At 41.2% G+C, this 576,716-nt stretch overlaps 7 protein-coding genes, 2 long non-coding RNA genes and 1 pseudogene across 28 annotated transcripts; 4 read left to right on the forward strand and 6 right to left on the reverse strand.

Annotated features, from left to right (window-relative positions):
• Window positions 1–9,757: 9,757 nt before the first annotated feature.
• On the reverse strand, window positions 9,758–92,407 carry LARP1B (La ribonucleoprotein 1B). 5 transcript variants are annotated; one of them, XM_072624561.1, is made up of 20 exons: window positions 91,629–92,407; window positions 76,743–76,801; window positions 76,244–76,303; window positions 73,145–73,319; window positions 66,635–66,742; window positions 62,099–62,242; window positions 61,701–61,869; window positions 58,003–58,147; window positions 53,136–53,310; window positions 47,012–47,184; window positions 33,458–33,826; window positions 26,963–27,086; window positions 26,065–26,151; window positions 23,734–23,945; window positions 22,023–22,129; window positions 15,754–15,914; window positions 14,946–15,090; window positions 13,004–13,113; window positions 12,538–12,665; window positions 9,758–11,254 (listed from the first exon to the last, which is right to left on the reverse strand). In XM_072624561.1, exons 1-20 carry the CDS (start codon window positions 92,128–92,130, stop codon window positions 11,006–11,008), a joined length of 3,402 nt encoding a protein of 1,133 aa, XP_072480662.1. In that variant the 5' UTR covers window positions 92,131–92,407; the 3' UTR covers window positions 9,758–11,005. The 5 variants fall into 5 exon arrangements, with proteins under 5 accessions (XP_072480662.1, XP_072480661.1, XP_072480664.1 ...); XM_072624560.1 differs by having other exon boundaries at window positions 66,635–66,775; window positions 91,629–92,405; XM_072624563.1 differs by lacking the exon at window positions 26,065–26,151 and having other exon boundaries at window positions 23,734–23,903; window positions 66,635–66,775; window positions 91,629–92,405.
• Window positions 22,128–29,540, forward strand: LOC140514350 (uncharacterized). Of its 2 annotated transcripts, none has more exons than XR_011970569.1 (3): window positions 22,128–22,689; window positions 27,189–28,231; window positions 29,423–29,540. It is a non-coding gene; the product is annotated as an uncharacterized lncRNA (long non-coding RNA). The 2 variants fall into 2 exon arrangements; XR_011970570.1 differs by having other exon boundaries at window positions 28,034–28,231.
• Window positions 92,408–95,433: 3,026 nt separating the features above from the next.
• Window positions 95,434–119,553, forward strand: LOC140514787 (ketosamine-3-kinase pseudogene; annotated as a pseudogene).
• Window positions 119,131–162,005, reverse strand: ABHD18 (abhydrolase domain containing 18). 5 transcript variants are annotated; one of them, XM_072624573.1, is made up of 14 exons: window positions 161,869–162,005; window positions 156,448–156,531; window positions 151,560–151,659; window positions 150,811–150,895; window positions 145,356–145,456; window positions 138,435–138,513; window positions 138,252–138,338; window positions 137,486–137,511; window positions 136,048–136,186; window positions 129,846–129,935; window positions 129,646–129,747; window positions 125,270–125,645; window positions 123,985–124,147; window positions 119,131–121,432 (listed from the first exon to the last, which is right to left on the reverse strand). In XM_072624573.1, the coding sequence occupies exons 3-14, from the start codon at window positions 151,649–151,651 to the stop codon at window positions 121,381–121,383; spliced, it is 1,392 nt and encodes a 463-aa protein (XP_072480674.1). In that variant the 5' UTR covers window positions 151,652–151,659; window positions 156,448–156,531; window positions 161,869–162,005; the 3' UTR covers window positions 119,131–121,380. The 5 variants fall into 5 exon arrangements, with proteins under 5 accessions (XP_072480674.1, XP_072480672.1, XP_072480673.1 ...); XM_072624571.1 differs by lacking the exon at window positions 123,985–124,147; XM_072624572.1 differs by lacking the exons at window positions 123,985–124,147; window positions 161,869–162,005 and adding an exon at window positions 161,399–161,421.
• Window positions 162,006–162,514: 509 nt separating this feature from the next.
• On the forward strand, window positions 162,515–188,730 carry MFSD8 (major facilitator superfamily domain containing 8). Of its 3 annotated transcripts, XM_072624568.1 has the most exons (12): window positions 162,515–162,676; window positions 164,519–164,610; window positions 166,058–166,101; window positions 167,229–167,469; window positions 169,002–169,115; window positions 169,470–169,614; window positions 172,900–172,955; window positions 175,788–175,896; window positions 180,704–180,838; window positions 183,135–183,238; window positions 183,321–183,568; window positions 184,562–188,730. In XM_072624568.1, exons 1-12 carry the CDS (start codon window positions 162,612–162,614, stop codon window positions 184,772–184,774), a joined length of 1,566 nt encoding a protein of 521 aa, XP_072480669.1. In that variant the 5' UTR covers window positions 162,515–162,611; the 3' UTR covers window positions 184,775–188,730. The 3 variants fall into 3 exon arrangements, with proteins under 3 accessions (XP_072480669.1, XP_072480671.1, XP_072480670.1); XM_072624570.1 differs by lacking the exons at window positions 162,515–162,676; window positions 164,519–164,610 and adding an exon at window positions 164,713–164,778; XM_072624569.1 differs by lacking the exons at window positions 162,515–162,676; window positions 164,519–164,610 and adding an exon at window positions 164,777–165,122.
• Window positions 188,731–195,914: 7,184 nt separating this feature from the next.
• On the reverse strand, window positions 195,915–226,298 carry PLK4 (polo like kinase 4). 2 transcript variants are annotated; one of them, XM_072624582.1, is made up of 16 exons: window positions 226,053–226,298; window positions 225,421–225,516; window positions 214,782–214,877; window positions 214,571–214,685; window positions 212,660–213,683; window positions 208,716–208,810; window positions 206,398–206,765; window positions 203,869–203,973; window positions 203,188–203,290; window positions 201,469–201,618; window positions 199,793–199,926; window positions 199,616–199,707; window positions 199,294–199,441; window positions 198,267–198,407; window positions 197,560–197,666; window positions 195,915–196,584 (listed from the first exon to the last, which is right to left on the reverse strand). In XM_072624582.1, exons 1-16 carry the CDS (start codon window positions 226,080–226,082, stop codon window positions 196,482–196,484), a joined length of 2,907 nt encoding a protein of 968 aa, XP_072480683.1. In that variant the 5' UTR covers window positions 226,083–226,298; the 3' UTR covers window positions 195,915–196,481. The 2 variants fall into 2 exon arrangements, with proteins under 2 accessions (XP_072480683.1, XP_072480684.1); XM_072624583.1 differs by lacking the exon at window positions 226,053–226,298 and adding an exon at window positions 225,598–225,683.
• An 11,190-nt stretch (window positions 226,299–237,488) lies between these two features.
• On the reverse strand, window positions 237,489–291,140 carry HSPA4L (heat shock protein family A (Hsp70) member 4 like). Of its 4 annotated transcripts, none has more exons than XM_072624579.1 (20): window positions 290,283–290,589; window positions 279,217–279,274; window positions 276,986–277,130; window positions 275,944–276,062; window positions 272,623–272,722; window positions 272,127–272,260; window positions 267,055–267,299; window positions 266,847–266,923; window positions 265,636–265,787; window positions 263,606–263,712; window positions 259,899–260,032; window positions 257,407–257,606; window positions 252,634–252,729; window positions 251,671–251,808; window positions 249,919–250,044; window positions 249,091–249,198; window positions 247,018–247,137; window positions 245,221–245,382; window positions 243,369–243,492; window positions 237,489–237,626 (listed from the first exon to the last, which is right to left on the reverse strand). In XM_072624579.1, the coding sequence occupies exons 1-20, from the start codon at window positions 290,387–290,389 to the stop codon at window positions 237,622–237,624; spliced, it is 2,457 nt and encodes an 818-aa protein (XP_072480680.1). In that variant the 5' UTR covers window positions 290,390–290,589; the 3' UTR covers window positions 237,489–237,621. The 4 variants fall into 4 exon arrangements, with proteins under 4 accessions (XP_072480680.1, XP_072480678.1, XP_072480682.1 ...); XM_072624577.1 differs by having other exon boundaries at window positions 237,527–237,626; window positions 243,255–243,492; XM_072624581.1 differs by lacking the exon at window positions 237,489–237,626 and adding an exon at window positions 291,054–291,140 and having other exon boundaries at window positions 242,776–243,492; window positions 275,944–276,066; window positions 276,990–277,130; window positions 290,283–290,437.
• A 20,754-nt stretch (window positions 291,141–311,894) lies between these two features.
• SLC25A31 (solute carrier family 25 member 31) lies at window positions 311,895–334,675 on the reverse strand. The gene is made up of 6 exons (XM_072624613.1): window positions 333,941–334,675; window positions 320,998–321,125; window positions 318,761–318,878; window positions 316,844–316,998; window positions 315,477–315,602; window positions 311,895–312,383 (listed from the first exon to the last, which is right to left on the reverse strand). The coding sequence occupies exons 1-6, from the start codon at window positions 334,182–334,184 to the stop codon at window positions 312,186–312,188; spliced, it is 969 nt and encodes a 322-aa protein (XP_072480714.1). The 5' UTR covers window positions 334,185–334,675; the 3' UTR covers window positions 311,895–312,185.
• Window positions 334,676–334,744: 69 nt separating this feature from the next.
• Window positions 334,745–342,769, forward strand: LOC140514371 (uncharacterized). The gene is made up of 2 exons (XR_011970574.1): window positions 334,745–334,943; window positions 342,177–342,769. It is a non-coding gene; the product is annotated as an uncharacterized lncRNA (long non-coding RNA).
• On the reverse strand, window positions 341,914–412,190 carry INTU (inturned planar cell polarity protein). 5 transcript variants are annotated; one of them, XM_072624609.1, is made up of 16 exons: window positions 411,928–412,189; window positions 401,345–401,871; window positions 395,259–395,344; window positions 386,559–386,762; window positions 381,266–381,384; window positions 376,000–376,089; window positions 370,030–370,107; window positions 368,745–368,928; window positions 365,745–365,798; window positions 363,244–363,306; window positions 360,444–360,665; window positions 356,881–357,372; window positions 355,309–355,406; window positions 352,782–352,971; window positions 346,263–346,420; window positions 341,914–344,338 (listed from the first exon to the last, which is right to left on the reverse strand). In XM_072624609.1, exons 1-16 carry the CDS (start codon window positions 412,155–412,157, stop codon window positions 344,185–344,187), a joined length of 2,949 nt encoding a protein of 982 aa, XP_072480710.1. In that variant the 5' UTR covers window positions 412,158–412,189; the 3' UTR covers window positions 341,914–344,184. The 5 variants fall into 5 exon arrangements, 4 of the variants coding, with proteins under 4 accessions (XP_072480710.1, XP_072480711.1, XP_072480713.1 ...); XM_072624610.1 differs by having other exon boundaries at window positions 341,914–345,034; window positions 411,928–412,188; XM_072624612.1 differs by lacking the exon at window positions 411,928–412,189 and adding an exon at window positions 402,402–404,505.
• Window positions 412,191–576,716: the final 164,526 nt, after the last annotated feature.

The raw sequence follows: 576,716 nt of genomic DNA on the forward strand, positions 1-576,716 counted from the left end.
TTCTCTATAGAATTCTCAGTGATTCTCATATAAACCACACCGCTCCTTGACTCCATAAAGAGAAGCATTTCCTACCAAGGCATTTTTTGACTGTCATTTCAAAATTATCAGGACAAACTGCTTTTCTTCACTATTCCATTTGGTTCTTAAAGATAACAGTATCTGGAATAGGGATTGTTAACATGTAGTCCACAAATGTACTTCTTGGGGGATCTATGATCTTAGATGGTTGACGAACTACATCTTTTATTTTCACCAACCTTTAAATGAAATTTAGCATTTCCTTCATTATGATTTTAAAAACATTGTGCTGAGAAAGGGTATATAGGTTTTGCCCAAGATTAGAATATGTGACCTAGTCTTGTGAGTTGTTTGAAACAGGGTTAAAAATATAAAATTTTTAAATGACTACTAACAGTAGCAATCTTCTTATGTTATTATTGATCTCACCTTTTTTCATCATGCTGGGGCTTAAAAAAAAAGTAAAAGAAATATTCAAACAGTGAAATTAATAGTGACATACTTTTACAGATAAACTTTTCAGTGTTTAGCCATGATAATGTAGTGTAGTTTTCAGTTTCTGTAGGTGAGGGTTCTGGTTTTAACACAATTGACTAGGAAAATGGTCTTAGACTAAGTTTTCTATGTGATTTAGCCCTTTGCTTAAATCTGGTAATCTGGCTTGAGTTAGCAACTTAAATAGTTTACTCTGACTTGCCTGTCTAATCTTAGGAAAGTTCATGTTTGTGAAATGCTTTGAGATAAGTAAAAGGGTGAAGAAAGCCCCCCAAAGCAGAAATCAACAGGATTTTCATGAGATTACACTGAAAGCAAAAATTAACCATGCACGTTTGAAACAAATACAAAATGGTGTAAAAATGTATGTTTTAAAAAGTAGTATCAATTAATAATAGTCCTAAATATTAACAGGTATTTTAGAAGTATCTCTGCCTTCTTTCAGGATAGAAGTTACTTCTAAGATCCCAAAGAAATGTAAATGAAGGGACAGTCCATATGTGGGGTGGGGGGAAAGTGAATAATTTAGGTGGTCAGCCACATACAAAGTACAGTGAATGATATTAGAGGAATTCATTCTTAAAATAACTAAGTGCCAGTCTAAACAGGCATTACCTAGCTGGATCATCTATGAATTTAGTAGTACATACAAGGATGATAGGCACATTCAATCATTTCTGGGTTATGAGTAGTATTTCATTTGGATGTATATTCTTTCCCCACCCCCACCGATCATTTGTGTTTTTATCTTGGTTTTCTTTTTTTATTCAGTTCAGATTTAATAAATACATAAACCTGGCTGGTGGATGATTTTTTGGTCACAGCAACTTTAAAAAAAAATCACTTAATCTAACCCTCCCACAACCTCTTCTCATGTGACCAGGCAACAGGCAGTAAAATACCTCCATCACAAGATGATGTCGGAGGGATCAGTCATGAAGATACTGCCTTTGCTGAGCAACAGCTGCCTGGCTCTTCCTGCCATCTAGTGGCCATAGGACATACTACTCCTCACCAGTGTCAATCAGAAATCAATTCCATTGAATTCAGTCAATATTTTTTTAAAAACCCTACATCATGCAAGCCACTGTGAAGTTTTAAAATGTACAATGAAATGACAGCTTGGGAAACACTCCGGAAATAATGGAGCAGTGCAGACCTCTGGGTTTGGAGTCGGTTTAAAAATCCAACCTCTCCCATTATCTTTGTGACGTTGGGCAGGTGTGGACTGGAGAAGGCGTACAATGTGCCTTCACGGGTCCTTTCTGCTCTAAAGCTATGATTCTGAAAGGAGAGGTAGAGTGTAATCAATGAAAAGAAAAGATTGTGTGGAAAAGAATGATTATAGCTAAAGGTGACATGTAGCACTTTAAGGCTGGAAAAGTATTTCATTTTGATGCTTACATCAACTCGGGAAGGTGGGTCCTCATCTTATCCCCATTTTACAGATGAGGAAACTGAGGCACAGATCAAGTGATTTGCCCAGGGGTCCCAGTTAGTAGATGTCTTAGGTGGAATTCAAACTCAAGTCTTCCCAAGTCCATGCCCAGCACTCCATACTGAACCACCTGGCTGCCTGAATCTGGAGCCAAACACCAAGTGGGCTCAAATCCTGCCTAAAAACAACCTTCCATGACCTAGGGACAACTCACCTAATCTTTCAGTCTCAGTTTCTTCATTCGTAAAACAGGGATGATGGCACCACCTCAAAGGGTTATAGGGAGATCAATGATGCCAAACTTAAGTAGAAACCCACATTTTGGCCTAGAAAAAACAAATTAACATCTATGTTTTACTGTATTTTTATTTTATTAAACATTTCCCAGTTAAATTTTAATATGGTTCAATAGTCTTACAAGCATTGAGTTAGACACCTCTGGTGAAAATCAATCAAAAAGCATGTCTTAAATACCTACTATGTGCCAGGCATTTGCAAGGCAACATGAATATAAAAATGCAAAATAATCTTGAGAGCAGGAAAGAGATTAGCAGTTGGATAAGAAGTTTCATGAAAAAGGCACAAAAATATATCAAAACTTTTTATTTTTACTTTCAATCAATAAGCAACTATAGTTTTATTTAATATTTCATTTCCCCCAATTACATATAAAAACAATATTTAACATTCTTTTTTAAAAAATTTTAAGTTCCAAATTTTCATCCTTCCTTTCCTTCCGCCTCACTGAGAAGGCAAGCAATTTGGTATAGGTTTTATACATGCAAGTTATGCAAAACAGACTTTCATATTAGTCATGTTGTGAAAGAAAACACAGACACCCCCCCTCCAAAAAAAACAGAAACAAAAACGAAAGAAGTTTTTAAAAGTCAGCTTCAATCTGCATTCAGACTCCATCAGTTCTCTTTCTCTGGTGAGGGACGGCATTTCTCATTATGCCCTTCAGAGTTCTCTTAGATGGTAGCGATCACAGTAGCTTAGTCCATACAATGTTGCTGTCACTGTGTATGATGTTCTGGTTCTGCTCATTTCACTTTGCATCAGTCCACGTAAGTCTTCCCAGGTTTTTGAGGGCATCCTGCTTCTTATTTCTTACAGCATAAAAGTATTCCATCACAATCCCGTCCCACAATTTGTTCAGCCATTCTCCAACTGATAGGCATTCTCTCAATTTTCAATTCTCTGCCACCACAAAAAGAGCTCCTGAAAACATTCTTGTATATACAGATCCTTTTTTTTATCTCTTTGGGATGCAGACCTAGGAGTGGTATTGCTGGATCAAAGGGTACACACAGTTTCTTCTGTGCATAGTTCCAAATCCCTTTCCAGAATGGCTGGATCAGTTCACAACTCCAACAGTGATTTAGTGTCTCAATTTTCCCACATCCCAACAAATCTGATAGGTAACAGGTGATACCTCATTTTTAATCAATGACTGTAGATACATTTGGTTACTTCATCTGAAAACTACCTGTGCGTAGTCCTTTATTTATCAGTTAAGGAATGGCTCTTATTTCCATAAATTTGACTCAATTCCCTATATATTTGATAAATGAGGATTTTATCAGAGAAACTTCTTATAATTTATTGCCTTCCAGTCTCTCCCTTTCTCCTCCCAGTGAATACTTCCTTCTCACTTTCTTCTCCCTACATATCATCTCATCATATTTAATTCACAACCATGCCCTCAGTCTCCATAAACTCCTCCTAAGTGCCCCAGTAAGGAGAAAGTTTTTAGGAGTTACAAGTATCATTTTCCCATGTAGGAATGTATATACTTTCACCTTATTGAACCCTTAGGATTTCTCTTTCCTGTTTGCCTTTTTATGCTTCTCCTGAGTCTTGTATTTGAAAGCCAGCTCTGGTCTTTTCATCAGGAATGCTTCAAAGTTCTCTATTTCATTGAATATCCATTTTTTCCCCAATGGATTATAGAACGTTTTGTTAGACAGGAGGTTCTTGGTTGTAATCCTCCATAATATAATATTCCAAGCCCTCTTATCCTTTACTGTGGAAGCACTAAATCTTTTGTTATCCTGACTGTGGCTCCATGATATTTGAATAGTATTTTTCTCCTTGACCTGGGAGCTCTGAGATTTGGCCATAATATTTCTGGGAGTTTTCATTTGGGGATCTCTTACAGGAGATGGTCAATGGATTCTTTCAATTTCTATTTTACCTTCTAGTTCTAAAATCTCAAGGCAGTTTTCCTTGATAATTTTTTCAGTTAATCTATTTTAAACTTAAAATACTAAAAACTTAAATACACAATAAAGAAACACATTATCAACTTAAATCTTAAAATTTAAATACAAAATAAGAAAAAAAAGCTCTGCCATGTGCAGAGAACATAAGAGAAGATTCAAAATATAACAGCAATAAATTTCCATTTCAAGAAACCCAATGTAAAATATTAAACACTGTGTTCGGAGCTATACAATCTTTACTTCCTCATAAGTTTTGTTTGCTGTTGTACATTTTTTACTGTTCTTCCCCCCCCCTTCCTTCCCATCTCCCCCAAAAAGTCTACAATTAAGCACAGATATATTTTTACACACACACACACACACACACAACTTGATAATTTCTTGAAAGATAATGTCTAGGTGCTCTCTTTTTTCCCTCATGGAGGGGAACTCTTAAACTATCTCTCCTTGATCTGTTTTCCAGGTCAGTTGCTTTTCCAATGAGTTATTTCACATTTTCTGCTATTTTTCCATTCTTTTGATTTTGTTTCATTGCTTGATATCTCCATTTGAATTGCTCAATTCTCATTTTTAAGGAAAAATTTCTTCAGTGAATTTTTGTCCATCTTTTCCCATGTGGCCAATTCTGCTTTCTAAGGAGTTGCCTTCCTTTGGATTTCTGTGCCTCTTTTACCATGTGGCCTATTCTGTTTTTTAATGTCATTTGCTTCAGTACTTTTGTGTCTGCTTTACCAAGCTGCTGACTCTTTTCATGCTTTGCTTGTGTCACTGTCTTTTTTGTCCAGTTTTTCCTCTACCTTTCTCATTTGACTTTTAAAATCCTTGTTGAGCTTTTTCCAGGAATTCCTCTTGGATCTGAGATCAATTCACTTTTCTTTGAGGCTCTGAATGCAGCTGTTCTGACTTCATCGTCTTCTGAAGTTGTTTGGATCTCCTGTCACCATGGCAACTTTCTATGATCAGGTTCTTTTAGTTGATGGTATTATTTGCTCGTTTTTCCTGCCTATTTCTATACTTTTTGTTAAAGTTGGGCTCTGTTCCCCAGGTGGAGGGGAACTATCCCAAGCTTCAGGGTTTTCTGTGTATTTTCAGAAGTAGTTCTGGGGATAGCTTTCAGTTTTTCCAAGAGAGCATGACCTAAGGAAGGTATGTTTACTTCTCTCCTGGCCTGTGCTCTGGTCTGTGAGTCACCCCAAGCACTCATTTCTGTCTTGGAACTGTGACCAGAGTTCCCACTCCTCTGAAACCATAAGCTCTAGTGTGCTAGAGCTCACCCTGGGCCTGCAACCCAGATCTGAGTACAGACATTCTAACAGAGTCCTGTGTCCAGCCCCAGTAAAGTGACCCCTATCACTTCCTTCTGAAATTGTCCTATCCCCTCACTGTCTGTGGGCTGAGACTTCCAGAAGCAGCCACTGCTACCACTGACTTGCTCGCTCCCAAGGCCCACTGCTGATTTCCTCGGGTGCAGCCTGCACTTCACTCTCACCCTAACGTAAGAGACTTTTCCTACTAAACTAAGTTGTCTTGGGCTGAAAAATTGTTTTACCTTGTCCTTTTGTGAGTTCTGTTGCTCCAGAATCTGCTTAGAGGCATTATTAAAAGCTGTCTGGAGAGGAATTTGGGAGCACTCAGGTGAGTCCCTACCTCTTCTCCACCATCTTGGCTCAGCTCCCTCTGCCCCATCAATAAGCAATTTCTTCAGAGCTTACTATAAGCCAGGCACTGCTCTAGGTCCTGGGAACATACACAGAAAAGCAGGAATGAAAGATGTGCTAGGTAATTTTGAGTGGGGGAAGCTGCAGTTAGTCCAGGAAAGGTCTCAGGTAGGAGATGACTCTTGACCTAAGTGGTAGAGGGGACAACGTCATGAACAGCTATCACATCTTCCAAGTGCACAGAAGTAGGACAGATGGCCAGACCAGGCCTCTCCCACGCCCCTGCACAGCTCAAAGGCTAGCCTTCCTTTCACTGCTCTACTTGCTTATCTCTCCTGCAAGGTAGAATTTGTTTTTCCCTCTTACCTAATGTATTTAAATGGACTTGATTATAGTAAACAGTGAAATGAGGGTTATAATTTAGGGTCGCCAGTCCTTAGGTTCACTTGAATCTCTTTATTTTCTTTTTCAGGGAAGTTATAGTTAAGAATCGGGACAGCTCCAAGCTGTGCTGCTTCGAAGTCTAATCACTAAGTCTTCTGACCACTTACGTTTTCCGTGCCAGTCACTGCCATCCCAAGTGCCAAGGATATATACTATTTGAGTCGAAGAAAGAGGAAGAGAAGGAGGTAGTAGTAAAACCCTTCTACAGCTCTCCTAAATCTTAGACGTGTGATCACATCCAATAGGCTCAGTCTAAGTTCCACAAAGAAGTGTTCTGCTTCTGGGACCAGCCTGCCATGCTTGGTGTCATCTGTTTTAAAATAAAGTCTTACTTATTTTTGCTGAGATTTTTTTTTAAATATCACTAAAATTTCCCTCCTAGAGGCACTGGATGTAACAAATAACAGAAAAATAAAATTTTTCAACAGAAAATAAAAGTGAAAATATGTGCCATGTACCTCACAAGTGGATGGACCTCTGCAATGGGGTGTGGATGTCTCCTCATGGAGCCATGCTGCTTCTGGGTACTTTCTGCAACACTGACTTTGATTCTTTGGTGTGTGCTTGTTCTTGCCATGTACAATGTCACGGGCACTGACTGCGTGTAATGTTTCCTTGGTTTTCCCTACTTACTTCCGCTGCAACAAACAGCTCATGCAGTTCTGCCTGTACTTCTCCACTGCTCATGCTCCGTGTTTCTTAAAGTCCAGTAATAGAGCAGCCTTTACTTCTGTTTCCTACTCACTCTCCTCCTACTCCTCCTCTTCTCAGCTGGGGAAGAACATCAACCCCACTGCCCAGCTCCTTTCCAGACTGGATCGGGACTATTCTGCCAGTCTCCCTGGCTCAGCACCCTCTCCTGTGTTCCTGTGCATTGTGGCATGGCCACGATAATCCCAAAGGATCCTTCCATTTCAAGCCCATATGGTGCTTTCCAGAAGCACTCAGGTTACCTGGAATAACCCATCAACAGAAGGCCAAAGGGCCAACGTGAGAGGGAGGAGACAGCAAGCAGCCAGTAATGCTACTAGTTTACCTTATGAGTTAGCAGGGGTAGATGCTTTCATTAAAAATTAACATCACTTTTGAAAATTCAAGATTTCAAAATACAGGATGTTTGAAAAATCTCAACGCAGTTACAAGCTTTAGTTTAAAACTACACTAAGACTTCTGGGACACCATGTATATGCATTTGTGCAAGAAGTCAAGAAAACTGAACTTTTAGGAGATGACCATTCCTTTAAAAAAAAAATTTAAAGACAGGGTAAACGGAAACAAATGAAGGGTAATATATTTAAAGATATTTGGTATCGCACAGATCTTACATGGATTTATATAGGCTTCTGATTCATATCTGGTTTACTAAAAACCTACAGACTGCTTTAAATTCTGAAAAGGTATTTTTAAAATCCAAAAGCAAACAACTCTCAACATCCTGACTTAAGACAGGCTTTAATACAATGAACCTTTCTTCTTCTCCCCTTAATTCTATAAAGAAAAAAAGTCTTTTGTCTTTGCATCTCCTTCATTTCCCAACACACCCCTCCCCCACAGCCCTTTTAAAAAGTCCTTCTATAACTAAACTTTGAAGGATTTTACTCTAGATGAGCACTGTGTACTTTGTCAAAGAATTTTTCTACACCTTTGTATTTTTTTCTTCTTAATGTGATTGTTGGCTGAATGATGAACCATCCACTTGCCATCCCTGATAGAAATCCAACCCACCACAGTGAGGAATGTTTCTTATGCCAAGATTTAAAACACTGACTTGCCTTTCAAATATTAGCCGACAATTTGCTTTGTAGCAATGTGCTGTGCTGATTGAGGTATTAAGACTATCTGCTTCGTAAATAGCATTTAGTAAAGAGTGTTCTCTTTCACAATTTTTGAGAATCATTTGTAGAGTATGGGCATTAATTGTTCTTTAAAAGCTTGATGGAAATTTAACCTGTAAATCCATCTCAATCAACATTTTTGGTTTGTTCCCTCCCCACCCTTGCCTTTGGTAATTCCTTCATAGCTATTTCAATTCATTTTTCTGAAATTATATGAGTGACTTTACCTTTAAAGGTACCCAAAAAAGGGGATTGATTCTATGAGCTCCCACTGTCCACAAGTCTCCCAAGAAGTTTAGAGCTAGAGGTCCAATCAAAATCCCCAAGCTACATTTAAATATATTTCAATAATATGGCAAATTATTTTAACTGTCAAGTGTGTAGGGCCACTGCTTTTTAATACTGAGATTTAGCAGGTGGTTTATAGGCAGTCACTTTGGATATAATTGGATAACTTGCAAGGGGCTTCACAGTGTTTTTAAAAAAAATAGGTTAACCTTGTTCCCAGGCATACCCTGACCACCTGCATTAAGAGTCAAGGTTAGTATCAGGGCTGGCTACATATCTGAGGATGAGGGCCATTCTGGCAAACTTCCTGGATAACTTTGAGCAAATTTAAAAGCATAAGGAGTGGGTTATATAATCGTCACCTAGCAGAATCTCCCATAGCTGTGGACCTTTCCAGGGGGTTCCTGAGGTCAAAAATATTTTCATAATAGTAGAAAGATACATTTTATACAGTAATTATCGATATGAACTATAATTTTTTAAAAACCTCTTTGGATGGGTTCATGAACTCCTCATCACTGTTCCTTACATAATGTGAAGTTTATAAAATTCTGGCAAGTTATACCAGAAGTTATATAAATTAAATATGGACACAGTTCCCTGAATTTTAAAAATAATTAGTACTTACAATCTTTGGTGTGCATACATATACATGTCTATATGTATATAAACATTTTTAATATAAGTTTTCATTTATTTCCATGCATAATCTTGTATGTTATGTGGATTCTAAATGTCTATCTACCTCAAGATGGATGGTAATGACTCTTTTAAATGTCAGTTCATTCTTCCTATTAAAAATAGGACACTTCTCAAATTAATTGCATACAATTTTGTTGCAAGGTTTTTTTTCAAAAAGCCAGAACTGCATATATCCTTCAAAGTAAAAATACATTCATAATTCTATTTGACATGATTCAACCAACATTTATTAAGTGCCATCTCTGTTCTAGGAGCTGGGGGTACAAAGATTTTAAAATGTTAGTCCCTGCCCACAAGGAGCTTACATCCTACTGGGGGTGAGGGAGAAGAGGGAATTATTCTAACCCACTAAAACTGCATGGTATCATCTATCCACTGTCCCCATAGATTTTGTTCTCTGAATGGTTAAAAAAACAAGTTGAAGACAACCTCCCACTATTTAAAGGCATCAAATTACAAAAACTAGCCCCCAAACGGTAGCACACTGAACAGTCTTTGTACATGGACACTAAGCTAACGAACATTCATCGTGGATGAACTACCCCCTTATTTACCCAAAGGAAGCCACATATTTCGGTATTGTCTGATGAGAAAAAGACAAAATCCACACCCCCTAAGAAGACGATAAAGAATTCAGTGTCAGACATCCAGTTGCTTGTAAAACACCAAAATGTATTTGAATCAAACTGTTAAATGTAAAAATGGATTTATCACAAAGGTTGCCATTAAGACTTAACTCTCACAGAATGAAAAGTTATCCCCTTAACAAAAATTTTAAATTCCAGCTTTTCAAATAAATATACTCAACAGAAAAAAAATTAAAAATCAATTCAGAATCAATTCAGAATGAATGCTTTATTTTTTAATTTCCCACAAAATAAACTGAAACTATCATTTACATCAGTTGAAATGGCAAAAAAAAAAAAATTAGAAATCAATCTGCTATAACTCTTGTAAACACTTTATGAGCACAAAATAAGATTAAAAGAAACAAAATGGAAAAACGAAATACCTCTTAAATTGAGGATAATCTGACTGTTGTATTACCCACCTGCAGATGTATAAACAGCAGATGTATTTAAAGTAGTGCAAGATTTAATGAATTTAGGACAATACTCAAATCAGCCCTAACCCAGTTTTCAATTACTTGCTCAAGTTCGTATATAAGAATCAATTTAAAAAGCAAATCTCCTACAACTTAACCAGCAGATAGATGTCAACTTCATACCCAACACAACACTAACTATGGAGATCCTGAATATGAGTTTCCCACCCCCACCCCCAAAAACATACACACCAAAAAGCAAAAGCCCAGCACCCAAAGTGCGTACACTTCAATGTAACTACAGGTCCTCCCATGGACTATCGCTTGTGTAAAAAAGATTTCCTTTAATATTTATATATCTGGGAGTGAACATATTGCTTCAGATCTTCTCTCTGAATTTAAAATATACACACGTAATCTTCCTTTGTCTCTGATAAGTACAAACATTAGTTGATAATGGGGAAATGGGTGAAGAAAGCTCTGTGGCTGAGGTGGATAAAACAAACTCTCTCTTCTTTAAGAAGCATGAGCTGAAATGTAAGGCATTCCCATTCTGGTTGTTGCATGGAATAAGGGAATGCAGTTTTTGTAAACAATAGCTCTAAGACAGAAATACTGAAACCAAAAGACATTACTAGAGGATCTCTATTGAAGGTCCCCAAACCTAACCTATTTCACTAGAAATTAGGGGAAAACGTTTGGAATTTCTCTCATGTTAGGAGACGCTACCCTTTGTCGTCCCTTTCTTTGTTCCAACCCCCACAATCAAGCATGAAAACAATTTCCCCAAAGATCCTTGAAATAAAATACTGATGTAAATGCTGATTTCAAGGGCAAACAGCTTTCACAAGAGTCTATTTCTCGGGCATCTCGCCGTCTGCTGATTCTGAGGCAGCGCCGTTCTGGGGTAAATTGTCAATGGACTCCTGTGAAGTATTCCTTCGGGGAGAGTTTATTGGGACCTGAGGCTGGTGGGTAGCAGGAGGTTTGGCAGCATTGAGTGGCTTTGAAGAAGAATTAGATGGAGGTCTACGGCGACTACTTTCCTCACCAGTAGAAGCTGAAGAATGTCTTTTCCTCCCAAATTCCTCACTAATAGGAGGCTGTGTATGAACAAAGGGGATATGGTTTAAATAACCAGAGATGTGGATTTTGGCAACTTAAAAAGGTCAAAGAACCATGGTCTAAGGACAAAAGGAATCTGATTTCAAAACCAGGCTCTGCTATATACTGGTAACCTGTTTATTATGGTCCTTTAAAAGTACTTTGCCTTCTCAGGGCTCCTGACCTCTGAAATAATTAGATGATCCAAAAATCCAATGATTCTGGCTAACATTTTTCTTTAGGGACCTTGGAATTTGGACCATGAGGCTAACATTTCATTTTGCCTTAAGTCATCCTGCATCCTTCTTCCCTAACGATAATGATAACATTTAAAAGAAGGTCTGGGCTCCTGGCTTAACTTAAAGAGGAGCTGCCAAACCTACAGCCTTGCAAAAATGCTGGCTAACATTTAAGAGAAATGGCTTTACCACCTCCCATGGAACAGTCACAGACCTGTCAGACAACTTCAGATCAGGGAGATTAAATCCAGGCACATAAAAAGGAGATCCAAAGGTCTGTCTCCTCTCTCCCCTTCTTTCCAAATCTCCTGGAGCAAGGGGTGTCCCAGACTCTTCCCTCTGCCTTCCCCCTTTCTGCTCTTGATTTTATCATAATCCTTCCATGTCCCTCCCCAATATCCTGGAGCCACGCCTATCCCTCCAGCATGCCCACAAGGCTCTGGATAAGGAGCCTTGCTCCCACAGCAAGGTACACACGATCACATAAGTGTCTCAGACCTTGGACACCACAGCTGTCAGTTTATACACAACTGTTTGGTGGGCTTTAGTGCCTACAAGACAGTGTGGGCTTTTGGAAGGATGCAAAGAGAAACACAGGATATTATGGAAGCCCACAAGGGTGCTGCCATTAAGTCTGGGAACCACTAGCTTAGATGATAATTGAAAAAAACTCCATAATATTAAAATTTAAAACATGTTTTCTAATTGGTGCTCAAGATAATCATAAAAAGATGCCCTGCTCAAACATATAAAATATTACTAATTAATGTTAAGTAAAAATAGAAAACATGACAAACTAGTTTTAAAACAAGCATTTTGTTTTAGGATCCCATGGCTTAATGATGTCTGTTTTCAAGCAGGGCCTGGAGTATAGTGGCCACCCACTTTCACATAAAAGGACAGCCCATCACGACTTCATTTGGGAAATTGGGAAGTGTAACATCAAAGTTTAAGGACAATGGTTTAAGGAAGGTGCTGATGACCCACACTGGACCAAAATACAAACGTAATAAAACATTACAGAGAAGGATTTTAAAACTTACATCAACTCGGAAGTCTTCTAACCTCTTAAAACTACAGAGGTATTCCTGAAGTTTTGGGTCAATAGACTGAGTCTTAGATTGGGAGTATTTTAGATATGCCCAAAACTTTTCTAGTCCATACAGCTGACCTGGTAACAGAATAATATACACAATAATTAAATTTACAGTAGTGGGCCAGATCCTGTGATTAACAAAGTGAACATATTAATAGCATCTCAATAACACAACTTCAAAAGCTTCCATGTGCTTCACTCAAGGTGTGGTCAAAGCACCCTGACCAGCACAGTCCTGCCTCTTTCCCAGCAGCAGCTTTCATTTCCCAACATATCAAGAGAAAGACCTAGACGTACCTCTACCCTTTCTCAGGCTGAACCCAATTAGTCCTAGGCTTACACACCCCTGACACTTTAGCTATTTATGCCTCTCCCTATTCACCAAATTTTAAACATAAAATCAGTTTCCATACCTGATTCATAGTCTTTTTTGGTTTCTTCTTGGAAATCCTTGAAGATCTCTTGTCTGAATTTTTTTTCCAGTCCATAACTATAAAACCTGAACAGACATTCTAACCCATATCTGAAAGCGGATGAGGGAGGTGAGAGATAAACATTCAGTTCTTCAGTCTACTTTTTTCCAATGATAACATAATCAATTCATTAACTACAACAAAGCGAAGGGAGCGATAGAGAGGACAATCCAAGTGCACAGCTCATCTGGGAATGTACATTTCTGCACAAGATTTTCCTCTGCATCCGGTCCCGCTATCTAAGTCTCATCATGCGACTTCATGGAGGTCACGGGGATGGCTCAAGTGCCCCCTGTACTCCTGCAGATGCCAGGTGCTCTGACGGGAGGACAAGGGCCACAGTCACCCCGAATGGGGAGGCACAGCTGGCTTTCCATCAGTCATATCAAAGAGAACTATCATGCAATCTAAATACTTAATTTTGTATTTAATTTGTAACTGAGTATTGCACTAAAACAAAACGTGTATGGACAGCTGTCTCTCTGAGAAGGGAACCTCTTTTCCCTCTAGGGAACTAGAAGCAAATTTCTAGCTGAGGCTTATGCCTATGTGCCTGCCCGCACCACTCCTGACAGGCTATCCTGCCTGAAGTCACTGAGCTCCCACCAGTTCCTCCTTCCTGAAAGGAAGCTTCTTTCCTAGGAAGACAGGAGTAAAGCCAACAACAAGAAGTGTCCGTGTTCTCTTCGTACAGGTGTCCAGAGCGCTGAAGAGCTGGGTGAACTAGGCCTTGGTATGCTAGTTTACTTTCTACAATTACACAGCTAAACTCCTCACGTTAAATGTTAACTAAAGCCTCTGGACTCAAGCACAATTTTTATTTGGGTTTTATCTTCACAAAAACTGACTGACCAAACTCCTTACAGGGAATGGTCTTTGAGTGATATGAATGCATGCATCTGATCTTCTCTAACTACTATGGGTCACGTCTGAGCTGCAGCACAGAGACCCTCATCGTGGCACTATAGTGGGGGTGAGGATGAATGAAATGGCCTTTCTGTTTCTGTGGGTTCAGGAGCACATAAAATCCCAACCTCATTCCCTGCCTCGCTGGGCCCGTGAAGGCTGCTCTAGTATCTCTCCTCTCTCAATCCGCTGCAGGTCAACCAGCTGGCTCTGGTGGACCACAGCCTGAGGAGTAGATGGGACAAGACCATTGTGGCCACGACACAGTTCCCATCCTCGGTTGGGGCCCAGGAGGATGCCAGGCAGGCTGGATTCTGATTTATTCCTATGTGTGTTATCCTTTGTAGAAAGCTTGGATCCAAGAATGGCAGGGAATGGTAGGATATCTAAGCTGGCATAGATCATTAGGGTATTGTTCTCCTCTCAGCTCAGGCTAACCCCTACTGTAGGCAGCAAAGTATGGGGTGGAGAGAAGGTAAAGAGTGGAGGCACAAAGACCTGCTAAGACAAGTCGCTTCACTGCTGCCTGCCTCAGTTTCCTAGACTGTAAAATGAGGATCATTCCAGCACCTCCCCCACACACACCCCAGGGGTTGGAGAGAAGTCACTGAGATACTATGTGGGAAGCGCTTAGCACCATGCCACACACGAAAAATAGCTGTTATGCAGACGTGAAGGTCTGAGGGCCTGAGCTCCTTCCTGTGGCTGCAAAGGGGGACGGGACAACAAAGAAAACAATACACAACTATTAATCAGACTAATGTCATCCAACTACATGTGCATCTACTTGAGTTTTTCTAACAGGTTATAATAGAACACTAGCTATTGTTATAAGAAGGCATCTGGGAATGAATGTTTCAATAAAGCCTCTTTAAGAATGGTGTTAGTTTATTTAGGACATGTCAGCATTATTTGAAAAGTCATCTTCCATATGAAAAGAAAATTTCAAAACAACAATCTGCGGAACCCATCTGACCTGTAGTTTTCTTTTGCATCATCCCAAGCAAGTTGTCTAAATTCCTCGTACATTTTCTTATTGAAGTGGTCTCTGAGAAAAAAGGACCAGAAACGAAAGAGGGTATTCATCTCTTGGGACTGGCCAATTCCCAAACGTTTTCTCTCTGGAAAAATTTGAATGATACAATATGTTTATATAAATAGAGATTTAGACATATACAGATATACAATCTAGTAATTTAAATCAAGAAAATCAATGTTTTAAATTATTTAAGGTAAAATGGCTAGATTATAAACGTTAATCAATTTTTTAAAAAAATTTCCAAATATTAAAGAAATCTAGAAAAATTTTCCCATGCCCTTAAAAAATCACCGCTAGAATTTAAAAGCTTAGAGGAAAAAAGGCCCATTTCATTAAAAATAAAAAAAAAAAAAAAGGCTTTAACTTTCAAGTGCTTTTAATAAAATATATGGAGATGATAAAACTTTCAAGTGAAATAAAATTAAATTTTTAAATAAAATTAAATTTAAAAAATTAAATTTAAAAATTTAAAAATTCAAGATATATAAAATTATTTTTACTTCCTCAACTAAAAAGTTGAAGAAGATTTTTACAAAGAGGTATAACAGTTATCAGCTACAATTATTAGTAGCTGAGCTCCAAGATCCAAGTGCTAACATATTATAATATTATGTAAATGAAAGAAAAAGAATTCTAACTTGATATAGATTTTTATATAATTTTAAGTGCTGTATTAATAGAGAGGAAAAAAATTTTTTTTTAACACTTCTAAATCTTAACTACAGGCAACTCACAGGACCCTTACCATTCAGGCACCTTCGACGGTATTTATGATACACTTGTTGAGTAAAGCCGTTCTCCTTCAGAAGTTCATGCGAAGGATGCTGGAATTTGGGGAGAGAATGAGGGGTACATCCATAGCTTCCTACCAGTGGTGCACCTTCTGAAGGTGAAGCATTTGAACTACTGTTAGAAAATAAAAACAAAACACACTTCAAATTGGAATGCCAGTGTAAAGGGGACTTGGTTACCCCTCTCCCTCACCACACACTACACAAGAAAGCAAACAGAATCAAGCTGCATGTTTTGTAACTGTTAGAATTCTTTTAAACTGGCTTTAATTTTTTAAAAAAGTTAATTTACTATAAAAAAAAACTGCAACAGTTGAAACCTGTTACATAAAATCAGGACATAAACAAAATCAAAAGGTGAAAGTTATAAATTCAAAAATTAAAGTGACGATCAAAATAATTCTAAGTAAATGGTGCTATTTCACCTTCACCTCCATCAATTTTGTTTTAAACAGAAAAACCTGTATTCGTATTACTTACCTTTAAGACAGAGGAGTTAATAATGCCAAAGAAAATAAAAAGTGGGGAGAACAGTTCATCCAAGACATAGATAGAGGGGTCAGTATTCAAGAACAGAAAAGATATCGTCATCACAAAATCAGCTCCATGGGGCAGCCTAATGGGCAGCCTCCTGGGTGATCACCCTATAATTAACACACGCAAGGGTGTGTCTTGTCAGTAAATGAAGATTATTCCTTGCTCATGCTTCCCGAGATGACATCACTGACAACTGACAGAAGCCTTGCCTGAGGCTCTAGTGTGTGACCTGGCTGAAAAAACTGTGGCTGCAGTTCCTTACCGGTTACACTTAACTGTTCATAAACGCCACAAACAGCTTTTCATAAACTAACAGGTTTTATTAGTAGAAAAGAATGTCGATCAAAACGATTCTTTTTCAGGTTAAATCTCTGTAACAGAAATTGGAAGCAACTGGCACCAGGGAGCTCTGTGGAGAGCAGCCACAGCAGCTACATGAGACTTGACTAAATCTCACATCTGCAGGCAGCTGCTGGTGACCTGACACAGAAAGCATCCAGGCAAATTCAATTTTAAAGCACAAACTAGATTATTAAGGCAAGGCTTGTGAAAATCCCAGTGACACTAAGATTATTAACCAACTAATCAATGTCTGTTAAGCACCCTAGCCCTTTACGGTCAGACACTCAGAGCATCCTCACCCAAAGCTTTTCACCAGGGTGACCACACGCACACCACAGAACAAATAAAAGGTAAGGCAAGGTCAGTAAGTGGGAGGGAAAGGGGCCAGAAGCTGGGGACAAGAGGGGAACGTCCAGACACAGACCACAGCCTGTGTGTAAAGGTACAGAACCGGGAGGTGAGACAGTGTGGGATGCAAAGAAGGCCAACGGTTCTAACAATTTATTGTGAATTATAATAGTTCTCTTTGGATTTAGGAGGCATGTAAGAATAAAGAACCCTGGAGAGAAAAAAGTGATACTAAAGCCCACTGGTCAATGAAGCAAGGGATCAAACTCCCAGGAGACCACTTTAACTGCTGTCATGTGGACTCACAGAGAGCTCTAATCATGGCCACCCAACTCCAGGCTCACTCTGTCTTCCTGCTGACTCCCTCTGAGCTTTCCAGAACAGACCTATTTTACAACTTGAGAATCCTATGGCTCTGGGGAGGCACCAAAGGAAACCTCTCAGCAAGACGTTTAATTTTACAAATTCCATTCCAGGAAATGTGGACACCTCATCCTACCTCAATTCCCCAAAGGGAATAAAATGCATTGTTGAGACAACAGGGAACTCTAACTCTGACTGGGCAGTGGAGCCACACTTCACAAGTCTGTAGGGCAGTGGCTGCTTGCACGTTCCCCCTGTGCAGGCAGATTAAGAATGTGCAGACAGAGGGGACGTCCCTCGCCAGGGTCACAAAGTACCAATGAACGAGCAGCATTCAAACACAGGTCTTCCGGTAGTCTATTCCGTTATCATCCCTATGGATCATCAATTTCCAAAGAATTCCAATACAGTAAAGTGCAATATAGAGACAGAGAGAGACAACATGGGACCACACTGGGGTATACAGCTTCAAGTGAGGCCAGGTCCTCTGCCCACACAGACGGGCACCTTCTTCGCAATTTACAGTCCTAGAAAGTTACGTGAGCACTGAGAGACCAAGTAAATGTGTCAAAGTTGGGGCTTAAACTCAAGTCTCTGTCCACTACCTTAAGATAGGCATCTTCATATTTACAAACAATCCACTTTTACTATAAATTGGAGAATGCGCAACAGGGACAAGTACTAACATTCTAGTCAATTCAATGAAATGGTCATGGAAATGTCCTATTAGAAACCCAATAAAAAGCCTGCATTAATACCTGGAGTGACATGCTTGAGCACAGCCTGAACATGTGGAGCCCGAGTTCCATTGTTCTAATCACTGATAGGTCAGAGACCAGCCAGTCCGGCCCTCTTGCCAAGGACAGACAACATTCATTACCCAAGCATGTGCCGAGCTCCAGCACAGTGTGTCCCAAAAGTCTGAGTGTGGTTTGCGGCTCCCGCACTAAGACTTTTGGGACATCACCTCGCATGAGATTCGATTAAAGGAAAAGATGATGTATCATATGCACAGCTGATTCAAGAAAGAAGCTATTATGTAACTGGTCACACAGACAATTCTTTATAAGGCTATGTCAGTGGTGCATGATACCACAAATGACATAAAGATTTTTAACTCATTACTATAACAGTAAGCAGCAGGTAAGCCTCCGGTGGTCACTAAGCATCCCAACAAACAACAGAAGAAATTCCTCCCCAAACAAGTAACCAACTGGTGGTGACACCACAGATCTCTCCTGATGTAGCTGGGCTCTGGGTTGTTCTTCATATGCAAAAACAGAGGGTTGAACTAAAAGGGGTTGGGGGTGATGTCTATGAAGTCTGGAGTCTGTTAAGGTGTTTTCAGAAAAGTTTTGATAGATTTAAACTACTTTTCAGAGAAGGACCTCAACAGACTGCATAGGGTGTTCAGGACACAAACAAGGTACAGAACCCCTGGACCCAATGATTTCTCATGATTCAACAAGTAAAGTCTACAACTCTACAATGCTCTGCTTGTGACATGCTTTCAGAAGCTGCAGCCTGAGCATGCCATCAATTAACTGAGGCAGAGGAAGTGAGCAGAGCCAAGAGGGCACTCTGCACAGCGACAGTAACACTACGCAATAATCCACTGGGGACAACTGGAGTTATGACCCAAGATGAAAATGCCATCCCATGTCCAGAGAGAGAGCCTGATGGGAGTTGGATGCAGACTGACACATACATTTTTTAAACTTTATTCTCCTTGGCTTTTTTACTCTGCATTTTCTTCTGCAACATGGTTAATATGGTAATGTTTTACATGACTGCACATGTATAATCTATATCAGAATTGCTTGACATACTACTAAGAAGGGTGGGCAGGGAGGGAGAGAATTTGAAATGCAAAATTTTTAAAAATGAACATGAAAAATCATATGTAATTGCTATGTAATGGAGAAAAAATTAAATGTTTAAAAAAACATGAAAACATTGTTAATTAGGCCATTTGATTTTTAAAGACTACAAAGTGAAGTATTTTTTACTAGTATATTCTTAAATATTCTAGGAAAACATTCACATTCTTAGAATCATTCAAAGTGTCAAAAGCACTTAGTTCCTCCAAAAGAATACAGAGTAACGTATCTTCCCAGAGCTCAGTCTTTCAGTGCTAAAGCCATTCGTTTCAGTGTCTGATAGTCACTAGCAGCCAGTCAGTCGGTCACCGAGCATTATGGAGCTCTGCTCCAGGCTGGGCTGGGGGCCAAGGACACAGAGACAAGAATGAAACTGCCCCTGCCTTCAATGCATGAATACTGTGAGGAGAAACACCATGTGCGCACCTGCGAGACTGTGATCTGTGTACAAAGTAAAAATGAGGTGGTTTCATGGGGAGGTGGAGTTATCAGAGCAGCAAGGGGACCAGAAGAGCTAGCGGGGTGCCAGGAGGGAGAGTGTTGTGGGATGCTGCTAGAATGTCAGGGTAGGAAGCAACCAGAGGGCAGGTCTGTTCACACTGCAGGGTACAAGGAGAGGTATCCAGTTCATAGTCACGAGAAGCATTCAGAAGAGAGGGGGGGAAAGGGGGGTGTCCTGTCCTAGAAACTTTCTGGGGTCTCTGAGCAGGGGCAGGGGTGAGAGGTAAAGGCCTGATCCATCAAGGGTTTATAAATACCTAAGACAGCTATGACACTCAACAGTCTAGGAGTCACGCTGCCCACCGCAAGCTTATATTCTAGCAGGGAGGAGAATGTGTGTGTGCGCATGAGTGCATGTGTACACACAACACAGACACTATGGAAGCTCATGGGGTGCTGGCCTGAGAAGCTAGCAGGATTAGCAAAGATCCTGGAGAGGACTGGAGTATCAAAGGAAATGGGGCTCCAGGAGAAAGGAGGTGCTTGTATCCCTGGCTGAGGCAAAGAAGGTTGGTGCCTTCACCACCCTTAGGGCTGGCTTTGGAAGGCCATGGTTTGGGGTACAGAGATAATGAGTTCTGTTCAGGACATGCTGAACCTAAAGGTGGAGGGGAATCCAGTCTGAAATATCCAAATAGGGAGCTGGAGATAGAAAACTGGAAGCCAGGAAAGAGAAGGGTATTTTTTCATTTTAGTTTTTTAAGGGTGGAGGCACATGTGAAGGGAGCAAGGAAAGAGCCAGAAGACAAGGATATTTCAGTGAGGGGAGGGCAGGTGGAGCTGTGAAAGCACCTTCCAGAAGTGGGCAATCACACACTGGCAAAGTCGGCTCCCCTCTCCTGGGAAGTCTTCAAGCAAAGGCTGGAGGATGGCTTTGGGGGCCATCTTTTGGAGGATTCCCATTTTTGGTGTGCACTGGACTGGGGGGCTGCTAAGGTCACACACTGTACTTCTGTGAGGGCTCCCATTCCAAATCAACCTCCACACAGTTGCCAAACCAGCCTTTTCAACAAACTGCCAGAGGTCTTGATCACCTCTAAAACAGAATGTAAACTGCTCTTTGGCTTTGAATATAAACTCCTCAAAACTGCTTTCCTTCTACAATCTGGCCAAAATGGCTTCCCTCTCCCTCGCATGCCCCAATCCATCTCTGGTCTCCACCTTTGCAAGAAGCCCATCCCTGGAACAGGTGGCCTCCAACAGGTCCACAAAGAAGTGGGCCTGGGGGCCTAGCTAGTGCCCATCACTGGGCCTTTCACCACCTTTGCCCCTCCTCTGGGTTCCATGCATTCCAGACCTGCATGCTGTCTTTTCAAGCCCTTCATTGAGTGGAGGGGCTCTTTCTTTCTGTCTGTCTGTCCCTCTATTCCGGCACCTAACAGTGCCTGGCACTCGGTGAATATTTGTTGAGTAGGTGAACCTCAAACCACACAGAGAAGTTCTCAGAACTCAACAGGGATGCTCAGATGTCTCCAACATACACACACCTCAAAGCTGCTGCTGAAAACTGGAAAAGCTCCAAGAGGCGAGTCCCTAAACCAGGAAAGTAGCATGAAATCACAAAGCTAAACAAAGAGGAGAGACACGGGATACGCTGGGATGTAAGAAATGAAAAAAATCAACAACAACTAGTAAAAACAACAAAAATCAAAAAGAAGGCCTTATCAAACATTACAAAACCACATCATCTATAGAAAGTACTCAGTCCTTTTACAACAAAGCTAATGAACATTCTTCATTTATACGCATATAAAATTGTAAATGTTATGACAAGGCCATAACAAATGAGAATCTATTGTTCTGAACAACATGCAAATTAAGACCAAAGATTAATGTCATTTTTAGAAAAATCTGTTTTCGCTTAAAAGAGGCAAGGAAGAGTTTAAGTTTTAAAATTTAAAATACTATCCGGTGTCAAAATTACCATCCATTTCTACTTTTTGTCCGGTTCCCCTTCTCGTAATTCTTCTATCTTTCCATTCTCCAGGTTCTTGTATTCTAGAAACATTTCCCATTTATTCATCAAATATTCACTGAATGCCTCCTAGGTGCCAGGTAAGGAGCTAGGGAAGGGGGAGGGCAGGGAGGGAGGAAAGGTGTAATAAGAAAGAGAAAAATCCTCTCTGTCCTCATCATGGGGTGGCTGACATATCAATTTTCAAATGCCACTTAAAAAATCTCAATAGCTTTTTTTTCCCATTAACAACTTGGAATCAAAAACAACAAAAGATCCTGTCACTTAGAGTAGCTACCTGACAGAGGACGTTCTTGGCCTGTGATCTCTGGAGTCCATTACCCAACCAACATGACACTCTAGAGGGGGGTTTGTACTATGCCGTGTTTTTCTCTTTCTTGGTATCTAAAAGAAAAGAAGTCAAACATTGCAATTACTTTTCAGTAGTGTGAACTTAACAAGTAAATTAAAACCCTCTGAGAGTAAACCAGCTAAAACATTTTCATACTATGGATAACACATTGTGAAATCATATGAAGTCACAAAACTCAAACATCTCTCTCTCACACACATTACAAGTCTCATAACTTAAACAAGTGGTTTTGCCAGTAGCTAAACTACTTATGGGATGGAAGGGAGGAGGAGGCTTCCTAATTTTATTACATCCTCTATGTTTTCACTACCCACATTCAAAGAAGTAACTTCCTTATAATCCAAAGAGTCATCACTAAGGTCATTTTGTTTATGAGCTATTACTACAGCCTGAAAATGCTTTGAAGATCGCAATTTTGAAGGCACTGAAGAAAAGATTTTACAAGGTATCTTGAGGGAAGAGAAGACACCCAATGTCTATTCCCATCTTTTCAGGACAAGGATATCCTCGATGGAAATCGGGAGAAGAGAGATATTTGCGAATGACTTCCTAAAGCACAACACACTTTCAAGGTCACAAAACAGACTGAAAGGTAAGGAGAATAAGATTCTGCAGTGTTGATTTAATTCTTCTCATTACAGAAAAGCATGACTTGGTAGAACAAATGGAAGCATGAAGGCTCCTCCAACAAGGCATTTCCCCTAGGTTTCTTTAACGTGCAAACACCAGGCCAATTCTTTCGCAACAATCCTAAAATCAAAAGTCAGAAAGCTGGGAGTTCAAAGGAGTTTGCAACTGTCTCGGATCATATTCAATGGGAGGAGAAATGCACTAAAAGATGATGCTGCTTCCCCAAAATTCTATTTATAGATGACACAGAATGGATTGAATCAAGTTCCAGAAACCCACAGGGGCTGCTCAAACGAGAGCCTTCTACCAATGAACACATGTAAACTCAGAGGAATGGATGAAGGGATGTGCTGAGACCACAATACACAGTTGGATGGGCGTGCCGAATAGCAGGTGATCATCAACAAATAGGTTACTGGACAGATACTGCAGACACAGAATAAGTTCGGCTCAGGCTTAGAAACAAGTGGCCTGAAGACCATTTGGAAAACCATGCAATGTGTCCTAATCGACAACAAGAGACAAAAAAATAAAAATCTTTTAACAGACTTCTCTCCTCACAATGGCAGCTAATCAGGAAACACCATAGTCTTTGAAGAATACTCATTATGGATGATCTAAATCACAATGGAGAGCTTACATGGTAAATTTAAGTAGGCAGTATATTATCAGTTAAGATTTGACAAATCAAGACCATGAAAGAGATCAAGGAATATTTGATCAGGAAAAGTGGTGGGGTCAACCACATCCACGTGAAAGTAAGGCACAACCAGGCTCTCCACATGCTGCCCTAATATGCAAAAAATAACCCAGAGTAACTGTTTGTGTTCAGTGAGCAAATCCTCTGTGGTGCACTGATGACCCCATGACTTCTGGGAACAAAGATCTGCATCAGTGAAGTCACAGATGCATTGAAGTACGAACTCCTTAGGATCTAAAATAGGTCAGAAAAATGTGCAGAATTGTTCCAAACTGCCACTCGTTTCCTCAGAGCATTTCCATTTACCTTAACATCGATGGCTTTTGGTTCTTTCACAACAGGATAGAATCTGGGTGTTTTGTTTGGATCTTGTAATCTGGGTGTGCGAGGCGTTTTGGGCGTTCTTGCAGGATGGACTCTTGGAGATTCTGGGACTGCTGTGGGCAAGGAACGAGCCATTGTTGTCGAAGACACTTCTGAAATACCAAATAATTTATGAGCCAGTTCATCAGTCAAATCTGTAAAATAGGAAGACACAATCAAAATGTTAGCAAAATTCCAACATTTCAACGTTGATAGTCATTCTTTCTTTAATGGACACAGACAGTTCCGTAAATCCTTTTAACTTGGTGAGACATCAGAAGACAAAGACTACCGTTCATGCAGTTGCTACTGACTCAAGATGTATCATGCTCACATTCTGTTAAGTGTTACATACAGCAGGGTTCAAAGTAGTATCCACAAACCCCCAGTGAACTACCACATGGCCTCTGGGGTAAGCCAACCAAAAGAGTAGGGTAAGAGGGCTTGTATTACCCTGTCCCTGAAGCAGTAAATCAGGGGGCTTGTCTCCAACGCTGTGCCACCCCTCTATCTTTATGCCCTTTGCTTCCATCCCCTCCCACAACAGACCTCTCAAGGCTGTGGCAAGCTCCCAATCTCTCCCCTTCTCTTTCAGGGGTCAGCCGCTTAGGAAGGACCATGACCCAAGCACCCACTAGCAACTGGTATTAGGAAAGAAACTCCTCCCACCCCATCAATTTGCTAAAAATATAAAAAGTGGAACAGCTCAAGATTATAGTTTGTAAGAACTGACATCAGAGAAATCAGAAATCTGTTAGCTGAATTTTTTAAAAAAAACTTCTACCTACCTGGTTTGTGGGATTAAAAATGACCACCAGGTTTTCCAGTGAAGCAATGGAGCACAAGAAAGAAAAGATAAACCTTGGACCTAGAAAGACCTGTATCTAAACCTGTCTCTGGCCCATCCTGGACACGTCTCTTCCATAACCTCCCGGAGCTCTGAGAGACACTTCCCAGGACTTCTCATCTCGTCCCCAGTCCCTACAGGGGCCTACCATGATTCAGCAAGCCCAGTCAACAGTGCACTCTTCCCATTGGGATCTCACCCTCTTTGTGAAGGATCTAGCTTTTCCAGCTGTGGCAACCATTCAAGAGAAGTGGTGAAATCAATGGAACTTCAGATCACTGCACAGCATATTAAGTCAACATTTTCCAAAATAATGAAGCCTATTCAATCACACCGCTCTCGCTAAAACCATTAACATCTCAGAGCAAAGTTGTTGTTGACATTTTAGCTGCAGCTCATCTGTACTTTCTATATTCCATCATGCAATCTCACGATCACACCACGGAGATCGAGGGAAAACATGCTCTATCACAGTCAACCTGTGAGAAAGGGAGGAAGGCAGTGAGGGCTGCTGCAGCTCTCCTTGTTCCATGGCTCCACAAACGCTTACCATAGGAATGAATTCACTGACCTGCTGAAGTACTCAAGAGAGAACAGAGTCCACTTCATCCCATTCATCTATAGGTCCTTAGTGCCCAACAGAGCGACCTCCAACAGTGAGGGGATGAATGAATTATTTTAACAAGTGTTCTTTCTGACCAATGATGATGCCTTCACTTCAGACATGAGAATGCCCTCCACCAGCCTCCTCCTCACCTCTTCCCTCCCAGTTCCCTGGCACATGTATGGGTACTGCAAATTCTCAAATGTGACTGAAACTAAGCAGGCAATGTGACCTTTATAGAACGAAGAAACATCAGTGAACCTTTAGTCCAATCACCTCACTTGACTGTGAGAGAAGAAACTGCGTCTCAGGAAGATGAAAAGGCATGCACCAAGGCACCCAGACTACACATGGCAGGCACCTCACACCTCCTGGTCTGTCTATGTGTCCAAGGGTCTGGGCTGCCTTTGCATTCCACTGTGTTCAAGATGGCAGTGTCGCAATTAGGAAGCCACAAAAGTGTGACAGGAAGGCCCAAAAAAGGTTTTTCTACATAAAGGGCTGCTGGTACACTGAGGAAGGGCAAAAACATTATGACAACAGACCACCAAGTCTGTCCTGATTTCCAGGGCCTCCTCTTTCTGTGGCCCTCACCCATCACTTCCCCAGGGTAACATGGGTGGCGAGACCATAAAGTCACTGATCTAAAGCTGGAAAAGAACTCAGAGGTCAGAGTCTAGCAGCCATCATTTAACACACAAGGAAAACAAAAGCGGGGGGGGGGGGGGGGGGGGAGGAAAGTGATTTGCCCAAAGTCAACATTCAGGGGCCAAGCTCAAAACAGTACCACGGCCTCTGACTCCTACTGCCCCAGACTGCTCACCTCCAGCAGGCTGATCTATGCCTATCCATTCAGGGCAGCCCCATCTTCTCCACCAAAACCCACTCTGGAGACATGCTCTTATCAGCACTACAATAACAATAAAAGAGAAGACTTACATGTTACCCTTCCCAGGGACCTTTGCCTCAAGCAAGAGGATTGACTAGACATCAAATCTCATATATGAAAAAGTGAACATAACAGATTCCTTCACTTATCTAGAGCAGAAACACTATTCTTGTACCCTGTAAGTCACATTATGTAGGCAACCACATCCTTTACTGATTTGGAGGGTCTAGCTCTGGCAGTGAGCACCAAAAAAAAAAAAAAGTAATGATCTAGAGTCAGTAAGACCTGAGTTCGAATCCAGCCTCAGACACTTACAGCTGTCTGACCCTGTGCAAGTCACTGAATCACTGCCTGCCTGAGTTTCCTCATCTATAAAATGAAGATCATAGCAGCACCTACTTTCAGGGATGTTGTGAAGATCAAATGAGAAAATAAGTTGTAAAAAGCTTAGCACAGATACCTGGCAACACAGTAAGTGCTTATGTCCTTCCCCTCTCTTTCCCTTTAATAAGATTACAGTAAGATACAACAGGTATTCCAACCTAGTGATCACTTGCCCAGGAGAACCTGAACACTGACATACACACTTGTTCATTAATCATATCTATACAACTGGCTTACAGCAGAGACTTTTGGCATTTATATGACTTATGAATGACTCCACACTGAAGTCCATCTTCTATAAATTTACATTCTATATTAAGAGATAAAACTTTGGTTTAAACTATTTCTGGATAGCAAAATGTTGGTCTAAAAGCAAGGAAAACAAAACAGAAGAAGGAGCATCTCATGAAAGTAATTTAAAGTGTGAACAAAAATCAAAGGCACATACCTTGCTGAGACTGTGAAGGCCCCACAGGAACATCCAGATTTGGCTCAAAGGGAGGGTCAGGTGCTAGATTCTCAAACTGCTCTTTACTAATTAGATTTAGCTTCTTAAAGTTTTCAACTTCTTGCTGAATTAGAATAAGGAAGCTATATTACTACAAAAATGGATAATAAACTCATAAAAGACAATTTGTATACCAACTTCAAAAAACAAATCTGTTTGTTAACAGGGACAATACATAGTCACGATATTCACAACAAATTCAACAGAAGTGGCCATTAAAATGATTGCGCTTTGAAGGACGCTGCTCGTAACCTGCAACAGTTCTCTCAAATGGTTACGAGCCTGTGGCACAGCTTACCTACACTTGAGAAAAGAGCAGGCACCAGCCAGACAGAAAGCAGCACCTACTATGCACTAAGTCGCCTGGGGTTACAGGGTAAGATCCAGGCATGCAAACGTACACACAAGAGAAGCTTATGAGAAATGGCTGGACACGCTAAGTGCTGAGCACAAGGACAGATAATACACACAGGAGCAGTCTGGAAAGATGGACACCAAGAGGAAAGGATATTCCTGAAGGCTGCAGGGACCCCTCCCATTCCTCTTCCACCCTCACCTTCCCCATCACTGCTCCCCTTCTCGCTGCAAGTCAGTGACAGTCCAGAACTCCCCTGTCCTTCCATAAAATAGACCACTGCAGCTGAAAGAGACCTTGAAGGCTGTCTGCTTCTACTCTCCTTTTACAGCTAAAGGAAGCCCAGAAGTGAAATAACTTTTCCAAGGTATCTCTTGAGATTGCCTTGTGCCCACTGGAACCCCTGCTCTGTTGTTAACCAACCTATGCAGCAGAACTTCCTTCACATCACAGTCTTTCCATCTTGTGGCACTCCAGAAAACCCAACCTCTCTAGAAAACACTGATCTCTGGCTACCTTCTGCAGGACTGACTGGGTGCTCCCTGACACAATCAGTAGGAGGATCCCCTCCTTTGTCTGCTATCAGTCAGCAATTTAATTCCATCATTCTACATTCTCATACTCTAGCTGCTCACAGTGTCTCCATCCTTACCTAGGGGCAGTCTGGTTTCCCACCTCAGCAGCCTCAACTCTCTTCAATCTACCGCCACAGGACTGCTCCATCTGGGATACTGCCTTCCTATCAAAGCTTACTGAAGGACCGGCCTTTATTCTCACTAAGACCTCCACACTCCAGGGCCTCCTGACTCTCCTGGTCCATCAGTGCTGCACTGGCCTCAGTCTTGACTCCACAGGTGAGTTTTTTAACTCGTTTCCTGCCTTGGAGAGCTTTAGTCCTCAAGTCTGGGTGACCTCCACCATCCACAATCTCCAGTCCTCACGGTCACAGTCTAAGCTTTCCTCGTCTGCTGCACAGGAACCTTTCCATCTTCCCTCACTGACTCTCCATCAAGCTCCCCTCACCATCTGGGGCAAATCTCTCCACCCTACCAATCCATCCCTCTCCTCAGAAACCCTCATCTGCTTCACTGACAAAATAAGAAGCCACCACCTCTCCTGTTCTCCTCACCTTTGAAAAACTCCTGTTCTCTCTTCCTTCTCTAGTGCAGTCTCTAAGGAAGAGGCTGTCTTCCTTTCAGCCAGGGCCATGCTTTCTGGGAAGGCTGCCCCTTCCAGGATGGCTTCCTCTTGTCTTGTTTTCCATTCTGCCTCACCACTGGCTCCTTCCTTACCCTCTAACAGTGTCTAGCTAGTGCCCATTCTAGAAGCACTCTGCTTGACTTTCATACTCCTCTCAAGCTGTCACCATACAACTCTTTTCTCCTTCCCAGCTTAAATTCCCAACAAGTGGTCTACTCTTGTTACTTCCATTTTCTCATCTACCATTTACTGCCCCAATCTCTTGCAGCATGGCTTCCACAGCTCTACTGAAATTGCTCCCTCCAAGGTCACAACCTCATTATATAGTACTGTTTTAAACCATTTAAAATAACTAGACAGTATAAAATATTTGAGTGTATACCTGCCAAAACAGATACAGGAACTATATGAACTTTTTATACCAAAAAAACTCTGTTCTAAACAACTGAAGTAACATTTACTGTTCATAGGTACGTGAAGCCAATAAAATTTTTTAAATGACAATTTAACCTAATGAATCTATTTATTCAATGTCATCTCAATTGAATTACTAAAAAAAAAAAATTTACTGAGTTAGAAAAAAATAATAACAAAGTTCATATAGAAGACCAAAAGGTCAGAAACTTCACAGAAACCAGGAAAAAAAATGTAAAGGAATTAGATTCAGTAGTATCAGACCTTAAACTATATATTGCTGAAGTGTAAAAAGGATAATTTCAATTATTTTAAATTAAAATTTTCTTGTATAAATAAAACCTATATAGTCAAGAATATAGGTTAAAAAAGTTTCACAGATAATCTCTAAGATAGGAATGTGATTGGGTTGGAATATTTCTGTGGTGTAGGAAATGAAGAGCTGGTTGATCTAGAAAAGCATGGAAAGACTTGGACCTACGAAGGAAGATGCTCTCCACCTTCAGAGAAACAGATGACAGGAGGAAATAAACACAATATGGTCTTACATATAGATGTGTGTGTGTATGTAAGTATATATCCACACTTAATTGTAGCATTCTTTAGAGTGGTAGAAGGGAAAGGGAAAAAAGAAAGTAAAAAGTGCATAGTCCAGAACAAAAGAAAACCAACAAGAAAGAAAAGAAAAGCTGGACAGATTTGAAAACAATTTATTATACAGGTTTTCTTGAAATGGAAATTTATTGTTTTATACTGAATCCTCTCTTATGGTCAGCTGTGTGCATGGCAATGATTTTATTTTTTTCCTTTTCTTATTTTGGATTTAAGTTTTAAGTTTTTTTTAAATACTAAAATTAATTAATTGAGGAAAAAGCCTCTCAGGAGTTCCAATTATCTCCCCTGGAAGTCAATTCTCAATCCATAGATTGTGCCCCCATCCCTTTCCTAAACTCTAACCCGGGGGCACCAACTGGCAGCGGGGCACATCCCCCTGGATGTCAGCCAGCATCTCAAATGCAGCTCACTCGAGCGCATTCTCTTCCCCCTTTCCAAAGCGTTCTCCAAAAGTCCCTGTTTCTCCTGAGGCCTAGCGTCCCTCTGGTCACCCACAACCTCGAGATGTCTTCTGCTCTTCTCCAGCTTCTTAGATTTTCCAGGCATTTGCAACTGTATCACCACAATATTTCTCCTATCTCTCTCCTTATCTGCATGCAACCTACTGCCTAGTACTGGTCTAATGTATAGCTTCCTAACCATTTGTCTCCCTGCCTCCAGTCTCTCCCCTCTCCTGTTCTCTGTATAATTGTCTAAAATTACTATCATGTCACTGTTCTGCTAAATAAAAATCTCCACTGGCTTCCTATAAAACTCCTAAGAAAGGTACTGCAAGCCCTCCAAAATCTGGCTCTCACCTACCTTGACAGACTCATTTTATAATGCAGCCAAGTTAACAAGCTAGCTCTCCATGAATCTGACATTCCATTTCCAGCCTCCATGACTTTGCTTTCTCTGCCCTCTCTTTCCTGATCACTCTCAGTTATTAGAACTCTCCCTGCTCCATGCTGTTATTTAGCTGTTTACAAGTGCATCCCACCAAATGCATTAAGCACCTAAAGGTCAAGGCCTATTGTTTTCCATCTGCCATGCCTAGCACAACGCTTTGTACATAGCAGGGACTTAAATGTTTGAAGTGCAAAACTAAGTAGGAGAGGGAAGAGGAATCTATCTAGAAACGAAAGTTGATGGATGAAAAATTAACACTACAAAATATTCTTTTGACTCTATCGACTTGACTTGACATTCCTGAGAGGGAGAACAGTGTGTCTGGTGGGAATGTAGACTTGGAGAGAGAGCCGTAAGAGGCCACGGAATCCAACCCCACTTCAGAAGAGCAGGAAGCCTGCCCCACAAGGTGGGCCTCGTGGCCAAGAACACACAACACCCTCAGCAGAGGCCCCGGGGCTTCTAGACAAGCCCAACAGCCACTTAGGCTCCCCACCCTCTCATCACGGCTCTACGCTGAGCTCTCTTGGACCTGAGGCACCACTCTCACGGGCAATTAGGGCTTGGGCTCTCACCACCAGGCTGCATTGTGAGCATAGCTCTCTGCTCTCCACTTCTGTTTCCAATGGAATTTGGCAAGGACAGGGGGCACTCTACATGGGCAGAGCTGAACTGTGTCCTCACCTTTAGCGTTTTCTTCTTTTTTGAATCTAGAAGCTTTGGGATCACCTTAGAGATCTTCTCTATTCAATATACACTGTAAATTCTTACCTCACAAGATCTCAACTTACTTCTTCTGATCCCCCTCTTTTAATTCCTTCACTCAGAGCCCCCTGATTTCCCTTCCTCCCTCAGGACCATCATTTTCACATATTAATCTTCCGAAAGGCCACCTCCATCACCAAGTCCTTCTGCAGTGGAGCTGGCCCTGACCTCCTCAAGTCCTGTCTAGTCGTCAAGGCTCCCCTGGATTGGCCTCTCCCGCGTGTGCCCCATTCTCCAAATCAAACCTCTGAGTCTACAGCGTGCTTTCTACTTACCGCCTAGACTATATACTTGAAGTTTTATCTTGAAAAGCTTTCCCTTCTAGGTCAATGAAAACCCTCCTGTTCTTTTGACCTTCTCTAGAGCATTTAATTTTCATATCATACCATTTAGTCCTTATATTATTGCAATTGTTCTTTATTTTTTCTGTGTCTGTCTGATGTCTTAGCTTTTCAACCCAGCAATGAGCCAAGTTTTATGCCTGTTTTGTGCCACCTGCAGAACCTAGCAATGTTGAGCTCACATTCATTAGTTACTGACTTATAAATACATAGCAACAAGTATAATCTTCTACAACATTAGTACCTTAAAGTTTTTTTTAAATTTCCAAGTTGCACCAAAATAATCCATGAGCCAGTTCTAACTAGGCCAAAGAGAATTCCACTTTTAAACTCACTATACTCCTGAAATCATTCTTCAATAAAATGAGTTCAGATGATTAATTCATTCAACAAATGCTTTACTGAGTCCCAGCTTATAGGTAAGATGCTGTGTGATAAGGAAACACAAAAAAAATAAGACACAGAAACTTGCATTCTCACAGGGGAGATGAAATGTGTATGCAAATGGATCTCTTATGAAGCACAGTGTGATAAACATATAAGCTAGATAGGCATTTCTAGGAATACAGAGATAGACAGATACACATGTAAGAAGCAAAGTGCTCCGAGTTTTCAGGAGGGGGCTGTGACTCTGGATAAGAGGCAGTCTTCGCAGAAGAGGGAACCTGGAGCTATGCCTTGAGGTCAACAACATTAAAAAAATTTACATACAAAAAGCTTAAAAATCTTAATGTTTGCTAAAAAATTATTCATTATGAACCTAAACTTTAAACAAAACCAATTAAAATTACATTTAGAAGTAAATTTTGCTTAATGATTCTCAACATACCCACAATTCAAATATTCCCTCGTATTTTCCCTAAGTGGTCCTTTAGCTACCAAAATATTTATTTTCCTTTTCTATGCAGTAAATGGGCATACCAACTTCATTCTGTTTTCTTCACTTTGCATTAATGTATCCAAGTCTTTCCATATCTCTTTATATTACTCTATTTGTTGTTCATTCTATTACACTACTATGCTACATTGATCTGTGAGTTTGCTCATTCCTTAATACCTAGGATTTAGGTCACTGCTAGCTTTCTGCAATTAGTCATGTTTCCATGAATACGTTTAAAAAGACAAATTTTTTCCTTTCTGAAAATCCTTACAGAATCATTGGATAAGAAATTCAGAAGCTAGAAAGAACTTTAGAGGTCAGACACCTACTCTAACCCCCTCATTTATATTTGAATAAACTGAGGCCCAGAGATTTTAATTGACTTGCCCAGGTCATACAGGTGGGTCAGGATTCAAATTAATTCCTGAAATCCCAAATTCAGCATTCTTTCCACTATAGTGCGCTATCTCCCCAAATCTAGGATTACTGAGCCAAAGAACATAACTTTCTAAAGCTTATAAACTTCATAAATTCCCAAAATATAATTATGGTTGAAGCATTTTTAATAGTTTTTAATATAAAACAAATGACTTCTTTTGAAGAAAAAAATGTCTTTTCATTTTAAATGCCTAGCTTGAAAAATTCTTATATGAAAACAAGCGATTCTTTCAACTTTAAACCTGTAATATTCATTCTAATATTTTTGTAACAAAAAGCTAACTACTTCCTTTGCAAAATCATTATTTGTTTTAAAGAAATTGTGTTAAATTTTCTCTTCACAAAAACTCCCTTGAAAACCACCAAAATTCACAAGAGAAAACCTGATGATAAAGGAGGGAAACTGAGTTTTATCAAAAAATGCTCCCCTTTGGAAGAATAAAGATGTTACAAGAAAATAAGCTATCTCTTTTAAACATTTGCGCCCCCCCCCACAAAAAAATTAAGTAAACACTAGATTTCATGATCAAAATAATTACCTTCATTGTTGCATGTTCATTTTCATCTTCCTCCATCCACAAATCTTGTTCATAATAATACAAGCCATCGTTGATGACCTTGGCAAGCTCGGATGTGATTTTTGCACGGGACACGTGGTTGCCTGTACGATCTCCACCAGGATGTTTTCGCATATAAGGTGGTGTCTGAGTCACAATCAAGATCTTATTTAAATCCTGGTCATCGATTTCATAATCTGAATCATTATCAGACCAATCAGTAAATGTGTTTTTCCGCCCCTCTATTTGTTCCATTTCTTCATCAAACAAAAAATCAAGTTCCTCTTGCTCTTGCTCCTCTGAAGGCTGCAGGGGTTGATTTGCTGTTTCTTCAGGTGTGGCCATTGATTCCTGAAGAAAAATGATGTGCCCTTCAGATCTACTAAACTGTAGTACTAGTAACAGTGCTACAAGGAAGTACAATCCACCCTGCAGAGCGTTTGTCCATGTCATGACATTTCCCAATAAGTGATCACATGAATGAACATTCTTCTGCCCCAACAAAGACTAAGTGACTACAAAAAGTCTGCTTCTATACACACACACACACACACACACACACACACACACACACACACACACACACACACGGAGACACAGACACACACGATTTCAGGTTCAGAATTACTTTGGGGATCACCTAATCAAACCTCATTTTAGAGATGGGGAAACTGAGGTCCTGTTTAAAGAGAGGCTAACTCACCCAAGATCACACAGAGAATAAATGTAAAGCTGGCCTTCCATCTTCAAACACTTTAAGTTCAAAATCACTTATACCAAGACCTACTCTCCCTGTTTCTCCCCCAAAATGATGGACTATCATTAAGGCCAATTATGGCATGGAAGCTGTATACCACATCGCTATGTCTAAAACTATATACATGGGCCATGCATACCTGGATATTTAGAAAGAGAAAACAGAAGTCGTTTACAAGTTTATTTTGTCTCACATTTTAGAGGCTAAAAGACTATTGTTGTTCAATCGCGTCTGACTCTTCATGACCCCATTTGGGATTTTCTTAGCAAAGATAGTGGAGTGGTTTGCCATTTCCTTTTCCAGCTCATTTTACAGATGAGGAAACTGAGTTTCATCTGAAACAGTTAAGTGACTTGCCTAGGTCACACAGCCAGGAAGTGTCTAAGGCCACATTTGAACTCAGGTCTTCCTGACTCCAGTTCTAGCACTCTAACCACTGTACCACCTAGCCTAACAATTGTGCCAACCACCTAATTGTTCCCCATGGATAAAAATTCACCTAGTACCAATATAGTCTACCTAGTGTTCACTGTAACAAGCTTTTAAAAAGCAATGTATCTACCTCTAATCCATTTACTTCCATACTAAATGTCCACCTTAAAACAGAATGCAGAAAGAACTTCAGAACTACAGATAGTGGGGCTGCTGACTTGTCTGATTTCTGGACACAGGGGTTCTCAACTTAGGGTCCGTGCACTTTTAAGTACTCTGGGTAACTATTTCCACAGAAATGATTTTCCCGGCAATCTTGTATCTTTGCTTTCATGCATTTATCACCAGACTGACCGAACAGTCTGGCATATCCCAACAAGATTAAGAATGCCGATGTACTTCACAGATGAAACCTTTTCATACAGCTCAGGTTTGAAGTTCTATGTGGTCTTTCCCAGTCCAGCCAGTAAATCCTAAGCGTTTCCAGCTCAGGTTTTTTCTCCTTAGTCTCTTCCCATATTCGGCAGCACTCTCCTGCTCATACATCAGCTCCTAACCCACTTAATGTCCATGCAAGAACTCAAAAGGGCCTTCCTTTGATTTCCTAAGTCACATTCTAAGGAGGACTTTCTGCAGACAGATCACTATTTGGTCATTACTATAATAGCAGTTTACTAAAATAAAGTAAAATGTATGCAAGCAGTGCTGGACCTCACGTTGGAGGCGTTAGGCTAAAACCCTGCCCCTGCTGATCTTTCAGTAGAAGAAGAACGTCCTTCAACTCATAGGCCACATCTACTTCCCTGATCCTAATAAGGTTAATGTCCAAGTGCAACTTCAAGAAAAATGCTCAAAACTGACATTTTCAAAAAATTCTATTCTAATAGAACAAAAGTGACTTTTCTATCTCTGTACCTAGTCCCAAGAGCCTTGATACAGTCCAACGGAGGCTACGTTGGCTAAGGAAGCAGTCAGGGAGTTGGTGCGCACAGCCAGCAGAATGGCTCCAGGCACCAGGATTCTCTAAAGAGCTTTCCTAGTTTCTCCCGTTACAATTTCACTTTCTCAGGGCTGTTAATGACCAGACTAAGCTCTATTATCAGCAGCATGAAGGTCTAAGACTCTGCCTTTTAAAGCCCTATACTATAGTACAGCTCTGACAACTAACTAGCTGTCGAGCAAGTCAGTGCATCTACTCCTCAGTTTCCTCACTTGTAAAATGGAGAGAATTTTTACACTTTACAGGGTTGTTGTGAGCAAAGCACTTTGTAAACCTAAGCTCACAGGGTCTGAGATACAGACCCTGAAAGGGACTCAGACCTTGAGCATCTTTACTTCGGACAAGTAAACTAAGGCTCATAAAGGTAAATAACTCAGACAAGAGAGCAGGTGGTAGAAGACCAACAGAGGGTTCTTGGTCAAGCATTAAATCCACAGCTTGTTTCTACTCCACCACATGACGTTATGCAACCATTCCTGACCCATCCTTCCCGTACATATTCTTTTCCCACTGTTCTCACACACGTGCTTCATCTCGCCTGCAGCCAGCATGGCTTTACTGTCCTGACCATGCTGCTTCTATGCCCACTCCCATGATGTTTGCCTTTTTCCAATTCTATCCCTCTCCTCTTCCACTTAACCTAAACTTTGTTTATCTAGCAAAGCTAAAGTTGTCTGTTCCAGGCACACAACCTTCTTGGAAACCTCCTCTAATATCTATATAATTCATGTGTTTTCTCAACTCCTAATTTCACTATACTCAGCATATTGACTTAACATTTAATTTTTATTTTTTGTCTTCTCAATTATAAAACAAATTCCTTTTAAGGAAAGGACACATCCTAAAATTCTTTTGGGTCTCTCACAATGTGTATATAGCACAATGCTGGCATCCACAGGAGTTGATCAGACCCTTGGCTGATTGATTGACAGTGAATACCTATTAAAAAATCTAGTTTCAGTGCCAATTTTATTAAAATCTACTGGGACAAGAGTCTTAAGTGACCTTAAATCTGAAGAAAAAAGTAAAAGGTTTGTTCTAACAGAATTAAGAACTCCAAAGAGTGTGATCCAGTCCTATTCCCAGTCAAGAGATGATTTTGGATGGGAATAGCCAATACCTCACTGTCAGACAGGGTCACTGTCCAAAGGTCTTCCTTAGCTGTTTTTCTTAATTATAAAGAGCTTACAAAAGAGAACAGAAACAAGTCCAGCCAAGCAATGCCACTCTGAAAATCACATGTACAATATATTACAGACTAATACTTACTAGTATTACAGACTAAATAAGAAAAGCAAGCTTGACATGAGATCTCTAGTCCATGCAGATCCAGGTGGAAACACTCATTTTATTTGCTGTTTGTTAAGTTTGGAATGTTTTTCAAAGCAGGGGGAGAAGGGAGGGAGAAGTGTTCATGGGGAAAGATAGAATTGTTTAGCTGGAAATGAAACTTAAAAAAAAAACAACACATCAACAAATCTTATTTTTATCTATGTTTGGGTCAAACTGCATAGAGCACCACCCACTGGATTTTCCTGAAAATATAAGGTCTTCACCTGAGACACAAGAAAATATCAAAAACCCTCTTCTTTGCTATGTTAGATTGGGAGATAGAACTAGAGTGAAACTGATACTATGATCCATTTAGGGGCCCCAACTATTATTCTATTTATTGTCTTAAATATATTAAACTTTACTAACATTTAATATACAGCTTGGCATTAGAGACCATTATACAGCCTGGCATTGGAGCCCATACTTGAGACACAAGCTCGGGGAATCACACAGACTACCCTAATGGAAAAAGGGGACAAGTGCTGTCCTCTCATCTCTCCTTTTCAGCCAGTGGGTTAAGTAGATTTCCAGATATTGCCTAAGGGACAAGAGGCTTTAGAAAAATCCTACATGGAAGCAAGGAGTGAAGACAATACAATTCTAACTGGGAAAGGGCTCTTCACATATCTGACAAGAAACCCAAGTTATAAATTCACAAGGTTATTTAAAAATTGTATCTATATCCAACTTTTGTTAATGTGTGTGTATACAGTGGCTTTATACCAATGATGGTATAAAACCATCATCATCAGCAAGACATTTAAAAACCAAATTTTGTGCCAAAAATACATGTCAGCTATGCAAACTCTCATAAATGTAGACTTAAATTTTTCTAATTTGTCAAAAAATCTTCCCAACGAAGCATTTCAATAGGTTTTTAACCCTATTGTTAAAAACACATATGGCCCAGAAAACAGCATAATGATTTAGTGAGTGCGCCCAACGATGCCCTTTTCCCCTTTGGATGTATGTGCCTTTGTAAGAAGTTCTTTCCAGCTACAACCAGTATTAAAAATCAAGCATGAAAACAAACTACACTTAGATTTTCAAATTGCTTCACCACCAAGTGCACAGCAACAAGATTTTCAAAAATAATGAAGTATATTCAGGAACTTCTCACTAATAGCTACTATTAATACTTTTTTGCAAGACAAAGGTTCTTGGTATTGTTAATAAAATTTAAATTGTTTTTGAGAATTTCTTTTATTTTTATCTTTTTTTAATTTCTATTTTTTGTGGCATTTATAATCCAACAACATGCATATGACATAAACATGCACGTATTTTTAAACATGTGCAACTCTTACATATACACACACACACACCACATGTAGTGCTCAGAACGGTTCTACTACTGAGGTACAGGACCACACCGCAGCAGATGGAGCACAGGATCTGGAGTTGGGAAGACTCATCATCCTAAGTTCAAATCTGGCGGAGACACTCACCAGAGGCTGAGTGACCCTGAGCAAGTCACTTCAACCTCTTTGCCCTAATCCACAGCAGAACGAAATGGCAAACTGCGCCTGTATCCCTGACAAAAAAAACTCATGGACAGTATGAAGACCCAATTGGTATACAACAACAACGAGATGGCCAAAGTTTGGAGCTCAGTACAGTGAGCCCAAGCTGCTCACTGACCATGTTATGGGCCTAAAATGAGCACAACCCTCTGAGTTACACAAGCCCCAGTCCATAGAGCAGCCGAGTACAACAGAAAAGACACCAGACTGAGAACAAGGGATGTAGGCTTGAGACTACATTTCCTTGCGGTAGACGTCAGGGCAAGTCAGCACCCTTCAGCCTCAGTGCTTCTATTAAAGGGGGATGAAAATGTCTAAACTTTATTGTCGTTACAAGCAAAGTACCTGCAAACCCTAAAACCTCTAAAAATGTATTATTTTCTGGTAGGAGTTTAGAGATGAGTGGGAGTAAGATATCACTAAGTATCAATAAGCAGTAATATATATTCAATTACAACAAATGACCTCATTAAGAAGGTACTTTTTAAAAAACGCTTTATAGCAGCTGAAAGGGAAGAATATAATCATAAGTTAATGTGATGGAAAAGCAAAAGGCATCAATAAAACTTTTTAAAGACAAAAATAATCTTTTAAAATAACCTGCAGCCTGAACAATTATCATGCAAAATATAACATATACTAATGTATTAAAGCTTATATAAACACATTCAAAAATTTTATTCCTATGCCATTTTATATTAAGTTTTATAAAGTAACACTGGCACCTCAGAACTCTGGGTATAAATGGGTCCAATTTAACAGAGCTCTTGTCCTCAAGGAGCTGGAAAAAAGAAAAATGACCACATATCTGTTCTAGAGTATCTTCTAAAATACTTGAAGGTAATAATTAGTCATGAATCCTTTTCTTTCACTGGCTCAATTTTTCAATTCTTTAATCATTTTTAACAAAATATAAATTAATTAAATGAAGTCAAGTTGAATAAGAAATTAAAGAATATCATGGATATCAAATAACTCCTAACTCAGAGCTTGGAGTCAGGGATCACCCACAAAAGAATGCAGGATGTGGAATCAGAAGACCTGCGTTCAAATTCGGCTTCAGACATACATTAGCTGTGTAACCTGGGACAAGTAATACAACCTCTCTGAGCCAGATTCCTCATCTGGAAAATGGAAGGGGATTGGCTGAGGTGTGTTCTAAAGTCCCTCCTCCTCTAAATCTAAGGACTTGTATCACATACACTGAGATATAGTCAGTAGCCAACGTTCTCGCTCATTTTCCTTTATCACCAGTGTTTCTTTGGGGACTGCAGGGGTTGAAATAACTGATGGTAAAAGCAAAAGGAAACATCTTTTAATAAGAAATTAAAACTTTATTTTAAAAGCACTGCTGTTTCCTGGCTGTGGGTACAGGATCCAGGCAGGCCAACTGAAGAGGGAACAGTAAGACATAGGCTGCAAGGGTACAGTGGAGGTGAAGGGAGGCCATGGAACAGGATGAAGGCAGGAGCAATGTAGCCGAGATGATCGTAACATAGTCCAGACTCCACTCCCCTCCATTTCTCAGGTCCCATTTCCAAGCAATTCAGCTAGGAACTTGTACAATGGCACAACCTGTACAGTGGCACAACTTGTACAGTGACACGCCTTCTCAGAACATGGAGGAAAAGGCTGTGGGAGGACCTGAGATTCTTCTTAGTTGGAGACAATGGGTAAAAGCCACAGAGGCTAAGTTAGAAGTGATTAAAGAAAAAACTTCCAACAATTAAAAGTACCCAAAGTGTCAGGGCGCCTCTCAAGGCAAAGTTCTCCCATCAAGGACAGAGATTAGCTGGCTCCTTGTAGGATTTATCTATGGAGGACTCTTCCCAGGTGTTGACTCGTACTGTAGGGCAGGACCATGAGCTCCAGGGCCTCTATTTAAGGAAGGGGTACGGCACAGCCCTCTCCCCATTCCTCACCAGGGGTTGCTTCTGTGCTTTTCTGAACATCTCTTATCATACCCCAGGCCAGGTACCTTCACCTCCTTAACTCCCTTCCTCTTCCACCAACCCAGACTTGTCAACTTATTAGACTGTCTTGCCCCTCCCCCATTAAAGGACTATTTTTTTGACTTACATCCCTAGCACTTGGCATAGTACCTGGTACATGGCTGGGACATAACCAGTCTTTACTGACTGGTAAGTTTCTGGGATACTGTGTGTAAGGCAAGCTTGGATCATGCTTCTGCCACTTTACTCTCAGTGATGCCCTTGGGCGAGTCACTTAAATCTCTTTAGGCCTCATAAAATGAGAGGGCTGGATCAGGTGGCATCTCAGGAGCCTGCCAGCTTTAAATCTATGATTCCATACACTCTGAGATTTGGGGATTCTTGGGAAGTGTGAGTGATGAAAAACTAAAGATATCAATAAGCTTCTTAAACAGGACTATGGAGAAGTAGATAGGGTACTAGGTGGGAAAGAAAGCCAGTGAAGAAACAGAAACAGTTGAGGAAACTCCAGATTTTTGTAAACCTGAGTGCCTCTTAGGCTTGAGTGGGGAAGCACTCGTTCTCTAGGGAAATGTAAACGCACCTTTCAGAATAAAATATGTAGTTCTGAGACTATCTCTGATCCCCTCCATTATCACAGACAAGTATTTATTATGTTTTTAAATTTTATTTCTTTTTCTTTATACAAAGTTAAGGAAGATGGACATGTCTCATGAATGAGAGCTCTGGCAGCCACTGGGCTTTCCTTCAAAGTAGTTTTAAATAGGAAAACTGAAACATATAGTAAAAAGCAACATAGAAGCACTCCTGCCAAAATCACAAAGCAGGGCACTTCCACTACAGTTCTGCTTTAAAGGATAATGGTGAAGACAAGATGAAAAGATACATACAAATGTTATCTGGGATGACCACCAGAGGCATCAAGTTTTCCTCTTTTAAAATAAATATTCCATAACTATGCCACTGGTAGTTAAAAAACTTTTATAAAACTTTTATAATAACACCAAAAAATAAACTCTTAGCATAAGTTTCTGAAGTAGGACTTTAAAGGATGAGAAATCTCCTGGCGCTCTGCCACAGGGGCTGCTCTACAGCTTCCCTCTCTCAAGCCTCCAATGCTCCCACCTATCCCTGCCCTTGTCCAAAGCAGGGCTCAGAGGCTGCCCTCCTAGTGCTGTTTATCCCCTTATCATCCTCCAAGCTTCCCAGAAAGTTAGTTGGGCTTCTCCTCTGGCAAGGCCAAATAAAACCTTAACCTGGCTCTTAATCCCATCCTCTCCAGGTGGACTCGGGGAGTTTTGGTTCTCTCTATTAACCTCTCTGGCTTTAATCTCCCACATCTGTTTCCTTCCCTGCTGGCTACAGGTGTCCACAGGTTTCCTATCTCAAGAAAATTCCTATCCCCTAGGCCCCCAAGCTTTCATTCTATATCTTTTCTCCTTTCACTGCCAAATTCTACCCCCCCTCCAAAAAAAGACAGCAGTAACTACAGCACTGGACTCAGAACCAGTAAGACCTGGGTTTAAATCTCATCTATGAAACTGCTGTGAGTCTTGATGAGTTAACTTTCTCAGCCCCAGTTTCCTCATCTGTAAAATGGGGATAGTAAGAACACCCACCTCAAAGGGTTACTAGAAGGATCAAAAGACATAATATATGTGAAGTGCTTTGTAAACCTTAAAACACTATATAAATAAGCTACTGCAGCTATTATACTCACTGCTTCTACTTTTCCCGCTGCTCATTCCTCAGCCCCTCGAGATCTAGCTTTCAAACTTGCCACGCAACTAAAACTGATCCCCTCAAAGTTACCAACAACAATCTTTTAAGGGCAAGAGCAGAAAGCCTCTTCCCAGACCTCATGCTCCCTGCTCTCTCTCCCACAACTGACAAGGTTAACTACATCCTTCTGAATAGCCTCTCCTCTCTCTCTGCCCACTCCTCCTGTTCATCATCCACATCTGGTCTTGCTGTGGGTATATCCCAAAGTCTCTCCTCTAGCTATATATTATCAGGGGCTCAACTATCTCTAGGCAGAGATGTCAGCCCAGGCTACTGCTAGCTATAATACTAGCCCAGTTTCTGTCTGGAGTTCCAATCTTGCATCCTACTCAACGTTTCCAATGAGATATTTCTACAAGCATCTCAAAATCATGACATTTCCTAGGCCCCTTCCTAACTTGCCTATCCATATTACATCCAATTAGTTACCAGGGTTTGCAGCTCCCTCTTCACTCTTCTTTATTCTGCCCCTTTTCCAGTAGGCTGCCAGGTCTTCCAAATTTTACCTCTACAGAACACCTCCATTCTGTCCCCTCGTCTCACTCCCAATGTCACCTCCCAATGCAGGTTTTCGTCACCTCAGACCTACATTACTGCAAAAAGCCTCCTTGCTTTCGTTCTCCTTCAGTCCATCCTTCAAATCACAATTAATGTTAATTCCTTCTAAAATACAAGCCTGAATATTTCTATCACCTACTACCTATTTAAGCGATTCTGTCACCTACTACCATTGGAAATTCCTATCAACAATAAGAATTCCTATTCCTATTCCTAACATACCTCAACTGCCATCTAGTAAAATCTTTTCTCCAAAAGGAATCCTTTCTACCATATATCCAGCCTTTGCTTGAAGACCTCTTACAAGAGAAAACCCATTACTTCCTCAATACAAACCATTCCACTTTTAGATACAAAGCTACCTTTCTAAGCTTATATATCAAGCTATTCCATCAACCTATCTTATGTTCCAATGAAACAGACATAACTGATAGACCCCAAACTCAGCTTGCCTCTGGTAAAGGTTCATCCTCCATGCCTGGAAAGTCTTGCCTTACCTCTGCCTCTTAAAATCCCTGGCTTCCTTAAAAGGTTCAGCTCATGTATCACCTGTTGACAGGAAGTCTTTCATGATGAACCTATTTTATCTTCACCTTCAAATAATCGTGCATATATTTATCTTTTTACACGTTTCATTTTCCCAAAACAATGTAAGGTCCTTGAGAACAGGAAATGTATTCAATTGGCCTTTGAATCTACAGTATCCTGCACACAGTAAGAGCCTAGTAAGTGCTTGTTGGCTTTATCACTAACAACTTTATAGTTTCCATCAAAAAGATATATAGCTCCTGTTACCTCGTAAGCCTTTCCTGATCCCGTCTATCAGTGTCTTGCTCACAAATAACTGACCTTGTATTTACTTTGTATACACTATATATGCACATATTACCTTCTACAAAAATAACGTAATCTCCTTGAGACTTTTTATTTTGTCTTTGTATACTCACCTCCTAGCACAGTATAAGGCTTAAATATTGGTTGAATGATTGTGTGACCATGGGCTAGTTCCTCATCTAAGATGGTCTCTATGGTTCCTTCTAGGAAGATTTTGAAATAGATTTTATATGCATGCTTTATGTGAAAATTAAGCTCCATCTTAACTGCATTTCCTTGAAATTAGTGAGATAATTAAATATAAATAATTATATAATATATGATATATTTACATATAATAATTATATTACATAATGAATATAAATAATTACCCATTTGATGTTCATGATAAAGGACACAATGTGTTCTTTATCACGAATTTTAAATATGTAATATACCACAGTGTGGTTTATATATTGTAAGCAGACAGACACCATATTTTTTTACTTTATGAGTAATCTATTATTAGAACAGTTAGTGGGAAGAATCTAAGCAGTAGAATTCAGTCATGAGTATGGATTATTCAATTCATCTTTTGCAATGAACTCAAATTTCAAAGACAGCAACTCAAAGACAACATGTATTGTACACCCCTTCACAGAAACTGTACAAAATCCTCCATTCTTTCATAAACACATGCTATTCCCAATAAGAGGTCAATGACAAAGCTAACACAGCTAGTTTTCAAGTATTCATAAAACGCAACAATTTTAAGATGGAAAAACCAACCATTATTCTCTAACATTTAAAACACATTGAATGGTCCTACAACTTAGGAAAGAGAAATCTGGCAAACACAAATAACTAAGTGCTTCTCTCAAATTGGGAGGCCTACTCTGGTCACCAAGGTGCAGTGTCTCACAAGCCATGCAGGCCTCAGAGGCAAACTGAGATTACCTAATAATGGCTCAATGGAGGACCACGGTGGAGGCTACTGCCAGGGCCATTCCAGCCTCTGAGCTCTTCCAGTGTCAAATCAAAACACTGCCGAGTTCTCAGTCACAAGCATTCTGTGCTTAATCTGAATGAAAACCTCTTTCACACTTCTAAAAAAGCACTCAGGCTACTGAGAGCAACTAAAGACTTTTGTTCACTTGTCTTTCCCCTACCAATTTTGAAATCCCTGCAAATCCACTCTACAATTGCCTTCCTCTCCTGCAAATAACTTTTGTCAGTGGGTCTAGAGCCCTGACGTCTGGTACAGAAAACACCTAAATTTGTGAGTGTAGAAGCACAACCTGGAATACAACAATCTGGACGATTCTATTGTCTCATCAAGGATCTAAATAAAGGAAGCTGCTCCCATAAGGATAAAAAAAATTGTCCTGTATTTTTTTAAGACCTCCACAGAAAGAGGTTCCACAGCTTACTTTCATAACAGCTCAAAGTTTAGAAACAGTGAAAAGACTTGCTTTCCAAATCTGAAACTTTCTAGCCTTCATCTTCTCACACATCATTCTCAGCAGACATCAAGCACCGCTTATCATTTTCTAATAAATCTGAACAGAACTCAGAGTATTAATAAATTGTCCTCATTTTCTCTGCTCCAGGACTATTATTTTCAGTTTCCTTACCCTTTCCTTGCAGTCATTATTCTCCCTTTAATTATTCTGAGAGTTCTCCTGACAGCTTCAAAGTGTTCTCAAGCTCCATTTTTTAAAACGACCCTCTGAAGACTAGAAATCAAATCTATAAAGCTTCATTCTGGTTTGGATAACTTGAACTTAAATGGAAGCTTTAGGTCCACTTACAAACTTCAACTTTTGATTCAATATTCCACATATTTCACTGGTCACTATTTCTACCAAATTTTTTAATAAACATTCTGTCCTAAAAGTCACTATACTGCCAAGCCCAAGAAATACATTTATTTTAAATCTTCCCAGACTGAAAATGGGCATTGGTAACATTTCAGTATGGCCCTTCATTTAATAATAACTGTCTCAAAAAAACCCCCAAACATTTCCTGGTAATTAAAAGTTGAAATTCTAAAGTCAAAACAAGGTGAATCTCCTGCTTTCCCTAGGATTATGAGCCTGAAAAATCTATCACAAGAGACTAGTTAAGTCTAACATGACTTTCATTATAGAATTATAACAAAGGCCTTTATTTTTTTTTTGCTATGATTGTTTAGTTATCTGCTCAGACTTAACATTCTGAGAGGGTGACAAAGAAATAAAATCCTTACTTATTTGCATGCCAAAATCTAAAAGTTCTTAAATTCTTCAAACTCCTTATCTATTTTGTATAGTCCTAAAAGAATATCAAGCGTATCACAGTCAACCTTTTAAAGAGATGTCGACACTTAGGTTAAAACTGCCCATGCACGCACACACCCACGCCCACACACGCACACACCCACGCCCACACACACACCCACACACACCCCCCAACCAGTGAGATCATTACATACATAACTTGGTTCATCCTGACCTTTCCCCCTTCCCTTCTTGGTAAGAAGGTGACCAAATGGCAGAGAACTGGAACCTGAAGGAGTGCACATCCCCTGAGGAATGGCTGGACAAGCTATAGTGTGTGGCTGTGACAGAATGCTACTGTGCAGTGAGAAATGGTGGAGAGGGTTTCAGAGAAACCTGGAAGACTTACACAAACTGAATGGTGCAGTACCTGGAGAATACTTTATACCAGGATGACAGACTCTGAACCAAACAATGACCAACCGTGACTCCAAAGGACACATGACCCACAATGTGCCTACCTTCTGAGAGAAATGACAGACTCACGACTACACAATGACACACTGTGGGAGGGTCAGGGAAGATGGGAGGAAGCCATGTTAGGGCAATGTGGGAATTGATTTTCCTTAACTATCCATGTTTATAAGAGATTCTGTTTTTCTTGCTTTCTCAACTGGAGGGCAAGGGCAGGGGGAACAGGCGGGAGAGAAAGAGTATCTTTGAGAAAATAATTATATAGTTTAATTTTTACAAAGTCATCACATATGTTGTGCATTCTCAGCATCAACAAAGAAGTACACAAATTCTTAACCATTTACACTTCTAAGAACAATGAGAAGCACTTTCTCATTTTACTTTGTTTTTACATGTGACAAGAAAATGTCATGCCTTTTCTAAGTGAGAAATAACTGTATGCTTGAACAGTACAAATTTTAAAGCTGTTCAGATGACAAGACACAATGTCACCTGAGCAAAGCAATGACAATCTAATTAAAATTTTAGACTGTGGCCTTCAAGATTTACACATATGCTTTACTTAGTTAAAAAAAAGTTTAACATTCTCTTACTCATCCTAAGCCTGCTCTAACAGATTCTGTCCCTTATCGGGGAAATGGTAGTAGCTTACCTTTAATTTAACTGGGGACGGACGATGCCTCTTTTTTACTTCTATCCAAGGCTCCGAGTCCAGATCAGGCAAACTGGTAGACAACCCTCTAGACATTGTTTGAAGGTTACTTGTTTCAATATTTTTCTTTGGACTCAATGGACTTCCCATTCTTGGAGAACTTGGGGCAGACTCTAAAATTTTAAATTAGTTCTACAGTTAAAACAACTGTTCTTACTTTTTCTATTACACATCTTATATTTTCTTTGAACTTGGGTGTTGAAAATGTTAATTCTATGTAAGAATGATGATAAATCAATATCCCTAAGATAATACTTGAACTACTTCTTTGCTTTTTATAGTTCTTATAACTCAGTGTTTCTTTAACTGTTAAGTGTTAAGCATTAAAGAATGAAGCCTTCGTCAAACACAGGAAAGATCCCAAAAGGACAGTCAAATCCTTATGCAGACCTGTGAATGTGCTTCAGTCTTGCTTTGGAAGGACCACCACACATTTATCATTTAACCTCTTTGACAAGCCTGTCAAGAAGTGGACCAGTTACTAAACATCAGAAGAGCAGGGATTTCGGGACACTTGGCCATGAAAAACTGAACTGGAATCTGCAGATAAAGTTATTTCTTATGAAACTCTAAGTTAAGAGGGAACATTAAACTTTCTGTCATCATCCTGGCCCATATTCTAACAAAGTCTGTGAAAGATACTTTGCCAATCCTGGTTATTTTACCACTATGCAAGATGCAAACATTCCAATTTTGAATATTTCCCTCAGGTATGAAGGCAAACTAAGTAATTTAAGTGAACATTCTAGGTATACATTACCTACACAATTCAATAGTGTAGCAGGCATTTAAAACGTGCTTAGCACTAAATGTACTATGATATTAGCTCTTCAATTATGTTCCAGTTTTTATAATTAAAACACGCTATCATTTGTGAGGCCTAACAAAATTTCAATTCACAAAAATCTAGTCATTTTTTTCTCCCTCCCCAGGTAGTTTTATTTCAAGGGATCTTTCCTTCAGAAATAGGCCTTTTCAAAGGGTAAAGTTATTTCTTCTGCAATGTGCTTTAGGTTCCTATGCATCTCTATAGGGCAGGCAACTTCAGTTCTGTGAGAGTGCACTGGCTGATACTGAGTTTAACACCTCTGCTCCAAATAATCACATTTTCCTGAATAAATATTTCACTGAAAATGTTCAAGCATATATACTAGGTTTACAAGGGTACAATCATCTATTTTGACTTGATCTAGGTATTAATTTAGCAAGGTAAACAATGTTATGTGACACTCTAGAAAATGATTTGGACCTAAGCCCTTGGGTATAGTAGGGTTGAAAGGAAAATGGCAGGGGTGAAGGGAGAAACTACCACACACTTTAAGATGAGAAGTATGGTTTTATAATGAAACAATCTATAGGACTTCACGCAGACAAAAATAAAACTGCACAAGTAAGTCAATTTTAAAAGACAGTATCCTAAGCCATAAAAGACCTAAGAAAATACTAATGCCAAAGATGCTTCTATTTTCTCTATCGGGAGGAAAGTAATAAAAGGTAAAACAGCAAAATCATAATGGAAAAACCCTATAGGCAATTAGGAGGCAGAAGTTCTAGTCCCAATTCTACTACTAACTAGTTATAAGCAAGTTTCTTATCCTTCTGGTCTTGGTTTCCTCAGCTGTAAAACAGGTTACATACCCTATCTGAAGATAGGCTTGCTGTGTCAAGCAAGTTTATGGATATGAAACCATTTTAAAAAACTAATGTAAATCAATGTAGCCGTGTAATATTGAAGAAGGAAAAGACTAGATTGTGGGATGTAAGCTATTCTTTAAATTCTATAGGGGACTTTCTGCATCATGCCAAGTTCAATGTTTTCTCAAATATTCTTGGAGACTAAAGAAGCATTTCACAAAATACAAATACTAAAAGTGCAGAACTATTTCTGGTCTGAAAAAGCAATTCTGAAATGATTTGACAAGACATCCCCTGACAGAGCAGAAATCTAAAAGAAAACTCCAGCAGATTACTGTATTTTTTAAACTTTAAGGTGCAGGATTCTAATAAAACTCTCATTTCAATACCAAGACTGAACAAAATGAAGTGAAGATCATGTGAACTCAAAACTGAGAAACATACTCTTGAGTTGACACTAGTGTCAGTACAAAATGGAACATTTACTACATACACAGGTATCTCTATTTTATAACCTTCCAAATTCTAAAGCTGGGCAGTATACTTAAAGATATTCAAGTTTTTAAAAGGCATCAATCATATCTCCAAAAATGTCTTAAAACATTTCCTTCGCAGGGACGTTTTCCCATGGTTCCAATCGTAAGTAATTCCCAATGATTTCTTCCCCTTGAAACTAGAAATGCTGTATCTTTAGAAATTTAATGGTTGGAAAGTTACAGACTTGGTCAATCAATTCTAGATAACTTTCTGTATATTTGTAAATTTCTTAAACTGAAAACAAACCTTCCTTTCAAATGAGAAAAAAAAAATTTAAAGGAGACAGGTTTTTGTTTTGGTTTTTTACTGTCTCATTACTTTAAAGATTTAATTAATCCTGACTCAGATAATACCAGTAAAAATTTTGCTAGCAAGTGTCATGACATTCAGCCCTACTCCATGAAGGTTTTTATGTCTTTCATTCAGTGTATCAAAATAGCTGAGATTTCCTAAGTGCATGGGTCCTTCATTCACCAATGCAGACACCAATCCCTCCGCTCCATACTTGACTAGAAGGTATCATGAAATGCCTTGGAGAGAAGAACTCAAATCTGGCAGCTGCTCACCACCTGGTGATGAGACTGTGGCTGGTGAGGGTGGCCAGATGCCAGACAAACATGGCTATCTGCACTTAAAGCCTTTCCTGTGAGGTAGGTCCTACCAGAACACACTCTCCAGGGAGCAGCATAGCCACTAAAAACCTAGTTTATTTTCATGCTATGACGAGATTTCAGAATATGTTTTTAATGGAGATTTTCCATACTACACTTTTAAGGAAAAGAGGTATCTGTAAGGCAAAATTACTTACCAATAAATTTGGTTCTCCAAAGTATATCATGTCACCTTCCCATTACACCTGCTGACATGAATTCCTTTATCCATATCAAGAGAACCACAGCCTTCAGGGCATGAATAAGCTTGAATATAATTAAAAACCTAACCTTTGACACGGCACCTAACCAAAATTCACCTACCAAAATAGGGTATGTTTTTAGACATGCCAACAGCTTCACAAGGGACATGTAGTAAAAGTTTATCAAAAAGGTAAGCTAACTACCAAAAGAAATAAGACCGCTACCAATAAAAGTGGCCAAGGGCAAATTCTAGCAGACGTGACGTCCTCCATTCCCAAAATGTGTAACTTTTCATGACTAACAGTGTCCATGACTAGAAGATTCAGGTACTGCTAACATTACCTGCCACGTATGTAACAAACGTAAGCATACAATGTTAGTTCTGGGATCATTCACAAAGTACATTTTTCTCCACCTTAGTGAGCACTACATGTGTTTTTGAAAAAAGATTTCTAACATCTTACCATTCCTCTTCTAATCAAGTTGCTATTTAAGCTTTCCTGATGCAATAAAGTCCTCTGCTATTTGCAAAGGCCAATCAACATTAGACAAGTCAACCTGATTTAAGAAACATTCTACAAAAAAAGATCAGGGTTTTCCCTGAAGGAAAAAAGACTTGTTTCTGTGATGAAGAGAAATGTTGAGAAATAAATGTCTCCCCATCCCTCCCCCAAATTCCCCAGAAGGGCAAATAAGGCCTTGGGCTTTATGCTCTTTAACTCTCCACCATACCATTTAATCTAAAAATGGACTGCACGAACCACTTTCCCACCCTACCAGGATGTAAACAGAGTCAGGGATCCAGAGTTCCATTATTTGGGGTATACTTTTAACACCTCAGCACACCAAGTTTAAGTGACCAAGACATACTGGGGAAGTTGATCAGGGTTACTCCATTTACAGCCCTCTAAATCGGGCAGCAAATAACTTTACAAAAGATTAAATAAAAATGAAAATAGCTATATATCATATATTATTTATCAAGGGCTTAGTACTCAAATTTCAAGGAAACTGAGCAGTTTCAGAAAATTTAGAATTCCATGACTGCCCCCCTTCTCTGCTTTGGTATTCATTTATTCAATAAGCTAGGACCAAATCAAATTTTGTATTTTAGAAATAACCTGAAAACGGTAAAAATGTGTTCAAACACACTTGGACTGTTCCAGAGGCACTAAGTTAGCATGTGCATGTGTCTGAGTGCTAGTTATAAAAACACACACAAAAAATATACAAGGCATTCTGATTTTATTATCTTATTTTTTATTAATAATGCAAAGATGATTAATAGACTAATGGCATCTCCAATCTGGCTGACCTGTTTCCCGTCTGCCCTGCAAATGGTATTTTTCCATGGCAACATTACTGGACTATTAACTCAGAAATTCCTGTTCTTAGGAATCCCATGATGTTTTACATAGTAAGGGAGAGTAATCTCTGACATGCACAAACAACATACATTAATCACTTGCTGCAGTGTCATCTTTCCTTCAATTTTGGAAAAATCACCTGGCCATTTTAACTCATAGAAAATAATGTTACAATGGGTATTTGCTGGGATCAGAGAGGCACAGAGGTGAAAATCAACAGCTTGGACAATCAAAGGTAGATCAGAAAAGTCCAAATAACTCTGGAGACTGCCCAACATCACTGCTGACTGCACCAGTATTTCAAGTACCTTGAAACACCATGAATAATACAATTCATGAGTGGAAAAGGTGCCTTCTTTTTCCTTTTCTGTATTTGAAAAATTATTCTGTAAGACATTCTTGAATTCTTTAGAGACTCAACACTCACGAATAAATGTGAGATTCCATCAGTCTCCATTTGAACGACATACATAACTTGTCAGTAGTGAGCAGCTGATGAAGGGTAGACCAATGATCAAACAGCCTCATAGTTTGGAAAATGCCTTCACATTCACACCTATTTCTGTAACACTGCTGATGCACACAAGCCTGGCAGAAAACACACACACACTTGCTAGATTTCCAGAATGATAGCTGCAGACTTTCCCTTATCCTGGACAGAGGAGCCCATGCAGCCCACTTCCATGTTGATGGGCAGAGTCTCTAAGACAAGCAGCAGTCCTCTAGTCCACCATAATATCATGTCACAGGCAGACTCTCCATTGTAGTGTTGAACCAGGCTCCTGCAATAGGAGTCAGAAAGCAGGCTTTCTTGTGCAGGTGAGGACAGTCCCAGTTTCAGATCTGCTGGACCACATAGCTTCAAAAGTGACAAGATTGACTTTTCAATGAGTCCCCCATTCCACTGCATATTCCGTTCACATGACATCCAAGAACATCAGAAGATCATCCCACTGACTGAAAAAAGTTCTAGTACACATTTTTCCCGAGGCGGCATGCCTTAAGGATGCTCCAGGAAACCATCTAACACAAAGCAGTTTGTGAAGTGGGAGTCACAACCAGTTTTTAATCCACAAAGTGAGAATAACCTTAGAGATAGGCCCTAATTCTGCTTTAATCAGAGTGTAGACAAGGTCTGTTTCCCTTCAAGTCAAGGTTGAAGCACATTGGCAGGGAAATTAAGGGAAGCTTGCATTGTAATTGCGTGTGCTCTACTATACCTGGATGGTGGACAAAAGAATACTCCAAGGATAAACACCTGGAATATTCCAATATTAAATTTACTTGGGGGGAAAAAAGGTGGCATATGGTATCTGAAAATCCTCTAGTTGTTTTCCTTATTCATTTACAAAAATATGATTAAATAATCATCAAAATCAAAAGCAGTTAGGCAGAAACTTCATGCCTACCAAAAGTATGAAAACAATCTAAAAGAATGAGAGGTGAGTGAAGAATACAGTTTCAACTTTAACTCTCAGATCCCTGTTTTGGGTAGTTTGTAGCTCTCTATGGGAATTACATGAATAAAATTCAGGGCATCGAAAGTCAGAGTGTGAACTTTATTCTTTCTATTGAATCCAAAAAAAGAAACTAAAAAAGGGACAGGAAGATTGGGCCACATAGCCTTTCCTACAGCTAAACTGTCTGTTCTGGAAAAAGAAAAGCCGTTACCAGTATGTGAGCCAAAGGCTTTGCCTGGTATGAACTCTGGGCAGTCGATGAGCTGAGAGAAGTCAGTTTGTGGCACATTACGTGGAGGAGGGCCAGGAATTGGCCATTTTTCTGGTTCCACCTTTTTCCTCATCTTCTGGTCCACTATTTCCACTTCCGTACTGTCTTTCAAAGCCTAGATGAAAAACAAATTGTATATTGTCACTTTTACGTCACTAAATTCCCAACAACTGGTCGTCATTTCTCCATCACCCATGGTACAGTCTTCTACTTCCTGCTTTTGGCTTCACAGGCTCAGCCAGAGCCCATGTTCACCTTCACAACTGGCACAGACATTGCAAACCAGCATCTGCTTCCACGGGACAGTGAAGCAGCAGGGCAGGAAGCCTGCGATTTTGACAGAGCCTGGAAAAATAAAACGTCCCCCTCCAACATTCTCCCCCTCCCACCACCCACAGTTAGGCCCTTTCAAAAGTAACAGTGAAAGAATTAATACCCAGTTCAGGTAAAATTTGAAAACACCTTTGGCTGTTCAGGGCACAGTTTTTGCTTACTTTCTTATTCTTAATTGCACTCCAGAGATTAAAGTCTTATAGTTTTTGTTTTTTTTTTTTTTTTACCAAAGGTGTTCAAGGATGTATTTATTGAGAATACACTATTTTATGGAGGCATACATACTGGGCTACATGCCCCCTACGTGCCCCTAAAAAGCTGTACACATCTGTTTTTCCACTATTTTCTTATCTCCTACAGTGCAGCCAAGCTAGGTGCGGTCATTTCTACAGACCTATCTGGATCAGTCCACCTTTCTGTTTGCAATACCCTGCTTCTAACTTGCTGTAAGCTTGGATACCAGGTGGCAAAACCTGTTGCATTAAGATACAAAATGAAAATCAACTCTGAAGGGGCCCTGGCACGCATAAGAATTAAATGAGCTTTGATGGACAGATTTTGTGATACTTGCTTCTAAGGGTGTGGAAGCCCCTGCAACTCCGCACTTGTCCACTAACAGTCCCATTATGTAAGGGTGGGGCTACTGCATCAAATTTTGGCCAACTTTATGTCTTACAAGTAGGACTTAATGTGTTCTTCTCTACTTTACAACATCCAAAGGACTACCTCAACAAGTCATCACCCAAAGCTGAATAGACTGCCTAGACCTAAGCCTGGAAGACTCATAACCTGTCTTTACCAGATCTTTTACTAAACTTATGAATGTATATGTCATAAGCCACTCCCCCATCCACCTATTCTCACCCTTCTCCACAACTATGACAACTCCTTGATGGAAATGAGTATTCTGTGTTGGTATTCCTATCACGTGACACAGCAACCTGCACATAGTGGGACTTAGTAAACATCTGCTGAACTGGATGAATTACTAAATAGAGCTTTATTTAATTCCATTTCCTCTCTGACAAAGACACTAAAAACTTCGTTTTTTCTGACTGTCAGTCCTGACATCGCTAGAGCTGGAAATGAGCCTCCCCAACCTAGGGCTTCAAATTTTCTAGCCCATGAGCAAAGAACATGGCATAACGCACTGGTCAAAGATGCCAAGATTCACTAAGCTGTGTTCCCTGCCCTCAATCTGTTAGAGAATATCTTAATGACCACATGACAAATCACTATCTTTTGGTGAGGCAGGATTTTGAAAAACAACAAGTTCTCTTAAAGCAATACATTCAGAACCACCAGGAAGCTTTTACGTATACTATTATCAACATGCCCCATAACAACCTAGAGTTCCAGAAGCCAAAGATTTTAACTTCTTGAATATGCTTACTCTCTGAGGCACATAAATGCCATCATCTATTTCTGTTTTGCAAAAGAAAAATTAGAAGAAACTGAGAAACTAAATGATCACTGATGGCCTTAGAACAAATGACTAATAAAGCTGGAATGAGAATTCCAAATCTAATCGTCATCAATTTTCCAGTTCTCTTTAGAAGAAAAAGATGCAAAGGAAAAACAATCTCCCAGTAACCCAAACACTAAACACTGTATATCCCTCTGTGACTTTGCCCCCACCATCCTGGTCATCCAGAACACCCCTGCCCTCTCCTTCCCCAATCTACACACCTCCTTCTCCAAAACTCCATAACAATGGCTCATCCCTCTAGTCAAGCCAACTGCAACCCATCCTGCCCTTCCCTACTCTGGCCTCCCCCTGACTCTTGGGGGACAGCATCCCAGTGACCCATGACTTTCTCATCGGTCCTTCCTCATTCTCATGCATGACTGGCTCACCTCCTTTCCTTGCCATCCATTCCATAAATAACAGCCGAACACTTCTACACAGTTCAAAGCTGGTAATGTGCTACAGCCTCCTCACTAGTACCACATCTCACATCTACCCATCCTACCTTGGGTGGCCAACGACAAAAATGGGGAGAAGCTAAGAGTCACCACTGAACCTCTGACCTAGACAAACTGCTTTCTCATCTGCAAAATAGAGATATCACACCTCACAAAGGCTGGCATTAAGGTTCCAATTAGATAAACAGTTTAAATGGTTTGCAAACTAATTCTCGACACAAATGTAAGCTATTGATTACAAACCTGCACATTTGCTAAATGTCATTCAGGACAATACCTACTCCCCTCTTAATTCAAGGTCCAGAGTGATGTCCATCTGCAAAGTCCATCCAAAAACTCTGCCCTGACTTGTCCATCCAAAATAATTAGCAGGCTACAATTCTTCAGTCACCTCAGGTTTTTCTCTGTACACTTTTATTTTAGTTTATTTTATTTCCTCTATACACTTCAATCTCATTTTAGAAATTTTATACTACCTGGGACTTGATACAATCAACAATGTTACCAGAAAAAAGGATTCTAACCGTCTATGTGCATCTATACAGAATCCCTCCTCTACCTGGATTTCATGTTGGACGTCTAAATTTATAGGCTGCTCTCTACACACTCACCAGAAGAACTTCTCAGTTCTTTCACAGATGTATTCTCTAATGGCTAACATTTACACAGCAACCCTGGGAGATAGGTTCTATTTTTACCCCATTTTCTGGCTGAGAAAACTGAAACAAGCAGGTCGAGTGATTTGCCCAGGGTCACACAGCTCCTACATGTTTGAGGCCCAATTTGATCAAGAACACCAGACCCAGCACTCTCCACTGTTGCCAGGTCTTGTCTGTTGTGTTCAACTCTTTGTGACTCCATTCAAGGTTTTCTTGACAGAGACTACAGTGCTTTGCCATTTCCTTCCCCAGTTCATTTTACATATGAGGAACTGAGGCAAACAGGGTTAAATGACTTCCCCAGGATTCTACAGCTAGTTTTCCTGACTCCAGGCCCAGCTCTCTATCCACTGTGCCCCCCAGCTGCTCCCCACCAATCCATGCACTGCCTCAGCATTGCTCAAACAAATTCTAAGATGAGAACAAGAATTTAGTATTTAGTCTTGCCCTATATAGAGCCTAGTACAGGCCCCTGCACCCAATAAATGCTCAAAAGTCAAAGTTCTGTTGCTTACTAAATAAAAACACCCCTGGAACCAAATACTTAAAATGAAAGTCACAGGTAAACATATTCCATTTTTGGTTCTACGTATCTGAAGACTAAACCCTAACGGTAATAAGACACTTGAAGTTCTTCCTACAAATAGAACTGGAGCTGAAACAATGAGAATAATTAAGTTTCAGAATAGCCTCCTCATCAATGAAGAATTTTTTAAAAATATAAAAAACAGCACAACTATCATGTTCAGTTTACACTTTAAAAGCAAAAGGCAGACAATGCAAGTTCACTAATTCACACGCAATTCCCTTTCCATTTTTTGTACATTAAAATACTCAAGTTTGTTAATGTTAAAAGTTAATAAAAATGGAATTTTTTTTTTAAAAGGTCACAAGGAGTTCCAGAATCTTGATGCTAACTAAAGAGCCACCAAAGATTACTCCAAAGGAGAGGAAGGGCAGGGAGGATGTTAGGCAGCATGCATCATGATGCAAAGTTCAATGTTACATTAAGGCTTTAGTGTATTTCCCTTCCTCAAAAATACATTTTATATTTATAGGAAAAATGCACATTAAATTCTTCACTTACAATTTAATGTTTATTCCATCACTGTACTCCAAGGTTACATCTAAAGGTAATTCTATTTTTAAAACAGAACTTAGGAATTTTTTATTTCCAAAATGCATAAAAATAAAAATGAACTTGGTAAGAATTAAAATGTTATGCTCTCTTCTGATTCAGCACCCCACTATCTTTTGCAAGTGTAGCTCCCAAATTCTATTTCTCTCCCTGCCCTCCTCATCCACTTAAATCTGTAACCAATCCACCTCTGTTAATTCCTTGCTGCATGTGTTCCTCTTCAGTACTAATTTACTGTGTTCTTCCCTTCTTGTTCTTATTATAAGCAGATTTGTCCATGTGCCAATGTTATAAGCTATATTAATTATATGGATAGCCATAGGAAGCACCTAGGAGGGAAAAATTCCTTCTAGGGGGAGATCTTCAGCTTAGCAGCCTCTGAGAGCTATCAGAAACTTTGCTGGAGCTACCAAAGGCAAGAGGCTCAAGGAATGAAATGAATGAAACCAAGAACCCAGGGGGCCCATGTTCCAAACTACTGTACATCTTTTGAGGTTTTACTTGTAGCATAAGAGTAATTTGAGGAGAATTAAAGTCCTAGTAACCTGAGAGGGCTCAGAAAGTCCAATTTAAATATGATGCTGAACACCTGTACCGGGAATTCTGGTGTCTGTAGCAGTCTGTCAAGGATTTCAAAGTACTTGTCACATGAATATGTAAAAAGGGCACAAGTGTCTTCCACAAAAGCAGAAATGAGATACAAGATGAAACACAACGTCCAGCAAAAGGTTTTTAAATATAGTCTGATTACCTCTAAAATGAGATTAACATTTGTAGTCAAGGCCTGAACACGGTGGAAACTGGCAATCAGAGAAATGGGCAAGAAACCTTGTTCGTCCATCTTCCTCCTAAGAAAGAAGTCCCGTTCCAAATTTTCTATACTGAAGTAATATTCACTGAAGAGAGAAATAAGGAGGTAAACATAAGCTTGATTCTTTGATTAAAAAAAAAAAGCACTCAGCATTTGTTCTTTATCACGTCTCATCTGTCACAAAACAAGTTTTAGCTACGGTCAGCAATAAAAATCCTACGTTATAGCTAAATACTAAATAAACAACAGCATTAGGAGAAGATGGCTAGCACAACAGTCCTGAAGTCTGGCGATGAAATCCAAAAAAGAAATCTGACAAAGAATTGACAAAAACATATTCCAACAGGAAAACATAATCTTTTGCAGCGAATTTAGCTGCTCTTTCATTTTGTCTATTATTCAGGTGGAAGGAAATGGGTGAATCTGCATTCTCCACAAAGCTGAGCCTGAGCTAACATATTTACTTCAGTCTTACACATGACAGTGCCAAGAATTAATCAGTCTCTTCTTGTTTTGAACCATTTCTAAGGAAGTATTCAAGTTAAATTAAAGTAGTATTTAACTAAACACTGCTTATCACTAGAACCAAACCTGCAAAGCTGACTCAGGCACTAAGAGATGCTCCCAAAGAATCCCTCCTTTCTAAATATGTCCCCAAGTAAACTTGGTAGAGAATATACATCCCATTTATGAACTAGCAGATAGCTTTTCCAAGTTATTTCAAAATAAAAGTAGGAAGTAGCGTCCTTAGCTAACCAAAGAACAGATTATGCTTTATTGTTCCACCACCTAAGAGCAAGGTCCACAACTTAGGCTGGTTTTTATCTAAATAGCAACAGGCAAAACTACTGCACAGGTCCCTGAACTGGGAGGACTTTCACCAAACAATAAATGTTTGATAAAGACTCGGTCATCTAGAAGAGTAACTAGAAAACACCAAGCCATTAAGAAAGACAAATTTGCCAGACTTTGAGAATTAAATTTTTCAAGACAGCAAGTCTCATGTAAAAGTAAATTCCTAAGAGGAAGATTAAAATTTCTCAAAGAGATGTATTAGTAAGGAAACACAGAAGACAGAAAACAAAAAAGCCAAAAAGGTATTAAGTACTACCCTTCACTGAGAGAGTGGAATTGATCTTCAGCTTCCACAGCATGTTTCCATAATGGGAGAAACAATTAGTAAGGTAAAATTCCACAAATTAGATTTTCCAAGACTGGCATGCTATGGGCAAAGCTCATACAGCCTGATGTTTTCACATATATGCTTATGCATAGATTATATACATATATAAAATAAAACATACTCTTTGAGTTTCAAAGGGTATTTCTTGAAAAGTCATTCTAAATACACAGAAAAAAAAAATAAGATACAATTTCTGTTCCTGAGAACAGTGGTTTAGAAGTCATGGCAAATTTTTAATAAAAAGAAGTTATTTTTCAAGCTCTAAACATTAAAAACAATTAGGTTGAAGTTTAAATTCTGATATCTCAACTCTCCTACCAAAAAGTAAAAGCACTACAATCTGTATTCTCAAAGTTAAAATTACAATAAAATACCATTAACATCTCAAAAATAATGCTTAAACAGAATTCAAAAGGTAAAAAAAAATTCACTTAATTCCTATTTTCAAGACTTAGAGAACTGAAGGAATAAGAATATTTAGAATTTAACAGAACCAAATGATCATAAATCTTTAAGTTTTCTCATCTAAAAGAATTCAATTAATGCTTCAGACTTCTACAATGAAAATTAATAAACACACTTAAAAAGGGCTGCTGTCACAAAATGATGCCAAACGCCTAATAATCATGACAACAGTTCTCAGATGATTCTGGTAACGCCACTGTCACTGCTATAACTCTTTGAACCATGACATGACCATTTCTCCTTAGATCTGAAATGACTAAGCAAGGAACCAGTCATGGCTAGAAATCAGTAAGAATACAAGTTTAATTTGAAGGCACTTTTTTTCTCCCTTGCTATGCTGCACTACTTCCAGATTTTTCCCTGACTTGGTTTTATGATATTCCTCCTTCAAATGCAAGGGGAAAATAAAAATTACATCTCTGGTGGTTTCTGGGAGAAAAAGTCTAAACACTTAGCAGAAATTTCCAGAAGACAAAGGCTTATATTGTAAGACTCCACCAAACTAGATCTCTCTGTTTTCCAAAAACCAAAGATTAATAAAACCAGGTTAACAAGCTGTCTTAAGTCTCATACTAAAACTGCCAAAACTGATGCTAAAAACAAATATGAACAAAACCAAGTCCAAGAGATCATGAGCAACACTATATCTGCCATCGTGCTGAGTGTCAGAGGGGACATCACCATGTCCTACCTTAGAAGCTCTGGATTCTACACTGCAATGATCAGAAATTTTGCCAGCCCTGGAGAGGCGGCTCTGCTCCTCCCTCACTTGTCTGAGGACAGTGGAGGCCGATTATCCTGACAGAGAGCTGCATGTCCGCTGTCAGGTCTCAGAACGGGCCTGGCAGTAAGAGTTACACAAAACAAAACGGATTAAGTGGTTTGAGGTTGAGAGCCATATGCCAGATACTTTCTGCCCATAAAAAAGCCTTGTTCTTCCATTTGTGTGTGTGTGTGATCACTGTAACAAAAGAAGCAAGCACAAAACACATAAGCTGCTTCATGTATTATCAGGAAAATTAAATCCACCATGATGTCATCCCAGGAGAGTGCCCAGGCTAATGCTCATAAAGAAAGATTTGCCAATAATAGGCCAAGTCCATTTACTTTTTAAATAACGTGAGTGTTCAACAATTTTCTTTTTACTAATACCTTCAAAAATAGCTTTCCTACCTGCTTTTTACATGAAAACAAGTATTTCCAAAAATTAAACACACACACACATCTTTTGGGAACATCCCATCTCTGTCTCTTCACTAAAGTAAAGCAGCAAAACACTGTCAAACCACTGTCTCAAAGGACATTCTTTTTCCAAGAGACAACAGAGCAAACTAGAAAGCCTCTGAGTTAAAACTGGGGACGGAGCCACTAAACTCCCTGTACCCAAACACTGCTCACCACAGGAGTCTGAGCTGCCCTCCAGAGGCCAAAATAAAGCACAAAACAAGTAAACAATGCTAAACAGATTGAGAATTCCTCCTCAACAGCCAGATGCACCATATCATCACAACCATTTCCTTTCACTTTTCACTCTATTTATGACAGTAAGCACCCATCTTCAAAAGACAGGTTAACGCTAGTTTTGACTGAGTTGCAAACACAATTTGCATTCTTAATTTAATCACTTATGAGAAATTATGCTGTAATTTTAAAAGGAGGTTCCTTTGACATTTCCATCAACTCTTCTTAGGAATCTAAATAGGTCATCTTCCCATAGCATGTTAACTTGCATACATATATATCACTGGGTAGAGAATTATTCAGATATTGGGAGAGAAAAAGGCCATTCACTTTACAAAGAAGTATGGGTCAACTGCAGTCTATTTCATTAGAATGAAAATCCTTTCCTCAACAAATAAAAAATGAATGAATGGCAAGTTCCTGTATTTCCCAACTTTACCAATATATTTTGGGAAAAAATAGAAAACATGCTAACATTTAAGTCACGAATGTTTATGAGTCCATCTACTTACATGCACAATCTACTTACATTTGCCGCTTAATGTATTCTTTCAGCAATGTTTCATCCACAGAATACATCTGAACTCCTGTACCATCATCATAGTAATACATCATGCTAGTGTTAAGTTCTGGTTGAAATGGCTGATCAGTTCTTTCACCATGTTGTTCTCGATAACCATACGAATATTCAAAGTTCACTTCAAAAAACATGGAGGGAAAAGGTTACTCCAAAGTCCATGGCTAAATATTGATAAAGTGACACAAAAATATCTGACCTTACACTACTGTGACACTCCCACAACCACTAAACCATATCCATATTTAAATACTCTGAACAAAGACAGCAGGGGAAACAAGCAGTGTGATGAAAAGTCAGAAGTAACTGTCATCCACTTTCAAGAAAACAAAAAAACCGTTCCATCGTACTTCGAGGGTTTCCTCTGCCCCGTCCTCTTCCCCGGCCACGTCCTCTTCCTCGACCTCGGAAGCAACCTCGAATGTTACCACCTTCACTTCTCACACTGGAAACTTCGTCCTGATCATCTCTCTTCTCTCTATCACGTCTCCAACCTTTTCGAAAGAAAATGGATCAGATGAGATCATTGTGTTAAGTGTGTTAGCTGCTTATTTTTGTTTTTGGTAACAAAGGAGAATCTATTGGGGTCTATGAGAAGAAATATAACCAAAAACAAGTGACTTGAAAAAAAACAACTCATTTTTAAAATAAAATGCAAAGCTAAAATGATACACACTGGTCACATGACTATTATCACAGTAACTTCTTACCGACTTGAACAGAATTACACATAACCCAAAGGGATTACAATCTAGATAACATCTAATTTGGTGCTGTTATCACTTACACTGTACCAACATCAGTTCCCATCGGGAGACAAACAATTTGAAATTATGTAAGAAACTAACAACTGTCTAGGCCCACTGGCCAATGGTGCTTCACATTAGGCATGTACCCCAACTTAGAGAAACAAAGCCCGTGTCCAGGAATTGAACAAGAGGCAAAACAAAACAAAAACAAAACCACGGTATAAGAATCAGTTGCTGTGCAGTAAGAACGAGCAACCTGACAAGATGTGAAATGATTCAAGGTGGAAACAAGCCAAACTCAAGAACATAAACAATGACAACAATATAAATGCGAGGCTGGCTGAGGCGAGCAGAGCCAAGAGAACGCTGTCCAGTAACAGCAGCACTGCAATGACCAACTATGACAGACAATGCAATGATCCAAGACAATTCCAAAGGGTTCATGATGGAAACACTGTCCACCTCCAGAGAGAGAAGTGTGGAGTCCGAATGCAGATCCAAGCAGACTATTTTCTTTTTTTTTCTTTTTCTCTTGCTTTTTCCCTTTGGTTCTAATTCTCCTTTTACAACATGACTAATATGGAAATGTTTAATATGATATGGCCAATATTCAACTGCATGCAGTCTTTAGGAGGATGGAAAGGAAGAGGAAAAAAATAGGAACAATCTTATAAAAGTGAATGTTGAAAATTAAAAATAAATTTAAAAAATTTAAAAAACACAAATGCAAAAATCACTAAACCAAAGCTGAACTCTGAGTAAATGAAAAACACAGAGATCAAAGCACCCCTCCCGCTCCTTTTAGCCCAAGACCTAGTGCTGTCTCCTAGAATGGCTGCTGTAGCTCAACTGCTTCTCTTTATTACAAGAAGTTTCCAGAAATAATCATAATGTAACGGCAAAAAACATTTAGATTTCCATCATTTTTATTTGTGAATCCTAAACCACAAATTTTCTCAAGCTCTCTTCTCCCTTCCATCTGCCTCCATCCCAAAGCCTCCTAAACCTCACCTTGTCTCTTCAATTTAATGGAAGCTGCTCAGCCAAAGAAACCACACCAGAAATGCCTTCTACCAAATCTCCACATTTCTGGATTACCAAGAGTCATCTAAATAATGCCCATGCTGAGGTGAGAGCTGCTTTTGGGCTACATAAGATAAAGGCTGCCAGCCGGCTTTTAACAAATGGGGTCTCCTGAAGGTTTTTATCTGGTATGTCTCTTGTTCAGAGGCAGCAAGAAAAATGACGCAAGATCAGTTCTCCTGACCTCCACCATAGTGGACTAAGAAGATCCTTTCTTCCTCTCATCTTCTCCTCGCTCTCTACTTCCAGGGCTCTTCTGATGTTTGGCCTAGTTATTCTGTCTTCATTCTGACCTAGTACATTCTCTTAAATGTCTGACAAGAAAGTCCTCGTAGGAATGTATTTGATTCTGTGTTCATGTTATGCTTGATGTGTGGCAGGTGAGCTCACGGAAGGGGAGGGTTCACGATTTATTTATTTTTTTTAAATATATGCCTTTTTCTTTACTCAACTAGAGGAAGCAAATGGTGCAACAGAAGGACTCAAGTGCTCTGCCTTAAAATCCCCATTCTGTCACTTAACTTACTCCTTTTATAAATTTGGGAAGGTGACTTTAACTTATGTGGTCCTCACTTCATCTGTAAAGTAAGGGGGTTGGGCTAAAGGCCTTCTAAATCTAAGAACCAATGAACTGCTCTATCAAAATCCTACTTCTTGATGAGGATAATGAGAACATCAAAAACAGGCTGTTCAGGGATGGGATTGGAGAAAGAAATGTGTGGGCAACTGTTGCCTCATCACCAAACTATCTTCAACTAATCTGATGTGTCAGAAGTTTCTCCTGCTAAGAGAAACACCTCAGTTGATCATTCGTATGACAAGCCCCAAAGTCCACTCTTCTGTTGGTAGTGGCCAGGCAGCACTGCAGGGACATAAGCACTACCCCCATGACTCCTCTGTACATCTCCTCACAACCTGCCCTGGGGAGTCCATGAGGAGAAGGCTCTCCTCAGACTTCTTGGCATCATGTGTACTGTCCCATCTATTACTCCTCACCCTATGTGCCAGGAACACCTTCTTTTCTGTCTCTAGAATACCTTCCATGCCACCTCATAAACAGAACTGGATGCTGCTACTGTATTTCAGTCACTTAACTTCTTTTATTGATTTTTTTATTTATTCTTCGGAGTTTATGGTATTCTCTAATATAAAGTCAACCAGAATGAATGTTAGAATATTCATGTTGCAAAGGACAGTTTTTTCCAGAGACAAGGCTGGAATCACTGCAAGTACCATATAATTTCCCAAATGCACCCCAGTTCACCTTGTTTCTAATTCAATTCTGGATCTAACTCTCAATGCATTGTCTTTACAAATCTAGGGACTGATAGATACGCAACACATACCTAGATCATTCTCAAAGATTTTGCAGAAATGATAAAATACGCACATTAATCCATTAGGAGATAAGAATTATCTTTCTCAAAACTACCTTCAAGAGTCAAGTACCACTTCTGATAAACTAGGGTAATGACACATCAAACCCCATAAGGACTTACAGTTTGATCTATTCCAATCTTCTTGTCTTCCATATTTAAAAATTAGGGCCAATAGGTAAGGCAGATAGATGACACAGTATTGAAGACTGCTGAACTTGGAGTCAGGAAGACTCCAAGTTCAAATCCTATCTCAGGTATGCTTTTAGTTTTGTGGGGTAAATAATTGCTCTCAAGCCCCAGTTCCCTAGTTTATAATAAAAAATAGTCATTTACTCCTTAGGGTGGTTGCAATGATGAATAAGATAACATACAGAAAGCCTTTTGGAAACTTCCTAAATGCTGTGTTTTGCTATTACAATTACATGACATGCCCAAAGTCACACATTTAGCTAGTGGGGAAGCTACAACTAAAGGCAGGGCTTGACGCCCAACTAAGTGTTTTATTAGACCTACAAGTTTTTTTATTTAGAGGTGTAACTAAGGTAATGAAACTTATCAGGGACATAGGGGAACACCTTCTGTTCCTCAAGAGTTGTGCTATTGCTGCAACAAGAAAGAATTCCACATTTGGAATCATGTGAGTTTATTTCAGTTGTACTTTAAACAATCACTAGAACATAAATACAAATATTTCTATTCTATTTGTAGCAAATATTTTACTCAACAAAACATACAATTATGTTAGTTACCAGAAACATCTAGTCAGTGATCACTTATTTAATGCCATCCTAGATACCAGATGTTTTCTTTGTCTGGGGGGAACAGGGGAAGAGACACAGGAGACTTCATATACTTCATACACCTTTCAAGAAAGGTACAACTGAAATTTAAAATAGAAGTCAGGCTATAAAAACATTCTTGACATGCAGTCCCTTAATGGTGCTTGGCACACAGTAAGTACATGATAAATATTTTTGTTTCATTCATTCATTCATTTCCTCTAGAATGCATTCATTTCCTTTGTTGATAAGTTTAAAAATCTGACATTTTGAAACACAGTTCATGAGATTTCTTAAAAGTAAGATAGTGACTTGCTGAGTACTGTCATCTTTGCCCACTGAAAGTTCTTGAAATCACCCTTTCATTGCTAGCACTTACTGAACATAACTTGACAATGGCTAGAAAGCTGAACTTTAACAAAGTCCAAAAAGGGACCGAATCCTGCCTCTGATAATAACTTGCTGGGAGACTTTGTTTTTTCATCAGTAAGAGGGACTTAATCCTCACCTTAGCGCCACAGCCACACTGTGAGGTTTACATGCCTCATCTACATAACACATCTTGCAAATTTTAAGATTTATATACTGAAGATCAGCTACTCTTAGGAACGAAATTTCTGTTGGACAGGCAATTGCTAAGTGAAGAAACCTCCTCTGCCAGGGCCAGGCCATACCTTAGAATGAGCTGTCTAGGACACGGCAAGGTCAATAAGTGCCTTTCCCAGCCAGGTCACGGCCTGGATGTCCAGGAACGACATCCATGGAGCGAGGTTCAGGAGCCAGTTATCAGGTCATCTATTTAAAGCACACTAGTCCCAAAAACCTTACCTATGCTGAGTGAGGCAGGCATGAAGGATGGCTCCTTAGCCCTTTGGAAGCATGAGAATGTCACTTACTTCGTGAGTCGTTTCGTCGGTTGTTATGTGCTGACTTGTTTGCTTCTGGCTGAGATCTCGAGCTGTTCCGTGATCCTGGTCTCTCTTGGCTATCGGGTCTTACATCATCTAAATGAAGTGGTACCCACTTGTGCTTATTAGCTTAAAGAATACAAAACAGAATCTTTTTGAATAATGATTACTATCATTTTTCTAACAATTAAAAAGAAAATTTGGAAAAAAATCACATGGCTAGAATTTTAAAAATCAAATATTTTAACTTTTGGAAATTGGAATCAATAAATATATCACCTAAAATCAATGTTTCTGAATTTGAACTTTAAAAAAAATGAAACAAGTAAAAAGTCAACAAGCAATTTTCAAAAAAATCTATTTACAGATGAAATTAAATATGAAAAATAAAGGCCAAAAAATATAACTGTGCTTGTCTACTCTTAAGGGGATAATTACAGGACATCGAATTATTTTTTCTCTGCATTTATGAAGTTCCTAATTTCTGCTTAAGGTGCCTCTATTAACACAAATAAACATTTTGTATCTTCACAACAAAGGTAAGTGTTTAGAAAGGAGGGTGGAAATCAGTGTTACAATACATATAACATTTTTTCTTTTGCATTCATATAACTACTCTAATCTTTTATACTGAGTAGACCTGAGAAAAATATTGTCTAAAGACAGAAACCATTATGAGAGATTAGAAACAATGATTCTCCCCTGCAAGGTATTTAAGAGGCCTGCCATCTTCAGTGTAACAATCAATACTTGATAACCCTAAATGCAGTAAAGAAACATCCTTAGAAATCGAAATGCTTTGCCTGGTTTTACATCACTTTATCATAATGTAACACTAATACCTCATATATGCCTGGGAATTATTGCAGAATAAAGTATCTCATAGAAATGAATTAATGGATTATCATCTTAATTTGGTCATTCAAATATTTTCATAGGAAGATTTCTAAAATTTTATTATACAAATACTGAAAAACTGTTAATGTCCCATATGCTTGGAAAATGGCAGAATTGTGGTATAGAAATGAAATGAGGCATACTGTCATTATGAACAGCAAATACAGAAAGACCAGTATGGCATAATTCAAAGGATAAAAAAGGGAAATCAGATCAGTAGGCATGATAACTACAACCGTATGTGCTTTCTGTATACAAAGTATAATCACACATGTGAATCAACAATCAGATCAGATAGATCTTTTTCTTATTCTCACTGTCTGTATTACATATATGCATATGTATGTGTGTACAGTATTCTTCCCTTTATTGGTGATCTCCAATTTATTTATTCTGTATCTAAATCTTGATCTCTAGATAAATCTCTATCTTGTTGGCCCACAGGAGTTTTCATGCTGTTTCAGCCACTACCAGAATGGGAGCTCCTGGAGAGCAGGCCTGGCTTTTGTCTTTCTTTGTATTCTCCGTGCTCAGCACAGTGCCTGTTAGATTTGTACTGGATCTTGTGCTAAGCAGGCACTTGCTGACTGAAGCAATATGCATAAAAACCATTCCCTACTTTCTTGAAAGGAAACTGAACATCACTTAACTTCTTCTGAATAATTCAGAATCATTATGACCAAGAACTATCTTGTGCTACACTATTAGAGGCCCTCTGAACTGAGACAGGGGTTCAGAATCAGTGTCTTTCTGTGCCATCCCACACTTCCCACCACAAGCAATAGGCAGAGAGAGGGAGGGGAAAGTTTAAAAAATGTAAGACAACACCACTGAGTCCCTACCTTCTATTCCTTGACAAAGCAGGTTTGGAGCAGAAGTGAAGGCAGCAAGGAATACCTATGGAACTCAGCAGTTCTAACAAGCTCTTTCTAAAACTACTGCAAACACTCTCTTACTAACTAGAGGACTTGTTAGGCACCTCCATACTAATCAATGCAATCAAATCAAAGCCATTAGAGTCCAGATGAATTTCAAATGGTGCATTTTGGAAGGGAAGAGGCATCTTAGATCAGCCTCTGCTAAGGAATCTGAAACAGCCCAAGGCCCCAGGAAGACACTGAATGGTAAAGAAAAAGAAGGCAGAAGGTAAGAAAAAGGTCCAGGAAGGGCCATGCTATAAGAAATCACAACAAAATATGCCTTCTTTCCAATTCTAGTGAATACTCTAGACATGACTGATCTCGTATTACTGAGGAATACCAATGCTAAAAGAAAAAATTCCAAGAAGTATTTGGAACCAGATTGTAAACACCAACTTATTCCATTCCCATCCCCGCCCCCTCCCCCCAGCAGAAGTCCCATGAAGTGTGATCAGGAGTGTGGAACCTGCAGCCTTGAGGGCACATATGGCCCTCTAGGTTCTGGGGTGCGGCCTTTTGACTGAGTCCAAGTTTTACAGAACAAATACTTTTATTAAGGAGTTTGGGTTCAGTCAAAGGACTGCAGAGGGCCACGTGAGTTCTTGAGGATACAAGTTATCCACCTGAGTTGATGATGCCTCATTAAATCTCAACCCTTCCCCCACAAGGAGAGAAGGATGAAGAAAGCAAGCGCCTGCTGTTCTCCTGTCTCTATGCTTTAGTCATTAGAGTCCAGGGCACTTTATCCCGGAGAGATCCTGAAATCTTCAGTTATTTCCCATTCCTTGCCATACCGGATGTCAACTGTCACTCCTCCTTTTCAACATTCCTGCCTCTTGATGGTTTTTGCTGCTTCTATCCTGCTCTGGTCTAAGATGTCAGGGGAAATTACAGATGATGACCCTTTCAGACTTCCCCTACAGAGGAAGGGGCAGAGCTCTGAAATGAGATGCTTCAATGCTTTTTGATCCCTTCCTACAATAGGGAGGGTGCCTCAGAATACGTAGAACTTTACTATACTTTTATAATTAGAAATAATAAAACTAAAATGGATTTACCTGAAACTGACAAAGAAGTCCTCACACAGCATACAGAATAGGGCAGGTTTCCTGTAGGGTGGAGCAAGACACCAAGAAAAAGCAGCTCCATCCTTTGCCTTCCAAACTAGCTGGTGATACGAAGTGAACTGAAGCTCATAACTTAGGCCTATCCTCCAAACTCCTGACTTGCAACCCAAATTCAGGTACTCCCACTTTTCACAGGGCATTAATCATTCTTTAATCTTTCAATGACAACAATCAATTTATTTTCCAAAGTCTTCATTCACTCATATACCTATTTCTATAGTAGGGCCCTCAACAGACAGTGGTCCCTAAAGAAATCTCAGAAGAAAGTGGCTCCTGCCACTTAGCATTTAATTTTTTTAAAAAAAACCCTCAGGTTGATTAGACAAATTTCTAAATAAGTACACACTCATCAGCAGTTAAGGTATATGACTGCCCTTCTTCCACAATTTGCATGCAGGTATGTATGTTCGCATGTATGTGTGTACATATGTACATGTATTTCCATCACTTTTTCTCCTTGAAGGCTGCCATGGTGGGGGTAGGAAAGGCTGAAGAAAGGAAATAAAAGTAGTCAAAAGGTCTAGATTCAAAAGCTTCTGTTCTGCATATCCTAAGAACTCAAGTCCCTGGGGACACTGTCAAGTGGAACCAGGTGCTACAATGTTTTTTATTTTTAAACAACTGCTTTTCACTGCACGGATCTTATAAAAAATAATGTATCTGTTACAACTTTGCTAGACAGCTTGAAGACCCAAATCATCTCCACAAAACCCTGATTAATTGTTCTATAACCACATTTTGACTAGAGTATTTGTTTTAAAGACAAATTTTACATTTCAGAAGCACTGTAGCTTCTAAGTACTAGCGATATATATTTTACAGTAAAGTGAAATCCCATAAATAATCAAATTGAGTAGGGCCTGTGTGCCCACTTTATAGGATATTTATCAAGGACAAAGAGTGGTATAATATAAATAGCATTAGATAGGGAGTCAGAAACTTCGCTTTCTACTTTCAGCACCACCATTAACATGTCTCTGATACAGCCACTGTGAAGAATTCTCAATTTCCTAATGATTTTTTTTAAAAGGTTGGACTAAATATTTCCATGATGTTTTCTAGTCCTACAATGGAATGGTTTTAATATATGAAAACAATTGTAACATTTTAAATGATAGGGAGATTCTTACAGTTGCTGTTTATTATTTGATGCAGGCCAAAACTGAAGATTAACCAAACACCTGTAATCTTTGGGACTATCAGATACCTAAAATTAATTTAAAATTCCAAATGGGAGAGGAAAAAATTGGAGAAATATTGCAATCTATGATAGTTATTCAATGTCCTTTACAGGACTAATAAATTACAACCTGGTTTACTCATAAAACTGGATTTGGGTTTTTTACAGAAGGAAAGGTCTAAACAGGCCCTACCCAAGCCCAACCCATACCCATACAATTTGGGAAAGATACATTTAAAAGCTCAAATCAGCAGAAAGCCCATTAAGGTCCCCAAGAGCAGAATCTCCTTTCTCCATGTAGAGCAGACTTCGGGTTCAATGGGAAGAGGAGATACAGAGGGCCCGATTGGGGCACAATGTTTTTACAACACTGGCTTGTTTTGTGAGTCCGGATTTTTTTTGTCACAAGGGGTCAATCTGGGGGAAGGAGGGTTTATGTTCTTCCTAGAAGTGACTTAGATAGAAAGGCATTATTAATGCTTTTTTTTTCTTTTTTAGTAAAGAGGAATGGGAGGAAACAGAGGAGTCAGAAGAGACTCCTTTTTTCCTTTTATTCCTATATTCCTATGCTTATTTTCCTTTTATTCCTATAACTATACTTCTGCATCTTTCTAGAATACACTCAACTTTTATTCTTCTAAAACATTTTCAATAATTTTTAAAAGCCCAAACAAATGTTTATGTAACTTTCTTAAACTAGCGTCTGCAACATAAAAAAGGGAAACTACACCCCAGCTTTCCCAGCCACCATCAATTTCATCTCAACCCTTTATTTACATACTTCCCTTTCCATTACTTACACACACAAAGTGGATCAATGACAATCCTCAATGTGTCTGGGGTTTGGTTTTTTTTTTGTAAAACTGTATCCTAGTTTTTGCAACTCTGGTAGAAAGAGTTCCAGGAAAAGGAGAAGAAAATGTTCCCGAGATTTCTTTCTTCTTCATTTAGGCTTTCATCTCCATTTACTTTATAAGAGCAACTTTTGCTTCACAAAAGAGCTAAATTTGCCTAACCCCCTTTGAAAGAGGGAGGTGAGCACGGTTCAGAGACAAGATAAAGAACTGGGAGACAGTGTATAGTGAGGGGACCCCAGGATCTGTGCTTGTCCCTTGCTAATATACATTTTTAGATAGCCTGGATGAAGACCTAGAGAGCAAATATATCCAGTGTGCAGATGAAAAAAACTGCGAGGAATCCAAAAAGGCCTAAACAGCCTGGAATGTTGGGCTGAATCAATGAGATCAAATATAATAGGGATAAGACTTTACACTGGGATTCCAAGTACAGGAAGTGTGGCTAGAGGGCAGTTCATCTGAAGAGATTTCAGGATTTGGGGGTAGGCTCAAAATGAATCAACACAGCATGGCATCCCAACAAGGGAATTAATCCTAAGAACCACTACCACAGTAGAGAAGAGGTAGAACAAGCACTAGCCTGGTTTCTCTCCTGTTAGACCCCCTCTGCTTCATTCAGTTGGAGGCATCACATTTTTGGGAGTTGGAAAATAACCACAGAAATGCTACTATGCCAGTAAAGAGGGTCAAGATCATACCACACCACACATAAGAGCTAGCTGAAGAAACTGGGGAGATTCAGCGAGCAGAGAAAACGACTTAGGATAGAACATGATAGCTGTCATCAAGTATTTGAAAGGCCCTAATGTGGAACAGGGATTAGGCACTATAAGGTAGACCTAGGAACAAGGCTGAAGTGGAAAAGAAGTAGATTGGCGCTTGATGTAACCAAACTTCTGAACACTTAATTACAGCTCCTCCCAAAATGAAATGAGGTACACCTCAGGAGACAACAGCATTTTCCCCTCATAAGATCTTCAAGGAAAGGCTAGATTGCAGAAGGGATTCTTGTTAAGGTACAGACTAGACTAAATCAGGGATTCCTTACCTTTTTTTTCTTTCCTGGAACCCTTTGGTGGCCTAGTAAAGAAAGACTGTGGCCCATTTCTTAGGATGTTTTTAAATGCATAAAATGAAATACATATGATTACGAAGGAAACCAATTTTATTTAAACAGTGACCAAATATTTAAAAAATAAGTTCATGGACTCCAGATTAAGAGCCCAGGTCTAAATTTTCCTCAGGGTCCCTTCAACCTCTGAAAAGTGACTAGAAAGGAAAGTGGTTCCTTCTAGTTTTATTTCAATTCTCATCTTAGTAACTTCCTTTTCACTAACAGATACTGTGGTGATCAAAGTCATGGAAGTAAAAACACTAAGTATACTGGCCCCAGGGAGAACCCCCAATGCTCTTCTAGCTGTTCCACTCAAAAGCATTCTCTCCTAAGCAGGGATGGTACAGGCTCTTCTGCATTAACATTTACTCTTCAGTAAATTATCAAAGTGATCTAGACCAACCTCTCTTCCTCTGATTGTTTGCCTGAGCCTCGTCCTCACTGACATTCTCTCCAGGACCATCCAGCTTCGCTTCACGGTTTTCTTTACTTTCGCTGTTGGTTTTCTTTTCAGTCTTCTCTTCCTTTTCTTTTCTGTTTTGTGGCTTCTTATTTGGTTGATTGGTGACATTCTGGCACTGTATAAAATTGTGGTGAATGAATTAGCATAACAACACTTTGATCATTAGAACAGATATTAAAATGCAAAAATATATCTTATGCTAAAATTAAAATCAATAGCCCGACCAAAAAAGGCCACTGAGACCAAAGATCATACACACTAGTTCCTAGAGATACCAATGATACTGCCTGAAGGTATTTCAGCTTTTGTAAAAGTCTAAGGAGTAAACTTAAAACATTTGGATGAAATCATCACACTAACATGAAACATTTGTTAGATGACTAAGAAAATCTAAGCTTTTTACAACAATCATTTTTTTTGAGTAGGCTAAACTACATGACATGTAAGACAGAGCACTGCATTACAATCATGATAGTCTGGCTTCACGCCCTTACCTCCAAATATGGAGCTGTATGTGGCTTGGGCAAGTAGTCTGATCTCTCAGTGACCCAGGAAACTAGTGCCAGACTCTAAATTACACATAAATTGCTGATCTGCTATCAGGGAAGTTCACACCAATGGTGAACTGTTAGCTGTGACCAATAACCTCAAGTGCTACAACAACGTAAAGAAAAACATCACGAAAAGGAAGCCAAACTGAATAATTTTTAAAATTCACGATGGCTTTTGCAAAGCGATGATAAAGCAGGCCTCCTCTCCTCAGAGGGAGGGAGGGGAGGTGGATGTCTATGAGAACAGAATGTCGGATAAATTGTTCAATGCAGCCACTGGATCACACGTTGTTGCTTATTTGTGTTTGTCACTAGAGTGGTGAAGAATCTTTACCCCAAAAAATTACTGATGTAAAGATAAAAGGCTTCATTAAAACTTTTAAGAAACAAAATGTGTTTAATAAGAATGTATGTGTAGAGCCTATACAAGATTACCATCCTGGAAGGGGAGGGGGAGAAATTTTTAAAATTATGGCAGTGACAGTTGAAAATTGGAAACAAATAAATTTGGAGGAAAACAAACTTTAAAAAACATCTTCAGAAGTCCAAAGGACTGCTAGAGAAACATACCAATCTCTTTGTGATAGAAAGGTAATGTCTATAGACAGAGAATGAGGTCTACAGTGTCAAGTATGATCACTGTAAGATACAACACAAGGAAGAATAAAGAGCACGCTGGAAAATGACAGAAACAAAAGAAAAAATCTATCTTTCAAAAAGCATTCAGAGCAGCTATTCCTTCTAAAATTAACTACCAACTCTTTGCTTTGGAATCTAAAGTCTTACATAGCCTAGCTCCAACCCATTCTCCCATATTTATTTCAAATTCTTCTCCTTCAACAACTCTATTTTAGTCAAACAGGTCTCTAAGGTTGCCACTCCTCTAACAGCACCTTCTACTTCCCACCTCCACACTATTGTATGTACTTTCCTCTATTTCCAGATTCTATTTCCTTCTTTGCCTTATTCTCTTGAAAATCTTAACTTCCTGCAAGTACATCAGTGCAGGTACTGCCTCTGAAGAGAAAGCCTTTCCTGACTCCCTGAGGTGTTAGTATTCTCTCCTTCCACAAATTAAACATACCTATGTACAACAATGCTGACTTTGGAGTCAAAAAGACTTGGGGGGCTAAAATATTCCTCTGCTATTTAGCAGATGTGTAACCCTAATCAAGGCACTCTTACTGTCTCAGGAAGACTTGGTTTGGGGGAAGAGTTTCTCATGTTGACAAAAGTCACAGATCCTCCAGTCTGTATCCCATCAGTTTTAATCTCCTTAAGAAGAAGTCTGTTTATTCTTTGTTCCCAATTCTAGATATACTGCTTCAAAGAAACTGGATGTGTATTAATCTTTTACTAAAATGTGAACACTTTTAATAAGGGAACTGTATATCTTCATATTACTAACACTGGCATCAGATATACACAGATCATGTTATTCTCATACTGGTAAATATGACAATGAGTGATGTAAAACCTTGATGCTGTAAAAAAAAAAATTCGACTTTGTAGAATAGTAGTTAATGACTTAGGTTCCAATCCTCTTCCTAAGTTACTATGCATATGACCTTTGTGAGAAACAAATGAAATAGCATGGGTAATCCCAAAGAGATCATAAAAATGGGAAAGGGTCCCACGTGTACAAAAATATTTATGGCAGCTCTCTTTGTAGTGGCCAAGAACTGAAAATCAAGGGGATACCCATCAACTGAGGAATGGTTGAACAAGTTGTTGTACATAAATGTAATGGAATACTATTATGCTGTAAAAAATGATGAACAGGAGGACTTCAGAGAGGCCTGGAAGGACTTATATGAACTGATGCTGAGGGAAAGGAGCAGAACCAGGAGAACTTTGTACACAGCAACAACCACAGTGTGCGAGGAATTTTTCTGGTAGACTCAGCCCTTCACAGTAGGGCAGGGACCTAAAAACTTCCCAATGGACTCGAGGCAAAATGCCTTCCATATCCAGAAAAAGAACTATGGAATTGGATCGCAGAATGAAGCAGATCATTTTCTCTTGTGTTATGTTTTGTTTTGTTTTTGTGTTTCTCCTATTCATTTTAATTCTTCTATGCAACACAACTAAGGTGAAAATGTATTTAATAAGAATGTATGTGTAGGGCCCATATAAGATTGCATACTGTCTCTGGGAGGGAGGGGGAAAAAATCTAAGATATATGAAAGTGATTATAGAAAATTGAAAACAAATAAATTAATTTAAAAAAAGAAATAGCATGAGTAATGCACATTAAAAGCTATATAAATGCTAACTATTATTACCATCTGAGCCAAAGTTAACTGTAAAATGAAGACATTAATACCACTGCATTTCTGCAATACCTTCTATCTCTAAATCCTATGATGCTAGACTCTACAAGCTGACAATTCCCTAAATTATATGAAAAGCACGCTGCTTTGTGATATCCAAGTTGAAATAATAGACTTTTTCTTATTTAAAAAGTTCCAAAATGTAGACTACTTACTTCATTGTTCACTAATTCACTAGGTGTTGGCCAATTTGTGATGTCACTGAAATCACTAGCCTGCAAAGCAACAAAATAATTAATTCTCAAATGTAATAAAAAATACTTCTAAGTAATACATACATAGAAAAAAGTTGTATCCAATGGTAGAGATTTAAGAGAAATCAAGTAAATTTAAATCATACATGCACCCTAATGCATAACTAAGAAAAAAACTGTGAAAGATCAAAATAATAATCAGGGAGTGTTAAAACTTTAGTTCTCTAGAATAAATTAATGCAGCTATACCAAACTGGGAAGCCGACAGGATGCTGAAAAATCTTATCTCCTCTCCATATACCCAATAACACACATTTTATACTTCTACCCCAACTGAGTTCACCCAAATGATGAGAGGGAAAAAATGCTTCTATGCTAAAATAAAAATAATTAAAATAACTATAAAGATCCAGAAACTCAATGTGATCAATTTCAATTTATTTCCTGAAAAAAATCATACCTTGTTGGTTTTCTTTGTCTTGGGTTTTCCTGCTTTTATAATTTTTGCGGAACTTAGTTCTAAGGAAAAAATGATAATGTTACTTGCTTTTGTGACTTTGATTTCAAGACTCTTCTGAGGAGCAAAAAAAATATCTACCAGTTACACCATACTCAACATGTACACTCATACTTCTCCCATTAAGAAATCACAGGTTCGCAATATGATTTTCTGGCAACAGACCCATTATAATTATAGTTGTCTACGGCATCAAAACAACCAGTAATGCCTTGATAGACCACGTAGCTATAATATATAACCAAGTATTCCTAACAAATAACTTTCAAAATAATACCAAACACCTCCCTTTCTTGCTGTGGAAGGCTGGAAAGCGCAGGCTCACAGGCTGATCTCACTGTTCATTGGGACAGAGGCTTTGAATATCTCCATTCCCAACATGGGTGGTTCACACTCCTGCCCCACCCCCCCACCCCCAGACAGTCTTCCCCTCTCCCAAGGGCTCACCAAATTGGTTCAGCCTGACTGCAATTCCAAATATCAGAGTTCAAGCAAGCCATCCACCAGTTCCAGCTTCCAGAGGAAGGCTGACCACAAGTGGGCATCCCTCCCCCAACCTAACTTTTTAAACAGATTCACAAACCACAAATGAACTGATAAAGTACAAGATAATTTGTTCAAAAGAATTTAAACCACTTCCAAAACAAAATTTTAAATGTAGCATTTTAAAGGACTGTAAAAATTGGCAGAACTTTAAATTGATCCAATCACTCTGGAAAGCAATTTGATATTAGCCTAAAAAGAGACTAAAGCCTCCATACCCTTTGACCTAGAAAACCTATCCCAGGAAAGTAAAAAAAAAAAATTTAAGGCCCCACATACATGCAGATATTTATAGTCACATTTTTATGGTAGAAGCAAAAAACTGGAAGCCAAGTAAGTGACTACCAGTTAGACAACTGACTCAACAAATTCTCAAGGGATGTGGACATAACCAAATAGTACTGTGCATTATGAACAAATGAAGGATGACACAAACATGGGAAGATATATATACTGATTGAAAATGAATGAACAGAGGAAAGCAGTATATACAATGCCTAAGACAATGTAAAAGTAAAGAATAATTTTTTAAAAATCGAAAATAAATAGTATGTCATCATGACTAAGCTTAACACCCAAAAAATGTAACCTGGTACTTTCCTCCCTTCTTTGCAGAGGTGGGGGCTATGAATTTGAAACACTGTGCATAATGTAATGACTTGACTGATGTGCTGAGTAACTGCTTTTTTCTCTTCATTCTTAGTTTAAAAGGATGAGGGAGGGGCATGTTGGGAAATGAGGAGGATGCAAAAACAAAAGGTCATACCCATCAATTGGGGAATGGCTGAACAAGTTGTGGTATATGAATGTTAATGGAATACTACTGTGCTGTAAGAAATGATAAACAAGAAGACTTCAGAGATGCCTGAAAAGATTTATATGAACTGATGCTGAGTGAAAGGAGCAGAACCAGGAGAACTTTGTACACAGCAACAACCACAGTGTGTGAGAACTGTTTCTGTTAGACTTAGCCCTTCACAGTGATGCAAGGACCTAAAAAATTATCAATGAACTCTTGATGTAAAATGCCTTCCACACCCAGAGACAGAACTATGGAATGGAATTGCAGAATGAAGCAGACCATTTTCTTTTGTATTATGTTTTGTTTTACTTTATGGCTTCTCCCATTCATTTTTTAAAATAACATTCATTGTATTTATTTTTAATGCTCTACAATCACTACCATAAAACTTAAGATTTTTTCCCCCTACCTACCCCTCACCACCCTCCTCCCTCCCCAAGACAGCATACAATTCTATACAGGATCTACACATATGTTCCTCTTGAATACATTTTCATTATAGTCATGTTGTGTAGAACTAAAATAAATGGGAGAAATCATATAACAAGCCAAAACATAATACACACACACACACACAAAAATGATCTGCTACATTCTGCGATCCAATTCCATAGTTCTTACTCTGAATATGGAAAGTATTTTGCCTTAGAAGCCCATTGGCAATTTTTTATTTTTTAAATGTCCTTGCATTGCTATGAACATCCAAGTCTACCAGAAAAAATTCTCACACACTGTGGTCGTTCCTGTACACAAAGTTCTCCTGGTTCTTCTCCTTTCGCTCAGCATCTGATCATATAAGTCTTTCCAGGCCTCTCTGAAGTCTTCTTGTTCATCATTTCCTACAGCGCTATAGTATTCCATTACATTCATATACCATAATTTATTCAGCCATTCTCCAATTGATGGGCATCCCCTTGATTTCCAGTTTTTGGCCACTACAAAGAGTGCTGCTATAAATATTTTTTGTATATGTGGGACCCTTTCCCATTTTTTTGATCTCTTGGGGATACAGTCCTAGAAGCGATATTGCTGGGTCAAAGGGTCTCCCATTCATATTACCTCTTCTATGCAACATAACTAAGTTGAAAATGTATTTAATAGGAATGTACATGTAGAACCTATATAAGACTGGCAGGCAGGAAGTGGGGACGGAGGAGGGAAGGATGGGGAAGGAGGGGGAAAAATCTAAGCTATATGGAAGTGATTGTAGGACACTGAAAACAAATAAAATAATTTAATTTTAAAAAATTGTCATACTAATAAAAATAAGAGAAGCAGACCATACCCCTGTCTCTCACAGCTATAGGTAAGGGATAAACACTTATGCAAAAAAAGGGATAGAAACAATTACAAAAGACAAAATACAGAATTTTGGTTACATATACTTGAAAAGCTTTTGCTAAAATAAAATTAACATACATCTAGAATAAGCAAAGCAATTTAATGGTAAAGTTTCCTGCCAAATCCCTATGATCAGTTAAATATCAAAGAAATCCCAACAGTTATTCCCCAATAAAGTAGCCAAAGAATATGAACAGTTCTCAAAAGAATTATCATATTCACAACCATATGAAACATTCCAAATTACTAAGAGAAAATCTTAAACAACCCCAAAATTTCACCTCACTCTCAGCAAACTGGCAAAGATGACAAAAGATGGGAGTTTGTTTTGGAAAGATAGACACTGCTGCCAATTTGATACAACTATTCTGAGAAGAATTTTGGAATTAGCTTACCAAAGAAACTAAAAAAATCCATGCCATCTGAATCCAGAGATCCCACTTAGAGGTACCCCCAATGAGGTTGACAAAAAGAAAGCCTCCACATACACCAAAATATTTGCGGCAGTATTTTGGAGGGCAACAAAGAACTAGAAACAGGTAGATGCCTATCAAGAAAGACTAAAAAAGTTGTGTTACATGAATATGATGGAATATTCTTATGCTGTTAAAAAAAAGAAAAACACAAAAGTGATAAATACAAGGACACATGAACAGGCTAAAAATGAACTGACTGTAAAATGAATTAAACAGAGCCAGGAAAACAATATACACAACTAACAAGGAGCCACAAGAAATAGAAACTGAATGTTGCAAAATCATAAAGACCAAGTCTGGTCATTCATAGGAGGGATGTAAAGAAAACATTTTCCCCTCTCTTCTTCCTCCTTCACAGAAGTTGGGGTTCACTGGTGCAGAACGTTGACTATAACAAGATTTTTTTCAATCTGGTGATTGGTTTTGCTTAATTTTTTCTTCTTTTTTAAAAAAAGAAATCTTTGTTATAAGCTAGCTCTCTAGGAAGAAGAAGAGGGAAAGATGTATGGGAAGACATAGCTGATATAAAAAGCTCAATAAAAATCTGGTTTTTGTTTTTGAAATATCAATAAAAAGTATCCTCAAAATAGAACTTGTTTCTACATTCTCATTAAATCAAATAGTCCTATTAAGGATAAATTTCCACAGCTATCTTTTACAGACACATACACAGTTGGAAAGCAGTAGATGGAAGGTTTGACAGACTATTTTAAAAATGATACAAGCTAGAGGAACAAGGAATGGTCTATCTGTCAGATTTATGGGGAATGGAGGAATTATGACCAAACAAGAGATAGAGTACATTATGAAATGCAAAATGGACAGTTTTGATTACATTAAATTGAAAAGTTTTTGCACAAAGTCAATGTAACTAAGATTAGGAAGGAAGCAGAAAACTGGGAAAGAAGTTTTTACTAGTGTCTGTGATAAAGGCCTCATTTCAAAAATATATGGAGGACTGAGTCAAGAACACAAGTCATTCCCCAAATGATAAATGGTCAAAGGATATGAATAGGCAGTTTTCAAAGGAAGAAATTAAAGCTATCTATAGCCATCTGAAAAAATGCTCTAAATCACTATTGATTAGAGAGATGCAAATCAAAACAACTCTGAGATACCACAAAACACCTATCAGATTGGCTAACTTGACAAAACAGGAAAATGATAAACGTTGGAGAAGATGGGGGAAAGTTGGAAAAAAAAACAGATGGGGCAAAGCTCCCCTCCTTGATGGAGCTGTGAGCTAATCCAACCACTTTGGAGAGCAATTTGAAACTATGCCCAAAGGGCTATAAAAATGTGCATATCCTTTGACCCAGCAATATAACTTCCAGGGCTGTAAGAGATAAAAGAGATAAAAGAGACAAAAAATGGGAAAAAGACCCACACGTACATAAATATTTACAGCAGCTCTTTTTGTGCGGGCAAAGAACTGGAAATTAAGGGGATGCCCATCAACTGGAGAATGGCTGAACAAGTTGTGGTATACGAATGTAATGGAATACTATTGAGCTACAAGAAATGACAAACAAGACTTCAGAAAAACCTGGAAAGATTTATATGAACTGATGCTGAGTGAAGTGAGCAGATCCAGCAGAACATCCTACACAATAAGAGCCAGTGTTTGAGGACTGTATCTGATAAACTCAGCCCTTCACAGCAATGCAAGGACCTAAAACATTTCCAAAGGAGTCATGATACAAAATGCCATCCACATCCCGAAAAAGAACTATTGAGTCAGAATGAAGCAAGACTATTTTCTCTTTTGTTGTTTTATTTTGGTTTTTCTCATAGTTTCTCCCATTCGTTTTAATTCTTCTATGCAACATGACTAATATGAAAATACATTTAATAAGTGTATGTGTATAACTCATAACACTGGATGCCATTGTGTGGAGAGAGAGGAAGAAAATTTAAAACTTAGGGAAGTGATTGTTGAAAATTGAAATAAATAAAATTAATTATTTTTTTAAAAAATGATGAGCAGGTAGACTTCAGGAAAACCTGGAAAGACTTATACAAACTGATGTTCAGTGAAGTGAGCAGAACCAGGAGAACCCAGTACACAATAACAGCCACAGTGTGGGAGGACTGTTTGTGACAGACTTTTCAGCAATACAAGGACCGAAAACTTTCCCAAAAGACCCATGATGGAAAATGTCATCTACATCCAGAGAAAGAACTAGGGAGTTCTTGGATTGCAGAGTGATGCAGACTCTTTTCTCTCGTTTTGTTTCTCATGATTTCTCTCATTCATTGTAATTTTTCTATATAACATGACTAATGTGAAAATGTGTTTAATAGGAACATATGTGTAGAGCCCATATAAGACTGCATGTTGTCTTGGGGAGGGAAAAGGGAGGGAGAGAAATTTAAAATGTATGAAAGCAAATGTTCAAAATTGAAAATAAATCAATTAAATATTTAAATTTTAAAAACTATACAAGTTGAATGTCATGGGCTTACCCTAGTCAAGCAAGAAGATGTACAAGGCAAAAATAAGCCCTGGGATCATCCACCCGTCTCTTGAATAAAGGTAACAGTAAGTAAACCATATAGCCAACATATCTGAATGTCTACCTGAATAAGTTTTTACATGCCTTTTTAGTCTGATTCATTACACACCAAGATAGTCCGCCTGATAACAATATTTCCTTATTATATACATGACCTAAATGAACTGCAAAATGGGACTAACTTTATGATCTACAAATACAGATTCTGCAAAAGAGGACAATGGTTTAGTGTGAGTACTAGTGATGTTCTAGTAAAGATAGCACAAGGTAAATTTCTTTTCTAGAACATAAATTATCTTGTGCTAAAAACTGGGTGCATAGTGTAAAGAAATTAAAGTCAGGAAGGCTGATTCTATCGATTCTAACTCTAAATGCCTCCAATTCTCAATGCCAACAACAGTACTAAGGGCAAATAAGTATTGTGCAATCGACAATATGTATCTTTTTTAACTCTTACTACAAAAGAATCTCAAATAAGCTCCTAGTGAAGAAACTTAACTCTACCTTCTTTAAGGACAAACTGCACTGTCACTTTTGCAAAACTCTCACTTTCTTGCTCTGTAAAATAGGGAACAGAGTGGCAACAAAAAATTAGGCAGAAAATATCTTGATAAGTAATGCTATGAAAATACTACTTATCTGTAAAATAAATGTTAAAGCATGTACAGATTTTATATAATCAAAAATGGAAATGATTTTCCAAAAAAAAGTAATCACTTTTTTTCGGTGTTTGGTAGCTATAATAAGTCTATTCATGTTTTCTTTCTAGGAGAGTGGGAGGACTGAAAAATAGGAGGACAAAAAAAGTAGGAGGACATGCAAAAAGTAAAGCAAATTTTTTTCACTGATTTTGTTTAGCAGTGAAATAAAGAACTTGCAAGAAATAAAAATGTTCACTCTCCACTATTCCAGCATTACTACTACTACTACTACTACTACTACTACTACCACCATCATCTAAATTTCAATTCATTCTCACAGACTAATAGAATTTCAGTGCTGGAAGGGTGAATTTCAAGGATTCCCTAGTCAAACCTAAATGAATATACAAGACTGAATCACTTCCATAACATGTAACAAGTGATCTTAAGAACTGCCTGTGTCTGAAGACCTCTGCAGTAGAGACCCAACAACTTACCTCCAAAGACAGCCTACTCAACCAGTAAGACTGGTTTTCCACTAGGTTTTCTTACTTCAAGTCTAAATTTGCCTACACTATTTCAATCTATCAATCCTAGCTCTGCTCTCTGTGGCTCAATCAGAAGAAGACTACTTAACTTCTTCTGTTCACATGATAATCTTGAAATATTTGAAGACAGTTATAATCATGCTCCACAAGTTCTCTTCTCCAGCTAGTCATAAACTTAAGACATTCCAATTCCTCTCCTCAGGATACTCTGGTTTATCAACACTGTTCCTAATATTGAACACAACGTATGTCCTAACTGAACACAAAATTCCAGCTATGGTCTTGGGCCCTCTGCCTCTCTTAAGGCAACCTAAACCTAAACTGACATCAGGATTCTTGACTGCCAGATGACACTGTGGACTTCCACTGATCTTTCACTCAAATCCACTAAACCTAACCTTTCGATTTTTTTTCCAAACTGCTATCCTATGGTCAAACTTCTCCCATCTTACATTTGTAAAAAGGGATCTCTTAAACCCAGATTCCAAATTCAAGGACAATAACTGAAGCAACAGGATAAAGGAAAACTGAAAACCTATCTGCTTTAAGATTCCTCACGCTCCTGATAAATTCTAAGCACCAAATGAAGTTTTCCACCCCTTCAACATGTCTAAAGTGGAAATGTTTTGCATATGGATAATGCGTATCATGTTTTTTGCTTTTTCTCAATGTGTGGGGGAGGGAGAGAATTTGGAACTAATTTTTTTTAAATTTTAAATGTTTTAAGCATGGTTCCCTACCCCCCCAAAAGATTTATCACAGTTCTATTTCTGACCTTTACTTTCTAAGCTTTTTTACCCACACATCTAAACCCAAGACATTCCTTTGAAAATCTCACCTTACTCACTTGAAAATAGAAAAATAACTGGAGGCAGTTTATGACTCAGTAATTAAAGAAGACTTTACTTAATAACGAAACAATAATAAAGATAATCTTCACTTGTAATAATGAGCCAAGTAAAGTTAAAAATCAAATATTAGTCCAACGTGTGTGATGACACTTCCCGAAGACAGATAACCAAGATATTGCTTATTTAAAATATTGACTGTGAAAGTCTCATCACCCACTTAAGTGTTTTTAAATTTTTTTTTAATTTCATATTATTTGAAGGAGAGAATAAATCCATCAAAAGTAGTACACACAAAAATATTTCAGGAAGCTTTCTCTCAAATTTATACTTGATCCATTTAAACATCTTCTATTACAACTGTTACATGAATAACACATAAAGCCAAGTCTAAGGTAGTGAGGCTTATGACGGGTTCTCTGAAGCTGAAAGTTAGAAATAAAATACAAACATTTATGACATTTAAAGTTCTATAAAATTCGACCTCAAAGAAAGAAGGGGTACAATCGAGGGAATTGGGAGAACCAGACAGCATTGCTAATGATTCAACTGGCTAATAATGTCTAGCAGTGATTATACAAAGTAAATTCTGTGTGCTGACACTTAAAAAAAAACTGTCTGGCTTTAACCTTGCTTTCAGAAGAATTTCCCATTAGCCACTCCTGTCTTTTAGCCCCAGTTGCTTACCCAAAGTTGCCCATGCTCAGTAATTCAAATGCCCCTTGGGGCCTTTGCAAACTGAATCACAAGGCCTGAAATGCTCTCCCCTTCCTCACTTCAGGCTCCTTTTTTTTTCTTAAAGGAACACTTTACTTTTAGAAGAAAACATAAAACCATGAAAAAACACAGACATTTCTCATTGCCTTTTCCTTCTCACTTTCTCAGGAAAGTCCGGGGAAACTGGAAATGTCTCTGCTCAAGAGTGATGTCTGACAGTTCTGTGGGCTCATTAGCAAACTCCCTTCAAGTCATAGCCCCCTCACCACCTTTCTGACCATCTTTTTTCTGTCTCTTTTGCTGGCTCTTCATCCAGATCACACTCCTGGGCTCTCTTTTCACCATTTATACCATTTCACTTGGTGATTCCATCAGCTTCCATGCATCCAACTATTATCTCCAGTCAGGGGATTCTCAAATCTGTTTGTCCAGATCTCAAGCACCGACATTTCAAACTCACAGACATCGCCATCTCAACATGTCCCCAAGTGAATTCATCTTTCCCCTAAACTGTCCCGTCTTCCTAGGGTCCCTGTAACTACAAGGCACCACCACTGTCCCAGTCCTCCAGACTCCCAACCTAGGTGTTATCCTAGAATGCTCATTCCCTCACTCCCACATCCAATCAACTGACAAATTCTGCCACTTCTCCCTCCTTCTCTAATACACAACCCCCTTCTCTTCTGACACTGCCACCACCCAGCTTAAGGCCTTCACCTGACACCTCAGCAATAGCCTGCTGTGGAGTCTTCCTGCCCCTCAATTGTCAAACTGATCTTTCTCAATCTCAAGTCTTTTCGAGTCACTCCAGTGACTCCCTACTGCCTCTAGAATCCAACATAAAATCTTGTTAGCCCTCCATAACCTGGCTCCATACCCTTCCAGCCTTCCCATCCATCCTTCCCCCTGCCCATACACTAGGCATGACCCTGTGACCTCTCCCGGCTGTTTCTTCTCCTGGTATTCCACCCCTTGCCTCTTAAGAGTTTTCACTGACTGATCTTCCCTCCCCCCTCTCAGCCTCCTGACATCATTCAAGTCTCAAGAAGCCTTTTCAGTTCTTCTTAATCTGAGCGCCTTCCCTCTGACATCACCCCAATTGATCCCATGCATCTTGTTTGTGCAGAGCTGTCAGGGCATTGTCTCTCCCCTTAGACTGTCACTGTCTCTCCCCTCAGACTGTGAACTTCTGGAGGGCAGGGACGGTATCCCTGGTGTTTAACACAGAGCTGTGCACACAATAAAAGTTTAATAAATGCTGGATGATGCCTCAATGAGGCCTTTCTTGATAGAGTATTTTTTCTACAAGCCCAAAATGACTCTGGACATCTTTAAGGTTCACTTCTCTCTACCTCAAGGATAGGGGCTGTTTGGGGTTGGATTTGGGGGGTGGGGAGGGTTATATTCCCAGTTGCCTAGACCAATGCCTGGAACATAACTTGTTGAATGGAAGTGCTCCAAAAACAAAAAGGTGCTACAACTTTTGTGTAAAATCGTAATTTACTGGTCAAAATGTTCTATCTGAAAATTGAGCAAGTCATGGAAAAGCCACTGAAAATTCATGCTCTTGGGGTGAAAAGAATCACTAAGTGCTAATGAGAAAAGAAAGTAATACCCCAAACCATCATTCAGCCCACTGAACCCATCCATCTATTCATGTTAAACTCCTAAACATTAAACATAAGACACAAAATAGACAAAACGCCAGTCAGTAGTATCGAAGTCAATAGAAATAGAAACTAATCCCTGAAATCCACATATTGACTTAGAAAACCACAAATTAGCATTATCTACACTGGATTTTTATTTGCTTTGTTAGACATTTTTCAATTACATTTTAAATCAGGAGTTTTGCAGGCATAAGTTTGACAACTCTGCTCTTGCAAAATCTCCAACTTTTACTTAGAATTCAAGGCTATCACCACAGATTTGTTTCTTATTACATATACCATATATGAATTTAAAAAAACACACAAAGCTCTAAAGTCTACATGTAGGTTCAGTCCTCACTTTCGTATCAAACTCTGCCTTCCAGTCTCCAGGATAAGGAATAACAATTTTCTACATTATTTGATACTTAATTTCCCAAAAATAAACTCTTGGTTTTCAAACTAAAGCTCAAACACTACACAAATTTATTGATCAATGAAGCACTCGTATGTAAAAGAAAGAGTAATTGATGACCATGTTAAAAGTATTTTAAATGTAATAATAATAGAAGTTATACCTTCCTTAAAGGGTAGAAAGCATGAGGGGAAAAAATGTCCTAATAATTATTCACAAAACTAAAAAGCCCAAAACAACCACAAGGGCCACATCATATTCATTCTAAGACTGTGTCCACACTGAGACAGGCCTTTATTCAAGCTAGTTATTTCAAAGGGTTCTTTTTGCCTTTTACCTAACAACTGTCTCAGTAGTATACCTCATTTCAATTTCTCACTTTAAATTAAGAGCTTTCTTCTTCTACCAAATAGAAAAAATTTCCCACTACCTACTCAAAACCAAATCCTCCAACTGGAGTAAGGAGAAGGGAAAAGTAAAGGAGATGAAGAGTAAAGGGAAATGTCCTATAAAGTCATGAGGATGGGTCAAGGAGTGAATTAGAAACAATCACTTGGTGAAAGAAAAATATGGGCTAACTCTGGGCTCATCCCCACACACCAAGGCACGTGTGCCTATGAAATTCCCAAAGTGCTGGATTCAATTCCATAATCATTTATTATTAACCTAAATCTGCCCTGGGGCCCTGCTCTCCCATTTCAGGAAAGCCCTACCCATTCTTCATCCCCTCCACTGCAGTCCCCACAGGCAGGCCCCACTCCAATTCTGGAACCAAGAACAAAGATCCCATGAGCTGCCACCGTTCCTGGATGGGGTGTTATCAATCTAGTTCCCAAAGGCCCCACACAACATCCCAGGAACTCTCTGGACTGAGGTGCCCCTCCTTTAGCCACCACTCCCTCATAGTAAGGCCTCCATTAGAGTGTAAGCTAAGTGCTTAATAAATGCCTTTTCATTTATTCATTCATTCATTCACTAATGGCCAGGCACTTAAGCCAGTTGTCAGGAGACAAAGACAAAAATGAAAGTTCTCTGCACTGCATTCTATCAGAGGGGAAATAATGTGTACACAGTTAAGTAAGTACTAAATACAAAGAGATGCTCCCTACAACCTCTGCCATCAAATAGAAATTCTTCCTTATGGCCTTTCAAGTTCTGCCCTGTTCCTCAGTTTTCCCACCTGCTGTCCAGCACGTTCTACTGTGGCTGCCTTCTCTCCTAACTGGAGCCGTCAGACACTTCTTTCAAGGCTCACCTAAAATCCTACTACCTAACCCTACTGCCTCCTTTCCCAACCCCTCTACTCTAAAGTGACCTCATGCCCACTTTCTAGTCATTTATGAATCAGTAGTATCCCCTATTAGACTGTAAACTCCTTGAGTTAGGCATTCAAATTTCTTTTTCTCTTTAGGGCTTAGAAGAATGATAATAAGGGCTGGAGAAATGTATGATGATTGATTACAAAGTACTTTGGGTGGAGAAGAAGCTAGCCAAATATGATTACAGAATTCATGTAGGAGGTAGCACTAAGAAACTCAGTTTCCTGAGTTCAAATCTGACCTCAGACATTAATCAGCTGCATGACCCTAGACAAGTCACGTGACCGTTTGCCTCAGTTTCCTCATCTGTAAAATTAGAAGGAAATAGCAAACTGCTCCAGTATCTCTGCCAAAAAAACCCAAACGGTGTCATGAAGAGTCAGGGCTGAAATGAACACTGAGTTTTTAAGAAAGCTACAAGGCCTAACAGATGGAATACGTCTAAGGAGAAGGGTAAGTGAGCCAGCTGGGCTGGAATAAAGGATGGTTTAAAGGAGAATAATAAGCAAATAGCCCAGAAAGGTAGGCTGCAAACAGCTGGACAAAAAGGAGCGTTTATGTTATTGTAGAGGAAAACAGGGAGCCGCGGGAACTTCCTGAGCAGGTCAACCCTGTGCTGTACAAAGATCAGGTCGGCAGCTGTGGAAGATGGAAGTGGAGCAGGGAAGTTTGAGGCCAATCAGAAAGCTATGGCAACGGCTGCAGCACAAGTGATCAGAATGGGGGTCATGCAGATAGAAGGGGGACACAGGAGCCCTTGTGGAGGAATCACCCACAAGATATGGCAACTGCCTGGATATGAGGGGTGAGGGAGAGAAAGAACTGAGGCTGGCTCCCCAGATGCAAAGCCAGGTGATTACAAAGATGGTGGTGACATAGGAACATTAGAAAGAGGGGAAGGTTTAGAGGAGAAAGACAAGCTTGGATTTGAACATGCTGTGTTTGAGATATCTGAGATAGCCAGGTGGAGGCTGTCCACTTGCTGATGTGATATTGGAGTTTCTATATAGTATATATAGAAGTGTATACAGTATATATACAGTATATATGCTATATAGGTGTGTGCGTATGCGTATACAATATAGAGAGAGATGCAGGTTGATCCCATAGGAGCAGATGAACAATGCATGGAGAGGAGAGAAGTCAGAGTCCTAACCACTGAGCACGGTGGTAGGTTCACCCGCTTTGGGAGAAACGAAAGGGTTGCATTGGTGAAGGGATGTGGATTCTAAGGAAGAAAAAGCATCAATATGTCTCTGGTGCCCAATGTAATTACAAGACTTTCCTATCTTGTATGAAGCAGACAAGCGAAACGGTATCTTTTGACAAATGAAAAGAATAATCTATAGTAGCATTCCTCAGTTTCATGAAAGAGGTGCTTTGGTGAGTATCTTTTCCCTTTCTATCTACTTCACAGCAGGCAGGTCTGTCTTTGGAGCTCATTTAATCCTACGTACACCTTTTCCAAACCATCCACTGATCTCCACATACACAGAACCACTATGTTTGACTTTAAACACGAATGGACTTTGCAATCAAACAAGATAACATATTCCTGTTTCAGGCAGGATAACAACCAACAGACTCCAGGTGAAGGGGTGCTTCAACTGACACCCCACCAAAGATCCCCTTTTAACAATCCCCAGCGACAGAAAATCGGACAAAGTTCTGCTCTCTTCAATCTACTAGCAGCAGCAAAGTAATCAGGCAGAAGCCTCTCCTGAGGGCAGGCCAGGAAAAAGCCTGGGCTTCACTAAAGCAAAGGACTTGCTTTCCAGGCCTCTTTCTGGGCAGAAGTTTAATAACACTGCCTAGGCGGCCAGGCTCTAAATTACCTAACAAGGGGAGAGACCTTCTCACAAGCATATTCACAGCCTCCCATCGGGGTCAACTAAGGAATTTTTTAAAAGCAGACTGACTTAGATGAGAAAGAAGGAGCAAAGGCTACCAAGGCACAGTTCAGGGAAAACATACCTCTTAGAACTCATCCCAGTAGTCAATCGATATGTATAAGCACCTACTACGTACCAGGCACTGTAGTAGTAGCAGGGTATGCAAATACATACAAAGAAACAATTCCTACTCTCCCAACAATCTAGGTTGTGGGTGGAAAGTCCTTCATTAACAAAACTAACATGTTCCTTCTCAACCTGGCTACTTCTTCATTTGTTGCAGATTCCACAATACTTGTGACCCCTCAGCTCATTTACCTTACTTCTTTACGGAAATTTCCAGTCAATATATGGATATCAACTGTGCTCCCTCTTATTTCTTTATATTGACAAGACTGATCAAGCAAAACAGAAAGTCCACTAAGCCCGAGTTACATATGAATGAAGCCTTGGTTGCTGAGAAAGAGCAAACCTAAAAGTAATAACACAAATCCTTTTATTTGACGAATGAGAAAACTAAAGACCTAGCAAGGTTGGCTTGCCTAAGCTCGCACTAGTTATTGAGACTAGAACCTAAATCTCTGCCAAGTGCTATTTTAATTATACCACAGGAATCCAAGTCAACCAAAAAGTACAAAAAGCCAAGATGAAGGATGAAAAAACCAAAATTTCACAGGGCTGTAGGTCCATTGAAGAATGCTCATGAACCATCCCATTATAAATCTCCCCCAAAGGTTTAAAGATTTGGGATTTTAAATACTTGTTAATAAACACTTCCCTAGAAGGGAGATCAAACCATGTCTACCTAATTTGAGCCAAATGTTGAACTCTTAAAGGAGACTCTTCAGAAACAGCCATATCCCGAGCTTTTCAAAATATCTCCGAGGGATTCCATTCCTCGGTCCCTCGCTACTGCAGCTGCGAACCTGCAGGACCGCTGACACGCAAGGAGCCCGCAAGGTCAGAGCCCATCCACTTAACATCGGCTCTTCAGAATGGTCGACCCACATTTGGGCTCCCAGGCAGCCTCGCGCTCTCCGATGACAGCTCCTGCCAGGGCGCGACAGTGCGGCGGGGCCGGGCCGCCCCCTCCCCTCCCCCGCACGCCCCCCGCACACGCACCTGGCTCGGCGGGCTCGGCCAGCAGCAGCAGCAGCGGCGGCGGCGGCGGCGGAGGCGCGGCGGCGGCAGAGGCGGCCGGGGGCTGGCCCGGGGCTGGGCCGGGCCCGGCGGCCAGCACGGCGGGCGGCAGCTGCGCGGACGGCGGCGGCGGCTTCTTGGTCCAGGGATTCTCCTTGGGCGGCGGGGCCCGGGGCCGCTCCCGCGCGGCCGCCCCGTCGCCGTCGTCCTCGTCGCCCTCGTCGCCGTCGTCGTCGTCGGGCCCCGGGGGGCTCCCCGGCTCCGGAGGCTTGTGGGCCAGGGGCAGTCCGAGGGGCTTCACGGCCACGGCCGCCTGGGGCACGCTGTGGCCCAGCGGCGCGGGCGGCGGCGGCGGCGGCTCCCCGCGGTTGCCGGGGGCGGCGGCTCCGGCCCGGTCGAGCTCCCGCTCCCGCAGCGGGGGCAGGCCCAGCTCGGCCGCCGAGGCCGGCTGGTCGGGCAGGGGGACCGAGCGCTCAGCAGACATGGTCCCGCCCCGCCCCGCCGGGGCCCAGGCCCAGGCCCAGGCCCGCCCGCCGCCCGGCTTCCTCGCCCCGCCTGGGTCACAAACGGCCCCGGCCTCGGCCAGAGAACCGGATACCGGCCCGGCCCGGCCCGCCGCCGCCCACTCAGGCCCTCTCCCGCGGAGCGCTCTGCGCGTGAGTGTGCGCTCGTGCGCGAGAGCCGGGCGTGTGCGTGTGCGCCGGCTGGGGGAGAGCGCCCCCTGGCCCACGCGCCGGGCCGAGCGCTAACCGCCCGCGGCCGCGGCCCCGCCCCTCCCGGCCGCGCGCGCGCGCGCACCCGCCGCGCACTCACCCCCGCGCGCACCCGGCCCCTCTCGCTCTCTCGCTCTCCCTCTCTCCGTCTCTCTCCCGCCTTCCTCCTCTTTCTCCCTCACGCCTTCCTCCCCTGGCACACTCACTGCGAGGAGCGCGAGCCCACCTCCCGCCAAGTGTGCGGCGCCCGGGACGGAGGCCGCCAGAGTAAAGCCTGGCGGAACGGGGCGGAGCCGCGCACGCGCACGGCAGGAGCCGGTAAGCGCGAGGGGCGGTGTCGGAGGGCCGGGAGGGCGGAAGGTGAGGATTTCCCCCTTGCCCCTCCCCTCGGGGGGGGGCGGAATGACGTGGCCGGCGGCCCGCTTCTTCCGGTCCCCCGACCCACAGCCACCGCCCGCGGCTCTTTACTTACAAACGCCCACACTTCACCCCACCCCCTCCGGCCCCCACGCGCCCCAGAGGAGGGAGAAGGGAACGAACGCCGCGAGTACCCGCCTCTTCCCGGGAAGGAGGAGACTCGCCTCCGGCCATGCGGAGGATTGGGGGGAAAGGGAGGGGACTCCAGCTACAGCGCACCCTCCGTTCCCGCTTAGAAACAGAGCACTGACTACACAGGCTCCAGCCACTCTGGAGGCCCCCCAGAAAGGGAGGAGCGGCGCGGCGCGGGGCGGTGCCGCGCACGTTGGCTCCTCCCCTCGAGGCCTCCAAACGAGGCTAAGCCCCGCCTCCCGCCCCTGGCGCGCACGCGCAGCCGGCGGCCGGCCCCCTCCCCCCAGTGCCCCACTCTCCGCCTACCGGCCTCCCGGCGCCCTTTGCCCGCCCAGCCTTGGCCCCTGCGCCAGGCCGAGCAAACATTGACGCTCGGAGCCGCCTGGGCCGCGGCGATCCCACGTGACGGTGAGGCCTCCCGAGAAAGGTCTGGGGGAGCGGGCCTTGCGCCGCACGCGGAGCCGGCCTGTCCCTGCAGCCGGGACCCAGGGCGCGGACCGGGCCCGCCCCTGCCAGTCTCCGTCTCCCTTTGGGAAGTCCGTAAAGGGCCGGCGCCCCTCCTTGTCCCCCGCTGTCCACCCTGGCCCTCCCAGCCCGCGGTGCAGCCGCCCCTTCTCCGGCTCCTTCCTAATAAATGTTAACTCGTAGACATTCACTGTTCCTCCATCTCCCTCGGGTCAGGTCCGCGTGCGGCGCGGACACGCGGGGTGACCCTGGGCAAGTCAGTGTCGTCAGCTTTCCAATGAGCTGGAAAAGGAAGTGGAAAAGCGCCCCCTGCCTTCGGGGGAGCCGGGCCCCCCCAACGCGGAGAGACCGCGTGGATGGACGGGCGCCTGGAGACGCTTCCACGGCCAGTCCGAGGACGTCCGCCTCCCTGGCGTCTGAGGCTGACGTGGGGAACTGGGCCGGGCTGAGACTGGGGGAAGCCGCCGACCGGAGGGATGAGTGGCCGCGACACCGGGACCAGCCAAGTCCGGGGCCGAAGGCCCGAAGACGGCCCGGGAGCAGCCCCAGCGTCCGGGGCCGAAGGCCCGAAGACGGCCCGGGAGCAGCCCCAGCGTCCGGGCCGAAGGCGCGGGCCTCCCCAGGGGGTCCGCCGGGCTGCGGGAAGAGGAGACGCGCGCCTGGAGGGGGGAAGGTCCGGTTGTCCTTGATTGGAAGGAGCACACGTGTGGGCCAGCGCGGGGAGTGGGGTGTGGCGGTGTGACCCTCTGACGCGGGAAGTTGGGGGTGAGAGAGGGGCAGGGGGCGGTAGGGCGGGCTGGACTGTCCTCATGGAAGGTGGAGAAAGGGGGAGAGGTAGGCGGGGGAGCTCGGAGGGGGTCCGAGAGGTGTGCGGGGAAGGTTGTCTGCCTCTGCAGGACAGTGGGAGAGGAAGGGGAGGGGAGGGGGGGGCAGAGAGAGGGGGGCAGAGAGAGGGGGGCAGAGAGAGGGGGGGCAGAGAGAGGGGGGCAGAGAGAGGGGGGGCAGAGAGAAGAGGGCAGAGGGGGGGGCAGAGAGAGGGGGCAGAGAGAGGGGGAGCAGAGAGAAGAGGGCAGAGGGGGGGGCAGAGAGAGGGGGCAGACAGAAGAGGGCAGACAGAAGGGGGGCAGAGAGAGGGGGGGCAGAGAGAGGGGGGCAGACAGAAGGGGGGCAGAGAGAGGGGGGGCAGAGAGAGGGGGGCAGAGGGGGGGGCAGAGAGAGGGGGCAGACAGAAGAGGGCAGACAGAAGGGGGGCAGATAGAAGCGAGGCAGGTGGGGGAGTGGGATGCTCAGCAGCAGGGCGCTTTTGAGAGTACACGGGCTGAAAAGAGATAGAGCAGAATAAAGAGGAAGAAAACCCGGATGGAAGGAAACAGAACAATTTAGGTGAAGTTTAGCTGATGAAGACCTCACTTCTCAAGCATGCATGTACACGTGTCACATCTATAAAAACATAAGTCCTTTCCCCATTGACGAATGGTCGCGGGACATGAACCAGCAGTTCTCACTTAAAGGAATCAAAGTTATCCATAATCATGGAAGAAATCCTGGGAATCAGGGATGACCGGAGAAGCCCAGAACACCCTTGAGGCGCCATCTGACAGCTGTCAGGTGAAGGGAGATGACAGACATCAGAGGGGATGCGGAGAAGACGGGGACCCCGAGGCCTCCCTGGCAGAGCTGTGAGCTGGGTCTCAGCTGGGGTTCGGGGGTGTTTAACCACATGGCAGAACTGTGACCCAGCCCGCTCCAAACTGGAAAAGCAGGATTCATGTAAAAATGCGCACATTTGAACAGTGGTCTTTAGTCTGCAAAGAGACGGCCTGGAAGCTTTGGAGGTCCTGTGGGTGGGATGGTGCAGGGTTGTCCTCCCCTTACCCTACCCCAGAGACTGTGAGTCTCCAGACTGAGTCTCTATGCCCGCTGCCCCAGTGTGCCCCTTCAGTGATTAAGGAGCTTGTTTTGTTATCTGTAGGCCCACACGGAACCGTCCACGCTTTCTCTCTCCTTCTGCCCTTCTTGTCCGTGTTTTCCGTGGAGGAGTTCATTGTGGTTGCTAATAGATGGCATATGGCACTCGAAAGTTTACCAGCATCTCGGTTTGCTAAAATTACGTCTTTTTCCACGATCAAACATTTATTTTTCTTTCCCTCCCACGTCTTAGCTGGTATTGCCACCTTGAAACAGGTAAGCAGTCGAGCAAAACAGATTCCCAAACTTGCCATGCCCCACAATGTGTGCCACGTGAAGCCTCTTAGTCTGTCAAGATACAGGTAGCAGTTTTCATCATGCTTCCTTTGGAGTCATGGCTGCTCGTTGAATGCATCAGGGTTCTTAAGTCTTTAAAAATGGTTCATTACTATAGTATACTATAGTGTTCTCCTGGTCCTGCTCATTTCACTCCGTATCAGTTCATACAAGTCTTCCTATGGTTTTCTGAAAGCTTCTTTGTTTCAAATAGCACAGCCGTATCTATATATTATATACGATCATTTCTTTAGCAGTTCTCCAATTGAAGGGCACCTCCTTAATTTCCAAAAAAGTCTACTGTAACTTCTTTTTTTTGTAAATATACAAAAGATCCTTTTCCTCTTTTCTTTGCTCTCTTTGTGGAATATTCTTACTAGAAGGGTATAGGCCTAGGAGTAGTATTACTGGGATAAAAGGTGTGCACAGTTTAGTGACTTTGGGGGCATGACTTCAAATTGCTTTCCAGAAGGACTAGACCAATTTGAAGTTCCACCAACAGTGTTCTTTTTTCCCCCACAGCCTCTCCAATGAGATATTTATAAAGTTCTTAGTGTAATGTCTGGCACGTAGTAGGCATTTAAAAATGTTCTTTCCTTTCCCTTCCTCTCCAATATTTGTCATTTTCCTTTCATCTGATTATAGCTAGCTTAGATTTCCTCTCAAGAGAATTGCCTAGTCACATCTTTTTACAATTTATCAACTGGCAAATGGTTCTTATTCTTGAATGTGATAAGTCAGTGAAGACTTTTCAGGGACCTAAGTCTAAAATAAAGCAGACATAATGACTGAGTTTCAATTTATCAAAAATCATATGATATGGGGAAACTTGAGGTTGTGAAACTGTCTGTCACCCTTCTCCCCAGTTTTGCTGATTCCCATTTCCTTATTTCTGAAATAGAGACTGCTAGCTCAGGCTCTTGACCAAAAGGGTAAGGGGAGTTTTGTGGTTTTCTGCTATATAACCTTGCATCTATTTCTGTAAAATGCTTCCCCTCCTCCAATCTACTCCTTGCAAGAACCGAATAAAGGACTTTCTGTTTGTACTTTGAGAAGCCTCTGAATAGTCAATTTGAATTGGGGTTTCACCATCCCACACGTTCTTGTAATATTCATCAGTTCCTTATGTAGCTTAGAAATGAGACCTTTATATGAGGAATGATTTAAAGATTTCCTCCCAGGTAACTTTCCGTTCTAATCTTGGTTGAATCAGATCTTTTTGTACAAAAACTTTTAAATTTTATATAATAAAAATTCTCCATTTTATCTTTTCTGATCCTCTATATTCCGTGTTTGGTAATGAAATTCCTCCCCTATCCATGGGTTTGAAAGGCAATTTCTTCTTTGCTCCTATGATTGGTTTGTGATTTGACCTTTTAGATGTAGATCATATATCCATTTAGAGCTTATCTTGGCGTGTAGTGTGAGATGTTGGTCTAAACCTAATTTCTGCCAAACTGCTATCAAGTTTTCCTATAAGTTTTTATCAGATTGTGATTACTTACCCCATTAGATTGGGTCAGTCAGTAAACATTTGTTAAGCGTCTACTATGTGCTAGGAACTGTGCTAAGCAATGGAAATATAAATATGAAAAGGAAACAGTTGTTGCCCTCAAGGACCTTAAAATCTAATAGGAGAAGGCAGCACAAAAAGGAAGTTTCAAAGGAACTGAGTGTTAGGGAGAAGAAGGGATTTTGTCTATGGGGAGGCATGATGAAGAAGGCAGTCAGTTGAAAAATAAAGGAATGGGAACCTTGGTTTTTTCTAAGACTACTGCAAGGTTCTTTTGCTTCCACAGTCAATGTGTCCCACTGATCAAGCTCTCTATTTTATGATCGGTACCAAATGATTGTGTGCAAAGAACTTTACATATTTATCTCATTTGGTAAGTTAGGTGCTATTATTAACTCCTTTTTACAGATGAAGAAATGAGGCTGAAAAGCTAAATGAATTGCCCAGGGTCACACAGCTAGTGAGCATTTTGAGGCTTGATTCGTATATAGACCTTCCTGACTCAATGTTCCAGCAAACTATGCCGTAAATCATCCAACTGCCTCCAGCACACTGAGGACTCTACTTTGGTTATTACTGTTTTATTATTATGTTTTAATACTTCTTGCATTTCCATGTAGACCTTGGGCTGTTATCCTTCATTCTTTCTGCTTGACTACACTGCTTGCTTTTTGAATTATAAATAACCCTGAGGATATTGTTTTGTGGCTCCTTTTGGGCCAAAGTCATCGTTAGTGATATCCTGAACCCTGAGTATATCCGCTTTGCATCTTTCCCAGGCCTTTTGTATCTCTGTGATGACAAGCAAAGTAGGATCTTTTGCTGTTATTGTTTTAGTATGATCAAGTGCCTCTGATTGTATCTTGCCTTTATCGACTAAGAGTCTTTACTAGGATTAAAGTACAGAAACAAGAGTTTCTTTAACTAGAAAGAGTACATGTATTTTTATTGTTAATTTTTTCAATGTGATTAAAGATCTTCCCCACCAGTTAATGGGCCTGCCCATTAAGGGGAGTTTGATTGGGGAAGATTTATATGAAGGCCCATACCTTTTGTTAAGTTTCTAAAGAGGCACTGGTTCTCAAGGGTTGTGATGCCCTCTGGCTCTAAAAAATGTATAAATACTCTGAGGGTGAGGTTTTACTTTGGAGTTTACTGACTGGAACCATTTTGTTTGGTCAGACTAGACTCTGGGAAGCCTCTAAGGAAACCCCTGGCTTTGAAAACCCAGATGTTGGTGCTTCCCTCTCTGGCAACTATGTATGTATGGTCTTGTAATATCTGCTCCTTGACATGGGAGCTCTGGAATTTGGCTATAAAATTCCTGGGAGGTTTCCTTTGGGGATCTCTTTTAGGAGGTGATCAGGGGGTTCTTTCAATTTCTATTTTATCTTCTGATTCTAGGCTATCAGGGCAGTTTTCCTTGATAATTTCTTGAAAGATTGTGTCTAGGATCTTTTTTTGTATCATGGCTTTCAGGTAATCCAATAGTTGTTAAATTATCTCTCCTCTATTTTCCAGGTCATTTGTTTTTCTGATGACATCTTTCACATTTTCTTGATGTCTCGTAGAATAATTAGCTTCCACTTGCCCAATTCTAATTTTTAAGGAATTTATGCAGTTGGATTTTGTACCTCCATTTCCATTTGGTGAACCCTACCTTTTGAAGAGCTCTTTTCATAAGTGAATTTTTGTTCATCTTTTTCTATGTGGCCAATTCTGCTTTTTAAGGAATTCTTGAGTGGATTTTTGTGCCTCTTTTATCAAGCTGCTGACTCTTTCATGATGTTCTTGCATCACTGTCATTTCTTTTTCCAATTTTTCCTCTGCCTTTCTTATTTGATTTTTAAAATCCTTTTTTTGAGTTCTTCTAGGAGTTCTTTTTTTGACCAGTACACAATTTTCTTTGAGGTTTTGGATGTAACTGTTTTGTTTTGATCTTCCCTGACAGCATAACTTTTTATAGTCAGGTTTTATGGTCTTTGTTACTGTTGTTGTTGGCTCATTTTTCTAGCCTATTTTTTGACTTTTAACTTTAAGTTAAAGTTGGTCTGTGTTCCTGGGATGGAAGGCATACGTTTGAAACCTAAAGGTTTTCTTGCTGCTGTTTTCAGAGCTAGTTCTTGGGGTTTTGATGCTTCCAAGGTGGAATGATCTAAGGAGAGATGTAGTCACTGCTCTCCTGGTTTGTGCTCTTGCCTGCAAGTAACTACAAGCACTCTTCTCCCCTGGAAGTGTGACTAGAGCCCTTGCCCTCCTACAGCTCCACACTCTAGTCTGTAGTGCCCCTCTTCCTCACCCTGGAACCACATTTGTGTCCTGGAACCACAAATACTCAATGCAACAGAGTCCTGCACCCAGTGCCAGAGAAGGGGTCCCTGTATTCTTCTCCTGAACAGTTGACAAACCCCATCACCTATCTCTGGGCTGATAGCTCTGGAAACCTCTGTTGCTGATTTAGTTGCCCCCAAGGCCTACTGCTGGTTTGCAGGGGTGTGACCTGTGCTGTAGGAGCACCCTAGTGGGACAGACCTTTCCTGCCAACTTTCTAAGTTCTTTTGGGTTTGAAAATTGTTTCACCTCTCATCCTTTTGTTGGTTCTGGCACTCCAGATTTAATTTTGAGGGATTGTTTTAAAGTTTGTAGGGAAATTTGAGAGAGCTCCCATGAGTCCGTGCCTTTCCTCAAGGTCTGTTTAACTCTTTTAACATCTTCATTTTCCATGGCCAAAGCAGAGCCAGAGTTAAGACACCTCCAGATACCGGGTATCTGTGAAAATGAATCACAGATCAGAGGCCAAAAAATGTTTGAAGGTGAAATGGCAAGTTTATTTACTATCCTGCAAATGAACAAGTTAAAGTGCCCAAATCCATGAAAGTGATAGATGTGCCAAGGGGTGGGAATCTACTAGTGATGGAACATTTGGACTTGAGATATTTAAACAATCACAGTAGCCAATCTACACCTTCATAACCAGAAGCTTTGGTGAGACTCTTGGAAAGAAGAAAACTGTTGGGAAAGGAAGAGGGCAGGCAGAACCTCAGGTTGTGGGCCAATCTGGGTTTGATGGGATAACCTGCTGTGGATGCCTCCCTCAGGTGAATGATAGGCAGAAGGATCGTAACATTCTATGCCAGGCACTGAATTCAACCCCAGACAAACATGGTAGAGAAGGAGTCTGGGACAGAGAAGCAAGAGAACTTTGACCTCCTCGGCTGCAGTTCAAGATAACTTGGCATGTTCCAGGGCCTGGCAATTGTACCTGCCTTATTCCACAGAGATCTCTGGGGAGAAAATGTCACTGAGGATGTGTCTGGGCCAATTATTTTTAACCAACTCCTTTTTTATGCCTACTCAAGAGTTTGAGCTTGCCATAGCTGGGATGTTGGGGGACTTTGGCAGGTCCCTTTACTCAACTTACCACAGCAAAACCCCTAAAGCCCCAGAGTTTGAGAAGAGGCTTCAGCCCTTTCAGCCGAATCATTTTGGATCAGGATATAGAGGATCTGCCCTGAATGTAAAGAGGAACCTCACAAAATAAGTGAGTACTCTCTGTCTTCTAAAGTTCTGGCCTCAGCTCACTTTGGTGATTCAAACATAGTATTTGTTCTCTAAGGAGGTATGTAACATTATACTCAAACATCCAGAGTCTAGCATTTCTCTTGCTCCTCACCTCTCTCCCCCTAAACACCACCATATCCCCAAAGGGATTGGGTTTTATTTTTTGTTTTTAACTTTTTCCTGTAATTCGAGTAGCTCAGTACTGAGCTTCTTAATCCAGAGTCCACAAACACATACAGTAGCTTATTTACAAGGCATGAAAAATACCTCAGCTTAGAGAAAAATTTATTTTAAAGTTGAATATTTTCTTCAGTGCTAGATTAAGTCACGCTACAGGATAAAGAAACTGTGAAGTAGTGAATGGCGGCAATTAGCCATCACCTTACCAAGATAGTAAAGGAAAGGAAAGCAATCAAGCATGTTTGAAGTGTAAGAAAGTTTGATCACAAAGGGATGCCCTTATTCCTCTCAATTACTTAAACACATTCCTTTTAGCTTAGGTAGTTCTTGGATGAGTCCTTCTCATAGTGTGAAGCAGGTTTTCCTAACCTTGGCCTACTATGTTCCTGTTGTAGAACATAAGAAGTGGTCCCTTCTGATTTTTGTTCTGGCCTAAATCTGGAAATGGAGTCATTCATTAAAATTTTCTCAACATGCAGGATCACTGAATCTTATAAAAAGAGATATACCAGCCTCTTGTGTTTTCTAATAATAGTTTTCTGGCTTTTTTCCCTCAGAAAGATCTAGAATGTCTTTACTGATCCAAGATCTAGTTTTCTTCTTTTAAAAAAAAAAAAGACATATATGTATGTATGTATGCATATAGGTACGTGTATACAAATTTGTGTATAAATATTAGATATAGATAGATATTTTCAGCATTCGCTTTTATAAGATTTTGAGTTCCAAATTTTTTTCTTCCTCCCATCCTCGCTCCCCAAGATGAAATACAATCTGATACAGGTTATACCTGTACAATCATATTAAACAAATATATTTATATATTGTATTTCCACATTAGTCATGTTGTGAAAGAAGAATCAGAACAAAAGGGAAAAACCCCAAAAAACAAAAAGAGAAAATAGCCTGCTTCGATCTGCATTCAGACTCCATAGTTCTTCCTCTGGATGTGGGTACCATTTTCTATCAAGAGTCTTCTGGAATTGCAAGATCTGCTTTTCAAGTATAAATCAAGTGTTTCCATTTTGATGGCAGAAATATAGGTTCACGAACTGAGGAGCATAAAAAGCTTGGGAGATGGAACTGTGCTTCTCAGGCTACTTACAGATCTGAGTTCTTCCAGAGTCCTTTTGAAAGGACTATGTTAGGTCGTACTCTGTTGGCCTAAGATTTGCAGATCAGAAAGGTTATCGTAATGGAATGGCTGAATGGGGCCTGTTTTACCGTGCAAAGGGGCTTCCAGATGACCTAGACACATTTCCTTTTTTTCTGTTGCTTCCTTCACTGTGCATCCTGCTGTGATAACATGAAATGAGCCTTTGATGCCTTAATGTAGTCCTAGCTAAGTGGAGTCATTTATTTGCCTTTTTATTTACTCCATCTTGTCCTATTTTCCTCAGCCTGGCCAGTTATCTTATTTTCATAGAGTCTTGAACCAAGTTGTAAACGTGCTTTGTTTACTTTCTATTTTAGTAATGTGGTAAATTTAATGAGTCATGTGGATGCTTTTTGCCGTGAGAAGTTGAATGATCTTTCAGGTGTTTGATCTGACAAAGTATTTACTTTTCTGTTCGTCTTATGATTTGGCTAAATAAAGCTGTGATGTTCTTGTACAGCGGTAAAGTAGACAAAGCTTGTTTCTTCAAAGATCCAGTAACTACACAAATACAGAATAACAAAAAGAGGAAGAAATCATCGCATTACATGGAAAGTCTGAGAACGTGTACAACGGACAGCACCCGTGAACCTCCTGCCCCCTCCAAGAAGTGAGATGGTAGGGTCCAGTCATACGTCTTCTTTTGAGACGGGCTTGTTCTTTGTAATTTTGCACCATCTGTTTTTTATTTGTGGGTTTGTGTAGTTCTTTCCATTGTGGTAAACATGGTGTACATTGTCTTCTTTCCTCTGTTTACTTCACTCTACATCGGTTCATGTAGATCTTTCCATGCTCTGTTTTTCTTACAGCATGGTACTATAATATTCCATTACACTCACCCACTACGATTTGTTTAGCTGTTCTCCCATTGATAGGCATCCATTTAGTTTCCAATTCTTTGCTACCACAAAAAGTTCTACCATACGTATTTTGGTGTATATGAGGACTTCTTATCAATGGCCATCTTAGAATATAAGCCAGCAATTGAATCTTGAAAGGGTATGGACATTCTAGTCCCTTCCTTTAATTCCAAATTGTTTCCAAAATAGTTGTACCATTTTGCAGTTTCACAAACCATGTTTTATTATTCCCATCATTCCACAACCCCTCCAACACTGGCTGTTGCCTTTTTTTATTATTATTTTTGCCAATTTGGAGGATTTAAGGTAAAACAGGATTTTTTAAATTATTATTCTTATTAGTGATTTGGAGTATTCTTCCATGTGATTGGGAATATTTTGCAATTGTTTTGAGAACTATTTGTTCGTATTCTTATTTATTGGGAAATGGCTATTGGTAGCATGAGTGTGTATATTTGTCAATTATTTATATAGTTTGGATGCCAAACACTTTAAGAAATTTGATGCAATGATTTTCCCCCATTCGATTGCTTCCTTTGTTGTCCTAGATACATTAATATCGTCTGTGCAGAAACTTCAGTTTCAAATAGTAAAAATTATCTATTTTATCCATTGTAATTGCATTTATATGGGAAACAAGGTGGCATAGTGAACAGAGGACCAGTTTCTTCTCCCTGAGTTCAAATCTAGCCTCAGACTAGCTATGTGACCCTGGGAAGTCACTTGCCCCTGTTTGCCTCAATTTTCTCATCTCTAAAATGAGCTGGAGAAGGAAATGGTGAACTATCCCAGTATCGTTGCCAAGAAAACCCCAAATAGAGAGAACCAGACACAGCTGAAACAATTGAATGATTACCTCTATTCCCTTTTTGGTTAAGAATAAACCTACCCATAGCTGTGAGAAGTAGATCATCGGATTCTCTTAATTTTTAATATTCATATTTAATACTGTTATTTCTACATAGAAATATATTTCTATTTTATATTGAGGTCACATGTTTATTTGGAATGTATTGTGGAATACAGTATAAGGTGTCAGTCTAGACCTAATTTCTGTCAGATTGCTTTAGTTTTTCCAGTGGTTTTTATCAAATAGGGAGTTCTTTCCTAAGTAATTTATGTTTTCTGTTTCATTGAACTTTGAGTCATTGAGCTCCGCTGTTTCTGATTCTCCCTTTAATCCATTTCACTGTTCTACTTATTTTTTAAACCAATTGCAGATGGTTTTGGTGACCACTACTTTATAATATAGTTTAAGATGTGGAGATACTATTCCCCCTTCATCTGCCTCTTTTCATCATTTCCCTTCATGTTCTAGATCCCTTAACAAATGAGCTTTATTATTACTTTATCAAGTTCTACAAGGAATCCTTTTGATAATTTGACTAGAAAAACTTTAGCAGTGTAAACTAATTTTGGTAGTGGTCATTTTTATTCCATTGCTGTGGCCCAGTCATAAACACTGAATATACCCCCAGTTATTTAAATTGTTCTTTAGTAAATGTGTTGTAATTGGATCTATATATATTTTTATGTGCTTTGGTAGATTATTTGGAATGGATTTCCCTTTCTATTAATGAATCAGTCTGTTCATTTATTTACCTATTTATTTGTTATACAGAAATGCACTTGATTTTTGAAGCCTGATGTTTTGCTGATGAAATTGTCTTAATTAGTATCTTTGCTAATTTCCTAGGATTTTCCAAGGATACGTTGCCAAATTATCAGCAAATTGGGAAAGTTATGTCTTATCTTTACCCATCTTTATGCCTTTAATTTCTTTTTTGTTTTACATCTTTGATAACATTTCCAGAACTATATCAAATAATAGTGGAAAGAGTGACTGTTGTTGTTCAATTCTGTATTTTTTCTTTTGTTATCTTTCTGTAAATTTATCTAAAGCTGAGAGAGGAACAATTTCCTCATGAGGTCAGTCTATGTCTAAATCACATACTGTTCGGCCTAGAGGCCGAAGGGCTACCCGAGCCTTCTTTCCTGTCGCAGGTCTTCGGAGATCAGCCGGATAAACGTGTTGAGAGAAGAGACTTTCCAGAGTCGAACAAGGGTTAGGCTTTATTCAGGGTCTTAGTTACATGTGCAGGGTGAATTCTTCCTCAGGAGAGAGGAATCCTCCTCCTCCCAAGGGGCAAGGATCATACAGCAAGAGGATGGGAGCGGAAGAGGGGGGGGACCCTCTTCCCACCAAAGGCCCCTCAGCTCGAAGAGCCCCCAGAGGGGACTCCGTATCCAGAAGAGAGCCTTCAGGCTTTCCTGTCCCATAGTTTACATGTGAATACCGTGCGTGCTCTCAGCCCCTAGCTAGTCAACAACAGGTATGCTCAGACCACGGGCCAATCTCAAGGGTAGGATGCTCTCCCCAGCAAGTTTCCCACTGAGAAGAGGTGGAAATGCACGAGATAGCCCATGTTTCACGCCTCAATCCCCAGCTGTTCCCTGGGGGGGGCCTCATGAGAGCTCTGAGGTTTAGAAGTCCTCACCTTTACCTGCCCGAGACCGTCCTCATGAAAACTGAGCTTACACCCCCAACAATATACCCATTTTAAAATTATGTTGTTAAATGGTGTGAGATGTTGGTCTGTACCGAATTTCTACCAGATTACTCTCTATTTTACCCAATATTAGTTGATGAATAGTGAGTTCTTGTCCTAAAAACTGGGATCCTTGGGTTTATCAAATACTAGGTTAGTGTGCTTCATATATTGTTTCCATATACGTGTGCTTAATCTGTTCCACTGATCAACTTTTCTATTTTTTATCCAGTATATAATTGTTTGATGATTACAGATTTGTAGTATAGTTTGAGATCTGGTACTGCAGGGCCCCTTTGCTTCCCATTTTTTTCTATTAATTCCCTTGATATTTTGACCTTTTGTCCCTCTAGATGAGTTCTATTATTATTTTTTTGACCTATATAAAGTAATCCTTTGGTAGTTTGATCAGTGTGGCGTTGAATTCACAAATGAATTTAGGTTGTGGTGTCACTGTTATTATACTGGTTTAGCCTACCCATAAGCAATTCATATTTCTCCAGTAACTTAGATCTATCTTTATTTATACAAAGAGTGCTTTGTAATTGTGTTCATATCGTTCCAGTGTGTGATGTGGTAGACTCTCAGATATTTTACATTCTCTATGGTTATTGTAAATAGAATTTCTCCTTCTACTTCTTCCTGCTAGAGTTTGTTGGTCATGTACAGAAATGCTGACAATTTCTGCAGCTTTATTTTGTATTCTAAACTTTCCTGAGATTGTGAATTGTTTTGATTATTTTTTTAGTTGACTCTTGAGGGGTCTGTAGGCAAACTACCATATCATCTGCAGACAGCTACAGTTTTGTTTCCTCTTTTCCATATGCTTATTCCCTCCATTTCTTTTTGTCTTACTGCTTTTACCTAGCATTTCTAGTACAATATTGAATGGTGATGATGGCTATCCTTGTTTCATTCCTGATCTTATTGGAAAGCTTCGATACAGATGATGCTGGCTCTGGTTCTAGGTAGATACTAAGGAAAGGTCCATTGATCTTGATGGTTTCCAGTGTCTCTCATAGGAATGCATTGTATTTTATGCATTGATTGAAATCATGTGATTTTTTTGTTGCTTTTCTTCTTACTATGGTCAGTTATGTTTATGTTTTTCCAATATTGAACCAGTCCTGCATTTCTGGCTTATGGAGTCAGCCTTCTGTTATGAACAGAGAATGCTCTTGATTGGAGATGGCTCATTCTTTGGAAAGTGGCCTTCGCCTTCTTGGACATCCACAACCAATGGAGCTAGCAATGTAGATGACACTGTGTTTTCATTGATTTCCTCGTTATTTTTTGGCCTGTTGTTCTCCTAGAGGAATTATTTTTCTATTTTTATAGAGTAGTCCTTTGTTAATTTGATTGATATGGCACTGAATAAGTAAGTTAATTTAGGTAATATTGTCTTTATTCTACTGGCTTAACATACCTATAATCAATGAATATTTCTCTGATAATTGAGATCTATCTTTATTTATACAATAAATGTTTCGTAATTACATTCATATAGTTCCTGTGTGTGACTTGACAGGTAGACCCTCACAAGTGTTTTATATTCTCTGTAGTTATTTTAAATGGAATTTATCTTTCTGTCTCTTCCTGCTATATTTTATTGATCACATTGAGAAATACTGATGATTTCTGAAGGTTTATTTTATATCCTGCAGCTTTGCTAAAGTTGTTCACTGTTTAATAATTAAATAACTAAACTCACTCTTAGAGGATTTAAGCAACCAGGTCTTGGATCTTAGGAATACAAGAAGACGACGTGACTTGACTTGACAGAAGTCAGGAAGTCTTCAAGACCTAGGTGTTTTGGGGTCTTTCTGTTGACCTCATGCTTTCTCATCCTGGTTGGGCAGAGAACTCTTTGGCTTGATTTTCTCAGTTTGGCCTCTCCTTTTCTGAAGTAGGGGGTAGTAGAGAATATAGTAGTTTCTCAGCTATGGGACAGAGATAGATGGAAGACTCCTCGTCTGATGGGTAAAGAAACAACCAAGAATCTTTTCATTTTTTTCCTTCATTTTCTACTCTTCCTTTTTTTTTTACTCAGAGTTAGGAAGTTTATATGTAAAGACAGAACCAACTGAGCCCTAGAAATATAATAACCTGCTGTATGTTATCTTATTTCATCCTGTCCTCATGCCTCTGTGAGGATAGGTTTTTGTTGTTGTCATTCAGTTGGATTCTTCTCCTTGTGACCCAGTGGACCTTAGCATTCCAGTGCTGTCTATGGGCTTTTCTTGGCCAAGATGCTGGTGTGATTTACGCTTTCCTTCTCCAGTGGATTAAGGCAGACAGAGGTCAAATGACTTGCCCAAGAGCACACAACTAATAAATGTCTGAGGCCTTCTCGTTCCAGGCCCAGCGCTCTATCTACTGAGCCACCTAGAGTTATGTACTACAGGCATTATCTGTATTTTACAAACAGGAAGATGTACTCATCCACCAGAGGGTGAAGCGATCTGTCCATGATCACACAGCCAGGAAATATCAGAGAAGGGTTCTGAATTCAGATCTTGCCAGAATCTAGATCCTCCTTCCCACATTCACATGATATCCTGGTCCTTGGCCTCCCTCAAGGCTCTGTTCAGGGGCCGCCTCCAATAGGAAGCCTTTCTGGGCCATCCTTTATTTTTGACCTCTATAGAATGTAAGCGGCATGAAGGCAGATTGTTCCATTTTTGCCTGTGTATCTAGCATCTAGTGATAGTGTAGCTGCAGAGGCTCACTAAGTGTTCATTGAATTGACATCCTCTTTTCAGAAGAGTGTGTACTCAAAAATATTTATAGCAGCTCTCTTTGTGGTGGCCAAAAACTGGAAATCAAAGGGATGCCCATCCATTGGGGAATGGCTGAACAAATTGTGGTGTATGAATGTAATGGAATACTATTGTGCTGTAAAATGATGAACAGGAGGACTTCAGAGAGGCCTGGAAAGACTTATATGATCTGATGCTGAGTGAAAGGAGCAGAACCAGGAGAACTTTGGGCACAGCAACGACCACAGTGTGCGAGAGTTTTTTCTGGCAGACTTGGAACTTCATAGCAATGCAAGGACTTAAAAAACACTCACAGTGGTCTTCTAAGGCAAAATGCCTTCCACATCCAGAGAAAGAACTGTGGAATTCAATCGCAGAATGTAGCAGATCATTGTGTGTGTGTGTATGTGTGTGTGTGTGTGTGTTTATGTGGGTGTGTGTATTGCATTTTGATTTGCCAGATGATTTCTTCCACTCATTTTAATTCTTCAACACAGCATGACTATAGTGGAAATGTAATTAATAGGAATGTATGTGTAGAAGTTACATAAAATTGTATGCTTTCTTGGAGGGGGGGGAGGAGGGGAAAAAATCTAAGTTATAGGGTAGTGATTGTAGAACACTGAAAATAAATAAAATTAATAAAAAAAGAAGAATGTGTACTCAATTCCCTGCCTCAGTAACGAGAGTTGTTGCTCTACTTTTCACTGCAACTAAAATTGCAGTTAAGAAGTTCAGCCAAATTTTAGTAGTTTTCTTTACATCTTTGGCAGTTGTTTTTATTTTTCTGACTCTGTCTGCATCTTAGAAGTTCTTATACGTCTTTCCATGTTTCTCTGAATTGCTTACATCTGTTACTTAAAGTGCAGTGATATTCCATCAAATTTAATCGTCATTCCTCAATTGAGTAGTGTCTGCTTTTCCCGTTTTGTTTTGTTTTGTTTGCACAAAAAGTGCTGGTAATAATATTTTGCTATATTCTATTGGTATTTTCATGGAATTCTGCACTTATTTGCTAAAAAGAAAACTCATTTGTTCCAGTCTTTAGGAATTAGTCTTTGATTAAGAAATAGGTTCAAACAAAAGACCCTTGTCCAAATTTTTACCCACTCTTGGGTAACTGCTGACAAATGGGGGATATGTAGATCTTTTTTTCTTCAATGATGATCCTTTTTTAAAATTATCTTTTGCTATTGGTATTTTTCCACTGGGGAGTGTTGTGGCTAAAGGTGCTGGGAACCCTGAAATGTAAGGGTACAGGGTGAGTCTGCCTCAAAAGAATTCAACCATGCAAGCCTTCTTTCAGACGAAGTAGAGAGGTTTATTATAACACCAGTATGGCAGGCAAAATTCTTAGGGAATCTGTGAATTTGATGAGGATGGGACTGATACTTATATACAAAAGAGGGGAAAAGAGTCAGTGAAAAGATCTGGCTGGGATTCAGGAGTGGTAAGTAGCCTGGGGTGGACCAGGTGCAGACAATGAAAGGAGATAAGTGGTTGAGAGCCACAGTGAAAGGACTGTTAAAAGGATTATTGAGTGTCTAAGTGGGCTGGACTGTGCCAAGCCTGAGAGCTTCAGGCAGACCCATGGACTGGGTTGCAGAAATAAATGTATGAGAAAATTCAGCGTCTAGGTCCCATCACCCATCACCCCATCAGGAACACAGCACATATATCAGCAGCTGTCACTGAAATTTCGAAGGCTATTTCTAGATGTAGAAATCTTAGGGTACAAGAATTGCTCCAGTTAGCTTTACAGAAGTTCACATGTAGAACAGAATTTACAGTTGTCAGCAAGCTGAGGTGCCCCATTGGTTGCTTGCAAAACTTCCCAGAGTGGGTAGAATCAGATTAAAATGGAAGTGAGAACTGTTAAAATAAATAAAAGACAAAACATATTCATTCATTCGTCATTGTGGTTTTCTAAGGCAGTGTGCCGTCCAAAGGGATTCATTCCTGTTGAGTTTGACATCCCTGGTCTGCAGTTTCACTTTCTTGATTGAGCCCTTTCAGTACTGGTGAAATCTCTTTACATTTAGAAGCCACAACAACCTGTTTCTGAAACCATTTGGCCAGAGCTCCCTCCCCGCCTTCATTTCACATAACTCAGATGCCTCTGTATTATCGCCTCCCGCACAGTGTCACATGGAGAGGTGACCCTATTGCTTGCCAAGGCACACCACTGTACACGTAAATGATCCCATTCCATCCCATCTTCTCCAGCAGATTTCCCTATCATCCCTACTTTTTCACTTAACTCCAATCTCTCAGTCTGCTGGTTGCTTTGCTGCCTGTAAACATGCTCACAATGCTCCCATACACCTCCCCAAAACCTTGATCTGTCCGTGACTATCATCCTACCTCTCTCCTCTCTTTCAGGGCTAAATTTCCTAAGAAGGCCATCTCTAATCCCTGCATCTACTTTTTTTTCCTCTCACTCTCTTAACTCTCTGCATTCTGGCTTCCAGCCTCAGTATTCCTTGGAAACCACTCTCCAGATTTATCAGTGATCTAACTGCCAAATCTAAAGATCCTTTAAAAATCTTCTTGATCTCTCTGTAGCCTTTGGCACCACTGGTCATCCTTTCCTCTTCTCTTTAGTTTTCTATGACAGTGTTTTCTCCTCCAAGGTCATCTGAATCCAGTGGTAAGACATAAGTCAGGACAACTGGAGATGACCAGCAGATGTAATGGGAGACGCTGGTCTTTGTAAGATAAGGTCTTTCCCAGTCTCAGTTTGTCTGAGGCAACACCCGTTCAGTGATTTAAGACTAGGTAAGAAATGAGGCAAAAGATTTCATTTATGATTTCTTGAAATAGAGCTATGTGTGAAAAATCAGACTTTGATAAAGCCCATTGGGATTCAAATGGATACTTGACCATGCCTTAAACCCAGATCACTGGCTCTCACTGATTGATCAATAAAGTCCCAACCCAAACCTCATTTACTCACTGTTTGGGTTTTGATGGCTCAGAGTGAGTGCAAATAGCAATTGTTTCCATTCTGACCAGAAACCCTGACAGACTTTCCCTCCAAGTTTGCCTGACTCTTTTCCTCCTACTATGCCATTTCACTTGATGATCTCATAGATCCCACGGATTCAACTATCATCTCTATGCTTAGGATTCTAATTTGTCAATCTCTCTTCTGACATTCTGTATTATCTTGAACCATCTATAGGACATTTAGAACTGCCTATCTTATAAACATCTTCAGGTCAAAAGAGCCCAAAATCAAACTTGGTTTTTCCCTTAAACCTTCCCCTTTTCCAAACTTCCCTATCACTGTTGAGGGTACTACCATTCTGCCAAGTCACTGAGGCTCACAATTCTCCTCCCTCTACAACTGCAGTCAATAGCCAGATCCTCAGGTTCTACCATCATAACATCTCTCGTACTTGACTTGCTCTTATGATGCTGTCACCTATTGGAGAAGCCCTCTGCTTTGTTCCTCAAGTCTGTCCCCAGTGCCATCCATCTTCCTACCAAGATGTCCAACTGATGTTTCTAAAGTGCCTCTCTAGTCATGTCACACTCCCCCCACTCCCCAGTTCAGTAAACATCAGTGACTTGAAACTATACCCAGGATCAAATATGCAATCCTGTTTGGCTGTTTTTACAACTTATTACGTTGCACATAGTCTACAATTCAGTGACGGTGACCTCCCTGCTGTTCCATGCTCTCCACCTCCCAAAGCACTGGCTGTGGGCCCATGACTGGAACCCTCTCCCTCCTCATGTCTCCTAATTTTCCTGTCTCACCTTCTGCAAGAAGTCTTCTCTCTGAGATTCCCTCCAACTTATCCTGCATCTTGTCTCTCCTCCCATTCAACTGGGAGCTCTAGAGAGCACAGGCTGGTTTTTTGTTTTGTGGCGTTTCTTTGCATCCTGAGTGTTTAGCACAGTACTTGGCACATAACTGCTTACTGACCTGCTTGGAGTTTGGGGTACTTGGGACCCCAAAATACCAACACCACCTGCCTGAATGAATTCAACTCAAACCTTCTTTTAGTCAAAGAAAAATGAAGTTTACTTGAGATCCACCACATTGGGTTGACTCTTAAGAAGTCTCACCATTCCTGATGCTTGTTGACAAGTGGACCAGATAGAATCTGGGCACATTCATGGAGACAAGAAGGATGTTATATATGGAAAGACTGTGGGAGGGATCTAGGGGTAGTCTAGTAGTCTGGAGTGATGGGATGAGGGGTTTAGGGTCTTGAAGAGGAGTCTAAGGAGGGTCTTGATGGGACTGGGTTGACTAGAGGTCAGAACCAAGGAAACGGCATTTTGATGTGATCTAGGGTGGGAAACAGCTGGAGGCAATCCAGGCTAGCCTAAGCTCAGGGTATTTTGATAGGATTCAGGATGGGAAGCCACCAGAGGCAATTGGACAAAGTGATCCCAAAAGGCTTATGGCTTCAAGTGAGGCCATCCTCTTCCCATGAAGTGGGAAGATTCAGTTCAGGGGGTTTCCAGAGCCTGGACCCCATCAACCTGACTTGTTCCAACTGCACTCCCGACCATTTAGTTGCTCAAATCTTGTCAAGATTCAGTGGCTTCCCTGAACTCAGCCTACTCCTTTACTAATTAGTTCTACAAGTTTTCTAAATGTTTTTTCTTTAAAAGACCAAATTTCTTTTGACTTTAGCTCTCTTTAGCTCCTAGAAGGCAAGAAGGGGAAATACATCTATATTTCTAAGTCTCGTTTTCTCAGTACACATACTAGCTACCACGATGGCTGACACAGTTGATTATACATATCTTGCAAATTTTCACAACCACATAATTCAACAATTGAAACTCAGCAAAATTCTGCATCTGTCAGTATGGAACATTACTGATTCATAGAAATCATTAGCTGTGAATGCCAGAATGCTTTAGCAAGAAAAGAAGCTCTTGCGTGTTACCATAGTTTCCCCTAATTTGGGAACGAAATCATGATTTCCTTTCTTGCTGCAGCACTATGAATCAAGCAATCTGACACTTAGTGGGTGTTCAACAGACATGCACATACACAACCATGGCAAATACCAGAAAGGGGGCTGCTTACAACTAAGTTGCCTGGACTGGGACCACATTGGGAACTTCATTTCAATTTAATTGAATTCGGAAACATTATCAAATGCATGGCATCTGCAAGACACTCTGTGACATGGTGGAGATGCAGTAATAAAAACATGAAGCTGATGGTTTACCAGGGACCCTGTACCCACCTAAGGAGTGGAAGGGGAAAGGAGAAATCAGGCTGCTTGCTACAGAGACATTCAGAGAAGGAAAAGCAGTTATTAGAGGGACCAGGAAAGGTCTCAGGAAACAGCAGCCTAGCTGAGCCTTGAAGAACAATAGGAACCCTGTTGTATATGTATCCTCAGGACCTGACACATAGTAGGTGCTTAATAAATGCTAGCTGACAGGAGGGGGATGAAAAAGGTGTCCATTCTAGACATGGATAAAGATATATGCAAATGCAGAGGGTTGGCAACAGAATGTCAAGTTCACTTTACTGCTGGCAATTCAGTTTGGCTAAAATTTAGGAGTGCTTGAAGGGCAGCAAGATGGTGCAGTGGATAGAGCACCAGTGCAGGAGTCTGGAGGACCTGAGTTCAAATCTCACCTCAGACACTTGACATTCACTAGCTGTGTGACCTTGGACAAGTCACTTAACCCCAACTGCCTCATCCTGGGTCACCTCCAGTCATCCTGATGAATATCTGGTCACTGGATTCAGATGGCTCTGGAGGAGAAGTGAGGTTAGTGACCTGCACAGCCCTCCCTCACTCAAAACAAAGTCAAGTACAAGTCATGTCATTATTTCTCTGATGGCATGGTCTTCTTTGGCAATGAAGGACGAACACACACAGGAGTGCTTGATGGGGAATAATTTGTATAAAGCTGGTAAAGTACGTGAAAACCAAACTATATAGTGCTTCAAGCAACATTGTGAAGAATTTATATTTTAAACTAAAATAGGGAGCCATTGAAGGTTTTAGAAAAGAAGAATAAAGATGGTCAGATCCATGCTTTAAGAAGATTATCTTGGTAGCTGTAAAATGGATATTGAAGAAAGGAAAAATCTGAAAGATAATTAAGAAACAATTACAATAACCTAGAGGAATGATGAGGAGACCCTGATATGGGATAATGGCTCTGTGAGTGGAGAAAAGGAGTAGGTGGGAGAGAGACTGAAGAGGTAGAAATGACAGGAAACTAATGTAAGAGGCTGAAAGAGGAAATCGTCAAAGATAAATCTGAAGTTTCAAGCCTGTTTGACTTGAAGCTTTTAATGCAAATAAGGACATGTGGAAAAAGAGTAAGTTTAGAAGAGAAGAGTTGTTAAGTTCTGTTTTTGACATGATGATGGAACATGCAAGTCTCTGGCTATTAGGGACTAGTACTTGGGAGGAAGACTGTCATGTAGATTTGGCAGGCATTTTCCTGGAGATCTGATGGGAACTCTGGAGGTCAAGAAGAGGGAGCACATAAAGAGAGAAGTGAAGGCAGCCCAGGACTGAACCCTGAGGGCCAGCCATGCTCATGGGTGAGAGGTGATGCTAGCAGAGCAGACTGACGAGTGGTTGGACTAGAAGGACAAGCAAGGCAGGACAATGTCAGGGAAACTGGGAGAAGAGAAAGTGTTTAGGAGAAAAAAGTGGTCAACGCTTTCCAAGTCTTCAGAGAAGTCAAGGATGACTAAGAAAAGCCAGGCAGTCTCAGTAAAGTAAAGGGCTTTGAAGCCAGACTACAAGGGGCTGAAAAGGGAATAGGTGTTGAGGAAGATGAGGCAGAAAGTGTGGCCAACTCCTCTAAGAGTCTGGCCACAAAAAGGAGGGGAGATAAAGAATGATCGTTTCCATCGATTGTATGGAAAAAGGAGCTTCTCATTTCTTAAATGCACTTAAATAATTTCCCTTCTCTGGGCTTCTGTTTCCTCCTAGGTTTTAGTTTGTGACTAGATGGTTATCTTCCTCTCTTAAATGAAGGACTTGAAATTGGTGATATCTAAGGTCCCTTAGTTTTCTCCTCTGAAAAATGGGGTTTTGGCACTAGGTCACTTGCCAGTTGTCTTCCAGCTTGAAAGTTCTATGATTCCATTGGTGGTGGTGGTGGTGTGTGTGTATGTGTGGCTCCCCATAGTCTATCTTGGACAAAGCTGTGAAATACGTCGTCTAATGTACAAGTATGGTACAATGGAAATAATGCTGGATTTGAACAGAATCCAACCAGACAACCTGAACTTAAATCCTAGCTTTGCCACTTACTACCTCTGTGACCTTTAGCAAGTACCTTAACCTTTATGGACCTTTATTCTTCTGTAAAATGAGAAAATAGACTAGAAGTTGAACGAGTTGGACCTAAAAGGTCCCTTTCAGTCCTGAGCCTGAGGTTCTCTGATTTGCTCTGCTCTTATCCATCCTGGTGAGGGTTAGGGATAGTAAGGTGTAACTAAAAGAGGAATTAGAAGTGGGTTTGAAAGGCTGACTGTGTTACTAATTACCAATATGAGTGTTGGTCAGTCATTCAACTAGCATTTATTAAACATATATTATGAGCCTGGTAACATACTAAGCACTGGAGGTACAAAGAAGGTACATGGGTGGGTCCATGCTTTTAAAGAGCTCACAGTATTATAAAGGAGAAAATGTGCAAACAATTACGTACAAACAAGCTACATCCAGGATAAATTGGGAGATAATCAACAAAGGGAAGTCACCACTATTAAAGGGAATGGGACAAGGCTTCGTGTAGAATGGGAAACTTTAGCTGGCACTTGAAGAAAGTCTGGGAAGCCAGGAGGTGGAAATGAGGAGGGAGCCCGTTCCAGGAGCGGGGGACAGCTGGGGAGAATGCCCCAATTGGGAGAAAAAGTATTTAGACCTAGGAACAGCAAGGAAGCCAAGGATTGAACACTACATGGAGTGGAGTATGAGAATACTGGCAAAGTAGCAAGGGGCCATGTTATGTCCATGGTACTTGACATTTTTTATCTCAGTTTCTCCATTTATAAATACCTGTAAAATGTCCATACCCTGAATTGCTTCCTTTCCAAAGTCATCTGGGAAAAACCCTTTAGAAAGTACAATATAAAAAGGAGCTGTTATTGGTAATCATGACTCATCACAGTGAAGTTCTTGGTTGATACTGCCTTCCTCACAGAGGGATGGTGAGGAAGGTTTCACAGTCTTTATAGGTTGAATTTTTGAAGGCAGGGTTTCATCAGCATAAGAAACCCACTTTATACCTTATTATATATGTATAATACTGTATACCTTGCCCAGGGTTACACAGACAGTGTATTGAAAGCTAGACTTGTACCTTGTTCTGCCTGACTGTGAGATGGATTCGCTAGCCACTGCTCCATGCTTTGTACCCTGAAAGGTCAATAGCAATTAGAATTCTTTTTTTAAAATTAATTTTATGTATTTTCAGTGTTCTACAATCACTACCATGTAACTTAGATTATTATTTTTCCCTCCCTCCCGCCTTCCTCCTCCCTCCCCAAGACGGCTTACAGTTTTGTGTAGGTTCTACACATACATTCCTATTAAGTACATTTTCACTATAGTCATGCTGTGCTGAAGAATTACAATGAGTGGAAGAAATCATCTAACAAATCAAAATGCAATACACACACCCACATACACAAAATGATCTGCTACATTCTGCAATTGAATTCCATGGTTCTTTCTCTGGATATGGAAGGCATTTTGCCTTAGAAGACCATTGGGAATTTCTTTTAAGTCCTTGCCTTGCAACGAAGTTCCAAGTCTACCAGAAAAAGCTCTCGCACACTGTGGTCGTTGCTGTGCACAAAATTCTCCTGGTTCTGCTCCTTTCACTCAGCATCAGTTCATATAAGTCTTTATTTATTATAGCACAATAGTATTCCATTACATTCATATACCACAATTTTTTCAGTCATTCCCCAATGGATGAGCATCCCCTTGATATCCAGTTTTTGGCCACCAGAGAGTGCTGCTATAAATATTTTTGTGGGACCCTTTCCCATTTTTATGATCTCTTTGGAATACAGTCCTAGAAGCACTAAGCAATTAGAATTCTTATAAATATTTATAATACAGCTGCTCTCTGAGCTTTTGTATCTAAATGTGAAAACTCCTATACAGGCGATTCCATGATTATGGAAGGATGGACTCCCAGGGGTGCATCTGGTTGACGGTCTTGGGTGGGTGGGGACCTTTTGGATCCCAACCTCTCTGTAAAGACTTCCTTGGCTGGTTCCATCAGGAGAATTCTTAACTGAAGCCTTGGGTAGAGAGGCCATTACGTTGGTGGAAGCCGGGCTGGCAAGGTTGTTTTCAGATCTTCAAAGCGCTGAATTTTGGACCAAGGTCCCATTTGCTCAATGGCTCTGTCTTGTGTTGCCCCCTGCTGGCACACAGGAGCAAATGCTGGTTAATTTATTTAAAGTGTTCACATGCTCACGCATGCCTTCCTCTGTCCTTCAGCAAACATTTATTAAACACCTCCTGTGCTGAAGACCATTCGGGAGAATCTGAAAGGACAAAAGCACATAAATGTGATATGAAATAAAAATCAGTGCTTCTATAGAAGAGGAAATGTCATGAGGGAAAGGGAGAGCAGGGGAAGGGTTGGAGTGGTGGTAGCAGAATTCAGTGTAATGCAGAGTCAGGCTGACCTGAGGTCAAATTCGGCCTCTGAGACAAATGGGCAGAGGGACCTGGGGCAAGTCACTTAACTTTCCGGCGATTCAGCAGAATCTCTACAACTGTGAGCTGAAGGACACCAATGTACTCTGGTAGAGTTGCCTGTGTTGCTCCCCCCACCGGTAAAATCCCTGAAACTGTATTCATTAGTCATAGCCCATCACCAAAATGATGTGTTTCATTAGGTCTTCTAATCCGAAAGCCTTCCAATTCTTTAGTCAATCTCTGAAACAAATGGTATCGATAATAAGTCCTACCTGAAGAGTGTTTTATGGTTCCAAAATGCTTTTGCATCCAATATCTCATTGGATTCTAAGAACTACCCTGGGGTAGAAGCAAGAATAACTTTATTACACCCGTTTTTATAGCTAAGGAAACTCAGGGGAAGAGGTGCTTGTGGTCACACGAGCAGTCAGTAGCAGGGCCAGAGCTAGAACCCATATTTTGGACTGTGAGGGGCAGTGTCATAAAATGTAAAACCTCTAGTGTTTGGAGAGGGCCCGGTTGCTATCTTGCCTCTGTTACTATGTATTTGATCCTGAGCAAGTAACAACCTTTCTGTTCCCTAGTTCCCTCATCTGTAAAAAGGGGCAGTTGGGCTAGATGATTACTAAGGCTCCTTCCAACTCTGTGGCTATGACTGGATGACTCCCAATCCAGTGGTCTTTCCATTCGAATGGTAGGTGTCAAGTTCCCTTCACAGCCATTAGGTCAGAATGAGCTTTGGAGGTGACTGCCTTGAAATTACAAGGGCTATGCTGTATTCAGAAGACATCCAGGAAGCTAGTGGAGCTCCAAACTCACTCTAAGTGAGGCAAAGGCCTTAGCCTAAAATGGCCAGGATCTCCCACTGCATCCTGATGAATATCAGGTCACTGGATCCAGATGGCTCAGGAAGGAAAGTGAGGCTGGTGACCTTGCACAGTGCTCCCTCACTCAAATCAAAGTCAACTGCAAGTCATGTCATCTTTTCACTGATGTAACAGCCCTCTTTCAAAAACCAAGGACAAACAACTACCGTGAATACTGACACTGCTAAACCTTCTAACCCTAGCATAGATATACAGGGGAAAGCTGTTTTTCACAGGTGGTAGTAAGGGTGGTGCGAGGGACTATAGGGACTATTCTAATTTTCCTAGATGGAATCTCTTTGATTACTGTCCCCTCTTTACCAAGGGGATTTTTTTTACTTCATTTACTAAAATGCAATACTTGATTTTTATACGTAAAAGAAACAAAACCACACGTTTAAAAAAGCTTTTAATATACAGTATAAACAATTAGGAAAATCAAATCAATTTGAAAGTTACAGTATTAATTCCACACCCCAAACAAGAAAGCACCACATTTTAAAATTACATGAGTAAGAAATTGAAAACTGTATACATTAAAATGGTCTGTTCACTAGTAGATAATTATGAAATTCAGAAGCCTTTTCTTTACCAAAGGTCTAAATATGAATTTCTAGTACTGTAATATTTACAAAGATGATCTGCATCATGGCAGACAAAGATAAAATGGCATGGTAGTGATGGGGTAGCAGAAAAACACAAGGTGGGACTTCCTTGGGGAAGTAATACATCTTTGTGTTCATCTGCCTAGTTATAAATATGGGAATATTCTCATAACTTCAGTTTAATTATTTTTTCAAGTAAAAAAAATCCCATTAACATTGTTCTAAAAAAGTAACATTTTTATAGCTCCTGGAAAGAACTTTTTTTTTTTGAGATTATTTAATTAACATGGAAAACCTGTTAGACTTCCTTTCATGTAATAAAAATGTGCAATTTTATGTTTCATGCAAAATCCATGAGCAGAGAAGAAAGCACAAGAAAAAAAATTTTATGGCTGGGGAATAAATTTAATATCTTAAGTGAATTAAATGAGGAAATGAAGCACAATCACTTTACCAATCAGAAAGTATATATTTTTTAAAGCTACTGAATAAAAATCTTTGAATTTATATTTCACTAAAGCCAATCTTCCAAAAGAATTCAATTACTGAATAACACTGCATACGAAAATGAGATAATAATACCAACCAATAGATAGTAAGTATCACATTATCTCTGAAAGATACTTCGGTAGAAGAACTATAATTAACACATCTCTGTAGTAGGCAAATTTCTTAATTTTTTCTTTCTTTCTAAAAACTCACTGGTAATTATGCTTTCCAAGTAATTTTGTGAGACTTGTTTACTGGCATTTTGCAGAATGCAAAATGAAAATGTTTTTTAAATTGTAAAGGCACATAGTCATTCAAATATTCTTGCAAGGCTGAGAACTCCTGTTTTAATTTATACTTGGTAGAGCTCAAGGTACATTTCAAAACAAAGCCAACCCTAGGAGTTGGTAGGTTTCCTAAATATCCCTGAAACCAAACAACATTTCTTGGAAGCTTTTCTGTTCTAGCTTTATGTTTACGAAAAGCATGCAAAGAAACTACTACTAAAACTGTGCACATTAAGGAAGCCATTTCTCTTCCAACTTAAAAAGTTACTAATTTGATCACACTGATCCTTATAAAACTACACTAAAATTCAAACTGAACTTGACAAATTACCTAATTTGGCATTTTCTATAAAAGAAGTCAACAAAACCAAACGACACAGGGTGATTAAAAATTAAAATTACAAAATAAAATCACAACGTGAAAATATCAGTCTTAGCTTAAATTACAGGCACTGAACAAGTAGAAATCAAGTACAACTTTTCAGTAATTATATACCATTCAAATTTACGTAAGGGTCGTCTTAAATAAAATGTGTTAAAATATTTGGCAACAACTATAAAGTTATTCTCAGAAAAAGCAAATACTGATAACATAGCATGGGTATAAAATACATATACTGTGCCAAACTTCCTATTATCTTCCTAAGTTTTGGATTAGGGAAATCCTTATTATTATCTGGATGACATCTGGAAAAAAAAAAAACCACTTGGTTGAGATTTAAGCACGGACACATTATCTGGCTTTCTCCTCCCTCTACTGGCATAAGTTTCTGATTGTTAAAGCAATATTAGCTGACTCAGTTTCTTATGGAATTTGGAAATGTTTTTGACAAATCACTAGTATAGTTTAAAGTTAACAATCCTAAAAATGAGGTTACTAACTTCAACATAGAACAAAAGGTGAATTCAAATGTTTTTGGAAATTCATACAATATAAGCGGAAGTATTAAACTGAGAAATTTAATTTCGTTGGTTCTTTTTATATTGTCATTGGATATTCTATGAACTAATTCATTTAATTAGAATTAAACTTATATAAACACTACAGAAAAGTATCTGTATTAGTTAACATTTTAGCAAGTTTCCTGTTAAAAATTATTCAAATATATGAAAACCATGTAACTGGTTGATCTTCAAAATTGAAATCCCGCCTAAGTTTATAATTTCCAGATGCTGTAGGTCTGCTTGTTCTTCATACAAGAATACTGGATGAAAATGCCTGGTATGATAACCTTCAGCATGGTAGTCATCCCAGTCAGGCTCAGTAAGCGTATTTATGCAGAAAACGTTCAAATGCATCATAGATGGCTTGCCTAAAATAAGAGTAAATGAAAAAACAAGCAATCAACATAAAATCAGGCTGTACAGGCACTCTGTTTATGAACAAAAAACCCAACTGGTTCCCAAATAAGGCAAGGTTTCTCAGCCCAGAACTCCCTCCTATGTAGTGAGTCATGGAAGAACCAGGATGAGGGCAAGGGGAGAACCCTGGCAATGAGTCCCTTCTATTGCAAGAAAACTCAAAGGGAATACAATCGCAATAGATTCTGTAGCAGCCGCCACTGTGCTGTATGTAGAGTTGTGACAGGAGGTGAGTTGGTTCCATTGTCGTTTTACCTTGGAGCACTCCCTTAAGACTGCCCAAGTGACAATCATGACTGTGATGGCTGTGTCTTCTGCAAAGTGGTCAAAGTTCATTTCATACATTAAAGAACAGCTAGCTCCCCGCGCCACTGGGAATCTAAATTCCTAGCAACCTAAAACCAAAGGTCAAGTTATCTATATTATCTTAATATAGTGTTTGATTAGGAAAATTTTTTTGTGTATCAAAAACACGTTTAAATTTGTGATACACACAGTGTGTACTACACTCTTAAATGCCAGGGGATGCTGAACCAATGGAGAATGGCTATTTGTATAAGTATGATGGAATACTACTGTGCTACATACATGCTATGTATGTGCTGATACTAACAAAGATGAGAGGGACAGTTTCAGAGAAACACGCAAGACTTAGGAACCAAGTAAAATGAGCAGAACCAGGAGGTGATCAATATTGTAAAGAAAACCAGCTGTGCACGATCCCTCCGATCACCACCATCACCCACTACAGTTCCAAAGGGCTCAGAACTGAAGTACTCAGAGTGCATACTAAAACTCTTCCTCTCTCTCCCCCTCTCTGAACATGGCTAATGTGGAAATTTGCTTTGCACGACTTCCTAATGGCAACAGGTTTTGTATTTCTTGCCTTTTCAATGGGTAAGAGAAGGAAAGAATTTGGAACTGGAAAAAAAGGAACAAAAAAGATGTGTTTCCTGATCATATGTTTATTTGACTACTTGACTTTGTTGACTTTATAAGAGAAAAATTTGTTTAAAAATACAAACACATGTTAACCTAATTCTTTATCCATACCACTCCTTAGCTCGTCTTTCCAGAAAAGGAACTCACTGACACACCTCAGTGAGAATGCGGAGGCACTGCGATGGCTCTTGCAAGCAGACTTGTGGCCTTCTTCCAGTCTCTGAGTAAGAAGCAGCCCTTCCTTTTCCAGAGATCCTCTGGAAGCAAGCTCCTTAAGATAGGGGCTGCTTCATTACTCTCCTTATATGCCCAGGGCCTGGTTCCTGAGTGCCTGCTTTCACACTTCTCAGTGTGCACAGTAAAATCTCCTATTACGCTTCAATCACACATTTGCCATTTACAGTTACAGGCCATTCGTTACACTGTGAATATCCTCAAGTGGCATTATGATTTTTTTTAAAAAGAGCACAAAACCAATAATGCTCAAACAAAACCATGAATATCCAAAAAATGTACTCTTAGTCTTTCCAGCTTTGCTGCTTTCTAATTCCCTGTTCTGTGCACTCCAGCTTGCCTGTCCAAATGTCATCCCAACATTCTACTTTGTGCCAGATTGACCGCTACAGCTTAACAGTTCACAGATGGACAAGTCTGCCATCTACTAGTGCAAGGATGGAAATGGAGATTCTAAAAACAACAGCAAATTAGAATACAACTCTGAAGTCCCGCATCAGTGAATGAATGAACAAGCACGTGCCAACCACAGGCAATACAAACAGAAAAATGAGAAAGTCAACACAAAGGAAGGGAGGAGCCATGCCAGGGTACAGGGACCAGGGGCCTGGCTTCACTTTCCTCCTTTTCTTCTTCCGTTACAGTCTTCTCCCTCTGAGGAAGACTTCTGGCCAAGGTCATTGCCCACTGTCTCTGGAGGCCCTCAGGGATGCTGCTCTGCTCTGCTCACAGGGATTCTCTTTGTCATCGCCCCTGTCAGCAGGGATCCTTCCCACACCTGCCATGCTGGGTTGCTTTCCTGCTTCCCTTTGGGGTCTATCTTCCCCAGGAGTATATGAGCTCCTTGAAGATGTGGATGATCTTGCACACGGCCTTACTATCAGTCAAGTTGTCCTGATCCTATCCCCTCGGTCACCGTCAGAAGCATGGCCCATCGGTTATTGTACCTCCTTTCTCCTTCCTATTCCCAGGTTACCCACTGCCTACAAACAGGTGTGTCCCTTTCCCTTCTGCTTCCATAAGGAATTGTCCACACTTGCTCCACCCCTTCGCTTCCTCCCAGGTACTCCTGACTTGGACCCGCCCCCTCCTGGCACTTTCCAAGGTTCTGAACGGATGTCTTTCGATTCCTTTCAGGCATCTGCACAGCCTTCATTCTTTAACCCTCCTACCCAACCCCCCCAGCCTACAGGAGGGAAAGGGAAATGAAGGGGAAAGGAGGGACAAAAGGAAACGGGAGCAAGCCCTGCAAAGTCACAATAAAAAAGAGCGTTTTTATTTATACTGGTTAAGGAAGGACAAAACCTATTTAGGCTGAGCGCCTCACCTGAAGAGCCCTTGTTTGAAAAGGTAAGCACTAATGTGGCCCCCTTCTAGGTATCGAATCTCACATCCAGGCCAAATTTCTTGAAGGCTTCGAACTCCTGTTCGTGGAATATAGGCATCTTCTTTGGCTTGAACCACTATAATCAGACTTGGATCGACTGGAACTATGTACAGGATAAAAACAGTTCCAAAGTGTGTTTATTCAAGAGTGTGACCATAAGGATTCAATACTGACTGTGTGAATGGTGTGAAAAATTAAAATGCCCAAATGTCATGAAACTGTTCATGTTCAAATGATAAAAAGATCATTTTAATTACATGGAACTGAAAAGCTCTTCCCGAGCCACATCAATGCAAACAAAATGGGGAGAATCAAACTGGAAAAAAAAGTCTATGCTTCAGATACCTTAGTTAGAGTCAGATACACAGGCGACCAACAGAAGTCATGCCCCAGTTAAAAAAAGGAGTCAAGTGATATAAACAGCCGTTCTCAGAAGAAGAACCACAAACTTTCCACGATGGCATGGGGAAGAAATGCTCTAAATCACTAATAGGAAGAATGTCAATCAAAACAAACCCTGAGGTTTCACTGGTTAATTAGCAGAAGGGGATAAAAAGACAACACTGAGAGGGCCGTGTAAAGAGAAGGGCACGCAAATGCTGGTAGAACTGTGTCAAGAACATGACTCAAGTGTCTGTATCCAGGGACAGAGCCTAACCCTAACCCTGAAATTCCACTGGCCTCAGTACGCAGACAGAGCACAGTAGGTCACAGCCTGGACTTGGAGTTAAGACCTAAGTCTGAATCCAGCTTAGCTGTGTGATCCTGAGCAAGTCCCTCCACCTCTCATTCTCAGTGGCCCCATCTGTAAAATGGGGACAGTAACATCTACTGCCCAGAGATGTTGTGAGGAACAAACGAGATACGTAAAGTACTTGGCAAACCTTTAAGCCTTACAGAAAGCCATTTTCTTCTTCACTATCATCATCATCACAAAAGAGGTAAATGATAAGAATAAAGGCCCTACGTGCACACCAAAATATTTAAAGCAGCAACCAGCTGGATTCCATTTCCTCAGGAAGGCCTTTCATCTTCCCCTGCCATTCCCCTTTTAATGACATTTAATGTTATTACATACATGCTCACCAGATTCTGCTATTTTCATAAGCAAATATTTCCCAAACTAATCTAAATTATAGACTGTTTGAAGGTTCTTGATGAGTAAATAAAATATATAGTATACTTGCACACTGGAAAAACCCAGATTTCAAGAGAAAATGAGTACCTGAGAAATTTGCTACATGAGTGCACTCATCCATGACTCCTTTCATGAACATTAAAGATTCCTTCTGCAGGGCGCTCGTTCTTTTCTCCTCATTAAATCGGCAGTCTGATCGACTTGCACAACTCCCATCGCTGCTTTCCTTGCCAGACAGTGTTGGACTCATGGACGGAATCTTAGGGACACCTTCCAACACAAGGCCGTCCGATGTTGCACTGAGAGAGGCTTTACCGGTGTTATGACACTGAGCAGATTTCATACACAATGATTCACCAATGTCTAGGTTCAAAGTTCTGGGAGCCAGATCAAAATTAGCCACGTTGTCCACACTGTTAGGGAAATGTTTCACAAAGTCTCGTCCCATTTTAAAAGAATCTGTCTGAGGAGTTGAAAGGGGGAAAGAGGGAGAGAAAACAGGATAAATGAGAACATATCCTTAAGGAAGATACATTTATTAAAATGTCTTATTTATCAACTATGCTTAAAAAAGATATGAGGCTAAAAGAACAAATTAAAATCACCATCTTCCAAATGATGCCACTGAGATCAAGGATTGATATTTTTAGTCAAAAAAGCTGTATCCATTCACACCACGTGTACTGCTGGAGTTTCAAAAAACAGAGACACAAACACCTTAGTCAGACTCCTACACCAAATGCAACCCAGGTTACATGGCTATTTGTACCCCAAATGTTTGTATTCGCATTACTCTTAGGACAAGGCACTTTCACAAGCTGAAATACCTAAGAAGAGTTGACAACGGCTTTTTTTAAAATGATATCAGTTTTTTAAAACATGATTAGTACTTATGAATCTGGAAATATCCAAGTTTGAGAATATTTGTGTGTGTGTGTGTTCATCCTTCCTTTCCGAAGGAGACCATGCCATCAAGGAAATGATGACATGACTTGTACTTGACTGCGTTTTGAGTGAGGGAGGGCTGTGCAGGTCCCCAGCCTCACTTCTCCTCCACAGCCATCTGAATCCAGTGACCAGATAGTCATCACGATGACTGGAGATAATCCAGGATGAGGCAGTAGGGGTTAAGTGACTTGCCCAAGGTCATGCAGCTAATGAGTGTCAAGTGTCTGAGGTGAGATTTGAACTCAGGTCCTCCAGACTCCTGCACTGGTGCTCTATCCACTGCACCACTTAGCTGCCCCTGAGAGTATCTGTATTTCTAGTAAGAAAGAGGGAACTAAAATTAGCGCAATAATGTCTGCAGAGACACAGTGACTGCTCCTGCATAATGACCTCCTGGGAGGACTTGGATAAGACACACACTTAGTGAGAACTTGTGAATCAGTATGTTCACAGCTCTCTTGAAGTATTTTTAAACTTTAAAAAAGTCTTCCCCATCAGAAATTCCAGAAAAATGTTAATAATGATGACAATGATGAAAACAACAATAAAAGCACCTATATAGTGTCTCCTGTCTATCAGGCAAGATGCTAAGCACTTTACAAATATCCTTATTTGATCTACACAACAACTCTGGAGGGAGGTGTGTTATCACCCCTATTTTATCGTTTGGGGGAAAGCCAACAGAGGTTAAGAGGCCTGCCCTGGGTCACAGCTAATTAAGTGCCAGATCTGAACTCTGGTTTTCCTGATACCAGGCCCAGCTGCCTCAGAAAGGAGTTTTAAAATTCTAAACCTTGTGATCGGGATTCAGCTGCTTTTTCAAAACAAAAACTTAGCCTCATATGCTACAGTTGACTTTACAGGACACAATCTCTCTACCACTCCCCAGGAGGCACTCATATGCTATACTACTAAGAGTCAAACACAACAAACAGGTCTAAAAAAAAGCTGGATACAACTAAATTCCCATTTCAGTTCATCAGAATTCCTGGGTTTCCATTACAAATTCTTTTGTAGGCTGGTAGATTTGAAGACAGGGCCAGAGAGTTTTGGGGTTGAGGTGTTACAGTGGTCCTGTAGCATCACGGTCCTTGCCCCCGCTGCTCAGGAAGTAGAAGAGAAAGAGTCCAAGGATCTGCTGCCAAACCCCATAGTTTACACCCCCAACAAGAAGAACTTATATGCCTCATTCCTTAGCAGACATCATGAATGAGAGCATTTAAAAAACTTAATTCAAGCCTGGGAAAGTAGTACCTAGTTACTGTTCCTTGCACAAACCAGCCCCATGTCCATACTATCAGCATGTCCACAGCCTGGCCCCCAAGCCAAGCTCTCTCCTTCATCCCCATCTCCTGCCTTCCTTCAAATTTCAGCTAAAATTCCACCTTCTCAAACAAAGCTTTCCCCAATCTCCCTTAAAGTTAGTGTCTTTAGAGGTGATTATCCTCAATTTATGATAAGTTTAAAAGATACTAAGTGAAAATAATATTCATTTACAGTACTGGAAAAGAAGAAATTCTGTATTTAGAATTAAAAATGTACACCAACTTACCATGTCAGCCATGTCTGACAGCCATCTTAAGATTCTCTGTAATTCTGAAACTAAATATACCCCAAGGACTTTTATAATATTTACAAGAATATATTATTGTGGAAGACAAATGCGGGAATCTGTTTATTTGGCCAATGTCTCTAAAAGAAATAATTTACTCATTATCTCCAAGCATTGATCCTAAGAGAGGGAGAACCAAAGGGTGGAGTTTGGCACTTTCTCTGACCCAAGTCATTTCTAGTTACAATTTATAACGTTTAGAAACAAAGACAAAATTGAGGTTCCCTTTAGAAATGGATTAGAATTTTGAAAAGGAAGAAACCAAGGATTTCAGAACAGTACATTTCTGGAAATTTGAATACTGATAAAGTTTTTTCTCTCTCATGTGAGACTAAAGGACATTAGGGTAAGGAAGATGAGAAAATATTTCTGAATTTTTTTTTAAAGAAAGAAATGACTTAATATGCTTCCACATTATTAACACAGTATTTCTGTTCTATTTATAAAAATGTCCACAACTGAATTAGGACATTTACACAATGCTATCAAACACGGATCCACAGACGGCAGAAGAACATAAACTAGAAACCTCACTGCACCAGTTTCACTCGTTCCTTTTGCAAAGCAACGTGGTGCTGGGCACGAGAACTGACGATCAGTTTAGGAGGAAGGGAGAAAATGGACACAGCAAGTTAGTAAGAGAGCTGCCTTGTCGTAGTGGGAGTACACGCATTTGTCTAGCAGTTTTCCTAAGACCTAGGTGGGGGTGGTAGAAGAAACAGAGAAGGGTGAAATATAAATTTACTTTCACAACCCAGGCAAGAAAAAGTAATTCTTCTTGGTGAGCAAAGGATTAGAGATTTTCCCAAAAGATCTTTACAAAAATATTAGTTGATGAGATTAATTTACCCATCACCCTACAGCCACAAACCAAGACATGTTTTAATTCACTTTCTGGGTTCTTAGGTGGCTGCTGCTATCAGAGCATGCCTTTTCCTATTTCTCAAACCTCGCCTAAAGTCCTGCTCCAAGGCCTAGCTGTGTCTCTGTCAGCAGAAAACAAGCTCCAGTGGGTCCTGCCACGTCCAGATCAGTGACATAAAAGTCCATGTCAGCTCTCCATGGCAGGCCAGCTAAAGCCAGAGGAGCCAGCCAGCATCAGGGCGATGAATTTCCCAGTCACAGAAACTGCCAGATGCACCACTAAGTGAGAAGGCTTCAGTATAACATAAAAATGTCATCAAAATTGCAGACTGACATCAATAAAACCCATAATAGTTCACAATCTGGAGACCTGAAGACCAATGAAAAATCAATAATATACATATTTATTATATATTTGTTGGGGCAGCTACCTGGTACAGTAAAGAGAGTACTGGGCTCCAGCTTCAGACACTTGCTAACTGTGTGACCCTGGACAAGTCACTTAACCCTCCTAACCTCAGTGTCCTGGATAAGGAAATGGCAAACCACTCCTGTATCTCTGCCAAGAAAACCCCAAATAGGGACATGACTGAAAATGACCACACACCATTGTTATATAGCTCAAAGTGCCTCGCGCTGTAATATACACTATATACCTTACAGCTGCCTATCAGAAGTAATACTCAGCCTGCATTTTCCCATTAAGAATTTCTAAATTTGACTAGACCAAAAGTGAATAAAGTTTACTCTCTGAGAAGAGAAAATTTGCACTGATTTTAATTAAAGAGATTTAATGAGTGTTTTCAAAACAATAATTGAAAAAAAAAACCCCAACAACCTGACACTTGAATTTGTCCTTAAACACCAAATATTTAAGGAATATAGGTTGATCATTTTCTAATACCTCACCGTTAAAAAATATGATGATAGAATTTAATGTTAGTGTTTTTCATATTTCTGAACAGTCAATTGTTCTACAAAGAAATCTGCATTTACTCTACTGAGCCCCTGTAACAAAGAAATCTGAAAATACACTTACCCCACAATATTCAAGCATATGAAAAATCTCTTCTTCATAAACTGTCTGTGTATAGTACTGTTTCTCCAACTCCCTCCAATTTACCGACTTACTTAGCACACCCTAAAAGAAGAGTTAAAATGAACACTTGTACATAAAGGCTACTTCACTCATGATCATGTCTATATAGTTAAAGCTGAGTAAACACACAGTAATATTACCGTAGTAAAGACTCCAGAAGCAGTGGACCAAGAAAGACACGGAATTAGTGGCAAAGGTTTAGGCCAACTGGTTACAGCTAATGAAGCCATCTGTAACAAGAATTATACAGTTATATAATGCTTTGTACAGGAGATCCTGCAGTGAAAAAAGAAAAGAAACTATTTCCAAGAAATACTATTCAGTTCATTTTATAGTTCACTTTTAGTACTATCTTCTCCCACAAAATTCTCAACCACTATATATTTGGATTCTTTGTTTATTAATCCACTCACAGATTTAATGAGTATTTACAAATTGTACATTACTATGTTTTCTGTTGTGAGGGGATGTAAAAAACCAAACAGCCCAAAAAGATACTGTGACTGTGAGGAAGGGATAAACTGCTTACACCAATAATACAACGTTGGAAGCAGAAAGACGTAGAGAATGCTACTGGAGTTCAAAGGACAAACAAATAAAGTATGCTTCATGAAACTGGCCCTCAGACTGCGGCTGGAGGGTCACTCAAGTTCTGAGAAATGAAGGGAGAGCAGGGAAGGAAGGATAGATAGGGAAGACATTTCAATGACATGGAATTGTCTGAAAGACTATTTGGCTAGAGACCAGCAGGCATGAGAGTCAAGAGGACTTAGATTCACGTGCTGTTCCTTACCCATACTGGCTACAGGATCTAGGGCAAGTCACTGGGCCTCCCAGTGGTCCAGGCCATGCTCTAAAATTCCAAGTTGCAGAGAAGGAAGTGCCAACTTGCACTGGGAAAGGCAGGTTCCCCATCTGGGACATCCTAGGTGCAGTCTCAATCCCAAGGTTTCTATACTTCTAAATGTCTCTTCAATGTGTGGAGTTGACCCTGGGTTCTTGAGGGCTGTCACGGTACTTGAGAGTCTGCTTAATACCTTGCATAAATTATATCTTATCTGATCCTCTCAATGAAGTGAGAAAGGTAGGTTAGAGGTCAGAATGAAAAGGCCAAGCTGAGGTGTGAGGGCTTAATTCAGGAGATAACAGAAATCACTGAATATTTCTGAGCAGAGAAACAGGTCTATTTTAGAAAGATGACTGTCAAAAAGTACATAAACTGGAATGGAAAGAGGTAGGGGAAGACCTATTAGCAGGCTACTGTAATATGCATCATGGCTTCAGAGGGTTGAGTGCGAAAGTATTCTTTCTGCATCTCAGCAGAAAGGAGGTGGACTATAGGTCCAACATTTCCAGATCTGGCTAATATACTGAATCATTGTGCTTGATCCCTTGTTACAAGGGAGAGTTATGTTGGGAGAGAAGAGGAATAGTTATTAAGAAGTGACAGTTATGTTTTAAAAGCATCAGTAAAAAATTTTTTTTAAAGTCCAGGTATATACCACACTTATCAGATTACTTAAAATAACACAAGTGAAAAATGACAAATACTGGAGATGTGAAAAAATTGGGACACTAATACACTGTTAGTGAAACTGAACTGATCTAAGCATTTTGGAAAGCAATCTGGAATTCTGCCCAAAGAGTTACAAAACTCCGCCTCAGAAATACCACATTAGGTCTGTTTCCCAGGGTGATCAGGGAAAAAGGAAAAGAACCCACACGCTCTAAAATAGTTCTAGCCGTTCTCCTTGTGGTAGCAAAGAACTGGAAATTTGAGGGAATGGGTAAATAAGCTGTGATCTATGGCCGTCATGGAATACTACTGTGCTGCAAGAAATAATGAGCAGGTTGATTTTAGAAGAATATGGAAAGACTTGCATGAAATAATGAAAAGAAAAACAAACAGAACCAAGAGAACAGTGTAAACAGTAACAGGAATACTGAAAGAAGGATAACTGTGAATGACTAAGCTGTTCTGAGTATTTAGGGTTAGACACTAAAGTCAACCACAAAGAACTCTGAAGGAAGGTGCTATCCACCTTCAGATAAAGAACTGATAAATAAAAGTATGCATAGGATGGTTTTACAGACACACACACATCAGATGGTGGCCTTCTAGAGTGGACAGTGGGGAGGGAGGGAGGCAGATCAGAACTTAAAATCTAATAACAAATACATTAACTTAATTTTTTTAAAAAAGTCCAGGTGCAGGGTAAAGAGGGCACCGAAACTACGGTGTATACCTGCCCAAATAGCAAAGCATTATTTCTCTAGCTCTAAGAGTCCTTTTCTTTCTAGTTTCAACGTAAGAGTTGTCCTGCTTGTTCGTCCTTTGTTGCTGAAGAAGACCATGCCATCAGAGAAATAGTGACATGACTTGCACTTTGTTCTGAGTGAGGGAAGGCTGTGCAAGTCCCCAGCCTCACTCCTCCTCCAGAGCCATCTGAATCCTGTGACCAGATATTCATCAGGATGACTGAAGATGACCCAGGATGAGGCAGCTGGGGTTAAGTGTCTTGCCCCAGGTCACACAGCTAATGAGTGTCAAGTGTCTGAGGTGATATTTGAACTCAGGTCCTCCTAACTCCTGCCCTGGTGCTATAACCACTGCACCGCCTCGCTGCCCCAAGAGTTGTTCTATTCACAGTCTAAAGCAGAGTTTTAATCTGAGGGTCTGTGAACTTTTAAAAAAAAGGTCTAAAAAATAATGATGGCCATTTCAACATAATTTGTTTCCTTTGTAATCCTATATATCTTACTTCATGCATCTAAAAACATTCTGAGGACAAAGGTTTCACCAGACTGCCAAAGAGGTGCCCCAGAAAAGGTTAACAACTTCTGTTGTTTGTTGTGTTTTTTTTAATTTTCTCCCAGTGACACATAAAAACAATTGATAACATCTGTGTATGGTTTTTTTTTAAAGTTCTGAATTCTATTCCTCGGTCCCTCCTTCTCCCCTCCCCGAGGCAGTATCTGATAAAGCCTATATGGATACAGACATGACAAACATTCCATATTAGTCATTTTGTGCAAGAAGACAGAAAAAAGGGGAAAAAAAGAGTAGGCTTCAGTCTGTCTTCAGACCCTCTGCAGGTGGACGGCATTTTTCACCACTGAGTCCTTTGGGACTGTCTTGGATCACTGCATGGCTGAGAATGGCTAAGTCATTCACATTCTTCGTCATGTAATACTGCTGTTACAGCGTGCAGTAAGAACCTCTATTCTAAAGGGAACATCTCCAGCACACTGTTGACCTTACTATGAAGAGAGCCAGAATTTATACTTCAGATAATTGATTTTTAAGGTCACTGTCAACTTCACATGTCAAGGTAGGACTATAAATCAATGAAGATAACTTATGTAAGGACAAAAATTGTCAGATTATTTAATAATAAATAGTGTAAAAGACCAAAAAGTTTACAATCTGTTTCAAGATAACTCAAACCATGCTAACGTTAAGTCTTACAGATCTCGGTATGATGACAAGGCCAATGGACTGAGAATTTAAGTAAGACCTGGCTTTTTCTAGTCCCTGCACTACCATGGACTGTGTGGTTGAAGCACACACTGTATATTCCTCAACTACAAAATGAGTGACTTAGTTCAGATGATTTCTAAGGTCCCTGCTAGCTCTAAAATTCTATGATAATATTTTCTAGTTTTCAATTTTCTAGCTGCTCTAAGTATAATCATGCCTCAAATTACAGAGACAGAAATCCACAATATTAGACTTTTCCAAAGTCCAGGACTAGAAAATTGTTGACACTACACTGTTTCTACACAGTAACAATTGTTTTAGCAGGGAATAAAATGGCACAATAACCATGAAAGCAGTATCAGTGTCCAAAGTGGTTCTACCACCTGCAGTTCCAAACATCTGTCTTAGTTGTGGAGAGGCAAAAATAAGGCAACCAACTAGAAAAGTTTTCTTGTCAAAAAACAGAGGCACCAAAGGATCACTGCAAACAATATTGTCATGGCATGCTCCAATGACTGTAAAAATTCAGAAAACGTATCAGTGTCTTAAGAGATTTATAATAACTCAACTGCCTCTAAGTATAGTTAATACTTCAATACTCATAAAAGTTTTGGTCCTAAATCATAAACATTTTTGTCTCCATCATGACAGTGAAAAGGTATACTACAAGTTCTCATTGGCTGACATGAGTACCAACTGGGTAAAGAGGTATTAGTGAAAAATGAAATTCCTTGACCTTTACCTTTTTATTTAAATGAACCTGCTATCTCAGAGGGGCAGTTAAACGGTGCAGTGGGTAGAGTGCCAGGCCTGGAGTCCAAGAAGACTCATCTTCCTCAGTTCAAATTCGGCCTCAGACCCCTTCCTAGCTGTGTGACCTTGGGCAAGTCACTTAACCTCTGTTTGCCTCAGTTTTCTCATCTGTAAAATCGAAAACCACTCCAGTATCTTTGTCAAGAAAACCTAAATGGGGTCAGTTAGAGTCAAACATGACTGAAATGAAACTGAAAACGATTTCAGAGTGTAAATAAAACCTATTACCTGCCTCTAGATAGACATGACGGAAACAAGACACAGAATGAGACACACGTGTTCTTTTGGACTTGGCCAATGCAGGAATTTGTTTTGCTCGACTACGCATATTTGTTATAAGAATTTGTTTTCCTTTTTTGGGACAAAGAAAAGTTATATATTCATCCATCCAGTCACAGAGAGGTTTTCCTTGTAATTTCCACACACTGTGTTTGGCATTGCTACAGCTTTGCTTGAACGCACAATGGCTGGGAAAGGAGATTTACTCTATTATTTTTAAGATACTACATTACTCTTACTACCTGGACTTCCTATTCTAGAATATATTAACTATCACTAAGGAAAAGGCCAAGGTCTCCCACAGCATCGAGGCCATCACCAGGCTTCCTGACCTGCGTCTTGCCGCTGGACTCCTGATGACCTTGCATGGCTCCACCTCACCTAAATCCAATTCACTTACAAGTCAAGACATCCCCCTGCTGATGTCACTGGGCCTCTTGGAGACCAAAGGACACACGACTACCGCTAAGATGAAAAGATACCATGATGTGCTCGATGGCACTGTTTGGCTATTTCTTAAACATAATTATAAAAGCTAGAATTTATTTATTGCTTTAGGTACACTATCTCAATGGATCTCCACAACTCTAAATTAGATGCTATTATCCCTGTTTTACAGATGAGGAAACAGGACATCTCTAAGAAGGGACATAAACGGAGGCCTTCCTTATGCCATGTCCAACACATGGACACCTCTCCCCCACAACCTTCCTCACCCCCAATATAAAGGAATGGGGGTGGGGGGGAGAGAAAGAAAATGGATGGAGTCAATTTTGAAGTTGACTCATTTGGTGTTAAATTTGAATGGGAACTATGCACTACTTCCAAGTTTCTTTGCTTATTTTTTCAATGTGTGTTGTTGGCAAAATAGTTTTGTAAAATGAAAAAAATGCTTGGTGGAAATTATTTTGACTCTTCACAGTTGTCTAACGCTTTATTTGCTCAAAGCATTTCTCCATGTATTATCTCATTTGGATCTTGCAATAGCTCAGCCACGCAGGTGCAACAAGTCTTACTAAGGAACCCCCTTTTCAGATGAGGAAATGAAATAAAACAAAGAAGCTGAAAGACTGGCTCCCTTTTCTCAGAGAGTGGATGGGTTGGTGAGTCAGTGGAAGAACTAGGCTTCCTGACTCCCAGATCAGTGTTTTATTAATGTACTATAATATATGTAGTGCCTCCTACTAAGAAAAGCCAACAATGTTCATTCTTTTCCATTTATCTAACTATGTAACTTCACAACTTAAATGCGCCTACTGACTTCAAAGTACCTACAATTTAGAGCTCTCAAAATATATCGTCATTTTTTAAAACAACTTTTAAAAATTATATCAAATTTCAACTATGCAGATACTTCCTCTTCCTCTATGCAAATCACAGCTCCCCTACAACTTAATAACCTTTGTAGACACAATCAGCAAATGTAACAAGAATTATTTAAAGAGAGATTGTCTTTACTAAGTTTAGCACCATGGTTGGTGATCATTTCCTGACACTAAAACTTATTTCTCTAGAAAAAATTTCAACTCCCAAACTTTAGCATATGAGCTAAAGTTCCCCCTAAGGATTTTACCTTACATATACAATAAACGTTTACATTGTAAGTGAGCATCGATTTCCCTTTGGGGAATAAGAAGAAAAAGCAATTCAAAGGGACTGCTTAGTATAAAGTGAAGCCTAGCTTTACTTAATCAATTATAATAATAACTAAATCAGGCCATTAAGTTCATAACATAATCAAAGAAATGAAAAACAACATAAAGGCTTACATGTCCTCCCATGGATATTCCAGTCATCCCCAGAGGTCCATAACCCTCCCTCTCTAGCCAATGCAAGAGAGCTGCAGACTCTAGAACAAGGGCCCCTCCCATCACAAAGAGGTCAGACACATTTTTCAAGCTTGACCTTCTATTCTCAAAAAGAGAGAGAAAGAGAGAAGAATGGGCTTATTTAACAGAATTACACTTCTAAATATAGCATTTAACTAATCAATCAAATGAGATAATATATGTAAAAGGCTCTGCTGGCCTTGAAGTGCTACATGTTAGCCATTGCGATTACTACAGCCTGTACAGTGTAGAGAGCTAGCCTTGCAGCCAGAAAAACCTGGGTTCAATTCCCAGTTCTGATATTAGCCTGTTTTACAGAACAGCTCTGGTAGCATGGACATGTATTAGGGACTGTCACATCATTTTTTGCTTTAAAATCACCCTTTTCAATAAGAGAAATCAAACTAAGGCTAAGTTCTTAAATTTTTGTTTTATTTTGAACAGGAACAAAATAACATCATACACAAAACAGCCCTGGTTGTGGTGGCCCCGAACAGCTTACATTATAAATTATCTCTCTCATGTCCTCTTTTGACCCGAAATTTTAAAAGTCAAACTTGTAAAAGGAGATAGATACAAGGAAACATTGAGAAGTCATCCTTGGTTCTATGACAAGAAAAAAGTGTCTTTCTGGCATATCTCTAGCCCAAACCACATGGACTAAATCTAGGGCAGATGCACAATATACTAAATTCCAAATTCCCACTCTAGTGAGTAAGATTATAGCATGCGAAGATAGCATTTGTACAAATGTTTCAACTAATTTACTGATTTTCATTTTCATATTGTTTGAAATCTCAAATCCTCTGTGCTCCACAGAATATAAATTCTTTAATCTTTATTATATTCATTTCCCATTCTCTTTTAATAATGAAGACTTTAAATCTGGCAAAATCTGCCCTTAAAATTCATCATTACCCGAATAATTCGTTAATCAAACCACTCTTGACTTCTCTGCCCAAAACAATGCTTTCTGGCCACAACTACCTACATATGCTTTTCTCCCTCATGAAAATATGTTACTTGAGTGCTTACATATGTATTCCTAGTACATAACAGTTTGTGGCATACAGTAAGTATCCACTCATTCATTCATGAATTCTTACTACAAATAAAATTATATCCCCCCCCCCCCAAATTTAAACCTTAAATTCACAAAATAGTCTTAAGTACAACACTTTAATTATAGTTTTGTAAAGTGAAAAAATTTATGGCAGTGTTTCTTTACCCCTCCATCACAGGAAGCATAAGGATTTTAAACCACTCTACTGCTCCTCACTGATTCGCTGGCGCTGTTCATCATGCAACCTTGCAGCAAGATAGACTTTACAACTGACAAAAATAGACAAAGAACAAAAAATCCCAACGTTATACTTACACTTGGTCTTTGGGTTTCCTACAGCCATTTAAGAATGCATGTCAAAGAAAAAGTTTAAAGAGAACTTAAATAAACTCAATGCTCTAAAAAATAGGCCCTTAAGCAAAGTGGCCAAGAATTAATTTCAGTCTGGGCATTACTATTCCCTGGTTGCTCTCCAGAAGCTCTGAATTTCCTCAGCTCAGTTTTATTAAAGTCAAGAGTTGACCAAACATCACCTGGATATTCTCTGGAGGAAGTGCTGATGACAAACGCATCAAAATTATGGGATGCCCATTAAAATTTTTTCTAAATGTTAAGATAAGTACACTAATAAAAACAGTGGAGTGAAATGTAAGCACTTCTTTTGCAATAACCTTTTCAGAAATATGGAAGGATTTTTGTGACATAACAGAGCTAGGAAAGCTGAACCAGAGAAACTGGGTACGTGATCATATAAAAAAACTGAATAGGAATGAAATAGTGAAAACTTAGGAGTGATTAACAAGTTATGACATTTTATGTGTTGAAAATACATCTCTTCTTTTATTTAAAACACCGTAAGTGGCAAAAACAACTTTAGTGGTCTGCTAAAAGTGAATATTAAGTTTCTACTGAATCACTAAAGAAGAAAAGGAGAGTTTTTACTTAGGGAGAAAAATATTTCCATTAATTTTGCAAAAAGCTCTTCAGAACCAACAACTAATCGTTTTAAAAGGTCCAGTGATGACGTCCTTTCCCTCAGAGAGTCAAGAAGAAACAAGCTTCTTGGTTATTGAAAAAGGATATAATACGGGTTCTCTAACAACAAAGAAGCCATGCGTGCTTCTCTGATCATTGGCCGGGCCATCAGTGTTCTTCGTCTCCAGTAATGCTAGAGAAAGGAAACATGATGTAAGAACAAAAACCTCACACTCACCAAGCAGGGAGAAGGGTCACACTACTGGGGGTTAATGCTTTATTGTCTTACGTGATCTCCCGTTCCAGCAAGATGAATACACACTGGTCTGTATTTGCTGTTCCACTCTCTAGGGACGATAAACTGAAACCTATTTCAAAAATAACGTACAGTTAAAGTCTCAAGGCGCTTCCCAGGAGAACAACATCTGAAATATCTTACAGTAATGATTTGTCTGTAAGTGTAAAAGGCCAAATTTAGAATTCTCAGATACTTCACAAAAGGTCAGAGAAGTCTTCTAAGTCCAGCCAAAGCTGACAAAGAATCCCCTCAATGAAGTCAGCAGGTGACCCTTCAACCACGGGAAAGCCAGTGAAGACACAGTCCCTCTACTCTTGGAAAACCTTAATGGTTAACAAGTTTTTCCCTGCATCAAGTTCAAATCTAACTTCGATTAAGTTAAGAACTAAATCTGTAGTCATTAGGCTGGAGTTCAAATCTAGCTCTGCCACTTACTAACTGTGCACTTGGGTCTCAGTTTCCCGATCTGTATGAGGAACAAGGGGATTAGACTAGTTCCAGTATTACCTTCTAAAGTTCCTTTCAATCGATGAATCAGCAAACATTACAAAGTACTTGCTACATCCTTGGTACTAGGGGTAGAAGGGCAAAAGTCAAACTCAAGCCTGAACAAGAATTCCAGTTCAAGCATTAGGCCCATCCAGTCAACAGGAGTGATGATTAACACAGCTGGCAAGTGAACAACCAGCCTCCACTTGAAGCTTGTCCTGGATGGGGAGAGGTTGGGGCTAGGGGAGGATGGGGGGGAAGCGTAGTTTACCACCGGTCTAGGCAGCCCACTCCTCCGGGAGAGTTCTCATTCTTAGAATGTTTTCCCTAAATTTGCCTCTTTGCAATAGTATTGCCAACATCTGTGTTATTAAGGTCCTTTATCACACGCCTCCCCTCGGCTCCCCATTCCTGTCGCTTCATATTTTCTACTGATTGTCACCCCTCCCTCCTCAGTTTATCCTGCCCTCTTCTGACCTGGCCTCCTCTGTCTTCTCTCTTGCTTTACTATTCATCAACCTTTTTCTTCCTTCCTACTTGCATAAAACATGTAAAAGTATTTATCATTAAATATCTGATCTATAACATGGTGTAATGCAAAGATTATGCCCACCTTGAGCACCTAGGTGGCAAAGTGGACAGAGTACCCTGGAGTCAGGAAGACTCACCTCTGTGAATTCAAACATGGGCTCAGACTCTCACTAGCTGTGTGACCCTGGGCAAGTCACTTCACCCTGTTTGCCTCAGTTTCCTCCTCTCTCAAATGAGCTGGAAAAGGAAATGACAAAGCACTCCAATATCTTTGCCAACAAAACCCCAGAGGGGGTCAGTTAGAGTCAGACATGACTGAAAAATAATGCAAAAACATTGACCTCAGACAGAAGAGGCCTGGGTTTTAGGTGTCTGTCCCCCTCAGCTTCCTCACCTGTAACCCAAGTGAGAATAGGTAGATTCAATCCTCTCAAGGGCACACCTTCACATCCTTCCAGTCCTCCATCTCTGCCTCCTCACACGCTCTTCTGCTCCTCATCTCCCTCACTCCACATATCTAATCAGTAGCCAGATCCTCCCCAACATCTCACATTCACTCTCTTCTCTTCCCATCCTGGTTCAGGTCCTCCTGGACTGCTACGAAGCCTCCTAAATACTCCTCCTCAAGAGCCTCCCCAGTTTAATCTATCCTCCACACAGCTTCCCAGTTTCCTTAACTGCAGTTCTCATTCTATCATCACACTATTTCAGTAAATTCCAGTGATTCTCTATTGCCTCTAGAATCAAACATAAACTCCATCACTGGCCATTCCAAGCCTTTCCCAACCTAGAGCCAAGGTCCCCATCCCACACAAGTCACCTACCCACCCGCTGCAGCACAGCCCAATGGGCCTCCTTGGTGCCCCCCTTGTACAACACTACATCTCTCACCTCTGTGTCTTCACTCAGGCTTTCCCCTCTGCCTGCACTGTGCTCCTTCCTTATCTCTGCTTCTTAGGCCCCCGCGTTTCCTTCAAGTTAGGAAGCCTCTCCTGATCTCTGCAGACTCTGGTTTCTTCTTCAAATCCTGTCTCGTATTTATTTACGTATTCTTTTGTATGTACAACCTGTTTGCCGGGATACTATTTCACTTTGTCTGCCATACCCAGCAGTGTTTAGCAAATGCTTACTAAATGGTTCCTGCTTTTCCATTCATTACTGTTCACATCTACTTCTGGAGTTAGTATTTATTTTGCTTTCCCCTCCCCTCTCAGAAATCTGTACCCAGAGTAGCATTTATGTATTTTGTCATCTGGGAATCCCAGAGTCAAAGAATTTTAGAGCTGGTAACGACCTCTCTGTGCCTTTTTTTCTCTTATGTAAAGTAATTTGGTTAGATTAAAGGGGAGTTTGCAGCAAATCCCAGACCTCCAGAGCCAGAGGTGGAAGCTCATCTGGTTACGAGTGATAAGCAGCAGTCCAGCAGCACGCTGGGGACAGGTGGCCCACTGCACTTTCAGACAGCTGCTGTGCTAGGAGGTGTCCCCTGCCTGCTCCTAAGTCTGAGGCTGACCTTCTGCATCATCCATTCACCGGCTAAGACCAGGCAGAACATGTCTAATCCTAGCCCTTCAAGACTGAGACCAAACTAGAGTCCCAGGCCCTGCCCCGATTCTGCTCTTCTCCAGCTCCTTCAACCTGCCCTTCTGTGCCATGCACCCAAGGTGGGGCCCCACTCTGGTGAACTAGACAGCATCTCACAGTTTCTGTAATACTGACAGGGTGAACTCACTGTTGGTAAATACAAGGGCTCTTCTTAATTTCATTTACTTAGATGTGACCAAAGGCTCCTCACTACAAACAACAGTTATTCCCTGCTTAATTTAAGACTGAAAGTAAAATGAAAGACCTCCACCTCTAGGGTAGGGTACTGCCCCATTCTGTAGCTGCTGGTACTCCCCTCTACTGATAGTGGATTGGGGCTTGTCTTTGGAGATTAAAAAGCTTAGTCATCCCTCTTTTACATTCTTTGGTTTCAAAAGACACTAAGCAGATATGGATAAAAAACATCTATCAAGATGAATTAAATAGGAACCCTGTAAATGTGTTACAGCCCAATTTCTCACCTCCTTTTCAGTGCCTAACTTAGAAAAGCTATTTACATCCACTGCCTGTTTGCCACCTTCCATTCACTTCTTAGCACCTTGCAATCTGGCTTTTAACCTTACAATTCAAATGGAGCTGCTCTTTCCAGTTACCAATGACCTCATAAGTGCCAAATCTGAAGGCCTTTTGTCCAGTCCTCACCACGGCAGTGAATGCCACTGATCACCTCTCTCACGGGTACTCTATGATGCTGGTCTGCAGGCTCTCCTTGCGTCCAGCTGTGCCTTCTCAGTCTCTGGATCCTCCTCTCTATTTCTCGCCTTAATTGCAGAGTTCTGTCTCAAGCCCTCTGCTTTTCTTCAGTCTTGATCTCATCAACTCCCACAGGCTCAACTATCATAATTCATCTCTGGAGCTAAATATCCAGCCCTAGACTCTCTCGGGACCTCTGGCCCTGACTTACCACCTGACTCCCACACACCTCCAACTCACTGTGGACAAAACAGAACCCACCTATCCTTCGAGGCATTACTATCTTTCTAGTTACTCTGGTTTACAACCTTAAGTGACCTTCTCCTCCTCCTTCCCCCTCACTCTTCATATCTAACCCTCTGCCATGTCTCGTTGATTCTACCCACATGCTTTTTGATGGTGTCTCCTCCTCGCCACCGCTCCACTTCAGGTTTTCATCACCTTCTGCACAGACTAGTTAACTGCCTCGCTGGTGTCCTTGCCTCACACCACGCTCTTAGCCCATCCATTGCCCACACAGATGTAAAAGTGACATTAGCAAAGCACAGGTTCGAGTCAATCACTTCACTGCACAGAAAGCTCCAGAAGCTTCCTTCTACCTCTAAGATTAAATACAGACTCACGATTAGCTTGTAAAGCCCTTCGCCATCTGGCTCCAGTGTCCATTATTAGGCTCAGTCCACATCTGCAGCCATCTCTGCTTTGGTCCTCAGCTTCCGTCAAAGCTCAGTGCAGGGGGCATTTCTTCTAGGAAGCCTCCCTGGATCTCTAGAGTGTTTAGAACTTCTCCCTCCTGCCCGAATTATCAGGTATCAATCCGTCAGTTTACATGTGATATCCTAGTAGAATAAACTCCTTGAATTCAGGGAATGTTTAACTGTCTTTAAGCTTTGCAAACTTTAAAGCTCTCTGTAAGCCTGAGCTATTATTAATAATTTAAATATGAATTAAATAGGTAGAGAAAAGCTGGCACCATCCACGTCTTCTGTTTCCATATCTTCCCTTTTCTACTAACCCACAGCCAGTATTTCTTTCCAGAACTTTAGGGCACTATCCTTTCCATACCATAAACAACTAGCGGGGCTGTGTGCTTTTAACTTTATAAACATCTCCAGTCCTTATTACTTACTATTCTCTACGCCAATCCCTCTCTTGGCATCATTATCACTTCAGTACAATGAACTAGGTAGAGGAGGAAATAAGAAGTCACAGAAAATAAAGCAAGTATACATTAGTCATTGGCTAAGTCAGACTATAATGACAGAGCTGATATAAAGTTGCAGTTTGACCTTGGGAGAGTCACCTAATTTGTGCACAATTTAGTTTCTTTCCTCTTTTATAGTGAGTAGAGGAATAAATGAGCTCTAGATTAAATAAAGTTTCTCAAAAGAAAAGTACTAAGAAAGTAAAAGTTTATACTAACTGACCATAATTAAATGTATAGAGGCTGTGCTCCGCACAAATACATGGTTTTAGCATTTTGCTATTTTCAAGGACATAAGAATATTTTATTTAGAGCAAACTGGAGTGGGAAAGACTCCGTTCTGTTAGCTGTGCAAATAAAACACTTTACAAGAAACAGTCATACCAGAATCAAAATATTGCGAAAAGTAACCCTTCCAATTCTGTACTTACTAATTTCAAATAATGAGCCCAACTGAATCAAGTTTTTTGTGATCCATAACATTTAAAATTCTTAAAATTTTTTTTAATTTGTTAAATATTTCCCAAATTACATTCAAATATATTTAAACATTCATTTTTTAAAATTTTGGGTTCCAAAATCTTTCCCATCCTCCCATTGAGAAGACAAGTAATTTGATACTGATTACACACATGAAGTACGACATTTACAAGTAATGAGTTTTGTTCTACTAACTCATAAGAGAACAAGAAAATGTGCTGAGATATTATTGTACTACAAAGCAGAACACCTTAAGTTTGCCTCCACTTTTATCTCACACCTATGCTCTGGCCAATTCTGCACACTCTCCTGGGCAGCTGATGGCCTGAGGGGTTTCAGCACTTCAGAAGGTCCACAAGGAAGCATGCAGAAGTATGTGACATGTTAGCAAATACACGCCAAGTATTCACTACTTCAGACACAGTCCAAAGACACCTCTTCTTTGTATTCTATAAAGTTCCCGTCATTAAGACCTTGGAGGAACAAAGAGCCAACTACCTTCTCAGTTTTTAATGGAAATGGAGGAAAGCTAGGGCCCAGGGAATCTCTAAGTCTCATACACAGTAGAATGAAGACGATGCAGAATACAGAAAAGCCTCAACTTTGATAGTTTAACAGGCATCATCCTCATCAGCCACATCCTAGTGGGGTGAAAAGCTGTGGCTTCTGGAAGCCCTTCACACTACTACCAGCTTTCTGTCTACCCCACATCCAATGCCTGCTTCCATCTTAGAGGGCAGAACCAGCAATAGCAGAAACCTCTGAATTAGAGGGAGAAAATGACATCCTCTCTTTCTCCAGCTACTCCTTAGCACATCTGTCCATTGCTATGGCAATAGTGGGGGCAGTTAGTTGGTACAGTGGATGGAATACCAGGCCTGAAGTCAGGAAGACTCTTCCTGAGTTCAAATCTGGCCTCAGACACTTACTAGCTGTGTGATCCTGGCCAAGGCACTTAATCCTGTTCGCCTCAGTTTGCTCATCTGTAAAATGAGCTGGAGAAGGCAATGGTAAACCACTTCAGTATCTGCCAAGAACACCCCAAATGGGCTCAACAAATTCCAGCCTGAATATATATATTCAGTCTGGACATGACTGAAATGACTGAACATCAAGCAACATGGCAACAGTAGCAGGAATTATAGGAAAGGAGAGATGGGATTCATGGGGCAAAGATCCAACTGATCTTATGGCACAAATAAAATTTTCTCAGTTGATAATTAAAATACAGAACTTTATAAACTTTAAAATTGCTATACAAGTATGAATTCTTGGTGAGATGGGGCAGCTAGGTGGCACAGTGGATAAAGTATTGGGTCTGAAATTAGGAACATTCATCTTCTTGAGTTCAAATCTAGCCTCAGAACTCACTGTACCCGAGGCAAGTCATTTCAGCCTGCTTGCCTCAGTTTCCTCATCAATAAAGGGAGCTGGATAAGGAAATGGCAAACCACTCCAGTATCTCTAACAAGAAAACCCCAAACGGGGTCAGAAAAAGTTGAACTCTATTGAAATGACTGAATAGCAATGAAACAGGAAAACCCCATCAATTAAGACAGTGACAATTCAGACAAAGTTAGGTAGACAATTCTAATTACATTATGTGAAAAATAACCAAGGAAACTAATGCTAAAGAAATAGGACTGTAGGAGGAATCAGAATGAAACGTTTTAACTTCCAGCCTTTAGAAACATTCACCTCAGTTCTTATACTAGTTATAAATTACTTATCCATTTGTGAAAGCAGTTTCCTTAAGAACCTCTACCCAAAAACAAGTTAGCCTATTCAAAGTTAGAGCATGTACTCAAAAGTAATAAGATTCTTGATATCTCAGACCAGAACAAAATGAAATAAGCAAACATCATCGAGTTGTTTCTTTAATATTCTATTTTCAGAAGGAAATCTCTTACCTGGCAATAACAGATTCAATCGGCATGAGATCAGGAACATAATGAGCCATCGGAGAAACAAAATGTCCTTCAAGAATCTTACAGTCTGTCTCTTCTTCAATCTGTCAGAGAAAGAACAAAGCTAATGCACGCATGCGCTAGAGTCAGATTTCTAGAAGAAACCAGTCAGCAAATAAAGTCAATTCAACAGATGCTCTCTACGGCTGTGCAAAGGACTATGGGTACAAAAGACACATGATGATCAGCTATGCTAGTTTTTATCTTGCTAGGAAGTGAAAAAAAGTAACTGGATGGTGAATCCTCTTGTGAGATGTCTCTGTGTTATGGATCTAAATTCTCTCTGATCAGATCTGTTGAAAAGTGAGTTACAGGTGAGATGAATGAAATGAGATTAAGTACTTACTCTGTGCCAAACACTGGGGAGATGCAATGTTAAGGGAACCTGAAGATCTTCCCTGCCCCTTACTAGGCCCATGTGACCTGAGCTTTAGTCCAGCCCACAGCCTCAGTCACATGAAACTGATGGAGAGCTTGCTGAAGGGATGGAGCAGGAAGAGAGAGTGGGAGGGGGAGCTGAGAGAGAGGAGGCAGAGCAAGAGGGAGAGAAGGAGGGGGAGGCCTGAAGAAGGGAAGGCTTGGGGATGGCTGTGCTTCCTGGATTGGCAATGTGTATGTATAAACTTGTTCGTTCATGGTGGAACTGGCTTTCTGGTATCTGAATAAATATTTTGGTTTTGTCTTTGAGGAAGAGAGTTTATATTTTGTGAATTTACCCTGGAAATACACATGCATATGCATAGCAGCATTGGTGTTACAGAAAATAAGTACATGCAAGCAAAGACAGTCCTTGCCTTCAATGAGCTTACATTCTATCAAGAAACAATACACACAGGGGGAGGTGGCCAGGGACCTTCAGACCTTTACATCCAGCCCTATCTTTTTTTGTAGCTCCAGGCCTATATCACCAGCTGCTTAGGCATTTCCCACTGGATTTAGGCATCTAAATTCAGCATGTCCCAAAACAAAACCCATGCTTTTTCCTGAAACTTACCCCTCTTCTGAACAGGGACCATCTTTCAAGTCACCCAGTGGTTGGCTGCCAAATCTTGCTTCTGTTTCTCCATTCTCTCTTGTACCCATCCCCTCCTATTCACTCATATAGCCAACACCCTTATAACCTTCTCCTGGACTCACAACAGCCCCTTACCTGACCCGCCTCACCCCCACTATCATTACTTCACTGTAATTTGTCTTATACATGACTAGGACAGTAATGAGAAAATGATCATTTTCCTATCATATTAATAACCAATTACAGGTAGGTTTTTCCTCTTCTTATTTCCTCCTTCAAAGCCTAGCCCTAGATGGGCTAGGGATGACAGGATGACAATGAGATATTCTCCTCAATCTTGGGCTGTATCCTACTCAACTGGGAAAGCTTATTTCTAATTGAAGGATAAAGAGAATCTAATCTGGGTGAATTCTGGCCCACTGTTCACCTATTTTAAGCATCTGGGTGGAGAAAAGCCTCTTTAAGAGTTCAAGCCATGATCAGAGCCAGGCCCCCCAGCCCCTCACTGGAATAAGCCCAATTCTCATTATAGCAGTCATTCTCTCATTAACTGTTCAACAATCAGAACTGATTTCACCCTCAGACACCCCCTCTCCCAAGGGTATTTACACATTCAATGGCCTCCACGATCTGCTCTTTGGTTTCTCAGAGAACCACTGACCTCAATTTATTATCTGCTAATCCAATTAATAAGTTGATTATTAATTACCCAAAACCTATATCTCTTGGACTTTTCATCTACTTCAGTTATTTTCCTAAAGTACAGATGTGGCCATGTCATTTCCCTTCTCAAGTTATGCAATAATCTGGAAAGTTATTCTGGAGGAATAAGAGGTTACGAATCTTAGGAGAATTTTTCAAAATGGGAAGTAAGGGGGCCGAATAGTACCAGCTCTGCAACTGCATAACACAAAGCAAGGGTCATCAAAACTACCTGGAATTGGTTAAAATAAAAAGCAAACCTAAGAGTTGATCAGGGGAAGAGAATAGGAACATAAGATCTAAAAGCAGTCAGACGTAGGAGCATAGTGTTCAGTGTACCCAAAGATCACAACTACTACATGAAAGATTCACTGCTAGACAGAAGCTGGAAAGCAGTCTGTCAGAAATTAGATTTAGATCAACATCTCACACCACAAAACAACAAATTCCACACTGTCGCACAGTCCGAGATAACATCCTAAATAAATAAAATTAGAAGAATGGGACCAAACTAGTGACTCAGAAGATCACTGGACATCACATGGACAATTACATAAAACTGAAACTCTTTGTATAACCAAAACTCACACAACTAAAATCTACCGGGGAGCAGTTATTAACTAAGCCCTCTGACAAGACAACATCCGAGATTCATGATAACAGTAGCTAATATTTACACAGCACTTACAATGGATCAGGGGCAGCTGATCTTCACAACCACCCTGGGAGGTAAGGGCTATCATTACCCTCATTTTACAGATGAGGAAACTGAGGCAAACAGAAGTTAAGTGACTTGCCCAGGGTCACACAGCTAGTAAGTGTCCGAGGCTGGATTTCCTGACTCTCTGTGCTTGATCCACTTTGCCATCTAGCTGCCCCTAAAAAAGAGAACTAATTCAAATATGTGAGAACAAGAGCTGTCCCACAATAGAGAAACAGGCAAGGGATGAACAAGCAGTTCTCACAAGAAAAAAAAAAAGCAAATTTTCAATAATCGTATGAAAAACGTTCCAAATCACTAATTAATTAAAATAGCTTTGTACCTCACATCCATCATTAGCAATGCTTTTTAAAAAAGGAAGATGAAAGTTGTTGGAGGGGAGGTTGGGCACACAAATCCACTGCGAGTGGCACTCTTGGAATTGGTACAGACCCTCTGGAAAGCAATCTATTCAAAAAGTCACTAAACTCAGGATGCCTTTGACCCAGAAATTCCAATAGTAGTCATATAATCCGAATAGCTCAAAAAAAAGGGTAAAAATCCATATGTAGAAGAATATTTAATTCCACTTTTTGTTGTAGTAAAAAACAAACAAAAGAGTGCCCATCAATCGGGCAATGGCTACACAACTATGGTGCATGAACGTAACAGACTATTACCGCCTTGTAAGAAATGATGGAAAGGATGGGTTCCAAGACTTGTATGAACTGATGGAGAGCAAAGTATCTGATAGCAAAGGAAAAATAAATGTAAAAGACTTAAGGAGACAGAAGGGAAGTGCAGAATGAGGCAGACATTTTCCAGTGTGTGGATTTGTTTTGCTTCTGTATGGCGTTTCCTGACTCCCTCCTTCCCCCGTGGATCTTGCCCCAAGCCCTACATCTGCTAACCATTTCCTCAGACATGTTTTGTATATACTTTTACTTGTACATGTTGTCTCTCGCTTCATAATGTGAGCTCCTCAAGGGCAGCATCTCTTTTTCCTTTGCCTTTGTATCCCCAGATCATAGTACAGTGCCTGGAAATTTAAAAAAATCTCCCCCCCAATTACACGTAAAAACAATCTAAAACTTTTTTTTAAGTTTTGAGCCTCAAGTTCCATCCCTTCCTTCCCTCTCCCCTACTGAGACAATAACGATATAGGTTATGTATGTGCAATCTCATAAAACACACTTCCATAGTAACCATTTTGCGGAAGAAAATACAAAAGGAGGGAAAGAAGAAAGACAGAAATAAAGGGAGGAAGAAAGAAAACGTATGCTCAGTCTACACGAAGGCATCCTCAGTTCTCGTCATGAGCCCTCTGGGACTGTCTTCTGTCACTGTAGTGCTGACAGCCATCTTGTAACACGGCAGTTACTGTGTGCAGTGTTCTCCTGGTTCTGCTCACTTCGCTCTGCACCAGTTCATTGAAGTCTTTCCAGGTTTTTCTGAAATCTTCCTGTTCATCATTTCTTACAGCACAGTAATATTCTATCACAATCATACACCACAACTTGTTCAGCCATTCCCTTAAGAGGCATCCCTTCAATTTTAAATTCTTAAGATACCACAAAAATAGCCGTCATAAATATTCTTGTACAAAAATTTGTACAATTGCTTTCTTAATTTCTTTGGGATAGAGATCTAGTGGTGGTATTGCTGAATCAAAGGCTATGTACAATTTGACTGCCTTCTGGGCAAACTGCTCTCCAAAATACTCAGTTATAACTCTTCCAAAGCGCATCAGTGTCTCAGTTTTCCTACTTCCCCCCAACATGTATCGCTTTCCTTTTCTGTCATATCAGCCAATCTGACAGGCCTGAGGGGGAACCTCAGAGTTGTTTTCATTTGAATTTCTCTCCTCAACAGAGATTTAGAGCATTTTCCATATTATGAAAGCTTTGATTCTTTTGCCTGAAAACTACCTGTTCATATTCTCTGACCATTTCTCAACAGGGAAATAACCTGCGTTCTTATAAAGATGACTCCATTTTTTATATGTGAGAAATAAGGTCTTTACCAGAGACACTTGTTGTAAAAGATTTTCCTCCCAGTTTTCTACTTTCCTTCTAAATTTGATTGCATTGGTTCTGTTTGGGCAAAACCCTTTCCATTTAATGTAATCAAAATTATCCATTTTATATCCTATAATGCTATTTCTTGTCTGATCCTAAATTCTTCCTTTATCCATAAATCTTACAGGTAAACTGTTTCATCCTCCCCTAATTTATCAACCTTTATGCATTAATCACATACGTGAGATATTGGTGTATACCAAGTTTCTGTCATACTATTTTCCACCACTCTATTTCTTAGCCATTACCAGACTGCTTTGATGATTATCCCTTGGTAATGGCTAGGCCATCTTTCTTCAAAATTTTTTTTTTCCGATTCCCATGATATTCTTCTTGACCTTTTGCTCTTCCAGATAAATCGTTTTTTTTTCTAGCTCTATAAAATAATTCTTTTGGTATTCTGAATAAGTAGACTAATTTAGGTAGAATTGTCATTTTTATTATATTGTTTTGGCCTACCCATGACCAATTATCTTTCCAACTGTTTAGCTGACTTTGTATGAAAAGTATTTTGTAATTGTGTTCATATAGTTCCTGGATTTGCCTGAGCAAGTAGACTCCCACATATTTTATACTGCCTACTTATTTTAACTGGAATTTCTCTATTGCTTATCGATGGACTTTGTTGGCAATATATAGAAATGTTGATGACTTATGTGGGTTTATTTTTTATCCCACAACTTTTCAAAAGTTGTCAATTACTTCAACTAGGTTTTTAGTTGATGCTCTAGGATTCTGTAAGTATTACAAAATAAACACCTTAAGATTGATCAACAAATGAGTTTAATATGCAAATACACATATAATAAAAAGCATGCTTATTCATACATTTTAACATTCAATTTAACCTCTGCATACGTTTTCAATAAAATTTTGACAACTACATATTTTTATTTTGAATACCTTGTCAATGTATACCGGATAATCTCTTGACACCATATTCTGGCATTTTTCCCGGTTACCAATTATCTTTCTGAATTCAAACAGTCTATTATGAAAAAAAGAGAAATGAGTTCAATTTTTTATTGATGATAAAAATAATCTCATTACAAAATAGTTGAAACTGGGTCAAGATGCTTGATTATTAAGATTTTTTTTACCTATTCCAAAAAATCCAGTTTATGGTTCTAATAAGTATTTTTAATTTTTCAGTACGAAATGCTTTTTAATAAACATAATTCACAATTTATACTAAGATTTAGGAAAGAGAAATTAGAAACCTTTTGATCTGAAGGATAATAAAAACTATTACTATACTATTTTAACAATACCATTACTTGAAAGTATGTGAACATTGGTCAAGTCAATTGACCTTTGTTTGCCTCAGTATCTCTTCACGGGTAAAACAGGGATTAATAAACACCACCTGCCTCCTACTACTGTTGTGAGGACCAGTTGAGATCACCTTCATAACGTGGGAGTGCCAGCTATCAAAGCATTCATAAGTGTAGGTGCTCAACCCCCATAAAACCCCACCCTCAGGTCATTTAGTAGATGATTCTACAGAGAGCTTTCCTGGACAAAAATATCATCTCTTCAACCAACCTGAAGGTGAAAGGACTAAATGATCTAAATTAAATATTTACTTGGACTAACTGCACGAAAAATGACACTTGCAATTCTAGTTGGAATATGCTGGGCAAAATGCTCACCGTTTCAGATCTTCAGGCCTTCCCCATCCTCTGATGAAAAGCTTTGTGAGGAGGAGGCGTCGGTAAAAAACATCTAACTTGCTCACACCCATTAGGACACCTAAAAAGCAAACGCATACATCACTGTGAACTGATTTTACTAATGCCACTCTTGAACATGGGAGCTTTCTAGCAATACCAATTTGGAAGCTTTAATTTTTCCTTTGGGAACAAGGTTGGACAAAATGCTGTGAGGTGAAGAAAAGTTGAAATAAAAGAGAAAGGGAGACAATGGAAATAAAATTAACAGATGCCATCAGCTTTTAGAATATTTCCTTGTTGCTTTCATGGACTTCTGAAGTTTATACTCTTTACCACTGAACTTTCCACCCACAGACAGCTTTGGAAGTTGTTGGGGGGTAATTCTCACTTTAAGTTTCTTCCATTCAGTTAAGGAGAATTTAAACTTACACACAAAAAAAATTTAAACTTGCATTTCTAACAAGGCATTCTAACAGTTGCTCCAGGTGGAGTTAGCAGATAGCTCTGCTCTGGAGTTAGGAAGACCTGAGTTCAATTCCAGCCTCTGACACTTATTTACTGTGTGACCCTAGGCAAGTTAAGTTAGCTCACCTCCCTCAACTTGTCTATAAAAAACAAGCCCTCCCAGGGCTGTTGTGGGAATGAAATGACATGACAGTTATAAAGCAAATCTTAAAATGCTACAGAAATGGTAGGGTTTTTTTCCCTTTCAATTTAACAAGCATTTAAGTAACTAACATGTGTAAGGCACTGAGAATATAAAGATGAAAAATCTGTCAATCAATCGATAAAAATTTGTTAAGCACTTACTATGTGCTAGGCACTGCGCTAAGTGCAAAAAGGGGCAAAAGAAGTTCTTTCCCTCAAGCTACAATCTAAATGGGGAGACAACATGCAAACAAATATATACAAAAAAGCTAGATGCAGGATAAATTAAAAATAAGTAACAGAGGGAAGGCACTAGAATTGAGAGGGATTGGGGGAGGCTGGATGGTAGCCAGGGAGGTCACTTGGCAGAGTAAGGGAGGAGAAGCATTCCAGGCACTGGAGGGTTGGGCGGAATTCAGCCAGAGGGAATGGCTAGAGTGCAGAGATGGAGCGTCCTGTTCATGGAACAGTGTCACTGTCGCTGCTCAATGTCACTAGATCAAAGACTATGTGCCAGGGAGAAGGTGTAAGACTGGAAAGGCAGAAAAGGGGTAAGTTAGGAATGACTGAATGTCAAACAGAATACTGTGTATCTAACCCTGAAGGCAACAAAGGGCCACCAAAGTTAGCCGAGTTGGGAGTGACATGATGGCACCTTCAACTCAGGGAAATCGCTTTAGTGGCTGCAGAGAAAGAAGATGGACTGGAGGCAGGCAGGTCCGCTAGCAATTACTGCAATAGTAAAGGCATGAGGTGATGGGGGCCTGCATAGGGTGGGGGCAGGGTCAGAGGAGGAGTATATTCCTGAGATGCTACACAGGTCAAAATGACAAGCCTTCAAACAGCGTGGATATGGGCGGGGGGGGGGGGGGGGGGGGGAGTGAGAGATAATGGGGAATCCAGCATGACTTCTAGGTTGTGAGCCTGAGGGGCTGGGAGGCTGGTACTGCAGTCTAAAGAAAGCCAGAAGGTAGTGGGAGAGAGATCTTAAGGGGTATGATTATGAGTTCTGCTTTGGATGCTTTGAGCTTAAGATGTCAGCTGCACAAGCAGTTTGAGATGTATTAAAGGCAGCTAGAGATGGGAAATAGGAGGTCAGCACAGAGATCTGAGAATCACTAGCACTAAAATGGTTATTAAATGCATGCAAACTGAGGAGATCATCAAGTGAAATGGTACAAAGGCAGAAAAAAGCCCAGGACAGATCCCTGAGGGACACAATGGTTAGATCTGGAGGGGGATCCACCAAAAGGGACAGATAGGGAGGAGGAACACCAGGAAAGAGAATAAGGTATCAAGGAGAAAGGGTGATCCAACAGTGTCAAAGCCTGCAGAGAGATCAAGGAGAAAGAGGTCTGAGAAAAAGCCATGGGACCTGGCAACTAAGAGATCATTGGTAACTCTGGAGAGAGCAGTTCTGGAGGAATGATAAGGTCAAAAGCCAGATGGTAAGAGGGTAAGGAGAGTAAGAGGAGACAGATAGCATGCAGTTAGGTTTAAGATTAGAGTCAGTTTTTTCAGGACAGAGAAGACATGGGTACATTTGTAGGCAGTAGGAAATGAACCACTAGACAGGGAGACAGAGAAAAGAAGGAAAGGAGTGAGGATCACAGAGAAGCCAAAGGGGGTATGCATGTGAGAACAGGACTGCTTGAACAAGTAGAAAAGTTAGCCTTGGTAAGGAGTAACACCATTTAATCATGTGAGGCGTGGGGGAAGAAGGAGAAAGTGCTATTCAATTTTTTAAAAAGTGGAATTAATCTCAAATAAAATTGTCTCCGTTAGAGTGGTGCACAAGTACGGTATTGGTTTGTCTTTCCAACAACTATATGCCTTTGTGGGAGGGACTTTGGATATACAACAAAGAAAGGTGCAGGAAGAAAGCATCTGAATAATAGCTTGCATTTATAGAGAACAGGGACAAACTGTCACCTACTTTTGTATGGCTCAAGAGCTACATTTTAAAGTAAAGTTTTATTGTACAAACCCAGGCAGTGGGGCATATTTGGCTTTGGTCCTCACAACCTGCATGTTAGGTAGATACAGCTAACATCTACGTTTTGTAAGTGAAGAATTGAGACCCAGAGAATTCCAGTGACTTGACTATGGTCACAGAAGTAACTGGACTGAAATCCAGGTCACTCTTGACTCCACAGCTAGGTATGTTTAACTGATGCAGATGGAATGAAAGAACAGGCCATGCTCAACTCTCATAAGCACAGATAAAGCTGTGAGAATGTTGTGGGATGCTATCTGCTCTCATTACTTGGCTGCTTAGGGAGGTGGGAAGGAAGATAGAAAGAGGACAAGCCAGCCACTTGTCACAAAAAACTCAGAAACGGTGTCCATTCCATAAATTCTTAGAATACTAAGAACTTGAAAAGTGGAAAGAACTGGAAGGATCAAATTTAGCCTTGTTTTATAGAAACTCAGAGAAGCTAAGGGGTTTGTCTAAGATCACACCACTCACCAGTGGCATAACCGGAGCTGGACTCCGATTTCCTAAGATCTAGGCCAATCTTTCCACTGTAATGTAACACCTGATTCCTTTTTGTAACTTGCCCCCCAGCCCAATACCCAGATATACAGATTCAGTCATCAGTCACACACAACCAAATGTCCTCCGTTCACCTCAGAGGAGCTGTCTGGTAGCTGTTTCAAACATGACATGTCCAAAGCAAACTTACCTCTTTCCTCCAAACCCTCCCATTCCTAACTTTGACATTATCTTCCCACCACCCAGACTCACACCCTCAGTGTCATCTTTAACAGCTCACTCTCACTCACTATACATATTCAACTCATTTCCAAATCTCATCATTTCCACCTTTACAACATCTCAGTCGATAAGCATTTATTAAAAGCCTATTGCGCCAGGCACCGTACTGAGGGTTGTGAGGTCAAAGGAAAGGCCAAAAAATCATCCCTGACCTCGATGAGCTTACAATCTAATGGGAGAGACAACAAGCAAACAAACATATACAAACTATATACAGGTTAAACAGGAATAATTAACAAAGGCACCAGAATTATGAGGGATTGGGAAAGACTTCTGGCAGAAGATGGACTTTCAGCTGAGACTAAAAGGAAGTTAGAGAACTTAAGAGGAGTGTTATCCAGGCATGGCAGACAGATGGAGAAAATGCCTGGAGCTGGGAAATGGAGGCTTTAGTTCACAGAACAGTATAAGAAGGCCAATGTTACTGGGTCAAAGAGTACCTGGGGGAAAGGAGGTGGATATCCCTCCCCTGAACTACTCTGACCGCCTTTTCTAAGTGGTCTTCTGCCTCATCTCCCTTCCTACCCTCTATTCTGCAACCAAGTAATTTCCCTAAATTTCCCAAATCTGACACCCCAACCCCCATCCCCTCCCCTTCCATTTCTCCCTCGGTCCTTCCCTCTAACCACTCTCTCACACATTCAATAAACTCAAGTGGCTACTCCTTCCAGGGTCAAACCAAAAGCTCATTAGCATTTAAGACTTCTTACATCCTGGCCCCTTTCTACCTTTCCAGACTCTTTACACTCTGTACATATCTTATGTGTGTACCTCAGTACTTACATATGTTGTTTCTCTCATTAGAATATGAGCTCCTTGAGGGCAGGGACTTCTAAAAACATTCTCAACTGCTTGGTACAGACCTCTTATGCTAAATAAATGTTAGCTGAGTCACTGACAAAGAAAACAAAGTCTGTGATCTGGTAACATTTAAAATCTAGTTGGAGGAGGCAAGTCTCACAAATTTAATGTTACTCTGTATTTTTTTAGTGCCAAAAAAATTATTATTCAAATGAATAGACACCTGAATAAACCTGATTCAGTAGGTCTTCCTCTAGAAGAAAAAAGGAACCCCCCCCCCCAAAAAAATCCCAGAAAGTAACTATTTGCCGTAATTTTAACATAATACAACTTAGAATTTAGGAACTGATAAGTAACACTGCATTGATGAGCTGAACTATAAGATCACTTCTAGGATTCCTTCACACTCTTGTTCTAGGATTCAATTACTGTACTTAGATATACATTAAGCACATTTGCCCTCACAGGAGGTATAGCAATGTGTTTCTTAAAATTTTATTTTCCATGTATCCATTTACATTTTTTTAAGTTATAAACCACCCATATTGGCTTCTATCATCATAAATGCAGTTCCCTTTGAGCTGGTAGATAATGTCATGACCCCAGAGAGATCAAACAAAACAAAATGCAATTGGCTACCTGTTCTCAGTCCAGCATCCAGGAAGTCACGCCAACAGCTCTATCCGCAGAGGCACAAAGTCAACACCTGCTCCTCTGTGAGTCCTGGAGAAGCAAAGGAAAAAGGCAGTGAAGGGATGGGAGAAAGCAAAGAAAGACAGAGGGAGCTCAGGATCCAGAGAACAGGAGGAGAGGCCCAGCCAAATCTGATCCCTTTTTGTGGCAAACAATTCAGAACGCCCTGATACAGTGCCTTCAGAAGATCTCAGAGGCAGGAATGTTAGTTTACTTAAGGGGACAGAGAACCTGGAAAGGTCATCTCTGGTCTACTCCCAGATTTCAAAATGCTAAACAGCTGAGCATTCTTTTTAAAAATGTGTCTGAGAAGTCAATTCTTCCACTTTAAAAGAAAAAGAAGTTCTCTTGTTTTTACCTCAATTTCATTTCCCAATAAGTTCCTCACCTATCCTCTCCTCATAACAAAAGAACATTTTACAAAACTGCTAGACAAATCACCTAAGCCATCAGCCAAACCCAACATAACAGGCAAAACATCCCACATGCAGTCTCCTGCGCCTCTGCAGAGAAGAAAGATGCTCCCTCATCTCTTTTTTGGGGCAAAGCTTGATCCTTACAATTTCCCAGCATATAAGGTTAATTATTTTGGTCATTTTTCTTGTTTTTCCCGTTTATACTGTTTTTAACTCTGTATATCATTTTTTTTTTAGTTCTGCTTACTTCATTCTGCATAATTTAACATACACATAAATTCTTAGCCTTCCTAGAGTTACGGAGGTCAGGTGACATTGGGTGCCAACAGACTTTAGTCACACTGGGCTGCATTTAAACAGTATGATAATTTTTCTGAGCAATATAACAAATCATTTCTACAGTTTCTTGCTGCCCCCATCAGACCTCTTCTCAAACGTTATTGTGTTCAGTTCTGGGCACCACAATTTTAAGGGAAGAACTGATAAATGGGAGACTGTATAGAGTAGGGCAAGCATGGTGGAGACCACCAGGTCCATGTCACATGAGAAACTGAAGGAACTAGTCCTGTTCAGACATAAGAACTATATCCATGTATCTGAAGAGCTCTCAGAGTGAAGGATTAGCTTAATTCTGTTTGGCCAGAAAGGGCAGAGCCAGGAGTAATGGGGGGACATTGTAAAGAGCAGAATTTGGGCTTGAAGAACAGTTAGAGCTGTCCCAAAGTCGACTGAGGCAACCTTAAAATACAATGGGTTTTTTCTCAAAAAGCAAAAGGACCACTTTCTGTAGTAGGGACCCCTCTCACAAACAGAGTCCACTGCCAAGGCCCCTTCCAACCATCAAATTCTGGGCATCTCCCTAGGTCATCACAACAAATATATTTTCATCCTATAAAACTGTGGCTCTGGGAACCGTGGACCTTATTTAGCACAAACAATATGTCTTTGGGGGAATGGGAAGAGGTACAGACCTGTCCTATAGTGAAATTGAGTCACACAACCTGTCTCTCCTCCTCAAAGGAGAAATGAGATAGTGAAGGCAACTTTGAATATACCATTACATATAAGTAAACAACTAAATAATTCTGTTAGGAAGTTTTTTCCTGAAGTTTAAGCATTCAAATTAGGCCTTATTCACAAATTTGTTGGGCAACTAGTAAATTTATATGCATATTTGTTAAATTACCTTAGACCAATGGTGCCAAACTCAAAATTCCTATGGGCTACATACTAAGAAAGTCACACATATAAATATTACCTACAAATTATTGTGTTTTTATTTACGTTGTTAAATATTTCCCAATTACATTTTAATTTGGTTCAGTGGCACTTGGATTGTTATGGGTCCCATGAACAGGAGTTTCTGACACTTTGGTTTTAGACTAAAGCAGTGACATAGAAATAAACAGAAGCCACTTGTACCCCTGAACTACCCTGCCTCAGCTCCCACTTCTCAATCCGGCTTCTTCTAATCCCACTACTCTACTAAAACTGTTTTTTCCAAGGCAATCACATGTTTTAAAAAAATATATTTTATTTTTCCCTCCATTACATGTTAAAACAATTTTTTTAAACTTTTTTTTAAACTTGTGAGTTCCAGATTCTCTCTCCTTTCCTCCCTCCTCCCTGAAATGGTAATCAACTTGATACAGTTTACATATAAGCAATCAACTAAAATATTTCCATATTAGTCATTCTGTACGAGATTTGAGAAGAGACTGTGGTAGCCAAGAACTGGATATCAAAGGGATGCTCACCAACTGGGGAACGGCTGAACAAGCTGTGATATATGAATGTAATGGAAATGGAATACTATTGTGCTATAAGACATGATGAGCAGAACTTCAGAAAAACCTGGGAAGACTTACGTGAACTGATGCTGAGTGAAATGAGCAGAACCAGGAGAACATTGTACACAGTAACAGCCACAGTATGTGAGAACTGTTTCTGGTAGACTTAGCCTTTCACAGTGATGCAAGGACCTAAAACATTCCCAAAGGACTCGAGGCAAAATGCCATCCAGAGAAAGAACTATGGAATTAGAATGCAGAATGAAACAGAATATTTTTTCTTATGTTATATTTTGTTTGGGTTTTTCTCATGGTTTCTCCCATTCATTTTAATTCTATGCAACATAACTAATGTGAAAATGTGTTTAATAAGAATGTATGTGAAAGGCCCAGATAAGATTGCATGGCGTCTCGGGGAGGGAGGGGGGAGAAAATCTAAGACTTATGGAAGTGATTGCAGAAAACTGAAAACAAATAAATAATAATAAAAGATATATACTAGAAACAAGTTTTGCATAAAATAGGATATTATTTTTTAAAAAGCCTTGAGAAGAGAAAAATAGCACATTTTAGGCTGTATTCACAGTATCAGTTCTTGTGATCATGTCTTAATTGCGAAATCCTAAAGTCTTTTTTTCTCTTCTCTTTCTTCCCAACTTCCCTGCAATTTCTGACACTATTCATTACCCTCCCCCCCAAATACTTCCTCTTTCCTTCACATTCACAGTGATTTTTCCATCTCCAGGGATTACTCTTTCTCAGTCATCATTCATGCCCTATCCCCCAAGGGTAGGTGTCGGATACACCTTCTGTCCGGTATCCTTTTCTTGTTTCTTATAACCAATAACACTCCATCACTATCATTTGTTTAACCAGACCCCAATGCCCTGTAACTTTCCAGTTCTTCCCTACCACAAAAAGGGCTGCTATACAGAAGTCTGTATGTAAAAGATCCTTTCTTTGCCTTTAGTCTCTTTGGGGTATATACTATATAGCTAGGATTGGTATCACAGAAGAACACTGGAAAAAACAAGGAGAGAATGCAAGACTCTTCCTTGAACAATTCTAAGTAGGGAAGAATTCCTCACTAAACAAGGGGTGTCCCTACAAAAGGGATGTTTCAGTTACATAAAGTTTAAATGCTTTTATAAAAACAGCATCAGTGAAGCTATAGAGAAGTGGTTAATCAGGGGAAATGTTTATAGCAATTTTTCCAATACATATGTGCATGCAAATATACACACAATACATAATTGACAGAAATATGAGCAATAACTATTTCCCCCCAATAGGAAATTTCCTCAAAAGATCCAAGGTACAACTACATGAAATAAGTTCCAAATCACTAAAAAAAAAACAAAACAAAACCAAAATCACCTTAAAACTGAGGTTTTTACCTTACACTCCTCATCAGAGTGGCAAAGCTTCAAATGCTAAGTTTTACATGGGCTATAGGAAAACAGGCACACTAATAAATTGCTGGTAGAGCTATGAGCTGGTCTTACTATTATGGAAAATGACTTAGAATTTTTAAATAAAAAAAGGAAACAAATTGTACATACCCTATGATTTCCTAGTTACCTGACAGAACTACCAGGCATATACTCTAAGGTGGGAAAATCTCGTATACAACAACACTTAAAGCAGCACTTTTTATAACGTGTGTGTTCGTCCTTCCTTACAGAAGAGCACGCCATCAGAGAAATGACACGACTCGCACATGACTTTGTTTTGGGTGGGGGAGGGCTGTGCAAGGTCACCAACCTCACTCCTCCTCCAGAGCCATCTGGATCCAGTGACCAGATAGTCATCAGGATGACTGGAGGTGGGGGTTAAGTGACTTGCCCAAGGTCACACAGCTAGGGAGTGCCCAGGTGTGAGGGGAGATCTGACCTCAGGCCCTCCCCGCTGCACCGCCGGGCTGCCCCAAACTGGAAGGAAACTCATCAGTCACTGACGGCAGGACAGCTGACTACAGGATGGTGCAGGGATACAATGTAACACTGCGGCCAGGCAAGAAATGAACAAGAAGACCCGGGAGAGCTTGGGAATTCCTAAGTCTGAGACAAAGGCAGCTAGGTGGAAAGTCTCCCCCAGGATCCTCTATCAAGATCCCGAACAGCACGGCTCGGGAACCTGCCGAGTGCCCGCTCACAGTCGACACCAGAGCCAAGGGGCAGCCCGCAAAAACAAAAAGGATCGGGGCAGGGAACACGAGCTGGGCGCGTGTCCAGCCGCCAGGCGTCACGACCTTCGCTCTCTCCTCCGAAGTAGCCACCTGGGCGGTCCTTAGAGGAGCCACGTCCCTCCCCAGTCCGGGCTCGGACCCAGGCGGCCCCCAGCTTTCCCGGCACATGGCCGGCGCGAGTCCTGAAAGGACGCCCGAGACCTGAGTGCCCAACCAGAGCCGCCTCCCAGTGCCCGCCTCCCACCCGCGGGACCTCTTCACGTGACCCTCCCGGCAGCTGCCTCGGCGCCGATTGGGGGGCCGGAGGGAGGGGCAGGAGCGGCCCCCCGGAGGACGTGCTCCGCCCCCTCTCCCCGCACTCCTCCGCCTTGGTACCCCGAGGTTGGTACCGTTCGCTGCGGTGGTTTGGTGCCTTTTCTCGGTCCGGTGCATTTTACCGGTGAGGAAGGCCCGGCACGACTGCCCCCGCCAGAGCTGGACCCTCCATGTCACGCTGCCCTCACCTCCCGAGGCTCTGTGGGCATCACAGGAAGCGAACCAACACCCACAAAACTTAAACAACGTTTCTGGTGGCACACGTGGGGGCACACGGAGAAGCCCAGCGGGGGGCGATCGGGGAGAAAGGACGGGGCCCCCGGCCCTTCGGCGGGGGGCCGGTGCACAGGCGCCGCTTAGGCCCTCACCGGGCCGGCTCGGTGCCCGGCACGAGGGGCGACCTCGCCCCCTGCCGCCCCCTCCCCTCGCCCGCGCAGGTGGAGCGCCCCGCGGGGCGGGCTGGAGGAACAAACGGCCGGGGGGAAGGGAGGCGTCCTCGAGGGCGGGGAGTTTGGGGAGCGACCCCCCAGGTAAAAAAAAGGTACAAGCAGGCGGGAAAAGAGCCGCCGCCCGGGTCCGAAGGACCCTCGCTCCTCTCCCACGGCCCCTCCCCCATCGCACCCAGGAGGAAACTGAGGCGCGGACAGGCGCGACTTACCCGAGGTCGCCCGCGCGGCGGCCCGGGCCCAGGACGCAGGCCGCGGGGTGCGCGGGAAGGAAGGCCCCGGCCTCCGGCCAGCCAGGGGTCGGAGCGCGGCGCGCGGCGCGCGCCGTCCCGCACGTCCTCCTCGGCCCTCCCGCCCCGGGCGCGCGCGCTCGCCCTACCCCTCCCCCCTGGCCCCGCCCCCGCCTCGCGCCGCTCACCGCGGGCAGCCAAGTGGAGACCCCCTCCCCCCACCCAAACAGCTCTCCCGTCCCCTACGTTCATCCCCCCCCCCCCCAGGCTAGGGCTCCTCCTCTCAGGCCCACCTGCCGCACCCGCCCACCACGGGGGGAGGACACTGCGGTCGCGGCCGGGGGTGAACGTCCGTTTGGACCCTATCGGTCCCCCATCTCGCGTCAGGTGGCACCGCCATCTGGCGGGATGCCAAGGAGGGGTCACGGGGTGGGGGGATGAGGTAGGGGGAAGGTCTGGGCTCTTCAGCCTGGCCCGCCCTCCTGCGCACGCGCCCTTCACGGGCTCCACCGGTTCCGTGCTTCCCCCTTCTGCGCACGCGCCCTACGGCCCAGACCCGGCGAATTCCGCCTGCTGCCGGCTTCGCCGCCCTGCGCATGCGTCCCGGCGCCTGAGCTAAAAAGCGAAAAGCGCCGGCGCGATCCCGGGTGGGCGGAGCGGCACCGAGTGCCGCGAGAGTAGGCCCTTTCCCGGCCGAGCGCCGAGGCTGCGGCGGTGGGCTCGCCATGGCCGCCCGCGGAACCACCGAGGAACAGCAGCCTCTGCTAGGCGAGCGGGGCTCGGGGAGCAGGTGAGCCGGCGTCGGGGGCCGGTTGGGGGGTCGGCCGTGTTTCGTAGTCCCTCGTCGCTGCGAGCATGCGCGGAGGTGCTGGAGCGTGTGGAGCGCCTGCCGTGTCTCCGCGCCCCCCCCCCAGCGTAGGTGCAGGTGGAGTGGGGGGGGGGGTCTTTCCTGGGGGGCCTCTGTGTGTCCGTGCCCTGCAGAGCCGCGCCCTGCTTCCGGCCTCGCCCAGTTACGTGGAGGACCCCGCACTTGTGCAGGTTGAACTTGGTCGCTGTGTCCCACTAGTGGTGCCGCCTTGTCGGGGCCTTGTAGCGGTGTTTCCGGGCCGGGCCGGTTCTGCCCAGGGACGACTCGATCACCCCTCCCAGTCAGGGCTCCATAAGCGAGTCATCCGTACCAGTATAGGAGGAGAGAGGCCCCACAGATGGAGGTGTATGGAGGATGCCAGACAGACAGACGGGCGCTTCTCTGGCGGTCAGCAAAGTCCGCACGTGCGGCTCCTCCCGTGCCGTGTTCCGCGAGAGAGCCGTGCCCGCAGCCAGCACCCTTGGAGCCGGGTGGGCCTCCTGCACGTCCGTGTGCTGCGCCTCCCCCGGTCCGGAGCCGGACTGTTGGCTTCTGCCCCCTCCCGGCGGGCCGTGCGCTGTAGTCCCTGCCATCCCATGTAGCCCCAACCGCGGACGCGCTGGCACCCGAGGGAAAAGCCGGCTTTCCTTGGTCTGTGTGCAGCTGGGCTTGGCGCCCGTTCGGTGCCAGCCTCTGGGAAGGTGCCAGTCCCTTCCGGACGTTCCCCTTAGCATGGCAGGGGGGCCCTGCTGCCGCTCACGCGGATTTCGGAAAGCGAGGCCTGCTCCCGAAGGACCTCCGGGACACGTCCGCATCATGACTCCCCCCCCCCGGACTGGCACGCCTTCGGGCCCGCTGCCCTTGGTTGGCAGGCACGTCCTCATCATGACTGCCCCCCCAGGACTGGCACGCCTTCGGGCCCGCTGCCCTTGGTTGGCGGGCACGTCCTCATCATGACTGCCGCCCCCCCCAGGACTGGCACGCCTTCGGGCCCCGCTGCCCTTGCTTGGCGGGCACGTCCGCATCATGACTCCCCCCCCCCCGGACTGGCACGCCTTCGGGCCCGCTGCCCTTGGTTGGCGGGCACGTCCTCATCATGACTGCCGCCCCCCCCAGGACTGGCACACCTTCGGGCCCCGCTGCCCTTGGTTGGCAGGCACGTCCTCATCATGACTGCCCCCCCAGGACTGGCACACCTTCGGGCCGCTGCCCTTGGTTGGCAGGCACGTCCTCATCATGACTGCCCCCCCCAGGACTGGCACGCCTTCGGGCCGCTGCCCTTGGTTGGCAGGCACGTCCTCATCATGACTGCCCCCCCCAGGACTGGCACGCCTTCGGGCCGCTGCCCTTGGTTGGCAGGCACGTCCTCATCATGACTGCCGCCCCCCCCAGGACTGGCACGCCTTCGGGCCCCGCTGCCCTTGCTTGGCGGGCACGTCCGCATCATGACTCCCCCCCCCCCCCGACTGGCACGCCTTCGGGCCGCTGCCCTTGCTTGGGGGGCACGTCGGCATCATGACTGCCGCCCCCCCCAGGACTGGCACACCTTCGGGCCGCTGCCCTTGCTTGGCGGGCACATCCGCATCATGACTGCCCCCCCAGGACTGGCACACCTTCGGGCCGCTGCCCTTGCTTGGCGGGCACGTCCGCATCATGACTGCCCCCCCAGGACTGGCACACCTTCGGGCCCGCTGCCCTTGGTTGGCAGGCAGGCATCTCCCCCTCCCTCCGCCACGCGCTGATTGCCTGACATGATGTCATTTTCTCTCTTTCCTACAAACGTAGCCAGTGGGATGTGGTCGAGACCGAGGAGCACTCCAGGAGTCGGTGGCGCTCCATCCGCGTCCTCTACCTCACCATGTTTCTCAGCAGCGTGGGTGAGTGTGGAGGGACAGGGGGAGGGAAGAAGCCCAGGGCTACGTCTCAGGTGGCGAATGGCTGTGTTCCTTTACCAGATATCTATCAGGGGAAGGCCAGCCCGTAACCGTGAGACTGAACGCTGTGCGTGAGCCTGGAGGGGCGGTGGCAGGACGGAACACTTGATGGTAACCTCTTTGAATTGACGCCTGTCGTCCTGGCACCTTCACCTGGGACTGGCCTAGGGAACCAATGGACAGAGCATTTGTTAATCCGATGAAATGACACGGAGAATGCTGCGTTAAGGGCTGGCTGTGATTAGTAAGCCCTTTCTGCATGCTGAGCTGTGGGCTACAGAGACAAAAGGAAATGTCTGCCTGAAGGAGCTTACTGCTAGTGAAGAAGCTAGCTTGTACCTCCCTGAGCATAGCAGTAACGGAGGAGTGAGCGCCAGGCCCGGGGCAGGAAAGCCCTAGGCAGGGGACACGGGAAGAGTCAGGAAAGGCGGCTCTTGAGTCATGGAAAAAGCCAGGTGAGGGAGGTGAGGAGGAAGAACTTCCCAGGCCAGGGGAACCCCCAGTGTTGGCTCAGTGCTGCCTGCCTATTGTTCTATCAGGAACAACGAATCTCTGCTGCCTTGTTAGTCTTCTGTGTGTCAAACAGTAACGTGAAAATCAGATTTCAAGCAAAATTAAAAGTGAAGGGAATACCCAGTAGTCTAACAAAACTTATTTTTATTGTTTTCATATTTGTTTTTGTACTGCCTTGAGTCTTTTCTCTTTCTGTTAGTTTGTAACTCAGACCCATTTTAGAGATATTTGACACAAAGTTCTTGGTTTTTTCCAAGTGTTAACTGCTTTCCTTTTTATCCTAGATGGGTTAATTTTCATTGTCTAAAAGTTTTTCAATTTCATTTAATCAAAATGATCTTTTATCTTTTTTAACTACTTCTGTTTCCTATTTGATTAAGAATTCATCCCCAACCTATAGCTGTGGAAGACTTATATGATCTGCTTCTCTTCCAATTTTTTAAATAGTATGATCTCTAATAATTAAGACACCTTGCCTTTTTTAATTCATTGTAGAACATGTTCAGAGACGTTGGTTTAAGCCTAATTTCTGTGACATTGCAGTTCACAAAAATCAGTAGCATTTCCAGCAGTGTATTACACTTAGGTTTTTAAGATCTGCATCCCAGTGGAGGTATCTCCATTGTTTAGCAGCAGGAGTTAGTGGGGACAATTTTTTTCTCCTTTGTTTCTTTTAAATCATCTTGCTTGCCCCAGGCATAGCTTTTGTGAACCCCCTCTGGTCCCCTCAGTCGATGCCCTGATCAGACTTAAGAACGGAAGGTGAGTGGAGCAGGTTCATGGTGGTGTTTCAAGTGTGTCACGCTGTGACTGTCTTTGAAGGGAAGTGTTGAAGCTAGAAGTATGAAATGACATGGCTTTTGTTTACCTTTCACAGGCTTCTCGATTGTAATTATGTCGGTCTGGCCCTACCTCCAAAAGGTTTGTAAGTCTTAACTCCCTTTGCTGTTACACGGATTGGATCGTTAGAATGAGCATGTCAGTGACTGGAAGAAAACAGCTCTTTGTATCCCCAGTGCCTTCCTTGTTTAATGCCTTGCACAGTCAGCACTTAATAAATGTGTTGAATTAATCAATGTTTGTGTAATTATATAAAAACTTGCGTAAGGGAAATTCAGCGATCTTACTCCTTAAATTGTTCTAGTGCTTAACATCCCTAAGATTCAGTAAGTTTGTATTAATTATGTAACCTATGTTCCTAAGATTTTGCAATTCTTCTGGTTTGGTATATAACCTCTTTGTATAATGTACTGTGTTTTTGAAGATCATTTGTTGACTTAAACCCTCAGACTCTCCTAATCTTTTATCATTTCTATTGTTTTTTTCTCTTACCTTACCAAACTATCCACAGGCCCAGATTGTGTATGTACAGTCTGTAGTAAAGCTTGTAGAGTGAGAAGTTTCTGTATTCCTTACATATCTCACCATAAAGCCTACTTTTTAATCATATATGTTTCTGATAACTGCTTCACTGGCTAAAATCACAGTGGTTGCTTCAGTTCATCCACAATTCCCTGGTCTTATTCATCATGTGTCTCTTTTATTTAGCTGCTTCCATTGTTTGACATTACTCTGTGTGGCCTAAAAGACAAGGCTTCCTGACTGTTGTTTTTTGGTGCAGAGTAATATGTTGAAAAGTCGATCTAATTTTACTCTTGTGGATTTTAGAGCTCCCTGAAGTCAGAGGGCTCAGTGTCCTGTTGTTACACTGTGACCTTTCATTTTTTAAATATTATTTCATGATCAGAAAATAATAATGGTAATCAACGTTTATATAGCACTTGAAGGTTTATAAAGCATTTATAAACCTCCTAACCCCTTGCTTTCCACCCACCCTTTGAGGTAACTATGACCGAGATGTCATCCTTATTTTATAGATAAGATGCTCAGCCAGAAGGGGATCAAGTGATTCATTGACTGAGTTGAGGCTTAGATGCAGTTCTTCCAGACTCCTAAGTCCAGCTTACTCTCTAACCCTGACAAGGTGTAGGTTTTAGACTTGAGTTAAAAAAATAATAACTTCTTAATGGGCTTATTTCTGTTTGCAGATTGATCCCACAGCAGATGCCAGTTTTTTGGGCTGGATTATCGCTTCTTACAGTCTTGGCCAAATGGTAGCTTCACCTATATTTGGGGTGTGGTCTAATTTTAGGCCGAGGAAAGAACCTCTTGTGGTCTCGATCTTCATTTCAGTGGCAGCCAACATTCTCTATGCCTACGTCCACCTCCCTCCGTCCCACAATAAATACTACATGTTGGCTGCTCGTGGACTTGTGGGATTTGGAGCAGGTAATGTGCTTGGGCCTACATCTGTCTTTTTGCTTTGACTTTCAAGACCCTCCATAAGTCATCCTTGTCCAACCTATCAGACCTTGCCTGCTGTAAGTCTTCAACGCAGCTGCTCGTCCAGCCAAGGCAGTCACCTCCTTGTTTCCCCAACTGCTTCCTCCCTTTCTTTTTTTTCTTAGTTTTAAAATTTGTTTTAAACTTATATACAAAAGAAAAAAAGAAAAAACATTGCCGTATACACAGCAGAGTATAAGAAAGGATTTAATAGAAAACAAGAAATTACCATTTCAAGAAAACATGTATAATAAATACCACACATGGTTTTCAGAGCTGTCCAGCTTTTCTTTGCTTCCTTGTAAGTTTTCTTTTGTCCTCTGCTATGCACTTTTTACTTTATTCCACCCACCTTCGCCCCCCAGAAGGCTACAGCTAAATTCAGAGGTCCATAGGTATCCACATGCACATACGTACACGAATACATATACATACGTACAAAGATGCACATAGATATCTATAAACATGCACATCTATACACCTATACTCTGACACACATATTTGTAAGACTGTACTGTGCTTATTTCCTCCTGTCATCTGTTTCTCTGAAGGTGGAGAGCATCTTCCTTCATAGGTCCAAGTCTTTCCTTGCTCTTCTAGATCAACCAGCTCATCATTTCCTACTCCACAGAAATATTGCAACCCAGTCACATTCTCTTGAGAAATTGTTAATGAAAGTTTTTCCTCAGTTTTTGCATTCCTTCCAGTCTTTCCCTGTTCCCTTAATAGAGGAAGCTCTTTTCCATTGCTGGACTCGTGCTAGTCTTCTTGGAATTTTCTCTCCTCTTTTTCTTCATCCTCCAAGACCCAGCTTCAGTTCTCAGCCCTTCTCCCACTGCTTTATGTAATGCCTGCTGTTTTATATACAAGTCTTTTCTTCCAACTGAATTATAAGCTTCCTGGGGATAGAGATTTTGTCTCGTGCATATTTTGTGTCCCTCCCTAGCACAGCGTTGATGCTCATGGCAGATGCTGAGTCAGTGTTCGTTGGAGTTGTGTTTGTCTTCCTGTGCGATGAAAGTGTCTAGAGACAGGATGTGTAGGAGGGACTCACGTTTGTATGTTTGGGTGAGGTTTATGCACTTGGACGTTTTTGGTAAAATTGTCTCTAGCAGCTAGGACCTTGCCATTTGTACAGAGCATCCTCAGTAAATATTGGATGGGCAGAGACAAGACTGTTTGGTGTTGGTGTCATGGCTTTTTAAAGTAATTAATTTTGTATTAAAATTCCATGTTTACCTTACTGAAAGAGAATGCAGTGAAGTTCTGAGAATGAAAGTGTTTTAAAGTCTTAACCCAATTGCTGGGGTAGCACCTCAAGACGTGTATCTTAAGCAGTTTTGTGGACGTGAGTAGGTGACATTAGCTGTGCCTTTTACCATAACTTCCCCTTCTGTAGAATGCCCAGTTCAAACGGATTTTATCAAGTGGAAGATACTTTTTTTCATTTCAATTCTTTTTTCTTTTATTTTTTTAAGGAAATGTTGCTGTAGTTCGATCGTACATTGCTGGTGCTACTTCCCTTCAAGAAAGAACCGGTGCCATGGCCAACACCAGTGCTTCTCAGGCCTTGGGCTTTATCTTGGGTCCAGGTAGGCATCTCTTCTGTATTTGGAGGCAGGAAGAACAATGAAATCATGATTGTCATTAACTTAGGATGACCTCGACATCTATCAGTGCAGTTACTGACTGAGATATTTGCTTTATGTACCATCTAAAGAAGACAACCCGTCCCAACTTTTCACATTTTCCATTATTTTTACACACTCATTCGAAACTTAATGCCTTAATTGTATATGACCAGCCTTTGCCTGCTTTCTTACCGTTTTGGGAGAGAGTACAGTCAGAGTACAGAACTAGACTTAGCCCTTTTGACCCTGGGCCTTTTCACATTAGCAGTCTAGCATGCATGAATCACCCTTTAGCATCTTTTTTACTGTGCTAAGTTTTTCAGACATGCTTTGCTCTGATTGGAGAGAAGGGTGTGACGTGGCAAGCCATTGATCTCCAGGTGAACATGTACACAGCCCCGGTTCTACTCGGCGCCCTTTTGGGACTTCTCAATATTGTCTTGATCTTTGCTCTGTTAAGGTAATTGTATGGAGATAGTTATACTGGTGATGGTGCCGTTGATGTGCTTTGCCTGCTGATGGGCATGTTCTCAGGTGGCTTCCAACTCCACCGTGCCCACAGTTCCTTTCTTCTGTTTAGCATCTTGCATCTATCAGGCGCTTTACACCCATTGTCTCATTTGCTTCTTAGGACGGTGCTGTGAGGTTCGTCAGGACGTATGTGTTATAATAGAAAATGAGCTCAACTTGGAATTGAGACTTGGGTTCCAGGGCTGCTTCAGGCATGTGTCAGCAGTGTGGCTGGGAACGGGTCACTTTAGTTCTCAGTCTCAGTTTCCTAATCTGTATAATTCATATCTGCCCTCTAGAGTCATTGTAAGGAAAGTACTCCCTGTGCTACTATGCAAACGTGAGTTATTGTTAATAGTGGCCAGTCTGTATCTGGGCAAACAAAGGCTCTGAGAGCCCCTGTGATCTGCCCTTAGTCACCCTGCTAGGATGACTGCAGAGTCAGTGTTGTTCACACTGCACCATTCTGGGGGTCACAGCGGAAGCAGCTCAGACTTAGACCTCCCAGCTTCTCTAGGAACAGTGCAGTCATTGGATTGGAGGAGACCACGGAGAGCACGTGCTCCAGCCTGGAAGATGTGGAAAGGCCTGACATCTTCCATTCATTGTCTGGCACTACCCTCAGAGACCAAGAGGTGTGCAGTTAGTCCTTTTTCTACATCAGAGCCCTTCAGATACCTGAAGATAGCCATCATAATTCTCCTTCATCTTTTCTTTTCCAGACTTAAGTGTCTTAGGTTTCTAAATCTCATCCACGAGTGACAAGAGATTGAGATGCTTAACTATGCTGGTCACCTTCCATTGAATAGTCTGCTTATCTGTGTTTTTCCTAAAATATGGCTCCCAGAGCTGAACACAGTATGTCGTGTCTGACTACAGCAGAGGACGGCATGGTTCTTGCCTAGCTATTCTTGGACACTGTGGCTTTCTCAAGGCTTCATCAGATCACGCTTTTAACTATCATTGCTTGCAGTGCACTAAGACTTCCAGATTGTTTTCAGATAAAGTGCTCCTCTATCCTAGAATTGGAAAGATGATTCTTACAATTTAATTTTTTTTTATTTGGAACATAAAAAAGGAATATTTCCATGTATACAACAGAACACTCACAAAACGAATTGTACATGAAACCATGTATTTATCTCATACTGTTTGCCTTTTTTTTTTAAGTATCTTGGCAAATACCACACATTAATTTCTTAACCATCCTGCTTATCTGTATTTCCTTCTGAACTTTGTACATTTTTACAAACAAAATGGATATTTTTTAATCTCTGCTTTAAAACTGTATTTTTTCCCCCATCAAATTTGATCTTTTTAGATTTGACCCAGCCTTCTAGCATATCAGGTTCTTTTAGGCCCCTCATGCTAATGTCCAGTATGGAAGGTACACTTCCCTCCCTCCCGCAGATTTGTTCTGTCGTTTGCAAATCTAGTAAGTATGCTATCTCTGCCGTTAGCTAATTTATTGATTAAAAAAATATTAGATAGCCAAAGCCAAGGATGTCTAGACCCCTTCAGCACTTGACTAGAGTTAATGATTCATCCTTGAGTCTGGTCATTCAGCCAGGTCCCAGGACACATAAATCACCTAACTCATACTTCTGCATGTAAAGATCACAGGAAGTTTGTCAGGTGATATCTTTAACTCAGGTAGAGTGTCTCCACAGCATTCCTGTGGTCTGTCGGTAAGGGTGAGGTTATAATCTAGCCTGACGTTCCCATGCCGACTCCCCATTGACTGACTTTCCTTTTGTTGCTGTGTAGAATTTTGCCAAGTATCCGAGCCAAGCCTCTGACTCACCGTATCTGCAGTTTTCCTGCTTTGAAATTTGAGACTTTGTTCTTACTTTGGTTCTGAAGCAGCTCTGCCATGATAATATTTCTCTATTATCTTTTGAAGATTCCTTATATCCAGTCATGGCAGCTCTGTCCTGAGCCTGGCAAATCCAGTTCATTAAAGGTAGCCGGGTGCTCTCATTATCTCCCTACTTATCTTTTATTTCAGTCCCATATTTGCTATTTTTGCTCTGTGTGGTCCAGTAATCATTATCTTTAGCAGAGATAATAGAATAAGAATTGAATAATTCTGTTTTCTCTCCATCGTTGTGTATCATTGTCCCATCCAGCCTAAGCATTATTTCTGTTTGATCCTCTGATTTTCTCCCAGCCTGGAGAACAGTGAGGTGGCACACTTGGCCTAAGGTCAGGAAGACTCCTCTTCTTGAGTTCGAATCCAACCTTAGATAGTTATTAGCTGTGTGACCCTGGACAAGTCACTTAACCTCGTTTGCCTCAGTTTCATCACCTGTAAAATGAGTAGGAGAAGGAAATGGCAAACCACTCCAATATCTCTGCCAAGAAAACCCCAAATGAGGTCACAAAGAGTCAGACACGACTGAAATGAATGAACAACAAAGAAGTTTCTCAGAATAACAAACTCTTGGCACTTAGCACAAAATCACAGTCTTAACACTCACTAGGCTCAGCTTATTCTGAGTTTGGGCAGATCTGACATCACCCTTACAGGACAGTGACCCATTTTTATATCAGACTTCTATGTTCTGTACAGACCTTTTCGAAATCAGTGAGGACTCTGTGCATAACGTAAAATGTATATCTGTGTGTTGTATTCATTCGTGGATTCTGAAATCATTTAGAGCCTACTTTCAAAGACACCAGCAACTCAAAAGATAATTCCATTATGCGAATTGAATGTGCTAAGCCTCTTAACCTGGGATCAGTGAACTGCCTTTTTTTAAATAATTACATTTCAGTAAAATTCCTTTATAATCCTTATGTATTTTATTCAGTGCATTATAAAAAACTATTTTCACACGAGGTTCATGAGCTTTCCTAGCTTCCGGAGAGATCCATGAGACAAGAATGGTTAAGAACCGCTGTGATGTGCTCTGTCTTATGGAGAGAAACAGGATGTTTTGGGGAAGTCAGATTTGTAAGTGATCAGTAATTGACTGGATCTAATTGGTACCACTTTCCAAACCATTAATCCATTATCTCTGCAAGCCCACAAGGAACTTGGACCATTTCCCAGCTAGCGGGTTCATGTTGTCATGTCTTCAGAAAGTAAACTGTGTTTTCAGTATTACTTCTGTTTCCTGCACTGATGAAATAATAGGTTAGGATTGTAAAGAAATTTGCATGAGCCACACCAAGAAATGAATGTTCAGATAATTGTGCTGTACAATAAAATGCTTCTTTTCTTATTTTTAAGGGAACATCGTGTGGATGATTCGGGAAGACAGTGTAAAAGTGTTAACTTTGATGAAGGTATTATTGAATTACAGTTACATTGCTGGTGACTCTTGGCTGTCTGGCACTTGTTTAGATTTTCCTTCTAAGTAAAAGACACTGGATCACTGGGGAAGAACCTAACACATTGTTGTTTCCAAGTGAAAAGGGCCCTGTGGTCAGGCTGGCCCCCTTCCTCAAGTCCCAAGTGCCTTTAAAGCTCTGGGCAGGTACCACCTCCTACAGGAGAGTTTCCTGGTGCTCCTCTATCAGCTCCTTCTGTCATTCCTACAGTTTCTTTATGTTCTGTGTGCTTTTTCTGTTTCCTGATGCACGTGAGTGTCCTTTCCCTTGATTTGCCCATTAGCTCCTGGCAGCAGAAGCTGTTTAATTTTGTCTTTGTTAGATTGGTCAGTTGGTTTGCCCAAATCCACTAGCCCTATTTCCACAGAGTAAATTATCCTGATTGGCATGAAAAACTGCTCAGGATGACTTCCTTGGTATTTTTTTTAACCAGACTCATGTCACCATGCTTTAGGCACTCATTCATTTGCTTTCTTAATCACAAGATAGGCTTGTCCTTTTCTTTGCATTCTGACCGTCTGTTGTAGTTAGACCTGGGGGGCTTATAAAAGTATGAGGCGTAAACTCTGTCCTCAGTGGAAATGTTGCTGAATTGGAAGTCGGGTACTTGGATTCAGAACCCAGAGTTGCCACTTGATGCCCGTGTGTGACCTTGAGCTGGTCACTCTCTCTAGGCTTCACTATTCCTCATAAGGCCCTTCCAACTCAAAATCTGTGTGTCCTCAGAATCAGAATGTTCAAGCAAGACTTCTTTATGCTGAAATAGGTAATGTTACCATTTTACAAAGCTTAGTGTAACTAGATACCCAAGTGCCTGATAGAGAATGTTATAGCAGGGGAGAAATTGATGTGGATTAGAATTCTTGGAGTAGGCTTAATGGAAGGGATGGCCTGGAAATAGGCCATTAAGAGTGATGAGGATGAGAGGGGAATGGGCAGGGTGTTGACTTTGAGTATAAGTCCAGCTGGTATAGGAGTGGGGAAGGGGACTGGGGAGAGCTGCCTTTGTTTTTCAGGAAGGCTATTTTGGTACCTGTGCAGAGGATGGTTATAGGAAGGTAGAGAAACTAATTAAGGAAACTGAATTAGACTGTTAGACGCGTCGAGATGAGAGTAATCCAGGTCCAGCCTAAGCGGGGGAGAAGTTGTAGCCATAGGAGGTGAAAGAAGTTGGAATATGCAGCAAAACAGACTGTACAAGGCTGAAGCAGCTTTTAAGGAAAAAATGAAGGAGAATCAATGAAACAAACTTTCCAAGCAAAATACTTCAGAAGACTCTTCTCTGATGGTGATTTCAACTGAGGCTACTGAGGAAATTATAAACCTGTTTTTTTTCTTTTATCTTTCATAACAATAAATCATAGAAGTCTCTGTTTTAGGATATTTTAATTTTAAGACCCCAGATACGCAAGCTTAATTCATGAATTTAAAACCATTTAAATATTTTAATGCCATACATCATGATTAAAAAAATCCCCAAAGATCAGTGGTTAACCTGCTAAAATGTTGATACATAGACACCCATCCCCAGACATTTTCAGGTATAGTATCTATATAAAATAAGCCATAATTCAGTTTTATTAGTTTTTACAAAATTAACCTGAAAAGTGTCCAAGCAAATTACTACCTTAAAATGTGGTATAGTGCATATCTGCTGAGATTCACAGAGAATGTGTAGTCAGGTTCATCAGTTAGCAAGAATGAGTTTTTTAAAAATGAAAACTTGATTAAATGATGAATTGTACAGTCTTAGCTGATTTTGATTTCAGTCAGATCTGAGGGGAGGATTTGATATGTTTTGAACTTTTCTCTTTCAGAATTGATTGACTTTTGATTTCTGAAGTGTCATTTTTAGACCCCCATAAAGCCGGGGGAGGGAGGCTAGGAGGAATTCACAAGAGAACAGCCTGGTGATGTCCTCCAATTAAATTGCAGGCTTCCATGTAGGCTAAGGACAAAGTCTTTTATTTCTGGCTCCATGGCACAGAATATAAAGCTAAGCATTACTTAATAAATATTAATTGGATAAAAATTTTTAAATGTGCTAGTACATAAATGTTTTCCATTTTCTCTTGCTCATTCTCAGAAGGGGGGCTTCCCTCACTGCCTCTTTTGTCTTCCCACCCAGTCTCTTTGATGATAATGATGGTGACTGGCAGTTACGTAGCACTTTGTTATTTTTGATTAATACTTGCGTGTTATAAAATTATTAGTTATTTGGAACAAGTTGTTGCCATCAACTATACACACTACCTAGCTCAGTCACACAAAGAAAATGTTGCCATGACCAAGATACCACACAGTTGCTCTGCCCTGTTTACTTTAAAAAAATAGATATCATCTGACTTTAAAATTTGATTTTGAAAACTAAATCTCTCCATGTTCTGTGCATCACTTGTGGCCCTGGAATTGGAAAGGCTCTGGTAGAAAGAACCAAAGCTATGAAGTGTTTGAGTCGGGTCCCATTGGTGGGCTGTGGGTCAGCTGAGCCCCAGCCTGGCTGAGCTGGGGGATTGTGACCAGACAAGTTTAATGATAGAGAATTTCCTTGATCATTACAGTTTTCATAATAGTGTTCTCCTCATCAATAACTTAAGGAGTTCTATGTGATGATAACATTTAACAGCTTAAAAAATCATGACTTACAGTGATCTTCAAAGATACTTAGGGATGGAATTTGACAGATATGGGTTTTCTGTTTATGCTTTTCATGATATAGGGGTATAGATAAAAATTACAAAATGTGGGAACTGTGGGTAATCGAGTTATTCTTGTGTTTCCATGCAGCAAACACAGATGGAGCACAGGACACCCAGGAAAGCATTGATCAGGCTGCTGTTGTCACCACCAACATTCTTTTCTTCATTATCCTGTTTATCTTTGCTGTTTTTGAAACGTGAGTTTGATTATTTCTGTATCATATTACCTGAACTGTCCCATTTTGTTGATTTGCAAAGCCTGTTAATGTGCGTACATACCCTATAGAAGAACAGGTTTCTCTGATTGTAGAACTTAAAAAAAATGGAGGCACGGAACATTGTGGTATTCAATAAAAAGCTTGGTTATTCTCTGGCCACACTTAGGAGAGCAGGGGCACCTGCTGTAGAAATCTTCTTGACTCATTCTTCTCTTAGTAGTGAATACTTGGACACTAAGCATTGGGATTAATGTCCTGTAGTTTAAAGCCATGGCTGTTAGCTCTAATGTAATTGTATCCACAGTCAAAGAATAATTTTCTAGCAGTATCACGCCATCTGGGCCACCATTTGAATTGGGAGAGGCTGTTTGGGTCTCCTGACGTAGCTTCCCCAGAGCTGTTGTGCCAGTCTGCATGGCTCTTTTTGAAGTCTTGTAGTGATTGGATAGAAGTATTAAAAGTGTTATGTTCCCTGTGACCTTAACATTTTCCTCCTGTAGGTGGAAAGGCTACAGGGAGTGTTTCAGTGTGGGCATTTGGTCACTTGGCAGACTTCAGTAAACAGACTGACTCTCCCTCTAATACTCTGACCACTTGGTTCCTCAGCCTACTCACTTCCCATGAGCTCCTCTTCACCCCAGCTCAGCCACAGCTGAGATCATCCCCTGGATGTTGCTATCACCCGCAGAAGTATCACCTCCGTGTCCAAGAACTCCAACATCCTCCTGACAACTGTGTTTGCTTGGCTTTCCACCCTCTGAACCCTCCCTTACCAAGCCCTCCTTTTCACCTGTTCCAAGATGTCCAATCCCTTGACCCCTCAATGCTCTTTGCAGGCCATCTCCCTCCCTTTTTCCCCCATCTTGACCCCTTGAAGAACCAATTCAGTTCTGCTGCATCATCTCTTGAATTCTTTGCCCCCTTATTCTATCACCAGCTATGCCCCACCAGGGTGGGGTACCTGTGGGGACCTCTAGGTCCTCAAGTATGGCCGTTTGACTGAATCCCAACTTCACAGCACAAAACCCTTTCATAAAAGGATCTGTTCTTTAAAATTTGGACTGAGTCAAAAGACCGCACCCAAGGACCTAGAAGGCCATGTGTGGCCTTGAAGCTGCGAGCCCCCCACCCCTGGCCTTGACCATTTATCACTTTCTCTCTTACACATGGTGCCACTGAGCGAAAGTGGAGAAAATCACCCAAGCATTTTGTCTAGGTCCACTACAAATTTATGTTGCACAACCTCAACTGGGCTCTCGCTGCTGCTAGGCAATCTTACCATGCCTCCCTTATCAACTCTCCTGTTCTCCACAGAGGCTTTTCACACCTTTTCATCCCTCTTCAAATCTTTAGTGGCTCTCCCTCTTCTCTCTCTCAGCTGAGAACCTTGCCTCATGTTGTACAGAAAAACCCGAGGATATTTATCATGAACTCCCTCTTCTCCCTTTTTTCTCCTTTCCCATCACTTTGTCATTGCCTCCGTTCCTGTCTCACATGATGAGATGACTTGGACCTCACCAATACTTATCCCTCATTCAAGCAATCTTATTCCATCCTGTCTCCTCTCATGGATCAGCTCCTCTGTCATCCCACTTTTTCACTTATTTACAGTCTCTCCCTCTTTACTGGCTCATTCTGTACTGCCAGCACACATGCCCTTTATTCCTCTATCCTGAATAAACCCTCTAGATCCTTCCATCCTTTTTAAACATTGTCCTTTATCTTTTCTGGCCTTTGTAGCTAAACTCAAAAAGGCCATCGACAGTAAGTGCCTCCACTCTCCCTCCTTTCTCTTCCCTTCTATTCCCTCCCTTCCCCTTATAGTCTGGCTTGTGACTGGCCTGTCCAAAGGTACCGGTGATCTCTCAGTGACCTTTTCTCAGTCCTCATTCTCCTTAAGCTTTCTGTAACACTCCCCATGGATACTCTCTTCTCTCTCCTAGTTCTCCTCTCACCTCTCTGACCTCTCCTCTTTCTCCTTGACTGAATTCTCCTCCAGGTCACAGCCTGTAACTGTTGTGTCCCCCAGGGCTCTTCTTGGACCCTTTTCTCTTCTCCCTGTAGACTACTTCACTTGGTGATCTCATCAGATTGAATTACCAGATCTCCTTATGCTGCCCCAGTCTCTCTGCTGGCTTCCAGTGCTCACATCTCCAACTAGGTGTTCAATAGATATGTTAAACTCAGCATGTTCAAAATGGATCTCATGTTTCCCCAATAAATTATTACCACCTTCCCTATTACTGTAGAGGACAACACCACCCTCCTAGTCCCTCAGGCTCTCAGCCTAGAAGTCATCCTAGAAGTCCCATCTCTTGTCCCCCATATCCAAGCTGTTGCTAAGGCCTGCTGGCTTACTTCTGCAGCATCTCTAGAACATGCCTCCATCTCTCCTCTGACGTTGCCTCCACCCTAGTGTGGGCTCTCATTACCTCCTTCCTGGACTATTGCAGTAGCTGCTAAGGGTCTGCCTGCCTCAAGTCCTTCTACAATCCATCCTCCATTCAGATACCAAAGTGATCTTCCGAAAGCACAGGCCCCATTGTGTCACCCCCAACTCAGTTAACTCCAATGATTTCCTTTGCCTCCAGGATTAAATACAAAATGTTTTGTTGGCATTCAGAGCCCTTCATGACCTGCTCCTGCCTACCTTTCCAGTCTTCTTACATCTTATTCCCCAACATGTCCTCTTCTGTCCAGTGACACCAGCCTTGGGGCTGCTTTGTGAACATGACACTCCATCTCTCGTCTTTGGACGTTCTCTCTGGCTGTCCTCAGTGCCTGGAACACCGTTCTGACCAGTGATCTCTCTGGCTTCCTATCAGCCCCACCTAAAATTCCACCTTTTGCAGGAAGCCTTTCCTAACCCCTCTTCATTCTAGTTGTTACCCCCTGTTAATCATTTCCTATTTATCCTGCTTATATCAGCTTTCTTTGTATATATTTGTCTGCATGTTGTTTCCCGCATTAGATGGGAGACTCCTCAAGAACAGTGATTGTATTTTGCTTTTTTTTTTTTTTTATATCTGCAGCATGTGGTGTGGTATCTGACGCATCATAGTTCCTTAATGAATTGATTTTGCTTAACTGTCTTGACAGGGAGGGTTCCATGAGATGGAGTGTTCATTGGGAAGTGACTGGTGAAAATATCAAAAAGGTATTAATTAAACCTTTAAAAGTCACTTGTTTAAGGAACAGGAAAAATGTTTAATCCGTTGGGATAATTTTCCGTAGATAATTGTTAAGCTTCATATAAAGGCCTTTCAGCTTTGGCTATGTGAAAAACTCATGAAGAATCTTCCCTCATTTGTGAGCTAGCAATTTTCAGAAGAATTCAAAGCTATCTTTAATCACATGAGAAAAGTGTCTCTTCTAGAAGGGAGCAGTGGGAAGGCAGTCCTGTAGCACGGGGGCAGCTGGGTAACCCCACCTAGCAGAAGCAGTGCTGCTGGGGATCCCATGGCTGTCCTGGTGCACAGGATGGAAGGCAGCCTGGGAGGACCTCCTGGGGAGCTCTCCACCCCCAGAGGCCCCAAGCTTCTGCTGGCTCTCCTTGGGGGCAGCTGTAGTCCCCGGGAGCACAGCGTGTGCGTTGGAACTTCAGTGTTGCTGCTGCTGTACTTTTCTTTTGTCGTTTTCCTGCTTCTGCTTCCATCTCCTTGTATCACTTCACATGAATCTGCCCGGGCTTCTGTCTGTCCTTTATGTTCATCTTCTCTTACAGTGCAGTAATAAAATTCTGTTACTTCATGTGCCACAACTTGTCGGCTGACACCTATTTGTTTATAGGCCTTTACTGCTCCAAAAAGTGCCGCTGTGAACATTTGGTAACATCAGGGGCTTTCCCCTTCATCCCATTCGGGTGTATGCTTGGCGATAGGATTTCTAGGGATGATTATTTCAGTCATTTTGTTTGGAAAACTCCAGTGTTTCCCAGAAGAATGGGATCGGTCCTTTCACAGTCACAGCTGGTGTTTCAGGGAACCCATCGTTTGGAACTTGCCACTGTCTGTCAACATGCTCTTTCCCGTTTCCTCAGGCTCTGCCTCATCTCCTCCCAGCCTCTTTTGCCCACCTTGTGTTGTACTTTGCAAAGCTAACCTTGTTGGTTTTGGCCAGGGGAATAGAACCTGCGTAAGGAGAGGCCTGTGGCCTTTTTTGTCTCGATGTTCTCTAGTCTGGCCCAGTTCCCCGCACATGGTAGGACTTGAATAGAACCACCTCAGGTGGTTCTGTTACCCTGGCCAGACCCCACCTGAGCAATGCCAAGTCCAACTGGAGGTGGGTAATGAGGAGGAGGGTGTGGGGAGAGGGCTGCATGGAAACCAGCGGAATGGACTTTAGGACTCACTGAGAGACAGATCTAAGAGGTCTGGCCCACCAGAGTTTCAAATCGAGCCAGAAAACTAGATCTCTGTGCCATGTCTTGTATGTCCAGCTCAAGGAAAAGTAAGAAAGGAAAATGAGAAGAGGGAGAAAAGAGAGAAAATAGGAGGAGGAGGGAAGAAGCCAAGAATCTCCGTGGCTCTGAGGCCAGCTGGTTTAACAGCAGTGAAATTCTTCAATCCCTAGAGCAACAGAACTCTCCATTGATGCTGTTAGACATGTAAGGGAACGCGAGAAGGGCCGAGGAAGACTGGACAGACGCTCGTGAGTCACGTTAGCGCTTTAGGGAGGAAAGCATTCAGTGCCCACTTCCTGAGGGCACCAGTCAGTGTTGTCCCCAAAGTCTTGTAAGGGTTTTCTCCACTTGCTGTAATTGGGTTGCTTCACTTGCTCCTTGCAGCATTGTGACTCCACTGACCATGGACATGTACGCCTGGACCAGGGAACAAGCCGTCCTCTACAACGGAATCATTCTTGCTGCCCTGGGAGTCGAAGCAGTCGTTGTCTTCATGGGAATTAAAATCCTTTCCAGAAAGTGAGTCGTCCCCTTTTGTGTTCTGTTTCCGGTCTAGACATCAAAGTAACACTGCGTCCCAGTGACTGAGGACCGAGCGCGGCCAGAGCAGATAAAGCGCGTGTTACTGATACCTCTGTGCAAGTTGGTGCTTTAGATGTTATCACGTACACTTATCTCTTTGAAATAAGATAGTACTTCAAACATTACCTAAAACTTTATAGGATCCTCCGTCAGAACCTTCTTGTAAATGTTTTTGTAAAGCAGTTACCTCATTTTTCTGTTGTCTAAGTCTATATCATAAGATACTCTGTTTGTTTAAACTGTGCACCTGTACGCCTGGGGCTACCAGCATAAAGTGTTGGTATTGTGACCGTTTAAATTTATATTTTAAGGAAAGAGGAAAAGTTAATTGATTTTTAAATTTTGTATTTTATAAGTAAGTGGAGAACTCTTTGCGACCTTGCATGTGGCCTTGATCTCTCAGTATGTACAGATTATTTGGAAAGGAGACAATCCCATCACATCAGTGCAACCATGTGATGTTATAAAATGATGTACAACGTGTATGCAACTAAGTACTAAATGTGTGCCTGGCAAGTGCCATGAGTTCAGGGAAAGAAGTGGGGTGATCAGAGAAGGCTTTGTGAAGAGCGTGAAGCTTGACCAGGCCCTGATTGGGCCTGTGGTCCCCCAAGCCTGGGACTTGCCCACCCTAGAGGCCATTCAGAGGGTGGCCAGCAGGGCCCATCTCTAGCCCAGCCACTCTATCCTCCTTTCCCCATTAGTGCCCAGCACTCCATAGGCTGACCTTCCGTGACTCTGCAAGCTGTCAGCCTCTCCTTTTCTCCACTCCAGCCCCTGTACTAGAAGCTGTGCAGGCAGAATCCACCCACCCAGCCTTCGTGCACCCGGATCCTTGCTCCCAAATCACCACCTGTCTGCAGCGTGGGGCCCTCTGTGGCTTCTCTGTGCTCCAGGGTAGCCACCATCCCACCCCTTTGTGTTTTTAATGACAAAAAGAGTGTCACACATGAATTGAAATCTATATTGCAGATGTCTTGACATTATCTCTTGATCAAATGAGATATTTCTAAAGCAGTTAGCATGAGTGTGGGTTGAGCAGAAATCACTGTGGCACACTACTTGTAGGGGGGGACATTTTATCCTAAGCATATTGCTTTTGAGATAATGGTGGGACATCGAAGGGTAATCCTATAATGATCAGTCACTCTGAGGAGCTCAGACATCCTGGAACATCAGTTAAAAAGAGTAAATTGTGCTCAGAATGTTTTACTTATCAGTGCAGATATGTCCATGGATTCCTTCTGGGCAGGATTTTCAGCCCTCTAAACTGAAATAGAAAGGGGTTTACTTGGACTTGGCCCTCACATCTCAACATACACCACACCTTCTTTCAGTTCTCTTTGGAGTCTTTTGTATGCCTTGCATGCCCCCCCACCACCACTGAAGTTCTGGCTCCCAATCTTCTCATCCTATGCCTGGGTGACTCTCTGCCTTCATCTTCTCTCCACTAACCCATCTGTGAGTCACCTTCAGGGAACTGCATGTGTAGAGATGGAGCAGAAGGGGGCCCAGGACAGCCTGGAGAGGGGGGAAGGTATACAGGAACCAGTGGTCACAGCACAAGAAGAGAGGGGAAGGAGGAAAAGGGGGAGGGGTGCCTGGTAACAGGAGAGAGCAGTTTCAGCTGAGTTGATCAAGAATAAGGTGGTTGAGAACCTGGAGACTAGCAGGGTAGCTTTCATGGGAATATGAAAGTTCAGAAGAAGGAAGAGCACTTGTTCTTTCTGTTCTACTCATTCTCCCTGACCAAAAGGTGAATAATGCGAATGCATGCTCTCGAACAAGTTGGGGGGATGGTCACCACCCCTAGGCACAGTGGTGATCAGGGTAAGCTGTGGTGACTTGGAGGGAGACATGGGAATGCATGTTTGTGTAGCTGCTTCTGGGGCCTGTTTCCAGTTGTGCCCTGAGGGTGTCCACTGTTGCATCTAGAAAGGGCAGCCTGTGGTGGGAGGGACAGGTGGGGAGTGCAGAGTGCTGATGGGGCGGTGTTTGTGTTCGCGTCAAGTCTGTAAGTTACTGTCATGAGAATGGTGGGGTGCTACCCATCTTCCCACTCATACATTGGTTATTCCTTCCCCACTTGGGCTGAAGCCAAGGTCACTTGGCATCATCTCTCAGCCCCTACTTGTAGAACACTGGCCTAGATGATTAAAATAGGCAAAAACTTAGGTGACTCAATTACCAAAGTCGTTTAACTTTAAATTAATGATTGTCTGTTTTTTCCTAGAACTGGAGAGCGTGTACTTCTGCTTGGAGGACTCATAATTGTTTTAATCGGATTCTTTATCTTGTTACCTTGGGGAAATCAGTTTCCAAAAATACAATGGGAAGGTACTCTCCTGACTATAAAGACTTTTTTCAATCTGCTTAAGCTCCTATTGTTTTAAAATACTGTACTGTGCTTACTTTTTAGATTTACATAATAATTCCATTCCTCATGAATCATCTGGAGAAAGAGTTCTCTATTTTTGGACATTATCAACAGGAAATTCCAGCGAAGCTCCAACCGGCTGCCCAGTGGAGCAGTCCTGGTGTGTCTATACACCAGTGATTCACCTGGCCCAGTTCCTTACCTCTGCCATCCTGATAGGGATGGGCTATCCAACATGCAATGTTATGTCCTATACCTTGTACTCAAAAATTTTGGGACCAAAACCTCAGGTAAGAGAATTACAGAGAGGCTACAATTAAAACTCACAGTTTTTGCTACATTATTTCAGAATGGCCTGATTTATAAGTTCTTAGATTATTTTATGTTTCACATCAAGATAATTGGCTTTTATAAAAGTTCATCTTATACTGAGGTTTTCCAAAATGTTCCTGGGAACTGTCTGAGGTCAAAATCTAATTTCCCTGGCAATAAAGGTAGCAAAGCACCCCGTCCCCAGGTCATTCTTCAGAGTTGATCAGGAAGGGGGCTTTGGGCCCTCGCTGCCTGACGGCAGTCCTGTGTCTGTGCTTGCCCATGGACATGCAGCACACCCCTGAAAGCTTTCAGTAACAGCACTACAAGAGGCCACCAGATGGGAATGCTTCTCTGTGAGTCAGCCTTTCAGTAAATTGAGACTCAAAGTGTTTCTCATGTAGGAGAGCAGGCTGTTGTGTGCTTTTGTTCTGGGAAAGGGAAAGACAGTGTTTGAAAGATAGGCTAGGGTTAGGAATTGAAGATAAAGCTGAGGTGCCGTCTCATGACGGGTTTTGGCAATATTTATCGTCTTAAAAAAGAGAAGTCAGAAAGGTTATGCGTTTCTTAAAGCACTGCCCAGGGTCACACAGCTAGGAAGTGCGAGGCTGGACTTGAACTCAGGAAGATGAGTTTCTTTGTGATCTGTTATTTTTGCATGAATTCAAATAAAACGTGAGTAGTAAATATTATTCCTGTAAAACAGTATTAATGATTTATCAGGCTGAACTAAATATGAAGCTGGTCTTTCATGCTCATGTATACCTGAGGCATCTCTGTAAACCGTGTTTAACTGTCAAAGGGAGAAGAAAATAAAAATGAGGAGGAATTCATTGACTTAATTGCTAGGATCTGACTAGGGGGAGGAAGGGGAAAGACTTGACTCTTAATTGAACCTTATCTGCTGAGAGTTTCACTGCCCCATTTTGTTAACAAAAACTAAACGTATTCAACCTCTTTCTTCTCCTTAGGGCGTCTACATGGGCTGGTTAACAGCTTCTGGAAGTGGAGCAAGGATTCTCGGACCGGTGTTTGTTAGCCAGACTTATGCTTACCTAGGGCCTCGATGGTCATTTAGCTTAATCTGTGGGATGGTTGTATTAACTATCATGCTTTTGGGAGCAGTTTATAAGAGACTTATTGCTTTTTCTATAAGGCATGGAAGAATCCAAGAGGAAGCTTAGGAGAGTGGAGTTGAAAAGGTGAAGAGTTACCTGATTTTATGGGGCTGCTTCCCCACAGGCCATTTCAGGATTGTTGGGAGCTTCGAGACTTGGTTTCCAGAAAACCAGGTGATTTTTCTGAAGGCTCAGTCAACATTGTGTCTTGTGACATGTATTAAACATAGGCCAAGTTCTGCCCCACTGACTTTGTACCACAGGGCAAGTTAATCATTTTAGATCATAACTTCCCTACGTACAAGGTGGAACAAAGGTTTTACATCACCTGAATTAATGAACAGACAGCAATGTGTCAGTGCTTAGCAACACTTTCCTAATATAAGCTGCACCTGCTTTACTAAATTAGTTTGGAATCGGGTTTATACACTTATGTCGTGGAACAGAAAAAGAACAGAAATGTAGAAGCTAGTGTAGTGTGAGTCAGACGGGCTGCGGCCCCAGTGTTCACACCATGGAAATGTAGCAGTGTGTATTAGTGTACATTGTGTTGTTGTTACTTTTGTCATGTCCAGCTCTTCTTGACTCCATTTGGGGTTTTCTTGTCAGAGACAGTGGGATGGCCTGCCATTTCCTCCTCCTGTTCGTTTGTTCAGATGGGAAAACTGAGGCAAAGAAAACGGGGTTCCACAGCTAGAAAGTGCCTGAGGCTGGATTTGAAGTCATGAAGATGATTCTTCCTGACTCCAGGCCCAGCTCTCTGCACTATAGCGCCACCTAGCTGCCTGTATTATACATTATACCAGAGGGCCACTCTCTGGTCGAGACCCCCTTAGTTCAAATCCCGTGTCTGATGCGTATCTCTGGGCAGGCCTTTTAACTCTCAGTGCCCCAGACAACTCTTCCTTTTAGGAATGACTACAAGTGCTCATCTGCCTTACCTTAGCAGACGAAGTTTCCTAACTGGCACTTCCTTATGCCAGTCATTGTCTATCCCCCTGCCTCCAATAGTACACGTTGTATGTCATGTGTGTCTTTCATCTTCCCAGCCCTTCCTCAAAGTCCCAGCAGCATGCAAAGTATTACGCCAGGGACTGAGGGAGGCAGAGTTGGTAAGAGCCCCCCAGGCTCGAAGCTCCTCCTTAGTAGGGAAGATGGCACAGATGACCAGCCCCACATGGCATGAGTGCTAGAGAAAGCCCATGATAAAGGGCTTGTGAGACCGACACTTCTGAATAGACTGAATCCGGGAAGGCTTCGAGTAAGAAGGGTGTTGTGGGCTCGCTGGAGAATGGTCAGATTTCAGCTCCAGAGGCAGAAGGGGAAGAGCCGAGTGGGCAGCAGGAGAGCTTGCCTTCTAACCAGATTGGAGAAGGGAGAGAATTTAAAACCGAAAATAAAACAGAATTTGTAAAAAATGAGATGGAGAATAGGATAAGGTATTTTTGGAGCCGAGTTATGGAGGGCTGCGTCAGCCAGGCCAAGGAGCCTAGAGTTTATTTGGTGAATAGAACTTTACCCATGGTCTGAGTAAGGGATTCCTTAATTGAAATCTCACAAGCAAAGACAGAAATCCGGTTGGATTTTCTTTGCTGTGAAATGATGTGTTTCTTTTCATTGTTAATGAACAATTTACTTATGTCTGTATACTCAGAACAAAAATAATTTTAAGAGAACAGAGTTGTTGACGTGAGAAAATTCAGATTGAGTGCTCTGAGCATCTATGTAAACCTGAAGGAAGGTTAGTGTTTTAGCCCATGTATCTTGGGGGGGGGGGGAGGGGGGCGCAAGAGCATAATGCTCAGGTTATAGTTATAATTTAAAGCAGAATAATTTTACTAGATGTGAGATGTTTGGGAGAAGCCCAGAGCTCTCGTCACTTGTAATCCCGTAGGTCTGACTGTGTTTGCCTGGATGTGACTGAGTCGTGCTACCTATGTAAACGTTTCTACCTCTGTGATAAAGAGCCATTTTAAAGGATCTGAATAGTGTGCTGGGGCTTGAGAGGAATGCTGGGTGCTGGTAGTCGAGGTTCACTGACAGAATGCAGAAGACTCTTCAGATGATTTTCCTATGAGCCCCAAGTGTTTTTCATGCTAATTGTGACACTGTGGTTTGCACTTTCCTAGTCCTGAGTTCAACATTATTTCTTGTAGCTAATTCCCTTGTTTGATAATGAGGTGAAGTGGTTCAGACTGGCTTAGTTTGCAGATTCCTTTGCTCAAGGAGCCATTTTCCCACCCATTGTGCTTCTCACATGGAGGTAGATAGGCCCCATAGGGGCTGTCTGGCATCCTTCTGACACCTGAGACTTTTCCATCTTGGACAGTGCCTAATCCTAGAAGAAAAACTCGCCCCATGGAGAGAATGAATGATGTTCAAGAAGAGTGGTCAGTGTAAGCGTGAGGGTTGTACTAGCTCTTACCCGTGACACAGGCCTATCCACTGCTACCTTGCTCCTGCGTTGAAAGGCATCAGTTATTCAGAGGACCTCACTGGAGAAAGTATATTCAGTAAGCACTTAGTAATCATTTACTGTGTACCCCAAATTGCAATACAAAAAAACTATAGTCTGTGCCCTCAAAAAGTTGACATTCTATTGAGTATTCTCAAGGGGAAATAAGTGATAAAAGGATGAGCTGCAATGTTTTTTGGAGTAAAACAATTGAAATACCATGTGAGTTTCAATCTAAAAGTCATACATAGGCTCATTTAGTTATTCACCAAAAGAACGTGTAGGGCCCCAAGTAGGCCTTCCCCATTTTTTCAGTTGTGTCCAAGTCTTCATGACCCCATTTGGCATTTTCTTGACAGATCTTGGAGTGTTTTGCCATTTTCCTCTCCAACTGATTTTATGGATGGAGAAACTGAAGCAAGCAGAGTTAAGTGAGTTGCCCAAGGTCACACAGCTCCTAAGCATCTGAGGCCGGATCTGAATCAGATCTTTCTGTTTCCAGGACTGTAGCTCTATCCACTGAGCAAGCTAGCTGCCTAATACTTAGCTTACAGCTGAGTGTAAATAGAAATCAGTTTTAAGATTAAGGATGAAGATTGAATTTGTATTATTTTCATACTATTTGTAACTAAGGGACAACCTCTGTGACAGCTTTTTTAAAAATCTACTGAAGATTTGCTTTTGGTCTTTCAAAGAACACTAACTTGTAAAGTTTTTTTATTTTTATTTTTTGATCTTATGCACTGACAGTACAAAAGCTACTAACAAAAACTGGGAGAAAAGGAAATGTCTTTAATACTGTAGAACATTCTGAAGAAGCACGTGGTTTTCTTTGGTCACGGAAGTAGTTGGCCACCATGATGAGTCTGAAACGGGAAAGTCAGGGTAAATCCAAAAAAGACAGGTCTTCATGGTATGTTAAACTATTTCCAGAAGTAGATTAAACTGTTTGAAAGAGACCAAGTGCTTCTGGTCACTACTGTGGAATATTTTGTGACCTAGTATCTTTTAAATTGTGAGTTCTCTTTTACAATAAATATCTGATTGGTGTGTGTGTGTGTGTGTGTGTGTGTGTGTATGTGTGCATTTATATGATGTGGCTTATAAATTCATCAGTGATGCCTCTTGTAAGTTTATGTTTAGAGTGTGCTCGTTGTTACGGAGCACACTGGGCAGACATTTGTGTTATGTTCACTAAATGTGTTGCTGAGCGCCTCCTGGGATTTTACATTTGATCTGGGGAGCTGCCGAAGATTTCTGAGCAATGTGACGTGTGTTATGACAACAGAATGGATTGGAAATTGGCATCGCTGTTGAATAAAAACGTGTTGGATGCAGAGTCCAAAGAGAATGTCTGAGTGAAAGCTGTCAGAACTCTGGTCAGCGTGGACTTCAGAAGACTGGCAGTGAGGGTTTGGGCCCTCTCTGAAGGGAAGAGGCCAACTCTAGGCGCTGTGTTCCGCCTGGGGTTGATTTGCTTTGCTTAACTACACTGTTCCGTAAGGGAGAGTCATCGCAAAGTGACAACAGTGTAAAAATACCAATAAAACTTTATTTTTTTCCTAAAGAGACCATTGTTTGGATCTTGCTTGCGAACTGTGAGAACAGGTTACTTAACCTCTTCTGAACTTCTCTTTCCTCATCTCTGAAATAGAAGTAATACTTGTAAAACCTCAGATTGTGCAGAAATGGGAACAAGTAGTAGGCATTATCTCCCTCTGTACTTGCACCTGTGTGTGCCTTCCCCTCCTCTCCATGGTCCCTGTTCTTTTTTCTCATCCCCTTGTGCCCTCGGGGATCTCTGCTTCGTTGACAACAAATTCCCTTTAATCCTGATTCATCTCACACTGTCCATCATCTGGTGCTCATGGAAGGCTGGTCGTCTGCAGAAGATGCCGATTCCCTGCCAACCTTTTACTGCTCCTGAGCAGACCTTGGGTGATTTGCCTACTACATGTTACCACTTTTTTTCACGATTCACTTTTATTTGTATTTTCAGATACAAATTCCCTTTACTCCTCTTCTACCCACCGAGAGGTCACTGTTACTTTTCTCTTAGACTGTCCCTTTGCCACCATCACTCAGAAGCGTCATATCTATTGCTATTGCCGTATCTGTCTGTCACTTTCACTTCTTGGACTTGGCATCTTCCTGCCCAACTTGATGCTGGGTTTTTTGATGTCCCTGGGGTCTTACAGCCTCTCAATTCATCAGCTTCCTCAACTGCAGTGACCTGCCTCATTCCCACCCTCAGTCATTCTTGGAGATGGTCCCCTCAAAGGTGACCCTCACATTTAGCTGCTACCTCTGTGATCTTGATAGGAAGTTCTGGAATTCTGCTTGATCATCCTTTGCCTCAGGCCTCCCGAAACCTAGATCACACTGCACCACCCCTCTCCCACACGTGCTTTAGCCTCCTATCTTTGCCCAGTGACGTGTTTAAGGATACTTGGCCCTCTTCCCCAACCTCAGCTAGGAACATTGCCTTGTTTTACAGAAAATACTGAGGCCATTTGCCTTAAGCTCCCTCCTCTCTCCATCTCCTATCGCTTAGATGCCTTTGGTCACTGCTTCAACCCTCGGCCTCACATGAGGAAGTGGCCTTACACCTTACATGTGGTCCTATTCTGTCCTGACTTTCCCAGTACATCACCTCCTCTGCCACCCCTGCTCTCGTGTCTTCGATCTCCCTGTCTACTAGCTTATCCTCTCCTGCCTATGAACATGCTCAGATCTCCCCCAAACTGAAAAGAACAAATCCGCTGCCTTTCTGTCTCTTAGCTAAGTGTCTTCACAAGGCCATCCACAGTGCCACTTCACCTCCTTTCACTCTCCAACCCTCCAAAATCACTGATCTCAGTTGCCAAGTCCAGTGGTCTTAGTCATTCTCTGCCTCCATACTCTCTGGTCTTGGACACTTGATCACGGGTATACTCTCTCCTGGTTTTTCTCTTTCTTTGAGGGCTCCTTCCCTGTCTCCTTTGTTGGATCCTCCAGATCTTGCCCTCTGACCGTAGGTGTTCCTCGGGCTGCTGTCCTGGGCCCTCTTTCTCCTCTCCGGTGATTGATGATCTTAGCTTGCGTGGATTTAATTACCATCTGCTGATGAGTCTCACATCTCTTTCCTGCCCACCTCCATTCTGGCTGTCCAGTGGACACCTTGAACACAATGTCCAAAATGGAACACATCTTTTCTTCTAATTCTCCTTCCCTCTGACTCTTAAGGCAGTGCCAGCCTAGTCCCTCAGGCTTGAAATGTAGGAGTCATCCCGGATTCCTCATCTCTTGCCCCCCATATCTAGGCTGTTGCCAAGGCCCACCTATTTCACCTCAGCAGTATCTCTCCAACATACCCACTTCTGTCCTCTGACACTGCCACCCTTTGGTGCAGACTCCTCACCTCACACCTGAACTGTTGCAGTAGCTGCTAAGTGTCTGCCTGCCTCAGCTCCCCTCTTCATCCTCCATTCAGCCATCACAGGTTCCTAAAGTCCAGGGCCCATGATGCACGTCCCCACTCAGTAAACTCCAAGTGACTCCTTATGGCCTCTAGGACCAAATACAAAATGAGTCCTTTGTAACTCTCCCCCTCCTACCTTTACTATCGTCTTGTTGAGGTCAGATTTGGGAGAGTGTTTCAGGTGTGAAAGAATCCCTTAGATTTCTCTTTTAGCCACCAGGAGGGAGCTTTATGGACAGAAGCATGTAAACCTTTAACTGTAATAAAAGGTTTTGATATTTTGGAGAACCAGACTCATAGACAGAAAGCTATACAGCCGGTAAATGTTCAGGAGGATCATGTCATTTTAGGTTTTTTTATGGAGGTTGAAGATTAAGGACAGGATAAGGAAGAATTCTGTGACCCAGGACGAGGGAGATGGTCGACAGGAAAAGGACAGGAGGACATAGGATGAGGGAGACAAGCAATTCTTCTGGTACAAGTTCAGGAGTTCTATGGTATTGCATCATAAGGGGAAAAGGACCCTCAGGTTACAGAATGAGCCCCCATCAGTGGAGGCCTCACAAAGTACTGGAAAAGCAATCCTTGATATTCTTTTTAATCACTATGTGGATCCACTTCCCTCTTCCACCTTACTCTCCCACATGCCATCTGATCCGGTGATACCCGCCTCCTGCTTGGTCTCTGAACTAGACCTTCCATCTTTGGCTCTGGGCCTTTTCTCCAGCTGTCTCCCACATCTGGAACACTGGCTTCCTTCAGGTCCCAGCTTCAGTGTCAATCCTACCTACGGGAAGCCTTCAACCTTGTCGATCTGAGTGCCTTCCCATTTATCCTGCGCTGTAGTCTTGATGGGGAGCTCCCTGAGGGCAGGGACTGTCTTTTGACTCTTTTTGTGTCCCCAGTGCTTGGCCCAGAGCCTGGCACACAGTAGGCCCTTAATGAATGTTTACTGACTGAGTTGGGAGATGATGTCCAGTAGGAGGCACAACATTGTTGGCCAGTGTCCCTGGATTGAAGAGCCCGCGGAGGAGACTAGAGTGTAAGAAGACTGGGAAAGTAGGAAGGACCAGCTTGTGGCGGGCTTTGGATCCTGAGCTCCTGGGGAGTCACTGATGTTTACGTTGTAGGGTCTGACAGGGTCCAGCTTGCACTTTAGGAACATGGCTTTGGTTGCTGAATGGAGAAGACTGGAGAGAAGCAGGGAAAGAGACTATAAATAGTCCAGGTGGGAGATGACAAGACAGGACCTGCACCAGAGTGGGGTCCAGGTCAGAGGAGGACAGGGGGCCTGGAGGAGAGAGGGCTTGGATCTGGTGGTTTAAAGGGAGGAGTCGAGGACGGCACCGGGTTACCAGTGAGCCTGGGTGACTGGGAGTTTGCTGATCCCTGCTGCTGTAATAGGGAAATCGGAGAAGGGAGAATGTGGGGAGAAAGAATAACTTGTGTTTGGGACATGTTGAGTTTGAGATGTCCCGTTCAAGATGTCTGTTAAGCAGGGGAAGACTGCAGGTCAGCAGAGAGGTCAGGCCTGGATAATCCATCTGCATGGAACCCTCTGGAGCTGAAGAGATCAAGTGAAATAGCCCAGAGGGAGAAGAGGAGAGGGTCATGAAAGACCTCTGGGTGGAATGATTGCAATGGCCCCTAATTCCCGCTTCTGATAGCCCCTCTCAACAAAGCTTCCGCATTAGTGTTCCTAAAACATAGATCTGATCCTGTTACTTCAGCCTGGCATTGAAAGCCTAAGTGAGTTAATTCTTTCCAGTACCGTTCCCTGCTCCCTCCCACCCCCCATTAATCTATTCCATGTGATCTGCCCACCTTTTCCACTTTCCTTGTCCCACTGTGCAGCCTCCATGGCCCCACCTCATGTCCACTACTCAGAATCTCTGGCTTACTTGCAGCCAGGCTAGCATAGACCACTCTCTATGCCAAGCCTTTCTTGATCCATGAGTCTGGCTTGGCGCATTTCAAGGGGGCAGAGAAATGGACATGGTTTTTCATTCATCCAGGCAGAGCTTCTTAAACTTTTTTCCACCCGCAACTCCTTCAGTGCTTCTTAAACTTTGGGTCATGACCCCATATGGGTAATCCCAATGGGGTCGTGAAGAGTCAGATATGACTGAACAACCAAACAAGACAGCTCCTTTCACCAGTCCAAATCAGGACCTGCTCTGCTGCTTTTCATGGTATTTCCAGAAGCCACTGAGAAACTGGAGCAAATGCTGGAGGAGGGTCCCATGGGCAGACTGTATGGGTCTTTGTGACTCCCAGGCCACCACTCCGTCCTCTCTGCCAGTGATGTCAAATGCAAATAAAGGAGGTACTGTCAAATGAGATAATGTCTGTGAGTGTTTAGCACAGTGCCTGGCACACAATTCAATGATTATTTCCTTCCTCCCCAAATAGAAAGGGAGGCAGCATTCTGTACACGAGGATCCATATTGACCTGGTTTTAAAACGTAAAGTTATCTGATGTCTACTTTTAAAAATATTTCTCAATTATATTTTGTTCTGGTCAGCGGCTCTCGTTTGTGTTTTTGACACCTGCACTAAAGGTGGAGTCATGCCACTTCTCACCGTATGGGGCCATTCATTCATTCTCTACTTACTGGACATATAAGTTGGTTAGTGTTTTTTGTTCACTTTTCTGTTACAAATACATTTAGGAAACACAGTGGTGCTCCTCATTTGGAAAATGGCTAAACAGATTATGTATATTAATATTATTTTACTGTTTTGTTGTTCAGGTGTGTCTGATTCTTTGTGACACCATTTTGCATTTTCTTGGCAAAAATACTGGAGTGGTTGGTTTGCCACTTCCTTCTCCAGCTCATTTTACAGATGAGGAAACTGAGGCAAATGGGGTTAAGTGACTTGCCCAGGATTACACAGCTAGTAAGTGTCTGAGGCTGGATTTGAACTCAGGAAGATGGGTCTTCCTGACTCCAGGCCCAGTGCTTTAGCGACCCCATTGTTGTACTCTTAAGAAATGACAAATGAATTCAGGGAACTGAGTACCTTTAGAGGTCTACTCCAGGCCAAGGAGCAGAAGAATTGCTGCTTTTTTTTTATTATTATTAATTTTTAGTTTTCAACATTCACTTCCATAAGACAGAGTTCTCAATTATCTCCCCTTCCCTCCCCTCCCGACTCCCCAAGATGGCGTGCAATCTGATATAGGCTGTACTTACACATTCACATTAAACATATTTTCACATTAGTCATGGTTAAAGAGGACTTCAAACCAATGGGAGGAACCAAAAGAAAGAAGAAACGAACGACAGGAAAGGGAGAGCGAACAGTCTGCTTCCATCTGATTCCGACTCCCAAGGCCTTTCTCTGGCTGGGGATTTTCCCTCATGAGTCTTTTGGAGGGAATCGCTGCTTCTTAATAGAGAAACAGACCTGATTTGGTCAAACAGCTCAGTGAAGAAAGCGGAGCCTGCACAGCAACACACATGACGCCAGTCACATCCCTGGAAACAACTCACAAGCATCCAATCTCAGATTACAGGCCATGGTCACTCTCAGTTTAGAATTAGAGTTGAATGAAATAAGCTGCCTTTTCATTGAAGTGAGTTCAAATCTGGCTTTAGACACTGTCTGTCTGGGCAAGTCACTTAACCCTGTTTGCCTCAGTTTCCTTATCTGTAAAATAAGCTGGAGAAGGAAGTAGAAAACCACTCCAGTATATCTTTCCCAAGAACATCCCCAATGGGTCCCAAAGAGTTAGATATGACTGAAAAGTGACCAAACAGCAAAGTGGAATTAGTAAAACATTACCACCAACTCTAGGTAGGATTCATTGTGTATTCTCAGATTTATTTATCTCTGAGATAATTAATAGTTTATTGTCCTGTCAGAAATGGACCAGCAGTGCCTGGTTTCCCAACGGTCATAGCAAGATTAAATCCCATTCCTTTTTAGAGTATGATTTTTGCCATTCTCATGACTGTCTTTTTCATTTCTCAGGTCGTGTAATCTGAGTATCTTTTCACGGGGTTGCATCTTTCTCACAAGTGTTTTTTGTTCCATGCAGGACTCTAGTTTTTGAAATATAAATCTGTTGGGACTGGAAGCTCAATTCCGTGTGGACGGTCTCGGGCAGGTAAAAGTGGGACTTCTAAATCTTAGAGTCTTACGAGGCCCTCCATGAACAGCGGGGGTTCGAGAAGGTCAGACCGAGCTAGCTCGGCTAGCTCGGGTATTTCCGCCTCTCCCCCGGAGATACCTGATGGGTGGAGTCTCCCTGCCCTCGAGGTCGTCCCGGATTGGAGCACACCTAGTTACCTAACAGCATGGTATTGAGATGCAAACTGTGTGGCTGAAGATTAAGTAGGATTGAGGAAGCCAGAAAGCTCTCTCTTAGCACGTGTGGAGCCAAAGAGAAAAGTAGGGCTCCGCTTCTTTTCTTTCCTCTCTCCTCCCCCTCTCTCCCCGCTTGTACTTCTACTTCCAATCCCTTAAGCTTAGCCTCCTTAGGAAATCTCCCCCTCTTCCTCCTAAGGAAGACCCCCCTGCATTTGTAACCCGGACCCTGGAATAAAGCTCAACCCCTGTTCGACTCTGGAACGTCCTTTCTCTCATATGTGCATCCGGCGTGGCCAGCCGAAGACCTGGGACAGGTAGGAAAGACTCGGGTAGCCCAATACAGGCCTCTAGGCTTGGCATAAATCAAGTCCTATAATTGGAAAAGGCCTCATCCAACCTACAGGAATCTAAGTCCCTGACAAATGTTCCTGCAACCCCCGTGTGAGCCTCTCTAGGAAAACACTACGCCCTGTCTTTGCCCCAGAAAACACTGTGTGTGCCCACAGCTTCAAGGATGATGAGGAGACTCAAAGCAATAAACTCAAAGGCGTTTACTTTCTAGCGGTGGTTTAGACTCAGCTAACAGAGAAACCTAACGAGGAGTCATCTCTGGGGTGGAACAGCTGCAGAAAACTGCAGAGAAAGTGGGGCTTGAAGTGGACACAAGGCAGGCCCGGAGGTACCTTGGGAAAGGGACAAGTGAGGCAACTGTCAGGCAACCAGGAAGAACACGGAACAATGTCCTACTATACATTCAGAATTCAGAACTCTCCAAATCCTTAATGCTGGAAGCAAGTGTCTCTTTAACTCTGCTCTTTCTGTTAAATTCCACAGATGACTGAGATGTTAATGAGTGGAAATTGTTACATTAAGAGAAAAAGTCCAAAGAATAGCTTTTGTTTTTCTATTTTCATGTTGGTTGCGGTCCATAAAATCCTTTAGTTTAAAACAGAAAACATATACACACACAAAACCATCGTTAAATACACTGCTTTATAGACATGGGTTAAAAATATTACGTACAGAGCGCTTCATTTTAAAGGCCTGCAATAAAATTATTGTAACCTGACATGTCAAATGAAATGAACCAGGGCTGGAACACTCTTAACACTGCATTTATTGGCTTTTTTTTTTTTAAACAAAATGCTTTTGTAGGAATGTTTCATTAGAAACTGGGTGCTACAAAAATAAAGCTATAAACAAGTATACAATTTTACATTAGTTATAACATATATACAAATTATGTACATGTTTAAAAATTTTAAAACCACATTTTCCATGATTCCCAACATGCCTGAGAAAGGAATAACACAAAGAAGTTGCCCCGCTGCCCCCCATCCTCCACATCTAGACTATGCACGCTTCCACTTCACAACACACACATAAATACAGAGACATACTGGGGGGAAGGGGGCTTCAAGGAATTGTCTAAGAAATGGGCCCCTTCTGACTTTGTAGCCTGCTGCAGTCATATTAAAATCCTCTTCGGCAAAGGTTGCCTGGAGTGGCTGTACTGGAATCATCCAAAACAACTCTATTCGTCAGTGAGGACCAGGAGCTGGATTAGCAAACATCAGCAGGACGGAAGGCAGATGCTGTACTTTCTCCATGACGTATTCTGGTAACTTTTCATTTTCCCCATACCTAGGTAAGGCAGGAAAGGCGGAGAAAAGACGATGTCACTATCTCAGCCCGATAATCAGAACCATAAACTGAAAGCGATCACGTCGTCTTTCTGATTCTATTACAAAAAGGCATGAATGAGGAAGACACACAAAGACTACTATTATACAGTACAAACAAGTCACATTTCTGTGGTTTCCTTTCTCTACAGACCTGATACACTTCGGTGGTGGGTTGTGTTTTTCTCACGTTCTCATTTGGGAGGAGGGTCAGCATAGGGGCTGCAGAGTAGGGGATGGAGGGAAAGACGGCAGATCTTGGCAGATCAAATGCTTTTTAAAAAAATCCTACTGGTTTTTTGGGCCAAGAATGTGATTATGGTACCAGGTAAACACAAGATGCCACACATCTGCTAGTCATCCAGAAAGGCTGTAAATTTCATAGGCTTATGAGATTACCTCTCTCTAGGGATACCAATAGATCTATGTAAGGGACAATTAGCTAATGAGATATTACTACATATGCGTCATTCAGTACAAAGCCTCCTAAATATTTTCTAGGAATGGTGACTTCCACAGCAGAAATGTGCTTCAAGTTTTGCTTACCACCAAAATGCAATTTTCTTCCAGTTAACAATATAATTTAAAACTTGAGAAAAGGAAAGCCGGTTTTCTGCCATTTCTGTACTCTTCTCAAACACACTGGGGAGAAGCCCAGTTTCTCCCAGATGGAAACTTGCAGGCAGTACTTGAATTCACAAAATCCTGACTACAAACTATTTCCTCTCTTGGAAAAGAGCACATTTATCTAAATCTTCATGCCTGACTAGAGAATTACAATATTGGAAAGCAATCAGGTCAACTCCTGAATCAGGATCACTATGTCTGGATTTTATTTTCAACCTCTCAAGTACAAAATTTTAAACCTGATCTGTCAATTCTGGTAAACACGGTAACTGAAAAGAATCTAGAGCTGAGCAGCAGCTCAGTGACTCACCTGCTCGTCTGGCCATTTGGTGTCGTGTAACTGATGTAGGGCACTCCGGCCTGAACCACCAACTGGGATCTATCATTAAACTGAACGCAAACAGCTCCACTGGTTAACTGGGAACAAGTGTTCAATGTTATTCAGTACACAAGACCTTTAGGATTATGCTTACATCTCTGATAATGGTGTTTAGCAGTACAGCTGGATGTGAATAGAGCAGAAAAACACAGCACCCAGGTGACAAGAAAGAGAAATCCCACAAAGATGTCTGTGTGAATGTTCTCCTCTCCTGAAGGTTACTCCTCAGATCAGGGGACTTTGAATTTTAAAAAGTCAAGGCCAAAGACTAATCTATATCCAGGATCCTTAGAATTCTAGAAGACTGAAAAAGGATAGAAGTAAAGACCTTTTTTTCACTCTGTCCTCTTACATTTACAATATTTAACATGCTAGGTGAAACAGAAAGGATTTTAGTAAGGTAGTAGTTGGGATATGTGTGAACCAAAAACACAGTGAACTTCTTAATACTATTTCTAATTCTGCAAGGAAAAAAAAAAGTACCATTTCTCACAAAGACAATGTCAGAAGGACTTAATCTTAGGGGAAAAGAGTATTTTTCAATAAAGTATGTAATTATAATGTGGAGCCAAAAAGAAATTTATAATACTGAGAAAAAAATATTTTAAAAATAATTTTCTTCCTGGATAACTGCTCACCTGTGTAGCCCAACCAATATTTTTCACAAAAACAGATTTCAGAAACTGGGCTGATTTTGGAAGACAATCCTTTGAGCTAGTGGAAGAGCCTTGTGTTTCAGGCCCAGCAGCTGCTAACCCAGAGCCTTCATATGGAACAATCTAGAAACAGGTAAAAGACTGCTGTTACTATTTATGTAATATAATAACAAATACACACTCTTCAGCCATCATAGAGACCTGGTGGGTCTTTATTAACTTAAAGCCATTTCAGCACAATTTTCTAAGGCTACTGGAAACTCCAAACATCAGACAATGTTGCAACCACAATGGTTGCATGACCAGCCAAGGAACAAGATAGCTGCCACATTTTTGCTTCAGGATAAGTTCTTCAAACTGGCTGTATATTCTGACACGTCAGGCACGTCATTTTGTGCCAGAAGACTTAAGTAACTGGTATCAGGGCAAGTATCTGAATATTTTCATTGTTCACTGAATCTGTCAGAAGCTCTACGCTTGCAGAACAGAAATGTCCCTGACTTTTAAAGGCATAATTTATAAACGGAAGACCTCCGATGAACTGAGAACTGAATGGGAAACTAGTGGCCTTAATGTTAACATTTTTCTTTCGTTTCACACCTAATTATTCAATAAAAGCTTAAACAAAACGGTATCAAAGTTAAATACTCCTTCGTAAAAGATCGCTGCCGTTCCATTTCCACATGGTGCGCTGGCGAATGCTTAGCTCTCCAGGGAAATGTGCACACAACACACTTTTCAACTGAATCTGCATTCTTTACCTTGTCTGTCACTTTCTTCAACGTAAACAGTCAGCAGTACAGTCACTGAAGCCCTGCTTTGTGCTGTCTGATTTCTGAGGTGTTGATGCTCCCACTGGAAACTTCAGGAGCCCCTGTGAGCTGGTCCCAGCATAGCTCTGGTGGTAGCCACTGGTTTTTAAAACGACGATCAGTCATGCTGACGACATACTGTCAGTAAGTTTGCCATGCTTGCTGTTCTCATGTTGTACAATATAAGACTGACTTACCGAAGGGTTACCACTAGGTGCCTGGTTTGAAGATGCCGAGGCGCTCACTATCCCCATATGTAAAGATGCCATATCTTTCACCAAAGAATTTGGATCCATGCAAGTCGGAGGAGCCACAATCTGGGGGGAACTCAGGTTGCTTGGCTTTCTGAAGAGAAAGAAAGAGTTTTCCAAGTAAACATTTCTCCCCAAAAAAACCTTTGCTCCCCTGAAAAATTAAACTGTCAACTACTTTTCTGAGAAATGGACCTTTTTTGCTCAGTTAACTTAAAAGAACATTTTTAGCCAATGAGGGCTTATCATTTTGTAAAACTGCACATACCTTCCAATGATGACAGGAAAGAAGGGAACATTTCCCATCTGAGCTTCTTCCACTGAAATAACAGTCTCCAGCGCGAGGCAAACACGATGTATCTGTTTAAAAACAGAACTTTGGTCACAACTTCATTAATGCTAAGAATGAGGTTACAAAGGTATAAACACACAAGCAGATTCGTACCTCATTAGCATGATCTACATAGACTTTTATTTCTTCTTTCAAGTTATCAACCTCAGTTTCTCCTTTCAAAGTGTATGATTTCCCAGATTTTTCAATCACGTTAACTAAGTCTTCTGTTCTGTGTATTTTTGCTCCTGAAAGAATAAACCTTTTCAAGCTACTTTTCAAAGAATTACAAGATAGTTTTCATTGAAAGATTGCATACAATTTCGCCCTCAGGAAAACACATCATTTATTTCTGGCTGGTCAGACCGTTAAACTCCCCATATCTTACTATCCATTTTTTCCGACAGACACCTCCAATCATATTTGGATGCCCCATGGTAGTGAGCTTATGAACCTGCCAAGTACCAAGAGCCATGCCGGCAGAGTTCAAATTCTGCCCAGTCTTGGTAAGGGAGCCTTTCAACACAGGTCCACTTAGTACTGTATGCATGTCATCCAAACAAACATTATCCTAGGGAAGTCTGGAGACAGAGACTAAAGGGAACTCCCAGGTGAGGAAACTTCCTCTACCAATGCCAGCTGGCAACTTCATTTTAAAGAATAGTCTAGAGCCATGGTATAAAACTCAAATAGAAACGGATTCCTACAGGCAACATACTGACTTTGAAAACCACAAATTAACACTACACATACTATGCTTTTTATTTATTTTGTCAAACATTTCTCTATTACATTTTCCTCTGGCTCCCCCTAAACTCAGGAGTTCTGCAAGAGCCGGGCAGCTTCAATACCTCTGGTCTACAAAACACAGAACTGACTCATCTTGCCCAGGGCCATGTGGCCAAAAGTGCAGAGACAGTCATGGCCAAAATGGAAGTGAGGTGATCAATTTTTCAGGGCCAGCACCTCTCCCAAACTGTTGATTAGAGGGGCTGCTATCTGCATCACCCATAAAACTGCCTCTCTTCTAAGCACTGCTGTGCATACATAGCTACCTGTTCCTACTCTGTAGAAGACAGGTCACCTCAAATGACAGACTTGGTCTGTGAAAGATATCTGTTAAGATCCCTGTACAAAGTTTTTTGAAAGAAAAGACCACAATGAGACTTAAACTGAATGAAATGCAAACAAAAACACTGAGGAAAATTTTAAAATGTATTTTAAAAACATTTTACTCTGACCACACTTAATAGATCTGACTTTTTTCTATTTGCAGTTATCCTTTCTATATCAAGAGAATTAGAGGCACCGCACCCCCATGATCTAGAAAGTTCATATAACATGTTTTGGCCCTTCCTTTGTCCCAGAGGAGTCTGAATTTTTTCTTTTTTTAAATGGAGTGTTTACATCACCTTAGTGTAAAATTTGGGTTGATATTATATACCATACATATTTTATGCATTTCTGAGTTTCTAAACTTTTCCTGTGTCATCTAAAGCTTTTACAAAACTCCTCCAAAATTCCCATTTAGTTTCTAATGCCAACCCTTGATACATCAAAACCATGATGGGGAAAATTGTGATGTGAAAGAGGTAACTGTATTTTAAAATTAAAAGCAAAAACTGGGCCTTCATTTACCTCTCTCATTCCAAGTGCCAATAAATACCACCAGACACAGCTTGGCACGTTTGGTACGAGCTGAATGTCCGATAACAAACTGCATTACAATAGAGTTCCCCCATATTTCATAACATAATAAACAGTATCATTACTTTTGAGTGAGTGCTTACCGTCATAAAACCAAACTTCAAAATCAGCATGAGGGGAATTTTCCATCAAAATGCATTTAGCGTATTTTGAAAAAAAAGTGATTTTGGGTGTTTTTGATCTTACGAGCTGTACAAATCTGGAAGCATACTGGTATTTTCTCCAGTATTTTTCTGCAAGGACAAAAGGGAGAAGAAAGAAATATCACTGGGAGACATCTCAATGGCATGAAAACGAGCATCTGCAAATGTCCTGCAGTTGCACAATCCTTCCTGCTACTCTTTAAACATCCAAGGTCAGAGGTCAGTCCACGTGCCGCATCAACAGAAATTTTCTGTTACACAAAACATTCCTAAGTCCACTTATATGAAACAAGGTGAAATACTGCAGAGTGCGGTAAAATTCCAAAGCAGCTAATGAGCTGGCAGTCTTTTGAGTGTCAAAGGTAATGTGGAATCTGTATTATGAAATTCTACTATTTTTAAAGAATACATCCTTAAATCAACTTTTATATTGCAGATTAGAAGGTGCTGAGCTGAGGATCATTTAAACAATGCATTGCATGATCCCCAGAAAATGTGTGTCCCCCAATCTGGGACAGCTCCAATTATTAGGAAATTCCTTCTTTGGGTTGACACGGCTCCCTATAACTTCCTCCCCCCTTAATCTCAGTTCTGCTCGGGCCAAGGAAATAGACCTAAGTCCTCACAAAAAGAAAGCAAACTCATGCCCCAAAGTCTCTTCTTTTTTAGACTAAACATTCCCTAATTTTTCCAACAGATTTTGTGTGGCAGCTTCTGGTCTTTTCAATAAATCTATCAATAAATCTCAGTTTGGAGAAGTTAACTAGAAAAGGTTAAAAGATAAAATCTGAAAATCAGAAAAGATAAAATCTGACTCTTGAGCACTGAAAAGGAACATTATTCAAACACTGAAATTGAGAGCCTATTATTATTAGTTAATAGTTAAGTGACCTTCATGTAACAGAAAAATACTGAGTATGAGAAATATGGTAAGAAGCAAATTTCTTCAAATCCCTTGACCTGAACTGGTTATGATAAAAATTAGCCATAGGCACACAATATGATGATATATGTGTGCATAAAACCACTGTAAATATAAAACTTATTTTAAAAATATATGTATGTATATGTACACACCCATTTCAAAAACAAGTTTTACTGGTAAGTTTTTTAAAAATGGGGGTCATTTTCAGATACACTATTCTCCAGTAATGAATCCACCTTTATAATACAGGAAAAGTTAAGCATAATCAAGCAACACCATGAACCTGGTTGACAGTGTGTGTAATGCTCTCCGTTTAGCAAGAAAGGGAGGCAAGTGGCAATCCCTTTAGAATCAGTTTTTAATTAGTGAAAAAACAATGAAAACAAAGATCTCCACCAACAGAAGTGAAACAGATACAACATGTATCCTTAGGCGTGACCCAGCCATGTCTGTCTTTGTCGCTCTCCTCTCTCTGCCTGAGCCTGGCATTCACGAGAAACCCGAGTTCAAATACTACCGGACAGTGATCTGTCAGATGAGGATAATACCCTTCACATGTATCTGACAGAACTACTCTGATGACCTAATGAAATAATCTAGTAAAAGTCCTTTACAAGCCTTGGAGAGCTATATAGATGTGCACAACTATTACAACTGTTAATGTTTCTTTTAATAAACTCTGTAACCTGCTGTATCTACCCAGCAAGGGCATTTCAGAAAGAAAGTGACATTACCTGGTAAAGAATCCAAGCTATACCTAGCCATGTCTTTGGGAGGAAGGAGTGGTCTGTTTTCAAGGGGGAAACCTTTTCCTTCATTTGGATAATAAATTGTGATCTGTGAAAATAAAAATCAGAATTTCACATTGTTAATCAAGAGACAATTTATGTTCTAACTAAAGGCCATGAAACTAACATGCAGTTGTCCTTGCTTCTACTATGACATATTACATGGACTCTAGATATATTCCTTCTACAATTAAGTGTTTTTATTGTTAAACTGATTCACTAGGTTACACAAAAATAAACCAACCATCTTTGAATACAGGCACTATAGCTTAAGAGTGACTGTAGCAGATATTGCAGGCAACCTCACTCTTAAAAGTACTTTATTATTTGTTAAAAGAATTCGGGTGCATAATCTCTCTAGAATAAGCCAGAACCCTCAGGAGCCACTGATTTCATTCAGAATTCAACAGAGGTGACTTCAAGATACACTAAGACCAACTTAGACTTTACTCAATTATCACACAAGGATGAAACACATCCTAGAATAAATATATTCCCAGAAGCCTCAGCGTCCCACGGAACAGATCAAATCCGAGAGGAAGAAGCATTTTTAAGACGCCGCTGTAGCTTCCCACTGAAAGGCTTTTCCCCCAATTAAATGGCAACGGGATAAAGGTAGGACATTACCGAATTCCCATCGCTGGAAACCTGAAGAACTTCTTTCACACACTCTTGGGAGGCCACCTCCTTTAGCAGCTCCACACACACTTCTTCTGTGTCAAGTATGCTCACCTGGAAACAAGAGTCAAAAGTATCCCTTTGTGGCTTATGGGGAGCGACCTTAGGTCCTTTCCAAAGTCACAGGAAAGAGAGATTCCGCATCAGCTGTATCTTACCATGGGAGGTGCTGACATTAATGCCAAACTCATCTCGAGTGCAGCTGCCTCCTTGTTTCCTGTATTTGCCTGCGTGCACTCAGGGGCCAATGCTTTAAAAGAGGCAGCAGGAAGGAGCAGCTGCCCCAGGTGCGAAACAGCCTGAGAGAGCAGGCGCAGGAGGAGAGGTGGGCGTGGGCAGAGAGAACAAAGACAGGAACAGAGAGCCAGCAAAGCAACAGGAAACAAAGAAGGTAGAAGAGGATGAAAAAGAGAAATTAAACGCATCCTGACTGATACTGTTAATCAAGAGAAGGAAAAAATGCTTAGAATTTTAATGGCCAAAATAACAGAATGAAGTGTTAGTTCAGTGAAGATGACTTTGTCATACTTTTAAAAAATAAGCTTTAAAAAAGAGAAGTTCACCTTTAAAAACTAGCTGTTCAGTTTATTTTTATGAGGGGAATCAAGTAACATATAAGGTCCAAGCCCCCCAAGAGATAAGTGCACAAAGAGATGAACGGTTTTCAAAAGAAGAATGAAAATTATTAACCCTCTAAGGGGGAAAAGCCAAAATCACTAAAATAAAAGAACTCTGAAGTTTCACACTGCACCAAGCAAATTGGCAACGATAAAAGACTGGAACAGTCAGCACTGAGGAAACCACAGGAGTCTGGCACATTAACATACTGCTGACGGAGCCACAAACTCATCCAGCTCTCCCAGAAATCAATTTGTAATTACTAAAGAAAAGAGACTAAAATGTCCCTAACCTCTGACACAGACACAGTGCGCTCTGGTATATACTCTAAGGAAGTCAAAGACAGAGGATTCACTGCAACACTTCTAGAGAGAGGAAATGAAGTGGATGCCCATTGCCTGGGGACTGCTTAATCAAAATGATCTAACAATAATGCTGACGGCAGCCTGCATTTATAAATAAAAGCTAACATTTATTTAACTTCTTATGTGTCAGGCACTGGGCTAAGTACTTTACAAAGTACAAAGAGAATCTCATTTGATTCTCCCAACACCCTTGGGAGCTGGGAGCTATCATGACCATCACTTTATAGCCGAGCAAATGTGAACATCATGGAATATTATTCAACTGTTATAAAAAGAAGACAAGTGTGAAACATTTGGAGAAGTTTGGACAGACCTATATATAAACTGATGCAGGACAAAGAAAACAGGGACAACGACCACGAGGAAGACAACAGCATCGCATGAACCAATGACCAATCCTGATCCCAAAGGACTGAGGCTCAAACACTTTCCTTCATAGAAACACAGGACAGTCCTGAGAAGTCATTCATCTAGTGCAACCCCTGCTGGAGGTTCTATGGTTCTTCAGATGAGGAAACTGAGGTTCAGGGAGGTAAGTGATTTGCCCAAGGCCACTCAAGTCATAAATGGCAGAGCTAGTGCTGAAACTCAGGGCCTTCAGTTCAAATCCAGCACTCCCCAATGAATGATACTGGAACGCTGTGACTATCCATGTGGACTCCAGGCCTAGGTTGCCGCAGACATGCTCATTGGACATGGTCCACAATTTGCTTTGTTTAACATTTTCTTTGTTAGAAGGGAGGATTCTAGGGGAGAGTGAAGTGGGAAATGATAGTGATGTTTAACAAAAGCATCCACTTTGTGACTGACATGAACTTGTGTTTAATATGAACGTGTACTTAGAGCTCATAGCAGATTACACGCCACCTTGGGGAGGGGAGGGAAGCAGAGAAAATCTAAAACTCAAAAACTTATGGAAGTGAATGTTCAAAACTAAAAATCACAAAAAAGCATCCATTTTAACTCAAAAGCATGATATTATAAGATGAAATGGGTCTTTTGATTTCAAAAATAATCTAACACCCGACACATTATCTCTGGTATTTCCGAGGCTGTTATCGTAATCAGTCACCTGCAGTCGTGCCTTCACGCACACACACACACACACACACACACACACACACACACACACACACACACACACACACACACACAGAGAGAGACACACACACACAGACACAGACAGACAGACAGACACAGACACACAGACACACACACACACTTTACCCTTCCCGTCCCCAGCTGACCACCTGCCTCCACACTACCCAGGAAGCAGGAGCACTGTTATCACCACCATCTCCCCGTGTGGTGGAGCAGGAGTAGCCAAGACTCTAACCTAACAGCTGGAGGAAGAGAAAGGCAGTTTCAACATATAAAAGTATCATCGACATGGTGTTTCACTGTCAGCAACAATGTGCTCAATGAGACGTTGTGTCAGTCTCTGATTACAGACACACAGACACACAGTCACACAGGAACACTATGGAAGACGTACCACAGCTTTTTTTGTTTTCTGCCTGATGGGCTTTAGCCTCCGGGCATTCAAAGGAGAGGTGACACTCCGCAATGTCCACTTCTGGTGGTCCATTTGGGGTTCCATGCCCCTACACTTGCTTGGCTCAGAGAGGGGATGTGAGCCAAACACAGGCACGGGCTGGATGCTTTCAGGTTCACGGTGGCGTGCAGGCATGTATTTCATGGCATTCGGCTGCCTGGCAGAACGTGCATTGTCAGAAGCATCTGCATCCCTCTTAGCCATCCTGTCAGTCCATGCATTTCTCCTTGCGTCTGGCGAATCTGGACGAGCCTGGACATTTCTGCTCGAGTTAGTGCTGATGTGAGCAGGGGCTTCTCTTAACTGGGCTTAAAAAAAACCACACACAGTAAAAGTTCATACAAAACTGTTTTAAGTTTATGGAAAAAGGCTGCACAGTATATGCACTGTCAGGGCTTAAAATGTTGTAATCAATGGAATTTTAAAAATAATTTTTCTGTAAGGACTTGTCAGTTTTCAAACTATGTAGATCTTAAGAGTATTTCTTAAAACAAATGACCAGAACCATCTCCCTCATGGAACACATGGGTCAATCTTTCAAAGTTTATTTAAAACTTTCACTGTATTTTTAAATATATCATATCTATCGTGCTTTTCTCTTCCTTCTCCTTTTAATAACAGATTAAGTTAAACAATGTGTTTGTTAACTGCAGCAGCTGTACTATTACTAAGTGAAATGAATACCTGTTCTTCCATTTCAGATGAAGATGTTAACTGAAAACTGCACTTTAAAAAGCTAAGACAGATGACAGCCACACAAATAATTATGTAAACCTGCATTCCCTTCCCCAACAGCTGCACATGGACAAATTAATTCCCTTTTGGGATACTAAAAAAAAATTTAAGTAATAGGAAAGGATTCAAAATTCGTGTTAAACCACGGCTTAAATTACATGCTCATTACATACTACTTCTCTCGAGTAGGCAATATAATACTCAGCCAAGATCTCCTCCTTTCCTTCTGCTTCTTTTATAATCGCCGTGGCCCATTTGATTTCTCCCCATCCCACCCTTCTGCATATCTGCCTTGTTTTCCAGCAGAAAATGCTCAGCATCCCAACTACCTTTCAATCGTTAAAAAAATAATTAAATGACAGATGCTTAAATATATACTTGGGTTACAGCTGCAGTTGGGCCATCTGGGGAAAGATGGCCATGCCAGCTTCTGTCTGAAAAACCTAAGTTCACTGGGCACCATATTAGTAGGCTCAATCTCTTTTCATATGTAGGGTGGCAAAAGGGACATTTCTTAACACTCTCTTCTATCCCCATTCTCACCATGTACACATGGAGACTTCCCCCTCTGTGCCCTCCATTTCTGCCTGTTCTGCCTTGGTATCTGCTTCCAGTGGGGATCTACAATTGCCTTTTTCACACAACATCCTGGCTATAAACTGTGAGCTGTAGTGACTGTCAGTCACTTCCATTTACATGGTTGTCTGTCTTTAAATTCCCTTTCTATTGGTTAATTAGACTAAAAAATAGAACATCAGAGTTGGAAGAGACCTTAGAAATCTAGACCAACCCATTTTACATAAGAAGAAGCCAAGGCCTGGGGAGGACAACTGACTTGTCCTAGGTTGAAAAGCTGCTAAGTAGCAGAGCGGGGATGCTAGCAGTTTTTGAGGGTCAAAGTACAGGGTCTTTCTAATACATTCTCACCGCCAAGTACAAGGCAAGGGAGGCTGAGCAGGACAACATTTCGCATGAGTTTTGGGGGCTTTAAAGAATTCCAAGTTCAACATGAGTCAATGGGAGGTCACAGTGACCAAAAAAGCTCATGTAATCTCAGCTGCATCAAGAGAAGCAGAGTGTCCAAAATGGGGAGAAGGGAGTCCTGCTGACAGGACACACTGTGCTGGCGTGTACTGTAATGGCCAGATCTTGGGAAGGACACTGATCAGAAGGGTGATGGGGCTAGAGACCATGCCCACCATGAACTGGCTGAAGGACCTGGAGAGTTTCCATCTGAAGAGGAAATGGCAGAAGAGTGCAAATACTAGGTAAAGCCATTTCAGCCCTCAGGGGAGAACTGGGCCCAATGGGAGCAAGGAGCAGAGAAGCTGTGTCAGCTCCACCTGAGGACAAATCTCCTACTAATCAGAGCTGCTCCCAAGTGGAAGGGGAGGTAGTGAGGCATCCGCATGGATCGCGGTCTGTCAGGCACAGGTTGGATTAGATGAGCTCTGCTCCCCCCCAATTCAGCCTACGATGACAAGGCATCACACTGCCAAGGACAATACTCCACAAACACTTACCATTTGCTTGCAAGTTTCCAAACCACTGCTGAACTGTTTCAGATTGAGACATCTGGTCTGAAAATGGAAAAGCAGATTTTCCTGGATGGGGAGGACTAGAGCAGAATAAAACATAATGGTTTCATAATTCAGCAAAAATCAACATGAAGATATTTTCATTTGAAAGAAGAAAATTTGTAGAAGAGAAATCACTTCTCTTCATTTCAGCAAGCATTTATTATTATATGTTCTATGTGCAGTTATCAGGCACTGGGAAGGCAAATAAAGAACACACAGTGACAGAAGCCACCTTCATGAGTTTATAGTCTGCTGGGGGAACCACAGGCACTAACCACGGAAGGAATCAGGAAAGGTCTCTTTTTGAAATTATACTGGTTTTTCAATAAAGAAAAGGACACAAAACTAAGGTCAAAAACAGTACTGTGCATGTATAAAAGCCTAATAAAATCAAGAATGTGGAATATGAAGTAAATACTAAGTAAGAGGGGGAAGAGGAAGCACTAGGAATGGGGCCAGAGAGGCCTTGGGTAGGAGGTGACACTTTGGCTGAAAAACCAAGGTTATCATGGTGTCTTTTCTATTTGTCTGTGTGACACTTAAGGGTGAATGACAAAGAATAAAGGCATTGATGACCCTAAGGAACAGAAGGGGTCGGGCCTGTTCCTCTCTTGCTGATGCCCCTGGACACCTCACACTCCACACTTCCAACATGGAACTCCTACCTCCCCACAAAGGCCTCCCTTCTTTCTATTTCCTGATTTCTGTCAAATTCACCACCATCGTTCCAGTTTCTCAATCTCAAAATCATCTTATTCTTCACCCCCCGCCCCCAATTCCCTTCATATCTAATCAACTGCCACATCCTATCCCTTCCAACCCATAAAACCTCTTGCACCTGTCCCTCCTTCAAGGACAGAGACACTAGATCTGTTGAAACCTTTACCGTACCTATCTCTTTCTAATTGTTCTCTGTAACTCCAGGCTCTCTTTTCATGTTACCAACATGATATTCCTAAAGCACAGAGCTCAACATGTGATTGAAATGTCTATAGTTCCTTTCTCTCTCTAAGACAAATACAATCTCTGTTTGGCTTTTAAAGCTCTTCCCGGCCTGGATCCAATCTGTCTTTCCAGACTGCTCACACAATAGGCTCCCTCAAGAACTCTACCTTCCGATTAAGAATAGGCAAAGAAGAAACTAAGTTATCACCCCTAGTAGATGATATGATGATGTACTTAGAGAATCCTAGAGAATCAAGTAAAAAACTACTTGAAATAATAAACAACTTTGGCAAAGTTGCAGGTTACAAAATAAATCCACCCAAATCTTCTGCATTTCTATATATTAGTAACAAAGCCCAACAGCAAGAGATAGAAAGAGAAATCCCATTTAAAGCTATGATAGACACTATAAAACATCTGGGAGTCTACCTGCCAAAGCAAACCAGGGACATACGAACACAATTACAAAACACTTTTCACACAAATAAAGTCAGATCTAAGTAAGTGGAAAAACATCAGTTGCTCGTGGGTAGGCTAAGCCAATATAATAAAAATGACAATTCTACCTAAATTAATTTACTTATTCAGTGCCATCCCAATCAAACTACCAGATAATTATTTTCTAGAGCTAGGGAAAAAAAATCAAAATTCATCTGGAAGAACAAAAGGTTCAGAATTTCAAGGGACTAATAAAAAGAAATGCTAGGGAAGGTAGCCTAGCCATATCAGATCTCAAATTGTATTATAAAGCAGTAATCATCAAAATCACTTGGTGTTGGCTAAGAAACAAAGGGGTAGACCTGTGGAATAGGTTCGGTACTCAAGACACAGTAGTCAATGAATATAGCAATCTACTGTTTGATAAACCCAAGAACCCCAGCTTTTGGGATAAGAACTTGCTATCTGAAAAAAATTGCTGGGAAAACTGGATAACAGTGTGGTGGAAACTGGGCATAGACCAATGCCTGACACCGTACACAAGAATAAAGTCCAAATGGATACATGATCTTGGTATAAAGACTGATATTAAAAACAAATTAGGGGAGCAAGGAATAGTGTATTTGTCAGATTTATGGAGAAATTTTTGACTAAACAAGAGATAGAGAACATTATGAAGTACAAAATGGATAATTTTGATTATATTAAATTGAAAAGTTTTTGCCCAAACAACCCAGTGCAACCAGATTAGGAGGGAAGCAGAAAAACTGGGAAAGAATTACTCCAACTAGTGTCTGTGATAAAGGTCTCATTTCTAAAACATATAGAGAACTAAGTCAAATGTACAAGAATAAAAATCATTCCCCAATTAATAAATGGTCAAAGGACATGAATAGGGAATTTTCAGAGGAAGATATTAAAGTTTTCTATAGTCATATGAAAAAATGCTCTCAACCACTACTGATTAGAGATGCAAATCAAAACAACTCTGAGGTACCACATCACATTTATCAGATTGGCAAACATGACAGAACAGGAAGATGATAAATGTTGAAGATGTGGGAGAGTTGGAACCCTGATTCATTGTTGGTGGAGCTGTGAGTTGATACAACCATTCTGGAGAGCAATTTGGAATTATGCCCAAAGGGCTACAAAAATGTGCATTCCCTTTGACCCAGCAATATTGCTTCTAGGATTGTATCCCAAAGAGTTCATAAAAATGGGAAAGGATCCCACATGTTCAAAAATATTTATAGCAGCTCTCTTTGTGGTGGCCAAAAACTGGAAGTCAAGGGGATGCCCATCAGTTGGGGAAAGGCTGAATAAGTTGAGGTATATGAATGTAATGGAATACTACTGTGCTATAAGAAATGATGAACAGGAAGACTTCGAGGCCTGGAAGGACTTCTATGAACTGATGCTGAGTGAAAGGAATAGAACCAGAAGAATTTTGTACATAGCAACAACCATAGTGCAAGAGGAATTTTTCTGGTAGACTTAGCCCTTCACAGCAATGCAAAAATTCCTAAATAGACTAAAAAATTCCCAATAGACTCGAGGCAAAATGCGTTCCACATCCAGAGAAAGAACTATGAAACTGGATTGCAGAATGAAGCACACTATTTTCTCATGTGTTTTGTTTTGTTTTATGGTTTCTCTCATTTTTTAAATTCTTCTATGCAACATGACTAAGATGAAAACGTATCTAATAAGAATGTACGTGTACAACCTATATAAGATTGCATGCTGCTTTGGGGAGGGAGGAAGGGGGAAGGTGGGGAAGGGAGAGGGAAAAAAAATCTAAGAAATATGGAAGTGAAAACAGATAAATTAATTGATTAAAAGAAAAAAAAAAGAACTCTACCTTCAGCCCACAATAGTCTCCCTCCATGACGTCCCACCATTCACTATCATGTTTTTATATAGGTTTTCCCCTCATACTTGAAATCCTCTTTCTCCTCCTTTCTACCCCAGGTCAAGGCAACAACTGTATTAAGAGGCTACTATGGGTCAGGTACCACGCTACAAAAACAGTACCTGTCCTCAAGAGGCTTACTTTTTAACTGGGGAGACAACATGCAAACCAACTGCATATAAGCAAGATGTATAAAGGATAAATGGGAGATGATCTCAGAGGAAAGACACCAACATTCAAGAGGATCAGGAAAGGCTCTTTGCAAAGGGCTTCTTATAATCTGGTAGATCCATTCAAGGCCTAGCTCAAGTGCCCCATACCAATCAAACTACCAGGTAATTTTCAGGCCCAGTTCTTAGTGCTCGCCATCTCCTGAAATGACTTAGTACTGACTTCATGTGTTTCACCTTTAATTATCAGTCTACGTGTTGTGTAGCTCTTCCCATCCTCCAGCAGAACAGAAGCTCCTGGAGGGAAGAGGTAGTTACGATTTCTGTTTTCATACTTTGGTGCCTACAACATAAACAGGCTTAATAAATGCTTGCTGCATAGGAATTACTGTATAAAAGAATTGGAAGAATAATCTTACTGTGCTTGGGCTTTATCAGGTCTTCTAAAAGAGTCAGGAATATTTGAAGTATTTTCTTTAAATACGTGAAAAATATTGGCATCACTGTCAGCAGGTGAAAACCGCTCCTCATGTTCAGGCCACCCCCTTCTGTTGGGCTTTGAGAGGATATCTGCTGAGTGACAGCGCTCCACAGTGGGTGGTTTGGCTTGAGAATGACCACTAGAAGTACCAGATCGATCAGAGGAGTGGGCTCTGCGGAGGTATCGAGAATGCGGCCTTTCTTCAGCATCTTGCAGCAGTCTTCCCCGGCCATTAAGATTGGTCTCTTGTCCTTGAGTTTCCCATTGATTGTAAAAACTGCTTCCATCACCAGATGAAAAATTACTCACATTCTTATTCTTTGGAAATACAGTCATTTTATTTGGAAGTGGCTGACCAAACAACAATCTTTTCTTGTCAGGTAAACAACCACTTATACTGGCACTGGAAGAGCCGGTAAGTGCTGTAGAGATGGTAGCATGTCCACTATCTATTGAATCTTCTACAGTTCCTGAATCTTTAATTCTCACCGAGGAACTCCGACACATAAAAGGATGATCCAACACTGAAGACAGGCTTAAACGTTCTGCTGGATTTCTCCGAAGCAATTGATGAATAAGGTCCTGGGCCTCTTGTGACAAAAAGGTTGGCATTTCGTAATCTGCCAATACTACTTTATTTAATGTGCTTTTGACTGTGTCAGTGTCAAAAGGGGGTCTACCAATAAGTAACGTATAAAACATACACCCGAGGGACCAAATATCAGATTCAAGACCATGTGCACTTCTGGTGGCAACTTCTGGTGAAATATAATTAGGAGTGCCACATAATGTATAGTGTTTTTCATTTGGCATTTTTAATTGAGTGGCCAGACCAAAATCAGCAATCTTGACATTCATATTACGTGTGAGTAAAAGGTTGGAAAGTGTGAGGTCCCGATGTAATATGCCATGAGAATGAAGATACAACATTCCTGTGATGATCTGGTGCATGAATTGTCGAGCTATTTGGAGGCAAAAAAAAAAGAAAATCAAGTGCCAGAAAAATCCCTATTTACATGACAGGATGCCAAAGCACTACTATATCGGCTTACAACTTTGCCACTGCTAACAGTACTGTACAAATACAATACAATACTACTTCACTGTCCTAGAGGGGAACAAGAAATGAGAGGGAGTTATGAGATCACTTATTACCTCTTCTAGGGCTGCCTTCTCTTGACAGGAATCACAAAACCTTCACTGAAGTCCCATCTCTATTTATTAGTCATGTGACCTGAAGCCAGTCACTTACCTACTGTGAGCCTAGTTTTCCATCTAATAACATCCACCCTACTCAAGTGGGTCACTGTGAGGTTCAAAGGACATATGAATATTCTGTTAGCTTTGAAGCACAGAAAGTTAAAAAGAAGTGTGATGAGGATTATTTTTACAGGAGATAGTCAGGGGCATTTTCTACATTTTTCTACCCCTACCTGCATGACTGGTGACAGTGAGGCGGCACTTTGAGCACCAAGCCAGATACAGTTGTGGCTTTCGCTGGAAAACCAGCAAACATACCACCTCATCTTACCTAACTGGTTTAGAAGTTGTCTTTTTGAATAAGAATATTACTGACCCAGACTAGAAGCTGAAATTGTTTTATTATCAAGACTTTTATGAAAATAACAACTCAAGATCAGTTAAAATATACATTCATCTTTAAAAAAAGGGTGCTTTAACACTTCATTATATGCCTAAACCTTCTCAGGGAATATACTCTGAAAGAAGATCTGCTGGGAAAGAACTGTCATCTCAAAACAAAACACAGAGATAACATTAAGTTTGTCTTAATAAGAACAATATCAGAAATCAAAGTGCTACGTTATGTTCAATTTCATGACAAACGTACCTTCGCTTTCAGAGAAAGGTTTCATTTGATTCTTCAGATACCTGTTCATTTCTCCATTATGACATATTTCTAACACCAGATACACATAATTGCTATCTTCAAAATAGTTATAAAGCTGAAATACAGAAAAAGGAAAGAGAAGCTAATTAACGATTCCTGGGAGAAACACGGCCTTCCGGGGAGTTACTGCCCCCACTCTGGCTCCTCTCACCTCCAGGATAGAAGGATGTTTCAGCTGACAGTGTATCTTCACTTCATTCTGGACCCTGTGGACCATCCCTGCTTTGTGCATGGCCTTTTTATCAATCTGAAAATTTTGTTAACAGATGACAATGTTAAATGTAAATTCTGCACTGTCAAACAGTAAAAATGACGACTTTTAGAATGAAACACTATCAGACAGGGGCAGCCAGGTGGCACTGCAATGGGTAGAGTGCTTGGACTGGAGTCATCCTCCTGAGTTCAGATCTGATCTCAGATGTTTTACTGGTGGTGTGACCCTGGGCAAGGCACTTCACCCAAACCAGTATCTCTGTCAAGAAAACACCAAATGGGGTCACAAAGAGTTGGACATGGCTGGAAACAACTCAACAACAAGAACATTACATTAGATACAAATCCAGGAGAGGTAAATTCGGGGAAGTCTGTTTGAAATCTGGGTATCAGACTGAAAAAAAAAAAGAAATAACATTTTAGACTAAAATAATAACTTGGAGTTTTAAAACAGGCTTTAATCACTTCAGATTTTTGCCTGTACTATGGCTCTACCTTTTTATGATCTTACTTCAACCAGCTACTCTTTTTATCCCTGACTCACAAAAACTCTCCTTCAAAGAGGAGGTAAAGAAAACATAAAAATGATTCTAGACTTGATGTGTATTTCTTGCGCTCTGATGAGGAGAGAGTGTTAGTTCAGACTAATTTCTGGCAGAAGCGTACAGCAGAAAGAGAAGCAGATTTGCCCTCAGTGACCAGAACTGCGATGCCACCCGGCTCCTCAGCTTTCCACCTGCCTGCCTCACCACAGAGAGAGACAGGCTACTCCGTTTGTTCGACTGGTACCCTCACGTGTATAATGCAGGAACTGGACTGGACCATCTGTCAGGTTTCTTCAAGTCACAGTTCTCTGTCACTATGCTGGCAGGTCCAACACGGCAAGATGAACAAGTGGGCACTTAAAAACCCACTCCTACTAATGATCCACTTAAAAACGTCAATGAAGCTTTGGAACAGCAAAAACAGCCCAAGAAAGTTTAGAAGAAGACACAGATACCAGGGAAGAGTTGGCAGTGCCACCTTAAACGCAAAAGAAGAGGGGCGGAGCCAAGATGGTGGAGTGAAAGCAACGACTCACCTAAGCTCCTGGACAAACTCCTCTGGATATCTCTGAAAGGAGAATCTGACCAGACTTTGGAGGTGTAGAATCCAGTGGGTGACAGACTTTGACAGATTCAGAGCCCAGGTTGGACTGGAAGGTCCACGGGAAGGATCTGTTCCGCGGGGGTGAGCCCCCAGCGCACAGCGCAGCGCGGTCAGCGCAGCAGGGCGGAAGGGACCTGAGAAGCCCGAGAGTGGCGGGTGAAACCAGCGGAGCAGGAGACAAGCCAAACCAAGTGGGTGAGAGACGCTGAGTGCCAGATATCAGCGCAGCAGCCCTTGAAACCTTCAGCCTGAAGACTAAACTTCGGTAAGTCACCTACTTGAACTTCCAGGAGCTAGGATGGCGGAGTGATCAGTAAATGCTCTCTCCTCCCCCCTGATGACCGTGAAAGAACCATAAAATTCTTCCCCAGATAAATCCTGGATCAGCGGGAACAGTAGAAGGGGGCAAATAGTCTCATAACACCAGAGGCTAGAAAAATAGCAAAGGGGGATTCTGCCTACTGTGGCAGAGGCGATCTGGAAGGACAGACTACCCAGGGCAGAGAAAATTCGCACTGAGACCCAGGCAAGACTCAGCGCCAGGAGACGAGCCCCAGGAGGGTCGGGAACACGCATTAGCTTCTAGGTGTGCCCCAGCTCTCCAGGGGAAAAGGGAAGACAATAGGGAAGCTGGGATCACCATCCCCTGACCTTGCCTTTGCCTCAGGTCAGCTGAGGAGATCTCCTGAGACCAGACCACCCCTCCCACACACCTAACAAGCTAATCCCAGGGTTGATCTGGGAAACAACAACAACAACAAAAAAAGCCTGCTTTCAGCCTAGACAAACATCAACTCAACTTAAAGATCCGTACCTTCTGACTGAAAGAACCAGAAGCTACAACACTCAGCCAACATCATGAATCGGAAAAAGCAGACGAAAAGTGAAAAAACCATAGAATCTTTCTATGGGGATAAGGACCAAAACACAAACACCAAAGAGGTCAGAGCTGAGACTGTACTTCCATCTGAAACCTCAGAAGGGACTATGAATTTCTTGCAAGCTCAACTAGATTACCTGGAACATCTGAAGAAGGATATAAAAGAAAAACTGGCCAATGATTTTAAAATTATAAAAAAAGAATTCACTGATGAGAACATCACTCTGAAAAGGAAAATTGAACAAATGGAAAAGGAAGTTCAAAAATTAAATGGAGAGAATAATTCCCTAAAAGGAAGAGTTAATCAAACGGAAAAGGAAACCCAAAACCTAATTGGGAAAATTGATCAGATGGAAAAGGAAACCCAAAACCTAACTGGGAAAATTGGTCGAATGGAAAAAGAAGTGCAAAAATTAAATGGAGAAAATAGCTCCTTAAAGGGAAAAATTGGTCAGATGGAAAAGGAGATGCAAAAGCTAACTGAAGAAAACAATACGATGAAGATTAGAATTGGGCAAGTAGAAACTAATGACTCAATGAGGCAACAAGAATCAGTCAAACAAAATCTAAAGAATGAAGAGATAGAAGAAAATGTAAAATATTTAATTGGAAAAACAACTGACCTGGAAAATAGATCCAGGAGAGAAAATTTAAGAATTACTGGCCTGCCAGAAACCCATGATGAAGAAAAGAGTCTGGACAATATCTTCCAGGAAATCATCAAGGAAAACTGCCCAGAAGTACTAGACCCAGAGGGCAAAATAGTCATCGAAAGAATCCACCGTTTCCCTCCCGAAAGGGATCCCAAACTCAAAACCCCAAGAAATATAGTTGCCAAATTCCAGAGCTATCAAGTGAAGGAGAAAATACTACAAGCAGCTAGAAAGAAACAATTCAAATATCAAGGACACACAGTCAGGATCACACAGGACCTTGCAGCTTCTACATTAAAAGATCGAAAGAATTGGAACCCAATATTCCGTAAGGCAAAGGAGTTGGGACTTCAACCAAGGATCAACTACCCAGCAAAGTTCAGCATAACATTTCAGGCAAGGAGAAAGTCATTCAACGAAATAAGGGATTTCCAGAGCTTCCTGACCAAAACACCAGAACTCAATAGACAATTTGATCTTCAAATGCAGGTCTCCAGAGAATCATAAAAAGGTAAACAGAGGGGAAAAAACAAAAACAAAAACTTGCTACTCAATTAGGGCAAACTGTTTACCTCCCTATAAGGAAGATGATACCTGTTAATCTTGAGAACTGTGCAGCTATTATGATAAAAGGGATATATGTAGAGGGAACAGGCATAAAGTAAATGATGTCATGTCAAAAATATGATTTAAGTATGAGAAGGGATTGTAATAGGAGGTGTGGAAAGGGGGAAGCAGAAAATGGCAAATTATATCACAGGAAGAAGTACAAAACTACAGTAGAGGGAAGGAGGGGAGAGAGATGAGCATTGTTTGAGAGGTACTCTCATCTGATTTGTTCAAAGGAGGGAACAATAATCTTAAGTAGATAATCCTAACTAGCTCTATAGGTAGTAGGAGGGGAAGGGGGAAGAAAGGGGAGGGTGGCTAAAAGGGAGGAAAGAAGTAAAAGAGTAAAGGGGAGTAAAAGGGAGGGGGGCTAAAAGAAGGAGGGGAAGGCTGCAGGAGGAGGGGGAGAAAAGTGAATACTATTGAGGAGGGGAAGGGAGACGGGAGAGCTAAAAGCACAAATGGTGGGAAAGAGGTTGGAGGGAAATACACAGATTGTAATCATAACTGTGAATGTGAATGGAATGAACTCTCCCATAAAACGGAGACGGATAGCAGAATGGATTAAAAGCCATAATCCAACAACATGCTGCTTACAAGAAATACATTTGAAACGGGGGGATACACATAGGATAAAGGTCAAAGGATGGAGCAGAATATATTGTGCTTCAGCTCATGTAAGAAAGGCAGGAGTAGCAATCCTAATCTCAGACAAAGCGAAAGCAGAAATAGATCTAATCAAAAGGGATAAGGATGGAAACTATATCCTGCTAAAAGGCACCATAGACAATGAAGCAATATCATTACTAAACATGTATGCTCCAAGTGGTATAGCATCCAGATTCTTAGAGGAGAGGTTGGGGGAGTTGAAGGAAGAAATTGATAGCAAAACTATACTAGTGGGGGACCTCAACCTCCCCCTCTCTGAACTCGATAAATCTAACCTCAAAATAAATGAGAAAGAGGTTAAGGAGGTAAATAAAACTCTGGATAAGGTAGATATGATAGATCTTTGGAGAAAATTAAATGGGAATAGAAAGGAATATACCTTTTTCTCAGCGGTACATGGAACATTTACAAAAATTGACCATGTACTAGGACATAAAAATCTCACAATCCAGTGCAGAAAGGTAGAGATAATCAATGCATCCTTTTCAGATCATAATGCATTAAAAATTACACGTAATAAAAGGCCATGGAAAGAGAAACCAAAAATCAATTGGAAACTAAATAATCTAATTCTAAAGAAGGGTTGGGTTAAAGAAGAAATCATAGAAACAATCAACAATTTCATTCAGGAGAATGACAATAGTGAGACAACATACCAAAACTTATGGGATACTGCAAAAGCAGTTATTAGGGGAAGTTTTATATCTTTGAATGCTTACATAAATAAAATAGAGAAAGAGGAGATCAATGACTTAGGCTTGCAGTTGAAAAAGCTAGAAAAAGAACAAATTGAAAATCCCCAAGTAAATACCAAATTAGAAATACTGAAAACCAAAGGAGAGATTAATAAAATTGAAATTAAGAAAACTATTGAATTAATAAATAAAACCAATAGTTGATTTTATGAAAAAACTAATAAAATTGATAAACCTTTGGTCAATCTGATTAAAAAAAAGAAAGAAGAAAATCAAATTACTAATATTAAAAATGAAAGGGGTGAACTCACCTCCAATGAGGAGGAAATTAAAACAATAATTAGAAACTACTTTGCCCAACTTTATGCCCACAAATTCGATAATCTAAATGAGATGGATGAATATTTTAAAAAATACAAATTGCCCAGATTAACAGAAGAGGAAGTTGAATATTTAAACAACCCCATCTCAGAAAAAGAAATTGAACAAGACATCAATGAGCTCCCTAGGAAAAAATCTCCAGGGCCAGATGGATTCACAAGTGAATTCTATCAAACATTTAAAGAACAGTTAATTCCAATTCTACATACACTATTTTTGAAAATTGGGGAAGAAGGAGTCCTCCCAAATTCTTTCTATGATACAAATATGGTTTTGATACCCAAACCAGGAAGAGACAAAACAGAGAAAGAAAATTACAGACCAATTTCCCTAATGAATATAGATGCAAAAATTTTAAATAAGATTTTAGCAAAACGAATACAGCATCTTATCACGAGATTAATACATTATGATCAGGTAGGATTCATACCAGGACTACAGGGCTGGTTCAATATTAGGAAAACTATTAGCATTATCGATCACATCAACAACAAAGCTAACAAAAACCACATGATTATCTCAATAGATGCAGAAAAAGCTTTTGACAAAATACAACATCCATTCCTACTAAAAACACTGGAGAATGTAGGAATAAAGGGAACTTTCCATAAAATAATAAGCAGTATCTATCTAAAACCTTCAGCAAGCATTATATGCAATGGGGATAAGCTAGATGCATTCCCAATAAGATCAGGGGTGAAACAAGGTTGTCCATTATCACCACTATTATTCAATATGGTACTAGAAATGTTAGCTCTAGCAATTAGACAAGATAAAGATATTCAAGGAATAAGAACAGGCAAAGAAGAAACTAAGTTATCACTCTTTGAAGATGATATGATGATTTACCTAGAGAATCCTAGAGATTCAAGTAAAAAATTACTTGAATTAATAAACAACTTTGGCAAAGTTGCAGGTTACAAAATAAACCCACACAAATCTTCTGCGTTCCTATATATTAGCAACAAAGTCCAACAGCAAGAGATAGAAAGAGAAATCCCATTTAAAGCTAGGGTAGACAGTATAAAATACTTAGGAGTCTACCTGCCAAAACAAACCCAGGGATTATATGAACACAATAACAAGACACTTTTTGCACAAATAAAGTCAGATTTAAGTAAGTGGAAAAACATTAGTTGCTCATGGGTAGGCCGCGCTAATATAATAAAAATGACAATTCTACCTAAATTAATATACTTATTTAGTGCCATACCAATTAAACTATCAGACAGTTACTTTCTAGAGCTGGATAAAATAATATCAAAATTCATTTGGAAAAACAAAAGGTCCAGAATATCAAAGGGACTAATGAAAAGAAATGCTTGGGAAGGTGGCCTTCCCAAGCGCTACCAGACCTCAAACTGTACTATAAAGCAGCAATTATCAAAACCACTTGGTATTGGCTAAGAAACAGAGAGGTAGACAAGTGGAATAGACTTGGCACTCAAGATGCAGTAGGCAAGGAATATAGCAACCTTCTGTTTGATAAACCCAAGGACCCCAGCTTCTGGGATAAGAACTCATTGTTTGACAAAAATTGCTGGGAAAATTGGATAACAGTGTGGCGGAAATTAGGCATAGACCCATACCTGATACCATACACAAGAATAAAGTCCAAATGGGTACATGATTTAGGTATAAAGATTGATACCATGAATAAACTGGAGAAGCAAGGAATAGTGTATTTATTAGATCTATGGAGAAGGGAAGAATTCTTTACTAAAGGAGAGATAGAAAGCATTATGAAATGCAAAATGGATAACTTTGATTACATTAAACTGAGAAGTTTTTGCACAACCAAACCCAATGCAACCAAAATCCAGAGGGATGTAGTAAATTGGGAAAGAATTTTTACAGCTAAGCTCGGGGATAAAGGCCTCATTTCTAGAATATATAGAGAACTGACCCAAATGTATAATCATACAAGTCATTCCCCAATTGATAAATGGTCAAAGGATATGAACAGGCAATTTTCAGAGGAAGAAATTAAAGCTATCTATAATCATATGAAAAAATGCTCCAAATTACTATTGATTAGAGAGATGCAAATCAAAACAACTCTGAGGTACCACATCACACCTATAAGATTGGCAAACATGACAGAACAAGAAAATGATAAATGCTGGAGAGGATGTGGGAGAGTTGGAACACTAATTCATTGTTGGTGGAGCTGCGAGCACATCCAACCATTCTGGAGAGCAATTTGGAACTATGCCCAAAGGGCTACAAAAATGTGCATACCCTTTGACCCAGCAATATCGCTACTAGGACTATATCCCCAAGAGATCATAAAAATGGGAAAGGGTCCCACATGTACAAAAATAATTATAGCAGCACTCTATGTAGTTGCCAAAAACTGGAAGTCAAGGGGATGTCCATCAATTGGGGAATGGCTGAATAAATTATGGTATATGAATGTAATGGAGTACTATTGTGCCATAAGAAATGATGAACAAGAAGACTTCAGAGAGGCCTGGAAGGACTTATATGACCTGATGCTGAGTGAAAGGAGCAGAACCAGGAGAACTTTGTGCACAGCAACGACCACAGTGTGTGAGAGTTTTTTCTGGTAGACTTGGAATTTTGTAATAACGCAAGAACTTCTTACAAAAAAAAAAAAATCCCAAAGGTGGTTCTCAAGGCAAAATGCCTTCCACACTCAGAGAAAGAAATATGGAAGTCACTCACAAAATGTAGCAGATCATGTTTGTGTATGTGTATGTGTTTGTGTATCATGTTCTGATTTGTTATACGATTTCTTTCATTTATCTTAGTCTGACTACATAGCATGACTATAGTGAAAATATACTCAATAGGAAAGTATATGTAGAACCTATACAGAATGCAGTCGCGGGGAGGGAGGGGGGTAGTGGGGAGTAGGTGGGGAGGGATAAAATCACAATTGTATGGCAGTGATTGTTAAACATTACAAAATTTAAAAAAGCGCAAAAGAACAATTACGCCTAATCCTCCCTTCTGAGTCCCCTGGATACCGACACACTCCTACTTGTCAGTAACCACGAAACGGGACTGTGGGTCCCCTCACCACCTGTTCGAAAACAGGAGCGCTGGCGGTCAGCCCCTGGAGCGCTCTGCCCAGGGATGCCCTCTGCTCCGGGCTGCCCTCTGCCCCTCGGAGCGCTCTGCCCCAGGCTGCCCTCTGCCCCTCGGAGCGCTCTGCTCCAGGCTGCCCTCTGACCCTCGGAGCGCTCTGCCCAGGGATGCCCTCTGCTCCGGGCTGCCCTCTGCCCCTCGGAGCGCTCTGCCCCGGGCTGCCCTCTGCCCCTCGGAGCGCTCTGCCCAGGGATGCCCTCTGCTCCAGGCTGCCCTCCGCCTCTCGGAGCACTCTGCCCCGGGCTGCCCTATGCCCAGGGATGCCCTCTGTTCTGGGCTGCCCTCCGCCCCTCTGAGCGCTCTGCCCCGGGCTGCCCTCTGCCCCTCGGAGCGCTCTGCCCAGGGATGCCCTCTGCTCCAGGCTGCCCTCTGCCCCTCGGAGCCCTCTGCCCCGGGCTGCCCTCTGCCCAGGGATGCCCTCTGCTCCGGGCTGCCCTCCGCCCCTCGGAGCGCTCTGCCCCGGGCTGCCCTCTGCCCCTCGGAGCGCTCTGCCCAGGGATGCCCTCTGCTCCAGGCTGCCCTCTGCCCCTCGGAGCCCTCTGCCCCGGGCTGCCCTCTGCCCCAGGCTGCCCTCTGCCCAGGGATGCCCTCTGCTCCAGGCTGCCCTCTGCTCAGGGATGCCCTCTGCTCCAGGCTGCCCTCTGCCCCTCGGAGCCCTCTGCCCCGGGCTGCCCTCTGCCCAGGGATGCCCTCTGCTCCGGGCTGCCCTCCGCCCCTCGGAGCGCTCTGCCCCGGGCTGCCCTCTGCCCCAGGCTGCCCTCTGCCCAGGGATGCCCTCTGCTCCAGGCTGCCCTCTGCCCCTCGGAGCCCTCTGCCCCGGGCTGCCCTCTGCCCAGGGATGCCCTCTGCTCCGGGCTGCCCTCCGCCCCTCGGAGCGCTCTGCCCCGGGCTGCCCTCTGCCCCAGGCTGCCCTCTGCCCAGGGATGCCCTCTGCTCCGGGCTGCCCTCTGCCCCGGGCTGCCCTCTGCCCAGGGATGCCCTCTGCCCCAAGCTGCCCTCTGCCCAGGGATGCCCTCTGCTCCGGGCTGCCCTCTGCCCCTGGAGCACTCTGCCCCGGGCTGCCCTCTGCCCAGGGATGCCCTCTGCCCCAGGCTGCCCTCTGCCCAGGGATGCCCTCTGCTCCGGGCTGCCCTCTGCCCCTGGAGCACTCTGCCCCGGGCTGCCCTCTGCCCAGGGATGCCCTCTGCCCCGGGCTGCCCTCTGCCCCAGGCTGCCCTCTGCCCAGGGATGCCCTCTGCTCCGGGCTGCCCTCCGCCTCTCGGAGCGCTCCGGGCTGCCCTCCGCCCCTGCAGCACTCTGCCCCGGGCTGCCCTCTGCCCAGGGATGCCCTCTGTTCCAGGCTGCCCTCCGCCCCTCGGAGCGCTCTGCCCCGGGCTGCCCTCTGCTCCAGGCTGCCCTGTGCCCCTCGGAGCCCTCTGCCCCGGGCTGCCCTCTGCCCCAGGCTGCCCTCTGCCCCAGGCTGCCCTCTGCCCAGGGATGCCCTCTGCTCCGGGCTGCCCTCTGCCCCTGGAGCACTCTGCCCCAGGCTGCCCTCTGCCCAGGGATGCCCTCTGCCCCGGGCTGCCCTCTGCCCCAGGCTGCCCTCTGCCCAGGGATGCCCTCTGCTCCGGGCTGCCCTCTGCCCCTGGAGCACTCTGCCCCGGGCTGCCCTCTGCCCCAGGCTGCCCTCTGCCCAGGGATGCCCTCTGCCCAGGGATGCCCTCTGCCCCGGGCTGCCCTCCGCCCCTCCGAGCCCTCCGCCCCGGGCTGCCCTCCGCCCCTCGGAGCGCTCTGCCCCGGCCTGCCCTCTGCCCAGGGATGCCCTCTGCCCCGGGCTGCCCTCTGCCCCTCGGAGCACTCTGCCCCGGGCTGCCCTCCGCCCCTCGGAGCGCTCTGCCCCGGGCTGCCCTCCGCCCCTCGGAGCGCTCTGCCCCGGGCTGCCCTCCGCCCCTCGGAGCGCTCTGCCCCAGGCTGCCCTCTGCCCCGGGCTGCCCTCTGCTCTGGGCTGCCCTCTGCCCAGGGATGCCCTCTGCCCCGGGCTGCCCTCTGCCCCTCGGAGCCCTCTGCCCCGGGCTGCCCTCCGCCCCTCGGAGCGCTCTGCCCAGGGATGCCCTCTGCTCCGGGCTGCCCTCCGCCCCTCGGAGCGCTCTGCCCAGGGATGCCCTCTGCTCCGGGCTGCCCTCCGCCCCTCGGAGCGCTCTGCCCAGGGATGCCCTCTGCTCCGGGCTGCCCTCCGCCCCTCGGAGCGCTCTGCCCCGGGCTGCCCTCCGCCCCTGCAGCACTCTGCCCCGGGCTGCCCTCTGCCCCTCGGAGCCCTCTGCCCCGGGCTGCCCTCCGCCCCTCGGAGCGCTCTGCCCCGGGCTGCCCTCTGCCCCGGGCTGCCCTCCGCCCCTCGGAGCGCTCTGCCGTGCCCTTCCCCGCCCGCACCCCCCTCCAGGCCGCACTCACCATCTTGATGGCCACCTCCAGCCCCGTGCGGACGGACTCTGCTCGGTAGACGCCGGCGAAGGACCCCTTCCCAAGGAGGCTTCCAACTCTGAAATCCTTAAAGAGCGGGCGCTCGGTTAGAGGGGGGCTGCCGAGGATCGGGGGCGGGGGCGGCTGCGGGGGGCAGGGGGCGCTCACCTCGATGGCCGAGCCGTCCCGGGGGCAGGACATGGTGTGGGCTGGGGGCTGCTGCCACTGCACACTGAGCAGAGGCGGACCGGCCGGGACCCAGCTCCCGCCGCAGCTGCCGCCCAGGAAACCGCCGTGCCCAGGCGCTGGGCGCAGCCCAGGGCGGCAGCTGCGGCGGGAGTCCCGGGAGACTCGGACCCCGCGCCTCCTCCCGAGTGGTCTGGTCCACATTCCTCCCCCCCACCTCCGAAGTGGTCTGGTCCACACTCCTCCACCCCCGCCTCCTCCGAAGTGGTCTGGTCCACACTCCCTCCTCCCCCCCTTCCCCCCCCCCCCCCCCCGGCTCCGAAGTGGTCTCGCCTGAAGTCGCCCCCCGCCTCCCTTCAGTGCGCTCTCCTAAGGGCCCCGCCCGGCGCTGAGCTCCGGCCCCGGCCCTTGGAGCCGTCCCGGTCCGCGGGTCTCACCTCTATCTTGTTCCCGATGTAAGCCGCCATGTTTCCGCGCTGTCACCGCCGTCGGCCGGGCTCGCTTCTTCCCGCAGTCCCTCGGAAGCGGCGCTCCAGGCAGCCGGCCGCCTTCGGCGCCCATCAGGCTCGGCTCTCTAGGCCGCCGCTCCGCGCAGCAGCACGGCCACCTTCGAGGTCCCGCCAGGAACCGGGCGGCACAGCCGTAGAACCATTTTGAAAAATTCCGCCCGTTGCCGTCAAAGCGAGACTGGGCGCGCGCGTGCTGACGTCATCGCGCGGGGCGTGGCCGGGAGGCCGGAGCGCGCATGCGTGCGGCGTCTCTCTGCAGGCACGCTCCCGGTCTCGGGTTCGCCCGAATGGGGAGGGTCTCCATGGCCCCCGCCCGATGGCAAACTCCGCGAGGGGAGGGACTGTCACTGTCTCCCCAGCGCCCGTGGGCGCTCCACGAGCGTGTGTGGATCGAGTGAGCCACCGCAGGGCAGAGGCCGCGGCGCGCGCGGGGGGTTTAATCCACGCCTCCGAGTTGAAGGCCCCCTCGGTCCCCGCATGCGCAGCGCGTAGTAAGCGCTTTGAAGCGCTGGTGAAGCTTGGGCTTGGCGGAGAGGCCGCGCGTCGTGGCCCAGCGGGCCGGAACCGGGCCGTGCCCGGGGCCTGGCGCTCTCCGTGGAGACTCACCCCTCGGCCGGGCTCGGGGGCGGGCCGGAGGCGGGTGTGGAGCCCATTTCGGCTCTTGGGGGGTGACGGGACCCGGACGGGTTGGGAAGGTCAGGCCGGGCTCGGGGCCGGCCCCGGGGGAGCCCTCGAGGGTGCCCGTGCCGCCCGGCAGGGCGGGGGGAGCGGAGGCTTCTCGGGCCCAGCTCCGCCACACCCCGGAGCGCGGCACGGCTGGCTGTCATGCTGCCCGAGCGCCCCGGGCTCCGGGGGTCCGGCCCGGAGAGACGGAAGTGCGCCGGGAGCCCGCGCGTCGTCACCCCGAGCAGCCGCCCCCCGAGGCAGTCACTCCGGCCCAGCGGGCAGGGCGCCGACGCTTGTGCCCTCCGCCCCCGGCGGGGCTTGGCCCGGGTAGCGGAGGCCTGCTCGCTGGTCTGCACGGCCCGCGTTTTGTGCGTGGGGCGCGCTGCGGACCTCCGAAGGTCGGGTGTGACGGCAGAAGCCCGAGCGGCAGGCGGCAGGACCCGGGGACGCCCGTGAGGCGCCCCCTAGCGGCCCCGGGGCGCCGGCTCCCCCGCCTCACGGGACTCGTTAGGGGGAAGGCTGATGGTGAGCAGCCCTTCTGGACTTGGCCGTGTGGAGAAGACAGGGCTTTTAGGAATTGTGAAATCCTGTTTTTTGTCAGGGCTTTATTATAAAATTACCCATCAGATTAGTGACATATACTTAGAAATCCAACCCATCGAGCACCAGCCCCATCTACACAAACGCCAGGTGTTCTAAGACGGATCTTAGTGCTTCAGGACAGTGACCCTCATCACCGCAGGGGGTGGCGCCCCCCTGGGGTGCTAGCAGCAGCGTCTGAGAAGAGGCGCCGTCCAGGCCAGACTCCTGAATGCCGAATAAAGAGTGGGTTCATTTCCTTCCATCTGTTCCTTTCGCACAACCATGACTAGGGAGATGTTTCCCGCGGTAGCCCACATACAAACTACATCAGGCTGTTGATAATATTTAATATAAATTTTAGACATGAGAGGGCGGAGGCAAGATAGCGGAGTAGAAAGACGCACATACACATAGCTCCGAACCCACAACCCACAGAACGGCTATAGGGGAGTAACTCACGGCGAATTCTGCACCCAGAGGCCACGGAATAGTGGAGCGAGGGAGATTTCTGTTCCGGAGAGACCTGCAAACCTCTCGCGGGGGGTCCTTCGCGCTGCGGACTGGGCGCCAGGACTGGGAGCTGAGTGCAGCCCTGCCGCAGCCGTGGCACCGAGAGGAAAAGACCTGAGCGGGCTACGGAGACAGGATCTCCAGCGGCCACGCGGGTCCCTCCACCCACAGAGGGACCTGCAAACCTCTTGCAAAAGGTCCGTCGCGCTGCAGACGCGGAGCCCAGCCCAGACCTGCGGCGGCCGCGGCTCCAAGAGGTACAGATCCGAGCAGGCTTCAGGGACGGGATCTCCAGTGGCGGCACAAGCCCCTCCACCCACAGGTGACAGGGGTCGGTGAGAGAGTCTCTTTGGCGGTCAAGAGGGGAATGGGGTGCCCCCATGGCTCGGGCACCCCCGGGAGATAGAAGCTGAGAGGCGGTTGCAGACAGGGGCTCCCCAAGCGGGCGGGAGCCTGGATCCATTGTGGAAGGTCTGTACATAAACCCCCTGAGGGAACTGAGCCTGAGAGGCAGCCCTGCCCCGACCTGACCACCTGAACTTAATTCTCACACTGAATAGCAGCCCTGCCCCCGCCAAAAGCCCTAAGGTGGGAAGCAGCATTTGAATCCCAGTCCCCAAACGCTGGCTGGGAGGACCAGGAGGCGAGGTGGGTGTGAGGAGAATATTTAGAGGTCAAGTCACAGGCTGGGGAGAATGCCCAGAAAAGGAAAAAGAAATAAAACTATTGATGGCTACTTTCTTGGAGAACAGACATTTCCTCCCTTCCTTTCTGATGAGGAAGAACAATGCTTAACATCAGACAAAGACACAGAAATCAAGGATTCTGTGTCCCAGCCCACCCAATGGGCTCAGGCCATGGAAGAGATCAAAAAGAATTTTGAAAATCAAGTTAGAGAGGTGGAGGAAAAACTGGGAAGAGAAATGAGAGGGATGAAAGAGAAGCATGAAAAGCAGATCAGCTCCCTGCTAAAGGAGAACCAAAAAAATGTTGAAGAAATTAACACCTTGAAAACTAGCCTAACTCAATTGGCAAAAGAGGTTCAAAAAGCCAATGAGGAGAAGAATGCTTTCAAAAGCAGAATTAGCCAAATGGAAAAGGAGATTCAAAAGCTTACTAAAGAAAATAGTTCTTTCAAAACTAGAATGGCACAGATGGACGCTAAGGACTTTATGAGAAAGACAGATATCACAGAACATAGCGAGAAGTTTGGAAAAATGGAAGATAACGTGAAATATCTTATTGGAAAAACAACTGACCTGGAAAATAGATTCAGGAGAGACAATGTAAAAATTCTGGGACTACCTGAAAACCATGATCAAAAGAAGAGCCTAGACATCATCTTCCATGAAATTATCAAGGAAAACTGCCCTGAGATTCTAGAACCAGAGGGCAAAATAAATATTCAAGGAATCCACAGAACACCGCATGAAAGAGATCCAAAAAGAGAAACTCCTAGGAACATTGTGGCCAAATTCCAGAATTCCCAGGTCAAAGAGAAAATATTTCAAGCAGCTAGAAAGAAACAATTCAAGTATTGTGGAAATACAATCAGGATAACACAAGATCTAGCAGCTTCTACATTAAGGGACTGAAGGGCATGGAATAGGATATTCCAGAAGGCAAAGGAACTAGGACTAAAACCAAGAATCACCTACCCAGCAAAACTGAGTATAATACTTCAGGAGAAAAAATGGTTTTTCAATGAAATGGAGGATTTTCAGGTTTTCTTGATGAAAAGACCAGAGCTGAAAAGAAAATTTGACTTTCAAACACAAGAATGAAGAGAACCATGAAAAGGTGAACAGCAAAGAGAAGTCATAAGGGACTTACTAAAGTTGAACTGTTTACATTCCTACATGGAAAGACAATATTTGTAACTCTTGAAACATTTCAGTATCTGGGTACTGGGTGGGAGTACACACACAGACATGCACACACTCACACATACATAGAGACAGAGTACACAGAGTGAATTGAAGAGGATGGGATCATATCTTAAAAAAAAAAATGAAATCAAGCAGTGAGAGAGAAATATTGGGAGGAGAAAGGGAGAAATTGAATGGGGCAAATTATCTCTCATAAAAGAGGCAAGCAAAGACTTATTAGTGGAGGGATAAAGAGGGGAGGCGAGAGAAAATCATGAGGTCTACTCTCATCACATTCCACTAAAGGAAAGAACAAAATGCACACTCATTTTGATAGGAAAATCTATCTCACAATACAGGAGAGTGGGGGACAAGGGCACAAGCAGGGCGGGGGGGAGGATAGAGGGGAGGGCATGGGGAGGAGAATGCAATCCAAGGTCGACACTCATGGGGAGGGAAAGGATCATAAAAGAATAGAAGTAATGGGGGACAGGATAGGATGGAGGGAAATATAGTTAGTCCTATACAACACAACTGGTATGGAAATCATTTGCAAAACTACACAGATTTGGCCTATATTGAATTGCTTGTCCTCCAAAGGGAAGGGGTGGAGAGGGAGGGAGCTAAAGAAGTTGGAACTCAAAGTGTTAGGATCAACTGTAATGTTCTTACCACTAGGAAATAAGAAATACAGGTTAAGGGGTCAAGAAAGCTATCTGGCCCTACAGGACAAAAGAGAAGAGGGAGACAAGGGCAGAGAGGGAGGATAGAAGAGAGAGCAGATTGGTCACAGGGGCAATTAGAATGCTTGGATTTGGGGGGGGAGGGGATAAAAGGGGAGAAAATTTGTAACCCAAAACTTTGTGAAAATAAATGTTAAAAGTTAAATAAAAAAAAAATTAAAAAAATAAAAATAAATAAATAAATAAATTTTAGACTTTAATAAGGGTCAGACTTTGAATTAAGAAGAGTCTGGACCTAATAGTCTCCTTTGTTTAGAGGATGCTACACCTTGGGTTGTGAATAAACAATTCAAAGGCCTGTTTAGGACAGGATGTCTGCCATCTGGGTGATGGGACTTTTCCTTACCTTGAATCACAAAGGCATGCTATGGAAGGAAGATGCCCATAGCCTGGGATCACAAAACCCAATCACAATGTGTTTACAGTGTGAGAACTCCTTCCTCATGGCAAAATGTACTTAAGACAGTCAGTTTCTGTACTAAGTCAGCCAGTTCTGATCCTGGCTCCATAGCTCTGTAACCGGTTTCTTTATGGGGAATTGATTAATTAATTAAATCATAAAATGTGTGCATTTAGCCTGTTGCCTTTTCTCTAACCAAGTTTTCAGTTCAACAGTTATGGCACCCAAACGTGGATTGGAACTGTGGAACCGAATGGACATTTCCTCATCTCGCCAATGCCAGGACTCCGGCGCCAATAAGAACTATTTTTCCTAGAGTCCTGGGCCTTGACGGGGTCGGGGTAAGTCCTTCCATTCCCAGCTTCCAAAGAACTCTCACTGTAAATTCCCTTTAAAGGAAACTCTGGGGACCAGAGACCAAGTAGCGTTAAATCGCTCTGTATTACTTAGGTCTCCTCTGGAGATCGATCTCAGGAAACTTAGTACAGGTATTGCTAGCACTAGTGTCAATCAATTAAAGACAGCCCTAAATTATGTTGGCCACCACAGGGCTCTTTTGGACCGGTCAAAGTTACTTTATCTTACAACCAAATTAAGAAAGGCCAACAAAACAACTAGCCAGCAGCGAGAACGTTTCATCCTGGGCCTGCTGACTTGGCTGAGCGAGAACAAAAGACAGGTAGCCTTTTCCCTGTAGGGCTGGGAGCTGCTTCAGCAGCTAGCCGTGTCCTGGCAAAAATCCTTTCTTCTTCAAGGGCTCCAGTCTGTCCTTCCCTTCACTCCTTCCATCCTATTCCTCACCCCTTTCCTCCCTCCCCTTCCCCTTGAAGGCCTCTGATCTGGGGAAACTGATGGCACCTAGATGCAATCTTTCCCCCTGGCCTTCCCCTACCTTAGACCTGAGGAAGGCAGCCTCTGTTCAACCCTCTGTTGCCTCCCTCCTCCCCATTCTCCCTCCCCACTTTCCTTTAAGGACTCTGATCTTGAAGAGGAAAGTTACAATCCACCTAAGAACTAAAGGCCTGAGCCTATTCCCATGGGGCCTGTTCCTTTAAGACAGTCAGAAACTTTGGGGCACCAAAGCTCCCCAACCCTCCAAAGACCTCAGGGGTGCTCTGAGCAAAGGCTGCAGGATTCCCCTTTATTATCAGACCTTGGATTCTTGCAACATCCTTTCCTCAGAATGATAATAGCCAATTCACGATGGGGATTTCTGGCAAGCTTCTAATTGCCTTCTCTCTCTGAGTTGTTTTTTGTGAGCTACGTTTGTATTTGTCCTGTTGTCAGTTTGTCTGTTGGTGTATGTCCCTGTCTGTATCATGTGTGCTGTGAATGAGTGTGTTATCTTGCAAGATTTAAATGCAAGCAGCCAGACTTCAAGGGCTGCAGCTAGGGAAATAAACAGACAAAATTTTAACACTTTTCCTTGTTGTTCTGGTCTGGCCAACCTGGAATTACAATGCAAAGTTAGATCATCTTAGGTAAAATCATTTTAGCAGATTTGTATGTTGTAAGATTAATCATAAAACATTTCAGGAACTGATTATTTGGAATAACTCCTAAGATTGTGGGTAGCCCACTTTTCTAGGTAAAGCTTGGAAATGCCACCTAGGTCCTAGACATTCCACCCACCCTGTCCCAGCAGCTGCATATCGCCTTAGGGGCTCAGTAAATTCTGCTGCTGTGGGAGGTTGGGGGAAATGTGGAAGAATCAGGCCTGTAGTAAGCACTCTTTAAACTCTGCCTACAAAAATCACCACTGGGACATCAGTTTCTCTGCTCTTGGTAAGCTTCACTTCTTTGTTCCAGTTGCAAAAAATATTTTATCTCTGTTTGACCCATTTTCTGATTTGTAAAAATAATTGTGCTTGTTGTTATGGGATCAAAATGATTGTAAAATGCTTAACATAATGACTAGTATATGTTACATACAACATTATTATCTTTCTAATGTAGTTGTTATCTTTGAAGTGGTTTTAATTGCTAAAAGTAATAAGATCAATAATTTCTGGAAATGCAAATTATACCATCTGCAGTTATTGCTGTGTTAAAACTGTATTTCCAGGATTGTATTTCTGAATTTCTCTTAGATTGTGAAAACTGAGTGACCACTGTAATCTAGAAATAGTGTTAGACAAAGCAACTTTTAATTTGAATTTTTTTGAAACTAAAAGATGTTGGGAAAATTGTGTAACACTAGTTATGTTACTTTATCAGCCCTGGTAACCTTGTCTTTTAATGTTTTGTAATTGTCATTTAGAAAACCAGGTATTTTCACCTTTTGTCTGTTAAAAAAGTTAAAGCTTAACAATTTGGCTATCTTCTATGAAGTTGTAGGATTGTTAACTAAGTTATTTGGGATTACTGTTTTAATGCCGAAACCTAAACTTGTTAAGTGATTCCTATGTATGGAAAGGAGGGAATGGAGTGAAAACTTTATTTAGACTCCCTCTGCCCATTCAGAACAATCCCACAATGGAGTGAAAACTTTATTTAAATTCCTTCTGTTCATTCAGAACAGTCCTCCCATTCCTGTGGGTAAGATCATCAGTCCTAGTAAAGGAATTTGGTTGGTTAATGCAGATTCTAAACAATGAATATTACTTGCACAGAAGTTGTAATAGAGAGAATTTTTAATAATTGGCTTTTACATCAGGACAAGTTTTAAATCTGAGAAGGAAAGATGTTAAATGGAATCCCTTATGTGTGTGTGTCCTGGTAAATCTTTATTGTTTATTGCAACTCCAAGAAACTGTTTTTAAGAAAGGGAAATAATTCCATCAAACTATAAGCTGGAATGAGATTCCAGTACAGTTATGCTAGTAAAAAGTAATAACTTAGGAGCTATCTTGTCTTATGGTTAAAATGCAAAGGCAAATGGAATAATCTGGGTAATAGGGTTGATAGATTTGGAAAGATAAATTAAGTTCTGGTTGAAACTATGAAAGGTAGATAAGATTTGGGAATAAGTATGGATTATCTAAACCCCTCTTGCTCCTAGATAGTTATTCTGGACACTTTTGTTTCAGTTTCAGATGGTTTAAAGTGTGAGGAAGTATTTTCTCTGAGGGATACCAGCCAATATTGATTTGCTATATAAGACTGGGACTGCAATTTACTACAGGAATACTTGTCTAAGCCAATTGACATGTGCTGCAGGCTAACGGTGGATGCAAGGAAAAGTTTTGAAGACGACCTTGGACACGGCCTAAGTAGGATCTTCCTAAGTCTGTTTCCCAAATGTGCTATTTCCTTTCTGAAAAAGAAAATTCCCCACCTAATTACTATGAAGCCCTGCTTTCAGCACCTGGTGACCTCATGATTACATGTCAGATAATAGCTTATTCCTGGAATCAACCAGAACTAAGGAAATCCTTTCCTTCTGTTAACATTGTCCCTCTCTTTTTCTTTTATAGCAAATCTTTGTAATTAAGAAGTTCTGTAAGTACAACTAAGTCTATCAAATAATAAATGGAAATTGGAGCATCTCTGAGTTACTAAAATGGGATGCAGGAATGAATAGCTTACAATTTTAACCTACTTCCTGGCCAAATAAAAATAAAAATATAGAGATAATATCGAGGAAATGATTAGACAAAGTAATAAGAGCAAATTTTGAGGAAAAGTAACAGGATCAGACTGATTCCTCTAAGAATTATATACAGGAGTATATGATTGGCTTCTACAATTTATCATGCTTTTGATAATAAGATCTCAAATCTGGATTTTTGCACAAGATTGTATAAGATAGTGGTAAATTATTTCTTCTCTGTTAAAGTACCTGTCCAATAATTTAAAGGGCAGATGAGTTCATTTTATGGTTGAACTCTTATATTTTAAAAGATTCTTATTGCAGGTAGAAGATTTAGGTAAAAACAGAAACAGCAAAGAAGATAAACTGAAATTTTCTGAAATTTCAAAAATGGAGAACAAATTTTAAGTAATTGTACTAATTTATACTGTCAGAAGTATCTGGCAGCTTCTAGATTTGAACCAGAAAAGCAGAATTCTCTTTTTAAACTATCCCAAGAATAAAACTTATTGTCAAAGAAAAGATATCTAGGTATCAGATAACTACATGAGAAATCTGGGATTCAAAAAGTGCTGTTTGAATGAAAATCAAGCATGGATTACTATCAGGAATTTAATGATTGCATGTATTTGTACGGTTCATGTTAAAGTTTTCTTGTTTATATTGGTGACATGTAAATCTCCCTTTCAAAACTAGTCTATTGTGAGCCATCTGTACCTGACAATGTAAAAATGCAATTTTGTGAACTGGAAAAATAAAAAAAGCTTCAGTGTGTTGTTTGAACCTAGCCCTGTGTGGCTGGGAAACTGAACTATTGCTAAGTGCCTTTAGCCATGTTAACTATGTTGTATTGTTTCATGTCAACTATCAAATCATGTTTTCTGGGAGACCCTATCAGGTTTTCTGTATAGACTCTTGGATCCGTCTGTCACCTCCATTGCCCCTGCTCCTTCCAAGTTTGAAAGGGCCTGAAGAAGATGACATCAGACAGAGACAGCTTTCCCAAGACCTACATGAAGATTTAGTTTTTCATATCTTTGTTGGTCTACAGGCAAAGCCTTTGGCTTGCCTTTGACCAAAAGGAGGGAATGATAATATTTAATATAAATTTTAGACTTTAATAAGGGCCAAACTTTGAATTAAGAAGAGTCTGGACCTAATAGTCTCCTTTGTTTAGAGGATGCTACACCTTGGGTTGTGAATAAACAATTCAAAGGCCTGTTTAGGACAGGATGTCTGCCATCTGGGTGATGGGACTTTTCCTTACCTTGAATCACAAAGGCATGCTACGGAAGGAAGATGCCCATAGCCTGGGATCACAAAACCCAATCACAATGTGTTTACAGTGTGAGAACTCCTTCCTCATGGCAAAATGTACTTAAGACAGTCAGTTTCTGTACTAAGTCAGCCAGTTCTGATCCTGGCTCCATAGCTCTGTAACCGGTTTCTTTATGGGGAATTGATTAATTAATTAAATCATAAAATGTGTGCATTTAGCCTGTTGCCTTTTCTCTAACCAAGTTTTCAGGTCAACACTGTCTACCATTTTCAGAAGGCAGGAGGGAATGGAGGGAGAAAAACTTGGAACTCAGAAATCTTGTAAAAATGACGTTAACACATTTTCCTAATATGTAACTGGGGAAAAAATAAAATAGTATTTAAAGAAAAAAGTTAAAAAGAAAAAAGACAGCACATTGTTCTAAAGGTCTCCCAAGAGGTGCTGGGTGCTGCTGGACAAGCAGACCCCTTGGGCCTCACTTTGTCTGCCAGGGCCAGCTCTGAGGCCACAGCTCTAAAGGTATGGCTGCATCAAGGAGAAAAGTTCAAGTTTCTTGAGTTGGGGATTCCACATCCAAAGGAACCCCAAGAGGCAAAAAGGGAATGACCACAGGGTCGTGGGAAACGGATGCGCAGGGAGAGTTCACAATTTCCAAGGCAAAGAAAAGATGACTTAAGCCGAGGAGTGACCAACTCCTCTTCTGCCTTCCAACCCACATCCCCTCAGCACTGACCACCTCTGGACTCTAAGTGACCCTGTGCTTCACAAGGAGCAGGCGAGACCAGAAAGCCGCACCCATCCTTGGCACGAACAGACCCCGGATGCCACACCCAAGTCTGTTCATCACACAAGTTACTGTTTTTAAAAAATGGGATGTATGTAGGTGTAAAAAGCACTCCGAAATCATACTTGGTTGTCGTCTCCTCGCTAACTCAAACAACAGTTTATTGTAAGCACAGCAGTTTGTTAACAAGATGGTAGTACCAACGTGGAGAAAGTTTTCTGATATTATAAATAGCAGCAAGGTTGAGATACAACACTGAGAGCACCTCTGCACGTCCTTGAGTCCCCTCTACCCCAATCCCAAAGAAGATGTTTCCAACATAGAAAGGAAAACACCTAAAAACACTTAGAGATTTCCAGATTCATTGGCCTGTGACAATTGACCCTGAAGTACAGCCATAACCCTACAGTTTACACACAAAACAAGAACAAGGAGAATTCGCAAAGGCTTCATGAACACCCTTAAGAACAGACAGGAAAGGAGCCTGGGCAGGGAGAGTCCGACATTGACCACCCACATCAACGTGTAATAGTTTGAAGCTTCAGGGTTCATTTCTGCGTTCATCCTTTTAGTTTTTACAAGCACTGCAGTCACTTTTATTTTGCCAGCATGTTTATTGACAAAGTGTTAAATAAATAGCCTCACACGGAATGGGGTGCATTTCCAAACAAACCCGGTACCTGGATGCTGTCAGAAACAACGGACTGGGTGTGTACCTTCCATAGTAAGGTTAATTGCAGGAAAATGACATCACGTAGACAAAGTTAATGGTACATGCTGATTATTCTCCATTACAATGAATTACACAAGTACCTAAGAGTGTGCACATCCTCACTTGTGTGAGGTACAGACAGTAACGAACATCTTGAAAAAGTTTCCTCAGGAACAGTTTTCCATGGGAAGGCTCTTAGCGCAGGCTCTCCACAGATAGCACCTGATCATAAAACCATTCTCACTCAAGGGCTTTCAAGTGACACGTCTTCTTGCTTCTTACAAAATTCAGGTGATGCATATCAAAATGCTTTCCATGTTTGCCCTCTTAGATTGTTGGATGACTCACATTCCAAAAAGAACCAAGAGCAACATTGATGTCTTCCTTTTCCACAGGGGAAAAAAAAATACGTGAGTAGACATTAAGCTGCCAAAAAGGATAGGACAATGGTAATTGTAGTTAACAATGTAAACAAAGCCTTCCCCCCAAATGAGTAACTTGTGATGCTTATTAAAAAAAAACACATTTTTCTCTTGTGGTTGGTCATAAGGAAAAATTCTGAACGTTAGTTATTTGGAAAGATGTTTTCCGAGTTCATTTATATCCATCTCTATTTCTAATAAATTTCTGCCTTCTAATTCTAGGTTGTAAAACAGCTCTTGAATTTAATAAAGGAAAAAATTTTAACGAGTCCTTTTAGAAGCAAAAACTAGTTTAAAAAATGCAGTTTCTTAGGGACTTGGGAAACAATCAAGATTTACAATACTTATGCAGAAAAAATGCAGAGTAATTTAAGTGACTACTTCAGTTTTGATGTCTACATTTTTTTTACATTTCTACTTTTTTGAGTCAAAAACAAACAAAACCCCAAACCTGGGATATTGGTTCTTTCATATAATAGATACAGAAAATTTATTCCTCTCGTATCATAGCAACTTTTAAAGCACTTAAAGATCAGACTGTGAAAGAAAAATCCCTGTACATATATTACTTATCTTAGTACATTTTAGGAATATTACACACTGGGACACAAAGATTATATTTATAAAGGAGAATATGAGCAAAAAAGCAAAAGTAGAAACCTGAGGAAAGGATGAATGGAAAAGGAGTTAGAAAGAAAAATGTGATACTAAGGCTAAGTATATTATTCATGAGAGTAACTGGATATTAGCACATTACCAAGTGTCTGAAAAAAAAGGAAATTGGAGAGAATAAAAGTAAAAAACGCAAAAAATATGGATAGACTTTTTCAAAAGTGCAAGCAAAATTCTTTAAAAATGAAAATCCTAGAGTCTGGAAGGACTAAAGCTATTTCTTGTGAAAGAATAAATATAATGGAATCAACAGATGGTATTTCCATTTCTGAAGAGCACAGCTGCATTTGAGAATCCACAGACTTTCCACAGGTTAGGTATAACAAGATCTGTTTTTAGAACAAGTGACTTGTAAAAGAATAGAAAAAGGTATTGTACAAATGCTCTTATTTTTTCCTGGACTGGCTAGCTGATTAGTTGGTATAATAGTGAAGTTGAAATAACCAAAGTACATGAGACCTCGACGGTTTGCTGACAACTTCACCTTTTTAGTCCTTGGCTTTTAATAGAAATTTCTTTCAAAATCTGGGGAGCCAGTGTAAAGCCTGATGTCTACAAATGGCTATTTCTGGACCACATGTACAAATTGATAGTAAAACATTTTTTCTTCCAACCACACATCATCAAGTTGTCTGCTGCAGCTTTTCCACAATCATATCTTCAGATGGGCCCATAATTTGAAGCCAACAATAAGTCATTTGAAAAAGAATTATATTTGGTTATTATAAAACCAAAGTTTCAAAGGTAGGAAGTTTATTCCCATTCTAAGTACATAAAGAAAAACTTTATCTGAAGTTACTTTAAGGAAAAAGTTGTAGTGAAATAGCTAAGGCAGCTGTCTTGGACTTGTTGATGGGGAGGGTGGGAGTATTTCTGTTTATTTTATTGAGCTACTTTTTTTGTGAAAAAGTTTTCTTGGAAATTAGTATTATGGTTATTATTCTGTAGATCAGATTAGAAATAAGTATTGCAGAATGAATCCTCAACCCAGTTGTTGGCCAGAAAATAATTTAATTTTTGAAATTTACCATTTGGTTTATAAGCAATTTTCTAAACTTATAATCATTGAAAGAACTGTAATGTAATCAGGAAAGGCATTAGAACCAAAATTGTTTTAAAGGTTTTAAAAATCACTTAAAAAAGTGATCACTGATTTAAATTGCGTCCATTACCTTATCAATGCTAAGAAACAAAAACATTCTGGAAAGTCCAATGATTAAAAAGTATAAGGGCTTGAAAAGCCTAACACCTATGCATCTATCTAGTGAAATTCCACAGAACCAAATTTCATTAACATTGAATTTTAAAACTACAAATAACTTCAAACATAAAGTATTAGCATATTGTTTCTGCCAAAAAATGAGAAAAGCTTACACCTTTTCCTATTAATTCCATAAAGTGTTCAAAATCTATTCTACCACAATATAACATAATGGCTTTTAATATTTGTAGACAGAATTGTAACTGAATATACCCTGACTATAACTATATGAATAGATGTTGTATATAAATAACTCCTACAAAGAAAAACAAGAAAAACAAATGAAGCCAAAGGTTGAAGAACCTCAAACAGACATAGAAGGGGACATAAAACAAATTCATTTTTGTTTACTGTCTATTAATATTCAATTGGTTCTACTTTATAAAACATCATGGGTTTTATGTAAGGATTTATTCCTTACATGCAAGGAAGTATGTATAGACATGTTAAGTTTATCGTAAAAAATATACAACTATTTGTCTACTACCAATACTAAGAATAAGATAAGCTCAGAACAAACTGTAACAGGATAATAGGATATAGGCCTTTAAAATAATTTAAACTGATTGGGAAAAGCATACTTACAAATAGGATGGCCACATCTAAAAAGAGCTAAACAGAAATAATAGAGGTTTCTATATCTTACTGTCTTTAAATAGGCTACCGTGAGTGCTTTAATGCCTTACAGTACTGATAACTGAGTCCCTAGGGTTTTCTAATAAAGAACATTTTCCTCCTCTAGAGGTTTGATCCCTCACAAGTTAAACATTGTCTTCCCTCACGGGGTGTTCCCTTAATCATCTCTATTAAAATTAACCTAAAATGCCATCACATCTGTATTCCTTTATGGAACGTTAGCAAAACTCAGGATCCTCTCTCAAAGGTGACACACATGGAGAGTTTTATCACAGAATACTGCTTTGTGGAGAAAACAGCATAATGCAGCGCACTGCCCTTACAGTTTTCCTTTAAACAAACCAAAGGAAAAATCATCATCCTGCCCTTCCTTAGAGAAATGTCACATCTCTGAAATTCTACAACTGGCTGCTGCTTGGGCTGCCCCTTTCTCCATGCTGCCTGTTGGGGGGTTCCCAAGAAGCTCTATCGTACAGATTTCTTCTGCTCTTTTCCCTCTCCATTTTGGCTCCATGCTCTTCTCACTCTCAACTCTCTAATAATCACTAGGGGGAAATGGCTAGCAGTTGGGATTTTTTAAAAGCCAAAATAACCTAAATAATAGTTTTCTCATTAATTCTAGTTTTTAAATTTCCTGAAAATTTTGCTATGCATCTTTTTTTTGTACTAAACAATTTATATCTTTTAAATAGTAGATTCATCTTTATTTTAACAGTATTCTCTAGCAGAGAGTACAGAAATAAAAAAGCACATTGGATTATTTGTCTTAAACTACATATGGACTTATTTCATTACGTGTTACACATATCACTATACTATGGCTAATTTAAATAAGAAATCCAAAAGTGCCAATAAAGTTATAGGAAAAGGACCCATATAATATACTTTTGGGTTAAAAGCAAAAGTACTAATAACTGGTGGTGTAGTGCTCCATCATCCTTCAGAAAGCTAGGAGAAACAATCTTATTTATAACTTAATACAACCTTAAGTAACAACAGTAACCTCTCTCTGTCTAATTTTCTACTCAGAGATCCCGAATTATTCCGTATAAGGGTTATAGAATAGGATGGTAACGCTATCTATATGTATGTGTGTGCATGCATGTATACACACATTATTAGCGTGCCTTTCATACATGTATAAGGATATTAACACATACACATGACACAGATGTTTGCTGTGTTTGTGTGCACATATTCACACACACGTATTTAACATATGGACACACAACACACTGCCAGCCCAAGAGTAGCTCTCTGGTCCCCAGGTTTAGCCCCATGTTCTGTTCTGGCCTGGCAGTTTTGATGACCTTTTGTAGACTAAGCTCTCCATGCTCCAGTGGTCAACGTCCTTAAGGTACTACCATATACAATTCTTAAGTTCCAACCAAAACAAACAAATGGAGAGTACGCGTGACCCTCTGTTCCAAAAACGGTTCTGTAGAAGTTATACTTAAATCACGCTAAGAGGATTAAAACAAGAGATGGTTTGAAAGATGGAAGATATTCTGAGATGTCAACACCTCAGTCTGTGTGGACTTCTTAATAGTAAAAGAAAGTCTGAGTAAAAAATCTCGACATAAAATACTGTGGTTACTACACACATTTCTTTTAGCCCAGACTTCAACTGTCGCAATAACATATCCCTATTCTAGAGAACTAATTTTGAGAAACACTGAATATCTCAAAAGACACTGTGCTCAGAACTTTTGATTTGCATAGGTATAGGAAAAAAAATCAAATTTTAAACATAGGCATATCTACCTAAGACTAGCTCCTATCACCCTAATGTAAGTATCTACAGTTACCTCAAACAGCTGAAATTTTTTTCTTTGCTTTTCCTATGGTATTAAAATCATTTCAACATATGTTCACACCGAATTTGGCAGCTTAGGCTTTAGAGTAGTACTGGGCCACTAGGGGTAAGTCAGGGGGTTAAAAGCACAGATATGTTCATGGAAATACTGTACTGATAACTAAGAGCACCCCCTTCACAATTTAAATTAGAAGTCTCAAATCAGAAGGCCCAGTTTTAAATGGATCACATAATGGCAGAAATGATAAAGAAAGCTTAAGTCTTGCCAGTTTGTATTATGTGACAGGCTACACTACACACAAGTCACAAGACTTTTCAAAGACTGTAGCGGAGGGGCTCCCTTGTGCTCCAAAGTGTGACAATATGAACCGTACGTTAATGAGGACTGGGTGACGGGTGGAGTCAAGTGTTATTGTACTGCTTCTCCCTCACTTGGAAACAGAAGCTCGCTAGACATTTTAAAAAACCTAAAGAAAGTTGCCAAGACCAGCGCAGCAAGGCTGACTAAAGCTAGCAATGCTTTTTTCTTATTCTGTTATTAAGCGAACATTTTAGCAGCGGCAGCAGCTTATCTTCAGCCAAAGCAGGTCATCACTAGCAAAGGAAAGGTGGAATGGTAAGCATGAAATCAAAGCTGGGTTTTTGGTAAAGGAAACCTACTGCTGGTGTCACCACAACTCAAAATTGCGTTTTCTTTTTGAATCATGTTTTTGTTCACCTGTGTGACAATGACAAGAAAACCTTGAATACATCAATGAGATGGACTAGTTTTGTCAGCTAACCTCTTATTTGTTTTAATATTTAAATTATAACAATACAATAACTAGAAAAAGGTCAGTGCTTCAATGGCTTTAAACCACTTCAATTCCAATTTTTTTTCAAAAATAACGATGCAATTAAATCTACACTTCTGCATCAGTAGTGCAATAACGACGTCCTTTCCTGAATAAAGGAGCTGAGGTTTATCCACAAGAGAAGCTTTTAAATAAGGTAGATTGTTGCCATCTTTCTATCGATTCTGCAAGTCTGATACAAGATACATCGGGAGAGCTTAAACTGACTTATACAATCTATTCAGCTAAAGCTTCACCTAAGCAGCATTCATCATTGGAAATGAACATCAGAGGTGCACTCAATATAAAACACTTTTCAAAACTACTGCAAAGAACAAATGACAAAAATGGCTAAGAACAACGGAACATCTGCTGGGTGTCCCAGATGCAAAGACGCACGGGCCCTGCGGTTACTTGCACTGCCTCTGTCTGAACGCGGGACGCAGACCCTGGTGCCTTAGTCCACTTCCATCTCTCCAGTAGAAGGCTTAGTATGCGGGGAGCCTTCCTTGGCTGCGTCAGGCTTACTTTCCGTCCCACTCTGTCCATTCATTGGTCCGTTATGTTCACCGTTTGTTTTCGTTTGGTCTTCAGATGCCTCCACTTTGGGTTTGGCCTTGTGAATGATGGGGTTACAAAAATTATCCAGCTCCTAATGGCATTAAAGAGAAATGACTGTACTTAATATCGAATATATTGCTAAAATGACCACATTACGTTTGATGATCTTCTGCATATACTGTCTGCTTTTTTAAATCTCTCCTCTCACTAATTATGCACCACATGAGATGGTATATGTATACCAAGGTTTTACTGTTGTATTTTCATTATGCTTCTTGTCAATCCAGTGCCTTAAATTATTAAAGGTTGCAATAACATAGTTTATAAGTTCTCAGGCATGGAATAATTTTTGTTATATTTTTTTTATTCTGAACACAAACACCAAATGAAGCGGGAGCTTTCATATACACAGTAGCATACAGAAAATAAGTGGACACAGAACGGAGGCTCTCCATTGTGTACAGCTTCATCTTTAAGTATGTAATAATCTCTACATGTCCTTTTCCTCCTCGTTTGACCCTTTTAGGGGTTTCTTTCCTGTTCGTTGGTAAAAAAAAAAAAATAAAAAGCTTCCACAATCATCTCATCTTCTCTTTATCTGTGACCTGAGCTGATCCTTACCCCTGTACCTTTAAACTCTGCCCCCCATACCTGAAGGAAAAATCAGGAGGTAGAACTATACAATTAAAAGAGCCAGAGGACCTGGCTTCAACACTCACTGGAATGCTCAAACACTGGTTCTCAGTGAGCAGCCACAGTCACTTCTGGGTCTCACTGTTTCTCCATATTCTTTCACACCTCAATCTCCAAATTTCTTAGCTGTTCCTCAGGCACACACTGTTCACGAGGAACATTTTTCTCTTAATCTACCCATAAAAATTAGCCAACTTTTACAATTCCCTCTTATGACACTTCTCCTGGGGCAGTCTTTTTCTGGGTCACCATTAAAACTTTACAAGCCAAGAAGGGCATGGAATTGTCTGATCTTAAAAAATGAATTTTTTACTTCTCTGTATTCTTCCACAAATATGTCCTCTACTTAGAGAACTAACTCATCTGGCAAATTAAGATTTTTACTTCTGGGATCTGAAGGGTTTGATTAAAAATGAGAAAATTCCAATGGGAGAGAAAATAAGGGAGCTTTCTCAAGAGACCAATATGGACACAAGGGGAGTCAATGACCAAATGAGCTTTTAAAAAGACACATACAATCAGCGACAGGTAATGAAGGGCAAATTAAAAAGCGTGGCACAGTCCTATAAGAACAGTACTTGGAATGCCAAAGCTGAAGAGTGCCAGCTGAGGCTAGCAAGGAACGTAAAGGAGGACAAAAAGACTTTGCTGGGTTCTTAAAACTGCACTGAGGAAAAACAGCTGGATCTTAGAGGGCAAAAGACTGCCACTGTGGGTGGATGAGGGGCAGAACCTTGATTCTGCTTCTTTGCCAAGGAGAGAGAGCACAGCCAAAATGCTGACCAGGCTGCTAGTGTTCTAGACCACAGGAAGAAGACAAGCAATGGGAAAGGAGTGCCGTGAGAGGCAGGCATCCTGGTGGGATGCTAGCAGGGCTGGAAACCCTCTGACCCAACATCTCCAACAGGTACTGCCCCTGCCTCTGTAGATACCTATGGATTCTTTCTTACAAGGCCAAGGACTGACCCCCCGCCCCCAGTATATATACATGCCAAACCACTGTCTACACCAACATAATTCCTCTGCTTCAAGCAAGTGAGAGAAGCTCAGGGACCGTAGTCTGAGGGGACTGTAGCTTGGGGACAGTAGTTTGAGACACCGCCCACTCTGCTAACATCTTACTTACCTTGGACTTTGCAACTATTTCTGCTACTTTCACCACAGGGTCTTGAGTGAGGCTTAATTTGTTCTGTGCATTCATCTTACTGTTCAACCAATTCATGGCTTCATTGATAAACTTTTCCACCTTTTCCATGTCAGCAGCATCTAAGTGATCATATTTTTCATCCTAATTAAGAAAAAAAGTCCATTTAAAGCATGAGGCAATCCTCAATAACAAATGTATTCTGATCATCCCAACATGCCTTATGAGAGGACACAAAAGTGACAATCTAGGTGAGGGTGCGTACATTAAACAACACAACCAAATACCTATATACTGTTTGCAAAATAAAATACAAATGAGCATAAGCTAGCAGTTCAGCGTCTGGAAGTCGTAAAGAAATAAGTGAACAGGATGGACTGGGGTGAATTAGGAAAGGCTTCCTGAGGAGGGCACAAACTGTTCTAGGTTTCTAAAAGGCTGGAAAATGGTGGAATGTATTCTCTACAAGGGAAATGGCACATGAAAGAAGGCATGAAGATGAAAGGGAGTAAGCAACACAGAAGAGCAGCTTTCCCTGGAATGGAGCAGACTTCTCTGTGGGAGGGGGTGAGTAAAGGCAGATTAGTCAGGAGATCTCAGAGGGCAGGGAGAGGACTTCAGAGGTGATGGAAGCCATGAGAAAGAAGACTGTGGTTATCCTGTGAAGGAGATGCCGGAGTGGTAAATGTGGCCACAAGTCTCTTGAGGATGCCAAGGCGGCAGCCAAAGTCCTCACTAGGGACATGCCTCTAAGAACAGAATGGGGCAAGACTGTACAAACACTGTGGGAAAAACAGCAGTAAGACCAAGCATGGGGTGGGAAAGAGGTTAAGGGAAGTTCTTAAAAAGCATTCTAAACAACTGAGAAAGTGAGAATGTCATCAGTTGGAAAAGTATGCTTAACAGGGAAACTGGGTGGCCCGGTCAGGAAGACCTTAGCCAAAGGCCAAGATAGCCCTTTCTTTACTTCCCAATGAGGAAGATGCTGTGTCTGCATTAACAAACCATGGAAGGGGTCTCCTACTTTCCCCCATGCACAGATCTCTAACCTTGTCTTCACTCCTGTCTGGTTTCATAAGATCTCACCTTGTTCTACACTGGCCAACTCAGTCCTGATGCACCAGCCCCATTGCTGTGAGTCTCCCAGAATAACCTGTTCCCATGATCACTAGATAAACTGGGGAGAACTGCTTACTTGGATGACACAATGTGGTAAGCTGAGTTTTCAACTTGTTAACAACATACGGGGTTACAGAAACAGATGAGAGATGAAGTTTAATGAACATACATAAGAATCATTAGAATAATGATCTGAAACCATGTGAATTAACGTATAAAAACCTGGGTTGAGCCTTGGTGGGATACCGATGGCTAGTGAGCCAAAGTATCACAAAGAAGCTGCCAAGGACATAAAGATGATCTGAGAAACCAGGTAATCAAGACAGTACAGAATAACAGAGAGCAGTAATGACAGTGTCCTTAGAAAGCAAAATTGGTCTTCACATTTTTTTCTTAAAAGACTCCAGTTAGTCATCAGTAAGTTAAGAGAGAGAAATGTCACTGGTTTGCTAGGACCTATCAGTTCTTCATCTAATACTCCAGTACAAGAAGCCGAGTAGAAAGTTTAGATTCTTCCACGTAAGGAAATGGGATTTTCTCCAGCAATTCTGTAATAATTTAGAGCTAATTCACATTAGCCTTGAAAATTAATAGGCAGGCCCACAAACTGAAGGGTGATGTTCCCCCTGCCCTTGCCCCTTTCCTTCCCAAACAGAGTACCTTATTCTTAAATGCTTCCACCGCTTTCATAAGTAGTTGGATCTTCTTTCCCAAGTCATTTAAAGCCTTTGGTCTCTCTTCATGTTCTATGTACCTAATTTGAATAGGCTGGCCAAATTTCTGTCAGTTAAAGAGAAAGAAAAAAATGAAGCACATTTGAGGCTTTAAAAATCACAACGGCGTGGCGTGATTACACAGAGGGCGAATTCCCTTCAAAGATAACAACAAAGCCTCTTGATACATGAGAATGACTTCTTCTGGTCTTGGTGTTCCATCAACATTCCCCAGGCCAAAGACCAAGACATCCCTTTCTTTAGTTCCCTATGAGGAAAATGCTTAGCAACTTCTGTTTCTAAGAAATCACCCCATGAATCAAACCAGAAGCCGGGGTCCAGAAAATTAACTGCTTAGAATCTCCATCAACGGAACACACCACGTGCTTTGGAACAGAAGGCTCGATAGAAGCAAAATATGTTGTATGCAAACTGCTTTTAAACAAACCAGAACAAAAATCCAAACCTAGAGACCTTAAAGTGAATATATCCCACTGCATTCAGGAGATAACTAGACCTTGCAACTTACTGGTTATTCAACACACTGTACTAGAAAAAACTTCAATTAAAGCTCTGGCTCTATCCCTGGCTAAGAAATAAGCAAACAGTACAAGATAAAAGTTAAAAAAAAACCCCTTTAAACATTCATTTCAGAGTTTTATGCCCCCATAGAAGGTCCAAGAAGCAATACTAAGTTTTAGTTCTGTAACCTAGAATTCTTATTCAAACTTTTAAAAGAAAAAGAATGCAAACTTGGAAGTTTAAACAAAACAAAAGGAAGGTCCTATAAGATGGCAAACCTGCTCTACATGATTTGTCATGCCAGAGGCAGAACAATGAAATCCTGCAGTCTTTCTAATGTGCTTTGCAGAACCCTAACGACAAAGATCCCACAGAAATATAGGGTGTGTACTTAAAAAAAAAAAAAAAGGCAGCCAGTCCTATTATGACCCCAAAAGAAAGAAACAGTAAAATACTACTGATTTACAAAAAGATCCTGAGACACACATTCTCCCGGCTTCCAGTCTTTCCCTTTGGGCACATAAGCTGCCCCAAATTTGCCTACAGGACAGATCTGGCCCACATCCTTTTCCAACTGGACTGTCTAACATTTAATGACCTTCACCCGCCAAGTGCTTCCCAGGCAGCACCTCACTGCCACTAGATGCTGGAGCAGACAGGATGCTGGGCACTGTCAGAAGAACTGAGGTCAAAGCCAACCTCAGATACATGCTAGTTGTGTGACCCTGGCTGTGTCACTTATTTGCCTTGATTCCCTTTATCTGTAAAGATGGAAATAATAATAGAACCTATGTCTCGGAGTTATTTTGAAGATGAGAGAATAATTGTAAAGCACTTAACATAGTGCTGCCACACTGTAAGCATTATATAAATGTTATTATTGTTATTAGTTTTATACCATATGTAAGCCCCTTTAAAAGAGACTTGTTTTTGTGTTCCTAGCACTTATCACAGCACATTTCAGACCAAAAGTACTTAATATTTACCGAATTAAATTTTCTCTGTAGAAAACAAGGCAACCTGTATTAGTCTTAAAAAGAAAAATCAACCTATAACCTGTCTTTTGCTACTTTTCGATATGACTAAAGAACTCACCCCTACCCCCCCACCCCATTCCCCTCCTATCCATCACCACACTGTTCAGGCTACGTCCGTGGAGTAGTACATAAAATGCACAATCTATTGCTGCTTACACATCCTAAGTACACTTCCTTTGTGCACACTTGCCTCAGAGAGCACAGGAGGCAGGGGCAAAGTGCTGGGCTGTCCTTATACTGATGCAAACTGCACACACATAAAACTTTTTCTTTAAAATTAGATCTATCATTTTAATTGAGTAGGACCCCTGATGAAGGACTTCTTCCTCCGCCAATGCATATTCTGAGCCTTGAGAAGGGAGATGACTTGCCCAGGAACATTTGGCCAAGATGGGCCCCCCCCCACCATCCACTTCACCATGCTGTCTTTATACATTGCAATCACTCATTCATGGCCTAACCTTTAATTCATGAAGTTTATCCACATAAATTTGTTTTGGTTGATCTTCTCCCTCTTCATAAAGCCAATTTTCAGTATCTTCCAACATTGAAGACAGTTTACTTGAATCCTAGAACCAAATTGAAGATATAATGAAAATGCTTCCTTAGAAATTCCTTGGCAATCTCACTTCCACCCATAAATCAAAAATAGAAGGCAAGTTGTAAGGTCTATGTCATTTTTAAGATTTTAAAAATGGTGCTTTGGCATATCCCCACCATTAAGAAAAAATGTGTTGACAGCCATGGGGGTCGGCTGCAATGGGGTAATTTCGATTTGTGTCATAGCTGGGGATAGATCCCACCTGCAGAAAGGTTTTAGGGGAGGAGGACTCAACGTACCTTCTCCAATACAGTTTAGCAGACTTTCTCTCACAGGAGAAGGTTGCTATTCCCACTCTCCCAGCCTGGACCCCATGACCAAAGCTTCCATCTTGGGGTTTCTCCTCCTCATCAAGCTGGCTCTATAGAGTCCGACTGAGCTAGTGGCTAGCTGGCCTCCCTGAGGCTCTGTGTGAAGACCCTTAGCTTAGTCTGTCATCCAGTGTTCTCTCTGGGGAAGCTCCTCCTCTCATGGCCACAGCTGGGAGTTCGTCGTTCATACCTCACAAGCAGCCTGCCCACCCCTCACCCTGCCACCAACCCTCCAATAATTTGGATTTGGCATCTTAACTAAATAGGACGGTAATCAAAGTTTCTTAGATAAGTGCTTGGTTTACAAATATATACTTTTTAGAAACTTAAAAAAGTTACAAAAAGAAAAAAGGAACTTAAAAATGCGGAGCTCTTACTTCTGCAGTCACGAATTTCTCATAGACATTGCCCAGCTTGTCTCTGAATTCATACACGTACTCTTCCACGGCATTCTTGGCGTCATTTCTCTCTTTCTCCAATTTGTCCTGCATGATCATCTTTCCCTAGACAAAAAAAGTTACCAACAAAAGCTTTACTTCAGTACTCATTTAACAAAATACAAATATTCTTTAGAAACAAAATGGAAAACTTGTCCAGACTAGTCTCCTTTCCCTCCGATAAACAAAGAAAAGGCCCAGGCAAACAATATTTTCAGAAATGATTCCTTTATAAATTATTATTCACTCAATGATAAGTAACATAATGAAAACAAAGTGCTGATAAATTATTTGTCAAAATCCAATGAAAGAAATGTTATACGATGTAGTTAAGGAAAACTCAAGAGGGTAAGGGGTTCCATATTTCAACTAATTTATTCTCCAGGAGCAGCTAGGTGGTGCAGTGGATAGAGCACCCGTGCAGGAGTCAGGAGGACCTGAGTTCAAATCTCACCTCAGACACTTGACACTCACTAGCTGTGTGACCTTGGACAAGTCACTTAACCCCAACTGCCTCATCCTGGGCCATCTCCAGTCATCGTGATGAATATCTGGTCACTGCATACAGATAGCTCAGGAGGAGAAGTGAGGCTGGTGACCTGCACAGCCCTCCCTCACTCAAAACAAAGTCAAGTGCAAGTCATGTCATCATGTCTCTGATGGCATGGTCCTCTTCGGCAACGAAGGACAAACACACACAATTTATTCTCCTCCCCCAATTTATTAATTTGTTTTCAGTTTTCAACATTGAATTCCATAAGTTTTAAATTTTCTCCCCCTCCCTCCTCAAGAGGGCCTGCAATCTTACATGGGCTCTACACGTACATTTCTATTAAATACATTTACACACCAGTCATGTTGCATATTAAAATTATAATGAATGGGAGAAACCATGAGAAAATACGGTACCTACATTGGCTTAACGTACTAACGTTCCTATCGAATCGAACCAGTCTGCATTAGTGTTTATAGCAGACAACACATTCCACAGTCCAACCTAGGACAGCCCACTTGTCGTGTGACCTTACAACTCCTCTGGCTCTATGCCCAGGAGAGGTGGAGGGGAGGGCTGTAGGCAGAGGGCAAGAACGGTGGCTCCAAAGCGGCCAGAAGTTATGGAGGACCAGGGCCTTCATCCCAACACGAACACACAACCAGACCAGGAACCAGTTCTACATCTATCTCATTTCTTCCTCTACCCCAGGTCCCATAGGCTGCTAGTTTCTTCACTCACCATCTGTTCCTGTTAACTAGGGGTGATTTCCTTCCCTGGCTTGATGTTGTTCTACATCAGGAATTATGTCTTCCCCCATTAGATTATAAGCTCCTGGAGGGCAGGGGCTGTCTGTCTTTTTTTATTTGCATCTCAGCACTTACTTAGCACAGTATCTGTTACATACTAGGCACTTAATTAATGTTGGCTAACTCTGAAACTTCTTGAAAATAAGACAGAATATTTATTGTTCATATAATCTTATACGGAGTATATGTTATTAGCTAAATTTTCCTAAAAAGTGGAAATTTAAGTACTCTGCTCAACATTTACCAGTTAAGCTATGTTAAACATTTTTACATTTGGGGCAGTAACCTTAAGTAAACCTTTGTTTAAAGAAACAAACTTCATAAAAAAATTCCCAGTTGAAATACCATAAACTGCCAACTCTAAAAGTAATCCCCAGAGTCCTTACTTACCTCATTTTCTATATAACTGTTGATGAGATCCTGGCCCAGCTGTCTGTACAGGCTACTCTGGATGGGTAAATCAATGCTCTTGACTTTTCCTTTTTTAACATTCTGGTTTACTCGATCTTGCTTGTCTGAAGGCGCTGACTGTGGAGAGCAAGGTCATGAAAAAAATACCTACTTGAGGTATTCCTGCCTAAGCAAAGGAAGAACCTCACTCCATGGAAGGGTGGATACATTCTCTTTACACTGGAAAATCCATCACTTAAAGTACTCTCAACGACACTGCAGCATCTGTTTTAGGACGTTTATTTCTTTGTACAAAGCTCAAATGGAAACATAACACAAAAATTCCTCCCTCTCTCATCTTTCAGTTAACTTTCTCAGTTCCGAAGTTACAGAGAAGGTGCCAAAAATCTTTTTTAGTAAAAAATGATCCTTACGTCCAAGAAATCATAAGCTGGATGGATGGATGGATGGACAGAGATGTAATCTGAACTGTGTAGAACCCTATCCCTCAAAAAAAAATCCCAACACTTACTTGACCTTGTATTGCATAAACTACAGAGATTTACATATTATTCAAATAACAATAACAAAAAAATACACATTAAATGTTTTGGAAAAGTATACTCTAACTTTACATTGCAATGGGGACTTCCATTTTATGCTATAAAATTTTATTTTTAAAATATCTCTAAAACCAAAGAGAGTACATAATTATAAAACATAACTCTACTTCCTTTTCTTTTATTATCACTGAGAAGCATCCCTCTAGAAAATTTCCGTTATATTGTTTCATTATCTTCTTAATACATTTATAAAAATAAAAGCTGTTAGGATTTATTCTTGCTAACCCTGAATTCAGTCTCAACCTAACTGAAAAACATGCCGCATAAAAAGGAAATCACTAGTTTGTAGGTCTGCATGTTCACCGTACTGCTTACAGACAGGAGAAAAAGAAAGACAAACCTTTGTCTTGGCCCCCGTGTGATCAATTTCCTCTTCTGGGGTATGCTCAGCGTGGCCTTTTTGACGGCCCTCTTCTTGGTCAACCTGCATTTTGTCCTAGGAAGGAGGTATGCAAAAATGAACAGTACATACTGCTGCAGGGGTGACTTTTGACTTTTTCAGAGCAGCGACATTCAAAAAGACTTCAACAGAGGACTGGTCAGGTAGATGCTATACTTAATTTAATATGGATTTTTTGGAATAACTCCAGCTACAGAAAAAGATTAAAGGTGGCAGGAGAAGCAAATGCCAGAGGCCTATCTACACTGCTGCAATGACCTGGACCCATTCATTTGAGATCATCTAAGTATGCCTTAAAAAGAAAACAAAAAGCTGCCCAAGAGACAAATTTCCAAGCCACCACACACCAACAAGAGTAAAAGACTGGCAGGTGCCACCACTACTCAGGTTTTATTTTACAGGTGGAAATATGCAATGTGGAAAATGGGTATTTTCAGCAAGTCCCAGTGTAGCTCAAATAGGGATGAAATATGACAAAACTCAAACTGGCTTCTAATCAGTGAGGAAGTCAACACTGATGTGATTCTCCACAGATTTGGGTCTATATTCTACCTTTCTTCTTGGGGAAAAAGGAATAGTAGTAGAAGGGAAACAATTAAAATGAAATTAAAGAGAATAATTAAAAATTAGCATGAAAAGTGCTGTTTATGAAGCCACACTGGCTATAAGTATATTTGTGGCTATTCTCTGTACGGTTAAGCTTAACACTGACAATCGGCTGTCCAAGAATTTCAAGCTCTAAGTGTCTCTAAAGAAGCATTCAAGTTTTACTAACAGAAAACTGGCTGTGACAAAGAACTGCTTCCAACATTCTGTATTCAATGAGGCTATTCTAGAGATAATCTCTTCTTTGCCACAAATTTCAAGTGCGTGCGTGCATGTGTGCGTGTGTTTTAAAGATGACGACAGTTATCCAAAACAGTTATCAGATTTTGGTCATTATGCTGTAATGGAAACAAAGAATTGTTTGACTGGGAAGTTGGGGAGCTCAGAATCCAAATCCAGTTTAATCACTGACCAGTTCTGACCTTAGGAGGGTAATGTAACTCTTGAAGGCCTATTTCCTCACCTATGAATTAAGAGGTGAGTCCTCCACTCACTATAACATGTATCAATGCTGTAAACATCCAGTAAATTTCAGGAATTCATGGATCTCACGTTAGACTGCCTCTTAGATTTTTATGGCAAATTTTGGTTCCCAAATGGGCTTTTCTTCTTTGTGCACCTACCGTTCTCCTCTAGTCATGGTACCTTCCAGTTGTCACCTACATGCTCTATTATCTCCAGTCCCAAACCTCTCTCTCCTTAGGGCTTTTCAGTTTGACTATTATCCTAAAGCTTCCTCTGCCAAATTCAGCAGCTTTTCTCAATCTTTTGCCTGGATTCCACCACCAAATCCCTCACCCATTGGTTCCCCTACTTTATCCTCAGCTTTGGAGACATCACCCTCAGTTATTTCTCTGCCCACCTCTCAAACCACACCTCTGTCTCCTTTGCTGACAGGTATTCCTTATATCAGATGACCTTCTCTCTGCCCCCTCATTTAGTCATTTCATTCACTCTCTCACCCAGGCACTGGCATTTTTCTCAATGAGATAAACATTTTTATCTCAACTACCAACCATGAGCAATGCTGTGGCATTACACTGGACTCTTCCTCAATATCTCCCTTGTCACCAAATCCTGTTGATTTTTACCTGCACAGTCTCTCTTGTCTATCCTTTATGCTCTGCCAACACCCTGGTCATGGCTGCCACTGCCTCTTGCCCTCTCACAGGCTTTCCCACCTCCATATTCTCTCTTACTAGCCCATTTTCCACACCATTGCCAGACTAATTCCCTTTTCCTTGCTGGACCATGCCATGCAACTCATCTCTCTAACAGCTCCCCACTGAGACCACCCTCCTTTGCCTGGTATTTAAAGCATTTCATAAACTGGCACTGGTTGGTAACCAACCTTACATGTCATTTCTTGACACACACTTAATACTCCTGTCAAAGTCAACCACTTTTGCTCAGGCCTAAAGGTACATTTCTGGCTCTCTTTAGAATTCAAATAGCCTCTAATTCTCATTACTCATTAGTAAGTTATTTACTTTAGTCAAGGAAATTCACCAGCACTTGGCAACTTGGCTTTGGAATTTTATGCCACATAGTTACTATGACTAAAATCAGATTAAAAACTTCCAAAACCTGGTGCATAGTTGTACTTCATCTTGAATTTAAATGTATGTAACGCTCCTTACGTTTTTAATGTTTGTGTTTCTGTTTGCTTCTCTCCACAAGTCGTTGCCATGTCTTGTATGTAGATGCCACCAGGGATACATGAAAGAGGACAAGTCATCTCAAGTGCTAGCCTTAGAAAGCGCCTTGACTCCAAGTCCCTTTGGAACGTATCCTACACGTGTCATCACGAAACTTATTCAAAACGTGAATAGCTGGCATTTAGACGTGTGCCAGGTACTACGCTAAGTGTTTTACAAATATGTTCCTCATTGGATTCTCCCCCCACTGCCCCTGGAGACAGGTGCTAGTATTACCTTCATCTCATAATTGAAGAAACTGAGGCAAACAGAGGTGAAATGACTTGCCCAGAGTCACTTAGCTTGGAAGTCTCTAAGGATCAATTTGAACCCAGGTCTTCCTGGCTCCTGGCCCAGTAAGTCACCCAGGAATCTTCAAATCTCCTTAGCATGTATTTTATTTAATACGTTAAAATGTCATTCCTTTGTTCTTACGCTGGGCACCTCCTTAAATCTTCTTCTTGTAGAAGCCGTAAATTAGAGAGTAAAGGCCCTAGAAGGCCTGTCTCCTCACAGTGCTTTGTACAGAGGTTACCTGACACTCCTTCAGAAGTAATACTAGTTAAAAATATAACGCTTTTTAAAGGCCACCGAGGCAGAAATTGCCCTTACTTGATATATATATATGTATATATATGGCTAACCCTAGTCCAATCAAGTCAGCAAGCACTGATTAAGCACCAACTACATTCCAGGCACTGTGCAAGGGCTGGGCATACAAAGAAAGGTTCAAAACAGCCCCTGCCCCCAAGAAGCTCGCAGTCTGATGGGATGACAACCTGTAAACCACCATGTACCAACAAGATACAGATGGGAAGAACTGAAATGATCCGAGAGAAGGCGTTAGAGAGAATGGGAAAGGCTTCCTGCAGAAGGTGGAACTTTAGCTGAACAGGGGAGCCAAGAGTGGAGAGGAGGCAGAACATTCCAGGTAGGGAAATGCTTCAGCGTTTAGAGAGAGTGTCCTGTACAAGCAGCAATCAGCAGGCCAGGGTCATTGGATCCAAGAATAAGAGGGGGGCCCAGCTATCAAAGGCTGCCCTCAACATATACTAGTGTGAAAGGCCACTCATCCACAAGTCATTTTTAAGCAACTGTAACCATGTGGAACAGAAAGACTGACTCTTAAGGAAGGAAATCCAGTACAAGTAACAGAAGTGCAGGCACCATCAGCACTTCACAACAGTACAACCCCTGAGGTACATACTCAGTCATTCTCATTTTAGAAGTCATCTAGGCAAGCCTGGTGATCCCTTGGCTTCTACATGAGGAGGCGTCAGGGCAGAGAATACAGGGAAGACACCTGAGCATCCATTATTAAAGGCTAATGCTATGTTCTAAGTAAAACACAGTCGATTGAGCACACCAATGCGCCCTTGAGAAGTGTCGGAGCAGGCCTCAGAGTAGCAGTTCACTAATCTGAATGGCTTTCATTTCTTCTGAACTTTTCTAAAAGCCAGTGACTAGTTTATCAGCCCAGTGTGATGGTGCAAGCCAACCACAGTTCTCAGATGAAAGAAATCCTTGAAACTTCAGCCTAAGTCATGCTCTGGAAAGGCGAGAGATGGCAACATTCTGTACCATTTCCTGAAGGGAGGCACTGCCTCTTGATTTAGGGCTTGAAGCCTCAAGGTTTCTCCTCTAGTGGTTCTGTATCCAGTGCCTTAAGGGCTAAGGAAACATCTGTTGGACTGACGACTTTTAGAAAGGCTTTATGCTAGTAACAGCAAAATAAACAAAAACCTGATGCTCAAAATAAAAAGCCTATTCTAAACATTTACATTCGAGATGAAATACAAATGAACAAGTCTAAAAAAACTGAACTTTAGTCCTAGTAATTGCATATAGTGAAAAACTCCTAACCTAAGTCTTCCTCACCAAATGCCATAACAATTGTCCCAAACTAGGAATACCAAAAAGCCATCCTAATTTATTTGGCATGCATCTAAGGAAGTCTGAATAAATCAAATTTTAGTCTAAATATATCTACATATGGGCCTCAGCATTAGTCACTTTGAATGAATTACACTGATTATGGAAGCTAAAAAACTAGCCCAAGATGAAGTGCATTGTTTTAAAAGTTGTCCTTAGGAGGAAAAGTCAGTCACAGTATATGGGATGTGGAGGGGACAACCTAGAACTTTAAAAAGAAAAATACATTATCCCCTAAAAAAGTCTTAAAATTTTGAAGAAAAGATTTTAAATGCACTGCTTCTTTGATACTGATAGTTCGTGATTCTTGTAAGCAGAGAAATTTTGCAAACTTTCAGCCCAATACTTCAAAATTCAGATTTTAAATAATGTTATCTCAAATAGATTGCTTTTAAAAAATTAAAGTCTTGTGTATTACTATGCTACTTCTTAGAAATATTGTCTAATAGAGGAGTGCTGAAAGGGCATTTTTACCTACCATCTCCTCTTTGCCTTCATTCTTAAATGACGACTCTGTCTCCATTGGTACATCACTATGATCCCCTTCCACGCTCTGCTTCTCAATCACAGACGCACTGGCCACACTGAAGATACCGTGGATATTAACACGCACTTTAACCTTCACCTTGGAACTGTCACCATCAGACTGGGGAAAAACATTCTGAATAGTGAAGTTCCCTTCAGGGAAAAGAAGGGGATAAAACTTTGATCATAATGTGTTTGCAGATGCTCAAAGTGTCCGTGTAAGAGAAGCCATCCCCAAATCTCAGCATCTCGACCATTGCTGGATGGCTGGGTTTAAATGAATTAATCATTCATCCTACAGAGACAACCCAGTTTTCCATGTTTCAATTCATTCATTTTCCATTCTTCCATTTAAAATCAGAATGGGAGAAGACTACAGCCTTGCCAGCCAAACTAGTTACAAAAAGGCTTTGGTTTTAAAACTCAGGTTCGCTGTTCCTAACCCTCCTTTTCAAGGGGGAAAAACCTTTCTCATGTTGCTCCCTTAAAACTTTCTACCCAAAGGACTAATAAAAACTCAAGGGTTTTTCCATTACATTTTGTGACATAATTTAAGATAACATTATTTCAAAGCAGCAAGCAATGAGCATGTCTCTCTGCTGAGAACAACTTTATACTAAATCCTCTCCACTGAAGATCATTATGACAACATTTGAAATTCACTGATATTTGATATTTTTGCTTTGATTCAACTAGTATCTCCTTAATGCCAAACACACCTTAAAACAACAAAGAATTTCTCCCAGTTTATAACTTTACACAAAGGAGGGTTCCTGTGATCTTCACTCATACGTCTGCAACAGTGACCACAGTTATTTGACCAGTTTTGTGTTTTTTCCCATACTGACTTTTTTTGTGTATTTTTTTGACTGTGCTTTCTTAACTCAGGCATCCATCACATGGAAACAAGTATCCCCACAGTTTTCTAAACTCTTTATCTCGTCATCATTCTCTGTTTGGTGTAATTATACTCCGTGATGTTCATATGACATGTTTTCAGGGCATATTTTGACTCCACCTTTTTCCTTAAAATAATAATGCTATGAAAATGTTTCCACACAAGTCTCTTTTGGTATCTGTAACCTCCTGGGGACACAGTCCCAGTATTGGAATCTTGGTATCAAACAACTGAAGCTCTGGGCATGAACAACTTAGTGACCTTTGTGGAATGATTCCTAATCATTTAGCAGAATTGTTGAACCAATTCCTAGCCTAGCTCCACCAATCGTGAATTTTCATGAACTATCAGCAACTGGGATAGAAAGGACCTGAGATGATGACTCAGGTTTTTAAAAGTTGCAGTTCTCTGTTTATTAGCAACTTAAAACATCTTTTCAGGTGGTTATTGTAAGTTTGTATATTTTCTTTTGAAAACTTTCTAATTATCCTTTTGTCTAAAGGGGAAATGGTTTAATCATATTTTGTGTCAATTACTGATTTTGGATGTCATATTTTATCAGAAATACTAAATTCAAAGTTTTTTTCTCAATCCACATGTTAATTTGGGCAGAGACAACTTTAAAAGATAAAACCTTAAATTTTCCTCCTTATTGTCACTTTATAATATTCAGATTATCTATGTGGAATTTACCTTGTTATATTATATGCTGTAAGATGTTGGTTTAAAATCTATTTTAAACTCAATCTCAAATTTACATAATTACAAAAACCCCAGCCTGACAATGACTCTTTTCAAAGTCATACTCTTTATTTCTTTCCGTTCTAGTCACAAGAAGGGCACAGCTGAAAAATATGGTTACGGGCTCTCAAGCTCACTAACATTATCTAATCAAACAGTAATACTCACCCCAGGTGCTGCTAATCACAAAGTTAAAGTGGGGGAGAGAGGGAAGCGTGTTAACAACCCCTAAATTACAAGAAAGCAAAATCTGCTCTTGGGTAAAATGATATTATTTGACAGCCTGACTGCAGGACCTCCCCTACTTTTTTTAGCTAAATCATTTCTTAAACCGAAGACATTTAATAGGCTCAGACACAAGCAGATTAAAAACTACTCACAGAGGGATTCAGATCCAACACATTTTATGTACAAATGTCACCTACTCCCACTGAACTCCATCTAAGTCACAGTAGGTCACTTTTATTTTGTAAAGGCAGACAGTGTGTGGAACCCTGCATGTGCTGTCAGGCTCCACTGATGGGTGAAGTTTTACTGAACCATTTTTAATTCTTTGGGGCAGAGGTTCGGTTTGGGCAGTAAGGTCAAAGAAGGGCTACACTCAGAAATGAAAGTGATGTAAAAACAGTAGTTACCATCAATATTTTTTTTAGAAAAGACATAAAATAAAATCTTAAAGGCAGAAAGGACTTAGGTTAAATCTACTAAAGAGTTTTGGAGCCCTGGACCACATCAATTTCATCCTATTAGTAATGAAGCAAAATTTTTCTTTTTCATAAATACCACCCTCTTGAATTTTCTCTTACCAATTCGGGGATCAGGATAAGGCACTTCATGTGGATGGGTATAATATGCTTCTAGTTCAAATGGTTCCTTCTTGTGAAAGGTAATAACTTTTGAGAATGGAGCAGGATGGTTCTTAGAGAACACTTCACATTCCCTAAAGAAAAGAAGTTTTTTCCTTTACATTAAATGACAGATGCCCACAATCCTAACTATACAACCACTAACATTTTAATCTTAAAAAAGGCAGAGCCACTGCAAATACCTACAGTTATAATGATAAAAAACTGAAAGACTATATAACTGATACCACTCAACGTATTCTGAATGTTGGTGTCCTTCTGAAACAAGGAGCAGAGTGCTCATCAGACACACGACGAAGAAAAAGCCCAAATGTAAACTGTGTTAGCAGGAAATTCTATACTCTAGTACCAAGCCTTCCTCTTTCTCCACTTCCACCCCCATTCAGAAACTACCAACTAGTACTCAACATATTAGGACTGTAGCTTTAAAAATATTTTCTTTATTACATTATAATTGTGAAACATCAAATTTTGCAGGTAAAACTGTGAACCACCTCCACCCTGCACAGCTGGTTTCTCTAAACAGCTAGCACTTGTATTGAGCCTTGAGGTTTGAAAAGCACTTTACATACATGTGTTATCTCACAAAACCCTGCTGAAGGAGGTGCTTTTATTATTTCCATATTACAGATAAGGAAACTGAGGCAGGCAAAGTGAAGTGACAGGGTTATCCAGCTACTGTCTGAAGGATTCAAATTCAAGTCTTCTCTCCAAATCAAACACTCCACCACCCTGTGCTACCTTCAAGAATATATTCAATTTAACATGGCAATACCAAGACTTCTTTGCCTGGCTGTATCTTCTCACTTTACTTCTATTATCTTCTGTATATTTAAAAAAATGTTTCATCAACAATCATTGGGGCATGGGGGGAGCATCATTTCCATTATTTGTAGGACTGTAACATTTTAGTGAGAAACATAACTTGACCCAGCAAATCAAGAAAAAGGTGCAGCTAAAGGACAGGCTGGGCAGTAGATAAGAGTAGCTGTAAAAAGTAACAAGTTCTACCATTATCCTAACTACCTAACAAAACCTCAAATGGGATCTGGAAAATGCAGAATCTTGATTGGGAAATCCAAGGCAGGTGGGGAATTAGGAGATAATCCCAGTGAGTCAATTTTCTCACCCAAGCTGGCACCAGGAGATAGACAGACGCCAGCAGGGCCTAACCCTGTGCAGTATCCAGGAACAATGCAACAGGTAGAGATGACACTCACTGCCCAGTTCCAGATCATAGATCCAGGGGAGACTAAGTGAGAAGGGGGAAGGCTTATTCTGGGGCAAGGAGCAGTCACAACAACTAGGTTGTCAACACAGCAGAAAGAAGCCCATGACAGCAGTCAGGTTGTTCAGTCCCTGCTTCCAGCCGTTGGAAGATTGCAGAAAATAAGTGGACCAGCAATTCCAGACCATAGTGGGGTCAGCAGTTCTGCTCCTCAGAGTCAGCTTTCTAGATGAAGGAGAGTGGCTGAGTCCAGCAGCAAACTCTGACCTTTGCTGAGAGTCAAACCCAAGTCAGATACCTGTACAGCTCAGACAAGGGGGCAGCCATCAGACTTTGCCCTGGATCAGAATACTATGGGAGCACTGAAAGCTTGCATGTCCCCAGCCTAAGCTGTCCCTGTGATCCTGGAACAACACAACATTCAGTACCCCAAGAAAGCAGTCATAGAATGAGCCCAGACCTTCCCCTACAGAAATCTGGCAGCCCTAACATCAAGCCTTCGGTCAGGAAATAGGCTCAAAGAATGAGTAAACAAACCTCCCCCACCCCGCCAATCTGCCATAGAACACTATCATGACAACAGAGACATTCTAGACACAAACCCAGAAGAGAATTACTTCCAAATATCTTCAAGCCAAGTTTCAAAGAAACATAGCTTGGGCATAAGCTCAATGAGAATTTTTGGAAGAGGTAAAGCAAGAATTTTAAAATTTGTAATCAATGAAATTAAAGCTGTAGAAGAAACTATTGGAAAAGGAATTAACAGCTTGGCACAAGACGTACAAAATCTTGCCCAAGCAAGAAACTCCCTGAAAATTGGAACGGACCAAACAGAAGTCAAAGTGAAAACAAAGGAATGTAAAGCATCTCCTAACAAAAACAACTGGCCTGGGAAACAAAGGAGACAGAATTTAACAATCTCTGTATACTTGAAAGCTATCCTATTTCAAGAAATTCTAAAAGAAAATTGCCCAAACCTCTTAGAAGCAGAAAGAAAAGTGAAAATTCATCAGTCATCTTCTAAAAGAAACCTCCCCAAAACATCAGCCAAAATCCAGAGCTTCCAAGTCAAGGAAAAAAACTACTACACGCACCCAGAAAGAAAAGGTCTGAGGCACCAAGGAGACACAAGGCTCACACAACATACAGCAGCCACCACCGTAACAGAGTAAAGAGCTTGGAATATGACGTTCCAGAAGGAAAAGATCTAGATTTATAACCAAAAATAACTCAGCTTAGCAAAACTGAGCATAATCCTACAGGGGAAAAGAATGGACTTCCAAAAATGGGAGAGTTCCAAGCACTCCTGATGAAGACCAGAGCTAAATTCTGAAGTGTGAACACAGGTGTCTTCAGGAGGTGAACAATGAAAAGGGACTAAATAAGAGTAAGCTGTTTACATTCTAATTTGGGGAGAGGACACGTGTCATCATCTGGTCCAGAGGGAGCATCTAATTAGACAATGCTTTCTGTTATTATCTTCATTCTCTTAATGAAAAGAGAAGGGAAGAGGAATGGAAGAGGCAGGGGGCAGGAAAGGGTATAAGAGAGGAATGTTGGGGGAAATTCTCTCACACTTTCAGGATGCCTAAGTAGAAGGCTATACAAACAAGTATGGAGTGGCTGACACCTGAACCTCCCTCTCATCTGAAATGGTCAAAAGAAAAAAACATATATACGTTTGGTACATAAATACATGTCTCAATAGGAAAAACAAAAGGAAAAGAGAAGGGAGAATGAGAGGGATGATAGATTAAGTGAAGGATCAGTCTTCAACAAAACAAACTAAGGGTATACTGAAAAAAAGTTAAAACAACTCTTTGATATAGCAAAGACTTGGACATAGAAAGGGCACCCATCAATTGCAGAATGGCTGACCAAGTAAAGGGCAACCACTGAAGTTTTCTAAGTAGGGGAGTAACGTGGTCAGTCAGACCTGAGCTTTAGGAAATTACCTGGGCAGCTAGAGAATGGAAAAGCCTGAGAAAGGCAGATGAAGAGGCTGTTGCAATAATCAAGGTGAGAGGTGACAAGAGTCTGAAATAGTGTGGTAGCTCTGAGAGAGAGAACGGCAACATTTGGCAATGGACTGGCTGTGGGTTGATTTCTGTTTGTAATGATATAAAATCAGCATAAGTAAATGTGGGACTTATTTTTTTAAAACAGGACATACATGTAATTAGAATAGGATCTGACACCCTCCATTTTGCTACGTTCTTCCTTGTTCGGTCCTAAAAACAAAACAACCATCCAAGTTCTCAGTGCTATTATTTTCTACATTCTTTTACATTTTGTTAAACCCTTGTTCCGAATGTTCTGATTTCCTAATGTCTTAACTCATCAATTTAAAAAAAAAATTAGGCTCAATTAATTTAACTCATTTACTAGTTTCTAAATACAAATTTGAAGACAGACTTACCCAGTTCCATCCTCAAAAGATGACTTCCATCGTAATGTTACTGAATAGGGAACAACATCTGTGATGGAAAACTCACGAACTTTAAAAGCTGGGGAAAGAATTGCACACTGAAAAATAAAACGTGGGTGTAAGTCATAAGGAAAAAATACTATTCGTTACTGAGTTATCTTAAAGAAATGCTTCAATAAAGTATGTGTAGTAACTAAAATCTGAAGTATATTTCCAAGCTACTTCTGATAAAAATCAGTTCCTCTTTGAGAGTACAAGAGGTCAGTAATTTGCCTTCTTTCAAAACCAATATAATAAATATTTTGAAGTTCTTTAAAAGGACCACTTGGATTTGATTGAATTCTCACTGTTACATATGGCAGGTTAGGAACTGAGGCTCAGATCAGGATTTTGAGCCCTGGCGTTCTTGGCTCCAAAGCCAATGCTCCGTATACTCTATCACAAGCCTTCTCAAAGCAAGACAGGGGAGACTGAAACACAAGTCTACCATGTATGAGATTTGAAGGAGTCACTTAAGGTTGGAATAATAATCAACCACCAGCACAGCTCTGAGTTAGTGGAGAAGTCAGAGATCTTGGCTCCAAATCCACCTGTCACTTTACTTGGGAAGTGACCTTAGTCACCCTCCTGATGAGCTTCAGTGGCTCCCTATTTCCTCCTGGATGAAATATAAAATAAAATTCTCTTTCTGACATCGAAAACTCTTCAAAAGCTGGCCCTTTCTGACCTTCTACCTTGCTCCCCCTGCGTACTCTCCCCTCATTGCTTTGTTTTCATATGCAGCCTTCTGCAGCAGGCCTTTGCTAGTCCCCACCTGTTAAGATCACTTTCCATCTACTCTGTACAAACTTTCTAGCTATTATCTCAAACTAACTAGATCCAAACGTACTGTACAGCGCTGGGTAGGAGCAGGAGAAGAATGGTCAGAATTCTTCGCTCCCACATAATGTGCTTAAACCTCTCTCTGTGGCAGGCTGGAGAGGAACTGCTACCTAGTTATGTGAACACTATCTCCCCTACGAGAATGCCTTTCTCCATACTCCTAGTGCTTAGCACAATGCCAGGCACATACCAAGCCCTGAACAAACGCTGATGGACAATTTGGAATGGCATCTTCATCTCTTGGATTTTTGTGCCCTTATTTGCAAAATGGGAATAGTAATTCTCACAATACCTCTTGTGTAGCAGTGTTAGGGAAAATGTTCTGTAAACCTTAAAGCAGGGCTGCTCTAAGGAATTATGGGAGAGAGGAATATAGATCAGTGATTTAACCCTATGGGGAAGCACTAATAGTGAAGCAGTGTGCCCCAAATCCATCAAGACCTGTCAGAGGGAGGACCTGAGCTCAGGTTTGTGGGCTCAGGCTGTGCTGCCTTGCTTAATCTGATGATGCTTACTTCAAATCTCCAAAGCTAAGTCATTTCTTTGTTGTAAACACATACGCACCCCGTTCCCTCCAACACCAAAGTGGATCCCAATGCCTGATGGCTGCCATGGGGGCCAAGGCATCTTCATCTGGGGTCCAAGAATGTAAACAACAAAATACACCTCACAATATTCTGACAACTTTATTTGAGCATCACTAATTTCCACTGGTTTTAATCTATGTATTGAAAACCATGTTTCTGAAAAGGGGTCAGTAGGCCTAAGGTGTGATACAAAAGCGGGGGAACTCAGCCCTGGCCTCGAGAGCTGCTGTGCTGGGCGTTCACCACCTAAGACGTTTCATCCTCAGAACAGACACAGAGCAGGGCGCCTGTCCATAGGCCTCAGCCTCAGCAGCCTGGTACCTGCTGGCAGACCTTGAAGAGCCCTGAAGAACCATGGTGCTCTTGGATGTGCAGCACCCCAAGAGAGAGAGGACCAGTGCTCAATAGGCTCATCTCTGGGCTCTTGAGGGTTCACAAAATACTTCACTCACGACTCTCTGAAGCAAGTCATGCACCTTTCTCAGCCCCATTTTACAAATGAACCAAATGACACCCAGCTCGGGCGGTTTGCCCCCGCTGGAGCCCCCGCACCTGCAACGCGCAGCCTCTTGCAACGGCCTCATCAGCATTTAATGTGGTGCTTATGTCTTTCAGGAAGAACTTGGTGACCTGCTCCTTCACCGCAGGGATCCGGGTCGCACCTCCCACGATTTCTATGCTGTTTATGTCGTCACGACTCAAGTCTGGAAAAGAAAAGAAAGGTCTTTTGGTTATCATCTCATCACCTTAAAAACAGCTTTCTGGCACATATATACGGGTAACTACTAAGTGCACGTGGACCTATATATACATATCAATTGGTTACAAGTATTCTCAAAATCTGTTCCTAACTCCTGATTCTATAAAATACAGAAATGAAGTGGTCACCCAAGACTAAGGTTGAAAAAACACGTCAATTGTCTAGGAAAGAAATATGGGCACAAGACTACCTGGAACTGAAACAGGGACCCAGCTGTAATAAGAAAAAGTCCCCATCCGCTATGATAAAATGTTGGGGAGATCAGCTCACTTTCACCCAAACCACTCTTCTTGAAGAGATTCATGATGCTAAACATGATCCACAGGCACCAACCTACTTCCATACTCCTACAGAATAATGCCTCACAAGATCTGTAACATCATACAGCTGAAATGTCAAGAGGTTTCAGTCACAGAAATGAGGAGCCTGGGGCTGACAAGCACTGGGAGCAAAGCTAGGCGGCAACACAGGAAGAGAAGAGTCAGGGTCCAGATTCTGGTCTGCGTATTTAATGCGTGTGTGACCTCCTTCCTCTGCTGGCTGAAAAGCTGGACTAGATGGCACAGGCTGAGGGCAGGGAGACCAATACTTAAAACTCCTCTGCTTTCTCACCTAAAAGATGTGATGTTTACATATGAACTATTTTGGACATCTGGCACGAAGGGGGTGCTCCTTAATTTTATCTGAAACAGTTTTCAGAAATGTTTTGAATAAAGATAGACACTTAGTGACCAAAATTTCTATTTTAAAAGTTATTTTCAGATAGCAATTAAAATAAAATATTCAAATTTTTAACAAGCAAATGTCTACTTTTGTAATATAGTTGATCTGTTACCAAAATCATAACTTAATATGAAATAATGCTCTCGGACTTCCAGTCATTTACTTTTATGGATTACAAAATTAAATCACAACCCCTGCCTAAACTCCTCCCCCACCTCACCCCCACCCACGTTCTGACAAGATAAATCACACTGCGGCAACCAGAGGATTTCCAACATACTTGCTTGTTCCATTACAGCTTTTAAAGGTGGTTCCACTCTGGCCAAGAGAGAAACACAAAGCTGTTCAAACTGACCCCTGTAGAAAAAAACATTAGAGTATCAGGCAAAGACAACGAATAAATACAGGGTATTCTGAAGTATCAGAATGAAGAAATCTTAAGTGACCCAAACATTAAATTAACGAACACTCTAGAAACTGAAAAGTACCTGTTCATTTTACTAGAAACATCAAGGTCATTCATGAAACACTCGATGTTCAATGGAAGGTCGGATGCATTTGCACTCATCAACTTCTTTAGTTTTTCACATTCCTGGTACAAGCGCAACAGGGCTCGAGAATTATCTTTCACATTCAGTTTATACTTTGCCTTGAACTCATCACAGAAGTAATCTACTAAAGCATCATCAAAGTTCCTGCCACCCAGGTACGGATCAAAAGTAGTAGCCAAAACCTGGTTAATTTAAAAAAGAGAATGACGTGTAAATAACTTTAACTGTATTTGGTAATGTGAAGAGCAGTATTTATTATTTTAAAATATTTTACAAATATCCTCAAAGCAGTCATGTAGAACTATTATACTGTTATTGTTGGAGGAAAAAAGAACAAAAAACTTCTGTGCTTTGAAGAGATAAATGAAAACTAAATTAAGCTTATTTAGGACACTTTCTGGCTTGAGGGTGACGCAAAGATCAAGGATGGAGAGCATGCACCCTGCTCAGGCAGGCACCCAGAACCATTCTAGTTCTAGCCATGGGAGATATTACACTGAGACAAGAAATAGAAACAGGGGAAACAAGCACAAGAAAAGGGTAAACAAGATGATCAGCTGGTGCAGACGATGGCATGATTTGCTAAAGAAATGACGACAACTTAATTAAACACACAGCTTACAGTAAAGTAGCAGCACATGAAACGAACCTACAAAACCCAGCAGAAAGGTAAACAAAGGGCTACCTAAATAACTGGCTGGGTGATGCCACACTGTAATAGAAATGACACTGTTCACATGAATCTACTATTCAGTGCCATATCATACTACCTAGAGGTTACACTGTAGAATCAGACCACATATATATATCTATAGATAGATAGATATAGATATATGTGTACATACAGATAGATATTTTTTCTTCTTTCCCTGAAACAAAAGGTCAAGAACTTCAAAGGAAATGCTAGAAAAAGTAGAGAAAGGGGAAGCTGCAGGTACCAGGTCTCAAACTGTACAATGCAGTTGTAACTCTTAAAACTATTTGGCATGGGTCTTAAAACAGAAAAGTCAATCAGTAGAAAAGATTAGTTATACAGTATTCAAAAACTCTCATTTACTGGGGGTTAAGGCCCACAAAAACTTCTGGAAAACTGGCAAGCTGTCTGGTAGAAATTAGGCTTAGATCAACATCTTATCGCATATTCCATAATAAATTCATAGTGGATATGCAACTTGCATATTAAAGATCAGATTATATAAAAATATTAGTGGAGATCATATATGTTTTACAACTGCAAGTAAGAGATGAACTCTTAACCACGGAATGAATATAGGCAATTACTGAAGAGAGAGAATTCTGATGACGTCCAGTTTCTAGTATCAACAAAATTAATGCATCCGAGATAAGGGAAACAGTCCACTGATAAAAAAAATCTTTGAGTCAAATTTCTCAAATAAAGGTCTGGTATTCAAGATTCACAGACCAAAAGCCATTCCCCAACAGGTAGATGGTCAAAGGGCTTTCACTTGAAAGAAGGTGAAGCTGTATAAGGAAAATGGGGGAACAGGGAAGATATTGTGTTTGTCCTTTGTTCTCTAAGAGGACCATGACATTAAGATGATAACATGACTTGCAGTTGACTTTGATCTGAGTGAGAGAAGGCTGTGCAAGTTCACCAACCTCACCTTCTTCTCCTGAGTCATCTGGGTCCAGTGGCCTGATATTCATAAGGATGACTGGAAATGGCCCAGGATGGAATGTGAGACCCTGGCCTTTTCAGGCTAAACTCTTATCAATCTTACTTTGAGTGAGATACACCCATTCAATGAATAGGCTTCTTTAAGTAACTCAAGGGATGGCCCTTCAATAAAAAAAAAATCAGATTGGAGGGGAAGATCCTTACAGGGTTTCTGGGTAAGAGAGACAGGAAGGGAAGGTATAGAAGAGAGCAGAAGGAAGCTCTAAAGAGGACAACCACAAGGGCAGGAACGATGGTGCTACTCTAAGCTCAATACATAGAGCCTTTAAACCAATCTATGAAAGATTCACAATTTCATATAGAATCTTTATTTCATCTCTTTCTGTATGGGAAAGTTCATGCTATTTGATGTTTGTCAAGTTCATAACGAAAAAAACCCAAAACCATGGCATGTTACATGTCAGCACCAGGCTTTTAAGTCTATTTCTTGGATTCGTGAGATTCAAGTCCACCCCACTGTCACTTTCACTCTATCTTCAACCCACAGAAAGACGAATTTTTAATTCATTCGCGAATGACTGTAAACAATCACGCAATAGATAATCCTCTTCAGAACTGTCACTTTTTAAGAAACAGCTTTCAAAAACAAAAATATTAGGAATATAGATCATGTTAGAAAAGTTAGACAAAGAATTTATCCGAAGTCTTAGAAAAAGCACAAAAACTAGATTTTTGAAACCTTTCACTTTCAAGATAATTTTAATGACTAAGGTTTTACTGCAGTATAATCTGCTGTGCAGCCTCAAGTTTCTACGCGAGCTCTGAGGTGGGGGCAGGGCGTGTGAATGACATGAAAAGCCTTTAGTGCCAAAGAGGCAATAAAGAAAACAACGGAGACACGGGAATGGGGGGGGGCACAAGGGAGAGAAAGGTCCCGGCTGCTTCTCCCCACCTCTTGTTTGCCACTCCGCCCTGCAAAAAGTACGAATGCAGATCCAAGCCTCCTTTTTTAAACTTCTTTGTCTCTGTTTTCTTTCACAACATGACTAGTATGGAAATATTTTGCATGACAGCATATGTAACCTATATGAAACTAATTGCTTTCTCAATAAGGGGAGAAGGGAAAGAGAAGAAAGGGAAGGAAAGATTTTGGAACTCAAAGATTTTTTTAAATGAATGTTCAAAAAATGTGTTTTATATGTAATTGGAAAAAACTAAAATATTTGAAAAAAGTTACATGTTGAATTTGTAATATACTTAAAAAGAAAAGCAGCATTCTATATGAGTAAGTTTCATGCACAAATTCTCTTACCCTGTTCACAATGTATGTGGAAAATGCTCATTTTATCAGAATTTGTTAAAACTCAGATAATAACAAAGCAGCAAAGTCGACCCCAACAGTAAAGAATACAGAGCCAGGGATAAAGACAAAGGAGGCACATATCCTTGCAACGAAGATATCACAAGAGCATGAGAGCTGGAAGGAGCGGACCTGGGGAATGTCATCTGAATCTGGACTAGCAGCACCTCTGGGCAAGGCTTGCAGCCTCAGCTGAAGCTTCCTCATGTAAAATGGGGGGGAGTGACGGATGGGGGACAAGGACACTTGGCCCACCCCCACCCCTCCAGGGTCAATACCCCAACAACCTCAATGCTGAGCACAGTGCAGGGTCTGCCACAGCCTGGTGAGTGCTTGATAAATATGCCTCACCTGCCTTGAAGTACTTTCCAAATAAACTTGTTGGAAATATGAGAAAGCTTAAGTCAGTAGATTGTGATCCTGGGAAAATGGAATATAATGTATAAAAGTATAATATAAAGAGAGAAGACAATGATGTTAATCAACTCCCACTTAAAGCTAGCCAAAAACTGAGTTTCAGCTGCCACTTGAATCCTTTGCGGATTCTGACCTACCCCAGGAGAAGGAAGCCTGGGTGGGAGGGGGCTCCCTATGCCAATGAAGGCACAGGTCAAGTCTTTTTTTTTATTAAATTATTTTATTTGTTTTCAGTGTTCTGCAATCACTTCCATATATCTTAGATTTTTTTCCCCTCCCTCCTCCTTCTCCTCACCTACCCTCTCCCTGAGATGGTATACAATTTTATATAGGTTCTACACATACATTTCTATTAAATACATTTTCACTTTAGTTATGTTGCATAGAAGAATTAAAATGAATGGGAGAAATCATAAAACAAAACAAAGCATAATACAAAAGAAAATGGTCTGCTTCATTCTGTGATCAAATTCCATAGTTCTTTCTCGGGATGTGAAAGCCATTTTGCCTTGAGTTCACTGGGAAGTTTTTAAGTCCCTGTATTGCAATGAAGTACTAAGTCCACCAGAAAAATTCCTCGCACACTGTTGCTGTGTATAAAGTTCTCCTGGTTCTGCTCGTTTCACTCAGCATCTGATCATATAAGTCTTTCCAGGCCTCTCTGAAGTCTTCCTGTTCATCATTTCTTGTAGCACAATAGTATCCCACTACATTCATATACCACAATTTATTTAGTCATTCCCCAATGGATGGGCATCCCCTTGATTTCCAGTTTTTGGCCACCACAAAGAGAGCTGCTATAAATATTTCTGTACATGTGGGACCCTTTCCCATTTTTATGATCTCTTGGGTGTACAGTCCTAGAAGCCATATTGCTGGGTCAAAGGGTATGCACATTTTTGTAGCCCTTGCACAGGTCCAGTCTTGAGGAAGAATATATAGGGGGAGGTGACCTTAGAGCCCATGAGAATCCACTTCAATTCAGGCTCCCAACACCTCCTGATCTGGAGAATCTGGTCAAGTCTCTTGGCCCTTCAGTGGCCTGGACTGTTTACTAAGACCACAAATTACAGAGGAAGTCCTGAACTGCACTGGCCAAGGGGTTTCCTCCACTAGAGATTCCCTACATCAGTGAAGTCACAAGCCTAGTTCCTAACCCCATTATTACAAAAACGCTCACTACTATTTTAGCCTCTTAAACGATATCCTATTGATATCTATGCCTGCACCACAGCCACCCCCCAACTCTGGACTCTGCCCCTGGTGCCAGGTTCAGGAGGGGTGAACTCTCTGCTTGCTGTTGCCTGAATATCAACAATCATCTTTGGTCCCTCCTTGACCCTCCCCCAGCCTTAGTATCTTCTCAATTCCCCCTTTCCAAACTCCCTTTATGTGCTATGTTTCCATCCTTGAATGTAAGTTCCTGGAAGGCAAGCATGGCTCGCCTGTATCTGCAGCCCCAATGTTTAACAGCATCCACACAGAATAAGTGCATAATAAAGACTTTATCTGCATACTACCTTTATTAAACCAATTACATGGACTCCTTTTTATAAGAGACTAATAGTCAAATGTAGAAAATCTCTCACTTACCTTAAGTTTTCCCTTGTTAAAAGCACAGACTGAGACTTGGTAGGCAGAATGCCCCATATCAATAAATACAACATTTCTTGGTTTCTCCTCTAAAGGTGGAAGATCTTGCTTATAAATGCCATATGCAAGTGCAACTGCAAAAACAAAATAGAATTTAAGCCATTTTGCAGATCAAGTAATAGTTTAAAATTTAATGCCATAAGAAAATATTATTATTTATTAAGGGAATGAATTTATTTTTGGAAATCTGCCAACTCATACATCACTCCATTTCTATGCCTTGTTCAATGCTATTGCACCCCTTAACATTAAACAAACAAACACCCAACCACTGAGATATCCAAAGACATTCTGCTTAAACTAGCAGTTTACTACTCCCAACTAAAACCAGAACATCGGTGCTAAGTCTTGAGGCTAACCAAATTCATTGTACTCACTAGACAAAAAAATCAGCTACACATTTTTGCTAACAACGTTCTCATCGGTGAGCGTTTACCTGCGGTGGTTTCATTCATCAGTCTTAAACAATTTAAGCCGGCGACTTGGGCAGCTGCCATCACGGACCTTCTCTCAGCATCAGTGAAGAAACTAGGAATCTGGTATTTTAGAAATAGTGAGTAAATACCACAGTTCTATGTAACCCAGTTTACCTTTAAGGTTTCAATCATACAAAGGGCAAAATAATGGATACATCTGATTATACATATTAAGGCAACATCAAGAATCCACTCAGGCCCATTAAATGAGAAAAAAATATTCAAATCTTGTTAAAATCATGAAATGTCCATCTTATAAGGATTTGGACAAAACTTAAAAGCAAACTGAAAACAGAACATGAAAATGATTTAATTTCCAAACAAACATAATACACCAACAAGGTGCAAAGGACCTAAAGAATAGTACTTTATTACTATCTCTTATTCAAATTAATAATGTTGATGATGATGACCATGACAATAGCTAATCTGCAGGCACTGTACTAATTAAGTTCCTTAAAACCATCTCCTTTGATCCTCCCAACAATACTGGGAGGTAGGCACTGTTACTCATATTTTACAGATAAAGAAACCAAGGCAACCAGGACCAAGCGACTTGTCCAGGGTTACACAGTTAGCAGCTGTCTGGGGCCCACTCTGAGCTCAGGCCTGGTGTTGTATCCAGGGTGGAGCAGCCGTACTGTAACAGTGACCAGCTGTGGAAGTCTTCGTCATCAGCTCAGTGCAAGGACCCAAGCCAACCCCAGAGGCCCTACACTGCTGCCCACCTCGAGAAAGAACCCATAGACTCCAAGTGATGACTGAAGCAGACTTGTTCAACTTTCTTAATACTGCTTGCTTTTTTGCAACACAGCTAATATGGAAACAGATTTTGCATAGAAGTGTGCAGTTGATCATAGGAGTTATGTTTCTTTTTGTTGGTGTTACTAATTCTACAATAGAACATTTAAAAATTTAATGAGAATACCTGAAAAGCCTGCCCTAACGCTGAAAATGACAACTCTTTGATCTATCCAATTATCCATGAATTTTGCTCAGTAATAAGCACCACTGAAAAATCAGACTTAATAAAATGACAACATTTGACAATAAACAGTTTCATTCTAAATTATGTTTTAGAAATCTAGACTTTATTTTTGTGTTTGCTTAAAGAAAGGTAGGTATATTTGGATGAAGAACCTATTAATTAATATAAATTACTCTGAGGTACATGTCCATGAATCCTCCTACAGGGCTGGAACACTCAAATGTTAACCATCAAGGGCCTGTTACTAATTTTCCTTAGTGAAGACAGGAATACAATCCTAATACGTGCTCTCCTGATGGAGGACAAAGTGTTTAAGGACCGCTGTGATTTCTGAGCCTTAGTACTAAGCCTTCTTAATAAGCCGCCAAACTTGAGAAGGATCTCAATAAAAAATAAGAGCAAAATCACAGGTCCCCCACCCTGCTATCACTTATTTAGAAAAGCTCTGACTTAGCGATCCCAAGGTCAGTGATGACAAACAAGCCAACCACCGGGGAGGAAATGAAGCTGCCCCTGCAATGACTTCTCTACTGCCCCTCTCCTCCAGAGACAAGAACAGGCGGACTAGTTGATCCCATTCCCAAGTACAGTGAAGAAGGGGCAGCAACATCTTTCAGGGTGTTAACAGCTGGTCTGGGCTATGGCCTCATCACCCAAATGTCCCTCACGTCACGGGACCATCTCCCACAGCTACCAGCAGCAGGATCCTGGGCAAGTCAATCAACCTCTGTGGGACTTAGCTTCCTCATCTCTAAACAGGAAAGGGGACAGACTTTCATGAAGCCACCAAGCTCCAGGACAGCACTGGGAAAACACACAAAGGAGGAGCTACTGGCTCTGCCCTCCATTTCTGCCTTTCATTCTCAAGAGGACGGAGTGGGGAGGAAAGCTCACCACCTATTCCTGGTATTCTCCCCTGCTCCAATAGAGGTCTTGCCCCTCCTCTCTGGGCTTTCTCTCCCTCCCCAAAACCTTTGGCACTGCTATAAGATTAGCACTGGTTCCCAGCACTCTCAAACTGCAAACAAGTCACCAAATCCGAAAATGGGAAGCCATGAAAGAAGGCAGAATCATGAAGATGTCTTCCATCATCCACCTAGTGGATCAACATGGTTCCACAGTCTTAAAACTAATGAGATATGGAAGGAATACTTCCCCTCCCCCATTCCCAAAGGACCTGTCAGAGGATCACAGATTTAGAAAGAGAAGGGACCTTGGAGGTCATATAATTCCCCCTCATTTTATAGTGGAAACAACCGGAACTCAAAAAAGTTAAGTGACTTCCCCAAGTCAGGATGTGAACCCAAGTCCCCTGACTAAATCCAGCCCTTTTTTCACTGCATGAGAATCATCACATCACAATTCTCCCAATGAGTCAACTCCTTTCAGTAAGGAAGTCAGGTACTTAATAGAAAAGAACAATTTTATGCCACTGGGGCAGCATTTAATGAATCACTACTTCACTGCCTCAAATACCACCTTGTGGTCTAAAGAATAAATTAAGTTTCCTCACATCCCAGGCTGGTTTTAGAGAATCCAGAACATACCAGGAGACATTGCTTCACTGATTATGAAGGCCTATAAATTAAAGAGCAATCTAGCTTCTAGAGCACAGGGCTTTACATACAGAACTATGGTTTGAATGTGTGTGTCCTTTGATAATCCCAGTTTCTCTTGGAAACCAATCCCCACTTTAAAAAAAGAGAGAAAAGGACCCACTTTTGTTGATAATTTAAGGGTGGGACAGGGACAAAACTGGTGGTTGAGAGGTTTCAGAGAAGGGGGTTGGTTATATTGGATATAATCTTGGGGTTTCAGGCCCTGAAGTCACCAACATCTGTTGGCTAATCATGACCCAACATGTTGAAAAACTTCAAGCTACACAAAAATGAAATTTTTTCTTCCTTTTCTTAACATGAGAAGGACCAGACACATAACCTGATAGAAAAAATTTTATCATCATTTTACTCTGAAACAAAAAATTTCATCCTATCTCTGTTTTCTTTGCCTTATGGATAAAAAAAAAGAAATGCTCTACATTAATGGACACAGATTGATCCTTCAAGATATTCTTACATTCCAGCCCTTTCCATATTGAAAAAGGAAGCTAACTGGATTTAACAGTCATTTACTGGGAGGAGAACACAAATATAGGACTCTTAGCCAGCAAAAAGAATTCTATTAAATAACACTGGCACTTTACATAAGCCATCTCATTGAACCTCACAACAGCCCAGTGGGGAAAGTCTCAATCCAAGAATATCTGACCAAAGTAAAATATGGTACAACTTACAGAAATCACACAATCTGCCACAGGCTTCTTCAAAGCATTTTCTGAAGTCTCCTTAAGTTTGGCCAATAGCATTCCAGTAACCTGCTCAATTGCAAAAGGCCTATCTTCTTCTAGATACCGTACCTGAGAACAAAGGAAAATGTGAGTAAGCAAAACAAATAAATATTTAATGAACCTATCAAGTTAAATCCAATTAAAAAACAAATGGATAAACTACCCAAGAACGTGAAATACAAACTTAATCTTTTAATAGATTCATTTTAGCATAAATGGTATTTTTTAAAAAGTCTCACCATTCACTCCTTATTTTTCTTCCATTTTCACAAAGAAATCCATGGTGCTTTTATTTTTTAATAGCAAAGGCAAAAAAAATACAATAAAACCTATAAATTCTGTGGTAAGTGAGTCAACTAGAATTTACTACATTCTGCAGTACTTTACTTTCCCTTTTATAGAAAAGAGACTAAAACAACATGAATTTCAATAATAAAAAAGAAATCAATACCCAGGAAGCTGAATATTGGTAAGTTAAAAGGAGCCAAGAAAAAGGACGTTAGTTCCAAGGCTATATTATGGTAACAAATAATTCCATGCACAATAGTTTTAAACACAGTGTTCCCTTTTTGCAAAGTCAACACTGATACCTGCTTTAAAAATCTCTATTCAGAACAGCTGAAATGCTTTTCACGAACGCTTCCCTTCATTCACTGCCTTCAGCACATCTCAAGATGCTTTGGCAACAACCACAACAAAGCAACACTCAAAGGCGAGCCACAAACCAGCCTGGTCCTTCCCACCCTGCAATTTCTCCAAAGTCAGCTTTATTATTAAATTAAGCAAAATAATGATCAATTAGAAATATTTTTGGCTTCTCAAAAACCTATTCAAAAAAGGTCTATGTACTTTTAATAACTTGAATAGAAAGGAACTAAAAATCTGGGTGAAACTATTTTAGTGGCCAAGAAAATGTGACTAAGTAGAATGATTTCCCCACAGCTGGATCTTTCAATGATTGATGTTATCGAGTTACTGCCCTGGGCAGGTACCTTAACTCCTGTACTTCCATTTGGCATTTTCTGAAGCTCATAGGGAAGCTTGACCCTTTCAGTCTGCACAATCGGATCATCAAAAGACCGTCCATGAAGTTTTTTGAAGCCGTGTAAGGTATTTCTTACATTTGTAACAATCTGTTAAAATAATACGTTTATTAATCAAAGTATACCAGCAGAGTTTTGCCTATTACAAGTAAAAAACAAAACCCCCATTTTCTGCACACCTAGTTTTTAAATAAAACAAATTTCTGACTATGCATTAACAATCAGTTAATAAATTCTTACATATTGAGTCTCAAAAAACTATGAATTATATAACAATGGCACAAATATTTTTATTACCCCACAGCTCCTTAAAGTTTTTGCTCCAGCTCTGATAAAATAAAGAAAAAGTTAAAAATGAATGTTTTTTCAAAAGGAAAAATTTGTGAATGTCAGGGTTTCTTTTATAATCATCTTTATGTCACCATCTCTTGCCAGTTATTTTTCATCTTTTTGTCTCCTCCTATTACTTACAAAAAGAAAAGCAATGTGGGAGAGTGGACCTAGGCCCGGGAAGACCTGTTTCTGAGGCTAACTTACTCCATGACCAGCGGTAGCTAAGTAACAATCTCAATGACCTTGGGACAATTCTTAGGTTTCATCACAGTAACAAAGGCACAGGTTGGTTCTGGCTATTCCTCCCACCTGCACTCCCCCGCTCCAATCTCTGCTAAATTCTACCTCCCTTCAAAGGAAGATTCAATTTTTGTTTCCAACTCCTAAGGTCCCATAAAGTCCTAAATCTATGATCCCATGAGACTTTCAGGAAAGCAGATTTCTTTTATTTAGAAATATGCCCTACAGGGGATACACACTACTTTTAAAGTTCAGTGAGGAAGAAATCAAAATACAAATTGCCATAATTTTCGATCAAAGAGAGGCAGCCATGACTTTCAAATCTAAAAAAGGAAGCCAGAGGTAACATAGTAAAATTACCATCATAAGGCTAGCGTAATGCTATCTTGCCTAAGACTGTCAAGTCGGGCTGCTGTTCAGTAAAGGCAATGTGACTGCTTCCATCAGAAAGTGTAAGAAAAAATTCTGAGATGTACCAAAAATTCAGCCAAACTATCACGTCCATATGCAGTAGGCCTGCATGAGCTCAGAGCCCAATGCTGGAGTGGAACTGACAGCTTAATTTTTTTTCTTCCAAATTCAAGAACTATTTATGGGAAAACAACCTTATTTATTTGTTGAAACTACCCTCCCCCCACCCCCCAAAAAAGGTTAGAGATACAAAGAAAGATAGGGAAAGAGAGAAAAATATCCCCAGCTCAATTTATATTAAGACAAGTTAAATAGAAACCCCATGTACAAATATAAGTGGAGCTTCAGGATAAAAAATAGTTAATTAAGTCTGTGTATTGGTAATAATGAAGGGGGGGAAGAAAATTCTCAGGAAAATCAATGCTATTTTACCTTTTCTTTTCAATAAAAGAGAGGGGAAAAGTCTCAGGGGCTCATTAAAACTCAGGAGAACTCAGATATTAAAACTGAAGAAAATTAGGCTGAAAAGAAAATTAGCTATAATACTAAAGTATAAAATATGTTTTTTTACTGATGAATAGCCACCACAACCCCAAATGTTTAGAAATATCTTCTGTATAAATTAATGGCAACTTCGATTATCCACACCTATTAGGAAGTTCCTCTAATTTTCCATTTAACTTTTTCCTAATATCCTCCCTTTAGGTGGAGCTTCTTGTCAGGAAACCCTTCAGGCACAGACGAGGCTTTAGTTCTACAGCATAAAATACATAGATCTTAACATCTAGTAACAATGTTTTTAACACGCATTAGCTCAGCACCCTAACTGTGAACTATTCTGACCAATATAATAAAATACACTACACTGATCATGGTATAGATCAAAAAAAGGTTAAGTGGAAAAATGTCTATGTAACACCAGTTTCAGGCTATGTTCATACTTCATTCAAAGCCTGATTTTGGGGGGAGGGTGTGTGCAAGATACAGTAATTAAGAATTAAAATACTATATTCAAAAAATAAATGTAACACGTTTTAAGGTTTATTTTCTTTATCCTCCCTTTTCCACTTGTATGATTAGTAAGGATCTTCCAACTTAACCTAAATACAATTTTCCCACAATTCATATAATGCCATATTTAATTCAAAAGGATATGTGATTTTAAGCAACTACCAAAATTAAATTAATTTACCTGGCTTTTGGCTGCATTCCCAATTGTTCGAGTTTTCGATCCTAAAGATATACATGCCCTAAAAAAAAAGAAATAGTCAGATTTTACTAAAAGTTAATGGTAACTCAGGAGGGAAGAAAAAAAATAAATCTTCCTCTAGTATTTTTGTCATTATTATGCACCTGAGTATAAAAATAAACAAACTCTTCAAAGACTGATATAATTATGTAATTAAAGAGGGCACATCAGTTCTTTTATTTCTATCTAACAAACTCCCTCTAAACAATGAACCCCCAATATATAATAAAATATACAATAGACAACTTGTATGAGAATATAAAGAAAAAAGATCAAAACCAATTACAATTTCCTCCTCAATCTAAACTTAACCTGTACAACCACCAAGTTATTTATATAAATCTTTATTTATTTTTAATGTTCTACAATCACTACCATAAAACTTAGATGTTTTTCCCCCTCCCTACCTCCCACCACCCCCTCCCTCCCCCCAAGACATATTTATTGCTACTACATATAACTATGGCTATGAAAAGCAGATTCAATGCATTACATTTTACAAACAAAAATTTCTATAAGATCCAAGAAAGTTTATGGTATCACAATTCTGAACATTTTCAACAATTACACAAACTGAGTACCTGGCAAGCTACCAAGCAGTCAACGTCTACCACATGGAACACAAGGTCGTAGCAGACCAAGCCCCTGCTTCGAGGAGCTGTGATCCATCTCAAAGGGGAGGAGACAAGTACAAACAACTGAGGTGGGAGACAGCCTGCTCTAAGAGGCACAGATTAAGTGCCTAGAGGAATACTGAAGAAAAAGGGGACAGCAATCATCAGGGTTGAGAGTATCATAAAGAAACATCCAAGAAGGAATAAACTCTTCCATAAAGGCTTAACGCTGAACAACACAACAATGATGACAGTGCCTTACACTCCCTTGATCCTCATAACAACCTGGGTTGGTCATGTTATCTCCATTTTATAGATGAGGAAACTGAGGCAAAAAAAAAAAAGGTTGAGTGATTTGCCCAGGGTCACAGAGCTGGTAACAAGCCCCCAGGATATATAACAATGGGCTCACTTTCACTTTGTGTCTGCATGTGCCTGTGTATGGGCATGCAGGTATTTCCGCTTTTGCAGTTTAGCTTTGCATCACGTCATACATCTTTCCATGTTTCAGTGCATGTTTAATATCCACCTTCTTATAACACCCTTAACATCACGACTCATCTGACTGAGTTCAGATCACTAGCTGTGTGACCCTGGGCAAGTCATTTAACCCTATTTGCCTCAGTTTCCTTATCTGTAAAATGAGTTAGAATATATAATTTTCTTGAAGTTATTAATGAAAACTCTACGTTCTCTACTGTTGAGATAGATCAAAAGACAATTAATATCACGTATTTCCTTTGTAATCCCAAGCATTTTATGCATTAAAAAATATTCTAAAGAGGGGTCCAGTGGGTCTCAGCCAAACTCTCAAAGGAGTCCCTGACATAAAAACCCTCAGGCACCCCTGCTTTACAGAATCTCATAATGAGAAAACTTAAGACATAAAACAGAAGTGAATCTTGCTCAGCAAGAATTTGACTAACACCTAAAAATTCAACTGATTGGAAGATACACAATTTCTAGCTTTTCTAAATGCCATGAATGGCTGAACACTGAGCTCTAAGTTTTTTAAAATACAAATTACCTGGTGAAATGTTAAAAATAAAAGCTTACTGCTGGCATGTCAAAATTGCAAATATCTGCATAAGAATTAAAAAAATAAATTCATCTTATGCCTTGCAACACTATAACAAAACAAATTTAACATTATAAAATCATGAAGTATAAGATTCTGAATGGGGAAAAAATATATCCTATGACTTTAGATCTGACAAGAACCCCTGGAGATCATCTGGGCTGACCCCTTCATTTCACAGATGAGGAAAATGAGACCCTGTTTTGAACTGACTGGCCAAGGTCCTGCAGCTTGAAAATAAAAATAGAACCAAAGCACAATCCAGGTGATTTTCAAAAGAGGAAATATAAAACTTATTAACTTATCACAATATAATACATTCTACGAGAATCAGCTCATGAGAAAAAGTTTTATTCTGAACTTAAATACCCCTACCTCTTCCCCACAAAAACACTTGTCCACATGTGCCAGGAAGGCAAAAAGAGGCCTCCAGACAACTGTGAGCCTCTCTACCCCATGCTGCTTGATGCTGTAAGTCACCAAATATATTCTACAAGTTAGTGCAAAAATGGTCCTGCTTGTCCATGCTTCTTCTGGGTTTCTTCTGTGCATTTTCTTCCCCTTTCAGATTCTCTCCCTCCACCTACCTCACCCCTTCCCCATCCATTATGAATACAAAACCTATTACCAATATGAACTCAGGCAAACAAATCTCCACATTCACCATCATGTTATGAAAGAAAAAGAAAAATGCTTCCACTGGCACTCCTCTCTGGAGGTGGGTGACAATGTCTCCTCGTGAGTCTTTTGGAATTGTGGGAGGTCACTCTGTTGATCATCTCTACAGTACAGCTGTTATTGTATGAAGCGCTCTCCCGGTTCTCTCACTTAACTCTGCATCACGGTTCATGAAGATCTTCCCAGGCCTCTCTGAACCAGCCTCCTGCATCATTTCTTACAGCACAGCAGTATTTCATCATATCCAGTCATGTCCCAATTGATGGGCATCCCCTCAGTTTCTAATACTTTGCCACCACCAACAGAACTGCTATATTTCTATACATATGATTTTGTCCTCTATACATTTTTAAAGTCAAATTTTATTGGAAAACAAAACCCATTACCAACATGCATACTCAAACAAAACAAATTCCCACCTGCACATATTTCCCACCCCCAAGATCTTAATATGAATTGAGTGTCTGACCTAACTGAAGCTGAGTAACATGTTTCATCATTAGTCCTCTGGAATCATGGTTGGTTATCACAATGTACAATTCCTAAAGTCTTTCAAAGCTTCTTCTGGTTCAGTCATTTTCAGTCGTGTCCAATCCTTCACGACCTCATTTGGGGGTTTCTTGGCAGAGATCCTGGAGGGGTTTGCCATTTCCTTCTACTTGCCCAGGGTCACCCACCTGAACTCAGAAGATGAGTCTTCCTGACCTGCAGCCGGACATTCTATCCACTGCAGCGCCCTCTAGTGATCCAAAGTTTAACCACATAATTGCAGAGCTTGCTCTCCTGGTTCTGCTCATTTCAATTTCTATTAGTTCACACAAATTTTCTCAAACTGTCCACTTCATCACTTCTTACAGCACAACAGTAATTCCAGTTCTTTTGTGCATTTTAAAAGATGTTTCAATGGCCATCCTTTTGGCATCACTATGGCCTTGACTCTGCCTCCCCAATTAATGGAGAAACCCTTGTAACATATAAATAGTCGAGCTAAGCACATCTACTCACAGTGGCTGTACCCAAAAAAGTCTCCCTCGGTACCTTGCCTCCAGTACCTTTCTGGGAAGAGATGGGCAACATGCTTCACCTCACGTCCCCTAAAGACAAGGTTGGTCACTGCAGCATTGATCAGTTTTTCCATCTTTCAAAATGGTCTGTTACAATACGACGTTCCTAGCCCTGAATAAACTGTTCTCTTGGTTCTGATTACTTCACTCTCCATTATTTTCTGAAATTATCTTTCATCACACCACTCTTTATTTGTTCAGCCATTCCCCAAGTGTCTAAGTGGTCTAAGGTACTCCTCCCTTATGTTCTAGCTCTTTGCTTTTTTTTCTTCTTTTACTTCCTGAAGAGTCGGAATCAGAAAGTTTTCCTTCCTCAGAGCTATCCCATCCTTAGGATTTTTATCCTTTGTAACCTGCCCCTGGTTCTCCCCACCCCATGTTGATTGATGATGCATTGTGTTTATCCCTTCTTTGTTTCGGTTTAGAGTGAAGTTCATCTAATGCTCATTTTCCCATTGCTTTCCCTCATGTCTCTATGTTCTTCTCAAACTTCCCCAAATTATGAGAAATAGCAAGCACCACCCCCAGCATAATTCCTCCTTTTACCCTCCATTCTCTTTGCCCTCAAGCTCAGAAAATAAGAAATCCACCCCTCAGAATCTGTTTTTCTTATTAAATCTTTCAATATTATTGATACTAGAATTGATATTCTTCCCTCAATTTAAATCCCTCTGAAGACATTAAGGTTTTGAAAGGACACGGCTTCCTTTCCAAGTAGAATGTTATCACAACATCATCACAGAGCTTCTTTCTAACTGCTCAAAAAGCTTTTATCTTTCTAAGTTTCTCTGAAGCTCTCAGGTCTGGTCTTCTTTTCTATTAATGGCACATTTTTCCTCCTGTAAAAGGCAAAGCTTTGCAGGGTAAGTTATTTGTGGTCATAAACCTTTTTGAATACTGAATTCCAAGATGTCTGATAGTACAAATTTCCAGGTCTTGTGTGATTCTTTGGTCTCAATATTTGAACTGCTTCTTTGCAGATATTCATATTTTTTTCCTTTGATGTGGGCTCTGAATTTTTCCCCTGACATTCCTGGGACTTCTTTCAGAGATGCTTTAAGGAATTCCATCTTCATTTTGCCCTCTGCTCCCAATCATCAATTTGGGCCGTTTTCATTTTAGACTTCCTAAAATATAGGGTACAGGTTTTTAATTAATCACATTTATCAGGGAATCCAACGATTCTCAAATACTCTTGTTTTTGATCTGCTTTCGAGGTGATCTTGATATCTGATCTCATATTAATTCCTCCCTGTTTCCCATTTTGATTTTTTTCTAGCTTTTGATTGCAGTCTCATGTTTGGCTTATCCTAGTTTTCAGTTAGTCCAACACTTGGGGCATGGTTTTCTGAGTTCTCTTCCACGTTATAAGTTTTTCTTCTAAGTTCTTCCAAATTTTTTCCTCCAGAATTTTTATTTCACTTTTTATCTCATTTCTTTTTTCTAGTTACTCATATAGTTCTTTCTGAAAATTCATTCCTCCCTCCTCCCCCTTAAGCCTCTGCCTGTAGTCGTTATTTAGGTCTTCGCTTTTGGGAATCTTTAGATTTGTAAATACTTGTTGACCCTGGATGATGTTTTCATTAATTTATTCATCAATCATCTTTAGTTCCAGAATTGGGACTTTGTTCTGAGGCAGGTTCTTTCCTCTGTTCTGTTTTTTGTGTAGTAAGGGTGGAGTGGGGGTGGGTCCTCCCCCTTCCCCATCCCTTCACCTCTAAATTAGACTTCCCTGAATCTTGGGATTCGAGCATTGGATCTTTAGGACCTTCTCTGTGGTTCTGGGCTGCCAGCACTTCCAACTGTCTCTCCCTTGGGTCTTTTCTACTCTTTCTGCCTCTGGACACAGCTCTGCAGGTTACAAGTGTATGGAGGCTGGGTGATATCCATGTGCTGGCCAGTGGCCCCCAGGCTGCTTACCTTCTGTGCAGTTCTGGAGTGGAAACTGTTAGTTATTTGAATTTCTCATTGTATTTCTTGATCACTATTTGGTCTCATGCCAATTTCAGAATTTTGCTGGAATACTAAGTGGAAGTTGGTCCATCCAACTTGTCCAGGCAGCTCTCTTGGTTAAAAATGAACCAGTTTTTTCCCTAAAATGCTACCATGGAAGGAAGAAAGGACACTTTTCTCCACTTATTTCACAACAAGAGGACTCTAAGTTTCAATTAGATGTCAGACCAGGTCAGGCTTTGCCTAAATAAAGATATCTAGGTCATGACTCTTATGAAATATCCTAAATGGAGGATTAGTGTAGCCTAACATCTAAGGATGTTAGAACTATCATTTATTACTCAGAAACAGAAATCTTGTCCTTTCTTCCCAGTCTGTTAATGTAACTTATACTCCATTTATTTCTATATGCCCCTCACTTTTAGGTTCCTAAAAATATATAAATTACTTTTAAAGAAGCAGATCCATAAGCTACTGCTAATTTTTAAAGTATTTTTTGAAGCACACATTGCTATTTTTAACTACCTTCTTTATACAAAAGTTAGGCCTTAAACAATACTTTTCAAGTCGTAAAAGTCAAAGGCATTTTTTAAGACAAGGGTTCTTAATGTTCTTTGTGTTATGGACTTTTGGGGCAGTCTTTACAAACCTGTCTTCTCAGAGTAATGTTTAAATGCATCAAGTAAAATATATAAGATTACAAAGAACACCAATTATATTCAAAGTTATGAAAATAATTTTAAAACAATTCCTGAAGAACCTCACATTAAGAACTCCTGGTTGGTTTTTCTAAAAAGGATATTATGGATAACACAAAGGCAAATGAGAGAAAATTTAAACTTTAATACCATGAACCTTGTTTCAAAACCCAGTGAGAATCTCATCAAACCTTCTTAATACCTACTGCTCACCTACAAGAAACAAGCCAGGAGAGGTCTCTAAAAACATGGTCCATAAACAATGTTAGAATTTACATTTGTTACTCAGAAAGTTAGGGGCATAGTGATTAGAGTGATGGCCTTAAAAGACTTGAGTTCAAATCGTACCTTGATACTTGCTAGGCTTTGTGACCCTGACCTTTTTCACTGTTTCCTCATCTGTGAAATAGGGAGAGGAAGAGCAGCTGCCTTCTAGGATGGTCTGCAAAGTGCTCTGCAACCTTGAAGTGCTTTATAATGCTAGCTATTACCATCATTATTGAGTTGGATGTGGAACAACATTTACTAGTCAACAATTTTGATTTATCAATACTTTCATTAGGAGATCTCTGACATTTGTGAGGATAAGAGGTAAGGAAAAGTAAAGAGGACACACACATTAAATCTCATATCTCCTCGAATTTAATAGAGGCAGAAGAGTGGGCCTCGAGACATCTCACTTGCGGCCCCCCATTGTCTCCAAGGAGGAAGTATGTCACGTATTAAGTGGTGAGCTGGTCCCATCTGGCAGGAACCTGCCCTTCCACAGAGCAGTTCCACCTCTCAGTTTCAACCCATCTGGCCTGTTGTTCCCTGCACGCAACATTCTATCCCCAGTCTCTGTGCCTTGCTTGTCCACATGATGCCTTCTCACTTCCATCCCTAGGGACTCCTTGGTAAGTCCTGACTCCTCCAGGGGTTAGTACCCCCGGCTTTTACTTTCTGTATTATCCTCACTCACATATCAGTAAACACTTGGTAGTAGCAACATCTCAGAGGACCGGGACCATTTCACTTTGGAAGATGCTTTTGAATTGGTGTGCCCAAAAGCAAGTCCCATAACTCTTCAGTGCTCCCAGAGGGCTAAGACTCACTTAAAGAAGAGTTCAAGATCTGCTTGGGAAGGAGATTTCTAGGCCAGAGATTTCCTTGGAACCAAAATTAAAAGGAAGCAGTCTTAGGGAAAGTATATACCTCATCTGGGATTTAAAAACAGGCACTCTCTAACATCAGAACAGGGAGTGCTCAAACATTGCTTTCCCCAATTCAACAAATATTTATCAAATGCTTACAACATGGAGGTCACTAGTGATTCAAAGCCAAAAAAGAGAAACAGTTCTAGTCCCCAAGGAGATTAATTCTGCTCAACAGTCAACAAATATCAATGACACTAGGGGCCCTAGTTATCTACCTCTTATAGGATTACACACCATATCCTCTGGCTAAATACAAATTCCAAGAGGGCAGAGGCTGGTTCAGGGATTTTTCATCTGTGGATTCTCATGGCCCAGTACAATTTGCTTAATAAATACAAGATGGAATTTTTAAAATGAAAAAGACCTTTACATCATTATAAACATGATGCACTAACATCTGTGAAGAAAAGAGGTAAAGAAAATAAGGCAGGAAGTTGACTCCCCCATTCTGTCCACCCCCACTCCTGATTTGTAAGGGTAAAGTAACTCTCCACCTTGACCCCTACCATCATTCCACCAATCATTCTCTTTTCTAGTTGCTCCAAGTCCTGTACAATTATTCATCTCCTTTAATCCTCACTACCAAATCTGGGAGGTAGGTGCCATTTTTATCCTCGGTTTACAGATGAGCAAAGAGGAAACTGAGACAGACAGAGATGAAATACCTTGCTCAGGGTCACACTGCTCTGAAGTGACTTCCTGACTCCACTGCACCCCTTATATACCTCTATAAACATAAAAATTCTCCCTATACAGCTCAGGGTCTCCCCCCCGCATCTTCAATTCTGAAGAAATCTTATCCTGCTTTCTACCTTTATGTCTTTCCTTCCTTCACCATCCGCCCTTAAGTGGAACAAAAACTGCCCCTCCCTTCCTCCAAAATCCAGTTCACTAGTTACCTCTCCTACTTCCTCTTAAAAACACATTTCCAGGCACCCTGAGTTACACTATGGTGTATGTGGCATGATTTCATGTTCTTTGAAGACATTTTTCTCCTGAAACATTCCTAGCACCCAGCACAATGTTGCACATGGAAGACCCTCAATCAGCGTTTAGGGGCTGAAATGAATTAGGGAGGCTACAAAACTTTGACAACAGAAGCTTAACCTATAGATGCTCCTGAACCAATCAAGTACGTTGTTGTTAGTTTCAGTAGCAGCTGGCTCTCAGTGACCCCATTTGGGGTTTTCTTGGCAAAGATACTGGAGTGGTTTGCTGTTTCCTCCTCCAGCTCATTTTACAGATGAGGAAATTGAGGTAAACAGGGTTAAGTACCTTGCCCAGGGTCACACAGCTACTGAGGCCAGATTAGAACTCAGGATGAGTCTTCCTGACTGCAGTTCCCACACTCTATGCACCATGGCATCCCCTGGCTGCCCCAAACAAGCAATGTTTTAAGAGCAAAAGGAAACTTTCCATTTAGTAAGAGCAGTTCTAACAGACAGCTGAGCACAGATCTCCAGGCTCAATACTTAGGACTCTGCTTCAAAGGATCTGAAGTGAAAGGCACTGGGGGTACCTGACAAAAAGCAAAACAGTTCTGGCCCTCACGAAGGTGGGGGAGAGGAGAGGGGAAGCACAAGAATCTCAACTTTATTGCAAGGCTAAGTCTATTAACTTGTCCATGTTCCCACAATAATACATCCAGCTAAAACCTAAGCACTCTGACGACAAGTGGTCTCACAAGTTTGTTCTATGGGCCTCTTTTATTTCATGAGAATAAATTGTCCATACAGAACAGATGCCATGTGAATTAGGTAAGACGTAGGAGACTAAAATGGACAGAATACCAGACTTTGTGTAGAATGCCTAGCTTCAATGTGGCTTCTAATACATATTACCCATTTATATACATCTGGTCTTAGAATTTAAGCTAACTGAGGGTGCACACTGCAGGCTTTTTTTTTTTTTTTTGTATTCCTGAGCTTTGTACAGCACTGGGCACTTAAGCATTTAATAAATTTTTGCTGATTGATTTGTGGATTGCAATGTAGCAGACTCAAGTTCCTAAATAATTCTTTTTTAAACAACATTTGCAGTTTGAAAAACTGAAATATTACTGGACACAAATAATCAAGAGATGCTTTCCTTTTTTGACAAACTGATTTGATTTTTTTCTTAGAGAACATCTAATGCAAAGTCTGGTGTGAAATACCTGGATGTTTTAGCCGATATTGGGCCCCATTGCCTTTCAGACCATAGGCATTCAAGGAATGTTTGTGGAAAGAATGAATGTCCAAGGATAGAAAGGTAGGCAGCCAGGTGGTAGGAGCCTCCAAAGCCCTTAGTGTTCGGAGGTACCAGTATAGGTGGAGAACACTGCCCAGCCCTGGTATCCTCCAAACTCACAGCTTCCTTCGTTGCTATGGTGTAGGGAACAGAGTTCTGGCCTTGGAGTACAAAAGCACCAAGTCGGAATACTGCCTCAGGCTAGCTAAGTGGCAAGTCACAACCTCTGTGAGCCTACTTCTCCATCTGTAAAATGGATATGTAATAAAAGCACCTGCCTCCCAGGGTGGTCTACCTGATGAGACTACGTATATAAGGTGTTTTATAACTTCCAACACTTTATAAATTTATCAGTTCCTGTTTTCACTTGTGATTCTCTTTACAAACGTCAACCTCCTCTCGAACCCTCACTGGCTTCCTAGAGGTCACACAGTCGTGGTCCATCCACCTCCCATCACACAGGACAATGGGGCTCAGAGTTCAGTGGACTTGCCCAAGGGCAGTCGAGCAGTGACCAGGAGGAGGATTTCAATCCATCAGTAAGTATTTACCAAGTGCCCACAGTGTGCCAGGGCTGTGCCAAGGGCTGGGGATAAAGGAAAAACAAAGAGGCACAAGTTGTGCCCCCTGCCCCGCGGCTGCAGAGACCACACGCGGTTACAATGAGGTCCCCCGAGCCCGCTTCAGGGTTCTAAAAAAGCCCGCAGTCGGAGGCCTGGAGTCCCCGGCTCCAGAAAGAGCAGCCCCCCGACGTCGGCCCCAGCAGGGGGGGCACGCGCCGGGTCCCCGCGGGACACGGGACAAAGCCTCGCCCGCTTTAGGCCGATGCCTACGATGGCGTCACCCGGGGAGGCCGGAGGGACTCTGCCTCGGCCCCCCCAAACTGGGGCCATCGCGCGCCTCCTCAAGGTCACAGCGGATCGCACACTAACACCCCGCCGCGCCCCAGCACCCTTCCTTTGGGGCCCGGACCCTGAGCCGACCGAGGGCGGGCGCTCCCCTGGGCCCCGGCACCCCCGGGGACACCGGCGGGGAGGGGGGGCAGCCCGGGAGAGGAGGCCTGGAGGAGCCGGGGTGGGGGTCACCCGCAGCCCGGGGGCGGGGAGGCCCGGAGGCGCCGGGGTGGGGGTCACCCGCAGCCCGGGGGTCGGGACCGGAGGCGCCGGGGTGGGGGTCACCCGCAGCCCGGGGGTCGGGCCCGGAGGCGCCGGGGGGTCACCCGCAGCCCGGGGGCGGGGAGGCCCGGAGGCGCCGGGGTGGGGGTCACCCGCAGCCCGGGGGCGGGGAGGCCCGGAGGCGCCGGGGTGGGGGTCACCCGCAGCCCGGGGGTCGGGCCCGGAGGCGCCGGGGGGTCACCCGCAGCCCGGGGGTCGGGCCCGGAGGCGCCGGGGTGGGGGTCACCCGCAGCCCGGGGGTCGGGCCCGGAGGCGCCGGGGCGGGGGGGAGGCCTGGGGGAGCCCCGGGGCGGGGGGCCGGGCTCGGGGCCGCGCCGCACTCACGGGGTGCACCGGTCGCTGTACTCGTTGGCGATGGTCTCGATGCCGCCGCTCCGCGCCACGGCGATGTAGCAGTTGAGGAAGCCGAGGTCGATGCCCACCACAGACATGCTGCCAACGAGCAGGGAGGGGCGCCAGGTGCTGGCTCGCCGTCGGGGCTGCGAGGGGCGAGGAGGGGCCGGGGGTGAGCCGGGGGCCGGGGCCGGGGCCGAGCCGGGAGGGGGCAGGGGCCGGGCCTGGGTCGCCGCCGCTTGCCTCGGAGCGTCTCTCCCCCACTGCGGTTCGGCGGCCACCAACCGGCGGTTACTGGGCTCTGCGCCTGCGCGCTCGGGCGCCGGGGAGGTGCGCGCGCCTCCGCTCCGAGCCCCCGCTCCCTTCCCCCCCCTCCCCGCGGCCACCCGCCTCGACTTCGGCAGCTTCCGTCGGCGCTCGGGCAACCGCGGAGGCCGGCTTCGAGAAAGATCTCGAAGACGTAGGCGGCCCGACTGGGACGGGAAGGGGCGGGGCGAGGAGAGGGACGAGGAGGGGGGCGGGGCCTGCTCGGGGGCGGAGCCGGTCATCCCGGGCTCTTTCGCTCGCCGCCGCCTGCGGCGTCTGAAGCCGGACCGTGGAGGCCTCTGCGGAGGTGGCTGCGGCTGCGCGGGTTTGGAGCGGCGGCCTCCTGGGCCCGTCCCCCCAGATCCTCGGGACCTCGTTTTCCCCATCCGTCCAACGTGGGACCCCCCTCTCCCCAGTCAGCGGGCCCCCCGCTCCCCCAGGACCGAGCGCACCCACCAGCCGGAGCCGGGCCCCCGCGTCCCCATGCACCCCCTGAGGCTGCGGCGCTGCCCCGGGAGGGGAGGTGTCAGCGGGCGCCGGCCATGGCGCTCTGTCCTCAGGCCCATCCCGCGCCTCTGCCCGGGGCTCGTGTGATCCGGGGCCCTGGTCACCGGGGCTCTGTGACGTCACCGCCCCGCCCCCCCCGCGCCGGTGCGCTCCCATCGGGGTCCACTATCCTTGTGGAGCAGCGAGGAGGAGGGGATGGAGGTGACGGGGTGCGAGGATGGAGGACGGGGGTCACTGGATGGGAGGAAGGAGGAAGGGTCCAGGTGGCTTAGAGCAAGCACCCCGCCCCCGTCCTTTAATGCAGCCACCCATCTCCACCCTTGTAAAGCTGGCGCCCCGGGAATCTGCCTCATCTCCACCCCCACCCCACCCCACCCCTAGGGATTTAAAAGCAAACTAAGCATGCTAGATCTCTGCCTTCCAGGACAGCCTTCCTGTATGTCACCAACAAAATCCAGCAGGAAGGAATCCAAGCCAACTATAAAATGTATAAATAGGATCTACTTATCAAGACTTAAAGACAGACCTAGGTGATTAGAGACGTATTAATTGCACATGGTTGGGCCATGACAATATGATAAAAGTGGCAATGCCGCATCAATTTATTGATTCACTGCTGTGCCAATCATACTATAGAACTAGACAAAATAGCAAGTTTATCTGGAGAAACAAAATCTGGTCAAGAATCTCATCAGAAATAATGAAAAAATGGTAAAGAAAGTGACCTATCAGTATTTAATGGTATGATATCACCAGATTATCTTGAAAATTCTCCTCTTAGGAGGAACTCTTTGCCTTTATCACTTGGTTATGAAGGGATAGGATCAGCATCTATTCTTCCCCAACTATCCCAACATGTAGTCAGAATTTAATATTCCCACAGCTACTTAAAAGTTCTTTTGAGTTCTTGTGCTTTTTTTTTTTAAAAAAAAAGCAAGTTGTGCTACCATCCTATTCCAAATACCACAATTTCTTAAAGCAAATGATATTGTAGAGTTCTTAATTATACTCAAATTATACAACAAAGCAGTAATCATTAAAGCTATTTGGTATTGTTTAAAAAATAGAAACATTGATTAATGCATACATAGATTAGGCATATAAAACCCAGCATCTGGAAACAAAAACATAATAGCATGGTATAAGATAAAGCCAAAGAAAGACTCCAACTACTGCGGAGGACTCACTATTTGCCAAAACCACTAGGAAAATTGGAAAGCAATCAAGCAGAAATTAAGTTCAGAACAGTATTTCACACCTATACTACAATAAACTTCAAATGGATATATTGACCTAGATGTAAAAGGTTACATCATAAATAAATTAGGAGAATGGAAAGGGCTACCTTTCACACATAGAAAAGAAAAAGAGAGGATCAAAGAAGACAAAATGGGACAACTATTATTATATTTCTGCCTCGGAGTTTCTTTTGCTTCCTCTAAGACACAGTTCAAATGCTACCTGCTGCAGGAAGCCTTCCCAGGTCCCGCAGCTACTAGTGCCTTCCCCTCTCAGATTACCTTCCATCTATTCTGCATATATCTTGTATGTCCCTAGTTATTTAGAAGTTGTCTTCTTTGTTAGAATGTGAGCTCCTCAATACCACTTAACTTGGTCTGTATCCCAAAGAGATCATGAAAAATGGAAAAGGTCCTACATATATAAAAATGTCTTAGCAACTCTTTTTGTGGTGACAAAGAATTGGAAATTGAGGGGATGCCCATCAGTTGGGGAAATGACTGAACATTGAAAAATTGTAATATATGAATGTAATAGAATACTATCATGCCATAAGATATGATGAGCAGGATGCTCTCAGAAAAACTTGGAAAGACTTACATGAACTGATACAAAGTGAAATGAGCAGAATTGGGAGAACAATGTACACATTGTAACATTGTAACAGCAACCTTGTGCAATGTTCAACTATGAGTGACTTAGCTATTCTCAGCAGTTCAATGATCCAAGGACAATTCTTGTCATTCAAGAATTTATTATCTTGAATCTCAGTCACTGATACACATGGGTTCCCCAGCACCTTTTGGGGATAAGGAACTAACTCCATAAACTTTATCCCTATTTTATGAAAAAAAGGCTGAGTTTTTGTCATTTGTTTTGGAGGTTATTTGTTGTCGTTCCTAATCAGAACCTTTTTGAGTTTCCTGGGAGGTCACTATCCTACTGGTTTCACAATCCATTCCTCCTCCTCCTCGAAACATAAGCTTTTTCAGGACAATCCAAATAGGCTTTCTGGGGGAAGCCTAGTTCTTACAGTCAGGTATGGAAAAGCTCATTCGTGTGTCCCTGAATCGCAGCCCTGAAGGAAAGTTATCAGCACACTTTTCCCATGGATGCTGTATATATTTTGGGACAGCATCCACCATGTTTATGGTGAGGATGTTTTGTAATTGTTTCTGCTGTACCATCTGAGTAAATGCCTTTGTTAAAAGCTAATGTAAAAAAGAGAATGTGATCTCCTTAAAGACAGGAGCTCACAAGGCCCCACCTGTTGCCCTGTCTGATTTCACCCTGAACAAGATTCCCTGGGTATGGGGTACTCCCTTAGGGAGGGCAGAGACTGTCTCTTCCTTAATTGTATTCTCATTGATTAACATGGGCACACCATAGGCACATAATGTTTTTTGGATTGGTTTAGATGGGATAGGATTGGATTGGGTTGAAACTGGCTTTGCCTTTCTTTGAATCCCTAGCACTTAGCACAGTTGTTGGCACATAGTAAGCATGTAATAAATAAATGACTGATAGGTGTGCAATGGTATCACTGGATGTGGAGTTAGGGGGACTTTGGGTTCAAATACTGATTGTGCCATCAGTGTGACTTTGGGTGAGTTCTGCTATCCCTGGGCCTCATCTTTAAAATAAAGGGGCTAGACAAGGAAGCTTCTTAGGATTCTTCTACGTTTAAATCTACGACACTATCATCAGGAGAAAACACTCTCACCCTGAAAAATTTTGAGTGACTTTCACAAGTCAAGGGGCACACTTTGTTTATATCAAAGTGTATGAGACAAGTAAGTGGCATAATGGTTAGACTCCTGGGCATGGAGTCAGGTAGACCTGAGTTCAAATTTGACTTCAGGTATCTCCTAGCTATGTAAGCCATTTCATGACTATCTGCCTTAGTTTCTTCACCTATAAAATGGGGATAATAGCATTTACCTCATGGGATTGCAGTAAGGATCAAATGAGATAGTATTTCTAAAAAGCAGTTGGCACAGTGCCTGACACATGTAGGCACTATATCAATGCGTCTTTCCTTCTCTTACAACAAATTCATAGGGTTTAGTGGTTCTTTCTGGTGTTTTGTCCACCCTAAATTCTTTCTGCTTTTGGCCTCAAGTTACACAGGCCCATAGGAGCAGATGGTGGATCCTGAAAAGAAGTCAGGCTTGCCAAGGCATCACAGTTGGTGTCCTCACTGCTGGTATCTGTGGCTGCAGAGGCTGACTGTAATCATACTGTTATGTCAGAGAAGGACACTGAGCCATGTGTGTCCCTGCACTATTTTCAACCCCCTTCTACATTCCAAGCCCCTCTCCTTGGCCCTGCTTCTCTAGCTCCTGGAGACTCCCAGGGCAGGGTCTTCCCATAACACCTTTGCCCAGCAGGCAGTGGATTGGATATGCTCATTTACGTCAAAGTCATTGTGCCTCCCTAAGAGCAAGCAAGGGCAGTGCCCCTGGCCAGGTTCCTGGATTTCTGCTTCCTCCATTCTGTTGCCTACAATTCAGTCAATAACACCATCAGCCCACCTGATCTCTCATGTCACTCTGGGTCCTCCAGCATTAAAGATACAACAAAAACACAGTAACAACAATGAATAATAACAATAACAGCTGATGAAACAGGCTTCTCTCCGCTAGCTGGAGAAGCAGGGGACTATGGGTGTGGAATGTTGCCACTGCCCAATGTAGCCACTGATCCTCCCCCAGCGGCTTCCCCTCTCCCCTCTACTTCTCCCTCTGGTTACTTAGTATATATTTTGTATTCATTTATACAGATAAATGTATGTATCTAAGTGCCTGGAAATGGTTTGGAGTTTTTGTCTTTCTGTCTTCAGTGGCTAGCACAGAGTAGGGTATGTGGTAGGTCTTTCTAAATGCTGGTTGAGTTGAAAAGGACATGCTTTAACCTCATCTAACTGGAGCTTCCATATTTTTCTTACCATTCTTCTCCAACCCTGAAAGTTTTATTCACACTTGAAGTCCAAACTTGAGAAAATGAGTCATAAAGTCAAGGAAAACATTTCAGCAACTCATATTCATGTCTTCCTAAGCTAAAAAAAAAAAAAAAAAAGAGCTCCTTCTTCTCTGGCTAACCCCTTGAGCTCAAGCAACCATCTTCTTGCTCACTATTCTTCACTGACAGGTTTGTCCAAACAGCAGTCTACCATCGTTGCCAGACACTGACTCTTTAATGTCATGCAATCTGACCTCTACCCCTGCCATTCTGACAGAGCTTTCCAACCTCACCCATTATCCTCCAATCATCACCAAATCTAATGGCCTTTATCAAGACCTCATTCTATTGACATTTCTGAAGACTATGGAGCTTTTGATCAACCAGCTGAAACTATTCCTTTGGCTTCCATAATACTACATGGTCTCCTCCATCTCTCAGACCACTCCCTGGTCTCTTTGGACAGTTCTTCATGCTCTTCCTGGCCTTAAATGTCACTGTTTCCCAGGATATTGTCTTTGGCCCACTTCTGTTCTTTTTCTCTCCTTTGGCTTCTTCACCCACTCTGATGAAGTAGATGACTCCCAAATCTCCATGTCCAATTCTGAGCTTTTTCCCCAGGTCTAGTCCTGATTTTCTAGATGCCTGATATACAACTTCCACTCCTGACCCATGGCCCAAATCACCAATGCGTATCTTCCTCTTCTAATGATCTGGTTCTGCTGGGCCATACTGACCTTCCAGTGAAGCAGATTCCAACTATGTAATTATAAATCCTAGAACAGAGGTCATCTAGTTCAAACTCCCCATTTTACGGATGAAACTGAGCCCAAGAGGAGCGTGACTTGTGTCCCACAGCTAATTATTTGCAGAGGTGGGGCCTGAAGCCAAGCCCTCTGGATCCAAACCTGAAACTCCTTCATTATACTCTGCCATCTCCTCGGCTCATAATTGGCTCACCACATTCTGTTGATTCCACTTCTGAAATGATTCTTTTGTCTATTTCCTCCTTTCTATCCACACTGCTACCAGTCTCATCCTTAGCAGCAGAGACTATGTAATTGTTCTATTTGTATGCCCAGTGCTTCTCGCATAATAGGCCCCTAATAAACGTGTCATTCATTCATTCATTCCTTCATTCACTTGTCCCTCCAACCCATCCTATGCACTGTGCCAAATTCATAGGCTATATTTCCATCCTGCTACTTTCGTGCTCCAAACCCTTCAGTGCCTCCCGACTTTAGCCTGGCGTTCCAGGACCTTCCATGTCTTGGTCCAAATCTACAAATTCTGTAGTCCCTTACAAACACCCTGTGCTCTAGCTAAACTGGACCACTTGCTGTTCCCTGAAAGTCTATTTCTCAGGTTTCCTTTCACCTTTGACTTGACTTTTGCTGTTTCCTGCACCTCTCTTACAGGCAGTCAAGTGGTAGTGAATAGAACTTTGGGCTTGGAGTTAAGACCTGAGTTCAAATTCAGTCTCAAACACTTAACTAGGTAGGTGACCCTGGACAAGCAGCTTAACTGCTTCCTGACTCACTTTCCTTATTTGTAAAATGGGGGTAATAATAATCACACTAAGGGCAGCTAGGTGGTGCAGTGGATGGAGGGCCAGCACTGGAGTGAGGAGGACCTGAGTTCAAATCTGACCTCAGACATTTACTAGCTGTATAACCCTGGGTAAATCACTATTGTTCACCTCAGTTTCCTCATCTGTAAAATGAACTGGAGAAGGAAAGGGCAAACCACTCCAGGATCTTTGCCAAGAAAACCTCCAAACAGGGTCATGGACAGTTGGATACTACAGGATAACTCCACAACAGTAATAGCGCCCAGGTTTGTTGTGAAGACCAAATGAGATAATAATATCTGTAAACTACCTGGCACTGGGCTTCCCCTGCACTCCACATCTCTTGTGAAAATCCTGTCTGTGTCCCTCCCTTCCTGCTTCATCCTTCCACTCTTCCTCTCCCACTAGCTTCTCATTTCCTTGTAACCTGGCTTCCGATTCACAGACTCATCTAAACCTGTTGTTGTGGCTTCTGATAATCTCGTTGTTCAAAGGCCTTTCTCCATCCTCCCCCTTTGCCTCTCTTGAATCTGTGAGATCCCATTTTCCTGGAAACTCTTTTTTCTCCCTGGGTTTCCCCAGGGAGACAACTGTTCCTTCTTAGTCTCCTCTGCTGAATCTCCATCCCAGTCTTGCTCATTTTGTGCAGATATCCACAGAGATCTGCCTTGGGCCCTCTTCTATGTCTTTACTGTTTCTGTAAGTTATCTAACTAGCTTCTGTGGGTTCAATTATTATCACTATACAGATGACTCCTAAATCTCTATGACCAGCCTTCATCTCTCCCCCCAAATCCCAGGCCTGCATTACCAATTAGACATCTTTACCTGGGGGTTCCCACAGTCATCTCCAACTCAAATTGTCATTCCACAAGGATTTAATAACTGCTTACAGTATTCCCTGAACCAAGCTAAGCTCTGGAGATGCAAAGAAAGGCAAAAACAGTTCTTTCCCTGTGCTCCTTATGCCTTCTCTGCGAACCTATCCCCAGTTTATTCCATGTTGTCTTGTTTCTACATAGTTTGAGATGTATCATCTCCCCCATTAGACTGTTAGCTCATTGACAGCAGGCTCTGTCCTTTACCCTTCTTTTCTTTGTAGCCCCTGCACTTAGAACAGTGCTGACTATAAATGATTATTGGCTGGATGATTGACAGTCTCTGTCTTCAAGGAAATGACATTCTAATGGGGGAGATAACACATCAATAAACAGGCAAATGTAATATATGTGGGTCAAACTGTCACCACTAATCCCGAAAACCAAAACCAAAACTATAACCCAAACCCAAATGTACAAATTTAAGATTCATTGAGTTTGCCAACAAACTGGGTGAAACAAAAGGCCAACATTTATATACTTCTGTGGGTGAGGTGGGAATGAGTCACCTGAGGACTGGACAAGACTGCTGCTGGCAGACTCCCAAGGCAGGAATAGGGGAAGTGGTATTCTGTGAATGGGCAGGCCTTTGGTTGGGCTAGGAACTGGAAAGATGGCTCCAGGTTGGCTCTCTCTTCTACCCCACCCTAACAGACAGGACTGAGCCTACTGTTCAAGCACAAGAAAGGTCACAGGAGGGGTGGGGGTTCTAATACAAACAGGGTAGAGGGACTGCAGACAAAATGGAGCTGCTTTAGCTTTCTCAGCTGCCCAGTATACATCCAGGAGAGTTGAAGGGTGGGCGTAAGGCTCTAGCAGGTAGGGAGACAGGGAAAGACCTCCTTCAAGAAACAGCATCTGAGCTTGAAGAAAATCAGGGATTCCAAGAGGCAGCAGTAAGGAAGGAAAGCATTTGAGGCCTTGGGTACAGCTTGTGAAAATGCTGTGAGTTGGGAGATGGAGCAGGAAGGCCAGTGCCACTGGATCATAGAGTATGTGGAGAGGTGTAAGATGTAAAAAGGCAGCAAAGCTGGGGAAGGGTAGGTTGTGAAGGGCTTTGAACAGAGGATCTTATATATGGCTGTGAAGGAAACGGGAAGCCACTGGGATTTATTGAGTAGTGCAGTGACATGGTCAGACCTATATTTGAAGAAGATCACCCAGACAATTGAATGAAGGATGGCCTACACAGGGTAGAGAGACTTCTGGCTGGGAAAACAACCAGCAAGCTATTGAGAAAGTCTAGGTATGAGATGAAAGACTGCCCCAGGATGGTGGCAATGTCAGAGTAGACAAGGGAGTGTTGGAGAGAGATGTTCCAAAGGTAAACTGACAGACCTTGGATATGGGCAGTGAGAGTGAGGAGTTGAGGATGACTTCTGGTTTGCAAGCCTGGGTGGCTGGGAAGATAGTGGTACCCTCCTCAGTAATAAGGAAGTAAGAAAGAAGGGAGTGTTTGGGAGGCAAGATAATGAATTCCATTTTGGACATGTGGAGTGTAAGATGTCAACTGAAGATGTCTAAGAGGTAGCTGGAAATGCAAGAATGAAGGTTGGGGCTGGATAAGTATATTTGAAGCACCAGCATATTGTGATGTGATGATAACTGAATCCATGGAGATTGATGAGATCACCAAGGCAAAGAGTATAGAGGGAGAACAGAAGAGGCTGGTGGGATATCTGCCTTTAGTAGGTATGCCTTGGAAAGATTCAGCAATGAAGACCAAGGAGTAGTCAGATAGGTAGGAGAACCAGGAGAGAGAAGTGTCCTGAAAAGCTAGAAAGATGCTCTCCAAAAGAAAAGTGGACTGATCATGACAAAGGCTGCAGAGATCAAGGGTGACGATAGAGTCAGTGCCATTGGATTTGGCAATTTAGAGAACAAAGGTAACTTTGGAGAAAGGGAGTTTCTGTTGAATCGTGAGGTTAGAAGCCAGACTGAAGAGAGTTAAGAAAAGAATGAGAGGAAAGAAAGTGGGGACACCAATTAGAGATGGCCATCTTGAGCAGCTTAGCAACTACAAGAAGGAGAGATATGGAGCAGTAGCTATAGGAGATGACTGGATCAAGTGAAGGCTTTTTATAGATGGTTTGGAGGAAAGCAACTGAAGATCAGTGAGAGAGTAGATGATGAAGGGAGCCACCTTGCCCCTCAAGAACTGGAGAGGATGAGATGGAATGGGATCATTTGTGCAGATAGAGGGGTTAGCCTTGGTAAGGAGTTAAGACCACCTCTACATATGAGATGGGGTGGAGGAGATGGAGGCCTTTGAATGATATGAGATGAGAAAGAGGAGAGAAGGGGGAGCTCTCAGTGGATAGCCTTTTTTTTTCTGTAAAAGAGGAGACAACGTTTCTCAGGTTAAAGAGTGAGGGTAAAGGGACACCTAGGAGGCTTGAGGAAGGATGAGCAGCACACAGGCCAGTGGAGCTGAATCGGATTCGAGGGTAAGAAGATTGGAAAGATAAACAAGTAGCTGGTTGGGAAGAGCTTTCTTTATTTTTTAAAATTTAATGTTTTATTTTTCTCCCAATGCCAGGTAAAAACAATTTTTTGCATTCATTAAAAACATTTTTGAGTTCCAAATTCTCTTCCTTACTTCCTCGCATCTTCCCTCCCTGAGACGGTAAGCAACTTGATATAGGTTATACATATGTAGTCATGTGAAACATATTTCCATGCTAGTAACATTGTAAAAAAAAAGACAGAAATCCCCCAAGAAAAATAAAGAAAAAGTATGCTTCGATCTGAATTCAGACTCCATCAATTCTTTCTCTAGAGGTGAACAGCATTTTCATCCTAAGTCCTTCCAAATTGTCTTGGATCATGGCATTGCTAAGAAGAGCTAAGTCACTCACAGTTGATCATCATACAATATTGCTCTTACTGGACACAGTGTTCTGGTTCTGCTCATTTCACTTTGCATCAGTTCATGTAAGTCTTTCCAGGTTTTTCCAAGAACATCCTCATCATTTCTTATAGCACAATAATGTTCCATGTGAAGAGTTTTCAATGCCAAAAAAAGGATTTCAGATTAGATTCTGGAGATAATAGGGAGCTACTGGAATTTACTGGGTAGAAGGGTGACACTTTAGGACCTATACTTTGGGAAAATCACTTTGGCAGCTGAGTAGAGGATGGATTGGATTGGGAAAAGATTTGAGTTGGGGAAACCAATTGGAGGGTTATTGAAGTCATTGAGGTGAAAGGTGATAATGGCCTGAACTTGGGTAGTGGCTGTGTAAGAGAGAATGGGATATGTATGAGAGATGTTGTGAAGGTAGAAAAGATAGGATCAAGGGATGGATTGGAGATGGGGAAGGGGGGCAGTGTGAATGAGAAAGAGGAGTCAAAAGATGACACAGGCGAAAACAGCCAGACTCATTGAGGGTAGGGGGAGGAGCTGGGCTTTATGGAAAAAATGGGTATGTGTCTGTGCATGTGTATGGAGGGAACTAGATGGCACAGTGGATACAGTGTTGGACCTGGAGTCAGGAAGACTTGGATTCAAATCCTGCCTCAGAAACTTGCTAGCTGTGTGACCCGGGGCAAGTCACTTAATCTCTCCCAATTTCTTCCTGTAAAATGAGCAAGATAATGGGACTTATGTCAGAAGTTAGCTGCGAGGATCAAATAAAATAGTGTATGTAGAGCCCTTTGCAACCTTAACTTGCTCTATAAATGCTTCTCCTCTTCCTCCTACTCCAGGTGGTTGTTATCTGTAAGATCTCTAGAACAGTCTCCTTCCTTCCTTAATAAGGTCAGTGTCTGGTGCAGTCTTTCTATCCAACCCATCCCCTCCCTGTACTAGGGAATTTTGATGTACATATCGATGACCCTCAAATTCCATAACTTCCTAGTTCCTCAGTCTATTTCCATGACCTGTTTACTCCCCCTGCCACCTCACCTCCACACAGAGATGATTACATCCTTGACCTTGCAATCTCTGAGGGTTCAATGATCACCATTCTGAAACTCCTTTAATCTGATCATACTTTCTCACTTTTTTTTTGGCCATACAACCCCTAACCCTATTCGTCATCCTCACTGGGACTTATATTCTCTCTGTCCCTTACTTCTTTCCCAGACTACCACTCTGTATTGGAAACACTCCCTAACTTAGCTTTAACCCTTGGTGACCCAACCCAATGCCAGCATTCACCAACCTGAATTTCCTTTCCCCTTTGTCTGATCACCAGTCATGCTTGGAAAGTCCAAGTCCTAGCCCTGTGGCATTCACACCATGTGTGCCTCCTTTGCTCCTACCACAATCTATACAAGGGTGTGTGTGGGGAGGGTCCACTACAGATTCATACTAACTAATCTCAACTGGGTCCTCACTGCAACATGGCCATCTCTCATAATTGATTTCCTGTCCTGGTCACTGTAGCAGCTATTCCATACTTTCTCTTCTCTCTTCAAGTCTCTCATGCCATCCCCTTCCCCTTCTTGGCTTAGGACCATAACTCATATTTCACTAAAATAATTGGGGCCATTCTCTGAGACCCCCTTTCTTTCCTACTTTTCTCACATATCCTTGGACATTAATCCACTTCATAATGATAAATGGCCCTTCAGCTTGCCATGGCCAAACCTCTGGTGTACTCTTGATCCCCATCCCTTAATGTCCTCCCTGGCAGTTCACCTTCATTGTCATCCCCACACTTGTCTTTTGTAGTCTTGCCTCTAGAAGGCTTGGTGGTTCTTTGGACAACTCTGGGATACTTTGTATGTATAAGGCAATGCCACTCCTGATTGGCTGCGAGACTTTTGGGAGAGAGAAGAGAAGTGAGAGGAGGCAAGGTGTGGACAATGAACCTCTGGAATCACAGACATGTGAGGGAAAGCTAGCGTTTCAAAACATCCATCGACTCCCAGTGCTTGAGACCCAATGGACCATGAATAGTAGACTCATAAGGTGAGATTATTCTCTCCCTGGCTGAGATAGGATTTCATCTTTCTACCAGCTGGCAGAGTCCTGTGACAGCAGCTTTTGAAACAGCACAGAGGCCAGCAAAACTGCCCTTTCCAGACTCCAGGCTCCTCAGACCCAATTCAGGTTAGGGAAGCATTCCCACTCTGAGGCAGACACAGAAACTGCCTAGTCATGTGCTCAGGCAATAAGAATCGCTTCAGAGTGAGCTTCTTCCTGACTTTAGGATCATGTTTGTGATACTACTTTTCTTAATGCAGACTGAGGAAATCTATAAAATACAGTACAAGGATACCTGGAGCACACACAGGGCAGTAAGTCCAGCCAACTATATTGAGAGGATGTACTTATAGTTATCAAGGGCAGTCAGGCAGGATGGTGGAAACAATCTGTCAGGTCTCTGGGGCCCGGTTGAAATTCAGTACGCTGTATTGGAGGCTTGCAGGGTGAGGGCACCCTAACCAGTCAGGCAAGTCTGGCAGGTTTTTCTAAGGTTCTTGTCTGGGTCTAGGAAGACCAGGCATTAGGGGAAGGCAGCAAAGTGGCCTGGACTTGGGGACTGGTGCTGATTCATGCTAGTGGGGGACAGGGATGGAAGACGGCTGGGCAACTGGCAGCTGTTGGCCCAATGGTTTCAGGCCACTATTACTAGCCTTACTTGGACAGTACGACTTGGGGCGTTTTTTGTTTCTGCAGCTGCAAGGCTTCTTCATTTATGGGGCTTGGAGGCTAGTGGAGTCATTCCACCTGATGACTTCATTAATTCTCGTGGGTGCATTTGCTTCTCTCCACTGATGATTCCCAGATGGATATATCTAGCTCTGGTCTCTCTTGAGGCCTAGAACATTAACTGAGTATTGAACCAGATTTCCTACAGGCATCACAGATCCGAGTTCAAAACCTGTCTCAGATGCTTACTAGTTTGATACCTTGGGCAAACCACTTAAATTCTCTCAGGCTCATTTTCCTCATTTGTAAAATGAAAAATTTGGACCCTGAGACACATTGTTTTTCTTTTCCTATCAGGTCTCCCAAGGCAATGTGAGGGTCTTTGTGCTGGCTGGTGTTCCCTCTCCTGGGATGCCATCTCTCCTCACCTCATCTTAGAAACTCTGGCTCTCTTTAGTTTTTGATTTTTTCCCCTCATGCCAGTAACTCAGTATTATTTTTTTGCATGTACAACCATGTTAAACGTATTTCCACATTAGACATGATGTGGAACAAAGGGAACAAAAGGGAAAAACCACAAGAAAGAAAAAGCAAAAAAGTGAAAAGTTGGCTTTGATCTGCATTCAGATTCCAAATGTCTTTCTCTGGATGTGACAACATTTTCCATCCTGAGTCTTTTTGAATCTTCTTGGATCATTTTATCGCTGAGAAGTGCTGAATGGAATGAAGTTACTGAAGACTTCTCGGAGCTTAACAAAAGGCTTTTAGTAGATGGTTAGGCCTAAGTTTCAGTTTCCCAGAAATCATGTGACTTTTGGGAATATGAAACTTAACCCCCCCCTTAGGTTGCCGCAACACAATCCCCCTTGGGTTGCCATATCAGCATAGCACAGCCCCCCTTGCTCCCTTGGGTTGCCATATCAACATCTACATCAACATAATGCCTACTGGTTATTCCACTGCTACCTTGGCCCCTATTCACAGGGTAGACTGTTGCATTTAGATTGTGAGCCTGCCTCCCAGCCAACGGGAGTAAAAGGCCAGTAGGGGCGTGGGATCTGTGTTAGGGCTATATAATCTCTATTTTTGCCTTCTGTAATTATCTCACTCTCCTGATTACTTATCAGGGAGGAGATGCCCTTTCTCGTGAGATCGTAATAAAATCTTGCTGCTTTGCTTCTACCTTGAGAAGTCTCTGATTTTTATTTGAGTTGGTGGTCTCTGACCCACAGAGAGCTAAGTCTATCATAGTTCATCACTGCACAATGTTGCGACTGTTACGTACAATGTTCTCCTGGTTCTGCTCTCTTCACTTTGTATCAGTTCATGTAAATCTTTCTGAAATCTGCCTGCTCATCATTTCTTATAGCACAATAATATTCCACTACATTCATATACCATAACTTGCTGAGCCATTCCCCAATTGATGGGCATTCCCTTGATTTCCAGCTCTTTGCCACCACAAAAAGAGCTGGTATTTTTGTACATGTGGGTCCTTTCCCCATTTTTATGATTTTGGGATACAGCCCTAGAAGTGGCATAGCTGGGTCAAAGGGTATAAACAGTTTTATAGCCCTTTGGGCAGAGTTCCAAACTGCTCTCCAGAATGGCTGGATCAGTTCACAACTCCATTAACACCTTCTCCAACATTTATCATTTTCCTTTTCTATCATAGTAACCAATCTGATAGTTGTGAGGTAGCACCTCAGAGTTGTTTTAATTTGCACTTCTCTAATCAATAGTGATTTGCTCTGGTTCTCTCTAAGACTCACCTCAAGATCCTTCATCTATGGAAGGAGACCTCTGCTGCTCCTTTCAAATGCAGTAGGTTTCTCCTTTAAGGTCACCTGCCATAGATTCTCTACAGATCTTGTACTTATTAATTGATATACTCTCCCATTAGCATGTAAGGTCCTTGAAGACAGGGACCTCCCCAATTTTTTTGCCTTTTTTTGGTATCCTAACACCCTGCTTAATATACAGTACAAGCTTAAGGCATGCCTTCTGACTGGCTGATTTGAACGCTCTAAACTGGTGAGGAAAGTGCCACAGGAATGCAGTTCACTTATCCTCTTTAGTCCTAGCTCACAGAGGATGCCAAAGAGTCCCTCTTGGTGGGGATCTTTAAATACTGTGCCTGGTATACTGACATGGGGAAAAGTCTGTAGCTTCCTTAGAAAGCCCTCTCAGTCACCATACAATCAGTACTTCTGCCCATTGCCTACCCTTTGAGTGCAGCTGTGACTGACTGCCAGTGTCCTAATTCCAAGATTTTAGGCCTCCCCACATGCCCCTCCTCCCAAGTTGTTCTAATGCCCCCTTGACACAAAAACAGAGCTGATCACCACTGGGGCTCAGTCAGGATGTATTTGAATCAACTTCCACTCAGTAAACACTTAATTGAGCATCTATAACATGCTAGGGTCCATGGGGGAAACTAAGGTAAATGAAACTTTCTTATCATGCATTATCCATATGTTCATTAGATTTAGGGCTCGAATCCCTTATCGGTCTGTCACTAACAACCTACATAATCTTGGGCAAGTCACAGCCCCTCTGGGCTCTGTTTTCTTCATTTGCAAAATATAGAGGTTGAACCAGATGACCTCCAAGGACTCTTCTCATTATAAATCTATGATTCCACGTGCAAGGCACTGAGGAAGTCAAGAGCCCTGCCTTTAGGGGGCTTACAGTCTGGTAGGAGAGATGAGGTACCCACACAATATTATTTTTATTAAAATGACATAATTATTGAAATGTTTAATGTGATGCATATGTAAGAGAAGTACAAAGTGCCATAAGGAGGGAGGAATGCCTTCTGTAAATGGTGCTCAAAGCTCATTTGCAGGGGACTTTTCCTCATTGATAGAGATTGATTTTTCAATGCTCTCTGAGAGCTTTGAGACAGAAGGCATGTAATTCCAGATTCTTTTCTCATCCCTGAAAGCAAAGAAAGACTGTTAGAAGAAGACAATGCGTAGCAGAGCTGGCTCTTTGAATATGTCCCTATCCAGAGCTTGCTGTTCTAAACACTTCAAGGACCCTCCCTTTCCTCTTGCATGGGCTGAGAGGTCTTGCTCTCTTAGGACAGTTCCTGACAGATATTCTGATCTGTATGCTTTTTCTGATTTCTGTTTATATTTGGGTGTACAGATTTTCTATTTGCTATGTGTGCTCACTATGAAACTGGGATTTATTTGATCGGGAGTTAAGCTTGGGACACTTTTTTCCCTGCTTGAGGGATAGTGATCAGGAAGGCAGCTTGAATCTAAAATTTATTTCCCTACCTAATGATATTTAGGGGATCAGATGCATGTAATTCTATCTTGGTACCTGCTTTCCCTCAGGAGAGCAAATTGGCCAGCCTCTGGACCCGACCTGCTCTCTTCCTGGCAGGAATCAGTCTCCTTTGGAGAAGGAGAAGGGAAGGAGACTGGAGATATTGATTCATGACTTCCTGCAAGGCAGATTGAGACAGACCCCTACAGATACACATAACCTACATGGCAAAACAAAACCACACACCACACATCCCCATATCCAAAGGTGAGGTGACCAGGGACAGATGTCATTTTGTACACATTATTTTTCCACGTATTTTCTCATTCCCACTAGACGCTCAGTGAGCAGGATGGCATAGTGCATTGGAAATTGGCTCAGGATGCCTTAGGGTCCGACTCATCAAAATGGTGTGGTTGAGTGAATTCAGTGTACCAGGCAACTGAGCCTGTGAGTTACTGATGAGTGGCTGAACTCTACTTGTGGAGAGAGTTTCCACACAAGGTGTTCCCTACAGTGATGTCATACATCTAGGCCAATAATGTCCCCCCTCAAAACAAACAAACACAAAAAAGTAGACCCTGAGCTCCATTAGGGCAAAGAATGGTCTCATTTATCATCATAATCCTAAGTGCCTAGCATGTTCATTTTCCACTGAACATTTTCAGACTTGCTGAATGAATGAAATGAATGCCTTCTCTGTACTTAAGAGGTTAAAGCATGTCAGCATCACAATGGCCAGGACATCTATGGGCGTCCTAAGACATAACTCCTTGGGGGAGGGAGAGTTATGGTGGAGGGCTGAGCTTCCCCCAAAACTCAAGCTGTTTGATCTCACTGCAGAACCACGTGGGAGACAACTGGTTGACCACATGCCAAAGGTGTCTTAAACTTACCTTCTGTCTAATGGGCCCCTTTGGCAGTCTGGTGAATCCTAGGTACCTCTTCTTGGAATGTTTTTAAATGCATAAATGGGATTACAAAGGAAACCAATTATGTTGAATACTTATCAGGATATTTTATTTTGTTTTTTAAAATTAAATTATTTTATTTGTTTTTAGTATTCTACAATCACTTCCATATATCTAAGATCTTTTTTCCCTCCTTCCCCCCTCCCTCCCTGAGATGGCATACAATTTTATATAGGTTCTACACATACTTTCCTATTAAATACATTTTCACCTTAGTCATATTGCATAGAAGAATTAAAATGAATGGGAGATATCATAAAACAAAACAAAGCATAATGCAAAAGGATATTAAAAAAAAATCCAAACAAACAAGTTCACAAACTCCAGGTAAAAAAACCTGTGTCTTATAATTGGAAACACTCACGTGGGACCTTTTACTTGGGAAGGAGTTCAGTATATTTTTATCATCTCAACATTCTCTCCTCAAACTTAGCACCCCTTTGTCTTCCTTCATCAGAATATAAGCTCCCTGAGGGCAGGGACTATCTTGTTTGTATTTGTATCTCTAGCACTTGGCACACTGGCACACAGTAAGTGCTTAATAAAAGCTTTGTCTATCTAGATGCAAGGGAATTTATAAAACAACCAAGAGTCAGAAATACAGGACCTTTTTTTGAGGGGTGAGTAGAAAGATGAATGATAAAGGTCCCTTATTCAACCATATAACTTTAATATGTTTAAGAATAACATATGATGTTAATCTCAGGCAGCCCCTGGCCATTAAAAATGGAAGATGAAAGGAATTACAGAACCACTGACTTTTAGAGCTTGAGACCTGAAAGCTCACTCTACAGACCGGGAAAACGAGCCCAGAGAAGCAGATAACTTGGGCAGGACTCAAGCCTGGGTCTCTTGTGAAGACTGTGCTCTTTGCTTCGGAGCCAGCCCTCCAACAATGCACCTGTACCACAAAGCAGCAGCAAGGCACTTTCAGATGGTCCACATTCATGGAAGAACTGGGTTCCTCTTGCAAATAATCAGCTGTGAATTTTTAAAAGTGACTCAACACTTAGCTCACAGGATCCTGAGATTCAAATGAGATGACCTGCGTGAAAACATTTGAAATATAAACTATGTAAGGTACTGTGCAGCTTTTAGGGATTCATGAAAAGGCCTAGAGGAGGGAGGGGGGCAGCATTGTGGATAGAGAGGAAGGGCCTTTGGAGGATTCATGGAAGGATATAGACAAGTCACAGGTTATGTACTGATTCTTAACTGGAGTGGTAGAATCTATCAATCTGTAAAGGAGCATAACTAGATAGGAGTGGTTTTTCTTTTAAACATTTTTTGTGGACTGGATGGACCATCATTGGCAGTCTAGTGAAATCTTATGAACCTCTTCACAGGATAATGTTTTTGAATGCATACAATAAAACACATGATTAAAAAGGAAACCAAATATATGGATATATGGTTATTAAAATATTTTTTAAAAGTTTATATACCCCAGTTTCAGAACCACTGCTGTATAATGCCATTGTAACTCTTGGATCAGAGGCTCCCTCCTAACAGGAATGGCCCAAGTATGCTTTGGAGCCCTCTTACATTTTATCTGGCTGATTATTCCTGCCCAGGTTAGCACTGGTGAACTTCAGTACCTGCTCCTCCTCCAGAGAGCTCCCTTTGCAAACACTCTGGCTACCAAAGTCATCAGCCCATAGAAAAATTTTATTATGGTGAGCCAGAGCTTGCTTCAGGGACCACAGAAAATCTGGAGTCTCGTTCCCACTCTGGGGCCACTATCCTCCCTTTTCCAGAGCTCCATGGAATCCTCATGCCTTTGCTACCATGCCTGGTTGAGGGTTTACTATTACTCCGTATCTCAGAGCTTTCCCCCTCCCCCAGTAACTATTCCATAAAGGCTTCTTGTCTTCCTTTATCACCATCCCTGTCCCTTCTGCTTTATCCCCACTGTTCAGACCTCCAGGGGGTGACAGGTATGGCGGGGTCATACTGAAGCCTCTGTCATGTTTCAACTCTTTCCAGTCATGGGGTATTCACTGCCTCCAGTTGAATAAAATCCTCTGCTAACTTACACTAAGATCCAACATCCTAAATCTCCACACAAAGACTCTCTTCAGATAGCTATGGAAACACCTTGGATCGGACTGATCTATTGGTACTAGGTTATCTCCACCACAATTCACCTCCTTCCTTCATTAAGACTTTCCGCTTTTCAATGGGTTCTATATAGCACTTCCAATAGCTGGGCAGAATTATATCAATTACCAGGAATTAATTCTCAGACCTCCAAAAGGGAAGGAGTCAAGATTGAAGCAGGTGGTTTCTGCCACCATGATTAAAGAGAAGTGCAGCTCTGTCTACACAGGAGCTAGATTAGATTATCAATGGATTAATCAATTGTCACACTAGCTTTATTTTACTGAAGCAGGCACAAGATTGGAACAGAAGCATGGATAAATACTTTATTGTGTAAGAGTGTGTGAATGGGAATTGTTCCAGATAAAAGTCATCGAAAATAAGGCTGCAATCAGGCATCAAGGATGTTCCACAGGCGTGCCCCTGAGTGCCTGGTAAGCAGAGGCCAGATGTAGCCAGGCAGAAGATACCTGTGAGAAGGTACAGATGAGTCCTGCCCACCCAACTTCCCTCCATGGACACAGCTGTGCTTGTTTCTAGCATCTTTCTTTGAGTGCTCCTACAGACATGTCTATGAACAGAGAGGCTGCGTGACACCATGGGTGGAGATGGCTTTCAAGACAGAGGGCACAAGTTGTGCCAATATATAGGAGAGATACTGAGCAAGGCTGTATCGCTTGCTCTGCTCTGACACTTTAAAGGTATCGGCAGTCTCCTCCTTTGGAGATTCATGATCTCACTGACACCATCATGACAAAAACGCAAGTTCAGCAATGTTCTCACGGTGATGGCCCCTTCTGATTTCCATGTCTTGGTAGGTTTTGACCTAATTGCTACCTGCTCTGACCTTGTACTGCCCACGTGGTACCATGACTTCCTTGGCAGACATTGGCAAAGGGACAAATGCTCAATAAACGTCAAGAGATCTGTATTATTACACACACAAAAATCTTAGGCAAAAATATCTGGGGCAAAAGTGAATTTCTTTCACCTAAAACTTTTAAAAGTGAGACCAACAAGGTCATCTTTTGTCTCAATTTTTACCTAGCTCTTAGTCGTTGAATAGGTGTTGCCTCAGACAAAATGAGACCTGGAAAAGACTTTAAGGCACATCTTGTGCCGCTGCCAGTCTTGCCCCTGGACTCCATTCGCTGGAGGAGTGAGGCTTGCCAGTCAAGAAATTGCTCTGGAGAACCAAGGGCCAACAAGAGAAACTGTGGCTTACTCGGGTGTTCTTACAGGACTTCAGGAAATCCCTTTGTCTTCCTGGGGTATCTGTAGCATGGGGGAGTAGAGTGTCGCTACAGCGACTCTTCCCTGACTCTTTTTGGCTTTTAGCACAGAACCTAAATGTTATGTATGACTTTGCACTTGTTCACAATGAAACTCATCTTCTACATTTCTGCCCATTCATAGCTTCAAGAGGTTTTCCTGTAACTTGGCATTTCAGTTCTGATAAGAACCTACTGCAAAATCCTGAGCAAATAATTCTGAGTCCAAGTCTTACAGAACAGATGTTTTTATTAAGGAGATCTGTTCTGTGAAGCTTGGATTCAATCAAAGGGCTGCACCTGAGGATGCAGAGGGCCATGTGTGGCCTCGAGGCTGCAGGTTCCTCACCTCCTAGATAATCTAATCCAACCTCACAGTTTTAGAGATGAAGAAAACGAGACCCTGGGAAGTGAAGGAACTGGTCCAAGGCCACACACAGGTTCTTTGGTCTTTTCTTTTTACCACATGTTATGCTGATTTATTGCTTTTTATAAAGTTAGCAAATTAGAAACTGATTTGTAATTGTTTTAAACTTTTTTCAGTTAACAAATAGAGGACAGAAAGTTGCTGTCCCGAGATGTGTTCCACAACGTAGCAAAAGACTTTCAAAGACGACAGGTAGGAGATAAGCCTTAGAACTTCTGAAGCCCGAAGAAGACGAGTAGTGTGCCTTCAAAGTAATTCTCAGACTTCTATGACACTTGGCAGCTAAACTCCTGGTACTTTATTAAGGTGTGTAATACGTGGTAGTAAATGAAATGTTCCAAAGACATCACTGAAGAAAGCCTGCACAAACAGAGCTAAATGATGACCCTGCTAGATGAACTTTTAAAGAGTTGATTTTAGATATATGATTTTAGATGATTGTGAAGCGCATATTAAAAGAGCAGCAAATTTGAAAGAAAAATAATTGCACTGATCAGGTTTTAAACATACATTTTTATTTTTTATAGTAAAAATAAAATATTTTATACTGATAGAAACAGTATGTACTACTGGTGGAAATAATGCAGAATGTTTCATGAAGGGTTGAAAAAGCACGTAACTATCTGACTGACAGTATTTAAATCCTTGAAAACGGTCAGAGCTTTATTACAGAATTAGCAATTGAAGAAAACACTGACATATGGAATAATAACAAGCTAACAATCATACAAATGACAGCTCAGTAATGCGTGTATAGAACAAAGAACTCAGGACTCTGTGCCAATTACTCCGACGAACTACCTCCAACGTCAATATTTAACAGCGCTTTGATTTTATCGTACAAGACCAGCACCAAGGCGCCACCGGTGCCTCTCAGGACATTGGAGAAGGCTCCACGGAAGAAAGCTGTTGGGCCTTCGTGTCTGTAGATCTTCGAGAAACAGTCCATGGTCCCTTGGTACTGTCGCTCAGCCTCGCCGCTCTGCAGCAAAACAAAGACCAGTCAGTATTTTCTGGCTAAAAGTTAAAACCTTTTAGACACTATCTATGTAATGGTTACAAGAATTATTTGGTTTTCAGTCAGGATAAGAATAATCAGCATTTTTCTTTCTGAAATATCATTTAACCGAGTTGCTTGCCCACAGGCAACTGTAACTTAAAGGTGGATCAGTAACTCGTCTCTCCTCCTGTAGAATTTCAGGCCCTCTTAGCAAAGGCTTCGTTATCCTGGTCCCGAAGGAAGCAAGAGGGACAAAGGAAATTGGAATCACAGCTTCATGTGAATTCACCCTGCCGTTCCTGTGACAGTGGGGCTGCTCCCCGGGCAGGTGGTCTGAAGCAGGCATTTCAGTACTCTGTGCCTTAACTAACAGGTGGACCAGGAACTTACAGTACTGGAAAGACCCCATACGTATCTGTTTTTCCTCATTCTGAAGATTTTAAAATACCAAAAATGGAAGCAGGAACAGCTTGGTGACTCGGATAGATGGCTGAGCCCAGAGTCAGGAAGACTCATTTTTGTGAGTTCAAATCTGTTTGACTCTGGGCACATCACTTCACCCTGTTTGCCTTGGTTTCTTTATCTGTAAAATGAGCTGGAGAAGGAAATGGCAAACCAACCACTCCAGTATCTTTGCCAAGAAAACTTTAAGTGGGGATCACAGACAATCAGAGACAACTCAACAACAATGATTTGCTAAGATTCCCCCTCCACGTTTCCACCCTTTTTGTATCATCGCGCTTTTCCCAGTCACGTAGGCTGAAAGCTTATTTTTTCTCCTTTTCTTCATTCACCTACTGCATCTCTAGTTCCCAGGCTCTCTCACCCAGACTGTACGAATGGCCTCCTTAGGCGGCCTCCCTACTCCCTCCTCTGGTCTTCTCCCCAATGTTGTCTTCTGAAAGCACAAGTCTGGCCAAGTTATTCCCTTGTTCAAAAACAGAATAAATACAAATCCTTTGGCTTTGCTTTCAAGGTCCTCTAAAGCCTGGGTCCACCTTCTCTCCCCAGAAGACTTTCATAGTTTTCTCTTCCATGCACTCCTCTTTGACCTCGTCCACCCTTCCTTTATCTCTGTGCACTTTAACAGGCCACATGGCATCCCCAGTGTCCAGAACGAATTACCCATTAACACAGACCCCTCTTCCTTCAAAGTCCACAAAGCCTTTCCCGAGCCTCCCCAGTTGACCTCAATTCTCCCTTCTTCACATTTCTATTTTCAGTCTGCCTGAACTGCTCTCCGTCAATTAATCAAATTTTAAACAGTGGGAAGTCAGGAAGATCTGAATATAAATTATGTAAATGTAGACAGTTCTAACTATGTGTAAGTGGACTGGACTGTCCACAGACCTCTACATAAAGTGATTTTTACCTTTTATATAACATGAATGTGCCTGCAGATGTGGGGAAGACAAGGAGGCAGAAGAGGGTAGCCCACTGATGGAGAGAGGAGGCTGAGGACAGAGAAGTGAGAACAAGAGGAGGGCAGAAGCATGGGGGTGGCCTTGGAGGTGGGGGGAGCGGGGTAAAGGTCTCTTATCTCAAGTCAAACCCCTCATTCAGCTCTAGGCGACCTCCTGCTCCCTCTTGGAGGAGTGTGAGAAGCACAGTACTGCATGGTAACGTTAACAGAGGTATTTTTTTGGAATGTGGATTTCTTTCAGAATTCTTTACATAAAGTTGAATTTGCATAATATGAATTTACATAAAGTGAGAAGTGTCAGTAATAGAAATCAAAATGTAAACCTAGCATTTGCTGTCTGTGTGACCCCTGGATCTTTGCTTCTTCATCTGTAAAATCACCATCAATAACACCTTTGGAACTCTCTCACAGGGTTATCAGGCTCCAATAAGACCATGCATGCCAAACTCTTTGCAAACCTCAAGTCCTATATAAATGTCCATTATTATATTGCGAAGCTGAATAGAAAAATGGGATGACCAGCAGCTTTGGAGTCAGAGGACCTGGGTTCAAATCTCAGCTCTGATACTTTGGTTAGGTCACAGGACTTGGAGCAGACACTGCTAAGGTCTCCTTGGCTCTAAATCTAGGATCTTGCTCTTTGTGCAGGTACATGCTGCTCCCCCAGGTTGCAAGCCCCTTGAAGGCAAGGATTTCCGTTGCTTTTAGGTTTGTATGCCCAGCTTGGTGAAACGAAATAGAAACATGTCATCCCTGACCCCAAAGCTCTTCCTTTCAGCACCAGCTCCTACCATGATGTAGTTCTGACTGCTCAGCTTTCTTCTACCAGAGTACCAGCTGATACTGCCTCCTTTCCATCCTTGCCACCAGTATTCCAGGCCCTCCTGCGCCCTGTTTCTGCTCTGCCTCTGAACACTGTGGCCCAGCAGAGACAGGGCTGCCCGTTTCTATCTCGGTCATGCTGTGACCAGTGCAGGGGACATTTCCACGCAGGCCACGACTCCTGCTTTCTCATTCTGGGTCCTTTTGTTCATCTTCACATCAATGCTCCACAGACATTCCACTGAGGCCTCCCACGCATTTTTAATGCAGTGTGGCTCTAATGCAGGGTCCCAGTTGTCTCTTGCACGTCTGGCCCATTGCTACCTTTTATGCCACTTCTCACAATGGGAATATGCTATGGTCTGTTTATGGCTAGCGTGTGTCACACCCTTTGGGTCATTGTAATTTTGCTTCCAAATATGGTGCCCTGGTTTTGGCATCAAAGGACCTGGATTCAGGTCACATTCTGTAACCATGGGTGAGTCACTCAGCCTAAGCCTCAGGCTGCTCATCAACAAGGTGAAGAAAATAATGTTTGCATCACCTACATCAGAGGGCTGTTTGAGTCAAGGACCTTGTAAATCTTAAAATAATATCAAAGTGTGAGTTAATAGTATTATTACAAGACTAGAAACTGTTCCTGTTCTTTTGGTCTTGGATGAACAGCTCTTTCCTGTTCTGAATTCACTGACAGATTATAAATGCCTTATTTTGTTTCAGTTTTAGACCCAAACTGCCAAGAGCCTGGCCTGAGTCAAGCCTACCTGATTAAAGAACATCTCATCTGTTTAATCTAAATTCATGACAACAGCAAAAATAAAGTCAAATACCTGCATCATCATCCGTCTCCTGACTGTGTCAAAGGGATACGACAGTATTCCAGAGCAGGATGTCACCACTTGAGCAATTAAAAATGACACAAGGAATGGGATCTCCTTTGGATTTGGTAATAAGCCCTAGTGAGGAAAGGAGCTATTTATATTTAGTAATGGTTTAATTTCTGAAAAAACCTAAATTTCGCATCAAAGGACAAATCTTATAAAATATAAAGGTAAAAAGAGGACCTACTCACCCAAACTGTTGAAACTGTGAACTGTAAAGCAAGAGGGAAAACAACAGGAGCCTGGAGGCCCAGGTGACCCATGGGCACATTATTATGGGTTAGGAGCGCTGTCAGTAGGTGCTGAGATCCAGCAGTTGGCAGGTGGCTGGGGGCACCCATGCACTGTCCTTTGTGGAGAGTGGACCTGGCTTTGCTTGCTTTAATGGCACTTGGAGCCAGAGGCAGCAGAATGGTGAGTTTTCAGGCAGCTGCTGCCATGACCATTATAAAAAGCAAAGCTGCTGAGCTGGCACAGAAGAGACCTGGGCACCCAGTGGAGGCCAGAGGGGAAGAGGGTGATGGGGACGCGACAGTGCCCACGGTATGGAACCTGAAGGCTGGAGGACCTGAGACCCAATCTAGTCTCAGACAATGACAAGTTGTGGTACCCTGGGTAAGTCACTGAACCTGTTTGTCTCAGTTTCCTCATCTGTAAAATGGGCATCATAATAGCATTTACCTCCTAAGGTCCTTGTGAGAATAAAATGAAATCATATTTGTAAAGTGCTTTGCAAACCTTTTTTGTTTGTACACATTATTATTATTAAGAAAGGAAATAACAATTACTACTGCTATAAATAGGTTCCCAGTTATATTAAAATCCTAAAATAAAGAGGTTGAAACCACATAAAGGACAAATCAGCTAATTTTAACTATGCAAAAAGAGGATACCACAGACAAATTAAACACAAAGACATAATGGGTGAAAAAAACCCTTTCACTGCAAGCAGCCTCTTCTACAATCATCTATCCTGATACGTACTGATTTGTCACAAGCCTTTGGAGACAAAGCTAGGAAAGGCAAACAGCAGAACAAGGACTTGTGATATGTTATATTTTCCTTTCTCTTTTTTTTGTTAAACACTTCCAAATTCCATCTCATCTGGTTTGGGCCTATCTCAGGATTTCTGTCATCTCTGATTGAGAGCAACGAGAAAACGCTGGCGAATCCCCCTCACACGCCTTCTGAGGACATTTGGCTTGTCTCATTGCAGCTGATACTGTCATTCTGACTAAGCATACCTAATGAAAGTGCTAAAGTTTAGGCCAACTCACAAAAATAAAGTTAATGGAGGAACACAATGAGAAAATTACCTTAATTGTGTCGTAACATCCAAAATAAGAGGCTCGATACACAATGATACCCTGCACAGAAACACCAAAACCTCGGTACAAACCAGTGATGCCATCAGATCTGGCGATCTTGACAAGGCAGTCCCCTAAACCTTTGAACTGCCGCTCGTCAGGACCTACAATGAAGCATAGTGTTTCCTATTAAGCAACACATAAATTATAATGAGAATTAGCCAAATGGCTTTTTTAAACCTTAATTTATAATATAAAAGTCTACATCTCGAATTTTTGAACTGCAGCTTAACAAGCAATCTAGTAAAAAAACAAAAGGGTTAACGTAAGATTTCTAACAGTATTTTTAAATAATTTTTATCTACAATGTTAATAAGTAATAAAATAAAACCTAAATTAAGGTACTGTAATCTTAGACAGGAGAAATAAAAGATCACCCTGTTCTCCAGTACACAGTCAGGAGCCACTGAATGGGAAGTCTATTCTTGACCTCAAGGAAGGATTTCTTCACAAATAAAACAAAACTCACAGGGTAGCCAGACCTCGGGGAGATCTAGTGTAGCCTCCTCATTCTGAACTTAAGGAAACCAGGAAGAGGATGGGAGGAGTCAGTGACTTGCCCAAAGTCAGAAGAGGACTGTGACTCCAAGGCCAATGACCACAGCGCAAACGAGTGGTCTTTGAATTTCGTATTAGCAAAGCTATTTTTTCCCTTCAATTAGAGACACTTGGCATATAAAAATCACTACTAATAAATATAGAATGGATGATTACAAAATAAAACGTCAAGTATAATCAATTTTCAGAAGCAGAGAAACATAGCAAGATCTTAAAAAGGGGATACGTAGTGGGTCACATTTTTATTTCTTACAAAATTTCAATAGAACTTGTGTAGCTCATTTCTGTATCAGTTCTAATATTTAAAAGGAAAGAACTTCTACTTCCCAAAAACATATTTATAGCAAAACTTGGCATAAAATAGTTATCAGTACAAAAATTAGACCTCTCCCCAAATATCAGTCTTACATTACAGAGGGGATATAATTTATATGCCTTTTTACTAAAAAAAAGAACATATTAAAGTAAGTTCAACTATCTTTAATATTTTAACGTTTATAATTTTAAAGAACAGCTTAACAAAATTTATCAACATAACATTTATTTTAGGTCAAAATTTAAAAATTATAGTGTACTTGGGTATTGACAATTGTCAAACTCATTTATATAGTCACTTAATATTTGCAAGTCAAAACATATGAAACCAAATTTGAACAAGGATTTATGGGTTAATATGTTGTAAATTCAGAGTATTTTTTAAGATGTCTACAAAATCATTTTACTTTTTTGATGCTAGAAAGGGAAAATTTTCATAATAGGTATTTTAATTACTAAATGTTAGGTTAACTGGAATATAATTCTAAATCTATCCATAATACATTATTTGACTTTCACAGTAATGTATTTGTATGTGTGTGTGCATGTATGTTTATTACATTAAACTCAACTGAATCAATGTTTGAAAATATCGTATAAGTAGATCTGGCTTCCACTGATAATTCCATTGCCTAATAAATAAGTGGCTTGTTTTTCATATGGCTACTGGCCTCACAAAACAGCTGGAACATCAAAAGAATGTTAAGCCTGGCAAAAAGGTACATTTGTTAATCTTTTTTGGTTCATAGTTAATGAATTTTTTTAAGGAAAATAAAAGACAGCAAGTTACACAGAGGCATACTATTAGCTCTTACTAGAGAAACCAGTTAAATAAAAGGTTGGGAACCGAAATGTCTGGAAACATACAGAGTTGTACCTCTGCTGCATTTTCTGTATAACTCTCTGTCTCTCTGTCTCTGTCTCTGTCTCTGTCTCTCTCTCTCTCACAAACAGACACAGACATGACTCCTGCCATTTCCCAAAACGCCTCACCTTTTCCAATATCAACCCCTAGTCGAGTTCGGGCAAAATCTAATGGATAGACCACACACAGGGATGTTGCGCCAGCTGCTCCACCTGAAGCCAGATTAGCCAAAAACCACCTCCAGAACTGAAATATATATTAATGATAAAAAGTTAAAACAAGCTCTGAGAGAAAACTTTTAAATGTATACTAATAAAAACTTAAAGCAGATTCATAAGACAAACAACCAAGTTCAACAATTTTAACTTTTCACACAATGATACTTACAATAGATTGTATTATATAATAAACAATTTAATTGTAACACTTACTATACTAGCATTTCTCAAGAGCTTTATCTTATCTCTTTGGTTTTTACAACACTCCTGTCACTCATTTACTAAGTAATAAGGAAATTGGTGTTGGGAGTTTAGACTTTCCTTATTTCCAGATGTTTGCTAATGATACCATAAATGATAATTAAATTTCACATAGTGCTTTTACCAGTTTGCACCGTTTTTTTATGTATTAACTTCAATTTTACAAAAGTCGTATGTTTGAGGCAGGATTTGACCCTAGTGGCTTCTCACTCCAAAGTCGTCCTGTGCTGGATCCACTATGTTATCTAAATGCCATAGATGTCCTTATGTGAATCAAAACCCAAGTTCTGTCTCCAAGAAATATTTTCCACATACCTATTACTTTAATATTCCAGAATCTAGACACTAGCAGATTTTTAGCTAAAGGTGGTTGCCTGGCCCGAGAGATGGATGTGTGCTTGATGTGGAATCAGAAAAGAGCCTGGCTCACAGGCCGGCTTGGCCACTTCCCTCCACGTGGCACTGGACAAATGACCTACCTAGGGAACCAACCTAGTTGTATGCCTTGTTTCCTTTTTCTGTAAAACTGGAGGATGGACTAGAGAAGACCTCTGAGGTTTCTCTTTTATATCTAAATTGACAGTATCAATGTTTCAAACCTTATGCTTCAAAGGTTCAATCCACTACTTATAACTTCTACGTTTCACAAGACAAGTCTGAAATATTTTAATATATTTTTCATTGTAGTAATTCTCATTAGTTTTGATATTCTGATAGATGATTATATATAATATGTTCAAGTCCTGAAAGAACACTAGAGTGATCTATAATATGAAAGTTCATAAAATACATAATGGCATATGTAAAGAAAATGTGTCTTCTTGGTCCTAACAACTTTTCTTTGAAACTTTAAAAATCCAAAGTCAGGATGGCTTTATGCATCAAATTACTGTGATATTAACTCAATCAAAGAGGCATTCCCACCTGATAGGGGTGCCAGGGTGAAGAGTATTGTTTTAGTTACAGTAACAGGGATGGGATGATAGGGAAACCTCTACTCCTCATAAAAAGAGCTTTAAAATAATATTTTTTTACATAATTTTAAAAAAACTTACTCAATTTTTATTTAAATATTTTAACTATAAAAGAATTGCATCTGGGTTAAAAAAATCCATGAACTATCAGACTTATGTTAAGAGACTCCGAAGACTTGAAACATTAAACACATAAATGCTGGCATAGCATTAATTAGATATAATAAATGCTAGCTATTATATGTAACAGAGATAGGGACAGGAGACTGGACTTGTGATTTCTTGATCTAAAGCAGGGGTGGGGAACCTGTGGCCTTTCGACCGAGTCCAAGTTTTACAGAACAAATCCTTTAATTAAGGGGATTTGTTCCGCAAAGTTTGGATTCAGTCAAAGGGCTGCTCTTGAGGACCTAGAAGGCCACATGTGTCTTTGAGGCCTCAGGTTCCCCACCCCTGGGAACATATACAGATGAGACAATTCCCTTTGCCAGCGTGGGTCACCACCTTTCTCTGCTGGTCTTGCCTCAGACACTCTCTTGGCCTCAGTTTCTTCCTCTGTAAATGGTGATCTATTCCCACTTCAGAGATTTGTGGTGAGGATCAAATGGGATAAAACATGGACACTGCCTTTCAAACCTTCAGTGCTCTATAAAAGCCAGCAATGATTCTTATTAGAAAGCATTCAAAGGTTAAGTGACCTGTCCAGGGTCATACAGAGACTAGACTTGAACCGAGGCCTTCCTGGCTCTGAGGCACATCAAAAGCTCATTGTATGAACAGCATATAAGAACAGAAGTCATGTAACTGATGCAAACCTTGCCTTTTAGGACTTAAGCATCCTCTTCATTCTCTCACATCTAACAAACATGTGAAATATTTTAAAGAATGTTAGGGATATTAAAATAGAATTACCTGTTTATCTTTGTTAACTCCTGACATGAAAATCTGTTTGTATTTGTCTTTGAAAGCGAAGTTCAGAGCTTGGGTTGGAAAATATCGAATGACATTTGCCAAATTGCCACGCCAATAACTGAAAAAACCTTTTAAGAGAAATTATTCTAATTATAAATTTATATTATGAATCCCAAAGTCTGGATGATGTTTTACATGGAAAAGCTCAAATGTAATTCAGAAACAAAACAAGAGCCCAGGTCAACTCAGTACTGGAGGGGCAGCAGAGGGAGGGGGCACCATAGGCCAGAGACCAGAGCTGTAGTGGACCCTCAGGAGACTGCAAAAGGAGCTGCAGCCTAATGGCCAGCCACCCCTTCCAAATGAGAAATGAGAGCAGCCCCCACTCTAGCCAAAAGGGTGAGAGCAGCTCAAGCACAAAGCTACAAACTAAGATTTAAAGCTGAAATCAAACACAACATGGACCAAGAGAAAGCCAAGAGGGAAACTAGAAAAAATATTGCCACAATAACTAGTCAAGTCTCACAGGAGACCAAAAAAGGCTTGGTTCCAAGAACTACAAAAACTGTTGGAAAAAAGAAAGAAATTTAATTATAAGTAAAATTAAGAGTCAAGAAGAAAAATGGAAAGAAGCTTAGAAAAAGAACAGTTTAGGAAAGAAGGTAGAAAAACTTATCAATGTAGGTAAATACCTTGAAAAACAACAGATCAAAAAGAACTTAATGACTCCATGAGACAACAAGAAATACTGCACAAAATCCAAAATTAAAAAAACAAAACTACATCCCAGAATAAACTCTAAGGTATCTACAAACAAAAGTAAGAATCATCAGACTCCATGAAATGTGTGACTAAACAAAAACCTTGGACACTCCAGCTGAAGAAAATATTAAAGAAAACTGTCTGGATTGATTAGAATCAGAGGGCTAAGTGAGAAGAGAGAGAATCTGCTGGTCACCAGCTGAAAAGCATCTCACACTGAAATCCAAATGGTCACAGCTAACATCCAGAATTGTCAAGCCAATTATTACCACAAGAGCACCTTACCAGTATCCAGCAAAGAAGTACCCCAGTACAACTTAGGAAAATAAAGGTAATTCTACAGAAGAACAGACATGAAGCAGAGATGCGTGCTAAAGAACAGAGTAGAAACTCTGAAATGCAAGCCTGGAAAGTCAAGAGAAACACCAATAATTTAATCTGCTACTAGGTCCATTCCCAGAGATAATTAGGAAAAGGACCTACGTAATGTTCACAGCAGCTGGAAATGGAGCAGCTGAACAAGTGGCAATCATGACTGCCATGGAACACTACAAGAAATGACGAGCTCAATGGCTTAGGAAAAGTGGCAAGACTTGCATAAAATAATTGAGGGAAATGAGCAGAGCCATGACATCATGTACAGTAACAGCAATATGTATAGAACAACAGCAGTAGTACTTTAAGAACAACTTAGAGCAAGTAAGTCATTTTGACTGTTATAAACACTTAAATGATCTACAAAGGACTATGAAGGAAGATGTTACCTGCATCTAGAGAAAGAAATGATAAACGGAAGTGTACACAGAATGTTTTCACCCCCATCCCCACCCCCATACGTATTTATGTCCAGTGGTAGCCGTGTGCGTGTGCATGCAAGAAGAAAAGTAATTTACATGAAAACCTGATTATTTAACAGGAACAGCACATCGTACGTAACAGATCTGCAGTGTCACGCACCATCATTTTTTTATTATGCTATGCTATGGGAATGCTTGTTTTATTCTATAAGTTTAAAGTTAAGTTAAGAAACCCCAAAACAAAGGGTCAAAGAACAAACAAAGCAACAACAGGTAACTAGAGAAAATGACAACAAGGAGATGACACACAAACCAAAACTTCTGGGAGGAAGTCAAAGTCAGATGTTAAAAAGGGAAAAATTTATACCTCTAAGCAATTTCTTCATGAAAGGAGAGAAAGAACAAATCACGTGAGCACAAAAATAGAAAATTTAAAAACCAAAGTTTATCAAACGATGAGCTGTTTCTTTTAATTATAACATAAATTAGCTAAAATTTGATTTTAAAATATTATAAGTCCCAACAAATCAAGATAAAATAAGGAAAATCGTTACAAACTATGCAACCCAATTATACACTGTTAACTCCAATGAAATGGATGTATATTTATAAAATACCTAGATTACAGAACAAAGTGTTAAGGAATTTATATAACCCAAATGGCAACAAAAATTGATAAAGTCATAAGGAGCCCCACTCCCCAAAGAAAAAACCCACTAGAACCAAGATGGATTGACAAATAAATCGTATTAAATAGTAATAGAATGATTCATAGAATAATAATAGATAAGAAAAATAAACAATAATTAATTCCATAATTACATAAATTGTTTACACACATAAGAAGAGGTCCTACCATAACTCTCTCTAGGACGCAGATTTAGCAATAATGCCTAAAGGAAGACATGAAACACAGAAACCCACAGACCAGTATCTCTAATGAGTATCAACACAAAATTAGTCAAATATTTGTAAAGTGGCTATACAAGAAAAAACTAAAGAGATATTACACCCTGTCATCAGGATCGATCCACACCAGGGATGCAGAGTTGGGAAATGTTAACACTGTGGGCAGCTAGGTGGAACAGTGGACAGCGTGCAGGGCCTTGAGTCAGGAAGACTCATCTTCCTGGCATCAATCAGTGTTCACTAACAGTGGTAGAGAGGGGCTCTTTTCACTTAGAAAAATTTCAGTCTTGCCATCACCTCAAAATATTATAATAAAATGTTTCCCCCCTCTTCTTTTCTTGTTGTGACATGATGCGCATGAACCAGTAATAAAAACTAAAATGCTGCAGTACATCTTCATGCACTGCATTATGGAGTTTTAAAACTGCATCACTGTGAGTTTAAAGCACTAAAAACAACTACTTGACTTCTGTTGTAGCTTGAAAACTGCCACAGACAATCTGTAAATTAATGAGCATGGCTGCCTTCCAGTAAAACTTTATTTATGGCCGCTGAAATTTTAATTTACATAATTTTCACATGTCATGAAATATTCTTTCAATTTTTAAAAACCCTTAAAAAAAACCTTTTATTCTGAACTTAAGAAAAAATAAAACAAGCATTTTGATAAAGCGGAAGAGAAAAATTGAGGATTACACTTGAAATTGCAGTTCCATTATGCACAACTTGCTACTCCTCTCATAACTGATTTTTTCCCCAATTGTTAAAAAACAATTAAAAACCATTCTTAGTTGGTGGGCAGCAGGTCAGAGCTGTCCTCCATGTGCCAGTCTGCCAACCTCTGCTGTTCAGTCATGTCTGAGTCTTCATGACCCCATTTGGGGTTTTCTTGGTAGAGACACTGGATTGGTTGGCCATTTTCTTCTCCACTTCATTTTACAGATGAGGAAATTGAGGCAAACAGGGTGAAGTGACCTGCCCAAGGTCACACAGCTAGGAAGTGTCTGAGGCTGGATTTGAACTTGGAGTCTTCTTGACTTGACTGTGCCAACTAGCTGCCCAACCCTGCTATTGACTATCATTACCAAAATCCCTAATGAGCACTGACATGCAAAAAATTAAATAAAATATTAGTAAAGAGGCTACAGCAAGATATAAAAAGATAACAGTCATGATCTGGCTGTACTTTTCATCAGAAATGCTGGATTGTTCAATATTAGAAAACTGTCAACACAATTGGCCATATGAATATTGGCCATATCGCTAGTGACTCACTGGATAAAGCACTAGTCCTGAGTTAACATCTGGCCTCAGCACTTAAAAACTGGGAGCTCATGAGCAGATCACTTAACTCCCCTGTGCTTCAGCTTTCTAAACTGCATAATGGGAATAACAACGCTCTCTGCTTAAGTATCAAATAACATAATATTTATAATAAGCGCTTAAAACAAAGCCCCGCACATAGTAGGTGCTTAATAAATGCACGTCCCATTCCCTTAGTAACAAATGCCCCATGATTACGCCAGAAGATGCAGAAAAATGTCTGACAAATTACAATCATTTGTTAAAATAAGAAAAGTGGGAAAACATAACAAAAGGACTTCCTTAATCTGTCTAAAACTAAGGACCAGGACACTGATCAAACTAGGAAGGGGATGTTTTAAACAACTTCATGAAATGACTGCAAAATGCATTTGGAAAAACAAGAGCTAGAATGTGGATGAAACGATTAAACTACATTACAGAGAAAAAGTCATCAAAACCATCTGGGGTTGGTTAAAGAAGAGAGAGATCAATGGAGCAGACTAGACAAGGGAGACTCAGAAATAACACAACTCAATAACCCAGTGTTTCATAAAGTGGAAAAAAAACTGCCTAAGAAAAAAATCTCTGATAAAAACTGCTGGGAGAACTGGAGAGCAGTCTGGCAGAAATTAGGCTTAGATATCATATCCCCTTACACGTGACCTTTAAAGATTACACTGTATAAAAAATGAGAAGATCTGCAGTTGATAAATCTCTCACTGCTATGGGCAGGAGATGTATTCTTAACCAAACAAGAGATAGAGGTAATTAGCTATTTGACTAATTGAAACCAAAAAGCTTCTACACAGACAAAAATGTATGCACCTAGGATAAAAAGGGAAGTGGTGGAATAGGAAAGAAAACCCTTTGGATCAAATTTCTCTGATAAAGGTTTGGTATTTAAGATACACAAACAATTTCTATACTCACATATGTACATGTGCATATGTATATATGTACATGCACATAAATGAGACTAAGTCATTCCCCAATGGAAAAGGGGTCAAAGGATATTAACAAACAGTTAGAGGAGGACTGAAAAGTAGGAATGAAAAGTATTCACAACCATATGAAAAACTAAATCCTTACTAGTAAGAGAAATGCAAAACAAAACAAGCCTGAGGTTTTTCCGCACATCCCCCAAACTGACAAAAATGACGATAGCCAATGTTGGAGGGGTTAGGGAATGACAGGCATGCTAACACGTTGTGGAGCTGGGAAACGACAGCAAAGCCATTCTGGAAAGCAATTTGGAATTAAGCCAATAGAGTGCCTAAAATGTCCATACCCTTTGAACCAGAACCATTGATAAGAAGAAAGTCCCCATATACTCCAAAATAGCTAAGAACTGGAAACAAAGTACATGCTTGTCAATTAGGGAATGGCTGAACAAACTGTGGTATGAATGTAATGGAATGTTATTATGCTATAAGAAATGATATGTGTGATGAAAACAGAGAAGCATGGAGATATCTATATGAACGGATACAGAGAAAATCAAGCAGAGCCAAGAAAATGTTATACAGTAACCCCAACAACGTAAATGGAAAGAAATACACACAAAAAAGTAAATGTAACAAAATTACAAACACCCATCAGAATTTGAATGAAGAAGTATGAAAGGAGACCCCCAGATAGCTGGTCTGCAGGTGTTACACAATCTACCTGTTTTCACACTTTTTCAATGTTATTGATCAGTTGTGCTATTTTTTTTTCAGTCTAAAAAATACTGTTACATGAGATGGCTTTCTGGGAGGGGTAGGAAGAGGGATGCTAGGGATTATGATGATGACCACAGAAACAGAAGATGTAACAAACTTACCCTTCAAACAAAATCTAAGTACTGGCTAAAATTATATAATCTAAGCACTAGCATTACCTATAACGGGGATAAATCAGAAGTCTTTCCAGCAAGGTCAGAGTTAAACAAGCATGTCTGCTTTCGCCACTACTGTCTGATATAGTGCTAGATCTATTAGCTATTGCAATGAGAAAAAAGTGGAAAACACACACAGGCAACGAGGAAATGAAGCTGTCACCTTCTGCAGCTGATTTGATAGTTTACTTAGGAAATCCTAGTCAACTAAAAAATTAACTGAAACAATTCCATTCAAGTTGCAGGGTATAAAATAAATCCACACAAAATCAGCATTTTTACATATTATCAACAAAACTCAACAGGAAGTGATAGAGAAATTCCATTTACAATAAGTAATGTATAAAATATTTGGGAATCTAAATTATAGGCTCTTTATGCAGCAGTTTTAATTAGCCATCTCAGGACGGTGTCTCAAATACAGAAAGAAAAGGCTGGGAAGAGCTAAAACAGGTGACAGAAAATGCATCCAAGGGTCATGCCCTGAACTCGAAGCAATCACTCATGTTCTCCATCTCAGAGCCATTTTATTGTTGCTTTACACAGTTGCATTACCGAAAAGCAAACAGCAGCAAATCAGAACCTGGGGAGCGGCTACAAGAGAAGCACATTCAGAGCCACAAGACAGAGCAAAGGTGATGAAGAAAGGGTGGGATCTAGCGTTCTTAGGAACAGCTCTTAGTCATCCAGAAAAGGTTACCATGTTCCACAAACTATGATTAAGGACGCACAGCACATTTTAGAAAGTTTCCATCCCAAATGGTTCAAATGATAATAAAGGCTATGCTCAAAGAAAGAATTCTCAAACATGGAGAAAGTTCTCTCACGTACTTAGAGTCATCAGATAAATGCAGAAGACTGTTCAGTTTTTCTGACAGAACCATAAAATTACAGAATTAGAAAAAAGCCAACCTTAGAGTAGCTTTTTTTTTATTTTGGGGGGGGATCCACAGTTTCTTCTGGCAACTTTATAAAGGCTGTAACTCCCTTCTCAGAATAATGTTTTTAAATGCATAAAACAAGTTATATTATACATAATATACATGGAATATATACATCATATAATTAAATAATTAAGTGAAAGGCTAATCAAATTGTGGAATAGTAAAAGTATAACACTGGGAGACCTTAATGTACTCTTTTCAGATAGATAAATCTAACCAAAAGATAAACATTAAAGATGGTTAGGACTTGAAACAACTTAATTTAAAAAAAGGGAGAGCATAGATCTACAGTAATTTCTGAATAGGAATAAAAAAGAGGTAATACATATTTCTTAGCTGTTATGAAACCTTCACAAAAAATTACTATGTGTTAAGGCATGATATATATATATCTCACAAGTGCAGAAAAGCAAAAATATTAAATGCATCTTTTAACAATGATTCAATAAAACTACATTCAATAAAAGGCCTTTGAAGATTAGATGAAAAACTAAATGGAAACTAAATAACTTAACGTTAAAGAATGGGTGACTCAAAGAACAAAGCATAAATCAGTTTCATTAAAGATAATGACAACAATAAGAAAACATACCAAAATTTGTGGGATACAGTCAAAGCAGTACTTAGGGGAAATTTTATTTCTCTCAATGCTTACATCAAATAAAAGACAGAAACAGAAGATTAACAAACTGAACATACAACTTAGAATTGGCTTTTTTAGCCCCCCAACAAATTAAAAATTCCTAATCAAATATTAAAATAGAAGTCCTGAAAAATCAAAAGAGAGATCAACAACACTGAAAGTTTAAAAAACTCACCAAATTAACAAATAAACTAGAAGCTGTTGGAAAAATAAATAAGAGAGATAAACCATTGGCAAATCTGACTTTGAAAAAGAAAGAAAACCAAATTACCAGTATCAAATATTAAAAAAAGATGAATTCATAACCAATGAAGGTAAAATAAAAGCAACTACTAGGAACATTTTGCCCAACTAAATGCAAACATTTTAGATATAATACTATCAAATAGGCTACAAAAATGTATTAGAAAGATTATACAATATTACTACGATGGTTGTGTACCAAGAATATAGAGTAGATTCAACATGAAGATAACCATTAATAAAAACATGCTAATATAAATAATAAAAACCACATGATAGGAATAGATACTGAAAAGGATTCTGATGAAATCCAACATTCATTTCCATGAAAACTCTAGAAACTATAGGAATATAAAGGAGCCTTTCCTTTATATTGTAAATAGTATTTATCTGAATCCAATAACAAACATATGTAACTGAGAAAAGTGAGAGGCCAACCTTTTAAGATCAGGGGAAAGCAAGGATGCTCATCATCACATTTTATTTAACATCATGCTAGAAATGCTAACTTATAGCAAAAAGACAACAAAAGGAAATGAAGGAAATAAACATAGGCAAGAAGGGAACAAAATAATCACTTTTGCAGATGATATATATGATAACGTGCTTAAAGAACCTAGGAGTAAACAAATTAATTTTTTTTCTTTTTTTAAAATTTATTTATTTATTTAACTTTTAACATTCATTTTCACAGAATTTTGGGCTCCAAATTTTCTCCCCCTTGTCCCCTCCCCCCACCCCAAAACACCAAGCATTCCAATTGCCACCATCACCAATCTGCTCTCTCCTCTATCATCCCTGTCTGCCCTTGTCTCCATCCTCTCCTCTGTCCTGTAGGGCCAAATAACTTTCTCTACCCCTTTACCTGTATTTCTTATTTCCTAGTGGCAAGAACAGTACTCGACAGTTGTTCCTAAAACTTTGAGTTCCAACTTCTTTTCCTCCCTCCCTCCCCACCCCCTCCCTTTGGAAGGCAAGCAATTCAATATAGGCCAAATCTGTGTAGTTTTGCAAATGACTTCCATAATAGTCGTGTTGTATAAGACTAACTATATTTCCCTCCATCCTATCCTGCCCCCAATTAGTTCTATTCTCTCTTTTGATCCTGTCCCTCCCCATGAGTGTCGACCTCAAATTGCACCCTCCTCCCCATGCCCTCCCTTTCATCATCCCCCCCCACCCTGCTTATCCCCTTATCTCCCACTTTCCTGTATGAAACAAATTAATTAAAGTAATTAATAACCTGAGCAAAGTTGCAGGATATAAGAGGAATTCACATAAATTATCAGCCATTCCCCTGCAAAATCCACAAACTACTGAAACAATAAAATATTTGGGAGTGTACATATCAAGATTCACCAAAGAACTATATGAATCTAACTATAAAACTTTCTTTGTAGAAATAAAAATGGACTTAAATAACTGGAGAGACATTACATTCTCAGGGGCAGCCAATATAATGAAAATGACAATAATGCAAAGATGAATTTACTCAGTGCTGTGCTGATGTAGAAAATATTATCATCAAATTGATATGGAGGAACAAAATATCTAGAATCTCAAAAGAAATAATGAAAAAAAGTGGGAAGGAGAACCCAAACTTCACAGAATAAATCCCCTTAATAAGAGGATTTGTTCTATAAAACTTAGACTCAGTCAAAAGGCCGAACCCAGGACCCAGAAGGCCACATGTGGTCTCCAGGTCACAGGTTCCCCACTCCTGCCTGCTAACCTAACTGTGGTATGTGAATGTGATGGAATGTTCTCATGTCATAAGAAATAAGTGAAATGGACAATTCATGGGAAACTGGCAAAACCTTTATAAACTGATGCAGAGCCAAGAGAGCACAAGTAAGAGAACAATACAGGTAAGAACAAAATTAAAGAAAAAATAAACTTTGAAAGACTTTAAAACTTTGATCAATGCAATGATAAAAGTCCAAGGAATGAAAATGAAATGTCACTTCCTGACAGGGGATGAACTTAAAACTTAAAACAAATCATGCATTTTTGGACATGGCTCATGGGGGAATTTGTTTTGCTAGACTGTTCAGACACACACAGAGGGTTTTGTTTAATTACTGAATGGTAGCCGGGGAAAATGAAAACAATAAACTTAAAAAACATAAAAATAAAATGCATGTACTACACAGGAGACAAAATATATTGAAATATTATTAATACAATATTAAAAGAACAAGTTTACTGACCCCAGATTAGAGCCATGGCTTAACAGACTATTTAATCTAGCCCCCTTATTTTACACATAAGGAAAAGGAAACCCAATAAAATTAAGTAACTCTCAGGCTGTCTTTTCAATACACCACACTGCATACCTTTTTGTATCTAACTCTGTAAAATGACCATGTTGGTCTGGATGGCTTTGAGGGAACCTTTAAGAAAAAAAGAATACTTGATTTGGAATCTGAGGGCTTGGCATTGAATCCTAACTTTGCCACGGTGTGACCTTGGGCAAGTCACGGCCCCACCCACTCTAGTTCTGGGCATTCGCTTACAAAAGAAAGCTGGGCTGGATTAGATGATTTTGAAGTTCCTTTCCAGTTTTCTATCTGGAAGACCTGGACTGGAGCCTTGCAACTACCACTCACAACAAACCTCCTCTTTTCTCCTCAAGCTTCCTATGTGACACTGCTGCACCCACCTTCTTAACTGAGAACCTCACTTGATCTCATACTTTACTGAGATCACCAAGAACCCTTAACCCCAGCCGCTCCTGTCTTCTCCAGCAGACTGCCCCACCGTCGGCCCTACTATGTCTGGACTTTTTCATTCTCTCCCTATTTTTCTGCTGGTTACTGACCTGCCTACAAACACACTGGTTTCTTCCTTCCTCTAAAAACCCTTCCTAGGATCCTATCATGCCCAAGAGCTATTTTTCTCCATCTTCCTCTTCTCAGGTAAACCCCTTGAAAAAGTCAGCTATGATTAGTGTATGTCTACTCAGTAAGTCTTCCAACCTCCTCATGGGACTGAAACTGCCCCTTCAAGGTTGGGCATCAGCCCTTAATGTATGAGTCTAAAGTCTCTTCTCTCCTCTTCCCTCTTGGCAGCACCTTCTCCTCTCTGCTTTCTGGGACTAGGATTGCTTTTGGGGTGCTCTGTCCACTTCTCCTCCTTCCTTTTTACACACCCTCCTGTAGTCTTCTAAAGGGTCAATGATCATCTCTAGTCCGAGGATTCTTGGTCCCAATCCTGAGCTCCAGGCCCATATCACCAACTTCTCATTGGACATTTTGAACTGTATGGTCCTGGAAGCACCTCAGGCTCAGAATGTCCAAAGCAGAACTCATCATCTCTCCCTGCAAACCATCTCTCTTCCAAACAATTTCCAGAGCACCACTCCCCTCCTCTTAGTCACTTTGGTTCAGACCTCAGTCAGGCAGTGAGGTAGCAAAGTAAACAGAATGCTAAACCTTTAGTCTGAAAGACCTTGGATACCCCTCCAAAATAGCCTCCACTTAGCTGCCAACGTGACCTTCTTCAAGTGTTAAGACATATCACCCCTTTACTTGATAAACTCCAGACTCCTTATAACTTCTACCACCAAACATAAAGTTTCTATTTAGTATCACTAGGCCTTCACCAACCAGACCCCGCCCTCCCTCCCCTGCCAGGCTTCTTACCCTCCTGCCTCCCCTCCATGTACTTTCTGACCTAAGAACACCAGCCTTCTGGCTGTTCCTCATACTCAATGATTCACCTCCAGTTTACAAGCCTTTGCCCTGAATGTCCCCCAGGGTGCAAGGTTCTCCCTCCTCTCCCTGGCCTCTCGAGACCCAGCTCAGCTCAAGGCCTTTCTCAGCCCCCTGCCTCTCTTCCATGGAGGGCCTTTCCTCCCTGGCTTCAAATACAAATACCTTTTTATTTACGTATTTGTTGTTGTTCAGTCTCTCTGATTCCTAAGAGCTTTCTTGGCAGAGACACTGGAGTGGTTGGCCATGTCCTTCTCCAGCTCCCTTTATAAATGAGGAAATGGAGGTGAACAGGGTTCAGTGACTTGCCCAGGGTCACCCAGTTAGTGTCTAAGGTGGGATTTAAGCTCAGATTTCCCTGACTCCAGGCAGGGCACTCTTAGGTCCCTAAGATCCCAAGTTTGCTCCCCATTCCTGGGCTTGGGCTAGATAATCCAGAAGGTCTCTTTCCAGCTCAAACAGTAGATGAGGGGCTACTGTTCTTCCTCCCAAATGACCCTATATTTAACTACTTTGCATATATTTGCATTTATCCACTTTTATTGCCAAGAAATCACTGAACTTCATCTTCATACCCTTGGCCTCAAGGGTCATATGACTGAGTTCATCTATCCCAAGGAGGCCAGAGACAAGAAGAAAGGCTCCGCATATACCCAAGTATGTGCAGTGTTTTACATAAGGGCCCAAACCTGAACTCATCAACCACACAAGCTTTCTGAGTGAACTAAAAATGCCCTTTCCTGTGTCAGCAACTGTAGGACCACAGGAGGCTGATCTTCCTGTTTGTGGCCACCAAAGGACAGGCAGCCTGGGACCAGACAGCCTTGAGTAGTGGGACTTCTCTTGTCTTGGTACCCTACCGACATGAACTATGTAGGGGAAACACAGAAAGCCTGGGATTGTAGTTCCAACTGATGCTTCGCCCCTTATGTTGCCTTACTGTATTTACAACTTAGTCAATGGAGAAATTTCTTTTCTCATGCTATGGATAAACACATATGGAGCCGTAAATCTGAGGGACACGGACATCCTCAGTTGGGATTATTCTAAAAGATATAAAACACTTTTCATTTTTTTATCAGTCAGTCGGAATTGAAGCGCTGGCTCTGTGCATGCGTGTGTCTGCCAGCTTTAAGTGAATACAAGCTATTAATTTATATGCCACCTAGCCTGTTTGCCCCTTTTAAACCAACTTTCATGTCCAACATACATGCATACTCAGATACACACATGCATGTGCATATGTATCTAGACACAAGACATGCCTTATGTAAAAATATGCATTTACATACATAAAGATACACGTCTTATATAAAAACATGCCTATTTATATGTAGGTATGAAGACAATCTATATGTAAAAATGCATATATACGTATAGATTACACATGCAGATAGACATATACACACAAAGATATAGACGTTATATAAAACATACATATTTACATACAGACATGGTTTACATATAAATAGGCACATACAGAGATTATACAGAGACGTACGCAGAGAGAGACATCCACACACACGCATTTGCACGCGTGGGGCTGCACGGCGTGGTGTACGCAGCAGTAACGCGGGAGGGGCCTGTGGGAGGTGGGCACGGCGGGCATGCCCACCATACAAGGAATGACCCACGTGAGACGCCTGGAGCCCCGCGGCCCCACGTGCGCGCCGTGACGTAGCAGCCCCGGGCCCGCCCCTCCCCGCGCCCCGGGCCCGCCCCTCCCCCACCTCCCCCGCCCCGGGCCCTACCCTGCTCCCGCGGGATGCGCACGAGGCAGTCCACGATGCCCTTGTACCGCGCCTCGGGGCTGATCTGCTTGGACGACGCCTGCACCTGCAGCAGCAGCTTCACGCGCTCGATGGGCGCCACGGCCGTCTTGGACACGGCGGCCGCGACGCCGCCCACCAGGAGGTCCCTGCCGAAGGACGCCAGGTCCAGCAGCTGCTCCTGCTGCTTCTCGGGCTCACCCTGGCCCTTGCGCTTGGCCACCATGGCTCGGCGGGGCTCCGGGGCTCTGGGGCGAGCCGGCGGCGGAAGGGCGGACGGACGAAAACGGCCTCCGCTCAGGCTTCGCACGGCCGGGAAGAAGGCGCACGCCGCGGCGGGACAAGGCCGCGCAGGCGCACAAGAAGCTTGGCTGCGCCGCCGCGCAGGCGCCTCCAACCGCCTGCCTCGCTCTGGCGTCGCGGGAGCCACGTGGCCTGAGGCATGCACGCGTGCGAGGGGCGGACGGGGCAATGGCGGGGGCGGGGAGAGGGTGACTTCTTAGGAACGAAGACGCCGCCAAACCCCTCCTTTAACCGGGAGTAAGCGGGGGGAGAGGGGGAACTGAAGGGCTTTCTAAGAAGTCAGGCCGCACGTGTAAGGAGTTTGAAGCTACAGGTTTCCCTCCTTCCTCCAATGCTGCGCCAGGGCCGGTGGTAAATATTTAACAACCTTCTCTCCTCCCCATGTCCATGCACCAGCCAAGCTCGTGCACACACCGCGCACGCGCACACAGCAGGCACGCTCACCAGCCAGGCACGTGCGCACACCACGCATGCGCACACAGCAGGCACGCGCACACCGACCATCGCTACTTCTTAAATCTAAACCACCAACAAAGCAAAATGGAAGGCCGTGGGTGGCAGGGTCTGTTTCTGCAGGCACCTTCAGCACCATTCCGTGCCCCCGAGAAATGCCGGGTCTGAACCCCACATAGACGACAGACCAAAGCGGGGAGAGCCACGACCGACAGCCCCTGCGTGCCTGGTATGTGGGGCGGGAGGCCTCTGCTTTTTCTCTGCGCCCCCGGGAGGGCCGGGCATGCGGGGCTGCCAGCGCAGAGCAGGATGCCAGGCCTCGGCTGCGGGATGAGCTGGGAGCTCGCCCTCCTGGGGCATCGGGTGGGATCTGCCCACAGGCAGGCCTGCCAGGGCAGGGGGGCAGGGCCCCTTCCCTCCCCAGCAGCAGTGGTACACCGAAGGTGCCCCGGGACAAATGGATGGGCACTGTGCCCACCTACATCTGCCCCAGTGCAGAGTCTTGTGCCCAGGCACAGGTTCAGGGCTGGAAAGGAACCCTGAACCAGGATGACAGATGGACAAGATGATGTCAGAGAGACAGAAATGATTCCTTCACACGTCGCAGTCTTCTGCAGCCTCAGGCCCTAACAGCTAAAGGAAGACTCAGAGTCCCCCCTTTCCTCCAGAAGCTGCATAAACTGAGCTATGCAGGATCATCCTCTCCTGGTGCCTTAAGGGAACCAGTCTCATTGCGCAGACTCAATGGGTAACCTGAGGTCAAGTCAGGCTAAGTTACATTTAGAGGGAGACTTTCAGGCCCACAGAGTCAGTGTCAAAGGGATTCTGCTACAAAGTAACCAGATCAGTCAGGCAATCCCACTTGCCTTGGCTTTGTGCCTGAGGAATGGCAAAAAGTCTTCCTTCATTCCACCCTTCCATGAGTCAGGCTTTAGCTAGCTCCACCAGTAAGTGCCTGGCACTCCTCCCTCCTCCTAACCCCTCAACACTGACTGCCCCCTTCTTTGGTCCTCTTTGCCAGTTAGTGAGGTGTGAGGCAAAAGCGCAGGGTTGTTTCGGTGTGCTTCCCTTAGTAGGGATTTGGAACATTCTTCCACGTGGTTGTGTATGAGTGTATCTGTCACAGAGCTTCCCAGGTAGCTGAGAAGAGCCGTATGGATGATGATCAGCTGTGTTGACTGAAGAGGCCTCACTGTTGATCTATCTACAATTCAACTTCAAGCTAAAGTCAGCCACTTGAGCCTTCCCTCGTGTTACTGCTACCGCCAAGAAGTAACCAGAGTAAACCTTGCTGAACAAGGGAAAAACCAACAAAGCTGAAGCCACTTAAGCTCATACCGGCTTTGACCCTGAGTCATTTGGTGGTTCATGGACTTCAGGAGACATCCCTATCTTCAAAGACTTTCCTGATCGTAGCTTATGAGACTGTGGATAGATCTTGTTTATGGTCTGTTGGAGACAATCTTATCTCCAGTGACCCCCCTAGCTTTGGTTAGGGGTCTTTCAGAATTATCCTGTTTTTGGAGACATCCCCATATCAAGCCTTGAACTCAGAACCACTTATTATCAAGGATGCCTTTTGATTTGAGTCCTGGAAATCTTGACTCCCTCCCCCTGGGGATGGGGCCCATTCCTCTCTAAGCCCACCTTTCCCTCCCGAATTCCTTACCTTCCTTTGCTTAAGAGGAATACAAACCCTCCCCACCCATTCATTGCCTGGTGTCCTCTTCAGCACAGGCTGGTAGTTATTGTTTCTCTTGCCTGCTTCATTCAAACCTTTCTTTAACTTCACAGGCATCTTCTTCTGATTTTCTCCCCTTTTAGGGAAAAGGGGGATTTAAATCTTGAGAACTGGTCTTTGTGTTCTTTGGTCATCTTTCCCTTTGGGAGAAAGAGACCTAAATTCCTTCAAGCGTTTGCCTTGGTTTACATGTGTTAGTAGTTTGCTATTGTTTTGAGAAATCTTTGTTCTTATGTTGACTGCCTATCTATTAGGAGATGGCATTTGATCATCTATGAAATGACTACTTCTAACCCCCTCAGTAGGAGACTTTGTGACTTTGAGAGGTTGGTTAGTAAGCAGGAAATCATTTCTGCAAAGACTTCTCAGAGAAAATGGAGTGTTGCTGGGGAGGATACTGCTGCTGAAATGTGCCCCAAAAGTCTATGCCAGGCAAGCTTGACTTGGTGAGTTACTCAGACAGTATGGGTCCAAGGTGAATGTGCAGTATCTATTCAGCTGTAAAACTGTCTTTACCTCCTGAGAGAATACTGTATTGTGTGGGAAGTATATGCTAATCTGTCCTTTGGATTTAAGAAATTTTTTTGTGTGTGGTGGAAGAAATAAATAGTAGTCCTGTACCTCATCAGTTCTTAAAGTGTGGACTAAGTGTGGGCACACTTTCAGGGTGTCTTTGAGGTAAAAACTATCTTCATAAAAATACTAGGATCTTATTTGCCTATTAAAATATTCTTCCCTTTTCTAACTATGTATCTGTGTGAGACTGGTTTTTTCCTATAAACTTTATCCAAAACAACATACTGCAGCAGATTAGATGCGGAAGCAGATACAAAAGTCTAACTACCTTCTACTGTGCCAGACATTAAAGAGATTTGCAAAAATATGTAAAACAAAGCCACTCTTCTTACTTTTTTTGGTTTGCTTCACAAAATATAATGTATCTCATAGCAAAAACAAATGACCTGGAAAACGGATTGAGGAGAAAAAAAAACAAGAATCACTCAACTATCTGAACACTGTGACCAAAAAAAGGATCTACACCTCCTATTTTGAGAAATTAAAAAAAAAAAAAACCTGCCCAGAACTCTTTAAAACCAGCAGGCAAAGTGGAAATAGAATTAATCAGTCACCTCTTAAAAGAAATCACAAAATAAAAACTCCAGGAACATAATAGCCAAAATCCAGAGTTCCCAGGTCAAAGAAAAAAAAATACTGTAGTTAGAAAAAAAGAATTAAAGTTCTGAGGAGCCACCGTCAAGATCACACATGACTTAGCAGCCATCACTAGAAAGAAGGGGAGAACTTGGAATATGATGTTCCAAAAGGCAAAGGATATTACAGCCAAGAATAACTTGCCTAGCAAAACTAAGTATAATCCCACAAGGGAAAAAATGGATGTTTAATGAAATAGGGGGGTTCTGAGTATTCCTGATGAAAAGATCAAAAATGTATAGAAATTCTGAAGTTCAAACAGTAGTGAAGAGAAATTAAAAAGGAACATATGAATGAGAAAATAAACAAGGATAAACTGCTTACATTCTGGCTTGGGGACAAGATGCATATCATCTATCTGTCTATTTGTCTGTCTATCTTTGGTCTTATGAAGGACAAACACAACAACAATCTATCTATAGCCTCCATGGAAGGAGTCCAATTAGATAAGGCCTGGGAGTGGTTCTGTTATGTCTTGATAATCTTGAGAGAATAATGAAAAGAAAAGGGAAGGGGAGCACCCTGGAGAAGGAAAAGGAAGGTAATGGAAAATCATCTCACATAATCAGGGTGTGAAATTAGACATCTCCACAAAAAAGGAAGAGGACGGTGAGGGGAGCAGCCAACCCGTCAACCTCATCTCGTCTGAACTTATCAAAAGAAGAAAGAAAAGTCACCCACACAACTGGGGACAGATATACATTTCATTCAAGAAGAAAAAAAGGAAAGGAGAGAATGGAGGAGGGGATATTAGAGGGAGGGTAGATTTTGAGAAGGATTCATTCTAAGCAAACAAAAAGATTTATAAAAAATATTTATAGCTCTTTTGAATGGGAATGTGCCATAAATTGGGGACTCTGAGCAAATTATGGTATATAAATGTGGGGGGAATATAACTGCTAAACTTCTATCAGCATGATGACCAATTAGGATTCCCACTTACTTTCACATTATAGACCATGATAATTGAAAATGTCCTTAGAAAATATCAAGTGTTTTGGGGGAAATGAGGGACTTTCTCCCAAAAAAGACAGAACTTTTCCCCTTTTGTCACCCCCCATGCTGTAAAATATTTACTTCCATTATTCAATTTAAAAAATCTTAAAGGGTAAAACAATTGAAATAGATGAGTGCAAAAAACCGTAGCATCTCTAAAAACTAAAAGTGAAAATGAGGGGGACCATGCCTTGTCGCCTAATTATAATATTTTCCCCAAATTGCTCTTCTGTAATTAAATTTTTAAAAGAGTTATTGGTACCTCCTCTGTTTGAAATGCTTCTAGAAGCTGTGGGGGATACGATGATGATTAAAACATCGCAGCTCACCTTTGGGACCATAGTTTGTATGTATTCTATTGTTGGTGTGGGAGGTTTGGCCAATAACTAATTTAAGAATTGAAATACACTTTAAGCAATGATGTTTTAAAAAGAAATGTTCTTTGAAGAGACCAATTTTCTAAAATGTCACCAGGATGAAATCTTTTTCACTTGTAGGTGCTACTTTAGAAAGGATACTGCAAGTTGGAACATGCTGAGATCTTAAAAATAGGTCGTCCAAGGACTGGTTAAAAGAATTGGGGATATTTGGCTGGGGAGAAGCTTTCTGCTCACTGTCCCTATACTTTTGCAAACCAAAATATTCTTCTCTTAAGTGCTTTCTCTTCCCCTGTTAGAATGTAAGTAAATTCTCTGAGGGTGGGGACTGTCTTTGTTATTTGTAACTCCAGCCTTTATCACAATGTGCAGCACATAGTAGGTGCTTACGTTCATTCAACATTCCCAACCAAGGGATCAGGGTTGTGAGAATAGAGAGGAGGAAAATTATAGGGAATTATTGAAGCCAGAGAATTAATGTCAGTGGAACGTTGAAAGTGAGAAAGGAGTCAGAGGTGATTCTGAGACTCTAAACTGTAATTCACTTCTGTAAGATGGGCATTCTTTCTTTTTATCTTAGAATCTACTGAAATGTGTGCATAGTAGGTGCTTAATAAGAACTTGTTTAAATGAATTACAGCTTCTGTAAGATGGGCATTCTTCCTTTTTATCTTTGAATCTACTGAAATGTGCGCATAGTAGGTGCTTAATAAGAACTTGTTTAAATGAATTACAGCTTCTGTAAGATGGGCATTCTTCCTTTTTATCTTTGAATCTACTGAAATGTGTGCATAGTAGGTGCTTAATAAGAACTTGTTTAAATGAATTACAGCTTGGAATCTCAGAATCACCTCCGACTCCTTTCTCACTCTCAACGTTCCACTGACATTAATTCTCTGGCTTCAATAATTCCCTATAATTTTCCTCCTCTCTATTCTCACAACCCTGATCCCTTGGTTGGGAATGTTGAATGAACTGCCTTTGTGACTGGCTATTTCCCTCAACTGTAAAACCAACTGGACTAGGTGACCCTAAAGGACCTTTCTTGCTCTCAAACTCTGATCCTGAGAAATATAAAATGAGGAGGTCCATTTTGATGAGCCACAAGGTCTTATCTTGGGTAAATCCTTTTATCTTAGAGCAAGAAAAAGCGTGAGAATAGAGCTTTGGGGAGGAAATCCTTAGGGTAGCAAGAGTGTTGTCCAGGTTCCTTTTAGGACCTGGAACCCCCTCCACACCTTAGAATAATATGCCCTCAAGTTCTATTTTCCTAAACTTAACAACAGCAAGAGCTAACATTTATATAAAGCTTCAATATTTGCAAAGCACTTTATTGATGTGATCTCTTTTTATTTTCAAAAAACCCCTAGGAAAGTGGTGCTATTTTGATCATTTTACAGTTGAGGAAACTGAGGCAGAGGTTAAATCACTTGTCCAGAATTCCACGGCTAGTAAGCATCTGAGACTAGATTTGAACTTGGGTCTTCCTGACTCCAGGCCCTGCCCTTCAGCCCCCTGTACCACCTCAGGTGCCTATTTTAGCTCTCTTCTCTCCTAAGGGTGCCAGACACACTCTTTTGATGGCAGTGCTTTTTTTTTAGTACTTGTACACGGATGGCACCTTCTTTTCTCACATCCTAGCCTTCCCTTATGGTTTCCTCTGCTGACGATTCATCTTGTTGCTGAAGTTCATCTTTTATTTAATAAAAAGGTGTTATTACTAGAGGCTCTTTTATCCCGAGTTTTTGCTTTATTTTCCTTTGTTCTTTATCAGCCATGGATGATGGGTGCCATGTTGTTTACTACAAGCAGTCCACTGGATTAGAAATTGCTAACAAACAACACTTTGCCTCACTGTGGCAATTGTAAGAAAAAATGAACATGCCACAGCGATAGGGTCTGCTCAGTCATTTCTTCTCTGCTCCCCTCAGTCCTCCTTCCTCCAACTCCTTTTTTGGTTCAGTCCTGATTCCACTGTAGTGAGGAGGTTTAGGGGAGAGTATACTGGGGGAGTATTTTACTACTTCCAGTCTTACAAGAATTGCCAGAGCAAAAGTGTTGAACACTGGAACCATGGGCCACATTGCTCTCCAGTATGACCAGAACCAGATTAAAATGTAATTGGGAAATATTTGACAACATAAGTAAAAAAAATACAATCGGACACAGATAATGTTAATATGTGGTTTTCTAAGTCAATATGCCACCATAGGATCCTTAAGTAATGGTTAGTGGCCCCCAGTTTCTATATGTATTTGACACCACTGGCCTAGGACAGCCTTCCTTAGTGCCTTCTTTGTGTAAATACATGTCAGGTAAATTATGAACCCAGAACAGGCATTGGATCTAGGAGATATGTCTCATTTCAGCAGAAAGTGCACACTAAAAACATGGGGAGGAAAGTGGAAAGATGAAAAAGTGTGAAAGCCTATGTATTTTATTTAGAAATACAGAAACTTAACTCTTTACTTATTGTGCTCGAAGGTTTGCAAAATGCTTCTACAAATATTATCTCCTATGATCCTCATAATACCCCTGGGAGTCAGGAGCAATATTATCCTGATTTTACAGCTGAGTAAACTGAGGCAGCCAGTGGTGAAGTAACTTGCCCAGGGGTCCCACTGTTACTATGTCTCTGAAGTCACGTTTGAACTCAGGTGTTCCTGCCTCCAGGCCCAGGGCCCGATCCACTAAGTCACCTGTATATAAGGCTGTCACCTTATAGCTTCAGATCAGTTAACTTCTGTTGTTTCTAAAAATGCACTCAAATTATTGCTTTTCAAACTGTAAAAAAAAAAAAAACAACTGTAGAGAAGGAAACTGAATATACCACTTTGATTAAGGAAACAGAAAATGAAATTCAAGCAAACACATTTTTTTGTGAACAAATCTCCAGCTTATCTTTATTAAAAACAACTGAGAAAATATAAAAATAGCTTTTCATAGAGGTTAGAGAAATAGAGCTATGCAAAATTAAATTATTTCACACACAGAAAGACATGTTTTGGAGGTAACAATTTATAATAACTTCTTCAAAATGCCACTTTTCTATTAAATACACATGAAAATGTCAAAACTGTTACATTTTTTATTTTTAAAAAGTTTACCTGATGGCTACATTCCATATCATTTGTAGGAACTAAGGATAAAAGAGAAACAGTCCTTCATCTGTTCACATATTTGGGTAGAGCAAGAAATTTCAAGAACCAGTCAGCCTGATTCCTTGAATTTTAATCAGTCCATGAGCCAGAGACCTTACGTCAGTGACAAGTGATTAACCACACCTGTGCCTTCCAGAATTGCTAAGAAGATGGCACCAACTCCTAAGCTCAGCCTCCTTCCTCGTCCAGGTTGTTCTTGGATGGAAAAATACTGCTGCTGGGCTCATTTCTAGATTCCTACATATTTATTATTCTTTTCAAAGCCCAAATGAAAGGCAAGGACTTGCACGGTTCAGGGCTGATCACTTCCCAGGGAACAGCTCAGAGACACAGGGTAAAGATGTAAAGTAACTGTGATTCTTGGATGGAAAAATCCTGATCTATGCTCAGCAGTACTCGGTACATAAAGCTGTGGGTTAAAAAAAGAATGTTCTGCAGTGCATTTGTATGCGGTCACCTCCTTGGAGGTGCAGGGACCTGCTGGGGTATGTCAGATCTCAGTCTGAGAATGCTTTCACATTACTCAAAGGAAGCACCTGTCTCTTTTTTCAGCTAGAGTGTACACCCCCTTTCCCCTTGAATAAAGTGCCAAGTCATCCAGAACTATGGCCTGGTGAGACTGTCAAAGGTTCTTGGTTTCAGGGGTAAATGGAGGCAGATATCTTCAAGGCAGACATCTTCAATGCAGACCCTCAGACTAGACTCCTTTCACTCACCAGTTGGGAATCAATAACCAAAATGATGCTGGCTGTTTTTAAAAGCTGCCCTTGCATACTGGGCTGCAGCGGGATACAAACATGAATACTTTTTCCTTTTGTTTCCAAAAGCCATTGGAAACCACAAAATTTCATTAAATAAAAAAAAAGTTTTTAAAAGGTATCCTCACAGATACAATTGGAATGATGACAATTCTTGACCTTTATTTAGATCCCTGCAGGATTTCACTTGGCTCATGACTGTCTAGCTTGGTAAATGACAAAGGGATCATTTCCTCAGTTTTAGAGAAGAGGAACCAGGTCAGTGGTATTGCCCAGGGTTATGGGGAGTGATTAAGAGGGTGTGTGTTTGTGGGCATGTGCAATTCAAACAGATCTCTTCTGCCTCCAAGTCCAGGGCTCTCCCTTGGCCCAAGGCTTTAGTTAGTTCAATAAGCCCTGGGAAGTCCATGCATCTATGCTCTAAGCTCTGGGGGAGGAGGGGACGACTCTGCCTGGCTCTGACCCACAACTCCATGGCATACAGCATGTTGCAGACCATGCATTCTTCTGAAGGAAGAATCCTGATCCTGACATGTACCAGCAAATGGCCTCAGACAACTTATTTAATCCTCTATAGGGATCAGTCTTCCTTAGTCAACTCACTGACAAGCATGTATTAAGCTCCTACTATGTGCCAGGTGCTAAGGCTACAAATACAATATGCGAAATACATGAAATAATCTGAATACATGAATAAACTGGATACTCTCTAAACTTTCTTTTAGCTATAAAATCCCATGATCTGACCAGGGTGAGCTGGGGGAGTCCCGCTTGGAGGTCTTGGTAGCCCTGCTCCAGTCCCAAGCTGTGAAAAAACATACCAGGAGGCCCTTCCTGAACCCCATGGGGGCTGCACACAGGACATGCAGCCATGAATGGCTGCCATCTTTGCCAGGTCCCTCCATTATCTCACACAAAGCTTTCTCATTTGGGGGGAAATTCTCTTAGCATCAAGATTTCTTTTTTCTACTAAAGGGTAAAATGAATCCTAAAACATTTTAAGAGTGTCTTAATGAAGGAAAACCCAAATGCAAACTTGCATGACAGATGAATCAAGGGTGGATGATTTTTACCAGTGGGGTTAACTTTACCAATGGGATTCACCAAACCGTTCCTATAAATGGGGATCATACTGCATGTAATAAAGAATTTGGTTTTCAAAAAGCTGATTTAATTTTTAGGAACTAGTCGATTGTGTAAAAACAGGATACATCTACACTATAGCTCAGAACAAAAAGTCCTGCTCCTGAGCAGCTGGTTCTTTAAGCCTGATGCCTGAAGAGGTGAGTGTTACGTGGCTTTCATTCCAATGATTTCTTGACTGCAGGAGAAAGAAGATCTGAACCGGTAAGGTTTCAATGCTTGCATCATGAAGAAGACTGGATGGAAATGACCAATATTTAAGATGATGGGAAAACAGAGGCACAGAACTCTAGAGCTGGAAGGCACATTAAGATCCATTTAACTCAATCCTGTAACTTCCTCTCACGATAACAGTGACTCTTGTTTGGAGGCCTATGAGACTGCTAGTGGCCAAGTCAGGACCAGAGCACAGGTCACCTGGCTCCTGGGCCTGCATCCTTCAAGTCAATATTAAACCCAAAGCAAACACTCTGTGGTTTTGGATATTTTCCATGATATATTCTTCCTGAAGGCAATTTGATACTGAACTTTGTACACATTATTTCCAAATATACAACAAACCAACACATTTAGCAAGATGGCATACAATATAATGACAATAAATTAACAACTCCGTCTTCCTATATACACACAAAGTATCCTTTCAAGAGTCCTGCCAGATGAGGAAGTGGATGATGCATCTAATGAGAGTGGTCAGTGACATCTGAGACCATTTAAAGCCATTTCTAGGACACATTAAAGAGAGCTGTCATCTCAGGGTGGGTTTCAGTGTTTTAATGATGGGTGCTCCACAGCGTCACTGGGTGATAAGGAAGGGGCATCACGTGGCCAAGCCAAAGGACAGTTTAAATGCTAGTTCGATGGCAATTTCAGTGACTGAGTCATGAAAACACACGTAGAGTTCTTGAGGCTTGGGTTCTAAGAAGAGTCTCCTATGAGGAAAAAGAAGGCCTCGCTAACTTTGGCAGGACACCCTGCTTTCCTTTTCACTCAACTCAGCTTATGCTTTCAAGGATTTACCGCAGCTCAAAAAGCCACTAGACAACAAGAGGAAGGGGGCAGGGGCCGGAACACTTTCTTGGGACAATTACCAAATTTTTATATTGGCTCAATTCTCTTCCTTGCTCTGGAGGACAAAAGATCCATTTTATTGACATTCATTACTAAGTTCCTGGGTTTCCCTTAAAGTATCAAACACGTAGCATGCTTTCACTTGTGATAAAAGTGATGGTATTGATTTGCCCCCTCCAAGCTCCTTCATATTAATTAGGGAAGATGCCTGATGCTCCTTGGCTTAGGACTGTCTTCTTGGCTTTAAACATATACTATCAGCCAAGTTCAATAATCTGGGTCAGTTTGTTCTCAGTTTGGTGATAGGAGGGAGGTTGAAATTTTACTTGCATCTCTTTAAAGACCACCATTTAAAATCAGGACTTTAATTGTTCTAGTTGTAACAAAAGGTTCTGTCACAGACAGATTCAGACCTCCAGGCTCTTCTGGTCCCATTTCCTTAATTTACATACAGAGGAGGCTGAGGACTCATCTGAGGCCACAGAGGCCAGGTCTGGTCTTTAAAACCAGCCCTCCTTCCATCAAAGGTCCTTGTCTCAGTTCTGATTAGGTGACTCTACTGCCTATTCCAATGACCTCCCTCCTGGGTTATGGGAACAACTTTGTAGGGTCCTCCTGCTTCCAGTGTCTCTCCCTTTCCATCTCTCTCCTGTAGAGGACCCCCACATTCACCTTCACACAGAATCTTTCTATGTTATATATTTGCTAAAAAATCTTTACTGGTCTCCCACTGCCAACAGCGGGGTGTCAGGATCAAGAGCGACAACTGGGATTACTCTGATATAGGGAAATCGGGGATGGGGGGACATCCTTTCACCAAAGTTGGGCAGCACATTCTCTGAACTGAGAGACTACTTCATTTGCATGGGGTCATACAGCCCCTCTTCTTTCTTTCTCTTCTTTTTCTCTCCTTCCTGATTTAGAATCTGGTTCCACATCTCCCTGCCTCTCTAGTTGGGGTTTATGCCCCCACAGATCTCCCACTATGGTAAGCACGGACTGAGAATTTCCTTTGTTCCAATGCATGTGCCTCTCCAAGCAGTGTAAACGAGCTTCCAACCATTTTTCCAGGACATTGTTTCCACTTACCCAACAACCCAGTAAGCCATGACTGGGGGTGGTTTTTTCTGATCTGTCCAGTTTTCAGGAGAACATTCAAACAACACTCCATGTTCTTTCACAGGACTGAGAGAGGATGCAGCATGAGCAGACTCTAAGTTGTCTTCAACATTAAGGGTCTTCTTTTTCTATAAGTTAATGGGAAAAGCATTTATTCATAAAAAGCAAATTACGTGCCCACATATTGAGATGTTGAATCAATGAACAGGAACTGTAGGACACAAGAGGCCAAGTATCTTGTAGAAGTAATTTCAAGAGGTTATTCTATAAGACATCTGAAGCCCTAGCACTCTGAACATTATTCTTTTTTCTCTCCTGAACGTTATTTCTAAATTTCACTTTTTAAAGCCTGTTGGAAATAATACCTCATTTCAACCTTGCAATGAATGCATAGTTTTAAATCCAACTTTCCTCTAAAGTATATGCCAGAAATGGGAAATAAGGAATGAGGGAGTGAGAGAATTAGGTATTTAGTTGTGTATAACCAAGAACAAAACAGATAAATCTGATGAAAAACCAGAGATAGGCCAAGAATGTGTGGATCCTGAAAGGTTCTGTGTCTAGAGGCAGTGAGAGTGGAGGGGTCCCCTGGGAAAGCTTGAAGATGGTAAGAAAGTCCCAGGGAAAGAAAAGGCAAAGCTGACCATGCTACCCCAAAGCAGATGTGAGGACACAGGGCATACTGGCCCAGGAACAAACATTTATTAAACATTTACTATATGGCAGGCACTGTGCTAAAGCAGATGTGAGGACACAGGGCATACTGGCCCAGGAACAAACATTTATTAAACATTTACTATATGGCAGGCACTGTGCTAAGTGCTTTATGGTTATCATCCCATTTGATCCTCACAACAGCTGTGGGAGTTAGGTGGTACTATTATTTACAGCTGAGGAAGCCAAAGCAGATAGGGGATGACTTGCTTACCATCACAGAGCTAGTGAGCATCTGAGGCTGGACTGGAAGTTAGGTTTTCCTGACTCCCAGGCCTCGTGCTCTATCCACTGTGTCACCTAGCTGCCTTAAAGATAAGTAAGTCAGAGAGAATACTAACCAGTATCAAAAATGATTGCAAACAAAGAGCCTCCCCAAGAACAATTCTGTAACAAATGCAAGCAGAGACTCAGAGGGAAAAAACCTGACTTTCCACTAAGACTGCCTGAATACCTAGGATAAATGAAGCAAGACACAGAAAAAATGGAATAAAAGTGCTGCAGGAAAGAGATGGAACTCGAAAAAAGATCAGAAGAGAAAGTGTTAATCTTGCCCAAGGAAAGGACTCTCTGAAAATCAGAATAGAGCAAAGAAAAATCAAAGGCTCCACCAGACAAAAGGAACTATCAGAATAAAATGAAAAGAAGCAGAAAAACAGACAAAAATGTAAGACAGCTAACACAAAAAACTGACCTACCTACAAACCATGACAAGGAGAAATGACTTGTGAATCACTAGCTTCCTCTGAAACCGTGAGTTAAAGAAGCTTGTCCCCTACACTTCAAGAAATCATAAAGGAACCCAAACTAATTAGAGCTAGAGAGCCAAGTAAAGATAGGAGGAAGCCCCAAAGGAACAGTCCCAGGAACACCATGACCAAAATCGAGAGCTCCTCCATGCAAACAAATGACTATAAACACCCTAATACCAAGTGAACTATACTTAGGGTCATAAAAAATTAAGGAGCTTTTGGTAAAAACCAAAAGCGATCTTGGACAGGCAAAAGGATAGACTTATTTTTTCCCCCACTTTTTCTTGCTTTTTTTTTTGTTGTTGCAAGATGGCTAGCATGCAAACATGTTTTGCATGACTTCATATGTATAATGGGCATTACAGTTATTGCCTTTTCAATGGGTGGGGAAGGGAGTGGAAGGAGGAAAAGAATTTGGAACTGAAAATAAAAAGGAAAAAAGTGATACACTTAAAATGAATACTAACTTGGCCTGCAAAGCTAATGATAAAAACTTACAGGGAGAAAAGTGGCTTTTTAATGCAACAGAGTTCACTTTCAAACCTTCCTGATGAAAAGACTAGCTCTGAATAGGAACTCTGAAATTCAAAGACAAGTGTCAATGGAAACTGGGAAGTATACATTTATTTGAGTTACTGGAAGGAGATGGGTGATGATGTGGTGCTAACATTCTAATGGGGCAGGAGGGGGAGAAGAAATGTGTCCTGTCATAACCTTCATGTCTTCATACTGTACAGACAGAGTTAAACATGGGACACAGAAGTCTGGGGGGAGGATTAATTCTGTTCTGAGAGTCTGAAGAAGAGACAGCAAAGGGCGTAATATATTAGTGTAGATGGAAGGAAGAAGGGGTGTCTACTTCTCATAACTGGGATGGAGAAGGGATCAGGGACCTCACTCTTCTCTGAAGTGGCTGGACAGACACACAAGTAGCCACAAAGTCTAGTGTAGGAACAGACAAAGTTCAGCAGGGGGTCTGCAGGAGGAGGTGATGGTTAAAATGGGGGGGGGGGGAACTAGTCACAGATCCTGAATCTCATTCCAAGAAAGAACCAGGATCTAAGGTTACTTTTTCAAGTTGTGGTTTATGAATGGAATATTGATAAGAAAAGATGAAGGAGGCAATTTCAGAGAATCCAAGGTGACAGGAACTGATACATAATGAAGTTAGCAGAACAAGGAGAATAATTTATAGGAGGAAAACAAGGTAGAGAAAACACCTTTGAACACTTTGATGTCTCTGACCAAAGCAACCTTCTCTTCAGAGGACCTGTGATGGAACACGCTACCGCTTCTCGGCAGAGAGGATGCGGCCACTTTGTGGATGCTTTTGTTTGTCTATGCTCATACATCACAAGGGCTTTTTTAAAAATTCTTTCTTCAGTCTTGGTTTTTAATTGGGGAGAAGTCAGGGATGGGGTTTGTAGCAACAGAAACGTCAAAAAAAAAAAAGAAGTCAAATGAAAGAATGCACAGAGGAGAACCAAAGGAAATTCAGAAGGAAATAGAGATGAGCTGCAGAAACTTGAGGCTAATGTGGAATTCATTATCTACTTTTTAAAAAAGCAGGAGATGCATAAGAGAGATTTCCTATAGTGTCCTCTTTTGTGTTCACTCTGTATACTCTGTCTGAGGTATTTAAGTTCAGAATTTAAAACAGGAAATAAAAAACCTTGAAACCCAACAAAGTGTTTCTGTAACAAACACTGAAATTCTATGCACTGATCCTCAGAGTATTTATCTTAAAATATTTATTTATTATAATCATTATTAGTTTATTTATTATACTCTTGTCAAACACAAACAGTACATATGAATAATATCATTTTAAAATTGTAAGGGAGGTTAGGGATGAGGACGCTGATGCCCAGGAATATTAATTGCCTTGTCTAATGTCACACAATGTGCTGTTACAGTCAAAATCAAGCCTCGTGCTAAAGTCTCCTTAATTTCTAGGATGTGGGAATTAGGACCACACACACACACACACACACACACACACACACACACACACACACACACACACACACACTTAACTCTCCTTCTTGGGAGCCCAGATTATTGTCCGTACATATCTAGTCACAAAAGAAGCTTTGGCTTTTTATCCTTTGGGAATTCAGATGTCTTTCTTGCTTTGCTCTGTCATTTAACAGTATTGTAAACAACCCTCCACTTGCAGAGATGGCCTGGAAACCACTCGCATCCCAAGCCACTACAGACCTGAGCTTCACTGTGGACTTGGATTTTAATTTGGACCTGAGCTCTGCTCTTTACTAACTTGGTGACCTTAGGTGAGTCTAAACTCTTTCCCTTTCTGGTTCTCAGAGTGGTAAAGTGAGGGGGCTGGCGTATATGACCCCTGGGGTCACTTAGAGCTTGAAAGCCTCTGATGATCCCCTGAAAAGTGGGCTTTTAAAAAAAATCCAGCCCTCCCACCAAAAAAGCAGGGAGTTTCTCCGGTTGGCTGGAGCCTCCCCTTTGGTCAGTGGCTCCCCTCACTTTTGCATCAGATACATTTTTGACAATGTATTTATTTTACACAAATTCTCCTACCCAGGTTTTTGACTCTACCACAAGGTCTCTTTTATGGATTCCCCTGGAAACACCCTTCAGGCTGCCACTGGTGTTGTCATTTGGAAGTCAAGTGGATAGTGACTGTGTCCACAGTTCCTAGCCTGGTACTCCAGTGGGCGGACACAGAATTACCCACAAAGACAATCCCTAAGAGATGAGGTTTCTTGGTTTTACCTTTTCAGTGCCTTATCCAGGATCCCTGAAGGCATTATACCACTTTTCAGTCGCCATCTTCCCTGTGTCTTTCTCAGAAGCAGCTGGAGCCAGTCTGAATGATTACTGAATTTTTAGAGTGGGCATTTATACCTTGGAAGTCAGCTAAAGCTATACATCAGGGCAGCCAGGTGGTGCAGTGGATAGAGGGCCAGGCCTGGACAAAGGAAGACTCATATTCCTGAGTTCAAATCTGGCATCAGACACTTACTAGCTGTGTGACCCTGGGCAAGTCACTTAACCCTGCCTGCCTCAGTTTCCTCATCTGTAAAATGAGCTGGAGAAGGAAATGGCAAACCACTCTAGTATTTTTGCCAGGAAAACTCCAAAAGTCAGATACAACTGACCAACCACAACACAAAGCAGGGTTTGATTTGTCATTGGTTGAAAGGGATGGAAAATATGTTAATTGTACTGATTAAACTTAGAAGTGTATCATGTGTATGTTTTCTCCTCTGGAGAGCTGGCTATTAAACATTTACCAGCACTCCACTACTCCTCTTCTACTTATTTCTGGACTCAATTTTCTTCCCAGATGCAGTGTCTGTATAAAATATAGACTGATGATCTAATGTGACGGACCATTGCTTGGTGACCTGTCTTTTTAATCCCCTTTGTTCTTAGTGTACCTTAGAAGGTTAAACCCATCTTTTTGGCATTGCTGTAGAAAAAGCTTCATAGCATCTGGGCTCAGTACAATTTATAAATGTTATCTTAGAAAAAAAACAAGGATTCTTAATTTTGTTTGTAGGGTGTAATCCTTTGGTAGTCTAGGGAAACCTAGGGACCCCTTCTCAGAATTTTTTTTATGAACAAAATATATAGAATTACAAAGGAAGTCAATTATATTAAAATAAAAATGTAATTTTTTTCTTGTTCAAATTCACAGAAATTTGTGGACTTCTAGAATAAAAGTACTAAACATTCTCAACATTAATAGGGAATCCTTTGGTTTGTTTGTTTGGATATTACCTCAGATATCTCAGCGACAATGGCAATTCCCTTTAATGCTGTCTCGCTGTTGGTACTCAGGTGATCACTGAACAAAGTGATATGCAATCCCACCTGTCACCTGAGCCTTACATACATATATGTAACTTAAGTGTGGAAGGCTGTACTTTGTTCTGGCCAGTCTAATGCCGTTCTAAAAATCAGCAAGTGAATCTGCCTGGCTCTTACACTCTCTACACATCTTTTTCTCAGGCACAGGCAGGTACATCTCAGTCACCTTTATGAGTATAAAGATGGAGTTGACTATAGAAAGTCACCTGTGGAAGCCTGCCTGCCTCATATATAAGATTTTATAGAAATAAGAAAAAAAAGGTACATGTGATGAAGGTTGCTGACTTCTTCTTGGCTGCGTTTTTGGGTAAAAGTACCATTTATGATCTTTTTTCAGTCTTTTGGCATCTTTTTTTTGTGTATCTCAAGAACTGATCCCTCAGTGCCTTTAAAACTGCCTCACCTCCATCAGGGGCTGCTTCTGCATATGTGTGGGGTTAGGTTCTGGCTCTTTCTGGTGCCTCCCTGGGCTACATGCCTGATTCTCCTGGACTTCCTGGCCATGCCTTCAAGCAGGGCACCTTCATCTCCTCCCCTCCTTTACCTGCAACTCTCCAGCAAAGCCCCCAGAGAACGTAAGTTCCTTGAAGGCTTTCTCCTTGTGTTTATATTTCTAGCACTTAGCACAGTGTCTGAACCCATCGACTGCTCTTTGACCTGCTGACCTTCCTCAGGTACTGAAGGGAGTGGGCCCACGTACAGGAATCGTAGCATTGCTACACATGATGAAAGATCACCCAAAATTTCAGCAGATGTTTCATTTCCGGGCTGTTTTGTTTTATCTACAAATATTCTTGCTTTAATTAGTCTTGGCTTAGCCCATTTTCTCTTCAACTGCCTTTCACTACTTAGTAATATGACTCTAGTTCTAATTTTCCTTCATACAGAAGGATGATGGAGACTGATTCAAAAATGAATGGACTTCGCAATTAGGGGATCCCTGCTAATCTCAAGAGAGCATTTTCTGCACAGTTATGAGGAGAGAAACCAGATTGCACCCATACCACTTTTTCAAAGGGTGTGGTAGTGAAAGTGGGATTGGGGGAAAAGGGGAAGGAAAAAGGGAGTAAGGAGAAGGGGAGTGATCCCTGCTGTAGGAGCATTTTACTGGGGAGAATATTGTGAATGGTGAGAACCAAAGATTAACTGTGGTCACAAACAAGCATTAACTTACCCCATCCTTCAAGGACTGCTGGAAGATTGTTCGAATGGAAAGACAGCAGCGATGGAAATTCTTTATTAGTTGAGGGTGGATAGAACCATTGAGATGTACCATCTCTTCATGAGTTGGAGTAACAAATATTCCTTGCACTGTTTCTAAGGCAACATAGTGAAAAAGTGTATTCTCAGCGCCAGACGTCAACCTTGGAAAACAATAAGGAGGAAACAAGTGCATTTCTTTCAACTAGACAGTTACTTCTCTCTTCCCCTTTAACTGATACTGCTCAAATTAGGTCATTTTAATCAAGCGAGAGACTAGAGTTTAGTCTACACTAGAGGAAATCAAAACGGCGTCATTTCAACTCATTTAACAATGATTTAATCTAGCAAACAAGACAAGTTGGTTAAATACTTTTTTCCTACCATGGTTGCTAATGAAAGACTTCCTTGAGCCATATTTTCCTTTATTACCTATGAGACTACGGTGTCTATGAGAAGAAAAAACCAGTAAGAATCTAAGGACCAACCATGTGCCATGTACTGTGCTGGAGTCTGAAATACCAGACAAAAACAGAAGTCTTTACTCTTAAGCTATTTAAATTCTATCGGAGGAAACAAGTGAACAACTAAAGACACATACGTATACATATGTGTATGTATATGTGCATGTTCTGATCTTGACTGGGCTCTGTCTTTAAGGCAGCTTTCAGAATCTTCTCTTTGATCTAGAAGCTCTGGATTTTGGTTATGACGTTTCCTAAGTACTTTCAGTTTGGGATTTCTTCCAGGACCGTTTTTCTTCTATTTGTCCTTCTGTCCTCTGATTCTAATAGCATTAGGTTTTTTTTCTTTGATAATTTCCTGAAATATGACATCTAGGTTTCTCGTTTGGTCACGATTTTCAGGAAGTCTGATTATTCTTAAATGACCTTTCCTTGACCTGTTTTCCAGGTGAGTTTTTGAGAGTAGAAAGCTTACATTTTCTTCTGTCCTCTGGAGTCATTAAGCTCAGTCAGCTCCATTCTAATTTTTAGGGAATTTGCTGCTTCAATCTTCATCTTTTGTTCTAAATTGCTTTCAGTTTTTTTCCTCTTATTTTAGTTTCTTTTGTGATTTCTTGCTTCATTTTTTCTAAGTATTCTTGTAGTCAGTGAGACGACAAGACTACTACTTTCCCTCTGTAGCCTGGCCTGCTGTGAAATTACTATCTTCATCTGGGTTTACCTCGTGGGCTTCTCCCAGCCCATTTTATTTCTTGTTTGGTGTTTTGTCTACTCATATTTTTCCTTCATGGACTTTCCTAATGCTTGGAGGCTACAGGTCCATTTCCTGAGGTCTGTACTAACTTCCCTGGTGCGCCCCCTTTCCCAATCTCCTTTCTCTTCTGGACATCTTTTAGTACAGTTCTGGTCTTGATGGAAGGTGTGTGTGTGTGTGTGTGTGTGTGTGTGTGTGTGTGTGTGTGTGTGTGTGACACAGCTGGACTGCTCCCTAACTTTTTAGGTCACCATCTTTATTGGACCTATGAGATAAATGATTATTAACAGTCTACACTGTGGGGACTTCAGGGAAAAAGGCCACAGATCTGGGCCCTGGTTATCTGATTGAACCTCTATGCATGTTTGAAGTAGGGCAGGTGGTAGATTAGGAGGAGGGTCCAACAGGCCCGGCTCCTCTGGGCTGGGCATGTGGTCAGAATGTGGAAGGGTGCACAACTGCCACTGATCCCTCCTCTGGGCTTGGCCGCTATCTTTCTCCCAATAGAATAAAAAAATCTGGAGTTTTGTTACCCCAAGTGCACAAGAAAGCACCGAGGAAGACACTCGCTGGCCTCAGCCTCCCCTACCGGGTATTCAGCTCCTGCTCTGGCTAAGCTGGTCCCTCAGAGTGCTTGTTTTATCCCTGTCCTTTCAGGGGCTCTCCATTGCCTCTCTGAAAAAATACTCTTCTCTTTGGTTTTTAAACTCCTTTATAATCAACCCCAAGAAGACTCGGGGCTCATAAGCTTTTCATTGAACTCTTCCATCCTTGTCCATGACATGCCCTTTCTAGGCTTCCGCACAAATGGCCCTGTGTCTGATCCTCTCTCCCTCACCCTCTGACTTACAGATTCCCTGGCCTCAACTCAAGGGCCACCTATTACGGGAAGCCCACCCTGATTCCCTCCTCCTCAAAAATATGCTGCATCTACGTTGCCTCCATTTTGTATGTGTATACCACATAAGCTTCCTAAAGGCAAGGCCCATTCTGCTTGTCACTTTGTATTCCCAGCACATCATGCAGTGAAGAACACACACTTGGCAAGAGCTTAACATGTGTTTGCTGAGTGAATGAATAAGCATTATTGATAATGCAACATGCTGGTGGTGGGACACAAGAAACTGTTTCTTAAAGATTACATTATTTGCTATTATCAATCATAACAATTTAAAATACTTAAAAAAGCTAGATATGCTTCCGAATTCTGCTTTCTCAAGAATTTCCTCACTCAAAAGAAAGCTAAAAGCTTGATGAAAATGAATATTAAACACGTTTCTTACTTCATGGCATCAAACAGTTCCATTTCTTTTTCCGAAAGGTCCTTTTTTGGCCTTCCTAAGTGAAAAGGATTTGGAAGAGTAGCTTTCTTTTTAGTGGCCTGGAAAACAAACAATATTTCCAAATCTAGTGGATTTTTCTCCTGAACAGAATCACAAACATAACCCATTGCAGTCATACTGAGCAGACACACTCACCAATTGTTGACAGGTATCTGAAACTGAATGAGGTGGTGTTTTTTTTAAGACTACACTTTTAAATGAGGTGCCTCAGTTTATTCTAAGCTAAAACAACCAGAATGGATTTTCTGTAGGGACAGACACAGGAGGTCAGATATCCATGGTCCACTCAGCTCAGTATTCCAACGCCAAGTGAAAATCACGGAGCAGGCCCAGGTATTGAGCTGGGGGAAGGCAGGGCTGGTTTTCTAAAGTCAACCTTAAAGGTTGTTTGTAGCTTTTCTTAGGAATCACATGGCTTTGCAAGCCATGAATCCATCCAAACCCTCTTTGAACCCATTAGGTTTCCTTCCTTTACTAACTTTTAGGATGACTTCCACACGTTTATCACTTATGTGAAGGAGTTCAGCAAATCAAGAAATATGAGGATGGGGGTGGGCTGGAGGGGAATGATGAAGCTCAGACTGAATTACAGGATTTCAGAGATAAACGCATCCTCACTTGGCTACTGTTTGGAAAAATGGTAGAGGGATCCAGTGACCTTAAGGCCGGATGACCTTCCCCACTCAGAGAGTCTGATTCTGGGCTTCTAAAGATACCTCCTCGTTCTGGTCCTCTGGGGTTTGGTGAAGAACTTCCCTTTCACTTTGTTCCTCTCAGTACGGTTCTCTGGCACTGCTCCCATGCCCCAGCCACAACGTCTCAAGCCTGTCCTCATGCAGCAGGCAGCCAGCAGGCGCTCCACTCTGGACCTGCCCCCAATGCCTGAGGCGTCATCTTCTGTGGGCCTCCTCTGTCATGCTTCTAGTAATCTCCTCACAGTGTGGAGGGTTAAGTCAAACACAAATGTGGAAAAGCGTTTCCACAATGGACAGATTTCAGGCAGAGTACAGGTGAGAAAGGGCCTCTGATTGCTGGGCTATGCCCATGGCAACCAAATCCTGGCAGTACTTTTCTCATAGTGAGTCACTGGGATTTTTATCTGACCTGTCAGTACTTTGGAAATTTAGCCTTGACAATGCGCCTGGGGTGGGTTGGTTCTGGGTACATGGCAGAGCTCCAGACCCAGGCCTGCCTTGACTGAGGCAGAAGTCTGAAAGACTGGCTCTGATTTGGATTTTTCTGTCCAGACTGCCTAACCCAGCCCTCTCCTTACCTGATTCACAGTGCAGGGCTGAACAGACCAAGGGACAGGTTCAACCAAGGATCACCATTCCTGGACCACTTGTGCCCCTAGAATTGTTAACTTTTCTTGCTAAAAAGACATCTGATTTATAAATTACTGGTCTGTTAACTATGGTGAAAAAACCAACTCAGCTCAAATAAGGTGTGTTCTGGCATCCCTGGAAAGGTGGGCTCAGAAGGGAATGGAGAGCCTCGTGTGAACATACATACCTTGAGCAAGGCGCCACTGGCTTGTGCACCCCCAGGACTCTGAGCTTCCTTGGCTCCCTGCTTTCGGAGTGAATCTGGGGTCATGTGTGGGCTGGGGACACCACCTTCCCCAGGCCCTTCAGTGCCACTGTCGGAGCCCCCACTGCCTCTGGAAGGACTGAGCTTACGTGTCTTTAGAGAGTAGTCACTAAACAGCCTTCTTCGGCTGGAAGGAGAAGTGAGGGCCCTGGACGTGTGTTGGAGCTTGGTGAGGAGAGGGGAAGAGGTCAAGCTTTCAAGTTTATCTCGGGAGGAGGGAAGGAACCAGTCTGCACAAGACAAACAGGGGTTTGAAGGAGAGGCCAGCCTCTCTTCGAGGCTGGCCTCGACTCCCTCCAGCTGAAGCAGAGTGGCTTTGACCTGGTCCACATAGATGCAATCAGGTCCTGGATGCCCGACAGCTTTGGACGCACATCCTCCAGCTACTAGTAGCACACACAGCAGATAATGCTTCTGTAAGAAAACAGTTATTGAGGCAGGTTATACTAGAGGGGGAGGGACTACCGGAAAAACACCTTTGCTAGAGTGGTGTTATCTAACATCACAAAATCTCGCAGCTAGAGACGATCTCAGACACCATCTAGTCTGCCAGCTGTCAGTCCCTCCCAGGGCATCATCTGCAGGCCTCCCTCTGGCCATGCTGGTCACAAGAAGTGAGGTGAGCATGGCCCGTGGGGTCAGCGCGACATCTTTCTACTCTAGACACAGTTCCTCTCAGGGCAGGCCCAGGTTCTTCCCAAACCTGCTCACATGAGTGGCTCACGCTGAGCTCACAGAACTTTCCCTCTTTTTCACCTGAATTACTATCTAGCCACACACACATCCCCCATGCTGTCCTTGGGAAGCTGATACTTGTGTTCAAGTACAGAATTCTACATTCTTCTCCATTATATTTCAGTTTCTTAGATTCATTCCATGAGACTGGCCTTTTGAAACATTCCTCACAGAATGAGAGAATTTTAGGATTGGAAGCATCCTTGGTCCTCCTCCCCTTCTCCCAATCCTTCTTCTAACAGACCTGACCCTTGGTCATCCTTTGAAGGCCATCCAGGACAAAGTCCCTTAGCTTTCCACTCTGGGACAGCTCCCATTGTCACAGAAATTCTCCACTGGGAAACTCTCCATTCTGCCCTCTGCGGCTGAGCCCTCATCAGGCTCATCCCTCGTCACCTTCCAGGCTTCTGCACCTGCTAGACTTTCAAATACTGGAGGCCAGTGGTCCTCCCATGGGGCTTTTCTAGCCTAAATGCCTCTAGCTCCTTTAAAGCCTCCTCTATGACATGGACTCAATGCTCTTCCTCCACCTAGTAGGTGTCCTCTGGATGCTCTTTAGAGCTTATGAATGAATGAATTTATTATTAATGAGCACAAAGCACTCTCCCTGAAAAGCAGACAGTCCCTGCTCCATTTTAACGGGGAAGATCACACATACAGAAAGTTGCCAATTATCTTCTTAAACCAGGGTCCCTAGGCTGGGAGACAAAGCTCCCAGAGAAGCCTGACCAAAGAGTCATCACCTCCCCACTTTTTACTGCAGCCTGAGTCTGTGGCAGGCCACACCTGACTGCTAAAACCCCCAGACTTTCTAGCCACACTGCTCTCTAGCCGTCTCTGAAGTAGAAGCTGATCTTTTGTATACGAATGAGAACTTTGCACGTATCCCTACTGAACTTCATCAGATCAGATCTAGGGTTTAGCACAGGGCACAGCACATAGTACACAGAAGACACTTAATAAATGCTTAATGACTGATGGATTGATCTACCCTGTGCTCTACCCCAGGAGTGCCAACTCAAAAAGAAATGGGTGCCATTACCACATGGAAAAGGATCCTGCTGGCTGCATGCTGGCTGGGCAAACCACATGTATTTATAGATTTCTTTTTATGAATACATCAAAATTGAGGAGGGCTTACATTAGTCAGCTTTGGGCTGCACTCAGATGTGTTGTGGCCCACACATTTGACCCCTCTGTTCTAAGTCACTGAGGTCTGCTTGGGTTCTGACTTTGTCCTCCAGCATGTTAGTCATCCCCCCTGGCTTGGGTCATCTGCAAACTGCATGAGAGGACGTCATTGGCTTTATCCATATCACTGAAGAAAACGTCAAGAGACCTCCAGCCATGTTGACATTCAACCATGAATGATGGTGACTCTCTAGTTTACATCTCTCCACCTTTTCTGGAGCAGGAGGAGCTACTTATCCAAAGCTTTGCCAAAGCAAACTCTAGGCTCACTTTATCCAGTGTTCTCCTCAACTAGTGCTTTATTAACCCTGCCAAAGAAGGATCCCATCTCGGTGTTCATCAATCACCTCACCTCTGTAACAATCCATTTGAGAACTTTCCAGGAACAGAAGTCAAGTTCACTGGCCTCTAGTTTTCTGACTCATTTTCTTCCCCCTTTCTGCACATCAAGATAACACAGACACTTCCAATCCCGCAATAACCAGTTTTCCATCATATTTTAAGCGTCCAGTCTTAGTAAATGAACCTGCCAATGCTTTTAATAGCTGAAGACAAAGATCATCTGGGCCTGTTCATCTCCAGAATCACACATACAACCCTTTTGGGCAGTTAAAGGCTTTTCTATAACCTGCCCTTCCTACCATTCCTAAATAAAGTTACTGTGATTATGGTCACTTTTCATGGCTGAGATGAGGCTACAGTTCCCTGAACTTGTTTCCTGGGTAGTTCACTCAGCTATAGCTGAGTCAAAGTGTCCTATTCATGTAAATAATAATCACTTTTCCTCTCCTTCCCTTCTAGACCACACCAAGTATCTTAGGTTCCTACCAGAAAACAGTCCCAACCCTGCCCTGCCAGTGCTGCTGGTCACCCAGCAAGATGTACAGTGATAAAAGCTCATAGGCTTGGGACCCAAAGAGCTGGGTTCACGTTCAACCCCCAGCTCTACAATTCATTGCCTGGGTGACCTTGAGAAAGTCACGAGACTCTGGGGTTTCCTTACTGGTGAAACAAGGAGGTTGAACCAGATGAATCTAAGGTCTGTGATCATCCCAGGACCCTTGAGGCCAAGGGTTCTTCACCTCTTTGGTGAAGGCCTATGGATCCTTTCTTAGACTCATGTTTTAGAAAAATAATTGAAGAAAATGCAAAATTTCAATCAGAAGTCAGTGAAAACCAAGATGTAATTTTTTTTTCCTAAACAAATTTATAGGCCCCACATTGAGAACCTGGTTAAGAACACTAGATACTTGGGAACTCCACACAAATCCATCCAGAATTCTGCACTCCTTTGACCATATCCTGAATTCCTTACTTTCTGGTGGTACCCACCTTTTTCTCCCCTGAAGAAACTCCTAAAGGGAATCCTGAAATGTTTGCCCCTCAATTTCACCAGGGTTCCCTAATATTCAAAGGAAGGAGCACAGTCTTTTCAATCCTCAACCTTTGATTTGATGAATAATCTGTATTTCCCTTTTCACTTAAAAATCTGTTCTGAAAGTCAGACATGGGAAGGGGTGTGGGAAGTGATTCTAAGAATGACCAGAGACATAACTTACCAAACCAACAATTAATAAAAAGTATCTTCCCTCAGACTCCTGGAAGACTTGGGAATCTGGTTCAGAAGTGGGATGAAGGTGGTGGCGTGGGAATACTTCTCTCCATATGACCAAGTGCCCAATCCTCTGTTCTGAGACTAATGGGAGCAGGCAATAATGCCGACAATACACAGAGATGTCAATCAGGTCATCGATGGGCAAGTGGCTGCAAATCAAATAACCCTTGGAAGGGAAGGAAGCACAGAGTTGGAAGTCACCTCAACAATGTCTCCTGAGAGGCTTCCTAGGTCATAGGCAACAGGATTCAATCCTTTTTTTTAGACTTGAGCCCCTGAAGGACTCACAACTTATGTTAAATGCCTAACATGGCAGGGTGTTCATGCCTACATGAACAGAACCTGATGAATGTCCTTGAGGAGCTCTCAGTGGACAAGGAAAGATGAGGCATACACAGAAAATCAATAACTAGGATGGACATATACAAAGGGGGAGGGGACATCTCCACTGTACTGAGGGGAGATAACACTTCTCCAGGCAGAATTGGGGGAGAAAGCTTATAAGTGAAGGAACCATGGTGTTTCAGGGAAAAGCAGTGATTCCACTTTGGCTGGAATGGAGGAAGACTACAGGAGAGAAATTTGGATAGATTGTGGTCAAATTGTGGAGGACCTTGAATGCCATGCCAAGGATTTCAGCTTTCATTTGGTGAGGAATAGTGCAGTAGATAGAGCACCGGCTTGGAGTCAGAAGGACCTGAGCTCAAATCTGGCCTCAGATACTTACTAGCTTTGTGACCCTGGGCAAGTCACTTCACCCTGTTTGCCTCAGTTTCCTCATTTGTAAAATGAGCAAACCACTCCAGTGCCTTTGCCAAGAAAATGCCCAATGGGGTCACAGAGAGTCAGATATGACCAAACAACAAAAAAATGTTGGCAGTGTTTGAAGCCTTTGGAAGCTGATCCTGCCAATGGTGTGTAGAAAGGATCAGAGCGGGAAAGAGGGCTGAGAGACCAGTCAGGAGATGGTGCCAAAGTCTGGGTGAAGGGGCCCAGACCTGGGCACCAGCCTGGGGAATGGAAAGAAGAGGATGGATGCTAGGAAGGTGGAATTGATCATATCTGGGAATTGAAGAAGGAAGAAAAATGACCCTAAGATTTTGAGGCTAGAAAAGGAGGGCTGGGGGGAAGATGTCATTAATGGAAATATAAAAAAAGAACTTCACATTTCATTTTTAAGATAAATAAATAGGGAGCAGTGTGACAAAGCGGACAGAGCACTGGGCTGCCTCAGACACTGCCTAGCTGGGTGTCTGTCAGAGAAACAAGTCTCGTGTTCTATTCAGAACAGCAGCTATCAAGGGAACCTTTTATTTATTAACTATAAGCAGGATGTGGGGAGAGTTCTAAGCTGGGAATCCTAAGGAACCTGAGACAGAGGAGACCAATGGCTCCTGGGCAATCAGACTGCTCCACGGAGATGTTCTGGGTCGAACACCTACGTTGATAGAATGGGAGTAAGTTGTCTCAAAGTTTCTTAGGTTATTTTTTGGAAAAAGCTCCACTCCCTTGAGGTTTCCTAGCTGTACAATCTCCTTCCAGTGACCTGAGAACAGGCAGAGCTTTCAGACCTTGGGGCAATCCTTCCCATCCCCTGCTGTGCAGTGCTCAGGGAGGCCAGAGGCTTGTTTAACCTTGCTTCCTGCAGTGACTCATCTTCTGCAACCTCAGTTTCTTCATCTGCAAGATGAGACCAGTAATATCTGTGTGCTTACCTCATAGGGCTCAGGACTTTAAAGGGAGATGTCAATGTTGGCTATTATAATGATTAATATGACATTAAAAAGATGTGTTATTTCTCCAGAATCAGACTGGTCAGGTACGTGCCTGAAGGCTCTCACCTGGCAGGCCCTAGCAGAGAATAGAAAAGCAACTCCTATTTGTATAATGTCTTATGATTCAGGAAGTATAGGCGGGCATTACACCATCCTACAGATGAGGAACTGAGGCTCAGAGGGATAAAGGAGATTGCCCATAATCACACAACTACTAAGTGTGGGAGGTTCTCTGGAATGAAAGATTACTTACTTACTCTGGTTAAAACCAAGCTGCCTCTAGGAAAACAGACTATTAGGAAAATCTAACAAAGTTTACAAACTAAATATACCTTATTTATTTTTCAATCATGTCTGAGTCTTTGTGAACCCAACTGGAGTTTTCTTGCAATGACACTGGAGTGGTTTGCTCATTTTACAAATGAAGAAACTGAGGCAAACAGGGTGAAGCGACTTGCCCAGGGTCACACAGCTAGGACGTGTCTAAGGCTGTTTTTGAATTCAGGTCTTCCTGAGTTCCTGTGCACTGTGTCATTAAACATACCTTAACTCTGCCTTAATTTGCTTTACTTAAAATATCACTATTTTATTTTGATTTAATAAATTTTTTTCAATTTTAAAACAAAATAATGAGAAATAGCAGTATATTCTGTCACTCTAAATAAAAGATTCAAGTTCAAGGCACACTTTTGCACAAAAGAGAAATGTTGTACACACTCAGCTTTTTCAAATCATGGGCCTTTACCCTCCTCTACTTAGTTCTGATTTTTCAGAATCAAATCACTGATTAATATTTATATGTGCACAGCTACAAATACTTTGTTTTGCTGAAATTGCACCTATATTAAATGAAAAGCATAAAATAATTTACCAACATGACATATTTTGGTAAAGGTTATTTTAGGCATATCTTAGGTAAATTTATGACAGTTACAAAAATTTCAGGTTTTAATCCAGCAGTTTTCTTACCTTATAAAACAGAGAACATCCCAATATTGTGTACAGACGCCTCATGTCGTAGTAATCTTCCGACTGAAAAACAGACAACATACCATTACGGTTAATTTAAAATTCTTAGTGTTTCTTTGTCTCTTCCTGGATCTTACAATGATGCCTCAACATAGTGTGGAGGCAGGTCTAGCCTTCATAAGGCCACCCCAGGACTTAGCACACAGTAGGCATTTAATATTTATTGATGCTGGAGGGGGAGCACAGGGGGTAAGTGGAAGGTACAATCCAGGGCTGGGGTTTAGCAAGGGATGCATGGTAATAAGAGGAGAGGGTGTGGGATTTGAGATTATAGGACAGTTTAGGAGCTGAAATGGGTAGCTATAGGGTGGAGAGACTGACGACAGTCACAATAAGGGAGAATAAATTTGGAAGGACGGAGGCCTGGAGGGACTGGATGATAGGAAGGTATGGCTGATAGAGGAAGGTCAGTGGGATCCAGGGCACAGTCATCCCTGTATGTGGATGAATGTGGAACAGAGGAGGAAGGCATGGGCTTTGAGGGATCTTTGAGGAACTGGGAGGCCAAGCTGTGTGAGGGGACATCAACATGAACAGCAAAGCCCTCGGTACAAGGGTAAGAAATGGGGCTGAGGGGAAGACAATGAGGGAGAGGCTGAACTCCCAAGACAGGACAGAATGACCTTTCTGACCTCGGAGGCCTCTGTCCTTCTCCAAGGCACTTAATATGTTTTAGTTCAGATTGAATTGACTTTTGCACATCGCTCTCCTCTCGATCAGCGTCTAGGTGCTGTGAAGGAGATGCATGTTTTATTTATCAGTGGCTTGGCACTATGTATTTGTTTCATGGGTATCTTCAGGGAACACCCGGGGAGGACGCTGTCTCCAGTGGTGCCATCTTGTCTCAGCAAGCTGCCCGTGAACAGAGGTTAGGTGACGTCTCTGTCAGAAATGGGGTTTGAACTCAGCTCTTCCTGACTCTGAGGCCAGTTTTCTGCCCACCCTCTCATTCTGTCCCGTTGCCTTTTGTCCAGATTATTTGATGTTGTTGAGTCAATTCCTGTGACCCCATTTGGGTTTTCTTGGCAAAAATACTGGAGTACTTTGCCATTTCCTTCTCCAGCTCATTTTATAGATGGGTAAACTGAGGCAAACAGGTTTAAATGCCTCCCCCAGGGTCACACAGCTAGTGTCTGAGACTGTATTTGATTTTAGGTCTTCTTAATTCTAGGCCCAGTGCTCTAACCACTGTGCAACCTACACTAAGTACTTAACGTGAGAGGGAAAGGGGAAGGTCCCTTTGTTATACAGCTATTTAAGAAAGCCATCTTAATACCATGGACGTGACTCAATGTTCACATAAGGCTGAACTGTCCCATGAGGTTGACTGTCCCAGAGCTTACCCTGCCTCAATCACTTATGAGATGTATGACCCTGGGCAAGTCACTTGACCTCACTGGAGCTCATTTTCCTCAGCTGCAAAATGGAGATAAGAGGATGACCTCCTCACTTCACAGGGTTGTGAGGATCCACATAAGGAGTGCTCGATAACTGTTAGCCAGGACAAGAGAAACCCTGGTGGATTAACCCTGAAGAACTCTCAATCTCACGGTGCTACTCAGCAAGTCTGCCCCTGCCAGCCTTCATGCCCTGGCAAGCAGGCTGAGAGTGTGGGCCCCACCCCTGCTGCAGAGACTCCACCAGCACTCCTCGAAGCCCATCCACCCCCTCAAAGGCCTTAGAGCATGACTCTGCCCAGGCCTGCCAGGGAGGGAGGAGGAAGACATCAAACACCAAATACTATTTCAAACCCAGTCAACAAAATGGGAAAAAATTCTTTGCAGCACCTTTCTCTTACAAAGGTTTAATTTCTAAACAAGGGAGTCAAATTCTTAAGAAAAAGAACCATTCTCCAATTGATAAATGGCTAAAGGTTAGGATAGAATGCCGGCCTGGAGTCAGGAAGAATCCTCCTTTCTCTGAAAATGACAGATGTGATAAAGGGAGTGGCTTCAGAGAAACTGGGAAGACTTGTGTGAACTGATATGGAAGGAAGTAAGCAGAACCTGGAAAACAACTTACACAGTAACAACCGTTTTGTAAAAACAAACAACTTTTAAAGACCTAAGATTAATGCAGGGACCAACCAGGATTCCAGAGGACTCAACGTGAAACATGAATCCCACCTCTTAGGGACTCAGGATACACACACATCCACACACATTATACCCCCATATGTATGTATGACAATGTATGCATATATATATGCGTATGTAGGATACGGTCAATGTGGGAATTTGTTTTGTTTGAAAATATACATATTTACATATACGTATATTTGTTATAAGGGCTTTGTTTTTCTTTCTTTTTCAACAGAGATGGGGGAAGTGGGAAGGACAAAAGCTGGGTTTTCATTAACTGGAAAAAATATAATAAAAATTTGAAAATCTCATCCAATCAGTCATTAGCATTAAGCTGTGTCTAAAACTTTTTTCTCTCACCAGTTCTGCAAAGTCTGCCGCCTCCAAATCATTTAATGCCATGTCGATTTCCATCTAAGGAAAGAACACAAACAGAATTCAAAATTATTACGAATACGTTTACTAGCAAATAGTGGAGGAGTCAGGTAATCTATATGTGCTAATCAGAATGAATTGGCATTTCTCCCTCTCTATTACTTATTAAGAAATACTACACCCTTTTTCTTACTGCAGTTACAAAACAACTAGTCTTTAAAATACAGGCACATCAATAAAACACTATTAGGAGAAGTAGGTTTCAACCTGTATTCAATGCAAAGCAGCGTAACTTGCTCATGGAGGGATTCTACTGCTCCTCGAGTTTGAAATAAACCTATTTTTTAAACATTTAAACAATGTTCTTAAGAGCAAACAACGATCCAATCTGCATATCCTCAAAGGCCATACAATAATTTAAAAAATTTCCATGTACTTCTCCATAGTTTAGATTTTTTTTAAGGTAAAATACAACGTTCTCCTTGCCTGCCCCTCCAGCACAGCATTTTGTACAGAATCATGTTGATCTTACTGCCTGAATGGATGAAGCCCCCCTGGGACCTGGCACAGGACAACTATCCAGCTAGGGCACCGGGAGCTCTGCCATCACGTAGGATTTAGGTTTGTTGCTACAGAAATGTCCCAGAGCATCTGACTCATTCTCAGAGGTATCCAAACTGTAAAGAGAGCTCAGGAGTTGTTTTATTTTCGTTATACAAATTTAAACCGGCCGAGAGGTTGGGACTGCGGTTGCTTGACAAATGTGCTGCTCACTGGGAGGCAACTTTCCCTACAGGGCTGAGAGAAACAATGCTGGCCAAGATGATGGAACCTTCTGAAACATGAGTCATGCCTCGTAACGTGTCCACACTCATTGACGACCCACATTTTTCATCATCTGACAAAGACTATAGTTGCGTGTGCGTGTGTGTGTGTGCGTGTGCGTGTGTGTGTGCGCGCTGTGAAGGAGAGCCCCAGTTTCAGACACTAGCCAGGGGTGCGGTGCCCTATTACTGAATTATGACACTTATTGTCCAGTATTTCCTGGTTGGCCCCAAGACTCTTTAAGAAAAAATGTGATGTTAATATTTCTTCTCCTGCCTACTCCTGTGTATCCCAAGAAAAATAAAATCAATAAATCAGCGTAAAATAAAAAATAAAAAAAATCAAATAAAATCTAAGTAAAACTTCTAAACAATTGGTGAAAAGTGCCCATGTCCCCACTCATCCCGTGAGAGTAACAGGTCTAAAAGTTAGACTCCAGGTCATCTGGGGCCAGACACCACATGAGCACAAGCATTTATGCAGAACTGCTCTTTTTGAACAGGGAGATGTAGAACCAGTACACCCCTGCTATCCAGAATATAGCCAGAAGGAGAAAATAGAAGACATAAAAGGCCCTGTAGGACTCCTAAGAAAAATAAATAAATAAATAAAAACCAGGGGCATCTATGTCCACGTCTTTCAGCTTTTAACTTCTTCATGGAAAAATCACAGTCATTCTTTAGAAAATAAGCAAGCTATGCCTGTTAATTACTCCAACAGTCTACCACATAATTGAAGACTTTGCCATATGACTTCTTTATTATTAGCTATAGGATCAATTCAATCCAATAAACATTTATTCATTACGATGTGCCAGGCACTGTGCTGATCGCTGAGGATGGTAAAAGGATTGGAGCTGGAAGGAATGTTACAGGCTGTTAAGTCCAACCCCCTCATCTGGGGCCCACGAGATCACAGTCATTGAGTCCCAAGTCCAGGGTTCCATCTAAGGTAGCACCTAGCTACCATTTTTTTTCTGATGAATTATCTTGCCTCCCTTACCAGACCTAGAAGCATCTAGAGGCTAGGGCTCATTTCTCACATTTCTGTCTCCCTTTGGCATCTGATCTAGGGCTAAACATATACTGTGGTCTGTAATTTCTGCTACAGACAGATCTAACATAGATAAAGGAGCCTAAGTATTTTGTAGATGTGAATTCTACGATGAAGCAAGACATGCAGTTGGACCTAAGATATTCCCAATGCATGGCCTTGTTGATAGCTGGCCTTCAAAAAGTTACATCCTCTTGTAGGGAAACACCAGTAAAAAGCATAAAGACAAAACTCTGCAATGAAATTGTTAAATTCAAGAAAAGTCTGTTATCACGAGTTAACTTGGCACTGAGTGGCCCTGCTCATAGAGGGCAAGTAGGTATTGACTCAAACAAATGAAGCCACAGTCTAGGAAGACTGGAACTGAGCTCTGAGTTTTCAGGGTTAGGGCTTTCATTCAGATCCTGGGTCACGGAATGGTGACTATCTTCAGGAGGGACAGACTTTGTGGCGATGTGGCTGGGTCTGCTGTTATGCGTCCTACTACGGTCTAGTCATCTGGGGTGGAAAAACAAGGGTCTGAGTCATGTAAGGTATCTAAAACTTAGATGGACACCAGAAAACTTCCCCCTTTAGGAGAAAGGTCATTGCCAAACCTCATAGATTAGAACAAGGTGATGGCAAAGGCTTGCACAGAACATCTTAAACCAATAAAACATGTCCTGTTTCACTTCCTTCTTCTTGGCTAAGTTTGTACTTTAAATAAGGACCTTCCTGCTCAGCCCATCTTCTAACAGCACAATACATCACAAAACCCAAAACTCCCGGGCGCTTTGCTCCCCTCAATGTATTCCGCGTGAACAGAAATACGACCCCATTTTAACAAGTCTAAATGACAATCTAGAATGATAAAGCCAGAGGTGGTCTCTCTTTGTAAAAGCATTTCTGTCTCTTCAATGGATGTCTCTTTTTATCCCTTCCTTCCTCTTTCCTGATGGAATGTCAGCTTCATGCCCAGCTCCCAGCTTAGTGTCCAGCACAGAAGGTGCTTAAGAAATACTCCCTGGTTGACTAACTGATCTCCCTTCCAAATGCATAACCGACTGAGGAGAAAAGACAGATTTGTCAAGAAAGCTGTTTTTGATTACTTGGGGAGCCTGAGGTTACCTGGGTTTCTTGTGGAAGCGTGAGCCATTGAACGCCAGGCAGAGTGTCGATGAACAGTGAGCTGGAGGCATCGTAGCACTGAGTGCCGGTCCTGGAGTAAAGCTTTTCGGGCTGAATTGCTCTTTGGAAGAACAAACTGAAAAAATGATCCAACCGAGCCACGTTCTCCGCCTCACAGAATGCGCTGCAGAAATGTTAATGTCAAGTCAGAACAACATCATCCGTTCCATGATGCTGACGTCATCAGCCGTGATCCCTCATTTGAATTTCCCCTTCGATACACATGACCCTTGGTCTTCCCTGAGTGCTGGGGATGGAACCCATGTGTTCTCCACAGTCTCCTTTCTAAAATGCCAGCAGAAAATTCTGTTGGAAGGGGGCTGACACTATGAAGGCTACAATGATGTCAAAGGATGCAGACACAGGGGTTGTAATGTCTTTTTTTTTTTTTGCATTCATGGGTCTAAAAACGCATGATGCTGAAAAAGACGATGGAGGGAAGGAATAAGCATTTCTTAAATGCCTATTACAGGCCAGGCACTGGGCTAAGTGCTTTATTAATAATGATCTCATTTGATCCTTACAATAATTCTGCTAGGTAGGCGCTGTTATTATCCTCATTACAAGTGAAGAGACTGGGGCAAACAGGTTAAGTGACTTGTCCTGAGTCACTCAGCTAGAGTCGGAGGCTGAATTTGAACACAGGATTTCCTGACTCCAGTGGTCTCTCCACTGAGATACCAGCTGCCTCATAACAGAGAGGACCTTTTCCTCTTTCTCTGATTTTTTTGGGTATCCCAGGGTCAAAGAGTAAGGGCAGTCTAATAACCTGTGGACCATGAACTTAAAATTTTTTTTCTGATAACTGAATTTCAATATAATCAGTTTCCTTTGTGATCTTATTTTATTTTGTGCATTTAGAAACAATATGCCTAGAAGAGGTTCACAAGCTTTACCAGACTGTCAAAGGGTCCATGACACTAAGAAGATCCCTGCTCTACAAGAAAGGAGCATTTTTAACCTCTTTTTTTCTTTTTAGAAATTAAGAATAGAAGTGAAGTTTCCCCCAGGTTAGTGAAGGCGAGCATTAATAATAATAACAATTCTGGTATGAGGGGTGGGTGGGAGTAGAAGTGATTCAACCATGGGTAGAAACAAGAAAGGAGGCTAAGACTGGTCATATAACTCTAGTGTTATCTCTGAGATACCTTGTGGCCTCTCAAGGCCATTGAGTGATTTGCTAAGAATGTCACAAAAATAATCATTCAACACATATAATACTTACCTGTTTAAAGAACCATACATAAACTTTAAGGTCTGGGCAACATCTTCTATCATATTTCTTAGCTGAGGAAGAGGAACTCTAGAAAAGCAAACGGTAGCTATTAATTCACAACCATATGGGTAAATAGCAGAATTCTGACATCAAAAGAAGGCAAAATAGATTTAAATTTGAGATAACGGACAAGCACATTTTTACATAGTGCTGGGTAGTGCTATTACAGATGGTGCCTCTGTTTTAAATTTTATTGTTATACTGTTTGAATAAGTAAAGTCTCATTGGTGTTGCTAGTTCTTTGTTCTTGATGAGGACCACGACATTGGGAAGATGAGGCCACGACTTTCAAGTGAACTGGCTTTAGGTGAGGGAGGGCTGTGCAAGGTCACCAGCCTCACCTTCTGCTCTGGAATCATCTGGGTCCAGTGGCCACATATAGAGCAGGACAACTGGAGATGCCCCATCCCCTCCCCAATGTCTCATGACCTAATTTTAGGATAAATGAGCATTCTGGTTTCCTGTATGGTACTTGGGCCAGAAATCAAGTCCGAGTACCACTGGGATAGCCACAGGGAAGGATGGCAAAGGAAGCCGAGAACTAATGTATGATCCATGTGTACTAAGTCTCATCTGACTGCATGTCTGTGATGGAATGGGGAACTCCCAGGTGGCTGATTAGGATTTGCTACAGGTTTGGGGCTGAGGGGTGGGAATAGAGGGCATGTACAATGTCATTCTGGACGGTCCAAGCCTTACAGTAAATCTGGGGATGAGGTAGAGAGGAGGACATAAAACGGAGAACACCAATTAGTGATAAAGATTGTTTATCTATTTGGCTAGAGATACAGCCCATGGGCCAAATGGGGCCCATCTCTTGTTTTTGGATAGCTAGGGAACTGAGAATGCTTTTTACACAAAAAAAGTTTTTGTTGGAACACAGCTGTGTAAACACAGTTTATGTATTTTCCATGGCTATTTTTGTGCTACAATGATGACAGAGACCACATGTGTTGCTTCCATCACTTTCCACAGCTGCTCAGTGCATCACAAATTGCAGAGAGGCATTTATAAACTGAATAGTATTTTGAGTGCCATATTATACCTGACATTTTATTTTATTTTATTACTACCAGTGCATACCTATCATGTCAAAACAAGAAGAGAAAAAAAAACCTTCCATTACAATATTTTGAGCTCAGGGCTGAGATTTGAGTTTTTCTGAATGAGAAGAACCACTCTCCCCCACCACTATTCGACAACGAATGGATTTGGAAATTAGCTTTTGCTAGAGACCTGATGTTTCTTAATGAATTCATTCTAAAATTATAAGGCAAACTATGCTTACATGTGAACCATACTACGGTAAATTCAATATAATGACAATGAATGTTATTTGAATTATGAGTAATGTTAAGTTGCTTTTAAAGTACTTTCTGTGTTGTCAAAAGTAAAAATGAAAGTGAGACCTCCATTCCTACACAAATTTGTAGTGCATCTATTTTCTGAGCTCAGACTACAGTTTCAGCTTTTTTCAGAACTTGATATAAGTGCAAAAGAAATGTCCATATTTCAAAATTCATTTATTTACCTATGCAGTTGGGGAACTTTAAGAATCTACTAGAATTTTCTAAGTGATGAATACACTCAATTAAAATCATATGCTTTGGAACTGATATCAGTATTTGGCAGTGCCTATCTGTATGAAAAGTCATTTTCAAAGATGAAATACATAAAATTTAATGACAGATTAGGATTAACAGAAGGACCTTTGCAATGAATTTTGATGACTGAGAACACTAACTTTGAATCCCAGTTAATCAAAATGTCACCAAGAATTCCATGTTTATCATTAACAGACCTATATTACCAAAAAATGCACTTTATTATTATTATATTTTAATTTTACCAGTAAAAAAATTGTGGAAAATTTTTTCCTTGGTTCTATGAGTAATTATCCAACATAATCAGTTTTGCCTCTTGGCCCATGAAGCCTACAACATTACTATCTGGCTTCTTCCAGAAAAGTTTCTTGACCCTGGGATAGAATTTCTCTGATGCTATGTGACCAAGAAGAGGTACAGGGAGCATGAAACGCTCCAGTATTCCCTTCCTTTGCTTGCAGGACCCATCCTCAGCATCTGTTCTTCTGGCTGATCTATCCAACACTCCCTTCCCTATGTCCTCTTCCCTCTCCCACAGGTCTATGCCTGATTTTTTCTTTCAGGCCCTTAGGTGGCTGGGGGAGCAGGATCTTTATGTGCTGAAACTGGAGGACCACCCCCTTTCCCTCTTTGCTGTGGTTACCTGCATTTGGCACGATTGTGAGATCCATGAGGGTAGGTCTTATTACATTGTACATAATGTACCTCCCCCAGGATGCTGCCCACAGCTCTGCACAAAGCCTAGGCTTAATCAGCGTGGGCTGCAGCCAGCTGACTACCAACTTGGCTTTTGCTTAGTACACAGACACCCCTGAGACTCCTCTACTCAATCTCCTCTCAGATCTGCTCTTGCTACACTTCCTTCCGGCAGACTCTGCTTTCTTTCCTCTCTTATTGCCTTTGGTACTTTTCAGTGAGCTATTACTGTGTTGTCTACACTAAAACATGTTTTGGTAGAACAAAATAGAGCCATTAAGGCTACCCCAAAACAGACTCCTTGACTATATTATAGGATTGTCTGACATAAGGATGATACTAGTGCCTCCTCCGCCCTGATCCCGGGCTGTCCTCAGGATTACATACAGATATAAAACAGAACCGTGTGCTTGTGCACAGAGGCTTAGAACTGTGTTGGTCCACCTAAAGCATGGCTTCTTAACTTTTTTCACTGGTGACCCACAGCAATTTATCTGGAAATGTGGTCTATGGAGAGAGCGACCCTAAGGTCAGGAAGCCGGCTCAGACCCAAGTGGGGCCTGACCACAGGCACAAACATGCCACCAGATTTGTATCCTGTTCTTTAGAGTTGGTGTTACTCTGAAGTTTGTTTTGTTTTTAGTTGAATTTACTCTTTTCTGGTCACTTAAATGACTATAGCTTTGATTTCTTCTTTTGAAGACTGTCTTTTCACATCTTTTGACTATCAATTGGGGAATGACATATTTTTATAAATTTGACTCAGTTTCCTGTATGTTTGAGAAATAAGGCCTTTATCATAGAAACTTACCGTAAAAACTTCCTCCATTTTCCTGCTTTCCTTCTAGTTTTGGCTGCATTAGTTTTACATGTGCAAAACCTTTTTAACATTATGTAATCAAAATTATCCATTACATATCCCATGATCCTCCCTATCCCTTCTTTGGTCACAAATTCTTTCCTTATTCATACATCTGATAACTTTCCTTTCCTCTCCTTTCTTCTCCCAAAACCTTAAACCTACTGTACTCTGAAGCTCATACACTGGAGGATAGAGGCCCCTACCTAAGGGCTGGCTTCTGGACCCTGCAGGCTTAAGAGTGATTATCAACAGTAACTGTTGCTGTTTCCCTCCTAGCCTGTTGTTTTTTTTTCTCCCTATGCCTCACTAAAGGGGCCATGCCCTGGCTACTTCTTAAAGAGGCCTATTCAATGAATGGGTCTTACCTCACCCTAAATGAGTTCCTGAGTAGATCTTGGCCGAAAGGGGCCAAGGTCGCCCAGTGCATCCTGGGTCATCTCCAGTTATCCTGATGAATATCTGGTCACTGGACCCAGATGGCTCAGGAGGAGAAGTGAGGCTGGTGACCTGCACAGCCCTCCCTCACTCCAAACAAAGTCAAGTGCAAGTCATGTCATTATTTCTCTGATGGTGTGGTCATCTTCGGCAATGAAAGACGAACCCAACAACAACAACTACAATTTACCCCAGTCTATTCACTCCAGACCAGCTCATTCCACGTTTCATTCAGTTCTCTCTGAATCTACAATCTCACTAAAAAGCACTTTGCTTCTTCACAGTTTCACCAATCAGAATCCACCTGGGATGGCCAGGAGGTGGTGTGTTCACTCCCCCAGGTGTCTGCCCTTGTCTAGGGTGTTGAACTGTCCCCACTGCTTGGATGAGATGGGAATTCTGGGGAGGAGGTCCATCAGGCTACCAGCTACCTTGCCTCTACTCCCTCCAGAACCCTCAGCACTATCATCTGACTAACTAATGTAGCCTAAGCACCCCTGGGCCTTACCATCCAGCCTGAAGTCAAACCTGCAGGACTCCTAGGTCTTTCCATCTGCCCAGAAGCCAAACTTTCTTCTATGTGTTGTATCCTCAAATTAGCTTAAGTTCCTGGAAAGCAATGGCTGTCTTAATTTTTCTATTTGTATCTCCAGTACTTAGTAAGTGGTTGGCCTAAAGCAAGTGTTTAATAAATGTTTTTCTTTCTTTCAGTCATTCCATTCATTCATTCATTCATTCATTCATTCATTCATTCATTCATTCATTCATTCATTCATTTCCCCGTGGGGCCTGACGAGGGTGCCATACTCTCCAGAAGAGGTCACCACATCTTCTCCTCAAGGAGGCAATATATGTTAGGAAAGAAAGAAGGAAACACTTATTAAATGCTTAGGATGTGCCAGACTCTGTATTAAGGGCTTTTTAGAAATATGATCTCGTTTGATCCTCAAAGACTCTGGGGGGCAGGTGCTATTATTTTCCCCATTTTACAGACAAGTTAAGTGCCTCACCCAAAGTTATCCAACTGGGACATGACTGAGGCTGAATTTGTACTCGGGTCATTCTGATTTCAGGCTTCATTAGCATCAACATGGACATGACAGAGTAAGCCACCATCTTTTCTTGGGAGGTTCCAGCAAAACCTTTCCTCAAAATGTTTAAAATATTTAACACCCCCCCTCCCCCATTTTATATTTGAACACATCCATCCTTTGCTTCTCCTCTCTGGGGTTATTTCTTGATCAATTTTTTTGACCAACTAATGTAACCTAAGCAGATGCTTTCCCCAAAGCCCTCTCTGAGAATGCAACGAAAGCTTTGTGATCAACAAGGTCTATATCATCTCTCAATAAATAACAGAAAAGACCTCTGATCTCACTTGCATTGTCAAAACTAGGCTAACAAATGCAGCAATCAGCACTTTGGTCAAGCCCTTCTCACCTGGATACTTGGTAGAGTAGAACATTTACCTGTTGCTTTGGTTCTCTACAATTATATTACTCTCATAAAGTCCTCACTTCTGTGTGTCTCTGATCAGCTTCCAGCAGATGAGAGGTGTTAAAGTTTCTAAGGCTGGGCTGCTAGAGGGAGCTTAAGATGACCATTAACACTTCTCTGGGATTACTCTCAACATCCTAACTCCTCTGGCTTCCTATTTTTAACACTGTTGTAAATTATATCACAGAAACACAATATAGGTACAAAATTTGTACAAAATAAGTACAAAGAGGGTACATCCCCAAATATTAAGTAATATTCTCAATTTGCAAGGAAGGGATGAGATGATATGACGATACACAATGTTGTTGTTAATGATACACATTTGGACAGGCCAGTCTAGAGTCAAAGAGAGACTTTATCTTTCGAAGATGTTGAAGGCCAATATAACAAAATATTATGGCCTCTAAGCATTACCTCTAGATATAGAAGATAATTTAAAGAGGAAAGTATTGGGGGAGAATGCACAGTAGAATTAGGACTTGTCAAGGTGCTGAATTCGCATAACAAATAATATTTGACAAAAGTATTAGGAGGGATCCTGCTTGCTGCTGGGCAAATCTCTGAAATGCAGTTATCTTTGAAGAAGCAAATCTTGGCAGGCTTAATAACTAAGATATGGATTTGCTTCCTAGGGGTACCCCTAGTATATTCTAACAAAACCAAATGCAATCTCATGGCCTCTCTGCTACCTGTACAATACCTATGAACACCAAGCAGTTTAGCTTTACATTAAAAACTGAAAATTTTAAATAAAATGTACCTTATAAAAAGTGTATTTTATGACTGATTTCAAAGCATAAAAGGAAAAACTATTTAACTCACTCTTTAGCAGGAAGTCCAATTAATAACAATTTGTCATCTTCCTTCCAGTAAGCCACATGTACTAGTTTTTCATTTAAAGAAAGTGATGAGCTAGAAAAATCAAGTCAGAAAGTCAGTATATTCATAAAGATCATGAAATGACAAGCAAATTGTCTTACTCATAATATTACATATGGTATGTTTTGTGGATTAAATGCTTAATAAGCAGATTCCCTGAAATATGATTGTGACACAGGAGAAGTAAGACATTATATGTGAACGCAAATACATATTAATACGTTATACATTTTTTCAGAAATATATTTTAATACCAGTCACTGGCCAAGAACATGTTGATGTCAAATACGATTGCACAATGGAAGTTTTCTGTTATGTATTTACACAAAACTTTTCTATATAAAGGACTTTCAGACCAGTAAACAATATTTAAATGTTTTAATGCTCTTGCTCACAAAAAAATAAATAATGCATGCTCTAATTAACCTTATAACTCAACAGGAATATCAGATCATATTTACTGAACCTTTCCTGGGTGCAGAATATTGGATTAAAGTCTATAGGATTTCCACTTAGCAGGAACTTTAGAGATTAACTCCTTCATTTTGGATTTTTGGAAACTGCAAAAAAGCAATGATTGCAGACAGATGGGTGTGTGTTTTAATATAATCTGGCATTAATGAATAACATGGCCTATCCGTAACGTCTGGTTTTTGGATACTCTGGCTCTGCAGTGTACGGTCACAATTTGGTACTGATTGCACGAATGTTGCTCTAGGCCTCTGGTTTCAAAGCCTCAGAGTCCTCCTTGGCTCCTCCCTTTGCCTCTACCCCTAATGCTCATCAGCTACAAGTTTTGTTTATCGTAGCCCCCTGACATCTCACATCTGTTCCCTTTTCTCAGTTCACACACAGCCTCTGCTCTTGTTCACACTCTTAGAACCTCTAGCTGGGACACCTGCAATAGCTTTTTGGTGGTTGTCTCCCTGCTTTCGATTTCTTTCTTTTTCAATGTCTCCTTCATCCAGCTGCCAAAACACAGAGCTGAACCCTTCTCCCTCCCTCCATGAAAATTCTGTGGCTCTACACTGAGTTAGGGATGACATACAAAATCTTAAGGTTGGCATGTAAATCCTATTGCAGTCTAGTGTAACTTATCTTTTTCAATCTCATTTCACATTTTCCCTTTGTACACTCTCAGTTCTTGCTAGACTGACCTGGTAGACATCTACCGTATGTGGTACTGGCTTACTGGCTAAGAGCCAACCCACAATGTAGTGGTTGGAGACTCTCCACTTTCCCCCCACCCCCACTCCAATTCACTCTCTTGCTCACTTCCCTCTGACTTGTCACCATGCTGTCAAGTTGAGGCTTTCCTAGAGAAGGGGTGGCTGCCATACTCAATTCTTCCAAGGTCTAGGGTTAAATTTTGTGGGTAACTATTCTTACTAACACAGTACTTTATGAGCCCCCACCAGTGTAGTTCCCATGAGTAGAGCTCTCACTAATACTTAATTAACAGCAACAACAACAGTAAAAAACAATCAAATAACACATAATATTATATAACATTCTACCAGTTCTACCAATAACCTTGAATCATATTCCTCCTCCAACGTGTACTGTGTCCACAATGAGAGTGGTCGTTACACTTAAAAGTCCTAGGGTAGTAAGTCATACATGTGGCCAGGACAACTCACAACTTTGGAACTATAGACTTTAATATCGTCTAAGGAACTGTCCACAAAAGTTCCTTGAGGAGACCAGCTTCTGTGCGAATAAATGCTTCTGTTGCAAAGCTGAGATTAATCATCAGGTACCAAGTATTTATTAAGCACTTCTTATTGCCAGAGCACTAGAGATACAAGTACAAAGAACAAAGCAATACATACTTGCAATGAGCTTACATTCTAATGGGAGGGTGAGGGGGAGATGATTCGTGTTGTGCTAGACTATAACACTTTGTTACCCATGGTGCATCAATCTGCTGGTTTGAGGCTTCTCTGATGCTCTGCTTTCAGGCCATTCCACTTCTCAGCTGGGCTTGCTCCAAACAGCAACTCTATGCCCATCGCTGCTAGCTTCGGACTTAGACGATGCCTTCAGGTGAAACAGTGTTACAAACTTTTAAGGAAAGGCAGCAACCCTCCTCTTGATACTGGCAAAGGCCTCTCTAATTCTGCTCCTCCACTTCTCAGCCACAAGAGGCACAATGGAGAAAAGTATCTTCTGTCTTTCCTTCTTTTCCTCATCTCAGCAGCAAATTGGCAACAGAAGCCAAGTATATTTTCTGCATACCCTCTTCTTACCAAGTGATACCAGAGAGCAAAGGCTAGGTTCTCTAGCATGCTACAGGCAAATAAACCACTGCCATGTCATAACACTCAACAACTGTTTTCTCACAGCGCTGAAGAAGACTTGGGCGCCAGAAAGGGGAATATCAAAAGCAACCATACCACCTCTCCATCCCAATAAAAGTGATATGCTATCTCCTACCTATAAGACACTGCATAATGGTTGCCTCATGTCCAGAATCCATATCTTCCTTCCCTTGCCTCATGGACCCTCAGCCTACCTTTGAAGCCTCCTTCATGAGCCTTTTCCTGACTACTCCCAGTTACTGGGATTTTCTTGTTGACTCTGACATTACCTTTCATAGACTTCAGATTTACTTACTGGTGTACAAGGGCAGAGATTGTTTAAATTTTGTCTTACATCCTCAGTGCCTAACACAAGGCCTCTCACTCAGGTGCTTATACTGCACATTTTTTTTTCTACTTATAAGATTCAATTCAATTCAGCATTAACATTAGTGACCTAAGCTTGGAGTGAATCCTTTCAGATGAGGTACGAGGTCAAAGGGGAGGCTTTGAGAGGTGGCTAAGTTAGTGTGAGAGAAGAGAACAGGCTATCAGTGTGGAAAGCTTTTAGTGACTCTGAACAGGAGAGATGTAGCTTGAAGGGATGGTAGGAAGAGAGATAAAGCATTTCTTAAGGGCAGGCACTGTGCCAAGCACTGAGCCAAATACACATAAGACAATTTCTCCCCTTAGGGAGCCTATGTTTGAATGTGGGATCATGGCTACCCAGGAAGTAGCAGGGAGGTCTGGTTCTGGGAAGAAAAGTAAATATTTCCTCTATTGGAGTCTGGCATTCCAGGGGCAGAGCCAAGATTCTAGTGGGAGACAGGAGGATGATGGCATGGAGATGGACAAGGACTCTAGATAAGACTAATACCAGTACTTTTTCTAAATACTTTTTCTAAGTTCTAAAGGATGACATAGACAATTTTAAAATGATTTCAACTCTTAATGAGAGTACGAGGCGGTGGCCCCCACAAAGAGATGAGGAACCACATAAACAGAATGATGCCCAAGTTCTGCTTCCTAAGCAATGACCTAATGTTCCCATGATAATTCAAACACTTGGGGTCAATACAGCTTCATTAAGTTTTCTATTTTATTATGAACCTTAACCATCAATAAGTGTAAACATTCCATATTTAAGAAAATAGTGGAAAAGGAAGCTTTTATATGAAATAATGTACAACTTAATAATAATGATAGCTAACATATACATTGCATTTACTATGTGCTAAATGTTTTACAACTGTTATCTCATTTGATCCTCACAACAACCCTGATACTATTATCATTTCCATTTTATAGATGAGGAAACTGAGGCAAACAGAGGTTAAGTGACTTGCCCCATGTCACACAGCCAATAAGTATCTGAGGCCAGATTTGAATTCAAGGTTTCCTGACTCCAGATCCAACATTCTATCCATTGTGCCACCTGGCTGCCCCTAGAAAGTTATTCATTAATTTTAATAAGGCAATAACAATACCATACTGCTTGTTAGTCTGTGTTCCCTTCCAGGCTTCTTACCACTTTCTTCAGTGTTTTAAAAATGTTTTACTGATGTTATTTTCCTTCTTTTTTTGGCATCACTATTTCCTATCATTAACTGCTGCCTTCCCACCCTCTGTCCCCAGATGCCCTCCATTGTAAAAAAATAAAAGTATAATCAAGGAATACAAATAGATAAGCTTGAAGAGGTATGATTCATTCTGCCACCCTGGGCCATTATCTCTCTGATAAGAGGTGGAAAGTTGATGTCATCATCAGTCTTCTGGGGTCGTATCTGGTAACTGAAATGATCTGATTTTTAAAAGTCTTTCAAGGTTGTTTTCCTTTATAAGATTGTAGTCATTCAGAGAGGTGATAGATTCAATATGTAAAATGAGACATACATTTTAGAATACAGACAATGCAGGAATTTGTTTTGTTTCACTTCATCTAGATGACAAGGATTTTATTTTTCTTTTAAATTGGTAGTTGAAAAGAAAGAAAAGAAAAGCTTCTTAATTAAAAAATAAAATGAAAATTTATAATATTGCATTCAAAATACAAACTGTTGTGGTTTTGTTCACTGCATCAGTTCAAATAAGTCTTTTTGGGTTTCTATGAACCTCTTCTTTCATCACTTCTTATGGGACAATAATATTCCACTGAATATCAGGCTTGTTCCCAGTTCAGACCTGTGACACGGAAGACCTTCCCACTCATGAATGCCAGCAGGCGGGCTTCCAGACCCCTCAGATCCAGCAGAAGAGTTGTATGCTATCCTACAGGTAACAGGAGTCATGGGAGCTTCTGAAGAGGCAAGGTGGCACCTGTGATTTAGCAATATCAAGAAGCCGGCTGTGTGGAGGAAGGACTGGCTAGTTCAAAGTGGGTGTGCTGGCACAGGTGTCCAGGAGGCGTGAAGAGTCAGTGTGTGTAGTAAGTAGAAAGTCCTGCATCTGGAGTCAGAGGGATTGGGTTTGAATCTCACCTCTGAGGTTTACTGCTTTTGTGAACTCTGTCAAATCATTTAAATTCTTTAGGTCTGAAATGAGGAGCTTGGATCTGGTGACTTTGGAGGTCCTGATAAATATTCAATCTCATGATCCTAATGTGAGGAATCTGAAAAAAAACCTAGATTTAAAGGAACTGGAAATAGACCTGGGTTTAAATTGGACAAGTCATCTTATTCTCTTCTCTGCAAAATGAAGACGGTCTCTGAAGTTCCTTTCAGTCATAAATCCCATGATCCTAGTTTTAAGGAGGCCTTTTCAGTGAAAGCTTCTTGGGTGAAAAGACATTTGCGGGTATTGTTGCTAATGTGACTGCTCCTTTATTAGCCTTTTTTTTTCTCTGATCAACACTAAAAAAGACAATTTGCAAAGCAGAAAACATTCACAGTTAAATACAAATGGGTTATTACCTGGTAACATGTGTCCCAGCAACATTTTCCAGCATGTCACAGAGGGTTAGAAATATTCCTCTTACACTTTTAAGTTTCTGAGATGCTTCAGACACTGGGTAATGGTAAAGGATTTCCTGCTGTGTAATTGACAAGAGTTAAAGATACAATCAGTGATACAATTACTGAGCCAGTATTTCTAACTTGAAAACTTCATAATTTTGATACTGTTACTTAATGCCAGTAACTCTTTCTTTTCTTCAAATTGAGATTCAGACTTGGAAGTTCAATCTTTGTTTTCCAGCACGTTTCACTCAACACTTGGGTTCTCAAAGTAGGACAGGTATTTAATCTGGAAAGATCTTGAGAATGGATGACCTGGTGGTGTGTGTGTGTGTGTGTGTGTGTGTGTGTGTGTGTGTGTGTGTGTGTGTGTGTGTGTGTGTGTGTGTGTGTGTTTGTGTTTGGAGAACCAGCTTGATTACCTCAGGAGAATATCACTGGCAGGTTGGCTGCAGGGTAATTATGTTTTGGCCTATAGCAATTCCTCATGAACACTACTGAGGTGTGAAAAGGTTGAGATCAGGAGCAGTGGGGGGAAATATCCACACGATGAAATCATACATCCTTTAAGTATTTCTAACACACAAAAAATTCACTTGCAAAAAAAGTTAAAGGCAACAAAACTATTATGATGGAGACACGTATACTAATTAGTGATATTAGATGGGACGAATTAAAATCAAACTTCCAACTCTTTTTCAAGTCCAGAAAACATTCCAGACCAAAATTTTACTTTTTCTTTAGACATAGATTCTCATAGAGATGAAACCAACCTTGGACAGTCAGGAATTTGTCCCAGGAGCAGAGCTACCCAGGGGCATGCTTTCTACTTCCTGCTCCCAAAGCTAATCATGAAAGGTCCACTCCTTAACTAGGGCGTGGGTTTGCAGTAGCCCAGAGTGGCTTGATATAACACTGTGATATACACCCTGTTCCTCCCCCACTTCCAGCTGAGATCAATGACAAAGGCAATGTGACGACTATCACCCAGCCCTCCTCCCTCCCATAGTAAACTGAGCCCTAGTTTTCTCCCCTCACCAGCCTCCTCCACTCTCCCTTTCTATCATACCCCAAGAAGGGAGAACTTCACTCAGCTGTGGTATAAAAATCTGGAAAAACTGTCAGATTTATTGTGATCTCAGCCTCTTCACCTACCATTGGCTAGATGCCCTCTTGGGTTCCTTCCAGGTTTAAAATATGATTTGAGGATTTAAGATTTCTTCCTTTCACATTCCCTCCATCTTCTGGGGCTCACAGAAACCCTGCTCTTCTCTGAAAGACCCCACCTCTCTTGGTACTCTTTCAAGGACTGTCACAGCTATTTACCCCTCAATGCCATTTGCAGACCCTTCCACTGTTACCTTCATTCAGCTACCACTCTTTCTAATGTGTTCATCTGAGGAGCCACAGGTCCCACTCTCCTGCCTTTCTTCCCCAACAAGTAGCTGGAGAGCTCACTGTCTTCTTTTCTCCTTCTCACTTCCAACCTTCCCCTCCTCCTCTCAAAGTCATCCTTGCCTCCTAGGTCTTCATCCTTAGCTCCCAATCTCTATCTCAATCTCTAACATGCCACTGCCATAGCCTTGGATACCACCTTTCTCCTAGAGCTCAAATAATTTTGCCCCAGGTGTTGGAACTCCTTGTGACAACTTGGATTTCCATATGTAATTCTTAGAAATCATCCTGAGGCCAAATTTGAACTCAGGGCTTCCTGGCTCCAGGCCCAGTGCTCTAATCACTACACCACCTAGCTGCTATATGTCACTGTATCAAAAGACCTAGAATCTGGAGAACTAGGTTCAAAATCCCTCCTCAAGCATTGAACTAGTCTTTGGGAGCCTCTGGTTCTGTGTCTGTAAAATGGGATAATTCAATTGAATAATCACTGATTAAGAGTCTACTGAGTGTGCTGAGTATTGTGCAAGGGGATACAAAGACAAAAACCAAGCGATTTACGCTCTCAAGGACTCTACATTCTGCATCGTCACACTTGTACTACCAGGTTGTTGTGGGAAAGTGGTCTGCCCACCTGAGAATGCTGCAGAATCACTAGAGAAAGTGATGATGATGTGCAGGGATACAGTACTTTATGTGTTTCAAAAGCACAAGTATTTTTCATAGAACTAAGGGACAACAAAGCACACATTTATTGATTCAGTTGCATCCTGGCTGAGGAGCACAGATACCTGGGGGGTACCTTTCTTCTATCATGACAATAGTTAAAAGTGAGGAAAAAAAATAAAATCCTTTCAGACACCTATGGAAAATTCATTCTGGGACAGAAATTTTCCCTTCATGTTTAGAGTTAGAGGGACTAGATCTGAGATTTTCTAGCTATAAGGAACTCCTGGATGAGGAAACTTCCCCTCCCAAGGCAGGCTGGTTCCTTCTCTACAACTCTTTGTCTTTGAGAGTTGTCCAGAGCACTGGGGGGGTGAAGTCATTTGCTCAGGGTCCCATAGTATGTATGCACCCAAGGAGGAGACTGAACCCAGATCTTCCTGGCTCTGAGGCCTGCTCTCTAACCATTCCATCACACTGTCTCTCACACCTACATGAAGCTTAGATAACATTATTAAATCCACCAAAAAGTTATCATGCTGTTCATAATTAAACAACAAAATAACCTGAGTCACAATTTCCTTCAGTTTCCACTGGCTTTGTATTTCTTGGTTTGGTCTCCATGTACTGCAAATAACTAGATATCATTGTGTGCATGGTATGCCAGTTCTTACATATTTATAAAGATAATAATGTATTTAAAACATTTGTTTTTAACATGGATTAAGTATTCTCACAATGTGATATATTTTGGATGCACATAACTAAGTATTGCTTAATAAACAATTTCTTGGAATGTTTCTAGAATTTAAACCAGGAGAATTATAAACCATCTTAAGTGAGATGCTTTTTTACGAATGAATGCCACCCATCTAATACTTGATGGAGAAAGGAGGATATGCCACCATTATCTAAAATGCTAAAAACCAATAGAACAGGAAAGATAGCCTCTCTTCAACTTAGTGCTAGTGAACACCTGCTGTAGACCAGTGGTCAAAGCATCCCAAACTAAAAAGGCAAAAATATCATGAAAATTGTAGTGAGTTACTAAGTAAAATGGCCCTTCTGTAGTAAATAAGTCATGCCAAAGCTTAGCAAAGGTAATAAAGACCTTTAGGGAAATTCCTTCTTTCAAATGTATTAAAAATCCCCTTATTAAAAGACTTGGCAAGTTCTATAGCCTTTAGGTCTTAGCCAATTTAATTAGCTGGGGTTTGAAGCGCTTGTTAGCAGTGTGACAATTAGTGGATTTGCCAGTCTCAGCAATGAAAATGTGCCTCTACTAAAGTTTGCTGTTGTGACAGGTCCAAGAAAAATCTTTTCTTGATCTCTATATAGAAATCTTCATGCTGTTCCTCTGAGAAACATTTATAGATTTTCCCATGGAAGGCATTCAAGATGATAAAAGATCTCAGTCACATTTTACCTACCAATGAGCCAGAAGGTTTAAGGCTGTGCTTGTTAACTCCAGCTAGAAAGTGTCTCTCTGCCTTGGGTCTTACAAAGATAGAATTGAAGACCTTAGGTCATGAAGTCCTCTTATTCCCAGAAAACACACCCACACACCCACACCCACACCCACCCACACACCCACCCACATACCCACACCCACACCCACACCCACACCCACACACACACACACACACACACACACCCACCCACACACACACACCCACACACACACACACACACACACACACACCAGTGGAAAACCAAGCATGAACAAATCCTTCCTTTATCATTTTAGTGATTAACCTCATCTTGATACAAAAGACAGACGAAAAGGAGCCCTTCCCTCCGATCAACCCAGGACTTCTGGCAAAGAAACATTAATTAGTTACTCTCTCAGCCTCTCAATTTGGCAGAAGCATAAAGGTGTCATTGATTTCAAATTGGACCGTTCCAGTGGTCTGCTAAATAGCCTTTCAAAGAAAAAATAAGATCCGTCATATCTGTTCAGTTGTTATAAAATCAATACTAAATAAACTATAAGCAAATCAATTACTTGGAAGGATGAAATTTCTTTAATTTCTTTTAAATGCTTTAAGCAGATAGGGTTGGCTCTAGACTATGTCTTTATTCTGCCATCTTGGTAACACAGGACCCTAGAGCCCCCTTTGATGCCTCACTGTGGTAGGAGGGGACTCAAAGTTTTCTAAGATTATGCAAGTGGAGCACCCACTTGAATGTAGGCTTGGGAATGAACTGTCATTCAAGGAGTACCCTGGCTACCCTAATTCAGAGAGATTTATTACTAGGGTTGGAAACCAGCTGATAAATTTCTTTGGTCACAGTAACTCATTCAATCATCTCCCAAGGCACAGAGGAGCTGTGATATGAGTTGGGGTAAGGACCTCTCCATCAATGGAATTGTGATTCCTTGAAGTAATGACATGAGCTGTGACATGCTAAAAGGCTGCCTAGGCAACTAAACCTAGAGTAAGAACACAGTAAAATCCATGTCACCCTGAAGATAATCACAACCCAGAACTATCTAATAATTTACCCGGAAATGAAGATACCTTGGAACCTAAGCAATAATATTTCATCATTGTTCTTAGGAATTAAGAGCTATGTTATACTCTGGGGTTTCTAAATTATCTATCAATTATTTATAATATATCTGACCTTTCGGTATTATGGCTCACTGAAAGGGAGATGAGTCATCAAACTAGCCATTAATCATTAAGAAAATGAAGAACAGATCATCGATATTAAATTAACCGTGAAATTTAGATTTGAAAGTTCATAGAGACTCCATATTCCCAAATTCTCATTTATTATATGCCCCAAATGGGCACATTTTCTAGTTTTCACAGGCTGTGTGCTAGTTATCACTCCATGTATTATCAGCTAGAAAAATAAATCCAACTATTCTCTCCAAATGAGAATGTAAAGGCAGGAGATTTATTTCTCCTAAAAGGAGTTCATCTTTGGGGTTCTGAGCTCAGTGCTAACCAGGCCCTCACTCTTCCATGCAAGAGGTCACTAAAGTCAGACTTCCACTGAGACACCCAGTGGACTATGAAGGTATTTATGCAATTAAGAAAACAGTTCTGATACAGTTCTCTGCCTTTTCCTACAGCTCTATTACTGAAAATGATTTAAAAAAAAAAGTGAATTTATTTCCAGCGATTACCACCTTACACCCTGGAAAGTGCCTCTTGGGCAGCTGCTCCAGAACACCTACCTCTTCCTTCGATGTCTCAGAGTCCAGCTGGAGACTGAGATACATGATGATGTGAGGGGTGCTTTGGAGATTCTGCTGAAGGTCCTGGACTTCCTCACCCCAGAGGAGCCTGACTAAATCACTAGATGTTGTCTGGGCCTTCTTCTGTTTGGGCTGAATGGCTTCTTTTTGTCTGGAGTTTGCAATTTCAAATGTCAGTTTCACCTATTAATTAAAATAACGTTTTGCTTTTTAAGAAGTTGTAATTTCCATGAACATATAGTGTATAATACAGACATGCATAATATGTACATGCGCTGTTTATATAATGCACAGAGTGTGTATAATTGATCCTCCAGGAGGCCAAAGTAGAGAATTTTTCTGCTCTTGAAAGGACCCACAGACCCATACTTCCCAATTCCTTAGTATACTTCTTGACCACAAGATAAAAAGAGTCTGCTCTAAATCTGAAAATCTGCTTATTTAAGCACATGATCTCACAAAGGCTAACATGAGATTTGCATTCAAATCTACTCTCCTACATACCCTCTGAGTAACTCTGGCCAAGTCCCTTAATTTCTGTGGGCCTTAGTTTCCCCATCTGTCAAATCAGGAGGCTGAGCCAAATGATCTTTAAGCTCCCATTCAGCCTTTTGATTCTTTGTCCAATTTCCAAGTTTATTTAAAAAACAAACAGGCCAATTAGGGATAAAAACTAATAATGAACACTGCTCAGTGCTCTAGGCATCCTTTTAAGACTTGCCCTTAGTAAATGGGAGGAGGGTAAAAGTAAAAAGGAGTTTCTTTACCTGGGAGTTACTTATATCAGTCAAACCATGGCTCCAGTCCCTTTCCCTAATAAATTATATGTAATTCAGTAGTTTTATGAAACAAAATATTTGGGAATCATTACAATACTTTCATTAAAACTTTGAAAGACGTAGCAGCTATGACTAACATAATGACCAACCACAACTCCAGAAGGTTCATGATGAAATACTCACGATGAACATGTTCATTTTTACTCATCACCCAAACCTCTGAAGAGAAGATTTTAGGAATTTTCCTCCCCTCATCCTCAGATGTCTGAGGTGACAGTAGACATTTCAGGGGATAGTGATTATCACTATCTAGAGCTAAACTGAACTTAGTTTAACAGCTGTTCTATTGTCAGGCCCTGCTTTTAGGTTGTAAAGACAAGGGAAAGAAAGGAAAAAACTGGGTCTCCACTGATCAATGTGCATCCATTCAAAGTGAGGAAGAAGTGGGTCAACCCCAGCAGTAATCAGTGTCTGGCTTGCTCAGCTGGAGAAGGAGAGCTGGGAAGAATGTTAGGAGCTGTGAAAGACATTGGGATGTGGGTCTACATTTCTCTGGAGATCTCCCAAGCTCCTCAACGCCCAGCTCAGCTCTGAGTGTGGCTCAGGTGATGCGGGGCCTTTGGCTTTCAGAAAGCTCAGAGGACAATTTCAACTGAAAAATAATAGCCAAATAAAAGCCACATACCGGCTGCTTCCACTCAGAGCCAGAACTTGAGCTCCATCCCTGGGACCTGGCTTCTGACCGGTGGGTAGTCACCATTTCTATCTCAGACCAGATCCGCTATCCCCAGCCGCTGCCTCATGGATCCCCTTTCCGGCTCCATTCCAACTCTTAATTCCTTTCTATGTGCTGTCACACTAGAAGCTTGGTATTCTTACTCCTTGAGGGCTGGGACTGTCAACTTGTATTTGTATCCCTGTCTGGTACACAGTAAGTGCTTAATAGATGCTTTTTCATGAAAGTGCTTAATTTTTACAATGTGCTCAATACAGAGTCATAAGCAGACAGAAATCTGTGGATCACAAATGAGAAAACTAATGCTCTGAGGAACACAAGCAAAGGACAGGACTGGGTCTGGTACCTACATCTCTTAATTCACAGTTCTATGCTCTTTCCAAGGTCAGAACCTTGTCTACTTATTTCAATTTGAAACCAGATATGTACAAAGGACACCTGAGATCTCTTAGTCCAAAATTCTCTTTTACAGATGAGGAAACTGAGACCCAGAGTAAAAAAAAATTAGCTTGCTGAAGGTCACACCAGTTGGAAGCAGCAAAACAGATCATAGAATGACAATAACAACCTCAAAGAGATCAAAAAAGAGGAAAATGATCTAAATGTACAAAAATATCTATGGCAACTCTTTCTGTGGTAGCAAAGAATCACAAATCAAACGGGTCCATTTGATCTCTTTGCCTGACCAAATTCTATGATCCAGACACATGACGGCATGTCAGAAGGAATGATGAATGGAACAATGGTTTTAGATAAGTCTGGGTTGAAGCAACGCAGTGAAGAGAACATTTCATACAAAAACAACACCGTAGGAACAAACAATCTTGGGAGACGTAAAACTGCAAACTGCTCAGTGCAGTGACCACAATGTCTCCAGAGGACTAACACCGTCTACCTCCTGACAAGAGGAAGTGACAGACGTAAGAGACAGAATGAGACATACACTTTTGGACACGGCCAAGGCAGAGATTTATTTCATTTGTTTATTCATGTTTGCTATGAGGATTTTGTTTTCTTTTTTTCCATTGGCAGGGAAGTGGGAAAGAAAGAAGGTTTGGGACAGCCTCCTTCCCACCCCCTCACCCCTGAAAATGAGTGGGGAACAGAAGGAATGCCAGAAGGAATCACAGACAGGAAGAACGTCTTTAAACGTTACATGTTGAATGTATTATGTATCTAAGAAGAAAAACAGGATCTACATCACAGAGATTTGCAATTTTATGTACAATACTTTCCTTCTGTTGCACAGTGTATGTTGAAATGTTCATTTTATTTGATGTTTCTTAGGGTCAGAATGAAAAAAAATTAAAGTAAAATGGAAAACAGGGGCACTATCCTATATAAAGATTAAAAAGGGGCAAGTCGATTTTCTTAGAGCTCAGGGTTAGCATGGTCACAGTAGGAGGGAGAAAAGGGAAAAGGCCAGCTGGGGTGATAGCTCTGGGGTTCAGAGTTAAAAAGGTGTCACAGTGCCAGGGAAATCAGAACTTGGAATTTCCTGGTGTGTCCCAGTTTCTTTGCTCAGTCTTTGAGGTTCGTAATTAGATTGGGTGGACATGAGGAGGTTGGTGGTAAAGGAGGTTAAGTCCTGTCTTGAAAACAGGGATCTGGCAGAGGCTAGAAGGGATTCTGATTCTGTTGGTAGGAACTCTGAAGAGGAGAAACAATATGGAAGTTATTGACAGTACCCATGGGGACAAAAGACGATGCCCATGTGCATGGACACAGAGCAGAAGGCTTTCACTGGCCCCAGGGAAGCTCTGTGACTAGATGGATCACGGAAACCCCAGGGTAAGGTCCTCGATTCCAACTGACACTGGGTATACTGGGGCTATGAAGGAAAGATAAGTGAGGCAAGGCATGGGGGTAGATCTGTAAGACGAGGGGGAAAAGGATGAAAAACGGTGTGTCTGGCAGGGCTTCTGGTGAGGGATTTAGATGGGGAGGGGCTCATTAAATGGGGACAGACACAAAGAACCTGGATTTGTAGATTAAAGAGAAAAACAAAAAACCCAAAGCAAAAAAATGATTTTCTAAAGTGAATCTATCCCATGTGGCTGATCTAACCTTAAATCTCAGGCCTCTTTGCTATCCCTATGGAATAACAACCTGCTGGTGAATTATAAATTAATTTTAATAGCAGCCTGCACAAACCATTCAACTTTCTTTCTGCTGCAAAAAAGCATTTTTTTTCCCTAAGCTGCATGGTTTCGTGCAAAGAGCCCTGACTCAGAGGTGGGCCACTAGGTTCAGAGATTGGCTTCACTATGAACCCCTGTGTGACCTTGGGCTGTAAAATCAGGAGACTGCACCAGAATATCTCTAACGGTCCCTCCTAGCTTGGAATCTCTGATTCTGTGATTCCTCCTCATCCATCCAATACCAACTGATTCAAAACGCCAAGAACCTCAATTAAGAATCTTGAAAGAATTATTCCAGCCATTGCTCTTCTGGCTTGGCCAAAGCTGGTTCAGCAACCCAAGAATGTTTACACTTCAGGCTGGTGGTTTGGGTGGTTGGTTATACATAGAGCTACACGGAAAGAAAACCGATTTCAAGCATAATTACAATGAATGAGATAGTAGTAATGATGAAAGCTATTTTTTAAAAAACCAGTCAGCAATGTGGCAGATATGTGTATATTGTGTGTATATGTGTATGTACATACACACATGTATGTAAATCTATCTCTATGTATATATATATACATGTCTCTATATAATATACATACACATACATATATACATACATCTCTACATATAAGACACATACACACATATACATATACACATACAGATGGAAAAAAAGCTAGGCCTAGAGTCAGAGGACCTTTGTTCAAGCCTCAACTCTATCTCTTCTACTTGTATGACTCCTTCTGGGCCAGAGTTTCCTCACGTGTAAAACAAGAGGGTTGGACTAGTTGACCTCTCAGATCCCTTTCAGCTCTAAATTTCTGTGCCAAGGAGATGATCAAGTTGGTTTTCTGCCTCCTAAAGATCACTGGCTTCCTTCCGTCCCTCTGAAACAGCTGACTGATTATTGACAGAAAGGAGGAATGTCTCTTTTAATTCTGGCATGATGGAACTTGTAGTATTGACCCGGATTTTGTTGCCTCTCAAGGCTGACTTTATTAACACTTTTTAAATCATTTTAGTCATTGAGTATGCTGTCCCTTTAAGGCTACATACATTAGCAGACAAACTCTAGCCTGTGACAATTTTCAGCACAATTAGGTTCTGGGGTTTCTCTCTCCAGGTTCATGATCCCTGAGAAAGCCATCGCAATCATTCAGGGTGATGGAAGTGAGAGGAGGGATGGGTCCTGGCTGGCAAATATTTGCCTAGTGAGCATGCATTTGTAAAGAGTCCTGGGAAGCCCAAACCTATGCACATGAGTTTTGGAGTCTGGGTAATTACAAAAGTCTATTTTAGAGAGGTCTTTGTTTGCATCGCCCTCCCCCAAGCCCAGATCAAACCCTCCCCGGTCCAAAGAAAAACTACAAAGCAAAGCCACAGTGACCGCACCAGAAAAAGTGAGGCCAGCCCATCGCCCTTCTGCCTAAGGAGGGAGATGTGCCCCAATACCCGCTCTCTGAGAGCATCACTGGGTTTTCAGTAATTCGGACAATCTCTTCATTTACACTGTGAAGTTACTCCAGATGCTTTTCTGTTCTGTGGCTTTCTGTATCAGCTCCTATAAATCTCCCTGGGCTTCTGTGAATTCCTCAAATTCACAATTTCTTACTGTGATGTGGCCAGGCCCCGCTCTTGGCTGGTGCGAGGGAGCCATCACACCATCTCCTACCTCTTCTCTTGGGTTATGGGTGCCCCCAAAGTCACAACACAGGCAGCTGGAGCGGGGGCTTAGGGAACTGTAGAAAATTAACTAAATTAATTGGAAAAAAAGAATCATTTCAGCTAAGCAGCAGGATGTAAAATGAACCCACACTAATCATCAGCCTTCCTACACACTACCAATAAAACCCGCCAGAAGAAACAGAAAACTACAGTGTACAAAATAAACATACAGGCAGAAGTCCACCTACCAAGACATATAAGAGAACTCTATGAATATAATTACAAAACTTTCCTTAAAGAAATAAAGACAGATGTGAATCATTGGAGAGAGATTCACTGTTATGGGAAGGCTGGGCTAACATGATAAAAATGACAACACTGCCCAAGTTACTTTGCTTATCCAGCACTGTTTGATACCTAATGTAGCCATGGCTACAGGAAGAGTTCATGACCATGCTTGGGACAGAGAAGATCTTAGAAGGATAAAATAAATAATCTGATGACATAAAATCAAAAAGCTTCTTCCCAAACAAAACTGAGACAATTAAAATGAAAGGGACCCAGTTAACCGGGAAAAAAATCTTTACAGCAACTTTCTCTGAAAAAGGTATAATATCCAAGTTATCTAAGGAACGAATTTAGATGTATAAGAACAAGAGCCATTCCCCATAAGAAAAATGTTCCAAATCATTAACAATTAGAAAAAGGCAAGTTAAAATAACTCTTGATAGCCTACCTCATGCGTAGCAAAATTGGTTAAAAAAAAAAAAGGAAGGAAGGAAGGAAAGAAAGAAATGACAATTCTTGGAAATGCTGTGGAAAAACTGGCACGCTAATAACATGGTGGAGCTGTGAAGTGGTCTGAGCCTTCTGGAAAGCCATCTGCATCTACACTCCCAAAGACATTAAACTGTGCCCACTCTGCTTCAGAAATCCCCCTGCTAGGATTAACCACACACAGGTAACACAGGCTATGCCAAGGATAAGACAAGGGGAGTCCCGGGAGGGCTGCCAGTGGGTGTTCCAGCACAGGGCAGACAGGAACGAGTCAGAATAAGGGCTTAAACAAGCTAGCTTTATTCTAGTCTCGTCTCGTCACAAGGAGCTGTTGATAATGGGAGCACCAGCTCCTCCAGCCTCCCTAAGCCTCAGTGAGGGCCAGTTGAGACAAATACATGCATTCCTCTGTGCATTACCCAAATCTCCCCTATGTCTTGATGACATGCACAGCATTACACTGGTACGTTCCCCACTCACTGACCAGTGCCTGCTTGATTTACAGGCAGCAGACAAAGCAGGCATTGTGCCAGCAGTAACTTCACAAGTTTACATATCATTATACCTCATTGTGCTGGTGCAGTGGGCATTTACCAGCTGAACTCAATGTCTATATTATTTATCATTATATAATGCTGCACAAGTATGGTGGAGATGTTTACCAACCATGAGCCTGGGAACCAGATATTGTCATGGCCGTGGATCCTGGGAGCTAGTATCTTAAAAAGAATATCAAAAATCCACCTTACACACACACAAAATTCACCTTACATACAGGAGATTAAAGAAAGAGGAAAAAGGCTCGTATGTATCAAAAAATTTATAACCATTTCTTTCTGGAGTGGCCCTACACCCTCTGTCCTACCACCTTGCAAGGCTTCCTAATGAAGTTCAAACTCCTTGGCCAGACATCAATGCCCCAACAAGTGGACATCGTTCTCGCTTTCCACCCTTTTCTCATCATTCTTCATCCCCTGATGCACCCTCTGATTCAGACACCCCGGACTCTTTGCTATCATCCCACACACATGGCCTGTACACTCCCACCATTGTGCATTTCCTCACTCTACTCCATAAGTCTGGACTGCCATCGTCCCAATCCATCTTTTTGCTTATTATTTACAAATACCACCTTCTCCTCCATGAATGAAGGCCTCATTGATCTCCCTAGCTGATAAATAATCTTTGCTCTCTGACGTCACATTGTTATTTACATACATCTTTCATGCAATCAGGTATATCTTTTAATGTATTTTCACGTACTCTCCAAGAGTACAGAAATCTTGCCTTGTCTAAACTTGCAATCTTTCGCAGAGCTCAGTACAGTGTTTTCATAGCCCTTAATAAATATTTGCTGAAATGAATCGCCCAAGTTCATAGGTAGCCAAGGACAAAACCAGGACGAAAGACAAGTCTTCTGACTCTTGAGGGAGTCCAGTGTTCTTTCCATTACATAACCTTGTCTCCAATGAGTTTGTTTTTGTTTAATTATAACAACACTCAGGAGACTTTATTATACAGTTTCCTATTTAGGTATAAATTGCAAGAGGGTAGAGATTTAAGAGTCAGAAGACTTGGGTTTCAATCCTGGCTCAGACTGGGTGATACTGTGCAAGTCAGCCCCCATCTCTGGGACTTGGCTTCCTCCCAGGTAAGTGAGGGGTTGTTTTACTGCCTTAAAGTTTGCAAAGCTCCTTACACATATTATCTTATTCTTAGGCATCTGTTCTGAAAGGTTCCTGCCATCAACATGTGAAGGTCTCCCCATAGTATTCCACTCTACATACTTTAAAGAGCTATGAATATGTCTTTTGTCACCACCACCACCACACCACCACACTTATCACTTACACACACACAGGCATCATCCAGCTTTCCACTGCTCTTCGGGTAACAGGCAGCTTTGCTTCTCCTAAGATCACAGTGCCCCATGATCAGTAGCCTCATAGCATTACCAGGAGAATAATGGACTTATATCAGGGGAAATACAGCTACTAAATGCTAGAGTATCTGCTTTTAAGGAAGGATACAGGAGATGTCTGGTTAAAAAACAAATAACTCTGGTAGTTTAGTTAGGGCAAGAGAATTCTCTCCACCCGCTCGAACATCTATTGCTCCTTTCCTAAGTAACTGCCAGCCAGTGGTTGGGAGAGATATGCCTACTGGCCTTATTTTCAGCTATAAATTTCCAGTGAGAACTAGAGAATGCGGACTTCTATGATCATAGAGTATTTAGGATGTCCAAAGAGTGCCTGTCTATGCTGACTTAAAAGCAAAGTTTTTATGTCTAGATTTTTCATGACTTTAACAAGACCCACATGAAATCATAATGTATTTCCCAGTTGTCCCTTTACTAAAGAAGAGTTCTATTTGTAGAAATAATGCCTACCTCTAGCAAAAAGGGAATCATGTTATTCAAATCTAAAATTTTAAAACTTCCAGAACACAAAAGGTCAGAATGTGAAGGGACTATATAGGGCTTCTCACTATTATTACATCTTTAAGAGACAGCTTTGAAAGTAAAAATCCAAGTAGAGAATTCATTACATGTTGTCCATTCAGAATAAGCCAAGGGACAAAAGGACAGTACCTGCATAGGGCCTGGAATGCACGATAAAACTCTTTCTATGTTCTCAGAGGTCACATCCACATCGTTTACAGTGGCAAGGGTATCACCTAAAAACAAGAATGTGAAAGGAAGTGAGGAAAGTCACAGAGCTTGAGGATTTTAAGGCTGGAAGGGACTTGGAAATATTTTAGTTCACCCCTCCCCGTCTTACGTATGACAGGGAAGTTCAGAGATGTCAGGCTCCCTTAACTCCCAGGCCAGCACCATTTTCTCATTTCCCATGATCTCTTCCTCCACCCCACCTCAACCACACGCAAAGATGGTCAGACCCAACCTCTTGCTGTCACCCACCAATGCACTGATTCCATGCACAAACCTTATCTGATGCCACCATTCCAGTGCTTCCCTCTCCAAACCCTGCTCTTTATATTCACCAGGCCCTCCCTGGCCTCCCAACTTTCCATCCTTTCCCAGGTCATCTTACCTGCACTGGCTACACTTTGCTTACTTCCTCATCTTGACCCCTTGGGGAACAATTCACCTCTATAACATCCCATTCTTGAGTCCCCTGTTCCCTTACTGGATCACCAATTCTGCTCTGCCAACCCCAGCCTTGGATCACTCCCATTATATGCTGGCTTTGCTTCTACACATGACAGCTGAAGAAAGCTGGAGAAAATCAGAAACCCATGCTGACTGGATCCACTACAAATCTGTGTTACACAATCTCCTCTGGACCCTCACTGCTGCTAGTAAAATCCTACTAGACCTCTCTTATCAAGGCACTCTCCCACTCTCCACAGCGGCTCTCCCAAATCTTCCCAGTTGTTTTTGAGTCGTGTCTGACTCTTGGTGACCCCAATTAGGCAAAGATACTAGAGAAGCTGGCCATTTCATTCTCCAGCTCCCTTTGCAGATGAAGAAACTGAGGCAAACAGTGTGAAAGGACTTGCCCAGGGTCACACAGCTGGTAAATATTGGGTCAGATTCAAACTCAGGAAGAGGGGTCTTTCTGATTCCAGCCTTAGTGTTTTATGCACTGTGCCACCTAGCCACCTTTTCATCCCTCCTCCAACCTCCCATCGATGCCCCTCCCTAAACTGTCTTAGCAGAGAACCTTGCCCCACATTTCACACACACACACACACACACACACCCACACACGCATGCACGCACGCATGCATGGAGACCATTGGCCGAGAGCTCCCTCTTCTCTCCTCTTACTTATCTCCCATCACTCTAATGCCCCTGCCACTTGCCCTCTTACCTGTTTCATATGATGATATAGCCCTTGTTTGCCAAGGCAAACACACCCCTTTATGTGAATGAGTGATCCCATTCCATCCCGTCTTTGCAGCAGATTGTTGCCCGTCATCCCCACCGTCACTTGTGTTCAATCTCAGTCTGTCTAGGGACACTTCCTTACTGCTTACAAATATGCCTGTGTCTGCTTTGTCTTTAATAAGCCTTCATGTGATCCATTCATCCCCACTGTCACCTCCTGTCTCTCCTCTCTTTCGTGGCTAACTTCTCAAGCAAGCTGCTTCCATTTCCTCGTCTCACTTCTAAATGCTCTGCAGTCCGGCTTCTGAGCTTCTCATTCCACCAAAGCTGACCTCTCCAAAGTCACCAATGATCTCTTCATTGCCAAACTGAATGGCCTTTTTCTCAATCCTCCTCCTTCTGGGTCTCTCCACAGCCTTGGACACTGCCAGTCACCATCTTCTCCTGGATCTCTCCTCTTTCTCTCCTGGTTCTTCTCCCTATCTGACCTCTTCTTCTCTGACTGCTTTGCTGGATCCTCCAGATCACACTCTCTAACTGTAGGTACCCCTCAGGGTTCTGTCCTGGGCCTCCTTCTCCTCTCCCTCTATTCTAAGTCACTTGGTGTTCTCATCAGCTCCCATGGATTCAACCATCATCTCTTTACTGATGATTCTCACATCTACTTATCCAGCTCTACTATCTCTCCATAGATGGAATCCCATACTATGATAGTGGAAAGATCTGAGAAAATTCCTCTATATAGGTGTGGGCATATGTATGAAGACTAGATATCTTCTATCACATAAGGCACTGAGCAACAGAAGATCCTCTGATCCACATTGGTGAGGGGGTTTCCACACTATCTGTTCCCTTTACTAATGAAACTACAGATATGGGCATTTTAAAAGCAATAACATGAAATAAATTTTAAATCTGTATATTGCACTTTTATTCCAAGATTAATTTTTTTTCTGGTAGAAAGTCTTTAGACTTTACAAAAAAATCCTTCCTTGTTCTCACTTCCACACTCGCCCCCAATAAATGTCTTCACAGAGCACCAGAAAAGCTCAACAAAAACTGGCTGATGAAGTAGGTTGTGTCAGGTGTTCAGATCACTCCCAGAGGCTGCCTACTTCTTGTTCAGTAACTTTCTCCACAAATATTAGCAGAGTCCTGCCCTGCCGGCTCATGGAGCAACAGAGACCTGGCTGTACAGATACAGAGAGAGCCTGAGGCCTGCTGACAAGGTGAGAAAGCCACCCGCAGGAACAACTAGGTGTTCCTTTTAAAGCTGCAAGGTTGGCTTTGTGCCGATTTAGCCACTGTTCAAAACATTATTTTTCTACTTCTGTGTCCATAAAACGTCAGCTTAAGATAGATTCTAAAAACAAATTCTTCCATTCCCTCATTGGACAGACATTTCTGGTCTTCCATGTGCTGAGCACTGCACCTCCTCTTTTTCCGTTCTCTCCATCTTGAAACCCCTTGGCATCACCTCTTACTCTACAAAACAAGCGGTGGTTCTTCTCACCAAGGCAAGCAAGCACCTAACACTTCTCCACGTGCCTCCTGTCTTCCCCAGAAGATTGTCCCCTCCTAATCTTCCATCTTTCTGTTGACTGGCTACTTTTCTAATGCCTTCAAACATGATCCCATCCCTCATGCTCCCCCTAAAACCTTTGTGGCCTCAGATCATCTCAGTTCCCTCAAGTTATCTTTTCTGCCTTTCTCAGACAAACTCCTTGAAAAAGCTGTATAACTTTTTGGCCTCATGGCACTCTGGGCCGTTCTGGTACTGAGCCTTCTCTGTTCTGCTTCTATGGAATACCTGACCTGGCCTGGGGTTGATGTGGGGATTCATGATGTTACTTTGTCCTGCTGCTGCCCAGGATGACTGGTCTCTTGTGAGTAAACTCCCTTAAAAACCCAATTAACCCTGATAAAACTTATTAATAATAAAGCTCATATGAGCCGCTCTTTCTCTGGCATCTCAGTATTCTCTTGGAGAGTCTACCACCCGATGATTGGCATAATTAGGGCAGGACAGTCTACCCCCCCTTATAACCTTGTATATGAATCACTCCAACTCTAACAAATCACCTTGTATCTCAAAACTCCTTCATGTGGGATTAGTATTTGTTCACTTTCTATTGACGCTGTTATGCGTACCTGTTGTCTCCCTGTCAGCATGCAGAGATCGTCTTATTCTTTGTACTTGTATCCCCTGAGTATATCCCCCTAGCATAATGTCTGGTACATGGAAGGCATTTCATAGATGCTTGTTGACTGACTGAAAGACAATCACACCAAGGTGTTTGTTCCCAGGGAGCTCACAAAATAGCACAGGGAGGAGGTACATGTGCACCCTGATCAAGAGAAAACAAATTAGAGCAAGACTATGACTATGCATGTAAAAATGAGATAAGACAAAGGAGAAATCAATTACAGATCGCCCAGGAGGCTAACAGGCCGGGAGCAGCCAAAAGAAGCAGGTGAATTCTAAAAATAAGCCCTCACCCTTGGCATGGTTCTCTTGGCACTCCTGGGTTCTGAAAAAGTTCACAGTCACCCTTTAAATTTAGCTTATATTCTAATCTTCACCTTAGCTTTATGACAATAAGGACAGAAAGGACCAGAGCTCAGCTTTACAGGAAAGAAATGAGTCATAATGTCCAAGGTTACACATGGTCGGGTACAATTGCAGGCCACAAAACTTTGCCTCGCTCTGTTCATATCTGGGGCAGCTAGGTGGCCTGGTGGATAGAGTACTGGGCCTAGACTCAGGAAGATCTGAGTTCAAATATGGGCTCAGGTACGTCGCTTAACTGTGTTTGCCTCAATTTCCTCCTCTGTAAAACGAGCTGGAGAAGGAAATGGCAAATCACTCTAGTAACTTTGCCAAGAAAACTCCAAATGGGGTCACAAAGAGTTGTATGTGACTGAATGACAAATTCATTCATTTATTCAACATACATTTATTTAGCCCCTACTGTGTGCAGCCTGGAGATGGCATAAGACTTTCTCCTGGAGTTCTACTCAGGGCAAGTCTGCAGGTCTATTACTCTGAGCAAAACTAGGATCTGGATCCTAGAAAGAAAAAGAGGACAGTGATCATACTGTTTCCAACACAGACCACTCAGTGCCCACTGAATATCTGCAGCACTACCCCTATGATGCCCATAGAACTTAGCAGAAGAATCCAAGACAACACAGACCCAAATGACACAGGACCATGGAGTTCTCTCTAGAATGGCAGAGTTCCTAGCTCCAGCACAAAGTTGTAAGGCTGAAAATAAGAAAAGACACCCATGAAAAAGAACTGATACCTAAGACACAAACCCCAAAGATGAGAATAACTGCAAAACCCCTGTGAGTGAGGCTTCAAGGAGAAAGAAAAGCCTGGCCACAGGGTCAATAGGAAGGCCCAGAGGAAATGAAGCAAGACTTAGACCCAGTCTTATAAACGACATGAGAGCAAGAGAGGAAAGAGCTAGAAAAGAAATGAAAATGTTAAAAAAGAATTGGAAAAATGAGCAGATTAATGAATATTCTGTTAGTTGACAGGCTGGGGAATCACTTAGAAAATTTAATCAGAAAGATGACCTATGGTAGAAGCCTCACTTCACCCAGGAGATAGCCAAAACACAAATACAGTCCCTATAGTTCCTGCTCTTAACCAATGGTGCTCTCTGTCAGAAGGAATGTCACCAGAACATGGAGAAAATAAACAAAAGCCAGAAACCCCGGCAAACGTACTAAGTGCTTTAAATGTCAGGCTCCTTTTCCTCCCATCTCGAAAACCATGTCAATCTGCAAAATTCCTCACCTTCCTGACTCTACCACCTGGAAAAGGCCTCTGTCAGCTTCACGTGGCCAACGTGGCTTCTACTGGACTCAATCCATCAAGCAAGGCATGTTCTCAGAAGAATCTGTGGACTCTTTCTTTGACTGTGACTGGCAGCCTTTTTTCCTCCAAGATGAGCATTCTGAAAGCTAACCTGTGGCTGACATTGCTGCTCAGTATGGTGCATAAAACCACTCCAAGAACTCAGTGTTCTCTCAAGGGCAGATGTCTAATTTAGAAGGGTTTCTATTCACAAATTATACATTTTCTATCATCTGGTACTGGGCAAACCTTAAGGTCTTCCTCTCTATTAGTGGGCTTGGCTTGTTATAGCTAAGATCATGGCATCTCCAGACTTGGAGAACTGCATTCCAGTGTGACGAATCACATGGAGACAGGACTATGTGATCCATACACATGATATATACTTATATGTACACATAGACAAGTATATGTGTACATACACATAAAACATACATAGGTACATGCATATACATGCACCCATTCCTGTGTAGGGTCCCTGATGCCCAATGCCATGCCTTACCATGGTCTGGTGACCCTGGATTCTTAAAGCCTTTCCTGGAGAAGCTTGACCCTTGGTTGCCTTCATGGTAACAGACCCTTTGTAGCTGTCTGAGGACTAGCCTAGTTGAGTTCTGGGAGGTATTTAAACCAGATAACAAAAATTTTGGCTACCACCGCTTCTGAAGATCCATGTATTAGGATACGGAGGGGTTTGAGGTCTACACTGGCTACTGAAGCATGGGAACATATTTCACTTACACACATATACTCTCTTTGCCATGTATCCCCAGGTGCTTATTTCTGTGTTTTTATTTCAGACACTAGAGCTCAGATTTGCAGGGGGTTGACTCCCTGGACCACTGATCATCTCTTCTTCTAGTGCTCCCTGATCCTAGCCCACAGAAGCACTCACGCATGTTGCCCAGGAGCTCTGGGATTGCCACCTTGCTGAACATCTGCAGAGGCCACTTACCAATCAACACTTGTCCGCTCTTCATGGCTGGGCCTCCTGGAACTAAGCCATGTACCACAAGTTTCGCTTTGTTGGCGCCTTCAGCTCTTCTCCTCCATTTAGACTGGTGAATAATCCCCAGCAACACTTCCAGGAGCTTGAGATGCTCTTTTGCTTTCATGACCGTGGCGTTTTTGGGGTTTACAAAGACAGACACATCCTTGTACCGCTGCTGAAGGATGATGCCCATTTTCTGCGTAGGCTGATGCTTTAGGATTGAGACTGGTCCATTGGTGTTTTTTTTATTGTAACGTTTTGGCAAAAGTCTCCGACTTTTTAAAATTTTGGAAAACTTCTTGAGTCTGGGTTCATACTTTCTTCCTTCTCTGAGATAATCCTCATCAAAGATGATTTCATTTTCACTGAACCTGACATGGTTCACAGCTGGAGTTTCTAGAAGGAGACTTTCTTCTTCACTGTCACTCAGCTCTAGATAAAATAGCTCCCCGTATTTCTGCACACTGTCCGACCACTCAGCCTCAAGGTTGCTGGGAAAGAGAAGAAAAGATTATATCTGGAGAGCCTCCAAGAACAAGGCAAGCACCTTCTCCAGGCTTTGTCCCAGAATCTTTAAGATTCCACTGTCCCCCAGAATTCTAATTTATTGTGAACATGGCTAGATTCTCCTGCAGAAAGTTTTGTGAAGAACCAGAGAGGGAGATGTGAAGTGGCCTTTTTTAGTGTCTTGGTACTCAGCTATTTCTTTGAATCAGAGATGAATAAGCATCTCTGTCCATCCATCCAGAGGTAGCTGCTGTCACAGTACACAGGGCACTGGGCCTGGAGTCAGGAGGACTTGAGTTCCAATACTGCCTCAGACATTTACTGTGTCACCCTGGGCAAGTCACTTAACCTATCTGCCTGCTTCCTCAACTGCAAAATGGGGATAATAACAGCACAGGGTTGTTGGGACCATCAAATGGAATAATATCTGTAAAGCTCTTAGCATAGTGCCTGGCACACAGTAGGTACTATTTAAATAGCTGTACGTTAGCTATCTTAAATGCCATATAAATACCATTTCCTTCTTTCCTCCTTTCATCCTAATCTACATCTTGCCACTGGACCCAGATGGCTCCAGAGGAGAGAATAAAGCTGGCCACCTCACACAGCCCTGCCTCATTGTGATTCAATTCACTTACAAGTCATGACATCATCTTCCTTATGTCACGGTCCTCTTCAAGAATGAAGGACAAATCACAACAACGGCCTTCCCCCAGTAAAAGTAAGGAGGTCTCTTCCTTTGGACATCTAACCCTAAATTCACTTGGATCCATGTCTCTCTTACACTATTCAGCAACACTCTCAGTTTGATTTGTTTATTCAAGGCACTCAAAATAATGACCAATCAGTTGAACCCTATGAACATTAAGAAATGGCTTTGAGTCAGAAGACTTATGACAGAATCCTGTCTCAGCCTCAGTTTCCTCCCTTACCTTACCAAGTTATTTGGGGGATTCAATGAGAATAACATGTTTTAAAAACTTTAAAAAACATTCCATTATGTAAATCCTCTCTGAACCCCAGTTTCCTCATCCATAAAATGTGGTGGTTGAACTAGACGCCTTTCACTGTCCCTTCCAACTTTAAATCTATGGTTCTATGAGCCAGCCTGCATTCACAAGAACAAGACCTATAATTTCTTAGACAATTCTCATAGATGACGGTAGGAAGACAGTAAACCACACATTTCCTAATTCATCATGTGAATCAAAATATCTTTCTGAGAAGTGAAGCAATGAAAAAATATAACTTCTAGAAGTACAGAAAAGAACACCAACTTTACAGCATCAATTTAAGATGAAACCAAACTACTCAAAGCAAAATTTACAAACTGCTTTCCCTTTAATAAAAACTCGATACGGTAAAATCATCCAGGCAGAGGCCTTTCAGAAACATGAGCAATAATGGGCGGGCACACAATGGTATAATTTGTATTCTGATCATTCAGCCAGACAGAAAAATATAGCTACTTTCTGCATCAGCCATTAGTAATTCTACTCAAGCCCAAACAGAAAAGTCAGAAATTAGAAACAACAATAACAACAACAACAAAAAAAACCCAAAAAACTGTTACAGAAATGAGAAGCAGCAGTTTAGCTATATTTGCCAACCACAGACCAGTACAGTTGTCAAGAGACCAGTTTTATTACAGTCAGAATGCTAGGTTTGAACCTTCCAAAGCCAAAGAATCCTTGCCATTTCCCCTTGTCATCACCAACAAATCTTCAGTCACAGAATCTCAGTGGGAGGAGGGAAGGCTCGGTGACCATAAGGCTGGCCCATCCCTGACCACAATCCCCTCGACAACACCTGGACAAGACTCCAGCCTGGGCTGGGACCCCTCCAGGAAGGCAGACCTTCTCCCCACTATGGGGAGCTCATCCAGCCTTGGGGTGGTTCTGATGGTTCATGAATTTGTCTTTATATTAAGCCTAAATTTGCTTTGCTGCAGCTTCAGCTCTCCTGGGCCAGGCAAAACAAACCTAACCCTTCTTCTCCCTAAGAGCCTGAAGACCAATATCCTACCCCTCTTTCCAACGTTGGCTCAACCAGTCCTCACACAGCATGATCTTGAGGCCATTCACCACCCTGGTTGGCATTCTGTGGACATCAATATCTTCCCTAAAACGCAGAGTCCAGAACCAAGCACAATATTCTAAGGGAGCCAGAATTTATATAAAGGTAAAGGTTTGCAAAGGGCTTTACAAATATTATCTCATTGCATACTTGAAACAACCCTGCAAGGGAGGTGCTGTTATTATCCCCATTTTACAGATGAGGAAACCGAGAATGAGAAGCAGTTAAGAGACTTGCCCAGAGTCACACAGCTACTAAGTGTGCAAGAATTCCAAGTCCAGTGCTCTGTTATCCATGGAGCCAGCTAGATATGATGTGACCATGACAGAACACACCAAGCCAGCACCTCCCTGGTCTAAAACACTGAATGTGTTCTGCTTGACTAGACATGTTGACAATAGGGGTGTAATTTTTTCTTGCTTTCTTAATGTAGGGGGAAAGCAGGTGGGAGGGAGAGAAGGATTTTTGTTTGAATATAAACTAAAATTTAATTTAAAAATAGTAGACAATTAAAGAGCCACAGGAGGACGGTAACATGTAATAACAAAGAAACAGACTTCTATGAACGCTTATAATGTACCTGAAGTCATTTCTCAAGGTTTAAGAATCTCTCTTTCCAAACACTCCCTACCATCTCAGTGACCTCCTACCATGAGCATTCAAACCCCATTCTGTGTCCCCATCCCCATTTACCTATCCCTTATTCCCATCCCCCTTAATCCAAATCCCTCCCAACTTGGGGACACCCCCTCAATTTCTTGGTCTTTGTCACCACAATTTTTTCTATAAATATTTTTGTACATCCTTGCTTAGAGTCTGTTTTGCTTAGGACTAACCCTTCCTTACTATATTGTCCCTTTTATCATCCCCTCTCTCTACTATTTTCCCGTTGAGCGAATCGTATTTCTGAATCCAACTATATGCATTTTCCCCTCTTGACCAGCTCAGAGGAGAGTGAGGTTCCAGTGTCAGCTGCTTGCCCCACTCTCTCCTCACACTGCTAGATTTCTTGTATAGTCGAATTGCATGAGAGAATTTCTCCCATCCCTCTTCTACCCTTTCCTTTCTCCTTTTAAGATCACCAAATGTAACAAACCCCCTCCTCGGCCATCTGTCTCATAAGATTTCCTCTATGACCCCTGATGATGACTGAGTTCTGAGGGGATGCATGAATCAACCTGCACATTATAATGTAATCCGTTAACCTGCCATCCTTAAGTATAGGCTCCCCTTTGTTCTCGATTCCTGCCCTGCTTAGGGCTTTGATGGAGCTGGGGGCTGGCACTGAAGATATTCTTGGGGTCTGAACCTCACAACTAATGCTTGGTTGTGCAATTTCCTTCCTTGTCATCGCACAGACTCAGACCCTGGACCACTGCCCTGAGATGCTGATCCTCTTCTCGGTCTATCCTGGATTTGTGACCTGAAACTGGGGAGCGGCCCACAGAAGGGTCAGTCCACTTTGATGCTTTCCACTCTGGTGCCTACCCTCTTCCTGCTCTCTGATGCCTCGCTGGCTCACCCCCAGTCCCTGGGATCTGCAGACCTCTCTGTTTTCCCATCTTGATCTGGGCCAGAAACATGGCTATGACTTTTTCCTTTGACAAAGAGGAGGCCCTTGTAGCCAAGGTCAACATCTCTACTTGTGTCTTCAACCCTATCTCCTATCTTCTTCAGCAAATCTTCCCCTCAATCATACTCTTCCCCCATCTTCAATCTTTCCCCCTTTATTGGTTCCTTCTCTACTGCTCTTAAACCTTCCCAAGTCAGTTCCGCCCTTTAAAAAAGCCTTCCCTCAACCCAGTCATCCCCTCAAATGATTGTCCATTTCCCTCCCTTTGTCAGTCAAAATCCTAGCTGTCTACACTTCTCCTCTACTTCTCCTTTCATTCACTCCAGAATCTTTGAATTCTAGTTTCCAGTTCTTTTCAAACTGCTCTCTCTAGAGTGGATCTCTGTAATCTGTAAGAATCTAATTTTAAAAAAAATTATTTTTAATTCATGGAATAAAAGAAGCATTTCCATAACAAAGTATATAAAAAAGATGATTGCACATGAAATTGCAAATCTGCTATTCCTTTTAAATATAAAATTTTCTTGTAAATTTCTTTCCCCCCTTTTTTCTTCCCTCCTACTCTGCCCTAGAGATGGCTACCCAAATGTGTGTGTGTGTGTGTGTGTGTGTGTGTGTGTGTGTGTGTGTATGAAATTATTCTATACATGCTTCTATGTATCACTTTTTCCCCCCTCTGGATGCAGACAGCATCTTTCTTCATACATCCTTCATTTGTAATTAGTGTATTCATAATAGTCTAAATGGCTTAGCCACTCAGTCATTCTTAAAACAATAATGCTGTCACTGTACACCATGTTCTCTTGGTTCTGTTAATTTCCCTCTTCACCATTTTGCATAAGTCTTTCCATGCCTTTCTAAGATCACTGAGCTCAACAGTAAGATCTCAATGACTGAATCCCCATCTTTTTCTCAGTCCCTGTCCTTTGTGAGGTCTCTGCTGCCCCTTCTCCTCTTGGATACTCCTACTTCTCTGGGTTTTTAGGGTCCTTTCTCTCCTGGTTGTCCTGCCTGTCTGACCACTCCCACCTTCTCTGTCTCCTTGGCTGGCCTACTAGCCATAGCTTGCTCATAGTTAGAGGTTGCCCTGTTCTTGCTGTACCAGCAAAACTCAAAAGAATGCCCAGAGCAGACCATAAATGTGCCAGGAAGACTCTGATTACCCAACACATTTTTAGCAAGCTAGCAATTTCGTGATGTATAGCTATTTTTAGCCAGTAGTTTTCTACCACTCATGCTTGTACTTTTTTCTTTTTATAAAAAAGCCTATTCCATCTTAACCAGGGAGATGCCACCTGTTGGCTCCCTCTCCATATGAATAAAGATATATTCCTAATACAATTATCTGTGCCTCCCAACAGTTCTTCACTTTGTGGTCCAGTCCCAAGCTTCCCTGACCAAACCCCCTAACTGTGGATACTGTCTGTCCAAGGCTCTCTCCAAGGTCCCCTTCCTTCTCAGTGACCCCATCAGTTCCCTAGGTATTAGTATGCAGATGACTCATAGACTCACATGCCCACTCTGAGCTTGAGCTCCAGACCCAATTCATCAATTGCCTATAGGACATTTCCAAATGGATGTCCCATAAGCATCTCAAACTCAACATGGACAAAACAGATCTTCCTTCTTTTCCTCCATCAAACACCTCTATTTCTGTGAGAATCACCCTACTTTTCTAGGCTCTCAGATCTACCTCAGGGTTACCTCAACTTCTCACTTTCCTTCGTTCCAATCAGTTGCCTAATCTTGGCATCTCTACCTTTACTATACCTTTGCCAACTGACCCTTTCTGTCTACTCACAGAGCCACCATCTTAGTTCAGGCACTCACTGGCTCTCATCGAGACAACTGCCACAATCTTCCTGCCCAAGGTCTCTTCCTCCTCCAATCCATCATTCACACAGTTGACATGAATTTACTTAAGCGATCTGTCAGTCCCCTATGTGATAAGCTCCAATGGTTCACCATTGCCTCTAACATAAAATATTTGTTTTAATATAAATAAAATATCTGTTTGTTTTTAAAGCCCTGTATAACCTGATCTCAATCTATCTTTCCAGTCTCATTATACATTATTTCTCTTAATGAATAATCGAATCAGATTGGACCTCTCCGTATTATTTACACAGCTCAGTTCATCTCTCATCTCCAGGTCTTTGCACTGGGTGTCCCCGATACCTGGAATGTACTTCTTCCTCACCTCCTAGGATGTCCCACCTTCTTCATGAGGAAGCCCTTCCTCATTCTCCCCTTCTACGATTGCCCTCCATCTTGTGTCTACACTGTATGTATTTATTTTGTACATATATATATATATATGTATGTACATGTTGTCTCTTCTGATAGATCAGAGGTATATGAAAGCAGGAATTGTTTCTTTGTGTGTGTGTGTGTGTGTGTGTGTGTGTGTGTGTGTGTGTGTGTGTTCAAATCCCTTAGCAGCTAGCATTAGGCGTTTAATAATTGCTTGCTAATTGACTGCTTGATGTCCTCTTTTTCACTCATGTATTTCCCTGCTGACATCTCTCATTCTAGGTGTTAAAATGCAGTTAATTATTTCTTTCAGGTCACAAAGTACTATGAACTGCAACCTTCTCTTCTACCCATGCCTTCAGCTTTGATGTTAACCATTTCTGCTTCCTGAGTATTAGGTAGAGCACTGGATGCGGAGTCAGAAAAACCGAGCTTGAATACTGTCTCAGACATTAGCTTTGTGGTCATGGGCAAGATGCTTATACCCTTCTCAGCTCTGGTTTCTTCATCTGTAAAATGGAGATAATCATAGCCCCTAACTCACAAGGTTGTTCTAAGGATCAGATGTGATCAAATGGAGTTGCAAACCTTAAAACAGAATATAAATGTCAGGATTTATTGTTCTTGTTGTTACATACTGGGTTAGTTTGTTACTCTATAAATCTGGCATGGAGATGTTTAGTGATCTAGCCATCACATGCCTGTCTGCCCATCAAAAGCTCTGAGAACTTATCATAATATCAGCAGACTCAGTCCTCTGAACGTTAATCCAGATGTCACTAAAGAAACACTGACAGGCAGAAGACAGGCACTCTAGGCTCATCTTTAAAACTGTTTATTAACTTTATGCTTGTTTCTGTGGGGAGTACCCAAGAGGATAGAAAGGACAATCCTTGTCTTCTTAAAAGTTGAGGGGAAAACTGATTCATCCATTGTTCCACTTAGTTTGCAATAAAGAAACAAAAACATGGCTTGGTTTGGACCTTTAAGAAGTGGAAGAGTCCAATGGTATTACTGAGCAGTAGTCATCCACATTTCATGTGCCTGATTAAAAGGCAGAAGAGTTGATTGGTGGCACAGACTAGAAAAGCCAGAAACTGAATCCATCAGAATGGTCATCCAGTGCTTTGGCAAACCAAAGAACCTCAATTCCTGGGTGCAAAACTCCTTTCTTAAAAGGAACTGCTGGGAAAATCCAAAAGCAGTTGGGTAGAGATTAGGCTTAGGCCCTGGATCTTTCACTATTAGGACCAGGGGAAAAATTTTTATCCAAATAAGGATCGAGGAAATCAGAAAAGATAGAAAGATAGTTCTGACTACATAAAAATGGAAATTGACTGCATAATAAAATCAAGAACTAAATTAGAAGTGAAATGGTAGAGGGGAGAAAATATTTTTATCAGTTATCACCAAGAAAAGTCTGATGTCCACAATAATGGAAATTCATACAAATTTACATCATCCAGAGCCATTCCCCAATAGATAAGTGATCAAAGGGTGTGAATAATTTTCAAAAGAATTTCAAACTATAAATGACCACATGAGAAACCATTTCTATCACTGATAAGAAGAGAAATATATCTGCACAATTAAAACTCAGGTTTCATGCTGCACTCTGCCAACTGGCAATGATGAAAAAAGATGAGAAAATAATGTTCTAAGACATTCTATAGACATGCCTATCTCCTGGGAGACAGACAGTTTCAGTGTCCTGAAAAATCTGGGCAAGATGTCAGAACTGGACTGTCTCTGTCCAAAAAGCTAGTAAGCCACAATGTAAGGTCACTTGGCTGAGATTGCAAATGACAGTAATTGGAATTTCTGGGCTGTATTGACAGTTGGTACAGTGATAAAAGCAGTGGCAGGGCCAGCTCAATGGTCAGGAATCACCTACTTCCTTACACTTAATTTCTAGAGGTGAGAGTTTTAAAAGGCCCCAGTGTGGTAGAGTGGAGCCAGAGGACCTGGTTTCAAATAGTGCCTTTGATACTTCTTCCTTGTGTGATGATTGTCAAGTGCCCTAGCTTCCATAGGCCTCAGACTTCCCATCTGTAAAACAGGGGCTTTGGACAAAAGGAAGATCCTCTGAAGATCCTTCTAGCTTTAACTCTATGATCTCTGGTTCTAAAGCCATTAGAAGACATGAGAACCAGAAACCATAGCCCCAAATTTCAGTTCTTTTAATTGTCAATTTTAAAATTGTCAAATTGACTACCATAAAATTTAAAACAACTTAACCTTCAAATCAATGCAACAAGCATTTGGTCAGTGTCTTATTAATGTAAGCACTCAGAATTCAAAAGCCCCAATCAGTGCATGAAGAAAAGCCAGAAAAAGAGCATGATCTTAAGAAGTGCTTTAAATAGGCCCTGTGATTTCACTGGTAAAAGGACTCAGTAAGGACGTTCACACTGACAATACAGATCTGCAAGTCATAAACTTAGAGAAATGCCTGAAACGATGAGAGGGTAAGGGACTTGGCCAGGGTCACACTGGACTAATAAGTGGGAGGCAGGATTTGAATGCTGACCCAGGGGCCACTGTACTAATATGAAACTCTCATCCCCTGCTGCCTAAGGGCTTCCAGGCAGAGGGGGTGCACTACTTTGCTGGCCCCTTCCACTTTGGGGCCACTCTAATTGTCAGGAAGCGTTTCCTGACTTCAGGACTAAATTGGCCTTTGTGGAACTTCACCCTCTGCCCGTGGTCCTGCACCCTAGGACCCAAAGAAGTGAGTCTAATTCCTTCCCCACTCCATGGCAGCCCTTCAAATAAGTGAAGACAGCTAGCATGCCCTCTTCATCAGACTGAATGCTTCCCAGCTCCTTCAATAGACATTCCCATCCCAGCTGCCCTCCTCTGGCACTCTTCAACTGATCAATGTCCATCCTGACTCATAGCCCCGGGGAATGAGGACAAGGCTCTGACTAGGCCAGAGGACAGTGGGACCATCATTGCCCCACTCCTGGAAGCTGTGCCCCATTTAATGCAGCCCAAATGTGCATCTGATATTTTGGGTGACACATCACCTTACCCACACAGACTATTAACTCCACCCCCAAACTCTTTCAGAAGAATCCTTGTTTTTACCCCTCTCCCATGTTGTATCTAGGAAGTGACCTGGATGTCCTCTCCAGCAAGCGTTCACATTCATATACTGAATTGACCTGGAAAATGAAAGAGGTGGGGTGACAAGCTATGGAGGCTGGGCTGTATGGGATGTGCTAGATTCTCTTGAGATCTTAGAATTCCTTTTTCTGTAAAGTTCTGCCCCTCAAAAAAGCCCTTTATGTCCTTCTGATCACTCATCACAAAATGCTGTTTGCACTGTTGTCCAGAATAGCTTCCTCACCTCCCTACAAGACTGCGAGCACCGTGAAGGCCAGGAACACACACACACAGACACACACAGACATAGACACACACACATAAGAGACACACAGAGACACAGACGCACAGATGCACAGACACAGACACACAGACACACAGACAGACAGACACACGCACAGACACACACAGACATAGACACACACACATAAGAGACACACAGAGACACAGACGCACAGACACACACACACACACACACACACACACACACACACACACACACACACACACACACACACACACACACAGTAGGTCCTTTGGTTTGGTGAATCAATGAATGCTGCATGCTATTACAGTGGCTGCTTCCCATTGGACGGAGCTACCTGGGGGGCGGGAGATAAATGTATCCGGCGCTGGACACTTTGCGTCTCTCTAGGGAGCGCGCACATGCGCACTTGGTCAATACAGGAGCGAGCAATCCCGGTTTAAGAAATTAGCGACTTTAAGTCTTTGCGATTCGGCGCGGGGAGGGGGCCGGCTGTCAACGCCCACCACAATGAACACGACTGCGACTCGAGGGAGGAATGCATGGAAGAAGGGCGCTGGCTTAGGAGGGGGAGGACCTGAGTTCGAATGCTGACTTGGGAGTCTCCTCACTCCGCACCTCAGTTTGCTCAGATGTAAAATGGGCCCCGCCCCCTCCCAGACCCCCCCACGGCCGAGGCGCCCTCTCCCGGCCCCGCCCCCATCACGTGGTCCTCTTTGGGGCGCGCAGCGGACGCACAGAAATGTCCCTCTTCGCGACTCTTACTCGTCGTCGCTGGCGCTGCCGGAGAAGCTCGATGAGCCTCGGCTCCCGCCGTCGCCGCTCTCCCCGCTCTCGTCCTCCTCCTCTTCCTCCTCCTCCTCCGGCGAGGCGGGGGCGCCCCCGAGCCGGGCCGCGGCAGCCCTCGCCCCATCCTCCGTCCTCCCTGCGGGTAACGGAGGGGCCCGCCACTGCGGCCCTCCCGGCCGGGCCCCGGAGCCACTCCCGCCCGACATGTCTGGAGTCCAGGCCGAGAACGAGGGCTGGGGGCGGGGCCACGGGCCACGTGAGCGCAGCTGCTGTTTCTATTGGCTGCTGTGAGGTCGCCTAGGAGACGGGGAAGCTTCCAGGCTCTGGAGGGAAGGGAGGAGACTGGAGGGGGAAGGGAGACGGTGGAGGGCGGAGAAGCGGGGGGAAGGAGGCCATGTGATGGACTTGAAGGGGCGAGACGGGGAGCCGGGAGAGATCTAGACTGGTTCATCTTCTGACTGCTGCTTACATCCCCTGTGACCTTGGGCAGGTCCCTTCCCCTGGCAGTGCCTCAGTTTCCTCGTCTGTAAAAGGGCAGCCCGGTCCTCTGCCTTTCTTAGCACATCCTGAGAAGGAAGGGGGCTCAGGACCATCCGGTCCGATCCCGAGCTGCTGGTCAGTTATGGCTTGATCCATTACATCCATTTATGTTTAATTCCTTCATTATTATCAGTGGCCCCATTATTCTGGCCCCAGTGCCCCGGATGTCCGTCTGCACCCAGGGTGACTGCTCACCTGTCCGTGACACCCTAGGCTTACAGAGGGCTAGCTTCCTTACAGCCGCCTGGGGACACAGAATGTCCGTGTTCCCCTCCTGGACTTGCCCTTCAATTCAGCAGGCACGGAGGAGGCCCTGACTGTGTGCTGGCACTGTGCTGGCTGATGAAGTAACTGTGGATACAGTAGTGGATACAGTAGGTATACTAAGTGGATACAGTAGCTTTTTGACCTGGACAATTCAGAGCTTGAGATGAGCTGTTTGTTAGTATGAGTATTAGGGAGAGGTGGCGGTCTCTTCTGTGGAGAATGCTGTTTTCAATCCGTCCTCCGAAATGCAGAAGGAGGACCATAGTGGGGTACCCTGGGGGATCCCCCTCCCCTGACTTGCCCTGTCACAAGTCAGGTTCCTCAGGTTCAAGATACAGCTGAAATTACAGTTAATGAGATCCCATCCATTGGGTTTCTGTTTCAGTAATCGTCCAGAGGGTACGATTAGGATGAAACAAAGGTGTTTGCTGGAATAGCAGAATAAGATTTATAATAAGTCAGGGCACGCTTCCCCACAAGTATACACACTATCGTGTCATTGGTAGAGTGAGCAAATATAGCACAGGTGTGGGGGATACTTGTGACCCCCTGGACATGGAGGGGTCCCTGTTTCTCCTGCTTTCCCTGTACTGCTCCCCCAAGGGGCTGTTTGCTCTGCTGGGCACATGGCTCCAGTGGTTGGCTTTGATCTGGACTGGGATGAGGAACCTGCAGGCTCCCAGCTCAGCAGAAGTCCTTGCATGAGGCACTGCTGTGGTCTTTCAGAGTGAATTGGACTAGCAGGAAACTGCCTCTGCTGTGCTCCCTTGGAGGCTCATGCCCTCCCCTGAACTCCAGCTCCAGGTGCCTAGATAGGGTGGGGTTCAGGAAACAAGGCCCTTGAATCCCCCTCTCAGGCTACATGTAGGCACACATCTCCTGTGGCTATCAATGATGAATTGGAAGGGGGCTCAAAGGTTATATAGCCAAATTCTTTCTTTTACAGATGAGTTAACTGAAGCCCAGAGAGGTTGTGACCCATCCAGCGTCACTCAGGTAGTGGCAAGTCATAATTTAAAGAAAGGTCCCTTGATTGCAGAGCCACTGGTCTGTCTAGTGGAAGACTTCTCTAAGTGATTACATTCAAAGGGAGTAAGTTTTCCCCCCATCCTGAGTTCTCATGCTGATTAAGCTATCTCTTCTACCAGAAGACCTCCCCAAATTCAATAAACTGAAAAATTTTTCTCCAGGATACAATAAAGTGACATTTGTCACAAAAGGCTTTCTTGCACTCATCACATTCAGAGGATTTCTTTCCAGTGTGAAATGTGATATGCTCATGCTGAAAATTTTCCCACACTGATTATGCTCAAAGGGTTTTGCTAAGGAGTGAACAATGTGATGTACATTTAGTTTATACCTTTGCCTAAAGGCTTTGCCCCATTCATTAACTCAAATCCTCAGCCTTATTTCCTGATTTTTCAAATTCAAACAACCATTCAAAGACTAACGTCCTGTAATTTCATAAAGTGGGTTGTGGGGCTTATTGTGATGGGTGCTTAGGGGAGCGATCAGGCTCACACCAACAGGGTCATATATTTAGAGCTACAAAGGACCTCAGTGCTTCTCAGGAATAATCAGTGCCCTTACTTTGCAGGTGAGGGCATTGAGATAGAGGGACGAGGTGAGAGCTGGTGTTCCAATGCAGGGCTTTTGCCTTTATGGTCAAGGCTCTTCCCTCACAGTTGTGAGGATCAAATAATATAGTATTTTAAAACCTTTAGTGCAGTACCTGGCATATGGTAAATGCTATATATTTTTTTTGTTTAGTTGTTTTCAGTTGTGTCTGACTCCTCATGACCCCTTTTGGGGTTTTCTTGACAAAAGATACTGGAGTGGTTTGTCATTTCCTTCTCTAGCTCATTTGACAGATGAGGAAACCAAGGCAAACAGGGCTAAATGACTTGCCTCAGGTCACATAGCTAGTAAGTGAGGCTGGATTTGACCTTAGGACCTCCTGATACCAGACCTGGTACACTATTCACTGTGCCACCTAGCTGCCCAGGGTGCTACATAAAGGCTAACTGTCGTTGATGATGCTTAATATTTTGTTTCTTCCCCATTGCCTTACACTGTTCAAAAAGGGAAGAAACAATTGACTGAAAAAAAAATTTCTAGCACCTATCCCAGAATAGAATAAATTGCCTCAGGGGAGAATGAGTCACTACTTTAGAGAGGTTTTCAGTGGGTAAGGACTGAACTAAAAGACCTCTTAAATTCCTCAAGGCTCTGGGACTCTCTATTCCAACTCTCCCATTTTACATATTAGAAAGATAAGGCCCAGAAAAGAGAAACCACTTGGCCAGAGTTCAGAGTCTCTAATTGTCACACTACCTAGTGCAGAGTGGATAAGAGCATCAGTGCAGGAGTCAGGAGGACCTGAGTTCAAATGTCACCTCAGACACTTGACACTCACTATCTGTGTGACCTTGGGCAAGTCACTTAACCCCAATTTGCCTCATCCTGGGTTATGCCCAGTCATCCTGATGAATATCTGGTCACTGGATTCAGATGGCTCTGGAGGAAAAGCGAGGCTGGTGACCTGCACAGCCCTCCCTCACTCAAAACAAAGTCAAATGGGTTTGGCAACAAAGGACGAACACACCTAGTAATAATTGACTGCGGTCCTGCAGGTGAATAGACTCAGGGATTCCGAGGCTTTTGGGTGCCACGGACCTCTTTGGCAGTCCAGGGAAGCTTATGAACCCCTTCTCAACACTGCATTACGTAGGGTTATTCAAGATTCAAATACAATGAACAATATGTAAACCCCCCAGTTAACAACTGCTGGGTTGGATGATACCTGAGGACACTTTCAGCTCTTGACTTTTAAGATTCAGTCCTTGACTCTGTTTCCCTCTTCAGTTCAGACGTCCCGAGGTGGCAGCCTCTTTGTCCTCCCCCCCTCCCCCCTGCTTGGAGGTCATTTGCACAAAGAGGTGAAGGGGCCAACCCTCTAGCTGAATAGACACATCACTTAACCCTTTCCGAGCCTCAGTTTTCTCATCTACAAAATGGAAAGGATAAATAAATGCACTGGTTAATCTCAGGATTGCAGAGGAAGGTACTTTGTAGGTCTCAGAGAACTATAGATACGCGAATGAAAATGAGGTGCCCTGTTGTGTCACAGCTGCAAAGAAGACCATCCTTTTGGGTCAAGGAAAGCCTTTCTTTGTCGCCCTGGTAGGAGGTGGGCGTTGGAGCATTACTCTGAGACCACGTGGGCAACCAGCACAGCTAAATAGCTTGCTGGCTTAGCTGGTGACAGACAATTCTATCCACACATGTACACACAGGCACTTATAAAGGTTAATCCAGTTTTATGTGTGTTTTGCTTCTAAAGTAGATGCTTCAAAACTGCTTGATAAGAAGAGGCTGGTCTCTGCCAGAGTGGATTTAAAATCATAATGCATTAAAATAATGAAGAAGCAACCTCCTCCTTCCCCAGTCAAGCAATAAACATTGATTATGCACCTACTGTATGCCAGATACTATTCTAGGCACTGGGGATAGAAACACAAGATAATAATAATTGCTAATATTTATATAATGCTTATTATGTGCCAGGTACTGTGCTAAGCACTTTACAACCTTGAGCATTGTTAAGGCTGTTATCAGTGGAGGAGGAAAGAGTAACTGTTAGGTATCAGGAAAGACCTCTGTGCAGGAAGAATTGACTTTAGAAGACTAATTCTGAGAGTCAGAGGTGAGGAGGGAGTGCAAGCCAGCCATGGGGTGGCAGCCTGGGCAAAGTCTGCATTTGAGCCTGGAGGCAAACCTATGGAGTACCCCCTCTGGACGACTCCTCCACTTGGCCCTGGGGAGTTTGGCCTTTCCTTTTGGCCACGCTTCTTGGATCAGGTCTGGATCTCTTCAATAAGAGACCTCCCTTTAATTTGTGGTGACCATCTACCACATTCATCTCTCTAGGCTAAGCCCTAACTAGGCAATGGTCACTTGCCCAATAATTACCAGATATGTCTAGGGTTCAGAGTTGTCTCATTTTTTTTTAAACTTTAAGGTTTTCCTGTTGATTTTTGCAAATAGGTTCATAGAGAAAAGGTAGCTAGAGGCAAGTTTGCTGTTTCTGCTGATCTTTACATGTGCTGTGCCCCTGTGCTTTGTTAAATCTTATCCTTTCTCTATGAGGAGAATATCTTTGGAACCATCCTTGAACCTTTATAGGACCAGAGCATGAAGGCTCAAACCACTGACATAGCTTCCTGGTGGTCTGAGTCCAAGAGCCAGAAGAGGAGGAGTCAGGAGCTGCTCTCCCATGGTCAACACAGAGGCCCTGAATCAACGCTGTGCTCTTGCTGACTCTCCTTTCCATGCTCTGCCTAATTACACTCCCTTTTGTTAAACATCAAGTGCTTTATGAGTCTGTGTCATTCCAATTCAGACTTGAAGCACCATATGGGCCTGAATCAGGCCTATCCAATAACATATATCCTTGATCTCATCCCCTCTTGTGTCCTCCATGATCGCCATGGCCCCAGGAGCCATCCCTTTCCCCTTATATACCTCCAAACTCTCCCTTTCTGCTGGTTTCTTCCCATCTGCTTAGAAATCTGCCCTTTTGTTCTTTCTCTTCCCCTCCTTTTCCTTCCTTCCTTCCTTCCTTCCTTCCTTCCTTCCTTCCTTCCTTCCTTCCTTCCTATTGATTTATTCATTCATTCACGTTCATATTTATTTACTTAGCTTTTCAGTCATTTGTCCACTTAGACTCAATTCCAAAAAGGCCTTCCCTTGACTTTTCTAAGACCATTAAGTCACTGCCTTGTCCCCTTCACTGCTAATGCTTTTGAAAAAGTTGTCTATACCCATGACTACACTTATTAACTTTTCACAGTCTCCTCAATCCTTTGCAATCTGATTTTAGCCCTCATTCATTGCTTTACAGAAATTGACCTCTAAGATGCCAGATAATAGATTTAAAAATGGAAGGTAGCTTAGAGACCTAGGCTAAGGGACTGCTTGACACTTTCATAGGTGACTTAGGTGGCATGCTTTTGTCACAGATGGGGAAACTGACACCCATCCTTTAAAAATCAACTCAAAGGATACCTAGCCCTTCCCTGATTATGTCTGGTCCAGAATGATCTTTCCCACATAGCACTTTGTTTTACAGTTCTCTAAAGCTGAGACCAATACAATACAATGCAATACAAAATAATACATGATCTTTGTATTTGTATTATATCCTTCTACTAACCTTTTAAGTTTCATGAGGGCAGGGTCTAGTTATTTTATAAATTTTTATTTCCCATAATACCCAGCACAATAATCTATACAAAATAGGTGTTTAATAAATGTTTGGTAGATAAACGAATGAATGAACATAAAATACAAAAGAAAGGCTGAAGAGGTGAAACAGAAATCTGTATTGGTCCACTGCTAAAATCTGGCTTAATCTTAGTCTTTGGCTACTTGGAAGATCTTTCATAACTAAAAGGAATCATGATGAGTGATAGTACCTCTAGAATATTACTAGGGAGCTGTCTTTCTTTTATTTGTTGTTTTCCTTCCTACTCTCCTTCCCTTTCATTCTTTTCCTTCTCTTCCCCTTACTCTTCTTTCTCTCTCTCTTTCCTTTCCTTCCTTCTTTCCTTCTTTCCTTCCTTCCTTCCTTCCTTCCTTCCTTCCTTCCTTCCTTCCTTCCTTCCTTCCTTCCATCCTTCCTTCCTTTCTTCTTTCCTTCCCCTTTCTTCCCTCCCCTTCCACTTCTTTCTTTTCATTCAACTATCCATTCATTCATTTGCATATTTATTTACTTTACTGTTTAACCATTTGTTCACTCATTCACTTATTTATTAACTAATAATCTATCTATTTTTTTTATTGAATCAGTTCTTTTCTAATGCTTCATGGTGGTATTGAGGTGACCTTGGGGTCACAAGGGATGCAAACTCTGGCTCTACCAAGCTGGAAAGATTTCAAGCATGAATTTGCTTTTGGACTTTATGCCTCTTATGGCCATAAGAACTACCAGCAAAAAAAAATAGAAGACTGAAGACAGAGAATCTCACTTCTTGCAAGTTTGGAGGGCAAGGCGTAGTCATCTATGTTTGTCTGTTTTCCATGGCTTGTAGTCTAGACAGCTTGGTCTAGAAGAGTAGGTAAACATGAGTTTTCTTCCTCTCTCGAGGTTATCAGGGAGGCTTAAGTGTTCCTTTAAAAATGTAAGAAAGACTTTAAGGTAATAAAAGAGAGAAAAGGGTTCTAAAGATATTGAGCGTGCAAAATAAGACACAAAAGAGAAGTTATGTCATGGATTGAGATCTCTTCTGGTAGAGGAAGATGCTGGGTACTCTGAAGAGGATCAAGTTGCTTATTTTCCCAGGAAGGAAGCTGTTAACCCACAAGAAACTGGCAGAAGAGAGGTTGTTCAGTCAGGGTCAGAGGAGAGGAGATGAATAGTGGTGTTTGCTGTCCACCTGCTGCCAATCAATCATTAACTTTAGAGAGGTCTGCTGTCTTTCCAGTGTATGAATCCAGGTGAGTTGGAGAAACTCCCAAGACTTCTGAGGAATCATGTAGGTTCAAATAACATCCTAAGAACTCTGCGTGGTACTGTATCCCATTTACTGGGAAATGACTGAGCAAACGATGGCATGTGAATGTAGAGGTACATTATTATACTATAAGAAATGATGGAGACAATTTCAGAGAACCCTCAGAAGACTTGTATGAAGTGATGTAGAATGAAGGGGGCAGAACCGGGACCATGAAGTAAATTATATAACAGTACCATAAAAGACTGATGTCGGATTCCAACCATGATTCCAAAACACTAAGGATGAAGCATACTATCCACCTCTAGCAAGAGAGATGAAGGATTCAAGATGCAGAGTAAGCTGTACATTTTTGGACGTGGCAAATAAGGAAAATTCATTTTGCTTAACTGTGTATATTTGTTACAAGAATTTTTTTTTTTATCATCTTGGGAGAGGGGAATTAGGGGAGAGAGAAAATACATATTAATTAAAAAAAATTCAAAAGGGCACTTGATTTGGAACCAGAGGGCCTGAGTTCAGATCCTGCCTCTGGCACTCATTTGTGTGACTTTGGGTGTGTTCCTTAAAGATAATGATAAGACCCTCCTTCACATCTGTCATTTGAAGACAATGACATTCTTGGTTACCCTCCTCTGAATGTTCTCTTTCTTACTGACTTCCTTCCTAAAATGTGTGACATTAGACAAGTCACCCAAACTCTCTGGGTCTCAGTTTGCTCATCTATAAAATAAGGGAGTTGAACAAGGTAATCATAACTATATACTCTACTTATAACCATAATAGCTAGCTAAGTCATTCAAGACCTCCTTTGTAACAGCAAATGTCTCAAGTACCTCTTCCCTCTGCTAAAAGAATCTTTGGAGAAAATATTTTGGAAATTAGAAATTTAATAAAGATACTTAACAAAGTTATTCCTTTCTTGTATAACATGTTCATATTCATTTTCTATCACCCTTCTGTTAATCTGAGCAGTTTATGTTTCTGTGAGTGTTTGTCCGATTCACTTAGATTGTCAACTGTACTGGCATATAATTGGGCAGAAAAACTCCTAAAAATCTCTTTAATTTCATCTTTAAGGTTGTATATTCACTCTTTTTGTTTTGGATCTAGAGGCATCTCCAGTTGTGCTGATCTATATCTTGCCAAGATGACTCCAGAGGAGAGAGTGAGGCTGGTGATTTTGCATGCCCTGCCTCACTTAAATCAACTCACTTGCAAGTATAGACGTCACCTTCCTGGTGTTATTGGTCCTCTCCTAGAACAAAAGACAAGCAGCAACCAGAATTCTATCACCCCTAAAGCAAGGAATAATACATGGAAGAGTTTCTTATAAGTCCTAGTTCTTAATATCAGATGTTTCCATCCATTATGTCAGATTTCCTGGAGTTCAAATATTGGTTAACCATTTCCATTGGTTAGTTTGCTAAGTGATGGAAAAGGTCTAATTTGGCCTTTTAACCCAAATGCGTCATGAAAGAAAAAAACTTCACAAGAAATTGATTATTCTTCTTAACTTTTTCATTATGAAGAATTAGCTAATAAGGCTTCATACTATATATATGTGTAATGCTTGAGCTAACTATATCTTAATATTTATGAGTCCTTAAAAAGGACTAAAAATGTATTTAAATAAAAATATATTTTCTCTTTTGTTTTTCTTTAAAGATTATTCACCTCTGTACAGTCAGCAAGTAGAAAAGGGTCTAAAAGATTTATGCTGAGCAAGGCTCATCTTCCATTTTCCATGACGTTAGAAGTATCTGCCTCATCTTCAGAGGCCCGGCGATGTGCTGAGCGGAACTGACTGAAACATAAGTTCCTTACTTCCATGGATTACAATCTAAATTAGGCAAACAATACAATTCTGACATAAAATACACCAGATAAGCACAATTAAATATTTACTGTCTTCAGCAAGTCCAAGAGTCCTTCCCCTGTGGTAAGAGAGACTAGCAATAATATTAGTGTTGCCAGGGTCACCAGAGGTAATTTTCATTTTATAATAAAAAGGATATAAAAATGCATATTATTTTTCTCTCAGGTCTTTAGACACTTACTAACTGTGTGACCCTGGGCAAGTTATTCCACCCTGTTTGCCTCACTTTCCACATGAGCTGGAGAAAGAAATGGCAAACCACTTCAGTATCTCTGCCAAGAAAACCCCAAATGGGGTCATGGAGAGTTGGAAAAGACTGAAAAATAAAAGGGATTGGGGTCTTATCCCATGAAATTTTTTTTTTTAAATTAGTATTAGGAAGAATAATATAGCAATCCTTAGGTAATTATTTTTTAAAAGAGTCTGTAATGAATCCCTCACTCAGCAGTTTTAACTACCTGAAATACAGTAGACAAGCCACAAATATGCAAAAAGGCCTTTGAACAGCTAGAAATATGGTCAGGACAACAAAACTAGGCTATGTTACTCAAATCAGATCTCCTCAGGCCCTAATTCAGAGAATCTAATTTACTCTCATATCTACCATTCTAAAAATCTTCCTTATCTGGTTAACCAGCCCATAGTTACTTAGAAGGAGCAAATTAGAAGGGGAAAACTTTTTTACATCTCTTTAAAAAGATATCTATATATTTTTTCTTTTACATTTCTTAAATGTTCCTCTGTGTTGTTCCCCTCCTCCTAACCAAAGAATCATTCCTTACAAAGTACATTTTTTTTGTTAACTTCTTATTAGCTAATTAGACAAATTACCTAATCCCTCAGACTTTCAGTTTTCTCATCTATAAAATGGGGGTAATGATCCCCTACCCCTTAGGATTGCCCCATACACATATAATGGAGAATTGGCCAATAGTGCATCAGTGTGCTCTAGCCTGTTCACCTGATGCATTTCTCCATGTGCAAGAAGCTAGGGAACCTGGTTCCAGGAGATTGATGGAAGTATTTTAGAGAGACTTTGGAGTAGGTGTAACTTCTGTAACTGGTTCCAGTTTGCTAGCCACACAGTGAAAGGCAGCCTCTTTGACTGACCACAATTGTAGAACCAAGATTAATCTGTTGGCCACAACCTTTCGGGTTTCTAAAGTTCAGGAGAGCAGGCTATCCAGGATCCTGGGGAATCCAGGTGAGTGAGTTCAGGCTGAGTTTTGCAGTCAGCTCAGTATCCATGCCCCAAGGAGAAAGAACAGACCTTCAGGGTGCAGTCCAGTGGTAGCTATGAATCATCTGGTAATGATACTATTGGACGTGAACTTGGTGGGATCAAAGCACTAAAGAAACTAAGTTCACACTTAGCTTGGGTCTTGGCGGGGAAATGTTTATACTTCTGTTCTTGCTGCTTCTTCAAGGTAACTATCCCTTTGTAAAAGCAGATTGATTTTAATTCATGGAATTGATTAATTAATTGAATGGAAAGGAGATACTAGTCATTGCTTGGCTAACAGTGGTAGGAAAGCATCTGGAATGGGGGCTTGAGCTAAATGCATTAGGTAATGCTACCCAACCCCTCAGGGGTATCCCTAGCATCTTGAGGGGGAGATATAGCCACTGGCTGTGGGATAGTGAGCCGAGAGCATTCTTGCTACGCATGCCTAGCAAGGTTGTTATGAGGATTAAATAAGATAATGTGCTTTGCAAATATGAAAGTAATATAATAATTTAAATGCGTGTATACATAAAAGCTTGGACTCAGCACAGTATCTGGCATATAGTAGGCACTTAATAAATGCTTTATATAAAAAATACATGTGCATGTATATACTTGTGTATGTATACACACCTACTCCCCTGATATCTGTAGCTCTTAGCACAGGTACCTGGTATATAATAGGCACTTAATAAATAACTGAGTCATCAAGAAAAAGTTCCATTCTATTCCATATCTTCTAAGAAGGAAGATTTTCCCCAAAGCTGTTAAAACTTTTTTTTTTTTAAAGTATGAGAGCCTTAAGTGGGTGGGGAGGTGAGCTTCAGTTTTCTGGAAAATATACTTTTGTAGATGACCTAATTCCCAGATGTTGCCTCCTAAATGTGGGTTTGCATGCGTTCTCAGTTGGCATACATTTATGATCTGGGCCCCTTCTGCACTGGTGTGCTCCTCCCAGATTCAGAGAACACCTTCCTTTTTCCTGGGCTCTGAAGACTACAGGAGCCACTTAAGGGTTTGGTTTGCACAGACTTTCCCTATTAGGAATTTATGAGGACTAACACATTTCCATGATATTCTTGAAAACAAAAGAACACAGCTTTAAAACAGCAACCGAAAAGATTAATTGTTGTTATGGCAGGTTATTCAACAAACACTCCGTCCTTGACTCTTCCCTGTCTTTCACCCCTGACCTCTACCCAGTTGCTAAATCTTGTTGCTTCTACCACTAAATCTATTTTGTCCATTCCCCTCTCTCTATTTACATGGGTATCACCCTCTTTCAGGTCCTCATTACCCTTTACCAGTTAAGAAACTCTTAATTAGTCTCCCAGCCTAGAGTCTCTTCTCTCTTCAGTTGCTGGTGAAATTATCTTCCCAAGGCTGCTGGTCTAACCTTATCACTCCTTGGCTCAGACACCTCCAGGGACTTTTTATTGCTTCTAGGAAAAAAGAAAAATTCCTGAGCCCGATATTTAAACCGAAGAACAAAGCCACAGACAGACTTCTTTGGTCTGACTTCATGGTTTGGATTCTGCCTGTCCATCTATCCTCATTTTACTTTACTTCTTTTTTCCTACCCTCTGTCCAAGCCAAGTTTTTTGACCTTGGCCTGTCATCTGTCTCTGCACCTTCTCCAAGGTCATTCCTATGCTGTTTGAAAAGTCCAAGAGATAGTTTCAGGTTAAATAGTCATTTTATTAATAATGCTAGCATTTTATTAATAAAAGTGGTCAGCGGGACTCTCAAATGCCAGAGATTCCTCATGGAATCCACTCAACACTTACATGCCTTTGGAAGGATGGGTGTTCCTGAGGATGGCAATGTTTGATTGATTAACAATAAGAGAATGAATACTACAATGAGATGTGAGCTCATTCTAATTGGAGTTTTGGGGGTTTATGACTTGGATCACCCAAGTCTTGATCAAAGAGACATCAATTTCCTTATCACCCATCTTACAAAAGGGAGAATCCAGATTTTTCCAGATGTATCTGAATAAACACAAGGGACAGGAATCCATTTATTCATCTACACTTAGAATTTCTTTTACTGCCTTTGGTCTTTGCCCAAAATTTTTCACATTGGTTGATTTCTGGATGAAGAAGAAGATTCAATAATTAGTTATTAAATATAGCAGAAAATAATCATTTCTCTCATTCCCACGTTCTTTCTCATATTTCTTTCAGTACCTTAGCTTGAAAAGACCAAGGTCCCCCAATACATCCTGGGGCATCTACAAGTGTCCTGATCTTTCTCTGCCTACTAGACTCAGATAGCTCTGGAGGAGAAATTGAGGCTGGTAACTTTGCATAACCTTCCCTCTCTTAAATCCAATTCACTGGCATGTCATAGCATCACCTCCCTGATGTCATGGTCCTCTTTGATAACGAAGGACAAACATCAATTGTTCAGGATCAGCTCAGTCTTCCCTAACTCCACCTTTCCTTGCCCCTCTAACCTAAAAGTTTTCTCTCCTTTTTCTGATACTCATAGAGAATTTTTTCTGGATTTCCCCATTTGTCTTTGTAACTCACAAACCTCATCTGTGAGTACATGTTATATCTTTCCCTCCCTACCAATTGAATGTAAGTTCCCTGAGGAGCTCTGGTGAGATTGAGTCTGGTATGGAACTGGTACCTGGATCCAGAGCAGAGGAACCCCTTATGGAAAGGGTATGGGGTAGTGCCTCAGCCTCCGTGGATAGGATAATACCCACAAGTAAATGGAAGAGGAAAAGGAGAAAATGGGAATGAAGAATAGTTTATAGTTTAATTTGACTGGAAAATAGAAGCTATATGAAAAAGGAAAAGCAAATTGGAGCATCTTGGATGCCAGAGTAAGGAGTCTGTTTTAAATTGTAGGTGCATCCTGGGTCCTCTCTAGTCATCCTGATGAATATCTGGTCACTGGATTCAGATGGCTCTGGAGAACAAGTGATGCTGGTGACCTTGCACAGCCTTCAGTCACTCAAAACAAAGTCATGTCATCATTTCTCTGATGGCCTGGTCTTCTTTGTCAACAAAGGATGAACACAAGACTTGGCCATTAAGAAGATTACTTTGAAAAAGGGAACAAAAAGATTATTTTGGATGCAAGACATTCACTTGGAGATGTCCAGGAAGCAGTTAGAGATGGAGGACTGGAGTTCAAGAGAGAGAGATTAGGGCTAGATAAAAATATTTGGAAGTCATCTTCCCTATGTGATTGTAAATTCTTTGAGATTAGGAACTCTCTATTTCTGTCTCTTTCTCTCTCACTCTCTGTACCTCTCTTTGTATCTTTGTCTCTGTCTCACTCTCTATCTCTGTTTCTCTGTCTCCTACTTTTCCAATAGACTAGTACAAGGAGGACATAATATACATTTAATAAATGCTTTATCCATCTATCTGTAAAAAGGTATGGTCATGAAAAAGAATGACGTATAGAGAGAAAGGAAGAGGGTCTAGGATAAAACTTTAGGTTGTTGTTCAGTTGTGTCCAGCTCTTTGTGACTCCATGGACCATACTGTTCATGGGGTTTTCTTGGGAAAGATATTGGAGTGGTTTGCCATTGGCTTCTCCAGTGGGTTAAGACCAACAGAGGTTAAGTGACTTGCCCATGGCCACGCAGCTACTAAGTATCTGAGGCCAGATTTGATCACAGGTCTTCCTGACTCCAGGTCCAGAGCTCTATCCATTGAGCCTCCTAGCTGACTCTGAGACCCTTAGTGGGAACCCACAATGGATGTGGGGTTAAGGGAGAGGGGAAAATGGATGATGAACTGGCAAAGTACTGAAGGAGTGGTGATACAGGGGAGTTGGTGGCTTGAGGAAAGAAGAGAAGATTTGAAATAGTCATTATGGAGACTGAGATGGAGACTCAATTAGAGATTAATGAAAGGACTGCCATGCAGCAGTGAGAGCCCAGTTGAGGTCAGAGAACATGAATTTGTAGGAATTATAGGTTTGTTTGTTTGTTTTTTAAAGAAAACAACAGCAAAGAGCAAGACTATATTTTTAAAATGGCATTTTTACCTTGAACTTGCCATGATAGGAATTGTCAAGTGTAGGTGTATCAAAGAAAAAGGCAACAACACAAGGAGCTCACAGTCTAATGGGGGAGACAATCTGCAAATACCTACCTACATATAAGATGCATACAGGCTAAATAAACACCATTCTGGAGACAAAGCAACAGCAGTGATGGTGGTGGAGAGATGGAGATGGGTACTGGGAAGACCTCTTAAAGAAGGTGGGATTTGAGCTATTTTGAAGGAATTAATAGGTCGTGTTGAAGTCTTATTTTTATCATTTAATTGAATGTGTCTGGTTACCAAAGCAGTTTCGGACACTTAGAAAGATTTGGTTGTGTACTAGAACAAACATGCATTCTGCGATTTTTTTCTTTTGTTTAAACACATGTATAACATGTACAACTTTTTTTTTTTTTTTTTTTTTTACAAATGGAGAAACAGATTCAGGTAAAATTTCCCAAGGTCACATAGCTAGTAAATGGAAGAACTAAGCTTTGAGCCCCAATACCTGGACTCACAGGGTAGTATTCTTTCCATTACAACATGCTAACAATCTTTAATAAGATTCTTCTCTCTCAATAACTTTTTTCAATATTTAAAAGGATCTTTGCATTGTCTTGAGAAATAATTTGCTTAATCACCTAAATCAAGTTGATGGACCTGTCTCAGATTAAAATAGGTGAGCAGGACTGAAGCTTCCCAGCATCTTCTTCAACAATACATGCCCAGGAAATAGTTAATCCAACATTTTTCCAAAGCATTTTGGTTGAGTTTTCTGCCTTGCCATTGTTATGTTAGAAGAGACATATTTTTGAAGTTAATACCTCATGCAGAAAAGAGTTTGCAACTTTGGTTCAATTATGGTTTGGCTCAACCAGCTTTCTCTAAAGCTCAGCAACTTACTGCTTTGCATTTTGAAATCTACACTAGCAAAGAGAAAATACACAAGTAATTAAAAAATAAACACCCAGAAGTTTTACTTTTGGAAATTAAAAAATAAATTAGAGGTTTATTCTGCTGTTTTCTTATGCCTGTGATTCCCCATTGCTTGAGGCTGTTGGTCTTTTTAATGTAATTGCCAAGAAGTCTGTGGAGGACTGATGAGGGCTTTTCAAAGAAAAACATAACAAAATGTTGGAAAAGTGTTATAAAAAATAGATCAGGAACTTTGACTCCCAAGAAAATAAGTCTGTTTGGATTAGCTTCTGGGCCCTCTAACCTTTCAAAAAAAGGTTCGAGATTTTTCTTTGTAAAGTCATTGTTCCATCAAATGGTAGAGAAATCCAAAGAGATGGCATTTACCACGTCCCAATTTTCAAAAAGTAGAGAAGAAACTACATGAAATGTGTTCAAATTTGTGCCCCAAAGAAAAGAACGCAGTACAAGTGCACTAGTTTTTTAAATATAATGTTAACAAGAGAACACATATTGCTCTGAGCCTTCTCAACAAAATACATTTTAGTTTCTCAGGTTCTAAAGGACCCCAAAGCATCTGGGAGCATTTATTGATGACTCAGATAAAGTGACTTTGCAACCTGATACTGGGCAGGTTTGCTCCAGAAATATTCTGCTACTTGATCACCATTATAGCTTTTATTACTGGAGTCAAAACCCACTCATGTCATGGCTTCAATAGGAGGTGTTCTTTGGCTAAAACCCTCTCTGTGCTAATCATCAGAGTGGATACCTTGTTCCATGAAGAATTTCTACTGGGGTGTGTGTGTGTGTGTGTGTGTGTGTGTGTGTGTGTGTGTGTGCATGTGTGTGAATATGAAGATTTGTAAATATTCCAATTAACACAGTTCTTACTTGATCAGAGTTTCTGTCAAATGTTTCTGGATGTTCATATCCACAGTGTAATTTGGGGTTCTGGAGGAAGGGGTCCTTTTGATTAAAGGCCCCCATCAGTGTTTGGTGGCTCATCTGACAGCATTTTATTGGGAACAGCGGGGCCCCTTCTTTGGAAGAAAACTGCCAAATTGCATGTTTCACAGGGATGGTGGAGAAAGAGATTGTTTCTGTTTTACACTGTGTCTTTCAATCACATTTCTAAGGCAAGAGCGCTGCTCCTTCCATGTGGTTTTGCACAGACTTAAAAGGGTCACTTGAAATATTTACAGATGAGAGGATTCCCATAAACTCCTCCAAAGACCCTTAGGCAGTTCTGTTTGGGCATCTATTCTCCCTCCCTACAAACTGTACTCAAGAACTACTTAGGACAGATCCCCAAAGGAGTTTCTGCCCCCTCCTCCTCCAGATAGCAACGCTTCGTAGAGCTCCAGAGCCCAGCGGGAGGACTTCGGGGTCAGACCCTCTCATTTGCTTCCAAGATGAAGAAGCAGAATCTGTTCATCTCAGTTCTATGGTGCTGCATTCTTCATTCGCCAGGAGACGTTCCCCGATCCCTGGCAACTCCAGGTCCCTAAGTTTGCTTTTAGCAGGGATGGGCAAACGCCCCAGTGCAGCTAATACAGGGATTCCAGGCTCGCCCCAGGGGCCTGGAAGTTTGTGCTCTCCTATTTAATGAACCTCTGAATGTGGTTCTTTGAGTGTTTTGTGGGTAGATTTAGAGCAAACGTAAATAATTTTTCAAAATGTTGTTTCTTTGAATCACTGTCGCAACATTTCCTTTTTTGGGGGGGGCGGGGAGGGAAGGTTGCTTTTTTTCTGGAAAACCACCGAAGTTACTGGGCAGCTTGCTGCCAGAGTGCTGAATTACCACGACGAGTGCTGGGAAGCAGGGTGCGGGAGTTGGCGCTGTGGCACTTGCTGGGTTATGGAGGGGGAGGACAGCGAAGACAGATCCTAGAGCCCATGTCCTACACGCAGAACTGGGAATAGCCAGGCAGCCAATTTCATGTCTACGTCCCTTGAGGGTCGCGCAGAGGGGGCCACCCACCCCCTATCCCCCTTCCCAGCGCATCCCAACACTAACCTGTGCATCAGGATGCTCTGTACCGAGTCCAGGTCCTCCAGGTTGCGGGGAGCAGGTTTGGGGATGATACTGGACCTCCCCACTTGGAACATGTTTGCAGAGAGGGCGAAGGAGGTACAGCCCAGGGCGGCTGACTTGTCTTCTCTGCAAACTCTTCGCAGAAGAGGAAAAAGAAAGAGCGAAGAGGGGAGTGGGAGCCGGCCCCTGCTTTCCCTCAGTCCTTCTTGCCCCTGGGATGCCGCGGGATTGGGGCGCTCCCAGGTCCCCCTCCCTTTCCCGCGCTGGCTTTGTTGGAAGGAACGCTACCCACTCTCCTAACTAGCTCGCAGCAACACTTGGGAGTGGGTGGGTGGTAAGGGGGGGCTGCAGGTGGAAGCGGTTGCGTTGCAGCAGTCCCTGGGCGAACTCGCCCCTGTGACGCCCTTGGCCTTGGCTACCTTTACCCTGGGCGCTGCAGGTTTACTGCGCCAAGGGGCATGCCCACAGCTTGGCAGCCCTGGGGCTGCAGGCGGTGGGTGGCCCTTTTCCGCCGCCTAGTGCAAGGTTCATCTCCCGACACCATCTCTCTGCCAAGGGGGAGGAGGCTGCCTGCCTATAGCCCGAGAGCCTGACTTCCAGCTGTTGCCCTCTGCCAGCGAAGATGCCACCCACCTGAGGACTTTAGGATAGTCTAGAGGGTGAGAAAGAGAGAGTACCCAATGAGATGTGGTTATACCCAACAAAGAACTCACTCTACTGTGACCCCTAAGCGTCTCTGTTTCCTTTTCTGTAAAATGAACAGAGTGTGTATGAACATATGGAAAGACTCTTTTTATGGGTGTTAAAAGAAAAAAAAAGAAATTCAGGGGGGAGGGGGATGAGAACCTTCCTAAAAGACCCTTACAGTTTCTTTTTAACTATTCTGTAATTTTGATGGCACAAGATCTGTTTATGCCTCAGCATCTTTAAATTCCAACATCCCTTGCTTTGAAACTCAGCATAAGCACCCACCACCTCCTTGGTGAGGTGTTTTCCTATCCCCCATTTCTTTTTTTCCTCCTCCATAACCTCCATAACCTTGTCTTTACTTCAAACATGGAAACCAACATATAGATGTAATAAATGGCAAGACAGCTGAAGATACAAGATGATTTTGGATAACTTGGGCTTTACTTGAATATGTCTCTTAAGTAATGATGAGATTTCCTTGACATTTTTAAAAATTCAAAGTTTTTTAAAAAGAATAATTGATACCCTTTCAAAATTCTTCAAATGATAATGCCCTAAATCAACTTATTTGGAAAGGCAATGTGGCACAGTGGAAAATACACTGACTGACTTGCCTCAGAGGATCTGGATCCAAGTCCTGTTTCTCACATATTATGTAACCTCTCTGGACCCTAGATTCCTCACCTTAAAATGGGGATGGGAGAAGGACTGGGTCAGTTGGTCTCCAAGGTCCTTTTCAGCTCTAAATCCATGATTCTAAGGCTGGTTTTTATGTACTGTTCAATCAATGTCAAAGATTATAATGATTAAAAAACTGTATCCCTCTGCCTGTTTTTCCTTAGACCTATTCATTGCTCTGAGAACAGACCCTGTATCAGACTGGGAGAGACCCTCCTATGCATCTGTAGAAAATGAGTACAATAAAATGAGGAAAGTCTTTCTGGTCTTTGGAGCCTTGTGTCTTATCTTCTATTGAAGTTCTGCTTGGCTCAGAGCTGGCACTGTGTTCTTGATTCATTTCCCACTTCTGATCCACATATTGCTTTCCACTTCTGGCTTTCATGTTCCATGTCCCTCATCCTGGACTCTGATTCATTGGACGAACACTTCTGACCCTAAACTGGGCAGAAATTTTCTAGCCAGACAGGAAGACTTTTTCTTGAGAGAGGAAATCTTTAACTTATGTTATGGACAGAGCCATAACTAGAAATTTTGGCACGCAGGGAAAGCAGAATAAAATTGACCCCCAAGAGGGGTCTTATCAACTTATACTTCATAATGTAAACATAAAATAAAGACAATTTAAGTCAAATGGGAGGAATGGTTAGGAAATAAAGAGGCATAGGGGTCAGATTCTCAGGATTGGAAGGTACGTTGGAGTTCTCATGTGATGTAGCTTCTCATGCACAAAAGAAGTGGCAAGAAAGTTATTTTCCAACACAGCACTTGAGCAGGAAGATGGCACCAGGAATGTTTATCCTTGAGGCAGCTAAGTGGCATAGTGGATGGAATAGATAGAAGGTTCGATGTGAATTCAGAAAGACCTGAGTTCAAATCCTACCTAGAAGACTAGATATGTGACTGCTCTATGCCTCAGTTTCCTCACCTGTAAAATGGGGCTAAGAATAGCCCCTATGTCCCAGGATTGTTGTAAGGATCAGATGAGATAATATTTGTAAAGTGCTTTGTAAATCTTAATGTGCTATATGAAAGTTATTATTATTGATGAGAGGAAGCTATTCTGTTTGCAAAGGGAAGGAATAAAAGACTGGTTCATTTGGAAAGGACAGAAGAAGGGTGAAAGCCTGTGGAAGGAATGGAAAGGTGAATTTCCTTATGGAGTGGAGGGGAGCAGAGAGGGAGAGAGGCTGCTGTCTGCACTTCTCACAGCTTCCCATCACCCAAGCCTTCTTTTTCCAGCTCTTTTGCCAGAGTTTAAGTAAGTCTTGTGAGAGAGTCTCTGAAGGAGAAAATCCTGTGCAGGCTCCTCGCTTCTTTCCGCTCTTCTAAAGGAAATCAATGTTAAATTTGTGCACCTTTTACATTTTGGTGCCTGGCGGCAGAGTTCCAGTATCCTTGCCTCCACCAGAGCTCTGATCGTGGAATCCTCTCATGTCAGGTCCCAGAAGGGACACTGTGCTCTACAGCTAACACATCTGTCAAATCTAAAAAGGTCTTCCAAGTAGAGAGAGAATGTTTCAAGATAAAGGAAGAAGATTACTAAAGATGATAAAATAAATTCTCAAACATTGGGTTTTTTCAAGAATTTTTAAAAAATTAAGTCTTTGTTATTTTGCTAGAAATTTAGTAAAAATGAAATCCTACTAATCAGTTTTCTTAGAGTTTTCCCTTAACGTTTCAACATACTTTACATATAGATACTAGAATGATACCAGTCGTGCACCTGGAAATTTTAGAGGTAGCATTTGCATGTTTTTATTTTTAATTAAATTATTTTTTTCAATAAACAGAAATCAATTTTCTCTCCCTCCCAACTCTCTGTCATGGGAAAAAAGAAAAACAAACCAACCTTGTAACAAATATGGATAGTTAAGCATAACTAATTCCAGTGGGAGCTTTAAAGACCTTTTTATTTAATCCTGGAGGTAATAAGAAGTAACTGGAGCCTCTTGGGAGGAGGTAACATGGTCAGATCTGCACTTTAGGAGATCATTTGGCAGCTGAGTGGAGAATGGATTGGAGTGGGGAGAGACTTGAGGCAGAGAGATCAAATCACAAAGCTATTCTAACAGAACAGGTTTGAGGAGATTAGAGGCTGAACTGGTTGCATGAATGAAGAGAAGGAAACATATATAAGAGAGGCTTTGAAGGAGCTGACAAGACTTGGAAACAGATTGGCTGTGGGAGGTGAATATGAGTGAGGCAAGCCTGGGTGATTGGGGGGATGGTGATTCCCTTGAGGTAATGGGGAAGTTCAGAAGAGGGGAGTGTTTTTGGGGGGAGACGTAATGAGTTCTGTTTTGGATATGTTGAAGTTGATATGTCTAAGGAGTATCACTTTTAGATGACCAAGATGCAGTTGATTCTACGAGATCAGAAGAGAGGGTAGGGATGAATAAAGAGATCTAAATGTCATCTGAATATGCCTGATAATCAAACCCATGGGAGCTGATGAAATCACCAAGGGAGATATTTATTACCTGGGGGAAGAGAGGAAGACCCAGAACAGACTTAGGAGACATCTGCAATTTGTGGATCCGACCTAGGAGGACAACTAGGAGAGGACAGTGTCGTGAAATAGGGACAGGAGAGACTATCCAGGAAAAGAGGGTGCTCAAGTAGCATTAAGGATAATAGTTAAATCAAAGAGGAAGATAGGGAAGAGGACTTTGGATTTGGCCATTAGGAGATCACTGGTGATTTTGAGAGGAATGATTTTGAGTTGAATGATGAAGTCAGAAGACCAACTACAGAAGAAGAAGAGAATAGAGGGAAAGGATGTGAAGGCACTAATATTATATGACTTTCTCAAAGGATTTAGCTATGAAAGGAAAATACAGGAGGGATATGGTATGGTAGGTAGCTAGCAGGACATGCAGTTTTTTTTAAGGGTAGGAAAGACATGAGCATATTTGTATGCAACGGGGAATCAGCCTGTAGACAGAGAGAGATTAAAGATTAATGAGAGAGTGGGGATGATAGAGGGGGAAATCTGCTGAAGAAGGTATATGGGATCAAGGATGAGATCAAAGATGCATGTAGTGGGATTTGCTTTGGTAAGGAGAAGGGCCACTTCATGTGAAACAGGGATGAAGAAAGACATAGAAGAGGAAGACAGCTGGGTGAAGTGAGCTGAAGAGGGGAGAAGAGAGAGGTTTCAGTGAATAGTTTCAGTTTTTAGGTTGAGTATGAGGTCAGACCCTTAACTGAGAGGTTGAGAGACAAGGGTTGCCATAGGAAGCTTGAGGAGGGATGAAAAGCTGTGGTCAGTAAGATAGTGAATAAATTCAGGAGATCTAAGAGAATTGCCTTGCTTCATTGAGGGCCTAGTTAAAATTATGTAACATAAATTTGTGGTGGATCCAGTGACCATGGTTTTGGAATTTCCTCTAGTTCTACTTAGTAGCACATGAGTAGAAGTGAAGGTAGTGAATGGAGCGAATAACCCAAAGATGGGATTTGGAAAGAAGGTATGATGGAACAAGGGCCACATGTATAGAGTTGAAGTGGTTCACCAACAGGTCAACAACCAACAAGTCAGAGATGATGGCTTGGGAAAGAATTAAGAGGTGGAGGGTTTGGGCAGGTCTATCCTTATATAGATGAATGCTGTCAGTCTTCATCAGTCGGTGCCAACCTAACTTTCCAGGCTTTTTATACACCATTTCTCTTTACACATTCTATGGTCTGGCCAAACTAGCTTTCTTGCTTCCTTATTCATTGCATTCCAATACCTATTTCCTTGTCTTTGGACGTGGTCTCCCAGGTATTCTGGGGGTACACCAATGGAAGCAAAAATGGAAGTGACATTGTCATTGTTGTTTAGATTGTGAGTGTGTGTTTGTCCTTCGTTCTTGAATAGGACCCTGACATCAAGACGATGACATGACTTGCATTTGACTTTGATTTGAGTGAGTGAGGGCTGTGCAAAGTCACCAATTTCACCTTCTTCTCCTCAGTCATCTGGGTCCAGTGGCCTGATATTCATCAGGAAGGGTGGAAATGGCCCAGGATGCAGGGGAGACCGTGGTCCTTTCAGGCTAAGATCCTATAGCATTCTCACGTTGAGTGAGATATACCACATGTGCAATGGTGTCCCCTAAGTCTGAAGGATGAATAATAATGTTTTGGTTTTTTGACATCATTGTTTTTTTTTGACATCATGTTGTTTAGACCACTTGGACAGAAAGACAAATTCAGTGAGATTAGGAAATAGATCTTAAATCTGACAAAGGGTTATATTCTTTTTTAAAAATGTTTTTCTTTTCAGTCAGGGTTAAGTGACTTGCCCAGGATCACACAGCTAGTCAGTATCTGATATTGAATTTGAATTCAGGTCCTCCTGACTCTAGGGCCAGTCCTCTATCCACTACACCCCCTCCCTGCCTCTCTTGTATTTTCCAAGTGAAGATCCATCTTCTCTTTCTCCCATCTCCCCTCTACCACAATTGAGAAACCAAGAAACTGAAACAAACTCTAACAAACATGAGTAGTCAAGTAAAACAAATTCCTAGGTTGGCTGTGTCCAACTGCAATGGAGCTGCAGGCAGGAAGCGACAAAATTGGCCTTCCTCTTTTCTCACCCATTGGCATTGGAGAAAGCAACAGGAATTAGTTATTTAATTAGTTTGGAAGGCAGCTTCCCTGCCCCACAGGCAGAGGTGAGGAAGAGAAAGGTGCTAGGGAACAGATGAATGGTCCTTGGTCCTCCACAGTCTGCTGGTTCTGCTCCTACCTCTTCTGGTCTGTTCTCAGCTCTTATCTGTACTGCACTCCACATTTTCTACTCTGGTCTATTAGCTGGGTCAAGGCCTCTGGCTGTTGTTTAATTCCCTGTTGGGCAATCCAGAATGGAGACCCAGCTGAGGCTCTGTCCAGACTCCTAGTCTCTTGAGAATGGCCCCCTCCACTTCTTGGAAGTTTATTCACGGTCAAAAACAGCCACAGAATCTTGGGGAATATTGATTAATGTCTGCCCAGACACCTTAGCTCACCAAATCTCCATGGTGATGTCTGAGGAAGGAATGAATCCAAGGTTAGAGAACAGATTTCAAAGCATTCAGAAAAATGACTTAAGGCTTTTAGAAATTTAATTTTTATATTATTTTTCCAGTTAACAAGTATTTATCCTCTTTATTCCCCCATTAGGAAAAAAAACCCTATAATAAATATGCATAATCAAGTAAAGTGAATTCCCTTACTAGCCCTGTCCAAAAACCTATTTCTCATTCTGCAATGCTGATACCTTAGCAATCTGTCAGGAGGTGGGTGGCATGCTTCATCTTCATTTCTCTTTGGTGGTTTGTCATTTCATTGATCAGAGTCCTAAATTAGCACTCTGATTAGATACAACTAGACATGTCAGTGGAGAGAGCAGTGGATACAAAGTTAGGATGATCTGAGTTCAAATCCTTCCTTAGAAACTCACTAGCTATTTGACCCTGAGCAAGTCATATAGCTTCTGGTTGCCTCAATTTCCTCATCTGTAAGCTGGGGATAATAATAGCCCCCACCTCTCAGGGTTGTTGTGAGGATCAAATGAGATAATATTTGTGAAGCATTTGGCAAACCTTAAAGCATGACATCAGTGCTAGCTAGAATAATAAGTTATTCTCAAATCTTTAAAAGTGCTTTTTCTCTGTAAGGCTGTCATTCTATAAATCATTCTAGTTCTGTTTACTCTGTAGCAGATTGTAAAGTATTTCCCAGTTGCCTCTGAATCTATCAATTTCATTATTTCCATTATATTCACATGCCATAATTTGTTCAACCATTCTACAATTCTATAATAAGTTCCCTTAGTTTCCGGTTCGGAGCTACTATGAAAAAACTGCTATAAATTTTGGGAGACATGTGGCTCCCTTTTCTTTCTTTGATCTCTTTGGGGTCATGGTGTAAGATTACACAGGTTAAGTCTACCTAGGCACCAGGTGAAACTATAAAGAGGAAATTCTGAAGACCTGAACATGTTTGATGAAGAGAAAAAAGAGGGTGTTGTCTAATGAGACTAATATGGTTCACAGGAAATTTATCAACCAACTTCAATTTCTAAAATGTATTTAAAGGATGAGGCATAATGTGTCGTAGATATGTAGGAGGAGAGGCCATGTGGTTCAGTGGGTAGAGAACTGGTCTTGAAGTCAAAAAGCCATGGATTCAAGTCCCATCTCTGACATTCACTGGCTGTGGGGCCCTGGACAATTGTAACTTCTCAATGTTTGAGGCAACTCCCTAAGACTATGAAGTTAGAGAGAAGATGCTGACCTCCACTTTTGGAGGGAGTTTCCCCATCTGGGAGTTCCTTATTTCAATGAAATCATAGGTGCCATCCCTTTCCTGTATGGAAGATGAAGTGAAGCCGTGTCATAGAGGATACAAATGCATGGCACAGTCCTATAAGAAGTGATGGGGAAGTTGAGGCTGAGTCTGAGCTGAAGCTGGCAAGGAATCCAAGGATGGCAGAGAGGGATCTAGAAAACTATTGCCCCTAGCCAAGGGAAGGGGTCCAACAAAGGCCTTACATGGACAAACTGTATTCCTGAGGACAGAAAGAGATGTGAGATTATGAGAACTAGAGAAGTGTCGCCTCGTTGTTGAGGGGCTAATCTCTTTAATATTAGATCTGTGATTTTGGCTGCAATTTAAAGTCAGACTCACCTGGCTGTAGTTTCCAGAGTCCTCTCTCACCTGTTTTGAAATAAGTATATGTTTGCCCTTTTCCGGTTCTACAGAAATGTATATATGCATGAAGAAAAACATTTATTAAGGATTTTACCATGTGTCAGGCACTGGGCTGAACACTAAGAATACCATCTTGGCCCTCAAAGTGTAGTTGTTTTTTTTTTTTAAAGCAATCTGGGTTAAGTGACTTACCCAGAGTTACACAGCTAATAAGTATCTGGTGCTGGATTTGAACTCAAGTGCTCCTGACTCCACAGCCAATGTTCTATCTACTGTAACACTTAGTAACCCTAAAGAGTAGTTCTAATGAAGGAAAACAGCACTTAGATCAAGGGGAACTAGAATCAGGGGAAGGCAGTACCCTTGGTTTGTACATAGTTGGGAAGTGGTGTGTTGGCATGGTGGTCGGGCTCCAACTAGTATATGGAGAATACTCAACTGTCAGAGTCAGGGTCCCAGGGGCAAAATCTGAATTCTCATGGCAAGGGCATGAGTACAGGCTGCACCATTGGGAAATGGTTGGGAAGTGTTTTGGTGGTCTGGTTCTAAGTAAGATAAGGAGAGCTTACCTAGTCAGCTTTTCTCATGTAAAAAATTATATCAGTACCCAGGGATAAATTTTGTCTATGCTTAGTTTTCCTTTGTTATATCTATGTTTTATCTTGAGTTTCTACTCCTTATTAGTAATTCTTGCTTGCTCCTTTCCATTTTCCTAGGTAGAAAAAAGGAAGGAAAATCAAGGTCAGGTGGTTCTTTTTTCCCCTATTGTGTGTGTGTTTATGTGTATTTTAAAAACCTCTCTTTTTTTTCTTTGCATGTGTGTTATATTAAATGCTAAATTCCTTGCTAGTCTCAGTCCATTCTGAGATTTAACATCCCCTGACATTATTCTTAGAGGACTGTGCCAGTTTTTGTATTTGTCCTAACTCATCTGCCCTTGTAGATATCCTCTGTAGAAGTTTAAAAAATTAGGTGGGTTGACAAGTTTCCTTTATATCCCCATTAATCTCTTTAGACAACTCACTTTTTGCTTCCTTTAGGAATTCTCTGTTTGTTTGTTTAGAAATTTATTCTTCTGAATTCCCATCCCTCTCCAGATTACTTCTCTTGTTTAAGGTCATGGAATCTACCCTGTCATTTCTCTGATCCCTTTGAAATTCGTACTTCTTAAATTCTTACTTCATGCCTTAATATGCCTGACTTTCTTCTCCTTTATTGGAAATTCTGATGGTATAGTTATGTCTCTTCTAGGTATTTTAGCAACCTGGTTGGTTAGAATTGAGTCCAAAATGACAGTTTTCTTCATCACTTTTTCCAACTCTTGAAGGATGAGATTATCATTAGGGCAAGTCAGGCATTTATTCACAGTTTGATTTTTAGCAAGGAGAGCCCTTCAGCAAAATGCCCAGATAATTGAAGTCCCTCACCACTACTATATTTATTGCCACACCAGGATAGTTATCTGACTCTTGAAGCCATTGTCTCTTTCTTCTTTCTGTCTAGATGATCTGTAATTTACTCCCACAATGATGTTTCTGCTTTTTTCCCTTTCATATATATATATATATATATATATATATATATATGTTCTACACCAAAGGAAACAGGCTCTCCCTTTCTAGACCTAAATTTCTTTAAACAATTCCTTTTTCACTTGTCCTTTTCCTTAATAAGGTATATACTTCTAGTCATGAAATTTTTGGTTGTGGGACCCTAGTCATGGGTTTATATCCCATCAAATATCAGTGAGACTCTATAAAATAAATTTCCTTTCTTGCACTGGGGTTTCTGATTTGGTGTATTTATTAACCATATTGCACTTTGCAATCTCTGTGTAGATATCTGAGACCATGGTTTGTTTTGTTTTTTTTAATTGCTATCTGCTTTCTTTAATTTTCTTTTCTATCACTACTCTGAGTACTTGGAGTACTCCAATCTAATCTTTGTAGATTGCAATTTCTCTTTATGATATCTGGCTTAGTTAATGTCCTCCAAACCCCTCCTTTTTAATTTAAGGTCCTTTTGATTAGATTTGCAAGGCTCCTGAGAAGTATATTTTACAAGCTCTCATTACATGCATTTGCATTGTATAGACCATCTGCCTATTCCAGACCACCCAGACAAGAACTATGTGAGAAGTTCTGATTAAAAACCTGGCACAGGTACATGATATTGTATGATGGCAGCCTTCAATTATCCAGACATCTGCTGGGGAATCTCAATCTGCCAAAAGTACTTCTTGACGAATGAACTGGAATCAGTTGTTACCAGAACCTTATGGAAAAGTGACCCTTCAGTTACAGAATTTGTGGCTGAAAAGTAAAGACAGGGATAGTTTGAAGTGCATCTTAGATTATGAAAGAATAGACTTCGAGGGGGTTCAGATAATGTACAGGTAGGATATAATGACCTAATATTCCACAGGGGATGAAGGATAAATGCAAAATTTGCACTTGCATTAAAAAAAATCGTAAGTATCTAATATAGAAATCAGTTAGACAATGTCCTTGTGAAGAAACATCCAGAGATTTTAGGTTATGGGACATATTATAAATAATTGGATCACATATTTACAACTGGAAGAGACATTTGACATCATCAGGTACATCCCCCACCCCCAGCCTTATTTTATAACTGAGGTTCAGGTCTGAGAGACACATTTAGGAAAGACATAGAAAAACTGGTATTCATCCAAGAAGCAACTAGATTGTCAAAGTACATGGTCATGGGGAAGATTGATTGAAAGAAGGGGGCAAGGTTAGTCTAGAGAAGAGAAAACTTATAGGGAACATGATATCTGTATTTAATTGAAGGCAGTACAACATGGACCTTGAAAGAACAAGGAACAATGGGAGGAATTGGCAGATGGCAGATTTAGGGGTGATATAAGTATGTCCAGGCTGGGGATGGGCAGAGATCCCTGATCAGTGAAGTCCCTCCAGGAAATGGAGATAACGAATAGCAAAGGTTCTGCCCCTCTCAGACTTTTGAGCTTGTTTAGGACCAGACCCTGAGTTATTGCAAGATGATGAAGGGGGAAAAGGTGGGAGCGGCCCATTCAGAGCTTGTACAAGAAGTGTAACTAAGGGTCTTTTTTTTTTTTTTGCTGCTTTGTGAGGTTATAGGGAAGTTCTTCCTTCTTCAACTCTTAGGGGTTGTTCAATGGCTGGCTGAAGCTACACCCTTGGTGACCTTAATAAAGCCAGCCAGCTAGCTCTGAATTTAAGACACTGTCTAAGGACTCAGTTGAGAAGAGAGAGGATCTATCAAAGAGGGAAGGAGAGTCATCTTTCTGGCAGCTGAAAAAGAGCTGGCCTCCTATGGAGGAAGAAGGAAGGAGGGAAGGAAGGAAGGAGTGAAGGAAGAAAGGAAGGATGGAATGATGATGGAAGGAAAGGGAGAGTAAAGGAACTAATGAAAGCTAGAAGGAAGGAAAAAAGGTGGAAGGAAAGAGGAAAGTAAGGAAGAAAGGAAATAAGCATTTATTAAGTGCCTACTATATTCAAGGCATGGTGCTTTATAAATGTTATCCCATTTGATCTTCACAATAACCGTGAGAGATTCCTTGATCAATAACCCTTCACTCCCATGTCCTTTAACACTTAAGGAAAAACTTCCTCATGAGAGCTAACTAAAAGCAACATGGACTGCCTTGGGAGATACTTTTCATGATTTCCCTTGACATTTTATACTTCTTATTCCTCCATAGGAATTTTATCTAATTTTCTCTAAAATATATATATTTTAGACATAGATGATAGACATTTTAGGCATATAAGTCTATAAAGTACTTTTTATCAGTTCAATAGTATAGTTACTAACTACATATTAAATTAGGCACCTTCATTTTTATTGTATTGGTATGGACCAGTTAAGCACAATGACAATCCCTGTAATTACTTAAATTATTCTTTCTTACTTTAAATGATTTTTGTAACTGAATTTACATGTTTTGAGAGTGCCTTGGTAAACTGACTTTTGGGTATTTTATTCACTTTGTAATTATTTTTAATGAAGATTTCCCTTTCTGTTTCTTCTTCTTGGCATTTGTTATTGCTGCATAGGAGTGCTGTGGATTTATTTTGTACCTTGTTGTTTCATAGAAGCAATGGTCTAAATTAGTTTCTTTGCTAATTCTCTGAAGTTTTTTCTTTCTTTTAAAAAATTTATTAATTAATTTATTTCTAGTTTTCAACATTCACTTCCACAAGATTTTGAGTTCCAAATTTTCTCCATATCTCTCCTCTCTGCCCACCCCAAGATGGAGTGTATTTTGATTGCCCTTTCCCCCAATCTGCCCTCCCTTCTATCATCTCCCCCCCTTCTCTTATCCCCTTCCCTTCCATTTTCCTGTAGGGCAAGAAAAGATTTTCTATACCCCATTACCTGTATATCTTATTTCTCAGTTACATATAAAAAAAATTTTTAACATTCATTTTAAAGACTTTGAGTTCCACATTCTCTTCCTTTCTCTCTCCCCACCCACCCTCATTGAGAAGGTAAGTAATTCAATATAGGTTACTCATGTGTAGCCATGCAAAACACTTCCATAACAGTCATGTTGTGACAGACGAACTATGTTTCCCTCCATCCTATCCCTTCCCCTATTTATTCTATTCTCTCCTTTGACCCTGTCTCTCCTTAAAAGTGTTTGCTTCTGATTACCCTGCCCCCATTTGCCCTCCCTTCTATCGTCTCCGCACCCCCTCATCTCCTTACCCCCTACTTCCCTTTAGGGTAAAATAGATTTCCATGCCCAATTGAGTGTGTATGTCATTCCCTCCTTAAGCCAAATCTGATGAGATTAAGGTTCACTCATTCCCTCTCATCTTCCCCCTCTTCCTCTCCATTGTAAAAGCTTTTTTTTTGACCTCTTTTATGTGAGATAATTTTCCCCATTCTACCTCTCCCTTTCTCCTTCCTCTCTCACCCCTTAATTTTATTTTTATTCTTTAGATATTTTTATTTTATTTTATTTATTTTTAGATATTATTTAGATGTGCCCTCTGTGTGTGTGTGTATACCATCCAACTATCCTAATACTAAAAAAAGATCTCATGAGCTATAAATATAATCTTTCAATGTAGGAATATAAACAATTCAACTTTCATAAGTCCCTTATGATTTCTCTTTCCTGTTTACCTTTTCATGCTTCTCCTGAGTCTTGTATTTGAAAGTCAAATTTTCTATTCAGCTCTGGTCTTTTTATCAAAATACTTGAAAACCCTCTATTTCATTGCATGTACATTTTCCCCCCTGAAGTATTATACTCAGTTTTGCTGGGTCAGTGATTCTTGGTTTTAATCTTAGCTCCTTTACCTCTGGAATAACATATTTTAAGTCCTCTAATCCCTTAATGTAGAAGCTGCTAAATCTTGTGTTATGATGATTCTGGTTCCACAGTACTTGAATTGTTTCTTTATGGATGCTTGTAGTATTTTCTCTTTGACCTGGAAACTCTGGAATTTGGCTACAATATTCCTAGGAGTTTTAATTTTGGGATCTCTTTCAGGAGATGATCAGTGCATCCTTTCTATGTCTATTTTACCTTCTGGGTCTAAAATATCAGGGCAGTTTTCCTTTATAATTTCTTGAAAGATGATGTCTAGGATCTTTTTTTGATTATGGCTTTCAAGTAGTTCAATAATTTTAAAGTTATCTCTCCTGGATCTATTTTCTAGGTTAACTGTTTTTCCAATGAGATATTTCACATTATCTTCTATTTTTTCATTCTTTTGGTTTTGTTTTATAATTTCTTGATTTCTCATAGAGTCATTAATTTCCATGCATTCCATTCTAATTTTTAAGGAATTATTTTCTTCAGTGAGCTTTTGGACCTCCTTTTCCATTTGGCCAATTCTACTTTTTAAGGCATTCTTCTCCTCATTGACTTTTTGGACCTCTTTTGCCATTTGAGTTAGTCTATTTTTTAAGGTCTTATTTTCTTCACCATATTTTTGGGTCTCCTTTAGTAAGCTGTTGACTTGCTTTTCATGATTTTCTTGCATCACTCTGATTTCTCTTCCCAATTTTGCCTCTATTTCTCTTACTTGATTTTTAAAATCCTTTTTGAGCTCTTCCATGGCTTGCAACCCATTCATATTTTTCTTGGAGGCTTTGGATGTAGGAGCTTTGACTTTGTTGTCTTCTTCTAGTTGTATGTTTTGAACTTCCTTGTCACCAAGGTAAGATTCCTGTTTGCTCATTTCACCAGCCAATGACTTGATCTTTTAAGTCTTTATTAAGGTAGGACTTGCTTCCAGAGTAGAGAGTGTGCTATCCCAAGCTTCAGGGATTTTACTCAGCTGTTTTCAGAGATACTTCTAGAGACCTATACATTTTCAGTTCTTCCAAGATGATATGATCAAAGGAGAAGTGTTTACTCTTCTCCTGACCTGTGCTCTGGTCAGTGAGGGACCACAAGCATTCCTTTCTGCTTTGGAGCTGTGAGAAGGATTCCCTCTCCACTGCCACCACAAGCTCCACTCTGCCAATGTTTCTCCTTACCCCATGACTGCAATCCAGGACTGTGACCCAGATCCAATTTAAGTCAAGTGGGAGAAATTATTTTGATAACTGTCTGTTGATATAATTGGTTTCCTTTGTAATCCTATGAGTTTTTATTTTATATGCTACCTGGGCCTCCAGTCCATTTGCATAAGAGCCTCCCTGTGAGTGGAGATTGATTATTCCATGTCCTGTGTCTGTGAAAGGTGTGGGATCTTGGGAGAGGAGTGATGCTGGTTCTTCTTTGGCTTTCAGCTCCTATGGAAGAGAATTTTAGGCTCTCTTCAAGGAGAGGTCCTTGGAGGGAGAGAGACACAGGGAAGAAGACGATGTGTGGAGGAATCAGCCCCTCAGTTGTGTCCCGATCCCCAGTTTACCATACTAGAAACTGAGGCATTTCCCTTTGATTGAGATCTGGAACTCTCTTATGTCTGAGCTGAGGTATCTCGCTGCCTGGAGTAGAGGTCATTTACTCTGTACATTGTCCAGTATATGCTAGTCTGTATAACTTCTCTGACTTCTGTTTCCTATTGGTTTGATAAAAGGGTTTATTTACTGCTTGTTACATGTCTTGGTGTAACTGGCATTTGGTGGGAAAGAAGTCAAGCTATTAATAGATAGTTTGGAACCCTCCTTCCCCATTAAGGGATAGCAATCAGGATTTCTGCTTGGATCTCAAATTTATTTTCCTTAGACTAACAATATTTAGTGAAAGGGGAGTTAGATATGATCCTAGCCTCCTTGGGAGCCTCTCTTTGAAGAAAACAGAGTGGCCAGCCTTGTGACCCCAATCCCCTGCTCCCCTACTAGTATGAATCAAAGTAGTTGTATGTTGCCTTTGAAGGTTACTTGTGTCCACATGGGACTGTCTAGATGTGGCTTACAGGGAGGTGTGAATCTATCTGTAGTTTCTTCCATCTATACCTTTCCAGGAGAGATTGATTCCTTCCAGGAGGGGAGAAGGGTGGTTGAAGGAGGTTCTAGAGATATCTATTTATTCATGTTGTATGAGGGGGAAAGCACAAACCCCCTTACTCAAATTGACTACTCAGAGGCGTCTCAAGGTAAAAACAGAAAAATCTCCTTTATTTGGTTCTCGCAAAAAACTGGGCAGTCTCTTCACCAGCAAAGCTGGAGTAGGGAAGCGCCTTACAAAAGCAGAATGGCAATTTATATAGACCCTGATGCGAAAATCCCCTTCCCACCACTGATCATTTTTCTCATTGGCTGAGAAGCAAGGTCTTACATTCTAGGCGCTAAATCTAACCAATCCCTTTTGAAACCTGGTTCAAATTTCCCTGCTCCTGGACATTACAAAGTCTGTGAAAATACACGTCATTATATGCAAGTTAGGTATTGAGGAGTTAGTGAGTCATATCAATCATTGATCCTAAAGTAATACATAGCCTTATATGGAAATCACTCAACTCTGGAGGAATGGAAACCTGGGCCCAAGGTCTCCTCCACTCCAGGGAGAAGGCTCCACATTCCTGAGAAGTCTTCACTAAATCTGTTCCCATTCAATGTCTTCCTGTGAGCCACATCAAGACAGATCCATGTGGATCCATGTAACCCACGTGGCCAACACATTAATAAAGCTCAAGAAATCCATCTTTCTGTCATGGATGAACCCAATTCCTTGTGCAATCTTTCCATAGTCCCCTAACAATTATTTGAGTTATAGTTTTGTCTGTAACAAACTTCAAAACCCCAAACAGAGTCACACTCTATGGGTCAACACTGGATCAACATTTGGTAATTGATTTGGCTTTTAGCTGGTTTCTCAACACATTCATCTGAAGAGACTCTGTTCTTTTTCCGGTCCTCAGAACACTCTGTGTCTCGTCTCAACATTGTATCTGAGATTGTGTTGTTTCAAAAGTGCAATTTGCCATTTTCTTTTCATAGATGTTCTTATTCTGCCACTTTTAGTAACTAAACTACTCACATGTGAAAGAGGCGATACCCTATATCTGACTTGCCTTGCCGATGAAGCTTGTCTTTCCAACTTGATTCAAAGATTCAAAACTCCTTGAAGGTGGACACAATGCCTTCTGCCTTTTTGTAGCCCACACAGTTTCTGAAAACAATATGTGCTCAGCACTTTTGGGTTGACTACATTATGGATCTAGCTGAACTCCAACCACAACTCTGTCTTTGAATGATCAGTAGGTGAGATTCTAAATTAGTGGCATACAAAAAGAGTATGGATAAAAACAATTGATGAATATTTAAAAAGATCAGAAGTCTTTGGGGGCAGGTTAGTGGTCTGTGTCCTTTGTTTGGTCCTACTTAATTTGAACCATCCTCAGTTATCTTGACTTTGTCTTGCCTTTGGACTTTTGATGACTCTGGAAGAGAGTGAGGCCAATGACTTAATGCAACTGTACTTCACTTAAATCCAATTTGTGCAGGAATCAAAAGACATGCAAAAAAGACAATTTTTATGAAGAGCTCATACAGGGAGCACTCACATGATGGTCAGAAGAAGCAATACAAAGACACTCTCAAGGTCTTTCTTAAGAACTTTGGAATTGATTGTGTGACAAGGGTGACCTTGGTACAGAACCACTCAGCATGGCATGCCCTCATTAAAGAAGGCACTGTGCTCAATGAACAAAGCAGAATTGCAGTAGTTCAGAAGAAATGCGAGATGCACAAATTTAGAGAATCCACCCCTAATGTTCACATGGACTATTTTGTGCCCGATCTGTGGTAGAGAATTCTGAGCTCATATTGGTCTGATCAGACACAGTGGGACACTGTAACTTGACTCTAACAAGAGATATTTTGGTCCTCTTCAAGAACAAAGGACAACAGTTACCTAACATTTTTATCAATGACTTAAGTGAAGACATAGAAATCATACTTAAATTTGTAGGTGATTAAGAACTGGGAAAAAGCATAAGTATGTTGCAAGACAAAACAAAGATTCAGAAAAATCTCAATAAGCTAGAACTATAACAGTAATAACTAATGTTTATACAGGTTTACCTCAGAGATATTGCAGGTTCTGTTCCAGACCATTGCAATAAAGTGAATATAGCAATAAAGTGAGTTTCTCAGTGCATATAAAAGTTATGTTTGTACTAAATTATAGTCTATTAAATATGCAATAGTATTATGTCTAAAAAAACAATGTATATACCTTAATTAAAAATACTTTATTGCCAAAAATTGCTAACCATCATCAGAGCCTTCGGTGAGTTGTAATTTCTTGTGCTGGAAGGTCTTGCCTTGTTGTTGATGGCTGCTGACTGATCAGGGTGGTGATTGCTGAAGGCTGGGGTGGCTGTAGGAATTTCTTAAAAATAAGAGAATAATGAAGTTTGCTGCATTGATTGACCCTTCTTTTCATGAAAGATTTTTCTGTAGCATGTGATGCTGTTTGATAGCATTTTACCTACAGTAGAACTTCTATCAAAATTGGAGTCAATCCTCTCAAATCCTGCAGTTCCTTTATCAACTAATTTATGTAATATTGTTCAATATTACTGTGTCTCAGGGAATAGGGAGGCCTGAGGAAAGGGGGAGCGAGGGAGGGAGGGAGGGAGGGGGAGAGAGAGAGAGAGAGAGAGAGAGAGAGAGAGAGAGAGAGAGAGAGAGAGAGAGTGAGAGAGAGTGAGAGAGAGAGAGTGAGAGAGAGAGAGAGAGAGAGAAGGGGGTGGATCAGTCAGAACACATACAACATTTATCAATTAAGTTCCCCATCTTATACAGGAGTGGTTTGAAGCACCCCAAAGCATAATTACAATAATAATATCACTGATCACAGATCACCATAACAGATATAATAACAATGAAAAGTTTGGAATATTTTGAGATTTTCCAAAATGTAACCCAGAAACCTGATTTGAGTACGTGCTGCTGGAAAAACGGTGCTGATGGATTTGACACAGGGTTTCCACAAACCTCCAGTTTGTAAAAAATGCAGTATCTGTGAAGTGCAATAAAATCAAATATACCTAGATAGCACTTTCTATGTATCAGACTCTATGCTAATGCTTTGTAGTCATCGTTAAATTTGATCTTCACAGCAACCCTGGGAAGTAGCTGCTATTATAACATCCCTAGGTTAGAGATGAGGAAACCTCAGATGGAGGTTAAGGGATTTGCCCAGGATAATACAGCTAATAAATGCCTGAGGCTGCATTTGAACTCAGATCTCCCTAATTCCATTCTGGTAGTCTATCCACTGTGCCACAATTAATAAGATACAAACTTAACAACACCATTTGAGCCTCTTTATTTTTCCAAAGTAGAACTTTTGATTTTATGACCTTTTAACATTATAGTCCTTTCCTAATGTGCATGCCCCCCCCGAAATAAATCCAAGTAATAACTTGTATTTTTGCTTTTAAAAAGCATCAGCATCTTCTCCCAATGTGTAGATACCTCCTCCCATTAAACACTTCTGTGTAGCAGAGACAAATTTGAGCAAACTCCAGAACTTCCTGTTCTGAGATCCTAAATCAGGGTTGTAATTTTGTGGAAATGGTCATTCCTTTCTCTTGTCAGTCAAAAGATATTTATTGAGCACATTTGTGTTCCTGGAACTGTGCGAGGCCACAGAACACAAAGAAAAGCAAAAAGCAGTGCTTATTCTCCTGGAGCTCAATTAAAATTTTTTATAGGTGTTTTTAAAGAAAAGTATTTTTAATGATTTTCCTATGTTTTTATTAATTTTTGTCATTGTTTAGTGGTTTTCAGTTGTGTCAGACTCTTCCTGACCCTATTTCAGGTTTGCTTGGCAAAGATACTGTAATGGTTTGCCATTTCCTTCTCCAACTCATTTTACAGAGGAGGAAATTGAGGCAAACAGAGTGAAGTGACTTTGTAACTAACCTCTTATAGATTTTTATGTTGTATCTCATGTGGTATGAAGACACATCATCATAACTTACTAAAAACCACAAAAGCTATGAAGTAACCAATTTGAAATAGGGTCAGAAAAGTTTATTTTTTCATCGTCTTTAGACTTTCTTTAAGAAGCAAAAGATCGCCACCTGGTGTTAAACATCATCAGGCACAATTTTGATTCACTTTAAAAAAAACCAAACCTATCCTTTACATTTATTTAAAGTCTCCCACTCCCCCCATTACTTACTTTTCTTAAACATGTACTTTTTCATATGTAATATCTGCTTTGGACATAAATAGAGGGATCGACAACTTATTTGCAAATTACAGCCTTAGAGATTTGCCTGGGGCGCTGAGAAGTAAAATTATTTCCCAGGGTCACACAACTGGTATGTGTTAGAGGAAAGATATGAATCCACATCTTTCTGACTCCATGTGCAATGCAGTGTGATGTAATAGAGGGTAAGCCTTGGAGTCAGAAAGTCTTGGGTTCAAGTCTCTGTAAACATATGAAATACATGGTAGAATTGATAGAATGATGAACTTCAAGTCAGGAAGAAGCAGGTCCAAATCCTGCTTCTGCCACTTTCTAGTTATGTGCCTGAAGCCAAGTCACTTCCCCTCCAGCAGCTTCCAAGGACTTAACTACTAAGTCATAGATGGGGTTGCAATCTGCATTAGTGGAGGGGACTTCATCCAGGCAAGAAATTCCAGATTCTTTGTATCTCTACCTGTCCATCTATCTATCATTTCTTTCTCACTATTTCTACCCATCCATCTATTTATTTATATCACATATCTATCTATCCATATATCTAGCATCTCCATGATAATGTGTATATAAATGTTTATAAAGTGGTTTTATAAGAAGATACACGTAGAAACAATGCCATGGAAACAAACCAAATCAATCTGATTTCCTTTTTACATTGTCCAGAAAGGTCATCCCCCTGATTACTTTTTAAAGAGGCTTATTCACTGAATGGGCATTACCTCACTTTAAGTGAGTACCTGAAAAGGCCTTAGCCTAAAAGGTCCAGGTCTCCCAATGCATCCTGGGCCATCTCCAGTCATCCTGATGAATATCTGGTCACTGGATCCAGATGGCTCAGGAGGAGAAAGTGAGGCTGGTGACGTACACAGCCCTCCCTCACTCAAAACAAAGTCAAGTGCAAGTCATGTCATCATGTCTCTGATGTCACTGTCCTCTTTAAGAATGAAGGACGAACACAAGACTGGCCCCGAAGGACCTACCATTACTGAACCAAATCATAAGCTTTTTCAACGTGCAGATTTTCTTCTCTGTTTTTGCTGTTAGTGGATCATGTTAAGGAGGCCCAGCTCTCAGGGTGGGTCAGCTAGCTTTGCTTTCTTTAGAATCAGACAATCTACTTTGAAACTCAGTGAGCTATCCGGCCAATGAATCCCATCGGTCACAAGTAGGAGTAGGCAATAGAGTATGGATGCATTAAAGAACTTCCATCACTACAATGAATATTTATTTATTTTTGTCAGTCTACACATTTATTGTGCCAGGTACTGTTCAAAGTGCTGAGGATATAAGGAAAAGAAAAAAACATCAAACCTCAGTCCCTGCTTTCAAGAAGCTCATTCTCTAGGAGGGGAGACAATAGGCAAATGATTATATAAATTGTGATTTGCAGAGCCAGGAAAAAATGTACACAGTAAAAATAGCAACGCAAATGGAAGAAGCAATAAAAATAACCTGAAATTGATATTATGATGTAGCTTGATCTCAAAGAAGAGATAGGAGAAGATACCTTCCTCTCTTTGCAGAAGTGGGTATGAAACACAGTGATATGCAGTCAGACTTCTTTTTAGGTGTGGATTGGATTTGCTGGACTGTGCTAATTTCTCTTTTAAATTCTTCCTTACAAAGGATGAATCTCTGGGGGGTACACTGAGAAATTTAAATAATGTGAAACCAAAAGGTATCAATATAAGTATTTTAGAAAATAAATACAATTTAACCAATTTAAAAATACAATTTTATTTTTCCCCCAATTACATTTAAAACATTTTTTAACATTAATTAAAAAAATTGAGTTCCAAATTCTCTTCCTCCTTTCTTCTCCTTCCAGCTCCCTGAGACAGTAACCACCATTAGCTCTTTCTGTATCCACATTGGTCTCATTAGGTACTTCCCCTTTTCCTCCAGTTGGAATAGTTGAGGAGGGGGTGGGGTTGAGAGATTTTCTTTTGTCTTCAGAATTTTATTCTCTATAACTTCCCAGTCTTTAAGGACTGACATCCCTACAGAATTTTTAGCCATGGAATTCTATCTGTCCTTGCCCTGAACTCTTTGAAATCTACTCTCCCATGATGTTGGGTGCATGTCAGATGACAGCTAAGCTTTCCTTGCCTTCACTATCACAGGTTCAAAGATGAACTGGTCACTTTCTCATGCGCAGGTCTGCATCATTTCTACCTCAGTAACCCACTGGTGAAATTATCAGTCCCACCTTTTGCCTGTCTTTTGAAGTAAGGTGTACTCTCATTAAGCCATATCCCAATCAAGAGGCTCATTTCACTAAATCTCAGGGATACTCAGGAGGCAGAATTTGCTTCCTAGAAGCACCTGGCTTCTTATCCACACTTTGTTCATTTGTGTATAGGCAGCTGATGCAATATGTAACCTACCACCTTGGTTCTCACTGCCTAAAAGTGAAGTATATTATATTTGACACCTTTTCCAGGATTCTCCCTTAAGGGAGCTGGGAGTATCTAGACTCTCACCTATTGGTTCCAGCCCCTGTTGATGGTTTTCCTTCAATTTTAGGGGATCCTCTATATCCCAGTTCTATTTAATCATTTAGCTTTTTCAAAGAAATATGTACTTCAAAGGATAACAAGAATAAATAAATACCCCTCTCCTAATACTTGGTGAGTGGGGATAATGCCCTCCCTCGTCCTCTGGGGAGGAGAAGGGATCAGGTTCGTTCACAGTTTAGTTCAATTTCCTTCAAGTTTCCTTCAGAGTCAGAAGCCTTCTCCTCCCACTTCTCCTTGGGCTTGAGTCTCCAGCACTTTAGCTTCTCTAGGATCTGGCCTAGCTAGCTACACATATGGACTGGCATCCTGTCTCCAAAGTTGGTTGTTGTTTGATGAGGACCAACATGACATCACCATGATAAAGTGAAGTTCCAGTGTGTCCAACTGTGGCTGATCAGACCGATATGAGCTCAGAATGCTCTACCACAGGTTGGGCACAAATAGTCCGTTTGAATATTTGGAATGGATATCCCAAATCTGCGCATCCTGCATTTACTTTGTGCTGTCTCAATTCTGCTTTGCTCAAAGAGCACAGCACCCTTTCTGATGTGGGCACACCATGCTGAGCGGTCCTGTGCCAGCGTCTCCCATGAAATCCAAAGCTCTTGAGAGAGACCTTGAGAGTGTGCTTGCATCACTTCTTCTGACCACCATGTAATCACCCACCCCATGTGAGTTCTCCATAAAATAGTCTTTTTGGCAAGCATACATTTTGCATTCAAACAACGTGGCCAGCCCATTAGAGGTGCACTCTCTGAAGCATAGTTTGAATTCTTGGCAGTTCAGCTTGAGCAAGGACTTCAGTGTCTGGTACCTTATCCTGTCAGGTGATCCTCAGAATCTTCCCAAGACAGTTCAAATGGAAGAGATTCAGTGTCCTGGCATGGCACTGATAGACTGTCCATATTTCACAGACATACAACAATCAGGTCAGCACAGCAGTTCTGCAGACCTTCGGTTTGGTAGTCAGTCTAATACCTCTTCTCTCCCAAACTTTTCTTCGGAGCCTCCCAGACATTGAGCTAGCTCTGGTAACGTGTGTATCAACCTCATCGTCAATGTGTGCATCCCTGGAAAGTACCAAGGTAAGTGAACTTATCCATAGCATTCAAAACTTCTTCATTTGTTGTAATCGATGGTTCCACATACGGAGGGTGTGGTGGTGGCTGATGGAGCACCTGTGTTTTCTCGGTGTTAATAATTAGGCCAAAATTAGCACAAGCAGCAGAGAAGTGATCCATACTTTGCTGCATCTCAGCTTCAGAGGCTGCATTGAATGCACAATCTCCAAAGTAGCTGTGGCTTGAGTGTCCAGGTCTAGTGGAGATTCTACTATCTTTATCTAGAAAGGACAAATGAAATAGAACAAACCAAAGAAAAAACTTTAACTCCAAGCTTGGTTCTTGGGACTGTGGAATAAAAGGGTGGGAAGAGGGGAAGGTAGTCCTTCCCCAATACATTCAATTCATGGCACCAGAGCTGTAGGTGAACATGACCTTAACTCTTTCTGGACATGAGAAAAGAGGAAGAGAGAGCTATCACAGCAATTCATTCTGGATGCTGGCTTGAGGGTGTGGCCCTTGGAAGGTCTTTGCATATAAACAACATATTCATGTCATTCAGCACCCCATGTTACTATTAACTGAAGATTCTGAGGCACATGTACTCCAGTATTTCAACCCATCTGTGCTCTCCTCAAAGTAAGTATTTCTTCTATCAGGGCAGATTGCCACTCTGTCGACCACTTAGGTGCATTGACTACCCTAAGGGACTTGAAAAGATTCCTCTGATACTGGACCTTGAGGGAGATGTTCAGACAGCTAAGGGGAAGGTGAAATGTTGACTCAGAATTCTCATAAAATGTCTCATGCTTTGATATTTTAAAATATTTACCTCCTGAAAGAATATAATAGTAGTTAGAAGTTACAGTTTCATGTTTGTCAATATGTGCTTGTGCATCTTTTGTGTTTTAGGTCTTTTTTTGTGTGTGTATGAAAGAAACAGTTGTCCTATACCTGTTCTATTTTGTAAATTGAGTACCTTTATCCTCCCCCTTTTGGGAGCTATAATACCAACTAAAGCTTTAAATGATTCTTTATACCTTCTGGGGTGACCGGTGTAAAGGGTCAGCTTTACGCTACAATCAAGAAAAAGAGCCTGACCCCTTTCATAGGTGCCAGACTCTCCAGAACTAAATCAAGTGAGCTATAGACCCCCTTCGAGGCAAAGGATTAACACTCTAGTCTGTTCTCTCAGGACTCAGTAATGATTCTGTGTCATTACACAAGAATATTTTGTACCCGTGTTTATTATTTCCTTCCTTAGTGCTTGTACAAATCCACCAATATTAATGTTGAACTTTCTTACACAAACTCTCATTAAAAAATTAACGGAAAATGTTATTAACATAATAAAATGTTGTAGGCATATTGGTAGTCTATAATAAAAGCAGAACTTTATTATACCACTGAGATTTATGGTTCAACTTTTTATAATGTTATTGTGATTACATTTTAGTAATTTAGACAATTAACTTCCAGTGCTTATGTGTATATGTGTGTGTGCGTGTGTGTATGTGTGTATAAACAAAATATAACCAGAAAACAGTAGAATTATTTATCACACATACTCACACACATGTAGATACATTTTTAAAGAAAACTGTTTTCTGTTATACACATATATATGTAGATCATATTTTTAAAAAATGAATAATTCTACTGTTTTCTGTTACACACACATATGGAGGTATATATTTTAAAGAAAAGTGAATAATTCCACTGTTTTCTTGTTCTATTCCCTAGAAAGTATCTCTGGAGTTAGGAAGGGAAACCTAGATGTCGCCTAGTCCAAGGATTCTTAGTTTTTTCCCTGCCTTTATACCTTTCTGGTGAAGTCTATGGATCCTATCGCAGAATAATGTTTTTAAATGAAGAAAACAAATTTATAGGATTACAGAGAAACCAAAGGTTAATAAAAAATTAAGTATTTTTTTCCCATCCAAATTTACATATCCCCTGAAATCCATCAGTGGACTTAGGTTATGAACACTTGCTTTAATCCCAGCTCTGACGTTTGCGGATGAGAAAAAGGAGCATCTTAGGGGGTTTTACAGACAGTAAATGCTACAGTGGAATTCAAATGGAGATTCTCTGACCTCAGAGGCTGAACTTTTCCCACTGTACAATGCTGTTTTAGACCTGTGCTGTAAGATTGTAAATGTCTTACATATGTTTATTTCACTTTGCCCACAATGACTTTATCTTTAAAATATGTAGAATGAATGATGAATGAGTGATTAAAGAATTTATTAAGCACCCACTCGGTGCAAATAGAATAGCGAGGTCATGAAAGAACTCACCTTGTAGAGACCACACAGAAGGAAACACAATCCTAAAGACAAAGCCTTGAAAAGAGTTATTTTTGTTTCTGGTTTAAAACACTGGAGGGCAGTCATTGATCTGCTCAAACATATTTTTTGTTCTTCATGATGACACTTCTTTGCCTGACTTATCCGTGGGGAAGAAAAAGTAGAAAATTCTCACTTTCATCCTCTGCAGATCTGAAATTCATGGAGGTTACCTGGTAATCAGTCACCAGACTGATTGGAAAAAGATCACAGAATGAAGAAAACCTCTATTTTCCTTCTTAGTGCCTTTTTTGGACTTTTATAGGTTTGTTCTACACTCACTGAATATATTCATTTATGGCTAAAACTATTACAAGTAAATTTGAAAAAAAAACCCATCATTCATACGCTTGCATCCCTTTGGTACTTATCTTAAGCATTAATTTGGAAAAATTTCCTTTCTAGAATTTAAAACATATTGCAGAGGGACTGGATCTTCTGTCTGAAGATGCTGTTTATTTATTGATTTTTAAATAGGTTAGGAAGAGGGCTGGAACCTATGATTTCTTTGATCCCTGGGTTAAAAACAAACAAATAAACAAATCCTCTATCAGTTCAGGCCAGCCCTAGAACTTAAATTTTCAAAGAGCTGCCTCTGAGAGGAATACTGATTAAGTGATGTCCATTCAGACTCAGACAGTCAGGATGTGTTAGAAGCAAAATCCAGGTTTTCCCGACTTCCAGGCTTGACTAACTGTTCATTCCACTATTCTCTCTCATTTTGTTAACCCTTCTGTCTTTTTCACGGATTGCCTTCTCCATCATCCTTCCCCCTCTAATCTCTAACCTTAGCCTATATGTTCTCCCTTTCCCATATAAATGTCACCTTCAAAGATTTCCAAGTCTCTGCCATATTTTAAAAAAACAAACCTCCATTAAACTCTACCACCACATTCTCAAGTTATTGTACTATCTCTTCTCTTAGGAAAACACCTAAGAAAAAACTGTCTATACTTGTTCCCTCCCTTTTTACCCCTCAATCCTTTGCAACATGGCTTCCAGTATCAACAATCAACAGAAACTGTTCCTCCCATAATTACTAGGGAATCAAACGCCCTTCTCTCAGTCTGCATCCTTCTTGGCTTTCCTGTTGCATTTGGCACTACTGACCACCCTCTTGGGTACTCTGCTTATACCAGTGAGGCTATGCGTTCGTCAAGCTCAGGTTGGGGAATGCAGACCTAGAGACCTGATGAAAATGACAATCTGCCCACCTCACCAACCAGCTGAGATAGAGGGCCAGAAAGTTCATCAATGAAAGGGCCACACCCATCAGACCTATTACCAGAACCGCTTAGGATGCTGCAGGGGGAACAGGAGAAGTAGTGGTAGGGGATGTAGGGGATGACCATACCTGTGTTCACCTGGGCATAGAATGCCTCGTGTCATTTTGATGGTGTCGATATCAGTATACACTGACATATATTGAGGCAAGTAGTAATTACAAAATGAATGCTTCTGTTTTATTATTTGGTTATTCATGCTTATTTGTGTGGAAGCGAAATATTGGCATCCTAAATTTATAAGTGAAATATAAATAAAATAACATTTAACACAAAACTTACTAGGCCTCTAAGTTTTATATGCAGCTTACTGTAATCAAAACAAAATAGCTTCAGTACAGATGATATCAGAAGATGTTGACATTTTAATGTTCGTGGTAAAGTAGGATTTATTTTATTCTCATAAAACTACTATTATTTGAATTTTTTTACTTTGTTATAGCCTTATTTCAACCTAGAAATCCTTGAAGATGTAGGATTCTATTAAGATTTAACATCACAAAATGTCACTTTGACTTGTTTCCCTTTTCTGTTTGATCAGCACTCTCTCTCTAAGCCATAACCTTAATATAAAATCCTCTAGTATGAAGTAATTTCTATAATACTGGTTCTCAAACTTTTTGGTCTCAGGACCCCTTTATACTCTTAAAAATTATTGAGCACTCCAAAGAGTGATGTGGGTGACGTACTTTATCATCTATCTATCTATCTATCTATCTATCTATCTATCTATCTATCTATCTATCTATCTGTCTGTCTGTCTGTCTGTCTGTCTGTCTGTCTGTCTATCTGTCTATCTGTCTATCTGTCTGTCTATATCTCTATCATATTTGTGTATCTATCATATCTATTTATTTATCTATATACATACACATATACACACATTCATATGTGTATATATGCATACATATCTATGTATATACATGTATATATATCTATGTATATACATGTATATTTTACTGTATTTAAAATTAGAAAAATCTTAGGATTATTATAAAAATAGATTTGACTTCACAGATATCCTGCCATGGTCTCAGGAACCCCCAGAAACTCCCCATTTAATAATATTTAATAATTTCCCCCCATTTAATAATATTTAATTTTTCCCTCTAATTACATGTTAAACCAAATTTTCAAACATTAAAAAAAGTTTTGGGTTCCAAATTCTATCCCTCCTTTTCCCATCACATTTTCAGAACCCCTGTTCTAGAAATTTCTAGAAACTTCTATGAAGACTTTTACAAGCGTATATAAGACACAAACTTTTAATGTCAAAGAAAGCATTTAGTTGTTATAGAAGATTCTCTATTGGGCAACCATCCTCTAAAAAACTGTTTGATATAAATAATAAAAATATTGTTTTTTAATAGACCCAATGGCCACTAAACACTGCATTGAGTGACTTAGTTTGCTTGCTTTGATATTTATGTACTGCTGTTGTATATGTAATGTAATCACTTCTATCTGTTAGCAATACATTGTTTTGGTGTTTGTTTACACGTATGTTAATGATCATCCATGTTTGTTAGAATATATCCCAATATTTATTGTTCCTGCTAGCTTTGCATTTTTCTTACTCTTTGTGATTATTTACTTGTATGCATCTGCACTATTGTAAAATGAGGATAATATTACCTAACACCTTCCTTGTGGGGTTGTTGTGAGACTGATAAAGAACTCCATGCATAGCACTTGGCAAACCTTGAAATATTACATAGATATCAGCTACTACGTTCTGCTTTAGTTTCCTCATTTTCTTGTTGTGTTTGCAACAGTTAAAGGTTTCTGGATTGAAGAGGAAAAGTGCACCCTATGGAATACATTGGAACTCTGGTGAGGAAACTGTGGTCCAGAGATGAGGTGGTGGTCTAAGACTGCACTGTTAGTGAATGGTAGAGATTGGGTTGGCGTCACTCACCTTCCAGGCTACCATGAACCATACGTCTGTGATTTCATCAGTGTGAGGACTCCCTCCATTGGCTTGGAGTACATGCCCTCTATCAAATGAGTAGGTGGTCTCCCGAGCTGAAAGTTCGCCAGTTTGTGATCTTTGGAGAAGAGTCTCTCTAGCAAACTTAGCTGGGTTGGTTCTTAAGGGAATGTCCCTTAATTTGTTTGAACCTTTGGAACATACCCTCCCCCTAAGCTTGTGTTTCACTGACATAGCCTTGAGGAACCTAGTACCACCTCCATTCCACCCCTCCTTCCCCATGAAGTACTGGAGCTGTTTGCACCTTTGCTCATGTGTCCTAAATGACACTGAAATAAGACTGCTTCCAAATTAAGCTACTGAGAGATTAAGGAGAGTATTTCTATCAGTAAAAGACATTGACTTATGTATTATTAGTCAGTTTAGATACTGGAGAAAAGACAGATGACAGCTAATTGTGCACATTGCGTTGTTCTGCCAGGAATGCTTCACAGCTTTACATTCCTCCTCCCCTTTTTTTCCAGATGTGACATTTGAAAATGAATTCTGAAAAAAGATTTCTAGGGGTAAATTCTTTGGGGAGAAAAAAAATGTAAGCAAAATAATCTGGGCTGTTAATACTTATTAACACAATATGTAACCCACTATTCTAAAAAAAATAATATACATTTATGGCATTCCATGGTTTTCTTGGAAAGTTTTGTACTTTGCTTTATTTCTCATGAGCTAAAAGGCCATTCTTGTATATTTGCTTATCATGAAAAATACATGAAAACTTGGGCAGGTTATTTCATCTGTCACACTCAGTTTTTTCATTTGTAAATTGGTGGGAAGGAGGAGGGGTTGAACTAGATGATTCCTAAATGGTCTTTTAATTTTTTGTGCTGGAGGGTAGCCACCTAGAAGTAACTACGGGATAGAAGGGCAAAGATCTTAACCCACCCTGCCCTTCCATTGTTAGGTAAAATTCCTGGGTAATTTTTGTGACCCTGGTGTCAGACTCCAGGGGAGTTCTGGAGACTGAATATCTGAATAACTGAAATAGCAGGTGCGATCCAGGGGTGTTCTCATAGAGGGGGAAAAATAAATGAAAGAAAAAGAAAGCAAGAAAAGAAGAAAGAAAGACTTTGGTCTAAGGGTATTTTCCTATAGTAGCCGAGTATGGCAATGGACTGGAGTAACAAAATCAACCAAATGGCAAAACTGGGATGGAATCTTTCCTTTCTGTGTCTCTGTGTTTTCATCTGTAAAATGGGGATAGTAATAATACCCACCTCACAGAGCTGTTGTGAGCGATCAAAGCAAAGAGTATGTAAAGTGATTTGTAAACCTTAAAGCATGATACAGATGTGAGCTATCTTGCCGTAGGATGGTGAACTCTCAATGGACTGACAATTCCTTTGAGGAACCCAGCAGGTGAGAAAGCCCTCCAGCAGGTGGCAGCATCAGCTTAGCAGAGAATCAGTCCAGTCCATAAAATGGTAGATTTGGAGGCATGATGGACCAGCAGTGAGGGGTATTTAGCAGCAGTGAGGCACAGTGGGTGGCTGGGAGGACGTGCTGATGGACAGGTTGCCTAGCTAGGATGCATCCTCTGCAGTTTTAGTTGCAAACCTTAAAATACTGTATAAAGTGAGCTATTTTACCCTAGGAGGGACTGACTAGTCTCTCCTCGTTACTGGAGATTGTGCTCCTTTTGCCCAGAGGAAATACTTCCTTATTATTTACTTTTCTATTCTTTTTAATTGAAAGAAGAAAAGTGAGTTATTAACAACCATATTAAAAATGCTACAAATGACTAATAAGACAAATTTTAATTTATTTTGTGATTCTTTTTAATTAAATTATTTTTCAAAACTTGTGTCATTTGGCTTGATCTGGTGAAATTCATTGGACATGGAGGCTTGAGAAATTAGATTTAGACCAACATCTCTTACCATATACTATAATGAGCTCCAGATGAATTAATGACATGTTATAGAAGGCCATATTATCTAGAGACTAGGGAGGCAAGGAAGGAGACACCTGGGATTGTTGGAGATTGTAGGAGATAACATAGACACTTTTAATTATTCCATAAAAAAAAGAAGTTTTTGAATAAACAAAATCAATGTAGTTAGGACCTGAAGGGAAAAAGTTAACTGGGGAAAATCTTTGCAGCAAATTTCTCTGATAAAGATCTGATATCCAAGATATGTAGAAAATTGATAAAATATGTAAGAAGAGTCATTTCTCAATACGTAAGTGATTGAAAGATAGGAGCAGGCAGGTCTCATAAGAAGAAAGGAAAACTATCAACAGCTATAAATTGCGGGAGAAATGCAAATTAAAATAGCTTGGAGTTTCTGCCACACATTTAATTGGCAGTGATTACAAAGAAAAAAGAAAAATTGCAATTGCTGGAGAGTTTGTGTCAGGACAGTAACAGTAATGTGCTGTTGATGGAATGGATGGACTGCAGAATGGCCCAACCATTTTGGAAAGCAATTTGCAATTATGCTCCAGCAATACCACTACTAGGTCTATATCCCAAAGAGATTCAAAAAAGAGGAAAAGGGTCCACATATTAAAAATGTTTATATTTTGCCAAAGCAAAGAATGAAAATATTGTGGGTGCCCATCCATTGCTGATCAGATTATGCATATGAATGTGATCAAGTATTATTTCACTGCAAGAGATGACAAAAGAGACATTCAGAGAAACCTGTGAGGACTATTATGAACTGATAAAGAGTGAAGTGAGCAGAACCAGGAGAGCAATTTATGTACTAACTGCAACATTGTAACGAAAGAATGCGATGAACAATCATGACTCCAGAAGGCTGGTGAAGAATCACACTTCCTACCTCTGGGCAGAGAGGATCCTAGGTACAGAATGATATATATACATATATATACACATATATATGTATATATATGATCTATTTTATTTTATTTTATTTTCAGCCCCTTCTCTTGACCACTGAGAAGGCAAGAAAAACAAGACTCATTACACATATATAACCTACACATTTACATATTTGTGCAAAATATATTAAATATATATATCCATGCAAAACAAATTATGCATATATATTTAGTCATGTAAAACAGATTCCCTAATTAGTCATGTCAAAAAAAAGAAAGAAAAGAGAAGAAAAAAATGCTTGTCTGTGTCCCCTGAATCCATCCGTTCCCTATCTGGAGGTGAATAACATGCTTCATCATGAATCCTTTGGTACTGTGGTTGTTCATTGTGTTGATCAGGGTTACTAAGTGTAATGTTAATGAAACTGAAATAGGAAGATCTTCCTCTCCCATTCATAGGCCTATGTGTCAAGGAGCCTGAGTCACATGGAGCTCAGAGTGGGAGGAGTTGGCCCAGAGGAGCAAAGAGGAGGGAGGGAAGGAGGGAGAGAGAGAGAGAGAGAGAGAGAGAGAGAGAGAGAGAGAGAGAGAGAGAGAGAGAGAGAGAGAGAGACAAAGAGAGACAGAGACAGAGACATAGAGAAAAGCAACTCGAGTGGGCACAGGAAGAAATTGGCCTAGGGGCACTTGTTTGTGGAGAGACATAACAGAAAGACAGTTTAAGATGTCCCACTCCCTGGATTAGCGATGAGTGCCCTGTTAAATCTTACCTCCTGGTATCCTAATAGAGATGTTCCACATAAATATTTTGGTTTTGTCTTTGAGGAAGAGAGTTTATCATATTTTGCAAATCTACCCTGGAAATACATATGCACATCCATAGCGGCTGCTTTGGGTATTGCGCTGGCGTTACACTAAGTCTTTCAAAGCTAATTATCTTGACAGGAGTACTGTTATCACCTAGATTGTTCTCTTGAGTTCTGCTCCCTTCACTCTGCATCAGTTCATTTGAGTCTTTCCAGGTTTTTCTGAAACCATTCTCTTCACTGTTTTTTTTTTAACATCACAATAATATTCCATCATATTCATATACCTTAACTTCTTCAGTCATTCCACAGTTGATGAACAACCGCTCAGCTTCTAATTCTTTGCCTCCACAAAAAAAGTTACTATAAATATTTTTGTACATATGAGCCCTTTCCCTCTATTTTATCCCCTTGGAATCTCTATATCTCTTACTTAGTTGTGAATTCTTTCCCTATCCATAGATCTGACAGATAATTTCTTCCAAGCTTCACTAATTTGCTTATGTGATTAGCCTTTATGGCTAAATCACTTACTCATTTTGGGTTTATCTTGGTATACTGTGTGACATGGAAACATACATTTTAAGATATGATTAACATGCAGATTTACTTTGTGTGACTTTATTTATTGGTTGCAAAGCAGGGCTTTTGCTTCTTTTGATGGGGGAGATAACTTGGAGGAGTGGGTGTAGTGATAGATATGGTTAGAAAGGAGCATCAATGAGTCATTAAAAATAATTGAGGTGACACAACTATCAGGGCAGTATTGGAACCATCAAGTTAAATTTCAAATAAACAAAAAATATCTAACAGCAAACTATACACAGTGGAAATTCAAAGCTTCATATGCGGTTCTCTTTTTCAAATGTTTTTCAAATGTTCTTGTTTGTTGATGTTTGTCAAGTTTATAACAGTTTAATGCAGGAACTGACCAAGAGCATGTGTCATATTCTCCGCCTGGTGTCACTCTATAAGGAGACTTGGCGAGCCTGCTTCCAGCAATGTGTGATGGAAGGGGATGTATCCTTCTCACTTGTAAGCAAAAGAGGGCCATTTTCTGCAGGCTGTGATGACAAGTCTTTCACTTGTCTGCCTAGCTGGAACTGAGTATTCATGCAGAAGCCTGACATGTTCTGATGGTGAGTGAGGCAAAATCGTTGTGGGCCTCTGGATGGGAGGGTTATTGTGCCCTCTTTACTACTTGACTGCTATGTGGTCATGAACTCATGGTGCCACTGATACTTTGGTTTCATTCTCTCCATATCTTAGGTGAATGACTCTCAGAGACAGAATAGATTGAGGTTTGACTTTGTGAGCTTCAGAAGGTCAGAAGGGCCACCAAATGTGCTCTCAGCAATCAGAGCTGGTGGTAACAGTGGCTTAGTCTGGTGAGGATCCAGTCTTGAGGAATCATCTGCTTGACCCAGCTCAGGTTCAGAGGTGAATCAACACATCTACACCCTGCCAGCTGAGACATGTCATTTACTTGCTGTTTCATGCCCAGAAGTGACCTTAGTTGGGTGCTCTCGAAGGGAGCAAAGGATTCCCAGAGCCAGGAGTTACCTCTTCCACCCCCACTACTGGGAGAATAGTGGGAGAATACTTAAAATTTAATCCCACTGTTTCCAGGAACTGAGTGTGTAGAGGGGGGAGTGTACCCCACTTCTGAGGATGCAGACTTTTTTATACTTGCTGTAACTTCTCAGTAAATATCTCTTTATAAAAGTTAATTTACATTAATTAGCTAATTGCTATTGGCAACATGAGAGCTTTTGAATTCATATCAGGTGAAACACATTAAATGGGGGCTACCTCTAACCCCTCAGGATAACTCCCATAACTCTAAGGAGAGCAGTATCCAGCCACTCCCTGGAGCCCAATCTGCCTATTCCAGCATGAGGTGGGACACTGAGCCTAGAGTCTGCACCATAATAATAAAAAATGAAAAAAATGAAAAAGAACATGGCACTTTACAGCTATCAATTTGAATAAAATGATGGCTCTTAACTGAATCATGATTGTAGGTGGAACTTTCAGTAGCCCACTTGAAAGAGAGTCTAGGCTACATTCAGAATACTAACTATGTATGCAAGTTGATTCTTTCCCTGCTGAAATGTGGTTGGTGACATTAAAGGACTTAGAAAATGCTTGGATTCTGAGTCTATAACAAGGGGGAGTCAATCTATACTCTGGTACAGAGAGCCCAGGTGTCTAGAGCATTTTAAAGAGTTGGTCACTGACAAATGGAGGTGGTGTTGAAAGTTATGAATGTTTAAAAAAAATGGGTTCCCATTGGGAGGGGATTTCTCAGCTTTTTTTTTTTTTTTGGCCAAAGTAAGATGTTTTTATTGTGAAAATATTGCATGTTTTAGATATGTGCTTTTTTGTACTTAAGACAAGTATTTTGTAAGAGGCTTTATTAGTGTAAAGTAATAATAATTCACTTTTATGTGGTGTATAAAGTTTTTACATTTGCCCAGAAGCAGTCACTTTATGAAAAGTATATATTGTTAAAAAACTGGAGGTGGGATTAACATATTCCAAAGGTGTTTGACGGATTGATGTCCTGATTAAAATAAGCCACCAAACTCAAGTTCTGGGAAATTGAAAAGCTATCCATTTTTACAATGTCTTAGAATTCGATTTTGTGAGACGTACGTTCATTTCACTCAGAGCTCAAATGCCAAAGGGGTGATAAAATTTTCATTAGAAATGGCTGTTCTGAATCACCATAATTAGAAGACTCAGTGGTTGAATTTGTAAAGTGGGTGAATCGCTGACCCTTCTGATGGTGGTGTCTTGCTTGAAATCACCTAGTGGGGTGAAACAAGTCATTCTGGGTAACTGTGTTAGCTTTCTGTGCACTGTTCCTTTGTCCTGGTGCCCCCATGGTTGTGACCTCTTAGACTCTTTATTATGTAGACTTTGGTACAGTTTTATTCACCACTTGGTAAGAAAGCATGCTGTATGTACAACTCAGATTTGTTGAGCAGGACTCAACACCACTCTCAAGCATACATTTTATTTTTATTTACTTTTGTTATAATAATGATAAAAACTAGCATTTACATAGTTGCATATAAACATGTGATTCAAATAACTTGAGAGGCATCCATATAATGGATAGGACACTGGACTTGAATCCTGCCTCAGACACCTACTGACTGTGTGACTCTGACCAAATCACTTAAACCTTTCCATGCCTCAGTTTCCCTATGTGTCAAATGAGAGGTATTAGACTCCCATGGCTTCTAAGATCCCTCCCAGCTCTCAACCAAAGTTCCTACTCATTCCCTGGTTTACATATTCAGTTCTATTCTCTTTTCTGAGCTCCAGTCCAACCAACTTTCCAACTACATGTGCTTTTGTAGTGTCAGACTCAATACATCTAAAACAGAACTCGTTATGTTCACTCCTCCACTCCACCCCTTTCCCTAACTTCCCTACTTCTGTGGTGGGCACCACCATCTTTTCAGTCACCAAGGTTTGCTACCTCACAGTCATCTTCTCACCTTCATCCCACATAGCCAGTTAGTTTCTAAGTCTTGTCCATTTCTACTTCTTCAGTATCTCTCATAGCCCAGCCCTTCTCTCCACTCACCTTTACTCCTCCATCTACACTAAGATGTTTCACTCTCTTAGTTCAGGTCCTGTTCCCTTCTCACCTGGACTGTTGCCATGGTCCCGTTATATCTGGCTTCTTTCCTCTCCACTCCATTCTCCACATGGCTGCCTAAGTGATATGGCCAAAGCAAAGCTTGAATCCTTTCATTCATATCCCTAAGATCAGTAGCCAGATGAGACATTGGCTGTGCATTGTATGCGTGGTAGTTACCTGGACGTTGATCGATCTCCTCTTGATGGTTTTTTTCCTTGTGAAGTCTCTCAGAGTTGTGAGCAGTCTGGGGGGATAATCATCTCAGAGATGGCTATGATTTCAAAAGTTCTGTCTTCAATTGGTTTGCCCCCTATCGTCCTGATATGCTGAGAATCTCCTTTCCCTTTTAGGCGAATGTTTCCTTGCCCCATTCCAAACTGAGACTTAGATATGCATTATTATAAGTGGACATATGCTTCAGCAATAGTTTCACATAGTTTAGGAATGCAAATAAACATGTCAAGGAATAGGTTTCCATTGGCAAGCTGCAGTGGCTGCAGTTGGAAGGAGGTGGGTTTGAATCTTATTTTCTTCCTCGGCCTTCACTTGTAGGGGAAGAAAGACAAGTAAGGGAAATGAGTTTTTTCTGGATGGTATTGGGAGAGCAGGGGAAATCTAGGATGCTGGGGACTGGATTCCAGTAGTTTCACCAACCATATTCTCTTCTGGCTCCGAGTCAGCTCCATAGTCTAGTCTGCTCTTTCTGGCCCATCTGATCACATTTCTTAATCAGGAGGTTTCTCTGCTTGCTTGCCCTATTTTCTATCACACAGCCAGTGCCCAGGTTCCCAGTTCCCTACTGGCATGGCAGGATAAGAGCTGAGGATCAGGGTGACTCATAGTCCTCCCTTTTCTGTCTCTTCATGCAGGCTTTTGCTAAAAGAAAGTTTATTCCCTGTCAAAACCTAGAAACTTGGGGAGCAATGGACGAAAAACATGTGTGTGCACGTAGACCTCTTCTTGCCTTCAGTCCATGAAGTCTCCTGGAGAATTTACCTATCTCGTCTGCTTTCCTAAGTTGTCCTTCGCCATGCCTGGAGTGTGCTCCTTCCTCAGTTCCACCACTTTATGATCCCTACTCTCTTCTAAAGCTCAGGTTGTGTTACCTTTTACATGAGGCCTTTCCTCATCTCCAGTTGCTAGTATTCAATCAATAAGTATTTATTGTGCCCTGGGGACGCAGGTACAAAGAGTGAAAAAAATCTCTGTTCTCCTGGAGCAACCCCAGCCAGTTTACCCACCCACTCTCCATTCCAGACAAACTGATCAACTCACTCCTCCTTCCAGGTGACAGTTGCCTCCTGTCTCCATGTCTTTGGATGCTATCTTGCATGCCCAGACTATTCTCTCTCCTGCTCTCCATCTTATAGAATCCCTAGCTTCCTGCAAGCCTCAACTTCAGCTTCACTCCTCCAAGGGGCCCTTCCTGAGCCATCCAGATAGCAGGGTGTCCCCATTCAAATGACGTCATATTTAATTATGGGTATACAGGTTGTTTGCACCCATGGAATTCAAACCCCTTGACATCACACTTTTGGTTTTGCATCCCTAGCACCTTGCACAGTACCTGACACATAGTAGATGTTTAATAAACTCTCACTAATTGGTTGATTAATAGTGTTTTCAGATTTGCCAAGTGCTTAATACAGATTAGATCAGTAGTTCTCAAAGTGTGGTCTGATTTTAGACTTATTTTGCCCTGCCTCCTTACTATATAGAGATCTTGGAAATAATAATTATGCTTAGCATTTTAATATCCCCACTTTACAGATGAGGCACAGGGCAGTTAAGCCAGGAAAGGAGTCAGAAAGGAGTAAACATTTATATAGCACCTACTATGTGCCAGACACTATGCTGTGCACTTGCTTAAGTAACTTGCCTAGGATTTTCCAACTAGGGAGTGTCTGAGGCAGAATTCAAATTCAGGTTTTGCTGATTCTAAGAGCTGTACTCTATCCCCTGTGCCACCCAAGTGCCTCTAATATGCCCAGAGAACTTTATCTCTGGGTAGTTGGGAGTACTGAACTGAAGGCTGTGTGCTTGGTGTGCCTATCACAGGAAGAAGGTAGCTTGGAGGGTTGATACACCTAGAAAATGCAGCTGGAATTGTAGATATGTAGGGTTCTGAGATAAGCCAGAACTTCCTAAAATAAAGCAGAGAGAGATTTGAAGATGAAGAACATCTCCTAGAGGGCCCTTTGGGACAAGTTCTCAGCTATGAATGAGGGAATCAGGCTGAGAGAAAGTCCACTAGAAAGTTGCTTCAAAGTCACAGTGGTATTAAAAAATGGGGCCTGAACATGAATATCTGCATGTTTATTATCATTTTTGGATAGAATCTTCACCGGTTTGGGGGGTCCCTTTTGTGCCTCCCAGAAAAGGAATCTTTTGTGAGGCTGGGGATGTTCCAGGCTGGGATGATCCCCAGAGTAGGGATCGTTAAGTGGTGGATATGAAGAGGGAGTGCATTCCAAGCATGGTGACCAGCTTAGGGAAGGATATGGGGTGGGAGATGGAAGATTGTCTGTGATCAAGATCAGGAATATCAATCCCGTTGTCTGGCCTATGGAATGAATGAAGGGGATTAACGCATGATAAGCATGAAAAGACAGCACGCAGCCGAGTCGATAAAGACTTGAAATGCCAAGCAGAGAAGTTTCTATTTCGATCTCAGAGGAGAAAGGCAGTTTCATGAGCTTCATTAGCCCCCTTTCTGATGAAAGTTTTACTCACTGGAGAAGGTAAGTTTTACAAAGGTGTGATTGGAGGTTACTGGACTACATGCCGCCATGTTAGTGTTGTTGTTGTTGAGTTATCCTGTCCTGTCTGACTCTCCATGACGCCAAGGATCACAGCACATGAGACCCTTCTATTCACCACTATCTCTCAAAGTCTGTCCAAATTCATGTTCATCGTTTCCATGACACTATCTATTCATCATATCCTCTACCATCCCCCTTTTCCTTCTTTTAGTCTTTTCCAATGAGTCCTAGTCTTCTCCTTATGTGGCCAAAGTATTTAGGCTTTAGCTTCAGTATCTAACCTTCCAGTGAATAGCCTGGATTAATTTCTTTAAGTATTGATGGATTCGATCTCCTCGTTGTCCAGAGGACTCTCAAAAGTCTTCTCCAGCCCCACAATTCAAAAGCGTCAATTCTGTGACACTCCGTTTTCCTTGTAGTCTAACTCTCACAGCCATACGTTACTATTAGTACCTATTCAGTGAGCTTAACCCCTAAATTTAGAAGGGTTACATTTGCTGAGGATGAGTGACAAGTTCATTAAAGTTTAATTCTTTAGCATGGGAAAACAAAAAAGAGAGATTGTCTCCTTTTTCCTCTCTCTCCACGATTAAAAACTGCTCTGCAGAGCAAAGAATTGAAGATGTATTTCTTTCCTCATGTGATAAAGAGACGCTTTAGATCGGTTTCATTTGGAGTCCCCACAGTTTTAGATCCTATACTCACCATTTCCCTATAGATTCACAATAATTCTCAAATCACAGAGTTATGAGGTCATAGGTTTTGACTTCCCATTCTGGCAGCAAAGACACTTTTAAAACTCGTGTGTGTGTGTGTGTGTGTGTGTGTGTGTGTAAGTCAAGTTTCCCTCAAATTGAACTCATAAATATTCATGTTTCCTTGCCCACAGACCAGCGCTTCAAAGCCCAGTTTGACTTGGCAGGGCTTCAAGCAGAATGGATATTTAGCCACTCTGGGACAATAGAGCCTCTGGCTGACCTGACTTTCCTAGCTCTGTCCTGATCCAGGCAGAGGCAAAGACAGAAGAAAGTAGGGCAGAAGGCAGGAGACAAAGAAAGGACCCAGGGGAGAGGATGCTTCCCTCTGCTCATCACATCATAGCTTTGGGTTGAGGTCAGACCTGGTCTCCCACCCAGGAGTGGACATACTGGGCTGATTTTCAAAAACTGACTTTCCTTTTCTGGAGAAATGGCTGAGAACAAGTCTTCCTGGGTGTGTTTTTTTCAAGTAATACACTAGAAAAAAACCAAACAAATCATAAATCAGGGAAAAATGAAGTAAGGAGAGGTAGAAGTATAACTAGGGTCACACAATCTGAACTTTGTCTAGTGTTTGCAGGGTTGCTCATTCAGGAGATGTAGGCTAACAATGGCTGATGAAGCTGAATGCTCTCATGAGGTTGTGGGCAAGTTCAGCTAATACAGCCAAAGCATAACTAGGGTAGGCCAGTCAGGCTTTGCCCCATGGAGCAAAAGTTTAGGTGCTCTGACAACACTTCTAGTACTTTAGCACTGATGATGATAAAGATGGTGGTGGTGTTGTTCAGTTGGTCATGTGGGATTCTTTGTGACGCTATTTGTAGTTTTCTTGGGCAAAGATACTGGAGGGGTTTGACATTTTCCTTCTCCAACACATTTTACACATGAGGAAACTGAGGCAATCATGGTTAAGTGCCCTACCTAAGGTCACACAGCTAGGAAGTGTCTGAGGCTGGATTTGAACTAAGGAAGATGAGTCTTCCTGACTCCAGGCTTATGCTACCTTGCTGCCCCCTAACATTTAAATAACATTCTACAAATACTGTCTCATTTTATTGTCACAATAACCCTAGGAGAAAAGTTCTATCATCATCTTCCCTTCCTTTTACAGATGAGAGGACTGAGGCTCAGACAGATAATTTGTCCAGGGTGACATAGCTATGTAAGTATCTGAAGCAGAATTCAAATTCAAGTCCTATGGTCTAAAAGCCCAGCATGCTATCCTTTGCTGTCTAGCTACCCTGTTGAAATGATGAATTGGAAGAGAGATCATCTGGCTCTCTAGTGCTCTTGACCCTAGACCCAATTGTATCCTAAATTCTCCTTCACAGTTGTTTCCAGCTTCCTCCTACAAGTGCCTCCCTAAATGCTCCTTGGTACCACTGGAAAAATGGAAGCATCATAAATAAAGGCTGCTGGAGGAAGGGATGCTTGGTTAGTTAGTAAAGTGCCTACCACGTATCAGGCATTGATTGTACTAAGTGTTTGGGATACAAATTAAGACAAAAGACAGTCCTTTTTCTCAAGGAGTACACAATCTAGTGGGGGAGACTAGGCACAAGATAAATGCAGGAAATATTCAACAGAGGGAAGACAATGGAATTAAGGAGGATCAGGAAAGGCCTATGGAAGAAGACAGGATGATTGCCAAAGGCTGTCAGGGAGGTCACTAGTTGGAGAGAAGGGAGAGAATTCCAGGCATGATGCACAGCCAGAAAAAATGTCCAAGAGCTGAGTGATGGAGGGTCTTGTTCGTGGTCTGTGTCATTGAATTGAGGAATATGTGGTGGGAAGTAAGGTGTAAGAAGACTGGAAAGGTCAAAGGGGGCAGTTCATGAATGGCTTTGGATGCCAAATGCAGCATTTTGTGTCTGATCATGGATGCAATAAAGAGCTACTAGAATTTGTTGAACAGGAGAGTGACATGATCAGACCTATGCTTCAGGAAAATCACTTTAGTGACTGAACAAAGGAAGGTTTAGAGTGGGGAGAGACTTGAGGCAGGTAGACCCCCTAGCAGCTATTGCAGCACTCCAGGCTTGGTGTGATAAGGGTCTGGACCAGGGTGGGGCAGTATCAGAAGAGAGCAGTGAAGAGGGCAAGATTTGCAGTCAGAGGATTGTGTGCAAATCTTGGGCCTGCTTTTTACTAGTTGCATGATTTTGGCTAGGTCAATGAGCCCTTCCAAGCCTCAGTTTCTTCACAGCTTGGAGGTTTAGACTATGACCTTTGAGGTCATCTTATGACCTGATCTCTACAGTGTGGCAGCTTAGTGGTTGCTAAGTGGTAGGAGAGACATTTGCTGTCTGTATTGAGATTGTAGGAAGCATTTTGCAAAATATCTCAGGTTCTTCTTGTGGACAAGATGCAAAGATGGGCATTAGAGGATAATAGTTAGATGGCTTCAGAAATGGTTGTGTGTTTGAAGCAATATATCTTTGAGATGGGAATTTGGGTAGTTTGGGAGAGGAAAATGACCTCTGGTCCCGGATCTCTTTGTTAACTATATGGAATGATATCTCATCTGTGTGGAGTCATTTAATATTATACAGAGGCTGGGAAAGATTTTCCACTTACTAAAAACTAGAGAAGCGTGAGTGTGAAAAACCAATTTTGAAGGCATCTAAGAGACAGGCAACCATATTGAGAACTTCAGGGCTGCTGAGCGTGATGGGATGTCAGCTCATTTGCATATGCATGTGGAAGAAGGTAAAACTTAGAAAATGAGAAATCATATAAGTGGAGATATTTTTTCACTCATATCTTGAATTTTAGGTATGTTTGAACATTCATCTTAAATATATATTTAAGGTATGATTGAAAATGGGATTGTTGATGGGATAAGAGAGCTTTGGGGAACTGTGACTTATTAAGTAAAAGGGGACTCTAATTTCAGCCACTGAAGAGGATGGCAGGAGAAAGGCATACAAAGCCAGAATCAGCCTCAGCATCAGTTGCATCATCATCATCCTCATCCTCATCAGGGGAGGAGGAGACTGCAGGAAAGAAATGAACAGGGAAGGGAGAGTAAGTTTCAGCTGGGTACATCTTGATTGGTGGGACAGAGCTGATTTCATTCCAAGAGCTCCAGTAACATCTAGAACACTTTCAACATCATCTAGAGTTGGAAAAAAGGTGATTTTTCATAAGGCTTTGTTGCTTTCTGCTGCCACCTCTTTCTTGAGAAGGAAAAACAGCTGATTTGGTATCCTGGTGATGGGGAGCTGCATGGGTTGGTGTGAGCTCTATTCTGATTGGACAGTGCCTCATTCCAGTGAGTGATGGATGGTCTCTATAGTCCAGAGATAGTTAGTGTGATGAGTTTGGCAGCTCTCTGCTTTCATATTAGGAGATAACACTTTCTAAATGCCTTTTTAAGGTTAATTGAAAGAGCTTACAAAGTCTGTGCTTAGGTAGAGAAGAGGATTTCTCCAGTTGAAGATGATGATGAGGAAGTAGAGAAGCAATTTCATGTGGTGCATATGTTTCTGAATGGACCAGTGACATTGAAAACTGGAAATGATGGTACCTGGGATAGATTCAGTGAGAGGTGCCATCTTGCCACTAATTCTGTCTTTCGGCGAGCAGTTGTATGGACAGTTCTTTTCAGTGGGGTGAAGTCACAATGGCATGGTGCTGAGGGAAGATAGCTCTAGGAGAGAGGTGTGAAGAGTATGGTAATGTTTGTTGGTGGGCTGAGGGTGGATTGGAGGGATGGCACATTTCCACCCTTTGATTATCCTCATTGCCATAGCACTCAGCACAATTGCCACCGGAAGAGATTGATCAGTCTGTGAATTCCTTTACATCTGCTCTCCCCCATTTCACATGTAGGCATTCTGTAAAACTTTAGATGCTTAATTCAGATACTACCTAGTTCTTTCAGATTTGCTATCTGCACAATGAAGTTATGAATTGGAGGCACTTTGGGAGAAAAAAAATCCAAGCCAGTGAAGAATGTATATTGCCTGGATTTTTATAGGCAGGTTGATGAAAAAAAACACTGAATTAATTTGTTAATATTATCAGGAACCACACATTTTCCTCTTGTCCAGTGCATGATCGGCCAAGTCTAATTCAGGCCAGTCTGGTATTTCAGGTTGATGAATGGAATGAAACGAGATACTCACAGCCAATCTAATTCTTATCTAAAGGAGGTTTGTTCAGCCAGAGCAGGGAAAGAAACCTCAGCACAGATACAGCATTGATTCAGGAGGACACAGCTTCCCTGCCTCTCTGTTACCCATGCTGTCCTGCCTGTCTGAGAAGTCGGAAGGAGGAGCTCTGACCTTTTTGTGCTTAGGGAACCAGGAAGCTACTCCAAAGGTCCCCTGAGCCAATTAGTTTCAAGGACAGTTACCATATTAAAAATCTTTTTTGATGTTCCTATATAGGAAACATTTATTCTGGAAGAATCTATTCAACATAATTGATAAGCACAATGGTACCATGGAACAAGAACTATTTGAGTGGAAAAGATGAATACTAATTTTATGCAAATACATTTATACCTGAATTCCACTGAGCTACTCATGATTTCTAAAATCTGGTTATTCAGTGGGGCTTCTGTCTCCAAAAGTGAAGTCAAGACAGAGTGACAATAGCTACTAATTTTGAAACTAAAAGAAAAAAAAGAAAGTTAAACTGTGATATTTAAAAATCCCAAATATATACCCAAAGTATTATTAAACAGTCATTAAGTACCTGTGGAGGGCAGTTTAAAGGTCTAGTCCATTCTCTTTTGGAGCTGAACTGCTTAATTCTCTGCATCTGTTTTGACGTTTGGAGTGACCCTGTTAATGATGTCATAAGGCAGCAAGTTCCTCAGAATTGTGTGTGTGTGTGTTCGTCCTTCGTTGCCGAAGAAGACCATGCCATCAGAGAAATGATGACATGACTTGCACTTCACTTTGTTTTGAGTGAGGGAGAGCTGTGCAGATCACCAGCCTCACTTCTCCTCCAGAGCCATCTGAATCCAGTGATCAGATATTCATCAGGATGACTGGAGATGACCCAGGATGAGTCAATTGGGGTTAAGTGACTTGCCCAAGGTCACACAGCTAGGTAGTGTCAAGTGTCTGAGGTGAGATTTGAACTCAGGTCCTCCTGACTCCTGCACTGGTGCCATAACTACTGCACTACCTAGGTGCCCCCCCAATTTTATTTCTCGCATGCATGGTAATCCTAAAAAAAGAAATTTCTGTGCTTTCATATTAAACAGGGGGTTATGGGGAGGTTTACTGAAAGCCCAGGGTTATGAAGACTGGCCAAAGTTTGAGGGCTGCCATCTGCATTCTACCTCTGTTCCTGCCCAGCCATGTAACCCTGGCAGGTTTCTGATTCTTTACCTGTCAAATGAGGAGGGTAATTTAGGTAATTTCTCAGGTCCGTTTCCAGCCCTAGATCCTAGGAAGTCTGCACTCTCTATTTTTCAAATACTCACTCAAAAAAGGTTAGGATCTGACTTAAGGAAAATCTTTAGATTTAAAACAGAAATAATTCTTTAGCTTTGGGAATGGATTAAAAAAGCCTAGCTGATGAAGTTTACTTCCCAATGATTCCATGTAGGTCCTTTTCCTAAGAAGCCTCTACTTTCTTCTCCACTCTTCTAACTCCAGCCTTTGAAGATCTTTTCCTACCTAACAGCCACGGTAAAAAACATTGGCCAAGGCAGAAGTTTTGATGGGTTAGTGAGAGACTTATGTTAGGCCCTCGTGTTTTCAGGCAGTTTTACTAAAAAATAAGAATCTTTTAACTTTCCAAATGATTCTTCAGCTGATGGCACAGTGGTTAGAGCTCTGAGCCTGGAGTCAGGAAGACATGAGTTCAGATATGACCTCAGACACTAGCTGTGTGATCCTGAGCAAGTCACTTAACCTGTTTGCCTCAGTTTCCTCAACTGAAAAATGAAGATAATAATAGTAGATATTTAATAAATGCTTCCTTCCTTCCTTCCTCCACTGTTCCAATCTGTTTTTTTTGTTTTCTAAATATATTAGAACATTGAAATAAAGCATTCTGTTTTAATGTCATATGCATTTACAAACAAGGTCACCATCACAGGGATACAAGAACCCTCCTAACTCCCCCCATTTCTTGAGAGGGAGGGCCCTGGTTGTAGCCTTCTTCCTGAGGTTACCAATGCTGCCTCTATCTCCTTACCTTCCTAGGCTGCCATTACAATCTCTGCCTCAATTTCCTTCTCAGAAGATGCTGCCACTTTGACCCTTGCTAAAGACCACTTGACAATTAAAAAAATTTTTTTACTGATGTCTTTAGTTTTTTAAATCAATAAAATTTGCCCCAATGTCTGACACCCTGCCCTTCAAGAGAGCCATATCATGTGACAAATAATAATTTTAAAGATAAAGAAGAGAAGGAAAAACCAACCAAACTGATTGATAAAGGAAAACGTCTGAAAATATGTATAATGTACCAAATTACACATAGTGTGTCATGGTGGACCTCCCACCTCTGTAAAGGGGTGCAATAGAATTGTCTTCCCCTATCTCTTCTTTTGAGCTTTTTTTCTAATTTTGCAACATTCACTTTTACCTTTTTTTGTATGTATCTATGTGTGTAGTTCTTTCTGCTTTCATGGTTGTGGCTGTGTTATATATATTGTTTTTTTGGCTCTGCTTACTTCAGTCTGCATCAGTTCATGCAGATCTTTCAATACTTCTCTATATTTATCATTATAAAATTCCATTAAATTGTAAATGTAAAATTCCATTCCATTACAATTTGTTTAGCTATTCACCAATCAATGGTTATCTACTTTGATAGATTGGCCATGTTGTTCAAATGCCAAACGCACGTTTACCAAAAGGACTCTTTTATGGAGAACTGACACTGGACAAGTGGTTAGATGAAGCTAGGACACTCTCAAAGTCTCTCTTAAGAGCTTTGGAATTGATTGTGAGTCATGGGAGACAGTGGGATAGGACTACCCAACATGGCGTGCCCACATCAGAGAAGTAACTGTGCTTTATGAGCAAAGGAGAATTGAAACAGCTCAAAAGCGACATGAGATACACACACTTAGGGAATCCACCCCAAATGGTCACGTGGACTATTTGTGCCTGACCTGTGGCAGAGCATTTCGAGCTTGTCTGATCAATCTGATCAGACTCTGATCAGTCACATCAGATGCATTGGAACTTGACTTTAACCTAGTCATATCATTTTGGTCCTCTTTGAGAACAAAGCACAACCCAATTCTTTGCTATCACAATAAGTTCTACTATAAATATTTTGTTGTACATAGGGACTTTCTTCTTTTAGTAAATTGTGTTTTATTTTTTCCAATTACATGTAAAGATAATCTTTAACATTTATTTAAAAAAATGTGAGTTCCAAATTTTCTCCTCCCCCCTTCCCTCCCTATGTGCAGTCATGCAAAAGGTATTTTCAGATTAGTTATGTTGTGAGAGAAGAAACAGACCAAAAGGAAAAAAAAACCAGAAAAAAGTTAAAGAAAGTGTAAAGAATATGCTTCAATCTGCATTCAGACTCTATCGGTTCTTTTTCTGGATGTGGACAGCATTTTTAGGGATTTTCTTTTTGTTAATAGCCTCCTTGGGGTATTAACCTAGAACTGCTATCTCTGGTTCAAAGGGTATGGGCATATTTGTCACTCTATTTATGTAACTCCAAATTTACTTTCCAAAGTGGTTGGAGTGATTCATAGCTCCTCCAAGAATGTACTGACGAGCTTATCTCCCCACATCTCCCATCTCTTGTCATCTTTGCCAATTTACCAATATGTGAAGTGAAACAATTATTTTGATTTGCATTTTATTTATTATGAGTGGCTTGGAGCATTCTTTCATATAGTTGCTAATAGCTGGTAATTATTTTGAAAACTGAGTCGTGTGTGTGTGTGTGTGTGTGTGTGTATGTTTTAGTATATCTTGCATACCACACCCTTGTCAGAGAAATCTGACCATATATTGCCATTTGACCATTTCCCTCCTTATCTTAGATCCATTTGGTCTGTGTGTAAGCTTTTCAGTTTCATATAATGAAATTTATCTATTTTTCTTTTCTTTTCTTTTTATATAATTGCCTCTATTCCTTGTTTGGTTAAGAATACATCTCCTACTCCTGGTTGTGAGAGGTATATGATCTGTTTCTCTTCCAATTTTTTATAAATATGATCTTTAATATTAAGATTGTATATCCATTTAGAATATATTGTGAAATACTGTATAAGAAGATGGTCTAATTTCTGCCAAATTGCTTTCCAGTTTTACCAGAAGTCTTTTTTTAAATTAAGTAGTATGTTCTTTTCTGAGAAATATATATATGTATATATATATATATTTGGTTTATTGAACACTGAGTCATTTTCAAATATTTTAAAAGAAAAACTAGCTTAGATTGTATAGAATATGATCTTAGAATATTGTTCCTACTATAATTAGTTCCCTCAGTACCCTCTTACTTTCTTCCTTGGTTGTTATAGGAAAGAGATAGAAGTCCCATTGGGGCAGTTGGCAGGAAAATTGCCTAGCTATTCTGAACCCCTAAACCTGTGAAAGGTGTTGATAAGTATGGAAGGTGTACCACTGCTGAATACCAAACTATGAAATTCACCCTGATGCAACCTGGCATTGAAGACAGGCATTCCCAGAGCTTTGAATTTCTGACTACAGGGCAAGCTTTTTGGATACTAGAAATCATTAGGCACTATCGGGAAAGGGAGAACTAGAGACAGAGGAGGGTCCTTTGTTTTGGCACTTCATTAGAACTATGAAGAAAGCAGCAGGTCCTTATTACCCGACACCTGGACTATTGCGGTACTCTGGAGATGGATCTGCCTGACACATGCCTCCTCTCATCTAAGGCGCATCATCCTCCATTTAGCCGGTAAAGTGAATTTCCTAAATCGAAGGTCCCATCATGTCACCCTTTACTCAATAAACTCTCATTTATCTCTAGGATCAAATGAAAAATTCTCTGTTTGGCATTTAAAGCCCTTAGTAACCAAGATGTCTCCTCACACTTACATCTCATACAGTTCCAGTCTCTTTACACGTTATTGTCTGATGCATATTCTTCAATCCAGTGACCCTGGCCTCCTGGCTGTTCCACAAACAAGACTCTCTACCTTTTAGCTCTAGGCATTTTCTCTGGTTCCCCCCCCCCTCCCCATGCCTAGGTCATTCTCCCTCCTCAACCCTCCCTACTAATCCCATGACTTCCTTTAAGTGCCAACTAAAATCCTACTTTCTCTAGAAATTCCTCAACACCTTTCTCAGCACCTCTTAATCCCAGTGTTTTCCCTCTATTAATTGTTTCCTTTTTGTTCTGTATATAGTTTGCTTTGTATTTATTTGTTGTCATATTATCTCTCCTTGGGGCAAGGTCTGTCTTTTGTCTCCTTTTGTGTCCCCAGCATTTTTTGTGGGGGGCCCTTCACTTTTGAAGGACCAGTGATGTCAAGGGGTGATGTCTTGACTTGTATGTGAATTAGATTTAAATGAGGTAGAGTTGCACAAAGTGGTCAGCTTCATTCTCTTTTCCCAAGTCATTGAAGTCCAGTAGGAAGACGAGACTCAGGAGGACTGGCGATGACTTGGGAGGCAGTGGAAGAAGACCTGGCCATGTCTGAGCAAGCTCTCAGCACTCCACAGCCCCTGCTTCAGACACCCTCATGGCCACTCAGCCACCCATTCCACCAAGGGAAGTCTTCACACACTTGGGGTAGACACCCCCGAACTCATTGATGGGTTTGAGGCTTATTGGTTACCCTCAACTTGATTAACTCATCTACCCAGATTGTGTTTTTTTTTTTTTTTTAACCAAGGCATGGCCACTAAGCGTACTCTAGCTACTTGGTGCTCCAGGTGAGGATAATGCCTGGCATAGTAGACACTTAACACATGTTTATTGATCAATGATTAAAACATTTTACAAACGGGAAGTATTGTTCATTTTTAAAGTATTCTCTACCCCTTTGCCCTTTTAGGTTGAAAAATCATATGACTCAGTGATATACAGTGCCCTAAAGTTCTCCAAATTTGATCTTTTTATTTTTATTTTTTTAAGTTAATTTATTTAACTTTTAACATTCATTTTCACAAAATTTTGGGTTCCACATTTTCTCCCCTTTTGTCCCCTCCCCCCACCCCAAAACACCGAGCGTTCTAATTGCCCCTGTCTGCCAATCTGCCCTCCCTCCCTCCCCACCCCTTCCCTTTGGAAGGCAAGCAATTCAATATAGGCCAGATCTGTGTAGTTTTGCAAATGACTTCCATAATAGTAGTGTTGTGTAAGAACTAATTATATTTCCCTCCATCCTATCCTGTCCCCCATTACTTCTGTTCTCTCTTTTAATCCTGACCCTCCCCATGAGTGTTGACCTCAAATTTCTCCCTCCTCCCCATGCCCTCCCTTCCATCATCCCCCCCACCCTGCTTATCCCCTTATCCTCCACTTTCCTGTATTGTAAGATAGGTTTTCATACCAAAATGACTGTGCATTTTATTCCTTCCTTTAGTGGAATGTGATGAGAGTAAACTTCATGTTTTTCTCTCACCTCCCCTCTTTATCCCTCCACTAATAAGTCTTGTGCTTGCCTCTTTTATGAGAGATAATTTGCCCCATTCCATTTCTCCCTTTCTCCTCCCAATATATTTCTCTCTAACTGCTTGATTTCATTTTTTTAAGATATGATCCCATCCTCTTCAATTCACTCTGTGCACTCTGTCTCTATGTGTGTGTGCATGTGCGTGTGCATGTGTGTGTGTGTGTAATCCCACCCAGTACCCAGATACTGAATAGTTTCAAGAGTTACAAATATTGTCTTTCCATGTAGGAATGTAAACAGTTCAACTTTAGTAAAGTCCCTTATGACTTCTCTTTGCTGTTTACCTTTTCATGCTTCTCTTCATTCTTGTGTTTGAAAGTCAAATTTTCTTTTCAGCTCTGGTCTTTTCATCAAGAATGCTTGAAAGTCCTCTATTTCATTGAAAGACTAATTTTTCTCCTGAAGTATTATATTCAGTTTTGCTGGGTAGGCGATTCTTGGTTTTAGTCCTAGTTCCTTTGACTTCTGTAATATCCTATTCTACTCCCTTTGATCCCTTAATGTGGAAGCTGCTAGATCTTGTGTTATCCTGATTGTATTTCCACAATACTTGAATTGTTTCTTTCTAGCTGCTTGCAATATTTTCCCCTTGATCTGGGAACTCTGGAATTTGGCCACAATGTTCCTAGGAGTTTCTCTTTTTGGATCTCTTTCAGGCGGTGTTCTGTGGATTCCTTGAATACTTATTTTGCCCTCTGGTTCTAGAATCTCAGGGCAGTTTTTCTTGATAATTTCATGAAAGTTGATGTCTAGGCTCTTTTTTTGATCCTGGCTTTCAGGTAGGCCTATAATTTTTAAATGGTCTCTCCTGGATCTATTCTCCAGGTCAGTTGTTTTTCCAATGAGATATTTCACATTATCTTCCATTTTTTTCATTCTTTTGGTTTTGTTTTGTGATTTCTTGGTTTCTCATAAAGTCATTAGCCTCCATCTGTTCCATTCTAATTTTGAAAGAATTATTTTCTTCAGTGAACTTTTGAAACTCCTTTTCCATTTGGCTAATTCTGCTTTTGAAAACATTCTTCTCCTCATTGGCTTCTTGAACCTCTTTTGCCAATTGAGTTAGCCTATTTTTCAAGGTGTTATTTTCTTCAGCATTTTTTTGGGTCTCCTTTAGCAGGGAGCTGATCTGCTGTTCATGCTTTGACTGCATGTCTCTCATTTCTCTTCCCAGCTTTTCTTCCACCTCTCTAACTTAATTTTCTATGAGCCCTTCTATGGCCTGAGCCCATTGAGTGGGCTGGGATATAGAGGCCTTGACTTCTGTGTCTTTTCCTGATGGTAAGCATTGTTCTTCCTCATCAGAAAGGAAGGGAGGAAATGCCTGTTCCCCAAGAAAGTAACCTTCTATAGTCTTATTTCTTTTCCCTTTTCTGGGCATTTTCCCAGCCAGTGATTTGACTTCTGAATATTCTCTTCACACCCACTTCTTCTCCGGATCCTCCCAGTCAGCACTTGGGGTTTGAGATTCAAATGCTGCTTGCCAGCCTCAGGACTTTTGGTGGGGGCAGGGCTGCTATTCAGTGTGAGATTAAGTTCAGGTGCTCAGGTGGGGGCAGGGCCGCCTCACGGGCTCAGTTCCCTCAGGGGTTTTATGCAGAGACCTTCAACAATGGATCCGGGCTCCTGCCTGCTTGGGGAGCCCTGGTCTGCTCCCGTCTCTGCTGTTGCCGCCCCAGGGGGCCTGAGTTATGGGGGCACCCCACTCCCTTCTCGACCCGCCAAAGAGACCCTCTCACCCACCCCTGTCACCTGTGGGTGGAGGGACCTGCGTGGCCGCTGGAGATCCTGTCCCTGAAGCCCGCTCGGATCTTTTCCTCTTGGTGCTGTGGCCGCGGCCGGGCTGTACTCAGCTCCCAGTCCTGGCGCCCAGTCCACGGCGCGAAGGACCTTTTGCGAGAGGTTTGCAGGTCTCTCTGGAACAGAAATCTCCCTCGCTCCAATGTTCTGTGGCCTCTGGGTGCAGAATTCGCTGTGAGTTACTTTTTTGTAGATGTTCTATGGGTTGTGGGTTCGGAGCTATGTGTATGTGCGTCTGTCTACTCCACCATCTTGGCTCCGCCCCCCAAATTTGATCTTATTCAGTCCTTACAAACCCAAACCCCACCCCCATGATGTAGATACTCCAGGTATTATTATCTTCATTTAAAAGATAACGAGTTATGCTTTCAGAGGGCTAAGGGCCTTGCCAATAGTGGAGGAAGGAGAAAGAAATATGCACTTATTTAGCGTCTACTATATGTTAGGCCTTGTGTTAAGTACTTTAATATAATCACAAAGCTAATATTAGAAATGTAATTCAGACTGGGTTTTCTCACTTCTTAACTATCACTTTTCTAATATATCAAGCTACCTTTTAATCTAGTTGGCCAGCGTGATGCACTTTGTGGGGATTTCCTATTTGTCCTTTATAACTTTTTAATTGTTAAGCCATCCCTTACAATGATGAATTTTAAAAAGAGAGGAAAAAACAAACTTAGCAATATTCAATGAGACATCATTTGAGTTTGACAATGCAATATTCCACAAATGTATGCCTTTGTTTCTGTGAAAAAGAGAGGAAGGCACATTTTAAAACCTTTTCACGAGGGCTGAGCACTGTTATTATAATTCAGGATTTTTGTTTTTTTTCTTTTGGGTCATTCTTTCATTTCCATTGTTGTAACTACTGTGTCTTTGTTCTGCCTATGCTTCTCCTCCTCCTCCTTTTTCTTCTGCTTCTCTCCCCTTCTTTCTCTTCCTCCATTGTTTTTGTCCCCCCTTAACAGTATGTTTTTCCCCGATGACATGCAAAGGTAGTTCGCAACATTCACTTTCATAAGATTTTGAGTTCCAGATATTTTTCTCCCTCCTTCCCCTCCCATCTCTTCAAGATGGCGTGCAATCTGATATAGGCTATACATATACAATCATATTAATCATATTTCCACATCAGTCATGTTGGGAAAGAAGAATCAGAAGAAAAGGCAAAAACCATGAGAAAGAAAAAAGAGAAAATAGTATGCTTTGATCTGCATTCAGATTCCCTAGTTTTTTCTCTAGGTATGGATAGCATTTTCCATGTCATTTCCTTCTTCAACTCATTTTGCAGATGAGGAAACTGAGACAAACAGTGATAAGTAACTTGTTCAGGGTCACAAAGCTAGTCCCTGAGGATTCATTTGAACTCAGGTCTCCTTGACTCTAGGTTCAGTCTTCTATCCACTGAACCATCTAGTTGTTTCCTTGGTATTTCCTACTAAGGTCTATTCGGCTTAGTGGACTCTCCATCTATTTAATTTAAATATGGTATTTTGATGATTAATAGGGTATTTTCTCTTCTCAACAAAACAGATTGGTAAAGCTGGCTGTATCCCAATGAGAGATAAATCTTTGTGAGCTCAATAGGAGCTGTCAAAGCAAATAAACCGAATGACTTCAGTGTTGTTTAGTGATCAGATCTGAGAGTAACAATATTTATTTGTTACATCAATTATCTGGGTGGAGGGTAGTTGCTGGACACACAAATCTCTTCCTATCCACCAAGAATCCCAGCATGTCACAAGAAATCTGGAGCTTAGATACGTTTCTGAGGACCTCCAAAGAATTCTATGTCATTACTTTAGACCACAAACTTTCATTTAAGCTGGAAATCAGAAACAGAGTGTGTCGCTGAGAGAAAGGGAAAAAAAGTCCAAGACAGAGTCGTGATGTTAGATCACGAGAGTCACATACAACTTCAAGGACTGCAGGATGAGATAAGAATATAGCACATTGCAAAGATTTCAATAAAAGTAAGTTATGAGAGCAAGTCTGAACAGATCTGGCCACGTAACAAAAATCGCTAGTAGCTTCTTATACCATGTAGTGTCTGCTGTTTTTAGCATGCAAGCTGTTAGCTTTGAACAACAACCAGAAGTATAGTGTTGGAGGCTCATTAAATTCAACTCAGTATTAGGTCTTTCTTAAATTTTAGCTCACCTATAAATCTGAGATCCTGATTCTGTTTCTACAGAGCTAAGCAGGAGAAAGTGTGAGAGTGCCAGAATGTAAGTGCCAGCTTATGGATGGGTTTTAAAGGACACATCTTCATACACTAATCTCCGAAAGGATGTCTGTGTAGGTAAAGGTGAATAGAATCTTGTAGCAATTATTTAAATAAAGTGACCCAAAGTCCTTTTCATCCAAGCAATTACTCCTCCTGTTTGGGAGGAGGTGTTCATTTGCTGTTCAGTTGTTTCTTCAGTTGACTCTTTCTGACCTCCTTTAGGGTTTTCTTGGTAGAGACTCTGAAGTGGTTTGTTATTACCTTCTCCAGTTCATTTTACAGATGAGGAAACTGATGCAAATAGGTAGGTTCACATAGCTATTAAACATCTGAGGCTGGATTTGAATTCAGGAAGATGAGTCTTCCTGACTTCAGGCCCAGCACTTTATCTATTGAGCCACCTAGCTATCCACCTAGCTGGAGGGGTTCATACTAGTCAGGGGTGAGGAACCTGTGGCCTTGAGGCCATATGTAGCCCTCTAGGTCCTTGAGCGTGGCCCTTTGATTGAATCCAAACTTCACAGAACAAATCCCCTTAATAAAAGGATTATTCTTCACGAAGTCCTACCTAGATGACTAGAGGCAATATTAGATTCTTTCTATATTAATAGAGTTCAAACTCTGCCAGGTACAACCATGGTGGAAAACCCTCCAGTGTGGTCTTGTCAACAGATGATGTCTGCTTTCCAACGAAGGAAGACTTTCTAAATACAGAGTGGGTTGTTTGGTGATTAATTTTTCTGGCAATGGCAATACATCAACCAAAGAAGTGGAGATAATTCCTGACTTTATTTATTTATTTTGCCAGGGTAGGCATACTCTGTGTTCATGAGGAAAAGGTCCTGTTGCCAAAGAAATAAAGATTGTGGAAAAAAAGGGAAAATTTGGATGGAAAACTTTACTGGTGTTGTATGTAGCTATAGAGCTGAAACTGGCATGGTTCAGCAAACCAATCAGAAAACACCTCACATAAAGGTTCCATTCATAAATGGTTTATTGATATTTGTTAAACGACCCCCAGATGTGGTCACATTTTTTCAGAACGTATTACAAGCCATGTTATAATAGGCATAAATAATATAGAAAATTCTTAAGAGATGAGGCTATATCATGAGTTGATCTAGACCAGATGGCCTTAGGGAACACACTGCTGGAGTAAAAGTGCTCCGAAAGCCTGTTTTGTTTAGGGTTTCAATAATTCTCAAGCATTTCATAAAACCCGAGGTTCCCACAATGAGAAACAACAACAGCATTTCTAAATGAAAGTGTGCCGTAAAGTTTTAATTAAATTCTTTTATTTTACATATGAGTCAGACTTTTGTGGTCGCAGTCAGGAAATGCTACTGTAATAATGGCCTTACTGTTTACTAATAGGTTCAATAACTTAAGATCCATTTCAACAAACATTTATTAAGCGTATACTACTTTATGTGCGAGGTACTGTGAATAGAAGAATTTCTGCCCTAAGGAGCTCACATTCTGCTTGTGGGTTGGGGAAGATGCCAGATAAATGCAGATAAGTAAATAAAAGTCATCCAATGACAGGGAATGTGTCCTAATAACTGGGGGTATTAGAGAAGGCCTGGTGCAGAACATAATACCTTAGTTGTGCTTTGAAGGAAGCTTTTGACGAAAGATTCTAAGATTCTAAGAAGTGGGATGGAGTGCATTCTGGGATGGAGGATTAACTTTACAAAGGGGACTAGGATACCAGGAGGTGACTTGGGTTCAAAAAATTTCTTTTCCTAATCCCCTAGACCAAATGTTCATCAGAATAAAAGGATGGAGGGACTTCTAGTAAATATGGCTGTGTGAAAGATTCCAGCCAAGCCCAGTTCCCCTGAGAAGCAGCCTAGTAAATAGCACATGAAGCAAAGATTAATTGAGACAAAAGAGAAACACCAACAAGTTTCTCCATTCAGTGCAAGATGGAACAAGAGGATGTCTAGAAACTTCTGGTGTTCTGGTTGGGAGGCATGAAATTAGGGCCAGAAGCCAATGGGGATTTCAGAGATACAGTAGGAGACAGTGGGTATCTGCTGCAGACATGAGCAAACAGAATGAAATAGCAAGTGTGGAGAAACACTTGGGAGAAAAGTCCAAGTGGTGAACCTAGAGGATGAGAACAACCCCATTATAAGTGCAAGTAGAGTCTCAGGAAAAAAAAAAAGAGTTTGATGGAAGGATGGAAATAAGAGAGACAAATTAAGCCCTTAAAATGTCCAGTAGGCAATTGGTGATTTGGGACCAGAACTCAGGAGAGAGATGGGCTAGATATGTAGATCAGGGAGTAAACCATGTCAAGATGATAGTTAAATTCATGGGACTTGAGGAGAGAGAGAGAGACAGAAACAGAGAGAGAGAGGCAGAGACAGAGAGAAAGAGAGAGACAGAGAGACAGAGACAGAGTCAGAAAGAGACAGAGAGACACAGAGAGACAGTGACAGAGACGGAGAGAGACAGAGACAGAGAGACAGAGAGACAGAGAGAGAGATAACGAGAGAGCACAGAAGGAGAAGACAAATTTATAATCCATGAGTGACCTTTGAAGAAGGGACTCAAATTTATATAGAAGGTAAATGATATAATCCCAAATTATGCATGGGAACAGATTATAGAAATTGTAGAAACATTAGCCAATTTTATAAAAGAAAATGACTGCAATAAGAAACGTACCAAAACTTTTGGGCTGCATGCAAAATAGTTATTAGGGGAAATTATATATCTAAACACTTTAATAAAAGATAAGAAGGCAGCTCAATGAATATCATGCAACTGAAGGCTAGAAAAGCTACAAATCAAAAGTTCCGGTGCAGAAGAACAGAAATTCTGAAAATAAAAAGAAATCATCAAAATTTAAAAACTGATAAATTCACAAATAAAACAGAAATTTTAAAAAACTTAGTAAAATAGACACATACTATAATTTGATAAAAAGGATTAAAATCAAATAATTAAAATAAAAATGAAAAGAAGAATTCATAACAGATGACAAGGAAATATACATTAATAGAAAGTATTTTGCCCTGTTACATGCCAAAAAGAGATATATAAAATAAATTAATGCATCCAAAAATACCATTAACTCAGATGAACAGAACTAGAAATAGAAATTTTAAGTAACTGGACCTAAAAAAAAAAAAGAAATTAAATGAGCCATAAATAAAGTCCCAAAGAAAAAAGTCCTAAGATCAAAGTGGATTTACAATTGAATACTAATTAACAGTCAAAGAACAATTAACTCTAATATTATAAACAAGGTTGATAAAAACATGGAAAGAAGAGATTCTTTCAAATTTTTGTCACATATACATGGTCCTGATACCTAAATAAGAGGTAGGGAAAGAAAACTAGAGCATAATATTTCTAATGAATATTGATGCAAAAATTTTGAATGAAATATTGATGCATAGTAAAAAGATTCTGTACTACAAACAGGCTAGATTTATTTCAGGAATGCAGGATTCATTCACTACCAGGAAAATTATGAACATTATAGTCCATATTAATAACAAAATAAAAATATCAATAGATGCCCCCACAACTTTTTTTTTAAAAATAAAATGCAACACCTATTTATGTTAAAAACATTAAAAAGCATAGGAATAGCTTGTTCTTTGCTTGAAGTGATAAACAACATTTCTCTAAAACCAAGGGCTAGAATTACTTATAATATAAAGGTTGTTCACTGCTGTCCTTCATTCTTCAAGGGGACCAAAATGACATCGCTATGTTGGGGTCAAGGTACAATGTGATTCACCAACAGCAGCTTGGAAGTTTCTACCATAGTTTGGACCCAAATAGTCCATATGAACATTTGGAGTAGAGATGGCTCTAAAACTGTGTGTCACATTTCTTTTGAAATACTGCAATTCTGCTTTGTTCTTAGAGCACAGAGTCTTCCTTGATGCGGGAACACCATGCTTGGCAGTCCTGTGCCAGTGTCTCCCATGTCTCACGATCAATCCCAAAGTTTTTCAGAGAGACCTTGCCTCAAATTATTAATTATCAAGTGAGTTAAGAAGGGATTCATGGGCAGAGCCAAGATGGCGGAGTGAAAGCAGGGAATCACCTGAGCTCTTCCCCAAATCCCTTCAAACACCTCTAAAAAGTGACTGAACAAATTCTAGAGTGGCACAATCCACAAAGAGAAAGAGTGTGGCAGATTTCCAGCCCAAGACAACCTGGGGATGTTGATAGGAAGGATCTGTTGCACTGGGCTAGGAGAGGAGCACAGAGCACGCAGTCCGCACCAGCAAAGACTCAGTCATAGCACAGCCAGAGCATACCCCTGACAGACTGAATCACTGGCAACAGTGGTGATTCCCAGATCTCTCAGTGCAGGGGGATCTGTTGGAGCTGAGTGGGAGAGAAGTGCAGTCCTGCTCAGGGCCTGCTGCAGTGGCAGCAGCTACTCCTGGGGCTATCAGCCCACAGACTAAATGTTTGAAAGGTACTTATTTAAACTTCTGAAAGCCAAGATGGTGGAGTGAGCAGTAAGTCCCTCTCACTCTCCCTTATAGACTTTGAAAAACCCAGAGAATGTTGTCCCAGGAAAAATCCTGGAATGGTGGAACTAGCAGAAAAATGGGTTATAGCAGTCTTTTAGCTCAGGAGCCTAAAGAGATTAAGGGAAAATTCCCTCTTACTGTGGCTCTGAAAGGGACCAGTACAGGGCAGGAGGAATTCCAGCAAGCTTCACCTCAGTGGACCAGCAGGAGATCCTGAGCTTCAAGGTGGAGGAGCAGGCAAGTGGCAGCACCAAACACACACCAGCCACCAGAAGCACCTCCAGCTCAATACCAGGTAAAATGCCAGACCACCACGACACCCAGCTGCCAGCACCTGAGGTCCTAGCACAGAAAACTGGTAATCAGGAACCTAGCTCCCCAGTGCAAGAAGTCTGCAACAGTGCCTCCTTGGCTCCAGAAGCAGAGATCAAATTTAAAAGCCCCCTAGCCCCCCCAAAAAGGCAAACAGCACAAGCAAGAAGAATCAAAGGAAAACAATGGCCATAAAGAAATATCTTGGTGACAAGAAAGATCAAGACACAAATTCAGGAAAGGGCAACATGGTCAACATACTCACCCCGAAAACCTCCAAGGGGAATATGAACTGGTTTAAAGCCCCCAAAGCCTTCTTGGAACAGCTCAAGAAGGATTGTAAAAGTTGAATAAGAGAGGTAGAAGAAAAATTGAACAATTTCTTTAAAAATACAATTGACAAAAGGGAAAAAAGAAAAGGAATTCATTTTAGATGTTGAAGCAAATGTGATTTTCCAGTACGTTGCTGAGGAGGATCTGGGAGGAGAAGAAGACTTCTTACTGTACCTCTCCCACCTTCTATTTGACCAAAGGGGGCTCTTGAAGGGCCAGGAGGATCTTCTTATCACTGTTCTGGCATTGTCCCTTTTGGCAGCTGCAGCTCCCATTTTCCCACTGGTATCCTAGATGGATCCTTGAATCAACTGATACCAGGGTCTGTGCCTGGAGCTAAGGACACATAGGATTCATGGCTCTATATGGACACCATTTTTTTAAAATTTTTTTTATATATATTTTTTATTTTTTTATTTTTTAATGTTTAACAATCACTGCCATACAATTGAGATTTTATCCCCCTCACCTACCCCCCACTACCCCCCTCCCTCCCCACGACTGCATACAATTCTGTATAGATTCTACATATACTTTCTTATTGAGTATATTTTCCCTATAGTCATGCTATGTAGTCAGACTAAAATAAATGAAAGAAATCGTATAACAAATCAGAACATGATACACAAACACATACACATACACAAACATGATCTGCTACATTTTGTGAGTGACTTCCATATTTCTTTCTCTGAGTGTGGAAGGCATTTTGCCTTGAGAACCACCTTTGGGATTTTTTTTTTTAGAAGAAGTTTTTGCGTTATTACAAAATTCCAAGTCTACCAGAAAAAACTCTGACACACTGTGGTCGTTGCTGTGCACAAAGTTCTCCTGGTTCTGCTCCTTTCACTCAGCATCAGGTCATATAAGTCCTTCCAGGCCTCTCTGAAGTCTTCTTGTTCATCATTTCTTATGGCACAATTGTACTCCATTACATTCATATACCATAATTTATTCAGCCATTCCCCAATTGATGGACATCCCCTTGACTTCCAGTTTTTGGCAACTACATAGAGTGCTGCTATAAATATTTTTGTACACGTGGGACCCTTTCCCATTTTTATGATCTCTTGGGGATATAGTCCTAGAAGCAATATTGCTGGGTCAAAGGGTATGCACATTTTTGTAGCCCTTTGGGCATAGTTCCAAATTGCTCTCCAGAATGGTTGGATGCGCTCGCAGCTCCACCAGCAATGAATTAGTGTTCCAACTCTCCCACATCCTCTCCAGCATTTATCATTTTCTTGTTCTGTCATGTTTGCCAATCTTATAGGTGTGATGTGGTACCTCAGAGTTGTTTTGATTTGCATCTCTCTAATCAATAGTGATTTAGAGCATTTTTTCATAGGATTATAGATAGCTTTAATTTCTTCCTCTGAAAATTGCCTGTTCATATCCTTTGACCATTTATCAATTGGGGAATGACTGTATGATTATACATTTGGGTCAGTTCTCTATATATTCTAGAAATGAGGCCTTTATCCCCGAGCTTAGCTGTAAAAATTCTTTCCCAATTTACTACATCCCTCTGGATTTTGGTTGCATTGGGTTTGGTTGTGCAAAAACTTCTCAGTTTAATGTAATCAAAGTTATCCATTTTGCATTTCATAATGCTTTTTATCTCTCCTTTAGTAAAGAATTCTTCCCTTCTCCATAGATCTGATAAATACACTATTCCTTGCTTCTCCAGTTTATTCATGGTATCAATCTTTATACCTAAGTCATGTACCCATTTGGACTTTATTCTTGTGTACGGTGTCAGGTATGGGTCTATGCCTAATTTCCGCCACACTGTTATCCAGTTTTCCCAGCAATTTTTGTCAAACAATGAGTTCTTATCCCAGAAGCTGGGGTCCTTGGGTTTATCAAACAGAAGGTTGCTATATTCCTTGCCTACTGCATCTTGAATGCCAAGTCTATTCCACTTGTCTACCTCTCTGTTTCTTAGCCAATACCAAGTGGTTTTGATAATTGCTGCTTTATAGTACAGTTTGAGGTCTGGTAGCGCTAAGCCACCTTCCCCAGCATTTCTTTTTATTAGTCCCTTTGATATTCTGGACCTTTTGTTTTTCCAAATGAATTTTGATATTATTTTATCCAGCTCTAGAAAGTAATTGTCTGATAGTTTAATTGGTATGGCACTAAATAAGTATATTAATTTAGGTAGAATTGTCATTTTTATTATATTAGCATGGCCTACCCATGAGCAACTAATGTTTTTCCACTTACTTAAATCTGACTTTATTTGTGCAAAAAGTGTCTTGTAATTGTGTTCATATAATCCCTTATATGGACACCATTATAGAAACTACATCATGCCTAAGGGGAACTTCTTGAGAATCTCATGAATGGAAGGAAAGGACTTATAGGGCTGGGAAGTGTAAGTTATCACTCTACCAGATGTGGTAACTTTTAGGTTAAGCACACTTTCCTCTGTACTTAGCATGTATTTGTAGGAGAGTTATTTACAGGTTTTTGGGGAAGTTTGGGTGAGGTGTGTGTGTTTTGTACCAATTGTTCTTATTGTACCCTCTTAGTAAATACTGCTTTCTAAAAACTACTTACAGCTGACTGACTGAGTCAATTGATTATCTTGGACTGAAGCACTGTGCTGGGGGCTTGAGCCAATAGCATTAGATAATTATCCCTGACCCCTCAGGAGTTTCCCTTTGGGAAAGATGTAGCCAACCTCTGGAGATCTGACTCATAAGTGGAAGTGAGAGTTGTGATAAAGATCTTCAGAGTTTAAATGAGTCACAATGTTAAACCACTAAAAATGCATAGAAGAAAGCAGAAGAAACTTCAGAAAGGGACACTGAGAAGCAGAATAGTTTTGTTAGTATTATGTGAATTTTGATATACATATAAAAATGAAATAGAATTTAACAGTTTCATATGTAATGTTTTTTTGTTCTTTGCATATTGAAATTTTATTGTTGTTTGTTAAGTTGATAATAAAGAGAAAGTTTAAAGAAAAGAAAAAAATGATGGATTGGTATTCTTGGATATGCTTTCTGGGAAGCTTTTGTTTAAGACTCCCTAGTGTTACATATATTAATAAAAAAGCATTATAAATCATTTAGATAATGATAAGAAGGTTGTGGAAAAAGTTTGATTGAGAACTTGAGTATAAACCATAGAGTATCTTGTGTAAAATGAACTAACTGGAACCTTTACAAAATGCCAGACAATTAAATTCAAGTATCCTGAGAAATATTGGCAAACAGTGTCTAGAGAAATAAGAGCGCGAGGGAATTTTATTCTTTTGGAGTCTATTACACTGGATTGAAATGAAAGAACTCTATTGTTTCTTCTCATTCTCTATAATATTCTGTACTAGGTCAGTCTCTCTGGGTCAATTATTTGTTTTTCTTTTCTTTTCTATGTGACTGTTCTCATTGAAAACCAGGAATCTATAATTCATAGGGTCATAAATTTAGATATGGGAAGGAATTTAGAGTTCACCTAACACAATCTCTCCCCCCTTTTATTTAAACAGATGATGAAATTGAGGACAGGAGAAGTAATTTAATTTGCCCAAAGTGACAGACAGGATTTTAATCCAGGTCCTCTGATCCAAAATCCGATGTTCTTCCTACTGAACCACTCAGATGAAGTCTTGTCATCACCTATGATATGCAGCTGTAAGTCAAGCTGTGGTTTAGTCATTTTCTGATCATGTCTAACTCTTCGTGACCTCTTTTTTTAGGGGGAGAAGTCTTGGTAAAGATACTGGAATAATGAGACATTTTTTTCTGTAGCTCATTTTACAGATGAGGAAACTGATTAAAATAGGGTTAAGCGATTTACCCAAGGTCACACACCCTGAGTAATTATTTAAAGTCGAATTTGAACACAGGTCTTCCCTGAACCCAGGCCTATCACTCTATCCACTGTGCCATCTAAGTTGGTTAAGCTTGCATATCCATGATATGTAACCATCAGGTATACGTAAATATACATACATACTACATATATACATATATATATAATTTTTATTGTGTGCTCATATATATATGCAGCAGTAGGGAGCAGTAGTAGTAGTTGTAGTAGCAGTAGCAGTAACAATACTAGCAGTAATAGTAATAATAGCAGTAGTAGCAGTAGTAGTAGTAATAGTAGTAGTAGAATTAGTAGTAGTAGTAGTAGTGGTAGTGGTAATAGTGGTAGCGATAGTGGTGGTAGTGGTAGTGGTAGTAGTGGCAGTAGTAGTAGTAGCAGTAGCAGTAGTAGTAGCAGCAGTAGTAGGTACTCACTTAGGGTGAGGCAATGCCCATTCACTGAATAGGACTGTTTAAGAAGTAGCTAGGGCAGGGCCCCTTTAATGAGGCCAAGAAAAAGAAAGATGTAAGGCTGGGAGGGAAACAGCAAGTTACTACTGATAATCACTCTAAAGCTAGGAGGATCCAGAAAAGCCCTTAGTCAGGGATGCATTGATGTCTCACCTTCAGAGTGCAGAAGGTTTAATGGGAAAGGAAAGGAAAGGAAAGGAAAGAAACTAGCCAGTAAAACCCAGTCAACTGGGTATCTTTTGCCCATCCAAATTTACCTTCCTTTGAAGAGGAGAAGGAAGGGGAGGGGGAGGCAGACAGGAGAGGAGGAGCTGAGTTAGCCAGCTAGCTGGGTCCCCATTCAGCCAGTTGTGTCTACTCACAGCATTGTCTTTGTCCTTCGTTGCCGAAGAAGACCATGCCATCAGAGAAATGATGACATGACTTGCGCTTGACTTTGTTTTGAGTGAGGGAAGGCTGTGCAGCTCACCAGCCTCACTTCTCCTCCAGAGTGAAATAATAAACAATTCACCCACTTTTCTAAGCATATTTACATAAGAATTTCTTAGCTTGCTGCACTCCACATTAGTTTCAGAAGGATCTCCTGGGTTCCTCAGTTTGCTTAGCTTTGTCCTTCATTAGGTATTTCTCTAGGCAGACAAACTGGCAACTGTCTCTTTTGACTTCTTTTGGGCCAGCACAGTAGGAAAAGACAAAATGGTATTTTCATCACAGAGAAATCATATCATCTTTTCCTCTTGGAACAATTGTGTTTCCTTTGAATGTGGAAAGAAAACACAGAGAAAATAAGTATGGTTTGACCTTTAGTTTCTACCATCTGAGCTCAGCCTCCTGGGACTTAAAATTCTTTTTCTACACCAATATTTGGCTTTCCATTTTAGGGCCACTAATGACTAGCTATGCTATGGAATCTGAATGCAGTGAACCTTACTTGCATTGGCATGGGTTTGGTACAAGGTCATAATGTTTTTCTGGTGACAGATTCATCTAGAGTTTTTCACTTTAAAAAAGCAAGAGTCACAAAAGCATAGTCTTTTTTAAAATTTAATTTAAATTTTGGTCTCTGACATTTATGAAGACACATGGGTAATGTCTGACCTTGACTAAAATCTCCTTATCTCCAAATTTATAAGGTTATTGGTGTCTAGATCCATTGCAACCACACCAATGAAAAAGGAGTCCTTTACTAATTGGAAACATTAAAGGACTTGGACTTCTATTTTATAGTATAACATCTGTGTAATAGCATGAGGTTTGAGCAGTGACTAAAAAGTTCATTTCTTCCACTACCAAGTTCCACTCTTCCTTTGAAGGCATTATTGATGAGAGAAGTCTTCAACAAAACAATCCAGCTATTCAACAGAGAGACTGAATCTTATGATCATCTAGGCTTTCTGTTCTCTTAGGTTACCAGAATCAGGGAGCGATTTGGATTTAGTACATCACTATGCACGTAGCACTTAACAAATGTTGGTGGAATTGGGTCTTCATTCGCAAATAAAGTATGGGCATCAGGTCTTAGGATTCTAACTTTTTAAACCTTGGTATTAGCTTATGATGATAGAAAGGACCTGAGGGACTATGGGGACCAGTTGTTGAGTTTTGCAAATGAGATTTAAGTTTGGAGATGTTATATATCAGAGGTTACACAGTCAAATAGGAAGAAAATTTTTTGATTCTCAGTTCAGTGATCTCTTCACTAAACTAAAACTTCTATTGTGTCTGAACTGCATCTTCCTCCATATTGAATAAACCTTAGAAATCACCGGAAGCTATTGTCATAGGTCCATTTTTACCTTTGAGAAGAAAATGTCAATCAACAGGAGTACTAGCTGAGGTATTGCAAATAGACCATTAAGAGGTGAAAATGTTAATTGTGCTCTACTTCAATAGGTTAATTTCTGAGTCCTTTAAGTTTCTGGGGTTGGTTGGAAGTATATGTTACACAGCCTTGGAGATTGGAGGTATGTTGGAGGCTAATGTAACTCTTTTTGTGAGTCAGGTACATGACTTCAGTAATCCAGCCAGCAAAAGCCAACTAAAGCACTGCAGCTTAGATTACATTTATCTTATGAAATCTATTTTTTGTCTCAACTCTTGCTCTTTAAACTGTCTAGTTTTTCTATGATGGTAAGAAAATTCCTTTCAAGAGGAATAGTGAATTGGTCTGGAAGCCAGAGAGGTCTGCGTTCAAGTGCTATTTCTGATACATGCTAGTTTTGTGACCCTAGGGCTTTACACAGCTCTCTAGAATTATAAGTTACAGAAAAGGTACTGATTAGCATTGGAAGAGGGAGTGTCCTCACCCAATAGTTCCATATACTGATGAATTCCTCAGTCCAGTCTCTGTCCTTATTCTATGTTACATCATCATTTCAAAGTTCAGTACAAGTGACAACTCCTACTAGATCCCCCCACCCAGCTGTTATCACCTTCTCCTTCTTGTAATGAGTTTGCATATATTTCATATTTCTCCTCTGCCAACTTGTTGTACCCCTGCCATAAGGGCAGGAATTATTTTATTTCAATCTTTTCATTTCCCAGTGTCTAATATAGTGACTATATATAACTGTATAATATATGGTTAATTGATGCTTGTTGAATTTCATTGAAATGCATATGCTGTCAATAGAAAGGCTAAGAATAAAGGGCAAAGAAAGCTTTTTTAGGTTCCTTTACAAGAGAGATATGGACAACAGCGTTAATATATAGCACCACCATTTGGTATCACTGATTTTTTTCTTTACTGTAAAACTAGAGAACAGACTAGTTCAAAGCAGAAAGTAGTTAATTAAACAGTGTGATAAATGACAAGGAAAATTCACCCCTTTATACATAGGGTTACTTTCTTCCATAGATTCTCAAACTACCGATGGGAGAGGACTCGCATGACCAGGATGCATGGATGAGAGATGGCAGATGTGTAGGGGACCCATGTAGCCAGGAAAGTCCACACTTTTGGGGCTATAGAACCTCTCTCTGCCTTTGCTTTTCCCTTTGGACTTCTTTGACTCCCTCATCCTTCCCCTGCTGCTGATGTTATCTGATGCTCTGGTGATGTTATCCAGATGCAGGCTGCTGGACTGAGAGCTGGTCCTGTCCACTCTTGGGCTATTTCTTCTGCTGTACTGCCACACAGTGGTTCTCTGTGGCATTGTCCTCTGTTGGTATGGCCATTGAGCTTGTCTCTCAGATCCTTTCCTCTTTCTCCCTGCTGGCATTTTGCTGAATTTCAGGTGCTACAATATCCTTCCTCTGCAGGGAGGGGTCTCAAACATTTTAAACTTGACATGTCTAAAATGGAACTTATTATCTTCCCCCCAAACTCTCCCCTTTTCTAAACTTCTAAATTACTGATAAAGGTATTACCACCCTCCAAGTCATCCCGGCTCCCAAACTAGGTGCCATCCTTGATTTCTAATATCTACTTAATCTGTGGCTAGCTTTTGTCAATTTTACCTTTGTAACAGCTCCTGTACACGCTTTGTTTTCTCTCCTGACTCCTGCTTAGATTATTCTAATTGATCTCCCTGCTTCAAATCCTTTGTCTACTCAGTTGTCAACTTGATTTCCTCAAAATGCAAGTCTGACCACGTCACCCTCCTATTCAGTAAACTCTAGTAGGTCCCCATTATATCTAGGATCAAATATAAAACCCTCTCTTTGGCTTTTAAAAGCCCTTCATAACCTTTCCAGTCTTCTTATACCTTATTCATACCCATGCACTCTGAAACCCAGTGACATTGGCTTCCTTGATGCTCCTTCTATAAGACCCTCTGTCTCTCAGCTCTAGGAATTGTCTAGCTTTCCCCGATCCCAGAACTCCCTCCCTCTTGGATTCTCTGGTTTCCTTCAAGTCCCAGCTAAAATCTCATCTTCTACAAGAATTCTTTCTTGGTCTCCCTTCACTCTGGTGCCTTTTTCTCTGTTGATTATCTTTGCTTTATCCTGTTTATTTCTTATTTGTACAGTTATTTGCATACTATCTCCCCATTAGATTGTAACCTCCTTGGTAGGTATTGTCTTTTGCCCCCAATGTATTATCTTAACCCCAGTGCTTAGCACAATGTCTAGCACATATGTAGTAGGTGAAAGATGAAACGACTGAGAAAACAAAGGTTTGTTCTTCCGTGTATATTGATTTATTAAGCAATACACGCCAATTGCACAATAAATTGGGACCAGGAGCTTTCCTCAGCTTGGGTACTGGACTTCTAATACTGGGAGAGACAAATTTTTATACATTAAAAACAATTAATCAAATAAGACCAATTAATTAGAAGAAAACAATTAACCAGGATTTCTAATTGGAGAAAAGATTAGCGATTTATCAAGTTGGGAGGGGAGAATGAACAGGTACAATTTCCTGAAATCAGAAAAAAGAGGTGTCCCACTCCCCCCAAATCTGTAATTAATCAAAGAAACATGGAAATAATAACTGATTGACTGGGATAGAACCAGTTTTCAGATAAGACATATGGTTGCTTGAGATACACAATATTAAGAAAACTTCTTGCATCAGTCTTTAGATTTGACTGGGTTCCTGGTCAGCATCACCTAGGTCCTTAAGGTTAAGGGTCTCTAAGCAGCAAGGAGAGGTGGTCCAGCTTCCCAACCATGTAGAGATAGTTTCAAACAATGCAATAAAGTTTTTTCCCAATTCCCACAAATGAATAAAGTTTCTCATAAAACAGAAATAAGACTTTCTAACTCCAGAATTGAGTCACAAGATGCAGTCATTGTGGTTCACTCAATTCCCGCTACCTCTTAGTGTTCTAATCCCATCAATTCCCTCACATACTTAATATTAATAAATGAGTGTTGCTGAATGTTGACTGACTGACCCCAGGAACTATTTCAGCTCTTTTTGTGAGTCAAACCTGTGATGGTACTCATCCAACTAGCAAAAGCCAGTACAAGCCCTGTGGCTTAGATTAAATATGCCCTGTGATATCTGTTTCTGACTCAGGCTCCTCAAACTCAGTCTATTCTTTGAGCTGTCTTAAGAAAATTCTTCTCAAAACCCCTTTCAACTCCCATCATACCTCTTGTCTCTACTTTAGTCCAGGAAATTTCCTTAAGTGCTTTACTTTTTGAGAAGGGAGGAATAGGGAGCCCTAGTGACTTTTTATTTTGCGTTCTTGCCAGTGACAAAATTACTGCTTTCTCTGCACTCATGAATCTTCTAATATTTGAAGGGCTGCCATTTAGAAAAGACAAAATTTGTTCTACGTGTCCTTCCAGCACAGAACCAGGAGCAATGAGTATAGAGAGGCATATTTCAGTATTATGTCAGTGTATCCTGGGTCCAAGACACTCCTATGAGGAACACTGAGAGACCATAGAAACTTGGGTAAGCTGGAAATTTTATGTAGGCAAGCAGCTTTTAAAGTAATTGGATTGAAAGGGCTTCCACTCTTACTTTTCTTTTTCGCAGGCATTCAGAGAGAAAGGAGGAAGGACAAACTGCTTTTTAAATTTCAGGGTTTTTTTTTTCTTCCTGCCACATCACAGATTGTGGAGTGTCAGAGTGCTGTTCTAGCTACTTGTGGCAAGTGGGGCACAAAATGGAAACTAATATTCCTTTGTGGAGTTTTCCATGGAGGTGGAAAGATGAGAATGATACATGGTGCTAACCACCTGGGAGTAGGAGTTAAAGTCTGGTTTTGACTGGATAGTCAGAGGAAGTAGAGAATGTAGACTACCTTGGGGTGAAGCTAGAGGTTGCCATGGGTAAGAATGAGAATTCCAACCTACAGTTCCTTTCTTCCTCTGTTTCCTTAGAGTATTTTGCTGATACAAATGCTGATGACTTTTTCTGATAGGGCATAATGCTCACTGAGGAATGAAGTGCTTCTGGCTAGCCAGAAGGGAATTCTTTGGAGTGTCAGGACCCATAGACTCAAGGCAGGTTGTGACTTAAAAGTCACACTCAGTCCCCATCCTCAAAGGGACTGAGAAGCTCTCATGAGACATAAAAATTTACCTGGGGATGCAAAGTGGGTGGAAGATGCCGGTGGTCAGTTTGAATAAGAGATGAAAGAAACAGAAGATAGCTGTACTCATGACTGGAGTAGGGGTAAGGGCTAAACGATGTGGCTGCTACCTTTTACTGAGAAAAGAGAGACTATACCTGTTGAATTTACTGAGAAAGATGATGCAGATAGATCTGCTTTGCTCATTATCACTTTTTCCCTTTCTCAGGGAGAGTGAATTCCTAATCTATAGATTATCTATTCTTAAGAGTTATATCTATAACTTCTGTTTAATTAGTTTTAATGGAGTTTAAATAAAGTCTGATTGACTATAACTATTCTGTTCTATATATTTCATTATTTGTGAATAGGGAACTGCCTAAAAGAGACAGAGGGTAACAAGAATAAAACTGAAAGGAATAAAGGGTCAGATCCCGTTTAAATTGTTGGGTTTCTGTCTTGATTTGGGGCTCAGGAGCTAAAGAGATCTTGTTATATTTTATAAACTTCCCTAAAGCAGAGAAAGATCACATCATATGGATCTGTTCCTTTCCCTAGTAGGCTAAAACATGCTTAAAAATAGCAGTAGGACTGTCTGGTGGGAGTGGTTACCATGTTGCTTATGACACCTTTCCACATAGTTCCTTTCCATGCATGTTCATAAGATTCTTCTTCAAGGGGAAGAGCTTAGAGAATCTCATGATTCCTCAGTTGTTGCTGGATACCTGTGAGAGTTGGTGGAAGGAGAAAGAGAGTGATGAGATACAATTATCAATCCTCATATTCGAAGGGTGGGGGCCACCCAAGAAGAAGTAGTTGATTTTTCTATTCACCTTATACAACCAACTCTCACAGGTATTCAGCTACACTGAGGAATCTCCTACTAATTTTTAATTAATTTCACTCTCTTAACCTACCTCTCCTCTGTAGTGGTAGAACCATCTGGCCCCTTGGAGACACAGTGAGGCAGAACTACCAAGACCCCAAGCATTCTAATTCATCTTCCACCCATTGCTACCCTTATGGCTAGCAAAGTCTCACCATCTATTACCTTCCCTTCCTAATTACTGGCTGCCTGTCTCTAACCTTCCATTCCCTAATCCCCATCTTAATGAACCCTTCTCCTCCTATACTGTGTTCCAACTAGGTCCACCCATTTCATTGTGCCTTCTGGAATTCTCATTCAACAACTACCCCCCACCTCCAACTATTTCTTTCATTTTGGACCACTTCCATTCATATTTCTTTCAATTACTTGCAATCATAGATACCCAACTTCTCCAGAAAATTTTGCCTCCTTGGTCATCATGGTTGGACTTCCTATGTCCCATGCCCTGGCCTGAAAGGAGGGGTCAGATTATTGCTTGACCTTTACTTCCACTTGCAAACTCTCCTTTTGCCATTGTCACTAAGCAGCCCCTTTTTCAAAGCTCCCTCTATTGAAGTTTATCCTTCAGTAGATCAAGGTGGCTAATGCCTAATGGGACCCACTCATTTCCTTTCCTTTATCAAGGGGATCAATACCTGTTTCACGGTCTTTTCCTTCTCTTCAACCTGGATCTTCTACTAGGGGACTTCAAGATCCACATTGGCGCTCCTTCAAACATTCTAAATTCCCAGTTTTTGGTTTCCCCAGATCCCAAGATCTGCTTTTCGCACACAAAGTTCTGGCTCTCACTCTCAAGTTTCTCACTTCCATGATCAAAACTTCTGATGTTCCTCTCTCTGTTTATAGCCTCCCATTGTTCCATCTGCTCCCATGCTGTACCCCTCCTAAACCTATCCTTCACCCTTCAATTACTCTACCTCTTAGCAATTTCTTGGGCCATTACACCTGCTCTGACTTCGTTTTCTTTCATTCTTGTCTTGCCTCTTTTGCTTTTGAATTCCTTTCCCTCTTGTCTTATAACCACTGATCCCTTGCCAAATCCAGCCCCTTATTACTTCCACCATCTGCCTTCTCCTCTCCTACTCATATGCTGTTGAATGGAACTGGAATAAGCCATCAAACTTAACTGATTAGGTTCACTACAATTCTTCCCCCTCTAACCTCAACCGGGTCCTCACTGAAGTAAACAATCCTATTACTGCTTCCAAATTGATTGCCTATTCCTTTCTGCAAACAGATACTTCTAAATCTCCTCTTCTTTCCTAATCTCTCCCACAACTACCCCTCCCCTTGCCTTTTCAGCTAAAGACATCTCCTCTTCCTCTACTGAAAAAAAAATGAGGCCATTCTCTGTGAGCATTCTATTCTCCTTTCTTTTCATGCCACTTTCTTTTCACTTCGTTTTTAATATTTCTTGTTGCCTTATGAAGTCATTGGTTTTTATTTGGTCCATTCTAATTTTCAAGGAGTTTGTTGTTTGGGCAATGTTTTGTACGTCTTTTGCCAAGCTGTTGATTCCTTTTCCAATTTTTACTTCCATAGCTCTCATTTCTTTTCTAATTTTTCCCTCAAATTCTCTCTTTCAATTTATAAAAAACACATTATTCATGCCATCATTTTCTTCTCCTTTCCTCCAGTCTCTTATAATGAGATGCTCCCTCCTTGTAAAGTGTCTTTGATCTCATCCTCTTTCTCTCTCCAATCTCTTTCTATCTACTAGTTCCTTCCTATCCTTAGTTTCCCTCTCCTTAAACAACATTCACTAGATTTTCTTATTCTCTTAAATGGGATCATGGAAAGTTGGGCACAGCCAAAAACTAATGAACACCCAAATGTATGTGTATGTATCCTTCCTTTTTTCGACCAGTTCAGATGAGAGGGAGGTCCAAGTGTCAGCCACTCTCCCACCCCTCCTCCTTTTTTGCACTCTGATTATGTGAGATAATTTCCCCTAACCTTCCTTTCCTTTTCTCCTCTTCCCTTTCCTTTCCTTTCTTTTCTTAAGATCATCAAGACATAACAGAATCACCACCGGGTCTAGTTTAACTGGACTTCCTCTAGGACTCCTGATGGTGATTGGGAGCAGAAGGGACACATGTATCATCTTCCTATATTTGAATGTAAGTAGTTTATTCTTGATTAGTCCTTTATCATTGTTCATTCATACGTACCTCTTAATGTTTCTCTTCACTTTTGTGTTTGTATTTCAAAGTTTTTCAGTAACTCTGATCTTTTCATCAAGAATGCTTGGAAACCCTCTCTTTTATTAAAGGTTCATTTTTTTTCTCCCTGAAATACATACTAAGTTTTGCTGGATAAGTCATTCTTGGATGTAAGTCAAGACCTTTGTCTTCTAGAATATTATATTGCAAATTCTCTGCTCCTTTATAAGGTGGATGCTAAATTGTGTATAATCCTGACTGTGGCTCCTCAGTTCATGTATTATTATTACTATTATTTTGGTTGGTTGTAGTATTTTTTCTTTCTTTGACCTGGAAATTCTGGATTTGGGTTATAATATCACTGGGTGTCTTTACTTTAGAGTTTTTTGGGAGGTGACCGGTGGCTTCTATTTGTACTTTGACCTCTGGTTATAAGAGTTTTGAGCAATTTTCTTTTAAGATTCTTTGAAATATAATGTCTGGGTTTTTCTCCCCTATGGCATTCAGATTGTCTAATGGTTCTTAAATTTTTTCTTCTTGTTCTGTTTCCCAAGTCATTTGTTTTTGGTTTGAGGTATTTTATTTCCCCCCTGCAATTTGTTTTAATATTTCTTGTTGCCTCATGAAGTCATTGGTTTTTATTTGGTTCATTCTAATTTTCAAGGATTTTGTTGTTTGGGCAAAGTTTTGTATCTCCTCTGCCAAGCTGTTGATTCCCTTTCCAATTTTTACTTCCATAGCTCTCATTTCTTTTCTAATTTTTCCCCTCAATTTCTCTCATTCAATTTATAAAAAGAGCAATTTTAAACTTTTAAAAACTCTTGCTTTATTTCTGTTTTGGAATTCTAACTGAATTTGCACTCGATTTCCCCTAGGCTTTGCTTATAGATGTTTTGGGATCATTCTCTTCTGCTGGGTTTGTATCTTGAACTTCTTTGATATCATGATGCACTATGGAGGGTTCTCTTTTAGATTGCCCATTTTCCAGCCTACTTCCTGACTTTGAAGTTGACATTAAGGTTGGGCTCTGCCACATTTCTAAAGGGAAGGCCTGGACTGGTCCTGTTGGGGCTTTCTTGGGGTGTTTGAGAATTGTGTTCTTCCAAGATCCCAGGAATAGGATGAGGATGAGGATCTTCAAGTTTTCAGTCTTCCCAGATCTAGAGCAAAATATGTCTTTTTTTGCCCCCTTGGTCAGAACTCTGCAATTTCCTGGGTTTGTGTCTGAGCAAGAGTTGACAGCTGCTAAACTCAGTCTGTATCAGTCAGCGGGGACGATCTGTTGACTCAGTGAATACATTATAGACTTCCCTTTGGGCTGGGATTCCTACATTAATCAACCTTCCGCAGACCTGTCTAGAAGTGAGACCCTGCTCTAATCCCTGAGACTGAGCCACAACATTGCTGCTTCTGCTTTTGAACCTTTCTCAATACATGATCCAGGGCCTCCCTGGTGCCAGTACCATGTTCAAGTCTCCTTCTCAGTCTTCTTTAGGTCTTTGACCCAGACCTGGGTAGTGGGCAAGAAAGAAGTCAGTCTACCTGTGTCCTCATTTCAATGCCCTGGTATTGTTCTGGGATATCCTTTTGCCCTGGTACAAACTTCTTCCCAGGCTCTGGAGAGCTCCAGGGTAGCATGCTCTTGGCTCAGTTCTGTCCCCTGTGTCTGCAAACCTTCCTGTTTGTCTCCTTATGGCTAACTGGGCTGAATGAATGACTCACCGAAACTTTGCCTGAATTTCCTCAGAGAATGTTTCAAAGAGGAAGTTAGACTTCAGTTTGACTTTAGAGGATTTAGAGGAAGGGAGTATTTCCAGGTAACTTGGAGGTGGGAATGAAGACATGAATTTGGTATCTTCAGGGATAAGGATGTGTTGGGAGTAGTTAAAATGAAGTTGGCTAGGGAAGGTGGGTCCAGATCTTGGAGGGTGTTGAAAACCTAGCAGAAGAAGTTTAGACTTGCTCTCAGATAGTCAGTCAACAAGAATTTATTAAGAGCTTATCATGTGCCAGGTGCTGGATGGAGCAACAAGGCAGCATAGCATTAAAGGAAAGAGGGCTAAACTTAGTTTAAATGGAGAGAGGGCTGGCTAACTGGAGTTAGCCAGACTAGGTTGGAATCCTTAATCACATGCTTACTAGCTGTGAGATTTTGGGTAAATCACATCCTTATTGGGCCCCACTTTCTTCTTGTGCAAAACAAGAGGGTTGGGCTAGATGATCCTAAAGTCCCCCTCCAAATGGAGACACAATGGATTGTAGGAATGCTATATTATTATTTCATTTATACTCTTTGGGAGTTTGGCAAGGCAAGATGACTAACTGCCCTTTGAAATAACGTTTCTTATGCCTTTGGGCACTTGATGAAACCAATTCCACTCAATTCCTTTATTTTCCTCTCCAAGGAGAACATGGGGGTCGTCCTCCCATTTAGCTAAAACTTCCTCATGATTTCTGGTTTAATTTATAGGGAGAATTTCAGCATTGATGTGGTTCCATTCCTCTAGTAGCATATCAAGTCATCAGTTGTTAGACAAATATTTCACATTTACGGACAGTCTGAAAACTGAGAGTCTTGGCACATTCTGCTTTTCCCCCACCATTCTGATTCCATCACCATGGAAGTCGAAAGGGTCCAAACAAGAATGAGGGTCATTTTGTGTTTTGAAGTATGAAATATTTCATTATTAGAAAATGGGCATTGAGCATTGTTCATATCCTTCATGTATTACTATAGTATCTCTATAAGTGTGAATAATTTCATATCCTTTGTGTATTTCTATGGTTTGTAAAACTGGAGTGCATAGATCTCTATAATCATGAAGAACTGGAATAATTTCATATCTTTCATATATTTCTACGGTTTGTAAAACTGGAGTGCATAGATCTGTATAATTGGAAGACCCAAAATGACTGTAAGGCCATATATTGTTATTGGACTCATTAAATAATTACAAGTTCAGAAAACTAGCTGTGGGGGAGATGGCTAGACATGATCATATCTCTAGGACTTAGATGAGGACACTCATTTAGAGGTTCATAGAGCAGGAGGGTACCTTCGATATCATTCTTAAATTTTACATTAGTGCATTGGGTAAATTGAAGCCCACTCATGCTTCTGAACCATTTTATAGGTTATAGTAAGCCTTTTCTTGTTTATTTTATTGCCTTTATCAGACTGTTAACTCTCCCCCCCCCCCCATCATATACTGTGACCACTTATTCTTTCCTCAGTTTCTTGCAGTCTGGCTCCTATCCCTATCACACAATTAAAGTATTTTCTCAAAGATGACCTCCTCACCCCCCAATCAGATGCTCTTGTCCAGTCCTCATAGTCTTTGGCCTCTCAGATGCACATGTCTCCAATGACTACTCCACCTTTAGATACACTTTTTCCCTCTGGCTGCCAAGATCCCTCCTGTAATTTTCTTACTACTTCTCTATTCACTCTGGTGCCTTCTTCAATGATTTCTTTACCTCACTCTAATTCTTTCAAGTCATGTTCCTCAGCCTTCTTCTTTCACGGAATGGTTGGATCCATTCACAATGCACAATTCACAATATCCCAATTTTCCCATATCCCCTCCAATATTTGTCATTTTCCTTGTCTGTAATATTAGGCAATCTGATAGGTATGAGTTGGTACCTGAGTTGCTTTAATTTGCATTTCTTTAATCAATAGTGATTTAGATAATTTTTCTATGTTACTATAGATAATTTTATTTCATCTGAAAACTGCCTTTTTATCCCTTGGCTATTGCTCAATTGGGGAATAACTTGTATTCTTATACATTTTAATTCAGTTCTCTGTATATTTGGTCCACAGGCTTTTATTAGAGAAAGACTATAAAATTTCCCCCAGTTGTCCTTTCCTTCTATTCTTGGATGCATTGATTTTGTTTGTGCAAAGACTTTCTAAATGGATGTAATTAAAATTATCCATTTTACATCTCATAATGCTCTCTATCTTTTGTTTGGTCATAAATTCTTTCTTTATCCATAGATTTGCTTATGGCATCACCATTTATGTCTAAATCAGGCATATATTGTTATACTTTCCTTTCAAAAATGATTTTTTCTTACTTTTTAGTACCAGTTCCCTTACCACTCAGTGAATTGTCTCTTATAGCAAAGAATTCCTTGACTTCTCTTCCTAAAAAATAACTATTCAAAGTGGGATGAGCAGCTTTGAGAGGAGGTGAGCTTCCCCTCGTGCAGAGTCTGGATGATCATTTGCTAAATATGTTAGAGTAACCCTTCCTGTTCTGTATGGGTTGGACTCAATGGTCACTGAGATCCCCTCCTACTCTCACATTCTATGGTGTTTGCTTTTTTTTTTGTCTTGACCCCTTTTCCTGGACCCTGTCTTGCATCTCCAGTTGGTTACAGAATAGCCAACTTTGTTTAGTGTCCTATTGATACCTCCAACCTACAGTGTTCCAACTTGAGCTTACTCTCTTTTCTCCAAGGCCTGATTCTCTTTCTCTCACTTTTACTCTTTTTGTTAATGACATCACAATCGACCCAGTCTCACATGTTCCAAATGCTGGGGTTATCTTTTCATATTCCCTCACTTCTCACATTCAGTCAATTCCATCTGTTCTGTGTTTGTAGAATTTCTGGCATCTGTGCCCTCCTGTTCCCACTGACTCCACTCTAATACCGACCTTTATTACCATTTACCTAGACTATTCTGATTGTCTCCTCCCAGAAGGTCTTCCTGCTTCTTCTTTTCTCCTTATTCCCCTTCAATTTGTCCTTCATCCTAGAGACTTTCTCCCTCCGTTCTTTCCTCTCCAGGCTCTGCTCCCGACTCTCTTACTGGACTTTCTCTGCAATGGCCCAGAAATAACTTTATCTTGGAAGGTCACTTGAAAGCCCTTGACTTCACACTTTGGAAGTATCCTCTAGCCCGAATGGGGCTTTTCCTGATTGGTTGGGTCCTCTCAGAACCTCCATTTTGAGGAAACTCTGAGGTTACCCATGTCTTCATTCCTTTTCAGGTGGCATTCCTTACTTTCCCCCCAGACTTTCTCCATAGTACCCCAGGGGCTTTTGTTCCCTCTTTCTTCCCCTCTCCTTTTTTTTTTTTTAGCTTACTTTTACATGATTCCTTCTCTTACTAAAATATAAGCCCCTTGAGGTCAGGGACTTTCTCTCTGCTTGTATTTGTGTTCCCAAGACTTAGAACAGAAGAAGTGCTCAATAAATGCTTGCTAACTTGACTTGAGTAGAGGGAATTTGCTTTTCCTTTAAGGATAGACTTCATAGCCTCTTCTCCAATTCCATTAGTGACTCCTTTTGCCTATTGAGAATCGTTCAAATTCCTTTCTTTGGAGTTCAAAGCTTTTCACAATTGAACACTACCCTGCCTTCTCAACCTTATTTTATACCACTCACTCTATATAGTCTTCATTCCCATTGAAGTAGTCTAGTTACCATCCTTCCAGTTTTTCTCTGCCTCCAATTCTTTGCTCATGGTGCTCCCTCAATTAGAATGGCTTTCTCATCTCCTTTCTACTTGTCTAAATCCTACCCCAAATCTAAGATGCAGCTCAAGTTTCATTTCCTCTACAAAGTTATTTCCTCTACTTCTCTGATCTGCTACTTCTCTCTCCCTTTTCTGAATTCTTATTGTACGGTGTCTATGACAAATGTTTTAGCACTTGGGAATTAATTGTTTCAGCTGGTTCCCAAATGGTTCCATGTGTTCTAGTCTTGTCCCTCTAACTTGTTCCTGAGGACATTCATCTTGTCTTACCATTCTTTTTTGCATTCCTTCATGGCACCTAATGGACCAGAGTTAATCAGTATTCGTTTCATGGAGTGATCATGAACATTTTCCAGGCTGACTCCAAAAAGATTGTCTCATCATCAAGTGAGAGAGGGGAATGTATTTCAATAAATGAGAAGGAGATAGTAACTTTATCCAGATGTGGACTGGTTTAAGGTTTACAAAGTACTTTACTTCCATCGTCTCATTCAAATCTCTCAACAAACCTTTGAAATAGGTTCTACAGGTACTATTACCTGCATTTTGCAGATGAGGAAACTGAGGCCCAGAGCTGTTCAGTGAGTGATGATCACAGAATCAGTTAGTGTCAGAGGTGAAATGTGAACTCAAACCTTCTGAACTCTAAGGCCAGGACTTCACAGAGTCACTGGGTCTGAGAGTTGGGAGGGAGCTCAGTTCTCTTATTGTCCTTATCTATACATTGAGAAAGTTGGATTAGGTTGTCTCTGGGTCTCTCTTCATATCTTTCTGATCTATAACTCTAAGTGACCTAAGCAGCCGTTACAAACAACCAGAATGTCAGTGGATAAAGAGCATCAATGTGTCTAAGCCCCACTTTGGTTCTGAATCTAGTGTTCTTTCTGTGCCACAGGGGGCTGAGCCTAGAATCAGGAAGTTGTTGTTCAGTCGCTCCAGTTACACCTGACTCTTTGTGGCCCCAATGGGGTTCTCTTGGCAAATACTGAAATGATTTGTCATTTGCGTCTCCAGTTCATTTTACAGATGAGGAAGCTATGTGGCAAACAGGGTTAAATGACTTGCCCAGGTTCACACAGCTAGTGAATGTCTAAGGTCAGATTTGAACTTGGGTCTTCCTAACTGCAGGCCTGGTGTTCTATCTGCTGTGTCACCTAGTCAGGAAGACCTGAGTTCAAAACCGGCCTCAAATACTGACCAGTTATGTGATCTTGAACAAATTGCCTGGCTTCTATCTGCCTTAGTTTCTTCAACCAGAAAACAGAGGAATCATCATAACACCCTCTTTCCAGGGTTATTATGGAGATAAAATGAGATAATATTTGTAAAATGCTTAGCAGAGCACCTAGCATGTAGAAGATGTGTGATAAATGCTTGTTGCTCCTTCTCTTTCTCCCTCCCCCTGTTTTATTCTTATTGAAAAAGGTTACTTTCCAGGCTAGCACAGTGTACCTACATGCAAGCCAAGTTGGACATGAACTGGGAGCCTCAAGTTCTCTTTGGCCCTAGAAAAAGCATTCTCAGCTAATGCTTCTTTAAACAGATCTCCACTTCTCTTCCACTATCCCTCCCTGTAATCCTAGCACAAGACGTGCTTCCAAATGGGAACAGCTTACAAGCACATAGTAAGGCATTCCTATTATGGATGTATATTAAAAAAAAAAACTATGGGGGAAAAGATAAGGGGAGAACATTTTTATAAAATCCTAGTGCTCATAGAGTTGGGGTGTTTTCGTGAAACCTAAGACTCCTGGATGATACTACATCTCTTAAGTAATGGTTCTCTAGTGATTTGAGTGGCTCATTGCCATGTCTTCTAGCCGTGAAGTATTTAGCTGTTAATAATAGGGTAATTAATAAGAGTAGCTACAATAACTACAGACAGTTATACGGTGCTTTGTAGAGGGAGTTCAACATAAGGGATAGAGGGCTGAGTTTCAGTTCTGGAAGATCCTGGTTGGACACACTCTACAGGTGTGACCATGAGCCATTCACTTAACCTCTTAGTGCCCAGATAATTCTTTCAGACAGTGCCTACCTTCAAAGAGCTTCCATTATAATGGGGGAAGAGGAACTGGAAAGAGGGAGTGGGAAAGACAGAGGAAGAAAAGGTGGCTGGGCTTGTTGGTAATGAGGCAGAAAAGAGGTCTGGAGAGTGAGTCCAGGTGGGAGAGAAGTAAACATGGCTAGGGTCCTATGGTCCAGGTGAGGGGTTTATCAATCAGTAGGACAGGAGTGAAGGTGGAGGTTTAACCAGGGTGGGAAGAGAGATGGTAGTAAAATCCAGAGAGTGAGTTGGGCTGGGAAATGGGAGGATTCAGTGCTTTCTCTGAATTTCTGTGGAAGTAAAAAAAAAAAGATCATTCCCAGCCAACTGTGCTTCCCAGAAACACCTGTTGGTTATTTACCTTTTAGTGGTTTGTGTGCTAGATCCAGTTCATATAGGTTAAATTTTCAATGTGAGCATTTCAATGGATGAAAAGCAGCAAATGCTACAAATTGGGGATTCGTTTATTGTTTCGTTGGCCATCCATATAAAAAAACCTTAATTGAGAAAATGTTAATAATACAGGTTAAAGTTAAAAGTGTGTATAGCATACATTATTTTTCTGCAGAGCTAATTGTTAAAAATTCACCAACAAATACCTGCCTTTAGCTCACTGTGATAAGTTGGATTTTTGGGGCTCAATTATTAATAAACTGTACCTTCACCTCTCCAATTACTTCATTTAGATACAATTGTGATGTAGTCAGTAAGGGGATATCTTTCCATCACTGTCTTCCCTTTGGTTTTAGAGTTACATAGTAAGAGGGCAGAAGTCCAATTCTACAAGATTATAAGAGTAATCCAAAACTTCTAGCGCTGAAAGACTCAATTCCCTTACAAAATGGGGTTTGAGTAGAGATATGACAAAATTCCACAGCCATGAAATCATTACACTCCTGGACATCATTCTGGGGAGTATTTGTGGCACATTGAGAATCTGAATTCAAATCTTCCTTTAACCACTTGCAACCTCTGACTACAGGCAAATCTTTTAGTGCCTCAGTTTCTTTATCTGGAAAATGGAGGAGTTGGACCAGAGAAGCTCTGAGATCTCTTCCAGCTATAAATCTATGATTTTATGAATTTGCCTGTTCCAATGTTTAGCTTTCTAAAGGAGGTTTAAAATTGTCCAAGTAATAATTTTAATCTCAAGCCAATGTTATTTGCCTGTAATTTGCTTATGTAGGAGAATGAAGTCAACTCAATAGCTGTCCATAAATTTCTTTAGTCTTTTTCCAATAATGCTGTGAGTGGAAACGGTCCACTTTTAAAGATATGATGCTTCTCTTAAATAAATGCAGTATTAAGTACACCAAATCCCAGAAACCAGAGATAAGTTCTATCCGCCCAACTTGACAGACACATCTGCTCTGTCTGCACTTTCCCCTCCACTATACCCTGCCAGAGGTGTTTAACCTTGGGGCTTTACATTACATTTTTAGTCCTCAAAGACCAGGTTGATTTTGGCCCAGAATAAGAGTAAGACTCACTTGGAAAGATTTTTTTTCAGAGTTGTGCAAACTTTGTCTCTTGGCTTTTATTTCTAGGCTACTTTGGTCTGGAAAAATCAAAGAAAATGTGTTTTATGACCATTTGTAAACATTTTTTTCAGTCTCCAAGAGCAGCATAGATGATCATCAGATGGATTTGAACTATAAGCATCCTCTGAGATATCCTCATGGACTTTATAAAATAAACTGGGTCCTTATGGGCGCAGAGATTGAAAACCATATAAAATGCTTCCAAGAAGGCAAGTACTCATATTTTTATATGCTGGCTGGCACTCCTAAACTGCTGATATTTTTATATCTGATGTGGCTCTCAACAGTTTCAGATTCCCTTATTTAAAAAATCACATTCAGCTTGAGTGCTGGTTAATATCACTTGCTCTGAGTCTTCCATCTCCATGACCTTCATTAAGTCATTATTGTCTTCCAACTTTGTGTCTGAAGAATACATTCTGCACTTGATTTTCTGTGTGTTTGGGATAGGGTGGGGTGGGGGACGACGAGAGTCTTCCTTTTTTTTAAGGGACTCGTGACTGTTGATCTTTCAACATCTTTTGCTTATCTCTGTATGCCCGATGCATTTCATTACATCTTGAAAGCTGGATTGGAAGGAAGAGAAAGTACGATGGTGATTGGGAAACATGTTGCCTCTGGCTACACATAACTAAAACTTGAATAAGTAAATGTGCCAAAACTCACCATCTCTCCAGAGACATCCCTTTTGAGATAATCCTTTTGGATAAAAAAGTCATTTCTGAGAGGCAGTTGACTTAACTCAGGAGAGGTGCCATTTCTTGCATGTATATCCATCTGTTTCCATGGCAGTGGCAGACTGTTCTAGCCATGTGCTAATCCAGGGTTAGAGAAGGCAGGACCCCATAGCCCAATAGGGTTCTTGTTAATTTTTTTTCAAGGAAAGAAAAATGTTTTCTTTCATTCATTTGGCTCCTGGTGGTACATTGATCAAGGACCATAAACTGAGACAAAATTTATGTGGGCTATAAAAACTGGGGTTACATGGAAGGGGACTCTAATATACTTTGGGTACCTCTTCTCTGACAGTAATTTCTCCGCTAATCAGTCTATCAAGAAGCATTTATTAAGCAATTACCACGGGCCATGTATTGATTTAAGTACTGGCGATATGGACAAGAAGCAAAATCTTTTTGCTTGCTCCCATGTCTCCAGAGTCACAGAGAGATTCAGACATCTAACCTTAAAGCATCATTTTGCATGTGACTGCTTCAATGTGCCATAGGAGTAGGTCATGGGATGTTGATATTACCCTGTTTGAGTCTTTCACAGCCTCTTGGGGTCTTATATTACATCTAAGCTTATTCCTTCCCCATTCCCAAGGAAAGGGGTTCTGTAGTAATCATCATCCTATGAGCCCCTGCCTTTCAGACCTTGTTAATCAAGTTTGGGGTGGGGGGAAGGGACACATTCTCTGTCTCCCTTCTAGTCTGTGGCGGTCTTGACCCTCTCAACAACTGGTTCTTTCTATGTGAGCCTTTCTACGGATGAGTCAACAAACACTTACTATGTGCCAGGTACTGTGCTAAATATTTGGGAGGGGCCATGGGGAGGAGGGGAAGACTGCTGGAGTACGGCTTGGAAGGTAGCTTCTAGGGCAAGAAAAGTTGGGACACATAACAGAAAAAAGCCAGGACAAAAATAAAAATTTTTATAATTTATGTACTTAATAGCACTAATTATGCAGTTAAACAGTACATACTTTATCATATGGGGTAGTGGATACAGAACTTATCTTAAATCCAAGGAAATTTAAAGTTCTGTCTTTAACACCTAATAATCTTTTTTTGGAGTCAGGTTCCTCCAAATCCACATCTCTCTCTCTCTCTCTCTCTCTCTCTCTCTCTCTCTCTCTCTCTCTCTCTCTCTCTCTCTCTCTCTCTCTCTCTCTCTCTCTCTCTCTCTCCCTCTCTCTCTCTCTCTCTCCCTCTCTCTCTCTCTCCTCTTTTTCTCTGCCTTTGTCTTTGTCTCTGTCTTTTTCTGTTTCTTCCTCCCTCCCTCTGCCTGATCTCTATTTCTCTCTCCCTTCTTCTCTCTGTCTCTGTTGCTATCTCTTCTTCCCTCTCCTCTCTGTTTCTCTTCCTTTCTCCCTCTCTTTCTCTTTCTCCCTCCTTCTCTTCTCCCTCCCTGACTGTCTCTGTCTCTCCCCTCTTCTCTCTCTCTCCTTCTCTTCTCCCTCCTTCACTAACTCTGCCTCTCTCCCTTCCTCCCTCTCTCCCTGTCTCTCTCCCTTTCTTTCTCTTCTCCCCCTCCATATCTTACCTATCGATTGTTATTAAGGTATAACTCCTTGAGTGCAGGGCACTTTTGCTTTTCTTTTGTGTCTCCATTGCTTACTGCCTGGTTCAGAGTGAGTGGTTGATTGCTCTTAGGGACAACTGTGATCAGTCCTGGTTCAAGCTCAGACTTTCCCATGGGCGGGACTCCCTGCTTCAGTGACAGCTCCTCAAACTCTTAAGATTCCACAGTTTAGGGCTAATGAGAACACAAGTAGATAACACGAAAGTGCAGGCAAATGTTTGAAACAGTAGGCTACAATACTCCCCTTCCGCCACTTCCTCCCTGCTTCTCTGAGGGGGAAGAGAAAAAAAGAGAGGGAGAAGATTTTTCAAAATCCATATTAGTTTCCTCAGCAATGGATCCTAAGGAAAGAAAGAAGCCACAGTCTGGATCCACGCATCTGTCATGTGGATCAAGTCAGTCAGGCATACAATCAATCAACATTTATTAAGCACCCAGTATGTGCCAGGCATTACGCTAAGCACTGGGGACACAAAAATAGGTAAAAGACAGCCCCTGCCCTCAAGGAGCTTATAATTTAAGGGGGGGGGGAGATTGGTGGGAGGGAAGAGAGACAACATGTAAACAAATATATACAAAGAAAGCTATATACAAGATTAATAGGAAATCATAAGAGAGGGAAGGTACTAGAATTACAAGGAGTTGGGAAAGAATGGAAAGAAGGATGTAGAAAACGGGATTTTAGTTGAGACTTAAAGGAAGTCACAGAGGTTAGTGGACAGAGCAGGGGAAGGAGAACATTCTAGGAGTGGGCAACGGCCAGAAAAAGACACCCAGAGTCAAGAGATGGAGGATCTTGTTTGTGGAGCAGCCAAGAGACTGTCATGACTGGATTGAAGGGTACGTGGTGGGGCGTCAGGTGCAAGAAGACCAGAAAAGTGGCTGGCTATAGAACTAGCTGAGGTCCGAAGCTAAGCCTGGCCATCTGTCTGGTCAGCCATGGAGTCGCTTGGGGCATGGGGAAGCTGGCTGGGTACTAGACATCAGTTGACCTCTGCTCTGTTAAAAATGTTGGTGATCACATACTTTGTGAAATGGATCATAGTGCAGAAGTTACTGGGCTTCCTTTTTGAAAAATCATTAGAAGATCGTGTGTATGGGAGAGAAGGGTGCTTTTATTATGAACTGTAAAGAACTTTGCCCCTTCACTTTCAGCTGATAAGTAGTAGAAATAACGTTAGACCTGGAGAGAAAGATCTGAATTCAAATTTTGGCTCTGAAACTTGTTGTTTGGTTGTTGTTCAGTCATTTTTTTAGTTATGTGCAACTTTCATGACCCCATTTGAGTTTTCTTGGTAGAGATACTGGAGTGGTTTGCCATTTTTAAGTACATGCTATGGACCAAGCACTGTGCTAGGCACAGGGAGTAAGAAAGGAGTGAAACGGAACATTATCACTTTTGATACTGGATGCCTAGTCCTGGCATTGAAAATTCTGTGTTTCCATGTGAAATGGAAAGAGGTAGAGAAGTGGCTAATACAAGAGAGGTCAAATGACAGACCTGCAGAAAAGCAATAATGTCTCACTTCTATTACACAAAGAAGTAAGTAGGGCAAGTATTATCATTTACATCTTACAGATGAATAAACTGAGACTCAAAGACATTCACTGACTTACCCAAAGCCAGGTAGGTGACAGAGTCAAGTCAAGACTTGAGTTCAAATGCAACTTCAAACACTTATTAGCTGTGTGACCCTGGGCAAGTCACTTAATGCTCTTGCCTTAGTTTCCTCATCTGTCAAATGAACTGGAGGAAGAAATGGCAAACTACTCCAGTATCTTTGCCAAGAAAACCCCAAAAGGGGTCATGGAGACTCAGACACAATTGAAAAATGACTGAACAAAATGTGAGAAAGAACTGCTAAATAGAAGTATGTACAGAATGATTTTACATATATACATATTTGTGTCTAATGGGAGCCATGGAGGGGAAAGAAAAAAAGAAATTTATATGATACTTTTATTATACATAGTCTTGCAGTTTCATGTGCAATCATCTTTTAAAGATTACATTGTATTATGGAGATGCCTATTTTATTCCATATATTAAAAATAAAATAAATAAAAAAAATGCTTGAGACACTGTGCTGAAGTTAGAGGAAGAAAGCCTTTGTTTATCCTGGGTTAGGTCAGACTTAGAAAGGCAAGGAGAGATTTATTTTGAAATGAAGGAAGAACAGAATGATTTTTAACAGTCTATAGCTAGTCTGCCAGTTGTAAATGCCAAATCAAAAAAGGTTCCCTTATTTGCCACAAACCAAGTTATAGCCATTTTTATGAGTGTCTGAAAGGAAGTCCGAAAATCCCCAGAACGTGACAGTTCCTTTAATTTTTAATTCTTTGAAAAGGATGCAGTTAGTATCCCAGGCATTAACAGGGAAGCGTTACCTAGGGGGAAACTCCTGAGTGCAGAATACCATTTTGGTCTTATGTTAGAATTTCATGGCACAAAAGTTCCCCAGCAGAATGCACAATTTTTCTCATGTTTTTGCCTCAAAGACTCTACCTAGGAAACTTGAGTGTATGTATGATATAGGTTCCTCCCATTCTGCTCTCCCTTCCCCTGCAATAATTCCATCCCCTATATAACAATGCAACACCTATCATCACCATGGAGCTCTAGGGGGTCTGTGCTTTCCATAGTCTGCCAGAAAGGAGTTGGGGCCAAGATCCTCACAGACCATCCACACCTCCACCTTCTAGGGTCATCTCTAGTGGACTTTCCCTCCTGGTCCCTGCCCACTTTTCTCTTACTCCCTAAGTTGCAGCCTCTAGCATAAGGATTTTGCTCAAAGTTGCAATGATAATAGACATTTAGCAATCTTTTAGTTATAGGCGAGGGCAGCTAGGTGGTGCAGGAAGACTTCTCTTCCTTAGTTCAAATCAGGCCATGGGAAACTTACTAGTGTGATCCTTGATAAGTCATTTCACTGTGCCTCGGTTTCCTCCTCTGTAAAATGAGTTGGAGAAGGAAATGGCAAACCACTCTAGTATCTCTGCCAAGAAAATCCCAAATGGAGTCACAAAGAGTCAAATCTGACTGAAAAACAACTGAACAACAGTTAGTGGTCTTGAATTCCTTTTAAAGTTCTGCTTTCTCTGGAATCTTTTGACTCCCCAGACAGACCATGAGGATCGCAGTTGATATAATCTGTACAACATAAGGACTCCTTAGGACCTTTGCACTTTCTCCCCTCTCATCCCTTCCAGAAACATTTATACCCCCAAATTCCCAGGCTTACAAATGATCTTTAGCAAGGGTAGGAAATTGAAATCAGGAAATGGGTTTTCTTTGAATGCTCTCTAGAAGGAGGTAGGGGAGACCTGACTGAAGAGCAGATGAGCCCCCTCCTCTCTTCTTCAGTGGATTGGGCTGTCCAGCCAAGGGAGCCGAGTCTACTGCCACCTAGGCTCCAGTGGGCTCTTTGCCATCTTTCCTGCCAGCTGGAGAGCCTGAGGATAGCAGCGACCCCCCAGGGGCACTCCATGAGTGCTGAGCCCCATTTAGCAGCCTCTGTCCTGCTGCATAAATTTCTGTGCTTCCCTTTCTCTCTTAGTCCCCTGCCTCCCAGACCAAAGTCACTTTCACTCAATCTGTCCTCCAGATATTTTGCTACTCTGTGCCCTCCTTTTGCTGTGCAAGCTACCAATCTCTACCCCTCCCACTGTCTACTCTCTACTTCCCACCTTTCTGAGCTTGATCTGAGCTCCTCAATGTAATTACTTCCTGGGTACCCGTAGCAATTGCTTCTTTTGGGAAAATCCCTGCTCATACCTCCCGTCTTCATCTTACCTTCCTTTCCCCCAGACCACCTTGTGGCTTGCTTGGTTCCTCTCACAGGGAGGATCCTCTTCTCTGGAGAACAGACCAGTGAACACCTTAGGACTGCTAGGTAGAGCAGTGGATAGAGCTCTGGCAAATCTGGCCTCAGACACTTCCTAGCTGTATGACCCTGGGTAAGTCACTTAACCCTGTTAGTCTCTGTTTCTTCATCTGCAAAATGAGTTGGAGAAGGAAATGGCAAACCGCTCCAGCATCTCTGCCAAGAAGACCCCAAATGGGTTCAGGAAGAGCTGGACATGACTGAACCATCTGAACGATAAAAAAGTACCTCCCTCCTCTCATTCTGGGTGATACAGAATGAGTTTAACAGGATGAGCAAGAATCGATGGGTCTTGACCTATAAAAGAGCATTATATTATCTTCTCACCCAAATCTATCCCTCTTCTGAATGCCTCATTTCTGTTGGGAGCATCGCCTTCTGTAAGAAATTTTTCCAGTCCTCTTTAATCTTAGTGCCTTCTTTCTGATTTTTTCTATGTATAACTTCTCTGTTCGTATTTGTTTGTACGTTGTCTGGTGCTCAGGGAGGATCAGCACCTCTGGTGTGAGGGCTCCAGGGTTGCTGGTCCACCTTTGGTGTCCTTTCATGTGCTTCTCCAAGATGCTGTATGTGCAGCAGGCACACCCTGGTAAAACTGTCTCAGGAGACAGGCTAAACCAGGTTGAAGGTGACCAATGGACCTCAGACCCCTTGGTGAGTTAGGGGGGTGTCTATCCCTAGTATGTGATGACATCCCCTGATGGAATGGGAGGATAAGAGCACCATGTTCTAATGGCCATGAAGGCAGATGAAGAGAGCGGAGCTCTTAGTGCTTGGTCAGACATCAAGATGCCAAGGTCATCTACTGCTTCCCCGCCATGGCCAGTTGTCTTGACTTATCCTGACACTGGATTTTGATGACTCTAGAAGAGAGTGATGACTTTGCACAATTCTGCCTCATTTAAATCCAATTCATGTGCAAGTCAAGACCTCACCCATGATGTCACTGGTCCTTTCAAAAATGAAGAACAGGGGAATCTAGGTGGCACAGTAGATAAAGCACTGACCCTGGACTCAGGAGACCTGAGTTCAAATTTGGCTTCAGATACTTGGCACTTACTAGCTGTGTGACCCTGTACAAGTCACTTAACCCCAATTTCCTCACCAAAAAAGAAAAAATGAAGGACAAATAACTCCCTTTAGACTGTGAGTTCCTGGACAGCAGGGACTTTTAAAAAAACCATTCTTAGGGCTTACCACAGTGCTAGGCACATGGTAGGCACTTAATAAATAGCAGTTGGCAGGCTGACTCCTGGTTACTCAGATTCACAGGCTTGGTGTCATCCTCACCTCCTTCCTCTCCCCAAGTATCTGATCATTTGACAAATCTTGTCATCCCTATCCCTGAAGGATCACTGGAGTCTCTGCCCTTCTCTCTACTCTCACAGGCAAGTTCTCACTAGTTCAACTCACTACTTCTCACTTGGACTGCTACCATGGCCTCATTGGTCTCACTGCCCCAAGTCTCTCCCTCCTCCGCAGAGCTGCCAAAGCAATTTTCCAGACATTAAGCCCTGACTTTGTCACTTCCTTACTCAATAAATTCCAATGGTTCCCTGTTGATTTTGAAATCAAAAGTTATTTCATCTTTATATCATCCTTTTAAAGTTTTATAATGTGTATAATTTTTAGTATAGTAGTATATATAGGATAATTTATAAGGGAAGGGACAGGTCTTGTGATTTTTTTTTTAATATTGAGGACTCCTGGGTGAGGAAATGTCCTCCACGAGTGCAGGTTACAATCTTTCTGCAACTCATAGTCTTAGAAACTTGACTAAGCACAGAGAGATAAAGTGACTTGGCTAATTGAGGCCAACTATATTGACCATGCCATTCTCCATTCTCTCTCTCTCTCTCTCTCTCTCTCTCTCTCTCTCTCTCTCTCTCTCTCTCTTTCTGAATTCCACTGACTGTACTCATGCTTGGTCAGCAAGACCTTCTGGACAGAAGATGAAAAGAGTGTGACTGGACCAGTCCTGTAGTTTTGAACACACAGCTTGTTCTGACAATGAAGCCAATGAGAAGTGACCGTGGCTACCCACGAGGTTGGGGAACACAGGATGCCTTCACCCAGAAGTAGGACACCTCCACCTTAGGCGACTTGGGCACGTACAATGTGGAGAGGGTACTTCTTTCAGGAAGACTTTTGTGATTGCCCTAGGTGTCAACACTTTCTCCCTTCTCATGTTATTGAAGACTTCCTTGTCTATTTACATGTTACTGTCTTAGGAAGATTCTGAGGATCACCTGGCAGGATAAGGTACCAGACACTGAAGTCCTTGCTCAAGCTGAACTGCCAAGCAGTCAAACTATGCTTCAGAGAGTGCAACTCCGATGGGCTGGCCATGTTGTTTGAATGCAAAATGTATGTTTGCCAAAAAGACTATTTTATGGAGAACTTTCATGGGGCAGGTGATCACATGGTGGCCAGAAGAAATGATAAAAGGACAGTCTAAAGGTCTCTCTCAAGAACTTTGGATTTGACTGTGCAACATGGGAGACACTGGCACAAGACCACTCAGCATGGTGTGCCCATATCAGAAAGGGTGCTGTGCTCCATGAGCAAAGCAGAATTGAGACAGCACAAAGTAAATGCAGGATGCGCAGATTTGGGATATCCACTCCAAATATTCAAACGGACTATCTGTGCCCAGCCTGTGGTAGAGCATTCTGAGCTCGTATTGGTCTGATCAGCCGCAGTCAGATACACTGAAATTTCACTTTACAATGGTGATGCCATTTTGGTCCTCTTTGAAGATGAAGGACAACAACCAGCCAACCAACACGTTACAACGGGGCCTTCCCAGTAGAATGCAGGGTCCTTAAGATCAAGGTTTCTTTCTCATCTTTTCAATGTTTTTCTGGTACCTAAAATAGTACCTTATACATAGCAAATAAATATTCATTAGGTTGAATGCCAATTTTTTAAAGCATGTCAGGACAACAAATGGAAAAATTACAGGATTGCATAGTGTTAATTTGGTGGATTTTTGTTGTTTAGTATTTTCAGTCACATCCGACTCTTTGCGATCTCATTTGGGGTTTTCTGGGTGAAGATATTGGAGTGGTTCGCCATTTCCTTTTCCAGCTCGTTGTACAAATGAGAAACCTGAGACAAGCATGGTTAAGTGACTTCCCCAGGGTCACATAGCTAGTAGTTGTCTCAGGTCATATTTCCTGACTTCAGGTCCTGCACTCTATCCACTGTGCCACACGGATGCCCCTATGTGGTATGTAGATGCTGCTAAATATATTTTGACCACAATGCAGAAATTATGAAGGTTTTATTATTAAGCTCAAGTATGGGTTTAGCCTCAGAGTAAACCTGAGCAATTATGAGGATTCTGACAAGGCTTCTTATGATGTCAGAGTGACAGAAGAATAATTCATTTACACATTGCTATGTTGTTTGTTTCTCTTAGGTCATAAAAATTAAAGAGAAGATCAATCTTCTAATGCTATACTTCCTTCAATGTCAGAAAAGTTGAACAAACTTAGTTAAAGAAAGTTATAATCTAATAAATTCTTTAAGGAAACACTTCATCAAATAAACCCTGTAGGTAAAGTAGGCTGGTTATAGATTACATTTAGAGAATTCACAAATAGGCTGATTGACATGGAAGACCGATATGTTATCAAAGAACTAGGGACAGTTGAGATTCTCCCTCTGACTTCTTATCTAAAGAATGTTTAAGACTTTAAGTGAATTTTCACATCCCAGGGACAGGTTGTATTCAGGTGAGGTCAAAACTAACCAACATTTAACAGAGGAATAGCCCTAAGTCCCAAATAATGAAAGGAAATTAAAAATTCCCATTACAATAGGAAAAACAGGGGCTGAATTTTAGCCTTAGATTTGCCATTTTTTAAAACCTTTTAACCCTTCAACCTCTTCATAAGGAAACAACCAAAGAGGTTAATTGATTTGCCTAATGTAATGGATTTGCCTGCTACCCCTGAAAACACTCTGAATGTATTTATAAACCTGACTTCTAAGGGGGCACCTTTATGGCAAATAAAGGAAGAGGTATTCAGCAGCTGACTAAGGATTTTAGGGCTTGTAGTAAAGTGTTTTACCAAGAACTATTCTCATCCTGGGCATCACTTGAACTGGGTAGGAACCTATGAGCTCAACAGGAAGTTTTTGAGCTGGGTTGAAGGACTAATATGGGTGTCTGGAGAAAGATAGAGAAATGCACCAGAACTGAGGCAAAAGGGAAAAAAAATGCCAGAATATTGATTTGGTGACTAGGATTATGTAGTGAGTCTAAAAGGCTGTGCTTAGCTTGAATCAGGGCCTGTCCCCTGGTAGTTTATATTCAATATTAGAACTAAATGAGATTAATCAGAGGTCATTCAACAGTTCAGAAAAATAGATTTTCTTAGCTGTAGCAAGGGAAGGTGATTTGACAAGCATGTACAGTGAGGAGATTGCATATTAATTCAACAAAGCTCCCCTGCTTCTGAGATGCCCACTATGGTCCACTGGCCAAAGCATCAGAGAGTAGCTAAGGTTCCTTAGTGTTCTTTTGTATTTGAAAGTCCGGGAACTGATGTCAACATCCTGAACTATTAGTCTCCTGAGCCAATTAAGTTTTGAGGATGGTTTTGGTCCCTTTAAAGGAAAAATTAGGCTAACTCCCATGGTGGTGGTGGTGAGTGAGTGTGTGCGAGTTAAGGTATTGTTCCCACTACAGATGGCTTTAACAGTCAGATTCTATGTTGTAGGGAAAAAAAGGATCTGAAACTACTTTTTGCCAGTAATTAATTGTTTTCTCTTAAGGAGTTGGAGACTTCAAAAAAAGCTTTCCTTTCTTCCTCCCCATCCACACTTGTTCATTATCTGATTTTTCTTATCATTTATTTCTCCATGATTCTAATTTTCTTTTTCCTCATATGAAATCTATTGGTGACCATGAAAGTTGAGTATTGCACATTTGTATGGAGGTGGAATACTGTAAGAATTCAGGTGGATACATTCATTAGTTGAAATTTACACAGAAATTAAGACAGGCAGAGATTTTAGTCTATGGCCAATAGTTAGGGAATCCATAACTAGGTACTCAGGATCTATGTTGTTATTTTATTAATGATTTGGCAAATCTCTCAAAGAGACAGAATTTTAAGCTAAATGTTTCCTTTCTTTCCTTGGACTAATTGAATTATTTGTTGTTCTACAGCTAATGCAAGTTCATGAGGGTAGACAGTTATCTTCCATACTTTGTCACCTCCAGACTGGAGAGAAGCAAGAGGAGATAAAAGAAAGGAAAGGACTGTGTCCAAAACGAGGGCTCTGACCAAACCCAGTCCTTGGGGGTTAGTGAGGAGGGACATAGAGTCATGCATGGTCTCCGGCATGGGAGGATTCAGTCTTGCCATTTTCCAAAAGTGAGGGGGGAATAGTTAAGAGCAAATACCACCCAGCCAGCTTTGTCCTCTGCAGTGCCATCTTCTCGCTATAGGGACACAGTTTTTGGTATATAGTATGCCCTAAATAAGGCATGTTCAATGGATTGAGTGCCGGACCTGGAGTCAGGAAGACCTAAGATCAAATCCAACCTCAGATACTTACCAGCTATGTGACTCCGGGCAAGTCACTTGACCTCTGTTTGCATAAATCTATTAGAGAATGAAATGGTAAATTATCTAGCATCTTTGCCAAGAAAATTGCATGGACAGCATTGGCGTGATATGGTCTATGGGGTCAGCAAGAGTTGAACACGGCCGAACAGCAGCAACCAGGACATAACATTACATAATTGTTGTATCAAATTAAATTGTAGCGTAGTTAATTAGATCAGGCACGAGGCTGGGCACCAAGGACAAGAATATGGAGGGAACCTCTGATTTCAGTCACTTTTACAGCTTAAGGAAAGTAATTCCTGCTTTCAAGGAGTTTACTTTCTACTGAGGGGATAAAATGTTTACACAGAGAAGTAAATACAAGATAATTTGAGGAGAGTTAAGTGTCTCAAGTATGATCTTGTGAAAAGGGATTAGGCTTATTTTGGACGAATTCTGAGGCTGTTGGATACTAGATTCATATATGGAAAGACCAGCAGTACAGGAACCAGCTCTAACTAGTTCCAGAAAGCAGATTGTTAAATTCTTCGTGTGCGCATTTGCACATCAGAAATTGGCAAATGCTACAGAAGATCACGGCTTGATATATTGCTTCGCCTATTGTCTAGACTTTAGAAAGTGATGGAGAAAATCTAAATAATGCTGATTAAACTGGTTAATTATTTACCAGTACATCCCTTGACTTGGAGGTCATCTATTTCAACCTTCCCATTTTATAGATGAGGGAACTGAGGCACAGAGGGCATAAGTGATTTGCATCAAGTCACACAGCTAGGAAATGACAGTCAGGATTTCAATCTAGGTCCTCTGACTCCAATTTGTCATTAACTCTACTGTATCTCACATTAATTTGCTAAATCCTAAAGTCTATCATTCTGTACTTCTCCAAAGAGACTCTCTCTACTCACACTCCATGGTTTCCCAAGATCCAGAATTTAAATCCAAGGGCGGCAGAGAATCTGCAGGCTCAGCTCTGGCTGTGTGTGCAGCAGCTACAGGAGTATTGGGCTGTTCTCCTTTTCCAGACTGGGAGGGTCCCCGTCCTTTTTTGTTTTTTCCAGTCATTTCCTTAGTGCCTGTATCAGACGGTGAGCAGGGAGGGGAGATAAGACAGTTTTTGTTGTTGTCATTTTCCAGTCTTATCTGACTCTTTGTGACCCACCTGGGGGTTTCTTGGCAAAGATATTGGAGTGGTTTGTCATTTCCTTCTCTAGCTCATTTTACAGATGAGGAAACTGAGGCAAATAGGGTGAAGTGACTTGCCCAGGGTCACACAGCTGGTAAGTGTTGGAGGCAGGATTTGAACACAGGTCTTCTTGACTCCAAGTGGGAGACTGTATCCACTGTACCACCTAGCTGCCCATGAGACAGTTTACTCCCCCATATAACAACAACAAAACTCCAGAAAACAAACAACAAATAAATAAACTGGTGGAAGTGGGGAGAATGAAGTGGAAACCTTTGGCATCCAGGCCCTCACTCTTCCTGTCATTTAGAAAACAAGAGATAATAAAATTGTAATGGGCAGCATCTGTAATTTTACCACCTTGTGAGGATGCCATCACTGCTTTTGGCTTTATTGAAATTTGGAACATTACAAGGAGGAGACTGATATTTAGGTAGTTGGTACTGATGACACCTCCATCAACAGAGTTCTCTGTTTTAAACAGGCACCACTATATGATATAACCTTCTTTAATTAAATGGGAAACACCGAGGGGCATCCCTTCCCGCTGGTGTCAACAATTGGTTGCAAATAAGAAAGTAGAGTAAAAGCTAAGCTTTCCATCTGGAAAATCTAAAAGCCAAGGTGGGGGCGAAGGCTCTAAGAGGAAAAGAGTCATTAAAAAAAGTGTTTCTGTGTTATTTCATAACTGCCATTAAATTACCCTGAAAACATAAAAAAAAGCCCAAAACAAATTGCCTTTATATCAGGGAAAAATGTTCTCTGTGGGATCTTGGAACTAGAGCAGAGGGTCAGAGTCATCTAGGCTATCTTCCCATCCAGTGAATGAATTCTATCAACAAGATCCCTGGCAAGTGGTCATTCAGATTCTACTCTAAAAATTTCCAGTTGGCTGCCAAGGTCAACTAGGTGGTGAGGTGATTAGAGTTCTAGGCAAGGAGTCAGGAAGAACGACCTGATTTCAAAACTAAGCTCAGATACTTTCTATGTATGTCACCCTGGGCAGGTCAATTAATTTCTGTCTACCTCAGTTTCCTCAATTGTAAAATGGGGATAATAATAGTGCCTACTTTCAGGGTTGTTGTGAGAATCAAATGAGGTAATATTGGTAAAGAGTTTAGCACAGGGTAGCTGCTTCATCAATGTCTGTTTCCTTTCTCCCTCCTAAGTGTATTTCCTGGGGTTTCCAGCAATCCATTCTTAACATTTAATTTCATTTAAGATAACAACATGGAATATCCCTAATCCAAACCAAGCCAACTTTCCCGAATAAAAATCCCAACAAAAATCTAAAAGAGTGTGAGATGAAGCAATGATCAATAAAATCAAAGGGAAGTGCAAGTAAGCTCATCTACCCAGTTCCAACACACGAAAAGATGGCACAAAATTTGCAGGTCCTCTGAGCCTGAATGGACCAGAAGGGTGCCTGAAGCCCATCTGATCTCTAGGGTCTGGCCAGTTGGATCCTCAGCCAAAGGACAAAGTCAGCTCCTAGTAAATTTCTGTGTAAAAGGACCAAGAGAAGTCTGCTCCAGGGCGTGAGTACACACGTTGGAGATGGGGGGCAGGGGAGCAGCCTGCCTCCAGCCCTCATTGGTGATTGCACAAAAAGGAGAGAGATACAGAGGAGAGGTCCTGATCCACCTTGGGCCACCAGGAGATGATGTAGACAGAAGACAGGAGGGAAACAGAGGTGGGGTCAGGTCCTCCCCACCCGTCCCGAACTTTGGCAGCAGCAGCAGCAGCAGCAGCAATATCTATCTAGTCTGGAGAGGGGAAAGGGCCAAATTGACCTTGTCTACCCCATCTAAGAGTGAAAGAGGGGGTGGAACCTGGCCTTGGCAGAAAGTCCCCACTAGGGAACTGAGGCTGGAAATATGAACAAATGAAGGAAATTCCTCATACAATGAAGATATCTTATAAGTTAAGAAAAACACAGGCAATAAACCCAGAAGAAGGTAATTCCACTCCAAGTATAACCAGAGTTTCAAGAAAAGAAATGGAGTGGCCACAAAGACCCCAAGAGTAGATGGAAAGATGTCTAGGGCCCAAGAGGAGAAAGACACAGCTGATACTCTCTTATACTTGACAAATTTCACCATAGGCAATTCACTCTTCTCCAGGCAGAACACAATGCCTACTCTTCAAGGAAAACTGATTCTACTAGTTCTAGTGGCACCCAACAATAAGATGGATGCTGCAGGTGTCAGGCTGGCTGGTAGGGCCTGTGCCATCAGCAAGCTTGGAAAGAGTTTTACTGATGAATTTGCTCTTATTGGTGCTTACTTGAAGGAGAAATGATGGATCTGTAACATGGGAGCTCATTCCTCCAAACTCCCCAAACTGCGGGAGATGGATGAATGAATGAATTTACGTGAAGCACTCACTATCTGCAAAGCATTAGAAACAAATAGAAAAGTGATGTAATTATTGCTTTCAGAGGGTTTATATTCTAACAGGAGAGATGACACCTATGGGAGATCTTATCTCTAAGTGAGCTGCAAAGTCCCATGGTCCTGAGTGGACAGTGGCAGAGCGGATGATGTTCTCACTGATGAAAACACATCCCTTTCTTAGGCTGAACCATTTAGTTGTGTCAAGGACTTTGCAAACCAGCACTTTCCTTTCTGGGTCTCCAGTAGCTGTGGCTTCAGTCCTTCTGGGCAGTCTCCAGATTGCATTCTTCTAGGGGCTACTTCCCAGGAGGATGGATACCAGTCCTGGGTTGGTAGCATAGCTGTTGACAAGGCCCTTGAGTTAATGCTGTCTCCATCGGGGTCTGAGGGGACATGGTGGTCAAGGCAGTGGTCTTGGTGGGTTGGCTTTCCTGGTACATTCTGCCCCCTGCTTCAGAGTGCCATGATGCTTCAGCTAGCTTGGCCTGCCCACCCTTTGAATAGCAAGCATATGGTTGACAGTTGGTGGGGATAGCTGGGCTCTTCTCCATAGGAGTTGTTTCTTGGATGATGGCTGTGAAGGATGGGCTGGGAGCAGGACCAGTGGTCTAGGAGAGTTGCCATAAGATAAGATGGCTCTGTCACTACTTAGACATCTGATATCTAGCTCTATGTACATATGGGAAAGACATAACTCACAATTTCTGTTGACTAGAAGTTCTTTTTCTCCCTTCATGGGGTACTCAAAAAGTTCCCTCAGGCATAGTGTGGCTTTTGTTGCCGGGTTTTTTCTAAAGTCTTCATTTCTTGTCCAGTTTTCCTTTGGCTCCTGCTGCAGACTCTGTCATCAACTATATTGAGGCTGCTCTAGGCATGTTCTAAAGTCAGTACAGTGCGTATATATTTTGTCCCAGAAATACCACTATTAGACATAGACCCAAAGAAAGCAAATGTAGAGGGAAAGAAATGGAATAACCATTTATATAGTGTCTACTGTGAGCAAGACATTATGCTAAGCCCTTTCCAGTTATTATCTCACTTAATTCTCACAACAACCCTGAGAGCGAGGTGCTGTTATTACCCCATCTTACAGTTGAGGAAACTGAGGCAAACAGAGGTTAGTGACTTGTCCAGGGTTGCATAGCTAGCAAGTATCTGAGGCTAGATTTGAACTCAGGTCTTCTCAACTGTCTATCCACTGAGCCACCTACCGGACTCAAAAATAGTAGCCATATGTATGAAAATTTATTAAAAAGACACTGTTTCCTGAGTAATTATACCTAGGTATGGCTCTGATCATGACACTACTTTATTCAAAAATGTCCCTTGTCCCCTTTCCATCTGCCTCCAGATTTTCTAATACCTCTTCAATACCACATCCCCTTCACTGATTCTGTTGCAGTCAAAGTGGAATGCTTTCTCCATTCCCCAGCCTTGGCCCCCTCAACCTCTTACATGTCCTTGCTCTTGATTAGGTAGCTATTACATTATTTTTTGTCGATTAGCTGTATCAGACTCTCCATGACCCCATTTGGGGTTTTCTTGGCAGAGACACTGCAGTGGTTTGCCATTGCCTTCTCCGACTCATTTCATAGCTGAGGAAACTCATAATATTACACCTATTATCTTATTCTATCCAACCCTCCAAGGCCTCGCTATTTCTGTTGAAGTCCTTTTATTTCTTCAAGCCTCAGTGAAAATGTTGCATCCTCTGCAAATTCTTCCCCCACACTCACCTCCACTCAACCCTAGTACAAGAGAAGCTTTCCAAAAACCAAGTCACTTTTGGAGGTGGTGGATTAATTACTCCTTACTAATGACAGACTTCAGACAGAGATGGAATGACTCATATAGGTGCTGCCCTGGGAATCAAGAAGACCCACCTGAGTTCAAATTCCTCAGTGTTTTATTGACGTATCATTTCCTACAACAAAAGCTTTGTCTTTTAGCATTTTGCAAATCATGGAGGTTTCAAACCATCATTAGATGTTTCAGTCACAATATGCAGGTAGGGGAAGAGTCATCATTAATGAGAGTGGATATGAATTCAAGTTTCAAGTAATTTTGAAAAATAAGTGGTTTTTTGTTTGTTTTCTTTTTCTTTGGAGAGAGGCAACTTCTTGTCAGATCTGATTACATTGATATTGTTTTTAAGCTAAGGAATGTGATTGTTGGAAAGCTCCTACTGGCAGTAGTAATCTCCGTAATTATCTTGTTGCAATATCACCTTTGCAGTCCTCCTGTTTGCTTTGGTTTATGTTAAACACATTGTTTTCAATCTGCAGAATTCTTTGCAGAATTCTTTTAAAACCACATTTTCATGTTGAGATGGTAGAATTTAGGAAAAAACAGATAAATTTGTAAATCTGTTTCACTGGGCACATACAAATGGCAATATATCACAATATTCTGAAAGGGAATGAATGAATGATGTTGTCCCTGTCCAAAGCTCTGCAGTGTGGGACTCCTCCTGTTCCCTCAGGATGCCTCGTGTGCCCTATGTAACAGATGGTCATCTTGAATATAGACCCAGTGTGCACACTGGCTTCAGTCCATTTATTAAATACAAGAAAAGCAATTTCTTTCTTGTTTTGGGGACAAAAATGAATAGAAATAGTTCTAATATTTTTTTCTTGAACTCTTGTATATCATCTTGTATATCTCCTACATGGTACTGGGCTAGGACATTGGGCTCTGTCTAATGAGATGGAATTAAATTGGGATAGATGCAAAGTCTCCTACTTGAGTTAAAATAAATCAGCTTCCCAAGTCTTAGATGGTAGAGATATAGTTAGGTAGCTATCTGAAAAATACCTGGGAGATTTAGTATGCTACAAACTCAATATGAGTCATCAGGGTGATGTGGCAACCCCTAAAGCAAGTGTGATTTTGGCTTGTGTTAAGAGGATCATAGTTTCCAGGAATAAGGAGGGTCTAGTTTCTCTGTCATACTGCAGCTGAAGAGTTGTGTTCAATCCTTGGTATTTGAGTTTATGAAGGACATTGTTATTTTTAAGCTTTTATTTAGTATTTTATTTTCCCCTAGTTACATGTGAGAACAATTTTTAGCATTTATTTTTAGAACTTTGAGTTCCAAATTCTCTCCCTTCCTCTCCCCAAGACCCCTCCCCGCAATGAGAAGGCAAGCAAATGAATATAGATTTTACATGTGCAGTCATGCAAAACATATTCATAATAGTCATGCTGTGAAAGAAAACATAGAAACTCAAGAAAAATAAAGTAAAAAAGTATGTTTCAATCTGTATTCAGATACCATCAGTTCTTTCTCTGCAGATAGAGAACATTTTCATCATAAGTCTTTCAGAGTTGTCTCAGATCATTGTATTGGTGAGAATCGCTAAGTCCTTATAAAGGGCATTTATAAGATATTACAAGATTCTGAAGGAGGGTAACTGGTATGGTGGAAGGCTTTGTATCATGCAAGCATGAGTTTGAAGGAAATGGGGAAGAGTCCTGTGGGAGAAGAGACCCAGGGGAAAGTTGATTACTTGAGGAAAGTTTTAGAAGGGCCATTATATGAAAGAGGAATTATTACGCTCTGCTTAACCCCAAAGAAGATAATGTGCAATGATGGGTAGAAATGCAAAGAGGCAATTGTAGACTTGGTATCAGCCATGGAAAACTTCCTAACAATTGGAGCTTTCCATAAGTAGAATTGCTTTGGGAGGTGGTGGATTTCTCCTCATGAATGACCTTCAAACAGAGGCACCATGACCTCTTGTCCCATTTTGTCATAGAAGGGTTTTCTTTTGGGTTGGACTACATTATTGCTGATATCCCTTTCAATTCTAACATTCTGCAAGTCTATGAAGATTGGTTCTTACAACACACAGCAACACTGTCCAACACACAGTATAAGGTCCATATAATTTTCCAATCTAATTACTTTTTCCATGATTTAAAAAGACACAGGGGAAAATGAAGTTTTTGTGCGATTGTGATTTTGACATTGGGCCAGTATGAAATTAATGGGAAAGTCATACTTTCTGTTAATTCTATTAATTATCTACTTGCTAAAAAGACCATTATCCTCCCTGTTCAGAGAGCATCATTTTTTTTTCCAACCAGAAAGACCATAAATTCACCAGCTGGTTTTCAGCAAGAAGCAACATCAGTCATTTTCTCCTTGGGGCTTTATAAATGTTGAGATAGTACTCTGACACATGAAACACAGTCAGTGTAGTTATTCAAGCCTTCTTTCTCAAACATGTCTTAATGATTTGTTATTCTAGTTCCTTTTATAAGTCATGAAGCAATGTTCCAGCAAGTGAGAGGGCAGCTGTTTCTTTCTGAGTGTAATGTCACTGGAGTTGAAGGTGTTTGAGTATGTAAATCTTCATTTGGAAGTGAAGCAGTGGATTAATTATTTTGCAGATGGAAGGTGAATGAGATATCAAATTCTGTCTACCTTTAGATATTTCTATGCTCAGTGAATCGAGTTGATACCACTTCAGAATTTTACCATCTCTTGAGAAGTGGAAAGAAAAGCATTGAGAAAATATTGGCATACTGAATCTTTTTTTGGTATGTTTAGCTCAGAGCTCCCTCAAATTTTGGTCTCCCCAAAATACATCTCAGTACCAGGTATGCTATCGAAAACTATAGCTCACAAGATCTCATCTCATAATTCATTCTTCCAGATCAAATCAGAGGACACATTAACTAAATATTACAAACACTTTATTAAACAGAATTTCAAGAGAAATAATCTCTCTGTATTCATAATCACAAACTTCCAGAGATTCTCCCACCAGTGATAGAAGGAAGAAAACATGAAGACAACTCATGTTCTTAGGGTTGTGTCCCAGTCAGAACAAAATCTCTTTACTCTCTATATCCCTAAAGAGTTATTGATATAATCTGCAGGTCTGTTTTTATTAAAATGGTTTTTTTCCTACTGAGCTACTTACTGCTGTTTCTTTACTGAATGCAGGTGCCCTGCAGACTCCTTGCTGTAAGGGATTGTTAACAACTTACGCATTTCTCAAAGCTGTAGGAGTATTTTTCAGCTCTTTTGTGAGACAGACCCACAACTGCACCAAGACAGCATGCTGAGACTTCCTTAGGGTCAAATCAGCCCATTGAATGATTTTGTTTCCCTTTCAGTTCCAGTTTTACCCAGATTGGCCTATTTTTTGACTTTTTTTTTTGATCTAGATGTGATTTTATTGGTATAGGAAGCTCCCAGTTAAGGAAACTTACTCTACTGTTGCAGATCAATATCTGATATTCAATTTAAAGTCTTAAGTAGATCATTGAGAGCTAAGAGACTTGCTCACGGATCTCACAAACAGTATGTATCAGGGCAAGACTTGAACCCAGGCCTTCTTGGCTCTATGACTAGTTTTCTGTTCATGATATGTTGCATCGATGTTTGGGTTGGGGGAGAAAATTCCATTGAACTCTCATCGTGTCCCTAGCAGTTAAAAGTAAGGCCATACAAATGATCACTTATCAACTCTAGGTGCACAAGGTGGAGCTGGTGACTTTTGTCCTGCCTTCCTACTACTATACTCAACATTTTGATCTCCTTTTACTTGTAAGTACCACAATGGCACATTTCTCCAACCCATTTCCAAGTTGGTAATTTGTACAAATAGCATCATGCTTAATATAATTATTTCTTACAGAAGGAATTGCACTAATTTGCTGGATTTCTAGAAGCTGTTTTCTTTCTTTCACTCCTTAGATTTCTCAAAGAATGCTGTGTCAGCACCTTGGTCAATTCACTTGTCTGTGGCTATTGCCTTTATCCTTGGGACTTCCCAGCAAATCCTTTTTTTTCTTTCTTTCTTTTAAAATTTTTTAATTGATTTATTTGTTTTCAGTTTTTAACTGTCACTCCCATAAGTTTTAAATTTTCTCCCCCTCCCTCACCTCACCCTCCCTGAGAGGGCATGCAATCTTGTATAGGTTCTACACATACATTCTTATTAAACATGTTTTCATTTTAGTCATGTTGGACAGAAGAATTAAAAAAAATGGGAGAAACTATGAGAAAAATCAAACCAAATCAAAACACAGCATAACCCAAGAGAAAATGGTCTGCTTCATTCTGCATTCCGACTCTGGATGTGGATGACATTTTGCTTCAAGAGTCTTTTGGAAATGTTGCATTGCTGTGAGGGGTTAAATCTATCAGAAACAGTCCTCCCACACTGCTTCTCTTCCTGTGTATGATGTTCTTCTGGATCTGCTCTCTTCACTCATCATCAGTTCATATAAGTCTTTCCAGGTTTTTCTGAAGTCCATCATTCTTTATAGCACAATAGTATTCCATTGCATTCATATGCCACAGCTTCTTCAGCCATTCTCCAAATGATGGGCATCCCCTCAGTTTCCAGTTCTTGGCCATTACAAAAAGAACTGCTATAAGTATTTTTGTATATGTGGGACCGTTTCCCATTTTTATGATCTCCTTGTGATACAGCCATAGAAGCTTCCCAGGGAATCCTTAACAAGCCCTGGATCCAGCCCCCAACCGATAACCTCCGTCTTTGTTCCTGAGAATTCCTAGGGAGTCTTGTGTCATCCTGGGATATGGATGGGGCTGAGACCTTTGTCCTCTGTTTTTGTTACAGAAATTTCTTCAATATTTAGGAGGCTGTTCCTGGGTCAGACTCCTGCCTCCTGTCACAATGCCCTATCTTCACCTGCTCCTGCTTGCCATGGGTCAGGTTTCTTGGACATTACCACCTGCCACCCTGAACAGTTTATTTTTATCCTCCCTCAACGGAATTCTTTCTAGCTACTTATGATGTATGTGAACTCATGGTTGTTAAGTCACTTTTCAGTCATGTCTGACTCTTTGTGACCCCATATGGAGTTTTCTTGGCAAAGATACTAAAGTGGTTGGCTATTCCCTTCTCCAGCTCATTTTACAAATGAGGAAACTGAGGCAAACAGAGTTAAATGACTTGACCAGGGTCACACAACCAGCAAGTGTCTGAGGTCACATTTGAACTCAGGTCCTCCTGATTGCAGGGCCAGTGCTCTAGCCACTCTGCTGCATAACTGCCCTAAACTTTTGGATAACGTTTTTGTACTTAAAGTCCATGTCATATTTGTTGTTCATTTCCTGTTTTTTTGAGGGTCAATTATTTAAACAGTTCAAGGTTAAGTTGATTCAATTATACATGGTAGCTTTTTTCATTATTCTTTCTTTTGAAAAATTAATTCTGATCTTAGCAAACGTTCTTTTTCTGAACACTCAAAGACAATTGACTTCTGCATTATTAACGAGTCCATGTAAGTATAACTTACTTCATCCTTGATGATGTCCCTATGTCTGGTGTCTCTTGATTGTTTTTTTTGAATAAAGTGTTTATGGAGCTGAGAGATTTATGTGTAATATACAAGTCTTTGGCCTCTTTCACTCATTCTTCCTGAACCATGCTTTTCCACACATCTTCTCCCAATCTCCCCTTATCCTATCTTTTTAGTGCAGCCACTAAGTATTGGAAAGGACTTTTTTTTTAATTTGGAAGGTTCTTCATAGACTCTTTCTACCATTTCATCCTTAGAACTGATATTGGTTCATAAGAAGAAATTATTTCACCTCTTATCTTTTCTGTAAATCCTTGTAATTAGTAACACAACGTGCCATGACCAAATATCCCATTTTTGTTGTTGCCCTTAGGTGTATGATAAAAGTCACTCTGTCAACTCTTTTCTTGTTTTTTAAAAATATTACCTTATTGATTCTGCTATTTTCTTTTTTATATCATCGTGGTTATGCCTCTAATTCCTTCCTTTTCTCATTCCATAGAGCTATCCCAAATAACAAATGGTATTTTTCAAAGACACACTAAAAAAAGGGGAGAGGAATTAGTCCAAGTGATCAATAAATTAAAAAAAAATTGAAAATGTGCAATGTGTAGCACCTTCAGACTTCTCCCCTCCATGAAGGGGTAGGTTGGAAGTATTCACTCATATCTCCTCATTTGAGTCATATTTGATCTTTATAATTTTGTTAAATTCAGTTTTGATTTTTTTTGTTTTCTTTCCATTATGTATGTTTTCTGCATTAGAAGAATTTTCCATACTTCTCTGTATTTATCACATTCATAATTTCTTACAGTACAGTAACATTCATTACATTCATGTACCATAATTTGCTTAGTCATCTTCCAGTTTATGGGTATCTATTTTGTTTCCAATTCTTTGTTATCACTGAAGTGATAGCAAGAAATACTTAAGTATATATGGGGAATTGATTCTCATCAATGGCTTCCTTAGAGTATGAACCCAGTGATGGAATCTCTGGGTCAAAGGGTATGGACATTTTGGTCATTTCTGTCAGGTCCTTTCTTTGCATCCTCAAAGTCCACTTGCGAGCCACCCTTTTATTTTTCTGCAACTTCCTTCTTCTGGTTTTATTTATAGCAGGAATGTCAGCATCAATAACTCATATTATTGGTCATTGGACACATTCCTCCAGACCACTGATAAATTAAAATTAATAGACATTTTAGAAAACGTGTAATTCATAAGACTTTCTGCCCCCCTTTAAAAGTTTAATTTAGTTAAATTTTTGTTACATTTTGATTTTCAAACTATCTCTTTCCCTCCATCCCCACCTTGCACTAGTGAAGGTCACCATTTGACTTGGATTTATAAATATATGAAAAACCATACTATGTATACTTCTATTTATCTGGAGGTGGATTGCATCTTCCTTCACAGGTCCTATGTAATTGATTTGAGTATTTATTATACTCAAGATAAATAATATTGCTGTTACTATACAGTGTTCTCTTGGTTCTTCTCATTTCGCTTTTCATTATTTCATGCAAATCTTTTCATGTTTTTCTAAAATTAGCCAGCTCATTATTTCTTACAGCACAGTAGTAGTATTCCATCAATCATATGCTACAATTTATTCAGTCATTCTTTAATTGATGGGCATCTTCTCAATTTCCAGTTGTTTGCCACCACAAAGAGAACTGCTACAGATATTTTACAAGATTTAAGTTCTTTTCCTTTTTCTCTGATCTCCTTGGGAAACAGACTAACAGAGGTATTGGTGGGTCAAAGGGTATACACAGTTTTTTAACTCTGGGATATAATTTCAAATTTCTTTACAAAATGGTTGGATCAGTTCACAGTTCCATCAACAGTGTATAAATGTCAGAAATTTTTCCATATCCTTTCTAGCTTTTGTCATTTTACCCTTCTATCATTTTTGTCAATCTGACAGGTGTGAGTTAATATCTTAAAGTTGTTTGAATTTGCATTGGTCTAATCAATTATGATTTAGAGCATTTCCCTCCATATGATTATATATAGTTTTGATTTCTTCATTAAAAACCTGCCTGTTCATATTGACCATTTGTCAGTTGGGGAATCTGCCCCCTTTTCTGTCATTCTATCACTCTTGCCCCAGAAGTAGATGAAGACCACACAGGACTGAAGACTATGTAAAATTTTTGTTTTATGATTTGCCATGGCTAAAACATTCATTGCTAGGTAATTAATAGTTGACTCGTGTGATCCTTGTAAAACAGGGGTCTTTACAGCAGAATAGAACTTGGCAGAACTTACACTTAGACTGCTGGTATAGCCCTGATAACAGTTACTTCACTGATTAACTAGGGTTTTCTAAGTATATTGTCCTTAGTATATTGTCTCCAAATAGGAATTGTTTTGTCTCTTTGCTATATTTATTACTTTGACTATCCTTATTCCTTTGACTCTTGTTTCTTGTTATCACAGCTAAAATTTCTAAAATTACGTCAGATAGTCATGCTTTACTTCTGCTTATTGTGGGAAAATTTTCTAGTGTTTCTCCACTGTAAACAATGGTGGCTCTTGGTTTTAAATATATGTTTTTGGTTATCTAAAAGAGGGGATTTTCCATGTCTATGTTTTTTTTGTTTTTAGGAATTTCAATACAAGTGCTATATTTTGCTGAATATTTTTCTAAAATGTGTAGTTCTTGTAATTAATGTGATTAATTATGGTAATTGTTTTCTTAATGTAGAACCATTCTTGCATTCTTGATAAGAATCCAGTTTGGTCATAATGAATTATTTTCTTAATATGTTTCTTTAATCTCCTTGTAAGATTTTACTTAACACTTTTTGGGTACTCATTAGTCATACTGGTCTAAAGTTTTCTTTCTTGGTGTGTGCGTGTGTGTGTGTATGTGTGTGTGTGTTCCAGATTTGTCTCATTAAAGGAATTTTGTAGAGTGATTTCTGTCTCTGTCTTTGAGAATGATTTTTGTAGCAAAGATTTTATTTGGTTTTTAAATGTTTAATAGAATTCCCTTGTAAATACATCTTGTCCAAGTCTCCTCACCTGCTTTTGGCAATTAACTTATAGCTTGTACAATTTCTCTCTCTGGGATTGGATTGTTTAAGCTCTCTAGTTCTCATTTTGTTAGTCTGAATATTTTAGATTTTGGTGTCTACTCTCTGATTTTCTTTGAATTCTCAGTTTTGCTTTCATGTCATTTTTATATTAGTTGACAGTTAATTTAATTCCTATTTATTTGTTGAGAATTTACCCAATTTAGTTTTCTTCTGGTTTCATATATTTTTATTGATTTTGCTAGCCTTTCAAAAGTTTCTTTTAGCTTTGTTGATTAATTCTGTAGTCTTGTCATTTTTGTGTTTCTCCGCTTTTCCAAGATTTCTTGTTTTGTACTCTGTTTAAGGTTGCTAATTTGTTTATTTTCCATGCTTTTGTTATAGTCTTTATAGTTCATTGACCCTCTCTTTTTCCACTGTGCTAACGTTTTCAAAGATATTGAATTTCATCAGAGGACTGCTACAGTTGTGTTTCAAAAGTTTTGGTATGTTGTTTCATTGTTATCTTCATGTTTAAACATAATTATTTATTGTTTCCGTGATTTATTCTTTGATCCAATAGCTAATCACTATTCCATTACTTACTTTCCATTTTGATATGTATCTTTTGCTCAGATTTCCTTTACTTTATTGAGTTATGGTCTGTAAATGAGGTGTTTATTATATCTGCTTCTTAACTTTTGTTTACGATTCCTTTATCCCTAGCACATCATCAGTTTTTGTAAGGGCATTGTGATGAGAGAATTTCTGCCAGGTCACATAATCAGCTAAAGCCTGCAAAATTCAGCTGAGACATCAAACTTTCGCTGAGATGATTAAGTAGTTAGTAATAAGAGCATTTCTGGCTTAGCTTTATTACCTCTATTTAGTTAACATGAGCATGTCAGGTAACTAGTTTAGCTCCAGTTTTAATGTTTAGTCTAAAATTCCAGCTAGGGCAGCTAGGTGACACCATAATGCACAGAGTGCCTGGCCTGGAGTCAGGAAGGCTCATTTTCCTGAGTTCAAATCTGACCTCAGACACATAGCTAGTAAGCTATGTGACCCTGGGCAAGTCACTTAACCCTGTTTGCTTTAGTTTCCTCTTCTGTAAAATGATCTGGAGAAGGAAATGGCAAACCTCTCCAGTACCTTTGCTAAGAAAATCCCAAACGAGGCCACAAAAAGTTGGACATGACTGAAATGACTGAACAATGCCAAATTCCAGCTATCTCTCTAGTATTTATTGATCAGTTTATTATTTTACCTGCTGCTAGCTTTTCTTTAATGTGTAAATTTTTACCTTTCTCTTCTGCCATCTGTAAAATTCCGCTGCATTCCTCCTGTTTAGGTAAATCAAACTTAGCTTAAGACTGCTTGGGACCCACTGAGTTTTGTATCCTGTGAAAAGATGCCCTGAGCATAGGAGGTCAGTTTTTTTAAACTTGTTTCTTAAAATTTATCAGTATTCCTGGTAGCTATACCTATCAACAAATCCTTGGACAATTTTTATATCTGCACAATGGGATATTAAGAAATGTTTGCACTCTTTAATATGTCTATTCAGAAATCCTCAAGGGTCAGTCAAATGTAGTTTACCCTTCAGTTCATCCAATCCTACACTTTCCTTTATCTTTCTGTTGGATTCATAGAGCTATGAGAGACAGAGAATAAAAACTGGGCCTTTCATTTCATTGCTCTAGGGAACTCTAGGCTGAGGGAACCCTCTCAGTTCAAGGCAGCATCTTTTCTGCAATTTAAAGTCTTGGAGCATCACCCAGAGCACCAAGAGATTATAACTTGCCCCAGGGTCACAAAGCTGGTCCTTGCCAGACAGAGACAGGACTGAAGCCCATGTCATTCTACCTTTGAGGCTGTCCCTCAATGCTGCCTTTGCGAGAGAAGAGTCCGCCACTATTATTGTGTTCCTAGCGATGGTTTCTGCAATTTGTTTAACTTTTATTTGTAAAGAATTAGGTGCCATGTCATTTGGCTCATTCACATTTAATAGGGGTGTTTTTCATGGTCTATGGTACTTTTAAATGTAGTTTCCCTATTTGTTTTTTTGTTGTCCCTGATTTGTCACGATGACTGAAACTCTGGCTTTATTGGTTACCTGAAGATGAATAGATTTGTTCTGTACCCTAATTTTCACTCTATTTGTGACTATAATTAAATTTTGTTTGATGGTTTTGTAAATAACTGAGTTTTGTTTTCTTAGCTGCCCTGTCATTTTATTTCTTTTTATGGGGAATTTAATACAGTAACATTTAGGATAAAACTTAGTAAGTTTGTGTTCTCTTCCACTAATTGCACATGCATATATGATACATATGCGCATATGTATGCATATATCTACACACGTATACAGAGTTAATGGGAGAACACATAAATTTAACAATTATCTATGGTTTCATTGCTAAGGGAACTTTGGGTGCTGAAACCTTTGGCTGGAGTAGTCAGACAACTGTTCATATCTTTGAGAGATGAAAGGAGGGAAAGAAGGAAACAAGCCTTGTTACATGCCAGCCACTGTGGCTTAGTGTTGGGGCTACAAGTACAAGCACAAAGAGAGTCCTTGCTCTTAAGGAGCTCACAGTATAAGACAGCACATGGTAGGGAACTGAAAAGGTGAACTCACGCATTTGTGTGTATGTGTGTGCATGGGTGCATGAAGGACTGTGCAGGGCACAATTCCCAAGTTCAGGAGATCGGGAGTAGAGCTGGGAGGGGGATGAAGGCCGGCTAGTCTTGCCTCTCACAAAATGGTGGCTCCAGTAGAAACTCACAAGAGGGAAAAGGAGGGACCAGTCTTGCAGAAGGTTGTTCCATGGTGAGAAACCCACAGAGGTGGTGGGATGTTCCAGGGTGAGGACGTACCAGGCCCTGAGGGGGAAGTTCCAGGACAGAAGCAGCTGAGGCATAATTCTGAAGATCATAAGGTCAGGAACAGGGCCATGAGGGGAATGTAACTTGCCAGGGGTCATACTCTCTGTATTTTCAGAGGTGATACCTAACTCCACTCTTTATTTATTATGCCATGTCTCCCTTAACACATGAACACATCTGTATACACACACATATGTGTGTATAAGTATGTGCACACATATTTATGTATGTAAACATACATGTATGTATATATGTATACATACATAGTAATATAGGTATATGAGTATGTATGCATCTATACATGACTGTATATATACATATATACATGGATGCGTATGTATTTATGAGCATACACACAGAGAGAGCAAGGATAAGACCCTCCTTGTGTAGGATAAACAAAGTTCTCAGAGCTGCTATACACTGTGAAAAATTACTTTGCTAATTACCTTGACTTGCTCGAGCTTCTTGATTATGCAGAGAAGGCCAGACTGACCTGGGAATCAGAATCAGCCAGTAAGGAGGTAGACTGAGCATCTCTTACGTTTGATGTACCAAAGATCCTTTGCAATATTTCCTTGCCAAACTCAGAACTTCCTCTGCTGTGCTGGTGACCACAGAACTGACTTAAGCTGGTTCATACCACCTCTCATGGACAGAACTAGCACAAGTATCCTAGTTCTGAGAAGTTGGGGATTTTCAGCCTGACCTCCTTCCTTGTTCTGTGTAGGCATCTCATGCCCCTCCCTGGGAAGTGGAAACTGATCCCAAGAGACTGTGGCAGTACTTGACTGCACCATGACATGGTAGAGAAATTCAAACCCACAGTGGCGGTACCTGATTGGTCCATGACACAGCCATTCCCACCCAGCTTTGTGGTTTCTCTTTGTTTTTATAATCTGCGCAGCCTAACTCCAAAGTGAGCTCAGTTCCTACTGCAGCTTCACATACATGCATGCCTGCTGCTTTGAGAGACAACAAACACACGTACAACCTAATTCTATCTGTCTTTCTCCTACTGAACTCTGGAGGTTGACAGCACATGATATGTAGAAATAGAACTGTGTAGAATGAATCCACCTCCCAATGGAGAAGGGGATCTTGAATAATTCTGGTTCTGGATGAAATAATAACCACAACAACGACACAAATATGGCCTTAATGGTCTCTTACTCCTCCAGTGGATGGTTTAAATTTTTGTTTCCAACTCTACTTACATATGCATGCATGTATGTATGTTCCTTTGTTTTATTTGCTTTTCTCATGTGGAGATCCAGGGTCTTTCTTTGCCACCTCATCTCAGCTTATACTAATCAAGAACATGATTTCCTGTCTCTTTAAAGGAAGGGCAAAACTCTTACACTCTCTCTGCCTCTCTGTCTTTTTCTGTCTCTGTTTCTCTCTGTCTCCATCTCCGTCTGTCCCTCTTCTGTTTTCCCTCAATCTGAGGAAATGAAATGTCTTTTCTCCACAAGGGGAGAAGAACCTTTCCCAAGCTCTTTCTGTTGCTATCATAACCACACAATTCAAGATTTTGACACCAACAACTTTTTATTTTTTTGTTACTTATTTTTATAATTGGAGTAGCATCAGAATTGAAAAGGAGACAGTCAAGGTAACAAAAGCCTGAGTACTGGGGGCTTGGGAGCTGGTAGTCTGGGAGGGAGGGTGTCTTCCCCTCCATCTATCTCTTCCTGTCCCCTTTGTGCAAAAAGGGAGTGGGTGAAAGCAATCATTCCATGATCTATCTGGGAAACAGCTTCTCTAAACAGGGCTTTAAACTAAGTCCTTTCCTGGATAGAAGGTAGAATGAAAGCATCAAAGTGACTCCAACCCTTCAAATCTCACAAACACATCAGCTGTACTCAGTTATAATGATGTCTAGCATTTATATAAAGCTTTAAGGCTTGCAAGCACTTTTCACGTGTAATCTCCTTACCTTCTACTCTCTAGTGTTCATGTTGCTCAACTTGTTAACTCAGTCCTGAAGTTTCTGGGGGGAAGGTGCACCTCCATAAACCCCCAGGTCTATTCTTTTGCGTGGCTTGGCAATAAGGAATCACTTTTTTTCCCTCAGTGTTCTCAATTCAGGGTTCAAATGTTACTGTTTCTGTCAGGCAGGCAGGCAGTACATATTTCTTTTTTCTTTTTGCCAATAAATCCATTTATCTAAATTGGGAGCAAAATAGAAGTCAGAGAAAGTATATATATAAGTATATATACAGAGAAGAATATATATCAGACAATACAGAGTGAAGGGGCTCTGCCATTGGAAGCTAGGTAAGAGCCAGAAAAAGGGAGAGACAGACAGAGACATAGAGACATAGAGATAGACAGAAAGAGACACACAGAAAGAGACACAGAGAAAGAGCTAGTGAGAGAGAGAGAGAGAGAGAGAGAGAGAGAGAGAGAGAGAGAGAGAGAGAGAGAGAGAGAGAGAGAGAGAGAGGGAAAGAGAGGGAAAGAGAGAGACCCAGATGTCACCCAAGAATAAGTTGCTTGGCATCTGAATTGTAGCAAACTGGGAACAGGAATATCATGGAGACTGCCAGCTCTACTTATATCAGCTTTTTTCCAGCAACTTTTCCTTCAGCAATCTGAAATGCAGTTTGGCAGTGTCCATCTCTCTTGAAACTAGCATCCAGAAGCTCCTGAAGAGACTGCAGAGCCCAAAGAGACTTAGCAACTTGAAGAAAACTCATTAAACATTTATTGAGCACCTACTATGTGCTGGGCTGTGCGGTAAGTACTGGGGATACAAAGAAAGGTAATGTCTCTGTTCTCAAGAAGCTCATGGTCTGATGAAGGAGACAACATGGAAACAACTATGTCCAAACAAGCTATATTCAGGATGAAGTGGAAAGAGCCAGCAGAAAGAAGACAATAGATTTTAGAGGGATTGGGAAAAGCTTTCTAAAGAAGGTGAGGTTTTAGTTGGGAATTAAAAGAATCAGGCAGCTCAGGAGGTGGAGAGGGAGGGCATTCCAGGCAAGGAGAACAGGCGGAGAAAATGCTGGAGTTGGGAGATGGAGTCCAGTGTCACTAGATCACAGATCCCTGGGGCTGCGTAGGACATATGTAAGAAAGAAGACTGGAAAGGTAGGGGCAGGGTGGGTAATTAAGGGCTTTAAACTTCAGACAGAGGATTTTATATTTGGTCCTGGAAGTGATAGGCAGCCACTGGAGTTTACTGATGAGGGGGTAAGCTGATCAGATTTGCACTTTTGGCAGTTCACTTCAACACCTGAACAGAGCATGGATGGGAGTGGGGAGAGACTTGTGGCAGGAAGTCTATATCAATAGTCCAGTCTGTTCAGTTGCCATAGATACTTCTGGCATTCTCAATCTCTCTGGCAGTCCTCACTGATTGGCAGGCCATCTGGTGAAGGGTTATATGCACATAAAACTCTACCTCCTCTTTTATGTTGGCATTTGGTCCCTGCTGTTTGTTTTGCTGATGTAACCCTAACTACCTTGGACCAAGGGAGCTGGGGTACTGTGCACCCTTTACTTCTCCACAAAAGGGGTCCTCTGGAATAGTATAGTTGTGTACTAGGTTCAGTCTAAAAGAATAGGTCTCTTGTCTCATTGTTCCCTTAGCTCTTTAGAACACTGCCCCACCCCTTGGGAGAGCTGGGAGACTTAGGTAAAGCTTAGGTTTGGCTCATGCCTAATGGCTCCATTAAGTACAGCTGAAAAGGTACTCAATGTATAATATGAATCAGGGATGAGACACTTGCTTAATTCCATTACACAAAAGAAATCCTTAATGCACACAGGATCCCCAAGCATTCATTGAAATGCTGAAACCTTAAAAAACCTTAAAACAAGTAGCAGTAACTTATAACCACTCTCAAATTCTCCTGGGATGTTGACACTTGAAACATCAGGACATGTTCTGTTTGTGGGAATACTGAGGACACATTTTACATTTCACCTTGACTTTGCCCTGCCCAAATAATTTCCTCCAGGTTCTTCTGTCAAGTCACACCAAAACTTGGGTTCATTGTTTGGGGTTTATCTTTTCTCCCAAGAAGCAGGTGATATATAGAGGGGAGCCCCTTCCCACTGATTGAAGAAGGACCTTTCTAACCCACAAGATCACTTCTAAGACTGAAAAATCTTTTTCTTTCTTTCTTTCTTTTTCTTTCTTTCTTTCTTTTTCTTTCTTTCTTTCTTTCTTTCTTTCTTTCTTTCTTTCTTTCTTTCTTTCTTTCTTTCTTTCTTTCTTTCTTTCTTTCTTTCTTTCTTTCTTTCCTTCCTTCCTCCTTCCTTCCTTCCTTCTTTCTTTCTTTCTTCCTTTCTTTCTTTCCTTCTTTCTTTCTCTCTTTCTTTTTCTTCCTTCCCTCCTCCCTCCCTCAGCCCCTTCCTTCCTTTCTTTTTATCTCTCTTTCTTTTTTTCCTCCTTCCTTCCTTCCTCCCTCCCTCCCTCCCTCCCTCCCTCCCTTCCTTCCTTCCTTCCTTCCTTCCTTTCCTTCTTTCCTTCTTTCCTTCTTTCCTTCTTTCTTTCTTTCTTTCTTTCTTTCTTTCTTTCTTTCTTTCTTTCTTTCTTTCTTTCTTTCTTTCCTTCCTTCCTTCCTTCCTTCCTTCCTTCCTTCCTTCCTTCCTTCCTTCCTTCCTTCCTTCCTTCCTTCCTTCCTTCTTTCTTTCTTTCTTTCTTTCTTTCTTTCTTTCTTTCTTTCTTTCTTTCTTTCTTTCTTTCTTTCTTTCTTTCTTTCTTTCTTTCTTTTCATCTCTTAGTCATTTGTTTGATTGATGCTTATTTCTCATCAGGCAAAGAAAGAAAGCAAAAATTGGAGCCCAAACCCCAGGCTTAGACTTATCCAAGCCCATACGTATGATATGACTCCCATGTGTTTGCAGTTTCCTTTTGTTTTTGGTGGAGGAAGGATCTCAGCCCTGCTTCCATTCCTCCAAGTGAAACTTCCAAACTATTGTTATGCTCAACAGATGGGCAGAAAAGAAAAAGCAGAAGATAGGTCATTTCCTTTGAAAATTTTACCAACTTAGCAGCCAACAAGAGGATAGTTTCATCATCTTGAAGCTTAAAGTTCTTCCATGTTGAGTTGTGTCTTTGGAATCTCTGGAAGGTTCTAGTGGAAGCTCCACATTTTCTAAGATGGCCCCTGTAAACTGGTTCCCATACATATTCCATGGAATCCTTCATGGCGCCTCTATTAAGGTGAAACCAGGCTTTTCCCCTCAACTTCTGGGCTCTCCCATAACCCTGCTCTATCCTGAACTCCTTGGGTTTACTTTTATCATTGTAATATCTTTATTTTTTAGGTTATTTTTTTCTGGAAGACCTTCAAGTCTTATAGTATCTTTCTATACCTATCTTCAAATTCCTTGCTCTGTTTTTTTAGAGCTCTCATACATTCTTCCAGTTTTGTTTTTAAATATTTTCTTTTGTCTATAATTTTTGTCTTGATTCTTTCACTTTCTTCTCTGAGAATCTATTGTTTATGGAGCGTATCTCTGCTCTTTGTTCCACATTCTCTAGTCCTTGGTTTGACTTACTTATAAAGCTCTAATTTCTGTTCTTATTTCATTCATTCATTTAATTATTTGATTTGTTTTTCTGAGCTTTTCTGGAGGTTCTTAGAATCCCTTCATTATAATTTCAGAGTACCTTGAAGAATTTGTTCAGAAATGGAGGCCTTTCTCAGAAATTTTGTTTAATTTTCTGTTGTTTCAAAGTATTCTCGCCCCCCCATCTGAATGAATGAATGAATGTTTGTTATTTTGATTAGTTTCTATACTTTTAGTCAAACCCTCTGCTAATTTTTTACACAGTGCTTTTGCTGTCTGTTTACAATTAGATTGCCAACTTCAGGGCAACAATCAGTTAGTAAAAAGAAAGAATAATGAGAAAAAACATGTGTCATACCAATGAAACAACTCCATCCTGAGTTATTTAAACAACAATGAAAAATGGGAAAGGGGCATCAGAAATGCCACCAGCAGCAATTACAATAACTTTACATAGAAGTTTAACCAATATATATTTATTGCCACAATAAGAAGATCAAAAGATCTCAGAAGGCACCTGCATCAGCAAATATTTGACATACTTGTCAATTGGAGAGAGATATCAGCTAAACACAATAGTTATTTAGAGTATAAACTCATTTGTAAAGTATGAAAAAAATCCACAATTATGGGCAGTATTAACCCCTAAGGCAGAGAGAAGCAGTAGACGGTAAAACTACTTTAGAGAAAACTTGGCAGGATACCTAACTAAGCAAAATTATCTTGAGGATATTTAAAGATGATGACAGATTGAAAAAAAAAATGGAAAAGATCTGCAAAGACGACTATAACATATAATTTTATCTATCAAGGACGGGATAACCATTATACTAGGACCCTAAATGCTTATGCTTATTCTTATAGGGGAGGTAGAAATATCACTACAGAGAATGAAGATGGGAAAAATCCACTGTATTGTATTACGCATATAGAGATTCTTGATAGAGGAGAAACAACTGTTAGAGCACTAAAGAATTGATATGCAGAAGGAGAGGAAGACATCAAAGTAATTTGGAAAAAAAATCTTAGATCTCATGAATACAAAAAGGCAACTAAAAAATCAATAGGTACTAATCCATATGCCCACACTTCCAACCTTGGGCCCCTCTAGCTTTAGCTCCACAACTCTAAGACTTGTTGAAGGTCCCACAGCTATTACTTGTCTGAGATTGTAAGTGGAAGAATCAGTCTTTAGACCAGATCTTTTGGCAGCTGTAGACAGAGTGGATGTAGATTTCAGTCAAGTATTTGCCAAAGTGTGTAGTGGAAAACTGACCTGGGGTGCTAAGAGGTTTTAGGTCCCAAATCAGGAGTGAAGGGAAGGGAAGGTTTATTTTCTAAACAACTTTTCTTTCAGCTTAGCCTCATTTTATTCTCCATCCCTTGGGAGAGGTACCAAGATCCTGTGAATTCCATTATGCGTACACAGAGTATATAAATGCAAAGTTATTTTTGGGCTGAGACCTCGAGTGGCAGATTGCATTTTGGAAATTAGTTTTTTTAGTGCTAAATGACCAGATTTGGCTCAAAAACTTGAAGATAGTTTTATAGCAATTTTGAGAAAGTGAGGGCCCAACGTTTAGTGGAGGGAGCCCTGAGAAAAGGGACAAGGGTACCCTCACTTTGAGTTTGTATTCTGGGAGTATTGGGGGTGGGCTTAACATTGACATCTTCTTCAGGGTTGATGTTGGGATCAAATGAGGCACTCATGAGTAACTGAACAGTTAACAAAGGAGGTTCATATAATCTAAATTAGTGAGGATATTTAGCAATGGCACTTAGCTTCTAAGAACAAAGTTCCTCTCCTCTAAATATGGAAATATATAGCAGGTCAGCAGAGTAGAAGAGAGTGAGGAACGTGATGACTCATATTGTCTTCAGAAATTCACCAAATTGGAGGGACCCCAACTCCACGTGGGTAGGACTTTTTATACCTTTAGGTGACAAGAAATTTATATCAAGAAAAGAAGGGTCAATCATGTCCTGGATCCTTTGTTGCCTTTTAGGAAAAACTAATTCCTGTTGTGGAAAATAGGGAAAATGATTCCCTATTGCAGGGAACAGAAGAATCCTGGTCCTAACAGAAGGTGTAAAGCAATATTTGAAAGTTGAATTAAAAACTGGACTGGGTGTATGAAGGGTAGTGAAATTTGCATCATATGCTTCAAGAAGTCTGAACACATCTCATGTGGTAGTCATGCCTGACATTTACATACCCTAAAAGGTTGACAGAGTGCTTTACAGGTACCACCCATGATCAAGCATGATCTCTGTGATTAGTTTTGCTTAATATATTTTAATGCAACCCTATTCCTACATGGTCTCTTTTCCCCCTTCAACCCTATCTTCAATTTGTCAAACCTTTTCCTAAGTTTGGAGCTTTAATTAATTGATTAACTGTTTTTTTATCCTTCTATTCTTTCCTCCTGGTTTTTCGCCTCTCATTTTAAGAGGTTTGTTCAAAATCTCCTCCTCCCCTCCAAATTCTTTTGTTTGCTAGTTGAAAATTTTTTTCTGTGACTTTTTCTCAGAAGAATTTCTTCACCCTGTTCCCTTTAAGTCCCTGTTTATTTTAAAATTTTATTCTTTAATTCATGATCTAGGTGTTTATTTATTCCTTTTTGAAAGTCTTTGTGTTCCTCTTTGAATTAAATCATCTGAAGCAGCATGTCTGACCTCCCTCTTCTAAATAATGTCTACTTATTGCCTTTGATGATCTTGCGCCACTGCCCCTGTCTTTCTTTCTGCTGTCCCAGTCTTAAGACTTAAGACTCAATTCACAAGTGAAGTAATGAGGATATAAGTGTGGCCCAAGAGAGAAATTACCCCGTATTCCACATTGTCTGGTCCAATTCTGTCCACTGGCTTGCCCCAGATCATTCTACTTTCTATTTGCCACGTGATGTTATATATAGGTCCATGTACTAACATCCGAGTTGCTGGTTGGCCTCTAGTAGATACAATTTTCCTCTTACTGAGGTAGCAAGCAAAACACTCAGAGCAAGTGGTTTCCCTGGCACAAAATTCCCTGCAGATTAAAACCACATAAGGTCCCCATGTCTCATCTCTGATACATACCTCTTCCTTCCTGGAGTGCTCATCACTAGTATTCTCTATGTTGATATGAGAATTCTCCCTTCCCCCTCTCCCTGTCTCATTTTAATTCCTACCTTCCACCACTTCACGCATATTCCTATAGCCTCTCTTCTTTCTGAGAGACATTTCCCACCTTAATTTTCTTATGTGTAAATCTAATTAAGGCACATCACACATTCTTTTTATCCTCCTCTTCCCTTCTCATTTACAGATCAATTTTGACTTATAAATTACACTGCTCATCTATGATGGGGGTTATTGGGGTTTAGTCTATGACAATTCAAGCATCTTCTTCCACTCACTTCTATTTCTTTAAATTGTTCTATATCTTTATCTCCTTGTGTACTTAAAAAAATCTCTTAATGGTCCCTTTTTAATGCTTCACATCTAAAGTTTTTCTTCTTTCTCTATCTTTTCTTTTTCTCTCTCTCTTTCCTTCTTTCTTTTCTTCCTTCCTTTCTTCCTCTATTATCTGTCTATGCAGCCATTCATTTATTTACCTACCTATCTACTTACCTACATATTTATTTATTTGTCTGTCTTTCTTTCCATTTTTTGGGAATGTTTGCAAGTCAAGTATTCTTCTCTGATCTGTCTCTCCCTCAATGCCTCTTCTGTTGAATATTCATATTTTCACAGATGATTAGTTTCACATTTTTAGAGTATGCCATTTTGATTTTTATCTTGAGTTCTTTTACTCCTTTCCTTTTATGGTTTCTAGTGGTTGCAGAATAGTCATTTTAAATTTCCTTTCCTTTATAAAGACTGATCAAATGAAGGCTCTTTTCCTGGCTTTTTATAGAATTTGTTGTTTGTCATTATATTTGTTAAATTTAACCACTATGGTCTTGGAAATTTAAGTGTGGGGCTTTTTTTTCTGAAAGCAGTCTCTGGATTCTTTCAACTGGGACTTTGTTTTCTGCATATAGAAATCCTGGACAGTTTTCTTCTATTATTTCATTTATCATGACCTTCATGTTTTTAAATTTGCTTTTTTCTTCTAGGAGACCAATGAGTCTTCCATTGTCTCCACGCATCTTCTCTTTGAGATCAAGGGTGTTTGCTTGTATAGAGATCACATGTTCTTTTGAACATATTCTCATCTTCCAGTTTGGATTTTGCTTCGTATATTAGTTTTCCAAATCTCTTGTTCTTCTTTCACTTCGGAGAGACTCATTATTGTGGATTCCAATTTTTCTGTTCTGCTCCTTATTTCTGCTAGGAAGGCTATGAGTTCTGACATTTGTTTCCTTCTCACATGTTTCTTTCATTTATTTTTAAACTTCTCTTTCTAACCATTCTAAAACATCTTTATTGTTTCCTATCCCACTGAGGATTCCATGGCATCCTATGTTTCATCAGGCATTGATTAAATTTCCTTCATTAGGTCCTATTTAGAGAATTTTATAATTTTTTTAGTATTTGGCATTTAAACTTCCTTGTAATTATAGTATTATCTCTGCTGATTTTTTTGCCTGTTTGTTGTTGTTGTTCAATAGTATCCAATTTGTGACCCCACTTGGGGTTTTCTTGGCAAAGGTACTGGAGTGGTTTGCAATTTCCTTCTCCAGCTCATTTTACAGTTGAGGAAACTGAGGCAAATGGGATTAAGTGACTTGCCTAGGATCACAGAGCTAGTAAGTTTCCGAGGTTGGATTTGAACTCCAGGTCCAGCACTCTATCCACTGTGCCTCTTAGTTCCTTGTGTACTAGGTTTTAAATTGGATTTTATGCCTCTTGAAATCTTTGGTGATTGGAGCCTTTCCCCCTTATCTTCTCTTACATTTGCTTTCTGGCTCTTTGGCCTTTGATGATGGGTTGCCTCTTGAGATGGACTGAAAAGCTGCCTCAACCTCCTCCCATGTTGGGAAATTTACTTTTCACTGGTTTTGGTTCCTGCCCTGATTAGCTTCTAGGGAGATTGGACTAATCCCATTTGAATTTCAGCCTCCTTTTCTTCAGATCTGGTGCAACTACTCACAATCATTTCTTACCTCAGTTCCATCTCTGCCTCTTAGATTCTTTCCTACTCTGGTGGGAATGAATCAACTTTTGCTATTTTTTACAGATTTAAGGGAGGGCAGGTTGGATGATCTGGGCAAAATCTCTGTAGTCTTGAGGCTCTAATTTAGGAGATGCCCTAGACAGAAAGAATCCTGATCCTATACTCTCTCCAATTCCTTCTTACTTTTAATTTATCTGAACTGAGGCAATGTCTGCTGCTGATGACATTGGCATGGGGTGGGTCATCAGATTATGGAGCAGGGGCAGAATCCCTGTCCCAAGCAAAGGCCTCCAGACTGGTTTTTTGGTCCCTCATAAAGTGTGAAGGAAGGTGGGGAAGTGGTGCTGAGTGAACATGTTAAAGGTCAGCATTTTCCAGTGTTAATTCACAAAGTTGTTACCATACCGGGGTGGGCAGCGAGGTGGTGCAGTGGGTAGAGCACCAGTGCAGGAGTCAGGAGGACCTGAGTTCAAATGTCCCCTCAGACACTTGACACTCACTAGCTGTGTGACCTTGGGCAAGTCACTTAACCCCAATTGCCTCGTCCTGGGTCATCTCCAGTCATCCTGATGAATATCTGGTCATTGAATTCATATGGCTCTGACGGAGAAGTGAGGCTGGTGACGTGCACTGCCCTCCCTCACTCAAAACAAAGTCAAGTGCAAGTCATGTCATCATTTCTCTTATGGCATGGTCTTCTTTGGCAATGAAGGACGAACACACGCACTGTATTGGGTTTCTCTCTTTCTTGTCCTGATTACAATTCTCCTTTTGAGGTTTTTTTTTTTTTTTTGGCAAAGTTAGTGGGGACTGGAGAAAATCTCTTGTCCACCATCTTGTGGGTTATATTGACTCAAAAAGTTTACATTCTAATAGAAGAGACAAGCAAGAAAGAAGGGGACACAAAAAATGTTGAGAAGGTAGAGATGACAAGACTTGGCAGCAGAATGGATATATGGAGTGGGTATGAGTGATGCTGAGGGGAGCCTGAATGACCAGAAGAATGCTGGTAATAGGGATGTAGGGGAGAGGGAGAGGATTTGGGGGGAAAGATTCTGTTTTGGACATGATGAATTGACCTTCTGGTTTGTGTTCAAAAAGTCCGCAAGACAGAAGCTCAGGAAACCTAAAGGCTGGATAGAGCCATCTGAGAATGACCTATATAAAGCTGATCATTGAATCCATGGGATAGTCAAGTGATATAGCAGAGGGAAAAGAAAAAGGGGCCCAGGAGAGAGTAATGGGGGACACTAACCAGTGGCCATGAACAGGAGACAGAGCCAGCAAAGGTGACTAAGAAGGAGTGTTTGGACAGATAGGAGGCAAATCAAAGCAGAAGAGAGAAATTAGTATCACAAAAACTCAGAGGGGAGAGGGTGGTCACATATTGGCTGTGAAACAGTAAATTCCTCAGCGGTAGCTCCTTATATTGCTGGAATCACAAATCCCTTTGATCCCATCCACTATCTGACAGAATGTAGCCTCATTTTTCTGAAGATCCAAATATGGATTTGTTAAAAACCAATCAACATGGTTTCTTTCCTTCCTCATGGTTCATTGTTGAGAACTTGCATTCTAAGACTAGCTATGGGGATGGATGTTCAGGCACATTCCAATCCCATCCTAGTGCTGCCTCCTTAACCATCTGCTCTTTCTCTGAACTGCCCTCCTCAACAATCTGCTTAAAATATGACATCTTTCCTACCATCTTTGAAAAAAAACCCCAGTTTCTTTCATTTCTCTCCTCTTGACTGGTCTCAGAAGCATCTTTTTGGATTGGTGATTGAAGGGAAAGGTTGGTCAAACAGATCACAGCTTTCTATAGCTAAAAAAAGTTATTTGGTGGATTAGTGAATTATATTATCCTTATGAGGGACAAAGAGAAACATAAACCTGATCCACAGGCTTAAGAGGGATTTTTCAAATGTGTTTTCTTTTAGTCCTCTATAAAAGCCCCTCTCTGTTGGTTGATCAAGGCACACCAGTGTTACATGAGCACTGGCAGGTTCTACAGGATGGGGAAGCCTCATGTCCACCTTGGTGAAACTTTGAGTGTGCTTTTCCAAAACCAACCTTGTGCTTTTTAATGAAATACTGGACTATTAGGTAAGGTTGCTTCTGAGTGTCATGTACCTACTTTGTTTTGCTAGTCCACTTCTTTTTTTTTAAACTGGTACCAGATTATTTTGATGATTACTGCTTTGTAGTGAGGTTTGAAATCTGACACTATCAGGCCTCTTTCTTTCATTTTTTTTTCTTATCATTACTGTCCTCAAGATTCTTGACTTTTTCTGTGTCTCCAGAAAGGCAGGAAGGAGGAGGAAACAAGTTATTTATTGAGTATTACTTTACACTAGCCATGGTCCTGAACAATGGGATTACAAATAAAGTAAAAAAGAAAGACAGTCCTGCCCTCCAGTGGATGACATTCTAATGGGAAGGGGGTGGCGAAGATAAGGCACGAAAGGCAGCTGAAAAGTGGGAGAGGAGATCAAGTTTATTTTTATTTTGGACAGTTTCAGAGAAATCTGGGAAGATTTATATGAGCTAATGCAGAATGAATTGAGCAGAGCTAGGAGAACAATTTATATTAACGACTACAGTATCGTAAAAACAGACAACTTGGAAAGGCTTAATTACTCTGATCAACACAATGGTCAGAGGACCTAAGAAAGCCACTTTAAGGGAATGGGTTCAAGATGCAGAATAAAGCATACATTTTGGGACCTGGTCAGTGTGGAAATTAATATTGCTTGACTATGCATATTTATTTTTTAATAAAGGAATTATTTTTCTTCTTCTTTTTTCATTGGGGAGAGGGAGATGTAGGAGGGAGAAAGAACAAATGCTTGTTAATTAAAAAAAATTCAGAAAACTCAACAACCTTTGTTGGTGTGGAAGTGGTTATCACCAGTGGGCTGACCATAGATAGTGATGACATCCCCTGAAACAAAGAAAATAGAAGGACTCATAGTCCTATACAACTTCTTTCTGCTTTTGTAGTAACTATGACACACATCTAGTGACTTCCTCTGAGCTCTCTTTCCATTTAGTCTGTATAAAACCTGCATGTACTTAGTTTTATATATATATGTGTAATATATATATATATATACACACACTCATACACACATTTATATGTATATATACACACACTTAAAAATATGACTATGTATATGCAAATACACACATCTATCTATCTCACATTATAGTGGAAGAATTTTATTTTATAAATGTAACCATATATGAACATGTATGTAAAACACTATAACCATATGTGAATACATAAATATAAAACAATATATATGTGTGTATATATATATATATATATATATATATGCATCAACACACACACACATATTAGTTTCCCCATTGTAATGTGAGCTTCTTGAGGGCAGGCATAGTTTTTGCCTTTTTAAAATTCCCAGTACATAGCCCAATGCCTTGCACTTAACAAGTGGTTAATAAATCTTTTTTGATTGATCAGTGTGATGGCTATAAAGGGAGAAATGAGAGCTAAAAATCATAATTTTTAGATTGTCAGTAAGTGAGATCATTGTCCAAAGACAAATGAATTGATATGCCATTTGAACTACTTCAATACTGATCTTCTTGAGGGAAATGGAAAAAGGCAAAAATTTATAGCCTAGTCCACCTAAAGTAGTACCATGAAAAGGACTCCCAAATATCCAGAAACCACCTTGGCCAGAATTTGATCTCTTTGCCAAGTGGAGAGATGGTCAGCCAAAAACAATACCAATACAGGATAAAGGCTTATTTGTAAAACACTCTGGAGGGTGTTGGGTATAAGCAGTAGAGCCTCAGGAAAGAGTGAAAATCAGAGAAAGGGAAAATGAGTTTGCTGACAACTTGGCTATAAGATTCAACTGATCTCTCTTATTCTAAGACCATTCAGAAATGAAGTGGGTGGGACAACAAATAGACAGAAAATGGAACAAATCAGTGGTAGTGGAACCGCCAAATTTACACTCTAATTCTTTAGTCTCCAGTGTGTTAATAATAATACCTAACATTTATATACTTATTCACATGAAGGATTTTCGTAAAGTGCTTTTCATGTTATATCTCATTTGATCTTCACAATGCCCTGAAAGGTAGGTGCTAGTATTATCAGTAGTGTGAGAGATGAGGAAACTGAGGCCAAGAAGGGTTGTGTCTTGCCCAAGATCTGTCAGTCATATGGCTAGTAAATGTTTGACCCACGTCTTCCTGACTCCAGGTCTAGCACTCAATCCACTGTACTGCTTAGCTGTCTATTTCAAATAAGAAAAGAATAGGATAAATCACAGCTCATATGGTTGCCCCTAAAAGTGACCCAGAGAGTCACCTTACCACCTGCATATGCCTACCTTCTCGTCTTTATAAAACTTGTGCTCCTTTAGGTGAGCTTTCACCTCATCTCATTTCACCAGAATCAGGTCATCACTGTACTCCTCAGTTATTTCTAAAACATGTCACCGACACTCTGTCCATCCTCCTCATTCTCTTTCCACTGAAACTCAGACCCTGCTCCAGAATCCTGGGATCCAGGCCACCATGCCACTTTCTGGCCATTTCTAAACCATGTCGACTATGTGCATTCTCTCCTCCCTCCTCAACTCTAGCTCCTTTTAATGTAAGCTTCTTGAAGACAGGCACTGTATTGCTTGTCTTTCTATTTTCATCACTTAGCACAATTCCTGACACAGAGCAAGTGAGCAATAAAAGTTTTTCCATCCATCCATCCATCCATCCATCCATCCATCCACCCATCCACCTGTCTATCCATTTACACTTAAAATATCAGAAGGGGATAGGCAGGCTTTTGTGCATAATACCCTATAGCATACCACATTTTTGCAGTCTTTCAATGGATGAAAAGGTACAGAGAATGCAAGGTGTCACTATGTTTATGATTTATTGAAAAAAACTCATGACTCAATAGAACAAAATTTTCCTTTACAAAGAATCTCATCTGAGAATGCTCAAGATTCCTTGAACATGCAGTGCGTTGCATTCAGTGATCCTCAGATTATTGATATCATGCATGCCACAACCCAGAGAGATGTGTATTTACCAGAGCTGCTTTCCATCACACGGAGGATGTGATGAGATTCTAGAAGGAGAACCAGAAGGAACCTGAGTTCAGCTAGTCCAGCTCACTCATTTTCAATAAGCAAAATGAGGTTCAGAAAAGTGGCTATTGGTACAACTTCTTGCAGGTAGTAAGTAGGGGATTTGTCCCTTGGTTCTCTGATTCCAGGTCCAACCCATTTTCCAGTGAACTGTGCTGTAAGGTCTAAATGAAGAAGAATTCCCTATGGTTGGGGGGCAGTCCAGATTTTCCTGTTTGGAGGTAACATTGTGCTAATCACACTGAATTCTAGAACATTAAAGGAACTCAATAAGATCCATTGCCAAGCCTAGAGGCTTGTATTGGGCTACCCGAGTCTTCCTTACCTCACCTCCCGAGGTCTTCGGCTGGCCACGCCGGATGCACGTATGAGAGAAAGGACGTTCCAGAATCAAACAGGGGTTGAGCTTTATTACAGGGTTTCGGTTACAAGTGCAGGAGGTCTTCTTTCTTAGGACGAAGAGGGGGAGATTTCCTAAGGAGGCTAAGCTTAAGGGATTGGAAGTACAAGTACAAGCGGGGAGAGAGGGGGAGGGGAGAGAGGAAAGAAAAGAAGCGGAGCCCTACTTTTCTCTTTGGCTCCACACGTGCTAAGAGCTTTTAGGCTTCCTCAATCCTACTTAATCTTCAGCCACACAGTTTGCATCTCAATACCGTGCTGTTAGGTAACTAGGTGTGCTCCAATCCAGGACGACCTCGAGGGCAGGGAGACTCCACCCATCAGGTATCTCCGGGGGAGAGGCGGAAATACCCGAGCTAGCCGAGCTAGCTCGGTCTGACCTTCTCGAACCCCCGCTGTTCATGGAGGGCCTCGTAAGACTCTAAGATTTAGAAGTCCCACTTTTACCTGCCCGAGACTGTCCACACGGAATTGAGCTTCCAGTCCCAACAATCCATGATTATTGAAAAGAAATAATGATAAGGATGATAATAGTAATAGCTGGCCTTTATGTGACACTTAAAGACTTGAAAAGTGCATCATTGGGGTAGCTAGGTGGCACAGTGAATAGAGCAGGAGCACCTGAGCTCAAATCTGGCCTCAGACACTTGACACTTATTATCTGTGTGACCTTGGGCAAGTCACTTAACCCCAACTGCCTTGCCTTTCTGCCTCTAAAAACAAGTGCATCATTATGTGATATGATTCTTACAAAAATGCGGTGAGGAAGGCGTTGTTATTATTTCCATTTTTTAGATGAACCAACCTGGGCTGACAGAGGTTAAGTGAGTTGCCCAGGGTTGCATGGCTAGTAATATCTAAAGTAAGATTTGAACTTAAGTTTTCCTGTCTTAAAAGTCTAGGGCTCTGTCCACTATGTTCCTAGTAGATTAGCCAAAAATTCATAGAGGAAAAACAAAATCGATGAAAAATGCCTATTGTCCAGACAAGAGTAGGCAGTGTGGTCTGTTTAGTCTATTGAATTTCCAGGATGGAACTCAAGGCAGCAACACTATGGGTTAGCCCCAGAATTAAATAAGGGGAAGTGGGCTGGATGGATAATATTTGAGGAAGTGCTCCGAGTTTCAGTGACACCAAACTGCTTCCTGGCTAAAACAAACAAGAGAAAACCCTCATCTTTTCAACAAATATATTCTTCCAATGGTGCTACATGATCATAAGTCTTAAAATACCACAATTTTCAAAGAATAAAATTGTAATAAATGAAATAAGTAATAGTAAGAGGTAATGGTAGACTTCCAATGATGATCCATGCAAAAAATGAAGTAATGCTATTCATGAGATAATATAGGGTCAGAAAAGGAGGTGGGTTAGCCAGGCAGCAAGCATGGGAGGACAGTTGAGTGATGCACTGGGACCCAGGAGCAAATGTCTTTAACTTTTTTTTGTGTTATGGAACCTTTGGGCAGTCACTCTGGTGCCCAAGGACCCTTTTTCAGAATCATGTTTTTAAATGTATCAAATAAAATGCATAGGATCACAAAGAAAACTGATTATATTGAAATAGTAATAAAAATATAAAAAACCTTACTTGTATGGATCCCAGGTTAAGAACCCCTGATTTAGAGAGGAAAGCATCCAGTAATGCTTAGAACATCTATGGAGACCCTGTGAAAGGACACAGATGAAAGCTGCAGAAGGTGAGAAGGTATGGATGAGTGGCGGCCTGCCAAATGATGCAAGAAATATATTGATTAGTTCACAGAACCATTGGAAGATTGAAATCTATATCTATATCTATATCTATATCTATATCTATATCTATATCTATATCTATATCTATATCTATCTGTCTGTCTGTCTGTCTGTCTGTCTATCTATCTATCTATCTATCTATCTATCTATCTATCTATCTATCTATCTATCTATGTTTCTCATCAAGGAAACCATGAATACTTTGTTTTCTTGTTGTTGGTCCTTCATTCTCAAAAAGGACCATAATATCAGGGAGGTGATGCCTTGACTTGCAACTGAATAGGATTTAAATGAGGGAGGGCCGTGCAAAGTCACTAGTCTCACTTTCTCTTCTGGAGCCATTGGGGTCCAGTGGCAAGGACAACTGCAGATGGCCCCAAGGGGTTTAAATAGGCTTTGTTTAGCAATATTATATGGTGGTTCTTGTGCTTTTTGGGGTTACAACAGGGGCATTTGAAAATATATTTTTTTCCTGGATTGTGCCATGTACCTGGGTACCAGAAGTACCCAGAAATCTGTCACCCAGCACTCAGGAGTTATTGGTAGAGAGTGGACAGGTTTTCAGGAAATTGTAGAAGATGGAATTACATCCCTATAAAAAAGTCACCCAAGTGGAATTCGTATCCCTACAAAGATATGAAGAGTTGATTTAGGATTGGGAAACTAATCAATTAATTAATTCATCAGTAAAAAGAGTATGGACTCTAGAATTAGAGAATATGGGTTCAAATCCTATCTCTGATGCTATCCACATGATTGTGGACACATATCTCTTCACCTCCTTAGGCTTCAGTTTCCTCATCTGTAAAATAAGGCTGTTGTACCAGCTGGTTTCTGTCTCCTTCTATCATTAAATCTATAATCCTATGAAATTATTATTAAAGAACCTACTATGTGCTCAGCACTGAAGTGGGTACTAAGGGAGATGCAAAGTTTAGAGAAGTTATGGTTCTTGCCTTCAAGGAGTTCCCAGTCTAATTGGGGGCTGATATTCATATAAAATACCACAACATAAAACATTGACTATTAAGGGCATATGAGACGTGCTTACAAAGACTGTGTGAGGTCCGAGGGATAAGGTTGTAAAAATATGAGGTATGGAGAAAAAATCAAAACAACAAATGCCATAGTTTTAAAAATGAAAAGCAGTGAAATACACTCCCCCCAATAGCACTGGGAAAGAGTCATAATGAAATTAGGTGAAATATAAGATGATTTCAACTTTAAAGTCCATTTCAGAAGCTCTGAGTGACTGCTGAATATTGGGTTTGTTTTGAAAACCTGCTGGTAACCTTAGTGGTAACTTTCACTACCATAAAAGGTTAAGTGAGATGGGGGAGTATACACCACACCCCGTTAGTGGTAGATGGAACAGACATTCACGTTTTGAACGGATATCCAACTTGGTGGCTCACATGTTTCTGCCAAATTCGAACCTTTTTGGCGCCAGACCTCACATGTCTACGGCCAATTTGAATTTTTAAGCAAAGAAGCTAATCTAAAGAGTCTCTTGGATAGCAAACAAGTTTTTGAAATAACATTTTAATGATTTAAGTGGAAATGAACAAGGAATAGCTTGGATTAAATTTCTTTTAAAATGTTTAGACATTGGTGGGGGGGGAGGAAGTGGTTGAATGAAACGCTTTTTGGACCTTTTTGCCCCTCATCCACCCAAAATCAAATATTTGAACAACCAACTGGCTCAAAAAACTCAAAGTGAGACTGGTTTCCTTGGGGGTAAATCATATTAGGACAAGTACAGGCATTCAGTGTAGCAGAAAGTGAAGGTTTGGTCCCCATAGCAAATTAGTGTTTGATTCTCTTAAAGATGAAACTCTGCTAAAGCTTTAAAAGGCCCCATGGTACAGTGGATTGCATGCTGAACCTTGAGTGGTTAAGACTTAGCTTCACATCCTGCCTCTGACACTTGCTGTGGGGCTATGTTTGAACCCTCTAATTTCTGAGTTTCATTGTATAAAAGAGGAGGAATAATAGTTCCTGTCTCATTGGGTTGTTGTGGGTCTCAAGTGAAATAATGTATTTTTATTTAAGGATTTAAGAGTATAATTGACATGGATGTCTGTGGGACAGGGCAGAAATCATCAGTGTATCCTGATCTCTGGACCGTGGAGGGCTGTGAACAGCCAGGGAAAAGACCTTGTACCCTTTAACCTTATCCTGAAAGGGCAAGCTGAGTGGCACAGTGGTAAAAGTGCCAGGTCTGGTGTCAGGAGTTCAAATTTGACCTCAGATACTTACTAGCTGTGTGACCTTGGGCAAGTCACTTAATCCTGTTTGCCTCAGTTTCCTCATCTGAAAATGATCTGGAGAAGGAAATGGCAAATAATTTCAGTATCTTTGCCAGGAAAATCCCAAATAGGGTCATGAAGAGTCAGACATGACTGAAAACAACTCAACAACAACAAACCAAAAAAACTAAAACCCAAGAAAAAAGTGGTAAGAGGAATCTTACAAAATTGTGAAATTCACAAAAGATAAGTGTATAGGGGTGCTGAAGAATGGGTGAAGGCTCCAGAGTGAGCTGCTACCTCAATGAATGAGAGAGATCAGAGTCATGGTGGTGTGTGGACATCAAGGGGCTGCCACAGTACCCCCACCTCCTTGCCCAAGCAATTTCAATCATGATGACAAAGGTCCCAAGTCAAGCTGCTTCAACCACTGGACTACTAAGACTGAAAGAATGAGAATGTAGATGGGAAAGCAGCCTCTGGGATGGGTGCTCAGTGCTAGTGCTCCTCTTCTGGCCCTGACGGGCAGAAAGGACCATACTCTACTAATGACATAAACCTCTCAGAGCTCAGCAGGATCAACAATGGTGACATTCTTTCTATTCTCTCTCCCTTCTCCCTCCTGGGAGAGCTCCCATCAGTTTCTAAATGTATCTGTTTCTTCCAAGTCTATTTTGTACTTCTACCCATTCTCTAAAAGTTGTATTGAGATTAAACCAAATAATAATAAGTAGTCCAATGCATTACAAGTTTATGTCTTTATATGTCCCAAGGAAACTAGGAGGGAGGTTACACCTATTTGTGCTATGCTGTGTGTTACATTACCCATGTAGGTTATATGCGTTCACACTGGTCTGTGGCTTAAGGGAGCTAAGAATAAGTATTTCTAGAGTATCCTTCCCCACCCTTCTCCAAAAGAGACTTTGATTCTTGACAGGAGAGAAAGCAGGAGGTTGGGGTCAGAAGCTTGACCACTCTGCTCTCCTCAGAAAGAGAGAGTACAAGGCTAGATTTATATCTATTCCCTCTCTTAAATAGTATCAGTCTAGGGGAAATTATTCGTAGATTCAAACTGCACTCCTCAATGCTATTTCTTATCAGGGGAAGGAGTACCCCAAGTGGCACATTCAAATGAAAATTATCAGAGGAGTTCTCTGATCAGAGGGAAGAGCCACAGGGAACTTTTGACGTGGGTGTTCCATGGCTGAAGTGAGCTTTCAGGATAATGGAGGAGACTGAATTGTAGCCTTGGGAGAAAAGAACTCTGGGCTTTTGGAAACTAAACTTTTCCCAAGTTTTACTCCTTCTCTTGGTGTTTCTGAACTCATGCCATTTTGTGACATAGGGCTAGGGGGTCTACATTTTCTGTAGACATGGTTTCTTGGAGGAAGGAAATGGGAGAGGAGGGATTTGAAAGGCTGATGAAGACAGCTTGATGAATGTGGCCAAGAAAGGGAGGAGGAGAAGAATGGGGAGAAGTAAGGAAATAGGGAAGGGCAAGGAGAAGATAGTAGGAGAGGGGTAGAAGAGCAGGATAGTGAGTAAGGTAAAAGGAAAAAGTGGTTAAACAAAGATAGAGAAGGAAACATCCATGTGGTTCCATAAACAAAATTTGACAACTGGCTACTACAGAAAGAAATTTTTTGTCTTTGTGCTGCATCTATCAACAAGGAGAATCAATAAAGTAATGTGGAAAGGAGGGGTCCACATAATTTTTTTTTATATATACACATATTCATATGTGGGGAGGAGTGTTTTAAGGGAGTCTGAAAGTATTCATGTTTTTACTTCTTTTGCTTTGGAAATGTTAATCACTATATAAATGTTTGTTATATATGTATTACATATAAATAGTGAGTATGATCTGAAACAACACAATACATAAAATAGAAACATTATTAATTATAATAAAAAATCAAGGTTGAGTTGAATAGGGAAAGTCAGGTAAAGATGAGTTGTGATCTGCATCATTGGAGGGATTATTCACATTGATCCACTGAATTGCTGGGGTGTGGAATAATAAATATGTCAACAGTAATAGCTGATACAAAATTCTAAGCCATTGGCTTCCCCTCCTACAAATTTAGAGAGTGTCTGTTGTATAGTGGAAAGGGGCTGGTGGAGAGGCAGTGTGGTAGGTCAGTAGGGGTAAGAGTCAGTTTGCAGGTTAGATCTAGTTCCTGAGAACACCTTTTTGCTGGATTGCTGATGGCTCCATCTGACATAGAAGGGCTTCAGTAGCCATTGGTCTGATAACAAAGGATATGGTAGGGGATGGGGGATCCTGAAGATAATCCCAGTGAGATGATTGGTGAGCCATGGGGCTGGAAAAAGAGAGGTCTTTTTTATATAGTTTTATTTGTTTATTTTTAGATTTGGATATTCATTTCCACAAAATTTTGAGTTCCAATTTTTCTCCCCATCTCTCCCCTCCCCCCATCCCATAACACCTTGCATTCTGATTACCCCTTCCCTCAAAGTGCCCTCCCTTCTATCACACCCCTCCCTTCCCTTATCCCCATCTTCTCTCTTTTCTTGTAGGGCAAGATAGATTTCTATACTCCATTACTTGTATTTCTTATTTCCCAGTTATATGCAATAACAATTCTCAACATTCGTTTCTACTACTTTGAATTCCAATTTCTCTCCCTCCCTTCCTCCCTCCATGTCCCCACTGAGAAGGCAAGCAATTCATTACAGGCTATATATGTGTCATTTTGCAAAAGACTTCCATAATAGTCATGTTTTATAAGACTAACTATATTTCCCTCCGTCCTACCCTGTCCGCCATTTATTCTATTCTCCCATTTGACCTTGTCCCTTTCCAAAAGTGTTTACTTCTAATTACACCCTTCTCCCATTTGCCCTCCCTTCTATCATCCACATCACTCTACTTGTCCCCTTCTCCCCTACTTTGATGCAGTATAAGATGGATTTTCATACCAGATTTAGTGAGCATATTATTCCCTCCTTAAGCCATATGTGAAGAGAGTAAGCTTCATTTATCCCCTCTCGCCTCCCCTCTTTTATCCTCCATTGAAAAAGATTTTTCTTATTTCTTTTATGAGAGATAGCTTGCCTCATTCTATTTCTCTCTTTCTTCTCCCAACATATTCCTCTCTCACCCCTTAATTTTATTTTTTTATAGATATCATTCCTTCTGATTCAACTCAACCTGTGCTCTCTGTCTATATGTATGTGTGTGTGTGTGTGTGTGTGTGTGTGTGTGTGTGTGTGTAATCCCTCCACCTACCCAAATACTGAGAAAAGTTTCAAGAGTTACAAATCTTATCTTTCCATGTAGGAATGTAAACAGTTCAGCTTTAGAAAGTCTTTTATGATTTCTCTTTCCTGTTTGCCTTTTCATGCTTCTCTTGATTCTTGTGTTTGAAAGTCAAATTTTCTATTCAGCTCTGGTCTTTTCATCAAGAATGCTTGAAAATCCTCTGTATCATTGAATGACCATTTTCCCCCCTGAAGTATTATACTCAGTTTTGCTGGATAGGTGATTCTTGGTTTTAATTCTAGTTCATTTGACTTCTAGAATATCCTATTCCAAGTCCTTTGATCCCTTAATGTAGAAGCTGCCAGATTCTGTGTTGCCAGGCCTAGAGGCCTGTGTGGGCTACCCGAGTCTTTCTTACCTCACCTCCGAGGTCTTCGGCTGGCCATGCCGGATGCACATATGAGAGAAAGGACGTTCCAGAGTCGAACAAGGGTTGAGCTTTATTTCAGGGTCTAGTTACAAGTGCAGGGAGGGTCTTCCTTAGGAGGAAGAGGGGGAGATTTCCTAAGGAGGCTAAGATCTTAAGGGATTGGAAGTAGAAGTACAAGCGGGGAGAGAGGGGGAGGGGAGAGAGGAAAGAAGAAAAGCGGAGCCTACTGTCCTCTTGGCTCCTCACGTGCTAAGAGCAGCTTTCAGGCTTCCTCAATCCTACTTAACTCTCCAGCAGCATAGTTTGCATCTAAATACCTTGCTGTTAGATAACAATAGTGTGCCCAGATCCAGGACGACCTCGAGGGCAGGGAGACTCCACCCATCACGTATCTCCCGGGGAGAGGCGGAAATACCCGAGCTAGCCGAGCTAGCTCAGTCTGACCTTCTCGAATCCCCGCTGTTCATGGAGGGCCTCGTAAGACTCTAAGATTTAGAAGTCCCACTTTTACCCGCCCGAGACCATCCACACGGATTTGAGCTTCCAATCCCAACACTGTGTTATCCTGATTGTATTTCCACAATACTCAAATTGTTTCTTTCTATTTGCTTGCAATATTTTCTCCTTGACCTGGGAACTCTGAAATTTGGCCACAATATTCCTAGGAGTTTGTCTTTTCAGGTCTCTTTCAGGAGGTGATTGGTGGATCCTTTCAATATTTATTTTGCCCTCTGGTTCTAGAATATCAGGACAGGTTTCCTTGATAATTTCATGAAAGATAATGTCTAGGCTCTTTTTTTGATCATGGCTTTCAGGTAGTCCCATAATTTTTAAATTGTCTCTCCTGGATCTATTTTCCAGGTCAGTTGTTTTGCCAATGAGATATTTCACATTATCTTCTATTTTTTCATTCCTTTGGTTTTGTTTTTTAACTTCTTGGTTTATCATGTGGTCATTAGCTTCTCTGAACTCCACTCTCATTTTTAAAGAACTATTTTCTTCAGTGAGCTTTTGAACCTCCTTTTCCATTTGGCTAATTCTGCTTTGAAAGCTATCTTCTCCTCACTGGTTTTTTTGGACCTCTTTTTCCAATTGAGTTAGCCTATTTTTAAAGGTGTTATTTTCCTCAGCATTTTTTTTGAGTCTCCTTTAGTAAGTTGTTGACTTGATTTTCAAGCTCTTCCATGGCCTGAGCCCATTGCATTTTGGAGATACTGGATGCAGAAGCCTTGACTTCCTCTGACAGTATGCGTTGTTCTTCCTCATCCAAAAAGATGGAAGAAAATACCTGGTCACCAAGAAAGTAACCTTCTATGGTCTTATTTTTTCCCCTTTTTTGGGCATTTTCCCAGCCAGTTACTTGACTTCTGAATCCTTTGTCAAGAGGAGGGTCCTAGCGTTCCTCCTCCCCCCAGGACTGTGCTCAGGGCTGAGATTCAGATCAGCTGCTCAATTCTCCCACTGGCTTTAGGCCAAGTGCTTCACAAATGGATGTGCCCTGCTGCCACCACCCCTGCAGCCACCACCTGGGGCCAGTGCTGGGGGGGACCCTGGTCCCCTCTTGCCCAGTTGGGAAAGCCCTCTTACTGACCTTTGAAGGTTTCTTTGGCACTTGTGGGTTGAGGGATCTGAGACCCTTCCTGCTGGGAATTCTGCCCTGGAGGTCTATTCAGGTCCTGTTCCTTCTGGTGCCTTGCAGCCAGGGCTGGGCTCTGCTCTGCTCAGTGTCCTGTGGGATAGACTTTTCCTGCCTGGCCTTCTAGGTTACCTTTGGCTGGAAATCTTTTTCACTCTGTCATTCTCTGACTTCTGCTGCTCTAGAATTTGTTGACAGTCATTTTTTTACAGGTATTTTATAGGCTGTGGGAGAAGAGCTAGAGTATGTGGGTCTTTCAACTCTGCCACCTTGGCTCCACCCCTCAAAAAGAGAGATCCTTGAGGAATGAGTCAGATTAGGTCTTTGCATTGATTCTTTCCTGGGGGAGGGTGGCCTTCAGTCAAGTGGAGTGGTCTGGGACATTGCCTCCTTCTTGGTGGAGGATATTGAACAGCAGCTTGGGATGGAGCTGGGAACATGTTATGTAATTTTTCAGAGGTCAAGCTGAGCTTCTGAATTTTTTCTCTTGAATTTATTTTTCTTTCTTTTTTCCAAGAAAATGAAAACAATGGAAAAAATGGAGCAAGTCTATCTTTTCCTCTTTTTTCCTTTTTAGCTGGCAATGAGAACAGAAGACTTTTGCTACTACCTTGACTTTTCTATTTTCCTCTTCAGGTCATCTATGAGGTAGCAGTAGCCCTTTGAGGTTCTGCTTTGAATTGGCTCTTTGGTCTGATTTCTTTTTTGCTCTTTCTCTTTTCTCCTCCTTTACCTAGGATGGACCAGAGAGGGTTGGCCCCATTCTTCTTGTGGTCTTCCTTTCTCTCTCTGTTGGGAATGAGAATTCCATATGGCTTCATCTATAGATAGTTAGGTCTAGTTAGGATGAGTAAGCCTATTTAAATTTTAGATTCTATTTTCATGAATAATTGTCTTTTAAAATCATTTTATGACATAGGAGTCATTTTGAAAGATTTGTGTGTAAATTATTGAGTTAATAGTACCCTTATAAGATTTGTATGTTTCTATTGAGCAGTACAGATGCTAATAGTTCCCATAAAATCTTTCTCTTTCTTGAGAAAAATTATATATTTGTATAAAATTTGTCTGAACTCTTATTTTGTATGATTCAATTTTTTTAGGCATCACTCCATCTCTACTGCTGAGAAGATGTGACAGATTTGGATGTTGTAGGCTCAGTAATAAGTCAGGTCACTAGATATGTATTAAGACCTTACTACGTATCAGGCACTAAGGTAAGCACTGAGAATACAAACAGAAACAAAAAGAGAGACAGTGTCTCTCACTGAGCTGCCATTCTAATGAAAAAACACAGCCCAAAAAAAGAAGTTGAAAAGTTGGGGAAAGGGTGGAGGCAGGAATGATAAGGCCAGAGAGGAACGAGGGAGTGAACAAGGCAGCCTGGACCCTTCCTGAGAATGGAGGTTAAAGGGAAAGCTAACTAATCAAAGGAAGAAGCCACTGGGGTGGAGGGATCTTCCAGAATGAGAAGGCTGTTGGAGGTTGGTGGTAAAGGTGGTAAAGGCATCTTTCTGGGTGAGATACCAGCAAGGGCAGGGGTGGAGGATAAAAAGCTGAGTGTCAGAGCAGGCCCAGAGAGAAAGCTATTATAACTTGGGGTCACATTAATATTTCAAGGAACCAAAGAATATAAGTGCTTAGAGTTAAAGGAATATATATATATATATATATATATATATATATATATATATATATATATATTCCCAGTATTTATCACAGTGCCTGCCACATAGTAGGGACTTAATAACGCTTTTCAAGATGAATTGGAGAACTTATTTTTAAGTGCTATCAGCAATTTTTTTGGTCTTTCCTCACAAAGCCAAATAGCTTCAGATATAATCTTTGGCCTTCAGACTCCTGCCCAGAAAAATTGCCCCAAAGATGTTAGATTCTGGAAATTGAGAACAGACTCTGCCTCAGAATTTACCAGTGTGGTGACATCTTTTTGAACTTGGTTTTGGAGTGTCCTGGGCAGAATGTGCCAGAAGATTTTTCCATCTTACTCATGACTAGGGTAGGATATGCACCTGTCTCCCAGGGTTGCTGTGAGGATCATATGAGATAAGTGTAAAACACTTAGAATGGTTCCTGGCACACAGTGGGTACTATATACATGTTAATTTTTATTGTGCTGGACAAACTCCTGCAGACTGTCTGACTTCTAGCCATCTAAGCTTCTTTCTCCTCCTCTAGAACCCTGGTGAGCTGAGGCTGCAGAACACTGGCAGGCAGAACTGATGGGACATTCACTCATCGTGCCATCTTGCTTCTTGATTGGTTAGGAGAAAAAGAGAAAGACAGAAGCTAGACCCTTTGGTGGCAGCTTCAGAGTGGTCCCTGCTCCTTTAGGATGTTTGTCTTCTGATTGGTTTTCCTTTCTCCTCCTGTTATCATGGATGTTCTGATTACAAACAAAAAATCAGGCAGCCACAAAATCTTTGTCTTGTGGGATTAATGTTCAGAATGGGTAGAGATTTGGGAAGAGGTTTTGACCCTTTAGAGAAAAGGGAGAAGTTTACTTCTGTGTGAGCTGAGGGGTGTGAGGAGGGATAGGTAACCCAATCCCATTTGGACTTCTTACAAGGAAGAAAGATATATTGCAAATTATTCCCTTAAATTAGACATTCTTTTTTTGATCTTTTTTAAGGAGACAAGGGCCATCAATCTTGAATTTTTTCTATCTGTCCTTTTTTGGCAATAAAAATTAATTTACTAACAATTTTTACAAGCATTTATTATTTTTCTCACTGCTACCTCAATTGAAGAATTAAAAAAGAAAGAAAAACTCTCATAACAAATATTCAAAGTCCAGCATAAAAATGTACACATTAGTCATCTCCAAAATGGATGCCTCCTTTGTATTTTAAGTCCATTATTTCTCTGGCAGGATGTTCCTCACCTTTCGTCCTCTAGAATTATGGTTTATCATTGCACTGATCAGACTTTTAAAGTCTTTCAGAATTATTTTTCCTTGTAATATTGTTGTAATATAGATCATTTTTCTCATTCTGCTCATTTTACTTTGTATTGACTCAAGGTCTTCCAAGTTTCTTCTAAAACTTTCCATGTCATCATTTCTTATGGAACAATAATATCCCATTACATTTATATACCATAATTTGTTTAGCCATTCTCCAATAGGTGAGTAACCCTTTAGTTTCCATTTTAGTAACTGTCTGAGGCCAGATTTGAACTCAGGAAGATGAGTCTTCCTGACTTCAGACCCAGCGATCTATCTGCTACACCACCTAGCTGCCCACTTGACCATGAACTCTTTTCTTATTCATAAAACTGAAAGATAGGTTCTTCCTTGTGTCTCTAATTTGCTTATGTCTTCTTTTATGTAGAAGGCATGTGTTGTTTGTAACTTGTCTTGGCATATAGTGTGAGATGTTGATCTCCACTTACATTCTTTCAAATTGCTTCATTTCATCAGCAACTTTTGTCAAATAGTGGGATTATTGGGTTTATCAAACACTAGGCTGCTGTGTTCTTTGGCTTCTGTGGTGCTGTGCTCCTAGTTTGTTCCATTTTTTTAACCAGTACCAAATCATTTTAATGATGACTGTTTTGTAGTATAGTTTGAGATCTGGTACTGTGAGGAAGCCAGGAGATCTTAATCTTTTCTTATGTCATAGACTTATGTTTTTAAATATATGAAATAAAACACATAGGATTACAAAGGAAACCAATTAAACCAAAATAAAGTCATCAAAATCTATTTTTAAAAAGTTCATAGTCTCTTGGTTAAGAATTCTTGCCTTAGGCAAATGCAAGTTCTCCACATACAAGAGAACTCATTAATAGATACCATCATACACACATATAAAATATATATAAATATAATTTATTTTATATATAAATATAATAATGGTTATCTATCTATCTATCTATCTATCTATCTATCTATCTATCTATCTATCTATCTCTATTCATTTATCCCTTGGTCTCCTTTTTAGGCCTTGTGTCGAACTCGAGATTTAGGCAGGACCACTTTTCCCATGGGAAACCCATGCTCCACAAGACATATCTTACAAACTGGGATGGGGGGATGATATTTGTTGCACAGAAGTCTCTAAGTGTAAAATATCCCCCCATTTTCTAGACGAGTACATGCCATTTACCAAATATATACTAAAACAAGTCACTTTTCCAGCTTCCAGGGAGCTCTGATGGTTAACTGTTAAAATTACTTTTCCAGTAATAAAGTGAGCTGAGCTATTGCTTTTGTAACTGGTTTTTAGCGTTCCCCTTTCCCAGTCTCTGAACTTTTCACTAAGCATTAATCATTTTAAATAAAAGTACATTTTTTGTTTGTTGGCTTTTAGGAGACCTTCCATCCACAAGGGTATGGAAAACTGTGTCAGTTCCAGTTAACCTTGGCTCTTGCAAGAAAAAACAAGGTAAGTTTTGAAATGAAAATACCCACCTCATTAATAAATTATGTAATTATGAAATAAAATGACAGAATATGGAGTTTTCATAATTTAAAAAACGGATGTTGGAGAGGATAAGGTAAAGCATTATTTTAAAGAATCGGGTTTGTTCAGTGTTTTTGGTCCAAATGCCATAGCAACACAGAGCAAACATCTTCTCGATGGATCCAAAGTATTTGGAAGACGTCCTTTTTGAATGTCCCATTTACTGCTTTGCTTTTCATGGATAAAACAGTGTTCTCCTAACTATCCTTGCCAGAGCAGAACTTTTAATTCAATTATTTTATATATGTGAAATGTGCCTGTGGTCACTTCATGAGTGATAGAGGGGGGAAATAAAGTATTTTATGACTACAAAGTACTTATGTCTTAAATGGTCTTATTATTACAAGAAAAGTTTCAATGTCATCAGACGAACTAAATTAGAAATATTTTATGGGAATTTTAGGCGCACTCATTTTTTCATTTTTTTCCCCATTTGGTCTTTCTCCGTATTTTGAGACAGTTTTTGTTTAATCCTATTCTTCAGAGGATTGCAGAGTTCCATATTTGAAAGAGACTCTGCGGTTACACTGAATTAGAGCCATCTTTGGATGGGAGGCCCCAAGCTTGCTCAGCCTGGCCTTGAGGTCTTGTCACCTTGGCAGAACTTGGTAGAACTCTGCTCATCCTCAGTCTATTTGCATGTGATGGTGAGAACAGGCATTGGAAGACAATGGTCAGAATAATTGTCTATAGAAATATCTATTAAACTTTGAATCCTTAGAGTTTGTGTTGGCTTTCCAGCACTGATTGCCACCTGGGTGTCATTTTCCATAAAAAATGTTGTATTAATGCCTATTGGCATTAATATTGGTTTTATATACCCACTAACTCTCTACATAACTCTTCTTTATCACCACTCTCTACAACCCAGTTGCTAATATGAGTTAGTGGGTTCTTAACCTGGGGTCTATAAACTTAAAAAAAATATTTTGATACCCAGTGTTTCAGTGGAATTGGTTTTCTGTATAATGTTATGTATGTTATGCATTTAAAAATATAAACCTCTATAGGTTTCACCAGACTTTATTTTTTATTTTGTTTTTTCTAGTTTCTTTTTTAAATAGTATTTTTTTCCGAATTACATGTAAAGACATTTTTTAGCATTCATTAAAAAAAACCTGAATTCTAAATTTCTCCCTCCCTACACCCTCGCTAATTTGGTAAACAATTTGAGATAGGTTATGTATTTTACCAGACTTTTAAAGGGGTCTATGAGACAAAAAGAACCTTGAATCTATTGCAATAAAGAAAAACAGGCCCAGACCCCAGACATATTGACCTCATTTGACAGTGCATGTGACATTCCACTCCCATAATTCCCCACCTCTCTACTGCGCCTGTCTTTTTTCCCTTCATCCTCCTTGAGGGAGATGCCAATGATTGACGTCCTCTGCTCCTTGTGTTTTAAATGGTGACCTCAGGCTAACACTTGCATGATGGCAGGCCAACCTCACAATTTTGGGGGTCCTCTTGTGGCCCAATTCTGCCATCACTTGATTTACCTGTTGCAGGTGAATCAAACTTCCTTACAAGGAGGGTTTTCTCATTGTGCTCCTACATCTGAGCCAGTCAATGAAGGCTTCCAACAAATCTCACAGGTTTTGAATGTGAATTATTAGCCTCTGATCACCAATTTCATCCTTTCTCTCCCCTGGGTGTTTGTTTCATTTCCTATGTCATGGAAAATTCCTCAGATTGAAAGAAAGATTTTGATGTTTAAACCAAAGGAACCTGAGCCCAGTAGGCTCCTGAGGATCCCTCCCCTTTTATTGTTCCTGGACTGTGGCTTAGTTGTTTAAATATGAAGACCCACAGTGATTTTTCTTTTCAGTAGCTCGCCTTAACCAATTTCCTCATTTTCTCTTTGAATTGAGGGAGAGGAAAATGTCCCACGTAGTACCATTCAGACTCTTCTTCAAGACTGCTGGCATCCTCCCCTATTCTGAGGTTTGCCATATGGATTTGGGGCCTGTTTTTGGCCAAGAATGTAGACCGCTTGTTAGTATAAGGCTGCCTTACTTTTATTCACGTTTTCATAATAGTAAAGATACATTTCTCTCCTTTCTCACTGAAAAAAAAAAACAATGCAAACTTGTTTCTGATTAACTTTTAATAAAAAAACCCTGCTTCTTTGGGGGAAGTTGCAGAGAGGCAGGTTTGAGTTTTGTGCACTGAAAATGTTCCTCTAAGCATGAGCACTGTTTGAAACACGAATGGTTTGAGTCTGGAGGTAATGAATTCTCCATCCCTAGAAGAAAGAAAAAGTTAGATGATCACTTATTGGAGATATTTTAGCATGGATTCGTATTCAGATAAAAGATAAACTAGACTTTAATGGTCATTCCAACTCTGAGATTCTGTTGCTTGATATATGCATTTTCTTATTTTTTTTTCTTGGAAGCAAAAATCCAGGATAGGTCCAGGAAAGGCACAATTATTGTACCTTTCTATTTCTAACTCTGCATTAACATTAGATAATGTCAAAATTTATATATTGTTTTGAAAGTGACTTGAAGCACTAAGTGGTGTTTGCCTGGATAAAGGCCAAATACAATTCAATTAACGTCTAAAGTCTTTTGCAACATTCTTGAAACTAAGATCCATCCTCCAGCACTCTGGTTGGCAAAGCCTCCAACATGCTCGCATCATGTCTCTGCTTGGCAGGAGTTTGGAGAAACAGATGGACCCTTGTTCTCACAGCCTGCCATCCCCAGAATGCATTTATGACCCTCTCTGGGAGGGGTAGAATTTGTGGAGTACTTTGTCTTAAAAAAGAGGCATAGAGTATGCTATGATCTCAAACCTGGTTTGGAAAGACTAGCTGAAACTATCCCCTTTCTCCACATTTCCTGATTCTCTAATCACCATATGCAACCAGAGTTGGATAAATAAACAGTGGAATTATTTATTTTTAATGTTTGATAAAACAGATTTTTTTAAAAGGTAGGCAGGGAGCCAAATAAAATAATGGAGTATTTTAAAAAAGAATCTTGTCTATGCGGGAGGGCTGGCTTAAAGTGATTGCGAGAGAGTCTGGATTTTGGAAGGACAGGGAGGAGAAGGCACTACTGCCCTCTGGCAAACGCTGTCGGTGTAGACACTCGCTGAACCATTGATTTAGGGAAAGATGAGGGAGGACGGAAAAATCTCTGCTTTCCATAGTGGTAGCACCTGTTGGGGGAGTAATTGCAATGTTCTATCTTCATTTTGTGGGTATTTAAAAATCTCCCCTGAACTTTTTGGACTAGTCAGAATGGTTCTGTGAAATCCACGGTGGAGAGAGGTAATGTGGTATTGAGGATAGTGAATTGGCCTTGCAATCAGAGATATCTGGGTTAAAGTCCTGACTCATTAGGGCTTCCTTATACTGATGAAATTGCAAATCTGATAAAATAAAACAAAACTCCTCAGTGAAGATTTAAAACTAGGTTGTGATTTGTAAGTTCAGGTTGTGTGTGTTTAGGACTCATGGATATGGACACATACTCAGTCTGATCCCTTCATCATGTTATAGGGGCTCTGGAACTCATCATGAGTTGCTTCTGGCACATACAGCCTTTAGGAAGTAGGCAGAACGTATGTCCATCCCATTGTAGTCTGTTAGTGATAAGCACTGGATAGAATTAGGGATGGATTTAATTGGTATTGGAAATTCCCAGGTGCAGGAATTCCCTTTACCAATCCAGGTTGGCACCTTCTCTGTCAATTCTAGTCTCAGGGAGTTGGCTAAACCCGGGGAGGTTGTGATCTGCCAGGGTCACCTAGCCAATATGTGTCAGAAACTTCTGGCTCTGAGACCAGAGGCACTCTGTTCTAATTACACTATTTTACCAGATGTTTTGGAGAGCTGACTTCTACTTACTACCTCTGTTCCTTAAAACTAACCTAAATCCTAAGGGCCAATGGACATGTGGTGTTTTCATCTGAATGATCTTTAGACCAGGGAAACAAATACCAGGTAGGATGACCCTCCTATCATCTTTCTTCTTCATCTTTGCTGTCTTCCTTCTCTTTCCTGGTTACTCAACACATAAAAACATGACATGGAAAAAGAGAAAATAGACAATTCCATGTAAGACTGAGGTCAGAAAGTGTCATGGCTCGATAAACTCCAGGGGCTCCCTATCACCACCAGGACCATATGGAAAGTGCTCTGTTGGGTATCCAAAGCCCTTTGCCAACTTGCCCCTTCCTACCTTTCCATTCTTTTCACACAGAAATACCACAATCCAGGGGCACTGGCTTACTGGCTGTTTCTCTAACATGACACTGACTCTGTGAATTTGCCTCCCCAACTTCCTTCAAGACTCATCTCCAACACCACCTTTGGCAAAAGGCCTTTCCTGGTCTTTCCAACTGTCAGAGCATTTGCCTTTAGGGTTACATTCCATCTACTCTATTTTCAGTTTGCATAAGTTGAATTATTTCTATGTGGATTCCTGCACTAGGTTGTAAGTTCCTTGAGGGCAAGGGACTGGTTTTTATTTTTATTTTTTTATTTTTGTATCCCCAATGCTTGACAAAGTGTCTGACACATGGTAAGTACCTAATAAATCCATGTTGATGGGTAAGACTTCAACTGTTGTCACAGACTATAATTTCTGGAATTTTCTGTTCCTTCCCTTCATGTCTTTTCCCTGCTCCCTGGCCCCCCAATTTGATATGATGACCATGTAGAAGAGGAGCAAAGACATCTCAGGATTTTTCTAATTTACCAGCTGTGCAACCTCCCCCAGCTTCAGTTTCCTCACATGTGAGATGGGGATAATACCAGCACTTACCTCATAAGACTGTTGTGAGACTGAAATCGTATGTAAAGTGCTTCGCAAACCTTTAAGTGCTCTATACATTTAGTAATTAGTATTATTGTTACTGGAATGATCATTATCTCCATGTATATGTATATGTCCTCATAGCATGGAAAAGGCTTTCATTCTTTAAAAAAAAAAAACACACCAAAACATTTAAAAATCTGGTTCTGAGATGGGCTGCTCTCGCAGAATAATCTTCCCTGTGTGGTCCCCTTGGATGTCACTGACCTAAGTAAAGCTCTGTCTGGATTTTTTAGAGGCTGGCAGTATGGAATGTATCACGGTCATTAATGGCATGAGCAGAAAGGGGGTTGAAAACAAGAGCCCTGTGACTTAGCCTGTTTGTGACCCATGCCTTTCTGGGGAAAAGATCTGTCACTTGGCATGGCTGGCAGCTGGAGCACACTCCCTGACCTCTGAAAGCGAGGCTGGGCAGGCTGTTGAAAGACCTAAGTGGGCAGCGGTCCAGAGGCTCTGAGCCCCAAGCAGCAACAAAGGGGTTCACACAGGCTGCAGAAGGGAGTGGGGAGGGGCTCACCGGCTCTCAGGCACTAGTCTGTTCACTTTTTCCAAAGAACGAATTGTGAAAAATCAGTAAGAGCTGTGTTGATGGATGTAATGACTATTAAATGGATGCCAACAAGACAGTAGTGAAAGATATTGGGGTTAAAAAATAAAAGGACGTGTGTGTGTGTGTGTGTGTGTGTGTGTGTGTGTGTATGTACCATGGGATCTATGGTACATGGATCTAGAAAGGAACTCAGAAGCCATGAAATCCAACCCTCTCATTTTTCACCCGCATGTGGGTGCTCTGTCCAAAGGAATATAAATTTTAATCACTTATACTTCACAAGATATCTTGGGGTTTGAGGGCTAGATTTTTTTCTTCCCTGCTTATTTATTCTATCTTTTTTCAATAAACTGGGACAATTAAGTCTTTTGCCTCATACAGTTTTCATTTATGATTGCTTGAAATATAGCTCTGAAAAGTCAGACTTTGATAAAGCCTATGGGGATTCAAATGGAGCTACTTAACTCTGCCTTCAAACCCAAATCACTCTGGCTTTCACTGATTGGCCAATAATAGGTCCCAGCCCAAGCTTCACTTGCTCATTGTTTGTGTTCTGATTGGCTCAGATTAAGTGTAAGTAGTAATTGTTTCTGTTCTGGCCAGAAACCCAGAGGACCCTCCTAGACTGAGTCTTTTGTAAAGTCAAACTAGGTGATCTTTTGCCTCAATTCTCTCCTAGCTTTTAATCACTGAATGGGTGTTGCCTCAGACAAACTGAGTCCTGGGAAAGACTATAGCTAAAAAGGCCAAGTTCTCCCATTGCATCCTGGGCCATCTGCAGTTGTCCTGAATGATATCTGGCCATTGCGCTGCGATGGCTCTGGAGGAGAAAGTGAGGCTGTTAACTCTGCACAGCCCACCCTCACTTAAATCCAATTCGCTTGCAAGTCAAGACATCACCCTCCCGATGTCATTGGTCCTCTTGGAGGACAATGACAATCTCATTTGACAGATGAAGACACTCAGATCCACAGAAATTAAGGGCCTAGCATAAAGTCACATAGGGAGTCACTTTATCTAAGGTAGGATTTGATCCCAGGGAATTTGACTCCAGAATCAACGTAATGGGAAGAGCCTTGATGAAGAATCAGAAAAATCTGTGTTTCAGTCCTGGTTCTGATATCTACCACCTATGTGACTCCTGGCAAGTCACATAAACTCTCTGGGCCTTGGCTTACTCATTTGTTACAAAAACAAGCTGGTAGGTAGATTAGATAATCCCTAAATAAATCGTTGATTTTAGGAATTTTTACTGAATATTCAATATTCACAATGCTCTTGAAGCACCTCTTGTTTTAATAAACAGCTAATAAACAGTATTTAGGTACTGGGGTAGATTGGTTAAGATATAGTGCCTATCTTCTTATTCATGGTTTATAATCCAGTAGTGAGGACTCTGTTTCTAACTTGCTCAGGTAAATTTAGGGCTCTTCATTACCTCTAGGCAATAAAAATTCTTCAGGCTGTATTTATGTGACATATATTGTCTCTGAGGCTACTCTCTCACCCTCAGGCTAGCGGAATGTGTTTCCAGAGCAATACTGATGGCTCCCCTTTTCAGAGATCCAGGGGTGACCTTGAAGAGTTGCGTGGTACCTTTCCAATTCTGGTGCTCATGAGCCCCATTCGGTTTTTTGCCTCAATGTTGATC

Source organism: Notamacropus eugenii, chromosome 7, assembly GCF_028372415.1.
Source record: "Notamacropus eugenii isolate mMacEug1 chromosome 7, mMacEug1.pri_v2, whole genome shotgun sequence".
NCBI lineage: Eukaryota > Metazoa > Chordata > Mammalia > Diprotodontia > Macropodidae > Notamacropus > Notamacropus eugenii.

Bases quoted from the DNA above. Each gene is read 5' to 3' on its own strand.
- LARP1B (XM_072624560.1), bottom strand. From the start codon at position 92,130: ATGTCTGCTGAGCGCTCGGTCCCCCTGCCCGACCAGCCGGCCTCGGCG. The intron at 62,243-66,634 runs GTAAGTGACATT...TCTTTCGAAAAG, and splicing joins CCGACGAAACGACTCACGAA to GTTGGAGACGTGATAGAGAG. The intron at 11,255-12,537 runs GTAAGTTTTAAA...GTTCATACACAG, and splicing joins TAGAAGACTTCCGAGTTGAT to CCTCCTATTAGTGAGGAATT.
- ABHD18 (XM_072624571.1), bottom strand. From the start codon at position 151,651: ATGGGTGTGAGCAAGTTAGATGTTTTTTACCGACGCCTCCTCCTCACA. The intron at 138,514-145,355 runs GTAAGAGATTTC...TTTTTGAAATAG, and splicing joins ATTGAATCTGTTATTGCCAG to GTTTCAGTTTATCGTCCCTA. The intron at 121,433-125,269 runs GTACTCATTTTC...CTCTTATTTTAG, and splicing joins TCATGTAGCAAATTTCTCAG to GCAAGCCATCTATGATGCAT.
- MFSD8 (XM_072624568.1), top strand. From the start codon at position 162,612: ATGGCCGCCCGCGGAACCACCGAGGAACAGCAGCCTCTGCTAGGCGAG. The intron at 164,611-166,057 runs GTGAGTGTGGAG...TACCTTTCACAG, and splicing joins CATGTTTCTCAGCAGCGTGG to GCTTCTCGATTGTAATTATG. The intron at 175,897-180,703 runs GTGAGTTTGATT...TGCTCCTTGCAG, and splicing joins ATCTTTGCTGTTTTTGAAAC to CATTGTGACTCCACTGACCA.
- PLK4 (XM_072624583.1), bottom strand. From the start codon at position 225,630: ATGTCCTGCCCCCGGGACGGCTCGGCCATCGAG. The intron at 213,684-214,570 runs GTACGTTTGTCA...GCCTCCAAATAG, and splicing joins ACCTTTCTCTGAAAGCGAAG to CTCGACAATTCATGCACCAG. The intron at 203,291-203,868 runs GTAATGTCCTAC...TTATTTTCACAG, and splicing joins TTTCCAGCGATGGGAATTCG to ATCACAATTTATTATCCAAA.
- HSPA4L (XM_072624577.1), bottom strand. From the start codon at position 290,389: ATGTCTGTGGTGGGCATCGACCTCGGCTTCCTCAACTGCTACATCGCC. The intron at 263,713-265,635 runs GTGCGGGGGCTC...TTTATTTTTCAG, and splicing joins CAAGAGGCTGCGCGTTGCAG to TGTGCAATTCTTTCCCCAGC. The intron at 250,045-251,670 runs GTAAGTAAGGAC...TTTTTTGTCTAG, and splicing joins ACAGTTATATAGAAAATGAG to GGAAAGATGATCATGCAGGA.
- SLC25A31 (XM_072624613.1), bottom strand. From the start codon at position 334,184: ATGGTGGCCAAGCGCAAGGGCCAGGGTGAGCCCGAGAAGCAGCAGGAG. The intron at 318,879-320,997 runs GTAATTCTATTT...TATATATTTCAG, and splicing joins GAGTTAACAAAGATAAACAG to TTCTGGAGGTGGTTTTTGGC. The intron at 315,603-316,843 runs GTAATTTTCTCA...TTTCCTCACTAG, and splicing joins GATGTTACGACACAATTAAG to GGCTTATTACCAAATCCAAA.
- INTU (XM_072624609.1), bottom strand. From the start codon at position 412,157: ATGTCGGGCGGGAGTGGCTCCGGGGCCCGGCCGGGAGGGCCGCAGTGG. The intron at 395,345-401,344 runs GTAAGTGGCCTC...TCTTGTTTTTAG, and splicing joins GAGCGGACAAGTGTTGATTG to GTGATACCCTTGCCACTGTA. The intron at 360,666-363,243 runs GTAAGAAAACTG...TTCCCTTCCAAG, and splicing joins GATGTTCTCTGTTTTATAAG to GGTTATTTGATTTGCAGCCA.